This window comes from Kogia breviceps, chromosome 1 (assembly GCF_026419965.1).
Source record: "Kogia breviceps isolate mKogBre1 chromosome 1, mKogBre1 haplotype 1, whole genome shotgun sequence".
Classification (NCBI taxonomy): domain Eukaryota; kingdom Metazoa; phylum Chordata; class Mammalia; order Artiodactyla; family Physeteridae; genus Kogia; species Kogia breviceps.
Window position 1 is genome coordinate 4145059 of NC_081310.1, and position 487587 is coordinate 4632645.

The 487587-nt window shown below is 41.0% G+C and overlaps 3 protein-coding genes and 1 long non-coding RNA gene across 13 annotated transcripts; 1 reads left to right on the top strand and 3 right to left on the bottom strand.

The window, feature by feature from the left end:
* Window positions 1-88512: 88512 nt before the first annotated feature.
* On the bottom strand, window positions 88513-107945 carry LHX9 (LIM homeobox 9). Of its 3 annotated transcripts, XM_059060236.2 has the most exons (6): window positions 107918-107945; window positions 102763-102881; window positions 100683-100885; window positions 99184-99539; window positions 92848-93050; window positions 91384-91641 (listed from the first exon to the last, which is right to left on the bottom strand). In XM_059060236.2, the coding sequence occupies exons 1-6, from the start codon at window positions 107943-107945 to the stop codon at window positions 91384-91386; spliced, it is 1167 nt and encodes a 388-aa protein (XP_058916219.1). The 3 variants fall into 3 exon arrangements, with proteins under 3 accessions (XP_058916229.1, XP_058916219.1, XP_058916208.1); XM_059060246.2 differs by lacking the exons at window positions 91384-91641; window positions 107918-107945 and adding an exon at window positions 88513-88569 and having other exon boundaries at window positions 102763-102936; XM_059060225.1 differs by lacking the exon at window positions 107918-107945 and having other exon boundaries at window positions 102763-102936.
* Window positions 107946-113803: 5858 nt separating this feature from the next.
* C1H1orf53 (chromosome 1 C1orf53 homolog) lies at window positions 113804-118682 on the bottom strand. Its single transcript, XM_059073646.2, is given in 3 exon segments — window positions 113804-113875; window positions 115188-115289; window positions 118419-118682. Coding segments are annotated over 3 exon segments (438 nt in total).
* Window positions 118683-219538: 100856 nt separating this feature from the next.
* On the bottom strand, window positions 219539-226899 carry LOC136793697 (uncharacterized). The gene is made up of 3 exons (XR_010839313.1): window positions 226043-226899; window positions 222348-222497; window positions 219539-220211 (listed from the first exon to the last, which is right to left on the bottom strand). It is a non-coding gene; the product is annotated as an uncharacterized lncRNA (long non-coding RNA).
* Window positions 226900-227139: 240 nt separating this feature from the next.
* Window positions 227140-485926, top strand: DENND1B (DENN domain containing 1B). Of its 8 annotated transcripts, XM_059055749.2 has the most exons (23): window positions 227157-227247; window positions 229239-229303; window positions 293560-293603; window positions 322947-322996; window positions 324970-325089; window positions 338979-339048; window positions 344792-344872; window positions 348393-348452; window positions 349658-349711; window positions 352234-352344; window positions 369008-369108; window positions 375000-375045; window positions 380241-380342; window positions 391755-391880; window positions 403780-403881; window positions 427950-428040; window positions 434544-434584; window positions 435304-435372; window positions 439943-439999; window positions 441061-441168; window positions 477616-477695; window positions 478612-478828; window positions 480402-485926. In XM_059055749.2, exons 1-23 carry the CDS (start codon window positions 227231-227233, stop codon window positions 480918-480920), a joined length of 2331 nt encoding a protein of 776 aa, XP_058911732.1. In that variant the 5' UTR covers window positions 227157-227230; the 3' UTR covers window positions 480921-485926. The 8 variants fall into 8 exon arrangements, with proteins under 8 accessions (XP_058911757.1, XP_058911732.1, XP_066883578.1 ...); XM_059055774.2 differs by lacking the exon at window positions 348393-348452 and having other exon boundaries at window positions 227140-227247; XM_067027477.1 differs by lacking the exon at window positions 352234-352344.
* Window positions 485927-487587: the final 1661 nt, after the last annotated feature.

The following is a 487587-nucleotide window of genomic DNA, read 5'->3' on the forward strand; positions in this document are numbered from 1 at the left end:
AAAAGAAATGAAAGAAATGATAGCAAAGATCAATAAAACTAAAAGCTGGTTCATTAAGAAGATAAACAAATTTAATAAACCATTAGCCAGACTCATCAAGAAAAAAAGGGAGAAGACTCAAATCAATAGATTTAGAATGAAAAAGGGGAAGGAACAACTGACACTGCAGGAATACAAAGGATCATGAGAGATTACTACAAGCAACTCTATGCCAATAAAATGGACAACCTGGAAGAAATGGACAAGTTCTTAGAAAGGCACAACCTTCTGAGACTGAACCAGGAAGAAACAGAAAATATAAAGAGACCAATCACAAACACTGAAATTGAGACTGTAATTAAAAGTCTTCCAACAAACAAAAGCCCAGGACCAGATGGCTTCACAGGTAAAATCTATCAAACACTTAGAGAAGAGCTAAGACCTATCCTTCTCAAACTCTTCTAAAATATAGCAGAGAGGGGAACTCTCTGAAACTCATTCTACGAGGCCACCATCACCTGATACCAAAACCAGACAAAGATGTCACAAAAAAACTACAGGCCAATATCACTAATGAACATAGATGCAAAACTCCCCAACAAAATACTAGCAAATAGACTCCAACAGCATATTAAAAGGATCATACACCATGATCAAGTGGGGTTTATCCCAGCAATGCAAGGATTCTTCAATATATGCAAATCAATCAATGTGATACACCATATTAAAAAATTGAAGGAGAAAAACCATATGATCATCTTAACAGATGCAAAGAAAGCTTTTGACAAAATTCAACACCCATTTATGATAAAAACCCTCCAGAAAGTAGGCACAGAGGGAACTTACCTCAACATAATAAAGGCCATATATGACAAACCCACAGCCAACTTTGCCCTCCATGGTGAAAAACTGAAACCATTTCCAGTAGGATCAGAAACAAGACAAGGTTGCCCACTCTCACCACTATTATTCAACACAGTTTTGCAACTTTTGGCCACAGCAGTCAGAGAAGAAAAAGAAATAAAAGGAATCCAAATTGGAAAAGAAGAAATAAAGCTGTCACTGCTTGCAGATGACATGATACTATACATAGAGAATCCTAAAGATGCTAACAGAAAAGTGCTAGAGTTATTCAATGAATTTGGTAAAGTAGCAGGATACAAAATTAATGTGCAGAAATCTCTTGCATTCCTATACACTAATGATGAATAATCTGAAAGCGAAATTAAGAAAACACTCACATTTACCATTGCAACAAAAAGAATAAAATACCTAGGAATAAACTTACCTAAGGAGACAAAAGACCTATATGCAGAAAATTATAAGACACTGATGAAAGAAAATAAGATGATACCAAGAGATGGAGAAATATACCATGTTCTTGGATTAGAGGAATCAACATTGTGAAAATGACTCTACTACCCAAAGCAATCTACAGATTCAATGCAATCCCTATCAAACTACCACTGGCATTTTTTACAGAACTAGAACAAAATTTTCACAATTTTTATGGAAACACAAAAGACCGCGAATAGCCAAAGCAATCTTGAGAACAAAAAATGGAGCTGGAGGAATCAGGCTCCTGGACTTCAGACTATACTACAAAGCTACAGTAATCAAGATAATATGGTACTGGCGCAAAAACAGAAATATAGATCAATGGAACAGGATAGAAAGCCCAGAGATAAACCCACGCACATATGGTCACCTTACCTTTGATAAAGGAGGCAAGAATATACAATGGAGAAAAGACAGCCTCTTCAATAAGTGCTGCTGGGAAAACTGGACAGCTACATGTAAAAGTATGAAATTAGAACACTCCCTAACACCATACACAAAAATAAACTCAAAATGGATTAAAGACCTAAATGTAAGGCCAGACACTATCAAACTCTTAGAGGAAAACATAGGTAGAACACTCCATGACATAAATTAGAGCAATATCCTTTTTGACCCACCTCCTAGAGAAATGGAAATAAAAACAAAAATAAACAAATAGGACCTAATGAAACTTAAAAGCTTTTGCACAGCACAGGATACCATAAACAAGATGAAAAGACAACCCTCAGAATGGGAGAAAATAGTTGCAAAGGAAGCAACTGACAAAGGATTAATCTCCAAACTTTACAAGTAGTTCATGCAGCTCAATATCAAAAAAACAAACAACCCAATCCAAAAATGGGCAGAAGATCTAAACAGTCATTTCTCCAAAGAAGATATACAGATTGCCAACAAACACATGAAAGAATGCTCAACATCATTAATCATTAGAGAAATGCAAATCAAAACTACAATGCGAAATCATCTCACACCAGTCAGAATGGCCATCATCAAAAAATCTACAAACAATAAATGCTGGAGAGGGTGTGGAGAAAAGGGAACCCTCTTGCACTGTTGCTGGGAATGTAAACTGATAGAGCCACTATGGAGAACAGTATGGAGGTTCCTTAAAAATCTACAAATAGAACTACCATACGACTCAGCAATCCCACTACGGGGCATATACCCTGAGAAAACCATAATTTAAAAAGAGTCATGTACCAAAATGTTCATTGCAGCTCTATTTACAATAGCCAGGACATGGAAGCAACCTAAGTATCCATTGACAGATGAATGGATAAAGAAGATGTGGCAGATATATACAATGGAATATTTCTCAGCCATAAAAAAGAAACAAAAGTGAGTTATTTGTAGTGAGGTGGATGGACCGAGAGTCTGTCATACAGAGTGAAGTAAGTCAGAGATAGAAAAACAAATACCGTATGCTAACACATATATATGGAATCTAAAAAAAAAAAAAGTGGTCATGAAGAACCTAGGGGCAAGATGCAAATAAAGACGCAGACCTACTAGAGAATGGACTTGAGGTCATGGGGAGGGGGAAGGGTAAACTGGGACAAAGTGAGAGAGTGGTATTGTATATATGGACATATACACACTACCAAATGTAAAATAGATAGCTAGTGGGAAGCAACCGCATAGCACAGGGAGATCAGCTGGGTGCTTTGTGACCAGCTAGAGGGGTGGGAAAGGGAGCGTGGGAGGGAGGGAGATGCAAGAGGGAAGAGATATGGGGATATATGTATATGTATAACTGATTCACTTTGTTATACAGCAGAAACTAACACACCATTGTAAAGCAATTATACTCCAATAAAAACGTTTAAAAAAATGTTAGCTGGATAACATTAGGGAAAACATTGCATTCCTTTGGAGCTAATGGATGTTAACAAAATACATATATACATGAGAGCCTAGTCTCAGGGCTCTGACCTTTAACAGTCCATTCATATAGAGATAAAAAGTGCAGAACAGAGAATAACATTTGTTCTATTGGAGGTTGACAGGAACATCAGGAGCGACCTGACCTGCGTGGACAGCAACAAGAGCAAAGCATTCTGACACCAAGAACTTCGCAACAACTAGCCACACCCCTCCCTCACCTTGCCTTTAAAAGTGCTTTGCTGAAAACCCTTCCAGGAGATGGGGGTTTTTTGAGCACGAGCCACCCATCTCCTTCATGGCCCTGCAATAAACCTTTCTCTGCTCCAAACTCCGACATTTCCGTTTGTTTGGCCTCAGTGTGCATGGGGCACACGAACTTGCATTCGGTAACATGGTGGGTGATGACAGAACATTTACAGAGATAATTGTAAAATGAGGCAGATGTGACGAAGCCTTTATTAATAGTAAAATGAAGTCTTCTAAGGACATGAGGCAATTTCTGTCCACAGCAGATCCAGGAAGTCTTACTGACCGTATTGGAAGATGGCAGGGTTTGAACTGGGCTATGAGGAGGGGACACTGGAGAGGAAGGGCGCTGATGCAAAAGACATTGCTGGAGTAAAACCAAGACCGGAGCACGCAGCGAAGAGCTACAATCCTCTGGCCAGAGCGCAGACTCGCGGGGAGTTTTGAACGCTGTATGAGGAATTTAGACTTGGTTCTGTGAGCCACGGGGAGTCACGGCCAGTGTCTGAGCAGGAGTACAGACTGACCCTTCAGCTCTCTGTTTACTGTGACAACCCGGGGGCCATGAGTGGGAGAGTTCAGCTAGAGGGGACCGAGAAACAGCAGGTAGGAAAGTGGGGAACAGGGAGATTAGTTAAGGGATTATTGCAACGATCTAGAGAAAGGTGGAAATGCTTGAACATAGCAGTGGCAGTGAGAATGAAGAGAAGAGGATAAATTCAAGGGATGTGACAAGAGTAGAATCCATGAAATAAGAATTCTGAATGAATATGAAACAAAAGAAAGGGAAGAGTGAAACATTTTCAAACCTGAGTAGCTGGGGGTTCTGTTATCTATCACCACAGAACAAACCAGCCCCAACCTTGGTGGTTTAAAACAATAACCAACTAACTGAGCTGCTATGGTGGATATCCACTGCTGCATCACCAACCACCCCAAACTTGATGTCACAAAACGACAGTCTCTCTGCTATACTACTGGATTCTGTGGGTCAGGAATTTAGAGAGAGTGCAGGGGGAATGGCTGGACTCCGTCCCACAGTATCTGGTGTCCCAGCCGGGAGGTCTCTGCTGCCTGGGAATGACCAGACACAGAGCCACTGGTAAGGCGATTTACCCATATATCTGCCCCCTGGGCTGGGAGGCTCAAAGGCTGGACGAGCCGGGCTGGTGGACCGCAGCACCCACAGGCGGGCTCTCCATGTGGCCGAGGCTCCTCTCTGCATGAAGGCTGGGCTGGGAGAGCAAGAAGCTGGACAGGAGCATCTGGAGAGGGAGAGACCAGCAGACCAAGGCAGAAGCTGAAAGGTGCTTTACAGCCCAGCCTCAGAAGCCACCTGGATCACTTCTTCTGTGCTCGGGGGGGTTACAGCGGTCAAAGGCCTGCCCAGGTTCAAGGGGAGAGGACACAGACCCCGCCGCAATGTAGGAGGAGACCCAGTACAGAAGCGCGACTGGAACGGGACTTTGCTGCGGTCATTTTTGGAAGACACAAGCTTCCCATTCAAGAATCCTGTGGGTCAAGACTTCAGACAGGGCAGAGAAGGGAAGGCACGGTCCTGCCCACAACGTCTGGAGCTTCAGCCAAGAAGAGCTGAGCAAATAACTGGGCTGACCTGACGGCTGGAAGCTGGAATCATGTCGAAGCTTCTCACTCTCAAGTCTTGCACCGAGGCTAGGCTGACTCGTGAATGTCTGGAACTCACTGGGCCCCTTCTCTCCCTCCCTCCCCCTCCCCCTCCCCCTCCCCCTCCCCCTCCCCCTCCCCCTCCATGGCTGCCTCAGTGAAGTCAGTGCCTCAGGGCCCCAACAGCAAGTGTCCCAGCACAATGAGGAAGAGGTCCCAGGCTTTTTACGGTCTAGCCTCAAAAGTAGCGTAGCATCACCTTCACGGTAGTGTCTTGGTCAAAGCAGGCATAAGCCCAGATTCAAGGGGTAGGAATATAAACCCCACCCCTCAATGGGAGGGGTGGCCAGAGAACTCGTGGCCACACTGTGAAAATGGCGACGTTAGTGACCAATGTCAAGGATACCCAGGCTTAAGGGTTTCGATGATGAGATTTGTTTTGTAAATATCACATTTGTGATAGCTAGCGGAGTCTCGGCAACATGGATCTGAGATTTAAGGAAGAGTCATTCCCAGAGAAATCATAAACTCATGAGTTAATTAAAACAATGAGAAAATTAACTGGGAGTAAATTAAAATTCAGTGAGAAGGGGCCTAAGACCATGGAACCACGTACTGTGGATTCTGTTGGTTCGTTACCCAGTGTTCAGCCCCCACCCCTTCCTTTCTGACAGAATCCCCACTCCGTTCACGGGCCCTGAGCCACATCCAGGGTTGGAGCCGGTTTGTCTAAGCCTGTCACGGAGTCCTCTTCCCATAGGCGCTGCGTGGCTGTGTGACAGCATCGTTCTTGTCAGGAGACAAGATGTGAAGTCTGTGAGGGCTTCTGGGAAAGACTTCCTCACTCCTTGTAAATAGGCAGGAAGACCTCGGGCCTCTTTCCCTTGGCATGTGGGACAGGCTGGGACCTGGGCCACTTTGCTGGGACCTGGGACCCTTTGCCTCGAGCAACAAAATCCAAAGAAACTCTAAGGGACTAAAAATAACTGCGTGCATGCCCATTTGGGGCAAATTCTGGACCAAAAAGATACAAAGAGACCAAAAATCCCAACTGCCACTTTTGAAGAGCCTGGAGCAAAAACAGGGCGTCGAGAGCAAAAGGAGGGTATTGCACATGCCTCCTGCACACACCACCACCTGAGGGGTGGGCAGACCACCTAAGCTACCCCTCTGGCCGGACCCCTGGACACACCCCTCACCCCATATAAGAAAGCAGGTTACCCACCCTCAGGGAGCGAGCAAGCAAGGCAAACTGTTGTTTGCTCTCGCCCCCCTCGCTGCAGCAGGGGCCCCAGTAAAGGCCTTGCCTGAACTTCTTGTCTGGCCTCTAGACAACTTCTACCGATTTGGGAAGGCCAGGAACCCTGTTCGGTAACACATGTAATCACCTCTGGGATCTGAGAAAAAATGAATATGGCAAAGGAGACCCTGGAGCATCCTGCAGTAACCCGGGGCATTTGTTTTGTAAAATTACAAACAGCTTGTTGTTTTTTTAGTCGTACTGAGTTGAGGGTTTCTGATATTTTGAGCCAAAATCATCCAACCTAAATACAGTCCCAGCTGATACCCCAAAACTCCAAAATTCCCAGCACACACCTAAACTGTGGTTCCGGACTCGGGGAGTTGAAATAATACAGTTTAAAAGACTTTTAAAGACTTTCACGTTATTTATTTAGTTTTATTTAATCACAGATATAACAATACCCGGCATATTTGTGTAGTACTTGACACATAGGTCATTTGATCCTTACATCTTTTGGAAATAAGCAATGTAGGCATTATTTCTTCCGTTTTCAAGTGAGCTAAGTGAACATTCTGCCTTAAATCCTCTTGTGAATTTAGAAATGATTCAAGTAATAAATCTTATTCCACTTGTCAGGCTCCACTTTGCTTTGCAGATAGTACCTGTTCTCTGCAGATTTGCATATCTTAAATTTATAGCACTCACTAAGATAATTTTGAAGGCAGAAAATAATGATCACTTTCAAACACGAGCCAATATAAAACACTCTGGCAAGGTTTCACCCAGAGAACAGCAAAGAATTGCAAGGTTTGTTTACATTAAATGCTCTGTCGGCTTGAAAAATGGTGATAGGCTTTCTTGGTGCTTAATCACCCTTATGCTTTATGGAAAGAGGTCAAAGAAAGAGGAGGAAGTTCAAGACATTATTCTTTGAATCTAACATAGTACCAGGAGCACAAGTGAGCCCCATCTTATGGGTGCACTGACAATAAATTTAAGTGCCAGGCCATTTCACGTGAAATGAGCATTTAGGAGCGTGTTCTCCCTTTTAAATCATCTGTTTATGATGGCTCTTCCCTTTCCTGTTACAGGGAGTCATTGTAAAGGTAAACATTCGTCTTAATGGCTAGATCTTCCTTGACCATTTTTCTTAGTCAAACTCCATCAAATTTGACAAGCAAACTTTTATAAAAACGTATTGCTTTAACATGTATGCTAAATCACCTTGTTGCTAGGCATTAACTTAAAAGATTATTTTCACTGGTACATCAACAGTCAAAAACAGATGGGACTCCTGCAAGATGGTGCAGAGAGAGAAGCTCTTGGGACATAAGCTGATTTTGTTGTCTTAATGAGACCTATTTGGGAATAATTCTTTTTTCAAGTCCTGGTCACAAAGGAGAATCATTTTTTTTCTATTTACGGAAAATGTGAAAATTCTCAAACCAAAACAGTATTCTCTAGTGGAAAAGTGTTACACTCATCTAAAAAAAAAATTAATTATTCAAAGTGCATGTTCATACTACCAGAAATCTACATGGATCTTGAAAGGAAATTTGCTCTCCTTAAGCAATACTTTTGCAAACATTTGCAAATACCTTTTATGTAAAAAAGGAATGAGGGTTGAGGAGGTGGAAAAAAGAATGCAAATGAGAAAAACGCTGAAAAGGACAGGAATACAAAAAAGTAACAAGTTTCCTCCCAACACTTAGCTGCTGTGGAGGCTTCCCTGTCTCCATGCCCTTCATAACTCATTTTCCAGGCAAAGCAGAGTTTGAGAGTTTCTGAGTCTACAAATCGTTTATTCATTCATCCCAGGCGTGGGTGTAGATCCTGGGTGAAATACCGTGAGCAGATACGGGCACTGCCCCAACCTCACTGAGCTTACAGTCGAGAAACCAAAACCTCTTTGTTATACAACCCCGATTGGCAAGATACTACTGTGTGACTTTTTGCTATAAATTCTGTGATGCTTTGGTTTTGGCTTTGGCTTTGGTTTTGGTTTTTCCTCACTGGGCCAGAATATCTCCCATCTGGATGGTTTGAATGGGTGTCCGTCCATTTCATTTTCCTTGCCTATTTTCTACCCATCATCAAGGTTTCTAAATACATCCTTGGTATTTTTCTCTTGGCAATATTCATTTTCTACCTAGATATTGTTCTAAGAGAGTTATTCCCAACTTTCAGCCAGTAAACATTAGCGTAAAGATCATTCCCAAATAAAGCCACTGAAAAACACCAGGGAGTATTTCTAGTTGGGATCCCATGCCTCCCTAGTTTACAGCTTTATCGCATCCTTCATTTTGTCTTAAATGTTGAGAAGAAAAGACCAGCTATGGGTACCATCTGCTTAAATCCCTCTACCTTGTCCAGATCATTAATGAAGACAATAAAAAAATAGCCCCCATGAGAACATAAGCCATTATCAAGAGGAAGTCAGAGTATACAGAAATCACTATACAGACACACTTTTGACTTTTTGTGGGGAAAATATTTTTGATGTAATAAATGTCATATTTTCACTTTAAGATGGATATTCCATGCATACTAGACATGAAAGGCACTAGACTATGGTCGCTAATAGAGGCTGCTTTCAAGGACCATGGCTTCGAGTGTAGTAAAGTATGTGTAAAACTCTAACAGTAAGATGTGAGTTGACGCCTGCGTGGAGAGATATAGTTACACATACTTTTTAAAAAATTTTTTAAATTGAATTATAGTTGATTTATAATACTGTGTTAGTTTCAGGCATACAGCACAGTGATTCAGGTTCATATATACATGAACCTGATTCTTTTCCATTATAGGTTATTACAAAATATTGAGTGTAGTTCCCTGTGCTCTACAGTAGGTTCTTGTTGTTTATTTTATATGTAGTAGTGTGTATCTGTTAACCCCAAACTCCTAATTTATCTCTCCCCCCATCCCCCTTTCCCCTTTGGCAACCAAAGTGAACTTATTCACAGACACAGAACACACATATTCACTTATGTGGCTCTTGTGCCCGGCACTCTGCTAGGTACTAGGTATACAAAGGTGGATCAGACACTGTCCCTCCAAGGTCTAGGCTTGCTGAAGTTTATGGGAGTTCCTTTACATAAAGCTTACAAATGGAGCCTGTCTACGCAACTCTGAATTTCATTTTCTTTGATTACTCGAAATGGCTCTCGTGTCATTATTTCATTAAAGCATGAAGTATTTCCAGAGTGACGTCCTACCAGACTTCCTGTGTGGTGTGTCAGCCCGTGGGATTAATGGGATGGTCACTTTGCTTCTCACAACTCATTCAAAGGCGATTGGTGGGGGACGGGAGGGCAGACCTATCACAGACTAGGAAAAACTCCTATTTTAATTTACTGTTGCAAAAGGTTGACTTCAGTGTTGATAGGAAACATTAACTGTGATAGGATAGTACAAGCCCCCAGTATTTACTCCATTTGAACAACCAGAGGTGCTTAACAAATACCCGAACTCTGGCACATGCCATGTCAAAAAGTCAGCTTTTCTGTTCACTCGCTAACCAGACGAGGGAAAACAGCCCTGAGAGCCTAACTAGCACTGCACGTAAAACTGATGCTTTGTTGATGGGGGGGCTAATTAGTATGCCACTTCCTTGGCTTAAATGTCTTGAATCTTTCTACTTGCTTATGCCCGGGCACAAAGAATAACTAAACCAAAGACAAGCCTTCCTAAGAGTTACATGAATGAAATAACCCAGCCGTGTTTTGGTGGGATTGTTTGCCATCAAATATATATGAAGAACCCAGTGCCCCACCTGACTAGACGCGACCGTTTACCTCGGTGTTTTCCTGTTGTGGCGACGTGATCGTAAACGTATTAACAAGTCCCACAGTGTGATCGACAACAGATGTAGAATTTAAAGTGTTGACAAGTTTCATCAGGTATCTGGACCTTATGCCTTTTCCACAACATCTAAATCCCATTGCTCCAAAGCACTGGCCAAGCAACTGTTCTCTCTGAAAAGCTGTTTGCTGTGAAAACATTCCCTTTTGTTTTATGTTTTGACTGGAGAAACAGACACAGATTCCCTTGAACCAGCTTTTTTGAGAGAGAGAAATACTTTCACAAACAAATGTATGAAATGAAATCAGTGATTTGATTAATATCTATTAAAACAGAATAAAATAGTCTGTTAAATAATTTAAAGGGGGGTTTAGTAATCATCTCATGCTTTTGGTCTTCCAGCCTCTTCCCCTTTGGGGAATTTCCCAAATGCCCTTCTCGGGGTTATACGCATCCTCTGGCCTCGGGACCTCAGATGCAAGGTTGAGTACATCACCCAGGCTGGCTGGTCGGAATCCTTACCTCTCCAGGCCTAGCGATTCATGCCATCAATGAGCTGTAACTCCACCAGTAGAGGTAGCAGAATTTTCCTCTGTGCTTTTGGAAAAGCCCTTGGGAAATACATGCCTTCTGGGTTCATGAGCTGTGAGAACAATGTAAGTCTAGCGGTATATTTGCTATCACTTGGGAAGAGCATCCCTGACCACAAATCTAACATAGAAAAAAGCAGAGCTGAGGATGGAGAAAGAAAAAGAGAGTGCAAGAGGAAGGATGGTGAGAGTAACAATGAGACCGTGTTTGAGGCTCCTTGTTCCAGCCAGACCTGAAAACATGTCCACCGCTGAAATTTTCAGTTATGTTAGCCATCAACTCCTTCTTTTTTTTTTTTTTTTTTTTTGTGTGTGCCTAATCTAGTTCAGATGGTCTGGTACCACAGGCTGCAAACTTTTTTCTAAAGAGCCAGGAAGTGAATAGGCTTTACTTAAGCTTTGCATGTCGCATGCTCTCTGTTGCAACTACTCTCGCTGTAACATGAAAGCGGCTACAGACAGCACCTAAACAAACAAGCATAACTTGTTACAATAACTTGTCCCCAATAACACTCTTACTGGGGACACCAAATTTGAATTTTATATAATTTCCATGTGTCTCAAAATATTATTTTTCTTTTGTTTTTTTGTCAACCATCTAAAAACATAAAAACCATTTTAGCTCAAGGGCTATGCTCAACTGGTTACAGCTTGTCTAAGATTTCATCCTTCCTTTCTGCCGACACACTCAGACGTTTCTCCAGCAAGTCACCCCTTTCCCCACCCTATGTTGTTCAGTATGGGTGGATGGACACTACCCTTAGCTCTAGGAATAGATACGACTGGCTTAAGCCAATAAGAAAATTCCATCTCCCTGGGCACAGAGTTGATTCAGGAGTGGACCCATGATGGAATTCAGTCCAGGGATACTTGAAGGACTACTGGCTAGGACTTCTGAGAAAGACGTTTCCTCTCTTCTCCCCCTACCTGCTTGCTCTCTTTTTAGCTGGTATGGCAAGGAATGAGAATTTGAGACTCAGAATCACTGTGGCCGTGAAACTCCAGCTTCTAGGAAGCAAGGTTATGTGGACTGGGAATGAAGCTGAAGCAGAGCTAGCATCACGTGATGCAGTCACTGAGCTGGATGAAGCCACATCTGAAGCCCAACTACCTACGGGCTCTTCAGTTATGAGCTCATAAATCTCTTTCTTTGCTTAGCTTCTTTAGGACACATTTTTTGATAGATTTGTGTGTCTTAAAATGAAAAGAGTACTGATGAATTTTTAAAAACCTAAGAGGGCATCTACCTGGCTGACTCAGGAAGGGCCACATCACTGAGCAGCATCATGCAAGTTTAGTCAAGTTTAGGGTCAGGGCCTCAGCTTTTCAGGTTCAAGCACTCAATTTTTTTTTTTTTTAATCAAAAGTCACCCAGACTCTTCAGGAAGTAATTCACATCAGACAACTGCACAAAAGGCAGTATACTTATTTATAAACAGAAATTCCCACCCCAATTTCACAGTTAGGAAGAACTCCAAACTCCTTACTGCTGCTGTGAGACGCCCCCCATGGCCAGTGCCCTCTGACCTCCTCCCCCGCCCCTGCTTCTCTCTCCACTCTGGTCAGTAACCACATCCCTGCTCATCCTCAAATACCGTGAGTGAGGAGCACGTTACAATTGCTTTTGCCTCCATCTAACGTCCTTTTCAATCAGAGCTTACTCTGGCTCCCTCATTTTATTCAAGCCTCTGGTGGAAAATCATTCCCAGAGAGGCCTGCCCTGGCCACCTGTCTACAATAGCCCTTCCTCCTATGCATACATGCCTCCATCACTCTCTATGCCCTGACTCTGCTTTACTTTAGCCATAGAATTTTCATCCAGCTGAAATTATGTTCTCATTGTTTTTAATCATCTGTTTCCCTCACTATAGAGTACGAGTTCCATGAGGACAAGAACCTTGACAACACTGTTCACCATTATATTCCCAGTTAGGTGCATGGCAATAAATAATTGCTGAATGAAATGAAAAAATGAAATCAAATGAAATGAAATCAAATGAAATGAAGGAGGGAGGGAGGAAGGAAGAAAAAGAAAAAAGGAGAGAGAGAGAAGGAGGAAGGAAGGGAAGGAGGGAGAGAGAGAGAGAAGGAAGGAAGGAAGGAAAGAGAAAGAGAGACAGAAAAGAAAGAAAGAAAGAAAGAAAGAAAGAAAGAAAGAAAGAAAGAAAGAAAGAAAGAAAGAAAGGAAGGAAGGAAGGAAGGAAGGAAGGAAGGAAGGAAGGAAGGAAGGAAGGAAGGAAGGAAGGAAGGAAGGAAGGAAGAAAGAAAGAAAGAAAGAGAGAGAGAGAGAAAGAAAGAGAGAAAGAAAGCAGGGAGGGAAGAAAGAGGGCAGGAGGGAAGAAGGAAGGAAATCAGTCCATGCAGCCTTATTTCTGTAAGAAAATCTACAGAAGGAAACAACTAGTTTTTAGAAAATATCTGGAAAATGTAATTCATACTAAAATTTCCTCACCTTAAGATCACAGATGGATAATTTAAAAACAGACCATTATCATGAACATAACTGTAAACCATCTCCATGGTAAATTACTTGCCAGATAACATGATTTAACAGATTTACATGTGTATAAGAATTTATAGCTTGCAAAGTACTTTTCCCCTAGATTTGCATTTAACTCTTATAAGACCTTCCTTGAGGAGACATTGTTATTTCTCTTGTATTGAGATAAGACTGAAGCTCAAAATTTTAGTAAGGAATAACTCAAGGTTATAGGTGGTAAATGGCAAAAAACAGAACTTGACATCTAAATCCTCTGATTTTGCTTTTTTCTGCTATGCTACCTCCCTCCAGCAATGACAAATCCCACCTATGATGTGGTGATTTACTTGCTTCAGCTTCCAAGTGTGGGGTACTTCCCTGGTGGTCCAATGGTTAAGACTTCGCCTTCCAATGCCTCATGGCCAAAATACCAAAACATAAAACAGGAGCAATATTGTAACAAATTCAATAAAGACTTTAAAAAAATTTCCAAGAGTGACCTAAACTTATCTCCATTTTCTGGGACTTTCCACACAGAAATTCTAGTACCACCTGTCCCAGGAGGGCCTGATTATTTAAGTTCCTCACCTCCGTTTGAAATCTACTGGACTCATGCTTCTCCAACTTTAATGTGCATTTGAGTCAGCCTGGGACTCTTGTCAAAATGCAGACTGTGATTCAGCACTTTCTGAGTACGAACTGAGTTGCTGAATTTCTAACAGGCTCCCAGGTGACCCTGGTGCTATTTGTCCACAAACATCCATACTTTGAATAGCAAGTCTAGGGCATATTTACATGGAATTTTAAATTGCAAGGTAAGTGTTATGGACTGGATGTTTGTGTTCTTCCAAAATTCATATATTGAAATATAATCCTCAATATGATGATATTTGGAGATGGGGCCTCTGGGAGGTACTTGTGTCATCATGATGGATCCCTCATGAATGGAATTAGTGCCCTTAAAAAAGAAGCCACAAAGCTAGCTAGCCCTCTTTTTTTGCCATGTGAGGATACAAGAAGTTGGCTGCAACCTGGAACAGAACTCTGACCAGAACTGGACCGTGCTGGCACCCCGGCCTGGACTTCCAGCCTCCTGAACTGAGAAATAAATGTTTGTTCTTTAAGACACCTAGTCTATAGGAATTTGTTTTAGCAGCCTGAACAGAGACAATAAGTAAACAGCATTGCAATCAAAGTCAAAGATTTATTTTTAACATAATTGATGTTTGTCATCACTTCCCCAGCCCACCCCCCACCTCTAAATATGCCCACCTGTTAGTTTCCTTGGTTTTCTTTGGTCCTTGGTTCTCTTTAGGTGAAGGTACATGGATGGCTCAAACTCACCATTTGTCACTCTACCTCGACCATCCCTCCACTCGCTCAGAATCACTACGAGTTCCAACTGCTTAAAAAAATTGCCTCATTCTTTAGAATGTTGGCTCCTAAATATCACAACACAACTTGCTGATAAGACAGAGCTAAGTTCATTTCCAGCCTTGGCAACGTAGACCACCACCTCACAGAGCTTTGGAAGTATCTCAAACAAGGAAGGGCAAGGTCGATTTTACTGAGAATTTGCAGTCTGGTTCAAGGTGGGTCTTTTAATACGGGTGGGGGTTTGATTAATATTGGGTAAGAGACATGATATAATACTTTAGGACTGGTGGTGGGATTAAAGTCGTTTAGCAAGACAAGGATTTTGAAGACATGGTTTCAAAGATTTTTAGGGCATAAACTGTCCTTGGTTGATGCTTTCTGCTGAAGAGTTGATGGCTTTTTGGAGAACTTCTTGGTATAAACAATAAAACCATTTCCAACTTTTATTTTCCCAGGAAAGAGTTTCCTAAAACAGTAAATTTATGCTAATTAAGACAATGGAATGGTGAAGTTATGTCAATGTGGACAGTTAATTGTGTAGGGATAGGTAGTTCCAATTATAGGATCCCAGTATTTTCAACCTGAGCTGAAGGATAGACCATTAACATCTCCGTATGGGATCCATCTAGATCTTCTCTGCTATTTTAAGTGTCATGATCACTTATAAGATTTCCGGTTGCACTAATTTGATAGGGTTAGATAACAAAGTACCACAGACTGGGTGGATTAAACAGAAACTTATTGCCCCACAGCTCTGGAGGCTAGAAGATCAGGGTTTTGGCAGGATTGGTTCCTTCTAAGGGCTGTGAGGACTCTTTCATACTTCCCCCCCTAGATCCTGGTTGTTGGCTAGCAATCTTCAGCATTCCTTGGCTAGCACAAGCATCACTTCAATCTCTGCCTTCATCTTCACATGGTGTTCTCCCTCTGCACGTCTGCCTCCGTGTCCAAACTTCCCCTTTTTATTTGAACACCAGTCATACTGGATATGGGTTCACCCTAAGATGTCATCTTAACTTGGTTACCTCTGTAAAGACCCTCTTTTAAATAAGGTCATATTCGGAGGCACTGGGAGTTAGGAGTCCAACATACCTTTTTTGTGTGATGCAACTCAACCCAGAACACTAGGGGTTGTTTCACCCTCCATAAAAGTCAGGCTTTCCTGATCTTTTTGCTGGGCAATTTCATGTGTTGGGTCATTTCATGGGATAGTGACTGTACAGCAGTGTGTTAAAATTCTGGAGATCACACATCTAATCACCACACTACTGACAAATATCAATACTAAGAGAAAGATTCTGATCCGTTTGAGTCCACTTCTCAGCCAAGACCTGAGAGTTCAAAGATTTAATCAAGAGAGAAGGTTCCAGCCCCAATCTGAAGAGCCTGAAGAACCAGGTAGGGGGTTATTAACCAAATTACCTAATCTCCTAATTTCTTTGCTGTATTCCAGCTCTTTTTACTAACAGTAATCTGCAGGGGTGGGAGTACAACATTCTTCTCCTAAAACAGCACAGGTCCACCCTTAAGAAGCCAATGCTATAGCTACAGTGGTTCCATTCTTAACTGCCACCTGCCAAGTTTATGCACCTCTCAGAAGAGCAGGTATCATCTAACTTGCCTGCTGTTCTCCTAACCACAGCACGTAGGTGTGTTCCCCACTTACTGGGCCTTATGTAAAGCATAGATGAAGAAGCTTGAGGAGACAAGAATGTAACCTGGAATTCCCCTTGAGCTGTTAAGGTTTAGGTTCAAAATCAAAGTCGAGTTTTTCTCCTTGAATTATGTTTTCTAATGACGTCTTTCTCCTAAAGGAAAGATGTATGGGCCAAAGGAAGAAACTATATTGATGTCAAGAGTACACTGAAAGGAGGTACCAGGGAATTCCCTGATGGTCCAGTGGTTGGCACTCTGCGCTCTCACTGCCAAGGACCCACGTTCAATTCCTGGTTAGGGAGTTAAGATCCCACAAGCCACACGGCATGGGAGGGAGGGAGGGGAGGGGAGGGGAGGGGAGGGGAGGGGAGGGGAGGGGAGGGGAGGGAAGGAAGGAAGGAAGGAAGGAAGGAAGGAAGGAAGGAAGGAAGGAAGGAAGGAAGGAAGGAAGGAAGGAAGGAAAGAATGAAGGAAATAAGGAAGGAGGCATCAGTTTACCGAGATAACAAGTTCCTGTCCAGGTTACGGGTAGTAGCTCGTAGGCTACAAATCCAAAACCAGTCATTGGAGGTCGCCCAATGACCTGTTAGCACCCAAAATACCCCTACTGGATTGTCAAATAACGTTGTAATATTTTGGCATCACTTGTGAAGAATAGTTTGGTGCTGGGCAATAAAATCTGTAGTGTGGAGATCATTAGGTAAATCAAAAACAAATAGTGCATCTTACTTGTAAGATCTATAAAAGTGAGATATCCTCCAAACAAACACCATCTGTTTTCTAGCCCTCTTTCAATTCTATTTCTATAAAAGTCTAGTTACAAAAGCCAGCTCCTACAAAAGTTTGCTGACTATTTTCCAGTGGAGACAGGAACTTCCTTTTCTAAGTACAACACAATAGGGAGTTTGGGCTAGGTTACTTAGTCTATTGTGCTATTTTCCATCTAAAAATCACCTAATGGTTGAGTTCATTTACCCAGAAAACCAACTGATTAGTACGGGCAGCTGGAACCAAGGGAGGCTGGGGGCCCCTGCACTGGGTTAAGTAGTGCTCCCCCACAAAAAAAATGTTTGCCCACCTGGAACCTGAATGTGAATTTATTTGGTAACAGAGCCTTGGAAGACGTAATCAAGTGAGGATGACCTTGTATTGCATAAGGGTGGTCCAATAACCATGACTGGGTGCTATCAGGGAGAAGATCTGGACAGAGACTCATGGGAAAATGCCATGGGATTGTGAGGAAGGAAAACTCTTCCCTCCTGCCCTCCTAGGTGCCTTGGCTGGTCTAATAATTAAATTGGCATAAGACAGACTAACAGAAGAAAAACAAATTATATATATAGGGGACCACAAAGAGAGTCAGGCAGTTGAGGCTTATGTGTCATCCCAAGTTAAGGAGAAGTGGGTAGAGGTCAGGGTTCAAAGGGGAAGAAGACAATTCAGAGGAAGATGAGCAAAAATTTGGTAAACAAATGTTTGCCATGCCATGCAAATAAGTCTTTCTGATGTAAAAAGTTTTCCTTGGTATTTGCTCTCTTTCTGGTACAGGCCCTCTATCTAAATTCTTTTAGGCAATTTAGGGAGAGGCCAAATAACCTTTTCCTGTGTCAGCCGAGTCTTTCTCACCTTCAGCCCCAAACAATGCATGTGACAAAGTGGCACATATTGGGGTCACCTATTCTGCTCCCCTCATGATGGTGGAAGCAGTGATGAGGGTGATGCAGCTGCAAGCGCCACTGGCCACCACCAGAAGCTGGGAGACAGGTGTGGAACAGATTTTCCCTCCTTCTCCATAAGGATCAGACCTGGCTGGCACCTTGATTTTGCACTCCTCGCCTCCAGAGCTATGAGAAAATAAATATCGTATTTTAAGCCACCTAATTTGTGGTCATTTTTTATGGCAGACTTAGCAAGCTAATACACTCCCAAATGAAAATGTATACAAACCATCAGTTTGCTAGTCAGCTGCAACTGGGTACTGGGCTCTTATAAAGCAGTGATTAAGGATGGAAAAAGCAGCATTAAGAATAGTGACTTTATAACTAACATAGATAAAGGTAGCTTTAAATCAGCAAAAGAGGAGAAAGGGTAGCTTGTTTACATCCAATTTACGCTCCTATTTCTCCCAGTACCTACTTTCTGACTGGGGCTGGCTGCAGGCATTCTATAATAGCCTTTTGAACCTCTCCAAAAATTTAGTTAGGCTCTCAGTGAGGGCTGCCTGCCTGGCGTAATGATCAGCCAAGGCATTTTATTTAATTCTTTTTTTAACCTCCATGCTAGCTATGAGAACCTACTTTTATAAGAGCACCTACTTTTATATGAACACTTACTTTTATAATAGCCATCTCTTTAGGAAGCTTTATAGCACTCTAAAGTTCACTAGTGTGCTATGCATTCCTTTTAAGAAAAAGGAATGTTTTTCCTGTGTTTTTTTAAATTTATTTTTTATCAAGGTATAGTTGATTTACAATATTATATTATTTTTCAGGTGTACAACATAGTGATTCAAAATTTTTGTAGATTATACTCCACTTAAAGTCATAATAAAATATTCACTATACTCTCTGTGCTGTACAGTATATCCTTCTAGCTTATTTATTTTATACATAGTAGTTTGTACCTCTTAATAACCTATCCCTATCTTGCCCTTCCCCACTTCCGTCACCCTATTGGTAATCACTGGTTTATTCTCTATATCTATGAGCCTGTTTCTGTTTTGTTATATTCATTCATTTTAGTTTTTTAGATTCCACATATAAATGATAACATACAGTATATGCCTTTCTCTGTCTGACTCATTTCACTTAGCATAATACCCTCCAAGTCCATCCATGTTGCTGCAAATGGTAAATTTTCACTCTTTTTATGGCTGAATAATATTCCATTGTGTATATATACCACATCTTCTTTATCCATCCATCTCTTGATGGACACTTAGGTTGCTTCCATATCTTGGCTATTGTAAATAATGATACTGTGAACACTGAGGTGCATATATCTTTTTAAATTACTGCTTTCATTTTTGTCACATATATACCCAGGAGTGGAATTGCTGGATCATATGGTAACTCTATTTTTTAGCTTTTTAAGTAACCTCCATACTGTTTTCCATGGTGGCTGCACCAATTTACATTCCCACCAGCAGTGTAGGAGGATTCACATTTATCCATATCCTCTCCAACATTTGTTATTTGTAGTCTTTTTGATGATGGCCATTCTGACCGTTGTGAGGTGATATCTCACTGTGGTTTGATTTGCATTTCTCTGATAATTAGCAAGGTTGAGCATCTTTTCATGTACCTGTTGGTCATCTGTAAGTCTTCTTTGGAAAAATGTCAATTCAGGTCTTCTGCTCATTTTTTTTATTGAAGTGTAGTTGATTTTCAATGTTGTGTTAGTTTCAGGTGTATAGAAAAGTGATTCAGATATTTTTTTTCACGACCTTTTCCATTATAGGTTATTATAAGATATTGAATATAGCTCCCTGTGCTATACAGTAGGTCCTTGCTGTATATTTTACATATAGTAGTGTATATATGTTAATCCCATTTTTTTTTTTTTTTTCCAGTATGCGGGCCTCTCACTGTTGTGGTCTCTCCCATTGCAGAGCACAGGCTCCAGACGTGCAGGCTCAGTGGCCATGGCTCACAGGCCTAGCCGCTCCGCGGCATGTGGGATATTCCCGGACCGGGGCACAAACCCGTGTCCCCTGCATCGGCAGGCGGACTCTCAACCACTGTGCCACCAGGGAAGCCCTAATCCCAATATTTTGATTTGCATTTCTCTAATAATCAGTGATATTGAGCATATTTTCTTGTGCTTGTTGGCCATATGTATGTCTTCATTGGAGAAATGTCTACTTAGGTCTTCTGTCCATTATTTGATTGGGTTGTTTGTTTTTTTAATATTGAACTGTATGAGCTGTTTGTATATTTTGGAAATTAATCCCTTGTCAGTCATATCATTTGCAAATATTTTCTCCCATTCCATAGATTGCCTTTTCATTTTGTTTATGGTTTCCTTTGCCGTGCAAAAGCTTTTAAGTTATGTTAGGTCCCATTTGCTTATTTTTGCTTTCACTTCCATTACCCTAGGGGACACATCCAAAAAAATACTGCTGCAATTTATGTCAGAGTGCTCTGCCTATGTTTTCCTCTAGGAGTTTTATAGTATCTAGTCTTACATATAGGTCTTTAATCCATTTTGAGTTTATTTTTGTATATGGTGTTAGAGAATGTTCTAATTTCATTCTTTTACATGTAGCTGTCCAGTTTCCCAGCACCACTTATTGAAGAGACTGTCTATTCTCCATTGTATATTATTGCCTCCAATGTCATAGATTAATTGACCATAAGTTCATGGGCTTATTTCTGGGCTTTCTATCCTGTTCCATTGATCTATATTTCTAGTTTGGGGCCAGTACCATACTGTTTTGATGACTATAGCTTTGTGGTATACCCTGAAGTCGGGGAGCCTGATTTCCAACTCCACCTTTCTTTCTCAGGTTTGCTTTGGCTTTTCGGGGTCTTTTGCATTTCCATATAATTTTAAAATTTTTTTGTTCTAGTTCTGTGAAAAATACCACTGGTAATTTGATAGAGATTGCATTGACTCTGTAGATTGCCTTGGGTAGTATGGTAATTTTAACAGTAATGATTCTCCCAGTCTAAGAACACAGTATATTGTTCAATCTGTGTCATCTTTGATTTCTTTCATCAGCATCTTAGAATTTTCAGAGTACAAGTCATTTACCTCCTTAAGTAGGTTCATTCCTCGGTATTTTATTCTTTTTGATGTGATGGTAAACTGGACTGCTTTCTTAATTTCTCTTTCTGATAGTCTGTTGTTAATGTGTAGAAATGCCACAGATTTCTGTATATTAATTTTGTACCCTGCAACTTTTCTAAATTCATTGATGAATTCTAATATTTTTTGGTAGTGTCTTTAGGATTTTCTATTGTTAGTATCATGTCATTTGCAAATAGTGACTGTTTTACTTCTTCCTTTCCAATTTGGATTCCTTTCATTTATTTTTCTTGACTGACTACTGTGGCTAGCACTTCCAATACTTCCAACATGTTGAATAAAAGTGGCAAGAGTGGACATCCTTGTCTTCTTCCTGATCTTAGAGGAAATGTTTCAGCTTTTCACCATTGAGTATAATGCTAGCTGTAGGCTTATCATATATGGCCTTTGTTATGTTGAGGTATGTTCCCTTCATACACACTTTGTGGAGAGTTTTTACCATAAATGGATGCCGAATTTTGTCTAAAGCATCTTCTGTATCTAATTAACATAGTCATATGATTTTTATTCTTCAATCTGTTAATGTGGGGTATCATGTTGATTGACTTTCAGATTTTGAACAGTCTTCACATCCCACTTGGGACAAACCCCATTTGATAATGGTGTACGATCCTTTTAACGTACTGCTGAATTTAATTTGCTAATATTTTGTTGAGGATTTCTGCACCTAGGTCCATCAGTGATATTGGCCTGTAATTTTCTTTTTTGTGATATTTTTCTCTGTTTTGGGTATCAGGGTGATTTTAGTCTTGTAGAATGAGTTCAGAAGCATTCCTTCCTCTGCAGTTTTTTGGAATAGTTTGAAAAGGATAGGTGTTATCTCTCCTCTAAATGTCTTCACCTGTGAAGACATCTGGTTCTGGACTTTTGTTTGTTGTGAGTTTTATTACTGGTTCAATATCATTACTGGTAATTAGTCTGTTCATGTTTTCTATTTCTTCCTAGTTCAGTCTTGGGAGATTGTACATTTCTAGGAATTTGTCCATTTCTTCTGGGTTGTCCATTTTATTGGCATATATTTGGTTGTAGTAACCTCTTCTGTGGTGACAGTTGTAAGTTCTCCTTTTTCATTTCTGATTTATTGATTTGGGCCCTCTTTTTCTCTTCATGGTCTACCTAAAGGTTTATCAATTTTGTTTATCTTTTCAAAGAATCAACTCTTAATTTCATTGTTCTTTTCTATTATTAGTCTCTATTTCATTTATTTCTGCTCTGATATTTATGATTTCTTTCCTTTTACTATGTGTTTTGTTCTTCTTTTCCTAGTCCTTTAGGTGTAAGTTTAGGTTGTTTATTTGAGATACTTCTTGTTTCCTCAGATAGGCTTGCATCACTAAAAGCTTTTCTCTTAGAACTGTTTCTGCTGAATCACATAGATTTTGGATCATTGTGTTTTCATTTTCATTTGTCTCCAAATTTCTTCTTTGATTTCTTCAGTGATCCATTGGTTGTTTGGCAGCACATTGTTTATCTTACATGTGTTTGTGTTTTTTGCAGTTTTTTTTTCTTTAATTGATTTCTAGTCTCATACCATTGTGGTAGGAAAAGATGCTTGATATGATTTCAATTTTCTTAAATTTACTGAGAATTGTTTTGTGGCCTAGAATATGATCTAACCTGGAGAATGTTCCAGGTGCACTTGAAAAGAATGTGTATTCTACTGCTTTCGGACAAAATGTTTTATACACATATTAAGTCCATTTGGTTTAATGTGTAATTTAAGGCCACTGTTTCCTTATTGATATTTTTGTCTGTATGATCCATCAGTTGATGTAACTGGGGAGTTTAAGTCCCTTACTATTATTGTGCTAGTTACTGTCAATTTTTCCCTTCATGTTTGTTAATATTTGCTTTATGTCTCAGGTACTTCCATGTTGGGTGCATACATATTTACAATTGTTATATCATCTTGGATTGATCTCTTGATCATTACATAATGTCCTTCTTTGTCTCTTGTTATAGTCTTTTTTTTTTTTTTTTGGCGGTATGCGGGCCTCTCACTGTTGTGTCCTCTCCCACTGCGGAGCACAGGCTCCAGACGCGCAGGCTCAGCAGCCATGGCTCACGGGCCCAGCCACTCCGCGGCATGTGGGATCTTCCCGGACCGGGGCACGAACCCATGTCCCCTGCATCGGCAGGCGGACTCTCAACCACTGCGCCACCAGGGAAGCCCTCTTGTTATAGTCTTTATTTTAAAGTCTATTCTGTCTGGTATAAGTATTGCTACTCCAGTTTTCTTTTTATTTCGATTTTCATGGAATACATTTTTCCATCTCCTCACTTTTAGCCTGTGTGTGTCTTTAGAACTGAAGTAAGTCTCTCATAGGCAGCATATATTTTGGTCTTTTTTTTTTTAATCCATTCAGCCACTCTATGTCTTTTGATTGGAGCCATTTAGTCCATTTACATTTAAAGTAATTGTTGATAGGTATGTATTTATTGATATTTTGTTAATTGTTTGGGTTTTTTTTTTTGTTCCTTTCTTCTTTTATTTTCTTCCCCTGTGATTTGATGACTATCTTTAGTGTTATGTTTGTATTCCTTTCACTTTTTTGTGTGCATATCCGTTATAGATCTTTGGCCTGTGGTTACCATGAGCTTTATATGTAGCTATTGATTATTTAACATTGCTGATCTCTTAATTTCAAGCGCATTTTAACAATCCTGCATCTTTACTTTCCTCTCACCCCATCATATTTTACATCTTTTTTGTGTGTATTCCTTAACTACTTATCGTGGGTATAGATGATTTTACTACTTTTGTCTTTTCGCCCTCCTACTAGCTTTGTACATGGTTGATATACTACCTTTACTATAGGCAGATATCCATGCCATGGGTAGTTTGTTAACTCCAAGGGTGAGGTTGTATAAAAGTTAAGATTTAAGATTGATAAATCTATCAGAGTGCCTATATCAGTTAAAAAATTACAAGTTTATCTTTTTAATATTTATACAAACTTCATCTTGTGAATTTAAGGGCAAAATAGGAGATTAGGTGCTTTATTCCCCCTCTTCCAGCACCTTTTCTGATCACTTGCTTCATTGTTTCCTTTAGTTCCTTGGCTGATGCAGGGTAACTCTTTTCCCCAGGTTCTTTTTGTATATAGTTTCTAAACGTAGCTATTGAGAGACTCTCTTCTGCAGGGTTAAATGACCAGGATGGGAACCTATAACTGTTTTATGTATAAATTCATCAGTTTATTATGAGTTCTAAAGCTCTTTCAAAATGCTTAGAGAGGACTTCCCTGGTGGTGCAGTGGTTGAGAATCCGCCTGCCGAAGCAGGGGACACGGGTTCGTGCCCCAGTCCGGGAAGATCCCACATGCCGCGGAGTGGCTGGGCCTGTGAGCCATGGCTGCTAAGCCTGCGCGCCCGGAGCCTGTGCTCTGCAACGGGGGAGGCCACAACAGTGAGAGACCCATGTACCGCAAAAAAAAAAAAAAAAAAAAAAAAAAAAAAAAATAGATGCTTAGAGAGATACTGACATTCTGGCAATGGGGGTTATTTCCCATTAGAGTTTATGCTCACTACTGAATTCTCCATTTTGAGCTTGATGCCATTTACAGAAAGTGGGGAGAGAGCTGGAGTCACATTTGCTGTGCAGTCTACTCCTCAGTGCTGATTGACAGTGTGTAAGAGCCTGTCCTGAAGTCGTCCACAGACTCATCCTTTCTTCGCTTGCAGGACTGAATTAGAGTCTAATCTATATTCACAGAACAGACTTTGAGGAGTGCCTCTAAGACACCTTGTTCACCATCTATAGCTTTTCTAAACTCCTCCAGTTTCCTATGCAGTTCAGGGTCTTTTAAGTCCCCCTCGTGGTTTCCTGTTCTGCCTATTCCATACTTTTTTTTGGGGGGGGGGGGCTACACAGAACAGCATGTAGGATCTTAGTTCCTAAACCAGGGATTGAACCTGTGCCCCCTGCAGTGGAAGCACAGAGTCTTCACCACTGGACTGCCAGGGAAGTCCATCCATACCATTTTTAACATGGAGGTTTCTGCTAAAATATGAACTAACCTGGTTTATAGGTTCCTAAAACTATTCTAAATCCCCCTGGTAATTTTTCTTTATCCTGTCTAAATTTTGGCAAGTCTTCACAATGTCCTTCAGCTCTGATAAGACCAGGGCTTATAGTCAACTCTAAGAAGTTTTCTCTGTCTGATGGGTGCTTTAACTTCAGGAGGTAACTGAGTGTCAGGACTTTTTTTTTTAATGTTTACAATTTTTTTAATGAGAAATGTTTTAATTACTCAAACAAAAAGCAAAAATTAAAAAGAAAAAACAGTGTTTACATTTTTTAAATTTATTTTTCACATCTTTATTGGAATATAATTGCTTTACAATGGTGTGTTAGTTGCTGCTGCATAACAAAGTGAATCAGCAGGACTTTTGATGGTTGAAGAGGGATGGGGAACTGGTCAGAGGGAGAGAAGGAGGCACAGGAAAGCAGTGGAACATAGGATAGAGGAAGAGGAATAATGCAATAACAGTACAGTAAAGGTTATCAGATCCAAGCTGTGATATAAGGGGATTTGGGAGAGAGAAAGTTTTAAGATTTGCACAATGTTCTTTTGCTTTGGCTGAGGAATATCTTAAGGACACAATTTAAGATATGAATTTCTTTTGGACACTTCCTCATACCTATGAGAAAATGCAGACCATATTGGATTTTTGAAATTATATACTCTTTTTGACCTAAGCCACTTCTCAAATAGACAACTATGGTCATTTGGTATATCTTAGAAGAACACCAACGGGCAGGGGAACTAAGTTTAGACTGAGACAAATCCTAAGAGTGGGAAAAGTTGGTCAAAAAGCCTGCAAAAGCTTGTGACTCAGACTCTACCCCACCACCCCCTACAAAATTACAAAGCCCCAACAAGAGATTTGGAGAGGAACCGTCTTCCAGAACCAGACTCTCATGAACAAAGCCAAGCAAGATAGGGGAAAATTCACACAGAGTTTGAGGAGCAACTATGGATAAAATTTGTCCCAAAGATGCTAGTCTGAGAAGAAATCTTTTCAACACCTCAGTTCCTGGTGTGGCTTGGGGAACAAGCTTATATCAGGGCCTACATCCATCCTTTTCCCTATGAACTTTCCTCTTACTGACAGACAACAAAAATGTCAAGGACAGACAGACAAACAGTAATGTTGTTAGGAATAAGGTAGATTTCCACCAGGGATAGATTTTTTTTTTCAAATCTAATCAGATAACCGAAGGATTCCTTAAAAGTATGCCCTACTCCTAGGAGAAAAAAATAAACTTAGTATTTGAGGAGCTCAATGAAAGAGACCAAAATTCAACCCAACACAAACATACCTTCCTGCCCCCCAACCCATATAAGTCAGAGAGTCCCAGTAGGTTCTCAGGTGAGGGTCTTGGATCACAGAGGTTAGTCTCAAATGGAGCCCAGGGGGCCTACAAGGCTGTTGAATGCCTCATATCCAAATATAACCAGCCTTCTCACCCTCAGAATCCTTGCTTGTTCCACCCCCACCCCACTGTAAATCCTGCCCCAGCCCTCAGGATTTTGCTTACTAGATTAGGAGAGCTAATTTCAAACAAATAACCATAAATATTGAGTTACGTTCTCATAGAAAATAAAATTATACCAATATCTTTAGCTAGCAGACTGGTGGAAACATAATTTGGTCTTGGAAAGAGAAGGCAGGATTTGCATGACCTGTTAGCCACTTTCCAACTGAGGGACCTTTAATGGACATGTTATTTCATGTCTCTGAATCTTCTCTGTGAAATAAAAATAATAAAGTATAAGCTGACATCATAACAGAGAAGATTAAATAAATGTGTCACCTATAAAGTACTAAGTAATGCAAAATTATTAATAATGATAACTAAGGAAGAATGAAATTAATGATAGAAAATTTAGGTTCTCTAAAACTGTAATGAGAAAAAGTATTTTTATAGATAGATAAATTGCACCACCATCCATCACAGATTTTTTTTTTAATCCCCAGTGAAGTCATAGTGCCTGTAAGCTCTAAAATTGTCTTTAGCTGATACTCTTGCATTCTTTGTAGCATTGCTTTCCGGGGTTGTTGCTGTTTTCTCCTCTAATATGTGCAGTCTGGGGAACTTAGGTATATTAACAACCATCTTCATTAAATTGAACCTTTATAGATTTAATTACTAGTCATTAATAGGTATGAGAGATTGAAAAATTCAGAGCAAGTTTTAGAAAAATAATTAAGTATCTCACCTTAAAACAGCATAAATACTCTTAAAATAACTACCTGCTATCATTGAGTGAGTTTGCAGTTGTCTTACCAAAACTCTGGGTCCTTTCCTGTCTCCTGCATCCTTTCCTCCTGTCTCTTGCCCTGTAAGGCAGCAGAGATGGTCTGGAGGCCACCTCCCAGGAAAGCACAATCTTGAGTTTCCTCCGGTGAGTTAAGCACTCATCTTACCTAAGTGACCTGTCCTTGCCCACTGTTGCTGTTGGCTTCCCTTTCTGCTCTGCAACGGTCTCCTGACAAGCCTCTACATGTGCTTCCTTGCCATTCGACAGTCTATTTTCCACAGCACAGCCAGCATGATCTTTTAAAAACATGTATCTGGTCACACCCCTCCCTTGCTTAAAGCTCTTCAGAGACTTCCTGATGCAATAAGGTAAAGCCAAGCTCCTTTTCCCGGATCTGATCTGATCCTGCCCACCTCAACCTCAACTCCTTACAACCTGTGCCCTCGCTCATCCGCTCCATCACCCCATCTCGCTGACCCCAAAGGAACAAGCACAACTGAATCAGTGTTTTCCCATTTGCTTGCCCCCCTCCAGAAATATTCTCCCAGGTAACTGGGTCTTCATCAGAAGAAATCAAATCTCTGCTCAAGCATCCTCTCTTCAGAGGGGATTCCCTGCCACCTGCTAAAGCTGCTCCCTTGCCCCACTGCCCTCTATCACACTAACCTCTTTCATGGCTTTCTTACTGCTTCCAATTCTGGGTTTTTTAAAATTTATTAGCTTGCTCATGTGTTTAGTTTCCATCTCCTTACGCCAGGACGCAAGCCTGACTGGTTCACCATTGGATCCTCAGCACCTAGGACAGCGCCTGGCACAGAGTAAGTGCTCGATAAATATTTACTAAGGGAATAAAGACAACCCATGAAGATAAAACTCTCATACTCTCCTGGGCGTCAAAAATGCAAACTCGGATATCTGGAGAGACATTCCATGTTTCCTCACTAGAGGGCTTAATATAATAAAGCTTTTGATTCTACCCAAATTTAACTATTAAATGAACTCAGTTGAAGCTTCAATTCCAATCAATGTAAAGATTCTAAATTTTATCTGAAAAAAATAAATATTGGGGGAAAATAAATTTGCCAAGTAGTCAAAACATTTTTTAAAACAAAGCAAAACAAAAAATTCAAAGAACAGTAGGCAGAGGGGGCCTAGCCTATCAGACAATAAAACATATGTTTAAAGCACCAGGGTTGGTTAAAACAGAAATCCAAGAAACAGGCATATACATAAAACTGCTGCCTCTATCATGTTGGAAAAAATATTTGGTAAAATGTTTCTCTTACAGCTAATAACTTCTATAAAACAACAAAATCCACAAAATTAAAATATGAAGTAGGATAACATTTACAAAATGTATTGTATTTTAAAGATTAACTCCTCAATATGTCAAAAGCTTTTCAAATTAATGAGAAAAATTATAAATGCTCTAGAAGAAAACAAGTCTAAAAATACAAAGCAGCAATGCACTGTAGAAAAAATACAAATGTCCGATAAATGTACCAATAAAAATCCCTCTATTGATTCAACAAATGCACATTAAAACACAAGATAAAATTTTCATTACCAGATTGACAAAGATTAAAAATAATACTACCCAGAGTTGGTGAGCCTGAGAGGAAATAGAATCCCTTTATCCACAAGAAAGTCTAGAGGAATATTGAGGAATTAACTCCATGGATGTCAATTTTTCATTGTGATTCAAAACCCTTTAAAACTGCCACCTTTTACCAATTGTCCTTTTAGTAATTTATCACAAAAATTTAACTGGACCAGAATACACAAGAATGTATCTCACATGTACAAGAATGTTTCCTGTACGGTTTTTTCTAAGATCAAAAAATTAGGATTAGTATAAATGTATATATCATGTCAATATAACAGCAGACTCTCACATAGCAGTAAAGAATGATTGAGTACCAGTGTGTTAAACATGAAAAGATGTTCATAATATATTGCTGAGAGGGAAAAAGCATGTTAAGAATACTTTGTAGAGTTTGAATTGTTATAAAATTAATATAGAGATATATCTGATTTTTACTATTTTGTTATATTACATTATATCATATTAGAAAAATTCTAACCCCTTAACCAAAGATTAACAGTTGTTATCTCTGACAATTATTTTATGTGCTCACTTGTATTTTCTAATGTTTCTATAATGACTTTGTATTGCTTGCATCATAAAGTTTGGGAGGTTTTGTGGAAAAAGGGGGTAATTACTGATGTCCACTTAGCTGCATACAATGTTTTCAAGCCTATTTTCCATAAGCAAAATCTAGATTAAAACTACAAGCATCTTTTGAGTTGAAAACAAAACTGAACTGTTCCCACAGATAATTTCAGTACTCCACCCACATAAAGGACCAGATTTACAATTATAGTGGCCCTTTTGTGTTTTCTGTTCCTACCAACTGTTGCAGTTAATAAAGAAGCTTTGAACGGCAAAAACTAAGCAATAAGGTGTGACAGATAATGTAGTTATTGTATGGTAATGAACTCCAGAGGCATGAAAAGTTTGAGATATTGCTGAGTACCGCTGTCTCCCTTGGGTGTAATTAAAACCTGAAGAGCTTGCCCCAGAATCACTGATATAAATAGTCCTCCTTGTAAATATGTTTCCAACTGTCGAACGGGTGCTTTAGTTGTATTCAATTACACTGTACAGTAAAAACAGAACTAAAACTGATTCTAAATTAAGGTTTGGGAACCATCAGAACAGCCCAAAAGATTAATTCTAAATCTAATAGCAAAACTACACCAAATTAGTAAAAGCCACTACAACAACAGGTACTAACGCAAGTATCACAATAACAATAACAAAAGACTTCTGAAAAACACCTATCCTTCCAGATAACCTTCTATGTCCTTATACACCTGGAAAATAAGCCCATTAAATATTTGACATGTAATATTTCAACAGGAATGGATTAACAAGCAGAAATTAAATCTGGAATTTCAAGCCTATTCAATCTTCCATGGATCCTAATTGGAACACACTGTTCAAAACACATCATGCCATAGTCAGGGAAAAGTTGATATTAACAGCATTTTAAATTTTCTTAATTGGTATTATGGTTATACGTTGTAAAAGAATTCTTACCCTTAAGATGCCTGGGGATGGCTTCAAAATAATCCAGTGGGGGTGGGTTGCTATGGATGAATCAAGACAGGCTTTGGGTTATTAACCGTTGAAGCAGAGGGATGAACACATGTGGGTTCATTACATTATTCTCTTTTTGTGAATTTCTGAAATATCCCATCGGAAGTGCTTAAAAGCTATTTGTTTCCAAAAGAGTTCCTATATAGTAATCATTCCACATTATTGGATATTATAATCAGTGGGGTGAAAGAAATCATTATAAGATTAAGTTATTTTTTTAAACTTAGCTTATTTGGTAATACATAAAATCTCATTTGGTTCAAAACAGAGTTTTGCATTATTGAAAAGGAAGCAGCAACAATCATCAAAAACATCAAGTTAAATGGGTATAAACCACTGAGATGAAAGCAAATGAAAGTACAGAATCTTGAGTGAGTCTGGCTATTCAGAGTTGAGATTGTCACCAAGATGGAGGGGAGGGTTGGGGGCAGGGGGGTGTCTTCTTTGAACTGAATTGAGATACTTGCTGAAAGCAGTGATCTTTAAACAATCAAATTCCTTTGGACAGACACATTCTGTTAAATAAGGAGTCACAGCAGTTGTTTATCAATGGAGTAGAAACAACTCTATTAACAATATAGAATAAATAAAGGGAGAAGATGGAGAAATGAGCAAATCAATTTAATTTCAGAGATACTTTGAAAGATTGACAAACACCGCACTGTCTCTCCTTAAGTAGCAACTACATGATATCAACATTTTGTCTCTGTTTTGCTTTGCAGGTGCCTTCTTAAGACCACTAAACAAGTCCAAACAAAAACAGTGTGTCCAACTGCCCACAGTAGGTCTGCGCACAGGAGAGGACAAACAGGGTGGCACCTGGAGACATCTCGGCTCTCAATACTTCACACCTTCACGTATGTATTCTTGCCTTCATTCTCTCAAATAGGCCCTGCTTTTCCTCCTTATCCTCGGGGTGGGAGGGGAGGACCCGGTGCAAGGCCCTGGGTATATAATCATAAACAAAACACTGATGTCTGCCAATAACACTGCAGGTCGAGGACCTCAGGCTCTGGGTAAAGCCACCAAAAGCCAGTTAACTAAAGTAGTCGTGCAAGACCTTATTTCTCAAATCTACCAATTTGCTACATTACTGCGTTTTTAAAAATAAAGTACTTCTAAAGGGCACAGAAATTCATACTGGACGGCTTGGCAGAGCCTGTGAAATATGTAGGAAGACATCAAACCCTCCTCCCTGCCCTAAACATGCATCCTCTTCTCTCTGACCTTCTCCCCCTCCTCTGACCTTCCTCTCCCGCCTCTCTGACCCTCGGTCTCTTCCTCTCTCAGAGGCTCAACGTCTCTGCCTCTGCTTCTCAGTCCTCTGGTGTCCCCAGCACAGAGTCCCCTCTGTGCCCAGGTCCTGCATATGGGGCAGTGGAAGGCTGAGCCAGAGGCAGGTTAGACGTTCACACGCTGTCCCGGAAACCTACCAACGAGGACTTTCCAAAATTCTCAAAAACACACACTAAAGCCTTTCATTCTGCGTGAATATCCCTAGAGATTATGAATCTGTTTCTCATAAGTGCTTAGAAAAGAGCGCGTTTAGAAAACTGGCCCTTGGTGAATTGATCCTTGGATGAATTGGCTTTTGCAGATTTGGCTTTGGTTGAAATGTCATCAGCTCATTACGTTGCATCCGTGTTGGAGAGAGAGCCCCAGGAAAGCCATGCAGGTGACATAAACACACCTCCAAGGCTGGAGTCCCTGGGCTTTCCCCATGAGCTCTGGGCCCATCTCAGACCCAAAGATGAGGGGAAGTGAAGAGCTGCCCGTTCACAGCTAAACAGACTTGGCAAACCCTTTGCATGGGTGCGATAAGCAGGTTCCCGCACTGAGAACTGTCTTTCTTTTCCGTAGCTGAGGTATAATTGACACGTATTATTTTAGCTTCAGGCATACGACGTCATGATTTGATATCTGTGTATATTGCAAAATGATCACAATAATTGTAGTTAATATCCGTCACCAGAGTTATAATATTTGTGTGTGTGGTGAGAACTTGGAAGGTCTACTCTCAGCAGCTTTCAAACGTGCAATCTGTGTCCTTAACTATAGCCACCGTGCTGTGTATTACATCACACATGCAATCTGTGTCCTTAACTATAGCCACCGTGCTGTGTATTACATCACACGTGCAATCTGTGTCCTTAACTATAGCCACCGTGCTGTGTATTACATCACACGTGCAATCTGTGTCCTTAACTATAGCCACCGTGCTGTGTATTACATCACACGTGCAATCTGTGTCCTTACCTATAGCCACCGTGCTGTGTATTACATCCTCAGGACTTACTTGTCTTATAGCTAGAAGTTTGTACTGAATTTTCTTATATGAAAAGCAAGGCTCTTCACTGGATGTGAAAAGCTTTAATCAATGAATATAGGACAAAACTTCTCAAAGCATGTGGTGCTAAATATTGTCTCTATTAGATGCTCTGCCAAAAATTCTTTTAATCTTAAATAAGTCTGGGGAAAGTGGAACACGGTATCCCTTCTTTCTTGATGCTCCATAATGCATATTAGTGTATTAAATTCCTGCACTGAAGTATGAAAAAAGGTATCCAAATCCTGTTTTCTTGTGATGTTTTTGTTGTTATAGCTGTTATTTTATTCCTCTCTCTTTGATATATATATTTAAATAACTCTATTTAGAGGTCATTCCAGATATGCTCTACCTTTTTGACACTTCGGGAGTTAGTTTTTTGCTCTCTTTTGTTCTAAAGTTTCTTCAAGGAGCGCCTTCACTTAGCGGGCCGTGGGGAAGGGGGTCGTGGAGAGAATCAGCCACACAAAGCCACGGTGAATGAATACATCACCTAAAATCATCAGAGCTGAGCTATGGACCAAGTGAAATCCCGTAAGGGATGCGATCAAAAATTCTGAAATTCACAGATTATCGTTGATGCTGTGATAACTGCAGGAAGCTCAGGAAAAACTGTCTGCAGGTGCTAATCCCATACCAGGGCTGAAAACCCCGATATTGAGACTCTCACTGAATAACTTAAGCAGAAGGAAGGCCAAAAAGTCATAATAAAAAATAACGTGAGACTGTCGCTTTCTCCAGGGGCCAATGAAGACCCAGAGGACAAATTAGTTAGGTTTGATCTCCTTGCCCTACTTGTTTATCCAACTCAACCCAGACAGAAATCTTGCTGACAGATTCAGGGCACACCTTCCAGCAGTTCGAAGTGGCAATTGCTCCACTAGCATCGTTCCCCATTTCATTCCAAATACTTATGACTTCCACGAGCTCGCCCTGTCTACACCTTTCCAAAGAATTCCAGGACTCCTATGACAAAAAGGCAATGCCCATCAAAGTTATTACTTCCTGCTGCCTCCTGTATCTGATCGTAAGTATTCTAGACTTTCACCAAGTTTTCTTTACTACTTCTTAATTTTTTCTACTTCTAGCCACTCTTTTCGCTCCCCTTCTCTTCTGAAAGATTTAATTGCTATGTGACACTAATTTTTATACCATATGGCTCAAAGTGATGAATAAATATATCCACAATTAAATAAGTGAATAAATAAATAAATGGTCAGGGTCCCAGGCTCAGTGTTTAATTTCTGGTACTCCGATTGAGTTTAAGTTTGTCACTTTTGATTTAATGTTTCCAACTTCTCAAATCCCTATTTTGTCCATTTTTTAAAACCTTAAATAAGGAACTAAAAAGGAAGCAAATGTCTTACGCTCCCAACATGGTTCCCCCCCCATTTTTTTTTTTTAATTCAGTCTCAAATCATATCAATGTAGAGTATATTTGAGATCTATGTCATTTTATTTCCACATTCTTTATATTTGGGGGTTCCAAATAACCTCATATAATACATAATCACCTTATTGTTTTGCAACATGGAAATTTTTTGCCGGTATGAAATCCTCTTTTTTATGTACCCAAAAAGAGGGGGAAAGAAAGCTTTAGACATTCAATTCTGGGAGATAGAGGCCCGAGTGTACTGAAATAGCTAAATAAATCGATAAGTGGCTCATAAAAAATTGAACAAACTAGCAAGCTAGCTCAATTATAACAACAACAACAACAAAGACTGCTCAGTACCCCATATTATATCATTTGTGGTAAAAAGCATGTGAAGTTAAATATAAACTTAAAATCCCTTACCACTGCTTATGGTTTCCAAAAAGGCCTGTCTGGTAAGGTGAAATTCTCCATGCTTGGTTTCAGCCTAAAGGGGAAACACTGATGGAAAGCTGAAGAAAACGCTCAACAAAGACTAATGATTTATGAGGAGTGAAAAAAATGTTTTTAATTTTATCATAAAGAAATTATGTGGGGGATGCATAGTTAATCTGATATATTTATGTTAAAAATCTCTACATGAATTTGTTACATACTAAGAAACGTTATCAAGTAATTTAAGAAAACTTATTTCACTCAGATAAAAATCCATGTTGGCGTATACTCAGAATAAGAATACCAACTACATTTGGTGTTGTTGAGTAAAATAACTAGAAACTAAACTATAATCGCTGGGTGGAGGGTGCATCCAACACATTTTCAATGACATCCATTAAGTATACTATTATTTCCACGTTGGGCGATTCCTATATTGGGTAGAAAATGTTCCCTTCATAAAACTCTAACTCTTTTCCCGATTCTAAAATTCTGTTGTTCTCATACTTTGAATGGGCAAAATTCTGTTATTCTCATACTTTGAATGGGCAATGCAAACTGCAGGTCGTTGCCTCGTGTGATTGATTGAATGCAGGTAGTTAATCTGTATATTTTCTCCATGGCTGTATTTTCTGATTGTTTTGTTCGTATCTTAACATTACCCTATCCAGCTCATATTTCTTAATGTTACAACTGAAATGTAGGGCTACAATTATACTTCCTTTATTATTTTAATAAATTACATTGTTTTTAAAAGAATACCAACTACATTTGGAACCACCTGACACATTCTCAAAAGCTTGTGGACACACAAAAGTTCGCTGTCAAAGAGTGAAAAGTATTTGGGCCTAAATTTGCTTTGGCTTTATTTATCAGCCTCTGCCTTAAGCAGGTAGTAAGAAAGCCACTCCTTCAAGAGTAACTCTTGACTTCTGAATAGTGATCCACAGTTTGTTATAACAATGTGCGCTCCGGTCTTCCAGCTCCTGAGGGTATCTCAACTCCTTCATGAAGTCTTCCCAGATTACCCCCATCTAAGAGTTGACATGCCATTCATCCTCATGCACTCTTTCATGACACAGCCCTTAGCAGTGTAAAGCCCTCCTTTAGATACGTAGAGGTCACAAGCCCAGAAATCAGATCTATTACGAAGGTTACTTCTTCTTCCAACTCCGAGTCCAGGAGAGATCTTGGTAGACACACACTATGTACATCCACTCCATCCTCCCCCTCACTGAATTCAGAAAAAAAAAAACAGCTATCTGACCACGGAAAACATTCTCACATCTTTTGTACTAGCAATATTATAATTGAACTAGAAAAATGAAACAGAAAGGGAAACAGGATTTAATGATTCTAACTAGAGTATGATAATAGTATCTTCAAGTATACGAAATCTATTTGCAAGAAGATTTAAATTTATTTAGTGTGTGCCATAGTCACTGGAAGTAATAAAAAGATATATATATATCTTTTTTAGTTTAAGGAAGACTTTCTGAATGACTTGGGAAGTCAAGAAAAATGGAGTGAGTTTCATGAAGAGACTAAATTTCCTCAAAACCAGAAGACTTCAAGCAGAGGGTGGACTATCAACAAATACTGTATCACAGAAGAAACTCAAGCCTTAGAGGGAGAGTTAGACCATGTGTGTCAGCCCTAAGGTGCTTCAGATACTGAGGTTCCTACTTGTCAGACTCTCACTCTGATTTTTGAGACATCTCCGCTCATGTATTTCAGGCCTCTGCTTTTCAGGCAACTGCCAACACCTAAAATTCTTTTAAGGAAAAATTTAAATCCTCAACAGAACCATTCTTATCTCTTCTTTAAAACGCTATTTTAAAACACAGTTTAGGGCTTCCCTAGTGGCGCAGTGGTTGAGAGTCCGCCTGCCGATGCGGGGGACGCGGGTTCGAGCCCCGGTCCGGGAGGATCCCACGTGCCGCGGAGCGGCTGGGCCCGTGAGCCGTGGCCGCTGAGCCTGTGCGTCCGGAGCCTGTGCTCCGCAACGGGAGAGGCCACAGCAGCGAGAGGCCCGCGTACCGCAAAAAAAAAAAAAAAAAACACAGTTTAAAAAACCTTCCTTGAAACTAGCCACGAAAGAGCTTTCGGTAAAGAGCTTTTCCTAGAAAGATAAGTACTCAGAAGATAATTACACCAGGAAATCAGAACTTTTCCTCAGCAAGGTTTCATCTTTCAACAATCAATCTAACGGGACCAATTAATGTGCTGGAGAATAATGTGCCTTCAGAGAGAGAAAGACTGGAGCCTTCTTCCCCCTTGAAATAGATGACATCTTAATGCTCACAGAAGGTTCTCAGGAAATTTTTCTCTGACATTGAAAGAAATATATGGGATTCGTCGTCGTAGAATTAGGAACAAGCACTCGCTCCCGGCTTGGCTTCGGCTGCAGCGCGCAGCTGATTTTGGTACCTGCAGCGAGCAGGGTTGGGCAATTGGATGCTCTTCTCTAGAACCAGCCCTTCTATTTACCTGGTTGGAAGAGGAGGAAAAGGGCCTTCCCTTTGGTCTCAGTCCCACCCTCCCTTCTCTCCATCTCTCTTCTTTGTCCTTCCCAGAGTCAAAATAAATGTGTCAGAACCAGCTAAGAGCATGTAATGGTGTAAAGAGGGATACTTAATGAGAAATACTAGTTTGAACAGGTCATTTCAGTCTGCTGGGCTCTCCTGCAGTCTCTGGGTCTTCAATGCAGTAAAATGCATCCTTGTTTTAGACCACAGCTAATGATTCTTTTTTTCTAGAAAACCTTCCCTGATAAAGGCTACTTAATCTCCAAGCTGCTGGCATGATTTTTAAGACTCTCCTTATTTCTCCCCAGGTCATTCATATAATCACTGAAGTATTCCATGTATCTGGGCCAGACCTGGCCTGCTTACAGTTGCAGGCCAGATCTGCCAAATCTGATGTGTTTTGTGGTCAGTGCTTTGTTCACTTTTTTTTTTTTTTAATTTCAAAGTCTTCAGTTCCACCATAGGTCCCACCAAAACCAGATGCCTTACGTAGGCTAACATTCACACTTTTATATTGCCTGTCTGGCCCCTGTAGCCATTTGAACCTGCATCCCTGAATTTTATGCAAAAACTATTTCCATATCGACCCTCAGATTTGTGTGTCTCTCTCTTGTATTTCGTGCTGAAGGTAGGAAGGTCTCATATCTACCACGTGTTTTCTAACATCTAAAACAGTGCTGGGCATTGAGCATTCTATGGATTTGGCAAACACTTAATATTTGAGGAAAAAATGATTATCAGAAAGAGTCTGCTTCTTAGAGTTCCTTAGGCATGTGTTCAGGACAGAGGGAAAATAGGACTTGATTCTGCCGCCATACTAAATAAAACTCCTGCTCCTTATGGCCTAATAGGTGGAAACATTTTTTTTTATAAACAGGTTTAAAATTTTTACTTTATTTTTTACAGAGGGCAAGGATTGGTGGAAGAAAGAATATGACTTTGTTAAGACTAAAAAAAAGCCTTTTTTTTTTCTCATCTAACTGGGTCCTGGGCTTGATTATAAACTCCCTGGAGGAGAATGCAGTGGCCATTTCACATTCTCAGCACACACAGGAAGAGATATTTTAATGAGCAGAGCTACTTGGGCTCTTTTCTTCTCTCTCTCTCTCTCTCTCTCTCTCTCTCTCTTTGTTTTTTTTTTTTTTTAGTGTCCAGAGCAGTGTCATGGAAATAGAGTGTCTATTTAAATAAATATGAGTCCAAATCTGTCATATGAATTTGGATATGTTTCTCCTTGAGCAAGGTCTACCTAGATTTGAAGCATCTTAAGTAAAATTTTGAGGATAGAAGGCTAAAGGTTTAGAATGGGCCAGAGAATCCAATACAGGGAAAACTGGTAAACACAGGGAGGTCTGCTGAGCCCATGAGGATGGATTTCAAACTGAAAAGGTACCGTCTGGAATTGGAGCTTTTCTTCACAAGTCTGATTAGATATTTTTGGCACCTCCATCCAATGTCTTTCAACCTCCGTCTCAGCTTTCTGGTCCGCATTTCTTTGTTCCTCCATCTCCTTCTCACCATCCCATTGCTTCTCCGGCTCGCTGGGATGCATCGTTTTTCTAAATGAGTCAACGTTCACGCCTCTGTTCTCACAGACGCCCACCCTGCTACCTCGGCTCGCAGGACTGCTTCCATTTAAAACGCACACATCCCAGCTACCAGTCTACGGAAGCTATTCCAGGTCCAGTATTCAAGAAGCACATTAAAACCAACTGAAGCAAGCACATGCTTGGGAAATGTTATGGAATGGTAAAACATTCGGGCAGCTGCTTCCCACAGAAAGGAGTGGGTTTGGAAGGCCATTTTGTCTCTCACAGAAACTCAGCTGTTGTTAATTTTTTTGCCACGCAGCACGTTGGAGAGCTCGCCTCTCTCATTGACATGCTCGGTTCGCAGGCCAGAGGCTAAACCAGACTTTCAGGGCCAGGCTGTCTCTGAGCTTTCCTTTCCTTAAGTCTTCTCCTCCATTGGCACATGGATGTTTTTTTCAGTATTTCCTGCAACACTGTTTTTATTTAGCTGCCGTGTATTCTGTAAGGTTACACACCATTCCTCTTGATAAACTTCTGCATTTTTCATTGCTATAACTTAGCAGCTACAGCCTTTTCAGAGACATGGCTCGCTTTTTAGAGAAATATATGGTCCATCTGTCATCACACAAAAGTGGACTCGACCACATGTCCTTTGAGAATTTTCAAACAACTCCCAGAGCAAGTATCGTGACTCTTTCTCGGCCTGATTGAATTCTACCCATAGCCTTTCCTGGGGCCAGGGTACTAGGAAAACTGATGAAAATTATGAAAGCAGTGTGTTTAATCATTCTTAAAACACCCTCAAAAGAAAAGCACTATTTAATCCATTGTGCACATAGCTGGAGACACGAAGAGTCTAGGGGTTCAAAGGACTGTCTTTCTCAATTTTTCTACTATCTCATCAGTCAAATGTCCAAAGGGAACTGATGTAATATTCTTAAGTGGCCTAAAATACCAAAATGATCATTTTTCAAAGAATTCGATCTTCACTTAGACACACTGTCCAGGAGTCTTTCATGACAGGGTCTCTCATTACGACCAGAGCGTCCTCCTTCCCAAACCACTCCAAAGGAAAAAGATTATTTATGAGTAACTCCTAACTCTTTATATTGTATAAAAGTTTTCATGGGATTTTGAACAACTTTAAATCAAGAAGGCTGCAAAAGAACACATTCCTCTTTAACTCTAATTAACAAGGAACAAGTGGTTTTTGTTATTTTATCCATTTTGATGCAATAAAATTTGATGGCAATTACATGGGCTTAGGAGTTCAAACTCAGTGTTCAGCCACCTACTGTGTGACCTGGTACAAGTTACCTCACTTCCAGAGCCTCGGTTTCTTCATCTGTAAGTTGGGGATAATAAGCCCAGCCTTGTAGATTTGCTAAGGAGATTAAATAAGATAATGCATGCAAAGCAGCGATCGCAGGGTCTGACACACAGCATGCCATTAACACATGGGATTCACACTACAGGTTGAAACCCAAACATTGCATAATTCTAATGATCTGGCTTAGACTTTCAAAATTGGGAGGGATATTTTACAGGACTCTAGGTTAGGTCTATCAGTTCATTCATAGACTTCTCCATATCACCATTCTAACTTTTATATAAAAATTATAGAAAATCAAAACAAAACTATTTATGTACATTGAAACTTAATACCAAATGGTTTGGTATGAGAAGGGAGCAGGTGGAAATATCTTCAGGTATTCAAGTTAGTGTCCTTACCTTAGGTGCCCTCCCAGAGGTAGACCCCACTCTGAGATGAGGAAGCGTAAGCACGGGGTTTATTAGGGAAGCGCCCCAGTGGAAAACCAGAAAGCGGGGTGGGGGGGGCAGGGAAGAAGCATAGGAAAGGGCAGGAGCAAACAAGGGGCCACTTCAGGTCAAGCCCTGCCCTTCCCGGATCCTGCAGGGAAGCACTGAAGTACAAACTGTGCCGGGGGTTGGGTTACTCCTTGCTCAAGGCAAGGGAGCTAGGCGTGGCACCCTTTGGTCTCTGGCTACAGGCTGTGGACGGGGGAGGGGGCGCGTGGTCAGAAGGGGAATGCAAACTCCAGGGGCTTCGGACTCTGTGTAAGTGGACAGAGCAGCTCCCGTGGCCCCAGGGCAGCCCTCCAGAAAGAATGGCGGGGGCTGTAAACACCCCAGACACACTGCAGTGGGAGGGGAGTAGTAAGGCGGTGGAGGGCGGGGGGCAGGGCAGGGGAGATGAGTACTCAGCAAAAGCCCAAGAACACAGGGATCTAAGGGCATCTGCGCAGAGCTCTGAGTGGCATCTACTCCATCACACAGCTAACCTGGCACCCGTGAGCCCAGCCTCCTGAGGGAGCTGATTTACAAATATAAGGGATGAATTGTTTAAAAGTCAAACAAGGAAATAGAATAGCCTATTTTTCCCGGCTGCCTGCTTTGCATTCCTTCAAGAAGGCCTTCACTCAAAGAAAAGACTGAAAATTGAGCAAATCCTTGTGCACACTCTGGTCCCAATGTGCCCCGATTTACTCCATGTCCGTTCTGGCCCAAGAATATCAGCCGAGGTAAACTCCAAAGCTCCAAGAGTGATTACAGAGCCCTCCAATTCTAATGCACTTTGCAGCTCACTAATCATTACCAAATGCGTTATCTGGCTGCCCGCAATCCCACGAAACAGGTATAACAGGCATTATACGCTACCCCAGTCCCAACTGTACAGATGAAAACCCCAGGCTCGGAAGTTAAACGCCATGCCCAAGGTCACATGACAAAGGGAAGAAATGGAACTCAATGCGGCTTTGCTAATTCCAGGGCTTCTTCTAATACATCAGTGTCTGAATGGAGACACACCAGGTAGCGGAAAGATGGCACTAGGGTAGTGACCCTCTGCCTTTGGATACACTCTGGACCCTAAACAGTCCCACCAGTTAAGACTCTCGATTGAGTTCACTTGTGATGTGAAGGAGGAGCAGGTACTCTTGGGTTTCAGGGTCCCCTCCGGTGACTCTCAGTCCTTCAGCCACTCTTTCAAGGCAAGCCTTCTGTCTTTTTATCTCTGGCTCTATGTACCCTCCTTCGCTCATCTTATCTACTCCTACCCTTTCAACTCTTAACGGTCACATTTTGATGACCTGTGAATCCATTCCTCTTTAGGGGAAACTACTGTCTAGTCCTTACGACTTGTGTATCCAACAACCTACTGGCCGACCCGATGGCGCCTCAGATTTAACATGGCTAATCAGTCTTGGTCAAACCTGTTTTCCTCCTGAATCCCCGTTGTCACTGAACGCCACGCTCAGTGCCTCTCAGGCACCGAAGCCACAAGCCAGGGGGGTGTTCTCAACTCCCCATCCCCAAGAATAGGTCTATCAACCGCATCCCCTGGAGTCCACAGCTCACTCATTTATACCCTTCTTCCATCTGCAGTGATATTTGTCAGAGCAGCAAAAGGCAACTCTGGTCATTTTGTTTCCATGCTTCAAATACTAGAATTCTCCGTCGCATCAGCCAACGTCCAGATGCAGCATGTTCTCCAAGCCCCTCCGCGGTGGAGCTTCTTTGTGTCTAAACCTCCAGCCGCATCTGCACAGCTCTCCACGTCCCATCTCCCCACGGGACAGACTCTGGACAGTCCCTCAACATGCTTCTCTTCCCACTGCCCCTTCCTCGGATGACACTGTCTCCCCTCCCTCATTTACCTGAAATTCTGATTTTGTGATTTACTTTAAGGAAATGTCCTTAATGTATTTCTATTATGGCACAAATGGCACTTTTACACTTACTTAGTTTACGTGTTTGCTTCCTCTTTCCCTTCATCTCACGGGTCTGTAGTTTCTTCCAAGGTGGGAAATTAGTTTTATACAGTTTTGCATTCCCAGTATCCAACATAGTGTTGACATTTCACTGGTGCTCGATAAATTTTTATTGAATTAAAGGTGTCCATCGATAGAGGAATGGATTTAAAAAAAGATGTGGTACATATATACAATGGAATATTAGCCATAAAAAAGAATGAAATAGTACCATTTGCAGCAACATGGATGGACCTGGAGATTATCATACTAAGTGAAGTGAGTCAGAAACAGGAAGACAAATATCATATCACTTATATGCGAAATCTAAAAAAAAAATGATACAAATGAACTTATTTACAAAACAGAAACAGACTCACAGACTAAGAGAACAAACTTATGGTTACCAGGGGAAATGGATGGTGGGAGGGATAAACTGGGAGTTTGAAATTGACATATACACACTGCTATATTTAAAATAGGTAACCAGGGGGACTTCCCTGGTGGCTCAGTGGTTAAGTATCCACCTGCCAATGCAGGGGACACGGGTTCAATCCCTGGTCCGGGAAGATCTCACATGCTGAGGAGCAACTAAGCCCATGAAACACAACTATTGAGCCTGCACACCGCAACCACTGAAGCCTGCCTGCACTAGGGCCCGCATGCCGCAACGACTGAGCCCGCCTACTGCAACTACTGAAGCCCACCAGCCTAGAGCCCATGCTCCGCAACAAGAGAAGCCACCGCAATGAGAAGCCCTCACACCGCAACTAGAGAAAGCCCACGCACAGCAACGAAGACCCAACAGAGCCAAAAAAATGAATAAGTAAATAAATAACTAAAATAAAATAGATAACCAGGGACTTCCCTGGTGGTCCAGCGTTAAAGAATCCACCTTACAATGCAGGGGACGGGGGTTCAATCCCTGGTCAGGGAACTAAGATCCCACAAGCCTCAGGGCAACTAAGCCCGTGTGCCACAACTACTGAGCTCACACGCCCTGGAGCCTGCACACCACAACCAGAGAGAAGCCCATGCACCACAACGAAGAGCCCGTGCCACAAAAAGATCCTGAACGCCTCAATGAAGATCCCGTGTGCTACAACTAAGACCTGACACAGCCAAAAATAAATTAAATACATAAATAATAAATAAATCTTTAAAAACAAAAAAAGAAACTTGTACTTTAAAAAACTAACCAACAAGGACCTACTGTATAGCACAGGGAACTCTGCTCCATATTCTGTAATAAACTAAATGGGAAAATAATTTGAAAAAGAATAGATACATGTATATGTATAACTGAATCACTTTGCTGTACACCTGAAACTAACACAACATTGTTAATCAACTGTATGCCAATATAAAATAAAAATTTTAAATAAAATCAATATACATATATTTTTAAAAAGGTCATGTACATTGGATTGTCAAGATAAATATATTGAAAACTAGAATAGCATCTACATCAATATAGTGTATGTTTCCTCATCATAATTTCCATATTAATTTTACCCATTTTCAAAATAAATGAGAATTTTAAAATTATTATTATTTTAAAAAAAGAAACACCAACTTAGAAAGCTAGACTGGTTACATAAACCATCAGATGAAGATGGGACAGATGTTACAGCCACTGTCTTATCAACCTCTGCATTCCGTCCACTTAGCTTAGAAATACCCCTGTCTTCTTAAGGGTCTATGTCCATGCAGGGTACCATGCCACAAATTTGAGACACTCTTGGCTTCTATCTCTCAGTAAGCAAATTCTTTCTCCAAGGGAGTTACTCTTGGTTTTCAGATGGCCACTCCTGATGAGAGAGCTGAGAGATTTTTAAAAAACATTTCTACAGAGTGAGATAAACACATCTACATCACCCACTCCAAGCCACAGTTTCATCTCAGCAGACAACAAAGGCTAGAACCTGCCAATTTCAAAGAATGCCATGCCTTCACATCCTTTTTCTGTTATAGACATTAGTAGACTGATGCTTCAGACACCAAATAGTTAATACTATAAAATTTATGAAAGTATGCTTTCTTAAAAAATTTCATACAAGCTGGGGCAATTCGTTAAACGTTAAGGTGTGTTTACATGTTTCTCAATGTGACTTAGCTCTCACTAGAGAGCTGGGCTTCCAGATGGTCAGGCCCCATCTTGGTCATCTCTTGTGGCCCTGGTGCCCAGCACATACCTTTGACCACAAGTGCTCCCTGGTGGAGTCGAAGATAAATTAATGAGAGCCATAAGAGGAAAGTCAAAAATTACTAATCATAACATGTTTTTTCCATTACTTGCCTTTAGTTGAGGAATTAGAACAGATAGTATCTTTGTCATTCCTTTTAGCTAAGTGATCCTAACTTCGCTGAACATTGTAATTTCTTATGCTATACATAAAGGCCAGATCTCTAACAAGGTGAGGTGTGGGAGGGAAGAAGAGTCGATCTCATTCACACAGTGACCCAGGCCTGTTTATACGTCCCTTTACAAGGAAACGAATGACTTTGTTTTAAGTAAGTTCCCATTAGACTTAAACTCTTCTTTATCTCCCCAATGTTTTAGTTTTGAAAGTTCTCAAACCTACAAAGATGTTGCAGTAATCTAATGAACACTCGCAAGTCCTTCATCTAGATTTACGAATTCTCAACAGATTAGTATTTTGCTTTATTTCTCTTCCAAATATTTGTATTCCATAATTGTATATATACACACACACACACACACACACACACACACACATGTGTATATTTATTTCCATTTTTCTCAACTATTTAAAACTAAGTTGCAAACATGATAATTCACCTTAAACTGCCCACTATGTGTCTCCTAAGAGCAAAGGCATTCTCCTTCCCAACTGCAACATGATTATCACATGAAATAAATGTAATATTACACAAGAATATTAAGTCCTCATTCAAATTTCCCTATTATCATCAAAATGTTCTTTACAGCTGTGCTCTGTGTGTGTGTGACATCCGGAATCCAACCAAGGAATCCCCCTTACTTTTGGCTGCCAGGCCTCTTTTTCGTCCCCTGTAACCTAGGACAGGCCCTAGGTCTGTCTGTTAATGTCTTTCATGACATTGATATTTTTGAAGAATCCAGCTAATTGTCTTGCAGATGTAGACCGTTTCCTGATCTGGATTTTTCTGATTCTTACCTCGTGACCATATCAGGTTGAACGTTCTTTGGAAGCTTCAGTGCTATGTGGGTGACAGTTTATACTTTCCTTGCATCACATCAGGAGGCATGCCATGTGCGTCGATCCCATCGTCGATGAGCAAAAGGCCGATCTCTTCTTTAACATGATATGTGTCAGATTTATCCACTGTAAAAGTACCTTTTTCCTGTTTGTATTGAACGCATCATCTGTGGGTAACACGTGAAGACTGTGTGACTATCTTGTTCCCCCACAAACATTTATATAATGGGCTTCATATCCATTGATAATCCTTGCCTGAATTGATAACAGAGGTGGGGGTAGAGCAGCGATTTTTAAATTCTGTTATTCATCTTACGTTTGTAAGCTGGCTTTCTTCTGTGCAAGAGTCCCTCCCATCCCCTCTTTTTTAAATATCCCTGTGCACTCACACATTCTTTTTTATTCATGGTTATAATACATTTTCATATTTTTGTTTGTTTGTTTTGCTAAATCTTTCCATTGTATTTATTTATTTATTTTTAAACTTTTTATTTTATATTGGAGTATAACTGATCAACAATGTTGTGATCGTGTCAGGTGCGCAAATTCTACCATTTGAGGTCGCCCATTCGTGAGCTGTCTGCTAACTCTCCTTGTCCAGGTGCAAGTGGCAGAAAGGCGTCCATCTTTTTTATCTTTATCTTTTTTTTTTTTTTTTTCATCTTTCTTCTTTAACGGAAGCTGAGTTCTTTAAAATGATTCTATTTGAACAGCTATTCTGGCGGCTTTCATGATAGACTCCACTTTGACCAAACGTTGAAAGAGTTTTAAAATAGGAATTCAGCATCTTTTCTGCTCACCCTACTTATTTTTTCCTTAACTTACAGCTAGTTCCAAGGGGGTGAATTAAATGGCTTACTAGATTTTTTCTTCTGTCAAAAAGCTACGATTTTCCAAAACGGCAGCCTGCCATTTAAAGCACAGTCGTTAGGCGTCTCTGTTGTGGATTTAAACCGGCTGCTGCTAAAAGCTGAAAGGGCCATTTTGAAAGCAGCCCTTGGGTTTCAGGAGCCAAGAGGGTCCTAAAATCTAAAGTGTCTCTGCTTTTACTGGGGGGAAAAAAAAACGTTAATTTTTTTAACCAGGAGAGAGTAGATATTTTCACTAGTATTTTTCCTTCACGGTCATCATAATTAAGAAAATCACTCATCAAGGAGCTTCGGCTAGCATATATTTACATATCAATATACTTTTCTGAAAATGTCATTATTTTGTAAGCCACCTGTCATTATTCCTATCTCAAACCCGGATAGGGGACTTCCCTGGTGGCGCAGTGGTTAAGAATCCACGGACCCAAGCCCTGGTCCTGGAAGATCCCACATACTGCGGAGCAACTAAGCCCGTGCGCCACAGCTACTGAGCCTGCGCTCTAGAGCCCGCAGGCCACAACCACTGAGCCCGCACGCCTAGAGCCCGTGCTGCGCAATGGGAGAGACGACTGCAGTGAGAAGCCTGCATACCCCAACGAAGACCCGACGCAGACAAAAAAAATAAATAATTTTATTTAAAAAAAAAATAAAAACCTGTATAGGGATTCTTCAAAGAGGCAGCTTTTATGCTTTTGATATTGTCAATAACATTTTACATAAATCTTCAATAAATAAATATAATGCATTTTTAGTTAAATGCTTATAAGGGCCTTCAATTCGTAAGCCAACAAAATATACATTATTGACGTTATAACAGCATTTTTTGTTTCCATACGGAAAGGTACAGCGTATTATGCTAAAACAACATATTTTAAATAATGTTTCTGCTATAATTTATCACCTATGACCCTGAAAGTGACCCCCTAGGACTTGAACACCTTATGCAAAGAGAAGAAAAGCCTCACCTTTTTCTAAAGAAGACACAGAGGTGACTGATTCTAGGTCAAACATTGATACCTTGGTGCCAGACCGTGCTGGTTAAATGATTTGAAGACATCATTGAACAAATGTGTAATTTATAAATGACAAGGTGCAGGAAGTCTTCCTCGACAGTTTAGCTATTCCTGGGGATGTGAGTCCAGGTATTACCTAAGCAGAGACGGCTCATGGTTAGAAAGCCCTCATTCAGCTGTCGAGGAACTTCTCTTTGGGTTCAAGTGTGTCTTATCAGAAATGGTCCCTTCTAGTAGAATTGATTCTGGGACTGCTGTTTCTCGGCCCCCATCTCTCCATATATGCCTGAAAAAGCTCTAATGGACCACAGTCAGCAAGAATCTATCAGTCGTCAACGGGGTACATCCACCCACACCAGGTTGTTTCTGGTACTTTGATGCTCCTTTGTTTTCTTTCTTTTTTTTTTTTTTTTTTTTTTACTGCGAACAGTGAAACTGGCCTCTCTTTGCTTTAGCGGGAAGCACTCTGCGATTGCTAGTGGTCAAATGCCTCTCATTCAAGGAAAGTTTAGTCTGAGCCTTAATTATAAACATGGCAACGTTTGACTAAGGGTTGAAACTTCTTATCACGATTTGTCGAGAATGAGATAATGTTTATAAATTACCCTCAGTCCATTCAGAGCTCTAAAAATCAATCTAACTCATGGTACGTTTAGATGATTTAACTACAATTATTTAATAAAAATTGGGATCGGTTTATTTTTTGTGAGACACAGAAATTATAAGAAACAAACATTCTTGGAATTATACAAGAAATTTCTAGGGGTTACTCCAACTGAAATGCTGTCATTCATGCCCAAAGATATTTGATCAGTTACTCATTCAGCAATCTTGGCAAGAAAAAAGAATTGTTAATCATTAAAATGCCCATCCATTTATGGTTAATTGTCAATTGATAATCCATTGATAAGAGATTGATTAATGAATAATGGACTACCATCCAACCATGTAAAAATAGCTCTATCTAAATCGACTGGTTCAAGATACAGTCTCTAGTGAAAAATGCAATTTATTGAATAGCATGTATCATATTATCTCACTTCTATTATGCTCTATATGCATCTATAATTATAATACATATTTTAAATCTGAAATCTAATCTACAATTAGGACATATCTGTATACAAAGACAATACATACTTTATACACACACACATACACATATAATGGGTATGAATTATTTTCATGATCAGAGGAAGAAATCAATTAAGATTTTATAAATAAAGAGGATTCTCTAGTGATATGGTAAAATATTGACAATATATCAACTTAGAGAAAAAAAAGTTACAAAGCAGCATACATGGTGTGATCCTAATGTCATAAAAGAAATGTGTGTATGCACATGTATGCAAGTAAGCATATGTAGCTGCATAGAAAAGAAACTGAAATAGTCTCCAAAATGTGGAAAGAGTCTGTTTCTGGAAGGCAGGGTATGGTTGGATTTTTTCCCTTCTTTGATATTTTCATCATTGTCCTTATTTTCCAAAGCTTCTATAATAAACATCAATTATTTTGCAATCAATGTAACACTTTTTAAAGAAAAAGACTGGGTGCAAGGGAGCTTATTGCAGCCTTGTTTGTAATAGCCAAAATATGGCAAGACACACATCAGATGGGTAACAGTGCTTACCTTGAATCGGGGTGGGGATGGGGACAGGAGGATAGGAATGGAGAAGGGTAGACAGACTATACAATGCACGTGTGTGTGTGTGTGTGTGTGTGTGTGTGGTGTGTATCTATACTACATCTACACTATATATTTATATATACACACATAATAGTGCATGATTCAGCTAGGAGTCCAACATGCCAGGATCAACATGCTTTATTCTGTCCAGCTGAGTCTCCCACTTCCTAATCGCAGGCATGGGACCAGATGAAGTGAGCTGGCTCAGTCTGATTCTGGACCATTAGTGCATAAAAGTCTCTCTGATGTTGTTCCAGGTGTCGGCATCTCCAGCAGGCCTTCCTGAACAGCTCTCTCCATCCCATCTGCCGTTAGGTGCTTCTTTTCAGTGTTCCCACAATAACTGTTATCAATGCACTGCGAAAATGCTATTTTACTGTAGGTCCCAGCTTGTCTGTGTGTCTTCCCCAGCAGGCTGTATTACCTTATCTTCTTTGTACCCCTACCACCTGTACAGTGCAGCGAGCAGTGGGTGCTCATTAAAGACAGGTGTGTATTGCTTGATTGAATGAATGAATAAGCAGATCCATTCATGGAGAAGCCCGCCAGGAGGATGGAAAGCACCAGTCACTCCGGGGGCTGCTCCATGACAAATTCGAATGCCAAAGTCAATCCCTACAATCACTCCACAACCTGATACCTTTCTAAATCAAGACACCAATTCGATGTTACATGTCAAGGCCTGAAATACTGTAACATATGTGACCCCAAATAGGGAAATAACATCCTAAGAACAAAAATCTGTTCCTGGGTGGCTGGGAGAAAAATATCTAGATATTGCAGTGGTTTCCAGTCCTCCAAAGCTTAATTCCACCAGACAGAGTCTTCTTCCGTAATATTTAATTCTTCTTGATAGGGGGAAATTAAATCTATTTATGTTTAAATTAATTTCTAAGTATCATTAATTAATTTTGTTAGATTCCCACAAGAATCACTGATCTAAGGGCAGTTGCACTCTGCCTGAATGAGGACCGAAACTGATGTCCATGGTAAAGGTAAAAAGTAAATTGCCTAGTTAATGAACTCCCATCTGTTCAATATCTCGGAAAGAGTGTGGCATCCAAGGTGTAGATTTGCATCTATAAAATACTCCTGCATTTTTTGATAATCTCCTTGTCACACCTGCCACAACGCAGGAGCAGGAGAGAGACCCCGACGTGGAAGAGGCAGGAGGTACAACCCCCCAGAAGCAGCGACAGGCCACCGGGACGGGTCCATGAGATCAGGAACAGCAGTGGGCTGAGCGGATCGTCCAATGAGAGCTTTGCGAGCTAACGATGTCCCAGGAGGCAGGGATGTCCTGAGGCCACAGCCCCAGGCATCGCCTTGGGTCATGTTCCAAAATATAACATTAGGAACCATACCACTGCCACTCTCTTGACTTCAAGAACCATCTATGCTGGGAAATTGTGTTTCTAAACACCTCTCTCCAGAGTAGGCCACGAGGAACAGACATGCTCTTTTGGACCCAGTTTTCTGGCCTGACTGTTTCCCTTGGCCTTGATCCCTCCCGGTTTTGGCTCCTTCTTCCTTTTCCCCTGCCTGTCCCTAAGGTCTCAACAGTCTAAGTATTGGCACTGAGGACCCTTCCGATTACAAGATGTTTATTAGGTGATACGTTCCTCCGTCGTTCCATACCACGCGAACTCTGCCCTCTTATAAATTATCATGTGTTACTCATTCCACATATTTTGGATTTTAAACAAGTGAGGGCTTACATGTCTCCAATTAATCACTTCCCAAACTGTGTTCTGCTGAGAAACCTGAAAAGTGTTCCTTTAGTACAAATGATGGACGTGTGTGCTATTTACCTAACAGAGAGTTGATGTTTCCCATCGCACAGGACTGGAGGAAAGAAAGCCGTTCTGGGATCCAATCTTCACTTTATTGTCATTTCCCAGATGGTCATGGGCGGATCCCTCTCCTCTCTGGCTCCAGCTTCCCTGTTGCAAAATAACAACTTGAACCGGAGCCTCTCTGCCGTCAAGTCCAGCCAGGCGTCTACAGGCATTCAAGTAACGTCCAGGATAAGAGTCTTTAAGTTATCTTTCAGATAAAGAAATTTTTTTGAAAAGCTATGTGTGGTTCCCACAAATATGCCAGAGTCCACATCATTCCAGAGTATCTGATACTTAAAGAGCAAGGCCTGGCACTAAAGTAACAGAAAGAAATCTGAAAAGGGAGTAACCAAAGCCAAAAAGTGTGTTTTCCTTGAGATATTTTAATGAATCTATGAGTCTAGATGTAATAAATATTAACTGCTTGGTCAAACTCTTGAATATCATGATGTTTTAAAATCATATATCTTTCTTAAGCTCATATATTAATGCTATATCCAATTCTGTACCCTAAAAATCAGTTCAAAGAGATTTACCCAGATTTACTCACTCACTAATTCATTTGAGAACTAGAAATATAAAGAACTGGGTTTGGGTCACAAACCCAGTTTGTGACTTGGGAAATTCATTCAGTTCTTTCCTCCTAAATTTCATCACTGAAGGAGCAACAGTAGTTGAGCAATAAATGATACTTGTTTAAAACAACACTTTTTTAAAGAAATGTGAAGAGATTCAAGATGCCCATAATTGTGTAAAAGTCTCCATAAAGTTGCAGAGGGGCGGGCTTCCCTGGTGGCGCAGTGGTTGAGAGTCCGCCTGCCAATGCAGGGGACACGGGTTCGGGCCCCGGTCCGGGAAGATCCCACATGCCGTGCAGCGGCTGGGCCCGTGAGCCATGGCCGCTGAGCCTGTGCTCCGCAATGGGAGAGGCCACAGCAGTGAGAGGCCCGCATACCGCAAAAAAAAAAAAAAAAAAAAAAAAAAAAAAAAATTTAAAGTTGCAGAGGGAAGAAATGTCAACCCAGTGATTCTCAAAGTTCTTGATTATTAGTAATAACTTTTCTTTAGTGCATCACCTACTAACACCTATGGGACACAAGTGTGCCTTGGAACATCAGCTGGAAAACGCGGTTCTAATTTTATCACCTAACCGTAAGTTAATTCCTTTCAATGAGATTTTAGTCTCTCCTGTTTATTATAGCCACCACAATACTGAGAATATAATAGGTACTCAACAAATATTTGCTAACTTAAACTTAGAAGGACTTGGGAGGAGTGTGGACAGGCTGAAGCCTCAACAGACATGGCGCCCCAGGTGCCAGTGGTCAAACTGGCCTAAGAGCATCCCCAAGGGACCCAGGAGATGCTTCCAGGGCTGCCTACGCTGCCAAGGGAGGCCAGATTGGCTGCAACCCTCTGTGTCTGCCTTTGGGTCCTGAAGGACAGGATGCAGGACACGGTGACCTCTGACTCGGCAGGACCAACTACAGAATTTGCAAAATGAACATGCAGATCCTTTGCCTAAAAGTTATTAAGAATTTTGAGTCAGTAACAGCAGAGGATTAAACCAAGTGTGAGGCCCTCTTTAGTAACAGGCACAGTGTAACTATGCAGACTGCATGCCCCCAAAGCCGGCCCTGCTGCTTAAAGCTGGGAGGAAAGCTGAAGGCAGCAATGGACCCCAGGGGACTGCTGGGTGAGAAGTTACAGTGTGCTCATGAAGAACTCAGAGAGCCCTCTGTCCAGCAATGCCTTCCTTCTGCATCCTTCCCTTGGACTAAGGCAGGTAGAAATACTTGGTGACCTCGTGGCAAAGAGAAAAGAGAAGCTGATTCAATGATTGAATTCAGCATCCTAGACTCTGCTTACCCATAGTGTCACAAGAAGTCTGACTGATCTCATAGGTGACCCTCCTGCCATGAGGTGGGGAGTCACAGTAAAGACGCAGGGAGGTGGCTTGGGATTCAAAAGGGATATCTGGAGGAGCAGCGACGTTATAGCAATGAGGCAGCTTCTTCCTCATATAGATGGGAGCTTGTAAAGGCACACATGAAAGAAATTAAACATGACAATACAGTATGATTCCTAAGTAACCCAAAGGGATTGATCTTTCGTGTATTCTAGAATAATGACAATATTTTTTTAAAAAATAGTCTAGAAGAGAGTTCTATTTCCAGCATGACAGTGTGAGGACTTCCAAGGACCCTCTCCCCAGGGAAACTGGTAAAAGTTAAAAAAAAAAAACAAACCAAAAAACTGTTAAGAGTCTCTGGAAATTGTCCTAAGGGCATACAGCAAATGAAGACACATTTATTCAAGAAAACATAAAAACTCTGTGAGAACAATGAAAGTCAGTGGTATTTGACCAAGACCTGCTCCCTCCTTCCTTTCCTCCCCCTCCCAGCTCAGTGATGCAAAACTCCACTCCCAACGCAACAGCCAAGACCACAGAGCTCCCTCATGCCTCAGTCCCTGGTCAAAGAGCTATATTCTCTGTTTTCTATGCTGTAGCTTTCTTCCATTCATGGAATAAGAAAGGACACTTTTTAATAAATAAGTAATCATCCTAAACTGTATCATCCAAACCTAGTCTTTTCCAGCCTCAAATCCCATGCCCAGGATCACTTGAAAGCACTGTGATATGTTTTCAGCAAGAAGTCTTACTCACTACATGCTGCCTTGTTTGGCTTCTGAATCAATACAGTCTGTTAAAAGTTTGAAAAAAAAATTTTAACCTTAGATTAGTGTATCTAGAAACAATGCAAAAATTAGAAAACATAGGACTAACGGAAATGGCTTTTTCTCACTGCTAGAGTTTTCCTTTCAGCTTTCCCAATTTTTGTTATATGTTGATCCTGGTTTGAAGAACCAGGCTTACCTTAATGCCTATGTGAAAAATAAACTTCTGGAGGCAAATTCTCATGGAAGATTGAAAACAAACCCTTCTGGGTAGGAAAGTGATTAGGCTAACTAAGGATTAACGAGTCATGTTCAAGTAGCTGGCAGGTGGTTGGTTACCAGGGATGTCAGTTGTGAGGTCCAAGAACACAAGGGGGCGCTCTCTGTACTTGAGGGACCACAAGGAGGTAGGGCAATTCCTTCACCGTCAGGAGCTGACCAGAGAACCACTGAACACCTCAACTGTGACAGCTGCCTTTGTCTCACCCTGAGATTGAATGGCTATTGTTCATCAAATATTTACATGTGCCTGCCACATAATAGATTTTAAAAGCTCGATTAACTGAATTATAAGCTTCTAGAAGTATTTTGAATAAAAATATTATGTCATATTTAAAGTGATGAAGGGGAAAAACCTACAACCAAGATTATTCTACCCAGCAAGGATCTCATTCAGATTTGACAGAGAAATTAAAACCTTTACAGACAAGCAAAAGCTAAGAGAATTCAGCACCACCAAACCAGCTTTACAACAAATGCTAAAGGAACTTCTCTAGGCAGGAAACCCAAGAGAAGGAAAAGACCTACAATAACAAACCCAAAACAATTAAGGAAATCGTAATAGCAACATACATATCGATAATTACCTTCAATGTAAATGGATTAAATGCTCCAACCAAAAGACATAGACTGGCTGAATGGATACAAAAACAAGACCCGTATGTATGCTGTCTACAAGAGACTCACTTCAGACCTAAGGACACATATAGACTGAAAGTGAGGGGATGGAAAGAGATATTCCATGCAAATGGAAATCAAAAGAAAGCTGGGGCTTCCCTGATGGCACAGTGGTGGGGAGTCTGCCTGCCGATGCAGGGGACATGGGTTAGTGCCCCGGTCTGGGATGATCCCGTGTGCTGCAGAGCAGCTGGGCCCACGGGCCATGGCCACTGAGCCTGCACGTCTGGAGCCTGTGCTCCACAGCAGGAGAGGCTGCAGCAGTGGGAGGCTCGTGTACCGAAAAAAAAAAAAAAAGAAAGAAAGAAAGAAAGAAAGCTGGAGTAGCAATTCTCATAACAGACAAAATAGACTTTAAAACAAAGACTACTGCAAGAGACAAAGAAGGACACTACATAATGATCAAGGGATACATCCAAGAAGAAGATAGAACACTTGTAAATATTTATGCACCCAACATAGGAGCACTTCAATACATAAGGCAAATACTAACAGCCATAAAAGGGGAAATTGACAGTGACACAAGCATAGTAGAGGGCTTTAACACCCCACTTTCACCAATGGACAGATCATCCAAAACGAAGATAAATAAGGAAACACAAGCTTTAAATGACACAATAGACACGATGGACTTAATTGATATTTAGAGCACATTCTACCCAAAGACAACAGAATAAACTTTATTCTCAAGTGCTCATGGAAGATTCTCCAGGATAGATCATATCTTGGGTCAAAAATCAAGCCTTGGTAAATTTAAGAAAATTGAAATTGTAACAGGTATCTTTTGTGACCACAATGCTATGAGACTAGATATCAACTAGAGGGGAAAATCTTTAAAAAATACAAACACATGGAGGCTAAACAATACACTACTTAATAACCAAGAGATCACTGAAGAAATCAAAGAGGAAATCAAAAAATACCTAGAAACAAATGACAATGAAAACATGATGACCCAAAACCTATGGGATGCAGCAAAAGCAGTTCTAAGAGGGAAGTTTATAGCAATACAATCCTACCTCAAGAAATAGGAAACATCTCAAATAAACAACCTAACCGTACACCTAAAGAAATTAGAAAAAGAAGAACAAAAAAACCCCAAGGTTAGCAGAAGGAAAGAAATCATAAGGATCAGATCAGAAATAAATGAAAAAGAAATGAAGGAAATGATAGCAAAGATAAACAAAACTAAAAGCTGGTTCTTTGAGAAGATAAACAAAATTGATAAACCATTAGCTAGACTCATCAAGAAAAAAAGGAGAAGACTCAAATCAATAGAATTACAAATGAAAAGGGAAAAGTAACAACTGACACTGCAGAAATACAAAGGATCATGAGAGATTACTACAAGCAATTACATGCCAAGAAAATGGACAACCTGGAAGAAATGGACAAATTCTTACAAATGCACAACTTTCCAAGACTGAACCAGGAAGAAATAGAAAATATGAACAGACCAATCACAAACACTGAAATTGAAATTGTGATTAAAAATTTTCCAACAAACAAAAGTCCAGGACCAGATGGCTTCACAGGCAAATTCTATCAAACATTTAGAGAAGAGCTAACACCTATCCTTCTCAAACTCTTCCAAAATATAGCAGAGGAAGGAACACTCCCAAACTCATTCTATGAGGCCACCATCACCCTGATACCAAAACCAGACAAAGATGTCACAAAGAAAGAAAACTACAGGCCAATATCACTAGTGAACATAGATGCAAAAATCCTCAACAAAATACAAGCAAACAGAATACAACAGCACATTAAAAGGCTCATACACCATGATCAAGTGGGGTTTATCCCAGCAATGCAAGGATTCTTGAGCATACGCAAATCAATCAATGTGATACACCATATTAACAAATTGAAGGAGAAAAACCATATGATCATCTCAGTAGATGCAGAGAAAGCTTCCGACAAAATTCAACACCCATTTATGATAAAAACCCTCCCGAAAGTAGGTGTAGAGGAACTCACCTCAACATTATAAAGGTCATATATGACAAACCCACAGCCAACATCGTCCTCAATGGTGAAAAACTGAAACCATTCTCACTAAGATCAGGAACACGACAAGGTTGCCCACTCTCACCACTCTTATTCAACATAGTTTTGGAAGTTTTAGCCACAGCAATCAGAGAAGAAAAAGAAATAAAAGGAATCCAAATCAGAAAAGAAGAAATAAAGCTGTCACTGTTTGCAGATGACATGATACTATACATAGAGAATCCTAAAGATACCACCAGAAAACTACTAGAGCTAATCAATGAATTTGGTAAAATAGCAGGATACAAAATTAATGCACAGAAATCTCTTGCATTCCTATACAGTAATGATGAAAACACTCCCATTTACCATTACAACAAAAAGAATAAAATAACTAGGACTAAACCTACCTAAGGAGACAAAATATCTGTATGCAGAAAATTGTAAGACACTGATGAAAGAAATTAAAGATGATACAAATAGATGGAGAGATATAACATGTTCTTGGATTGGAAGAATCAACATTGTGAAAATGACTCTACTACCCAAAGCAATCTACAGATTCAATGAAATCCCTATCAAACTACCACTGGCAGTTTTCAAAGAACTAGAACAAAAAATTTTCACAATTTTTATGGAAACACAAAAGACCCTGAATAGCCAAAGCAATCCTGAGAAAGAAAAACAGAGCTGGAGGAATCAGGCTCCCTGACTTCAGACTATACTACAAGCTACAGTAATCAAGACAGTATGGTACTGGATCAAAAACAGAAATATAGATCAATGGAACAGGATAGAAAACCCAGAGATAAACCCACGCACCTATGGTCACCTTATCTTTGAGAAACGAGGCAAAAATATACAGTGGAGAAAAGACAGCCTCTTCAATAAGTGGTGCTGGGAAAACTGGACAGCTATATGTGAAAGAGTGAAATTACAACACTCTCTAACACCATACACAAAAATAAACTCAAAATGGATTAAAGACCTGAATGTAAGGCTATTAAACTATTAGAGGAAAACATAGGCAGAACACTCCATGACATAAATCACAGCAAGATTCTTTTTGACCCACCTCCTAGAGAAATGGAAATAAAAACGAAAATAAACAAATGGGACCTAATAAAACTTAAAAGCTCTTGCAGAGCAAAGGAAACCATAAAAAAGACGAAAAGACAACCCTCAGAATGGGAGAAAATAGTTGCAAAGGAAGCAACTGACAAAGGATTAATCTCCAAAATTTACAAGCAGCTCATGCAGCTCAATATCAAAAAAACAACCCAATCCAAAAATGGGCAGAAGACCTAAACAGACATTTCTCCAAAGAAGATATACAGATTGCCAACAGACACATGAAAGAATGCTCAACATCATTAATCATTAGAGAAATGCAAATCAAAACTACAATGAGATATCATCTCACACCGGTCAGAATGGCCATCATCAAAAAATCTACAAACAAATGCTGGAGAGGGTGTGGACAGAAGGCAACCCTCTTGCACTTTTGGTGGGAATGTAAACTGATACAGCCACTATGGAGGACAGTATGGAGGTTCCTTTAAAAACTAAAAAGAGAACTACCACACGACCCATCAATCCCACTACTGGGCATATACCCTGAGAAAACCATAATTCAAAAAGAGTCATGTACCACAATGTTCATTGCAGCTCTATTTACAATAGCCAGGATGTGGAAGCAACCTAAGTGTCCATCAACAGATGAATGAATAAAGAAGATGTGGCACATATATACAATGGAATATTACTCAGCTATAAAAAGAAACGAAATTGAGTTATTTGTCATGAGGTGGATGGACCTAGAGTCTGTCATACAGAGTGAAGTAAGTCAGAGATAGAAAAACAAATACCATATGCTAACACATATATATGGAATCTAAGAAAAAAAAAAGGGTCATGAAGACCCTAGGGGCAAGATGCGAATAAAGACACAGACCTACTAGAACATGGACTTGAGGATATGGGGAGGGGGAAGGGTAAGCTGGGACGAAGTGAGAGAGTGGCATGGACATATATACACTACCAAATGTAAAATAGATAGCTAGTGGGAAGCAGCCGCATAGCACAGGGAGATCAGCTTGGTGCTTTGTGACCACCTAGAGATGTGGGATAGGGAGGGTGGGTGGGAGGGAGACGCAAGAGGGAAGAGATATGGGAACATATGTATATGTATAACTGATGCACTTTGTTATAAAGCAGAAACTAAGATACCATTGTAAAGCAATTATACTCCAATAAAGATGTGAAAAGTATATATATTATGTCAGAGAAAAAAAAAATCAAGACCATACAAGCTAAAACTTATATTCACAGCTTAGGAATTTTCGAGAGACTTGAAAGTTATGTCAAAAAACAAACAACAACAATAAAAACACAATTACAAAAATTCTCATCTTTTTTTTTTTTTTTTAATGGTACTGCTTTTTTTTTTTTCCTATTTATTTTTGGCTGCGTTGGGTCTTTGTTGTGGTGTGCAGGATTTTCATTGTGGTGGCTTCTCTTGCTGTGGAGCCCGGGCTCTAGGCACGCGGGCTTCAGTAGTTGTGGCTCGGGGGCTTCAGTAGTTGTGGCTCGTGGGCTCTAAAGCACAGGCTCAGTAGTTTTGGCGCACAGGCTTAGTTGCTCCGCGTCATGTGGGACCTTCCCAGACCAGGGCTTGAACCTGTGTCCCCCACATTGGCAGGCGATTTCTCAACCACTGCGCCACCAGGGAAGCCCAGGCTCCTCATCTTAAATTGTTAACATTGGTTAAGAAAAGCACCATTTGACTGTATTCTTTCCCTTAGCAAAATACTTTAATATTACTTTCTCAGCGTGAAGATTCATGGACAGTGCTAGTTGTATAAATTAAATCCTCTAACCCATGGGAAGCTCAGGTCCCTACTTATAGAGTCTGTGTTGTTACCAATTCCAGTTTCTTGTACCCAGTGGGAAGGTTATTGCTTAGCCAAGCCACCATGGTGGGAGGCATTTGGAGGGCATAAAACCCCATAAAAATGAAAAAAAAGGGGCTTCCCTGGTGGCGCAGTGGTTGAGAGTCCGCCTGCCGATGCAGGGGACGCGGGTTCGTGCCCTGGTCCGGGAAGATCTCACGTGCCGCGGAGCGGCTGGGCCCGTTGAGCCATGGCCGCCGAGCCTGCGCATCCGGAGCCTGTGCTCCGCAACGGGAGAGGCCACAGCAGTGAGAGGCCCCCGTACCACAAAAAAAAGAAGACGAAGAAAAGGGGTAATGCTCATTCCAAGCAGTGGTATCCTTCATAGCAACGTGTTCTTGGGGGGAGCGTGGGGACTGGGAAGTTACGCCGTAGTCTGGGATATACTGTGTTATCTCCTTGTTTAAGTAAATATCTTTGTATGTTTCTGTGTCATTTTTCATTAAAGCAACTACATTCAAAAAAGAAAAAAGAAAACCACCATTCGTTCCATTGCCCAAGTTGGAAACCCCAAAGTCGCCCTTGGCTCCCTGGTTCCAACTAATCAGCCTCCAGTTCCTGCAGGTTCTACTTGAGCAAGCAACCTCCACGCCCAGTGTGGCTCTTCTACACCAGACACTCATCCTTCACCCTCACCTGTAGTACTGTAAGCTGCTCTTCTAAACCACCATATTTCCTTCACGTATCTCCCACTCTCCACACGAGTCTTAGCTAATCATGTGACTCCAATGCTCAAAAACCTCCGTGGCTCTCAGTTACTTCCAGCCTCCAGCCTCTTCTTTTCCAGTCATTCACCAGCGCCCTCTTCTGGTTTGCTCCCGCACTCACTCTTCTGGAACAAGCCTTGTGTTTTCTCGCCCCCAGGCCTCTGCCCTCTGCCTACAGTGACATTCTTGGTGGGTGATGTCGCTGTCCCTCTCCCCCGCCTGCCGCCTCCTGGGACTTAAAGAGTCTCCTTACTCATCACTTCTCAGTTCCTACGTGGCATGCCGTCCCCTCCCCCTCCCCCAGGCAGAATGAATTTCCTCCTCATCTGTGTTCTCAGGGCCCCAGCGACTTCCTTACTTATCACTTTGGGTTATAGCTATGTCACTGACATGTCAATAAAATGTTTAAAGGAAAGGACTTATTTATGATCGTATCCTGACACCTCACCTGGCATAGAGGAGGTGCAGACTGTCTTGAAGGAGACCTATAGGTAAAACTAGTTCAGGCAGTATGACCTTCGAACCTGGAGTCGTCAAGTTTCTATTCACGGAAGACGAAGACGCAGTGCAGTAGAACTGGTAAGAGGTCAGACCTGGTCAGACGGCATGGATTCGAGTCAGGGCATGTGTCACTCTGTGGGTTATTTAACTTCTGACTTAGGCTCCCCAAGTAAACAGTGTTGGTAATGGTGCCACCAACCTCAAAGAACTGTCCTTAAAAATAAACGAAATTATGTGTGTCAAGCATTTCAATAATATGAGCACGTATTAAATTCTAAATAAATGCGAGCTGTGTGACGCTTCTGTCATGTGGACGTGCTGTAAAGACCCTGCCTTACATATTTTTGTTCTAAACGATAAGTATTCTACTAGAATATACTGTTATATAACAGTAATATAGTAATATAATAGAGTATTCCACTCTAATCAGGATTGAAAGGCAAAGTAGGGTTCTTACAAAACTTAGACATTAGTATCCCCTGAAAGTAAAAGTAGGAAGATTCAGTGTTAGAAAGAACAAGATTTGATCAGAGAGAACTGGTTCTGAATCCCAACTCAGCCAGATTCAAGCTGTGAGACCCTGGGCCACTTCTTGAACCTCTTTGAGCTTCAGTTTCCTTACCTCTAAAATGAGTATCAAATACCCAGTCTGCAAACTAAAAGAGTTAACAAGCCTGGTGGTACATCATAGGCTCAAAAACTGCAGTGATTACCCTGAGATCAGTCATCTGTGAACATGGTCTAAAAGTGGGTGGTTGAGAAGCATCTAGAACCCCCACACACACAAGTCCAACCAATCTTCTGGGCACTTAGTTACAGGAAAAAAGCCTTAGCCAGAAACAACAGCAATGGCTTCATAAAAGAAGGTGTTAAAAGAAGGGCTGCAATTTGCATGGAATAGAGGATACATGGAAACACAAGATTCAAGATGTTAATAGTACTCATCCAACTCTGAATCAGAAAAAAAGGAAAAGAGATACCGAATCTAGATGAGTCACAACAGAAGTGCTCTCTGTCGAGGAGCAGAGAAAATCCACAGCCAGGATTTACCACTATGGCATCATTAAAATATCATCCCCCAACATCCATTCCCTTTGCTCTGATTCCACAATCACCAACCAAGCAATATTCTGTTTATTACTGTGTCCTTCCCAGTAACTTAATTCTAGAAACTGGAATCCCTAAATGGCGGAAGCAAACACCTGGATATCGGAAGGGCATATTCTATGGAGATCAATAAATTGTTGCTTTTAATAGAATCAGATGTGTAGTGTTATTACTGTTGTTAATTTAGTTCACATGAGCCAGACTTGAAGCGCGTGATCAAGTCAGGCAAAAGTGGCCCCAAAAATCAAGATGCTTTGCTTTCAAACAAGGGGAAAAGTTTCCAGAGTAAGGAGCCAACTGTTGCCGTGGGAAAACCTGTCTAGCTGGCCGGCCCACCTGCCCCCAGGACTTGTCAACTCTGAGGGTATATCTTCAACAAACAGCATGAGTGACTCAGTTTAATGAGTTCCATGTGTGGAAAGATCCACCATGAGATGCCATTCTCTTTCTCACACCTAGAATGAGAAAAATCTCAAAATAATATGAGGGGATCATCCCTGGCGGTCCAGTGGTTAAGACTCCACTTCCACTGCAGGGGGCACGGGTTCGATCCCTGGCTGGGGAACCAAGATCCCACATGCCGCACGGCATGGTCAAAAAATTTAAAAAATTAATATTCTGAGGTATCTTGCTGAGGCGCACACATCAAGTGTTAACAGCAGGGATGAAAACCCTTAGTACCACCCTGGACTCCGACATGACCTCAGATCCACGTTCATATTTATGATCATTCTCCCTTATAAAATATGACCAACTACTGCTAACAGGACAATAGTAAGAAAGATTCTATTAATAATGCTTATACAGGTATATGAATCTTGGTTTACTAATCCGCATACTTCATCAGACTTGGTTGACAAAATAAAGGAAGGGCTACCCTTTATCTTCGCACTCTGATCTTCTTTGAGATGCTTTCTGAAACTCACCCACCCACAAGAGACGTTTTAAAGCTGTTGAAGTGAAAATGGAATCTAGCATTCTATTTTTTTAAAAAACATAGTCATATCAACACCGCCAAACACAAACTAAATGCCTTCCAAGTGTTTTAAGTCAAAGCATTAAATTACAGAGAATTTCACAGTTTACTTCTTGGTTGAGGATGGTATCTCAAAATACAGACCACTTCGTTTTTTAAAAGCTTCTTGGCAAGACAAATATCTGAGCCAAAAGGCACGCAAAACTTGGAGAAGGAAAAAGAGCCCTAAATTTTGTTTCCAAAATCCACTAAATGAAAACGCAGATTCTATTAAGGAAAGAGAGAGACACTCCCCTCCCCACCTCACTCTCAGCAAGGAGGACGTGTGAAGGATCTCAGCCCCCAGAGAGCAATATTTGACTCACAGCAGATAGCATGGTTCCCCACGTTTGTCACTACACGAGTCCAAATAGATGCAGAAACACACAGCCACGCGTTCAGTGAAGTTTCTAGGCTACTTATGCAATCCAGAAATCTTCCCTACAGACGCAAATTTTCTTTTTGTTTCTCATGTTCATAGCCTAGAAATATGCCCCTAAATGGGCCTGTGGTCGAATTTATTGAAACTCTTTGGTGCTGCGATTCCCTCAAATATTTTAAAATGTAATGAAATCGACATATTTAAATACATGTTTCAACTCATGGTTACCAAGGGGGAAAAGGGGGGAGAGGGATAAATTTGAAGATTGGGATTGACAGATACACACTGCTGTACATAAAATAGATAATAAGGACCTACTGTAGAGCACAGGGAACACTACTCAATACTCTGTAATGACCTATATGGGAAAAGGAGCTAAAAAAAGACTGGATAGATGTATATGTACAACTGCTTCATTTTGCTGTACAGCAGAAACTAACACAACATTATAAATCAACTAGACTCCAATAAAAAATAATTTTTAAAAATACATGTTTATTAAATTAGTGTTAGTATGTTCAGAGTAAAAATAAACTCCCCCTTAGCACCATTCACGATTCCAAGTCATTGCACTAAAGAGAGGGGGGGTGTCCAGAAGGCAAATAGACCCTTGTTTACTAGCAGGGAGCTCTACGCATTCACCCCTCGTCACCCAAAAGGGTTTTGAACGTGAACAGTGACACACTGGCAAGGTGGGCCAGGCTGAACGAGCAAAATTAACGATGATACACAATCCTCCCCCATCCTCTCCAGTCTCAGGAGAGAGACTGCTCAACGTATCAACAGGAACAGAGTCACGCAAACACTGAAACACCATGCAAACCACACATCTGCCCAGGTCCCGTTCAAATCAGCCTAGGGATACAAAGGCTTCTCTCTGAGTCACTCCTGGGCTGTTGCCCAGCCCACTGCCTTCTCAGAGAACTTCTGGTGCCCACCTACCCCCAGGGAGAAACCGGCCTTCTCGTTTGCATCATATAACCCTGGCTCATTGGCGTGGCCCTGACCGCAGTGGGTCCCATCAGCATCTCTCTCCAAGACTCCTGAATTAGGAGAGCTGTGAGTCAGTCAGCCACTCTGGTCCTTAGCCCCAGCCCATACACGAACCCCCAGGAGCTGTGGTGCAGCCATGTCTGTCCATCACATGCCAAGCAGCCAAAACCCAACTGGGAGCAGAGGCCAAGGGCCATGCAGGGGTGCGGGGATATGGGGCTGGGGGGAGGGGGAGGGAAGGCGAGCTAAGGACCCAATATCACTCCACTTCCTACTTCCAGCCCTTCAGACTCTGCTGTATTTCTTCCTGTTCCATTTTCCCTTACGCTAGTTGGCGGGAGTTCTGTAACTTAGTCTACCTCAGCTTTTCTTCCTCTTCGAGAAACCTAATCCTTTCCCACCTTCTCCCACAATGTGACGCACACCACCTTGAAATAACCGATTCCTTTCCAACCGCTTCCTTCTCTGAGTTCTCGGTTAGCAGTCTTTGAATATGTTTCCATGGGTGTCTATTGATGCAGTAAACGAGGCGAGTTTGAAATAATCAATCTTTGTTTTCACTTCCCTCTTGCACTGGGGGCTTTTAAGCCCCCTTGACTTAAAAGCATTTCCCTTTAAAATCGACTTAAGTTTAATCAGAACCAGAAACGTACGACCAACAGAGGACAACCACAGTCCCAGCAGCACTTCGATTTCTGGTTCATCTGTGTCTGCTGTGCTTGTTTCTGGCCTTTGAAAAAGAAAAAGGAAAGACTTGCTATCTGACTTTCCATATTTTTTAATGACTTAGCACATCGACCTGACAAAAAGCCCAAGGCTCCAAAACCCTAACGAGGCCTTAGAATAATAGTTTCTCCCCAGAACAAACTTCCACTCAAGAGCACCTGAGCCAGCTGCCTCAGTCACACCCCCCCTAACAAGCTGTCCTGCTGCAAATGCCTCACACCCAGAAGGGAGGCTTGTGTTCCCAAGCCAGTGACCAGAGAATTCCAAGGAGAATTCAAACACGGAGACAGCTCCAACCTTTGACACGGCGTGGATTACTTTTTTAAATATATTAACACTAGAGTTTAAAAATTTTGAATCTTACCTTTTCTTTAGACGTGTGGGCTCATGATTTTTTTTGAGTGAGATTTCATGCTATTGTTGTAAATGCAGATGAAGGTCATGAAAGTCTTTTATTTTTTGACTAAAGAGGAGTGAGGCATCCCCAGGTCAGCGCGCCGTGATGAATTTTCTCGTGGGGCTTTTGCCCGGCGAGCTCTCGCTCTACCTCTCAGCCAGCTGAAAACCTTCTGCCGGGTGATCCTCGGGGGAGGCACCAAACTCTAATTGCAAATTGCCTTCTGGTGCTTAAGGGCTACTAGGCAGATGACTCGGACCTGTTCTTGTCTTACTCCCCTAAAAGAAGAAATAAGGACCTAGGCTTCACATTCAATAAAAGTGATTTACAAAAGCTATATAACCCGAGAGAGTCCTAGAGCCCAGAAGGGACTGAGCTGCGCGGTGGCGTCTCTTGGCCAAGGTGTGCAGAGTTGGTGGGAGAGTGGGGGCTAATCCAAAATGGGACCTGTTGGAGGTACTTCCAGGCATATGGTTTTACTATTAATAACGTCCGAGGATACGTTCCCTTTTTTTTTTTTTTTTTTTTTGCCTGCCCTCTGTTTGTGGAAATAGTCCCAGATAGAAGTCACAGCCAAGGGGCACTCTTAGACGTTATTTCAAACTCCTGTTAATTAATGCATTCTCCCCGTTGCTCAGAAGCCTTTCTGCAAATTGCATTTGGAGGATTCCCGGCGTACGATCTCCGTTTTCAGAACCTCAGTCTCGCCCTTCCCCCGGCCTCAGACCTTGGCAAGGCGGCCACGCCCGCCACCTGCACCGGGCTCAGCTGCCGGCGGCTGGGACAGGCGGGGCTCTGCTTAAATTCACCACCATGACCTCGAGGGGACCCTCCGGGCTGGCAGGCAGTCCTGCCTCCTTTCCCGGACCGCGGGCTCTCCATTCGCAGCCCGTTTGTTTCACGGCTTCTTTTTCATCAAACCTCCGGCCGCTCCTTCCCTATTTTCTCTCTCGCTGATCACCTCGCTCCCTTTTCCACTGAGCAAATTGGTCAGTAAAGAATTTCCACCGGTTCCTCTCATCACCCTGACACCCCCGCCCCGCCCGACACCTGTGCTGCTGAGGCTGCCTTTTTTCTTTTTTTTTAACATCTTGATTGGAGCATAACCGCTTTACGATGGTGTGTTAGTTTCTGCTTTACAACAAAGTGAATCCGTTATACGTCGACACATGTTCCCATATCTCCTCCCTCTTGCGTCTCCCTCCCTCCCACCCTTAGGGTTAGAGTTAGGGTTGCAACCGACTGTGAACACGGTGCCGACAACGTGTGTTGGGGGAGTGGGGGGTACTAAAGCCCAACCTCTCCCCCACCTGCAGGAGAAGATCCCCTTTCCCCCCCCCTCAGCATTCCCAGAGCTCCGGTCTCTGCGAGACCTTTCCCACCGGCAAACACACCAAAGGTCATTCATTGCATCTTAACTGAATAATGCCCTTGGTCGCTGCTTACTCATGTCTCCGCTTGAGAGCTAATAACTATCTCAAACTTCACGTGCAGAAATCCAAGCCCCCAATGTCCCATCCTCCAGCCCAAGCCCTCCTCCCGCAGCTTAATCCCTTTTCTCTCACAGCCCTTATCCAATCTGTCCGCCAACCCATTCAGCCCACGGAAATGTCAATACATGCGACACCCATCGCTTCTCGCCAGTTCCATGGCTCTAAGCCGCTTACCTCACGTCCAGCACCGTTTCTCACCTGGAGGGTCGCTACAGTCTCCTGACACGTCCTTCGGCTCTTCTCAGTGCAACAGCCCAAGTGACTGCAGACATTAGACGTTAGAGCATTAGACGTCAGACATAAGGGGTCAGGCCTCTGCAGCCAGCCCTCCCCTGGCTTCCCTTCTGCTCTTTTCTGTCATTCGATCACACTCGGGCCATCTCAGGCCAGGAACACTTTCCCCGCTGCGGCCACATGGCTCCCTCCCCTCTTACGTGGCTCCATTCAGCCTTGAAAGCTGTGGGTTTGCAATTCCGACTCCTTCCAGCCCTCCCCCACCCCAGTCCTTTGCTCTTCTCTTCTCTGTGGCACTGTCACCATCCAACACTACTTTTATATGGACACGTGTCTGTGTCGGTGCCCTCTGTTTCCAGAAGAGACCGTTGGAATGTGCAAGCTGCCTGAAGGCAGGGGTGTCTGCTACTCCATCCCCTGCACCTAGGTTGCCGCCTGACTCCGCGAAGTCCCTCCAGAACTGTTCGCTGTGCATTAAGAGTTTCGTAAGGCCCCCTCCCTAGTCTGCAGTGCATCCAGGTCTTAAGTGGTGCTCTTCGTGTTGCCTTTAAAGCAAGAATAGATAAAAGTCTTTTTTTAAAAAAATAAACTTTATTATTATTTTATTTATTTATTTATTTTTGGCTGTGTTGGGTCTTCGTTGCTGCGCGAGGGCTCTCTCTAGTTGCGGCGAGCGGGGGCCACTCTTCATCGCGGTGCGCGGGCCTCTCGCTGTCGCGGCCTCTCCCGTTGCGGAGCACAGGCTCCGGACGCGCAGGCTCAGTAGTTGTGGCTCACGGGCCCAGTTGCTCCGTGGCACGTGGGATCTTCCCGGACCAGGGTTCGAACCCGCGTCCCCTTCCTTAGCAGGCAGACTCTCAACCACTGCGCCACCAGGGAAGTCCAATAATAGATACAACTCTTACAAGCTCACCTTTGGGCTGGTGGGACTGCTGACTGATAGAAATTAGGAGCCAAGAGAGGAAAGTCATGTTGATCACACATGGCCTGTATTACTCTGCTCAGGCTGCCGTGACAAAATACCATCAACTGGGTAGCTTAAACAACGGAAATTTATTTTCTCCGTTCATGATCGAGGTTCTGGCTGACTCGATTTCAGGTGAGGGCTCTCCCCGCTTGCAGGTGGCTCCCTTCTCCCCTGCATCCTCACAAGGCCTGTCCCCGGTGTGGCACGTGGGAGAGAGAGCACGAGCTTATAAGGACCCCAGTCCTATGGCATCAGGGCCCACACTTGTGACCTGACTTGACCTTAACTACTTCCTTGGTCTCCAATTACTGCAGACTGGGGTTAGGGCTCCCACGTGGGAACCTGGGGGCGATAAACATTTCAATCTATGAATTGAATTGTCTTGCCTCAGCTTGGAACAGAGTAAACCAAGTTCGGTTTTTCTTCATGAGTCGTAGCATACGTGGGATTCCATTGCTTTTGGTTCCCTGTCCTTGTTGTTTAACTATTTCATATAGAGTAGTGTGTATCTGTTAATCCCAAATTTCCTAGGATATCCGTTTGTTCGTCCTCACATACAATATCTTTTTAATGGATGTAATTATGCTTTTCCTTCCTGACATGACTATTATGGGTCTATTTAATACTCCAATCTGTCAGAACGTCTCATTCACAGAAAACAAAATAAAAACACAACCCGGTAATTGAGTTTCAAGGTTCTATTCATGATCTGCTTCCTTAGTAATAACTAAACAAACAGTCCAAGATGTACAAATGGCTTTTCTCACTCCATGAATCCATCAACTAGCATTTGCTATGCTTGGCCGCAGATGCAGCCCCCAAACCACAAAAGAAACATGTAACACCGTCCCCGGGTGCAAGGAGCTTGTGATCTTAGAGAGGAGAAAAAATTTACACAGAACACAGCTGTGAAACTGATACAAGACATGACAGAGTGAAGTGACAAAGAAGGTGTCACCCATAGTACGTGCCGTGGGACATCAGACGTTCTCTGGGCAACGTAGACTAAATGAAGCCTGTTGGTGGCACTTCTGGGTATAAAAATAGTGTTGGTTTTTTAAACATCAGTGAATTGTGATCAAATATGCCATGCAAATTTCAAAAACAAATGAAAAACTATTCTGACCAGAAGAGAAACATCCTACCATACCACTTCCTGCTAACCAGTGAGGAAAAGGTAACCCCCCCTTCTGAGACATCTTATTTAAGGGAAAGGAGAAAAGGGCTGGATTCCGGTAAGAATGAAGGTCTTTGATTGTATACTCACTCCTTTTTAAATCAGGACACAACTATCGGTCACCAGAGGGAATGTACATTAGGCAGTTATCCTGCCGAATAGATGTACAGGAGGGCAGAATTTGGGCAATGGAGTTTTTAAGGTCTTTCGGGGAAAAAAAAAAAATTCTTTTTCCCCTTCCTAACTTACTGGAATGAATACAAAATCTTTGACAAATTTCATAGCATTATGTTTACTGTGTAACCTGTATGAACATGTGAAATAAAACATGCCTAAAACTATCTAGTCACATAAAAGAACCCGAGACTTCTTTAATTCAATTCTATATCTATTGAGCGTTCACAACACAAAAGAAGTGATGCAAAATTTTATATTTCATGATATTGAAAAGTATCATGTTTATGAAGTGATATATTCTAAAACCAAGAGTTTTCCCTGCATAGAAGTCCAACAGCTGTGTTTCTAAAGGTCTCGATGACAGCGGGGCCGCTGACACTCTGTCACCTGGTCGTATGAGTGGAACTTTGTCGCTTTTCAAGGCACAGTCCTTCCTTAGGACTTCAGTTCTTGCGCCCTGAGCAGGGGTACCATCTGCAGTGGCCGTGAGTACTTTGCAATGCATCTCTGAAAATATCTGGATTCAGCAATAGCTGTAGAACCTATGCAGATGATAGTGATGTTTTTAGCACCTTTAATAAAAAAGCAGAATCTTGATGGGCTATGAGAACTTGTACCAGGACCTGCTTTTATCACCTAAAAACCGAGTCTTACAAAAGTTTTGACCCTCTTGGTCCTGCCATTTCTATCAACTTCATACTAGAGATTGTAGTGGCAGAAATGGAACAGATATCATTTCCCATATCTTGTGCCTTATAGGAGGAGCCACTGGTTTTCCCATGGACCATTGTCTCCTATAGATGAGGCGGGTAGTAAATAGGGAATGAAAAACCAATGTAGGTATAGTTTGGTTCCGCACAGAAAAGTGTTCCTGGCTCACCTTCACTTTTATATTCAGCTGCCTTCAAAGCCTTCTTCCCTTCCCTTCACTTCCTGTTTAATTTTATACTCTTCTTTTATATGAATCTGGATTCCAGCTAAATTAGCTTATTCTCTCTCTGTATTGCTCTTTCATATATTTTTTTCATCCTACTGCAACCTGAAAATTCAACCCCTCAACACTTCTGAAGTTTACTTTAAGGCTCCCTTTAAATCCTGTGAACTCTTTCTAAGATCATCTCAGACAGATACTAACAATTACCAAAATAGCAATTACTGGCCCTAAAATTGGCATAGCAACCAATTACTTGTATCAAGAGTAGACAGTAGATCATGACATGTCTTTTCTAGCTCTGGCATCCACCATTTTTAAATTCTGTATTTTTTTGAATCAAATGTCTCTTATCTACTATTTGCACCTGAACAAAACTGTAAATTTCTGGAAGACAGATGACCATGTCACAGTCACGTATTTAATTCCCTAAAGCAATGGCCCTCAGATTGTGGACCCTGGGCCGGCAACGTCAGCGTTACCTTGGAATTTGTCAGAAATGTAAATTCTTCTGCGACACCCATGACCTACTGAGTCAGAAATTCTAGAATTGGGGCCCAGCAAACTGGGCTTTAACGAGCCTTCAGATTATTCTGATGCTGAAGTTTAAGAACCAGAGCCCTGGAGCATCTAACACCGTGCCCTAAACATACTGTTATTTATTCGACCCACATTCGTTCAATAAATATTTATAGAGTGTCTACCACATGCCAGGCATGATGCTAGGGATACAGTGCAAGAGTAGAAATGTCCCCAGCCTCCTGAATTTGTAGGCAAGTTAGGGAGATTGGAGTTAATTAAGTAATCTCACAAATAAATATACAATGGCAGCTGTCACCAGTTGTAGAAAGGAAAGGCACGTGATGCTATGAAGGCTTATCATGGAGAATTGATCTTGTCTGAGGTGTGCTTCTAAGAAAGTGTCACTCAAGCTAAAAAGGAAGGATGAGCGTGTGTCGGAAGGACTAAGGCGCATTCCAGGCTGAGGGCACAGCAGGTGCAAAGGCCCCGTGCCCGGGGAGAATGCGATCCCCGGAGCTGAAGCACAGGGATCAGGGGGCAACAATGAAAGGCAGGCCTTCCATCCCAAATTAAAAACGGGTCTTTTTTCTGAAATGATGGGTAGCAGTATAAGAAAGGTTTAGAGCAGGAGGACTAGGGCGGGGTGATGGTGGGGACATGACTGGAGCTGTGTTGAGTGGATGGAAAATATATGATGGGAGCACACAGAGCCCATTCAAAGCACTGCTGCAGCCGAAGACCAGGAGGGTGCAGGCTCAGACCACAGAGCTAGCAAAGGGGGACATGGATTTGAGAAATATTTTGGAGTAAAACTTGACAGAATGTGATGATGGGTTGGATATTAGAGCTAAAACTAAGCATTTAAAAAAATGCTGGTGAGGATGTGGAGAAAAGGGAACCCTCATGCGCTGTTGGTGGGAAAGTAAATTAGTGCAGCCACTATGGAGAATGGTAAGGAGGCTTCTCAAAAAACTAAAAATAGAACCACTCTATGATCCAGCAATTCCACTCCTGGGCATATATCCAAAAAAAAAAAGAACACTAATTCGAAAAGGTACATGCACCCCAATGTTCATAGCAGCATTATTTACAATTGTCAATGTATGGAAGCAAACCAAGTGTCCATCAACAGATGAATGAATAAAGAAGATGAGATATATATCTATATCTTTACACACACACACACACACACACACACACACACACACACACACACACAATGGAATACTACTCAGCCACGAAAAATGAATGAAATTTTGCCATTTGCAACAACATGGATGGACTTGGAGGGTGTTTTGCTAAGTGAAGTAAGTCAGACAGAGAAAGACAAATACTGTATGAGATCACTTATATGTGGAATCTAAAAACATACAACAAACTAGTGAATATAACAAAAAATAAGCAGACTCACAGATATAGAGAAGAAACTAGTGGTTACCAGTTGGTGGGGACAGAATATAGGGGTGGGGGAATGGGCGGCACAGACTGTTGGGTGTAAAATGGGCTCAAGGATGTACTTTACAACACAGGGAATATAGCCAGTATTTTGTACAACTGTAAATGGCATGTAATCTTTAAAGATTATTTTGAAAAATTTGAAAAGTTTTTTTAAAAAAGAAAATTAAGTGTTAAGTTTTAGTCCAAGGTTTCTGGCTTGTATAGCAGATAAATGATGATGCCATTCCCTAAAAAAAAAAAAAAATCAGATAAGTTGACAAATAAGAGGGAAGATGAATGAATTGTTGTGAGCAGCTCCTGAAACACTAGAGATTGTGGATCCACAGATGGAAGGATTTTACATGGGAAAGGAAACCCCCTTCATTGGGACAGGAGAGAAGAGAGGTCGAATCTTGATGCTTTGGTGGGTCCGTTTTAGCAGGAATTGGTATAGTTCCCATTCTAATGGATTCCGTCTCCTGGGAAATAAGCCAGGTCATCTGCTGTGGGCTGCACAGTAGGTGGTGTCATGGAGAAGATGATGTAAGAGGTTTGACAAGAGTGGAGCAGATCTGAAGAGCTGTTGCGGAGGATGAGGGGTGAGTTCGATCAGAGGAATTCTTGGATGGCCAGGAAATATTGAGGCTCATGCTGTGAATTTATCACAGCATCCATCTGACCTATTGTGCAAATTTCTCCAGCAGAGCTCAGCTGTTTGACTCGGGCCGTGGAAAAAATACATCGTTAGGCTCATCCAAGTTTGACTTTTTGTCACTCAAACGTGATGAAAAGATGGAGTGAGAGAACTGAGATTATGAGCAAAAGTGTAGAGATGAGTGAATAAATGGTCGAAGAATTCTACTCCATAAATATTTTACACTTAATTCCTTGAAAATTCATGTACGAAACTAACCATAGCGAGACCATGTTCCAAATGATTGTATATCATCATAACCTTACGTTCCATCTTCTAACCTTGCTTGTAGGCAGCCCTCATCTAACTATTAGGATTTGGGCTGTCACCTCCCCTCTTCCTGTGTTCCATCTGATGAGCCAAAATTGCAGTGAGCTTGACTTTCACATCCGGGGCTGACCCTGGGGAAAGGTTCCAGTATCTCATGACTGGTGACCTGATTGGGAATGAAAGGGCCTGAGTTATACTGGTGGCATTGATAAAAGCCACTGTGTCCCTTGCAATGCTGCCTGCAGCCCAGCAAGGGTTGAAGCCAGCCTCGGTCAGTCTGCGTCACCTAGGTGATGTGTGTCTTGACCCTGAGTGGGAGAAAAACAGGAACACGGGCCTGGAAGAGTTTTTTGTTTTGTTTTTTTTTAAGTGGGAGGGGTAGGGATGGGAAACTCAACAGGCCAGGGACCATCTGAAAATGCATTAGGAAGGTACATGAAAGTACACAAATACAAGTTCTTTGTATACTCAGTTCTTCTACTCTTTCCCTTTTGCTGATTCCTGCATTGTGAATACTCAAGTGGAAGGCTTGTTTTTGAGAGAGAGAGAGAGAGAGAGAGAAATAGTCCAGGAATAGAGACGCAAGAATATAGAGATGCAGACGTAGAGAAAGAACGTGTGGAACCAAAGAGGGGAAGGGGAGCGTGGGATGAACTGGGAGATTAGGTTTGACATGGATACAATACCATGTGTAAAATAGCTAGCTAGTGGAAACCTGCTGTACAGCACAGGGCTCGCTTGGTGCCCCATGATGACCTAGATGGGGGTGGGGGGGGCTGGGAGGGAGGTCCACGAGGGAGGGGCTATATGTGTGCATAAAGCTGATTCACTTCATTGTACAGCAGAAACTAACACAACACTGTAAAGCAATCATACTCCAATAAAAAAAAGAAAAGAAAAATCATCCAATGAATGAGGCACTTCCGAGTAAACACAGGGGTTTGGGGGCATTTGGCTTTCACCGTACCGCTTCTGGCCTCTGCAACAGGCATCACGCACTGGGCCCTCATTTGAGTGACAGATCATGCAGTGATCTGGACACATCCTGACTCCTTCTCAAGTCAAAAACAGCACAACACAGAGTCATCCAGAGGAAAACTTCATTCTCCTTTCGCATGGGACCCCTCCAGCCACAGTGGCTATGGCATCCGCCCTTCCTACATCCTCTTTTGAGGAATATACAAGGGCGGTGGATGTAACCTCTTTTCTGGAATCTTGGACCTCGGGTACTACTACCACCCTCATCTCAGCTTCCAGTCCCCTGCTCCACCCCCGACACTCCACATCTATTCCCTAACGCTTGAGACCTAACAATTAGCTACCATTTTGTTCTCCGGTAGGTTTCCTAAAGAATGCCCTTAATTGAAACAAAACCCAGACAAAAATTTCCACAAAAGGGAATCCCATCACAGCTTCAAATATATCAAAATATACGAACTCAAAAAGCACTGCAGGTTTTACAGGATAATCACTTTTAAAATTCCTGATGGAGCTTCGTGTAAACAAATGAGGACAGAAATGTTAGGAGTTCCAGAAAGTAAGAGCAGCAGTTTACCTGCTTGAGGAGGAAATTTTGCTATTTTGATGACTTTTTAGGACATCTGTTCTCAAACTTTTTGTTCTCACTCCTACACTCAATATTTATGGAGGACCTCAAAGATCCTTGTTTTCTTGCAGGTTTATATCAATATTTATCGTATTAGAAATTAAAACTGAGTCTCACAATTTCTTGTTTTCAATCTGTTACAATGTGTTGTTTTGGTTGCAGTATATGAAGAAAATTTGGCCTCGTGAGGAAATGTAATTGGAAAAGAGAGGAATATTTTAATAGCCTTTCAGATCATTCTAAATAGTTTTCTTTGATCCTACTCCCAACCTTGACAATGGTAGTTTCTTTCTTTTTTTAAAAAATATCTTTATTGCAGAATAATTGCTTTACAATGGTGTGTTAGTTTCTGCTGTATAACAAAGTGAATCGGCTATACGTATACAAATATCCCCATATCTCCTCCCTCTTGCATCTCCCTCCCACCCTCCCTACCCCACCCCTCTAGGTGGTCACAAAGCACCAAGCTGATCTCCCTGTGCTATGCGGCTGCTTCCCACTAGCTATCTATTTTACATTTGGTAGTGGATATATGTCCATGCCACTCTCTCACTTCGTCCCAGCTTACCCTTCCCCCTCTCCGTGTCCTCAAGGCTAGACAATGGTAGTTTCTTAAAGGTTAGTTGCAATACAGCATTTGAAAACATTACCACAAACTTCTCATACTCTGTACACTCAAAAGAATGAGAGTGTAAATGGCAAATAACATCTTAGTATTATTATACAAATAGTTTTGACCTTGTGGAAGCCCTGAAAGTATCTAAGGAACCCCCAGTGTTCCCGGCACCAAACTTTGAGAACGAGTGCTTTAGCATCTCCCCACGGAGGCTGCGTGTCTCTGGGTGGAACAGATGCATTCAATTATAATATAATGTGTTAGGTGTCACCACCTCCATCTCTAAATGACACGTTTTCACTGACTGGGAACTACCACAGAATTGTGAAGCATTAAAGTTGAAAAAAACACCGAGATCACCCCATCCAGACCACTGTTTTTAAGAGGAAACTGAGTGCGGAAGGAGGTCAGAGCTGATTTAACTGATAACCCTGAAGCCACCCTCTAATCTGGGAAAGTCAGAGTCACAATCCACTGTGGATTGTGGAGAGAATACTGGAACCCTTAATGTATGGAGTATTTTTATTGCCTCAGTTATTTTCATCCCATACCCCAACAAGGAAACGACACACCCTGGTGTTACTATATTTCTTTAAATCCTAGCAGAACAAATATCTTTTTTAAAAATTCATATCATTTTCTAGCCATACACTTTTGTGTTTGGCTGACCTTAAAAGAAGCCAGCTTAGGGTGTAAACCCTGAGAAAACCATAATTCAAAAAGACACATGTTCCACAATGTTCATTGCAGCTCTATTTACAATAGGCAGGACATGGAAGCAACCTAAATATCCATCAAAAGTTGAATGGATAAAGAAGATGTGGCACATACATACAATGGAATATTACTCAGCCATAAAAAGGAACAAAATTGAGTTATTTGTAGTGAGACTTAGAATCTGTCATACAGAGTGAAGTAAGTTAGAAAGAGAAAAACAAATACCGTATGCTAACACATATATATGGAATTTTTTAAAGCGGTACTGATGAACCTAGGGGTAGGACAGGAATAAAGATGCAGACGTAGAGAATGGACTTGAGGATATGGGGAGGGGGAAGGGTAAGCTGGGACGACGTGAGAGAGTGGTATGGACATATATACACTACCAAACGTAAGGTGGATAGCTAGTGGGAAGCAGCTGCTTAGCACAGGGAGATCAGCTCGGTGCTTTGTGACCACCTAGAGGGGTGGGACGGAGGGAGACGCAAGAGGGAGGAGATACGGGGATATATGTATATGTATAGCTGATTCACTTTGTTATATAGCAGAATCTAACACAACATTATAAACATTTATACTCCAATAAAGATGCAGAAAAAAAAAGAAACCACTGTAAAGTTCTGAATGGCAGGAAAACTAAAGGAAAAATGAGGAAAAAAAAATAAGAACAACAGCCTTTTATAATCATTGTAGTCTCTGAAAATAGTGTCCTTGGACTTGCACAGTGCACAGCCTATGCAATCATATGTGACTTCCCTGGCCAAGTTTCCAGCAGTGACGAAATGTTCCTAAAATAGCAAGATGCAAAATTATTCCTTCCAGATGATCACAGCCATGTGAAAACATCATGTCCCTGTGTGGTTTTCCCAGAAAAGGCATGTTCCAGTCTTAGGACTCTAAGTCCATTAACCCAGCCTCAGATAAAATCACGGCTTTTCGGAAATGGCCACGTCACACTGTGGGTTCCTAGTGCGTATACCTTGAGCTAAAACGAATCACGTTGTTTTCACAGCCAGCCCGTCCTCCCATTTTTCTCCCCTCTCTCACTCTCTCCACTACCTTAGAGCCCAAGAGCTTTCAAACCGGGTTTTGCAAACCCTCATCAGGGGCCATGGAGGGAGGTGAGGAGGAGGGTGAGGTCCCCAGCCCCCCCAGTCCCACCTCCGCCAGAACCGGTGTTTGTGTCCTGTATGAGAACTCTGGTAAGACTTTGTGTGTTGAAAGCACTCCATGGTCAAGTACATGCAGCCATTTCTATCACACCTTGCATTAGTGCAGGTGGAATTTAGGGTCTCCTCAATGTGGCTTCACGTGTTCTTCCGGCTAAATTGTATCTCTTAGGTTCAGATCAGCATCCCAGACCCCTGGTATCTTTTCCATCCGCTGTATTTTCTCCCCCTCCCAGCTTCGCGCCATCTGCAAGCGTGTCTAGCTTGACAGGCCCGTCCTAATTCGGTAATGAAAACGGTGAAGAGAACAGAGTCCTGGAAGGAGCCCCAGGCGCCTCCCTCAGGGGTATGAATTCCTTAATTGGCGCTCTCTGGGATTGAGTTTTCACATCAGCTCCCAATGCACACGACTGCATACGTAGTGGTTCTCCCAGCTTGAGCCCGAATTGACATTCACGTCTGTCGAGTCGCGTCGGGCAAAACGGACAGACCTCGGATGAGCCCATCTGCGGGCGTTCGTTGTCGGAGGAGTTGTGTTTGGGGGCTGAAGGAGGAAGGGGCGCTGTGTGCAGGTGTCTGGGGGTGACGTGGGAGGATGCGGAAGCGGTGTCTCTCCCCCAGCCCGGTCCTGTGGGCCGGCGGCAGGTCTGGGGCAGAAGGGGGACCCCAAGCACAAGTTGTGGAAGGGGCTCCGACCCCAGCATCGCTCCCGCCCCAGGGGACAGAGCAGCTGCGAGGCAGGAGAGGCACCCCTCCTTCCCTGGGAATCGTAAGAAACAGCATCTTGGGCACAAATGTCGAATTCTCAGGAAGACACCCTTGTTCAGAAGACACCCAGGGAGACCAGAGGGGCGGGGGAAAGGCAAGGGCACCTCCTTTACACACCTGCCACATGAGTGAACCAACGTGTCTGAAACACCCCCTGGGGACTTGGGAAGAGACTGGTGTCGCAGTCCTTGCGGAGCACGAAGCAGATAAACCCCGAGATTGGGGTGACTGAAAGCACGGGGATGCTCCTGCACCCGCCCCCAGACAGAGAAGCCTGGTGGGGGGGGGGTGCAGAGATCTGTGTTCTGTAATCAGTACACTCGTCGCCCCAAATGATATTGAGAAGCACTTCAATGGCTCGCTGAACTCCGAACAGCCTAGTTTTTGCTACATTCTCAGAGATTCCTGACTGCTGTTTGGGCAAGTTTCCTGCAAGCGAAACACCTTTATGTAACTGTCGTTACTCCAGCGGGTTTAAATTCCTGCTCTTCGGCTGCTACGCTCTTGCCCATCTGAAGACACACCCCTGTCATAGAGCAGCCCGTGGAAGAAGTGCAGGGACCGAGTGGAACCTTCAGAAACGTCGGTGCTGAAAGTTACGGCAGAAAAGATGGAAGCCAGCGTTTTCCCAAACCCACCCCGTTACCTGGGGCACAATTACGAAACAACAGACTTCAGAACTCTTCCATGGAGTAGGGGCGGGGCCGGAACCCCTTCTTCCCCCAAACCCTCCCGGGGAAGCTTAGGGTAAGGTAAGTTTTAGAAACAATGATTTAGGGCAGCCTCACTTCTTACAGATGAGGAAACCAAGACACTGTTGAAGGAATTCACCCAGGCCCCAGCTGTGTTCACCACTTTTACATTCTCCCCCATCTAACTGATGGCCACAAGAGGTTCATTTTGGGGCCCCTCTACGCGTTTATCAAAATCTCTAACAGGACCTCAGGGCTCGTTCCAAACTCATGCTTTCCAGAATGAGTACCTGAAGCCCCCGGACCCCACAGCTAAGGCTCCATGGGACCCCGGCTTAGCACACGCCTTCGGTTCTCCACCAGAAAAGCCTTATTCTCACCTGTTTCGTACATTCAGTTCTGTGAAAAATCTCCGCGAAAAAGTTCTGCAAGCAAGGTTTTGTGACTTAAAAGAAGAATTTGAGAGCAACTGGCCTGAAATATCTGCAGACCTGATCATGCTTAAAAAGTTCACCTGTCTCAAAAAGAAAAGAAAGAAATGCTTCAGAGCCACTTATTTCAAATGTTCATTGGATGGTCATTGACCCTTGCTGCTACGAACATCTATATGTATTTATCTAAAGGCTGTATCTATTTTATTAAGTAGAGAGGGCCAACCACTAGACACCATTTATCTCAAAAAGTTCATGCTTATTTAGGACTATTAGCATGGATTTGGTGGAGAAAATGGATACCTATTTTCTCACGTGAAGGATACCAAAATCGACAGCATCCTTGGAACATAACAGGATATATAGACCCCCGTGAGCTGGCGTCTCTCAGGTAGAAAAGATCATGACCTCTTCCGTCCCACAGTGACTCTCGGCCAGAACACTGCTGTCTGGGGAAGCTCTGGGAAGGCTTTGCAGCTCAGCTGTGGGTTTCACGCCAAACTCTGATCAGTGTGCAAAATTTATTTTTGTCCTCAGTTCATATACTGATAAGGTACTGCCATTGGTTAGAGGTCTGTGGAGCCAGATATATTAGTACTTGGTGTCCACAAGAGGAAGAAATATAGCTGAACACAAATCTGGCACCAAGAAAAATGTCAATGTTTATCTAAGTATGAAGTCTGCCTTGTAAATGTATAAGAGAGTCCAGTCAGGGTAGTACACAACCTTATCAAGACTGGAAGGATCGGCTGGTAAGCGGGAAACAGCTCAATGTCTCTGTCATTCGTGCTGTCATCATTGGCGACTAGTGGCATGCTCCTTTGAGTTTTTTAATTCCTTTCCAGCGTGCCTCCGAAAACACACTGGAAAGCAGCACTTGTAACAAAATGGAAAGAGCTACTGCAGTGACATAACAGAAAGATTTAGGGCAAAGAGCTCCTGTGCTTCTCGACAGGATGCCAGGATGGGCCTCTGGAATTTTCTCTCTATGAGAAATTTACAGTGATGATGGGTGTCATATGCCCTCCATTCTGGAGAGGTGAAAGCCACAGAGCATTTATTGGTCAGAGAAGGAAAGGAAGACTCAAGTAGGTCCTCCTGGATCCGTATCTGTCGCCTTTCCCCCGCCTGACATCATGGAGAATTCTAGGTGCCAAAGTAATTCTCCACAATGAAAGCTTATGTTTCCCCCAGAGCTCAGGTCACAATGTCTTCTTCAGCCAATTCTATCCACTAATCCATGAGAGAAGTACTGCTTCTCAACTCAGTTGTTAAAAATGCTTACTGAACAATTACCATTTTCCTAGCACCTATAGAAAGCCAATAGAGGTATAAGACACCACCCCTTTTCTCAAGAAAAATAAAATGTTTGAGAAAGAGATAGGAAATAATATTCGTGTCAGGACAAAAATACTCATGCCGAGGGTGTGAGACACACATACAGTGAGAGTTATGGGGGTCAGGAAGGAACACTTGGCTTATCACAAATGTTAATGAAGACAGTTATCATGGAAATAAAATTAGAATGATTTAAAGAAACGATCATTTTGAGGTTCACATAAATTGCCATGTATTGAGTGCTTATCATATCCCAGGAACCACAGGATAAGCTTTAACAAAATACGAAAACTGGAAAAGAACTCAGAGAAAATACAGAGAGATGTTATATGATGGTTTGGGGATTGCAGGTGATTTTATTTCGTCTGAATTTCTTTTGTTTATTAGTATTATATGTTCTGTAAGGAAGGAATAAAAAAGGATTTCTAAGATGTAGGCAGATAAGAAGTAATGGGAAATGTTTCATAATTAGAGAAGGGACTCTGGGCAAAAATACGACAGAATATGGCCTGTGCTACAGACAGTGAAGTGTTCGTTCTGGGAAAATAAACCGAAAAAGTAAGACAAGAGTCCTAGTACCAAGAACCTTGGCTGTCTCATAGACGAGTTTCTATTTAATCATATCTACATTGGGAACTCATTAAAGTTCCTGAGAAAGAAGGTATAGCTGAAAGATAATGTTTAGAAAGATTGCCCTGGTAACATACAGGAAAGATTTTGAGTGGAGAGAGATTGAGAGAAAAACAAACAGACAAACGCAAAAAACTGCAAAGCTGTGATTGCAGTCTGAGGTATGTGAGCAAATCAGGGCTTGGATGAGAACCTCATGGAAGAGACAGAATGTGAACTCAGATCTACCTGCCCACAGGCCACGATTCTGCTCCTCACACACCTGTCATGCGTGACTGGAACCAGAAAGGACCCTGGAGACCATCAACTCCACAACTTCAGATTCCTCCACCAGCGTCCCGAAGGACCTAGGGCACAGCAAGCTGCAAACCAGAATTTTCTTTGAAACAGAACACTTCACATTTCAAGCAACACTTACTTTCTTCTATTGCGTATCACATTTGTTTTGATATGAAATTAATATTTTAAATGTTTGCCACATAGTTCACCTATATTAAAAGTAATCAAGAAATTGTATTATTCTAAAAAAATAAAATAAAATAAAACGTTTGCCACGTAAAAGTAATGATAGGTATATTCTATTCCAATTATACACGGACCGAGAAAGCCCTCCTCCAGCTGTCCAAATGAGCAGCAACGAGGATCTTTATAAATCCCCACAGAGAAGAGTCATTATCTTGTAGATTGTAGACTTCTACACTCATGAGAAAGTTATGTCATATAATTAGTTTCAATATAATCTTTTCTAAATTGCTGACCATTGGGTCTACTCTTATGGGGGATCGGGGTGCAGAGATGGGGAAAGCAAAACAATATCTGGAACAACTCATAGCTTTCACCGAGAATATCTTCCCACAGTTTGGTTCTGGTCTGTCCCCTACAAGTTCCAGTGATATAGGGGTGGGGACATAGCAAAAAAAAAAAAAAAAAATGTGGATCAAGAGGGCTGATCAAACACATAGGCTAAAGAAAGGATCAACAGGATTTGGCAACAGAATGATACAAAACGACGTCTTTTTGTAAAGGAGAAGGCAATGGAGAAATTGATGATTCGGTGATTCCCAGTCTGGGTGATGGGAGAAGAGTAAAATCGTGAGCAGAAATAACAAAGCCCAGAGGTAAAGTTTGCTGCAGAGAAAACAATGAGTTCAACATCGTTCCTGCTGCACTTTCACTGACAGAACAGTCAGGGGAAGGTATCCCAAGAAATATATTTGGAGTCATCACTAAAAAGATGAAACTTTAAGAAAGAATTTCCAGGGAGCACGCAGAGCCAGGCAGAGAGGTCCCCAAGCTGGAGGGTGACGTGGTGGGTGGGAGTCAGCAGAGCAGGTGCTCTGATTGTGGAAAATCCCAGGGCTCAGGAGTCGTTTTAAAGAGAAGCAAGTCATAAGGGGTATAAAATCTGGCACCAAAGCAAATGTGATTAAAGATGGGGAAATATCATGATTTTGGTAAAGGAAAAAAAAAAAATCACTGCTAACTTGAAGGAAAATGGTTTCAGTGGTGTGATGGGAATAGACATGACATGAAAGGGAATTTTAAAGGATGGGGGTGATTGGCTGAAGAGATGAATAGAAGCTGTGAACAGTTCTAGAAAATTCCATGAAGTCATAACCCTCTGTGTTCTGTTATCATTGTCACCTTTCTAAATGGAACGTTCGTAGCACTCACAAAGCAGCAGCAGTAAATAAGCGGTATTAGCAGTGGCCATACTACTGCACTGACATGGTTCCAGCATTGGGTTTAAAAAGAAAAAAAAGTAAATCTGCAGAGGTTAAACTGGAACTCTCGGTATCCTTGCTTTTCTGAGGGAAGCCCACAATTGTCTCTGAACTAAAAACAATACACATCTGTCTCCGTGCTTTCTGTTTCAACAGCAAAAGGAAGAAAAGAGGGGACTGGGTAGGATTTGAACCAGACTATTTACTGAGGTTCTTTCCAACCTACAGAGTGATTCCATGAGTTTATCCATATCTGAGTCAAAACGAAAACAAAAACAAAGCCCATGGTGACCATTTTTATTGGTGATATGTTGCTACGCAAGTTACTGCAGAGAAGCAGAAAACAACAGGGTTGATACAAAGTGTTTCATAATCCAATACTTAACAGCTAGGTATTCAGGCTATGGGAGTTGCCTATGTGGTGAACTGTCTCTCGGTAAAGCCTCAGAATCTAGCTGCGTCTATCATATAATATGCATATTGAGCATACCGTCCTGCATACTTATGTGCCCACAAGTGTATATTTTCATTCATGATCACTTACAAATGCATTGAGCTCTAGCCACCTTAACAGAATAACACTGCTCAATTTAAACCAAAATATCTTCCTTGGATTACAGAAGAACCTTTTCTTTCTAACATGCCTCCTTTAATAGATGAAGTAAGTTAAGCTGGTCCCTCCGACAAAAATTGCCTTTTCTGTTTTGGTGGCGGTTGTTTGTGTTGAAATGTAAACATTAGTCAAACTTTGTTGAACAGAAAAGTCCAACCCAGGAGCGTGATTCCAATGAAATGCAAAGTTATGGCCAAGCTCAGTGAAGACAGTAAATGCACCGAACCCAGAAGGAGGGTTATAGCGTCATCAGGGAAGCTCTGGGGAATGTAGCTTCATGCGAGGTCAGCAAAAAGTAGGCCTATTACCGTATCTCCAACTTAAGGAAAATTGCCATTATTTTGCCTTTTTGTTTAGCTTTTAGTTAGAAGTTGAGCCTTCTTTCTTAAAAATATATGTCTTTTCATGGGTGTTAGGAAGAAAATACACCACACACACACACACACACATACACGCAGGCTCGTGATGCTTAAGAGGAAAATTGGATAAAGAATTCTATTAGAACACTTGGAAATATAAAGATCTCCTTGTCATTAAAATATCCAAGAGGAGAACGCAGACCTGCACTGAAATAACAAAATGACTGTGTAATTGTATTTATAAAATAAACTGTCTCGATTTGTATTACAGAAAAATACCATCATTTAATTATTTACATAACATTTTGGAGGTTTTTATAGCTCTTTAAAAAGCCTGTAGAGCATTCAGGTCAAGCTGGTAAAAGGCTACAAATACTATATCTAAAATAATTTCCACCAGATTTTTCTCCTGAAAACACCACTCTGTTTGTAGAATTCAAACAGCTTCAACTGTTTGAGATGGTGAAATACCTTTGTGCTTTTCAAAACTCACATTTCATAAAGGGCATTTATTCTATAGAATTAAAGTTTACTGAATAATAAATATAACTTTAAGTGATGTAAGCTGTCAAAACCCTTGAATGTCAAAGTTAAAGCAGATAGCCCTCATGATTTTTGCTGCTTCGAAATAAGAAAGGAAGCAGAAAGAGAATGATTAAGGAAAGGCAACCTCACCTTTGGACTTCTTCATCTTTGTATTTTCATCAAAAATAACAATTTACATACCCTTTGAGGTTAATATTTTCTGGTTCAAAGGGAAAGTACAGAAAAAATTAATATATTCATGCATAATAGGAGGCAACAGAGACTGGAGCATCTTATTTGTAGCAAATTTTATTTTCAAATGACCATAAAAGGTATCCAGTTACTCTTCAGATTAATTTATGAGATCATGCAAGATGTAAACATGATGTTCCAAAGGAAAAAAAAAATCATTCCTGACAATTCTAATAGATGAGGGAAAAGTACACAGAGATACACACCAGGAACTTTCTACATATGGCTAATACCTGGATCTTTACTCTTGCCTGCCTTTCGTCATTTCAGCACAGATAAATGTAGTGCAAAGAAGCAAAAGTTAACAATCCGAGGGAAGAAAAACTCGTTGATGTGATGCGAGAGGGTTTACTATGTTAATATTCGCAAAGGAATGTTGGAAGTGAGTAGTGACGTTAGGTAAAAATATCTATTTTGCAACGGAGTTAAAAAGAAATTTAGTTGCGATTATACTGCTACCTACATCATATTCATAGGCTTTCCCTTGAGTACCATGTCCAGTTCCAAATTTTCTTTTTTTTTTGCTATGGAAACAGATAAAATGAAAAGGAAATCTTTCCAGAGGGCATTCAAAATAATATATTAACTTAGAGTTATAATGTATTTTGAAAATATGGTAGATGGCAATATTATTCTGAAAAAAAAATGTTATATGGGCAGAATAGGTATTATAAAAATATTTTAAAATCAATGGTGCACTGTAAAGAAAGTAACTTCCTATTTTTGACATGTTCTGCAAAGCAAAGGACCGTGGCTTTACGTCAGAAGCGTTTTACTTATTTGACTATTCAGAGTTGGTTCCCGATTACTAAATGCATAAAACAGATCCAAAAGGCCAATCCAGAGTGTATCTATATAGTGATATAGCTGTATGGTTTCAAAGAAAATACCATGCCATTTCTGCAATTTGGACTAAGTCCTAGTGTCCTCATTTAACCCTGATGTCTAGAGACCATAAAATGTAAAAGGTTTTGGATCCCCTGGAGAGTACACGTACACAAACTCCCTACAAGTAAAGCTAGCTTTGTTTATAACATAGTTGAAAATTAAAGAGCAAAACTCCATACAAAATTAGTTCTTCACATTATTTTTATAAGGATATTATCCCTAGGATTCCCCGTAAGCGCCTAGAATAACATGACTCCAAATTTCCATTCCAGAATTTCCCACTTCTTTTTTTAAAAATTTTATTGAAGTGTAGTTGATTTACAGTGTTGTGTTAATTTCTGCTGTACAGCAAAGTGACTCAGTTATGCATATATATGTATATCCCTTTTCATCAGAATTTCCCACTTCTAACACTGCTCCCTGGCAGGCACGCTGCAACAGAAAATGAGATGCTATTTCTGCGTGGCTTATAGGAGTTGCCGCGTGGCCGAAGAAATGTTACCGTGAAATAACGTGCGGTGGATTCTACAAGGTTTTGTTAAATAAAGCTATCTACTCTACAGGTGATGAAACATCACCAAGGCTTTAAAAGTGTTTGCTTTGGGTCGTTTGCTATGGAGTCATGTCCTTATTTGAGGTATAAAAAAACCCACCCACTCTGCAAGTCAGCCGTAATGCGGCAACTCACCAAAGCGGACAGACGCGGACTCCCAGGGAAGCGTTTTGTGCCCCGGATCAATTTGCAAGAAGTAGGCTAACCCAAGCCTTTGGGAGGTCGAAGCTACAAAAACATAGTGCCCTGCCCCCAACCAAGAAGGCCGCGTCCTTCTCTTCCACGCCAAACAATAAGGGTGCCGTTTTGCAGGCTCAGAGACCGCTGTCCGTCACAGGAAAGCACCACGGACCTCCGGATTCAGCATCATATGCTTTTTTCTCTTCCCGCTCACATCATTAACGCTCCTTTCCTTTCCTCTTTAAAAATGTGCCTCTTTCAAATCTGTATTATTTTTTTCAGATGTCTAATTTCAGCTGTGTTCTTTCCCTCTGTGGTCTCTTCCCGCATTTCGCATTCCAGAGAAATATTTAAAGGTCTGTAAAACCAGGTGAAGTTCCAAAATATTTCTAAACGAAACTGCCACAGGTGACAGCACAGGGAAAGAAGGCAAAGCTACAGGACAAGGATTGGAATAAACTGGCTGGAAATGTATATAGGAAAATCTATTTAAGTTACAATAGCCATGGATGAGGTTTCAATGAGGCATAAACATTCAAGTTACTGACAAAACCAACATGTTTCATGATCACTCAAAATAGTCTACTTGTCATGGTGCATTGGTTTTTTCTTCTTTTATTAGTAAGTTGCTCTCTCTTTTTAAAATTTTTTTTTCCTTTTTTAGTATTCAGGAAGCGAAAGCATTTAAGAAAACATTCAAAATTCTGAGAATACATGTAAGTGAAATATTTACACTATCATTCATAAAAGTTACATCATTTACATAGGGTTCATTAGTATATAATAAAAATTTCATCATAATGAAAACTTTTCTGGAAAGTTATATGTTAATTTGTTTAACATACGCTTTGGATATACAGCTAAACATGAATAGTTAAAAAAATTCTGTCTTCAAATATCCCTTTAACAATTAAAAAACCTCATTCCTAAACATTTGTTTTTCTTTCCACTTGCTCTTTTGTTTGTGATATCATATGTAATTTGAACTATGCAAAGATTGGATCTTGTCATAGTTCAGAATATATTTGTATACTTTCAATAAATTTGCTCATTGCATAGCAAACATGTAAACTTACAGAGGATCTATAAATTTTACCCTAATCATCTAAAAAAGTTGCTGAAATTTTACCTGACAGTATATTGAGGTTTATTTTTGTTGTAATTTGGGTTTTCTTTGTTTTTCTAAAAAATATTTTTAGTCCACGTGTCAAGTGAATACAACTAGTAAGAAGTCATAAGAAGTCAAAAACCAAGTAAATAATTTTATCCTAGATTACCAGAATTTAACCTCATTATATCATTTGGGCTTTTTCCTAAGTATAACAAGTTGGAAATGTATTGTGCTGCCTTTTAAGACTGTGCTCCAAATTAATTTCAAAAGTGTGTGTTTAACATAAAGTTAACTATGTTTCCATCAAATAAAATGTTTATTAATGAAAGCTATTTATCATACAAGAAACAACAAAGATAAGTCGTCATACAGAGATGTACACTAGAAGTGACAGGTGTAAAAGTGCATGCAGAGATTTCTGTTTCAAAAGGAAGTAATAAACAATAATACTAAAATCACTGGATTTTTATCCCTATACTTTAAAAGAGTGATAGATTTTCTTTGAATTTACAATTGGAAAATGCCATTAACAGATAGGACTCGTACACATTAGCAAGCAGGTGAAATGAATGTTTTGGGATTTTATTTTACAACTACTGTGCTTGACAAATGTGTGGGATTTTTTTTTCAATAATTTTCTTCAAATATGGGGTGGGCATATTACTGCCTGGTTGCTCTGATTTATACACGATTTATCTAATTTTGTTTAAAACCATATAATTTTTGAAGCCTCCATTTGTGTTAGACATCATAAAGAACAGAAGTTTTGTTAACATTCAGTAAATGACATTTAAGTCTCCTGGTCTCTCTCTCTTTCTCTCTCTCTCTCTCTCTCTCTCTCTCTCTCTCTCTCTCTCTCTCTCTCTCTCAATCTGTCTCTCTTTTTTTGGCTCAATAGATTTTTTAATGTATGATTATCATAACCTAATATTGTCTTTGTCTTCACTGCAGTGGATTTCCGATCAAACTTTTCCCCTTCTTTTAATACTTTAGGGAATTTTCAAACGTCGGGATGTTTGGCTGTAATGCCCCAAGATTTGTTCTCCCTGAAAAAAATCATAGTGACAATTTATTAACTACAGAGCAACTTGGCTTTTAGGGGTCTGCAATTTCTATTTAGATTTACAAATATCCATTTGTGCTCAATAGACCTAACATTAAACTTAATCATATTTAAGGTTTCTTTTCATGCAATTACTTTATCTGCTAATTATCTTTTTTTTTAATTCTAAAAATCAGGCTGAGTCAAATCAGTGGGGCATTACTTTTATTGTAGGAAAATATATTTAAAGGTAATTCTAAGTTGAATTACACTGCATATGCAATGGTAATTTTAAATGAATCAGAAGCTTGGAAATCTGAAAACTACTTGTATGTTTGCATATCTAAAATTTTTCATATTACCGTTTTAATAGCTTTTACAAATAGACAATCGAAAACACACTAGTACAGTTAAGCCTTAAGTAAAACTAATGGGAAATAAAACTCCTTAGATTCAAAATCGTTTATTCACACAAATTTAATAGGATATATCACAATTGTTTGGTCCATAAATATTTAGGGGAAATAGTTTCTATACAATGCATTTATCAATAAACAAAGAAACATGGACAATTTTGCTAGACCACTTACTGTACTATAAACACGAAGCTCAATATATAAGATTATTGAATTTATCAACTATATTGGAAAGAGTGCACAACTGCTTTCTATGACATGTTTGTCCCCTCTAACAGGATACACCATAAAAAGAGTTTCAGAAATAAGAGGTAAAACAGTACAAAACTAGTGAGGTGTCAAAAGGGCTTAAAACAGTTAATTTAACAAACAACACATATATCCTGATTTTTCACAAACTTACTTCCAAGTTATCTCATAAGGCACATAGGAGAACTGAGTTATAATTAGTCTACTTAATAAAGTAGATCTATAGTACCATATATTGTTCTGTCAAAGAACAAACTTTATAAGTATCAATATTTTACCTGTAAAAGTGTATTAATAAGATCTCAGCCTTACCAAGGTTGTTTGGTCTGGTTAGTGGTAAATGCCCAAAATGTAATAGAAATATGAAAAGTCAAGATTTAAGCTCCATATAAGATGATAACCACACTTGCTAAATATATAATGGCAATCACACCTTCTTCTGTTAGTGTTATCTTCCATCATCTTTTTTTTAAAAAATAAGCTACTTTCTGTGCTAATTTTCTAAAGACCCTGAGCAAAAGTTACAATAATGCACTTTAATGTGGGCAGTGAACTGTCAATATGTAACCACACATTTATACAGCCAGAAGGACACCTTTAAAATCTATTAAATAGCCACTTCGACCACCAGAGGAGATTTAAGGGGTCCAAAAAGTGGAGAACATGTGCAAAGTTATTCTTAACAATCCACTAAAGCAAGACATATATCTTGACTTCTTTTTTATTTTTATTTTTTTTAGGAAATCCACAATCTAATTGGTATTTAACTACAACAGAAGCATATAGATGAACATTCACCACTGCCCAGACCATTAAGATTTTAGCTTAAATTAAAAGAAAAAAAATGCTACTGTAAACTAGGAAATATATTCAGATCAGCATCCACAAGGCTTCTGAGTTTATCTACTTTAAAACTAAGAACCTCAAGTCTCTAATGTCAGAAAAAAATTTTTTCTGACAAATACATCAACCTGTGCCAAAGTAAAATGAAGCAAAACAAAACCAAAGAATTCTCATTGTTAGCATGTTACTAAGCTTTTTTTAAAAAAACATTATTTGTATAGAATGCCAGATACAATATCATGGTACAGCTGAAGCCAATTAAGAGCTATTGATTAAATTATACTGATTTTTTTAACTTCTTAAAAAATTATATTTTGCTTATTTCCATTTTCCCTGGGAAAAAAATAATTTAGAAAGAATGGTTTTATAACTATCATTTTTAGCTTGAGGAGGTGAAAAGTATAGAATTTCAAATTCTGTTTGGAATTTTCATGGATACACAGGAGGTTTAAGTATTTTTCAAATGTTGAAAAGCAATAACTAACTAATAAGAAAGTTTTGTTGGGATGTACACCCTAAGAGGAAAAAAGAGTCACATTCCTGGTTAGATTTCCCACCTAATTAATCTTTAATATTTAGATTTGCTATCCGTATTTTTCAAATGTTGAAAAGCAATAACTAACTAATAAGAAAGTTTTGTTGGGATGTACACCCTAAGAGGAAAAAAGAGTCACATTCCTGGTTAGATTTCCCACCTAATTAATCTTTAATATTTAGATTTGCTATCCTTAATGTTCTTGTTTAATCATATTCCTCATTTGTAAAAAAAAAAAAAAAAAAAACGGAATGATCAAAACATGTTTTTTCCATTTTAAAATTTTTAAAAAGACAATATGAAGTTTTCAAAATTCCGTAAGTACACGTACAATTGCAAGATTAAAAAAATTTAATTAATTATCTGATTCTTTATTAACCTAATTATATAACCGGGAATATGATTATTTGCCCATCATAATACCACTCTTTTCTTTTTTCTTCGAGATTCTGGAAATAAGTAACATACAATTTTAAGAGGCACTTATTAGAATGATTCCCAAACTCCCCTTACCGACTGAAAGATCTAATTAATTTTTTTTTAATCCAAATACACTTTGTAGACAAAAAAAAAAAAAAACACACTTTGTAAAGGAGACAATACTGTAAACTCATTTGCCAAGTGGCTGCAGAGGCTACACACCAAGCTGTTGTTTTTATTTCCCAAGTATCTTGTGGGTTAGGGAAAAAAAAAAAAAGTCTTGTAAATAATAAAATAATCATTAGAATAAAAATAAAAAGAAGAGGAAGAATTTAAAAAAAAAAAAAAACCAATGTTAGAAAAGGCTCGTTAAGGTAGTTTGTGAGGGGCTTCCGGGTTCGTGGCTGTCCATGTTAGAGGTCACGGCTGTCACTACAGTGAGGGTGGGATTGGTCAGGTCTGTTAAAGTGGTCGCAGTGCCGGGTGGACTGAGCGCGCCGCTGTCTGCTGAGGGCGGGGCCGGAAGCGACGTGCCATCAGCTTTATCAACACCCCCATTCTCCTGCCGCAAAAGGTTCCTTCTGAATTTGGCTCGTGCGTTTTGGAACCAAACCTGCAAACCAATCCCAATGGATTTCTTTACCGATGTTTATTTTTATACTTGTTTTTTTCTCTCTCTCTTTCCTTTTTTTTTTTTTTTTTTTTGATATGTTTCTCTTTTAAATATAATTGTTTATTTTTCTTGGGAAAGAAGGGTCTTTTTTTTTTTTTTTTTGCTTTCTTTTAAAACAGAGTAATTCCAGTAGGACTACGGACACCCTCTGAGCAGCACGTGTGCCCCCGCCCCAGCATCAACAACTGCCCCTTGGGGGCTACGGATGCTTAAGTGCAGATACCGTGGGGAAATGAAGGCACAGAGATGAAGAGGGGGAAACACACCCTGATTCCTCAACTACCGTCTTTTTGAGAATGAGGGCAGGCGAGGTCAGGGAATGGTCCACAAAGTAAGAATCACTCGCATGAAATGAACATCATTGAAACAGATCTCAGCCTATTCTTGAGTCTGACACATGGCAAGTATTCCTTGCCTAGGAAAAACCCCGAGGGCCACAGACTCCAAGCAACCGGAAACTGGCGGGTGGAATTTTAAATGCCTGCCATTTGTCACTGAAAAGTGTAAGAGCAAGACAGGTGGCCCACAGCAACCCACTGTCATGTCTCTAGTTACATATTCTTACCATGATGAGTTTAGGAAAGCAGTCGGACAGCAGATCCCACTCCTGGCGTTTAGTTGTGAAATACGGTTGTTTAAAATGGGGAAATACTTGCTCCAAGTGGTTGCCGAGACACTAACCACACTTGTGGCTTTTCGGGAGTTGACCAAAAGGGTCGTCTTGAATGTGGAAGCTCACAACAGGTAGTGAGCCTGCCAAGAGTGCGCTGAAGTAAGACAGCGCCAGCAGGTCCCCCCCCAAGTCTGTGCACTGACCCTAACGTGAACGTTAAGTCTCCAAAGCCGCAGCTTGAGCAGGTAACGTCACCAGCGTTTGCAGAGCAGCTAGGCAAGCTGCACTGGCTCTGGTGCACCCGTCTCTCCGTGTGCAGGGGGAGTGTGGCTGCATCTTAGAAGACCCTGCGTCTCTCTCTGGGCAGTCTCCGGAAAGCCCCTGCAAAAGCCCAGTACACTCTCTAGGGAGGCAGCTAAGGTAGGCTAACGAGAAGCAGTACAGGAAATAGGCGTATCACTCCAAACAGGGAAGAGAACCACTTTTACTGCAAGGGGAAGATGTACACACAGCCAACGATGGAGGTTTCTTACCTGCAAAACTCTTTTGGTCAGGCCTGTTTTCTGAGCAAGCTGCTTGAGGTCCTTAGCGTCCGGGTTGTGGTTGATGGCAAAGTAGGATTTCATGGTCCGGAGCTGGTGATGCTTGAAGGAGGTGCGCATGCGCTTGGTCTTCTGCGAGGGCGGGTAAGGCTGCTGGTCCCGGTCCAGGTGGTCGGCCTCGTTCTCGTTACAACCTGTTGCAGTCACAGTGGACAAACAGAGGCTCAGTGGAAAGTCCTGCGTTAGCTGAGGAGAGGGCAGGGGGCGTGATCATGTCACGACACGACGACAATGGTGGAAAAAGCTGTCGACCCAAGTATGAGTGCGAGGCAGACAAAGGAAAGAGGTTAATTGCCCACGACCTCCAAAACTAGGCTGTTCCTGTGGACACACCCCAAGTTTAGGTAGCAGAAAAATATTAGATAAATGCCCTCTTCGGCTTAACGGTTGCGAGAAAACCTTGAAAAAATGAATAAGCTGTAAGTGCGGGAGGGAGAGAAATCTCCTCCAAGAGGGAAAAGAAAAGAAACCCTTTTCTACTATATTTATGTGTATCAGCCCACCGCCCCTGCATACGCAGTTTTCCGAGACCGCACGTTTTGTCTGTATTTGTGACAGGAGGTGCACCCTCTGAAGGCATGAAAGACATGCAAGCGAGTCATTGCAGCTCTCTCACATCTGAAGGCTTTGGAGAGCCCCCCGACGAAGGAAGAACCTAAGTTCCAATTTTTAGCCTTTTCTGCTAATCCTAGAACGTTTCCAGAAAAAAAAGGTAAAAGTGGCTGGACAAGGGAGAGAAGTTAGAAAATAAAAATTTGCAGGATTCTTATGTAACCGTAGGAATATTATTTTTGAGGGCTTTTAGCTATAACTGCTTAACGTAGGGCTAACCAGGATGAAAATAGTTTTCCCTTGGAGTTATTTTAGTAAATACTTCTGAAAGAGAAACGAGCGCAGACTTTTCTTCCCTCGGTTCACGCCTGCAGCGCACCCCACAGCTCCCAGTTCAGAGGCTCTGACGTCCCGGCTCAGATCCTGCGTGGCCCCGTCTGCTCTGGCATGTGGTACGGAGGGGGGTTGAGCTGTGTCCCTGGCTGGCAGGGCAGGAGGGCGGCGTCACAACCCCCCTTGCACAGCTCCCTCAGCACTGAGGGCAAAACGACCCAGCCTTTGAAACAAGCCTCAAAGGCCGTATCCCCGGGATGTAAAGATGTGCATTTAAGAGGTCATTTCCAATAACCTACGGGCTCCGCATAAGAAATATGATTACAGAACGAAACATTTTGCTAAATATTTACTGATTCAGCCAACTTCGCAACTTAAAGGGCATGGCAGGGGTTCCTTTCCTTTAAACCTTACTTCAGATGTTTATCTCATATATATTCAGACGGATCACCGTGCATTATAATAGAATATCTAAAATCAACCTGGTCGTTGCCCTGGGGGAGGTGGGGGGAGAAACCTGAATCTTGAAGGAAGTGAGACATCTCGTACTACTACCTCTTTCATTCTGCTTGAGAAAATAGTATTTGCCTGCTGTGCTCTGGTTACAATTACTTTTTAAAAAACCCTTTTAGTAACTCAGTATATATACAGAAACCCAGTCGTTTTATAGCCATCAACGAGTCAGCTGCATCACCAAATCCACTTAAGAAATTCTCCCTAGTGTAACAAGACTAGGCACGGACTAATGTCTCCTTTGTTCATATTTCCATGAGATCCTTAAGGAGGGCACGCTTGGCCAAAGAGCAACTGAGTTCATGGAGAGAAAGACTCTATCACGTTCACCATCAGGTCCTCTGAGTCATGCACAAGGCCAGGAGCTCAACGAGCATTCGATCAAGACGTTGAATCTTTGTTCATCCGTAAAATCACGAGTGACTATAAATGCAAAGTCAAATCAACTTGAAGTGGCATGCAAGTTAGATATGTACAGCCAGATGTCGAACAGAGGCTCCTAAAACTCCACCAGAAAGGGTAACCTGTACCCAGAAATAAGAGAGAGAATAGGCTTTACATTTTATCCTATTGCATCCCCGGGGAGAGATGTCAAGTTCAAATATTCTACAGAATTGCACTTCTGTATCCTCAAATGGATGAAACAGCATCTCATGACCTACTATAAAGCTATGCTTATCTCCAGTAAACCGAGCTATATTTCACGACCAAATTATAAATGAAGCCACACCAAAACAGTCAAAGGGGCCCACCTTAGTCATTAGAGGCTTCTTCAAGTAAGATTTCAATTCTGTCATAGGTGAGTGATGTGTAACCCTTCCTGAATAGCACATTAAATGGAATATTACACTTGAGGTAGAAGACTTAACTTGGTACTTAAGTAATGCCCTTAGCCACCCCCCCCCAAGTTATTATTTCTTAGAAATGGGTTTGATTCCTATCCTATATACTCATTAGTCTTTAAAATGAAGTTTATGAAAAAAAATTATAGACAGGTTTGATAAAATTGCTTCTCTGAATATGCATTCTATATCCATTATTGCTGATTAAGAACTTAGCAGAGAATTATAGTGTATTAAACACAATTATGGGACTTGTTTTCACACAGAATACAATTCACTGTGCAAAAAGATTAAGTTAGCTCTTTATTAAACTGGTATTAATATAAACTGATAAGCTGTGTGATCAGTTATATTATGAGAACTAACAGAGCAATCTATGTCATCTACAGAGCAACGCAGTGCATTGGCCTAAATTACTTGTGTTTCACTCTGAATGCCTCACGTAAACTTGCAAGTGACTGCGTTTCCCCAGGGGCTACTTTTAAAGCTACAGGGGTTTTCTTCCCCCCGAATTATGAGATGAGACGATAAATCTCTTAAAACTGTCTTAAACATACACCTGTAGGTACACATCTGGCACTATAAAGTTAATGAGAAGATCTAAATATTTTATTCTCCTGTCACTTATGGAATGGTCTCCTATCCTGAAGTGAGTTTCTATTCTGCAGGTGTGTAACCTTCTGAGAACTGATCCCTGGGAGACCACTAGGGGTCAGTGCCAGGCAAATTTAACAACTGCCGGGAGCTTTTGAAGTTTGGAAGCCAAGAAAGAGCCTAAGGAGGGAGATTTCTCGAAGTGGCAAAAATTTAGTCTCTCCATTTATGTTAAATTACCCAAACAAGAGCTGCCTGGCCTAGACTAGAACCTCTTCTCACCCTGGACCGCTGCATTTCAATCCAGCATCCCAGATAAACTTTCCAGGTCTCTTTCTAAAATATCTGCCTGAGGGCTTCCCTGGTGGCGCAGTGGTTGAGAGCCCGCCTGCCGACGCAGGGGACACGGGTTCGCGCCCCGGTCCGGGAGGATCCCACGTGCCGCGGAGCGGCTGGGCCCGTGAGCCGTGGCCGCTGAGCCTGCGCGTCCGGAGCCTGCGCGTCCGGAGCCTGTGCTCCGCAACGGGAGAGGCCGCAACAGTGAGAGACCCGCGTACCGCAAAAAAAATAAAATAAAATATCTGCCTGATATCTGCACGAAGAGCTATAAACTAAATCAGGAAGAGTCTCATGAAAAGGCATGTGCCTTATGTCGAGCGCTTACTGATCTTTGCCAAAGCTTCCCATCTCTGGAAGTCTGAACCATAAACATATTCTGTATACATGTGTTTGAAAATACATCAATGTATAAATTAGATGTGTTTAGTATCAACATTAGTCTTTTCTGAGATTAATTTACACTTAAGCAGAGATGGCTCCAAAGAAAGCTTAAATAATGAGCTAAAACTGCGGGTCCATTTTACTGTCTGCCCTTTAACGTGTCTTTAATGCACTGAAGTGTTTCTTTGGCTAGTTTTGTAATAATAAACTGGCATTGGATTCATAAACTTTGTTTTAATGGCAGGGTGATTTCTGGTCAGGCATCTTTAACCCAATTTCTCTAGATTATTTTCACCTGATCTTAACTATATGCTATTTGCTCGTATCTCTGGGAAAAGTCCAGAAGGGAGGAGGTGGATGTTAGTTAAGAGGCACCGGCTCTGCAGTGGTGTGATCTACAAACTCCCTGGGGTCAGGGAGGTCCGTCTCTTACTTTTCCCTCCTTAATGAACAAGAGCATCAACTTTCTCCATAACCTTGTAGCAGCACTAATTTGCAAACTAAAGGCCTGAGTGGAAAGAGATTTTCGTTCTTTCTAAGAAATAAATGTGTACTCTCTAGTTCTCCTCGGAGAAGCACAATTTGCTTGACCCTAAAGTTCTGTGGATCTTTCTTAGTAAAGTAAGATCAAGGCGAAACCAAACGTAGCTAATTAGGTTAAACAAACAAGCGAAAACCCAGGCTTGCCACCTTTGGCTAGAAATCTCCTCCCCACACTTCTGGACCTTCTCTGGGCTGAGGGCTTCCCTCTCTCCAAAAGCCTGGCTAGTTTCTCTCTCTCTCTCTCTCTCTCTCTCCCCCCCCCCCCCCCCCCCGTCAATCTCTCTCACTCTAATTAGGGCATTAGGGCCTTGGTCAGTAGCTGGAGATTCCGATGTCATCTTCTATTAACAGAGAACAATTAGTGCCCTAGCCGGACCGCCCCGGGGACCACGCATCAAAGGAGCCCAAGTAAGCGCGCTGGGGACGGTGGCCCCAAACCAGAGCCCCAGCCCCGTCAGGCGCAGCAAGGGCAGCGCGCAGCCCGACCTCCGGCGGCGGCGGGTTGGCAAAACCTTTGGGGCGCGCCCGCTGCGCGACACCAACCCATGCGGTCAGGGCCTCGGCCGGCAGCCGGCCCCTCCGCCTCTGCCCAGTGACCCCGGCTTGAACCCCGTGGGACCAGTACAGTCGCGCTGGGTCCCGGCTCCTTGGGACACCACCCGCTGCGCCTCCTCTGTGCAAACCTCCCGAGAACCAGGAGGGAGCCGAGGAGAGAGCTGGGCAGAGCCCGCTCAGCCCGCGGGGACCCTGAAAGCTGCGGGCCCGAGGTGGACTCCGGATTCCTCTAGCTCACACTGGCTGTGCGACCCTGGGCGAGTCACTCATCTGACGGGACGGTGTCCCTTTACCACTGAGCCACAGCGGCTCCCACACCACACCAGGCACGTGGGAACTGGAAGAGAAAAGCAGGCAAGCTCCGTGCTCTGGGGCGCCCACCCTTTGGCTGGTACCTGGGCGCTCGTGGCGGCAGGCAGGGCTTGCCACCACGAGGTGCCCGGGTCCTTCCCAATAGAATGGACTCCTCTGGCCTGAGTCTCCCGCCTGCTGAGGTTTCCATCCGGGGCCAGGCCAGCGGACAGGGAGTCAGAGCAGCTAAACCAACCCTTAGGCTGCCCCAAAGTTATCCTAGGGCTTTCCGGAACCGCTTTTCCAGTGGCTGGGACTCACCGGGAGAGCTACCAGCCGGCTTGGAGTTGGACTGAGGTCCTCGGGGCCTGTCACCGTCCTCCCCTGGGGGATGGCAGGTGAGGGCGGGCTACCAACAATGAGAAACTGGTGAGTGAGAGAGATTGATGGATGATAACGGGTGCGCCTCCCAAAGCAAGGAGGAAGGCGTGCGCTCTGGCCTGTTGCCTGCATTTTGTTTTGAATTAAGAGAGAAAGCTGGAGGAGGACAGAAGAGCAGCCTGTGGTACCACTAAGCCTCCTCAGAGGGCCTGACCTGGAGGTTCTTCCAGTCTTCGGGGGGCGGTCTGGGGGTCTGGATGGTTTATCCCACAGGGAAGGAGCTGTCGGGCTGGGTCCCCTGACCCAGGGAAGGAGCAGGCCAGCTCAGCTGTGGAGAGTGACTCCGGCCCCTACAGCTGCTTTTCACCAAGATCAGGGATTTGGTTTTTCAACACTCGGGCCAACTGTTTCCCTGATTAACTCTGGGCTGGTGACCACAGCCTCTGCCCTTTCTAGACAGACTGGGGTTGGGCTCTGAAGACTTCTTTTCTTTTCTTTTTTTTTTCTTTTTTCTTTTTTAGTATGTAGGGAAACCTCCTCCAGGATCTATAATTTGGCCTCCACTCAGGAATTGCCCTGGGGCTGTTTTGCTCCAACTGGGAGCCAGAAACTAATGGGCTCATTAACTAATGGGCAACAAGGATTTGGCTCCGGCCTGTTTGGGGGAAGTCACTGCAGCCTTATGAATGTGTTTTCTGGCCCAAACTACAGAAAGGTCTCTCTCACCTGTTCTCCCTCTCCCCTCCCCCTCTTCTCTCCCTCTTTCCCTATCTCCACCTCTCCCTTCTTCCTGAGCGAAAGGGAGCTGTAGTGAGAAAAGGGTCGCGCCCGGGAAAGCACCGTCTTGCAGCCAGGTCTTGGACGGGAAGGAGCCGGCTGGAATTCTCCTCTGAGCAGAGGAGGTTAGGGCTCCAGGGGCACTGGGGAGGGGCTGGGCGCCCACCTGAGTTGTAACTGACGATGTCCACCCCCAGCGCGGGGCTCTTCCGCTTCCGGGGCCGCCCCTTCTGCACGGTGCCAGCGCCGTTGAAGTAAGGCAAGGCCAAGCCGCCGCTCTTGGCCGCCAGCTCGGTGTAGCTCAGCTGAGGTGGATACTCCCCTTGCAAGAGGGTCTCGAAGTGGGCGCGGCAGTAGACCAGGCTGTCCTTCATGCCAAAATGATCGCCCGTGGTCAGCGTCTTGTTGCAGGTGGAGCAGGTGAAACAGCTCAGGTGGTAGACGGAGTCTCGGGCGCGCATGACCATCTCGGAGGCGGAGATGCCAAGGTGGCAGCGGGCACATCTCTGCACAGAGAACCTTCTGGAAGGAAACGGTCGAGTCAGGGCGCTGGTGGAGGCCAAGGCAGGGCCACCTCCCACTGTGACGCCTGGGGCATGGTCAGCAGTGGCCCAAGACTGAGAGCTGGGAGGGGTCCGGGAGGGGAGGACCCGCGCCCACTTGGACATTAGTTTTATTTGCTCATTGACCTGCCCTGGCGAACAAGACAAAGAACCCTTGCATTAAATTCAGAAGAATCGGGTGACTGGTCCTCCGTTTCCTTCTCTGTAAAGGGAAAATTTTAAAGAGCAAAAACAAACCCTGCACTGGCTAACGCACAACACTACGTTAAGAATATTGCATTGCGATGTCAAGGGAAAACATTTCCTCGATTACGAAACATACAAAGGAAGGGCGTTACTAGTTATGGAAGCGTGAGCGTGCCTGAAAGCATTCAGACACGGCCCCGGAAGGAAAAGGACAGTTTTGCAGAGGGAAGCTAATTCTTTCCTAACCACTTTGCTCGCCTCAGCCGAGAGCGGAGCCGAGTCCCTGCACAACGCTCGCGTGCCCAGTCCAAAAGCAGAACTGGGGAGCATCAATAAACCAGCTGCCGGCGACTTGACTCTCCGGCGTCTCTCGAGTCTGGCGGGCCGGTTCCAACCAGCGGGAGAGCCATCTCGGAACCGAGAGGCCTGGCTTTCGGCAGCAGCGATCACTCCTTTGCACGGTCCTGTACGTGAGTGCCCGTCCCCCCTCGCGAAAACCCGACACCAGCTGCTGCTGCCCCGGCCACCGGTTGAGTTCCAAGGCACGGGCCTTGCTCAGTCAGTTCGTAGTAAACGGAAAAAAAAAAAAAACCGCTTTCGTCTCGGTGGACCGAGAAACGTTCATTTACCCTTCCGAGATGCGCCCAACTCCTTCGGCCGAGCGGCCAAGGGCCCCCTGAGCGGGACGGTCGCTGATCACGCTCTAGACCTTGGGTGCCCGCGTCCGCGCGCACCCTCCCCGCGCGCCTGGCGGGGGTGGGGACGCCGCCGCTCGAAGGCGCACGCGCTGGGCTTCCCTGGCCTGGAGACTGCTAAGAGTACCCCCAAGGGACCAAAGGCTGGGGACAGGGAGCGGACTCCGGGGCTCGGGCAGGTGAGCCCTCCAGGCGCGCCAGGGCGTAAGGGATAGGGATACCTGTAGTAGTCCTCCTTGCAGTAAATGCTACCGTCCTTGGCGAAGCAGGTGAGCTCGGACTCGAGGGCCAGCTTACATTCACAGCATTTCAGGCACCTCAGGTGCCACTGCTTGTCCACGGCCAGCAGGTAGTACCTGTCGGCGATCTTGCCTCCGCAGCCGGCGCACAGGGCGGGCTTCTCGGGGCTCAGCGGAGGCATCCCCTGCAAGGAAGCGCGCGCGGCGTCAGGAGGGCGCGCGGGGCCGCCCCACGCGGGTGCCCTTCGCGGCGCCAGCCCTCGGCCTCGACGAGCGCCGCAAGGTCAGGGGCCCCTGCGCGAAGGCAGACGTCGGAGGAACATTTGCAGTTTCTCCCTCTGCGACTCGCACGCACCCTTCCTACCGCGTCCGCCTGAACGCGGCGTCCGCGTCCTTCCCGGACTTAACCTACAAACACGCGCCGGCCACCTAGAGCCTTTTTCGCAAGGGCTGGGAGCGCACGGACTATATAGTTTGGTGGATGTTTCCAAACTCGAATAATTAAAAGTTAAAAATTGTGGGTTCCGATGCGCACGAAATGAAACAACGGAAATTGTTATTGGAGAATGGAAAGGCGACCTGAACTAGCACATATTGTTTTTTTCAGCAAACACTATTACATTGCTATTTCTCCAAATCCTTATAAGCAACGTTGAAATTAAAAGGAAGGGAGAGGTTTTTATACTGGTGCTCGTAATTTGGTCGACACTGTTTTGATCGGGATGTAGTTGGCAGATCTTGCTGTTCGCCTTCGGGGTTATTGGTCCTTTCCCTAGTAAGGGCGTACCGTGCCTGTTTTCGGGGAGGGTCCGTTATCCGATCCCCTCTGCACGGGGCCCTCTTTCCCTGGCATCAACATACCCAGGAGATCTTTGTCCTGAGAATCTTTTTAATGCCCAAATTAAGCTTCCCGCCTGCGTCCCCGCGACACAGCAAGGATGGAGACACCTCGCCTTAAGCGCAGCTCCGCTGTGAAATCCGGGTTTGGATTTACTGCTTTTTGTTTTTAAACCGGGTAGCCACAAAAGGGGGGGAAATGGAAGTTAACCGCTGTACGTTTCCCTCAGGACTGTCAGAAATGGGTTGGACTTCCCCCACGAAACTCTGGCCGGCCTGGAAAAGTAACGTTTCGCCCTTTATTCAGACAAGGGCCTGCGCTGAATTCGTTTTGCAAACGTAGAAACGTCCACCAGCGCGGCTCCGCGCTACCGCTGACCCGCCCAGGGCGGCCTACCGGCTCGGTTTGAGCCGCAATTCCCTGGGCGATGCCTCACGATCTGCACAGCTATGTTCGGCTGAGATCATTTCCGGACACTTTTGTAGTTTCCCCCCCTCCGGCTCGTAAGTGGGAAAGGCGAGCACATAGATTATTCATTGGTTTTCTTTACTAAGCTGGCAGGACTTTTACCCTAGGTGTGTAACCGACAGAGGTGGTCGATCACAGCGTGTAAGGGTTGGAAAGTTCTCGCTCTTGGGCTAGGTGCCCCGCTCCTCCGGATTGTCTATTGGAGTCGCCTGCACACCACACCCGCCCGGCCCGAGAGCTGCGCTCAGTCCTGTCTCACGCAGAGGGCCCGGATGAGCTGCCAGAGACCCCGACACTCGCGGGGTTTGAAGGCTCCACGTCCCGAGCATCCGGAGAGCTGGAGGGAGCCCAGCCGCGGTCTGGTCCGCGCCAAGGGTCCGCTCACCAGACCCAGGGACCAGAGTCGCCGGGCTTCAGCTCGGCCGCGCGCCGGCAGGCAGCCGGGGCCCGCACCAGCTCGCCCTCCGGCCGTCGGTCCTCGCCGGGGAGGGGCCCGGGAATCTGAGGTCCCGGGGAGAGGACGTCCCCATCCTCTCGCGCCCGGTTCTCCCCGCTTTCCCGGGACCAGCTGCGGCGGAGGGGAGCGAGCTCGGGGCGTCGCGAGCGTGGACAATTCAAATCGGAAAAGAGCCCTTTCTTACCGTGCAGCCAGGCGGACCAGAGACAAGCCACCCGCCCACCTGGGGCGGACGCCCCCACGAGCCGCCATCCTCGGTCGGCCGCCGGGGAGGCTCGGCTCGGCTGCCCCTTGCTTACCGCGTCGCGGCCGTTGAGCTGGGCGCCCTTGGCCAGGCGGGCCTCGGTCTTGGATCTGCGCTCCATCTCCTCCATGATGCCTTGGATGTGGCCTCCGGAGATCCCGTGGAAGAGCATGGCTGGGGGGCGGAAAGGACACGAGTTGTCTTCTGCCCGGCACCCCACTATTTCCATATACACACGCCCGGGGCTCTCAGCTCATCCGAGGGAAGGAGAAGCGGGGAGCGCGGAGGCGGCGCGATGCGGGGCTGCGGAGGCGCTCGGGGGCCGAGGGCGAGGGGCCGAGCGGGAAGGAGAAAGAAGGAGGCAGACGGAGTGGAAATCGGTCTGCTCGGGAAGGAAAAAAGAAGAAGGGGGGAGAAAAAGGCCCAGCGGCTCCCTGAAGGAGATGCGCAGGAAACAAACACACACGGGCGGAGGGGAGCGCAGGCGAAGACGGCGGGCGAATCTTACTGCTCTGAGAGATCGAGTTACTAATGGAAAACAACTGCAGCGGGGGGGGGGAGGAAAACAAAATCTGGTGAAGAAAGAAAATAGTTCTGAACACAAAGAAAGAAAAAGAAGTGCTATTTTCAGCGGTCCCTGGCTGCTTGCAAGTTCCCAGCGCCTGTGGGGTGGGTTGGGGACTGCTCCTGCCGCCGGAGCTGTGTCCAATTTGTTAAGAGACTAAAGCCAGCCCATTTTTGATAATTTAGTAGGAGGAGTTCTCTCCCCGGAGCTGCCACGGATTTTTATTCAGACAACAAAGACCTGTCATACTCCTCTCAACCCCCTGGTGATGGGCTAGTAAGGACAAACATGGGGGGGATAGGGGGGAGGCAGTAGGAGGGGGCATTTACTTCCCCCCAACACACACACACACACACACACACACACACACACACACACACACACCCTTCCAAGAGTTCCCAGCGATCACGTTTTAAAGGGAAAAAGGAGCCCTTATTGTCCCCGCCCTGGCGCAGAAGGCAGAGAGCCGGCCTGTTTGGTCCAAGTTCAAGATCAGACCTTGGCTCAAGAAATGCAGAATGTCAGCTACCACCTTTAGGTTTCCTGCTTGTGGACTTTCTGGTCCCCCGCTTACGGGAACCCCAAATAAGTAAATATTGAGGACAGGACATTCCTGTCCTCCCCACCCCCTCTTCCTCAATTCACTTTTTAAAAGCAAGTTGCTTCACCTCCCCAAGGGCTCCCGACCCCAGCAGGGACTGAAGCCGCCCCAAAGCGAAAAGGAGCTAGAAGAGCCTATGCTTCTGCAGTTCACTTCTGGCAAAAAGGATCTTTCTTTGACACATCAGTGTAGGGGAAAGGCCGTGGGCTTGGAGACGTGCTGTGCAACTGAACCGTGACCACAGGGGGATGCAGTCTCTCACCCAGTCCAGGTTTGGAGGGAAACCGATGGCGAGTCCCGCGTCCCCTATGAAACCTGGCAACGTGGGCAGCAGCTCGGGGACCCGCGCGAACTTGGCAGCGCCCCCCGGGGCCGGGCGCACGCCCCACTGCCCCGGCTGCGCTGCGGGCTTGTAAATCTGCACGCGCCACACATTTCGGAGGACGTGAAGGGGGCTTCTCGCCGTGGAGGAGGGGAAGGTGCGAGCTGGCGAGCAGAATGGCGGCCCCGCGCCCCACAGGAGGCAGGATTGTTCCGTCTCCCTCTGTTGCCGCGAGCGGCGGCCCCTCCTCGGCCCTATTAACAAGTGTCCACAATACTCTGATATTGTCGATTCATTCAAAGCACCAGGAGCCCCCTGGGGGCCCGAAGCGGGGAGCGGGGGCGGCAGGAACCGACCCAGCTCTGAGCCGAGAGGAGGAAGCCCCGGCAGCGCTCCGCTCTGCGCCGTCCTCCCCCTGGCCGCCTGTTTCCCACCGCGCCCCGTCGGCTTTGCCGGGACCGCCCGCTTCTCCCCGGCGCGTCCCGGGCACCTGGAGGAGGCCCCTCGGGGCGCACGCGCTCCCCTCGGGAGGAGCCCGACTTGGAACGGTGGCCAAATCTAGCAAGATAGAGGGAGAGAGGGAAGAAGAGAGGGAGGGAGGGAAGGAAGGAAGGGACTGAGAGAGGGAGTCGAAAGGAAAGGAAGGAAGCGAAGAATGGTGCAGATCCTGACTTCCTGCCCCAAAGCATCGCCTTCTGAAGCTGCTGGAGTCACCTCTACCGCGAAACCCACGACTCCGCTGCTTCCCCCTTACTCTTTTCTCTGGGTCAAAAATAATGTTGTTTGCAGACTGGACGCTGTTACGGTCCTCCGGGTGCCAGAATACAGCTCATAAAACACAATTTCACACAAAAATGAAGCCAATCAAGTGAACTAAGCTGGAGACCTCCCCTCACTTTGGCAGCCCTACTGGACAGCAGGGCTGCTATTTACTGTAAGTAATGTAATTAGCCCCTTTGGATGGAAATCAATGAGCTTTTCAAACCCACGTGCACAAACGCTGGGGCTGGGGGCAGCAGCTCTTTCAGAGACAGCAGGTCCTCTCACAAAGGGGCAGACTGCCTTCCCACAAGGCGGTGACTGGGACCGAGGGCGGGGGGGAGGAGGAGGAGGAAGAGGAGGGGTCTTTGAGAAGAGCATCAGTCAATTAACCCAAGGAGGCTCCAAGGAAAAAGTAAATATGGGACCTCAATGCAGGGACCCGCTTTGTCTAGTTTCTAGGCTAACTCCCCCCGCCGCCCCCCCCCCATGTGGACGTTCAGAAGTGGGTTTGGCTATTGTTGGATTTGGGTCCTGCTCAGCAAAAACAACAAAGAACCCAAGAACACCACTGCCTCCTTGCAAGGGCTGAAACTTTGGAGACTTCATTAAGTGAGAGCTTAACAAACAACTCCAAGAAAAAGCCCGAACTTTGTGAAGTCTCCAGGGAAGCCAGGCACAGAAGTCCTGTGAGCCCTCCAATCCTTCGGTCCTTCCTTCATCCGCTGCACACAGCTGTGTTCATTGTGAATCGGGTACAGGCAGGGCAGAGGACCTCCTGCCATCAGCTTCCGGGTTGGAGCCCAGCTATCCCTGCTTTTTCTTATAAAACTCGGGTTGCAAGTTCCTGCGCCGGGTGGGATTTGCTACTTCCCATAAAGATGAGAAATGCTAGGATTCTTCCTTCCCAGCCAATGCAGGAAGATTGCAGAGAGCTAGGGGTGGGGCAGGGGGGCTGCTGGAGTTCGGGAGGTCCTCCTTACTTCTGGGGAGATCGGAAATCGCTGCCCGTCCGTCCAGCCCTGCCTCCTCTCACAGTTCCTGAAAAAGGAAGCCCGTGGGGGCGGCGGATATTTTCTCCACGAATTGGGCGCGTGACCTGGGACGTCCTAACCTTTTTATCTTGCAGCCTCGGGGAGACGGTCTAAGAGTGTGCCCCAGCCCACTACTCTCAGAGCACTTGAAGGAGAGGGTCTTGGTGGCTCTGCCTTCTTTCCTCTCTCCAGAAGAGCTGCTGGGGCCCGGGGCCCGCCGAATGACCCTCGAGTGCTCCGCACTCGCCAGTTCCTGGGGCTGAGTCCCCGCATCTCTCAGTGGGACAGGTGCAAGGGACCCCTAGCCCCGCGGCCCGGAGGGTCATCTCGAGTCTCCCTCCAAACTCAAAGCTCTATTTGGAGCAGGGCGGCAGAACCTTGGCCAGGGGCTGCCCTGCGTCCCGACGGAGCCCACGTCGCCCGCAGCCACCCAGCCGCTTACAGCGGCCGCGCTGAGGAAAGCGGGCGGCTGGGATCGGGGACAGAGGAGCTGGATTGAGGCTCAGGGCCTCGGAGTGTCCGCTAGGGCGGCAGCCTGGTCCCGGGTTCCCACTCCCTCCCCAGAGCGGGGAGGAGACGAAAGCAAAGGGAACGCGCCGCTTGATCAAGCGGCAACGGAGGCTTTAGGGTCCCAACGGGAAAGCCTGCCTCGCCCGAGAGAATAAGCGACTCAAGGTCTCTTCAGACCTGAATTTTGGAGGCCAAGATCCTGTGCCCCGGGTTTGCCCTTAAAAGGGCAGAGGTCGCCTTCCCGCCTGACCCAATGAAGCTAGTTGAGGAGCCTCCTTGGTCTGAAAGGTGCAGCTCTTGGAGCGTGTCCGGCTTTGGGCGCCGTCCTGAGCACCCCAGGGCCCGGGGGAGTCGGCGCCGCCCTGGGGCTCGGAGCCGCGCACCCAGCCCTGGATGCCTCGGGGTCTGCGCTGGGCGGGGGGGGGGGGGGGGGGGGCAGAGCATAGCCCGGAGGCAAGCCGGCCCTTCTCCGTCCGCGAGCGCAGGGAAACTGTGTGCACCCCGAGGGTGGCCGATCCGGACTGGCGCCGCCGCCAGGGCGCCCCTCGGGTTCGGTCCTACTAGGAGGGCGGCCTCCCTCCCGCCGGGATGGGCACGGGCTGAGCGGCGCCGCGCTGCGCGAGCTCCAGCGCGAGGAGACGGAGCCCCGCGGCCGGGCCGCTGCGCACCTCGGCCGGCAGCCCGTTCCGCGCGGCCGGCGCGCCGGGCCCTGCCCTCGGGTGCGCCCTGTGTCCACGCGCCCCCTTAGCCCCGCGGGGCCTCCGGCCCGCTGCGCGCTCCCTTCCAACCTCTGCCTCCGACGCCCCTGGGTTCTTCTCCAAGGGGCGGCCGGCCGGTGGCGGAGACCGCGCTTCTGAAATCTGCAGCCCTTTTACCTGGGGTTTGCAGCAGCCGCGGGGATAAAGGGAGCCGCCCCCCGCCCCCCGCCCCCCCCGCGTCCGCGCAGATCGCCCCCAGAACCGGCCACGCGGGGTCAGATTGAGCCAACGGTGGGGGTGAAACCAGTTCGCAGTCAAGCCCTAATGGGTGAGAAGCGACGTCTTCCAGCCGCCGTCCCCGCCCCATCCCTTCCAGTGAGGAGACGCCCCCAGCAGCTCCGCGAAGGACCCGAGCGCACCCCTCGCGCCCCGACACCCCGCGGCTTAGTGGCCCCGTGACCTCCGCCCCCAGCGCCCCCGCCCCGAGGAACTCAGACCTGCGAGAGAAAGGCGCGAGGAGGGGAGCGCGGATTTCAGGAATGCTGTCAGGAGACTCTGAGCGAGACCATGTATCTCAGAGCCTAAGACGAACACGAACCCCTCTGCTTCCCAGCCGGTGAAGGCGGGCACACGCGCGGGCACACACGCGCTCCCACACCCACACAATACATGCTCCGGCCTACGAGCAGGGGCAGGAGAAAGAGCCTGGCGTGCAACTCACCTGCCTCTAGAGCGGTGCCGTTCAGCATCCCGAGAGCAGGAGCGGATCCCTCGGCGCTGGCGGCTGCACCGCGGAGAAACGAGCGCATCAGCTCCGAGGTGCGGCCCGGGGCCCCGGGCGCCTCCCACCCCGCGGGGGGACGCGCCCCAGCTGCGCCCTCAGCCGCGGCCTCGGGTGCCGAGAGGCCTCGAGGGAAGCCGGGAAGCCTCCGGTAGGTGCCCGGGGCGCTTCCGCGAGCCGGGCGGTCGGGCTCACACCGAGGGCGGAAAACTGCTCCGGCCAGACCACCCCCAGCGGGCTCTTACCTTGAGGTCCAGACGTTCCCGCCCAAGGAGCCGGTCCTCGGCGAGGGAGGGCGGGAGGCGGCGGCCAGAGGTGCGAGCCAGTCCCCAGATCTCGCCAAGGGGTCCTCTGCTAATCCAGATAAATAAGTCAACCGGTGGCTGGGTGGGTGGATGGTTCTCTCTCTCTCTCTCTCTCTCTCTCTCTCTCTCTCTCTCTCTCTCTCTCTCTCTCTCTCTCTCTCTCTCTCTCTCTCTCTCTCTCTCTCTCTCCCCCCCCCACCCCGTCGGAATTGACCCGAATCCCTCACCTCTGACCCGCAGCTCCTTCCACCTGTCTTGTCTTTTCTATTTATGCTTCCAGATCGGGAGGAGGAGGAGAAAGGGGTGGGCAGAGCTCGCAGACGCGGACCTGGGCAGCGAGACAAGCTCCGAGGCCGCCGCGTTCAGCCCTTCCAGCCTCTCAGTAATCAGGGAAGGTGTTAATGGAGGACTCGGCCGTTTGGGAACCTCATAAAGCCGGGGGCATCTCGAGCCTTGGGCGCAGCGGGAGGGCTGCAGTCCCGCGGCGCGCCCTGGGCTCCCGGGCCTCCATCCGGCCTTGGCCTTCCAGGTGCTGCTACCTCAAAGATGCTGCTGCCAGCTGGTGCCTGCATAGACGGCGAGCAGGCGGTAGCTCCTGCGGGGAGCCGGGCTAAGCCACCGATTGCTCACCCGTCACCTCCCCGCCTTTCCCTCGCGGTCCTCCCTTCCCTCTCTGCGCTCCCGGGCTCGGCGCCAGCAACCCAGCACCTTGGGGTGCGTTCTGCGCGCGCTCGAGGGTGGCGTTCTCGGCCGGCTCAGCGCGAGGGCCCGAGGTATCTCTGCAGCCCGGCTCTGGCTAGGAGGCGGGGATGGAGATCCAGCCGGGAGAAAACTAACTCAAACCCCGGGAAACGAGAGTTCGCGGGGACACAGACAGACTCCCCCACCTGGACGGGACGGGGGCCCGGTTACCTGGTCTCGGCTTCCCGAGGGGCTGCGTCGCCCCAGCAACCAAGGGCGCAGTCGGGCCGCGGGGAAACGAAGAGAGAACCGGAAGCCTGGCCTCTGGCCAATTATTTACCCACTCGCCCACCCGGCGCGCCCCTCGCGCTCAGAGACGGGGGCGGGGGAATCACTGGGAGCTTCCAGCGCGGGTGCGGAAGGGCTGTGGGCCGAGAGACTGGCCGCTCCGCGATGCGGGTCCGGGTGATGCTGCCGCGCTCCCTTCCTACCCCTCCACCCCTGGGCCACAGCAAGGGCTCCTCCGCAGGGCGCGGGCCGAGCGCGCAGAGGGTTGGGGGGTCCCGCGCATCCGCGAGCCGCAGGAGACCTCTGCCCGGCACGGGGGCCCGTGGGACTGTGCCGGGGTAGACCCACCCCTTCGCCCGCCCCGCAAGCTCTGCCCACGGTTTAGGGCTGGCAAGGCATCCAGCAGGGGCCGCGAACCAAAGCCCTCGGGCTTTCTCTGTCCGTCCCAAGTCCCGGGACGTAGCTCAGAGCACGCCGCTAGAGTCCCCCTTTCTACCCGAACCCTTGGTTGCACTAGCCAGTCCCACCAGCCAACTCTTCCTACTAGTTTACCTTCTGAGTTCCCCTCACCCCCGACGTCCCCCTTCCCAGCCCGTCCTCTTTAGCTCTTTCTGTCCTCGAGAACCCCCCCCCCCGTCTCGGTTCGTTTTCCCAGCCGGGGAGGGGATAAGCCTCCCCGGGCAGCTCCTCGGCTCGCTGGCTAGGCCGTCGAATGGATGGACGGCGACGCCGACCCGAAGGCCTTCAGATGCTCCCACTCATCTGTGTCCACAGCAGTGGGTTTAATCCTCTTTGGGGTCACGAACCGTTTTAGGTATTTGACAAAAAACACGCATTCTACACACACACACACACACACACACACACACACACACACACAGAGGCAGAGGCGCGCGCGCGCGCGCGCACTGAAGCGCACACCGAAGCTCACCCTGTAGAATACAAATTTCGGATGGGAAGATGCTGTCGCCAGGAACCTTCCAATCCCCCCAGAGCCCATGATTCCGACTTTTTACTCTCCTTTACGCCCACGGTCTCAGGAGGAGGGTGGGGCGTGAGTCTGGAGGCTTTGTGTCAGGAGCCCAACCTGGAAACCGTTTGTAGGGGGCGAGGATCAACGAGTGCGGGCCTCGGGCGCGCTGCAGGGCGTCCCGCGGGCCTGGGTGGGCAAGAGACGGCTGCGAGGTCTTCCACGACATTTTCTCAGAGATCGGGCTCTCCAGAGGCGCGCAAGAGGGTGCCAACTCCCCCCCCCGCCACCACCACCCCCACACACACTTAAACATCTGACTTTCTTTTTTTTCCTGAGGGAGGGGATACTTCTGGCACCCAGAAGTACCTTTTAATTATTGCAGGGTAGTAAAAAAGAGCACCGAGTTTCAATCCTCCTTCACGGTCAGACGTCCCGTCCACAACTCAAGCCTTTGCTCGAATGTAAAGAAAATGAAAAGGCAGATGTTGACACGCAGTAGGCGTGGGGGGGGGGCTCCTTCGGGGAAAGGCGGGGACCGTGAGGCCTCCAAGTGCTCAAGGGAAGGCGACATGCCGATGGCCGTCCGCCAGGTCGTGGGCCCCCTTCCCCAGCCTTGTCTGGAGACCCCGCTGGCCTCCGGCGGTGGATCCGGGCGCGCGGGACAGACTTGCGGTCGCCTTAGGACACGGCGCCCTGCGGGGAACAAAGACCCGCGCCGCGCCCGGGGAGCATCCCCCCTTCTCCAGGCCCCTTCCGGTCCAAAGACACCCACACCGGTGTGGGAGCCCCAGGTTGCACTCGGGAAAAAAAAAAAAAAAAAAAACGCCCTTCCCTTCCTTGCTCTGCAAAATCGATGGGGTCGGTGTGGCTTTTTGAAGAGGGGGGGATGTGCACGTAATCCACCTGCTGGGAGAACGGCCCGGGGCAAGGCCTTCCCCGCGAAGGCAAGAACCACCACGGCAGGAACGTATCCCCGCCCTCCACCCCGCGAAACCCCGCAAAGACCGCCAGCTTCCCTTGGGTCCTTCCTTCAGTATTAGAGACAATCTAGAAATCAATCTCTCTGGATTTACGGTGCCTGCCTTGCGGCGTCAGGAGTCTCCCCAAACCTTACAAGTGGAGAAGCGGCGGAGTTGATTTAAACTGGGAAGTCTATTTCTCGGCCTCCACGTGTACTTGTACACACACAGCCAGTAAGAAACCTGACTTTTTACTTTTCAAGGTGCGAATACAACAGAACCTGAAGTTCTTGCGGCGAGGCCCACGTATGTGGCCGTATTGTGTTGAACGTGCTTGCACCCGCCGCTGCCATCCCGGACGTGTGGTTCACAAGCATCTCCCCAGAACCGCGGCGGCGGCGAACTTCAGCCCTCGGCTCCCTGGCTCCAGAGGCAGGAAAGAGTAAGAGCGTCCCCCTCCCCGCCCACTTCCCAGCGTCGGCTCCTTGGCTGTTGTTGCCAGGAAGCCTAGAAGTTCTGCCAGGAAGAGTCACAAAGTCCCGCGCAAGGCTCCTCCCGTCTTGGGCCAGTTCGGCACTGCAGCAGGTGCACTGGAGAAGGAAGGAACCGCCTCTCGGAGGGAGGCATCCCTTACTTCATTCCCATCTGTCAGGGGGCTGTCTCAGAACACTGCCTCAGGAGGGGGCGGGGGATGGGGGAGGAGCCTCGAAGTGAACTTGCAAAAAGCAAATAGAGCTCTTCTCTTTGCTTTCCTCCTCCTCTTGTGTCTCCAGAAACTTGGCCTTCTCCACTCCATTTCCTTCTGGTTTTCCTCTTGGGCTTGCTGAAGAAAGCCCCGTACAGCGCCCACCCAGACGGTGTCTTTGGTAATCTGCAAGTCTAGTGGGAAACATGGAGCTAGCTGGCTGCTCGTTGACCTGAGAGTGGAAAGGAAAGTGCCTCCCAGGAGTCCATGAACCTTTCTGGAAAGACTGACTGCCTCCTCTGTCACAATGCGGATTCCTTCTCCTGTTCTCCTCCACACAGTTCCTGGAGAGGGCCACACCAGGCCACAGACACGGCTCTTTACATCCAAGGAGGGCCCCGGGGCAGTGTGGCCCGGGGCACCGCAGTCAGGAGCCTCAGAAACACCGAGGCACCAACACTGCCAACAGTTTGGGGAAACAACTTACCATTTGACGTAAAATGAACACACGGCACATGAGAGACTTAGTGGGCTTCTTTTCACTCATTTTACAGTTTAGAAGGTGTTTTCTTTGGAATCAAATGTGGGAGAAGGCACCAGAGTCTTTTTGCTGCTTAAGATTTTTAGAAAGCTTTAGAAGAAACCTTCGTCGAGGGCCACGGGCAGAGACGAAGGCAGACGCAGACCTCTGAGATGTTGGAGAACCATTCAGATTCTGCTGGGAGAAAAAGCTGAGGGTCAGCTCCGGGGAGAGCCAGCCTTCCATTTCACTGACCAGCTTTCCCCTGCAAGGAAAAGGCTTCCTGGGGGCTGCTGTTCTCAGAGGGAAGCAGAAAAGGAGGCGGGGGGAGGGGACCCAGAACCTGGGTTGGAGACTGGAGCCCAGGGTCTTCTCATCAGTGAGTGAAATAGGTGTAAAGCTAATAAAAGGTCCTAAGACTCATTAGCCTGCAAAGTGCCATCAGAGATGGAGGAGTAAAATGGGGGGGAGAGAAAAAACAAATAGTTTAATCGAAGCATCTGAAGCAGCCTGACCCCCAAGTCAGAATGATTTAAAGGTTTTATTAGGAGAAAAGATGGAAGATGAGAGCGTTTCTCGGCACAGAATGGCCCTCCTTGGACACTCATATGCTGCATGATATAGCATCATATCAATCTCCTTATAGCTGAAGATGTGAATAAAAGGAAGAATGTATTCAAACTCTTCTATTTGCCAGCAACCTCCCTTGGGATGCTAACACCGAGGAGAAAACAGTAGAACTGAGGCTATTAAAAAAAAAAAAATCAAGAGCTACTAATGTGACCCGATTGCTGCTATTTATTTAATGGAACAGTCATTACTTTCTTTCTTTGACATACATCTAATAATGAAGCAAAAAGAAAGGAAAATAATTATCAATGTGCTTCAGATACACACAAACAGAGACTTCCCTGGTGGTACAGTGGTTAAGAATCCGCCTGCTAATGCAGGGGACACGCGTTTGAGCCCTGGTCCGGGAAGATCCCACATGCCACGGAGCCCGTGAGCCACAACTACTGAGCACGCGTGTTGCAACTACCGAAGCCCACGCGCCTAGAGCCCGTGCTCCACAACAAGAGAAGCCACCACAATGAGTAGCCCAGGCACCACAACGAAGAGTAGCCCCCGCTCGCCGCAACTAGAGAAAGCCTGCGTGCAGAAACGAGACCCCACGCAGCCAAGCATAAATAAATAAATAAATTTTTATTCCGAAAAGAAACACACAAACATTTGCTAGCTTTTTGATTTTATTGATGTTCTTTTAATACATGTTTAAGATTAAGATTAATATATGCTTAAGTTTAAGATTAAACTAGTGCTCAAGTACTAACAGCACAGAAAGCAATTCTGGATTAAGGTTTTATTTATTTTTTTAATAAGCCTCAATTAGATGGAGAACAGAAATGAAATTCTTCTCAAACATAAAAATGTGAATTGAATTGCTTCTTTTTGGATGGATCTTTAACATTGACTTGACCATATGGACACTGCAAAAGAAATAAAACAGGTTACTGCTGAATTATTTAACAATCGTCTTGAAGAAGTACACTTCTCATGGTGAAAAAAAGAGACTGCTAATAATGTTCTATAGATTATTTGATCTACCTTCTATAGACTAAGAGGAGAACGATGGCAACATCTGGCAAATGGTTCTAATTAGGGTCCAAGAATCACTTCCTAAATGCATCCTTCAACTTCAAGAATTTTACTGTCAAAACCTCACCCTTAAAAAATCCTCCATTCCTCAATTCAGGCAAAGCTCTTATGGGTTTGATTAGAAACAGCTAATGACACAGGTAGGAACATCCATAAAAGTGAAGGCTTAATTCTTCAATACTGGCTACTGTTAATACAAGCATTTAATGTCAACTCCTTGATTAGAAAGTAGGTCGGTTAGAGGAAATAATTCCTTCTTGCCCCTCAAACATACAGTCAAAGTGGTCTATAAACTGAGGTTATCTCTTTATAATCTTAACTGTATAACAATTTACCTTACTAGTAGTATGCTTTTAAAAAGTTAGAGGGAAGAATCCATTCCCATTTATTTTTTGTTCAAAGTAGGGAAGTATTACATAGTTAGTTCATCTTAATCAGTGAGCATAGAGGTATATGGCTGCTGAAATATACATTTTAGGAAACGTACAGCACTAAGTTTGGAGTAGCAAGTTTCATGGTTATTTTAAAGACAGAGTAGAAAACAGCCACAGAAAGAATGGGCGGGGCGGGGGGGGGAGAGAAGAAGAAGAAAGAGGAGGGGAGGGGGAGTGGTCATAATAATAATAGTAATAATAATGGAGAAGGAGGAAGAGAAGGAGGAGAAAGAGGAGGAGGAAAGGAAGGGAGGGATATGGAGGGAGGAAATCATTATCATTATAAAAACCCCACCTGTCAATGTTGGGCAAGTATCCATTTATACAGCTAAAAATGAAAAATAAATGCTTCCTGGGATCTAGTTTGCAATATTCCTGATTTCTTTTCCTGCCCGCTTTCTACGTGCCTAGTAAACACAACTTATTTGAAACCTCGTGAAAAGTTTCCTCGTAATAAAGAACTCCCATGAATTTCCAAACACAGCGTTTCAAGGAACTGATGTTCACGGTGAAACGTTACAAAATTCCATTAACTTTAAAGGTCCTCTGTTGGTGCTAAGGACTTCATGTCCATGGCCAGAGTAGCTTGTGAAAAGTGCACACCAGGTTCTATTTAGCATTTTTATTTGACTTGTTTTTCAAATAATAGGTATCTACGAAGTCACGGAAGCACCAAAAACTGCTGCCATCCTGCCGAATTGGTACTCATATGTCTGCAGGTAGAGACGCAGCATCTGCCTCTCTGCAAGTGGGCCAGCTGGGTAAGCACCATGTGGCCGGTAGCTGGGTCCACGTACGTCAGCCGGCCAGCCTGAAGAGTAGTGAAATCAAACAATTCATTCATCTCAATATTCATCGTATCTCCTCACCATCATTCCTACTCATAAAATACTGCAACATTTTCTTCAAACAATATTAAACTTCTTCCCAGCAATTTTCGTGGCACTTGCAATTAAGGACCGAATACATTCCAACATTATACACAATCCAACTTTATGTGACATAAGGAGAAAATATAGAGTTTGAGAAAAATGAGAAGTTGATGGAAAAACAAGAACTCCTCTGTACCCAATAACGATGTAGCCACTGCTCAGGTATTTTTCATTCAGTTTCTAGGTAACAAGTTTAATATCGGGTGATTTAATGACTTTAAGAGCTTAAGAGGCTGAAAATGAACTTTCACTCAGAAGTTGCAGTTGCAATTTCAGTACTTAAAATATGTGGATAATGATTTAAACTTACAGAAAGGTGCTAATCAAAACCAACAGTCCTTAGAGAAAAGTCCTACCTTTACTATTATTTAACACTTTTCCTTACCTTCATCGTGTGCTACTGCACTGAATATTTTGCGCTGTTTTCTTTTTTTTTGGAGTGTCGTTAGTGACATTTTTAAGCAAAATAAAACTATTATTTTTAACGTATTAACACTCACTGCTTCATGACTTTGATCAAAAGCAGCTTTTACTACAGCACTTCAGATGTAGAAATATACAGGCATCCTCTATCTACATTCAAACATAGTCTTAAAAAGCTGTCCCAAGCACGTTGTGTGAAGACAAATAATGCAAGCTCTTCTGTGGATTTGGGCCACATGGGAGATATTATTTAGCCTTGAGATTCAGAAGGGGAACTGTCTCCTGGGCTTTTTCTATAACCCTTTTACCACGCAGTAACTCTGCACCACTCTTGCATAGAGCCTTTCCATTAAAATACACGTGACACTTAAATATCTTCTTACATGTACTTTTGCGTATGCCGCAAACTACTTCTTCGGAGTGTCTTCCTTAGCGGCTGAATATTTTGTTCTGGTTCAGCTTTTCATCAACTATGCATCATGAATAAAGCGTGGAGTAAAAGGACAACTAGAGTTCAAGCCTAGGCTTCCTCTAAGGCATTCCAGCAAAGTGAGCCCAGGGCAGCAGAAATCCAGCAATCAAGTCCCAAGGCCAGCCTAAGGGGCCTCCAGAATCCTCTGGGGCCGCAGAAGCAGATTACATTAAACCAGCGGCACTGAACACTACTTTAGAGCAACCGATTGTCAAGCTTCTTTATTTACAATGTCCACGTTGGAAGACTTGGAAGAAAAGCAAAAGAACGCTGGGAACTCTGTTAGCAGACTTCTTGCCGCCTTTCATCGCTGGAGGTCTTCTGGAACCTGGGAGCCTAACAGATTGCTCCTGGGCCTGGGCTGTTCTCCTGCTTTCCAAGTCAATGGGGAAACTCTGATGGCTGCCCACACAGTAATCTGTAAGTGAGCCTCAGGTCATGGTGGCAACAGACAAAGGCAGGGCAAGAGTGCTGACAGTCTGACTGGAGAGCAAGATGCCCGGTGATGCAGGTCAGCACATGTAAGAGAGCTACCTGCCTGCAGGTGTGGAAGGAAGAAGGACCACTGGGAGGGGCTCTGATTTGTTGAACCACAAAAACAACAAGCTCATTACTGGGTTTGCTTATGGTCTCCTGGACAGCCATTTAACCTGCGATTCTGACACTGATGAAACAGTGTGAATTCCTTGAGTGAGAAAAAGTTTCTTTCCCTTCCGGGCTGATTGAGCCCGTGGTTCCAGGCCACTGGTGTTTGCTCTATAGAAAATGACACTTTTTTTTTTTAGGCTCCGGACGCACAGGCTCAGCGGCCATGGCGCACGGGCCCAGCCGCTCCGCGTGGGATCTTCCCGGACCGGGGCACGAACCCACGTCCCCTGCATCGGCAGGCGGACTCTCAACCACTGCGCCACCAGGGAAGCCCGAGAATGACACTTTTTGCTTCCATTTACCACATTTATATAGTGAAGTACGGGAACAAATTACACATTATTGTAAAAAGAGTATAAACAAGAACCATCAAAAGCTGCCGGTCATTTCCTAAAGAGTCTTTGTGCAGAAGTTTCAACACAGAAGTGGATCTCAGGGCCTACTAACTGCCCTTGGAAAAAGAAAAGTCAACTTTAGGCAACCTCCAAGGTTTTCTTCTCTGCTCCCCTGGTTCAGGCCAGACCAAATAACACTAGTCATGCCAAGTGCTGGTCACCCGCAGTGTATTCAACAGGCTATTTTTGTATCTTTTCTATATCTTTATCACAGAATTCACTTGCTCTTTCAAGATGATACAAATATAAACATGCTACCCTTAAACGTACGTAGTCTGTGTCAGAAACCGTTAAGGGCGGTGATAAGTTTTGCTACTGGTGCTAACAAGCAATTGTCAAATCCCCAAACCAGAAGAAAACACAGCTCAAGATTGTCTAGTAAAAATGTGAACGCCTATTTATACTTTCCTTTGAAACTCTGCTCCGATAGGTGGAAAGGAAGAAAGGATGACAGCAAAAATTAAAAATAAGTTCATGTTTTATGTTTTCATTATTGAAATCATTGGATGGCAGTGTTTAACTGATACTGCAGATAAACACACACACATTTCCCTGTGACTTCTCAGCTCCTCTACCTCCTCTATCAATACCTTACACCACTCCCCCAACCCCAAACACACACGCGCGCACACACGCACACAGTGATGACGGGCCCTAGACTGCGACCGAAGTTTAGCTCGGACACTGATCAGAAAGGAGTAGCGCTCATACTCAGGATAGATCCACGTTAACTCTTTGCCCGGAATAGCAAACTGTGGCCAGTTTTCAAGCGAAAAGGTCTGAGCGGTAAGCTTGCACACCGTCAGACGCCCGAGGCAGGACTGCGCCGGCCCCCAGCAATCCCTCTCCAGACCAGGGACGCGCAGGCGCACCTATCACCTGGCGGCCTGGGAGGGCGGGGCTTCGGGGGTGGGGCTTCAGGGGGCGGAGCTCCCGCGGAGGGCGGGGTGGGGTGTCTGGGGAGGAGGGGCCTCACTGCGCAAGCGCATGGTCCCTGGGGCTGCGGTCCGGGCGGGGAGGGGAGGGGCGGAGCAACCCGGGTGCCCTTGAGGGACGGGGCGGGGCCTCACTGCGCTGGCGGCGGCGTGAAGCTCCGAGATCTTCCCCTCCGCCGCTGTTAACTCTTGGCTTGCCGTACGCCTCGCTGCTCCCTCCGGCCCGCTCTGCGAGTCGGGCCCAGAGCCGCCGCGGTCTCCCTGCGAAGCGGAGAAGAGGGTGAAGGTGAGGCGCCGTCAGAACCCTTCTCCGAGCCGGGGCGGTTCTGGCGGCGGGGCGGCGGACGGCTGCCTCCCGAGCGCAGCGCCCGCGGACGCCGGGACCCGCCAGGCCGCCATGGCTGCCGCCTGTGGGAGGCGGGGCGCTGGGGCCACGGGGCGGTCCGTACTGCTCCCGCCGAGCCACGCTGGACCCAGACCCGCCACCCCGGACCCCGCCCTCCGACCCTCGACCCCGGACCCGCCCTCCGGTCCTGGACCCCGACCCCCACCTCCTGGCCTCGACCCTCCGGACTCTGACTCCCCCTCGGACCCACGGCCCCGGCCTCTGGACTCGGATCCCGCCCTCCGACCCCCGACCCCTCCCTCTGGACCTGGATCCCATCCTCCGACCCCCGACCCGGGCCCCGCCCTCCGATCCCTGCCCTCGGACCTGGACCCCGACCCAGCCCCGACTCTCCGGCTCCGGACCTTGACCCCTGACCCCGGATCCCCTCCTCTGGTCCTGGACCTGCCCCTCGGAGCCCAGACCCCCGACCCCGCCCTCGCCCTCCGGACCCGGACCCCGGCCTTCCGCAGCCCCACCGGCCCCGCCCGGCAGATAAAGTGGACCTTAGGCAGCTGAGGAGGCTCCCACAAGATGCGGGGACGGGGAAGAACGTGCCTTTTCCAGTCTCTGGACTTTGATTCTAGGTGTTCCATTGGTCTTCTGAGGTGACACGTGGACCTTTTTTCTCGTGTCAAACTAGTCTTGGGATCTTTCAGCATAATCGCTACAACTAAGATGCCAGAAAGTGATCAAAATACCCCAGGTTTGTTCACAACCCGCTTGGGCTCGTCCAGAAAAGGCTGAGTATCTACAGGTGATGTGTGCTTGGAGGGCAGCTGGAAGGGGAGCCCTCACGGCCTGGTTCTTTGGCCCAGACTAAAATGAGGACCAAAAGGAAGAACGGGCGGTGGTTTCATGTTGCAAAGAATTTGCAAAATCCAAACTAAAATTATATTTCCTGTCCGAAAGATGAGAGAAGGTTATCCTGCTACCCTCCACAAAATTAAATTTGAGAAAATTAGCACAAGCCCAGGAGGTAACTTCAGGCGTTAGAATTAAATTAACACCACTCCTGACTCCCACCCTCAGCCTGTGTTTCAGGCTTGAAGAGTAGCCGTTTTGTAAGTGTTCTTCACTTTTTGAGAAAATGAGGGCAGGAATTGATCCCTGAGGACAAGAGTAGATTGTTGAGTGGTACAGGAGAAGAATGACCCTGACCCATCACCACCCCTTTTTTGGCATCTGCATTTACCTATAATCATATCTGGATTCTCTTGGTAGGTGCTGATTGAAACGACCCTATTGGTCTGTTACAGTGAATCTCATAGTGAATTAACAAATCAGAATCCTGTTTTGCAGACCAGTTTCCTTTGTGTTGGAATAATAAATTAGTTATCAGGCTCTGGAGACTGCTTAGTGATCTGAGAAGAGTTCAAAACGTGAGAGCCTGAGGAGGGACCCTCAGTAAAGCTGTGGAAAGAGCAACTGTGGTTAGAAAAAGGAGTTCAACATAAATCAGTTGTGTGTGTTTGCTTTTTGTGTTTTTTTGTCAAACCAAATTTTCAAATAAAGGAAATAAGTCTGGAAGTTCCAGTTGATTACAGTGTTTTTAAAATTGAGGATGAAGATCTATTAATAGTTCATGACATTAATTCAAAGGGTGGAGACCAAATTTCATAGACATGAAATAGACTAGACCAGGTTCAAATAGAAAATACATAGTCATCTAGGAAGAGTAAACACTAGTTTGTGCAGCTTTTGCTTTGATGGATGAGGGGCAGGTGTGAATGTAAAGGGGTAGGAGTGAGGGAGATCTTTGTGATAATAGAATAGTTCTGTGTTCTGGTCATGTCAGAAGTCTACACATGTGTTTAGAGGTAGAACTAGAGTACTTTGTTCCAATGTCGCATTCCTGTCTTTGATTTGTGTTACAAGTGTATAAGATGTAACCAGTGGGGGAAACTGGGTGAAGGGAACCTGCTGTACATCTTTGCAACTTCTTGTGAATCTAATTATTTTAAAATTTAAAAACAGTACTTGGAAAAAGAGATGTTAAAAAAAGATAGCTTTTGGATTACCCGGTAAAGCAGATCATGAATTAACCAGAACCTTTCCTTATCTCCTCCATCCCCAGGTTTAAAAATCATCCATTATGGGCTTCCCTGGTGGCGCAGTGGTTGAGAATCCGCCTGCCGATGCAGGAGACACGGGTTCGTGCCCTGGTCCGGGAAGATCCCACATGCCGCGGAGCAACTAAGCCCGTGAGCCATGGCCGCCAGGCCTGCGCGTCCGGAGCCTGTGCTCCGCAATGGGAGAGGCCACAACAGTGAGAGGCCCGCATACCGCAAAAAAAAAAAAAAAAAAGAAAAAAAAAAAATCATCCATTAGTTAGTAAGGCCTTTGGGCATTTAGGCTCAGAAAGCTGTTTTATGGGACTTCCCTGGTGGACCAGTGGTTAAGACTTCCCGCTCCCAATGCAGGGGACCTGGGTTCAATCCCTGGTCAGGGACATAGATCCCTAAAAATCCTGAATGCCGCAACGAAGATCCTGCGTGCCGCAACAAAGGCCTGGCGCAGCCAAATTAATAAATAAATAAACATTTTTAAAAAAGAAAGCTGTTTTGTACTCTTCACATTACATGTGTGTGCATTCTTATATATCTTTAAACATAATCTGAGCTGGAAATCTGTATAGTTAAGAGTTGATAAAGTATTTTAGTACAAATCGTTTCCAACCGGATTTGATAATTAGAGTGTCATTTAGACTTTGAATAGATTATCTGCCCGTTTCAGTTTTCATCTGATCTTCACACTTGGGAGTCAGGGTCGTGGCACGTCAAGGAATCATTCACTGCATCTCTTGTTTGAAAGAGCCTCCTTGGATCTTGACCCTTACCTTATTCTAGGGTGTGCTCATTTCTTCTCCGACTGTCTGCGTTCACAGTAGACACACCTGTATGAAAATGGGGGCACAGTGTTCCACCTTAGAATGGGAAATGTAGTTCCCACTTTACTTATGAAGCATTTACACCCAGGTTTGCTTTAGAAAGAGTTCTGTGCCACATCTCTGCATGTTACATGATATGGCACATATTTTATACCCTTTCTATCATCTGTGATGCTTGTGTTGACACTGAACATGTTTGTTATTTGGAGGAGGAAGGAGGTTCAGAGGAATGTGCTTCCCTAGGCATTGATTTTTAAATAGTTCCATCAGGCCTCTGTATGTTGTAGGCTGTGGATCACACAGCTTTGTCTGGTTACAGTAAAAGGGATGGGCTCCCATCACCGTGAGGCGGGACTTGATCCAAGCTCAGTGCCACGGCCAGGGCTCAGGCTCCTTTCCCAGCCCTGCCTTCTCATGGCTCGTGGCCTTTTCAGGCAGGTGCTTTTCTCGTGGGTGAAGGATGGCTGCAAACAGCTTTCTCATCCTTGTCCAGCTGAAAAGAGAGTCTTGTTATGAAGCTTCTGGACGAGAAGAAGCCTTTTTGCCCCAAGAAGTTCTAACAGCCATCTCTTCGTCATGTGTCCGCTCCTGAACCGATCTTCATGAGTATAGATTGTGCCGAAGGCAGTCGGGGCCTGTCTCGGGAACTGCCTTGTGAACCCCCCAGACCCAGGCCTGAGAACAGCCTGTATTGATGCTGGGGGCACAATTAACAAATGTCCACTGCAGTGCAACTTGCAAAGGCAAAACAAATTCCTGCAACCCACCCAGTCCATTTAGCATTTAGTATTAATTGCTTATTGTTTAAAACACTTTTCGTCGTTCCTCTGACTCCCCTCTAGACGTCCTTCCTTTGATCTCCCACAATTATTTGTCCCATTTTAGCTTTTTCTATGTAGTAATTTGGGGCGCACTGTTTTCTCAACAGATTGTAAACGGTATGGTAGGGCAGCAGTCCCCAACCTTTTTAGTACCAGGGACCTCTTTTGTGGAAGACGGTTTTTCCACGGATGGGGTGGGGTGCTGGTGCAGGGTGGTTTGGGGATGCTTCAAGCGCATTACATTTATGGTGCACTTTATTGCTATTATTATTACATTGTAATAGATAATGAAATAATTAGACAACTCACCGTCACGCTGACAGGAGGCGGAGCTCAGGCGGTAATTTGAGCGCTGGGGAGCGGCTGTAAATACGGATGGAGCTTCATTTGCTGGCCCAGCGCTACCTCCTGCTGTGCGGTCAGTTCCTGACAGGCTGTGGACCAGTAGCGGTCTGTGGCCCCGGGGCTTGGGGGCCCCTGGGGTAGGGAATATGCTGTTTTCATCTTTGTATCTCCACAACCCCACCTGTACTTTTTTACCGATTACTATGACACTTAGTGAATAAAGGCTTTTCAAATGGGCAAGTCCGTGGTGGTTCATTCTGAAATATATAATCCTTAGCTAGTGGATAAACATTTCATATGAAATTCTAAAATGAACATTCTTTACATAATGATGCAAATTTGAAAATATTTACTGTGGATTGATAATTGCAAATAAATACTTTAAAAACTGGGTGATTAAAGATACTAACTGAGGTCTTATTAAATTGTATTTATTAAATAGCATTGGGCCATTTTACTGACAATCAGGACATACGTACACATTATCAAATCGTGTGATGTAAGCCCCCAAAAGCTGCCTCTGATGAATTTTAAGTGTTATCTGTGTTATCTTTTAACGAATTATGAATGTACTGCACTGTTCGTGGGCAAATGGGTGCTGGGGTCACAGAGCACAGACGTCTTGTCCGGGCACTGCCTGTTTTGCGCAGTTGTTTTTGGACACTGATTTATGTATTTGATGTCTTTCAAATAGCCGGATGGTGAGTTATGACATGTCATGCTCCACGTAGAGCGCATTTCACTCTCAATTCTTATGATTGAGAGCAAATGTTACACGCCCCTAAGGTCGCCCATAGGGAATCTTCGTTTCTTTTCACCCGACATCCCATAGCACACTTTGTTTTACAGAGCTGGTCTTAGAAAATTCTTCGGGGAATTATAACCGTTTGCTTGCCAGCCCAGCGAATCTCGGCTTTCTTCACGAGGGGTGCTCGCCCACCAGCGCTGCCTGCCCGGAGCGCTCCTGCACTCGGCTCCTCTCCTTCCAATTTGTTTTTGTCTCCCTGGACAGACAAGCTGTGGATGGGCTGCCTGACATGAAGGAATCTAGCCATTTCAGGTCCTCCTCCACCCTCGCAATCACTCTCTACTGAGCAGTAGACCAGCTTCTTCCCCCACCGCCAAGGTGAGGCGGCAGGCATGACTTGGTTAAATTCAGGGCACTGGGACAGACGGTACTTACCCGATTGCATTGAAAGCAGCAGCCCTCAGCCCTTCTCCCTGCACACTGCGCCCTCCCGTGATTTAATCTGTGCTCACGTTTTTAATCCGCTACCTACATGCTCACGGCTCCCGGGTCTCTGCTCAGGATCCGCGCTTGTGAGGTCCGCATACCTACTCTCCACCTGCCTGCTGTACAGATACAAATACCCGCAAGCTCAGAATGGACTTCACCATCATTCCCTTTGAAGTCCTCCTGCCCCGTTTCCTCTTTTAAAAGCACAGCAGGGGGCTTCCCTGGTGGCGCAGTGGTTGAGAGTCCGCCTGCCGATGCAGGGGACACAGGTTCGTGCCCCGGTCCGGGAGGATCCCACGTGCTGCGGAGCGGCTGGGCCCGTGGGCCATGGGCGCTGAGCCTGCACGTCCAGAGCCTGTGCTCTGCAGCCGGAGAGGCCACAACAGTGAGAGGCCCGCGTACCACACACACAAAAAAAAGCACAGCAAATTGAGAGATCTCTTTTCAGAGAATGACCCTTCACTCTTTCCACATCTCCCCACCCAGGGGATCACCAAGTCCTACCCGTTTTACTTATCTATGTCTCAAACCCGTCCTCCTTTGCGTCTATCATGCTTCTAGTTCAGTTTCTTATCATTTCTTTCCCCACAGCTACAGCTAGAACAGAATGGCTCATTGATGTCAATACCAAATAATGAGGACTTATTCTGTGTTAGGGCCCTCTCCTAAGTGCCGGAGACGGATTGTTCATGCTTCACGCGTGATGTTTATTCTGACAAAGATATACATCAGCTCCTTGAAGTGGTGAAGTCATGCCTGTCCCTAAACCTCGGTCCCTATGTCCCCTCCTCTATGAAGCCCTCCCTGACGGCTCATCTTGCTCATTGCCTCCTCTGCATGCTGGGCTGGGCATACCACTTCAGTGCTCCATAGTGTCCAAAATGTGTCTCGACGTTTACACTTTCTTCTCGCATGGTTTTGTATTTATGAGGGCTTTTTTACTAGCAGCGTGTGAGGTCTTTAAGAGCAAAGGATTGTCTTAATCATCTTTGTATCCCTAGCAGCACAGTACATAGGAAATGCTAAAAAAGAAAGGTTTGTTGAAATGAATGGATGAACGCATAACGGCAGCAAAACCCCACATCTGAGTCACACAGTAAAGAAATGATACAAATGCACTTTCCCCTAATATTTGATGGTTAAGAATCAGTGTTGGGTTTTATCAACACATCGGTTGATCTCAGCCTATTGTCCTGGGAGACAATATCCCAAGAGAACAACCAGGTAACCGTGATTTTCTCGGGTAATCTATTTAGTAAGCTCCCCCCAAACAGTCATTGAGTTAGTGGCAAGTGCAGTGTATGGGCTGCATTTCAAAGGAAGTCAGTGTATGTTGACAGTGAAGTGCAGCCTCGTTAACCCTGGACAATCATTCCAACTATAAACCACATGCGCACAGTCGCTGCCTCGGAAAACATCCAGACTAATTACTTCTAGCCCTTTGCTCATGCAATTATTCGAAATGAAACCTACTCTTATGGATATTCGGTATTAACAGTGTATTTCCCAGAAAGAACATTGCTAAAGAGCCAGCGAGAATGTGATTCCATTCGTACCTTATTACAAAAGATGGATTCGTGTTGTGCTTTTACAATTACACGGGCAGCCACTGTTTTGTGGGATTTCCCACATACCAGCACGGCAGCAAAGAGATCTCGGTTCAGGTCGTAAATACAACGTACAAATCACAGCCTTGTTCTCTGCACTCTTGCTGCAGCCTGAGGGAGAAGAGCATGTCCACTGTTCCATGACTGCAGTGAAAGGCACACTGAGTTTCAGGTCAAATATCCATGACATTGACGTGTCTGACTCGTCTGCCTAGTATGGTCTATGTTAATATCCTCCCCGTGGTGAGCAGGCGGGATGTGCCTCAGTGAGCAGCATAGCACACAAGCCTTTTAGGTTTTCCTACAGGTGTAAAATTGATGCATCTGCGGAGTCCTGTGCAACGTGGATCTTCTACATGTAGCTAAACTGTACACTTGCTGTGTGAATGGTCATATTTGTACAATTCTATAAGGATGCTCTCACCACCAACTGCTGGTATTTCTTTATTTCTTTTCTTTCTTTTTTTTTTTTTGGGGGGGGGGGGGCGGGGGGGAATGCGGGGCTCTCACTGTTGTGGCCTCTCCCGCCGCGGAGCACAGGCTCCGGACGCGCAGGCTCAGCGGCCACGGCTCACGGGCCCAGCCGCTCCGCGGCACGTGGGATCTTCCCGGACCGGGGCACGAACCCGTGTCCCCTGCATCGGCAGGCGGACTCTCCACCACGGCGCCACCAGGGAAGCCCGATGGTATTTCTTGATGACACATTTCGATAGCATTGTTAAGATAGTTTTGGATTTGTCTATGCTTGTGATTTGTTCAGCTTTTCCTTCATGTACTTTGAAGCTCTGTTATCAGGTGCATAAATACACAGGATTGTGATAGCCCCTTGAATTTACCCCGTTATCATTATATAATGTCCCTTTTTACTTCTGATAGTTTCTCTTGTTCTGAAATGTGCTTTGTCTGATATTAGCATAACCACTCCAGCTTTCTTTTGATAAGGGTTGTCATGGTATAGCTTTTCCTACCCCTTTAATTTATTTGTGTTTTTATATTTTAAAATGAGTTTCTTTTAGGCATCCTATCGTTGGGTCTTTTTGAAAATCCAATTTCACAAGCCCTGTGTTTTCACTGGTATTTAGACCTGTAATGGGCTAATGGTGCATGCCCCCCCAAATATATGTCTGTGTTCTGATCTCTGGAACCTATAAATGATACCTTTTCTGGAAAGAAATGGTCTTTTCAGATGTAATTAAGCTAAGGATTTTGAGATGAGGAGGTCCTCCTGGATTATCCGAGGTGGCGGTGCTGAATCCCGTGACAAGTGTCCTTATAACTGACATACAGAGGACATGATGATATGACAATGGAGGGAGACGCTGGAGAGATGCTGCCAGAAGCCCAGGAAGCTGGGCGAGGCAAGGAAAGGACCCCCCCCCCCCGGCCGGAGTCCCCAGAGGGACGGCAGCCCTGCTAGATTTTGGCTTCCAGTCCCCCAAATTGTCAGAGAGTAAATTATTGTCATTTCGAGTCTGATAAAATATGCTTGCATCATTCAGCGTCCACCTAAAATGGTATTTCCTCCCTCAACCTTTTCATATACACATAAAATGTGATCTCTTGTTCTTCATGACAGCTTGTTTGTAAAATTGACCTCAATAATCCACCCCCACGCGTGTGCTCATATCCCCTCGTGTTGGGATTTTTGCATCTCCTCCCATCAAGCCTTGAGGTTCCTCTTTCCCACTTAAATTGGAACTTGGTTATGCGACGTGCTTTGGCTATTGTGACTTTAGCAAATGTGACGCAAACCACTGTTTGTAAAGCTTGTGTGCCACCCCCCTTCTTTTAGACAGAGTTGGAATCATGAGACCATGCTGTAAAGAAAGAAGCCCACCATCGTCTTCGGCAGAGCACTCGAGGAGGAAAACGGAGGCGCCCCTGCTGACTGCAGCACCCACCGCCAGATGTGTGAATGAGGCCACCTTAGTCCGGCCCCGGTCAATCTGTCAGGTGGATACGGCCTCAGGAGCGATTTCTGGGTAGACCAGAAAAAGAACTGCTCAACTGAGCCTGCCCAATTTGCTGCTTGTGGAGTTGTGACAGATAAAGTGGTTGTTGGTTTTAAGTCAGTAGGTATTGGGGTAACTTGTATCCTCAGCGGTTAACTGAAACACTTCCCTAATCCCCCTCTTTCAGTCAAAGCGAGGTAACCGCTATAATGAGCAATACCAAGGTGTGAATGAATTTCTACAATGAAAGTTTATTTCTTACTTATGCAAAACCCACAGGGTATGTTTCTGGTCAGTCAGCTCTCCTTCAAGTAGTGATCCTGGAATTCAGTCTCCATTTTGCACCACTGTTTTTAACTGATAACCTCTAAATTCACCAAAAGGTTACCTAACCACCTCAGCCTGGAAGTGACTTCATCCACTAGCCACATCTCCTTACCTGGATGGAAATGTATCCAACTCTGTCCTTGCCATCTCTGATTTACCCCTCTACCCCTTTCCTCTTCATACCTTCTTAAGACATAAATAATTATATGTCCCTTCGCCCAACACTGAGCTATGACCTTAAAAAATACAGTCATATCTGCTAGTGTCTGTTGTAATACCCAACCTAAATCCTTGTATATGGTAGAGGTGCCCTAATACACATCTATCGTCTTATAGAATTTTCAACATACTTTCAGAAACTCTATTTCATTTAAATCTCACAACATTTTAAGATAGAAAATATATAATCATATCCATTTTTTACAAATGATGGAACTGAGGACTAAAGATTCTAAGTGATTTGCCCAAAGTCACCACCCAGGAAATGGCAGAGCTGGAACTGGAACCCTATAATATGACTCAAGTCTTTTTCATACGGTCAAAAATATTTATTTAAGTAAACTAGCGCTTTGCCTTTTTCCCCCCTAATTTGTCCTATGTCCAATTCAGTCACCACATTTCATTCATTCTTCTCTCATAATGTGTGTCTCTCTTTCTTTAAATCCCTATTGAAATCTTACCTGGTTTGGGTCATTGTCACTTGATGACTAAGTGACTGCAATAGATGCCTAAATTATAATTTCTGCCTCTATTCTGTTCCTCCTCTAATTCATTCTTAACACTGTTGTCAAACTAACAGTACTAACACACCATTTTAATTGTCAATTTCTGGTTGGAAAATACTCAATGTCAAAATTTTACATGTAGGATAGAATATGAACTCATTAGCTAGGCATTTTTGGTACTCCAACACTTTGACCCCTGAAGTATCTTTCTAGTCTTACATGCTGTTACTCTCTAGGTCAAACATTCTGTACTAGTCAGACTAATTTACCCACCTCCCCTAAATTATCCATGTTGCAGTCATGCTATTTTGTCTCCACAACAGTTCCCCAAATATGTATCATTGTCCATCACTCCCCCATGGGACCCTGAGATAAATTCTGAACAGTCTAAGTCAACCTTGGAAATCCCATTCTTCCTGCACTGATTGATTTACAAAAGCTCCTCCCAATGAGACACGGGGGAAATTCTGCAGGAATGCTTCTGGGAAAGATCTTACTCGTATTAACAAGACTAATGGGACCTTAGTTTCCAGGCATATGGCACAGTAAGTATCCTTAAAAATTTCCCTTACCAAAAACCTAGATGGAAAAACAAAACAACCATATTTTTAAATGCACAGTTAAGCCTGAAATAGTAGGAAAAATCTAGGTACCAAAACCTGAAAACTGAGCTAAACATCAGGGTTGTAATTTGTCTCTGACACTACTGTTGTCCTGGAGAATTTGTCAGTCTTGGGAGTTGAGTCTTAGTGGCTGATGGAGTCATTGGCCTGTGCCGGTTGAATGGTCTGAGACAAGATACTTGGGTTGAGACACTCTGAGAGCTGTTCCCTTAGTGAGGGCAGCACTTGACCTTTGTCAGAGCCCTGCCCTCGGTGAACGGCTGGACTATAAAACAAATCTGCCTGCCAGGAGTGGGAGAAGGCAGGGCTCCTGTCTGACTCTGCCTGGACTCCCCGGAAAATCTGTAAAGAGAGGTCTGCGCACACATGAGTTAGAGGTTAAAGTTTTATTCCCTACTATGTTAGTCTGCTAGGGCAGCCACAACAAAATACCACAGACTGGATAGCTTAACCAACAGAAATCTGTTTTCTCACAGTCTGAAGCCTGGAAATCCAAATCAAGGTCTTTTCAGGTTTGGTTCCTCCTAAGACCTCTCTCCTCAGCTTGCAGCCAACTCTTTCCCTACTGTGCTTTCACATGGTCTTCCCTCTGTGTGCATGCAACCCTGGGGTCTCTCCCTCTTCTTACAAAACACCAGTACTATTTGGATTAGGGCCCTGCCTTATGGCCTCATTGAATCCTAATACTTCTTTGAAGGCCCTACTACAAGTACAGTCACATTGGGGGTTAGGACTTCAACAGATGAATTTGGTGGGTAGTACAATTCAGTACTATTACTTAAAGCAAGTAGTAGGTAGTAGTACTACCTACTCAGTCCTGTAAAATCTAAGTCAGGATGAGAATAAGAATTTGTCCTAAGTTAGTAGAACCCCTGGTTCCTTGACAGAAGCAAAAAGAAACACATTCTCTCTAGTGAGATAAAGCTTCAACATTGGCCCCACAAGATTCCTACAGAAAAAGTCCTCTGGCCATGATTTCACAACCCAAAATTACAAAGCACAGGAGGAATCAAGGCATCATGGGCGATGGCAAATGCAAATAACAAACAGTACACTCTGACAACCAAAAATTCCAATAATGGAATTATTGGTTAGACAGTACAACATAAAGGCCTAAAATGTTTACAGAAATAAAAATTAGAATTGAAAACATGAGACGGAAGCAACACAAGAGGTTTAAAAATCAAAACAGATTGGAATGACAACTAAATGGAAATTCTAAATGAAAAACAGAGTAGCTAATGTTAAAAACTCAATGAGTGGCTTAAAGGGTGGATTAAGCACCACTGAAGTGAGAATTAGTTAACTAGAATGAGAATATATAACATACATATATTAGTTAACTAAAATGAGAAGGTGTGTGTGTGTGTGTGTGTGTGTGTGTACATATATATATATATATATATATATATATATATATATATATATATATATATAATATTTCTGGGGTTGGCCAAAGAGTTTGTTCAGGTTTTTCCATACACACATACACACATACACATACATAATATTTCCCAAATTAAAACACAGATCAAGAGATGGAAGATTTGAAATAGGGGTAAAGAGACATAGAAGACAGAAGGAAGAAAAAATTAGAAGGTCTACCATATGTCTAATTGGATTCCCAGAAGTAGATAATATATTATAAATGATGGGAAAGAGCAATAAGAATTTTTTCGTGTAACTGAGAAAACACAAGTTCTCAGATTCAGAAAGCACAGTAACTGCCAAACAGCATAAATAACAAGACACTAATGAACAAAATGGTGAATGTATGGAACATGAAAAGGAATAGATCTTAAAAATGGCCAGAGAGAAAAGTCAGACTATCCACTCAGGGATTAAATTAGACAAACAGCAACGTGAAATCAGCAACCTTAGAAACCTGAAGGCAACTGCTTAATTGTTTCAAAATGTTGTGATGAAATTCCTGTCAACCTAGAGTTGTACATCAAAGCAACCAGAGAATAAGTGTGAAATAAATATTTTTTCAGACAAAAAAACTATTTATCATCGACAGAAATGTAGTAAAGGAACTCTGTAATAACATACTGCAGAAAGAATGGAGATGTGAGAAGGGAAGTTAAGCAATGAAACTTGTAAATCTGTAAGTAAAGCTAAACAAAGACTGATTATTTAAAATTATGAACTAATGTCTAATTAATGGAATTTAAAAACACTATTAAATAAAGTTGACACAATGGTCAATAGTAGGATGTAAGCCAGGAGAGGAATAAGCAGAATTGAAGAGTTCAATAATCTTGTATTGTTTGGGAGGAGGAAAACCTATGGAATAAAGTTGATCAGTTAAATATGCATACTAATTTTCAAAAATAACCACAAAGAGGATAAAATATAGCATATAATTTTGAAAACAAAAAAAATCAATCCAAAATAAGAGAAAGAAGCAAAAAAAATTAGATGCATAAGAATTATAAAATTACAAAGATAAACACAACCATATTAGTAATCATCAAATAGAAGTGAACTAACATCTCAGTTAAAGATTAAAATTATTAGAATGAATTTTTAAATCTATATGCTGCTTAAAAGAAACATATGTAAAATATTAGTGCAAAAATATTGAAAGAGAAAAGATGAAAAATTATATACCAAACAAATTCTAACCAAGAGAAAGCTGCTGTAGTTATATTAATAGCAGATGAAATAAACTTTAAGGCAAAAAAAGTTAGAATATAAAGGGATACTACAAAATGTAAAAGAATTTTGTTCACTAGAACCTTTTTTTTTTTTTTTTTTTTTTTGTGGTACGCGGGCCTCTCACTGCTGTGGCCTCTCTCGTTGCGGAGCACAGGCTCCAGACGCGCAGGCCCAGCAGCCACGGCTCACGGGCCCAACTGCTCTGCGGCATGTGGGATCCTCCCGGACCGAGGCACAAACCCGTGTCCCCTGCATCAGCAGGCGGACTCTCAACCACTGCGCCACCAGGGAAGCCCACTAGAACCTTTAATACTTCTAAAATAGTATGCATTGGGGCTTAGAATATAACTTCCTAAAAGTGTTTAAATGTAGCTGTAGAAATCTATAGCAAACATACTAAATGGCTAAACTTTAGGAGAACCTCCTTTAAAATATGAAATAAGAAAAAGATATTTGCTGTTACCACTTCTATCAACAATATACTGAAAGCCCTTATCAGCATTAAGACAAAAAAGAAAATTAAAAATTGTAAATTTACGAACAACAGAAACTAAACATGATAAAGTTGTCATAGAATAGAAAACAACAGTAAGTTTCGTTTCATTGTGAGAACAAATGAGAAAATTTAACTGAGTTACCGGAGATAAAAATCAATATTAAAAATCAACTTTATTATTTTTATGCATGTTACAAACAATTAGAAGACACAATTTTAAGAGATAGATTTATAATGCATCAAAAATATAAAGTACCTAGGGATGAATATAAGGAAAGCTGAGCTAGACCATACTGGGGTAAACTGTAAAGCTTTGTGGAAAGAGATAAAAACCACTGAAGGAGTATTATAAATAGACACTCCATATTATGGCAATATAAATTCTTAAATTGATCCCTATATTCAATGCATTTCCCATCATACAAACCAACAGGGATTTTCATTGAACATGCCATAAAGCAGATCTTAAAATGGAATCACTGAAAAAAAAAAAAGAATCATTTGAAATGGAATTATTTTACATGGAAGAGAAATGAACAGAGTATCCCAGAAAACTTTGAAAAGAGATGTGGGTGGGACTGTCCTATCAGATATGCAGGCAGATTGCAAAAGTAAGGCAGTTAAGACAGTGTGGAGTCAGAGAAGTGATAGACTAATAGTTATTGGAACAGAACAGACAACTCATAAACAGCTTTCTGTGTATATGGAAACTTGGTACAGTACAGAGATGGCATGGAAGATCAGCAAGGAATATGTGAACTGTTCAGTACAGAGTGCTAAGACATTCAGGTAAGTACAAATAAAATAGAAATTCTATCTCACACTATGTGCAAAAGTCAGTTTCTGATGGATAAAACACTTCAAAATAAAAATCAAAAAATTTAAATTTTCTAAGACAATATATGAGATTGTTTTATGGCTTTTAAGTTAGGGAAAATTTTCTTAAACAAGATGTAAAAAGCACAAAGGGAAATGATTAATACATTTGGCTACATTAAAATGAAACTTCTGTTCTTGAAAATCTACCATTAAAAAGTGAAAAGACAAGTCAGAAACTGGAAAAAAATATCTGTGATATATACAAGAGACAAGAGAGTACTGTTCAGAAAATATAATAAACTTGTACGTATTAATAAAAACAACAGAAAACAACATTATGAGACTAGATATCAATTACAGGAAAAAATCTGTAAAAAAATACAAACACATGGAGGCTAAACAATACACTACTTAATAACCAAGAGATCACTGAAGAAATCAAAGAGGAAATCAAAAAATACCTAGAAACAAATGACAATGAAAACATGATGACCCAAAACCTATGGGATGCAGCAAAAGCGGTTCTAAGAGGGAAGCTTATAGCAATACAATCCTACCTCAAGAAATAGGAAACATCTCAAATAAACAACCTAACCTTACACCTAAAGAAATTAGAGAAAGAAGAACAAAAAAACCCCAAAGTTAGCAGAAGGAAAGAAATCATAAAGATCAGATCAGAAATAAATGAAAAAGAAATGAAGGAAACAATAGCAAAGATCAATAAAACTAAAAGCTGGTTCTTTGAGAAGATAAACAAAATTGATAAACCATTAGCCAGACTCATCAAGAAAAAAAAGGGAGAAGACTCAAATCAATAGAATTACAAATGAAAAGGGAGACGTAACAACTGACACTGCAGAAATACAAAGGATCATGAGAGATGACTACAAGCAACTCTATGCCAATAAAATGGACAACCTGGAAGAAATGGACAAATTCTTACAAATGCACAACTTTCTGAGACTGAACCAGGAAGAAATAGAAAATAGGAACAGACCAATCACAAGCACTGAAATTGAAACTGTGATTAAAAATCTTCCAACAAACAAAAGCCCAGGACCAGATGGCTTCACAGGCAAATTCTATCAAACATTTAGAGAAGAGCTAACACCTATCCTTCTCAAACTCTTCTGAAATATAGCAGAGGGAGGAACAATCCCAAACTCATTCTATGAGGCCACCATCACCCTGATACCAAAACCAAACAAAGATGCCACAAAAAAATAAAACTACAAGCCAATATCACTGATGAACATAGATGCAAAAATCCTCAACAAAATACAAGCAAACAGAATCCAACAGCACATGAAAAGGATCATACACCATGATTAAGTGGGGTTTATCCCAAGAATGCAAGGATTCTTCAATATATGCAAATCAATCAATGTGATACACCATATTAACAAATTGAAAGAGAAAAACCATATGATCATCTCAATAGATGCAGAGAAAGCTTTTGAAAAAATCCAACACCCATTTATGATAAAAACCCTCCAGAAGGTAGGCATAGAGGGAACTTTCCTCAACATAATAAAGGCCATATATGAGAAACCCCCAGCCAACATCGTCCTCAATGGTGAAAAACTGAAACCATTTCCACTAAGATCAGGAAAAAGACAAGGTTGCCTACTCTCACCACTATTATTCAACATAGCTTTGGAATTTTTAGCCATGGCACTCAGAGAAGAAAAAGAAATAAAAGGAATCCAAATCAGAAAAGAAGAAGTAAAGGTGTCACTGTTTGCAGATGACATGATACTATACATAGAGAATCCTAAAGATGCTACCAGAAAACTGCTAGAGCTAATCATAGAATTAATGCACAGAAATCTCTTGCATTCCTATACACAAATGATGAAAAAATCTGAAAGTGAAATTAAGAAAACACTCCCATTTACCATTGCAACAAAAAGAATAAAATATCTAGGAATAAACCTACCTAAGGAGACAAAAGACCTGTATGCAGAAAATTATAAGACACTGATGAAAGAAATTAAAGATGATACCAAGAGATGGAGAGATATACCATGTTCTTGGATTGGAAGAATCAACATTGTGAAAATGATTATACTACCAAAGCAATCTACAGATTCAATGCAATCCCTATCAAACTACCACTGGCATTTTTCACAAAACTGGAGCAAAAAAATTCACAATTTGTATGGAAACACAAAAGACCCTGAATAGCCAAAGCAATCTTGAGAAAGAAAAATGAAGCTGGAGGAAATTGGCTCCTTGACTTCAGACTATACTACAAAGCTACAATAATCAAGACAGTATAGTACTGGAACAAAAACAGAAATATAGATTAGTGGAACAGGATAGAAAGCTCAGAGATACTCCCACGCACATATGGTCACCTTATCTTTGATAAAGGAGGCAAGAATATACAATGGAGAAAAGACAGCCTCTTCAATAAGTGGTGCTGGGAAAACTGGACAGCTACCTGTAAAAGAATGAAATTAGAACATTCCCTAACACCATACACAAAATAAACTCAAAATGGATTAAAGACCTAAATGTAAGGCCAGACACTATCAAACTCTTAGAGGAAAACATAGGCAGAACACTCTATGACATAAATCACAGCCAGATCCTTTTTGACCCACCTCCTAGAGAAATGGAAATAAAAACAAAAATAAACAAATGGTACCTAATGAAACTTAAAAGCTTTTGCACAGCAAAGGAAACCATAACCAAGATGAAAAGACAGCCTTCAGAATGGGAGAAAATATTTGCAAAGGAAGAAAACTGACAAAGGATTAATCTCCAAAATTTACAAGCAGCTCATGCAGCTCAATATCAAAAAAACAAACAACCCAATCCAAAAATGGGCAGAAGACCTAAATAGACATTTCTCCAAAGAAGATATACAGATTGCCAACAAACACATGAAAGAATGCTCAACATCATTAATCATTAGAGAAATGCAAATCAAAACTACAATGAAATGTCATCTCACACCAGTCAGAACGGCCATCATCAAAAAATCTAAAAACAATAAAGGCTGGAGAGGGTGTGTAGAAAAGGGAACCCTCTTGCACTGTTGGTGGGAATGTAAATTGATACAGCCACTATGGAGAACTTTATGGAGCTTCCTTAAAAAACTAAAAATAGAACTACCATACGACCCAGCAATCCCACTACTGGGCATATACTCTGAGGAAACCATGAATCAAAAAGAGTAATGTACCACAATGTTCATTGCAGCTCTATTTACAATAGCCAGGACATGGAAGCAACCTAAGTGTCCATCGACAGATGAATGGATAAAGAAGATGTGGCACATATATACAATGGAATATTACTCAGCCATAAAATGAAATGAAATTGAGTTATTTGTAGTGAGGTGGATGGAGTTAGAGTCTGTCGTACAGAGTGAAGTAAGTCAGAAAGAGAAAAACAAATATTGTATGCTAACACATATATATGGTATCTAGAAAAAAAAGGTAATGAAGAACCTAGGGGCAAGATGGGAATAAAGACACAGACCTACTAGAGAATGGACTTGAGGACACGGCGGGGGGGAAGGGTAAGCTGGGACAAAGTGAGAGAGTGGCATGGACATATATACACTACCAAATATAAAATAGATAGTGGGAAGCAGCCGCATAGCACAGGGAGATCAGCTCAGTGCTTTGTGACCACCTAGAGGGGTGGGATAGGGAGGGTGGGAGGGTGGGAGACGAAAGAGGGAAGAGATATGGGGACATATATGTGTATATGTATAACTGATTCACTTTATTATAAAGCAGAAACTAACACACCATTGTAAAGCAATTATACTCCAATAAAGATGTTTTAAAAAAAAGAAAACAATTAAAAGTATCAAAAGACATGAATAGTTATTCCAAGAAGAGAAAATATAAATGGCTAATAAAAGTATGAAAAGGTGCTCAACCTAAATTACTCAGGACAATCCAAACTAATAGTATAATTAGATATTATTTTATACCCAACAGATTGTAAAACAAAGAAATATTGCCTGTGAAATGGAGCAAAGAAAATAGTTATACTCTGTGGGTGGGAGTATAAATTTGCACAAATGCTTTGGAAAGCTAGTTGGCACTCTATTAAGTTGGAAATGTGCATATCTTGCAAGCAATAACTTCACTTTTGGCAGAGAATCTGATATATTTGTCTGTGTAGAAGAATTTTTCTAACAGCATAGTATTTACGTAAGAGCAAAAACCTGTACACTATGCAAGTATGTGTTAACAAGAGAAAAAAAAAACAGTGATATGATCTAGCAATGGGATACTGAACAGCAGTGAAAACAAATGGACCGCAGCTATACAAGACATGGAGGTGAAATACGGTGGAATGAATACATGTAATGTCATTTAAATAAAGCTCAAAAACATACAAATATCAACAATGTATTATTTAGCTATGAACACATATATTTCAAAGACTATAAAGAAAAATAGGGGGCTTCCCTGGTGGCGCAGTGGTTGAGAATCCGCCTGCCGTTGCAGGGGACGCGGGTTCGTGCCCTGGTCCGGGAGGATCCCACGTGCCGCGGAGCGGCTGGGCCCGTGAGCCATGGCCACTGAGCCTGCGCGTCCGGAGCCTGTGCTCCGCAGCGGGAGAGGCCACAACAGTGAGAGGCCCGTGTACCACAAAAAAAAAAAAAAAGAAAGAAAAATAGGGACATTCATGGTATGGGAATGTTTAGTTGAAAACCAGCCTTCCACAATCACTGGTGTTGAAAGAATTGGTAAGATGCGACACAGCATGATTTTACAACTGTTTTCTTAAACATTTTTAAAGCCAGTATTTTTTTAATTTTAAAAGATATTTATGCTTTAAAATTTTTTCTGGTTTATTTGGACCAATTATTCCTGCTCGTTGATTTTATTATGAAAAGTAGGGACAGAACCTAAGTATATAACAAAAGAGAATAAGATGGAATGCCCTAATTGTCTAATAAATAGTAGATGACTGAAATTATGGCAGGTTTTTAAAGAGTATATATAGCCTGACCCCACTTTAAAATAACACAGACACACACGTATACGTACACACATGAACATACATGCATAGAGAAAGATCCGAAGGTATTCACTGAGATCTCTCAAGGTGGATGGGATTGTGTGAATTCATTATGTTGTTCTTTTGATTATATTTTCTGATATTGCCTTTGTGATAATAAAAATAGTCAAAGAAATTAGATGAGAATCTTATCGCTGGGCATTAAGTTGTTCTGACTAACACGTGTGCACTGCTGGCTCATACACTTGACCATGACATACATTCAATGAAACTTTTTTTCCCAACCAATCCCTCTTTGGGTATTTGAATTTATTTTCCTTTTAAGTCAGGGAGACTTTGTTGGAATAATTCAAAAAGCACTGCCTTATGACGTGCCTTCAGATCGCCACATATTAATACACGTTGTTAAGTCTCATTTTTAGCTACATTCACCTGCACCTCTGTAAGTAAAGGATTTTGCCATTTATTATCATTGCTTTTAAATCTATGGAGAACTCTTAAGTAATCTCATTAGTTTTCTATTTTTTAATTTGAAGCCTTCAATAAGATACATTTTGAATGTATCTTCAGAACATTTGGTAAGTACATACTTAGCTCCCTGACTGAAGCTGATATTTACAGATTTATTCAAGTTCAATTGCTTAAGGTGCTATGCTTAATATCTCCTTATACAACATCAATCTTGTTCTCCTAGGGAAAAGGGAAAAATTAAGAGCTGTTATTAGTTATAAAGACCTTTCACTAGTACTGTTTTTTATCTTTAAAAATTTTAAGTGCACCCTTAAATGGAGTGTTATATTTGAGTCTCCAAAAATGTATTAATTAGATATGATAGACACTAAATTATTCCTGTTTGATAGATCAGAGAACTGAGTTATTACAGAGAACTTAAGTAAGAGTGATAGTAGTTATTTTAGCTACCGTTTATTTCTATACATATCTATACAAGAAGTCTCCCTGCTTACTTAACGTAGGGGCCATAAAAAGGTGCCGTTCATATCTCCAGGGAGCACAAGGTGTGGAGCTAGGTGGGAGATGGAGAATCCTTACTGCAAGATGGTGGCCTGATTGCTAAAGATTTCACCAACAGTGACCTAGGAAGACATCGCATTGGAGGGCAAGGCGATGTGCTGATGATGCAGGTGTACTGATTCAGGTATTTGAAAGGTATGGGGGAAAATACCTACAGGCAATAGAGCTAAGCTGAATTGGTGCCCCGAAGAAGGAAAATGAGAACCTGAGAGCCATTAACAGTGGGTTAAAGGCTGGGGGTGAAGGTCAGAGGACTGTAGGGTAGCTTACAAAGAGGTCCTTATTTCCTGCAGTGGAAGAGCACCCAGTGGGCTGCAGGCTGTAGGTCTAATGGGATCCACTTGGATGCTCCTCCGAGGCAGGTCTGGTGTCCTGAAGTCAGTACTCTGGTTGGGGAAACCTGGAAGCTTGAAACATGGGGTGGTGGTGTCTACCTGGGTGCCCCTGGTGCTCTACAGAGCAACCTGAAACCTGGGAGCTTGCAGAGGTGGCCCAACCTTCCCCAGTGAGAGCTGGCAGTTCCCTTGTGCTAAAAGATGCCTTAGGAGCCTCCCTCTCCCCCGGGAGCTGCCCCCGTCTCCTTTCCTGGCTTCCAGGTTGATAATCCAGGGTTAAATTTCAGCATAAGCCAGCTGAGGACAGCCTGACAAGTGAGGAAGGAGACTACCCCCCAGGAGGTGAAAGAATTATTAACAGGACGGACCGGGAGGAACCAGGTGAGTACCCCCAGGATTGGATCTTCATGGCCAGAAATAAGAGCAGATAAGTAAGAATCTTTGACTTGAAGGATCCTTCTCGGAATTTAATACCCTGTCCAGGACACTCTGATGTGTCTAACTCACTGCTAGGGTGGCTTTTAAAAGCCTGAAAAAAAGTGAAGAACAGAATAAATGCCCAAGATGGCCTGGAAGAAGGAATAAGATGCTAAGGGAAGTGAATGTGTTACTGACCCTGCCGAGGGGGTCCCCAACAAGGTTCCTCCTTCTTGGTGTCGCTCCGGCCAGTGGAACGAGACCCACTTGGGCTCAGAAACAAAGGAAAGCTTTCTTCTCGGATCAGAGAGTGGAGAGGTGCAAGCTCGGCCTCTAAAGCACAGTCTCTCCTGACAGGCCGTGCGGGGCTGCTTTACAAGGGCTCCTCCACTGGGAGGGGGCGGGGCTACCAGGGGCGGGGCTATCAGGGGCGGGGCAGCTGCCCTGCTCAGGCGCAGATCTCAGTGCCGGGCGCAGCAGCTCTGCCTTCGCCGGCAGCCGCCATCTTGGGTGGGGTGTCGTGTGCAGCCTCTGCACGGGGCCCTGAGCAGAGGTGCGGGCGCAGCCCTTTAGCAGCGGGAGCTCCGTTCGGAAGGGCCCGGTGTGATTCCCCTGCACGTGGGACCCTGTGAGCCAGTGAAACGAGACTAAGCCCAGAGGATAAAAAAAGGTTAGACCTTATTTGATTACCCAGAGTCGATTTTTATTTCCTGGGGATTGTTAATGGGCTTTGCCGGTGACGAATGTGCTGGAATGGATATATTTTGTGAGGCCAGAAAACCCGAAAGTGTTCAGCGGGATGACCCGGAGGGCATCCTGTTCCCGGGGCCGCTAGAGCGCGCTGCTGAGCGGTTCCCACCTCCGTGGGCTGGCGGTGGGGAATCTGGAGCCACAGGAGCGAGGTCCTGAGTCCGGAGATGTCCAGCCAGGCCGGGGGGGCAAGAAGTGGTAGAGAGAGTCAACAGAGCGTAGCACCCTGAGGGCCAGGCAGGCCCAAACGACTGCTTAACGCGTACAAACCATAAAAAATGACACGAGTGAAAGAACCGGAGACTCAGGATGGGCATCGCAATAAGATGTCCAAGCTCCTACTCCGTTCCTGGACCCGAGCCAGTCTGGGGGTCTGGAACTCACGGACCGAAGCGCTTGCCGGGTTCCCAGGAAGAACCATGTGGCACCGTGACAAGCGTATACGGTAGTGACGCCCTGGTCCTTCACTGTGGGACCATTTCGTTGAGTGAGAATACACTGGGTGGAGGGGAACATCTAGGCATTTTGAGGGTCTGTTGGATGCAGGGTCTGCGCTGACGTTAGTACTTAGGTGTGAAGTGTCACTAGTAGCCATGACTGGAGAGAGGAACTGCCTGACAGCTCCAGCTGCTGAACTCCAAATCCATCACCATCTTCATATCCAGGCCATGCTTTCCCCGGGCTGCGTCCGGCCGATGACTAAGCCAACCAGGGCAGGACCACTCCTGGGAGGTGCGGGGTTCCTCTGAGAGGCCACTTTTGGATTGAGGATCCCCAGGCAGCCTTGCCAGCTTTCCTTGGAACTGCACGGCTGACACTTTACGCAGCCTTCCTCCCCTCTCTCCTTCACTTGGGGTCACAACGGTGCTGTGGTCTGCTGGTTCCCCCAGCCTCTTCTAGCACCGTCTCCATTTATTCTTACAAGTTCTCTCCCAATATTAATTGCTTGCATTTCTTAAATGTGTATTTTAATTTAAAAGATGCATAACATAAAATGTATAAACATTAATTTTTAAAATTGTGGTAAAATACACGCACATAAAGTTCACCATTTTTAAACCTATTTAAAAGGGTACAGGGCTTCCCTGGTGGCGCAGTGGTTGAGAATCCGCCTGCCGATGCAGGAGACACGGGTTCGTGCCCTGGTCCGGGAAGATCCCACATGCCGCGGAGCAACTAAGCCCGTGAGCCATGGCCGCTGAGCCTGTGCGTCCGGAGCCTGTGCTCCGCAACGGGAGAGGCCACAACAGTGAGAGGCCCGCATACCGCAAAAAAAAAATAAATAAATAAAAATAAAATAAAAGGGTACAGTTTTTTGGTTTTGGGTTTTTTGGGTTTTTTTTTTTTTGCCACATAGCGGCTTGTGGTATCTTAGTTCCCCAACCAGGGATGGGACTCGGGCCCTCAGCAGTGAAAGTGCAGAGTCCTAACCACTGGACTACCAGAGAATTCCCTAAAAGGGAATAGTTCTTTTTTTTTTGTTTTTGCGGTACGCGGGCCTCTCACTGTTGTGGCCTCTCCCGTTGCGGAGCACAGGCTCCGGACGCGCAGGCGCAGCGGCCACGGCTCACGGGCCCAGCTGCTCCGCGGCACGTGGGATCTTCCCGGACCGGGGCACGAACCCGTGTCCCCTGCATCGGCAGGCGGATTCTCGACCACTGCGCCACCAGGGAAGCCCATGGTGTAGTTCTTAAAAAGGCATTAAGTGCATTCACATTGTGCGAACATGACTGCCATCTATCGCCAGAACTTTTTTTCATCCCAAATTCCATACCCATTGCCCTGTTTCCCCAGCCCCTGGAGACTGCTAGTCTATGACTTTCTGTTTCTATGAGTTTGACTACTCTAGGTATCTCATCTAGGTGGAATCATACAGTATTTGTCCTTTTGTGACTGTCTTATTTCACTTAACCAATAATATCTTTAAGGTTTGCCTATGTTGTAGCATGTGTCAGAATTTCCCTCCTTTTTTAAAAAATAAATTATTTATTTTTGGCTGCATTGGGTCTTTGTTACTGCACGTGGGCTTTCTGTAGTTGTGGCCAACGGGGCTACACTTTGTTGTGGTGCGCAGGCTTCTCATTGCGGTGGCTTCTCTTGTTGTGGAGCGTGGGTTCTAAGCATGCGAGCTTCAGTAATTGTGGCACGTGGGCTCAGTAGTTGTGACTTGCAGGCTCTAAAGTGTAGACTCAGTAGTTGTGATGCATGGGCTTAGTTGCTCCACAGCATGTGGGATCTTCCCTGAACAGGACTTGAACCCGTGTCTCCTGCATTGGCAGGAGGATTCTTAAACACTGCGGCACCAGGGAAGTCCCTCCCTCCTTAAGGCTGAATACTACTCCATTGTATGTATGTGCCACGATTTGTTTACCCATGCATCTGTCGATGGATATGTGGGCTGCCTTTTGGCTATTGTGAATAATGCTTCTATGAACATAGGTGTACAAATACCTCTTTGAGAACTTACTTTCAATTCTTTTGGGTTTATACCTAGAAGTGAAATTGCCGGATCATATGGTAATTCAATTTTAAATTTTTTGAGGAATCACCATACTCGTCTTCCACAGCACCGGCACCATCTTACATTCTCACCAGCAGTGCATAAGGTTTCTAATTTTTCTACATCCCCACCAACTCTTGTAATTTATTTATTTATTTTTATAATATCCATGCGAATGGGTGTGAAGTGGTATGTCATTGTGGTCTTGCTTTGCATTTCCCTAACCATTAGTGATTCTGAACATCTTTTCATGGACTTATTGGCCACTTGTACATTTTCTCTGAAGAAATGTCTATTCAAGTCTACCCATTTTTAAATTGGTTAGTTTGTTCTTTAATTGTGGGAACTCTTTAAATGCTGGATATTAAGTTTCCTGAAGTCCCGGTGGGCCCCCTCCCCAATGACTTATAATTTCTTTCTCTTTCATGTATTTTTAAAATTGAAATAAGTTAACATAACAATATTATGTTAGTTTCAGGTGTACTAAATAATGCTTTGCATACATTATGAAATGATCACCACAATAAGTCTAGTAAACATCTGTCCCCATACAAAGTTATTTCAGTATTATTGACCATATTCCTTATGCTGGATACCTGTATCCCTGTGACTTATTTGTTATATAACTGGAGGATTTTACCTCTTAACCACCTTCACCTTTTTCACCTCCCCCACCCCCTTCCTTTGGCACCTACCCTTTTGTTCTCTGTATCTATGAGTCTGTTTTCATTTTGTTTTGTTTTGTTTTTAGTTTCTGCATATAAGTGAGACCATACAGTATTTGTTTTTCTCTGTCTGACTTATTTTACTTAGCATAATACCCTCTAGATCTATCCATGTTGTCAAAATGGAAAGATTTCATTTTTTATGACTGAGTAATATTCCATATATATATATATATATATATATATATATATATATATATATATCACATCTTCTTTATCTATTCATCTGTTGACACTTAGGTTGCTTCCATATCTTGCCTATTATAAATAATATTGCAATGGACATAGGGTGCATATATCTTTTCACATTAGTGCTTCTGTTTTCTTTGGGTAAATATCTAGGATTGGAATTGAAAATAATTCTATTTTAAATTTTTGAGAAACCTCTACTGTTTTCCATAGTGGCTGCACCAAATTACATTCCCACCAACAGTCCATGAGGGCTCCCTTTTCTCCACATCCTCACCAACACTTGTTATTTCTTGCCTTTTTGATTATAGCCATTCTGAGAGGTCTGAGCTGATATCTTACTGTGGTTTGATTTGCATTTCTCTGATGTTTAGTGAAGTTGAGCATCTTTTTATGTGTCTGTTGGCCATCCAGTTTCTTACATGTTTAATACCATCTTGGTTTTTGTTTCTTGGAGGACTTGTACCAACACAATCATCATGTTTCTGTTAGAGTGAAGAATTACAGGAGCCAGGTGAAAAATGGAGTCCTGCCTACGTCTGGCTTACAGTGGGTCTGGTCTGCTGTGGAGACAATGTGTCTGAAGATCCATCCAGTGGTCCTTTTTCCAAACCCTGCCCTGAATGTATTACCAGTATTGATATACTTGGCAATTGGAGTAACCCTAACATAGGGTTCTTAATTTAGGGGGTAAGAGCTATTACAGTGATTAAGGCCAAGTGGAAAACTCTGCAGACAAACCCCTCTCCACCAAAATAGTTGAGCAAAAATATTATTGCATTGCAAGGTCATGGTGGAGGTTAATGCTACTGTTAAAGGCCTAAAGAATCAAGGTAACATTCCATATCATATTACCAATCTGGGACCTATAGAAGCTGGAGAATGACTATGGACTACTATAGACTTAATAAGCCTCAGTTGTGCTGCTAGCCAGAACAAAGCTAGAACAGTTTAATAAGGTCTCAGGTAGGTGATATGAGTCAACTGAAGTGGTGAGTGCACTCCTTTTCATTTTGTATAGAAAAGAGTGAAAAAAAAACTACAGCCTGTGGATCCAATCTGGTCAGCTGTCTGTTTTGTAAATAAAGTTTTATTGGAACACAGCCCTACTTACTCATTTACATATTGTCTGCTTTCACACTACAACAGTAGAGTTGAATAGTTGCAGGAGAGACCATATGGCCTGCAAAGCCTAAAACATTTACTATCATGCTTGCTATAAAAAATTTTGCTGACCCCTGGAAAAGAAGACCAGAATCAATTTGAATTCTCATGGGATGGACAACGATATTCATTTGCAATTTTGCATCAAGGTTCTGGTTAATTCTTCCACCCTCCATCATAATACAGTCCGAAGAGAACTGAACTGCCTGAACATCCATAGAAACCATTATGATCCATTATGTTGATTACATCATGCTGATTGGACAGGATGAGCAAGAAGTGGCTAGCACTCTGGAGGCTTGGTAAGACACATGCACTCCAAGAGGTGGAACTTAAATCCTGTACAGATTCAGGGGCATATGCCTCTTCAGCGAGGTTCTCAAGAGTCCAGCAGTCAGGAGAGCATTGGGATATCCACTCCTAAATAAAACACAAATTGCCACATCTTGCATCTCCTACCACAGAGCAGGAAGCACAAAGCTGTGTTCTGGAGGCAACACACTCCACATCTAAGAACACCTGTCCAGGTGGTATGTTAGGTGACACGGAAGTCTGATAGTTCTGAATGGGGCCCAGAGAATGAGAGTTCCATACCAGGTCTAGGCTGCAATGCAAACAGCCCTATCCCTTGGGCCGTACAGTCCAACACACCTTATGGCATTAGAGGTGTCAGTGGTGGGCAAACATGCCATGTGGTGCTAATGGCAAGCCCCAGGGGGAGAACCACAGCATAGGCCTCTGGGATACTGGAACTCCAGCAATGGAGTTGGTATGATGGGCCCATAAATGAAGTGACCCTGTTGACAGAGAGGCAGTCTATAGGACAACAGGTTAGACTCCACTTGGAAGACTGATTTAGATACTGCTGCCTCCGACTGTTTAACCTATGAGCAACAGACACCAACAGGTGCTACTGGTGTGGCGCTATCCAAGGAGACCAACCAGCCACTTGGTGGCACATCAACCGCAGTGGCCCCTTCCATGCTGGAAGGGTCAGTGGCTTATCCTCACAGTGATAGGTACATATTCTAGGTATGAGCTTACCTTCTGGCCCTCAGAGCCTCAGCCAGCACCACAATCCAGGGACTTACAAAATGCCTGGTCCATGGCCATGGAATCCCATACAACATAGCATCCAACTTCACATAGCATCCCTTCACAGAAAAGGAGGTGTGGGAGTGGGATCATTACCAGAGACCCACTAGGATGGAGAGTGGAAGGTGAGCTGGGAGCCACCAGCTGTGCCCAGAGACCAACCAACTGTGGTAATGGGGGCCACAATTTGTCCCACTGTCCCCCCTTCTCAGGAAGAGGAGGCCCCAGGAACCACAGAATAGCCGGCTGTCCCCTGAATTGCTGGGAGCAGTAGATCTGTGAGGCATGAGGGTGGTGGACTTTTGCGGTCATGGAAATGTGCTGCTTGGATCCTGCTGCAAGGAGCATCATTACCTGACGGCCCAAAATGCTGCTCCCCTGGGTCCACTCCTGTGTTTCCGCAGACACCACATTTCCCACAAGCATCTCCAAACTGATGACTGAGCACAGAGGGGATACAAAAGTAGGCTCATTCCAGCAAGGCAAGGGACTCCTCCAACAGGTGACTTTGGCTCAAGGACAACCTGTCCTCCTGGCTGAGCATCTCTTGGAACTCAGCTGCCATCTGACATTTCTTCCCACCCATTCCTCCTTCTTCTCTCTCTTCCTCCACTTGGGTCAAACCAGCATCCGCCCCTTCCTTCAGTAAGTCTCTCGCATGTCTAATCCCGTCTTGGCAGCTGCTTCTAGAGGCAACCTGAACTAATACATTTGTATGCTTACAAAATATCTTAAGGTTTATGTTATTATCCCAAAACACAGAGGAAGATGAAGAGCTGAGTTTTAAAGGGATTAGGTGACTTGCCTGATGTCACTCAAGACCAAATGCTCCTCAGACGTCTTTCCAGCATTCCTAGTTGCCATGTAAAAGAGAGGCTGTGCTGTAATAGGATAGACACACTATTTAATTGGGTTGTTTCAGGAAAATGGGATTCTTTTACCCCAAACATGTCAGCAATTGAGAGTCTTTTCAAATGAGAATTTTAGAGTTGTTCCTCTGCGCCTTTCTGTCCCAAGAGCTTATGATTTTTCTTTATAGATAGAGTGGGGTTTTTTTTGCTTTTTGGGGAGAGGTGGTTTTCTTTCTTTCTTTCTTTCTTTCTTTTTTTTCTATTCTAACAAAGGGGTCTTGTTACTACAGATTAAAACCCTAAAATGAGCCAGAAAGAGGAACGCTCCATTTCTAATATATTTACATGATCTGGGGATGTGGAACTGGCCAAGCTCTCCCATCCCCCTTCCTCTCTCTTACAGGTTAGTCATTTTGCTCTTCCTCAAATAGGCCAAGCTTCAGGAATCTGCCTTTCTTTTCCTCTAGGCCTAAAATGCTATTACCCAAGATCTTCACAGGTTCAACCCCACAATTTAGGTCTCTACTAACCTTTCTCTCTAAAATGGACTCCTCCCCCATCACATTTTCTATTATTTTACACTGCCTTGTTTTCTTCATAGCAATTATTACTACTTGCATGGTTTTATATATTTGTTTAATTATTGTCAGTAAGAAATCTCCTATAGAATATAATATTTTTATAGCAGGCAGTTTTTCCTGTTCACTTGTGTATGTAGGTTTTTCATAAATATTTGTTGAATTAATTATTAATACAGAATATATATACCTTGCTGCTTTAGCAGGACTCTTTTCCAAACTTTCTCCCTTCCCATTCTCTTGCTAATCACCTTTCATGTAGGTAAAATCTGGTAAAAATAAACATACATTTTGAAGAAGTAAGTAAGTTATAAAAATTTAACTTTGTAGAATCCTTTCATTCACTTAATATATGTTTGTTGAAGGCCAACTATTTATATGCTGGGATTTTTCTAGATCTGGAGACCCAGCAATGAACAAGACATAAAAGGTTCCTGCTCAACTGGAACTTACTCCATAGTAAGGAGACAGATAATAATGACAAACAAACACAATAACTACCCAAAATCAGATAATAATATGTGTTTGTAGAAAATGTTAAAGAGGTGTCAAGATGGAGTAAGTGGGCAGGTATTTGAAATTAAATGGTCAGGGATGATCCCTTTGAGAAGATGACAGGGAAAATCATTTTAGTGATTCATTTCAAAGTTCAAGAGTCCCTTAGAGTTTTTCAAAGTTGTTGAACCAATTTACACCAAGCCCCTCTCAATTTGTGAGAGTACCAGAGGGAAAATAGCTAGTTTAGAGGCTTAAAGCAATATGAACTTGGGGAGCTTGAGGAAGACAGAGACCAGAGCAGTGAGTGATGGGGAGAGTGGTGATAATTATGATAAGAGATCCAGGCAGGCAGGATAGAGATGTTGGGGTTTTGTAAATCTGGATAAGAGGATTAGATTTTAATATTGAGACGGGAAGGCATTAAAGGGTATTAAATGGGGACTGACATGATCTTTTTTACATTTTAAAATGAATGAAAAGTAAAACAAATTCAATTTTAAAATGGTCAAAGGAGGACGACTCTGGGAAGGTGGCAGAGTTAGGGAGCACTAGAAATTTCTCCCCCCAGCAGCTGCATAGCACAGGGAGATCAACTCAGTGCTTTGTAACCACCTAGAGGGGTGGGATAGGGAGGGTGGGAGGGAGATTCAAGAGGCAGGGGATGTAGGGATATATGTATACATAAAGCTGATTCACTTTGTTATACAGCAGAAACTAACACAACATTGTAAAGCAATTATATTCCAATAAAAATGTTATAAATCAGTCAATCAATCAATCTCTCCCCCAACCCAGACAACAATGGCACTGGTAGAATCTGTCTGATATGACTACTTTGGAACTCTGCAGTCTACTGAAGGCTTGCAAATTCCAGGGGAAGGCTTGAAGAGTAAATTGTGGTTAATTTTAGTCAATTTCAGCTTTTAGCATAGCAGCAGCTACTCATCTACCCCCAGCCAGCACTGTGGCAGGCAGCTGTGCATGTGTTTTGGGAGTAGTTTGCAGGAGCCAGGGTTGGCGAAAAGGACCCTGTCTTCCAAATACTGGGGATCTGTGCTCTGATCTCTGCTTCTAATCACAGAAAGGCAGGCAAAGAGGCAGTGGCCATTGTTATTGCACCTCCTTCCACTGTTGTAAAGTGATTTCCAGGGGCTTAAAGGGATGGTGCCTTTCTCCCAAACCCCCTTCATTTTTCTTTTTCTCCTTTTGGGAATCAGACATCAAAGATTAGAACATTCAAAAGCAACTGCACATACGGGGGAAATTAGAAAGTCACCATGCATGCTCAGGGGAAGGTACAGGCTCAGAAAGGATTTGAGATGACCTTAAGTTTTCAATGCAGACTGATCCTCAGCACAGAGTCTATAACAATAAAAACAAAACCAAAAATAAAACAAAATCCAGTAAGCCTTGGGGAAGGGAGAGAATTTGATATCTAGAGCTACCACATTATTAGATTTAAATATCCAGTTTTTTTTTAAAAAAATCACAAGATATACAAAGAAACAAGAAAGTATGACCCATTCAAAAAAGAGAAGAATAAAAAAACAAACGGAAAAAACAGTCTGGCTCTGAAAAAGACCTGATGGCATATCTACTAGATAGAGACTTTAATGTAACTGCCTTAGAGACACTCAGAGAACTAATGCATTTTTATTTATCTAAAAATAAACCAAAAGAAATTATGGAGATAAAACAAATTAAATAACTGAAATGAAAAAATTCACTAGTGGGATTCAAAAGCAGATTTGCACAGGCAGAAGAAAGAATCTGCAAACTTGGAGATAGGACTATGGAAATTACTGAGTCTGAGGAATAGAAAGAAAAAAGATAGAAGAAAAATGAACAGAGCCTAAGGAATCTGTGGGATACCATCAGACAGACCAATATATGCATTGTAGGAGTCCCAGAAGAAGAATGAATATTTAAAGAAACAATGGCAGAAAAGTTCCCAAATGTGATGTAAGACATGAATATAAATATTTAAGAAGCTTAATGAATTCCAAGTAGAATGAACTCAAAGAAACCCACCACCAAGACACATAAACAAACTGTTGTTTGTTTATTTCAAATAATTTTGAAAGCAGCAAGAGAGAAACAATTTGTCACATACAAAGGATCCTCAATGATCATCAGCAGATTTTTCACCAGAAAATTTGGAGGTCGAATAGTTGTAAGTTGATATATTCAAAGTATTAAGAGGAAAAAAACTGTCAACCAAGAGTCCTATATCCATAAAAACTGTCCCTCAAAAGTGAGAGAGAAATTAAGACATTCCCAGATAAATAAAAGCTGAGGGTGTACATTGTACACAGAGGAAATGATAAAGGAATTAAATCAATTCACTACCCCAAAATCAACTAAACACAAAAAAACACAGTAATGCAGGAAATGAGAGACAAAAAAACTATAAGACATAGGGAAACTAAATAGCAAAATGACAGAGTTCTCTCCTTATCCAATTATTTTAAATGTAAATGGATTCAGCTACAATCAAGAGAGAAATTGGCAGAATGGATTAAAAAATGATCCAACTATATATTGTCTACAGGAAATTCACTTTAAATCCAAAGACACAAATCGGTTGAAAGTGAAGGATAGAAAAGGGTATTCCATGGAAATAGTAACCAAAGGAGAACAGGGATGGCTATACCAATATCAGACAAAATAGACATTAATTCAAAAAGTTTATAAGAAACAAAGGGCATTAATATTAATAATACATTAATTATATATTAATAAATGTTCAATACAAGATATAACAATTATAAACATTTACACACCTAATAAAATACTGTCGAATTATGCAAAGCAAAAACTGACAGAATTGAAAGGAAAAATAGAACTACAATTGTAGATGGAGACTTAATACTCCACCCTCAATAAAAAATAGAACAACTAGACAGGAAATAAGTAAGGAAACAGAGGACTTAACTCAATAAACCACTAGATCTAACAAAATTTACACTGTATTCAATGACAACAGAATACACGTTCTTCTCGGGTGCACATAGGACATTTTTCCAGACTAGACCACAAATTAAGTCTAATGACATTTTAAAAGAGAAATATCACACAAAGTATCTTTTTTAACTACAATGGGATGAAGTTAGAAATCAGTAACAGAAAGAAAGCAGGGAAATTCACAAAATTGTGGATAATAAACAACATAGGGCAAAATATGATCCAGCAATTACACTTCTGTGTATTTATCCAAAGAAAAAAATATCACTATCTTGAAAAGACATCTGCACCCCAATGTTCATTGCACCATTGTTTTCAGTAGCCAAGACATGAAAACAACCTAAGTGTCCACTGATGAATGAATGGACAAAGAAAATGTGTTTTATATACATATATATACACACAAGCACATACACACACACACACACACACACACACACACACATATACATACAATGGAATAATATTCAGACATAAAAAAGAAGGAAATCCTGCCATTCGCAACAACATGGATGGACCTTGAAAGAATTATGCTAAGTAAAATATGTCAGACAGAGAAAGACAAATACTGTATAATCTTACTTATGTGTGAAATTTGAAAAGCAAACAAACAAACTGAACTTATAGATACAAAGAACATATTGGTGGTTGCCAGAGGAGGGGTGCAGAAGTTTGGTGAAATGGATGAAAGTGGTCAGAAGGTACAAGCTTCCACTTGTAAGATAAATTAATCTTGGAAATGTAATGTACATCATGGTGATTATTGTTATTAATACGGTATTGTATAGAAAGTTGCTAAGAGACTGGATCTCAAAAATCTTCATTACAAGAAAAAAATGTGTAACAATTTGTGGTGATGGATGTTAACTAAACTTATTGTGGTAATCATGTTTGCAATACATACATAAATTATTAAGTTGTACACCTAAAACTAATACAGTGTTACATTCAATTATGTCTCAATTTTAAAAAATCTCCCCCATTTTGTGGGGGGGAACTTCCTATGAAAAGGAATTAATATATATCACATTTTAATTAAAAAATATTTATATTGAGTCATTAGTTTCCCTTAATAATCCAACAAATTGGTCTTTGTTCCAACCTCTGGAATAAATCCATCTGTACATAACTTCCCCAGCTAGGTATGTTTGTGCATGTCAAAAACAAACAAGCAAACAAACAAAAAAAACTTTATCCCAAGCTAACTCATCCTCTGTATATATTCTATGGGAAAATTCAATAGAAAATTCAAATAAATAGATACAGTAATGGTTATATATAACCAGTAGTATAGTGGTTCAGAAGTTAAAAATATGTTTACTAAATTTCATCAAGGTACAGTCCACATTTTTAAATAGCCCATCCACCTCACTGAAATTTAGGAAACTGAATATTCAAAGATCTCCAAAGTCTTAGGAACAGGCTGAATCTTCCATTTATTCAATCTGTTCAATTAATAATTAATAATCTAGTTCAAAGCAAACCAATAATAGGGATATTCAGATAGATTTAACAATTATCTTGAGAGTCCACTAAAAAAAAATATAGAACTGCATTTTATATAAATTTTATATAAAATCACTTAACAATTTGCAAATATAAAATGGAATAAACAAAAAAAATTCATAGGGCTTCCCTGGTGGCGCAGTGGTTGAGAGTCTGCCTGCCGATGCAGGGGACATGGATTCATGCCCTGGTCCATGTCCAGCGGCTGGGCCCATGGGCCATGGCCACTGAGCCTGTGCTTCCGGAGCCTGTTCTCCGCAACGGGAGAGGCCACAGCAGTGAGAGGCCCACGTACTGCAAAAAAAAAAAAAAAAAAAAAAAAAATTCATAATCACCTAATGAAGGTATTTCTTCTTTACCAGTTTTTATTTTTACTGTTTGTGTGGAGTGTTTAGTGTTGGGTTCAGAATTATTTCAATGCAAGACAACAATACATAGCTTGGTATCTTGAGTTTAAAGAAGTGATAATAAATACATTGCAAAATAAGCAGTGAGAAAATGTGGGGAAATTGTAAGGAATAAAGCTCCATGAGCTCTTGACCTCACATGTGTGCAAATAATTTATCACAATAAAAGAGTTATAATGTTAATATAGCCTGGATTTCAAGAGATTAACTTTATTCGCCATTCTGAAAGTGCATAAAATAGAGGAAAATTAAGAAACAATAATTCTCTGATATAAGAGATTATAAATGAAAAATATAACCTAAATCATAGGCGTTTCATCAGTGAAAGAAATGTGGTGAGAGAGAGAGACTTTACATTAGTATATCCTTGGTTAACCTTTGACTGACATACCAGATACTCATCACTGGCATATTTTACTTCCATTGTGTCGTCTGATTTTGTTTTCTATTTGAAGTTCCACCAAATGCATTCTCTTGTGATAAACGTGGAAATTTTTGTGACTTTAATGAACGTGAATTTTATTATTGTACTTTCCATTATCTTTGAATTCCTATGAATGAAACATTATTAAACTTGTCTCTTGTGCCATACTCTTAATTATTGTATTCCTAGAAGACTTAATCCTAGATCTATATAGAACATTCCATCCAAAAGCATCAGAATACACATTGTTTTCAGGTGCACATGGAACTTTCTCTAGGATAGGTCACATACCAGGCCACAAAACAAGTCTCAATACATTTAAGAAGACTGAAAAAAAAGAGAGACTTAATCCTTTGGTATGTGAGGTGTTCTATAGGAGTGTGCATTTCACTGATGAATTTGACTGAGACTTCAAAAATATAATGGTATTATGTTAATCTTTCCCATTAATGTTTTGTGTTTTAATGCTTCGTACGTGGTCCCTCCTCTGGATATTTTTAGTCCCTTTTCCTATAAAGACTCATAGTTGGCTTGAATTGGGGTCTATAATAAGTAGGAGATACAGATACTACCATTTTCTCCCTCTTGCCATTGGGTGAGTTCTGTGACCTGATCTTTCTCATGCTTCCATTAAAAACTCTCTGGTTCTAGAGCTAAAGACTAATGGAGAGGGATTTCCCTGGCAGTCCAGTGGTTAACACTCTGTGCTTCCAAGGCAGGGGGTGCAGGTTTGATCCCTGGTCGGTAAACTAAGATCCCACATGCCACATGGCACGGCCGAAAAAATATATATATCAGCAATGAAAAAAAAAAAAAAGACTAATGGAGAACCTCATAGCTGCTTTCAAGTATTTGTAGTATTTTCATATGTAAAAGAGTTTAGGAGAACATGTGGAGTAATAGGAGTAGACTAGGAGCAGCGAAACAACTACAGGAAGGCACGTTTAGGTTTGTAAAGAAAAAGGGTTGGCATTCAGAGTTTTATAAACCGGCCTTTGGGAGGCAGTAAGGTGCAGAGATTGAGATGGTTTCCCATGGACTTCAACTGCAGCCATTGCTGTCCCTGTGATGTGTGCCTTGGTTTAGTCTGTGAAATAGGTATAAATAGTAATGCCTCCCCCAGAGCATTTTTGTAAGGATTAAATGAGATGCTTCCTGCCGGGCACTTTTAAGTGTGTCTGGTACAGAGTAAATGTTCAGTAAAAGTTAGCTTTGTTGTTATGGAGTGGCTGTCTGCTTTTGTAGGCTCCCCAGCACTAGAGGAAATTAAGCAGAGGTACAATAATAAATTGGTAGGAGTTTTATGAATAAGAGGTAAGCATTGGATAGCGTCTTTAACTCCTGAGGGTTTCCGTTTCTATCATTTTGTTTCCAGTGACTAGCAAGGTATCTTTCATATATGACAATGGTGATATTAACCTGTATATCGTGCTTTTTTCCTGGTAGTACCATTCCAATGGTACAATCTCCTGTAAGCAGTCTATGACCACAGAACAGGGCAGAGAACACCACTGCTTCAGTCCAGTCTCCAGTGCTGACCTCATAGAGCAAACCTACAGATGTCAGAGACCTACACAGACTGTGAGTTCAATTCAGAGAAAACACTAAGGAACAGTTCTTTTGATAATTTGAATCTCTCTTATTTGATGGAAAAAATTAGAAAGGGTCATTACATTCATTGTTAGTAAGACGTAAATGAGAAAATGGACACGGTAATATATTGTTAGTGGACGTATAAACTACAAACATTTTGAAAAGAAATCTAGCAATGTCTATTATAATCTAAAACACATATTCTCTTTAACATACCCACTCCACTTTGAATAGTTTTTCTGTAGAAATAGACACGTTGTTTTTTAAGGCCATGTTAAAGAATCTTTACTTTACCATCGATTATGGTGGCCAAAAATTGATACAGTCTCACTGTCTATCAACAGGGTGCTAGTTCAGCGAAGTACATTTTTACCATGGAATATTATGTGACTGTTTAAAAGGATGATTTAGTTTTCTATGGACTTGAGATGTCCATGATATATTGAGCAAAGCAAGTCCCAGCATAATAGTTACAGTAGTATCTAATATTTGGAACAGCAAACAAACAAAAAATTTCCAAATACCCTTTGAATGTTTTTATATAAAGGGGAGAAGTGAGGATGGTCATATGCCAGACTGATGGCATTCGTTACCTCAGGACTGGGGCTAGGAGGGAATCAGCATTTTCTGTGTATGTTAATGCATTGTTTTGCACACTGCTTTTGGATGAGAGGAACTAAAAAGAAAGTGGTTTAATTAATGAAGAACTTAATAATTTACAAAAATATACCTACTTTTGGCACAATGCAAATTTCTTGAGCAAAATACTCCTACTCTCCCCTCCTATCCTTGTTTTTTAATTCCTTTATTCCTCTTTCCCCCCCACTTTCTTCCTTGTCCTTTTCCATACTCTACTTCTAACAAAACAAAAGTATTTTTGTGAAAATGGGAACATATTACAAGTCAAGTGTTTTACCAGACTGGAAGTGTTCAGAAAAGCAGCTTATTATTATTCTTTCTTTTTTATCTCAAGCACTAAATATTCATTGCAAAATTTCTTTTTAAGCAGAAGAATAGAGTACCCCCCATCCCCTATTAGTGGAGTTCTGCCAGTGAAATGGAATTTCCTAAGATCATGTTGTTCAGAGTGAATACAAAAACAACATACCTTTAAAATATATATATTATATATACATATATATGTATATATATATTATATATATATAAACAAGAAACCAGCAGTTTATCTTCTTATGGTAGGCAATAATGCCAAGTACTCTAAAAGAAAAGTCAGATCTTTAGACTCTGACTTTATGTGGACAAGGGCAAAAAAAAGAATAGAATATATTAATTAGTTAAAGGGACCAAGCAAAGATTTTTCTCATGTAGTGACAATTAGCTATTATTAAACACTTGTACAGATAAACCTTTTGAAATTTTTCTTCCTAAAATGGTATATATTTAGAGTTTTTAATGAGTTATGTGAACTATGCAGTTGAACCAATTTCTATCTTTATTTCTGAAGGATTTGAGCCTTGGCTGACCTCTTTGTTAGGATTGCTATCATCTTACATTAATTTTCTTCCCAGAGTTCTATTTTTGTCCTTTCTTATTACCTTAAAATCTTTCTTGCAGAACATATGAAACAAATACAAAAGTATACAGAGAAAGTGTAATGAATCCCCATGTACCCATCACTCAGCTTCAACAGTTATGTACCCATGGCAACTGTTATTTCATCTACATCACATCTGTTCCTTCAAGCATATTATTTTGTAACAAATGACAAATACCATAAATATTTTAGCTCTTAAGTCTAAAGGATATGAACTCTTCCAAATATAGCCACAACACTATTATCATATCTAACAGAAGAGGGATATTTTCTTAATATCAACAAATACAGAGTTATTGTTAGAATTTCTAGTTGTCTCTTAAATAGTATATTTTCTTTTCTTACAGTTTTTAATCTATAGGTTCTTCCTCGGTATATTTTTTCCCCTTTGAAATGTATTTGCTGAAGAAACTGGGTTGTTTGTACTCCCTGTAAATTGGAAGTTGGAGCTAGAGACTTCATCAGGTTTAGATTAGACATTTTTTCTTGCCAAGACACCTTACAGGGACTGTTGTGTTCTATAAGGAGACACAAATGGTTGATTGTCTCTTTTTTTGTGATGTTAGTAGCTGTTAATGCTTAATATCTAGCTCCATTAATTTATTAGAAGCTGCAAAATAGTGATATCCTAATTACGGCATTCCTTCTTTATTTATTTGCTGGGATATCTTTCTAAATAGAAAATTCTACTGTTCTATCATTTTAGTTGCCCAGTGTTACAATTCATACAGAGAAAGCAGGATAAATGTTTGAGTTTATCCTTTTACTTACCAGTTTTCACAATAATGAATTTGTTCCCTAGCACCATCCAAGAGTAACCAATTAGGTTTTTGGGGTTTTGTTTGGTTAGTATCACTGCAAACACATGGGATTAAACATATTTGCTATGTTTCAAGACATTATAGCTATTATTCTTATTGATGCTGTATGTGGTTCATGTCCTAAGTAGCCTGATTCCCACTGACATTACCTTAGTCTTTGATGGTTTCGTTGCTCTTTGGGATGACAAGGTGTTCCACACTCACCTTGCATATTTCTAACTACACTTGGAGTTAAGCCAAGGCTCCTTTTGGTGGGTTCTTAGCTCTGTTGAGGTGGTCATTATTTCTAGACCTTATGAGTGGACAGAGTAGAAAATATTTTTTCCAGTAAAATATGTCATTATATCAGAGTTTGTATTTACATATATTTTTAAATAGATCAATCACTTTTTAAAAATTTTATTTATTTATTTATTTTTGGCTGCATTGGGTCTTCGTTGCTGTGCACGATCTTTCTCTAGTTGTGGCAAGCAGGGGTTACTCTTCGTTGCAGTGCATGGGCTTTTCATTGTGGTGGCTTCTCTTGTTGCAGAGCATGGGCTCTAGGTGCATGGGCTTCAGTAGTTGTGGCACACGGGCTTAGTTGCTCCACGGCACGTGGGATCTTCCCGGACCAGCACTCGAACCCGTGTCCCCTGCATTGGCAGGCGGATTCTTAACCACTGTGCCACCACGGATGTCCCCCTATTTATATTTTAAAGTCAAAGTCGGGGCTGCCTTATATCTGTATTGCTTGTATTTTGCATCTATATATCCTTTACACTGCTGAAAACCCCAGCTCTCAAGGTCATCACAGGTGATATGATTAGAATATCACATACTTGCCTATTTGTTTTATCCACAATGTCCAAGTGTCAGAATAACAGTACCAACACCCGGCAACAGTACAATTTTTGTATTTCTGTGTTCCATTTTGTACGGTTCTATTGCTATATTTTCAAGTTTAGTAATCATTCCTTCTGTTCTATCTAATCTGCTCTTTATTCCCTTTAGCATATTGTTCATTTCAGATATTATACTTTTTTATGCCTAGAACTTCAATTTTAGTCTTTTTTAATCTTCAAATTTTCCTCTTATTAAGATGATGTTTTTCTCTATCCTCTTGGACATGTGGAGCATATTTATAGTACCTATGGAGTATATTTTTTAGCTTTTTAAAAATTGAAATATAGTTGATGTACAATACTATGTTAGTTTCAAGTGTACAAAATAGTGAATCAACATTTAAATAAATCACAAAATGATCAGTGGGATAAGTCGAGTAACCATCCGTCCCCATACAAAGTTACCGCAGTGTTATTGACCATGGAGCTATACCCTCATGATTGATTTGTTTGATAACTAGGGGTTTGGGCCTCTTAATCTCCTTCACTTATTTTGCCCCCACCTCCCCCTCTGGCAGCCACCTGTTTGTTCTCTGAGTCTATGAGTCTGTTTCTGTTTTGTTTTGCTTGTTTTGTTTCTTAGATTCCACATATAAGTGAGATCATATGGTATTTGTTGTTCTCTTATTTTGCTTAGCATAATGCCATGTAGATCCATCCATGTTTTCAAAAATGGCAAGATTTCTTTTTTATTAATGGCTGAGTAATATTCCATTGTGTGTGTATATATATGTGTGTGTGTATATATGTGTATGTGTGTGTATATATGTGTGTGTATATATGTGTGTGTGTATATGTGTGTGTGTATATATATATATGTATGTATTCCATCTTCTTTATCCAGTCATCTATCAGTGGACACTTTGGTTGCTTCCATATCTTGGCTATTGTAAATTGGCGTGCTGGTATAAACATTAGGGTGCATATATTTTTAAAAGTTAGTGTTTTTGTTTTCTTTGGGTAAATACCCAGAAGTAAACTTGCTAGATTGTATGGCAGTTCTATTTTTAATTTATTGAGGAAACTCCATAATGTTTTCCATAGTGACCACACCAAGTTTCATTCCACCAACTGTGCACAAGGGCTCCCTTTTCTCCACATCCTTGCCAACACTTGTTATTTGCTGTCTTTTTGATAAAAGCCATTCTGACAGGTATGACATGATATCACATTGTGGTTTTGGTTTGCATTTCCCTGATGATTAGTGATGTTGAGCATCTTTTCACATGCCTGTTGGCCATCTGTATTTCTTCTTTGCAAAAATATCTGTTCAGGTCCTCTGCCCAATCTTTTAATCAGATTGTTTGGTTTTTTTTGGTATTGAGTTGTATGAATTTTTATGTATATTTTGGCTATTAATCCCTTATTGGATATACTGCTTTATAATAGCTTTTTAAAAAATGTCTTTTCTAATGATTCTATCCTCTGTCGTTTGGGATCTATTTCTATTGATAGACTTTTCTCCTGGTTAGGGATTACATTTTCCTGCTTCCTTCCTATGCAAATTTTTGATTGGATGCCAAATGTAAATTCTATGTAGTTGGTGTTGTATTTTGTTGCATTTCTTTAAATGTTGTTGGATTTTGTTCTAGAATGCTGCCAGATTATTGGAATCATTTTGACCCTTTTGAGTCTTTTTTTTTTTTTTTTTTTTTTTTTTTTTTTTTTTTTTTTTTTTTCGTTATGCGGGCCTCTCACTGTTGTGGCCTCTCCCGTTGCGGAGCACAGGCTCCGGACGCACAGGCTCAGCGGCCATGGCTCACGGGCTTAGTTGCTCCGCGGCATGTGGGATCTTCCCGGACCAGGGCACGAACCCGTGTCTCCTGCATCGGCAGGCGGATTCTCAACCACTGCGCCACCAGGGAAGCCCCTTTTGAGTCTTTTTAAGTGTTGTCAGAGCAGATCCAGAGCAGCCTTCCACCTAGGGTTTATGTGATTCTACTGCTGAGCTTACACCCTTCTGAGGACTCTACCTAATGCCCTACTGATTCAGGGGTCTTTATACTCTGACTGCTTAGAACATGACATATTACCCACCGTGTAGAGCGCCAGGGAATACTCCACTGGTCCTTTCTTAGGCTTCATGCACTGCCCCCCCCCCCCCCCCCCCAGCGCACGTGAAGATCACTGTTCAACCACACAGACTAACAGATCCTTTGGCAGGTCTTTGGAGGCATTTCGTTTTGCACACCTATCTCCTTCCTGGAATTACACACTAAAACTCTAGCCGTTTTGGCCTCCCTTAGCTTTGAATTCTGTCTTTTCAACTCATCAAGAATGCCAGGCTCTGTTTGGGGACCTCTTCTCATTGTTGCAGCCTGGACGCTCTCTATAAGCAAGAAGCTGGGATAATTACAGGGAAGCAAAGCTTCCCTTCTCTCCATGATTATTGTGTGTACTGTTCATTGTCCACTGTCTGAAAATGAGTGTTTCATGTAAACTCACCCATTTTTCTAGCTGTTGAATTTTGGAGGGTTAAATTGACCCCTATTATTCAATTATAGTCAAAACTTAAGTTTCATCAGTTTTTGACATTGAACACTGAAGACCCTTCCAGGGTGTTCTCAGGCTTCTGTCTGTACTGCTTCATATCTCATTGTCCCCAGGATTCATTGTTCTTTCAATAATCAGGATCATTTACCCAAACTAATAATGAAACCTACTTTGGTCTGTTTGTTTAAAGGCATGAAAGATCTGAAATACCCAGGTGGCAGTCTTTACTTCCAATTCAGTTATCATTTTGTGAGGATGTATTATTTTGTGAGGATGTATTTGTGAGGATGTGTTTGTGAGGATGTGTTTGTGAGGATGTATTTGTGAGGATGTACTAAAGTTTCTCAAAGATCAGAACCCAGATGCACAAGAATAGGAAGGTTTGTCAACTACAACTTGTAGTCCAAGCCATGGAGGCTCCAACTAAGTTCCCAGCTTTGGCCACTAACTCCTGTGCTGGGCAAGACCCCGGTCCCACCAGGGTGGCCCTGGGAGGGATAGCGATTCCTCAATGAAAGAAAAGTAGATACCTGCCTAAGGCTCTCTCTCCTTCAAAGCAAGCGAACCATTATAAACCATCAAGAGGATTTGTTACCCACCCTCCTACCCATGCTTTTTAAAGGATCAACCCTGGGTGGGGCTGTCAACTTTCAGCTGTTAATTTCTGTCCAGTGCCAGCAAATTATACAGCAATACCTATATATAAGACCTAAACTTTTTCCGCTTCCTGGTCAATTAATAATGTAAAAAACTCCCCCTGGGATAAAAATAGAGATTGGGGGAGGGGCAGCAGAATGGGAATGCCAGTGAGATGCTGATGAAATCTACCTGTGCTTTCAGGGGCCGCTTTGTCTGGATGCCTGTATTTTATTTCCACTTGAATAGTGGAATGCCGCCGGGTATGCAACTCTGTGACTTCCTAGAGTTAGATAACTGCCTGGCTGGTGATAGCCATGGCCTTATGCTGGTTGTTACCTGATGTTCCAAAGTCAGACTTCTCTGTCAGGGACAAATTAAGTCGAGCTGTTTCTCAAAATATCAATACTGTTGTTATTGCTAAATATAAGTGGCTTTGCTCAAAGATCTTGGGACGCAACCTTAGAAATTTTTGCTCCACTTTTTGACAGAAGCATGGTAACTGCTCATAGACTCTTGAGTACAGTTAAAGCTTCTGGATCGTAAGGACCTTTGCGTTATGTTTTTGCTTAAGTTTTGATTTGCTCTGGGACCCATTAAAAGTATTTGGCCTTTTCTTAAATCTGATAAATGGATGGGAACAGATGCTTAAATGTGGTATATTGCTTCCAAAATCAAAAAATATTTACCAAGCACTGGGTCTGTTTCTTTCAGGTAGACAGTGAAAAGGCGTAGGAGCTTCACCTCTTTGGAGAGGGTAGATATGAAACAGGAGGGAAGGGGGCAGGGCACAACCCTTAAAAAAATGACATAGCCAAGGAGGATATGACAAAAACTGGTTACAACAAACTAGGTCCAAGATGGTGGAAGATTTGACTTCCAGTGGACCTTGAGCCTCGTTATACGCTCATTGTAAAACATTAGCTAAATGACACACCCACCAGCACAATGACAGTTCGGAGGCTGACCATAAAAGGCCAAAAGTGGGCGGTGGCCCAGTTCCTGGAAATCCCCGCCACTTCCCGGAAATAGTTGGAATACTCCTCCCACTCATGAGCCTATGAAATTACCCGGTCCATAAAAACTAACCACGCCATATTTAGGGGTCTCTCGCCTTCTGAGACGGCCCACACTCAGTCTGTGGAGTGTGTTTCTCTCTAAATAAATCCACTTCTTACCTATCCCTTCGTCTCTGAATTCTTTCATGACGAGGCAAGAGCCTTAAATTCACCGGGAACAGATAGACATGCTCAGTTCTACTGGATCCCCAGAAATTTTCCCGAAAATGAGATAGGAGGGAAGGGGGCAGGGCACAACCTTTAAAAGAATGACGTAGCCGGGTTTCCCTGGTGGCGCAGTGGTTGAGAGCCCGCCTGCCGATGCAGGGGACGTGGGTTCGGGCCCCGGTCCGGGAGGATCCCACGTGCCGCGGAGCGGCTGGGCCCGTGAGCCGTGGCCGCTGCGCCTGCGCGTCCGGAGCCTGTGCTCCGCAACGGGAGAGGCCACAACAGTGAGAGGCCTGCGTACCGCAAAAAAAAAAAAAAAAAAAAAAAAAAAAGCCATAGCCATTGAGGCTACGACAAAAACCAGTTAGAACGTACCATGCCTAAGGTGGAGGAAGAGCCCGCTTCCAGCGGACCTTGAACCTTGTTATGTGCTCATTGTAACACATTCGCTACACAGGCGCCATGACAGTTTCGAGGTCAACCATAAAAGGACAAAAAGTGGGCAGTGGCCCAATTCCTGGAAATCCCTGCCCCTTCCCCCAAATAGGTGGAATAATCCTACCACTGGTTAGCCTTTGAATTTACCCAGCCCATAAAAGCGAACAACCATACCCTGAGGCCCTCTCGCCTTCTGAGCCGGCCGCACTCTGTCTGTGGAGGAGGCTGCGTCTCCCTGAATAAACCTGCTTTCACTCTATTTCCGCGCGCTCTTGAACTCCTTCCTGCGTGAGGCCAAGGACCCGCACTTGGCAGCCTGTTCCAGGGGCTCACTCGAGACCTGGGACATGACCTTCCTCTCAAGCCCCATTTGCCTGCAACAAAGTGGCTAATCTCTGTATTTCAGTGTGAACCAATATCCTACCCCTTGGCACAGAAGTGTTTTATCCAGGCATCTTGGACAACTGCCACTATATGCTTTCTGAATGCTGTCAGCATATTGTCATCAATGTAGGCGACCAACGTGAACTTCTACGCTCTGATGAGACAACAGATGTCAGTAGTGGCCCAGGATCCATGAGCTGACTGTCACCTCTCTGGGGCAAGATAGTAAAGGTGTCCCGCTGCCCTGCCAGGTGAAAGTAAACTACTTCTGTGTTCCCTGATTGTCAGCAGAGGAAAAATATCTACCACCTCAGTAGCTGCATACATGTGCCGATGGTATCAATTTGTTCCAGGAAAAAGACACATCTGTAGCAGTTGCTATAACTGGAGCCACAAATCAATGAAAACTGTTTTATATATTTTATAAAATATTTAAATGTAATAGAAATTTTAGACAACTGGATACTTAAGTTTTTATTTCTTGACTTTTTTTTTCCTCCAGTGTATGTGTTCATTAATTTGGAAGTTTTCAGAGTAAATCACATTTGATACCTATTAATAATAATTGAATTTTACATATAAAAAATAGTCATAGTCTAGGTCACTTTTATGTCATCTGGTTCATATTCCTGTGTGACTCTGAAAGACTATTATAAATGGCTGTTTTTAATATCTATTTTGAAATGATAAGTCAATGTGTATAAAAAATGTAATTCTCAAAATATAAATTCTTTTTTGCCTTTATTTATTTTCTGATTTATTTTTTCACATGTAATTAAAGAGTTAAAGTTATATCAAACAGGTAATGAACTTTATCAATTTTAAGAAACACTATAGTTTTAGGGCAGACGTCATTTGTTTATGTGTTCAATGACAAAAAAATCTGGTTGTTTTTTGTCTAGACCTTTAACATAGAGCAACTCCTTGCAACAGAATGGGGTCTCCCCCTGCCCTGTGAAAGATGAATATAGTCATTTACCTGTATTGTTTTTTATGGAAATATACTTTAATCTGGTAATATTTTATGATGTAATGTTATAATTTCTTCTACTGTACTTTGTTAGGACTTCTAACTAGATAGTTGATAGATTATTAAATAATACATAATCTTTCCTTTTCTCTCTTTCCAATTCCCTCGTTTTCAGTTACAACCCCTGGTCGTAAAAATGCAAATTCAGTATGCAAATTATATTCATTAAAAAATGTATTCACAGCAGCTTTAGGTGAAAACACAACTGCCTTTCAGCTAATGCCAAAATGAAAATCATGCCACTTATAAAATGAGTATTCATAATTTCTTTTAGAAAAAGCCTATATGAACAAAGAGACTAACTGATCTGTCTTGAGATTGTGACATTTGTGAACAAAAAGGATATGGGCTGAAAATCTAGATGAATCAAACACTGTGTGTAGAAACTCATAGCTTCAGTGAATCTTTGGACAGACACAATACTGAGCTATTGCAAGGATACAAGTAACGGCTGCGCAAACATTAGAACACAAAGCTTTTATAAAAATGAGAAACATGTAGGCTCTGTCAGTAAGAGAAGGTGCTGGCAATAACATCCATCATGGCTAAAGCAACTGAGCAAAGATTTATTGAACACCTTCCAGCTGCTGAACTGTGTTAATGCTGGGAATTCAAAGATGAGAAAGTCATAGACTCTGTTCCTGAACGGCTTACTTATCTACTTAGAGAGAGAAGCATCTAATAAATCCTTGGAATTCAATGTACAGCAGGAGAGATATTAAAATGTTTATGGTTGCTAGAGGAGAGACTGACAGATAGATGTACGGGGAGGGGCGGCGAAGGCTGCACAGAGGATGTGAATTGAGCGATGAGGGTATGAGAACAGGGTAGACGCGCTCCGTGTTGGTATTTAGAAAGTTGCTTTCGTAAGGTGTGAGAGAGAGAATAGGATGATTGGGAATCTTAGGATGCATCTGGAGAGGGGATGCAGGAAGGGGAAAGAGGTGGGATCGAGACTGCAGCAGGGTGGGCAGGAGAGCTGTAAGCTTCTGTCTGTGTAGCAGCCACGCTCAACCTGCCTTTGAGAGAAAAGGCAGTGCTGTTGACCGTCAGTGTCCAGCGGTAGCACCTTCGCGGGGCACGCCCGCAGCGGGGCTGAGGCCATGCTCTCCCTGGGGAGCCTCCAGCTGGTAGCTGAACACTAGGTGGGGATAAGGCCCTGCCATCTCTGCCAACCGGGGGCTCCTCTAGCAAGGCAATATCCCCAGCTCCCCACTGGGCTGGCCAAGGCTTTGGCAGCTCTGCCTCCCGGTGTGAAGTCCTCTCTGCCAAATTCCCTTTCCTTTCCCAGCTGTCAGATCAGCATCACGGGCTGAAGGCTTTCCCTTCAGCCCCGTTCTGCAGCCTCCTCTATTTTTCACGGAGAAGCAGTAGACGCTGTCTCTCCTAACATCAGTTCAGCACCTGCTTCCTGGAGGACCCAACAGACACAGGAAGTATCAGTTGCTTGTAAAATCAGTGTTGCTAAGAAGGGTACTCCTTATATATATATATATATATATATATTTATATGTTTATATCTATATACATTTAAACATTTGCTAAGTAAATCTGATTCAAATCCTATAAAGTGTAAGATATTAATTGTATGCAAATGCTATGAGAATTTTTTTCAGAATTGATCATGTACTTCTAATGTGCTTAACATTGCTGAGTTTCTTTTAATGAGAGTTTATGCATTTTCAGCTTTTTTACTGTCATTTCAGAAAGACCATTGGCTAGTGTTTTCTTCATATTATTTTTTAACAGCATATGCTTTATACATTGATGATGTCTTAAATTGCACAGGAGATTCACATGCATCTGCTTTTGCACGAGATTGTAATACTGAGATAAAGGTTGTGGAGATTTTAGGTTTCTGTTTTGCTATCCTTTAGAATTCATAACCCCAGCATCTCCAAATTTATAATTGGATTTGAATCCTTGAGACACATGTTTACATTTTTTCCTCCTTCTTTTTATGTTTTCTGTTTCTTTACTGAAAACCTTAGATGTATTCTATCACTGGCTCATTGATAGGCAACTAAAGAATTGACCTGAAAACACCGCAATGAAATATCACCTCACACCTGTTAGAGTGGCTTTTATCAAAAACATAACAAATGATGGATGTGGAGAAAAGGGAACACTTGTGCACTGTTGATAGGATAGTAAATTAGTTACAGCTACTATGAAAAACAGTATTTTTTTGAGGTTCCTCAAAAAAATTAGAAATAGAACTACCATATGATCCAGCAATTCCACTTCTGGGTATTTTTCCAAAGAGAATAAAATTACTTTCTCAAAAAGATTCTCTGTACCCCCACGTTCATTGCAGCGTTATTTACAATAGCCAAGACTTGGAAGCAACCTAAGTGTCCATAGATAGATGAAGAGATAAAGATGTAATATATATATGTTACATTGTATATATTCCTCAACATGAAAGAGAAGGAAATCCTTCCAACTGTGACACTGTGGATGGACCTTGAAGGCATGATGCTAAGTGAAATGTCAGACAGAGAAAGGCAAATACTATATGATCTCACTTGTATGTGGAATCTAAAAAAACGCCAAACACATAGAAAAAGAGATCAGATTTGTGGTTGCCAGAGGTGCAATATGGGGGGAGGGGGAACTGGAAAAAGATGAGCAAAAGGTACAAACTTCCAACTATAAGTACCGGGGATGCAACGTACGGCAGGATGGCTACAGTCCACACTGCTGTCTAATAACAGGGAAGTTGTTTAGAGAATACATCCTAAGGGTTCTCATCACAAAGAAAAAATTTTTTTTCTTCTTTTTATTGTACCTACATGAGAGGATGGGTGCTAACTAAACTTACAGTGATAGTCATTTCACAATATATTACATGTAAGTCAAACCATTATGCTGCACACCTTAGACCTGTACAGTGATGTCTGTCAATTATATCAATAAAACTGGGGGGGGATAAAGGTATCCTCAAGTAAGTGTATATTTTCTGTCAGCAGGCTTTTTGGTATTTTTTTAAACAATGTTGTGCCTGTGATTCTTCTCAGCATAATATTTTACATAGTTGATAAGTGGTGCCTGTTTAACCTGCTAAATGCTGAATCGTACTTTCTGCCGTTTCTTTGGTCTTTGAGTACGACTTTTATTTGTGTGTGCACCCGTGTGTTTTAAAATATTTTGACATACTTCAACTGAGAACAGCTAATAAATAACGTTTTAAAGAGGAGTATCGTCAGCACAGAAATGTTTCTATAAAATCATTGCACACTTACTGGTGTCGTTGTCGAGTTAACCTGTCTGTGTGTACTGGTTTCCTAGGGAGGCTCTAACGCAGCACCACAAACGGAATGGCTTCAAACAACAGAAATTTATTTTCTCATGGTTCTGGAGGTTAGAAGTCCAAAATCCAGGGGTCAGCCGGGTTGGTTTCTTCGGAAGGTTTTGAGGATTATCTGTCCCATGCCTCTCGCCTAGCTTCTGCCCTAAAACCGTGGCATTCCCTTGGCATGTAGGTGCATCACTATAAATTCTGCCTCCGTCGTCACAGGGAGTTTTCCTCTGTGTCTGAGTCTCTCGTCTTCTCAGAAGGACATTAGTCTTAAGTTGATAACATCTGCAAAGATCCTATTTTCAAATAAGATCACATTGACAGGAATCCAGGATTAGGGCTTCAACATCTTTTTGGATGACACAATTCAACCCATAGTAATATGTAAAACTACATTTTTGTGATTACTTTTAAGTTTATAGATGGCTTTGACATGTTTTCTCATTAAATTTCAAATATGTTACTTCTTTCACATCTTCCTCCTCATGATTTGAAAGAAATTATTATGACTCATAAGTGTTTCATATTTAATCCTAGAACCATTAATATCTATTGTTAGTATATGAGATACCACTGCTTAACTAATTAAACCAATACAATGTGAAGTAGTTTAAATATTGTGAACATTTACATCAAAATGTTAATCATTCGATACTCTAACTCTCTTCCAAATCTCTCTCAATCTCTGGAATTTCTCAATATAGGAATTGGACAATTATATCATTTTCAATTTCCTTATTCTTAAATATCTCAAAGTCGTTTAGGGCTTAGGGTAAATTTCACGTCCTTTTATAAGCATGGCTTTCTTATTAACAAAGGATCTTGGTATCTAATTAACACAGGAAAGACGGGGTGTGGTGGGAAGAACATAGGCTTTGGACAGAACTGGGGTCCAAGCCTGTGTTCTACTGCTGTAAACTTTTCAGCCTGGAACAAGTCATTTAGCCTCATCTGTAAGATGGTGCTAGTTGTTTGGAGGATTAAGTGACAGCTGCTAACGTAGTTTATTAGCTTAAGTGCCAATAGCTTCTGTAGCGTCTTTATATGCCAAGCATTGTTCTAGGTGCTTTACATATATTACAGTAGGTAAGTTTTACACAACATACCAATGAGTTAAGTTCTATTATTATCCTTCTTTTAAAGAAGGGAAACTGAGGCCTAAGATGTTGAGTAGCCTTCCTGTGGTCACTTAGCTAGTTGTGACACACACATGTTGCTTTCAAAGCCCACCCTCTCATAACACCACCCTGCCTCTCCAAGTCATTTATTGGGGAGCCTGACCTAGTGGCCTGTGTGCCTTTTGGACATTGATGTGGAGATGTATTCAGACACGTTTATGTATCTGTGGTTTAATGGTAATGCTGTTTCTGCCAGAAAACTAGAGCTAGCAAGGCACTGAAGATCCAGAAAAAAAGTTTTACATTAAAAAAAAAAAAAAAAATCAAGCATAACGTCTTTGGAAGAATGCGGACACTGTTATCTGCTTCTGACCAATATTGATTTCTTTCTCATTAATTTAATTTTGAAGATGCCCAACTTCTCCCATGCCGCTTTTGAGGGGCCACCAGGAAAGTGTCTTACGGTCTTTAATATGTACTACGGATTATGAGTGTGTGTGTGCGTGTGCGTGTGCGCACATGCGTGTACACATGCACACGTGGGCATTGGGGAGGGTGTACGATTTGCATGAGGAACGTTTGAGTCACTCTCAAGACTCTCAAACTGTTCAGCGACACCTAACTGTTCAGCCGGATAACACGACAAACGCTCAAGAGAACGTGAAATACCCTGTTCGCATCCACGAGAACAAGGCATGTGGTACTCTAGCGGTCACACGCTGCCTTCTGTGAGCTAATCTTGTAATTTCAGCATTCACCAGGGAGCAAGGTGTAAATAACTGGAAAGGAAGTTTAACTAGAGGTGACAGTCCAGCTCGTCACAATGTGCAGCAGTAGATCTAAGGCTTGTTTGTTTAAGGGGACGTGAAGAGTTAATTTCTGGCTCTTGGCACTAGACAGTGGTGGTCCACTATCTGAGGAGGGCCCAGGGAATCTGGCAGGAGGTAAATCAAAAGTGTCTGGCACGTAGGAGCAGCGGGCTGTGGGAAGCCCCAGCCTTACTGCAGATAACTTATCTCTTTCCTTCCATGGAAGCTGCATCATGGTATTTAAAATATTGTCAGAGTAAATTTTGTTTCTGGTACTTTGGAGGTATTTATACAGATTGAAATCTTTAAAAAATTTAAGTTATATTTCTTCTTTTATTAGCAAATGGAATTTAGCAGCATATTTTTATTTTTTAATTGAGTATAGTGGATTTACAATGTTGTGATAAGTTATACTTCAAACTTACCAAAATGTACAGAAAATAAAGCGACACCCAGTTAGATATAATAGATGGTAAACCACCTACTTAACATATGTTTTTCTTCCTTGTCCTCCTCCTCTAAAAAAATATTTAAATGCAATTTCAAAGACATAAAAGAAGAATCAACAATCTTGTTTCACCTAAACCTCTCCCCACTTCCCCCAGCTGCCCAAGATTATTTGGAAGCAAGTCATAGCTATCAGATCACTTCATCCATGCATTTTTAAAACATTAGTGTCTAAAAGATAAAGATTATTTAAATATGTCCACAGTATCAGTGTCTCATCTAAATAATTAATAGTAATTTCTTGATATCCTCAAATATCCATTCAGTATTCAAATTTTCCTGTTTTCTTCTATAATACAAACAGTCTGCTCGTTTGAATCAGAACCAAAGTAATGTCCACACATTGCAATTGATTGACAGGTCTCCTAAATCTCTTTGAATCTGCAGATCTCTCATCCCCCTGTCTATTTACTTCCTTGCAATTTAGTTTTTGAAGAAACCCACACTCCAGATTTTGTTGATCGCGTCCCAGTGGCTCCATTTAATATTTTCCTTTGTTTTTCTATAAATTGGGAGCTGGGTTTAGAAATTTAAGCAGATATAAGTTCTCTTTTTTAAGAAGAATATTTCAGAGGTATCTTGTTGTACTTCTATCAGGGGCACCTAATGTTGGCTTTTCTTTCTTTTATGATTAATGCTCAGCTTATCATCTTCTCTTTAAAGAAATAAAATGTTACAGATACAGTTAAAGTTCCATCCCACCTCTCGTTGCCTCCCCAGAGGTGATTACCATCCTGAATTTTGTGTTTCATTTTCATACTTTTTTTTTTTTTTTTTTTTTTTTTGCGGTACGCGGGCCTCCCACTGTCGTGGCCTCTCCCGTTGCGGAGCACAGGCTCCGGACGCGCAGGCTCAGCGGCCACGGCTCACGGGCCCAGCCGCTCCGCGGCACGTGGGATCCTCCCGGACCGGGGCACGAACCCGTGTCTCCTGCATCGGCAGGCGGACTCTCAACCACTGCGCCACCAGGGAAGCCCCCTTCATACATATTTTTACACGTTAATTATATGTGCATATTTTTATAAACAAGATTTTAAATGTATGTGTGTTTTAAATTTTTACACAGTATCACACTGCATGAATGTATCTGTAGCTTCTTTGGTGATTTATCTATGTTGAAATACGAGGATCTAATTCATTTTATTTTTAACCACAATTTTATATTACATTATATGAATGAACCCCAGTTTATTTATCAATTTGTCTAATTATGGACAGATATGTCATTTTCACTTTCTGCTATTATAAACAGCCCTGCAACAAATACTCTTGGACCTGGGTCCTTGTTCATATGTACTCAAGTTTCTCCAGTACTGGTACCGAAAAGGGAAATTTCTGGTTTGTAGTGATACACTGGAGCTGGCTTGGGCTGGCTTATGAGAGCCTATTGTTAAATTTTCAAAATGTTTGCAAACTGGATTTTAAACACAGACATTATTAAAAATTAAAGTACGTAAACTTACAAGTAACTTACACTAAAAACAAAAGTAATAAATACCCAAAGTTCGTCACTTACTAATTATTTTACTGTAATTTATTGATACTATGCTCTTTTTATACATACTGCCGTTATCTATGCTCTTGAGGTTATTTACATCTGTTTTATCTGTATGGAGGAAATACTATATAACAGCGTGAAACTGCTTATCTCTTCCCAGCTCTGCGCTGCGTGGCACCACACTGGTAGCTTGAAATCAGTCATGGTGGGAGTGTTCACATCACAGAAATTGAACCCTACGACGAATCAGGACTTAATTTAGTGTTTTGTTGATGGTCTAGACTTAGGAAAATAAGGAGGGAAATGTTAATACTGCAGATTCATCTTAAAAATGTATTGTGTCTACAGTCCTTACATTGTGAATAGCCCAAAAAGTGAGGAAATAGTCTCTCAGTGTTCAAAAGCTATTATCCAGTAACACATCCAAAGTCACATTAAACGGTCACATTAAAATTCCTTGGGAAGTGATGGACTATCCAGTGAATGACGGCAAAATTTAGAGGCCAATTCACACCACATTCAAGAAGAAAATTCCTCGTGGATTAAAGATCTCAAAGCACAAGCAGTTTTCTTTTGAAAGGAAACGTAAGAGGATATCTTTGTGGCCAAAAGAGGAGGCACCACCCAGAGCCATTCTGAAGAAAGATCTCGCTGGTGGGCCACGAGCCGTGTGGCCAGCTATCAGCCTCCAGATGTCAGCTTTGTCCAGAGCCACCTCAGCTTTTGGTCCAGCTTCATGCTGTTCTTGGGGAGGTTGACAACCGAAGCCTGAGCAAAGTGCTAATTCAGGACATTTCCACCCAATGAGGGACTCCTCGGTGGGCAGTCTTTGCTCTGGAGCTCCCATCAGGCTGGTAGAGACTTGATCAAATCTGCACTGTGGTCTGACAGTCCCGCGCCCAATCCTGCTTTCTCTCTCTCTTTCTTTCTTATGTGTTACGCCCCAGTGAATCTTCTGCACACCTGACTTCACTTCAGGGTCCGCTTCTCCCTGGGGAACGCACCTGCAACACTCTTTATGACTTTTTTTTAACTTAGAAAAGGATTTTTCCTTTATGAGTTAAACAGTTCTACAATGTAAGTCCATACTGATCATATTATAGTATGGCTTGTATACAATTCCACGGAGTTTGGAATTCTAAACCCTGAATAAAGTATATTTCTTCACTAGGAGTGTTCGTAGCAATGGCTGGGAGCTTGATTATTAATTCTACTCAATTAAAAACAATTTGTTGACAACCTGCAAGCTGCCGAGCATTCTAAAACAGCAGGGGATTTAAACGTGAGTAAGATCGTCCTTACACCCAAGGGTCACACAAATGAGGCCAAGGCAGGAGACACTTTGTAGGGTTGTTTTGATCAGTTCATTGTATTCTATCTTTATTCATTTTGGTCAAGTTCGCTTTGTTGAGGAACTTTTTGTTTCACTTTCAGGTGGTCGCTTCAGTACATCTAGAAACGTACCCTCTGTATTTACTCAAGGGAAGAAGCCATTCTTTTTTGGTTGACATAGGGTCTTTCTCACCCTATTTCAAAATGGCACTAAAATTGTGAGAGGAGGAGCATTTCTTCCGGGACTTGGCTGGCTCACTGGCACTCCCTTAGGTACATCGGCCCCGGCCCTGTTAGCTGGGGACATGTGAGTGTTGCAGCTATAAATGGAAAGTCTGTGCAAAAATGCAAGCAGCGCTCCTGTCCTGAGATCCCTTTCTTAATCTCTGATAAGATGAAGCCCTTTCCTTCCTAGAGTGGCAGGGAGATGAGCGCCATACAATTAGCAACGGCAGTAGGAATGAACGTTGCAGCATTGTTGGCAATAAAATAAGACACAGTTTTTAAAAGCTATTTCGATTCATCTTGAATGAAGCATATGGAGGAATGAAAAGGAAACAGTGGTGTCCTAAGGCTCTGAAATAAGCTGCCCCCAAATCCCTTATGACAGAGAGAGAGATATGTGTGTGATGAGGCCAGTGGCATAGACTAAACTCAGTGATAGTGATGATTTAGAATCTGGCATTGCAAAGTTTTTAGTTCTGTGTGTAAATTGTAACCCCCCCCAACCCCCCAGATCTGAATTAGGAAAGTTACTCCAACTCATCTCAGTCAACCTTCAAAGGAAAGCTAATCAGCAGAGGGGCTGGGGGAGAGGAGAGAGGACTGGTTTTATGTGTAACCTGTCAGGGCAGGAGTCTCTGAATTTCGTCTTTCCAAACAGAAAAGATTGCTTATTGTTTTCCTTGTAGACCTATCATACAGCTGGCAACGTCCCAAAACCTCAATTTATTCTCGAGGGTCTTAGAACCAGAAACAGACAAAGAAGAGTCTTTTCTCATGGTCACTCAGAGGACATGGAATGAATATCTCGTGCAGCTGTAGTTAAAAAGGAAACGCCTCGAAGACTAAGAAGACTGTGCAATTTCTGTGTTGGGCTGTTTTTAAATTTAAAGTGGAGAGGCCTGAGAAAAGGCAATAGTAAAAATATTTCATAGACAGTTTAGTTGCATTTTGTCCAAACTCTTACGGCCAGTGTCGACTGAAGAAAAACACACAACATAAAAGGTGTGAGTTGAGTTTACGCAGTGTCTTACTGAGGACACTCGCCTGGGAGACAGGCTGTCAGACAGCTCTGAGAAATCGTTCCAAGGAGGTAAGGGTGGGAGGTCAGCGTATATGTGTTTTTGGCAAAGGGGAGACGTGTAACCCAGCACACATCTCGGTAGAAGTTTGCTGCTAGTCACGAGGAACAGACATCTTAGTTAAAGGTTTTAGTGCTTTTCGAAGTATGGGAACATGCAAGAATCCAGGTTCATAAAACTTGTATATTAAAATCCTGAAAATATCTACAATCTGAAGGCCTGTTCTGCCAGTTTTCCCAGAGCGCAGAGCGCCTCATTCCTGATCTCCACCCTGAGCTCCTTTCAGGTGTGTTGAAGGTCAGCGACTGCAGCGGCAAGTGACTCAATCCTAGTTGAACTGGGTGGCCAGCGACCTTCCTTAGTTGGCACCAGACATTTGGAGAAGAGGAAACTATGCAAAGCCATAAGTTCCTAGCAGCTTTCTGTGGTGCTTATGGGGATTAAAATGATGTCCTGTCTCACACCCGGGCTTGAAATCTAATTCAGGACCTGAAACTGTCTACACATTTCTTCACAGTCTCCACCTCCCAGACCTCAGAGCCTCTGCTGGAGGTTAGCTATTTCCTGATGCCTCACTTAGCAAAACTAGTGTTTTTCATCTATTTAAGATATATTGTGTTCACATCTTTATTTATCTGAAAATCAAATGTATCTTGTCTTGATGACCCATTACTGTGCAATTGACAGGATTTCTTTCTTTCTTGGTGGTAAATAAAATAATGGTCCACTTTATAAGAGGTTAAGTAAACAATAAAGTAATAATAATAGTAATATCAGCTCCATTTTTGAGGACCTTCTTTGTACTAGTCACTGTGCTAAGTGCTTTGCAATTAGTATCTTATCTAATGTAATCCTCACAAAAATGTATGAGGATTAGCTTCATCTTCCATATGTGAAAACAGACTGGGAGACCTTACCTTAAAAGAAGTAAGGGGGCTTCCCTGGTGGCACAGTGGTTAAGAATCCACCTGCCAATGCAGGAGACATGGCTTCGAGCCCTGGTCTGGGAAGATCCCACATGTCATGGAGCAACTAAGCCCATGTGCCACAACTACTGAGCCCGCGTGCCCCAACTACTGAAGGCTGGGTGCCTAGAGCCCTTGCTCCGCAACAAGAGAAGCCACTGCAATGAGAAGCCCACGCACCACAACAAAGAGTAGCCCCTGCTCGCTACAACTAGAGAAAGCCCATGCGCAGCAGCGAAGACCCAACACAGCCAAAAATAATAAATAGATAGATAGATAAATAAATAAGTAAAAAACATTTAAAAAAAAAAAAAGGAAGAAGTAAGGGCTTCCAGAATCCTGGTCTACCTGAATCCAAACTATTCTCTTTCCACTGTGTTATAAGATAACAACAGCTGCCTCTTTTTATCCAGCTCTAGTAACAGTAATAACAACAACAGCATCATGGTACAATGGTGATAGCAGCACTTATATGGCTTTTATAAAATGTGTGTGTGTGTATACACACACACACACACACACAGTCATTTAATACAGCACGCGTCTATAAAGCAAGTACCATTTGCCATTATTATCCTCACTTCACAAAAGAGAAAACTGAAGGACGGAGACACTGCCCATTGCCCGAGGGCACACAGCTACCCAGTGGTGGAGCCAGAGTTGCTCCAGGGCCTTGACTAAGCCATCTTGCTCCCGCACTACGGTTAACAACCAACACTAGGGAGCTCTCCTCTCCATAAGAGCTCATACCCAAGTGTCCACAGGCCCTGAGCACGCTGCATTCGTCTGTTTTCAGGAAGCAGATCAATTTACATTCTAGTTTATTATCTTTTTCCCGCAGGTCCTGTACACCCCAATAAAGAACAGCTTGTAGGTTGCAAAAGAAATGTATATAACGCTACTCCTTCAGGAGACTTTATTAAAGTACCAGGGCTTAGCCACATCCAACAGTAGTGTAAATTCTAGGGTAAGAGAACGGAATGAACCTATTTTGTACTTAACCGGAGCTAATAATCATTTTGCTCAGGTTACACCTATCATCCTCCTAACAAGCTATTCTTGTTCTCATGTCACAGACAAAGATGCTGAATAAAGGTGAGGCATGTGAAATCATGTGAACCAAGTCCCATCCGTTGTGACAGAACAGGTCTGTCTGTGGCCACAGTCATTGCATACTTGGCAGCCAAAATGGGGGTCAGTTCGGGGAAGGAGAGGAAGAGAGAGAAATTTGAGGTGGAGTAGAATATGGGCCCCAGCGTGGCACTTGGGTCCGTCGAGGGCATAGAGAGAGCCTGCTAGGAAGCTGTAGAAACTGTACGAGGAAAAGCATGAGAGCAGGAGTAACTTGCCCTGTGGAAGAAGACAGTGGCCCTCAAAGGAGTGGCCCTCCTCTTTTGGAGGAGGGGGACGCAAGCTTGGCTAACATTTTATTTCATAACGCTCATCTTTAAAAGACCAAATACAAAGTCTGAACCTGATTAGAAGCATGTGAGGCCGTTCCTGTAAGTCCCCAAGAAGTGCCCGAAGGCTAATAGCATAATTAATGAAATGCTTTGTGAGTGAACATGAGAGAGCACATCCATTCAACTACAGCTGAGGTTAATGCACATTTTAGAGGTAAATTCAAAATCTGGCAAGTGATACAGAAAACCTGGCCAAGCTTTTTACCACAAATCTGCTGCTTTAAAAAAAAATAGCCAAAGATCTTCAAAATAATGCCCGGGCAATTGAAAGAGCCAGCATGGGATTTATAATATGCCACTGAATTTGAAGAGCGTTGGAAGGACATTTGCTTAAACCTCACGAAGACAATGCTTGAGCGTATGGAAAGGAGCCACTCGTGTGGGCAGACGTGAGAAAGGTTACTGCAAAAACAGCCTGTCTTGTCTCGCAGGGGAAAAAAACCAGAAGCCGGGTGGCTCTGTAGTCAATCAGCATGTCTGAATGACTCTATCACCCTCAGAAATGCAGGTCAGCACTGGACTTTTCAAAGCTGAGATGGGCTTCGGTCCCCACCCTTTGTTCCCCCTCCTCCACCGCCCAGGACCCCGCACCACCATCCTTCCTAATCACTACAGGATAGAAGCGGCGACGAGCTGGAACGAGACTTGGAGCGGAGCGCTGTACGGTCAATACAGCGCTGGAACAGAAAGTCCATGAAACATAAATTTCTTGGGAAATGACCCTGGATTTTGGCAATTATTACTGTGAATGAGAATGCTTCAGCATCTCAACCCAGAACAAAGTAGCAGGATTTTTTTTTTTTTCTCCAAATTCCTCTACAGTATGTTTTACTCTTGTGTTTATCCCTGACTCACAATTACAGGGACATTTTAATCATGCTTATTCCTGAATGACTTTGAAGGCGTCTATGCTATAAAACAATATCTGACTTTATTGTATACTATTTATTATCGAAACTTTAAACTTTTTTTCTTACCCAGAAGATTTTTCTTTTAAAGACAGAATATTGTAAATGTATTTCTATGGAACGTTTTAAAAATGCAAAACACAATAAAGTTAGACTGTACTAAAGTTTACTGCTTAAACATTTCCATTTTCAAGGGTAGAACTGGTATAGCAAATCAGCCTAACCTAGAACCTTCTGTAATTAGGACCCGACAGAGCAGAAAAGATAGGCAAGTGAGAAGTGAAATACTTTTAGCATTTTGTTGACTTACTCCTTTGGGGTCAGTGTACAGTAGGGAACCTGAATAATTCCAGCTTATTCTATAGTAAATGGATTATGTTAAGTCCTAGAAGCTTTCTTCTGCAGAAATTAGGGTTCCTCATTAAAAGTCTAGAAGTAATTTGTGACCTGAAGTTTGGGCAGTCAGACAGAATAAAAGACCCACGTCACATGTTTTCAATGTAGGGATTTCATTTTTTGCCTCCACGTATTCTTTGTTGTTGTTGTTTTGTTTTTTAAAGGAAGATTTATCGACAAGTTTCACTTAGCCAATACACCTAAAAGGAAAATCACAATACAATGAAAGATTTAAGTCAAGGCTTCAGAATTTCATACAAACACCAAGACCAAAATCCTAAAGTATTGGTATTGCATCTCAAAATTTCCCCCTTAACTTAAAAAAAAGATTACACTTATGTGCCATAGAGGTTATTAAATGAAACTAGAATTAACAAACATGCCAAATGTTTCACTTTTAATTGTAGACACAGCTCCTATATTGAGTTTTACAAAAAAGCATGTCTTTCAACATGCACCCAAACAGTGTTCAATGTAATGTGGTGTAAGAGCAGCATTTAACATAATTCAACTGCTTTAACCTAAATACACCTACTGCTTAAGTACATCCTACAATATAACTAACTTGAGAAAAGCTGAAAATTATTTAACACTAATAGATTACTCAACCTAGTTGTTACATCCTAAATGAATGTTTGTGTTCAAAAATACTGAACCTTAAATCTTTAAAACAATCCTGATTTCCATTTAGAGTAAGCATAAATCACAAGCTCGTATTGCAAAACTGTTAAAACTGAAGTTTTGTTTTTCTTTTAAAAAATGTTGACCAAGAGTCAGTGATCAGGATCAATTACATTCCGCATCCACCACTCATACTGGACATGCTAGACATCCCTCCCATTCCGTTCACACCTAGAAACAAATGACAATGAAAACATGACAACCCAAAACCTATGGGGTGCAGCAAAAGCAGTTCTAAGAGGGAAGTTTATAGCAATACAATCCTACCTCAAGAAACAGGAAACATCTCAAATAAGCTAACCTTACACCTAAAGCAATTAGAGAAAGAAGAACAAACAAAACCCAAAGTTACAGAAGGAAAGAAATCATAAAGATCAGATCAGAAGTAAATGAAAAAGAAATGAAGCAAACAGTAGCAAAGATCAGTAAAACTAAAAGCTGGTTCTTTGAGAAGATAAACAGAATTGATAAACCATTAGCCAGATTCATCAAGAAAAAAAGGGAAAAGACTCCATGTATTCTTGTATCCTCTCAATTGACCTCTAAAAGGCAAGTGGTGAATATTAGTGGAAATAACTCAAGAATGGGAACTCTTTTTGGAGTTAAAGACCTGAGTGCTAGTCACAGCTCTGCCCTTGAACAGTTTGGTTTTAGACAACCTAAACCTCTGAGCTTCAGTTTTGTTCGGTTTTACTTTTTTTCTTGTTTAACTTGCTTATTCAATCTCCATTTACTGTATGTCTACTCTTGTGCCAGGTTCTGGGTTAGACACTGAGGTTACAAAAATGAACACTGGCTACATAAACTCTGCCTTCATAAACCTTACAGCCCATGGAGGTAAGCAGACTTAACACAGTAAATGGCATTAATATTTACCTGATTATAGTTTTGGTAAGTGCTAAGAAGGAAGAGTAGGGCTTCCCTGGTGGCGCAGTGGTTAAGAATCCACCTGCCAATGCAGGGGACATGGGTTCGAGCCCTGGTCCGGGAAGATCCCACATGCTGCAGAGCAGCTAAGCCTGTGTGCCACAACTACTGAGCCTGCACTCTAGAGCCCGCGAGCCACAACTACTGAAGCCCATGCTCCTAGACCCCATGATCCACAACAAGAGAAGCCACCACAATGAGAAACCTGTGCACTGCAACAAAGAGTAGCCCCTGCTCATTACAACTAGAGAAAGCCCATGCACAGCAATGAAGACCCAACACAGCCAAAAATAAATAAATAAAAATAAGCTGCAAAATGTCATTAAAAAAGAAAAGACGGAAAAGTAGAGTCTAGATTGACGTCTCACAGCAGAGGTTCACCATCTTGCTTTTGTGGGTCTTAAATGACAAAATGAGCTGGCACTTAAAAGGTCAATAAGTGAAAGCTGAATCTGAAAACATGCTGTTTGGCTAATGGAGACACTGGCCAAAAAAACCAGGATCAAATTTCTCTGATTCATATTCCTCTTGCTTATCAGAAAATTGATTGCAGTCTTATCAGAGGGCTAGCAGAGGAGAAAAAGGAAGAATTTCATGAAGCATATGCTCTATCTTAAGGGGAGAAAAAAGGACTCAAATTTAGTGTGTCTCTTGGTATGAATAAACCTTAAAGAATTTGTATAATTTTCTTTTTTTGCACATTGCTTTTTTTGTTTTTTGTTTTTTCGTTTGTTTGTTTAACGTATGCAGGCCTCTCACTGTTGCGGCGGCTCAGTGGCCATGACTCACGGGCCCAGCCGCTCCCAGCCGCTCCGCAGCATGTGGGATCTTCCCCGACGGGGGCACGAACCCGTGTCCCCTGCATCGGCAGGCGGACTCTCAACCACTGCGCCAGCAGGGAAGCCCTGCTTTTGTTTTTTACTCAAAATTTAAATCCTTTGACAAACGCGTTTTTTTTTTTTTTTTAAAGAAAGAGGCTTAGAACATGAAGCAAAGATTCAAGTGCAATTGGGTAAGGGATTTAATTGAAGGGATTTAATTCAGTTCTGTGCAATTCACCACATTTTGCTGTGAAAAAAAATGAAGGGAATCTGTCCTGATACTGAATGAAGCCTCGTTCTGATACCATCCATCACATACAAGGACTCTTCTAAGCCAAACTAAAAATAGAATATTATAGACCCCAGAGGCAGCTTAGGAAGCTTCATACTGGCTCACCTGATGAACTCTTAATCTAGGAGGAAAAATATTGCTTTGTATGCACGGCCCTGTTTTGCATTTCATTGGCTTGAGATATTTAAGATATCTTGTGTTTTTGTGGCTGTCTTTAAGATCAAGAAAGCAAAACAAGATACGGAGGAAGTTACTTCCTCAGGGAAACATGTCAGAAGTCAAGTCAGAAATACCTTTGTCTGACCCATTCTGGCTGGACCGGGCTCTGTGGGTCAGTGGTATGCTGAGGGGACCTGGCAAAACGAAGAGGGGGTTGGGAAGGAAGCAGAAGCGCATTTAGAAAGGGAGGGGAAAGAAGAAGTTGAAAGAGGGAAATTCTGAAAGGAATGCTTCTTCCATCAATTTAGAGTGGCTGATAATGCTTTTGTAGAAATTTCAATGAAAGAAAACTTTTGGGAAAGTTTTCCTTTGATTGTTTCTTTGATTGTTTTTGAATGAAAAATGCGAATTCTGAGAAATCAAAGTTCAGATCAAAACCTGGAAGGGATAACTTAATAGGATAGAAAGTAGAATCAAGATTCAAAACAAATGTACAGTTTGGAAAATTGGGTCAAAATAAAGAATATAAAGAGATAACAAATGCTGGATGTGGAGAAAAGAGAACACTTGTGCACTGTTGGTGGGAATGTAAATTGGTGCGGCCACTATAGAAAACAGTATGGAGGATCCTCAAAAAATTTAACATAGAACTACCATATGATCCAGCAATTCCACTTCTGGGAATATATCCAGAGGTAAAAAAAAAAAACACTAACTCAAATAGATATCTGCACCCCTATGTCCACAACGGCTTATTTATAATAGGCCCGATGTGGAAACAACTGAAGTGTCCACTGATGGATGAATGGAGAAAGAAGTTGTGGTATATATACAATGGAATATAATTTGGCCATAAAACCCGAGAATTCTACCATTTGTGACAACGTGGATGGACTTGGAGGGTGTTTTGCTAAGTGAAACAAGTCAGACAGAGAAAGACAAATACTGTATGATCTCACTTACATGTGGAATCTAAAACAAAAATCCAGGTTCACAGAAAAGGAGATCAGATTTGTGACTACCAGGAGTTGGGCTTGGGGGGAGGGGCTTGGGGGACAATAGGTGATTGGGTAAGACCATGTGACAAAGTGACCTAGAGCAGGATGTTTAAGTATGTACATGTGAAGTCTTAAGTGAAAGGTTTGGTATAGGTGTTCCTGTATCATTTTGTTCTCTCCTGAAAATTATATTCTAATTGTTTTTTTACTTTTTTTGTTGCTGTTGTTCAGCCTACAAATTTAATTCAATTCAAACCATACTTAGTTAGCCCTTATCATTGGCAAAGAGGTACCCAAAGAGATTCAAGAGGACAATTTGAGTGAGACATGTTTTCAGTCTTTATGTAGCTTACATGCATCCCACATTCAGTTTGGTTTTTTTAAATAAAATTTTTACTTTAATGAGTTCTGGACTCACAGAAAACTTACAAATATAGTACAGAGTCCCCAATATAGCCCACACCTAGTTTCCATGACTAACAACTTACTATCGTAAGTTTGTTACAATTAATGAACCAATATTGATAAAGTATTAATAACTTAAATTCATACTTTATGCAGGCGTCTTTATTCTTTAGCCAAGGTCCTTTTCTGTTCTAGAATCCAATCGAGGACACCCCATTAGTATTCATGTCTTCATAGGCTCCTCTTTTCTGAAGCAGTTTCTCCAACTTTCCTTGTTTCTGATGACCTTGACAGTTATGAGAAATGCTGCTCAGATAGTTTGAAGAATGCCTAATTGGGATTTGTCTGCTGCTTTTCTTGTGATTAGACTAGAGTTATGTTTTGGGGGTAAAGACAACAGACGTGAAGGGCTATTCTCATCATATCATGTGAAGGATACGTATTATCAGCATGACTTACCACCTTTGATGTTGACTTTGATCACCTGGCTGAGACAGTATTTCTCTTCTGTACTTACTTTTTTTTTTTTTTTTTCCACATGCACTTACTTTTTTCTTCTCCTTTCCATACTGTTCTCTCTGGAAGAAAGTCACTATGCACAGTCCACACTTAAAAATGGGGAGCTTTGCTACACAAAGTATTTGGAATTCTTTTGCATGGGAGATTAACCTATTCTTCCCCATTTATTTATTTATTCAGTCATTTATTATACTGATAGAGACTCATGGATATTTATTTTCTACTTTGGTTGTAACTCAATACTACTTTATTTTGTTGTTTAAATTGTTCCAGCTCTGGCCATTGGGAGCTCTTTCCACTGGCTTTTGAATTCCTTTGACATTTCCCTTATCACTGTGGGTTTGGTTTTTTTGAGCACTTTCTTATTTCTGGTAAGACAAGATGCTGCAGGCTTATCGTGCATGTTTCCTGACCCAGTACTAGAATCCAGCCATTTCTCCAAGAAGTTTTGCTTCCCTAGTTTGGAGAATGACATTAGAAACTAAGATGTGAGCACTAAGTGTGCTTGTTACTACTCGGGACTTCTCATCTGACAGAGCAAGGAAATACATGTGCATATGTGAACCTGTGTATGAGCACATCACTATCAATATATCTATATGTAACCACTGTACCTATGCTAAGCTGACCTTGAGTTCATATTGTTCTCTCAAGCTCTATGTCATTACTGCATAGCTCATTCTAGACTCTGCCCCTCGCTTATTTGTAAACCACCACTGCGACAGGAAGAGCCATGCACCCCGTTCACTAACTTAAATCTTCAACTGCAGTACACATGTAAGGTGGTTTCAGACTTGTTAGCCTGCACCCCTGCAGGAAACAACTTTTGTCAACCCAAGTACAGTTAACAACTCCTCTCGACTTTAATCCTGCAGAATCTACTCATTCCCAGAGTTACTTAGGTCAACACCTTTCCCCCTGCCCTGTCAGTGAGGCTGTTTCACACATTGATGTTGCAGTTAGTTTCTCTCAGTCACATTCTGCGTTCCATCCTGGTCCTCCTGACCTCTTAAATATTTGTTTTTTTAAATTGAAATACATTAAAGTTCGCTCTCGGTGCTGTAAAGTTCTATATTTTTGACAAATGCATAGTCATGTATTCACCTTTATAGCATCATTGTCATGGTTTCACCAGCCTGAAAAAAATCCCTTGTGCCTCACCTACTGAACCCCCGCCTGGGAACCCCTGACAACCATGGATCTTTTTATCATCTCTATAGTTGTGCCTTTTTCAGAATGTCCTGTAAATGAAACCAAACAGTTGGGAGCCTTTCAGACTGGCTTATCTCACTTAGCAAAATGCATGTAAGATTCAGGCATGTTGTTTGGTCACTTGACAGAACTTGTTATCCTTTCCCAGTTATCACTTGTTCATTTACTATAAGCTTTGTCAAGACAAAGACTCATCTTTCTTGTTCTTTATTTTATCCCCACTGCCTGGTAGATTAAAAGAAAAAAATCAATAGCTATTTGCTGAATGAATAAACCCAATCAAGTCCTTTAAGATATTGTTGTGTAAAAGCTCATTGCTCTATTCTGCTACATAAATACTAATATTATAATTGTTAATACCTGGATTAGAACAAGAGAAGTTACTGTCAAAATCTATTTGCTAATTCTTAACCATTTCTTAGACTTTTCATAAACGTCATATTTAAGATAGTATTCCACCTGTAGCCTTATTTGTGACAAATATGAAATTGGGATAGCTAATTTGCTTATTTCTCTTGGTATACTGCATATAATTTGAACATATAAATAGCATTTAAAAAGCCTAAGTAATAATCTTTGGCATTAATTTTTACAACCTGAGAGGAGCCTCTGTATTCACTTATATTTTAAGAAAAATGAGAACATTACTTTTAAATTATGTAAATTCTTTATTAAAATAAAAAGCACATGCAGAATTATGCATAAGTTGTAAGTGTACATCTTGATAAATTTTCCAAAATGAACATATTCAGATAAACTTCACCCAGATCGAGAAATAGGATGTTGCCAGAACCTCAAAATTTCCTGTCATGTCTCCTTTTAATCACTACTTCCTATTAAGGTTAACACCCTTCTGACTAATTTTGCCTGTTTGTGAATTTCATCTAAGTGGAATAATATATTTTTGTGTTTGGTTTCTTTTGCTCAACATTGTACTTATGAGCTTCATCCATATCGTTGTGTGTAGATTTAGATTTGTTTTTCCTTTGTTAGATTATATTCCCATATGTGAATACACACTAATTATTCATTCAACTATTGGAGGGCATTTAGGTAGTTCCTAGTTTCAGGCTATTATGAAGAGTGCGGCTGTAAACATCTGAGTATATGGCTTTGATGAACATAACATATATAACATTTTAAGTACATATTTAGGAGCAGAATGGTTGGGTCACAGAGCATGTGTAATGTTATGATATAATCTATTTTTAAAACTATGTCAGGATTTTACTGATTGCCCTAGAAAGCTAGAGTTGAATGCTTTAAAATCCCTAGTATTTATTTGTTTTTTTTTGTTTGTTTTTTTTTGTGGTACGCGGGCCTCTCACTGTCGTGGCCTCTCCCGTTGCGGAGCACAGGCTCCGGACGCGCAGGCTCAGCGGTCATGGCTCACGGGCCCAGTCGCTCCGCGGCATGTGGGATCTTCCCGGACCGGGGCACGAACCCGTGTCCCCTGCATCGGCAGGCGGATTCTCAACCACTGCGCCACCAGGGAAGCCCTAAAATCCCTAGTATTTAGTAAGCATATTCTATTGTATTTCATTAAAAAAATGAAATACAGTAGAATATGTAGAATATGCAGAATAATGACTCCCTCCCCTAAAAATTTTATATCCGAACCCCTGGAATCTGTTTAGTATGTTATCTAACATAGGAAAAGGGACCTTGCAGATGTGATTAAGTTAAAAGTCCTTGAGATGGGGAAATTATCCCCGATTATAGACGTGGGCCTAATTTAATGACAAGGGTCTTTAAGAGAGGAAGAAGCAGGAAGGTCAGAGTCAGAGAAGGAGATAGGAGGACAGGAAAAAAGAGGTCAGAGAGAAGGAGAGAGATTGAAGGTGAAGGAAGCTGGTCATGAGCCAGGGGGTGCAGATGGTCTCTGGACCTGAGAAGGAAAGGAGCAAACTCTCCCCAGAACAGTCATCAGCAAAGTAATGGACTCTCTTTCTGAGCCTCCAGGAGGGACACAGATTTGTCAACAGTGGTTTTAGCCCTGGAAGATCCGTTTTAGACTTCTGACCTCCAGGACTGTAAGAGAATAAATTTGTGTTGCTTAAGCCACCGAGTTTGTAATTTGTTATAGCCGCAATAGAAAACTAATAGAATATTGAATGTGATCCTTTGAAAAGGAGCTATTTTAAGTTCTACTTATATGTTTATTTTTTAATAAAGACTCTATTTTGATACGTAGTTTCATTTTAACACTAAAGATGACACGTTTTGTATGTTAAATTCTACTGCATAAGAATGAATAAATACAAGTTGAATTCAGCTAAATACTCATACAAGCTACTTTTTATGTATCACATTTATTTTAGTGATACCATATTTATCGTGCAGCTTGTCTTTCTCCACATTTTAATTTTCCCATTTGCTCTATTCTTTATTTTATTTTGGTACCCATCATTTTTAAGCTCCATATAGTTCACTCTGTATTCCAAGACCATGCTTTTCCCTTGAGGTTGGCAAAAATTTGCCACTCTCCATATCAGATAGAGAAGAGTGGCTTTTTGTGCTGAAATTCAGGAAACAGGTAATTCTTGAGTCTCTTTTACGTACATTTGAAAACCATGGTCTAGTAAGGGAGTGGGATCAAGAGGACAGAGGAGGAAAACCCTGAGCTCACCTCATCCCATGAACACACCAAAGCTACAACCACATATAGAGCAACTCTCTCTGAGAATGACCTGAAGACCAGCAGGACGGCTCTTTTACAGCTAAGGATATGATGAAAAAACCCACATCAAAGCAAGTAGGAAGGGAAGAGAAGTGATCTAGTCAGCACCCACGCCGCCACAGGTGACTAAGAAGAATAGGGGGACATCGCAGGCTGGGGGATCCTCCCTAAGGAGTGAGGGGCTTGAGCCCCACATTGGGCACCCCAGCCCTGGGGTCTGGCACAAGGGAAAGGAGCCCCCTTGGCTGGGACTGACAGAACCAAGGGCTGTAGGAAACAGAGACTCTGTGCTTGAAGGGCTCATGCACAGACTTGCTGCTCTCAGTCCCACCACGGAGGCGGCATGTTGAAAAGTGCTTTGTGCTCTGGCCAGCCCTCAGTGGGCTCTGGCTCCAGCCCTGCCCCCACAAAGGTGACACCCTGGTGCACCCAGAAAAAGCCCAACCGCATGACTGCTTCTGATCCAGCTCCCAGAGCGACTGGGCACACTTAAACAGCATAAAGATATTCCCACACAAGGACACACTTTCAAGACTGGGATAGGTAACTGTTTGGCCTCATTTCATAGAGACAAACAGAGAAAGTCAAACAAAATGATAAGACAAGGAAATATTCCAAATGAAAAAAATAAGACAAAACCCCAGTGAAACGAAGATAAATAATTTACCTGATAAAGAGTTCAAAGAAATAGTCTTTAAAATGGTCGCCAAACTCAGGAAAAGAATAGAGGAACACAGTGATAATTTCAATAAAGATTTAGAATATATAAAAAAGAACCAGTCAGAGCTGAAGAATATAATAAGTGAAATGAAAAATACACTGGAAGGAGTTAAAAGCAGATTAGGTGATACAGAAGAATGCATAAGTGACAGAGTAGTGGAAATCACCCAATCAGAACAGCAAAGAGAAAAATTTATTTATTTAGGCCATGCTGCACAGCTTGTGGGATCTTAGTTCCCCAACCAGGGATCAAACCCGGGCCCCCTGTGGTGAAAGCATGGAGTCCTAACCACTGGACTACCAGGGAATTCCCTTTATTTTTATTTTTTTATTTAAATGAAGATAGTTTAAGGGACCTTTGGGACATCATCAGACGCACTAACATTCACTCTATAGGGATCCCAGAAGGACAAGAGAGAGAAAGGGACAGAAAATACATTTAATGAAATAATGGCTGAAAACTTCCCTAACCTGAACAAAGAAACAGATATCCAGGCTCAGTAAGCAAAGAGAGTTCCAAACAAGATGAACCAAAAGCAATCCACACTAAGACATATCATAATTAAAATGGTAAAAGTTAAAGATAAAGAGAGAATTTTAAAGACAGCAAGAGAAAAAGAGTCACATATATGGGAAACCATATATCAGCTGAGTTTTCAGCCAAAGCTTTGCAGGTCAGAAAATAGTGGCATGATATATTTAAAGTACTGAAAGGAAAAAAATCTACAACCAAGTATACTCTTCTCAGCAAGCTTATCATTCAGAATTGAAGGAGAGATAAAGTTTCCCAGACAAGTAAAAACTTAAAGTGTTCATTGATACTAACTCAGCCTTATAAGAAATGTTAAAGGACCTTCTTTAAGAGAAAAAGGAGAAGCCACAACAAGAAATAAGAAAATATATGAAGGGAAAAAAAAATCTCACTGGTAAAGATAAGTATACAGTAAAGGCACTGGATTAACCACTTAAAAATCTAGAATGAAGGTTAAAAGACAAAAAGTTGTAAAATCAGCTATAACTACAATAAACCATAAAGGATAAACATAATGATGTAAACTCTGACATCAAAAACATAAAATGTGGGAGGGAGAGTAAAAAAATGTAGAGCCTTTAGAATGTGTTTGAATTTAAATGGCTATCAGTTTAAAACAGATATATAGAGAGATTGATCTTTCTGAACCTCATGATAACCATGAACCAAAACCTACAATAGATACACAAAAACAAAGAGAAAGGAACACAAATACAGCACTAAAGAAAAGCATCAAACCACAAGGGAAAATACCACACGAAGAAAAGAACAGAGAAGAATTACAAAAATAACCAGAAAGCTAGTAACAAAATGGCAATAAATACATACCTATCAATAATCACTTAAATGTAAATGAACTAAATGCTCCAATGAAAAGAATGTCTGAATGGATTAAAAAACAGGACCCACATATATGTTGCCTATAAGAAATTCACGTCATGGCTAAAATACACACAGACTAAAAGTGAAGGGATGGAAAAGGATATTTCATGCAAAAGGAGACAAAAAGAAAGCTGAGTAGCAATACTCATAACAGACAAAACAGAATTTAAAACAAAGTCTATAACAAAAGTCAAAGAAGGGAGTTATGTAATGATAAAGAGGTCAATCCAAGAAGAGGATATAACATTTGTAAACATATATGCACCTACCATAGAAGCATCTAAATGTATAATGCAAATATTAACAGACATTAAGGGAGAAATCAACAGTAATACAATAATCGTAGGGAACTTTAACACCCCACCTACTTCAATGGACAAATCGTCCAGAAAGAAAATCAATAAGGAAACACTGGCACTAAATGACACATTAAACCAGATGAACTTAATAGATATTCTCAGACCATTCCATCCAAAAATGGCAGAATGTGCAATCCTCTCAAGTGCACATGGAACTTTCTCCAGGATAGATCACCTTCTGGGCCACAAAATAAGTCTCAATAAATGTAAGATTGAAATCATATCAAGCATCTTTTCTGACTGCAACAGTATGAAACTAGAAATCAATTATAGGAAGAAAACTGAAAAAATCACAAACATAAGGAGACTAAACAATATGTTACTAAAAAACAATGGGTCAATGAAGAAATCAAAGAAGAAATGAAAAAAATACACTGAGGTGAATGAAAATAAAAACATAACTTTCCAAAATCTATGGAACACAGCAAAAACAGTTCTAAGAGGAAATTTATAGCAATATAGATATAAAGAAATAAGAAAAATCTCAAATAAATGGCCTAACTTTCCACCTAAAGAATTTAGAAAAAGAACAAACAAAACCCAGTTAGTAAAATGAAGGAAATAATAAAGATCAGAGCAGAAAAAAATAAAATTGTGACCAGAGCAGAAATAAAATTGTGACCAAAAACGTAATAGAAAAGATCAATGAAACTAAGGGCTTGTTTATTGAAATGATTAAAAAATTGACAAACCTTTAGCCAAACTCATCAAGAAAAAAAGAGAGAGGAGCCCAAGTAAATAAAATCAGAAATAAAAGCGAACAAGTTACAACTGGTATCACAGAAATACAAACAATCATAAGGGAATACTACAGTTATACGCCAACAGACAAACTAGAAGAAGTGGTAAGTTTTAAGAAACATACAATCTTCCAAGATTGAATCAGAAAGAAATAGAAAATCTAAACAGACTGATTACAAGTAATGAAATTAAATAGGTAGTAAAAAAAAAACTCCCAACAAACAAAAGCCCAGCACCAGATAGCTTCACAGGGAAATTCAACTAAACATTTAAGGAAGATTTAATACCTATACTTCTCAAACTATTTCAAAAAATTGAAGAGGAGGGAACACTTTCAAACTCTACAAGGCCAGATTTACCCTGATACCAAAATCAGACATAGACACTACAAGAAAAGAAAACTATAGCCCAGTATACCTGATAAACATAGATGTAAAAATCCTCGACAATATATTAGCAAATTTAATCCAACAATACATTAAAAGGATCATACACCATGATCAAGTGGGATTTATCCCAAGGATGCAAGGGTTTTTCAATATCTGTAGGTCAATCAATGTGATACACCACATTAACAAATTGAGGAATAAAAATCATATAATCATCTCAATAGATGCAGAAAAAGCTTTTGACAAAATTCAGCATCAATTATGACAAAAACTCTCTAGAAAGTAGGCATAGAGGGAATCTACCTCAACATAATAGAGACCATATATAACAAACCCACAGCTAACATCATACTCAACAGTGAAAAGCCGAAAGCATTTCCTCTAAGATCAGGAACAAGACAAGGACGCCCACTCTCACCACGTTTATTCAACATATTATTGGAAGTCCTAGCCACAGCAATCAGAGAAGAAAAAGAAATAAAAAGGATTCCAAATTGGAAAGAAACAAGACTGTCACTATTTGCAAATGACATCATACTGCACATAGAAAATCCTAAATACGCACCAGAAAACTACTAGAGCTCATCAATAAATTCAGTAAAGTTGCAGAATACAAAATTAATATACAGAAATCTGTTGCATTTATGTACACTAACAAGGAACTATGAGAGAAATTAAGGAAACAATCCCATTTACCACCGCATCATAAAGAATAAAATTCCCAGGAATAAATCTACCTAAGAGGTAAAAGACCCGTACTCAGAAAACTATAAGACACTGATGAAAAAAAACTGAAGATGACACAAACAGATGGAAAGATATAACGTGTTCTTATTGGAAGGATCAATATTGTTAAAATGAACATACTCCCCAAGGCAATCTACAGATTTGATGCCATCCCTTTCAAAATACCCATGGCATTTTTCACAGAACTAGAACAAATAATCCTAAAATTCACATGAAACCACAGAAGATCCCAAAGAGCCACAGCAATCTTGAGAAAGAAATACAAAGCTGGAGGTATCATGATCCCTGACTTCAGATTAGAATACAAAGCTACAGTAATCAAAGCAGCATGTTACTGGCACAAAAACAGACACATATATCAATGGAACAGGATAGAAAGCCCAGAAATAAACCCATGCACATATGTTCAACAAATCTACGAAAAAAGAGGCAAGAATATACAATGGGGGGAAATACAGTCTCTTCAATAAGTGGTGTTGGGAAGAGTGGATGGCTACATGTAAAAAAGAATGAAACTAGATGTATAGCATACCATATAAAAATAAAATAGATTAAAGACTTAATGTAAGACCTGAAATCGTAAATCTCCTAGAAGAAAACTTAGGCAGTACACTCTTTGGCAGCGGTCTTAGCAATATTTTTTTGGATATGTCTCCTCAGGCAAGGGCAACAAAAGCAAAAATAAACAAATGGGACTACATCAAACTAAAAAGCTTTTGCACAGTGAAGAAAACCATCAACAAAACAAAAGGCAACCTACTGAATGGGAGAAGATATTTGCAAAAGATATGTCTAAAGGGGTTAATATCTAAAATACATAATGCACTCATACAACTCAATAGAAAAAAAAATCTGATTAAAAAATGGGCAGAGGACCTGAATAGGCATTTTTCCAAAGAAGACTTACAAATGGCCAACAGGGAAAAGAAAAGATGCTCAATATCACTAACTATCAGGGAAATGCAAATCAAAATCACGAGATATCACCTCATACCTGTTAGAATGGATATCATCAAAAAGACAAGAAATGATTAAATGTTGGCAAGGATGTGGATAAATGGGAACTCTTGTTCACTGTTGGTAAGAATGTAAGTTGGTGCAGCCACTGTGAAAAACAGTATGGAGTTTCCTTGAAAAATAGAACTGTCATACAATCCATCAGTTCTACTCTCGGGTATTCATCTGAAGAAAACAAAAAACACTAACTCTGAAAGATATATGTACTCCAATGTTCATAGCAGCTTTTTTTTTTTTTTTTTACAACAGCCAAGGTATGGAAGCAACCTAAGTGCATATTGACAGATGAATGGATAGAGAAGATTTGGCATGTGTATACACACAGACACACACAGACACACACAGACACACACACACACACACAATGGAATATTACTCAGCCATAAAAAGAATGAAAGCTTGCCATTTGGGTCAACATGAATGGACCCAAACAGTATTATGCTAAGGGAAAAACGTCAGAGAAAGGCAAATACTATCTGTTTTCATTTATATGTAGAATGTAAAAAAACAAGACAAATCAGCAAATACAACAAAACAGAAACAGAATCACAGATACAGAGAACACACTAGTGGTTACCAGAGGGGAGAGTGGTGCAGTGAGGGGCAAAATAGGTGAAGGGGATTAAGAGGTATAAACTACCAGTTATAAAATAAATAGGTCACAGGGATGTAATGTACAGCACAGGAAATATAGTCACTCTTTTATAGTAAGTTTGTATGGTGTGTAATCTACAAAAATATCAAATCACTCTATTGCACACCTGAAACTAATACAATATTGTAAGTTAACTATACTTCAATAAAAAATAAGTAAGTAAATACAATAAAATACAGTCTAGTAAAGGAATCAGTAGACATAGAACATGTAGAGAATTTTCAATGGTAAAAATTGCTATTTCATGAACCTTCTTGATCTCTATTTTAATTAAACTTGCTTTTGGTCTAAATTTGGACAAGACTTATTTGACCAACTAAGTAGGTAGAGGAAAAATGCAAGAATAGACAGATACAAGACACATAAATGTTCTCTGGACTCCATCGTTTCCTGATTTCCCTCAATGTTTTCATCTATATGCTGTGTCACTCCTTTCCCACTAGTATGTAGCCCCTCTTCAACCCAGCAAACAAACATTAAGCACGTGGATTAGGACCAGAATTAAAGGAAAGCACGAGAATTAACTGCAAGTCCAGGAAAATCTTGATTGCCAGCAAGTATTCCCCTAAATTAGAATATGGACACAGCCGCCAGGTTAAATACCAAATCCCAGAGCAGCAGCGTAGCAGCATCTGGGTGGGGATTATCTGATCCTGGGGTTTATGCTGAAATCCACCTCCGGGAAATTAGATCCTCCTCAGGGACTCTGAAGCCACGTGTAAATCGTAACAAAGACCCAGATAGCAAGATTTTAAAACTTATAAATATTGTATTAGTTTTGTACAGATTAGATAGGAAATACTTAAACTCTGCCTTAAAGTAGAAAGTGGTCTAATACTTTGGCCTTCGCAGTATTATATTTCTAGATAGAATGTACCAGTTGTACAATGAGTCACAAAATTGGAAAATACTATATACAAAAATTTAGAAAACAGATAAAGTAGGGTGTAGTTATTTGTGTGTATGTATGTGTATATTGTATATATATATATTTGCCTTCTGTTTGTTTTGCTAAAGGATTCATAGAAAGTAACTGATATGTTTGAAAGGTGCTACTTGCCTAATTGGTTAGCAATATTTAAAAATCCCCTGTCCCATTCCCCCCCAGCCCCCCAACCCAGTTTACTGTCTTGACTTAACGTTGTGGGTGGTTAGGGGTGAAGGTGCACTGCACTGCTGCATAGCTCCTACAAGTTCCTGCCCTGAGGTCTCAGCCTGCTGCAGATGCCTTTTGTTGAATCTGTAGCCTTAGTCAGAACTAACAGCAGAGGACAGTGTACCAGAGTTAATGACTAGAAAGAGAATTTGTGAATGCAAAGGAATATACATGAGTTACCAAGTTGGGGGAGAAAGACAAAATCAGGAGGAGAAGCTCTAGGATGTTTTAGTTTCTTTGAACCTCAGAAATAAGATGAACCAAATACCCAAGTAGATTAGGGTTTCAATAAAGACTGAATTAAAAATCCTCCACTCCCATTCGCCTTGGCAAAGACCTTCTCCCCACGTTAATTACATTAAAATGACAAAAGATACAATTGTGGCACTATTAAGAGCCCAGATATGGGAAAAAACCTGTCTGCCAAGAGATGAATTGATAAACTAGATGTGATACACACACACACACACACACACACACACACACACACACACAACATGGTGTATTGTTCAGACATGAGAAAGAAGAAAATCCTGCCATTTTCAGTCACATGGCTAGACCTTGAGGGCATTATGCTTAAGTGAGGTGAGTCAGAGAAAGACAAATACTGTGTGATCTCACTTGTGTGTGGAATTCAAAAAATCCAAGTTTACAGAAACAGAGAGTAAAATGGTAGTAACCAGGGGTTGTGGGGTGGGGAAATGGGGATATGTGGGTCAAAGGGTACAAGCTTCCAGTTATAAGATGAATAAGTTCTGGGGTTCTAATGTACAGGATGGTTTATCATTAATAATAGTGTGTTGTTACATAATAATATTTATGTTACATATAATTGATTATCAATAATTATAGTTAATAACTCTATTATAAACTTGAAAGTCGCTGTGAGAGTACACCTTAAATGTTCTTATCGCGGAAAAGAAATGGTAATTATGTGACATAACGGGGGTGTTAGCTAATGCTATGGTGGTAATCATTTTGTAATATACAAGTGTATCAAATCAAACTTATACAATGTTATATGTCAATTATATATCAATAAAGCTAGGGGGAAAAAACAAGAAAAGATACAAATGAAGTAACTTGTAATTAGAAGCAGAGCAACACACACTTTAGTTAGCTACATTTTAAAAGAAAGTCTCCGCAGGGATGTCAGTCTGAGACTTTCTGGCTGCAGAGGAAAGATTAAATCATGAAGGAAAGATCAAGTCATGGATAAAAAGGTAAAACAAAGCCCACATACTTAAGTGCTTCTAGGGTACTGGAGATCTTGGCTAAGTGGTGTTGATAATAAACGTTTGTGTTCAATATGCATATATCTTGCATGGTTTAGGTCACCTGCATTCCTGCTTAGAAGTAGTAACCTTGGGGGCTTCCCTGGTGGTGCAGTGCCTAAGAAGTCCGCCTGCTATTGCAGGGGACACGGATTCGATCCCTGGTCTGGGAAGATCCCACATGCCGCGGAGCAACTAAGCCCATGCGCCGCAACTACTGAAGCCCAGGCGCCTAGAGCCCGTGCAACAAGAGAAGCCACTGCAATGAGAAGCCCGCACACAGCAGTGAATAATAGCCCCGGCTCGCCGCAACTAGAGAAAGCACATGCGTGCAGCAGTGAAGACCCAAAGCAGCCAAAAATAAAATAAAATAAGGTAGTAACCTTGGTCAGGGAAGTTGAAACGCTCTCTTGGAAACCTGTGCCCTGCGCACCTTGGCTGAGGATTGCAGGAACTGTCTCAACCTATAGCTAGAATTGTCCCATCTGCCCCATAATGATCACTCCCAGAATTGTACCAACACCAGCTCCTCCCTCATGGGCTGGAGTGGCCTACACCTTAAGGGGAGACATTTCTAAACATGTGCCCCTTGGAACTCTGACTCTCTGCTCTGGAAGTTCTCTCTTGTGCGCCCCCGCCCCCACCTCATCCTTCTGTTTTGTGGAAATAAGGAAGTAAGGCCTTAGGAAATAAGGCTAAGCCTGTGAATATAAAACAAATTGTGTGTGTATTATGGACCAAGTGTTCCTCGTTACTGATTTTTGTATGTTCATACTTTGATAACCAACTATTAGGACTTTCCAACTTCAAGAGGCTGTGATACTTCTAGAACACATCTGTCATTACAAACCGAGTTCTTCTCTCATCTTAAATTGTGAACCTCTATGATAATTTGGGAATGTAGAAAACATTAACTTTGTGGCAGTTAGAAAAGAGAAAAAAGGAAATTCCCTACTGGTCCAGTGGTTAGGACTTGGTGCTTTCACTGTTGTGGGCCTGGGTTTGATCCCTGATTGGGGATTTAAGATCCCACAAGCCATGAGGCACGGCTAAAAATAATTTCTTTTTAATTTAAAAAAAAAGCATGCATATGTGATAATCTTTTATTTTAATTTAGTAAACATTTATTGAGGGCATAGTATGTGCCAGGTATTGCATGTACATGAACTACTGGACAAATTGTTGCCTAAAGTCTTGCAGGAACATACTTTCAAAAATAAATAATTGTTGGGCTTCCCTGGTGGCGCAGTGGTTGAGAGTCCGCCTGCCGATGCAGGGGACACGGGTTCGTGCCCCGGTCCAGGAAGATCCCACGTGCCGCGGAGCGGCTGGGCCCGTGAGCCGTGGCCGCTGAGCCTGCGTGTCCGGAGCCTGTGCTCCGCGACGGGAGAGGACACAGCAGTGAGAGGCCCGCATACCGCAAAAAATAAATAAATAATTGTTTATAACAGCAGAGTAGTTATGAGAATGGGATTGTTTCCAAAGTATATAAAATACTTTGTACTGTATAATAGTTTAAGCTTTGTCTTCTAATTTTGTTTATAGTATTAAATGTTCATGAAACTTTTTTTTTTTATAGACAAAATAAAGGGACAGTTCAGCCACATCTTTCTTGGAATTATCACATCTTCTAAATTATTGAAAAAAGTCCTGGATTATTACAGTGGCTTTCTAACTGGTCATGTTGTTTCTACTCTTGCCCATTTAAAGTGAACCTGAAGCCAGATAATTTTCTTATATTGTTAATTTATGTCACTTGCCTGCTTAAGACCCTCCATTGAAGGTCTTTCCACTTGAAAAAAATTTGAATCTTTTAATATATATTATAAATATTTTAGGCCAATCACATTTTGTTGGGTGCAACATATTTACAAAACAAAAAAAAATTACGATACATATGAATAAAATTGAATCTGATTAACAAGCAGCTCTATCACAACCAGCTACTTAAAAGGAATGCAAAAAACCTGTTAGTCTGCATATATTAAGAGTTTTGAGACATTGGTCCAAAATTGTATCTGGGAAAGAGATATGGAGAAAATCCAAAAATTTTAGGACAAAATCCAAACTTGTAACCATAGTCTTCTTGGTTCTAAATTCTAGAGAAAGCAAAGTGACTATATTCTTCTTGCTTTCTATTATATATTTCTCTAGTTGATAATCTTTTTCAGGTATTACTTACATACTATAAAGTGCATAAATATTAAGAGCACAGTTCAGTCCATTTTTACATATGCATACTCCCCGGTAACCACCAATTAGATCTAGATTAGAACATTCCAGCACTCTAGCAGGTTTCCTTATGTTCCCTCCCAGTCATTACTTCCTCTGTAGAGAAACCCTGTTCACACCTCTGTCACCATAGATTGGATATCCCTATTCTTTATCTTCATAGGAATGGAATTATACAGAATGTATTTTTCGTGTGTCTGCATTCTTTTGCTTAACACTATGCCTATAAAATTCATCTGTGTTGTTGTGTATAGCAGTGGTTTGTTCTTTATATTGCTGAGTAGTATTCTATCATACACATATACCAAAAGAGATTTACATTGGTTCCTGTGGCCTGATATTTGGATTGTTTCCAGGTTTTGTCTCTGATGGATAAAGTGACTATGAACATTCTTGTACATGTGTTTTGATGGACACGTATGCTAATTTCTCCTGGGCATACACTTAGAAGTGGAATTTCAATGGCATAACGTATTGTGCGTGTTATATTTTAGCAGATTCTGCCAAGGAGTTTTCCAAAGTGGTTGTACCAAGTTACACCCCCAGTAACAATGTATGGGAGTTCCAGGTGTTTTGAATTCTTTCCAACACTTGCTATTATCAATCTTTTCATAACTTTAGCCTCATGTTGGGCGTATTGTGAAATGTCTGTGTGGTGTTAATTTGCATTTCCTTGTGACTAATATTGTACACTTTTTCATGTGCTGACTCTCCATCTGGATATCTTCTTTTAATGAAGTGCCTGTCCAAGTCTTTTGTCCATTTTTGGGGTTGTTTACTTTCAAAAAATTGATTAGTAGGAGATTTTTAAACATTGTGGGTATGAATCATTTATCAGCTATAGATATCCATGTGTCAGATATATATCCCTTAGGTTGGCCTGTAAGACAGTGCTCCGGGACGATCTTGAAAGGATACCCTATCATCATTTTGCTCTATTTCCAGAGTGTGGGTAAGTTTTCCTAAAACAGAAAATATTTCTACTACGTTTAAAAGAATTAACGTCAGTAACTTATGGCTTGTAAGCTGTTCAAAGGTACCTTTGTTTTCAGCCAACGGCACATCCTAGGGGTGAATGTTGAGAACAGCCGAAAAAAAAAAAAAGAATTACTCTCATTTAAATACAGGAACAGGCAACGTCACAGAACAAAAACTGTCACCACTCCCACCCCCCCTTTCATATATTTCAGTTCGTAATATCCCAATATGGGCCAAAACACTGTTTCCAGCAGGCTTTGCATTAACAGAAATACATGTAAGAAAGGAAAAGGCAGGAAACTCCCAAGGTTTATGAGGCTTCCTCATTAAGGAATGGTCCTCCTTTATTTGGCACCCCAGAAATCTGTATGTCCTTGTAACATATGCTTTATTGAGATTTTGGGCAGTGATCTTCGGGTGTTTGGAGGCCTTGCTGGGACAGGTAGGCTGCAAAGTATCCCCGAGGGTCATAGCAGACCCTGCGGTGATAGTAGAGACCAGAACGGCCAGGCAGCCTAGGAGAACCTCCTAACAGTGAAACACACGTGTCAAACTACACTGCAGCTTAGAGAAAAGAAAAGGCATAATGGCGTGGGAAGGAGACAACTTAAACCTATTCCTTAGATATAACTTCTTCCCATGTTCAAGAGACCAGACGGTCAAACAACGTTTCCTGTGTTCAGATGCTGCAGAAGCTGACGAGTTTATCCAGAGTTCCCTTGAGGAGCCGCTTAGTTTCTAACTTAAGTGTTTTCTGTCCCAGTTCCCTGCTGGAGGCTTTCTTTTTTAAAATTCTGTGTAAAAACTCCACCTACCTTGAGAACTCCTAACCTCCTACCTGTCAGAGTGTGTTATCACCCCAGGACCCAGCCTCCTTTGCCAGGCAGTTACTATCCCTGCACCTGGTTGTTCAGCTTTAGAACAGCCTCAGCAGGCCAGTCCTGGGTAGGTGCAGCCTTCCAGACCTCATCAGGAGCCGGAGTGGAGAAGAACGCTCGAGTAACCGTTTAACCTTCAAGAACTTCCTGAGCTTGAGTGCCAAGGGGTAATCTTTGCAGCAAAGCAAATGTTTGCTCTGACAGAGTCTAGCTTCATAACCGCCTCTTCCTCAGCAAAGCTATCCACCCCAGGCTTCCGCCAAGGTAGCCTTTCATTTTATTATGCAAGTGTTTAAGTGAGTCCCGTTCAGTGGCGATAGCCTTCCCTGTTATTATGCAGAATGCTTTAAATTGCTCATTTCCTTCCTCTTCCAAACTCTACCTCTAGCCCTTTCGACACTGTTACCTCTACTACTAACAGAATTAAAGACCATGCTCTTTATAGAGTGATATACATCTTAAAGGTTACTTCCTTAGCCATACACACACACATACACGCATGCACGCACATGCCAAAGCTCTGACCTGAAAAGCTTTTTTTTTTTTTTTTTTGTGGTACGCGGGCCTCTCACTGTTGTGGCCTCTCCCATTGCGCAGCGCAGGCTCCGGACGCGCACGGGCCCAGCCGCTCCGCGGCACGTGGGATCTTCCCGGACCGGGGCACGAACCCGTGTCCCCTGCATCGGCAGGCGGACTCTCAACCACTGCGCCACCAGGGAAGCCCCTGAAAAGCTTTTAATTTCAAAGCCCTATAGTACTTTTAGCTTTCTGATGAAAAACAGCAGTACCTGCCCCAGTCCTCCCCACTCCTTATTCCCATTGCCTTACGCACTTCTTTTTCAGCTGTTTTATCTTGCCTATTTACCTGCTTGGTCTGAAATTTCTGGATTTTCTTTTACTGACGCTCCTGCGTTAGGAACGAAGCGCTCAGTCTCCCCGCTGCTGCGAGAGCTGCTGGCAGACATCCTCGGGTGTCAGTTACCTTCAGAAACTGCCTCTGCAAAGGGGCGGTGCCTCTTCCCGGGGAGCCCCACACTCAAGGACGACGCTGAAGAGCTATCCAGCATCGGGGTGCCCTGAAGGGACGGCTGAGGCCCTCTTTAAGGCTCCGTTGGAGCCCTACTTCTTCCGCCCAATCGCCTCTGTGCCTTCCCTTCTGAAGAACAGTCCCCCCTAAACGTCCAGCGTGATGATCTCCATCTCAGAATTCATCGTGGGGCATCCCCGCTGACTTCCTGCCGTACTAGATGAGGACTTCTCTGTCAGGCACAGATGTCTTCTCTGTCCTCTGTTCCCTCATTCCACCTGCCATTTTTAGATCAATCAGCTGCAGTAAAACGACAATGTAACTATTATTCACAACTAAGTCACATGGTTTTCTATGACTATATTGTGTTTCATGAACTTTTTCTTTCTCCTGATGTAAATAGTTGCCTCCTATTTTTATTCCCTTGGTTTTTGTACCGATTATCTTAAAACGAATTCTCCTCTGAACAGGGTCACAAAGATTAGCTCTTCAATCAGTCTTATACTGTTCTTAAGAGACAGCACTCTTGGAGGCCTCTGTTCTCTTTAATCGCGTTTCTCTCTATGCCTGCTGACTGCTGTTATCTTGGTATTTCTGTCACCATCATACTGGGAATTCCTTTTACTTTCCCCCTGTGTTGTGTCCCTTGGTCCCTGGATCCCTATCTCCCTCTTTCTTGGTTACTACTTCATTTCAGTGGGGGAGCATTCCCTAGTAGCTTTCTGAAAAAGGGTGTATGGGAGGTAAACTCTTAAGACCTTGAGTTTCTGAAAATGTCTTTATTCTTTCCTCATCCTTGGCTGATAGTTTGGTGGAGTATAAAATGTTAGAGAAGGAATCATTTCGGTGGCTTGCGGGATCTTAATTCTCCCAAGGGATCAAACCCAGGCCCTGGCAGTGAAAGCACCAGGTCCTAACCACTGGACTGCCCCGGAACTCCCTCCGAGGAGTTTTGAAGGCATTTCCCCATTGTCTTCCAACCTCAGGGATGGGAGGGTCCTGTCCTTTTTATGTAATTTGGTTTTTTGTTTGTTTTTGATGTCTGAACACTTAAAATCTTCACATTAACCCTGGTGTTCTGAATCTTCCTGACAATGTGAAATGAGTTTCTTTCTCCTCAATGAGCTGGGAGTGGCCCCTTTCAGTTTCGAACCTCATGTCCTTTAGTTCTAGGAAATGCTCTTACTATTTCTTTGATAACATCTTCTCTTTATGTCTTTGTTCTCTCTTTCAGATGTTGAACTTCCTGGCTTGACAGTCTAGTTTTCTTCTCTATTCTCTTTCTCTTTCTGACTTTTATGCTAATTAGGAATATTTTCTCAACTTTTTCTCCCAATCCTTTCGCTGAATACGTTTTTTACTTATTTTTGCTATTTACTTTCAAGAGCTCTTTCTTATTCTCTAAATGTTCCTTTTTTTTTTTTTTTTTAAGACAGTACCTAGTTTTTATTTCAGAGACTCAACTCAATAACTTGTCTGAGTGTAATAATTATACGTCTTAATTTTTTTTCCTTGTTTCCTCTTTGTTCCTTTCTTTTGTTTATATTGTCTCTTCCTCTTGCGTTAGAGGCTTTCTGCAAGTGTTGGTGACCCTTTGCTGTCTAATTATTATTAGTAGTAGTAAAGAGTGAGGCACTAAAAAGTTGATTAGAAGGTCTGTGTGCTCAGATGTAGCTCACCGCCTCGTGGACTTTATCATCAGGCCATTTTGCAAGGCTCTTTTCCCTTGGGCTAGTCCACTTTCCTAGAGAAGCATCTTCTCTTTTCTGCTTGGAGGTTATACACCCTGGCTGCTAGTGTTTCGGGGAAAGGGAACTGGAGATTGCAGTATTCAGCATGTCAACTTTTCTAACCTTCCTTCTATGTCTGGAGTCTCTCCTCCCCCTGCTCTCCTCCCCAGCACATCAGCTATGCCTGATGGACTCCAGTCTTAGAGCCCCTGTGGCTCAGTTGCTCCAGAGAGTAAATGTATCTTCTCTTTGGGAAAGCACATTTGCTTTGTTGCGTGGGCTGAGGGAGATCAGGGTTCAAATGCCATTTTTCAAAGACTTTCAAACAGCCCCCTTCTTTTCAGCTTCACCCTGTTTTCAGAGGAACACATTGCCTCTAATTCCTTTGTCTTTCCATTAATCTGGCCTGAGAATTTATTTGCATCTTTTGGACTTAGATGCTTAGATTTGAGCTTTCTCTGGACTGCTAAGTCAGTTCCCTTCTCCATTCCAATATTTCTTTTTGTGTGTGCTGGCATATATTTTCCTAGTTTTGTGTGTGTGTGTGTGTGTGTGTGTGTGTGTGTGTGTGTGTGTGTGTCATTTTTCCTCTTTGCAATCATTGCTGTGGGGTTTTGGGAGGGACTGGAGATAGATGATGTTTTTATTCTTTCTTCTGTGTTTACCTGAGAGTCTGAGACAGCATGCGTGGAGGAGTCTCATTCTTTCAGTACATGCACAAGAACATTGTAGACAGTATCATTTCCACTGAAAAGATATGCACTCTGAGACTTAGTGACCAGCCTGGTGATACAGTATGATTCAGTGTTACTTAATTGCGTTGACCTAAAGCAAACAGACTGCCAGTTATTTCTCCTGCAAACGTGGGTTTATTTGGGATCAGCAGAAAATGGAAATTTGCAACCATAGTGAGCCACATGCAAGCACCTAGCAAAAATGAAGAGGACAGCTCTTTTATACGGGGGGGAAAAGGAAGTCGGGAGGGCTACGTAAACAAAGAGTTCTTGGCTTTTCGTTGGCTGAGTCCTTCCAGGAAAGGAGTCTTTCTTCCTAGTATTGGGCTCTGTTACTGTTACAGGGCATGAGAGCTCTCCCTTCTGGTCTCCAGAATCTATTTAATTGAAGGTCCTGTTTATTAATTTTTTTACCATCGTTACCCAAGGAGGCCCAGAGGTGAGAAAATATAAGATAGATTAGAGGATAGCATGATATTTGACATTCTTTGGGTGATTCAAATTAAGTGTGTGGGACATGAGGATACGGAAGTAGAAAGGGCACATCTTAGACTAACCAGCCTGAGGGCTTGAAGAAACAATATGAATCAGCGGACCGACAAAAAGATGTTTTTCCCCGCAAAGCCTACCTTTATGCTGGGTGAAAAAGAGGATGAAGTTATACAAGCTAGTGTGCTGTTCCTACCTTAGTACACACTGCAGTTTAGAATTTAGGACTTACAGCATGTCTACTTCAAAAGGACAAGAGGTCGTTTAGTGTGTGCACAATACAAAATGGACAACGGGCTGAATATCTTCCGTTTGCCTCTCTAGATCGCTTTTCCACCCGTCACTCCGCTTCTTGTCCTGGGGGACGGGACTGGACGGGCTACATCAACTCAGCTCGAGGGCCCTCTGCCTTTTTGTTGGGTCCAACCCAAGGAAACTTCAGTGGGAGATCCAAGGAAGAAAGTAGGATGAACTCAGAGTATTTCTCCCCCTGACTTCCTCCTTGCAGTATCTTCTCCAGCTTTCATACCAAAGGTGACTGCTCTTCTCAAGGCTCTGGTTCTGCAGGACTCTCGCCCTACTGCCTACCCCCTCTTTCCCCCATCACGCAGCTGGCATCCCCTCTTGCTCTGTAATTCTGGTGGGCGGCACAGCTACGACCATACTGGAACTTCCAAACGGGGTGCATAATGATGAAACAGAATCGTTTTAAACAACTGGGGCTGCTTGCCTTTGGGGCTAAAGCACTACAGGGTGTAAGGAGCTTGTTTTTTATCCCCTTGGGCTTTTTGTTGCCTCTGGATACATGACTGAGGGATAAGTTGCCAATATATGAATTTAATGTATTTATTTTTGGCTGTGTTGGGTCTTCATTGCCGTGCACGGGCTTTCTCTAGTTGCGACTGGGGGGGGCTAGTCTTCGTTGCAGTGCGTGGGCTGCTCATTGCGGTGGCTTCTCTTGCTGCAGAGCATGGGCTCTAGGCGCACGGGTTTCCGTAGTTGTGGCGCACGGGCTTAGTTGCTCCGCGGCACGTGGGATCTTCCTGGACCAGGGCTCGAACCCGTGTCCCCTGCATTGGCAGGCGGATTCTTAGCCACTGCGCCACCAGGGAAGCCCTGGACAAGGGTTTTGAATGTAGCTATGAAGCCCTGCAGGTAACAGGTGTGCTGGGAGCATGCTGACTGATGGACCTGCTTGTATAACGCGTGGTGAGGGACGGTGATTAGCGCACCGTCCGTGTCCTGGTGCTGAGGGAATAAAGGCTTCAATGTAACTGCAAAGGGCAGAGAAGAGCCTGCCCAGTGCCCTGCTGAAGGGAACGTAGCCTTCGGTACACTCGTCATCAAGAGAAGAGTAGGGCTTTTTGTGCCTAAAGAGCAAAGCACTACCTCTGTCTGGGCAAAAGCTGCTGCTGGTCACCTTGGTCAAAGTTCTGTTGAGGAACAGGGGGGTTGCCGAAGTCCTAAGCGTCAGAGCTTAGCTTCTCTGTCTGTCAACTCACGCTCATGCTGAGAAGCCGTGAGGGAGGAGGGGCGGCCAGTTCAGAAAGCCCTGCGGCAGGGGCCTGCGTTTCATCCAGAGCACCCTGAAAGCGCCGGGGAGCCCGCGACCTGCCCCGCAGAGCTCCGCCTCCAGATCGCCGCACCTGCCGCCAAGGGGGCCTCAGGCCGGAGGCTGCAGGTGTGATGGGGGGTGGGGGGCCGCCACGACCTGGCTGCGCAGAAACACGGAAGACACGCTTTTGTCAACTGCAGCAGATGGAATTGTTCTCTAAATACAAATCCTAAGTCTGTGCAGTTCAGTCCCCTAGGAGCTCGGAAGATTAGCATTCCAAATATTTGTTCTTCTTGAATAGATGAATGAATGAAATAGGAGTAGGTTTGGTAAATTTGGGGGCGGGGAGGAGGAGAAGAGCGTGGCAAGACAGAACCTCATATTAGACGACGCCTCCGGGGCAGAGCCTATGACCTGTTTGGGGGACCTGCTCTCCTCTCTTCCCCTTCCTCAAATTATTCAAGTAATAAAATGATTTGTTAAGTACTCACATTCTAAGCCATTTGAATTTTTCACAGAAGAACTCTTATTCAGTTGATATTGATGTTAAATATTTTTTTATTTTCTCCTTTAGCTTTTTTATTCCTTCAAGTGTAATTTTATATATTGAGCCAAATGTCTTTTCTCTATCAAAATCTTATGGAGGGGGCTTCCCTGGTGGCGCAGTGGTTGGGAGTCCGCCTGCCGATGCAGGGGACACGGGTTCGCGCCCCGGTCCGGGAGGATCCCACGTGCCGTGGAGTGGCTGGGCCCGTGAGCCGTGGCCGCTGCACCTGCGCGTCCGGAGCCCGTGCTCCGCAACGGGAGAGGCCACAACAGTGAGAGGCCCGCGTGCCGCAAAAAAAAAAAAAAAAAAAAAAAAAAAAAAAAAAAAAAAATCTTATGGAGGGACTTCCCTGGTGGTGCAGTGGTTAAGAATCTGCCAATTCAGGGGACACGGGTTTGAGCCCTGGTCTGGGAAGATCTCCTCCACATTCCGCGGAGCAACTAAGCCTGTGCACCACAACTACTGAGCCTGCGCTCTAGAGCCTGTGAGCCACAACTACTGAAATCTGCATGCCCAGAGCCCATGCTCTGCAACAAGAGAAGCCACCGCAATGAGAAGCCTGTGCACCGCAATGAAGAGCAGCCCTCGCTCGCCGCAACTAGAGAAAGCCCGCGTGCAGCAACAAAGACCCAACGCAGCCAAACATAAATAAATTAAATAAATAACTAAATAAATCTTATGGAGACAATAAAGTTCGCAGATGGACCCGTCTTGAAAACAGTGAAATCCGGAATAGCGATAATATGCACTTTATCTTACTTCCCTTCTTTACCTGGTGGTCATTCCATCACTGTATTAGTCAGTGAGTAATAAATACAAATGCCCCCCCCCCCAATTATGTGGGCGTTACAGAGGACACACACACATGCAAAGCAGAAATCATACTTCCTGCCCTTAAGGTATTTACAGTCAGAAGTGCTTAAATTATTATATGTAAAAAGAGCAAGGAGCAGTTAAATGTGAAACAGTTGGAAATTGGCTAAAAGTGCCATGGAAACGCGAAGGTCCACATTATTGTGGCCCAAAACCAGTAGAAGGAGTTTCTGTGATGTAGGCAAGAGCTGAGCAGGGCTTTGAAGCATGGGCAGGAGGAAGAGGGAAGATATTCCAGGTGGGACGGCTAAGCAGGAACGCAGGCATCGAAGATGCAAGAAAGGATGCTGATTCTTCTAACATCTGTGTTAGACGCCAAAGTGAGGTGTGACCTTCCCAGCAAGTGCCAGGCTGTACATACCAGGTTAATGCTATTTGAGGAGAAATGCTGCCTGGGAACAGTGACAGGTGGCACTCTTGTTTGGGAATTGATTTGAGTCTTAATGGTTTGTGCCTGCAACAGGTGTGCTGAGAATACTTTGGTGATGAAAGAGGCTCATGGAGAGTAGCTGAGCTGCTGGGTGTTCTGTTTAAAAAAAAAAGGTAAGAAATTTAGAGTGTTGGTTATGTTTTAGGAATTGAGGGACTTCATTTCTTAATTTTTGGCACAATCTGACTTGCTCATTTAGTCTAACTATGCTTCACCTAGTAAAATCCTGTGTTTTGATGGCTTGGGATCCAGAGAGACTTGGGTTTGTAGCCCATTTGTGTAACTTTGGGGAAGTTATCTTTCTGAGTCCAGTCTGTGAGAGAGGGAGAAACAATTGGCCTCACTGGATTGTGAAGATGGAAGGAAAAATATATTCAAAATATATAGTAAATCTCTTGTCACATAATTTTCCTTTTTCCCATCTTTTCCTTTTTCAGTTCAAGCAATAGGCAACTGTACTCAAGAAGACCATGTAACTTATACACACTTGTGACATTTCTTTGGTGTAAAAGGGAGCGTTACTGAAAGTTACCCTGGGCACAGTATTAAATTGCGACTGACCCTCACTACATTTCTTTATGAAAAGAGAAGAACAAAGACATGAGAAAAAAAAAATGTAAAACCCTATAAACCATTGAGTAAAAAGCCAACAAGCTTATGTCATGAGAAATGCTCCACGTTTCTCAAAGTCAGAATCTCATTGTGGCGCGCTTGGCAGTTGTCCCTGAAAGTGGCAATGCACACAAGTATGAAATGCGGACCGCTACTTCTCGCATGACAATCATGTCTTTCTCTCTCATATTCTTTGTTCTCAAGCTTTCTGGCTGATGCATTCTGGCTGTTCTGAGAAATTAGGGAGACCTGAATTGGGGCCCCAAAAGGCCAGGTTTGTGTCTGTCTAGATTCCAGAGTGATTAAGTTTGGGGACTGAAATTGAATTCACGTGATGGCCTTTGCTGAGCGGGGTTGCAGGACCCCATTGCATGTTGTAGTGTGGTAACACACGGGAATAATTAGACTTGTCATGAGAGACTTTCTGACATTTCATCATTGTTGTATTTTTATGCTTTGAATTCCTTCACTAAAAGGTGGGACCAGAGATACAGTGAAGTGCCATTGAGATATCACTGCCCTCTTTCATAGATGACGTACAGCCTCATCTATGTATGGCTTATTATTTGGTGGCACTTAATACTGTGTTTATAAACTTAGTGCTTGAACTTGATTCTTCTATGCTTGCCAAACAAACTAAATGGAGAATCTCAGCCCAAGAAGCTTCAGTCCTGACACATTCATTAGCACATGCCCGAGTCTGACTGGACAGGCACGGGCTCAGTGAGTCAGCAAAGGCTGTACTCTGACCTACTCTGGGCTTCAGGAAAGAATTGTTTGTAAGCAGATGCATCTGTTCCACTGAGGGGACTCCTACCGTTAGGCGCACGACAGTTAAGGACTGATTTCAGGGTACGCTGGGCTGATCGTACAAGTCACTACTATAGATCCTGTACTGATTCTATAGATCCTGTGAATCCACAGATCCTGGCCTGGCACCATGAAGCTGCCAGGCCCCTCCTGCAGGGTCCCTGAATCAGCATCACAGAATGTGAGACAGCCAGGAGACATCAACACCTTCGTGATGAATGCCAGGACACAGCTCTTTTCTTCTCTTGCTTGAATTTATGCTCGTTTTCTTGCTATGAGTTTCAAGCTTTTTGTTGCTTACTACCAGAATAATAGGACTCTATTTTTCACTTTTGTATAGCGTCGTCTGAGGGCAAGAACCATTAAAGAAACCTTAGAGAAGATGATGAAGCTGGTAACCCGAGTGAAAAGTTTAAACCGTCACTGGGCTCCGAGCATGCCAGTCACCTCTACTTATAAATGGGCCCAAAGAACACCCCCAAGACTTTAGTTGTCTGTCTACAATACCTGGATATTGTGATGGTGACAGCTCAGGTTCATAGGTGAGAAGTGCAGGCTGGTTCTCCTGAGCAACAACCACCTAGGCCACCTCCGCACTTGGATGTCTAGCAGGCATTCAGCCTTTTAATGTTCAAAGCAGAATTTGGGGTTCCTTCCTCACCCTATACCATCACATCCCTTCTGTCCCTCACCAAATGGTCAAAAAGCCCAGAGCAACATGTCTTTGAAAACTGATGACCTGTCATTCTCACTGCAGCTGGAATCCAGAGCACTGTCATTTCTCCGGGGTTATAGCAGTGGCCTGATGGAGAGCTTCCTTAATCCCTTACTTTGCTCCTATGCTTCACTGCAAGCAGAATAAAATACATAGCCTTTGCCATGACCTGCAAAAACCCTTTGCAATGTGGCCCCTGCCCAGCTCTCTGGGAGACTTTATCTCCTACTACTCTCACCAGCCATCCTGGTTTTCCTTAAATGTGCCATGCTTGTCCCTGCCTCCAAGATTCTGCATTACCTGTTCTCTTGGCGAGGAAGCCTCACCCCTGGATTTTCACACCACTGCAGTCTGCAGCTCAGATGTCTCTCCCTTAGCGAGGCCTGCCTTGTCTATCCACCATCACTATGTCACCATTCTGTTTATTTTCTTCTTAGCACTCATTACGATCAGAAATTTTATTATTTATGTACTTACATGTTTATTGTTGGTCTCTATTAACTAGACTGTAGGCTCTATGAGGGCAGGAACTCTGTGGTCTCTAGTGATAAATATATTAGCCTAGGCAAAAAATCTGAACTTCACCAAAGAGTAGACAAGCCTTTACAACCAACTAGAGAATATGGATCACATACTCTAGCTAAGTCAGTTTGGGAGCCAAGATACATAGAGTCCTCTGGGAGAATGATGGTATGCGGGAAAAGTGCGAAACAGCTTAAAACAAGAGGACAGCATCTTTAGAGGCTTTGCTCATTTAGTTTTTTACTGTTGTGGTACTGTTGTACCTTCCGGTTGTTGATTCATCTATATTTTAATTTTTATATTCTTTCTAACATATCTGTTAGTTTCCTAGTCTAATTTTATTTTTTATTTTGTTATTGTTCCCTTTTTTTTTTCCACCCCACACGGCTTGTGGGATCTTGGTTCATGAGCCGGGGGTTGGGCTGAAGCTCCTGCAGTGGGAGCTCTGAGTCCGAACCACTGGACTAACAGAGAAACTCAGACCCCAGGGAATATTCATTGGAGTGAGGTCTCAAGGAGGTCCTCATCTCAGCACCAAGACCCAGCTCTACACAACAGCCTACAAACTCCAGTGCTGGAAGTCTCAGGCCAAACAACCAGTAAGACAGGAACGCAATCCCACTCATTAAAAAAAAAAAAAAAAAATGGATGGCAAAAAAATGTCACAGATGAAGGAGCAAGGTAAAAACCTACAAGAACAAATAAATAAAGAGGAAAAAGGCAATCTACCTGAAAAAGAATTCAGAGTAATGATAGGTAAAATGATCCAGAATCTCAGAAATGAAATGGAGGCACCGATTGAGAAAATACAAGAAATGCTTAACAAAGATCTAGAAGAACTAAAGAACAAACAGAGACAAACAACACAATAACTGAAATGAAAAATACACTAGAAGGAATCAATAACAGAATAACTGAGGCATTAAGAAAGAGTAAGTGAGCTGGAAGACAAAATGGTGGAAATAACTGCAGAGGAGCAGAATAAAGAAAAAAGAATGAAAAGAAATGAAGACAGCCTATGAGACCTCTGGGACAACATGAAACACACCAACATTCAAATTATAGGGGTCCCAGAATAAGAAGGGAAAAAGAAAGGGTCTGAGAAAATATTTGAAGAGATTATAGTTGAAAACTTCCCTAACATGGGAAAGGAAATAGTCCCCCAAGTCCAGGAAGCACACAAAGTCCCATACAGGACAAACCCTAGGAAAAACCCACCAGACACATATTAATCAAACTAACAAAAATTAAATTCAAAGAAAAAATATTAAAAGCAGCAAGGGAAAAACAAAAAATAACATACAAAGGAATTCCCATAAGGCTATCAGCTGATTTTTCAGCAGAAACTCTGCAGGCCAGAAGGGAGTGGCACGATATATACTTAAAGTGATGAAAGAAACAAAACCTACAACCAAGATTACTCTACCCAGCAAGGATCTCATTCAGATTCCAAGGAGAAATCAAAAGCTTTTCAGACAAGCAAAAGCTAAGAGAGTTCAGCAACACCAAAACAGCTTTACAACAAGTGCTAAAGAAAATTCTCTCAGCAGGAAACACAAGAGAAGAAAAAGACCCACAAAAACTAACCCCAAACAATTAAGAAAATGGTAATAGGAATATACATATTGATAATCAACTTGAATGTAAATGGACTAAATGCCCCAACCAAAAGACACAGACTGGCTGAATGGATACAAAAACAAGACCCATATATATGCTGTCTACGAGAGACCCACTTCAGACCTAGGGACACATACAGACTGAAAGTGAGAGGATGGAAAAAGATATCCCATGCAAATGGAAATCAAAAGAAAGATGGAGTAGCAGTACTTGTATCAGATAAAATAGACTTTAAAATAAAGACTGTTACAAGAGATAAGGAGGGACACTACATAATGATCAAAGGATCAAGCCAAGAACAAGATATAACAATTATAAATGTTTATGCACCCAACATAGGAGCACCTCAATACATAAGGCAAATGCTAATGACCATGAAAGAAGAAATTGACAGTAACACAATAATAGTAGGGGACTTTAATACCCCACTTACACCAATGGACAGATCATCCAAACAGAAAATAAATAAGGAAACATAAGCTTTAAGTGACAATAGACCAGATAGATTTAACTGATATTTATAGAACATTCTACCCCAAACTGGCAGAATACACTTTCTTCTCAAGTGCACATGGAACATTCTCCAGGATAGATCACATCTTGGGTCACAAATCAAGCCTTGGAAAACTTAAGAAAATTGAAATCATATCAAACATCTTTTCTGACTACAATGCTATGAGACTGGAAATCAATTACAGGAAAAAATATATAAAAAACACAAATACATGGAGGCTAAACAGTGCACTACTAAATAACCAAGAGATCACTGAAGAAATCAAAGAAGAAATAAAAAAATACATAGAAACAAATGACAACAAAAACACAACGACCCAAAACCTATGGGAAGCAGCAAAAGAAGTTCTAAGAGGGAAGTTTTTAGCAATTCAATCTCACCTCAAGAAACAAGAAAGATCTCAAATAAACAATCTAACTCTACACACATGTAAAACAATTAGAGAAAGAAGAACAAAGAAAACCTAAAGTCAGCAGAACGAAAGAATCATAAAGATCACAGCAGAAATAAATGAAATAGAAATGAAGAAAACAATAGCAAAGATCAATAAAACTAAAAGCTGGTTCTTTGAGAAGATAAACAAAATTGATAAACCCTTAGCTAGACTCATCAGAAAAAAAAGGGAGAGGATGCAAATCAATAAACTTAGAAATGAAAAAGGAGAAATCACAACTGACACTGCAGAAATACAAAGGATAATAAGAGACTACTACAAACGACTATATGCCAATAAAATGGACAACCACGAAGAAATGGACAAATTCTTGGAAAGGTACAATTTCCCAAGACTGACCCAGGAAGAATTAGAAAATATAAACAGACCTATCACAAGTAATGCAATTGAAACCATAATTTAAAATCTTCCAACAAACAAAAGTCCAGGACCAGATGGCTTCACAGGCGAATTCTATCAAACATTTAGAGAAGAGCTGACACTGATCCTTCTCAAACTCTTCCAAAAAATTGCAGAGGGAGAAACACTCCCAAATTCATTCTTAGAAGCCACCATCACCCTGATACCAAAACCAGAAAAAGATATCACAAAAAAAGAAAATTATAGACCACTATCACTAATGAACATAGATGCAAAAATCCTCAACAAAATACTAGCAAACAGAATCCACCAACACATTAAAAGGATCGTACACAATGATCAAGTGGGATTTACCCCAGGAATGCAAGGATTCTTCCATATACACAAATCAATCATTGTGATACACCACATTAACAAATTAAGGAATAAAAACCATATGATCATCTCAATAAGCTTTTGACAAAATTCAATACCCATTTATGATAAAACTCTCCAGAAAGTGGGCATAAAGGGAACCTACCTCAACATAATAAAGGCCATATATGACAAACAAACAGCAAGCATCATACTCAATGGTGAAAAACTGAAAGCATTTCCACTAAGATCACGAACAAGACAAGGTGGCCCACTCTTACCACTATTATTCAACATAGTTTTGGAAGTCTTAGCCACAGCAATCAGAGAAGAAAAAGAAATAAAAGGAATACAAATTGGAACAGAAGAAGTAAAACTGTCACTGTTTGCAGATGACATGATACTATACGTAGAAAATCCTAAAGATGCCACCAGGAAACTACTAGAACTAATCAATGAATTTGTTATGGTTGCAGGATACAAAATTAATGTACAGAAATCTCTGGCATTCCTATACACCACCACCAAAAAATTGGAAAGAGACATTAAGGAAACAATCCCATTTACCATCGCAACAAAAAGAATAAAATACCTAGGAATAAACCTGCCTAAGGAGGAGAAAGACTTGTACTCAGAAAACTATAAAACACCAATGAAAGAAATCAAAGGTGACATAAACAGATGGAGAAATATACCATGTTCTTGGATTGGAAGAATCAATATTGTGAAAATGACTGTATTACCCAAAGCAATCTACAGATTCAATGCAATCCCTATCAAACTACCAATGGCATTTTTCACAGAACTAGAACAAAACATTTCACAATTTGCATGGAAACACAAAAGACCCTGAATAGCCAAAGCAATCTTGAAAGAAAAATGGAGCTGGAGGAATCTCCTGTACTTCAGACTATACTACAAAGCTACAGTGATCAAGACAGTATGGTATATGGTACTGGCACAAAACCAGAAATATAGATCAATGGTACCAGATAGAATGCCCATAGATAAACCCATGCGCATATGGTCACCTAATTTATGACAAAGGAGGCAAGAACATACAATGGAGAAAAGACAGCCTCTTCAATAAGTGATGCTGGGAAAACTGGACAGCTACATATAGAAAAATGAAATTAGAACACTACCTAACACCATACACAAAAATAAACTCCAAATGGATTAAAGACCTAAATGTAAGACCAGACACTATAAAACTCTTAGAGAAAAACATAGGAAAAACAGTCTTTGACATAAACCACAGCCAGATCTTTTTTGACCCACCTCCTAGAGTAATGGAAATAAAAGCAGAATTAAACAAATGGGACTTAATTAAACTTAAAAGCTTTTGCAAAGCAAAGGAAACCATAAACAAGACAAAAAGACCACCCTCAGAATGGGAGAAAATATTTGCAAATGAAACAATGGACAAAGGGTTAATCTCCAAAATATACAAACAGCTCATGGAGCTCAATATCAAAAAAACAAACATCCAATTAAAGAATGGGCGGAAGACCTAAATAGACATTTCACCAAGGAAGACATACAGATGGCCAAGAGGCACATGAAAAGATGCTCAACATCACTAATTATTAGAGAAATGCAAATCAGAGCTACAGTGAAGTATTACCTCACACCAGTCAGAATGGCCATTATCAAAAAATCTAGAAACATTAAATGCTGGAAAGGGTGTGATGAAAAGGGGACCCTCCTGCACTGTTGGTGGGAACGTAAATTGATACAGCTGCTATGGAAAACAGTATGGAGGTTCCTTAAAAAACTAAAAATAGAACTACCATATGACCCAGCAATCCCACTACTGGTCATATACCCTGAGAAAACCATAATTCAAGAAGAGTCATGTACCACAATGTTCACTGCAGCTCTATTTACAATAGCCAGGACACGGAAGCAACCTAAATGTCCATCAACAGATGAATGGATAAAGAAGGTGTGGCACATATATACAATGCAATATTACTCAGCCATAAAAATAAATGAAATTGAGTTATTTGTCATGAGGTGGATGGACTTAGAGTCTGTCATACAGAGTGAAGTAAGTCAGAAAGAGAAAAACAAGTACCGTATGCTAACACATATAAATGGAATCTAAAAAAAAATGGTACTGATGAACCTAGTTGCAGGGCAGGAATAAAGTTGTAGACATAGAGAATGGACTTGAGGACATGGGGTGGGAGGCGGAAGCTTAGGCAAAATGAGAGTGGCATGGACATATATACACTACCATATGTAAAATCGATAGCTAGTGGGAAGCAGCCTCATAGCACAGGGAGATCAACTCGGTGCTTTGTGACCACCTGGAGGGGTGGGATAGGGAAGGTGGGAGGGGGGCTCAAGAGGGAGGGGATAGGGGGCAGGTGTATGCATATGGCTGATTCACTTTGTTATACAACAGAAACTAACACAGTGTTGTGAAGCAATTATACTCCAATAAAGATCTATTTAAAATATATATATATATGTATTAATACAATGAATCTATAGGTAGACTGAGGTCCAAGTATACTCGTTCTTTTTGGAAAACAATAAAAAAGCATAGTTCCTATGATTTTTTAAGAAGTTTATTTATTTCGTTTGTTTTTATTTTTGGCTGTGTTGGTTCTTTGTCGCTTCACGTGGGCTCTCTCCAGCTGCGGCGAGCGGGGGCCGCTTCTCGTTCTGGAGCGTGGGCCCCTCATTGTGGTGGCCTCCCGTGTTGCGGGGCGTGGGCTCCACGTGCGTGGGCCTCAGCAGTCGTGGCTCGCGGGCTCTAGAGCTCAGGCTCAGTAGGTGTAGTTCGTGGGCTTAGCTGCTCTGCAGCACGTCGGGTCAGACCAGGGCTTGAACCCGCGTTCCCTTCATTGGCAGGCGGACCCCAACCACTGTGCCATAAGGGAGGTGCCCTATGAGTTTTATAAGGTACAGAGCTTAGCAACTTTTAAATTTATTCTCATTTTATTTAACCAGAGCTCCACTCTGCTGAACTTATTTTTTATTTTTATTTTTTCGCCACGCCGGCCTCTCACTGTTGTGGCCTCTCCCGTTGCGGAGCACGGGCTCCTGACGCGCAGGCCCAGCGTCCATGGCTCACGGGCCCAGCCGCTCCGCGGCACGTGGGATCTTCCCGGAGCGGGGCACGAACCCGCGTCCCCTGCATCGGCAGGCGGACTCTCAACCACGGTGCCACCAGGGAAGCCCCTGCTGAACTTATTGATGCAGAAAACTAAGCACACTGTAGAAGAGGCTACACTGAGCAAGTAAGATTGAAAAGCAGTGATCACAGGCATGAGACTGGCTGGCCGTCCTTTGAGAGAATTTTCTTGTATCTAGTTTCAAGTCCCCATTTTGATCCCAATCAACAAATACCACCTCTGTGCCAGATGTCAAGGCAACCACAGGCCCACGATTGGTAACTGAATCTGCAAGATATACCCTCAGGGGGCACACAGAGGGCCAGTCATGGTTGACATTTGGGGTTTTGAGGGTTTTATCTAGGACACAATCAAGCAGGGATTGTGTTTCATCTTCTGATACGTTGTAGCGCCTCCATCGTTACCCCTTCAGCTGAAACACTTAGATATTCAACGTGGAAGGGACACAGGCCGGGAAAAGTATTGTTTCTCCACTATCCTGACCAAGTAGACCCTTGACAGGGGTAGACGTCAGGGTTGTATTTATTTATTATTTTAATCCCAGGCTCCAATGACACAGAGCAAAATTTCGGCTTAGTCGAGGGAAAGACGGGACACACGATCAGCCAATATATTTAGTAGGTTACATCAGAAGTCCGTAAAGTGAGGGAGGGGTGAAAATTTGACCAGCACAGCCAAGGGGACATAATGATCAAGTGCAGAAAGAGGCTTTGGACGGCAGATCCATTACTAGAGCGATTACCTACTTTTGCCAAAATGGAGAAATCCTGGTCACCTGAGCTGTCCTCTCCAGGACAGGGAGGTTAAAAACAAAGGACTTACAAAAGAACGGATCCTTCTTATACCCCAGCAAGTGATGGAAATTGCCTTCTTAAGAGTTTGACTTGGGATTTTCCTGGTGGCGCCGTGGTTAAGAATCCACTTGCCAATGCAGGGGACACGGGTTCGATCCCTGGTCCAGGAAGATCCCACATGCCACGGAGCAACTAAGCCCGTGCGCCACAACTACTGAGCCTGTGCTCTAGAGCCCGCGAGCCACAACTACTGAGCCTGCGTGCCACAACGACTGAAGCCCGTGCACCTAGAGCCCGTGCTCCGCAACAAGAGAAGCCACCGCAATGAAAAGCCCGCGCACGGCAGTGAAGAGTAGCCCCCGCTCGCCGCAACTAGAGAAAGCCCGTGCGCAGCAACGAAGACCCGGTGCAGCCAAACATAAATAAACACATTTATTAAGAAAAATAAATAAATAAAGGCTTTGCTCATTTAAAGGAGGAGGGCTAGAGCTGGACAGGACCATGGCAAGTGCACATCGGGGGAGAGCGCTGCCTGCAGCCAGAGGAGACACTGGGGGGAAGCAGAAGGCCCAGTGGGTATTCAACACAAGATGGATTTGGATGTTAGTTTGGGGGCCGTGTAGCTGAGCCCGTCCTAAGATAACTGCCAATTCAAACCTACGCAGGCAGCTCTTCCTAGCATCCATTTTTTGTAATATGCAGCTCAACTAGAGAGACGGGTATCTTCATTGGCTTCTTTTTTTCTAGGCCTCCACCTCACATAAAAAATTCCTACTGCATAATTGTTTCCTAGTATGGAAGTTTAATGTAATAGGTTAAAAGCTTTGTGTTGAATGGACACTCACACAACAAATAATATAATATAAAATACCAAGAATCATAATAGAAGGTCTATTTTAAATTTTTATGAATGTTCACAGAGGATTATACTTAGTTTTGCTTTTTCATCTTTGAGAACCAGGAAATCCAGTTGCCGGACCAGGACTTTCCCTAAAGACACAGTTTGTCTGTGGACTTAATTATTCAATACATTAAGAAAGTTTCAACTTTAGCTTTCATTATCTATAACATGAGGGAGTAATAAGTTTTTCAGCATCTCTTAGATCCATATAACAAACTTATAACGAACTCTTTCAGTTTTTTATATAGATGCTTTTGTTTATCCTACAGCTCGTACAGAGGACTTCTACAGAAATGAATAACCTCAAAAATATTTAATACTGCTTGTAATTTGGGTATGTAAAGATGTCATGAGACAGATGATATATAATAATACTTTTGAATTGAAATATAGACCTGCTGGAGTCTTGCTCACATTTGTTGAGTAAGAGAGAGAGAGAGAGAGAGAGAGAGAGAGAGGAAAGAAATATATGTGCTTTGTAAAGAAAATGGCTTTTGAAAATGGCTCACTGGTATTCTGCAGGCTGACTTCTATTTCCTGGTACCTCTGGCACGCAGGGGAAAGTGCATTCCTCCACACGGGCTTTCTTGGAATAAAATGTCCCTGGAGCGTTTGCTTCCTGCCTCGTCATGTACAGTAGTACCTGTTTTACCTACTAATCTGTACCTCACAGGACTGTTGAGAGACCCAGCTAATAAAATGTCGTCATAAAGCACTTGGCAAAATCACAACAGCTGGGCTTCCCTGGTGGCGCAGTGGTTGAGAATCCGCCTGCCGATGCAGGAGACACGGGTTCGTGCCCTGGTCCGGGAAGATCCCACATGCCGCGGAGCAACTAAGCCCGTGAGCCATGGCCGCTAGGCCTGCGCGTCCGGAGCCTGTGCTCCGCAATGGGAGAGGCCACAACAGTGAGAGGCCCGCGTACCACAAAAAAAAAAAAAAAAAAAAAAAAAAAATCACAACAGCTATAAAAAGGATACATGCAAATGTGGAGAGGCTTGTCTTTCTGGTACGTCCATGAAGTCTTTGTGCATGAAATGATATAGTGACTCAAATGTTAACATTTTTTTTTTTTGCTCTCACAAATTGGAAGTAGTTTTGCCAGCTGGCTTGCTGGAGTGAGTTTTTGCTAATTCAATCATAGGCCACTTGATTTAAAACCTTCCTTCTAATTCTAATAGCAGGCCTCTCCTCGTGAATTCATGCCTGCATCACTTAAGAGTTCATACCTGCTTATTTAAAGGGGAAGGGCAACACGCTTGTGTTCAGAATCAGAGAGGGAAAGAAAGGGGTCGTGTGGGGATCAATGGCTTTATGTCATCATGGAATAGGAATTACTAGCACCTGTTTGGTAATTGTCTTAAGTGACCGCGGTGAGGACGCAGTGTAATTACCATGCACGGTGCATAGGCTAACGTCCTCTGTTCCTGATCTACAGTCCAACCTAGAGGGAGGCGAAGGGAAGTACCGGGGGTGGCTGTGTGGCAACAGACAGAGCAGTCAGTCCCCACGGGTGCAGGGGCAGCGGGCGGGAGGACTGAGTCACGGGCCCTGAGCCCCCCTGCATTCCTCTCTGCTCAGCCATCCTGATTGGCAGCCTCAGGAGGACAGGAAAAGGCTACTGGAATCGTGCACGGTGAATGAAGACAGGCAGGTAAGGCCGAGTCCTCTTTCCACGGCAAGCGAATTCCCACCAAACCAAGAAAACCTTGATGAGTCTCGTGCAACGGCCAGTCGGCCGCTCCTTCCTTCCTAGGGAAGCTTAGCGGCCGTGCTTGTCTCGCCTATGTCTCGGATCTGTGACATCAGAAAAAACAGCAGAGAGAGAAGATGACAGCCAGGAGTCCTGGTTTATTTTTATCTTCTTCTTATTTGCACCAGTAAGGAAAGTGGGAAGTAGTCAAACAGTTTGGAGTTTTGAATCTCTGTTTATCTCTTCAAGGATATTCTGCTGTGGTATTTGACTGAGTTCTGTTTGCTGGCACATGGCATTTTTCGTTCTCTCCCTAGAATTGCGCAGATATAAGTGCGTGTAATGTTTGCCTAGTTATTGTATCTTAGGAAAGTAGAACATGCTGTAAGGAATTGGCTGGGGATCATTTCTCTGTTTGTATCGGGATCAGGGCTGCTTATAGGGGTTACTGACTGTGTTGAACTAGTAACATCGCATTAGATGCTCTTACGCTACCGTCAAGTAAATTCTAACGTCATTGCTCACCGGATATGATTGCTAGGCTCCGGCGAGCATTAGATGGGTGTGAGCAGAGTCGCCATACAACGCGGAGGTCTTTATTTGTGTGGAGTATCCATCTGGTGGGTGGTGTTGGGAGAGACTTTCCCACGCAGTGCCGCAGGGTCACACACACTCCGCTCTGCTTCTTGCAGTTCAGCGCGGCTCCCAAGACGTACGAAGAAAACTTGCCTTTGCCTACAGTCGGTTGCTGATACTCTGCTCCGAATATTCTTTTTTCTTAACTCCAAGGACTGTTTTCAATTTTCCAGTGTCTGGAAAAATGAGGAACAAAGGTAAAAGTGAACTAGCTGAATGAAGGTGGTCAGAGTTAAGAGAATCTGATTTAGGAATTTTGGGAAAATCACCTGAAATGGGGGAAGGAGAATCTCTTTTTGCTGCATTATTTTTGAGAATTCTACTGTCTTTTAAGCTAAAAGTTTAACAGCAAAAGAAACAAATATCATCATTTCCTATTTGAATTTTATAAATATTTGGATATGTTCAGATTTGGTAAAAAGATGTTAAGAATGATCTGGGGCTTCCCTGGTGGCGCAGCGGTTGAGAGTCCACCTGCCGATGCGGGGGACGCGGGTTCGTGCCCTGGTCCGGGAAGATCCCACGTGCCGCGGAGCGGCTGGGCCCGTGAGCCGTGGCCGCCGAGCCTGCGCGTCTGGAGCCTGTGCCCCGCAGCGGGAGAGGCCGCAACAGTGAGAGGCCCGCGTACCGCAAAAAAACCCACCACCAACAACAACTCACAGGGCTTCCCTGGTGGCGCAGTGGTTGAGAGTCCGCCTGCCGATGCGGGGGACGCGGGTTCGTGCCCCGGTCTGGGGAAAAAAAAAAAAAAAGAAAGGATGATCTGAACGCTTTGTCTGCAAGCTGGAAGACAACTTCTGAACTTGGCTTTCAAACTAATATAGAATGCTAATATAGGCTGTAAGGTGTGAAGGCAACTCAAGGAATAATATGTTCAGGAAACATATTGCTCCTCAGCTACCTTATCTCTATTTAAAAAAAAACAAATTTATTTATTGGCTGTGTTGGGTCTTAGTTGCTGACCGCGGGCTCCTCATTGGGGTATGTGAGCTGTTCTCCAGTTGTGGGGGCAGGCTTCGTAATGGCCCGCAGCATGGGGGATCTTAGTTCCCCAACCAGGGATCAAACCGGCATCCCCTGCATTGCAAGATGGATTCTTAACCACTGGACCACCAGGGAAGTCCTGACCTTCTCTCTATTTTAAAAGTACTTCATATGTCATTTGAAAGGAGAATTTTACCTTTAGATTCAAATTCATGATATTGCTGCTGAGCATAAAAAGAATAATATACTTAGAGAATGTTCTTTTTAACACTATCTCAGTTGGTATTAGAAGGCAGGTCCTACTAAAATATTTTCAAGATGTTTTTCTAAAGACTTCAAGAAATTTGGCTTGTTAAATACTTTATATAAAGGATTTTTCTTCCTTAATAAATGAAGGTGATGATATTATTAATAAATTTCACCAGGGAATGCTAACAGGAGGCAGTGTAGCGTTCGATTTTAGGGAAATGCCTGACTTGGACCCATGCTGACTGTTAACTCACGAGAGGGTTGTGTCTAAAAGCTCACGTCTAAGTTAATTGTTTGGAACTTAAAACCCTGATATAAATTGTTGAAGCTCACGGCCCAGATGAGTCTAGCTATGCTGTTTTAAACTTGAAGCATTACTAAAGGTATTATTTTAGAAATACCATTCTAGAGTTGACAATATTGTTTCTCTTTCCATACTCCGAAGGGGAAGGAGCTGTCAATAGTCCTGCTATCAGTATCTCTTCATTTCTGTCTAAGGCGTATTTCCATTGTGTGACTGGATGGAGTCTGCAGGGCCAGGGGTTACCTTTATGGTTATCACAGTACGTTGTGAAGCAGGACAGTCATCTCACTAAAGGCCCTGAACTTGGATTTCCCCACAACATGAATATATAAGGATGTATAAGTCAGGGACTATTTGGGTGTGGCTTGAGGAAGGTAGACATTATTAGGTGGATAAAAAGTTGTTATTAGACCTTTTTTATAGTCTAGTTAAAACTTATCCTGAAAGTAGTTAAAGATTCAGAATTAAATATTTTGGAAATTATTAAAGGCACTTAAGGGCAGTCAAGGAAGCAAGGAGTACTTGGTGGGGGTGAGAAGCAAGTAAAGTGGCCACCACAGCCATCTGCCATCGAGAGGGGGTTTGTTAGACTGGATGCACTGGAGTATCTGTTATCATGGCCATTTGGGCTTAAGGCCCTTCCTAATGTGGGAAGTCCAATAGGATACCCCTCAGAACCGGGCACGCCAAAGGGATTCAAGGGAAACTGATTGTCTCAAACATTGGAGCAGAGTTAATCCTCCTGGAAGATTCATAACCACAAGTCAAATCTCACCTGGGTTGTCTGAAAAGTTGCAAGCTGAGAATTTCGTCTCAGAGGGTTCTGAACTGGTACTGCTCCTTAGACTTCTACCAGCAATAAACGAATGTCCTCTCCAGAGAACTCAGCTTCCTTTCAGATCTCACTAAATTTCCACATAAGAAGCTCCAAGGACCAGGTAACAAAAGGAAATCACCACACGTGGAAGAAAAGAAGGGACCATAAGTTAGAGACAGCAGAAAAAAATCAGATAGTAGAGTCAGACCTGCAAAGGCTTCAGAGATTGGAATTATAAACAGAATTTAAAATAGGTATGTTAAATATATTTTAAGAAATTAAAGAGAGGCTTAAAATACAAGTTGAGAAAGCAGATTTTAAAATAACCAGAAAGAGCTTTAGAAATAAAAGTAATATAAATTAAAAACTAAATGTTTGGCTTTAACAGAAGATGAGACAAAGCCAGGGAAAGAATTAATGAGAAGGAAGATACCATATGAGGGGTGAGATAGAGGGAGGGGATATGGGGACATATGTATGCATATGCCTGATTCACTTTGTTGTACAACAGAAACTAACACAGTATTGTGAAGCACTTATACTCCAATACAGATCTATTAAAAAAAAAGATATTTGTGAAATTATCCAGAATTCTGCCTAGAATGATAAAGAAAAAGAAACTATGAAAGAGATGTTAAGAGAAATGGAGGGTAAAAAGAGAACATGTGTATAATCAAAGTCCCAGAAGGAAAGAGGAGAAAGGATGGGGTTCAGAATTTCCCAGAACTGATGAAAATCACCAGCCCAGGGTCAAGAAATGCAAAGAAATCAAGAAGGATGGATTAAAAAAAAAAAAATCTTCATCTCAATGCTTCATAGAGAAACTAGAAGTCTAAAGACAAACAAAAAATCTTAAAAGCAGAGAGAGAAGACAGATTACACTTCAAGATTACTTTCAAAATTCACATTATAACTAGAGATGCTAGAAGACAGTGTAATGGTATTGCAAATGTACAGAAAGAAATGTCAATTTAGAATTTTTTAATCAGAGAAGATGTTTTTCAAGAGTGAGGGTGAAATACATACATTCCTCACCCAAACAAATAGTGAGAGAATCAGTCAGCATCTATGGCATGTATTTTAGGCAGAAGGAAGGCAATCATAGATGGGACATCTAAGATGGAAATAAGAAAGAAGAGCAAACTAAGTGGTAGAAGTCTGGGTAAATGTAAACAAACATTGATATAAAATGAGTATTAAAAAAACCCAAAAAAACCCCACAAAAAATAAAACAAAAAAAACATAGGGCTTCCCTGGTGGTGCAGTGGTTGAGAATCCACCTGCCGATGCAGGGGACACGGGTTCATGCCCTGGTCCGGGAAGATCCCACATGCCGCGGAGCGGCTGGGCCCGTGAGCCATGGCCGCTGAGCCTGCGCGTCCGGAGCCTGTGCTCTTCAACGGGAGAGGCCACAACAGTGAGAGGCCCACATACCACAAAAAACAAAAACAAAACAAACAAAAAAACAAAACAAAAAAGAGTATAAAACAACATAAATAATGTATTGTAGTTTTGGAGGGTATTTTAAAGGTCCTTGCGTTGTTTGGGAGAAGGTTCATGTAGTGATAAACTTTGGATTTAATCAGATAAGTTTGCCTGTTAAAATTTCCAGGATAATCACTAGATGAATAGGAACAGAGTACATAACTTACAAACTAGAACAGGGGAGAAGTGGAAGCATTAAAAAAAAAAAATCAATCAATCCTAAAGAAGGAAAGGTGTGAGGAAAAAAACACAGATCCGGAGAAGACAAATGGAACGTACAAAATTAGATGGCAGAAATAAATTCAAATATGTCAGCAGTTATAATACACGCAATGGTCTAAATGCTCAATCCAAGAGTCAGTGATTATCAGACTAGGCTGAAAGCCAGAAGTAACATTTGTTAGATAAATCTACACATAATGATTTAGAAGGTTTTGATGTAATAGGATGAAAAGAGAGTTCCTAATACTAGGTAAATACTAATCAGAAGAAAGCTGTTTAGATACTAAGGCAAAAGCATTGCTACAGTTTAAGAAAGTCACAACATAATGATAAGTTTACCAGGCAGATATAATAATTATAAACTGGCTTGCATATTACAACACTGCCCCAAACTATATAAAGCAAAAATTGAACGAACTTCAAATTGAGATAGACAAATCCACCATCACATTAGGAGATTTCAAGTCATCTTGTCCATTAATTAAATTGTGTCAGGCAGATGCAAATCCAGTAATAGAAGATGTCAACAACACAATCATAATATTTGATCAAGGACATATTTTTATTTTTATTTAGTTACATTTTGGCTGTTTCGCATCGCGTGGCTTGTGGGATCTTAGTTCCATCGACCAGAGATTGAACCTGGGCCCACAGCAGTGAAAAGTGCTGGGTCCTAACCACTGGACCACCAGGGAATTCCCAAGGACATATTTTTATGTATATTCTTTACACACACAGAAAATTAAAATAAGCTCAAAACATTTTAAGATTATTAGCTTATAAACTATGTTCTTTGACCGCATGCAGACTATGCCCTTTGATGACTATAGTCCTGAAATATGTTAACATCAATCGTCAAGCAGGAAATATTACTGCTGAAATATGATCTTAGGAAGATCTAATACCAGTTTGAAGGCTTGCCCTTTGTAGAGTTCTCTACCACTCATGTCAGAAGTTCTAAAACTGCTAAACTTGTACCACAGGTTTCAATAAACATCTCACCAAGATAATTGTATACAAAATTCTCTTTTTTCAGTAATTTTAAACAAATCATGCAGATTGTGTCCATCTGTGTTTCTATCCCTTTTACCTCAGTAATATCTGAATAGATGAATAAACCTTCATCATGGTCGGCCTAAAAGCCAGTTTAAAAGGATTTGTGTCTGCATATGTAGTATTTCCTCTTCATATATTTAAAGTAAATTAAAAAAAATATATTGTGCAGAGGTATGACTGTCACTTAAATCTCAACAAATGGTTGGCGAAAACAGTTGTATTAATAGTTCCTCACCACCAATTAAAAACTCCTGATGCAGGCACCCCAGGTAGGGTTCCTTTCTTTGGAGAAGAATTAAATATAATGAAAGTAGAAGTCAGAAATTTAGTGACACTTGGAGCAGAAGTGGTTTTTTGAGTTTACAGATTTTTTTTCAAGGCTTTGGACCATGGTAACTTCTTATGTAGAAAAGAGTTTTATTTGGGAAAAAGTTATGTGGTGTATGTTGCCTCATTGTGAAACTGAAATCCACAGAATGATTTCTCAAAAGAGCACACAATTAGTAGCACTTTTAAATTTGAACATCATATCATTCATGTGACACACAAGTAGTAATTCCCATTTTACAAACGTAGGAACCGAGAAACTGAAGTGTCTCACCCCAAGTCAAGCTATGACAACACATTATGCTAAAATATAACGTTTTTCTTTCCCCATTATGTCCTGTCCTCATTTTAAACTATCGGGTCTGACTAGGCGATGTATCTCGTTCTCTTGACCAAGTAACAGCCTATCTTTGGTAAGAACGTTTGAGATCGGTTTAACTGAGTTTAATTTTAGGTTCTTGATTCTAAATTCTTTATTTAATTCCAAGACTCCCTGTTTAACTTGTATGTCTCATGACTCACACTCTATACAAACCACATTTGGTTTCCTCTCATCCTCTTACCTTTTACATGAACAAAGTCTGAAGCAACCCCTATTTGGATGAAAAACACTGAGGCCATGTGTCAAGCGTGGTAACGTGTGGGAGAAGCCTTCTCGGGAAGGTCTCTGCGTTAACAGCCCAGCCCTGGACGGCCTTTCGCACGTCCATCCTAAGACTACTTCTAGCTCTGTTCTCAGTAGATCCTGCATAGGAGGCAGCACCCCAGGGAGAGAGGCTGCGGTATAGGGTAGACCTGGTCTGAAATCCAGCTTGGCCATCACCACGGGGTTGGCTTGGCCTGCTTCTTCATCTCTGAGATGCTGGTGAAAGTGTCTGTCACGTAGCGGGACCGCCAAGGGCTGGGACGGTGCATACCAGCTGCTCCCACCTACCGCAGGGCTCTGAACCCTGCAGCTCTTTGTACCAGCCCCTCTGCCCTCGGGCCGCCGTCCGGCCCCGAGCTCCCTGGCTGCCCTTTCGCGAGGCCTGCCCCTTCGTGGGTGTGTCCCCCCGCCACGCGGCGGCCCGTGGTGGGGGAGGTCTGTGTCCCCGATGTGCAGGCAAGTGGAGCACTGTTATTTGGCTGCTTGGCAGGGAACCTTCCCGACTCCAGAGGGGGCGGCTCTGGATTCGGCGGTAACCAGGCCCAGCTGGAGCTCCGTCCGAGTTTGCAGCCTGACAGCAGTGAAACGCACCAGCCTACGCAGGGTCGAGCAAACACGGGCAATCGGTGCTCCGGGCGCACGCGGGGTGGAGCACAGGGCGAGTCCAGGTGCTTCGTCAGGTTCTTTGCTTCCCGGCGGCTGCAGCCCTGACGCCCCGAGCCTGGACCGGCCCCGGGGAGGCAGCCGGCCGGTCCGGCGCTCAGGACTGGCCGCACGGCGGCCCGCGGGCCACTGGGCAGGGCCCCTCGGGAGGTCGCCCGACGCCCGCCCACGGCTCGGTCGCCCCTCCCCCCGCGGGGGCCGGCGGGCCGCGCGGCCCAGGTGAGGCAGTCCGGCTGCGGCCCCGCCCGCCGACTTCCTGGTTCGCCGAAGGTGCCGGCGGCGCGAGGCCGGCGCGAGGGGGCGGCGGGGGCGGCGGCCGCGCGGTCACCCGGGCGTGGGGGCGGGGCGGGCGCAGCTCCACCGCTGGGCCGCGGCCGCCGGGCTCTGAGCGGCCGTTCCCGCGGCGGCCGGAGGGGCGGGGCGGCCCCCGCGACATGCAGCCATGGACTGCAGGACCAAGTGAGTGCGGGCGGCGGGCGGCGGCCCCTCCTCGGTCCCCCGACCCCGGGCCCCAGGACCGCCGGGTCCCCGGACGGCCTAGGCCGCGGAGCCTGCGGGCGGCGGGGGCGCGCGGCCCGGCGCGGAGGCCTGGGCGCCGGCGCGGCTGCTGCGGGTCCTGGGCCGCGGGTCGGACGTGACAGCCGGGCGCCCGCGCCGCGCCGGGCCGCGCGGTGCGGGTGTGAGGTGTCCTCCCGGCGCGGTCCCAGGTCCTTCTTTTTACGCCTCTTCCTGGGACCTGAAAGGGGCCCCCGTGGGCGGCGATACGGCCGCCGGTCCCTGCCAGAGGGTCTCGGGGGCCGGGTGGGCGGTGGTGGTGTTTTGATGTGTTGGCTCCGGTACCCACCAGGGGAGGCTTTTCTTCAGGAGACGAATTAGGCAGAAAGCTATTTGTGTTAAGTGTGATGATTTTCCTTTGGCTACCTTAGAGGCATGAGTTTTATATTTTGCTACAGAAACTTAGTTTGCAAGGAATTCCATCTTTCTTCTCTTCCCCCGCCCCCCCTTAACCCTCCCTTCCTTCGAGTTTAAGATCGTGAATATCGTGTATATTTCTTTTAGCGTGAAAGGCCTTTAAAATTTCCCAGTATAATGGAATCGATATTTACTATTTACACTTGAGAGATCCTGAAGACTATTACGAAAATAGGAAAATTGTGTGATTTAGAATTGTTTTCTTCAGTGTTTGATATCTTGTGGGGGGGGGGTGGGTTGCTAGGTGCGTGACATAAAAAGTGTACCTTTTGACCTGAACCGGATTAGGAGGGAGGGTCACCTGACAGAGGGTCCAGATGGGTGATTCCCACTGAAGAAAGTGAATCGTGCGAGGGCTGAGGAAACTTCTATTTGCAAATCAATTTATGTGGGTTGTCGCTTCCTATGTTTCTAGATTCTTGTAATAAATTTTTAAAAAATCGAGTGTTTGTTTAGAAGCCAAAGCTGCCATTAGTTTGTTGAAGGAAGTGCATATTAAAAACAGCCAATGCACACAAAGACACTGAGGTCTCCTTGGCAGGAATAACTGAAGTATATTAACACTTTGATCACATGGACTTTGTGGTATCAGACTTCGTTTGACCTTTTATCTTCTGGCAGAAAGAGATTTAAACGGAACTAAGTTTAAAAAAAAAAAAACCCACCAGTACTATGTTTTTAAAAAAGATGTCTCAATAGGTGCAGTTCGCTTTTTGAAATAAAGCAGAGACTATGCTGAACGTATGAGCAGTGAGTGAAGATGAGGATGACTGTTGAATGAAGCAAAGCCTCACTGTTCTTAGCGGTAAAATCCAAGTATTGAGGCCGATGTCCAATTTCCCCGAAGATAATTGACGTCAAATAAGGCTTTTTTTGGTTGGCCTTGGAGGCTATGTGTAGTTTGGTACTTTAAACATGCTTATGTGCTGTAATTATTATATCTCAAGAAAAGTTTATGCGAAGTATTGCGTTTAAGGAACATGATGAATGTCTCCTGGTGCTCTAGAACATGGCAGAAGGAACCAGGTGTTCATTGACACCTGTATTGCAGTCATTTGAAGAAAGCTGGAGAACCTGCCGTCAAGCTCTGCTGGCGGGGAAAGGTAGACACACTTAGGAACACACTGGCTTTCCAGTTTTGATTCAGTAAGATAAAGGCAATGCTTTATATTTATACAGCACTTAATACTTTATAAAGTGCTTCCATTTGTATTCCTCACCATTATTCTTTGACGTGAACAAGGTACTTTATAGGTAAGAAAACAGGCTCAGAGGTTAAATGTTTTGCCCAAGACTCCAGACTCCTAAGCCTCAGGGTTCTTAAGTTGCTGAACTAGGAAAATACTTTACTTCTTCTATGCTGTGGTCATATAGTTACATGGAACATACTGAGATAAGAACGAGAGTAATTTTTAGAGTTAAGAAAATATAAACCTTTGTTATAGGAAATGAAAATAACAAAGTTCTTTTTCTTTTAGGGAAAATCCAGAAAGAACCTTTGACTTGGTATTGAAAGTTAAATGTCATGCCTCTGAAGATGAAGGTACGTGTGTTTGCAAATTCCAAACGAGCGCTCATGTTGTGGGCGACCAGAGCGTGTTCGCATCGGGACAGCGCTGAATTAAATGTGTTTTCTGCGTCTAGTGTCTCACGTTCTGGTAATGAAATAGATGCTAAATCTTTGCCGGCAGGTGTTAGCAATCCAGAATGTGATCTGTGCCGCTTAAATTTCAGGTGTATGTAAAGGCTGTGTAACTTACAATTTAACTTTACCGTTGGCTGATGAAGTTACTGTTAGTTTTGGTGGAAGGGCAGGCACGCCTTTTCATTTGTTTTTGAAAATTCAGCTCCTGTTTTAAATGCTAGCAAAGATTTCTCACCTGTACAAATGGGAGCCGCACCAGTTCCCTTCTGATGTTTCCCCAACGCAGAATGTGGACTGAGTACCCCTTCCATGGGGTTCACTCCGGGAGCCTAGAACTTTCAGGGGGAGGTAAACAATCATGGGACATTACTTGGAAGGGTTTCAGCTGTCAGTTCTGTACAATTTCCTGAAAAGATGAGAACACTTTAGGATCATGAATTTTTGTCAGTTTTCCCCCTACTTTTGTCCTGTGTGTGTGTGTGTGTGTGTGTGTGTGTGTGTGTTGGGTGGTGGAAAAGAGTAAGGGACGTCTCTTCTTGCTCATTTCCTTCGTATTGTGCCCTCGTGCGATATGCTTTCGTGGATATCTCCAGCGTGTGATTTCACTGCCAGTGTACTTAGACCCCAGACAACTTGATGATTCAGTGCGGAATTTCTATCCAGGCTAGTTGTCCACTCTCAAGGCTGGGTGGAAACTCTCTAGACACTCGTAGCTCCTGAAACTGGCCAGCAGTTATATGCTCCTAAGCAATTTGGAGCTGCACACCTTAAAATAGAGGAACCTGACCCAGCTGTGGTGAAGTGGGCCTGGATACTTTTAGGTAGGAAGTCAGACACCTTCCTGGCTCCACCAACCCTGCCTGCTGCACTTGGGCCCGTGTGAGCTGCAGCTGTGGTCAGGTGTTTCCCCAGGCGGGGACTGACCTAGGTTGTATGTGAGCTTTCTGCGATTAAAAAGGTAATCTCTTGTTGTCCTATATGTATGAACATTGATCTGTTTACGTTCTTTCCAGGCCCAAGTAAGTTCTCTTTGAAGACTCTCCAAAGGATACGTTATTATTTTCAGCTCCCATTTAAATCTGTTCTTATCGTATATTTGGTGTGAATAAATCTTCACAGTACCCACCGTAACATCAGCTAAGGTGTGTGAAGTAATGCTGACCTGATGTGTTTGTAAAACAGGCTAAATTCCTTTGGCAAAAATGGTTTCTCTGTAATTTTAAATGCGTGCTAATGTGCTCTTGATGAAAGCATGGACCTGCCTTATGGAACACCCGATCTGTGCCTGTGTGAGAGGGATTCAGACTTTCCATGCAGACTTCTGGGCGGTTTACTCCTTACTTCCGCCCTCTGCCTTTTTCCATTTTTCAGGAACTGGTCATTTCAGTTGGTATCTTTTACTTCTGCCCTTCTTTGATTACCTTCTTGCTTTTCTGCTGTTGTTATCGTTAAATCGCTACTCATCAGAAACATCTTCATTTGTATTTTAACCATTTATCCAGCATGATGAAGTTGGAAATATAATAAATGGTTAAAATAAGCACTTTGGCTTCTCTGTAGGTTGCAGTTAATCCATTCTACCCACGTATTCCATTAAAATGGCTCATTGGCAGCAAATTCAAAAGATTTTTAAAAAATCTAAATTCAACTATGTAAAAAGCATTAACAACTGTTCTTTTCTGATTGTGACTTAAGTTTATGAATGTAACTAACATTTTAGGGCCTAACAAGTTATACTTTTTGTGCTCTAAAAAGTGATGCTGCTGTATAACTAAAATTTTATGTCAAATTGAGAGTTCGATGTTTCTAAATTTTTTTTGTTAACTGTATTGATAAATATTGAAGGGCACAATGTCCAGAAATTATTAAAATAAGTTATTGGAATGTTCTTATTTAACTCTCAGTGAAACTTGTTTATCTAATGAGTCTCATATTCGTATCAGTTTGTTTAAAGTAGGATACTTTTTTTTGGCTAACATTTACATGAACGTGGATGATAGTCTTATGTAGTAATGGACCTATAAAACAAAATGTGTAAATTAGGATGTTTTAGGGTACAAATATAAAACCAATTTAGATAATAAGGAAACTTGATATTTCATATGAGAGGAAGTCTAGAAGTAGGTCACCAGAGATCTAGGTTCTTTCTGCATCTGGCCTCTGCCGTCCACAGCTACGGTGTCACTGGGAGCCTTAGGTTCCTCGTGGTGATAGAATGGCTGTCAGATAAGTTGGAGCTCTGCTTTCCAGTTTACAACTCTGGAGGTGACAGACGTTGGCTTTTCACGGTGCTCTCTTTGGCGCCAGACAGTTTCTTTCCCCAAATCCCCCAGAACATTGGGTCCCAGTGACCCAGGTTGGCCTGGGCCTGACCAGTCCTAAAACAGTCATTGGAGGGGGGGTGAGTGGCGAGACTGTCACGATAGATTTACTAGACAACTAGCAGGGACTAGAAGTTGGGAAATCAATGTAAATGCTCTTGGCCTTTCTCAGAACACTGGTTTATTTTTTGAATGAATTGTTTATTTCTCAGAATATTGGTGTAGTTTTTTGATGCCTCTCTGTTTGATCCAGTAGAAAATAGGATGCTCAGGGTAAACTTGGTTTATGCCAAGACTGGTCATGTTACATTAAGATATTTGGCATGTTTCTTGTTTACTTATTAATAGAGAAGTTTTAACTTACTTATCCCAGATAATTTATTACATCATAAATATCTTCAGAGACAGACTGTCATTAACTGAGCTTTAGTTAGCGATTGGAAATGGCATTGCTGAACTGTAACTTGATACATCTGGCTCTGGTGAGGTGATGATCGTCAGCTCATCTGTTGCTGTTTGGACTTGTTTCAAAGGCATTATTATATTGATTCTTTTTGAAAAGGACGCATTTTAGAGCACATGTGAAGGGCCCCACAGATTTGAACATTGCTGTGAGTGGGGCTGGTAGTGTTTCCTACCGCGTCCCCTTTGTGTTAGCGGACGGGGTTCTGGTGGCGTCCGGCTGGCCGGGGCGTCTTCGCGTGGATGTTTTCCCGGCAGGACAGCTTCCCTGGTACCTTCTGCTCCAGCTGTCCGAGAGTGAGGTGCCAACATTTAGGTCTTGACGCTCTGCCTGTTGGGTTTCCAAACTGATTGCTGGCGCCCCTTTTCTTCTCTTTGCTGTCTTTCTTCTTCCCAGCCATCAGGGAGGTTCAGCCAGCAGGGTGGCCTCCCTTAGATTCTAATAACAGAACTTATTGTGGCCGGCCTGCCCCTGCTTTCCCCAGAGTGATTCAGGGAAGTGAAAGGCAACCCTTGCTCAGTAGAAGATGGGAGACGCCGCCTCTTGGGGTTTTCCTTCCAGGCAGTGGCCTTGGCGCCCCGCTTTCTCTTTCGTATGGTTGGCAGTGCACCCCCAACAGCAGGAGGGCAGTAGCCCCTACTTGTGTAGCGCTTGGGGCCACACACACTTCTGGGTACTTTACAGAAATGCTGAGGTAGGAAATGAAGAAACTGAAGCACAGAGAAATGAAGAAAACTTGCCCAAAGCCGTCTGGCTCCAGAGTCTGTATTTTGACCTATTGCCTTTTAATAGATCTGATACACGCGTGTATATTTTAATAGATCTGATATATGTGTGTATATTTTAATAGATCTGATATATGCATGTATATTCTAATAGATCTGATATGATACATGCGTGTATATTCTAATAGATCTGATATATGCGTGTATATTTTAATAGATCTGATATATGTGTGTATATTTTAATAGATCTGATATATGCATGTATATACTAATAGATCTGATATGATACATGCGTGTATATTCTAATAGATCTGATATATGCGTGTATATTTTAATAGATCTGATATATGTGTGTATATTTTAATAGATCTGATATATGCATGTATATTCTAATAGATCTGATATGATACATGCGTGTATATTCTAATAGATCTGATATATGTGTGTATATTTTAATAGATCTGATATGATACATGTGTGTATATTCTAATAGATCTGATATATGCGTGTATATTCTAATAGATCTGATATGATACATGCGTGTATATTCTAATAGATCTGATATATGCGTGTATATTCTAATAGATCTGATCTGATACATGCGTGTATATTTTAATAGATCTGATATACGCGTGTATATTTTAAATCTGCCGCCTCTGTTGACTCTCAATGTGCAGTAACTTCGCATCAGGAAATACTAGAGTATAAAATGTATGCGGTTCAGGTATTTTTTTAAAACGGGAATACGGTGTCTTCCTGGAAATTGATGAATGAAGTATAATTCCACATAAAATAACTAGTGAGCTTTTTCCTTGTAGTGTTGACACTGGCACTGCTTTTTCTAGGTTTCCATCTCTGTTTAGTGACTCTTTGATCTAACAGTTTTACTTATTAGTAGTGTTCAACACATCTTGTAGCAAGTCCTGTCTTCTTTACCCCTCTCTCTTTAGCGAGAGTAATTTCTCTTAGGAACACATCCCTCCTTGCTCCCGGCTTCCCGCTTTTATCAGCCTGTCCAGCCCAGTATCAGACTATGCACCCTTCTGATCTCTAGCTTATGTGAACAGTTTAACTGCCTCTTTTTTCCTTAAATCCGAACCTTAGGCCGAAGAATCCTGCCTTAGTCTGTGTTCCCCATGCCCTGCAAATGAAAGGTGCTTCTAAACTCACTTTTGCATTTGATGAGTTTTCCTCTATAGGGATACTGTTTACACAGATTCACAGCATTTTGCTTCTTCCTGTGTTTTAGCACTTACTGTGTTCTTCTGGATAGGTCTAGTGTAGTAACATAGACACTTGTAGATAGAGCATAGCGTCTGCTTGCCCTGCTTCAAGGAAGCTCTTCAAGGACTGGGCCGTGACATAGCAACTGTGTGTACCCTTAAGGAACAGGTTAGCGCAGTAAGTGGCGTGTTTAGGGAGTAGTTACAGAGTGAGTAACGGAAATTGGACCGAGTGTAGTGCCTGACCATCGGCCGAATGAATTCACAGAGGCTGCCCTCGTCGTGGACGCGCTCCTCGGCGTGTGCTGGCGGGCAGTGGCAGGGACGTTAGCGACCGGGGACTGTCTGGGCCTTGGGCGGGGCTGTCTGGGGTTCCTGTGCTCACCCCCCCACCGCCATTCAGGACCCACATCTGCTCGGCTCCCTCCTCACATCACAGGATCTACTGGGACACGTGCTGTGTTTGTGCGCTTGTGGAGGCTGCCCTAAAGCCCGTTGACACCCCTGCACACAGGCCACAACCCCACGAAAACCTTAACAACTGGAAAGTAGAACTTCGATGAGTCATACATACGATAAAATGGTCTAGGAGACTTTACAAATTGCCCAAAGTGGAAAAAACCTGAGTAAAATGCAGTTACCCTGCTTTGGCTCTCGCTTTGGGTGCGTTAAGGAGCTCTGAGTCCCTCCCAACCCATGTGCACTGGGATAAATTAGAGTAATCTTGAGTGAACGTTTTAACTTTATATCCTACATTGTAGAAGAAAGCAAAACTTATTTTCTCATAGTTGCGAACCAGGGGCAAAGTTTAATGTGGTTCTTGAGCATATCTTTGAGATACATCATTTTCGTTTTACGTCGAAAATATTGAGAACAGCTGTACTTTTCTGTTTGGCTCTGAGCATTACCTCCTTCACGCAGCTGCCTGCAGGGTAAAAAGCAAGTCACATTTCAGGGTTCAATATTTGTTGATTGTTACTTTGATAGGGGTGCTGCAGAATTTATATTTTGATAGTTTGATTGTAACTTGCCTCCTTAGGTGCTTTTATTTCTTCACATGTTCTTTAACTCTGCTGCTTTCATCCAGGGCGCCCTCTTGATTTTCACGGTGAGTGAACCCGGCCGTTCCATGTGGAGGTGAGGCCGCTGCTCCTGGTGCGCTGTGCTCTCAGGCTGCTGTGTTGCCACGGTGCCATGAGTGTGTTCAGGTTTTTTCTCGGAACATCCTTGTTTTCTTGACTTTCAAGGTAATATGTTTCTGGTATACTTTTGATAATATTCTCTCATTTGGAGAGAATATTGAGATTATGATCAAATAATATCCCTCTTTCTTTTCCTCCAAATTTTACTTTTCTATTTGCAAGTGAGAGGACAATGATTTACTTTTTAAAATGTACAATTTCAAAGTGCATGTACAATATTAGCAGTAGACATTTTTGGAGTACTTTGAACAAGCAGCCATGGAATTATTTTAGATAACAATGAAAATCAAAGCGGTTAAGGGTGAAATATGTTGTCAATCAATTCCAAAAGAATCCTTCTTCTGTAGAAATAGGTTTTAATATTTAACATTCAAAAACTCTTCCCACTTTCAAACTCTTAGGCTTAATGCTAAAGGGATATTATGGAAACAAGGAGAGTATTTTTTAAATTTTTTTTTTTTTTCCGAGCTACAAAGCATTCAAGACAGCTTTAATAAGCTCCTGAGGTGCTGTGATGGTCTTATAGGGTTAGGTTAAATGGTTTTCCTGCTGTATTTATTTTGGGCACAGCTAGGCTCTTAGTTTAGGTAAATTAAGGATGTTAATTTACTCCAGGTGGTGGTTTGATTGTTATCTATGGAAAGGGTGTGTTGTTTTGCATCTCTGTGGCGGGTCAGTCCTCAGGCCTGGTTGGGGAACTTGCCAGAGATGGTCCTGAATTGATTTTCCAGAGGCTTTTAGGAGGTGAGTTCGGCCTGGGGTCTTAGGGCGCGCTGCAGAAGACAACAGTAGAATTGTAGAACTGGAAGTTTCCTTACAGGGCACCTGGTACAGCCCATTAGAGGGGCACCGGGTTGATGCGTTCTCTGACTCCTGGAGCCCCTCTGGTCCCACCACGCAGGTGCCTTGTGATATGCCGCCCGCCCGGGGACCACACAGAGACCCTGAGCAAGCATCACCCGGGCCTCCCCCACCCCGCACCGGGCTTTAAAATCACCCCTCTCTTTAAATCACAATTTCTTTAAGGAGGTGGGGTTGCTTAATGTATTGGTCTGATTAAAGTAATTCACAGTGAGGTGTGGACAATGGGTAGACAGCCCTCAGGGGAGCACTTTAATTGTAAAGAGAGCCTTGTACACTTGAATTAATTAGAAAGATGCCACTTGCTCTAGTGCAAGGCTCTCTGAACTGAGGATCAAGGGCGCCTCTGTCAGTTACTGGTCAGGTTACTCATTTCCCCCCGTTTATATTGATACTCGGATCGTAATTTGTGATTAACAGCTTTAATGTGAGTGTAAGTATATTTAGGGTATTTGTTCAGTGAATTTCATTAAGACTTTTTTTTTTTTTGGTTTATAAGTTCTCAGTTAATGAAATAAAGTTATAGCATCATGGTTACAGAGCCTTATTTACCAATTCATTTTCTCTGATTAGGCTTCCAGTTAGATGTGTTACAGAAACAGAAATAAAAACTATGTATCTGATGTATACAATGTGTCAGTAAATGTGCCAAGAGCCTACAAATCCTGTTTATCTTCACTAGAACCGTATGAAGTGGGGACCGTTATCATTTTCATAAAGATGGGGAAATGGAATCTCAGAAAAAGGTTAAATAATGTGCCCAAGTCACACAGCTGTTAAGAGGTGGGACTGTGGCTTGAATCTGTTTTTCCGATTCTAGAACCATTATGCGTGCTGCCTTTAAAATAATCATCTTTTTCTAATAGCAGTGACTTTTTTTTGCAGCAATTTTAGAAAACCATCCTTTTAGACAATCCCTAATTCTAGGCTTGACCAGAGTTGTTGTGGTATTATATGAGAATTTTTAACAAACGTCAGTCAGAAGACGAAGATGGGAAGGAAGGTATAAATAACATAGGAGATATTCAGGCCCCTTTCGTTCATGCAGTGAGTGTCTCCGAGTGGCGGTTATGTGTCAGACCCAGACGCAAAGCCGTTGAGAAGGTGACGCGCTCGGAGAGAGTGTGTCGGTTCCAAATCGGTGACTGTAATCACGTCGCGAGGGCTGTGGTCGGGCTGGCGCAGCGCCGAGCAGCGCGCGTGCAGGGGGCGCTCACCCCGCTCGGGGCCGCGGGGGCCGCGGGGGGCCGCGGGGGTCCTGCCGCCGTGTAGGGAGAGACGGATGTCTTGCCAGCTCGCAGCTGGGCACCAGGCGGTTATCTCTTTCCAAAGTGAGTTGTGGTAACTCCGTATTCGGAGTCTTGTGTGAATAATTAAGAGTGAAGGATATAGTGCTTTTGGTGCAAATGTTTCGAGCTGAGGAAGATACCATTAAGAAACCCTCTCTCTGCTACAGTGTGATCTGCCCTGGCCGCGGATTGCCGGGCGCCTTACCCAGAGCCTGAAACAGTGTCCGACCCCAAATATCTGTTCAGTGAGTATTTGCTCGATTGTCGAAGCACTATTTTTAAGGTACTGAGATGACTTTTAAGGAAAAAGGAATGAAAATTAGGAAGGGTGTTGAGAGGTATTGCTATTAAAATCTTTTCTTGGTTAAAAATATAACAACTGTATCGAACAGGTGGAATTTGTGAAAGTAAAGCTACAGAAGTAGAAGATAGAAAAAGAAGTTGCTGAGTAATAATCCTTTTGATATTTGCCTCATGGCAGTTATATTGTATACTGAACTCGGTCTTTACGGTCCTGACTATGTGCACACTGGATTTTACGTTTCTGAGGACAAGCATCTCTTTGGATCGCTTGCAGATTTTCGGAAGGTGTCCTCTGTATGGATGATGTTCAATAGTGACTTAAGTTATACTCTCTTATTAAGGTGAAATTAGTAAAAGGTTGTGCTGTATTTCCAATACCTATTTTAGATTTCTTAAATCTTTTAAAAAACTTTAATGTGTAGAACTTTGAAAGGCTATAGATTTTTATTACCACAAGCAATAGGTGCTTTATTTAATTTTTTTTTTTTTTTTTTTTTTTTTTTTTTTTAGTAGAACTGTTGATAAACCACAAACTCTAACTTAGTAGGCAGAACTGGTAAAGATCAGATAGAGCCTTTTCCTCTTTCAGTTCCGTCTTATTTATCATTTGAATCTGAAAATAAAGCATAGAACTATCAGTTTAGTACATCTGATGGTCTTCTGCAAATATGTAAGCGTCCAGAAATTAGTCATTTCAAAAATAATTTTGTCTTGGTTTGGTAGCAGAAATGCACCAGCATAAAGATATGTTTAGTGTTCACATTTATCATTAATGAAAATTAAGCAGTCCTTTAAAATTTTGTAACCTGAGTAATTGTAAAATTTAGACTTCTTATTCTGATAAAAGGTTATTTGAAACAGCATGAATTTGTGCAGAAAACATTGGTTGAAATGAAACACAAATAAGTTGAGAAGTGTGTTAATGTCCTCAAGGTCTGCACATTAAAAATACATGGAAGTGGTTCAGGAAAGATTCTTAAGTGGCTTTTTTTTTTTTTTTTTTTTTTATTCCAGTGTATTTTGGATATGATATTTGAAAGAGGAAGTCATGTAACATTTGGGGAATTTTTTTCAGGGTCTTGGTCATTGTTAGTCTTTTATATAAATTAAAATGGTATTTTGTATTCAATAATTATAAGCAATTAATGAGTTTACTTTTAGAAAATACGGCTTAATCTCTTTTTGTTTTGTTCTTATTACCTCAGGGGTCATGAGAACTAACTTTTGGAGTTGTTTTGCTGTGCAGTGTGTGATTCTGGTGTTGAATATCTGCAGAATAATCATTGTGACAGTAAAGGGGCAACACAGTTTCATCCAGATTATGTGTTGGTTGTGTTTACCGTGCACAGGTTTTGACATGGTGCAAAAGGCATAGTAAGCTCAGAACTGTTAGGTACAAAAATACTACTTTCCAAGTTTTCAGTGGTTACTGTTGTGTTTGTTCATAACAGTGTTTACTCTAAAAACTGGAAATATTAAAATGGAACATGACTTGCAAGCCAGAATTTTAATTTGTAAATATTTATTTCATTCTTAGCTCGATAGTTGAAGACATAAATGAATCTCCAGTATACCGCTTTTCATGCGGCATTGTTCTGCATTTGGTTTTTGAGGCTGATGTAGCTGTCGGAATTCTTTATGTAGCCATTATAAAATCCATTCGCTTATAGTTTACTCAGTTTGGGAATTCATATAATCTCTTGGTAATTTTTTGACTCATTTCCCTTAGGTATTATCCAGATAGGCAATGACCATTTTGTTTACAGATGGATATGGAAAGAACAGTGGAGATGCCCCTCATATCAAGTTTTCTACCTTAAACCTTGTATCATATACCACTACTTTCTTCCTTGTGGTTCATTCAAATGGTGGCCAGGGTATTGACAATGAGGTCACTGAACACTTCAGAATAGCCAAGCCATCACAGTAGGACTCAGTTATATTTCCCATGGTTTACTGCTTATATTTTCATGGTATTGTAGTTCTTTGAAAATGTATGATTTGTATTACGTTTAGTATGTATGACAGATTTAACACATATAATTTATATTTACTTAACATAATTTTAAATTTGACTAGAATTCACCTTTCTTAGATATGGCTGAATTTAATTTGGTCATAACACAAAAGTTATTTATGCATTGTTATTAAGGGATGTATCGATTCATATTCTGAGTTACAGCTCTTAATTTAAAAGCTGAGCTTGAGGAGACTGGAAGGTGGGTGCTTTTGCTTGGCTTATGGGTTGGAGGAGGTGAGTAAGCTGGAGCTCAGTGGTCCCTGAGAGATGTCTTCTTCCCGTACAGATGTTTATGGCCCATAGGGGCGGGGGTGCTGAATCTTCTACAACCAAAGGAAAGTCCAGAGACCCTGTTTCTGCTTCTGGGATCTGTAACCATTAACTTGGCCCACTGAGGCCGGCAAGCTGTTTGCACACCTCATGCCACGGAGGTGTTAAATTCTGGAATTTGTATTTGCCTTGTTTCACTTTTACTTTTTGGTGTATGCTGTGTTTATTCTTTCATTCTTTAGACATTTAATATTCTTATATTCCTTTGGACTGTTTTAATTTTAATTCTTTAGTTTGTAATTTTACTTTTAATTGTACTTTGGTTTTTTATTTTATATTCTTTTATTCAGCTTCAAAAAAGATTTTATTCCTCTTATTGTTTAACAAATCATTTAATGAAATACTTTCTTTTGTTTGAAAAAGTTTTGTTCTTTCTTGTTCTGATACAGAGTGCCCTTTGGACATTTTTTCTTTTTCTGATGAAGAGACAAGGAAAGCTAGTAGAGGAGAATGAATATTATTATTATGTTTCCTTAACCTGATTATTTATTTGCTTTCTTTGAATGAAAAATAAAAATAATATAATATAGCATACGGTTTTCTTTTTCCTTCCAGTTTTATTGGGATATAATGGACATACAGCACTGTATAAGTTTAAGGTGCTGAGCATAATGATATGACTTACATACATCATGAAATGATTATCACACCAAGTTTAGTGACCATTCATCATCTCATATAGACACAGAATTAAAAAAAGAAAAAAATGTTTTTCCCTTGTGATGAAAACTCTTAGGATTTACTCTCATTCCAACTTGGTAACAGACAGCAGTGTTGTTTGTATTTTTCACGTGGATCATTACATCCCTCATACACCCATTGATCTTAAAGCTGGACGTTTGTGCCTTCTGGCCGCCTTCATCCAATTCTCATCCCCCCCCTCGCCCCCCGCCTCTGGTGACCACAGATCTGATCTCTTTTTCTGTGAGTTTGTTTTTGAAATATAAGTGACCTACCACACTATGTTCGTTTCTGTCACACAGCATAGTGATTTGGTATTTATAGACATTTCAAAATGATCACCGGGATAAGTCTAGTTACAATATGTCGCCTACAGAGGTATTACGTAGTTCTTGACTATGTTCCCCACACCGTACATTTCAACCCCATGACTCGTTTATTTTGTAACTGGAAGTTTGCACCTCTTCCATCTCCCTCCCCCAATCACCTATTTCTTACCACCCCCATCTCCTTCAACTACCTTTTGTTCTCTGTATCTGTAACTCTTTTTCTATCTCATTATGTTTGTTCATTTGTGTTTTAGGTTCCACCTATAAGTGAAATCATACAGTACTTGCCTTTCTCTGTCTGACATTTCACTTAGCATAATACTGTCTAGGTTTATTCATGTTGTCACAAATGACAAGATATTATTCTTTTTTTATGGCTAAGTAAATATTCCATGGTGTGCATGTATATATACATATATAGGTATTTATACACACACACAGCACATTCCTCTGTTGATGGACACTTGGGTTGCTTCCATATCATGGCTGTTGTAAATAATGCTGCAATGAACATAGGGATGTATGTATCTTTTCTAATTAGTGTTTTTGTTTTCTTCGGATAAATACCCAGAAGTGGAATTACTGGATCATATGGTAGTTCTATTTTTAATTTTTTGAGGCGCCTCCATACTGTTTTCCAAAGTGGCTGCACCAATTTACATTCCTACCAGTAGTGCAGGAGGGGAGGGTGAATATTACGAAAGGTAATCGTTGTGGGAACTCTCAGAGCAGACACGCTCTACATTAAAACTGATGCTTACTCTTTGATTGAATATGAATAGGTAGTTAAATCTCTGTTTCAAGGTGAACAGGAGTAAATGGGTCTCATGACATGATTTTCTAAAAACCTGAAGTTTGGAATCGCCTTATGAATAAAACAGAATGTCTTACCTCACAGACGTCCTGGTGGAGTGCAAAGGTACTGGACTAAGGGTAGAAACGTGGCTTTTGGTCCTGGCTTTGCTACTTACTAGTTGTGTGACTTGGCAGAGTTGTTTAACTTCTTTTAATTTCACTTTTCACAGTTACAAAAAGTTTGCACTGCATGTCTCAAGAATTGTTATGAGAGTCAGATACAAAATGTCATGAAAGTGCTTTGTAAACTGCTGTAAATCACTATGTAGATGGAAACTTTTATTTGGTTTCTGTATCAGGGTCGTAAAGTCTTTGAAAAAAGGCATGATCACTTCAACAGAAATCAGGTGTCACTGATGAACTTCCCTCCTGTTTTGATGTGTGTGATCAACTTGGAAGAAAAGAATGAGGAAGGTGGTAAGGAAACCTCCCAGACCCCCATTCAGTATGGCGGAAGGGTCAGACACCAGGAGGATGGAAGACGCCAGTGTATTTTGGGCTGATGTGTTAGTTTCACTTTGAAAAGGGCGTTTGGCAGAGAATACAGATCTGTAGTACTGAGTCTGACGGCGCTCACCGAAAGGCCCGGCGGCATCTACAGGGACTAAGCAGACCTTGGCAATCACAGTGTGACTTTTCTTTACACTCTTCCACATTTTTCACATGCACTGACTTAAACAGGGAAGTGGGAATTCCATATATGTGTAAAATTTCGAACTTTGAAGAGTGAATATTGACAAGCTGGAAGGTTGTCAGAATGGGAATAAACTAAGGGCCCACGTCTCCGAAGGAGTGATAATGAGGTGAGAGTAAGGGTAACATTATGTAACTGCAGGGCTCTCAAAGGACGTGTTATCAGGTGGACGTGTGGTGCAGTTCACTAGGAGTTCTGTGTAAACTGATACGACGCATTGCAGTGTGTGAGTGGTTAAAGGCTAGCAAATTCAGGGCGGTCCGCTAATGTCAGCACTCTTACAGGAATCCTGTAGCTGTTGTGAGCATTAGAAGTTGTATGCAAAGCACGGGGTAGCTTATCAATGCTACAGAATAGACAGAATAAGCCACTGACTGGATAAATAACTAATGATTCAAAGTTACTCCAGTGTTAATTACTTGAAAATCCTGTTTCGGCTTTGACAGAAATCTGGACGGTGTGCGTAAGAGCGGGCTGTGGTCATGAACGTCGTCTTTTATATGAGTGATAATGGATACAGTTTGAGAACCATTGTGTTAAGATTTAAGACGAGCAATTAACCTTGAAGCAGAATTGTTATATCATTGATGTCAATCTCTTTTTGTAGGCATTTTTATAAAGTTTATGCAGTTTACATTTTTTCTAACGAGTTTAAGAGCGTTCTGTGTGCTCCTGACTTCTCAGGAGCAGCGTTCTCCTCCTTGTTCCTCTCATGACACACAGAAGATGACAGCATGTGTGAGCACATGTGGGCGGTGGACTTTATCAGTGGTTAGGAGGTGTTTGGCCTGGGGCTCCCAGGGTTGGGGGGATCATTGTATTCTCACTCTTCTTTTAACCATGAGAGGGACACGGGGGGATGTTCTCTTTATGGTTTCTTTGGTGAGAGGAGAATCTGCTCTTTTATTCACTGCTTTTGTTCACTGCTGTTTGATTCTAGCTGGTGTGGCAGGACTCTAAAGTTAGATTGGATTTAGAAGAACTTGGTTGGAGTTCTAACTTTGTAGTGTGACTCTTAACCTCTCCAAGCCTCAGTTTCTTTGTCTTTCTTTTTTTAAAAATTTAATCTAATTAATTTATTTTTATTTTTGGCTGCGTTGGGTCTTCGTTGCTGCGCGCGGGCTTTCTCCAGTTGTGGCAAGTGGGGGCGGCTCTTCCTTGCCGTGCATGGACTTCTCATTGTGGTGGCTTCTCTTTTTTGTGCAGCACGGCTTTAGGCACGTGGGCTTCAGTAGTTGTGACACTCGGGCTCAGTAGTTGCGGCTTGCGGGCTCTAGAGCGCAGGCTCGGTAGTTGTGGCACACGGGCTTAGTTGCTCTGCAGCATGTGGGATCTTCCCGGACCAGGGCTTGAACCCATGTCCCCTGCATTGGCAGGCGATTTTTAACCACTGCGCCACCAGGGAAGTCCCTCTTTGTCTTTAAAATGACAACAACAACAACCTTTCTCTTTCCACCATAAAGCTGTGATGACCAATAGAGATAATAAAATATTACATATGAATATGCTTTTAAACAATGGTTATTTTTATTGTAATTTAAGCAAAGTGTAGGTACATGCCTTTCATAACTCAGAAGAAGTAATACTTAGATGCTTTTGTTTGATATGTATATTGCGTGCGTGTGTATGTATATGTATATATATGTATTTAATATATAATGACACAGTGTCCATCTGTGAGGGCTGCTGACTCCAAAGGTAGGAGGGTGAATTGCAAGATTTCACGATGACTGTGATAGTGTAAGGATTAGTGAGGGATGTATGCATTTCTTTGCATTTCGGGCTAAGGCCTAGCATACACTTTTGATGATAATTCTAATTATGGCTTCTGATAAATATAAACAACTTTCATACTCATCTATTTTAATGAATTAAAAATTTATTTATTTAATTTATTTATTTTATTGTTGTCTGTGTTGTGTGTGTGTTGCTGCGCGCGGGCTTTCTCTAGTTGCGGTGAGCGGGGGCTACTCTTCGTTGCGGTGCGCGGGCTTCTCACTGCGGTGGCTTCTCTTGTTGCGGAGCTCGGGCTCTAGGCGCGTGGGCTTCGGTAGTTGTGGCTCGCGGGCTCTAGAGCGCAGGCTCAGTAGCTGTGGCGCACGGGCTTAGTTGCTCCGCGGCATGTGGGATCTTCCCGGACTGGGGCTCGAACCCGTGTCCCCTGCATTGGCAGGCGGACTCGCAACCACTGCGCCACCAGGGAAGCCCTTAATGAATTTTTTAAAATAAAAAGGATAGGGAATAAAATTCAGTATTCGTAACCCACACTTACTGATAGTCTGGATATTCATACCAGTTTTTTCCTGAATAATAAAGCTAAGCTAAACGTCTAATGGCATTATTCTAATTCCTGGAAAAATACCTGGGAATAAGTAGCCTCTGGCCTTGCAGACTAAGACCACAAAGTACTGGGTAAATGTGTTAATATTCCGTCCGTCGCAATCGACTAATGAAAATGTTCTCCTCCCTCACGTTAGACTCTGTGTTTAGGGTGACTCCTGGCACTTTTAGTGAAGAACTAGCCTGAAACCATTGCAGAAATGAGGTCTCTGTTTTATCACACGTCTGCAATGCTCTCTGGAGCCAAAGGGAGCCTCCTGCTTGCTGGGGCAGGGCTGCTCTGTTGAGTGTGGGACCAGTGCATGGGGCAGGCTTGTCCGGCCAAGGAGCTGTCAGCCTCTGCTCTTAACTGCACTCTTTTCAAACCTGGGCCTGCAGCTTCTCATGTGGAAGAGACCCTGGTCTCCAGAATAAGCCCTGCCGTTCAGCCTCATGTTCTAGATCCTCCGTGACCTGGGCTCAGATGACCATTTTAGACTTGACATTCCTGTTTCACATCACTCATCACTCAAACAAATCTTAGGTGATGCTAAGATACACTTCCTTTCTGTCCAGAGTTCTATTTCCTTCCACTTCTATGTGCAGTGTCCCTCAGTATCCTCGGGGGATTGGTTCCAGGACCTGTCGGGGATACCAAAATTCAAGGATGCTCAAGTCCACGGTTGGCCCTCTGTATCCGCGGATTCCACATCCACAGATATGGAGGGCCAGCTGCATATTCATTGAAGAAAATGCGCGTGTAAGTGGACCAGTGCAGTTCGCACGTGTGTTGTTCAAGGGTCGGCTGTGGTCTGCTTGTACCCGTTCTTGAAGCTCGGCCGTGCTGATCGTGTCAGTCATGTCTAGATGCACGTTACTGTATTAAACCTAGCGTCAGGTTACACACTGGTTTTAATGGCAGTTCTCTAAACTTTGTATTTGTTTTAACGGCAATCATTTAAAAAGGTTTGTTTTTTAAGGTAACAGTCTTTTATATCAGAAAAAATAAACACAAATGAATTAAAAATTTTTTAAAAAATTACCATTATATAAAAACGAATACAAGAGAGTCTCTCCCCACATCAGGTCCAAAGTGCCTTAGCTCCCCTTCCTAGAGAAGACATGGTTTTGGCCATTTCTTGTACATCCTTTCAGAAAATGGCAGTGCATTTGCCAGCCTATTTCTATAAATGTTCTCTTGGACACATATGGATGCGTTCCATGCAGACTTCTCTCTTTGCTTTATTTAGTTTAGTTTGCAGATTCTTCTGCTTCCTCACACAGGGCTCTCGGCTAATTGCTCTGTAGAGGGGTCACTCAGTGACTCTACTGTGATCTGGTTCCCCTTTACAGTTTCTTCCCTGAGGTTTTCTCTGCATAAGATAGTTTTTCCACCTCTAAGTTAATTTTGTTGTGACATTCTTGAAGGCTTTTATTTTCACTTTTCCCTCATCTGTTATTAATGCCATCAATTCTGTAAAGTGGAAATATTTAAGCTTGCTTTGATGAATAAAAAATTTCACTTGCCTCTTATTTAATTTATTTTCACCATGATATAAATAACTTTACTCCCTAAAATTACACTTTGAAAATATTATTCTTTTATTAATAGTATTAATCTATTATAAAATGTGGAAAATCTTGGCTCAAAAATCCATTTGTATCATCTGCTGTCTTTGTGACTTTGTGCAAATTACTTATCCATTTTTTATGTCTCTCTTTCCTCATTTATAATAAATGAATCCATTTTGCATTATCACGTGAGAAAATACATGTGGAAAAATGACAAATGTAAAATTTTTACAAATGTTATAAGAAATTAAAATCAACTTACCATTTAATATATAGTGTTTGTAATGTTTTTCTCAACATCTACCCAGAAGAAGCCCAAAATAATATTTGTCATCAAATAATTTTCACTGTCAAATTGTATGCAATTATTTATTTTCTACCTTAATGGCCAGTACAAGTCTAAATGCTTCCCCTCTTCTTTTCCCATGTACTTTGGGGAGTCATTTGGTAAGATGGTTTGTATTACACTGTTTAACTTTTTAACGATGCCAGTTCTCTTCTGCATTTGTGAACACAACTTGTTATTTTTGAGAGAACCATTGTTGAATCCCTCAAGCAAGATAAGGAAAAAAGCGTGTCTTCTGTCCTGAAGAGGCAGGAGAGTGCTGATTCTGTGTAGAGTTCTCAGTGTTCTGTTCGCTTTTAATGTCCCTCCTTGCTTTGCCTTGTTGGCTGTTTTCCTTCATTAGTTTATTGTCCTTGCCTTACCTTTTCCACCTGGCCTCGTGCCGTCTCTCGGTGCCCCTTCCTACCTCTGCTGGGCAGCGGAGGCTGTGTTGTAGCCATCACACCTTCTCTCTCCGTCCCAGCCAACTTCACAGTCCGCGCCATGTCACTTTCCCGGAACCTGGCTTTAACGACCGGCTAGTGAGTTTCCCAAACGTTCAGAGTATGTTCTGTTAAACTTTCCATCTCTGCGTGTCCGTGGCTTGTTTGTCCATTTATCCACCTGAGTGTATAAAGCGTCATTCCTGTTGCTAAAAGGAATGCAGAGATGGTACGGGCTGCAGTCATCAAGGAACTTACAGTTCAGTGAGAGAGAACATATATTGGGTTTATTGAATTCGTTAGATTTTGGACTCTTTCCAAACCCCATCTGTAACTGCGACTCTCAGTAGAAGATTGAATGCTTGAGAAGCCAATAATTACAACTGGGTGTGATAAAGTTTAAATTCTTTTTTTAGTTTATGGAAGTGCCTATGTTAATATCCTCTCTGAATGGGATCACTTCTGATGTGAAGATTCGTTTATTAATAAGGAGTCTATGAGGAAGAGCTATTCTGAATCAATCAGTGAGAAGTACTGGATCACACCTGGTCTTTGGTTTGTCTAAGCATTATTGTAAAAATTTAATTGAATTTTTTTTTTTTTTTTTTTTTTTTTTTACAATTTTTGGGAAGCTCTCCAGGCAGGCTATTAAAAAAAAATTACCCCTTCGACCTTTTTCCCGTGTTTAATTAATGCTTGGGTGACCTCCGTGTCAGGCAGATAGAGACAGCCGCTATTTCCTGATGGCCTCCTGTTCCTCTCCGTTTTGGCAGTGTTTCAATAGGAATCCAGCACTGACCAGGTGGTGTACCGAATGACAACTTATTTAATGGTTAGTGTTTTATTTCCAGTGAAGTGATATCTGGTAAGTAAATAATTCCAGTTGCCTGGCCCAGTCATCGCCAGAAGCAGGAGGAACTCTGCTCCATCCCCATGGTCTGTGTTGTAGCATCAAGTTGCTGCTGACACAACTCAGACACAGGTGTGATGACGCCTCAGCCTCTCTCTCTTATTCCTGGGCTATAATTCCGTTCTTCTACCCTCTGCCATGTGTGTCTCAGTTCTCGTAATTGGGTTTAACTTCGTGCTGGTCCTCCAGTTCCTTCTTTGAGTAAATGGTAAGTTTTTCAAAAACAAGAAGTAATGTCACAGGTACCTCTGAATTCCATATGCTTAGCGTAGCGCTCTGTGTTCAGTAGGCATTTAAGTGAATGTATACTAGTCAGTGATGAAAATGCTTACTTCTAGTTTATAGAGTAGCTGTAAGTTCCTTTGATGGCTGGCGCCAGGTATCACATTCATCTTATTCATTAAAAGTATAAAAGATACTTTTATAGGGAACTCATATTTCAAATACTTTAGGTCTTAACATATGGTGGATAAAGTTCAAATTTTTATTCTCTATTTGGCCATGTTATAACTACTTCCCGTTTTGTCTTTGAGGAAGTCTAATCAACTGCCAACTTTTTAAAATGGAAATTTGTTAGTTTAAGTTCATTTTCTTTTCTCAGTATATATCTATATCTATATATCTATTTATTCACATATTTCCCCTTACTAATTTTCTTCCCATTTTAAAAATTCTGTTTTTTTCTTTCCTTTCATTGTTTTGGTGTCCTGAACCGTTATTTTTCTGCTTTGCAATATACTGCAGCTGCGAATACTCATTAGTCGGGAAGTATTGTAGAAAGTATTTTCCGCAGGAAGTACTCGTCAGTCTTGTCCTAGGGTGGCAGCGGCTGGACCACACGGATGGTTGGCCGACTTGAACCGTGACTTCAACCCCGAAATCTCCTCTTTCCAGCCCCCCTTCATCTCCCGTCAGAAAAGAAGAGTAAACTGAGGAACCTGCCCCAAAGTACAGAATCGAGTGAATGATTTCTTTAGGTAGAATGAACTTTGTCTTCGCTAGGATAAATTGGAAGCTAGAGTAGCTAAATTGTCTATGTGTATTTGTGACTATAAATGCCCTTATGTTTTGAGAATAGAGATCCAGGCTTATTGTAAAAAATTCAAATAAAAGAAGAAAATAATAGAAGAGACTAAAAATCACTAAATATCATCACCCAGAGAATTTCATGAGTAAAATTTTGTTGAACAGTCTGTTACACGTCTCTGTATAATGTGTAGTGAATATGTGGGCATTAATATTATGTACCTTTTCATACACTGACTCCTCTGTCCGTCGTGTCCTGTAATCTGACCTTTGCCAATTGACAGTTTATCACGAACGTCTCCTGTGTCTGAAAATAGCAGTCTACTTCATGGGATTTAATAAATAGCTGCCTAGAATTCCATTATGTGGGCCTGCTGGGCGTACATCTTATTGCACTTCTATTATTATCTACTTTGAGTAAATAAATTCTTAGAGGTGTCATTGTTGGACTTTTGATATGTGTTGGCGGATTATCATACAAAAAGATATATATTATCATCAGTGCAAGAGAGCTTTTGAGTACAACAGTTCTCAACAATACTAGGTATTACTCTTTTAAAAATATTAATATAATTTATGTGACTCAGCATATTTACATCATTACAATATGCAGTCAATATTAAAACATTACTGAAATAATTTACACTATTTTTTCCAACTTAGTCTATGTATATTTTGGAAAAATACAGTATTTTTAAGCGCGCTTTTAGGTTTATAGCACAATTGAGTGGGACGTACAGAGTCCCCGCCCCCCCTCCAGCCTCCCTCATTATCAGCATCCCCCCACCAGAGTGGTTCACTTGCTACAACTGATGAACTTACACTCATACATCACAGTCACCCCAAGTCCATAGTTTACATTCGGGTTCATGCTTGGTGTTGTACGTTCTGTGGGTTTCGACAAACGTGTACCGACGTCTATCTGCCATTATAGTATCATACAGAGTGCTTCCCTGCCCTAAAATCCGTGTACTCTGCCTTTTCATCCTTTCTTCTGCCCTGACCTCTGGCAACCGGTGATCTTTTTATTGTCTCCACAATTTTGCTTTTCCAGAGATATCTTCCCTCTTAAATTTTTGAAAACATTTTTACCTGTCTTACTTTATATTTCTTTTGATTGATTAGAAAAGTTGGCATTATTTCATGTTGGCATTATTATTTGTTTGATACATTTTCCATTTTTGTCTTTTGCACATTTGATCGATAAAGTCTTTCATTTTATCTGTATCCACCAATTATTTATCAAATATTGATATTTTTCCAGTGTAACATTTATATTTTAATCTTGTTTAAGATCTTTATTCAGAAGTTAAACATTTTTTTTCTAGTCAGATTAGTCCTTTTTTTATGGTTTCTGTTGTTTGGATTTTTGCCAAGGAGCTACTGAACCCAAGGAAGAAATCAGGAAGAGCAAGTGTTTTGAATATATTTCTGATATAGGTCAGCTTTATTACAGTTATATTTTTATTAGTGTACAGAGAAAATAAAGTTAATTGAATTACACTGATATTATTTCCTTAAATGTTTGGTAAGAATTCACCAGTGAAGCTGCTTGCTTCTGGAGTTTTTTATGTAGGAAGGATTTTAATTATGATTTCAGTTTCTTTATCACACAAATGGCTATTCAGATTTTTTGTTTCTTCTTGTGTTAGTTTTGGTAATTCACATCATTTAAGGAATTTTCCTGTTTCGTCTAATTGTAAAATGTATTTGCACAAACCTGTTCATAAGATTTCTCATTATCTTTTTAATTTCTGTGAGATCTGTAGTGATAAGCTCTTGTTTTCATCCAATATTATTGGTAACTTGAGTATTCTCCCTTGTTTTTCTTGATCATTGCAGCTCTGGGGGTTTGCCAGTTTCACTGATATTTTCAGAGAACCAGTTTAGGGTTTTGTTCGTTGCTCCACTATTTGTCCGCTTCCTGTTTCACTGATTTCTGCTCTTTATTATTATTATTATTATTTTGTGGTACGCGGGCCTCTCACTGTCGTGGCCTCTCCCGCTGCGGAGCACAGTCTCCGGACGCGCAGGCTCAGCAGCCATGGCTCACGGGCCCAGCCGCTCCGCGGCACGTGGGATCCTCCCGGACCGGGGCGCGAACCCGCGTCCCCTGCATCGGCAGGCGGACTCTCAACCACTGCGCCACCAGGGAAGCCCTATTATTTTCTTCCTTCTTATCTTGCATTTAACTTCTCACTGCCACGGCTGCTCCCCCCCCCCTCCTCCCCCTCCACTCCTCCTCTTCCTCCTTTTGGTTTTTTATTGTTTATTGCCTTTTTTTCCTTCTGCTTTTATAAAAATTGAAGTATAGTTGATGTTCAGTATTATTGGAGTTACAGGTGTCTTCTAGCTTCTTAATGTGGAAAATTAGAGCATTGATTTTTAAACCTTTTTTTTCTAATAGAATCATAAATGTATAAATTTACCTTTAAGCATTGTTTCAGCTGTATGCCACAAATTTTGACATGTTATGTTTTCATTATTATGTAGTTGAAAATATTTTCTAATTTCCCTTCTCATTTTTTTCTTGGTCCACGGGTTATTTAGAAACGCAGTGCTTAATTTCTAAATACTTGGGATTCCGTCTTGTTATTGCCTTTTAAAAAAATTTAGCACATTTAATAATCATTGTTTTTCTCCTCAGCTACACTGTAAATTCATTCAGGATGGACTTTAGACTTCATTATATTGCTGTTGCTGTGTGTATCACTTTTGAATGATTTACTTATTTATTAAAAAAAATTTTTTTTTTGCGGTACGCGGGCCTCTCACTGTTGTGGCCTCTCCCGTTGCGGAGCACAGGCTCCGGACGCGCAGGCTCAGCGGTCACGGCTCACGGGCCCAGCCGCTCCGCGGCACGTGGGATCTTCCCGGACTGGGGCACGAACCCGCGTCCCCTGCATCGGCAGGCGGACTCTCCACCAGGGAAGCCCTTGAATGCTTTTTAAATGAAGCCCCAGCCCCATCTTCGAGTAACACTGAAACAGCCTTGTTCATTCTGTCCAGTTTTATGTGTCAAACACCTCAAGGCCATCGTGGTGTAGCCACTGGCCCTTGACTTCCAGGCCGAATTCTGTAATTTAGGCTGGACTCCTTTATAAAACTAGGAAAATCCTGTCACCGCAGGTTTGTGGTGAGACCAAATGAGATGCCTGTCACAATACCTGGTGTGTTGTGCACCCCCAGAAGAGGCTGGGCGAGTTGCGTAACTGAGGTACTGCTTTCAGACAGTGCTTGGATGTGGAAGGTGGGCCGGGGTTCCTTGCTCTCGCACCAGTGCTCTGCGGTCCCAGCCGCACTTGGGGGCACTGGCCAGCGCTACCTGGTCTGTTCCCCCCCGAGCCCTGTGGCCCATCCAAGCCCAGATGCTGGTGAGCGCAGCGCCGCGACTGGTGCCCAAGGACAGACCCCACTGACTTACGATGCAGTTTAATTTAGGTGAGAGAACGTAACTCTGTATATGACTTCAGTACTCGAAAGTGTAAGGTTTGTTTTATGGCCCGTAATGTGTTCTGTCCTGGTCAATATTCAGTATGTGCTTAAACACAGAATACATTGTGCAGTTGTTGGATGTATTGCTGTATAAATGCCAATTAGGTTAAAGTTGTTGATACTGTTTTTCAAATCGTTTATATCCGTACTGATTTTGGGGTCTATTTCTTTCAGCTACTGGGAGAGAAGTGTTAACATCTTCAGCTGTAATTATGTGCTTGTTGATTTTCCCCTTCCAGTTTGGGCAGTTTTTTGCCTCATGTATTTTGAAGCTCTGTTATGAGATGCATACACATTTTCGATTATGTCTTCCTTATGAACTAACCCTGTTAACGTATGGAATTTCTTTCTTAGTATCTGGTAATGCTTTTTGTCTTTAAGTTTACTTTGAGGAATAAGCTGCTCTGCCTTTCTCATGATTAGTGTTTGCACGAAATTCCTTTTCCATTCTTTTTTCTAAGCTGTATTTCTGTATCTGTATTTAAAATATGTAGATTTGGATTTTGCTTTTTCTGTCCAGTCTCACAATTGCTGCCTTTAATGAAAGTGTTCAGTACATTTACATTCAATGTAATTATTGGTATGTTTGGGTTTAAATCTACTGTCTTGTTTTTTGTTTTCTAGTAGTACTATCAGGTTTTTAAAAAAATTTGTTTCCTTTTTTTCTACCTACCTTCTTCTATATCAGTGGATTTTAGAAAGTGTTTTATACCTGTCTCTTCTGTTGGCTTTGAGTTTAGTGGCTCTAAGGATTACATTATACATTATTCAATTATCATAGTCCACCATAAATTAAAATTGTAAGAACCTTCCAACAGTAAATTATATTTACTCCCTCCCTTCCTTTGCGCCTTTGTTGTCATACATTTTACTTCTACGTAGGTTATTATCCCCACAATAAATTATTATTTTGTTTAAACCATCAATTGCTTTTTAAAGAAATTAGAAAATATTAAAAATAGTCTTTTATATTTACTTACACATTTATCACGTCTGGCAGTCTTCCTTATGTAGATTTGAATTTCTGTCTGGTTTCATTTTCTTTCAGCTTGAAAATCTTGTTTTAGTATGAATTGTAGGTCAAGTCTGCTGGTGAGAAATTTCTCTCAGCTTTTGTTTATCTGAAAATGTATTCATTGTTTTGAAGGATAATTTATTTGGAAATAGAATCCTAGTTTGACAGATTTTTCTTTCCACATTTTAAAGATGTTGTTCATTGTTTTCTGGCTTGCCAAATTTTTGATGAGATCTCAGCAGAAACTTTTAATCATTATTCCTCTATATGATAATATGTCTTTTCCCCCCGTTTGGCTGCTTTTAAGCTTTTCTCTCTTTATTTTGGTTTCCAGAAATTTGATTATCATGCGCCTAGATTTACTTTTCTTTACATTTATTCTGCCTGGGGCTTTGTTGAACTCCTTGGATGTGTGTGTGTGTGTGTGTGTGTGTGTGTGTGTGTGTGTGTGTGTGTGCAAATTCAGAAAATTGTTAACCATGATTTTTTTCAAACGGTTTTTCTGTTCACCCTCCTCTGTTTCTCCTGGGACTGTAATTCATGTATGTTAGGTGGTTCACTAATCGCAGAAACTCTGCTTTATATTTCTTAGTACTTTTTCTCTCTGTGCTTTAGTTTGTATAGTTTCAATTATTCTGTATTCAGGTTTTCTTGTCTTTTATTCTGTAATATCCAGTCTCTGTTAAGCCCGTAGGGTGAATTTTTTTGTTTCAAATAATGTATTTTTCCATATTTGGTTCTTTTGGTTAGTTTCTATTTTTCCACTTAAATTCTTTCTCTGTTCACTCATTCTAGCCTTTCCTTTAAATTCTTAGACATGTATTTTTTTAAACAAACAATTTATTTTTTTTTAAAGTTCTTTTTTTAAAAATTATTTTTTATTTTTGGCTGCGTTGGGTCTTCGTTGCTGCGCACGGGCTTTCTCTACTTGCAGCGAGCGGGGGCTACTCTTCACTGCGGTGCGCATGCTTCTCATTGTGGTGGCTTCTCTTGTTGTGGAGAACGGGCTCTAGGCGCGCCGGCTCAGTAGTTGTGGCTCGCGGGCTCTAGAGTGCAGGCTCAGTAGTTGTGTCACACGGGCTTAGTTGCTCTGCAGCATGTAGGTGCACGGGCTTCAGTAGTTGTGGCGTGCAGGCTTAGTAGTTGTGGCTCGTGGGCTCTAGATTGTGAGCTCAGTAGTTACGGCTCATGGGCTTAGTTGCTCCGCAGCCTTTGGGATCTTCCCGGACCAGGGCTTGAACCCGTGTCCCCTGCATTGGCATGCGGATTCTTAACCCCTGCACCCCCAGGGAAGTCCTCTGAGACATATTTTTAGTAACTTGTATTAGTTTCTCGTTGCTGCTGTATTAAATTACCAGCAACACGGTGAGTTGAAGCATCACAGATTTATTATCTTACAGTTCTGGGGGTCAGAAATCTGAACTGAGTCTCACTAAGCTAAAATCAGGGTGTCAGCAGGGCTGTGTTTCGTTCTGGAGGCTCTAGGAGATAATCGGGTTCCTTGCATTTTTCAGGTTCTACAGGCTGCCTGTGTTCCTTGGCTCATGGCCCCCATTCATCTACAGAGCTGGTGATGGCCAGTGAGTCTATCACATTGTGTCCCTGATGTGGACACTTATGCTTCCCTCTTTCATATTTAAGGATTCTTGTGGTTACATTGGGACCACCTAGGTAATCTTGGATGCTCTTCCTATTTTAAGGTCAGCTGAGTAGCAACCTTAATTCCATCAGCAACCTTAATTCCCCTTTGCCTTGTTACTTAACGTATTGACAGGTGCTAGAGATTAGGGCATAGACATCTTTAAGGGTCGTCTGCCTTTTAAAATTCCTGTCTGCTAATTCTAATGTCTGGTTCATTTGGGTTTTTTTTTCCCTACACACTACCCCTCCTAGTCTGGTTATGGACTACATTTTATAGCATCTCTGCATATCTGATAACTTTTAATTGTACGTTGAACATTGTGGAGCTCGTATTATTGACAGCTTAAAATTTGTTACCTTCTTTTAGTAAATGTTGTTTTGTTTTTGTGTGCAGTCAGTTCTTTGATGGATGGATCAGCTTGATTCTCTTAAGGTTTCTTCTTAATCTTTGTTTGGGTGGGTCTAGACTATTTTACTCCCAAGGAATATCTCCAGAACTGTGCAGGGTCTGAGATTTTACCCTATTTCATGGGTGCTGTCAGATGGCAGGAGTTTCCTGGCTCAGAAACGAAGGACTTTATTGCCTGTGGCACCTCAGGCAGAGCAGAGTCTGCGCCCTCAGGTTCTCCTTGCCCCCGGGCGGCGTGGCGGTGGCATGAACGAGCCTGGACGGAGGCCTGCAGGTGCAGCTGGTTGCATTGTAGGTGAGGAACCCTGAGGTTAGGGGCCCAGATTGTCTGTAAGGGGCAGTCAGCGTGCCTGCCCTTTGCTCCTGGAGGGAGATTCTCTGCTTTAATTTCATTAGTATCACGTTAATAGTTTTGACCTGCTTTAGTGATTACTTGCTCTATTAATAAAACATCCTGGAAAAGATAGTCTGGAACGGAACCTGGCTAGCGGCTCTTCTCTCAAGAAGTGAAGGGAGATAAGAGCCCTGTGGCCTTGCCTCCCACCAGTGTAACCTTTCCGGGGTGGCTTCGGTGGGGTTTCCCGGTGTGCAGTGTAGCCTTATCTGTGTGCTGCGTGACCTCTGGAATTGTTCACCTGCTCACGGTCAGGTTTTGTAGACTGTCGCCCCGCACGTGTGCAGCCTAGCGTTTGGCTGAAGACTTGTTAATATGGCCCTTATGCCTGTTTCTGGAGCTCTTTGACCTTGGCCCCCTGGCGCCTCTTACCTGCTTACGGGCCGGCTTGGCCGCCCCCCTCCTCCGCTCAGCAGGACCGCTGCCCTGTGCCCTCTGCTTTCTTTTTCTCAGGGACCGTAATCCGGCTTTGCCTCTTGCCCAGCATCTGAAAACATCTTTTTCAGATGCTTTGTGCGGTTTTATTTTATTTTACGCTGCTTATGGTGGGCTGGCTAGTTTTTACCTGTTACTGCCTCACGGCCGGAAGTGGACGTCTCCTATCGCTTTAATTGATTTATGCATTAGGTATTATGTATTACGGCATCCAGACTACGAGACTGTTAAAGTCAGCGATCTTATCTTTCTTTTTGTTCTTCGGACTGTTACATAAATAGGTGCTCAATAAATGCGTCATGCTCCACAAAACACGCAGTAGAGATGAGACTGAGGTTCACAGTTTGTACTGAAGTACAAACGTGCCGTCCCGTGGTGCTATTCCTGTGATGATGCTGGGGTGGAGGGCGCTTCATGTCAGGCGGGTTTATAGCTGTTCACCTCTAGCTAAACAGGTGTCCAAGTTGAGAGCAGAAAACTTTGTATGAACTGTTGCTGAGTTTTTTGAAAGAAAAAGAAATCCCTGGAGACATTAGTAAAAATTAGAGTGCTGTGTTTGGACTTCTTTTTACTGAAACTTGAAATAGTGCCATTGTGTTATAGTTGATATTTCTCTATATAGTTTAGATTTGCATGGTAACTTATGGGTCAGAAAGGAATGTTACATACCTTATCTTAAGTTAGTTTGGAGTTTCTCAACGGCTCTTTGTGGTGTTAGGCGCTTCAACAGCTCTCCTCATTTTACTGATGAGGAAATTAAAGCTCATTGAAGAGCAGGCACACTTCAGGTTCCAGAGCAGTGAAGTGGGAGATCTGGGGCTGCCATGGGGTCTCCACGTGAAGCTTAGGGGTCTTGTTGCACACCATATGTGTGGGCCACCAAGTTAGCTTTATTTATTTATTTATTTATTTATTATTATTATTATTTTTTTTGCGGTACGCGGGCGTCTCACCGCTGTGGCCTCTCCCGTCGCGGAGCACAGGCTCCAGACGCGCAGGCCCAGCGGCCACGGCTCACGGGCCCAGCCGCTCCGCAGCACGTGGGATCCTCCCGGACCGGGGCAGGAACCCGTGTTCCCTGCATCTGCAGGCGGATTCTCAACCACTGCGCCACCAGGGAAGCCCTATTTATTTTCTTAGTGTGTGCAGTTTATGTCCATCTTATGTATTCTCATTTCTATTTGGGATCATAGAACTTAAAATTCTTAATCTGGTGGGATTGTGTGGGCACTAATATTGTAAACTTTGTGTAATTGCTAAAATTTGAAACTACTCTTAAAGGTTTTTGTTAATAGTGAACACTTGATTAAAGGCATACAAAGTATGCTTTTGTGTTACCTCAGTCCTTAAATATTTATGGTCCTATTTGTCAATTTGATAATTAGGTTCAAACTCTTATGTAAAAAACTTAAGAATTGTTTGTTGACATATCCTCGTATTAGGCTTACTTTACTGTAGATATTAGTATTCTAACATTAGAATCTACTTAAATCATGTTACCAGTTTAAAACTGCTTTAATGATTATTTACATTCTTAGTATGTGTAAAAACGTATGACATCATTGTAATCACCCTGTGTGTATTTATTTGGATAATATGTCCTTAGTTGCATTGAGTTCAGATGTTGACAGTTTGGAATGCATGCTTGAATTATATCGGTTCCTGTATCTTAGGGTATTTCAGAAGTACCACTACTTTCATTGAGAGGATTATTTGGCATGAGATGTTAGTTTTCCCTCCAGCCAGTGGTGTTTGTACTTGGTTTGAGAGAGGCTAGCTCTATCAACACATAGGATAAAGATTTACTTGCCTTATCCTCTTCCTTTGTAGCCTTCAGAAATTCCAGAAAACAGAGTCTCTTTGTTAGGAAGAAAATACAGTCTTTTATCTGAAAGCTTTGAATGCTTTTCTTATCAAAATACAGAAGGCTCTTTATCTTTTGATCCAGTGGGTTTGCTTATCAACATAGGTATCAGCTTTGCGTTTCACTCCTTCCCTCAGAGTTATAGGGCAGATCTTTGGGGCTGGCCAGCGGCTGGTTTCTTTGGACATCATAACAGCAAGTGAAAGTGACAAGTGTTTGTCTGTTTTTGCAAAAGTGGTTTATAACTATTGTCTTTTCTTCATCTTATCCTTCATTCCATTGCTACGCTGGACTTCGAACTGAAGATAACTCATTCCTAGTTCTACTTGAGCCCATAACTAGTTACATAACCTTGCATAAATCATTTCTCCTTTCTTGGCTCAAATTGCTTTGGTTAAAGGGACACTGTAACTCTCCTAAAGCTTCTTGCAGTTTAAACATTGTGTTATTTTAAGGGTATTTATGTTTTAGTTCTTCAACTAGATTATCAACTCGAGACGGCAAGGATTTTATCTTACTTTTGGTACTTCTCACAGCATATAGTACGGGACATTGGATGTAATAATAGAAGTTTGGTCACAACCTCAGTTCTCAGACCTCAACTTTACAAGGATCTCTTTTCCCGCCCAGGAGTGTCCTGCCCAGAGCTCTCTTTTTTCCACCCCTCTGCCTTTTCACATCACTCACATAGAAACTAAAAACCTTCCAGGGACCTTCCGTGGCCCTCTACAGTCTGAATGAGGCCCCTCTTTTTGTGTTTTTAACCATATCGTCGTTCCTTTTTCTTGCTCCCTCAGCTGTAGCCAGACTGGCCTCCTTGCCGTCCCAGGAACACATCGAAAATGCTCCTTTGAAGCCTTTGGCCGTTTTCTCTGCCGCTGGTGCTCTTCTCCAGGATATCTCCATGACTGATTCCTTTACCTGCTTCAACTGTTTGCTCATTTGCAACGAGACCCGCTTTGACCAACTTAAGGAAAATTGCACACTTCTTTTCCGTGGCACTCATGGTCCAATTATGTGCCCTGCCCTGAATCAAACACTAGTTCACGGCTGTAGTGATTGTCTTTGCTGATATAAAATGAAATTTGATAGCCCCTGGAGCAATGAAGTGAAACCGTTAACAATATCTTAGCACGTTACGCATTTTAATTTAGAAGTCAGGTTCTGATTTCCTGGAAGTTGATAGAAGCATTTGTAGACTCAATTATGTTCTATTGGGATGAACTCATTCTGGGAGTTGGGAGTAATGTTAACTTCCTTGGAACCACACCTTTTAGAAAAAGATGTTATGGATTCTGTATGCTGTATATGTCCTCATATTTCCACATGTATATGACAGTAAGAGGTGCTCTTTCAGTCATGAAGTTGGTATTGGACATGCTATTTGAGAAATGCCATATTGTGTGTGTCTGTGTACATACATATATACATATATATATGTATGCATATTCTTCCTTGAGTTTCTGATATAAAATTAAATAGATAGAAATTTGATAGTACAGAACTCCCTAGGGTAATTGAATTATGAACAATATCTTAGCATATTACACATTCTCATTTACAAGTAAACATCTGATTTCTTAGAAATCTGTGGGAACATTTTGGAGACTTAGTTGTGTTCTATTAGAATGAATTTATGTGCTTATTTTCTATCTGTATATCTTTTTTGGTGAAAAGTCTACTCACATCTTTTCCTTATAGTTTTTAAAATTGGGTGGTTTTTTTTTATTGCTAAGTTTTTAAGGATACACACACACACACACACACACACACACAACTTCTTCGTTGGATTTGCAAAATTTTTCTCCCAGTCTGTGTCTTGTCTTTTCATTCTCTTAATTGAACAGTGTCTCCCAGAGAGGAGTTCTTAGTTTTGGTCAAGTTCAGTTTATTAGTTTTCATTTCACTTAGTATATATCTAGTTTTCCTTTTGATTTCTGCTTTGACTCACGGGTTATTTAGAAGTGTAGTACTTCCCATTATTTGGGGATTTTCCAACCATCTTTCCATTATATTTTGGTATTGTAATGCCAGAGAATATACGTGTGTTTGATTTGAATCCTTTTAAATCTATTGAGACTTTCTGTATGACCCAGAATATGGTCTTTCCCTTAAGTATCCTGTATGCATTTAGGTTTTTGTTTTAGGACACAGTTAAATTATTTGAAAACAGTTTGAGGGCTTCCCTGGTGGCGCAGTGGTTAAGAATCTACCTGCCGATGCAGGGGACAAGGGTTCGAGCCCTGGTCCGGGAAGATCCCACGTGCCGCGGAGCAGCGAAGCCCGTGTGCCACAACTACTGAGCCTGCGCTCTAGAGCCCGGGTGCCACAACTGCTGAGCCCACGTGCCACAACTGCTGAAGCCCGTGTGCCTAGAGCCCATGCTCCGCAACAAGAGAAGCCACTGCAACGAAGACCCAACACAGCCAAAAAATTAAAAATAAAAAAATAAATAAAAGAAAAGAAAAGAGTTTGATTGTTTGAGGCTTGGTCAGGTGAGACCTTCAGTCTAGTGCTGAACTTGTTCTGCTTTCAAAGCAGTACTACCCTCTGGGGACTGGACCCCATCCCCTGTTTATTATTCGGTTTCCCGCCCCCACTCTGATGGTGTGAACATCAGCGACTCCTGGTCCCGGGGTTTTTCATTCTGCTTCTTTGGGGTGGTCCTTTCCCCAGCCTCAGGTAGTTTCCTCGTATGTGTACGTACCCACTGATCAGACTCCGCTGAAGAGGTGGGCAGGACAGGGAGTTGGGGCGGCGGTGGGCCCTTGCGGATCTCCGGAGCTCGTTCCTGCGCAGCTTTCTCTTCCCCGTGCTCTCTGGGCTCACTAGCTGCCTCAGCCTCCCAAGCCCACCTCCTGACCTCAGGAAGACCCCAGGGTTCTGTCCTACTCGTGCTACATGCTGGAAGCTCTCCAGACAGTAAGCGGGGTCAGCTGCCAGGTTTGCCTTCTTTGTGTTCTCTGTCAGGGATCACTGCCCTGTGCTGACTGATGTCTGAAGCACTTGTTGAGGGTCGGGGGTCAGCCTAGTCCTTGTTCCTTTCTCTTGGCTGGAAGCAGACGTCCTGTTGATAGACCGCAGAAGTGCTTTAACGCTCCGTTCCTTGGGTTAGAGGAAAAGAGATGGCAACCAGGTATATGGGATAAATACTTTTTAGAAATCTAGTTCATGGTAGTTCTGGGGAATCTTCTGTCATCTTTCTGCCAAGAAAGTGATTCTGCATCAGCACCTCCCACTTTGTGTATTTCTCACTTCACAGTCGGAATTCTTCTATGAGAGAGAACCGGGCCCAGAGCAGGGCCAGTGTTGGGCTCATTCAGCTCTGGCCTGGGGTCGGATTTACCAAGTACAGATGTGGCTTTCTGGATGCCACCTAGGGTCTAGGCTGCAGCTCCCAGGAGACAGGGAATGGTGACCTGGGCTCTCATTCCCTTTGTGGATTTAATAGTGCTGTTTTTGGTTTTGGAAGGAAAAGATTTATAAGTCCAAATGAGAAAAATAGCACCTTAAATTCAAAACTCAGCATCACTTCAAAATAACTTGTCATGAAAGCTCCTTCTCCAGGAGCTTTAGAGAAAAAGAGGAAAACGTAATAAAAAGAGGAAATGTAATAAACAGGCATCAGAGAAATTACTAGTGTAAAAGCTGCTGAAGAGGAATGTAAGTAGAGAAGGTAAATGGTGGGAAGTCAGGGAAGTAAAGAGGTCCTGCTGGAAGAGAAGGAGCTGGATTAGGTGCTTCCCAGTAAGTATCCGGACATCACTGCTTTCCTTTCTAATGCTCTTTCAGCATCATACTGGGAATGTTGCCATTAGAATAAGTAATGCCTTATTCATTTCTTTAAAGGCTAGTTAATTGGAAAACACAGTTCTGTCTAGACTAAAGAGAGATGTATGAATGAAGGAAGGAAGCCAAGCCTTTTTTTTTTTAAAGCTAAATTCTAAATACTTATTTTGAAATTTACCAAATTTTACATAATTGGAATGTAGAGGCTTTGTATCCTTTACTAAATTAGATTCTTATTATCTTGTGCATGTCTTTCTTGTCTAGCTAAGGAAAGGCCTAAAAACTGGTAAGGATAATGGCTGTACTGTCGTTGAAATGATTAAGTAGAATTGCCTATAATACTTGGTAGTAAATAGAGGCAAATGAGTCTAACAAGAGAATGCAGACATCTCCTTATCCTGAGGGGCCTCTGGAGTTCTGTAATGTGTCCAGGTGGAATGCTGCTAGGTGGGTGCCACAGCTTTTTTAGACCTGCTGTTCAGTGTTTGTCAGTATGTTTTGGAGCTATTGATTGTTTGCTTGACTGATTGATAAATCAGGTTCCTGGGGTGCATTTTAGATTGTTTTTACGGGAGGAAAGAGATAGAAGTGGGACCTGCATTTTTGAAAAAGTTTGCCAGGTGACTGTTATGCATATGGAAGTTCGAAGTCATTGTCCAAAGGAGGAGGGCTGTGGTGGTGCATAGGTCCCGCTGCTTGGGCGCAGGGCAGAGGCTAAGGCCTGATCCCCTGCTCCGCGGGTGCACTGCTTATCGCTGGCCGCAGGGGCTGGGCAGTGTCTCCCCTGGGGCGCTACGTGTGCGGTAGGAACAGCGGATCTGGTTGGGGACAGGTGCGGGCGGGCCGAGAGTGGGCAGTGGTGCTTGAACAAGAAAGACTAGGGGGGATTTGGGCTCAAAACGGGCCTTTGACTGTGTAATCAGGCAGTCGGTGACTTTCAAGAGGGGTGGCAACGGATTTTTGACGTCTTGCATAAACGCTAGTATTGAGAAATCTTATTTATGAAGTAAGTCTCCAAGAGACATTCAGAAAAATAGAGGCTTGGGTGTGTACACAGACGTTAACAAAAAAGAGGAAGCCGTTCTCAGAACGAGTGATACAACAAAAGCAAGGAAAGCAGCCAGAAGTGAAGGCCCTGAGAGCCAGGAGAGTTGGAGCTGGTGCGCAGCTCTGCACACAGCGGGCGTGGAGCGCGGGCGTGTGTGTCAGGTGTGTGGCTCCTCACCATTCATCCTCGCAGGGATCGTCTCCATGACAGATAGAATTTATCCCTTCAACTTACGTGCTTTGCCCGGTTCTTATATTTTATGTCCTTGGGTCTCGCAAAATGAGTGGATTAGGTTCGATATTATCTTAGTGTCTTTACTATCAAGAGTCAATGAAAGTTCTCATCTCTTGCTGCTGAGCTCTAGCAAGAGGGTTGCTTTACAGTTTTTCCAACATATGCATTTTCTAATACTATCTCAAAATTGATAGAAGTCTAAACGCCCGCTGTAAATGGAATGTTCCGTGGCTCACACAAAAGTGAGCCTGAACTGTTGAGCAGACTCCAGATCGCTCAGCCGGAGAAGGAAAGGTGCTTATGAGCCCCTGAGAAATAGCCTCCGAGTGGGGTTTTTTTTTTTTTAATGTAACGGATGGAGATAATGCTCAGCCTGGATTTTTTTCATTTCAATTTTATCTTCCTGCCAAAAGCCAGGGTATTTTATAAAACCCTTCTTATGGAGCTGAGTAGCCTTCTGCAGCAGAGAAGACCCTTGAGGCAGGTGTGTTATGCAGAGGACCTAGTTCTAAATGCAGTACCAGGTACTAGGGATATGAGTTTTAGAATCAAAGTTACGCTAGATGCCAAATTAAGCTTTGTGTCTCTTATTTGTTTTCTGGTCCTTTTTTCCTCCTGTGAGTTCTGGCGTAATCCCTAAATCTGTTCTCCATATCAGTTATTCCTCTTTCAAAGCTGCCCCTCTTTTTGGTTAGTGCTCTGTTTTAAAGAGTAAAGGCCAACCTGACGTTTGTTGCTTTGTTTTTATTTATCTATTTATTTTTAAAGACCTCAAAATGTAGAGGCTTAAGTAACAAGTTTCGAAGCAGGTGGTCTGGCTGGAGGACGCTGTTGTGTGAAGTTATTCAGGGATTCACGTCCTGCTGTTTCCTAGACTGTTGTTCTCATCTGCAGAGTCAAAGCTGGGTCACTACTGTGTCCAAGTTCAAGCCCACAGGACGGGCAAGAGAAGTAGTTCCAGCAAGACATTTCTTCTGTGGCATGGCAGGGGGAGATTTGATACCTCACTTTCCTTGGTGAAAACCTGGTACACGGTGATCCTCGGCCGTGAGGGAGGTTGGAAAATGTAGTCTCCAGCTTTACGGTCAGGCGGCGAGGAAGGAGGAGAGGAGTTAAGAGGGTCAGCTAGCAGTCGGCTGTTGGTGCCCGTATCCAACTGGCGTCTTTTGTGATTTCAGGAGCTCACCCCAGTCCAAGGAGCTTGTGAGGAATAAACAACACATTATAGGCCCAAACCTGTTTTCTGTCCTTTCTCTTGTCCTTCGTCCCTCACCTCCAGTGCAAACACATCGAATTTCCAAACATAAGGTGCCGTGCGTGTCACTGGGTTTAACGAAATACCAGGGAAAGGGTGGTGGGAATGATGTCCCTCTTTTTACTGATTACACGGATACTAGCTCAGCCGGCCGTGATAGCGGAAAAGCATTTCAAACTGCGAACAAGCTTTATAGAAGTGCCAAATATTAGCTCTAATATATATATTTTTATTCTTTCTTACGACAAAAACCTTGGCTGGTCACCATCGTGTCACTGCGTTGTTTTTTTGTGACCTCTGGTATTTCCTTTCCTCATCTTTCTCTTCTCCCTCTATCCTTCCTTTATTTACAGAAGGCTTTATTTTTAACATTATGCTTTCTTTAATTTTGAAAAGCTGGAATGTTAATATATTTAATCCTAAACCTGGTCAAAATTAAATTTGTAATGGAAGTATGGAGTGAATTTCTTATCTAGGATTTTCAGTTCGATTTTATGTTGGAGGAAGTGACTATGAGGTATAGAAATACTTCTGAATGAAAAGGTTTTGTTGCAAAGCATTCTTCTTTACCCAGTTAAGATACTCTATAAATTAACTTTTATATTTTAAGAGTAGTCTTATACTGATATATAAATATATCTATTGTATGTATATGAGAACATATATATGCATATTTATTGATGAAAATTTGGAAAATAAAAAATGCACATATCAGAAAATATAAATCACTTATAATGCCATATTCTAGAAATTACCATTGTTAACATTTTTAGGTGTTTCCCTTGTGTCTTTAATATATTTGATGTTGATTTTTAAGTCATGGTCAATTGGTCGTCTTTTGTCTTCATTTTACTGTGGCATAATTCATAAATATAAAAGATATTTAATGGTAGACATGACAGACCCATTCAGTCTTGAGTTTCGTATTTTTCTGTTTTATCAAATGTTGTCCTTTTTAATTTTGTTAATTGTTGTGCATTTTATCCTGCCGCAGTCAGAATAAAATATTTAACATTTCCTGCCAGTCATTGCCTATGTGCTCAAGCTCTAGAGTCTTCAATTTAAACGTTTTCCTTTGCCAAACTTAGGTTTTTATGTAACTTTTAAAAGAGTAAAGTACATACTCCTCCAAGCCAGACATCTGTTGTGTATAAGCATTGATTCCCCGCACGCCCCTCCCCCCCCGCCCCCCAAGGATAAATGTATTCCTTTTGTTAAGCTTGTTGGTCATAACCTCTTGAAATTGTCAGGCTAATCAGCATCATAGATGAAAAAAGAATCTCATTTTATTTCTCCTAAAATTGGGGAAATCAACTTTATATTGCTGTATGGGCTGTGTAAGAGCGATGCCTCATCCCTTGATCCTGAAGACTTTATACCGTGCTTACACGCCTCTCATTAATCGCTCTCCATTTGTAGTCTTTTGAACTATTCTGATTATTTTGTCGTTTCTTCTATTTCTTAAATTATTAATGTAGTATGTTATTAACAATTTTGAAAAAAAGTAAAAAGATTATTCTTTTTCATACCAGCAACAGAAGAATATTCATTTTTGTGCATTCCCTTTCAGATTTCAATGTGAGCTTACTTAGTGTGGTTGTAATTGTATAGAATAGAGTTTTTACTTAATAATTTTCAATATTGGTTGCTGCCGTGGATGTCAATTACAAGATTATGTATATTTAAAAAGCTGCTCTTCTCCCTACAGCCATTGTAAATATTCATGAATCACCCATAACTTAACATGCTTGAGAGAATTCTTTTGTTGCCATGATATGACCAAATATAAATTTGTCTGAGGTATTTAATTCTTACAGGTTTAAAAACATTTACAAATAGTTTTCATAAGTATGGTTTGGCTCATGTACCATTATACTTCCCATTTCTAAATTTTAATCAAATACATGCTTTGTGGTTTACAGTTTCTCCTTTGTTCAACATGAAAAAACTTGTAAAATAAATAAATATTATGACATGTGAAAAGATATGTTTTCTTTTGACTTCTGCATTTAGACCAGCTCCTTGAGTGATAAATGCAGCAGTACAATTTTTAATGAGAAATAGCTAATGTAAAAATTGCAAAAAAGAAATCTGTTGTACTTTTTTTGAATGTATCCTTTAGTGAGGCAGATTTTTAAGTGTAAGAGACTAGAAGGTCATGAAGAGTCCCGTGTATCATTTTAAGAGCGGGCGTGGAGGGAGAAGGCGTGCATGTGTGTCAGTGACATACAGTTACTGACCCATGTGTGAATTGGTGACTGAGATTGTTCGAGCCTTGAGCTTTAAAAGTTTTCCTCTTATCTTTATGTTAAACAATGGAAAGTTTTACCGTATGGTCACATAACATCTTCATCAGGTTCTCAACAGGGTACCTTAGTTAATTTTCAGCTGAGTGCCTGACAGGATTTTCTCTCGGGTGAGCTGGTTGGACGGGAGTCTGGACGCAGAGGCCGGGCCGTGGAGGGGCCTCACGATGTTGCCATTGTCCAGGTCGAGTGGGAGTAGCTTCCTCTGATGTGGGGACTCCATGCCCGAACCCCGGAGACAAAGGCGCGCCCTTTGTTCTCCAGAAGAGGGGCTAATCCGCCCGCTGCCCACTGGGAGGCACCTTTGATGAGGGAGAGAAAAGAAACTTCCCTGGAAGGTGAGGGGTGAGCAGTTTAACCTCTGACCACGGAATAAAAAGCCAGTAAGGGGGGAAGAAGTGTCGGGAAGGGGTGAGGTAGAAGAAAAGGAGGACCGTTCACTGAGGTCTCTGCTGTGTTTATAAGAACAGGTCCAGCGGATGCATGACTCAGAGGTGGACCCCTGGATTCTCGTAGGGCAGGCATCTTTCCAAAACTGTCTCTTGACCCAATAGCCTTAAATGTGGGTGTTTAATATCTTTATTTGAAGCTTGAATCTTGCGGACCGCAATATAAATTCAGGAAACAGTAGAATTGTAATATTTTTCTTTTGCTCTCTCTCTCTCTCTAATTAAGGAGCGCCATTAACAGACTTCTGCTAAGTTCTGAATATTTATTTCCTTGCTGTATGAGGATAAGAGCCTGTTCCTCCTTTTTTCTTGATTCTTTTACCCCTCAGTTTCTTTATTTGATGTGTGACTCTGCATCTTTACAGCAGAGAGAGGCAGGGCTGTGCACATCCCTGTACATGTTAAGACTCCCACGTGATCTGTGGCATTTTCGCAGCTACCGTGTTAATTCCAGCTCTTTGGGAGGTCGGGGTTGTTATACAACTCCAGGCAGGAGCTGGTTGCAGTCCTGGTGTAAAGAAGCCTCTGAGTTTGTCTCCCAGTATTATCAATACTGGGAATTTAGTTATAATCCAATGAGAACGCACGGAAGTTAGGTCGTTAGTTAATCATCGGGTCACCTGCCCTCTTGGCTGGACCAGCATGGACTGTTCGCTTCTCCTCCTCCTCTCAGTCAGCCCTGACAATCCCGGGTGATACGGAAGGGCCTGTGCATGTGGGCCCCTTGCTTGACCGTGCTGATGATGTATGTCACCTTTTCCTGAAAAAACTGACTGTCAGTACGGGGTAAACAGCCGCTTGCGGCGGGTTATGGGGGACGTACTCTCAAGCGCAGTCGGCCAGGGGCTCGTCGTTTCACTGAGTTCGCATTCCTTCTGTTGTTCGGATTTCCTTTGCTCCCCGCCTTTACCCAGTTTCACCCTGAAGAAAATGGGAGAAGAGGGAGGGTTTGAAAAAGAGAGGGGGGGGAGAGCACGCTGGCTGGACAGGGATGTCGAGGGGGCGCCGGCGGAGAGACGCTAGGAAGTGGAGGTGCGGAGAGAGTCGGGGGAAGGAGACGGGGCTGGGGGGCACGTCGGAGACGCACACGTTAGGGAGGTGGGTTTATGAGAAGAGGAAGAAACAGCTATGGCGACCTATCACCGAGGCTGGCGCATGATCTTCGTTCACCACGGCCACACCTGTATCTCAGCGTTTTCCCCTCCCGATTTCCAACAGTGAGCGGAGGCTTCTCGAGTGTCAGGTGCTTTCATGAGCTGCGTGTGCGTGTGTGTGTGTGTAACCTCCACTCATCCGAACCACATGCCACAAGGAGGTACTCGTGAGACTTCACCGCTTTACCGAGGGGGAGACGGAGGCCCAGCCTGAAGTCTGACTGCGGAACTTAGAGACCTGCCCTGCTAACACTATGCTATGCTTCTTTAAAAACTCACAGAAGGTATAACTATATACTGACTAAAGTTTTGAACTTCAAACGACAGTCCCCCAACTTAAAAAAAAATTGTTTGACTTTCTTAGTACTTCCTGTAGAATAACCTAAACGGGAGTCAATTGCTCACCTTTTAAGAGGAGAACCTGGTGTTGATCCTTTTGATCTGTATATCGTGAATTTCAAATTCTTTTCTTTGCTCTCATTTTGTCTTTTCTTCCTAGTGTAGTTTCTCATTTAACTTTTTTTTCTAAATGTGTAATTCTGTGTGTTGTTCCAAATGACATAGTTCTCTTTCTTATTCCTCTATTAATCTGTTTTGATTCTTTGGCCGTCTGGTTTTGTCATTTCTTCCGAGCTGTGATGTGAATACTTTTGGGGAGTTATGAGAATAAAGTAGCACCCGCTGTCCCTCAGACTCTCTGGGAGCAATTGTCCTTTATGTTGAATCACAGAGTTGTCATGTGATGATATCAACATTTATGAGTTCTCGTAAGCTGCTTTTGAGAGTGATAAGCTCTCTTCTACTTTGAGATTTTATTTTCTTTGGATAGTGTGCCTGTAAAATCGAGACACCTCAAAAACGTTAAATTTCTGTAATGCGTATATGTACCAATTATGATTAAACAACCTGTATCTGACTTTTTTTTTTTTTTTTGTGGTACGCGGGCCTCTCACCGCTGTGGCCTCTCCCGTTGCGGAGCACAGGCTGCAGAAGCGCAGGCCCAGCGGCCACGGCTCACGGTTCCAGCCGCTCCGTGGCACGTGGGATCCTCCCGGACCGGGGCACGAACCCGTGTCCCCTGCATCGGCAGGCGGACTCCCAACCACTGCGCCACCAGGGAAGCCCTGACTTTTTTTTAAAAGTGTGATTCTTAAGTCCAAGGAAAGTGGTTTGTTAATACTATCCATTTTCATTTTATCTTAAAATGTTACTTTAGAATCGGCAAACTGGAGGGATTCTCCTGCACTGACTGTGAACCTAGATGCACAGGAACCATCTTGATTCTAAAAGGCACCAGACAGATTAAAAAAAATTTCAAACTAGTGGTTTACTTTGAACATATGATCAACCTTAAAGAATTATTTTGCTTTTCTAATTTAAATCCTCATACCATAGTAAAGAGGTCAAAAAATAATGGCCCCCTGAAACACATTATTTGGCTCACACAGTGTTTATGAAATGTTCAATTGTTTTTCCCAATTTAAAAATTAGGTGACTTTGTTTTCTTGAAAATTCGGACTTCTCTTGAAAAATGAAGAGTATCTGTCAGCGCCGGGCCACGCTCCACGTGGCTGGAGCTGAGTGGTGGATGCCTTCTGAGGAGGGCCTGGGGAGTCGGCCCTCCACCTGCGTCTCCCCCCGACAGCCCCCAGTTCCCTGCTCACTCAGTTCCAGCCCCTGTGCATCCCCCGGGGGCATTTAACCTTGCAACGTCATTATTAACCCTTTTCTGTCTAGAAGGAGGGACTGTATTTTGAAGTGAATAAATAATTATACTTTGACTTTGCTCAGATTTTAAAGAAAATTTTATTTTTATTTTATTTATTTTTTGCTTTATGCCACATTTAAAGATTGTTTGGCACAGACACTTGATTCATTATATTACTTTTCAGTCAGGGTTAATCAGGCTTATGTTAGAGTAGGCTGGCTACTTCTCACAATTAAGCAAATTAAAGTAAGGAAAATTCACGAAATTTACTCTGAAGAGATTGATATGATCGGGAAGAACTTTGTATGCATTATACATGTTCCTTGAGTGGAGAGAATGAAGGATTCAAGGAAAGCCTGGGAAAGCCCTTTAGGCAGCGCACACCAGGAATATGAAACGTGATTTCTGCCTGCAGGAGCTTCATTTATAACCTAGCGAAGTCGTCGTGTAAAGCCGTGTGCTCCAGAGGAACTGGGTCAGACGGCGTGCGTGGCCCGGGGGGCGGGCCGGTCTGCGTGGTCGCAGTGTCTCGGGAAGGCCTCGGAGCCTCGGCCCAGAGCAGTGCGTGGAAACTTCGGAACGATGGAGAGAAGGATTCCAAGGAAGGGGTTATAGCATATGAGTCAATGCTTGGAATCGGGGATAAACTTTATTTACATGAAGGACAGGAGGCCTGGAACGAGCAGAAAACTTGAATTGGAGTTTGGTGGGAAACACACTTCAGGCTACTTAAGTAATCGGGTGCAAGATGCAGAATTTTGCTACACCGACTAGTCTCAATACGTGGAGTTAGTTATTGTGTTAAAACTGAATATTTTATTTGAGGCACAAAATGCCTATGAAGTTTGAAGAGCTGAGTTTTGTTAACCTCAGCAGCGGGAAGCCACTGAACATTTTTCTGTGAAGGGAGACATAACAAGAACGCTTTTTTAAGAAGATGAATTTAGTGGCAGAGGATTGAGAAGAGCCGGGGGCGGGAAGACTCAGGTAATAAGGATGTAGAACAGGATGAATGTGGAAGAGGAGGAACGGACGAGAGCTACATTTCACAGCGAGAACTGACATGATTAGGAAGTTGATTGGATGTAGAGGATGGAGGAGGCATATTAAGGCTGATTCTGAGCTTTTTGAAGAAGCTTTGGCGCCTGGGTTCTATTAGTAGAGATGGATAGGATTCCATTTTAGATGCCCGTGTAAGGTGCTGGTATAATGAAATCCTTGGAAAAATCGGGCACGAGATACAGAACTTTCCTGTATTGATGCTTATGAGCGACTCTGTACAGCACTTATGTTTTATATATGGCATTATATGTTCTACTTTTGAGTCCAGTGTCTGAAACAATATTTGAAACTTGAAGAAGTCTGAAAACTTTTAAAAGCCTTGAGAAAAAATTTCTTTACAGAAAGATTGAGGCAGTCATTCTCAGCCCAAGCTGCACATTAGAATAACCTGTGGAGTTTTAAAAACTCGCAGACATCTCCTATGGTCTGGGATGTGGCCAAGAGGTTGGGGTGTGTGTGTGTGTGTGTCCCTTTTTTTTTTTTGGTTGATGTTTCTTAGGTAATTTCTAATGAGCAGAAAGGGTTGAGAACCACTACCTTTACGTAGTGGAAATACTTGGTGATGGGAAATAGAGTTTCAGTAACCGATTTTGAGTCTGTCTTTTTTTAAAAAATTATATGTGTGTATGATCCATCCCCCCTGCCCCCCGCCCCCCCCACCAGTTTTTCAGGAAGAGAAAAAAAGATGTAAATTTCCAACCATTAGGTTTATTTGACACTTCGGGAGGGAGGCTGGGAGATTTGGAGCCGACCCTGTGTGTGGGCAGAATACGAACAAGTACATCTGTTTAGTGGGGCAGAAAGGAGCCTGACCTTCAGGGAGAAGACAGGCCCCTTAAGACCCCTCCAGCCCATGATCTACAATGCGTGATTATCTCCATCTGTGATAAGTAACTACGTCTTCTGCACACGTTTCTCTGTAATCTCTCGTGACAAGTTATTCTTGTGAATTTGTGTTTGCTCCTGCAGTCTACTTAGAAGTAGAATCCAGCCCAGTTGGCCCCCAGACTAGATCACGGTTTTCTACTTGAAATACTCGGCAAAGTCTTCTAAATGTATCCTCACTAACTTGATAATTATATGTTCCAAGGAAAAGGGTGAAAATTACCCTAGGGCTTAATTATTTGCAAGCAAGTTCAGACTAATAGCTTCCTGCCCCTTCCACAAAATGTTTCTTGTTGCCAATATCAGTATTCTATTCACCAATCACAGTATTGACCTCGGTTAATGGTTAATGATATATGCCCATTATTAGTTCAGAGAAATTCTCGCTACCAACAGGGAAGACTTTAGAACTAAAACAGCATAATTCGGTTAGGAACAGGAGGAAATGTCTATTCACATATCTCTTCCTTTCATTTGTTCTTTTATAGTGTATCGAGAAAGACCTAAAAGTTCCTCTCTTGTAACTGAGAACGGAGCTATGATATCTAGGTTACGCGCACTTTGCTTATCGTAACGCATCTCATTACCAAGGTTCCTAACCTTTGCGGTGGACGTTTGACAGGTGCTCATAGGCCCAGTGCTCATAGGCCTCTCCAGCTTGAGGGTACCGGTGGCGTCACACCGATATTTAGACTCACACGTTGACTGCTTGATAGCCCCTAGCTGAGTACCCTCCAGGTCTCTGTCCCATTTTGGGGCGTTCCCTCTTCTTTAGGATTTCTGCGGACCCCTCAGAGGTGCCTCCCAGGTGCCGGGGACTTGCTTGTCGACCTCGCCTGCCCTGCTGCCTACCTTTGCTCTCAACGCCTCGCCGCGGTCATTTCTGTAGACTTGGGGGCGCTCCCGCTAGGACGCTGCCTGTGCTGCGGGTCGGTGCCGACGGTGATGACCCCGGTTCTCACCTGGGCTGCTGGGGTCGCTCTGGCTGCTCCTGGTTCCTGGACCGCCACGCCACCCGTGATGATGTCAGTCACAGCTCGTTGCATTTCCCGTGTCCCCTCACAGCCTGGATCGCAGTTGTGCAAAGTGGGCGAGGAGGTGGCCCCTAATCATCCACGTTAAAGGAGTCCTGCAGAGCTCCTTTCGTTTTTAGGAAACTCTCTTCTTTGCTCCCCAGAATGCTTACCTGCCACTGGGTCAGGTCAGATGCATGAAATGTCTACTATACTCTGTTGGGAGAATTTCCCCTTGATTCTTAGGCCCTACTGCCTTCTATCTCAGGAGGGTGGATCATCTCCTAAGTTTTATCTGCCCCCTTCCCTTCTATTTTACCACAAATTGTCCATAAATGTTTGAATCCCAGTCCCAGAGGTTAATGATATATGCCCATTATTAGTAATATAATAAGTTCTCAGTTCTTTTCTCAGGAGGTTCATTTTATGTGATCGGGATTATTGCAGTAGTCTGGTAACTGGCTTTATTATTTTGTTGTCTTTCATTTTGTACTCAAGGCAGCAGCCAGGTGATCCTGTTAAATACGTCAGAGCTTGTCACTTCTCTACTCAAACTCTTGTGTGTCCCTTTCTCAGAGTGCAAGCCAAGTTCCTTCTGATGACTCATAAGGCCCTCCTGTTCTGCTGCCTCCTCCTTATCTCTCTGACCTCATCTTGCCTCCTTGTTTTCATTTAACACTGTTTCAGAGATTTTTTTCCTATGAACAAATATGTTTTTCAAGGCTTTAGTCTTTTTCAAGGCCGTATAGTATTTCGTAGAATAATAATGCTATAACTGTTTCCATACTAATGGACTTGTACGTTATTTCCAGGACTTTGTTAGTTGCAAACAATGATTCAATAAATATTGTTATGTATATATATATATATCTGGGTACATGAAATATATTATTTCTTGCATTTCATACTTTTCTTTTGGAGAATTAACTTTTTTCCTGATGATGTTACAATCTTTAGAAGTTCTTTAGCAAGTGTCCAGTTTTATCTTTCTAAAAATATCTTTATTTTACCCACATTCCTGTTCATCCAGTTCTCAGAGGACAAGCATACTTTTTGAGAAGTTTCAGATATATTATTCCACTGTCTTCTGGATTCCATTGCTGTCTTTGGGAAGTCTGCTATAGGTGTAAATATATATATATATATATATATATATATATATATATTTAGAGATTTAGAGTTTACCTCTTTTCCTCTAGGATGCTTTTAAAGATGTGTATGTCTTTTTGTACTCCGTAACTTCATTATAATGCCTCTGGATGTGTCTTTCTTGAGATGTTGCTTGGGTTTGTTGTGATTTCTATTTCTGAGGATTTATGTCTTTCACTGCTTTTGGAAAACTCAGTCATTATTTCTTCTAATGTTATCTCCATCCTTCCCTTGTTTTGTACACCCCAGTCTCTTAGATCTGATCTTTTAGAACTTGAAGTAGACTTATGTTATCATTCTAGTCTCCATTTTTCTTAACCTTCTTTATATTTCTCATTTTGGAGCGTTTCACTGTGCCTCATTCTGTTTAATATCTTTTGTGTCTGATTCATTTCAGTGTTTCCCTCTTCACTTGTATATGAACTGTTTATTTCTTCTAGTGAGCTTTTAATTTCATAGACTATATATTTTTTCATTTCTTAAAGTTTTGGTTGTTTTCAAAATTTGCCTTTTTTTTTTTTTTTTTTTACAAAAATAGAATCTCATTGCTCATGTTTTGAATCCTCATTTCTTTAATTATTAAAAAAATCCTTATTATATATGCTGTTTCAGATAATTGTAACATCTTAAGCCTTTGAGGGGGAGGGGTTCTAATTCTGTTGTTTCTGATGGCTTATAGATTTTCTGTAGTAAATTTGCAAGACTTGGGCTGAGTGTTTCTCCTGGAGGCACACATGCTTGCCTCTGTCATATGCCTGAGAATGCCATGTTTCTGGGGTCACAGAATCTGTTCTCAGGCTCTGACAATACAAAGATAAATAAGATAAGGAGTTATGGCATTTACAGTAAGTCTCTTAGTGAATTTATATGTTTGAGCTTTAAACTACATTTCTTTTACATTTAACTTGATTCTAGCTTGAAAGTATTTTGAAAAAACTGAGATGCATCATTTTATTGGGTTCTTTAATATTTTGTTTTATAGTTGTATTTTTCATTTTAAAATTAGTTTTAAAATGTTTTTAGTAGTTATACTTCATAAAGCTCACACAGATTTTTATTTTAGTAAGCCTTGAGTCATTTTAATAGTATATTCTATTTATTAACTTTGGCTTATTCCCAAGTGATTGACATTTGTGTTATATCCAAGAGTGCCAGGAGTCTACTGTATTTCAAGCTATATATCAAACAAGAAAAGCTTTGACCCAGTTTGCGCTTGTGCTTGAAATTATTTCCTGGTGTAATATGAAAATTATTTTAAATGTTGTAAATAAAACAGAGCTGCTTTATGAGACTCAATTAACTTTACATTTCTGAGTTTTCATGTCAATGCTATTTCTTGAAAATCTATTTTAATTCAAAGAGTTAAATATAATGAGTACTGAGAACATAAACATGTCTTCTTTTTAGTTAATCATGTACTTGTAGAAAGAATATATAAAGAGCAACGGTCTCAAAATGCTAGTCTGAGAGCCAGCTTAAAGCCTGGCCTCTTGCCTGCTCTTCTTCTCTTTAAAGGAATTATAATAGAAGCTATTGCTTTAGGATCTGATGAACATCTCAGCTGACTAAAAGATATTCCAGATTTTGTATGGAAGATCATCTTTCTATAAGCAGCCTACTAACTTTTATCCCCTGCATTCTAATAAAAACTTTTGTGTTGGCTTTTAATGACCGGTATCTGAAAAACGTCAAAACATTGAGTCTCAGCTGTAAGTTCCTTGTCATAGATTAATCAAGATTGAACATCTGTGGTACAGCATTTCTTTCCCTTTTTTTTGTTGTTGATTTTTTAAAAACGCTCATGAAGGGCCCTTGGGACAGGTGGCCCCTCACTGTTGATGGTTCGATTACCATGATCACCCACAGCTTCAGAGGAGTGCGAAGAAAAGAAATTGCTTTCTTTGTCAAGGTGTTTTCAATTCAATTCTCACCCATTAGCCCTGTTTGGATAAGTTTGGAAGTACTCTATCAGGTGATTGATGCGGGTTTTCATTTTATTATAGTAGATCTTGTGTAAAAGGAATAGAAGTAGCAAAATGATATATCTAAGCTGCTATGGATTATATTTTCTTAAGGTTCTTCGGTTTTCATTACCTTAGCTAGAATTTGCTTATATATGAGCAAAAAGAGCTTCATTGTTGTGAGATGTGATGCTAATTTTAGATCCTTCTGGGAAGAAACATTTATAAAGGCTAGAACTGGTCATTAAATTGCTTCTATAGTTTAAGTTTCAAAAGCAACAAAATAATTTTACAGTTAATTATCCAGATGATTCTTCAGAGTGAAGATGATCGCTATGGGATCATTATTATAGTCAAGATGTTTCTGCACCATTTGCTTATATACAGTTTTAAGAGGGTCAGCAAACCGACAAATTTCCAAAATTGTGCGTTTCTAATTTTAAATATGTACATTATCTAAAGCAATAAGTAGAAGCATGATCTCTGCCATTTTTGTAACTGGTTATAAAGTAAGACATCTTGAAATATTTTCATTTCCTTAAGGTTTCTGTGTATGTAAGTCAAACTCAAATGAGTACGTGAAGAATTATTTTAGTTCTAGAATGAGAAGATACTGATTTGAATCTATTAGTAATTAATATTCTATTTTAGATTTGTTCACATATATTTTTCCAAAGATTGTTCAGAGAAAGTCTATAGGGTTTAGGCCATTATTTTACAAAAATGCTTAAATATTTGGTTTGCTAAAAATATTTTCCTGTGGACAATAAGGAAAATTTCTAAACTTGTGAATATGCCTTAAACTACTGTCCACTTAGTGAACAACAAAATTAAAGATGAACAAAGTAGAGCAAATTGGGCTTATTTGTAGTGTGCTTTTATACGCAGCAGTTTATGTTAGAAAGGCTGTATATATAATAGGAACAAGGATATCTGGATTGTGGTCTTGGCTTGAATAGGTAGTACGTCCAGACATGAAATACAATATAACTTCCTGAGTATGAGTGGTAAAAAAGAATCTTTAAGGTCCTCTCCCATTCAGAAAACTCTATGATTCTATCCATACATAATGAACCATTTTTTGAATGTTTTAAAAGAAAAGAAAACAGAGGCCGTAAATTAGTTTTTACATTCACAAATATTGGCATTTATCCTTTCTGTTGTTCACATTGGAACTAATTGCTTAAATTCTATGAAAGGAAGCATTGTAGGAAAGCACAGAAAAATAATTTCTCACAGACAGATGGTCTGGTACAAAAAGACTTACTTTTTAAAAAAAATTTAATTGAAGTATAGTTGATTTGCAATGTTGTGTTAATTTCTGCTGTACAGCAAAGTGACTCAGTTATACATACATATATTCTTTTTCATATTCTTGTCATTATGGTTTATCACAGGATATTGAATATAGTTCCCTGTGCTATACAGTAGGACCTTGCTGTTTATCCATTCTATATATAATAGTTTACATCTGCTCACACCAACCTCCCAGTCCATCCCACCCCCCCACACGCCCTCCTCCTTGGCAACCACAGGTCTGTCCTCTGTCTGTTTCTTAGATATGTTCATTTGTGGTATATTTTAGATTCTACATATCATATGTTATTTGTCTTTCTGACTTACTTCGTTTAGTATGATAATCTCTAGGTCCATCCATGTTGCTGCAAATGGCATGATTTCATTCAAAAAGACACATCTTATTTAGATATGGATTATCTGTGTGTATGTATCTGGCATATAGAGACAGAAGAAATAACAGACAGTGTATCTTTATGAAGCCATAGTTCCTCATCATTGTTCCTTAAGTCATATAGTCACAATGTCATAAAACACTTAATTTTGAAATAAAATTTCCATTGTTGTACAGAAATAGAATTACCATTTTTTTTTTTTTTTTCTTCTGTACGCGGGCCTCTCACTGTTGTGGCCTCTCCCGCTGCGGAGCACAGGCTCCGGACGCGCAGGCTCAGCGGCCACGGCTCACGGGCCCAGCCGCTCCGCGGCACGTGGGATCTTCCCGGACCGGGGCACGAACCCGCGTCCCCTACGTCTGGCAGGCGGACTCTCAACCACTGCGCCACCAGGGAAGCCCAGAGTTACCATTTTAATAGTAGCTATTAGCATTGAAATATTTTAAAAACATTTTGGTAACATTTTTCTTGCTCAAATTACTTCCCACTATCACTGTCATGGTTGATATTTTCTCTGAAAATATACCTGTTGCCAGATAAAATGTATATGTAATAGAGGGAATTATGAATTATTCATTGCCACGTTTTAAAGAATATTTTCAGTCAACAAATATTAAATGCTTTAACGTGGTCCGTAACGCTCATCGGTGTGAGAGATACATGGTCGCTCGCTATTGGTTCTCAAAGTGTGGTCCTCAGATGAGCAGCAGCAGCATCACTTGGGAGCGGGTTAGAAGTGCAGCTCTCAGACCCACCTTTGACCTCCTGACTCAGAAGTTCTGCAAGTGGGACCCTGGGGTCTGTTTTAACAAGCTCTCTAGGAGCTTTTGTTGCACACTAAAGTTTGGGAACTACTGAGCCGGGCTTTTAAGAAGACACTAAAATTTTAAATTAACATCTTATGTTAACTTTAAAGTAATTTCTGCAAATGCCTGACTATGTATGCTTTCTTAAGATATAGCCCGAATTTAACATTATTCAGCAATGAATTTGTTTTTACTTTTACAGTTGCTAGTAGTCTTAAAGTTTGTAATGTTATGCAGTCTGTGGTACTGTGTTTTTTGGGTGGATTGGTAAAGATTTTTATTAATATCTTGTTGGCATGAGTGGTTATTTTTCTACCAGGGTTGTAAATCTATGTTTTTCTGGGTTGCACACCAAGGAAAAATGGGAGGATATATGTTTTCTGGATCTCTGGCTTCACCAAGGTCATCGGTGGCCCTAAATGAGGGAGTGAGTTGCTTTTTTAAATACTTTTTTTGTGATCAGGCTGGATATTAAATTACAATAATTAATTATTTTGCAAACTATTTTGACAGATGTAGTGAAAATTACAATTTTAGAGGTGTGACATCAGCAAGATGGTAGAGCAGGAGACCTCAGCCTCCATCCCCTTCCCCCACCAAATATAAACAGTTAGACAGCTGTTCACAAACAAAAACTGCTCTCTGGGAGAGCTCTGGAGCCCACTTAAGAAACTTCAGCAACACAGTGGAACAAGAAACTTGAGAATAACCACAGTGGGGAAGTAAGAACAGCTTCATTTTGACTGTATCATCCCATCCCCCAGGCCAGCATTGCTCGGGACCCAGAGTGAACTCTACAGCTAGAAGGAGTTCCCCTTGTAGGGAAAGAATCGTGGGATGAATGACCAGATTCCCCAGTCTTTTAGGGCACCACACAAAGGTCCCGCCTCAGTTTCACCCACCCAGAGACCGGCAAAGCCAAGAGGTATAGAGATAGCTAGGAACGAGGAAGAAAAGTTGGCCACCCAGCCCATGTGGCAAGAGCAACTGCAGTTCCCCGTGACCTGCTGTGCAGGTGACCCCGGCTGGTTCGGAACCCCTGCAGATTTTACTGGCTTTCACCCCATGGGTATTTGTGTTTGCGGACACCAGCCACCTGAGACCCTCCTGTTTCGCCAACTCCTCTCGCAGCCTCCCCTACTGGAGCCTGGGAATCGCCCCGGCAGCCAGCGCAGGCCTCTGCGGCTATGCAAGTGCAAGACACCAGTCTGGACCCTCGTGACTGACCCCCACGGCTGTGCAGGCGCTCAGGGCTAGCTCCTGCAGCTGTGCACCTGCATGCCGCCGGTCCGATGCTTGTCACCGCCCTCCACTGCTCTGCGCACGCCTGAGGGAAGACTTCGCAGTCTTGGGAGAGCACGCTGACAGTCAGGGCCGCCTGCTGTTGTGGGCCTGGGTCAGATCCTGTGTTCTGTGGCTGGCCGGAACCACTGTGCTGGCCTGCAGCTGCTCCCTCCAGCTCTGTGCCTGCATAGATGCCTCTGGTGGCACCCTCATTATTAGCCTCCACTGCCCTGTGCTCAGAGCATCACCTCTGAGAGCATACCACTGGCACTGGCGCTACTGCTGCTTATCCTGGTTTCTAGCCACTGGACCTGGAGGCACTACTGAGGACGCTCACAGCCCTTGGCAGCCTCAGTGGATCCCCTGCAGTACTTGCTGAGGACCGTGTGATTGTAGGTGCTGTCCACCCAATGGCCTGAGCTGATGAGCCACCACGTGCCCCTGCACCGCGAGGCACCGAGTCAGCACACTCCAGCATTCCTCCGCCTGCAGGTGAAAGTCTTCCCTTACAGAAGTTGGCCTGTAACCCCTGGAAGGAATGGCTGCTTCTTCAGTGCACAGACACCTGTGCAAGGCTACAGGGCTCGCAAAGCCTCAGGGAAACATGACTCCGCCAAAGGAGTACAGTAAGCTTCTAGCAACTGGCTGCAAAGAAATGGAGTTCCAGGAATTGCCTGACAAAGAATTCAAAATAATTGTTCTAGTAATACTTAGATAGCTATAAGAGAACGCAGAAAAACAATTTAATTATATCGGGAAAACAATACAATAACAAAATGAGAAGTGCAGCCGAGAAAACAAAAAAGAACCGAACAGATTTTGGAGCTGAAGAATACAATGACTGAACTGAAGAATTTAATAGAAAGCTTCAACAGCAGACTAGACCAAGCAGGAGACTCTGTGAGCTTGAAGACAGATCATTTGAAATTAACCACTCAGAGGAGCAAAATGAAAAAGAATCATGAAAACCTGTGGGTCTTATGACACCATTAAGGCAATCAGTCATGTAGTATTGGAGTTCCAGAAGGAGAAGAGAGGGGGAAAGGGGTAGGAAACATATTTAAAGCAGTAATGGCTAAGAACTTTCCTAACCTGGGGAGAGATTTGGACCTCCTGTTCATGAGGTTAGTAGGTCACCCAAAAATTTAAATCCAAGATGATCTTCTCCAAGATACATCATAATAAAATGGTCTAAGATCAAAGACAAAGAATTTTAAAAACAGAGAGAGAAAAAGGTTTCTCTCATGAAAGGACTATCGGCAGAGTTTTCAGCAGAGACCTTGCAGTCTAGGAGAGGACGGAATGATATATTCAAAGTGCTGAAAGAGACAGCCAACCAAGAATACAGTTGACCCCCTGAATGATGTGGCGGTTAGAGGGACTGACCCACCCCCCACACCATGCAGTAGAAAACTTGCGTATAACTTTACTGTCAGCTCCCCTTATCTGCCGTTCCACAGATTGTGTAGTACTGTAGTATGTATTTATTGAAGAACATCCATGCAGAAGTGGATCTGCACTGTTCAAACCTGTGTTGTTCAAGGGTCAACTGTACTATACCCAGCAAAGTCATCCTTCAGAAATAAAGGTGAGGTAAAGACTTTGCCAAGCAAATGAAGGCTGAGGTGGTCCATCACCACTATACCTGCCTTACAAGAAATGTTGAAAGGACTTCTTCAAGCTGAAATGAAAGGATGCTAACTATGAAAACATATGAAAAGAAACAACACACTGGTAAAGGCAAATATATAGCCAAATTCAGAATGCTCTGATACTGTAATGTGGTGGTGTGTTAACCACTTAACTCTAATATAAAGGTTGAAGGACAGAAGTATTAAAATTAATAGTTAGGGCTTCCCAGTGGCGCAGTGTTTGAGAGTCCGTCTGCTGATGCAGGGGATGCGGGTTCGTGCCCCGGTCTGGGCAGATCCCACATGCCGTGGAGCGGCTGGGCCTGTGAGCCACGGCCGCTGGGCCTGCGCGTCCGGAGCCTGTGCTCCGCAACGGGAGAGGCCGCAGCAGTGAGAGGCCTGTGTACCGCAAAAAAAAAAAAAAAAAAAAAAAAAAAAGTTATAGCAACAATTTGTTAGGTACACAATATAAAAAGATGTAAAGTGTGACATCAAAAACATAAAATGTGTGTAGGAGGAATAAAAGGGTAGAATTTTTGTATGTGATCCAAGTTAAGTTGTGATGAGGTTAAAATAACTGCTGTGTCTCTAAGATTTTTCAAGTAAGCCTCAGGGTAACCACAAACCAAAAACTATAGTAGATACACACAAGATAAAGAGAAGGGAATCAAAGTATACCATTATGGAAAATGATGAATTCACAAAGGAAGACAGCAAGAAAGGAACTACAAAACAGAAAACAATGAGCAAGTATTTGCTTGATTATTTAGGTGTTCTGCTGTAGTATGCATATATACTTACGATTATTATAATCTCTTGACGAATTGACCCCTTTATTATTATATAATGACCATGTCTTGTTACAGTTTTTGACTTAGTCTATTTTGCCCAATATAGTGATCTTTTTCTCTCTCTCTCTATATATATATGTGTGTGTGTGTGTATATATATATATATATATACATATATATATATAAACCTGCTGTCTTTTGGTTTTCATTTGTTTGCATGGAATAACTTTTTCCACTGGTTCACTTTGAGCCTGTGTGTGTCTTTGAGTGGAAGTGAGTATCTTGTAGGCAGCATATAGTTGGGTTTTATTTTCTTATCTATTCAGTCACTATATGCCTTTTAATCACTTCAGATATAAACAGACTAAATTCTCCAATAGACTGAATTCTCCGATGAAAAGGCCTACAAATACTCTGTTAGGTCAAAGGGACCTAACAGACATATACAGAACATTCCATCTAACAGCAGCAGAATATACATTCTTCTCAAGCACACATGGAACATTCTCCAGAATAAACCATATGTTAGGTTATGAAATAAGTCTCAGTAAATTTTAAAAGAATGAAAGTACCTTTTCCAACCACAGTGGTATGAAGCTATAAATCATTAATAAGAGGAAAACTGGAAAATTCACAAATAAGTGGAAATCAAACAACACACTCCTGAACAACCAGTGGGTTGGAGATTAAATCAAAAGGGAAATAAAACAATATACTGAGACAAATGAAAATGGAAATATACCAAAACTGATGGGATGCAGGAAAAGTTGTGCTAAGAGGGAAGTTTATGTTAATAAATATCTACATTAAGAAAAAAGAAAGATCCCAAACAACCTAACTTTACACCTCAAGGAACTTGAAAAAGAACAAACTAAGCCCAAAGTTAGCAGAAGGAAGGAGATGACAAAGATTACAGCAGAAATTTGTTAAATAGTGAATTGAAAAACAATAGAAAAGATAAAACAGATAATAATCTTATGTTTTGAAAAGATAAACAAAATTAACAAATCAGCTTTATCAAGAGGAAAGGAGAAAGTACTCAAATAAATAAAATTATAAATGAAAAAGGAGATGACAACTGATACCACAGAAATACAAGGATAATAAGACACTACTAAGAATAATTATATGCCTACAAATTTGACAACCTAGGAAAACAAGAAATGTATGTATTTAACCATTCAAAGAAATAGAACCTACCATGTTTGAATCATGAAGAAATAGGAAATCTAAACAGACCAATAATAAGTAAGGAGATTGAATTAGTAATCAAAAACCTCCTAACAAAGAAAACCTAAGACCAGATGGCTTCATGGGTAAATTCTACCAAACATTTGAAGGAGAAGTTAGTGCCAGTTTTTATTATACTCTTCCAAGAAACTGAAGAGCAGGGAACACTCCCAAACTAATTTTATAAGACCAATATTACCTTGATACTAAGCCAGATGAGGATACTAAAAGAAAGAAACCTACAAGTGCCAATAAGCCTAATGAATATAGGTGCAAAAAATCTCAACAGAATACGAGCAAACCAAATTCAACAACATTAAGAGGATCATACACTATGATCAAGTAAGATTTATCCATGGATACACAGGCGGTTCAACATAGGCAAATTAATAAATATGATACATCATGTTAAAAGAATGAAAGATACAATTTTTGTGGTCATCTCAGTAGATCAGAAAAAGCATTGGGTAAAGTTCAGTATCCTTTTGTGAAAACTCTCAACAAATTAGATATCGAAGGAACATACCTCAACATAATAAAAGCCACACGACAGTCCCACAACTGGTATCATGCACTACAGTGAAGGATTGAAAGCTTCCCCTCTAAGATCAGGAAGAAGACAAGGGAGCCTGCTCTTATTCAGCACAGTGCTAGAAGTCCTACCCAGAGCAGTTGGGTAAGGAAAAGAAAGTCATCTTAATGACTTTTAAGGAGAGAAAGAAGTAAAAATGTTTGCTGATGACATGATCTTGTATATAGAAAATCCTAAATACTCCACCAAAAAAATGTTATAACTAATAAATTCAGTAAAGTTTCAGGATACAAAATCAACATACAAAAATAACTTACAATTCTGTACACTAAAAATTACCTGAAAAATAAATAATCTTATTTACAATAGCATCAAAAACAATAAAATACTTAGGAATAAATTTAACCAAGGAAATGAAAGATTCATACAGTGAAAACTGTAAGACCAGTGATGAAAGAAATTGAAGAAGACACAAATAAATGGGAAGATATCCCATGGTCGTGGATTGGAAGAATTAATATTGTTAAAATGTCCATACTACCCAGAGTCATCTGTATATTCAATATAATACTCATCAAAATTCCAATGGCTTTTTTTCACAGAAGTAGAGTTATATAAAGTTCATATGGAACCACAAAAGATCCCAAATAGCCAAAGCAATATTGAGAAAGGACAAAGCTGGAGGCATCCCACTTCCAGATTTCAGACTATACTACAAATTACAGTAATCAAAACTGTGTGGTACTGGCAGAAAAACAGACACAGAGACAAATGAAACAGAATCCAGAGCTCAGAAGTAAATCCCACATGTATGACTGAGCAATATTTGGCAAGGGAGCCAAGAATACTCAATGTGGAAAGGATAGTCTCTTCAATAAATAGTGTTGGGAAAACTGGATATCCACATGCAAATGAATGAAATTGGACCTCTGTCTTACAGAAGTCACAAATATTAACTTCAAATGGATGAAGGACTTCAACATAAAATGTGAAAGTATAAAAATCCTAGAAGAAAACATAAATGGTAAGCTCCTTGACATCACTGTTGGCAGTTATTTTTTGGATATGATACCAAAAGCACAAGCAACAAAAGCAAAAAGCAAGTGGGACTATATCAAACTAAAAAGCTCTGCACAGCAAAAGAAAATGAAAAGGCAGCCTATAGGATGGGAGAAAATATTTGCAAACCATATATCTGATAAGGGGTTAATGCCCCAAATATAAAGAAGTCATACAACAGCAACGAACCAAAAAATCCAGTTAAAAAATTGGCAGAGGGCTTAAAGAGACATTTTTCCAAAGAAAAGATAACAGCCGCCAACAACTACTTGAAAAGGTTCTCAACATCACTAATTATCATGGAAATGCAAATCAAAGCATAATGAGATATTATCTCACACCTGTCAAAATGGCTGTTATAAAGACAAGATAACAAATTCTGGCCAGGATGTGGAGGAGAGGAAACCCTGGTTCATGATTGGTGGAAATGTAAATTGGTGCAGCCACTACAGAAAACAGTATGGAGGTTCCTCAAAAAGTTAAAAATAGAACCACCATGTGACCCAGCAATCCCACTTCTGGGTATTTATCCAGTGAAGATGAAATCACTATCTTGAAGAGATACCTGCACTCCCATGTTCATTGCAGTATTATTCTCAATAGTCAAGTTATGCAAACAACCTAAATGTCCATCAGTGAATGAACGGTTAAAGAGAACGTGGTGTATATGTATCATGGAGTGTTATTCCACCCTAGAAAAAAGGAAGGCTACCTTGCCATTTGCAACAGCATAGGTGGACGTCCTTGAGGACGTATGCTCCATGAAGCAAGTCAGAGAAAGACAAGTACTATATGATCTCACTCCTATGTGAAATCTAAAAACATTGGACTCAAAGAATCGGAGTAGGATGGTGGTTACCAGGGGCTGAGGGGCGGCAGGAGATGTTGATTCAAGGGGACAAACTTTCAGTTATAAGATGAGTCGGTTCCGGGGATCTAACGTCCAGCATGGTGACTGTAGTTCACAAATACTATGTTGTGTATTTGAAAGTTGCTTTGCGAGTGGGGCTTTAATGTCCCCTCCATACCAATGACAGTGAAAACAACAAGTTAGTAACTATGTGTGGTAAAGGAAGTGTTAATTCACCTTATTGTGGTAAAGATTTCACAGTATGTACGTTTATCAAATCATCTCGTACACCTTAAGCTGACAGAGTGTTATATGTCAAATATAATTCAGTAAAGCTGGAAAAATTGTAATTTTAACTGTAGTTATCTAATTCCATGGTTTTCTGGTTTTTTTTTCGCCACATAATAGTATATGTGGAAAATGAGCTTTACATGGTAAACTTGGGTAAACAAATAAGACTGTTCTTTCAGATAATTCCAGAGAGAGCAGGGAGGAGTGGAAGGCAGGGAGGAGAGGAGGGAAACTGATTTTATACTTTTCAGTACCTACCTCTGATCACAGACAGCGTTGTTATGTACAGGTATAAGACCAGAACTTCGGCTGCCTAACTTCATAATTACAAATGTTCCATTTATTTATTTTACTTTATTTACTTTATTTATTTTATTTACTTTATTTTTCAGTCCTACAGTCTTCAGATATATGCAGTAGATTTTCTACTGAAAATACACTGTTTTAAAATGCATTAGCATGACTTGGTATAACATTTAGTACTAATGGATTTTACAGAAAAAAATAAAACCACTTCTCTTTTTTAGCTGTACATCAGCAGTTCACATCTGTAACCACTCTTCTGTCGAGGCTCTCTTTCCATCACACGTGACTGACAGAAACCTCTGCCCTGACTGAATCTAGCAATTATCTCCTGCACCTTGGCCCTTGGATGATGATGGCGAGATACCACATTGTTGCCCTAAAACACTAGGCTGGACACCCACCAAACTGAGTTTTCAGCAGTGCCTGAAACAGTTGCTTCACACCTCCTCAAGCCCCCCAACAACTTCCCTCCTGGGAGGGAGCTTTGCTCCTACTATATGCACAAAATAATCAGGAATTTTTGCACAAAACTCTTAACTTTGTACCCGAGATTCTAAAATCTCCTTGGATTCGTATCTCCTCTCCTCTTTTCTCGTTCCTATAACAATGGGAATATATTCTTCAGCTTCTGTCCAAGGCTCATCTCATTGTCTTGATCAGGATGCCCTCTTCCTGCCTCCTCAGGGCCGTGCATCTCTTCTTTTCTGGCTCTCTGCTGCCTCACTAACTCCCATTATCACCTAAACATGTTCAAGTCTGCGCCAGTATAAAGGAAACAGAAATGACAAACAGAGCTGTCTGCCTTCACCTCTTTCCTCCTGTCTTTACTTTCTTCTCCCTCGTACTGTCTCTTAAACACGTTGCCCCCGTACACGGTGCCTCTCTCCTCGTTCTCCATGGTCTTCTTAATTGGCCTTCTGCCTCCCATCCTGCCACTGGAGCTCACTTTACTGTGTGTGGCTTATGCTTTACACACACTTAACCATTTTTTGAGCCATCACCTTGCTTAACGTTCTGCCACATTTGTCTGAGAATTTTTTGGATGCACTCTCTTCCCTTGACTTTCATAAACACACACCCTAACTGTATTCTCCACACACTTCTGGTGTTCCTTCTCCCTTGGTTTGGTGGCTTCCTCTGAGACCGTGGCTACACCTTCAGCTCTGTAGTCTGTCCCCTGTCTCTCCAGCTTCATCCCGTGACATTCTCTCTCTCCTACTCTGCATTCTAGATATATTACTTCCTTTTTAAATTTCAGTTTCCAAATGTTTTCTGCTTTCTTTTAACCTCTAAGACTTAGTGCATATTGTTTCTCCATTCCGGAATGTTCTCCTCTGCCCACTTTATAGCCCAAATCATCCTTTGCTTGTCTAACTAGTGGCTTTCTAAATTACATTGGCTTTCCTTGAGCTGTCTGGTAGTATCCTGTCTTTTTAGTATAACACTCACTAAATTTTACTGAGCTATAGGTTTAGATTCCGTCCTTTTCTATACATTGTAGAGACCCATTTTGTTTAGTTCACCATTATATCTCCATAGGTGGAAGATTTTCTTTAATGATTCCTGCTCATTTATATTCAAGAGACATCACCATTCTTTTGTTAGGAACATTTTTTGAAATTATTAAGCCAGTGGATTCCAAGTTCAGTTCAAGCGTTCCTGCAGGATACCTTCTTTGCACAAAAACTAGGTAGCTCTGTGACAGTTTTCTCCATGTATGCTATAGGGCTTTGGAGGGCAGGGACTTTTCCTGTTTCTTTAGCGTTGCATAGATTTTTGAATAAAATAAATTGAACTTAAGTGGAACAGAGAAATATATTGATTTTGGAAATTATTTAAAATAGCTGCTCCTTAGATCTCAACTAAGAAAGTTCTAGCCTCTGACATTAACTAGCCTTATATCAAAGACATGCTCCTCTGACATTAACTAGCCTTATAATTAAGACATGCTCCCAGGGACTTCCCTGGTGGCTCAGTGGTTAGGAATCCGCCTTCCAGTGCAAGGGATATGGGTTCGAGCCCTGGTCCAGGAAGATCCCACATGCCACGGAGCAACTAAGCCCTTGCGCCACAACTACTGAGCCTGCGCTCTAGAGCCCGCGAGCCACAACTACTGAGCCCACGTGCCACAACTACTGAAGCCCGCGTGCCACAACTACTGAAGCCCGCACGCCTAGAGTTTGTGCTCCGCAATAGGAGAGGCCATTGTGATGAGAAGCCCGCACACCACAAGGAAGAGTAGCCTCCGCTCGCCACAACTAGAGAAAGCCTGCGCACAGCAACGAAGACCCAACGCAGCCAAAAATAAATAAATAAATAAATAAGTTTACTTTTTAAAAAAATGACATGCTCCTCATTGCATTGGCTTCAGTTTCCTCATTTGTAAAATTCTAATTCTACATGTAGGTGAATAAGCACTGAAGCTATAATCAAGCAAAACACTAATACTGTATATTCTGCCTTTTCAAAAGTATATAGTCTCTGAACTGTGGTTTTACAAATGCATAATTTTAAATATATTCATCTATGAATTCTACAGAGTTAAGTAAATATTATTCATTTATGTAAATTAAAGTTTTTCCTGCATTAAAAAAATAGTGTAGTTAAATCACAGTAATATTTTAAGTTATTTTAATTTTTGTTTTTAGTTACAGGCCAGAAAATGTGAGAGGTCTGGTTGCAGAGGAAATAAAATATTACTAAATTTATCTCACTTTACATTTAAAAAAAAAGCCTCAGTCAGGAATTTGGAATACTTGTGATGGTGATGCACAAATAGTACATTAAATACTCTCCTTCCAAATTTACTGATTTAATAAAAATGTGTATATTTGTCTCACTACACTGTAACGTTCTTTTATTAAAATAAGAGATTAACTATATTTATGTAAAAATCAAGTTACGTGTTCTTCCTTTCATGTTTATTTGGTTTCCGGATTGTTGGTGGCAAAGTTTCTCTTTAAGGTGTGGAGTCTCCTTGAGTTGCGGGTGGACACTGGACGGAAGAGAAACACAGTGTGTCCCAGTCACCACGGGCAGCGTGACTCCTACCAGCAGTTCTCATCCTTTCACCCATAAAATCAGCATAAAATCGACCTAGCTTTGCCAGGTCAGACCTCGCATCTGGAAAGTAATCCCCAGGGAACAGAAAATTCCGTCGTTGTGCATAAATTTGAAAATTGGATTATTATCATGTTTTTCAGAGCTCTTTTGTCTCTTCCTCTGCAGTCCTTGTGAAGAGTTGCTGCCAACGTGTGTCAGATACGGGGTAAACCTAACCACACAGGCAGTAACTAAGTTAATCCATTTCAGATATGGAAGCACATGATTATAATACATTTTTGGGTGCTGAAGTGTAACACGCATTGAATGAAAAGAAAAGAGATAGGGTATTTTCCACTATGTGACTAAACCGATTTTTGCTGTTTTCATGTATTCACTTGTTCATCCTCTGTGTAAGAACAGACCAGACGGGACAGAGAAAAACTGCGTAGTGTTAGGGATGCAGAAAAGTGAGCGAGGCAAACGTAAGTAGGTAAATGCTGCAAACAGCAGGGCAGACTAAACTGTTAGCTATCCAACAGGACAGATGGCCTGGTTTTAAGGTATAAGTGTAAGGAATCTGTCACATTTTCTCAAATGGTAACTGTAAAATTGAGGTTGTTTAAAAGGGATATTTAAATATTCACATTGAAACTCTCTAACTCCATTATTTATAAGAAGGGACTATTCCACATTTCTGCATGATGACTTGTTTATAGGGCCATTAGTTATTGTATTAATTTATTAAGATAAAAACTTAATATTTCATGAAGAATCCATCATACACTTTTTGTTTTATGAGGTGCAAATCTTAATAACTACCGTTTAGGTAAAACTGCCATATAAACACACACACACATATATGTACATACCTGGGCACATATATATGTTTTCCAACATAATTTCTACAGGACATTAACATTTCGGTATTTTTAGGTGATCTGTACATGTCACAGTCATTTTAGAAATGTACACATTTTGTTTTACATGAAGGCATAATCATTTAATATTAGCTCCATAAATTAGTAATGCATTATTCTTATATAAGATGTTTTAAATGATTTTATGTTAATTTATGTAGAAACTTTTTATTCCTTAGTAAAAAGGTTAATTGTAGAAAGTATGCTTCCTTTTTTTTTTTTTTTAAGTTAAAATATTTGAAAAAAAATTTTTTTGAGCTTAATAAGTAACACAGCAAGAGAAGCCAACTCATGCTCAAAATGTTGCTGGGTAATTACTGAGTTTTGGAATTCAATGCTTGAAATGATGCATCCTTGGACTGTACTTTTTTTTTTTTTTTTTTTTTTTTTTTGCGGTACGCGGGCCTCTCACTGCCATGGCCTCTCCCGTTGCGGAGCACAGGCTCCGGACGTGCAGGCTTAATGGCCATGGCTCACGGGCCCAGCCACTCCGCGGCATGTGGGATCTTCCCGGACCAGGGCACGAACCCGCATTCCCTGCATCAGCAGGCGGACTCTCAACCACTGCGCCACCAGGGAAGCCCAGGACTGTATTTTTTAAAAAGCAGTATGGTATAGTGGAAATAATGGGATTGAGCTGTAATTTTTTACTGACTGGGTACATAAAGTGGTATTTTTGATATTCTGATCCTGTCTTATCAGTTGTGCTTGTTACTTAATATTGGGCTTTCAAATGCTTTTTCAAAAGTAATATTATCCTTTGTACAGTATCCTTTTAAAGCACATTTGCAGTATTCAGAAGTATGTTATTGACAGAATTAAAAAATACATATGCAACCAAAATATTTTTTAGTGTTAATTAAAAATAATTTTTTATTATGCTAAGTAGAAGAGAAATATTGTGAAGAAATAACGAAAATGAAAACCAGTGCGAATGTTTATAAAACAACATTGATTTTTATATATAAATAACTGGATATAATATATTAGAAAAATATCTCTGAAATACCCAAGAAATGTCCATTGTATTTTAAACAAGCTTGTTGCCTTATGCCTACCAACTTATCTGTTGTTTTAAAAGCTGATTTATGGAGTTGCAAATATGGGATTTCAGAAGTGCACCTTGATATAAAACAAACATTATTACTGTGTTTATACACTTTTATTGAGGATTTTATTTTTTTTCATTTTTTAAATTGAAGTATAGTTGATGTACAATAAATGTAAGTTACAGGTATACAGCATAGTGATTCACAATTTCTAAAGGTTATATTCCATTTATAGTCACTACAAAATACTGGCTATATTCCATGTGTTGTACAATATATCATTGTAGCTTATTTATTTTGTACATAATAGTTTGTACCTCTTAATCCCTTACCCCTATTTTGCCCCTCCCCTTCCTTCTCCCCACTGGTAACTACTCATTTGTTCTCTACATCTGTGAGTCTGTTTCTTTTTTCTTATATTCACTAGTTTATTTTTTTAGATTCCACATATAAGTGGTATCACACAGTACTTGTCTTTCTCTGACTTGTTTCGCTTAGCATAATACCCTCCAAGTCCTTCCATGTTGTTGCAAATGACAAAATTTCATCCCTTTTTTATGGCTGAGTAGTATTCCTGTGTGTGTGTGTGTGTGTGTGTGTGTGTGTGTGTGTGTGTGTACACACATACATACCACATCTTCTTTATCCATTCATCTGTAAGTAGACACTTAGGTTGCTTCCATATCTTGGTAATTGTAAATAATGCTGCTGTGAACATTGGGGTTCATGTATCTTTTCGAATTAGTGTTTACATTTTTTTTCGGATATATATCCAGGAGTGGAATTGCTGGATCATATGGTAGTTCTTCTACTTCTAGTTTTTTGAGGAGCCTCTATACTGTTTTCCACAGTGGCTGCACCAATTTACATTCCCATCAATAGTGTAGGAGGGCTCCCTTTTCTCTGCATCTTTGCCAGCATTTGCTATTTGTGTTCTTTTTGATAATAGCCATTCTGACAGGTGTGAGGTGGTCTCTCATTGTGGTTTTAGTTTGCGTTCTCTGATGATAATGATGTCGAGCATCTTTTCATGGGCCTGTTCACCATATGCGTGTCCTCTTTGGAAAAATGTCTTTTAGGATTTTAAATGGAAATTTAAGATGTTGTATTTTAATCTAGTTTCTGAGGGCTGTAGTATATTTGATTACATATTTACCACATTTATATTTTTCTTTTCATATTGAAACCAGTATATTAAGTGGAGTTAAACCTGGAAATTTATATTTCAGAATCTTAAAATCTAAGGTATATAAATAAAAAATGAGTTGCTTAAAGAAATAATATTTTAAATAATCTGACCAAGTTGTTCATTTTATTATTCCTGTTCCAAAGGTCATTAAAACCCTTAAACTATCAAAATATTTAATTTTGAACCTCATCAACTGTAAATATTTAAAGAAAAAATTTAAAATTATTAAAGACAGTAGCTTTGACAATTTTAAGAGTGTTTGAACAAGACTGTTGCTATAAATGTGTTGTTTTCTCTGTTTAATGCTCTGTGTCAATTATTTACAGATCCAGAGGTATTGTGGAAGTTCCCAGAGGACTTTGCAGACCAGGTTGGAACCACATAATTTTTAAAAAGCATTTAAAATTGGAGCATTAATGATTATTACTACTACTACTATGACTACCACATATGAATTGCTTTAAGTATTTTCTCTTGATCAACTCTTAGAATAAAAAGCTATGTGTGCAGAATACACGGAAAATGTTTTGAAGTTACCAGGTGGATGCGTGATGAAAAGGCCCTTTCATGAAGCTATTAGGAAGGGAATGTTTACAGTTTCAGCATGTTTTTATACTCTTTTAATGTGTCTGTGGAATATATATTTGGAAACAAACATTTCCCCATCAGAAAACTTGATGATGTGGTACTTTGAGGGATACCCTTCTGTAAATAAGACAGTAAGAAGTAGTAAGTGCTATAACTAAGAGATCAGTTCTACCCTTGTTACAGTAATGTTTGAATCATTAACATATAAGTTGAATTGATATTATTTTCTTATTTTAAAATCATTCTTATCTATGGCTTGTTTTCTTAAGAGAAAATGGGAGACTTGGAAATGAACTTATTGCATTTGTATTTTAATTATAATGTTCTCTAGTTCCTTAAGTATTTTGTATAGCCAAAACTATGAATTATTTTGACATAATGTATATAAATTTTAAAAATCTTTATAATTTATATTATGGGTTTATCATTTTGAAGTGAATTATATGGTTAACCGTACAAATTTAACCTTTTATATAAACAAGTACTCCTGGAAATCTGATGAGCAGATTCCTTTTTTGTGTCTACAAAGAAATGGGGTAAAACAATCTTGTCACTTAAAGTTACAAAATTATAACACTACAAGCTTAACCATAAGTTAAGTTCACAGGTATGATTCTCATAATTTACCAAAATGAAAGCTGATAAGAGTATTCATTTTGAAGCAGTTCATTCAGAGATATGCAGACACATGTGATTTTGATGTGGAAGAACAATTTTCTACGTGTGAAAGTCAGAAGATTAGGGAATGTCACTGAAACAGTGAGTTAAATGAGCATGTGAAATATTAATTAGACCTAGTGCAGTCCTTGACTGTTCTTTCACATAAAAAGAGAGCATGCATGTACTCTTAATTTGTTTTTAGCCCCTTGGAGAGAGAATAGATTTATAAGTATCTTAAGTATATAAAATAAGTCCCCACAGTGAAGACATGATTTGTACATATGAGGCTTAGTTGGGTTTGTTTCCCTGTAATGGGAAGTTAGGTTAGACACTTGTTGACTAATGTGACTGTTTTGAAATATTAATACTGTGCCTCTCGGTCTCGCTAGTTCTCGCTGGTCTAACCTCCTGTCCAGATTCTTTGTTTTTTTCTTTTCTAACTTCTGCCTCTTAAACTGCCCCGAGAGTGCCTAGGGTGTATGAAGGCCGCTAACTTTGGGGTCCCATCAGGGTGAGCGTGTGCTTTGCTGAGTTCCGCTGCAGTAAATTTCTCAGCGAGACCGGCTACTGCAGTTCCCCTTTGTGACAGGTAAACTGGTGCCGGGAATGTTTCAGCTGTTGCTTTGTGTCCCAGATTTGTGAGGTCAGAGGAACAGTAATAAGCCCTCACACACTAAGTAGCACGTAAAAGCATTTGACCATGCAATGGTGATGAGCCCTCATAACCCCCGGGACTCCAGGGCACAGCGGTTCTTACAGACCTTTTTTTTTTTTTTTTTTTTGCGGTACGCGGGCCTCTCACTGTTGTGGCCTCTCCCGTTGCGGAGCACAGGCTCCGGACGCGCAGGCGCAGCGGCCACGGCTCACGGGCCCAGCTGCTCCGCGGCACGTGGGATCTTCCCGGACCAGGGCACGAACCCGCATCCCCTGCATCGGCAGGCGGATTCTCAACCACTGCGCCACCAGGGAAGCCCCTTACAGACCTTTTGAAGGTTAGAGCTGAAAGGAGCCTTAGATACCATTTTGTCTAACTACTTCAGTTTCTTTTTAAAGAAACAAAACTTCATATGGGAATCCAGCCAAGGCCCTTGAAGAATGGTTTTGCTGTATGCTTTTTGGTGACTATTCCGGGTACTGCAGGTGACACAAGCACTCTGTGTGTACTTCTCACCCTTCTTATCTTTTACTGCTTTCCTGGACTAATTGTCCACTTCTTCCTAAACAGCCTTGCCCTGGATCTGAGACTGCTCCAGTGAGAATAATTCTTAATCTCTCCTTATGTGGCTCTCAACATGTACTAGGCACTGTGCTAGGTGCTTATGTGCACAACTGATTTTATCTTCAAATTCTCCCAGTGCTGCTAGGAGATAGTATCAGCCCTGAAACTGAGACTTAAGTAAGAAACTTGCCTGATAACACACTGCTTAGAAGAGGCAGAGCTAGCTGAGACTTGAGGGCAAGTTGGTCTAACTGAGAAGCGTGTCTTATGAGCAAGGAAGCTGTATTATTCTTTCTGCTTGGAATGCTGACCCCAAACCTACTCACTTATTTTAGTTCTTTTAGAAAAAGTTTATTAGAAGTTTTTCCCCCAGTATCTTTATAATTTGAAAGCAGTGTGTTGTCTAATCCAAAGAAACGATACCAATCTGTTTAGTCCTTTAGTTCTACTTCATACAGCTCTTGGTCCATCATAGGCATTGGCTTATTATATACTTCTCTGCGTGTGTTTCCCTTCTTTTGGCAATAGAAGGACCAGTGGGGCAACCCACATCACATTTCGGGAGCTGTAATTAACTTTTGTTGTTGTTGTTTTTGGCACAGTGGAGAATTTTGTGTAGGAGAGCAGGAGATGAAACTGTAAACATAAACTGGGCTGGGTCTTGGCAACAGTGAAAGGCCTTGCTAAAGAGTTGGTCCTTCAAATGAACTTAAGAAGAGTGTGATACGTATAACAAGATAAGTCTGTTAGGAATATTGATTTGGAAACGATTTCAGTATGGATTGGTTGTGGGAGAAACTGGAGGCAAGGAAGTGAGTTGGCTTTGCGGGAGAGCCGCCGAGGAGCAGGAAGGATCTGAAAGAGCGGGTCACAGTTAGGAACAAAGCAGAGGGTGAGTGTGCGAACCTGAAACAAACAGACCGCTGGGTGTTTCTGCAGCAAAGGTGGGTTTCTTGGGGATCAGCAGAGAATTGCAGCTCGGGGTCTGCACGTGCAAGTTCCTGCGTGACAAGGGAAGGAGAACCTTTTATCTATCGAGGAGAGAGGAAGTCAGGAGGGCTGTGTAAACACGGAGGCCGTGGCTTTTCATTGGCTGAGTCCTTGCAGGAGAGAACAGTATTGCTTCTTCCTGTTGGGCTCCACCATGGTCACAGGGTGTGCGAGCGCCCCCTTCTGGCCACCCCACTTTGTTTATTAACGTTTTAGGGTGTAAAGCGGGGAAAGAGACTGCGGGCAAAGGTGTTTGCGGGAGCGCGGGGTGGAGAAGAGTAATGAAGAGAGAATGCGTTTCGTTTTGGCGCTCTGAGAAATCCTGAATTATTTTCCACGCCGGTGATGCGAGGGGGCTTTGGGGATTTAGGAACAATGGGCGGTTTGCAACCTTAGGAAATAAAAAGGTGTGAATGAATTTGAGGGTTTACAGACAGGTTTAGCTGGTGGCAGAGTTGTGTTTGGCCGATACATTGAGAGCTGTGGCTGAGGAGGTGGACGCAGAGCAAGTCTCCCCACCCGCGCTGCTGCTAATTGCAGCGTCTCCTGGCACTTAGCGAGCGAGCTCACCACGTCTGCGTAAGATGAGCGCGCGCGCCTCTCCCTGCCGCCGTCCGGCCACGCGCCCGGTGCTCGTACGTCCCCGTCGCTCGCACCCACACTTGACAGCTCGACGCGGTTTTTCACAACGCTTGACTTTTCCCCGCTACTTTCTGCTTGTTGTTTCATGGTTCACTTTTCTGTAGGGTTGCTGTGTTGAGGTACCGTCGGCCTCTTAGGGCCATGGCTAGTCTGCATTTCTTGAGCGAGAGGAGAGTCCGTCTTTGGGAGCACACTATACCTTCAGAGAGTGGTCAGAACCAAAATCTTACAAATGCTGGCGGCAGGTTTGTTTGCGTTTGCATCACGGCTCTGTATTCACAGATTGCAGGAAGTGTTGCTTTCGGCAGGGGTTCTCTCTCCCTTAGTTCCTCACCTGCAAAATCGGGCTGACGTTGCTACTCTGACAAAGGTAGGGTAGGAATGACGTCTACGAAGCGTAGTGCCTGTGGCACGTAGAAAGCACTCCGTAAATGTGAGCCGGTACTTTTATTGTTATATTGTAATGCCACGAACGTTTATTCATTTATGATGAGGAATAGATAAAACTGGGGTTTTTTGGGGTTTTTTTTTGCGATACGCAGGCCTCTCACCGCTGGGGCCTCTCCCGTTGCGGAGCACGGGCTCCGGACGCACAGGCTCAGCGGCCACGGCTCACGGGCCCAGCCGCTCCGCGGCACGTGGGATCCTCCCGGACCGGGGCATGAACCCGTGTCCCCTGCATCGGCAGGTGGACTCTCAACCACTGCGCCACCAGGGAAGCCCTTCATCTTTTACTTTTATGTAATGTTGGAAAGAATGGTTTCTTTTTTTTTTTTTTTTTTTGCAGTACGCGGGCCTCTCACTGTTGTGACCTCTCCTGTTGCGGAGCACAGGCTCCGGACGCGCAGGCTCAGCGGCCACGGCTCACGGGCCCAGCCGCTCCGCGGCACGTGGGATCCTCCCGGACCGGGGCACGAACCTGCGTCCCCTGCATTGGCAGGTGGACTCTCAACCACTGCGCCACCAGGGAAGCCCGATAAAACTCTTTTATGTACAGCATTGTTTTAAATAGATTGATAACAAGTGTGAGAATTTCACTGCTTTATAGATCTCCAGAAAGATGTAAAATTTTATAGTGTCAGGGAAGAAGAAATTTTCCTCTACCCTTCTAAGTCCTTCTGGCTGGCTTAAGAATTACATTGACATGAAACAGATTAACAGGAGAAGAATCCAACAAAAGTTTAATAACTTGTACACGTGGGAGAGACCCAGGAAGACTAGTAAGCAGCCAGAATGGCTGAAACCCTCCCCGTAAATACCGTCTTCAGCTAAAGACAAAAGAGGGTGTTGGAGGTGGTGGTTTGGGACCTCAAAGGGGAGGAAAGCAATTCACATGGAGAGGGAGAAGCAAATGTTTGGTAAACACGTGTTTGCTGGGTCGGGCAGGGACAAGGGGACACAGAGTGGACTCTGATCTCTCTAGTCTACTTCCCCCACCACACCTGGCCCACATTCTTTGCAGGTATCTCTGGTGACGGCTCTATTTTGGGAACAGGCCCTCTCTCTAGATTCCTTTAGGCAGTTACCCAGGAGGGAATAAGAAAAACTTCCCGAGTCTTGGCTTCTTAAAAATAATCAGCCTGGATCAATCTTCTGCCAGAAAGACACACTTTGTGGCGGCAAATATGGCTTCTCGAAGGTAGCATGAGGGCCATTTTCAGGACGGCTCCCAGCAGCGGTCCTAGGGCCGCGGGGCCGTCCTCTGCTAGTAATGGCCAACACCAGGTCCATCTGCTTGGTTTCTAGATAGGCGAAATAAGACGATGAGACCCCCGGTCATATTTCCTGTTTACCTTTAACCCTTCACTCTTGCAGAACTTTTCCTGCTTTCACACAAACTGCAGGCCTTTCATGATTCTGGGCCATTTCTTACGTCTCAGATGCTGTTTTCCATTTCTCTGATGTACTTCCTTTGTATTACAACTTAGATGCTTTACCTGCTGTGGTATAGCGAAGCATTCCTCTCTTTGTGTTCCGTAGGCGTGTTTTGTGTTTTGGGGTTTACTGCGTTTTACCTGATGTGGAGGAGTTGTTCTTGTGCGTCTTGTTTCAGTGAATGCTCCGGCTTAAGCTGCCTTCTCAAGCCGTGGGCTTTTATATGTTTATTTTTGACTTCTGTGTCCCCCACTCAGCTGCTGTACTCTGTCATCAAATCTTACTGCTTGTACCTCTTTTATGTCTTGTAAATCTGTCCATTTCTCTTTATTTCTAGGGTCCTTTCCTTAATTCACATCCTCCTAACTCTCCTTTTCACCTCTGTTTTTGTTCCTATTTAATGTATTCTCCACAGTGTAGCTAGCTAGAATGATCTGTAAGACAAAGGATCTCACTAAAGGGCAAATACTGCTACTAACATCACTACCGTCACTGGTTCCTTACAACGTGCTAGGCAGTTTTCTAACTACTTTACCTGTATTAGCCCAGTTAATCCTTATAGTACCCGTACGAGCCTAAGGGACTGCTGTAATTCCCATTTTACAGATGAAGAAACAGAACTGCAGAGTACTTGATTGATACAGCAGGAGTCACATAGCAATAAGTAGCAGAGACATTATTCCAAGCCTTTGTGACCCCAGAGCCTGCTGTACTAAATGCTTATGGAACTCAGTTCTCCCTACTGACGCCTTCAAGATAAAGTTCAGCCTTCTTACCATGATCAAGGCCTTTTGTTCAAGGCCTTTGTTTATATCTTTAGCCTCATATTTCTGTCTCCCTTTCCCGTCGTCTAATACAAAAGTGGTCTGCATTTCATAGCGAACAGCAGTTTCCCTTATGTACCCACCACCCGTTTACATTCTCCCTTTGAACATGGGAGTCCTTCAGCCTGAAATGCTAGTCTCCTCCTTGCTCTCCTCTTTGCTTGTCTTTCTGCTCTCAGCTCGGAGGTCATATCCTCCGAGAAGCCCTTTGTCGGTCATGGGTCTGGATTGGATGTACCTCATCGGCCTTCCCCCAGCATTTTCTGTCTCCCATGTTATGGCACTTAGATCTGTCGGCTCTTTACTTTCTATTTACCCCATTAGACCAACGATCTCTGAGACTAGTATTAAAGAATAATTTTTAAAAGAAAATATAATCGTGACTCCTATACAAATAGAAGATTTTATTTTGTGGAAGTGTTTTATTGTTTTAACTCATTAGCTGGCAGGGGCGTCAGTAGAATGCTGTAACCTCTTCAAAGGAGAGTTCGAAGTATCACAATTATATAGGTAAATCGGGAATATTGTAATACATTTTCAGTGGCTTTTGTACATGGGGGGGGTGAGGGAGGAGGGGCATCAGCTGTCCCTCCATCGGACGTGTCTGTGGACAAATATCATTTGCGATGCTATCATTTATCTACAACTTGCAGGATTATAGATAGCTTAGACAGTGAGAAACACAGGGCCCTGAAAAGAGGGTGTCAGACGATGGCTTGTTTTCCACTGAAGACAGCCAGTAGCCTTCGGTCCATTTCAGGTTTTACAGTTTTTCCCTGCAGTCTTCCTCTGTGTCCAGCAAGCAGAATAATATCAAGCAAAGATTATTGTAGATCACAAGTCCCATTAGGTTTGGCCTGATTGTTTACATAGGCGGGATAGGAGTGTTAATTTAGCCTCTAAGCCTCCATGAATTTACACATCCAGGGCCAGGCAGTGTAGAACAATTACTGTATCTACGAAATCAACTTCTTTCTGGAAGTTTTTATAAGGAATTTCAGATTAGACTTTTAAAAGCGTCTGTTTCTAGATAATCCCAAAGCTAGGAAACCAAGTCCAAGAAAATATCTTTCCCAGGTTTTATGTGGACTACCTATAATATTCGTAAATTCCTCCCAAGCTGAACAAAATTTGCTAAGGCTCCTGGGCTGTGAGGAAGGGACCTTCTTCAACGCTCTCAGGCAGGCATTAGGCCAGGTCTCCTGGGCGGGCTTTGTAGGCTCCCTAAGTATAGTTAACCTTTATTCCGTCCAAGTGCCTTGACATGGCTGATTAAACAAGCATGTTTCTCAAAAAGGACACTTCAAGCAAGGCCTTGGTTGTTAGTCAGTTTTTCCAGTTGTATCCTGGTAAAGTGAATGACAGATTTGTATTAAACACATGCAAATAATAATATTGCAATGAAAAGTAAAGGGACCTAGTAAGAGCTTCTGAATTCTGGGAGGGAAGGAATCAGTGAGAACTAGATGTAATTTAAACATTATATTTCAGTTTACAGAAGCAGGGTTTACAGAATTATTGTGGGTTACAGACAGCTTAGGAAGAGAGGAAAGGGCTTCCTTATATGTCCAGAAAATAGGGCATTAAAACAGCATCAGTGTTTCAAACAACAAAATTTCCATCACTTTATCCAACACAATGCAGTAAATTACTGTTCTGCTGGATCCTGGCTTAGCAGTTTCATGAAACTTTCTGCTTCTTGACTAAAGAGTCTTGGAAATCCTGACTCAGCCAGTGGAACGGCCTGGGCGTTGTGTCAGTGGCGTCAGTTCAGAGAGCTGTACCCAAGAGTCTGTTCTGTGAAGTGCCAGGAGTTTGAAGTACCTGATACAACCCCTTTCCACAAAGCTCTGAGGCTGACCTTCTTTGTCGAAAACCAACTGTGACCTGTAGCTTACTTACGGCAGTCCTCAGGGTATCAGAAACAAAAGTAAACTTTCCGCAGATGGCAGAGACTTAATGGCTATGGTTAATTTATTAATGATTGTTTTCAAGTGTGAAATATCTACTGAGGGTTCATAATACAAATAAAATATGGAAAAGGAAATTTGTTTCAGTTGTATGAAAAACGAAGATAATAAAGTCAGTTGTATGAAAAATGAAGATAATAAAGCCGTTCAAAAAAAGTTTTAGACAAAATGTGTGTAAGACCAACAAGTAAGCCTGTTTTCGAAGGAGCCAGTTCAGGTTATGCCTGATTTATGAAAATGGGAGAACAAAATTTATAGAGGAAAGATCTTGAGACATGACATACAATAATCCCGAGGCATAATATAGCAAGAGTATACCCAGAATATCAAGTCAAGAGATCCAGTCTATCTGGAGTAGGGCCTAGACGAATATACTTCTGTAAAACGTCAAGGGTAAGTCTAAGGTGCATATCCAGTTTGGAACCACTGGCTTAGAAGATACAAAGAGTTTAAAATGAAGAACTAAGGTTATGACCAGGTGGAATTATAACTGAAATTAAGACTGGCAATAGTATACTATTGTCGCCTAGTACCACCAGGCAGAGCACTGCCAGCATTCTGACAGGTATAGGAAAATTCAGCAGAACTATTTCATAAGAGCTTGACTCTTGGTTTCCTGGGGAGTAAAGCATATTCTGGAGACCAGGGGCATTGGCATGTCTCTGGAAACTTCCCATGAAGTATGTGATTTCTGAAATATTCATATTCATAAAATTCACACGTACAGATTTAACCCAGGGCCGGGTAGGTACCTCTTCTGATCTGCCAGCTTTCTGTGTAATAATAATAATAGTTATATCAGACAACTCTAATGATAATAACATATCAAACAAACCGAATTACTTCTAGCATCTCATTTTATAAGGCAAGAGTACACATTCCTGTGATTTTCAGGGAATCTCTAGGAAATCTCCAAGATAGTTTTAGTTAGGAAACATATCCTGAAAGTTTTTTTATTTTTTTCTGCATTCAGAATCTGAGTTTGGGAAGGCAAAATTTAAAAAGTTGCTAGAAGATTTGGCTGTTTGATTAAGATGGGGTCCATAGGTGCCTAAGAAGCAACCCTTGATTATCTGTTTAATCAAAGTGACAATAAAAATATTTAAAAGTAAATATAGACGGTAACACAATTGAATAATTCTTTCGTAAATGAGGAACTTTCGTACCTCCCCCCTCCGCCCGAATAATAGAAGACGTAGTAAAGTCAGTATCGAGCACAGAGAGTTGTTCTGTTAAGACACAGAGTTCTGGCTATCTCAGAGGTAGGTACACGGAGGTGAGGATAACTTTTCACGTTGCAGGCGAAAGTCTTAATCAGGAATCCAAGGAAGCAAGCCCGTCAACGCTGAGTGAACTTTAAAAATTTTTATAGCTTCTTTTCGGTCAGCTAGTACCAAACATTTTAAGTTTTATTCGTTGTGCTCTGTCAAAGTCAAGAGCAAACTGACACTTAAAGACATACCTCAGAGATCTGCAAAAGGTCAAACTAACTTCATTATCATCACCATCATAATTGTGTCATTTGTGTTAACATGTAGTGCATCCATGATTGCTATCTTCAGGTGAATTCATGTATCTTTTAAACATTTATCAGTTTTAATTTCTAATACACTACATTTCAATAGTTATTACATAAACACTAGCTCTTCACCATCCTCAGCAAGTCCCAAGAATATAGAGGTAAAAAACAAAAAAAGCCCAAGAATCGCTGTTTTAGGATAAAACTATTCTTTGAAAAAAACAAAACACACGGTCGTATTTATCTGATACTGTTGTTCCTAGTGTAGTCTTAACCCCTCAGATTAATCGTAACTTTTAACCTAAATAACTTCTGTTTCACAGAGAAAGAAAAAACAAGAAACACTTGGGGGACAGATAACTTAGCACCTTGTGTCCTGCACAAGCATTTTACAAGACGACCGGCCATGGACCCATCATACCACTTTCTAAAGCCACACGCCTCCCATTCACATCTCTGTATAGTGGCCCAAATGAACAAGTTTATTCAAATGATCCAAAAGTGTGGGCTTGTCACAGCACACAAAAATACACAGTAGATAGACTTAAATATGCTTAGTAATCAGTGTTTTTAGTATTCTATCTTAGAAATTATCTAGGTTCATTATACATTATATATCATGTATCATACAACGTATACTATAGTGAGTATACGTTGACTAACTCAATATCAGTTCAATATTTTGGTTACCTAAAGGTTTTGAAAATGATGTTTTAGCAGATACATTACAAAATATAGTTACTGTTAAAATAGAGCTTATGAGAGTAACGATACAGTTTGGTTGAGTAGAAATTTACACCTTTTGTAACCTTAAACAGTATGCCATTTGTTCATCAAACCTGTATACATTTAGCACATACAACCCCAAGTAGAATGAATGTATGCTTATATTGTACTTAATATTGATACATCAGAGAAGTCCCAGCTATATTTATTAAACTAAATTGATAAAACTAGATGTTTGCTAAGGATTTTCCTTGATTATGTGAATTTGATTTCACTAAGAATTTTTTTGAAGTCTAGTCCATCTGAAGTATTAGAAGTTCAGTTTCCTTATTTTATAGGACTTTTAGGAATAATCAGTTTATGCTCGTTTCTCTCTATAAGCCAATCAGAATAGCGCTTCTTTAGTTTAGTTAAAATTGCCGTAAAGGACTTCGTTTTTTAGAGCAGCTTAAGGTTCACAACAAAATTGAGAGGAAAGTGCAGTGATTTCGCATTTACCCTGCCCGACGTTGGCATAGCCTCAGGCATTATCAGCATCATTTACCAGATGGTGCGCTCTTTACCAAGGATGAACCTACGCTGATACTTAATGACCCAAAGTCCGTAGTTTCCCTTAGGGTTCGCTCTTGCTGCTGTACAGTCTGTGGGTTTAGACAAGTGTAGAATGACGTAGCCGTCATTATGATAGCACGTGGGCACTCTCACTGCGCGGAGAATGCTCTGCGCTCTGTCTAGTCACGCCTCCCTGCTGTCCGCAGCCCTAGCCACCGCTCATCTTTTTATTGTCTCCATAGTTGCACCTTTTCCAGACTATCATACAGAGAAACCATACGGCATGTAGCCTTTTCAGAGTGGCTTCTTTCACTTAGTAATATGCATTCAAGGGTCCTTTAAGTTCCTCCGCGTCTCTTGCTGGCTTCGCAGCTTGTTTCTTTTCAGTGCTGACGAATATTCCATCGCCGTGAATATACCACCGTCGATCCGCGTTCCTACGGGAGCACATCGTGATCGCATCCAAGTTCGGGCAATTACGAATCAAGCTGCTGTAAACATCCACGGGCAGGAGTTTCATTTGTGCGACTTTATAATCTAGTTTATTGATACTCCATGGAGATAGAGCACCATGTCACACCAACTCAGTAAAAGCAAAGGCCTTTCTGAATTATAGACATACAGACTCACAGACACCAACAATTTTGATCATATTTTTAGGTATACTTTACATAGCGAACAGATAATATAGATAGGTAGGACGCTGAAAGATACATTGTTAAAAGCAATGCTGTATTTTACAAGGCCTTTTTAGTTACATTTTTGGTTGTTCCCTTTAGGATATCAGAGGTGAACATTTTGCCACATATTGAACAAGTTTACTTAACCTAGGCAATTAGCATGTACCTAAAGCTGCCTTAAAATACTCGTAGAATACCTTCTCTTTTTTTTGCAAGGTACTCGTCTGGCAACATAAGGCTGTAAACAGAAAGACGTGTGGTCCTTGCCTTCCGGGAGTCTTATTATTGGGGAGGAAGATTGGTTTGGGAATCAGAAGTGAACTAATATTCTGTTGCTGCTTCTAACTTGAATGTACAACTTCAAGGAAATCATTTTTACTCTCTGAGGTTCAATTTTCTCTTCTGTAAACGGGGGACACAGGTTGCTTATTGTTTTTACAATATCTGCTTCTACGTATAATTCCAACAGAAGGCCGGGTGTAATATGTGCCATGAAAGTTACTCACAGTGCAGTGTAGATGTTCTGGGAAGGAAGACATCACGCATTTAAACAGGCTAAGAGGTAAGCGGTCAGTGAGGAAGGGGAAGTGGTAAGTTTAGACTCGTTGTGCTGGTGACGGCAGTGTTGAGTGTATTTTGGTAGTTTCTAGGATCAAAAGGCTTGAGGAGGGAAGACCACGTTTATATGGAATAGCAAGAAGCCACTTTTAAAAGGAGATTGAAGACAGAAGCTAGAACTAATTTCTGTAGCAAGAAGCGGCAGAGATGGCAAGATGGCACATACTACCTGCACCCGCTATGCATTATTTTTCCTAATGCTAGATAAATACAGACAAATACAAGAAGCTGCCGGCTCAGAAGGACCCCGTAGCCCAGTAGGGGAGACAAAACTGTTCATACTATACTGAGTGTTCTGTAATCCTATGGACGGGCTGCAGCGGCGCTTCCCACAGGACTGCCTCACAGCTGCGTTGGAGGGTTTAGCCTCGGACGGCAGCCGTGGGGTGTGCCGCCCTCTTTCAGACAAGCAGAAAGAAGGAAGGCTGGTGGCAGGGGCTCGTTGATGAAAGACAGCGTTCTGGGAGGACCCAGTTTCAGGGTTGTTGGAAGTACCTTTTTTCCTTCAATCTTCTTGGTTGTCATTCTTATGCCGGCGTGACTTGCCAGCAAGGGCTAGTGGGGTGTGAGAGGAAGGTTTCTCCCGGATATTCTGCCTCGGTCCTACTGCACTATCGTCTCTCGCTTCCCCACGAATCGTTGTCGGTTGGTACACGCAGAACAGTGGCAGTGCCGTCGGTGTACTTGAAGGGTGTGAATCTTCATTCGTTACTTCCGGGACTGAGAGTTCAGAGACCAGCATGGAGGGCAGCGCTAAAGGGAAAGTGGTTTACAGGTCTCTGCGCGGGCATTCGAAGGATATTTGGGAAGAGAAGGTAGTTGTGGCATTGGGTGCGTGTCTTGCTTGCATTCTGATACTCGCGTGGCGATGCTGGTGGTTGGCAGGTGTGCGTGGAAGGGTGTCTTGAAGCCTTGTTCCTCGACCACCGAGTGTATTCCTGGAGTTGGTCCTCTTTTAGGGTGTGAGTGGAGGATACTGTCATATATAGGTAGGGTAACTGATGGTGACACCCTGTTGTATTAGAAGCGCAGAAATGATGAAATTATTTTGTGATTTGGAATTGATGTGGAGTGATAGCTAAAGACATTAGAACTTTATTTCTTGCATTAAATAAAAGACTTTGTTTTTTGGATAGTATAAATTGGAGTTTGAATTCTATCAGTTATATGCTTGGCTCCATCAAACTCCAGGGTAGACATTCAGCAAATGAGAGGGCGTGGTCAGATTCCCTCCATGCCCTGCCCTGCTTTTTCCTAGATCTGTTTCTATTTTTGGTGGCATTTCTGTTTTTACTGCCCATTAACACTTTTCTTCTCCTTTTTTTTTTTTTTTTTTGTGGTCGAGTTCTACTTATTCTTAGACCTTAACTTGAAAACTAATCCTTCTTTGAAGGTTTTCCTGACCTCCCAGGCAACCTGTCTGTACTTCCTGTGTAGCCTCTTGCATTTACCTCTATATTTTACAGTTTTATTTTCATTCTTTCTTTTTTCAAATGTCTCTATCTCCCCTACTCTGTATGTATCTTCCTATTTTTCAGTCACCCCGTCTAGCACAGTGGCTCCTACATAATAAGGTCTGAATAAATGTATTTTGAATGACTAGTTGAATAGATAAAAGGAAGTTGAGTAAACTCGTTATAGATTATTTTAACCTTCTTGGAAAAATAGGAGCAAGATAACCTACTAAGCAGAATAGATATGAGTGTGTGGAATATTAAATTTTGAAAGATTTCAGACTGGTGTTATGCCACATATAATAGGGACTCATCAAACGGTGAATGAAAAGATGCGGCTCGGTGGAGGGGTCAGGCGTGAAGGTTTAGGAGGTCCACCACTGTTCGTTCCTGACGAGTACCTGCCTGTGTGTACCTTCTCTCTTCCTCACATTTCTGTTGAAGGTTAAAAAAAATTTAAAATCAATATATATTGACACACTAGTGTGATCCCCATGCTAGATAACTAAAAAACGCCATTGGTAATGCGTTGAGAAACGTGCACATATTACATAATTATTTTAAATTACAGCAATAATAAAAATTCCATTAATTAAGCAAATCTTGGTAGAAACGAATTAAAAGAACTTGGTGGAATTCAACAGTTTGAATTACAGTTCTGAGCGAATAGTAGTAAGAAACTATGGAATATACAGTAATAAAAGAACATTTTAAATCTTACCCTTCAGCTGTATCTTTGTAGGTCTTTTGTAGTTGTAGGTAACTAGCTAGTTAGCTGATTCCAAAACAAATATACTCATCAGCACTGTATACAGTTTTCGTGTTCAGCAATATCTGGTAGTTGGTCTGCATGGTTTAGGAAGAATGCCTGCCTGTTCTTTATTTAAAAAATTTTTTTACACATCCATCATTTCAAAAAAGTATTTCTTATAATAATTTTAAAGGGATTTGGTCACAATAAATAAAGTCTTTCATAATTTGAAATTGCAGTAGATTGATAGGTGGACATTTTATAATTATGCTTCTTGAATCAAGCATAAAATTGAAATTATTTGGGAATAATTTATTAAATCTAAATGCTTTCAAAATAAATATTTAAATAATTACAGATATTTTTAAAAACTGGATTTTTTTTTGGCTTGTTTGGATTTGACTCTGTCATTTTACACTACCAGTTGATTATATCAGGCACAGAAAAAGAATTTAATTGCGTTCTGTACCAACTATTGTTTTTTCCAAGTGGAAGGAACCAATTGTCTTGAACCAGTGTTTGCTGTGTGATGGTTAATTTTTATTTTACTACCACTATGAATGTTTCCATTATATATGAACATGTATTTTTGATTTAATTTTTAATGAAATTAAATCTTATAAAGAGAGATGATGGCTAATTTAAGAGAATTATAATCATATCAAGACTGTATACTTTGTTTCATATTCCATTTTATCAGTGATTTATCTTAATAACCCTAAAATATAAATAATTTCTTATAATTTGCTTTGTAGATACACAGTGTTATCTTTTTTGTACATTCCTGTGTCAAAAAAAGAAGAATCATAATAAAACATAAGTGGCCAGCATGTGGGAAAGTGCTTAAAATTAAATCCAAGATCATCACCAATAATTATATCTTTCTGTCTTCATGTAGGCAAGATTCGTTTCCTTTGTAAATGCAGTGCTAGAAAGCTCAAGGCAAAATGTGATCATGTTCTTATTTTACCTGCATGCTTGTCTTATATTTTCTACTGTTCAAATTTAAAAGTTTTATTGCAAACAGGGAAACTAATTTGGAAAAACATAGTGAGAAATTTTGCTTTAGAGCTGAGGTATTTATTGGAATACAGAACTGTGTAACCTAGCAAACTCCTATTGAAAAGAATATTTTTGCATACATTTTAGATAATAAAATTTGAAAGCTCCTGAAAAAAATGACCTTATTTTTCTGCTGAAGGGTGAACAGGTTTTACTTTAGTGAGCTCTTAGAGGTGAGGGGTTTTATACTTATTTTTATAGCAGTGAAATTATTATATTCTAACTATGCAAATAATTTAGACCAATCCTGGAAGGTCTGGCATTACTCAGCAACCTATAGAAATTAAGTAATAATAGATGATGCAGATTGAAAAGGATAAATGTGGTTTCCACAAGAACTTACTTTGTATTGAGCATTAAATGTTCGATAAAAGTCACTTTGGAATTTAGTTCTATAATGGGTTCTGAATCTTTGAGAGAAAGCGTTAGGAAATAATTTTTTTCAAGATGATGTAGCGTAGGCTGATGAATCAGAAGCAATTCTCCTGAAATCAGGAGAAAAAAAAGTTAAATTTAATAATAGAGGCATGAAAGTCTCTCTGCCAGTTCAAAATGTTACATTTCACATTTTTCTTTATTTTTAGCTTAAAAAGGAGTTAAAATTAATTAACTATGAAACAAAGGATGGAAGCGAAAGTAGCATGTTTTCAGATGTTACTTGGTGGAGAAGTTAAAATCTTTCAAATTGACATAAAGTCAATATTAATTTACGTGGAGTATGTTACTTTGCAATAATCTTAATCATTATAACTGTGTAGTGCTTTAAAAAATGCCTTTCGGGGAAATTTCTCTTTCAGGAGTAGGTGTAAGTTGAGTGAAACTTGTGGGTTATAAGAATCAGTAGCTAACCATAAATTGCTACCTTACCTTTTTATTTTGCTGTTTCCATTTTCTCTCCCCTCTCAGTACATTATTAATAGATAAGCCCTATTAAAGTAATATTGCCAGGTTGTTTACTAGTGTTTAAAAGTTAAGCCTGAAATACAGTTGGGGAGAATAAGTAGATACGAAAGCGATTCACAATTAAAATTTTGAAATTTAAAAAACATCCTCTGTTAGCTGAAAATGTTGAACTTGATCAACATATGGTACCAGCTAGCCTCATCCCCACCCGTTCTTTTGTTATCTTGTTATTGTTATAAGGCTTAATGGCAGTTGTAAGCCATAGTTCTGGATATGGGGGTTAGTCCACCCTGGGGAGAAGAGGAGGAAACAGCAGTGTGGATTATGGAAATATGGATTGATCTAAAAAGAGACCCCTTGTAAAAGAATGGGACTCAAAGGAAAGCTAGGAAAAACTGAAGAAAAGATGATGGAATATGATGTGAAAATGATCATTTGAAATCTTTCTTTTCATTCCCAGCTGCTGTGTTTTGGAGAAACGGAATGCATTTGTATGTTAAGGGAGAGGCCAGATGAATAGTATTATTTATTAGATATATTTTCATTTTGAGTGAGATAAATTATGTGCATTTTAATAGACTTTGCATATGTTAGACTTTAAATCTTAAAGACATAATGTTAGGTATGATATTTCATAGAAATATTTCAAGTAGTGTACAATGTTTGATTAATGTTTGGCCTTCAAATAGACCTAGTTTCAAAAATTAACTTCATGGTTGTTCTATGGGAAGTATTTTAACCAAATGTGATGGTGAATATTATATTTAAAATATCCATTATGTTTTGTTACTTTTATAACTTAGCTCTTCAGGTATATAGTTACCCGCTTGTTCATATGTGTTTTTCCGGACGAGTGATAACGTCGCAGCTTGTCTTGGTAAAAGCTAATGCGAAGCGTTGACGTACGTCTTTATCCTTAGCCTGTTGGATCAGAAGCGACAACAATGCAGTCTAGTGGCCATTTTTGCGAGTGCAGACACAGGGTCCACGTGGTTTTAACGAGTTTGTGAGGTGTTTGTATACAGCGAAAGAAAGACTGTTGCCTGATTCTGAAGTTTGGGAAAAGTGAGACTGGCAAAGAGTTAGCTTAAAAGTGTAGAAGTAAGGCGTTTGGGAGGAGGTTTTGAGGGAGGACGTGTTCAGTCTGGGACGTGCCAGGTAAGCTGGCAGGGATGTCTCCTAAGCAGTAGGCCGCCGCCGGCTGGGGTTCGGGAGAGGAGTGTGCTGTGCCTTCGCACGGCCGTTGAGTAGCTGAACTGGGTTCTGACCCTCGCCCTCTGGCTGGAGAATGCAGGCTTGATCCGTGCTGTGTAGCAGTGAGATTAGGTTCCCCACGGAGAGGTGAGGGCTGCCGGCGGAACCCTGGGAACACCAGTGGAGAAGGCGCCGTGCAGTAGCCGGGGGGAGGGCTGGGTGAGGTGGGCGCTTGGGAGCAGAGACCTTGACCTTCCTCGGTCGAGGGGCAGGTCACTGTCAGCCTTTAATGCCACGTGTCTCGTACCTGGTTGGCGTTGAATAAACATGCGTTAAGTGAATAAAGTGTTACGCATTGCAGAAGTCACATACGATACAGGCTGGAAGAATAGCCGTGAAACGTTAAGAATTAGCGATCACTGGTGACTCCAAGCTGAGCAGACTCAACCGCAAGAAAATGTTCAGTGAGAGGAAGAGCTATTTTAGTCTACTTCTTAGCTGACCACAGGTTGCCTCTACTTTATCGAATTTACCTTAGTCTGCTTTCACAAGTAAGTCACTCCTGTTTTTATATATACTCCTCGTATTTCATATATTCCAATACAGTAATATATTTTAAAGAATAAATAGAAGGTATTAGATCACTTATTCAAGAGATCTACCAGTCCTTAACTGAGAAAATTTATCAGATAACTCTCACTCTGTGTGCGTGTGTGTGTAGTTTCTGGTTTATTGAGTAAAATAAAGAGACTCTTTACTGTAAAGACAAGAGACTCAGCAGACTGTGTGTTCTCTTTAAGGTCATTTATACCAAAGTGGGCTAGACTAGGGACGATGAAAACTCATTGCTACTTGGTGAGGCCTGTTTGGTGGCTTTCTCTGTGTGAAAAGAACCAGTGTTCGTTCACAGTTGAATTTCCCATAGAAAGAGTTCTGCATCACAAGAACTAAGACCGAGATTGGCACCTTTTCTTAAAAATCTCAGCAAGAGGCCAAAGATTACATCAGCAGGGAGTGTGAACTAAATTTTTATTCCAAGAGGTAGATGTTCTGTGATGTGGGGAGCAGAGTAAGTTTGCAAAACAATAGCTCACAATGTTTCTACTTAGAATTTCACCAAGCAAACCATTCAAAAAAAAAAAAAAAACCCACTTGTGGCTGCAAATTTAATTGTAATTTGACATATTATGGGCATGTACGTTTTTTAATAAAGGAAAAATTCTTGTATAATTTAAGATGACTTAAAACTACAAAACAAGAAACAGAGTTCCTAGATGCTTGATTTTTAGTCCTGCTTGCTAGCTATATTTGAAGAGGGTTTTATATTAGTTACTAAGTACTTAGTTCCTGCTTTTAACTGAAGGGGGGAAACATGTCTCGCAGACTTCATGAATAGAACGGCCAACGGCATCAGCGACCCGGGGCGCTTACCACCTGAGCCGCAGTTTTCCACGTCCTCGCCTGCCGCCGCGTAGAGGCAGCTTTGGCCTGAGCTGCAGCTTCCTGCTCTTGAGCCTAAGATAATTATCAGTGCCTGCTCTCTCCACCCTCAGCCCCTCTGTTACTCTTAACCTTGTTTAACCTCATCCTGCCTGTGTTACTTGAGCATTATTTACTTGTTCTGGTATGACCCTTGTTCTGACAAGTGACAGATGATTTTGTTTCAGGTTTTAAATAATAGGCTTCAAATTTAATTCCTTGGTATTTTGCTCCGCTGTGAGAAAGAATCTACTTAAGTCCTTGTAAGTCTGACTTGAAAGAAATCAGATGTATGTTTATACTGTAAATCTAATATTTTCAGTGGTAATAAATAAGACCTAAGCAGCATTGCTTTTTTGCCTCAGGACTTAATTTCAAGGGCATAGAACAACCCAGAGCAGGTGAGACTCACATTGGTGATGACATATTATCCCATCTCTTCTCCCACGATTTCCTCACATCTCGGCCCCCTTTATTTTTCCATACGCCAAGCTGAACTTTGGTTCGGAAGTATTAATTGTATACCCTTAACTCTTCATATGTACGGACAATATCTACCATATAGAGACCAAGCAGGCATCGGATTCAGGCATCTGCTGATTATATGTTGGACCCTACATGAAAACAAAGTGAAAAAAAAAGGCATGGCGTGGGGAATAATGGTTAGAAGCTTCAGCCTGTGAGTTCAAATCCCAGCTCTAACATTTGTTAGCTGTGTGACTTTGGGCAAATTACTTAGTCTCTTTCACCTCTTTTTTTCCCCCCCACGTAGAAAAGGGAATAAAACATGGGTTGTTGTAAGGGTTAAATGAGATAAACATGTATGTAAGTGCTTAGGTCAGAACCTGTCACAGAGTAAGCAATTATTTTATCCTATCTTTATTTGGGAAAATAGCACGCAGACTTTTAAATCACATTTCCTTGAACCGTCTGCTGAGGTGGGTTGATTCTGATGGTGCTAAAACAGTGTCATTTCATATGAGGTCAACAGTTTTGTGTTTTTTCTGAGAGCGTGCATGATCCAGGCACTGGTTAGGCATTGGGAGAACTCCAGAGTTGAGTAAGCCGTCAAAGATTTTGGAGATTCGTTTGTTCTGATTGATCATGTGACTTACAACAACTAGGACTTTCTGGGTCCCTACTAACTTCATTGATCTCTGGTTACTGACTGATGACATACTGTGATTATAATACCAGAAGTGGTTGAGTACTCTATAACGTATATCTTGATGCAAATCACTGGAAAAATAAAGACAGGATTTTGAGAAAATACAGTGATTTCATAATTTGGGAATATTATAATAAAGTTGCTTGTTGAGGCGACTGTAAAGATATGAGGAACAGTAGTAATTGTCCATAACAGCAGACAGTAAAAGAGTCCTGTCTCTTATCACTTCCATATCTTTTAATCGGTGCCATTCCCTGTCTTTGTCTCTGTCTAGGTCAGATTCTCTCTCTGGAGCACCAGACGTTTTATCCAGCTACCTCCTGGCCGCCTCCATGTTTACTCTTGTTTATATCTCAGTTTGTTTTGTACCTTCTCTGCATTCCTGCTGCACTGTCTAACTTCAGGTCACCACTCCTCACCTCGATGATTGCAAAAGCCTTCTATCGTCTTGTCCTTTTAAAACCCATTCCGCAAACCACAGTCACAGAGATCTTTCTAAAGTTCAAGAAGTCCAGTCATGTCCCTCCCTTGCTTTAAACCTTTCAAAGCTTCCCTGTTTCTCTTAGGTTGGGTGACCATGATTTATTGTCTAAGCTGAGATACTTATTTATTACGTTTTCACTGATAATTTGTGTATGGTGCAATGCAGATCTCAAGTGTACAGTGAAATGAGTTTGACAGATGCCTATGCCTGTGTAACCCACATTCCTTTAAAGATACAGACTATTTCTGTCCCTCCAGAAGGTTCCCTCTTGCTGCTTCCTGGTTACTCCCTGGGCCTGCCAGCCCACTCCCACAGCCCCAGGACACCGCTGTTGTGATTTCTGTTATGCTGAAGTGTAACTTGGACACTTTTGAGAGTAGAAGGGGCTGCCGCTGATAACCGTGCCGAGGAGATGCATGTAACGGGTTCTGGGCAAACCGGGAGCGGTGGTTTCCCTACTCTTGGCATCACGTCAGAACTTCTTAATTGGCCTAAAGCCCTTGTGATAGAATCAGTCCCCTGCTTATTTCTCAAGCCACGTTCTCTTATCATCCTCCCAGACTTCGTACGTGTGCTTTCGCATCTCCAGACCTTTCTGGACCTTTGTGTAATATTCTTTCCTGTGATGGGAAAACCACCCGTAACTCCTCTCTGCCTCCCTCTCGTTGTACAATAGTCGGGCCAACTTCTTGTTCTCTCTGTGTTTCTCTGTTTAGCAGTAGATGAGATTTCTTCCCTTGGCACTTCCACCACACTCCTCCAGAAGCACCCCTGCTAAATTTGGTGTACATGTCTGATTTCTAGACTCCCTGGTGTTTTTCACTTTTACCACCCACGCTTTTATTACATTACATTCTTATTGTCTTTGATTGCTCTTCACACGTTAAATCTTTGCTAAATGAATAAAAATAAATGTCCATAAGCATATTAATTATTCATATAAATAAGTTCATGTTGAGTTTGTAAATATGAGTTAGTACTGATAAGACTTTATACGTAAGTAAATAATCTTCATAGAACAGTCTGTATTTTATAATTGTGTAATTATAATTCAGTTCTTCCAGACAAAGCCTCCAAATGGGTAAATAGTCAGTTATGATTTTTCCAAACTTTTAAAAGACGCCGTGATTCTCATTTCTACTAGGGGACCTTATAGACTCCAGGGGCCTTCAAGGTCTAGAGAAATAATTAGTGTGTGTACTGTTGCTCCTAGAAAACAGTAGTCATCTCAAGTGTAGGGTCCCTGATTTATGCTCTAAAACTGAAGTTTCTGTTGTTTCTTAAAGCATCAGACAAACAACATTCCCATCTGGTTTATCGTAGGATTCACTTATCTAGGGAAAGTCAAGCAGTGCAGGCATAGTTCTGAACTAGGTTCAAGGCAGGATCAATTAAAAAAAAAAAAAAAGGATAATTGTAGCTTACTTCTCTGGGACGTATCATACCTCATTTGTCACCCATAACAGCAAAATACATTCTTTAATGTGTGATTTACCCAATGAAAGGAGAATATTTACATGAATACAGTGACAGAAAGATGGCACATGGCCTGGGTCTGAAGCATATGAGAAACAATGTGAACCAAGGGTCTGGCAGTCCACAGGACTGGGGACAATAAATGTGAAATCCAGGGACAGGTTAACAAAGGACGACGAGTGACTTAAAATCAAAGGAAATGGAAGACATAATTCAGTGATCAAGGGCAGTGCTGCCAAGAGGATGTGTTTTCTAAGGGCGTCTCCAGCAGTGTCTTCGCCAGCACGGTTGCAGGGAGGCCCCCTCTGAGGTGGCGAAGGGGGCGGGAAGGCCGTCGTTCCTCACGCTGGCCAGCGCCTCGTGCAGAGTTGGTAATTAATCCTTATTACGTGCCTTGATAAATAAGTACACGAAAAAAGAAGGTTATTAGTAAACCCTCCCTCAAATGAAAAATGTCTGTTGGCGTGACTCTTTGAAGATGTTTTGAATTCAAAGACGTAGCCAGGACGGTAGCCCAAAGTAAGCTCCTGTACATCCTGAAGACATCAGCGTGTGATTTTGCACCGTTAACCGAGCTCGCTTCCACTGTGTTTGATTCAACAGAAATCGTTGAATATATTCAAATCCATATCTATATCCATAGGCACCTATATTAATTAACTATGTTAACCATCTTCCAAGGAGGCAGATAAATTATTCAGTGTAATACTTTGTATTTTGTATCTCAGTATGTTCATGTTTTGGCATGGGTCATTGGACACGGGACCTTAAATGTTGTGGTTATTTAGTAAATATTTGTTGAATAAATAAGTATCTTCTTCATTGGAATTCATATGACACTTGAGCTCTTAAAATAAGTAACTAATTAATAAAAGAGTTAACAGTTGTCAGTGGGGTTTTATGTACCTGACACTGTCTAATCATTTTACATGGATTTTAAACTTAATCCTCATATAAATCCCAAGTAAATCCTCACTTAATCCTACGAGGTAGATGATAAATTCGGCACATTTTCTAGAGGTGGTGGCGGGGGCGCTTAGCCGGGGGCGGGCACAGCCGGGTCTGAGTGTCACCGCCTGGCTCCAGAGCACCGGGCACTGACCACTGGGCTTCGCCGCCTCGTGGGTGTGTGCCCGCACACTGGTGCCTGTGCCTATTTCTGCGATCTCGTCGTAGCTCTGAAAATTAGTAGTCACGTTTCCTTTACTCTCCACAGCATCTAGCTGTGGGTTGGGGTCATGGTAGCGGAGCAGTTGACGGGCGTAAAACTTGTTTCTCTCTAAAAATTGAGGCTTTTTCTTACTTCATTCTACTTATCTTGATTTAATGGCAGTTGGATATTCATTTTTAAGTAGCTTAGTGTCTGTAATGCAAATAAATAGAGTAGGCAGTGCTCTATTTTATTATATAGGTGTTTCCTTTGATCTAGAAAATGTTACTACTTAAAATAGGGGTGAGTGAGGCAAAGAATATTAGTCTGAAAGGAGTGGGAGGTTACATGGTTATCAGGGAAAAAGAAAGGGAGTCTTCCTAGGTGGCTTTTTCTTAGAGTTGGATAATTGTTATTCAAATCACTGATTAAAACTTAGTGTTAACGTAGGCATAAAAATTTGAAGGTGGTTGGAATAGAATTTTTTACAGAAAAACTTTGGAAGCCCATTTGCTTATATATATATACTTTCATGCCTTTTGAATTCTTCTCTTTATCTTAAATTAATGAGGGAAATGTATTATTCCTTTTATTTGCCAAGTAAACCACCTATCTAGTCGTTAAGTACAGTATACGTACTTTTGGTAACGTCACGCTGTACTGCTGTGAATCTAGGCTTTTTCATTGGCATTAGATTAAGCTGATGTTGAGTACAGAGCTCTCATCACCTGACTGATACACATAGAACCAAATTCCTCAAAATTCGTATTTCTACAATACAGTTCTTTCTACCGTCGACTGTATTTGCTTCGTGGCAGTTATTTAAATCTTTCAACAATAAAAATTCATTCTTAATTTTTGATAGTGAAAAATAACTTGATCAGCGTTAACAATCTAAACACTGTTAGTGTCAGGATTCACAGACTCGGTGTTTTCCTTAAATTAAGGAAGAAGGATGAAAGAGAAATTTACTTCTAATTGAAATCGTACATAAAAGTAAAACCAAGAGAAAAATCCTGCAGTGGGCTCAGTTATTCTGATAGTTATTCCTTGGCTCTAAGTTTAAAATAGAGTCTCCAAGCTTAAAAAACTTCAGAAAGTTGAGACGCTGTTTCAAGAGGCTATCTGTGTAGTTTACGTTATAATTGTAGTTCTACGTTTTAGTAAAATGCATCCCAGTGTAATCACCCTGTTAGTGTAGCCGTGCGTCCTTGGAAACGTAAAGCATCTCGCAGCACCCCTGCGCGTGTGCCGTGGTGCCCCGGAGCAGCTCAGGTGCAGTTTGGGAATCCCTGTCGTGTGCTGTGCAACCTGCTTGTCTCTAAGTAGCTCAGTGAGTATTTCTTTTGAGAAAAAAATGTTGATTTTTCCCCCACGTAAAGCACGAATAGATTGAGTGAATACATGGTATCAATGAATTCTCATTTGTTTTGGGAGATAATACTCAAAATTAAGTAACCATCTTTTTAGGAATCAGTGGGCTATGTGAAAAATTAGAGTAAAATTGATAAGTAAAGCCCCCTTTTTGCAAAAGGATTCTGAAAGTGTTATTCAAATGAATAAATTTATGCATATTTGAAAACTGTCCTTATGCAATATCGTGTATATTTTTCCTGAGAACTTTGGTAGAACTGTAATTCTTATCTAATTAAAATTACTGCGAGGAGCCTTAAGAAAGAGAAGATGACGCTTCGCTCAAGCTTCTTTACAATTAATTACAGGTGTTGCGGCCAGTGGAAAATGGATGGGTTTGAATTCCGACTTCTCTAAGCGGTCTAAGGCTAAGCGAAGCATGGGTAACCTTTGCCCTGCCCGTGGTTAGTCTAGGAGTGGCCGCCACCTTCTGGCTGATGAGCTGCGACGGGAGAGTCAGCCGGTGGGCCTCCTGGGAAAGGTTTCCTCGCTGATAGAAGGAGCCACCAGGAAGCGTTCGCTGGATACGGCGGTGTCTTCATGTGGTCCGCTGAGCTCTGGCAGCTCGTTCTGCGGCCACTAGTAGAGGTGGCTGAGGACCAGGCCGCGAGCTCCGGACGGCAGGGCCGGAGGATGGAGGACTCCTGAGCCCTCGAGGAGGCCGCCGGGTCCTCCCCGAAAGAGCACCGTGTCGCTTCTCCAGTGAGAGGGTAACTGCTGCTTGTGTACAGCAGGCGCCCTTATCTGATACAGTGAGTCTTATTCCTTAGTTATCGGTGCCATTCAAACCAAGTTAAACAGTCGAGACCCCTACTGTAGGCACTCAAGTGGGCTTTGTAAAACCCTCCCAAGTGATTATCTGATACCGTCCTATCTTCCGTCTAATTCTTTCTGCCCTCCCATCGAGAAGCCCTGGAGACAGCCGGTTATGCAGCTGCACTAACAGAATTTGAGGAATGATTGTGTATGGGGGTCGGGGAAAGGCAGAGGTCTAGGCAGCTACCATGTGCTTGTTTGGGTAACGGGGTGGGCGGTGCCGCCGTCCTGGGTGACGAAGAGATAAAACTGAAAGAGTGACCTCAGTTGTTGTTCGTGCTGAATTGGCGGTGTCTGGGGAACGTTCAGAGATAGAAAGTAGTTGGGAGTATAATCCTGGAGTTCACAGAAATATCTGAACTGTAGGACTAAGACATTTGGTAGTTGTAGTTGAATCCGTGGGCGTAGGTGAGATTGCCTAGGCAGGTGTCATTTACTGAGTGTGGTGGAGAGGGCTGGTTGGAACCTCAGCTTTTCAGTGGAGCGCAGGGGGAGGAGCCACCGAGGACAAGGAAAACGGGTACTGATCCTAACAGTGGTGCATCTCCTCTCCTCTTAGATGTTTTTTCAGAGAAATTCTAAGACCTTTGTGGTTACTGAACTCTAATCAGGAGGTAAACTTTTCAGCTTTTTTTTTTTAAAGTAGATTCTTAAATGCCCCTTTCCTCTTTTATTTGATCAATTTATAATGCTCAATGGTAACCTCATGGATAGAGAGTCAATATACCACTCTTAACACGAGCAATTTCTTCTCTCTTACACGATCAATTTGATCATAATGCTTATTAGTACAGATACAGGATATAGTACCAAAAAAACCACAGTGTGTAAATTTGCATTAGTCCTTGTTTTCAGTCATTTATATATTTCCAAGTCAGTTTATTTACATAGTAGTAAGCATGTTGTTTTTAGGGCATATGCAGATATATGTGTCATTGCCTCTTGTATTTTGCTAGTCATAATTCTGTATTCTATTAACATATCATTCTTTTTGTTATTTCTGTTTTTAACATTTGACCTATTAGTCAATGTGTTCTTTCTATGTAAAAACATATTTTAGAGAATTAAGAGGATTTTGAGAACCCGGATAATTTTTCTTGCCTAAGGAAATTAGGTATTTCATAAAAACAAAAGCCTGTAGGAACAGAGAAACATAACTTTTGAAGAGTATTGTCTTAGACCTTTCACATAATCTGTGGATGCCAACCCAGAAATGTGTGTGTGTCTGTGTCATATCGAGAACACACTGCGGTGGAAATACCAGAGTTTATGAGCGCTTCTAATCAATATACAAGTACAGTTTTCAATTAACATCATTGTTAAAAGGATCCAAAAAACTATTTGCATGTATTTTATTCCTCCCTCCAACTCTCTCTCTCTCTCTTTTCTTTTTCAATCTCCGTTTGAATAGCACCTGTAATTAAGGAAGAAAACCGAGCCCTGGGAGCTAGGTAGGACTTGCAGCCATTGATCTGTGTGAGCCCGGCTTACGCTGTCAGGGGAGGAGCAGTCAACTGCTGAGCTGCTTTGTCAGTGACATAAGCTGAGAGAGGATTTTTTTGTCTATCCTGTTTATACACGAGTCTATAGACCTGCTGGCTGGTTGAATTTTAAAGAGTGCGGAGGTTTAAAGACTTGTCCCCCGAGGGACGCTTCTGGCAGTTGGGGAGCGAGCCGTGGCTGTTGTGCAGAAGTGTGTGCGTGTGTGTTGCTTCTGGAAGGAGGGAGGGGGAGGGTGTGAACGATTGAGCAACTCACTGGGAAACATTCTTCTTTATTTGAGTCTTAAAATCGATGTGAAATATATTATTAATTCGGGTGTATTTGGAAGCAGACAGTGGATTTTGAATAACTGTCTTTATTGTTACAGAAATGATACGAACAGCTTTGCAGGGGGAGTATCTGAGTAGCGTTCATGTGTGTTGTAAATATGGGAAATGGCTTCACTTTTTGCAGCGCAAGATAAGGATTAGCAATGGTCAGATGAACTGTTCTCTTTTGTAATGTCCTGTTTTCAGTTTAAGTAATTTGAATTATTTCAAGCTTAGCAGCTCTTTTAGTTCCATTTATTCATAATAAAACATTGTCAGTAGTAAAACAGTTAGCTGTTTCTAAATACGGGGTTTGCGCTCCTACTTACAAATGTATATGTTCATAAGCAAACCTGGGTACCCTGCCCTAAAGATAGAAGATAGCTTTTTTACATATGCTTTTCTTTCAGCTTCAGGGACTTAAGGCTCTTGAAGCTTTCTTAGGTTTTGGCATTGGAATTTTACATTGGTTTATTTTTACTTGATACTTTATACCAGTTTACATTTTAAAAGAATGTGAGAAATTCTGCTTAAAACACTCAATCCTATGACTGTGTATAGGGCTTAATAGTCACATACTGATGATTTCTCTGAATGTACGTTTTATTGGTAGAGAGGTAGTGATAGGGCGTCTTTTTGCTGGGGAGTGGCTGCTGCATGAAGATATTTGCTCTTTTTACTCTTTTAATATGAAGCCTCCTCATCAGTCTCTGCTTTTCTCTTGTAAAATCGCCTGGCTTTAAACTTGTGTGATGGTATCTTCAATTCTGACTCTGTAACAGGAGTTAATTTTGAGTTGTTTTTCATATTTAACAAAATAGATATTTTTCTGTTTTTTTTTGCCAAATATCTGACAGTTATCTGCATTTTGTTATACTTGTTAATGTATATGATTTCTAAAAGCTTTTAAAATTATTTTATAATAACTATAAAATCACTGCAGATTTCAAGTCAGTAAGGTTATTTTCTATGCTTAATTAAAACATTGATTTTCATATTAGGAAATTCTTAAATAAAAGTGCACAGAGTAGAAGCTATGTAGTTTTACATTAAAGGCTTATTTTTAGATGCACATTTCTTTAAGAGTGTTATTTGGGATTAAACTTAGTGTTACTGGTGTTGAATCTACCAAGAGTTCAACATATAAGTGTGTTTCTTTAGCTGTAGAAAATCCTGTTTTTTTTTTGGAACCATTTTGCTCTGGGGCACGTAGAGTTGTTACACCTCTCAGTAATTCATTGCTGCCAACTTCATTCCCTTTTCTCTGCCTGCATTTTAATTGAAACAACATTTATATTTCTGAGCCAGGATCTGTCAGAAGTCCCTGTGGCTACTCTGCGGTACAAGCAGCAGCAGACGCAGCTTACCCATATGGTGCGGTGCTTCTTGTAAAATCCATATGGCCTTGTTGAAGGGAGTCCCAGCGGGGATGTGAGGGGTGTTAATACCCTTCAGGCCGGGCCTTTCCCTCCTGGGGCTTCCGTGGCATTGTCAGTGCAATCTGCCAAAGCACACACTTAATTCCTTTTTAATAATCAATTATTTTAGTCCAGGAACCTCTGTTATTTTTCTTAAGGAAAAGACAAACGTTTTCTTTCCTGAAAAATGTCTCCAAAAAAGTTTTCACTGCATCTTTAAAAATATTCTAAAGCTTTCTTTTTTTTTTTTTTTTTTTTTTTGCATTTGCAGGAAGTACTACAGACTGTGCCAAAGTTCTGTTTCCCCTTTGACGTTGAAAGGTACAGTATAAGTCATCATTTAAAATAACCTTAGCCTATCTCAGTGAGCACTTTAAAATTATTCCATGTGTTTTCTTTATAAAATGAAATGTATTTTTTTCCCCATTGCCTCTAACAAAAAAGACTAAAGGTTCAAAATTAAATAATATTTGAAATGGAGAAGTCTTCTAAATCATTGTATCTTCTGTTTATTCCACTGTGGCCAGTTAGGATTAGTCTTAAGGTTCCATTTCTTCCTTTTGTTCTTCAGGTACATGTTGTAAGCACTAGGAGAAAAAACATTCATATGTCCTTTATCAGAGCCTTAGAATTGTGTCTTTTAAAATTAGATGTATATATCCTGGTTTCTGTCTCACTTCACCCTGATTGAAAAGACCATCTGTGTGATATTGTAAAACTCATGGCTGCTTGTCTCCCAAGAATAGCTTTATAGAAATAGTGCAATATTATGGAAGGCTGAAGAGAAGCCCTCTTACATAGCAGTTTTGAAAATCTCATTATGTTTGTATTTTACTGAACAAATGCTGAATGAATAGAGTATTACCTGGGTGTAGCTGGAATGTCACAGAATATATAACCCTCTGAGCATAATAACATCATTTATTGTTTTTCATGTGATTTTCATACCCTATTATCAGTTTTTTTAAGGGTATGCTGTGAGGTGATATTAAAAGAAAATTTACTTTAGGAAAATATTTTGCTAAAAGTAAAGATTAGTAAAAATCTAAAATTTTACAGTGTTAAAGATAAAAGCCTTTCGAACGATGGGCTAATTGATACTAAATAAGTACTGCTGGTGAATGGTGCCCCTTGTTTTACCTCTTTTCTGGGGAGTCACTTGTGCCTGCTAAAGTTGCAATTTCCAAATTAATAGCAAAGAGGAAATAAAGGAGGAAAAGCTATGGAAGTAAATCGTGGACATTGGGCACTAGAGGGCACGGTAGACACTAGAGGTTGTTTCTGAAGTTTGCAAAAGTTAAAAAACCGAAAACAAACCTGTCCTCATAGAAGCGTGTTTGTTAGATGTTCAGCGTTTGAACTGCAGTATTTCCTGACAGTTGAAAATGATTTGTAGTAGTGGGGCAGTAGGGGTAAGTAGCTTGTGTCCTCGTACATAATTCCTGTGGCTATCTCAAAGCCAAAGTTTAGGTGTCCTGGGAACTGTATTTTGGGATACGGAAGCAGATGTTCAGTTATTGTTGTCTAATGGCAGAGTTATGGCCAGTAACAGGAAATATAGTCGTCTGTTTTGAATAATAGTAAAGATTCAGCGTGATGATTTATCCCGCACCTTACATGGCAGTGTGTCACGTATGATGATACTTAGTTCACGTTCGCTCAGATTCTTTGTAGTAAGCGTTCTTTATAGAAATTGTATTCTTATTTTGTACTTGGAAATTTATTACCAGGATACAGGTAGCTCTAGAAGAGAATGCTAAAAAAAATGCCAGCAGCAATTTGTATGGTACTTTATTGGGTGAGAATGTCAGCAGAAGCAGCAGTTTGACAGAGTTGCCGGCGGCTGCCAGTGGGCTGTGCGGCTGCGCGCTTTGCTGCCCTTGGACTCGCCCCGAGGAGGGGCTGGCGAGGGGCGGGCAGACCGTCACATGACCGGCTTCTCACCGCCCCGGTTCCATTAGTAGTACGTGCGGAGTTTATGAACTATTTGATGAGTACTTTCAAGTATGTGAAAGCTTACGGTAAGATACCTTATGATTCCCTAGTCAGGGATTAGAATATGCTGAACTGCTCAGCCCATGAGGCGCTGCAACCTGTTTTGGTACTTGCTTCATGATTTAGTTTACACATTTCACGCTCACTTTAGTTTTTAAAATGTCATTCTAGCTTTGAGAACCAACTGATTGGAAAGGTGAAGACACTGCCACGCATACATCTATTCTTGCATTTGCTTTTCTTTAAGAAAAGTCTCACACAGCGCTTAAAGTGTCATATAATACTACTGTATTTTATAGAGTGTCTCAGAATCAAGTCGGACAGCACTTTGCCTTCGTACTGACAGACATTGAAAGTAAGCAGAGATTTGGATTCTGCCGACTCACGTCAGGAGGGAAAATCTGCTTGTGCATCCTCAGGTAAGCATTTGTAGTAAGAAATAAAACCGGAGGCACGATAGATTAACGGTGTCTTTGTACTTTGCTGTGCTGGGGATGCTTAAAAATATGCTTATATATTTTTTAGATTGTTTTCTTTAAATCCAACTAAGTTGAAAAATAATTCTATTTAATCTCTCTATATGGCATCAATTCGATTTAAAGATTTACCAGTAACAGTAGAAGTTTGCTTCAGAGAATTGGCTCCTTTTTTTTTTTTTAATTATTCTGTTGAAGTATAGTTGATTTACAATGTTGTGTTAGAATTGGCCCTTTTAAAGATTAGTTTTTGTGGGTTTATTTTTGAAAAATTAAGGTACGAGGTCAGATGATATATGCTTCACATATTAAGTAGTATGCAAAAAATTCAGTTAAGTTAGTATGTGTTCTATTGCTGACCCAGAACTTGGATTTTTGAAAGTGAATTGTTGGTTGAAGGTAAAGGTTGCAAACTGGTGATTCTGGGCAGAAGTGTTTAGAGCTGTTTTATTTGGCCACATGGTATTTCAAAAATTTTAGAAGGTGTTTCTAACCTTATAAATTTTAGTGAAATTTTGCATAAAGTTCACGTTTCTCGTTCCTTTTGCTAGTGCTGGTCTTGCTGTCCCAGCAACACTGAGCTGGTGCTGAGCAGCAGGTGCCTCCTTGTGTCAGGAGGCTGCTTGTTTCACAAGCCCTGCCTGTCCGCCTCCATCACTTACCTGGTCGGCCTGGACTCACTCGGTAGACAGTTGAGAGCGCGTCACTGTCTGGGGGCCTTGGGTTTGAGTTGCTAAGGCTGAGGAGGACGGTCCTGAAGGTTAGCTTCCCTTTAATATGTCCTGATGACTCAGAAATGTAGGTGTGTTCTATACAAATAGGACTCTATACTGTGATTATAATCTGGATATTGGTCAAGCTAGATTCTATAGAAATGTTTATAGTAAAAGAAATAACATTAAATGTCATAATTAAAGTATTGCAAGAGAACTTTGGTATAAAATTGATGTCTGCTCTGTTCATTTGCTGTTCAGCTGCATGCCTCTCATTCTTTGAGGGTTAAGTTGTAAATTCTACCCAGAATATTTGTTAGAGTTGGAGAATTTTTTTCAATCTTTATTCAAAAGTAAATGTTTAACTGCTTTATAAGTAATAGAATGTGGATGTGCCTCATTTTTTCTTTCCGCACAACTTTTTCTTCTGGAACAGTTGAACTTAAAAGTGAACGTTTTATCCAGAAGAGGGTTGTGCTTCAAGCTGTAGGCTGATTCTTCTAGTTTCAAGCCAGTTGTTTGGGCAGCGGGGGTCGGGAGTGACCAGGTGGAAAGTGGGCGTGGGGGGGGTCTCCTTTTATCCTTGTGCTTCACGCTGAAAGTTCCAAAGCTACACTTTAAAGGGGACTGTCATCTTATACACTCTGCCCAGGACAAGTTTGCCCTAATGGAAAGACTGAAGCTGTACGGGCTTTCTAATTTTTCTCTATGAATTTTTAAATCTTTTCATTAAAAAGTCAAATTTACAGAAAAGTTTCGAGAATAGTACCATGAGCTCTTGTCTACACATCCTCTAGATTCACAGCTGTTAGCCTGCTTCTGTCTCTCCCCACCGCCCACCGCTCTCAGTGCGCACGCGCACACGTGCACGATGCACGCGCACGCACACACGATGCGCATGCGCACGCACGCGCAAATTCTGTATGTCTCTCTGTTGTAGTATTGTTTTTGCTGACCTATTTGAGAGTAAGTTATAGACATCATTCTTACGTAATATTTGAATCTATTTTGCAGCTTACCTCACTGCCTCCACAGTGAGTTCCTGATATCCATAATTAAAGAGTCTAAATCTTCCTCTTTGTTTTGAACTCTTAACGTACTTTGAATACAATGAACCTATGAATAATTAGCAAGTAGTTTTTAAATTTTCACAGTAGTCCCTATGAATGGGCTTGTAGAATAAACATTCTTAGCCATTTCTGTTTCAATTTAGGAAAGCCATTGTTAACCTCGAAATATTTACACAAAATATGAACTATAGCTATTTGTTAAATGATTGAAGGATTACTACAGCGTCTGTATCTCCAAACCAGTTGTCATTAATTTGTAGGAAGCAGATTCTAGAGCAGTTACCATAATCGGGCTATTTTTTTTTTTTTTTTTTTTTTGCGGTATGCGGGCCTCTCACTGCTGTGGCCTCTCCCGCTGCGGAGCACAGGCTCCGGACGCGCAGGCCCAGCGGCCATGGCTCACGGGCCCAGCCGCTCCGCGGCATGTGGGATCCTCCCGGACCAGGGCACGAACCCGTGTCTCCTGCATCGGCAGGCGGACTCTCAACCACTGCGCCACCAGGGAAGCCCCGGGCTATTTTTATGTAGCTCTCAAACTCGTCTGGGTGGAAGAAGACTTGACTGTTGTAGTTCTCTCTGCATTAAGAATAGTCTTACCTGCAGAAAAGATGGTTCAGTTATATCAATGTAATAAAAAACAAAAAAATCGTCTATGCCGATAAAGAAAACCTTTCACAATAATACTTTATTGGTTATTTAGTCTTTTTAAAAAGAGTAAATGTTCCTTTAGTTTTTGTTATTTGACGGTGCTTTCCGGTAGATAAGAGATAGTAGGTATCAAAACTTTATGAAAAAATCGTGGAGGAGAATGAGAATCTTAAATTGAGAAAATTCTATCCTACAGCTTAGTTTTTCCTAGAAAATTAAAAGACTCCCATCTCATAAATGTTAATGGCACGTCTCAGTCATTGTCCTGGAAAGTAGTATGCAACGGTGTTCTTTGAGAGTAGCCAATTTAGAGAATAGCCAGTAAATTAGAGAACAGAGAATTAAAATATAATCAAATTCAGCAATTTATTTAGAAAGTTGTGATGGGTAGGTAAATACCTATTTTCAGGTGTAATCGGTGTATGTCTGTGAAACTCATGTTGGCAAGTCTCGGCGAGTGCTGTGGCGAGAGGAGTGGTGGTGTTGCGGGGTCTGGTTTGTCCGTGGACTGCGCCGAGTCGCCACCACTTCAGATTGAACTTTATAAGTGTTGAAAGGAAGGGTGGGGCTCTGAGTGTGCTGGGAGAGGTGCCGGTTGAGTTTTAAAGACTCCCGTAACCGTGAGGGCCCTTGGATCCGGACATTGAATCCCAAAGCCAGAACCGTGGGCATCTTTTGACTACGTAATGACGAAAACTTCTGTTTGGTGACAAATATAGTACGGAAATGGAGTATTCCAATAATAAGCTGGTAGGACTATATTTACAACCACTGTGACAGAGAGTTAATCACCATAGAGTATAATAAGAGAGAGGAACAACCCAATAGAAAAATACATAAAGCATCTGAACGGCGTATTCACAGAGGTAATGTGAATAGCATATATATACATATATATGTGTGTATACACACACACACACACACACACACCTATGAATGATGCTCAGCCTTACTAGAGGTAAAAGAAACGAGCACATGATGATGGGCAGAAATGAAAAACTAAAAAAAAAAAAAAAAAAACCATGATGGGAAATAGATATTTCATGTGCTGCTTGTAGGACTGTAAAATGGCATGACTTTTTGAAGGGGAATTTAAAAATATCAGATTTTTAAAGTCGCCTTCTCCCTGACTCAGTTAATTCCAGTTCTTGAAATTTAAATCTCAGGACTATGCCCAGTGGTGAGGAGTGAGGTGGGAGCAAAGTTCTTTATTATGACACGGTTTATAAGAGCATAACCACTGGGCGTCGAGGTCTCTCAGGAGGAACTGACCCCCCAGGCTCCACTTGGCGCCTCCCCCCGCCGGAATGCTGTCTGTGCTGTTCCCTGGTGCGTTGTATCCCCAGTGCCTACAATAGTAAACTTAATAGATATCTGTTGAATACATACAGTAATGAATTCATAACTAGTACAATGGAATGTTAGTTATCTGTTAGGAAAAATTATACACACAGATACTGACTTGGAGAAATGTTTATGCTATATTGTGAAATGATGAAAAGGTTCAAGGTAATAGCTATAGTGTGTTCTTATGTTTGTAAAGAACAAGTTATATGTATATATAAATGTGTATATTTTAAGGAGTAGTCAATAACAGATTTATATATTAATATATGATTGTATATACTTACAGAAGGTTAGATCTCTAATTCTTTTACTTTGTACGCTTCAGCATTCATCTACATTTTGCAGTGAGCAAAAGTAATTTTAATCCGTTTTTCCTGCTGTAAAATTCTGAGATGTCAGGACTGTATAAAGAGCATATTAAAAATGTGTGGGAATTTACCCAGATCGTCCTTTGTCAGGTAAGACATCCAGGACAGGAAATGGTCCTACAAGTGTGTTTTCTTGGAGATACTTCCAAGGCAGCAGCTGGTCATTGTTGACTAGCAGAATTAAGAATGGGGAGGGAACAGGCATTTCATTCTACACGCTTGAAATTTGGAATCACAGTGTAAAAGAATGATCTTTGGAAGAGAAAAAAATAGTACTTGTGAGGTGAGGTGACCTTCCCATCACCATCTTAGAGCCAGATATTAGTGTTTTTCTGTAATTTCAACACAGAATGTTCAACGTGGTGGAAATGCTTTGTGAGAGGACAGGAGAAATGTGACTACGCCTACAATTTATTTCCTACCATTTTTTCTCTTCCAACAACACTCAATTTCATCGTATCCTTAAGATGTAGTAGGAGAAAGTTTGTTTAGCTTCATATAAAACCAAGACTTAGAACTTAAGTACTCATTTTTGGAGGGTTGTGGGAAGGGAAGGTAGAAGTAGCAAACGAATTATTCATGCGATTGGTTGGGGCAATCAGGTCTCTTCATTTGAAGGTCAGTTTCTTGAATTCCACACTCGGCTGCTTCCGGGGGTTCCGTGAGAGAAGACCACCTCTTCTGGTGTTCTCAGTGCTCACTGGTGGCTGCCAGGGCTTTAGAGTCATGTTTGCGTTCAGTGTTTGGGAATGTCCTGGTCCTCTTAGAATTCAGCCCTAATTCTAAGTCCTAAATTCTAAGGCTTCTTAGAATTAAGCATTCATAGGGCTAAAATTTATTGAGAAAAGTGACAAAATCGTTGAATAAGCCAGACGCAGAAATATGTCTTTAGCCATGCTTTTCTGTTAACAAAAGTAATATATTTTACTATAGAAAAATCGGAAGAAAATAAAGAAAAAGAAAGTAAAGGCACTTATATTTGTAAAACATAACCATTGCTTAAATTTTGGTATTCCTTCTAGACTTACTTCCATGACTTGTTAAGACACATTTATAAATCTTTCTATTCGATAGCAAACTAAATATTTAACTGTAGTGTTTTATTCACAGTTGGTAAAGTGAATGAATATATATAGAAGCAGTTAATAAATTGAAAAAGTTTCTATGGCTTTCATATTATCCACTGTAAGTGCTGAGAATTTTTGTACATGCTTAATCTGACAATTGGTCATTTCACTTTTTTATTTTCTTAAAAGTTGAGATTTAGCACAAAGATGATTTCCTTTCTGATTATAGTTTTTAAAATTAGTTACTTATTTCTTTACCTGGAATATATTATGACTTTCAAATATGAAAAAATTTTAGCATCTTTTTCTTGAAGCTGTCTTTTGTGAAAAATTAGTGCATTTATATTGAAACACACTCCAGTTTTAGTTATTTTGTTGTGAGATAATACTGGATTGATTATTCAGAGGTCGTTTTTAGTATCAGTGATTTAAGATTCTTAGATAGAAATTAATAATTTCTCCTGTTGTCTTTATGTCCTGTTAAACACTAAATTTTTAAAAATTGTGATCAACTATATCTTCATCAAAAAACTGTTCATTTAAAAAGAACCAAAAAAACCAAAAAACTCTTCATTTATTTTACCTTCTAACGTTTGAGTTTGTGTTTTAATGATCTAAATTTTAAAAGTATAAATATCTCTTGAGTTTTTGTTGATATCGAACAGTTTAAAATATTTTAGGTCCCTAAAGAGTAGTCATAATGAAAATGGGATACATTTAAGGATGTTTAAGATTTTTTAATACAAAGTAAAATTAAATACAAATTGGTAGTAAATTTTCATTAGAAAAGCAAAAAATAACTCTGAGTGTTGGATTTCTTGCATAGCAAAGACTTTTAGGTTAGAGAGGACAATGATAATACTAATAATAACAAATAAATTAATAGCAACATCATTTAGTGTTTGTTTACTATAAGCCAAGCATTTTGCTAAGTGATTTATATACATTATTAATAAAAACTACTCTGTGCCTTAGAGTTATGAGCTAGAAAATGTTCACATAAAGCTTTAAAGCTACTTTTCATGCTGGATGATGCCATTATAAGACTTGAAAGTGATTTAGATTTACCTTAGAGTTAGTTCTAAGCTGGAAAATTCACACACAGTGCCCTCAAAACCATGGGTTCTTCTTCAACTGGATTTATGCTATTATAAGATTTGAAAGTAAGTGTATTTAATTTGTATTTGTTTCATTCACTTTTTAGAAGAAATATTAGAATTCAGGTTTATTTAATATAAAAGTCCATATTTAATTGTGAATTTTGTATGCTTTAGCCTTTTCTATGGCATGTCTCTCCTACTTTAACAAGATTTCAAAAATGCCCTGAGATATTACTAATTTAAATCATGTCATTGTTTGTATTTAGAATTGCTTTCGTATAGTAGCAAAAATGCAAGAAATAACTTTGCCCCTAATTTGATTAACATAATTTGACAGCTATAAAGTTGTCGCCAAGGGTTCAAAATGAAATACTTTCATAAGGAAGACAGTTCAGTGTTTGCCCTCCTCCCCCATAACTCGCACCAAACCTGAGGCTTTCACACCCTTCCTTGAAGCAGGTCCCTTAGAAGCAGAATGGTTCAGTTTTACACACTTTGTGTCAATTTTTCCAGGCAGAAAAACAGCCTCTAGACACAAGACATTTTTCTTGGGAAAGGCAGTTTCCTTACTTTGATTTGATTACTCCAAGTGCTGGTCACTTAAACTGTTAGTGGTTACCTGACTATTTGACAAAAAACATTTCCTTTCCTTTATTTAACCTTTGACTTTCGGATGTAAAAGTTTTATCAGCTCGACCGTGGAAGCACAAGTGTGAGGGAAGTCTCCTTGCCACTAAGTGGACTCATGGCTTTACATATACATCTGTCCTTTGCCTTATGTCTTTATGAAAAATTAAGGAAATAATCTTAGGAGATTCTTTGACTTTTGTTTTAAAATAATTGGCCTTCATGTATTTGTTTTACATTTATGTATGTTTACAAGACTATGAGAGTCCCAGGAATCCTTTGTTAAAGAATTACGTTTTCGGTTTTATAAAATTCAAGTAAACTATCTTATTTAGTCATTATATGTTGAATACATTTTTAAAAACTTTCTGGGATTTTTGTGTTTGGTTGTACAGAAACAGATTGGGACTGTAAAATTTAGTGAAAACTATTTTAACTTAATGATAATCAGCTTAGAAGCTTATACATTAGTTAAAAATTAATTGATTTGAACATATGTTGTTTGAAAATTATCTAAGAAACCACAAAAATAAAAACAGAATAACATATCTTACCTGAGCAAGGTAAGCTTGTATAATTTATAGCATTTATTTTATATATGTGTGTGTGTATATGTATTTTTGGGCACTTTTTTTTTTTTTTTTTTTTTTTTTTTTTGTGGTACGCGGGCCTCTCACTGCTGTGGCCTCTCCCGTTGCGGAGCACAGGCTCCGGACGCGCAGGCTCAGCGGCCACGGCTCACGGGCCCAGCCGCTCCGCGGCACGCGGGATCCCCCCAGACCGGGACACGAACCTGGGTCCCCTGCATCGGCAGGCGGACTCCCAACCGCTGCGCCACCAGGGAAGCCCTGGGCACATGTTTTATCTTTAAAGTGTGCAATGGGATCTTGTTAAAATATTTGAATTATTGACCACTTTGTGTGCCCTGGACCATTTTCTTGTCATATAAAAAAGTGAGCAGGACTTGCTGTTGAATGTTGCTCCGTACCAGGGGTTGTGAATTCAGTCACCTGTAGGGACAAGGTGAGGGCCTAAAATGAGATAAGCAAGTTTGGCTGACAGTAGGAAATAGGGGTGATCCAAATAAATAGCACATGCCCCATCCAAAGACAGAAGCTGTTACCCAGCTTTAGGTATTTGTTGCAAAGTTAAAAAAAAAAAAAAAAGTATAACCAGTATTGCCAGTTCTTTTGATTTTTAAGAGAAGAAATCTAAATTTTTAAGTGAATTATCTGATTTAGAAGTTGGCCACTTACTCAGTTCAGCAACGACGATGGTGCGTTGCCCAAACAGAATATGACTGTGGGCTGGATATGTCTGCATGTAGCCAGTTTGCACCCTCTGCTCTGGATGCTGTTGTTTATTTGCAACGGAAAATGTCCCTGTTTCCTTGACATCCTAAGAGTGTGACTAAGTTACGGAGTAGTTCCGCTTGGATACAAGTGATGTTTTCATTTAAAAAAAAACATGAACGATATGTACTCTTAAAAAGGAGCTAGTTCTCACCAAGAACCAGTACATGTTCACAAAGCACATTGTGTGTAACTAAACTCAGTTCTTTATGGCGATGGTTCTTACTGGTGTATCAGGCGGTGCTGTTGTAGAAATTTGAAAGAGTCTGTCCCATTATCTCTCATGAACACACACATTATATAGAGAGAAAAGTGTTGGCTAGACAATAGATAAGGCAGTTCTGAGTCTTCTTATTGATCAAAATATACTTAGATGTTGATAGATTTATGTTGTTTGGGCAGAGATCTCGTACCGTGTTGCAGGCCATATCCTTTTCACAATTTTTATCCACAGTGATGAATGTATAAGCAGTACTGAAATCTATAATTGGAAGGAATTACCAATCTGTGAAATGAAAGAATCAAATTAAACAGATGTTTATCTGCTGGGAAATTTGCCCATATAAATAAAATATAATTTAAGAGGCAGAAGGGAAGGTAATGCTCTGAACATTAGTTAAACAAATTTTAGAAGATAGAATTTACTTTAGTGTATAGAAATTATCAGTAGGCTGATTGAAGATTAAACCAGAATGAATGAATTTTGTCACATTTTATGCAGCTCCCTGAGAACATCTGGTCATTGGACAGTGTTTATTCAAAGGCTGGGTGTTACAGAAGTACGCGCCTGTGTTGGGTGATTGGCAGACCCCGAGCACGTATTGCTCCGTCAGAGTTCTAATCTCAGGCTTGCCCTTTGGTCGCTTTGTGACCCTGGCTAAGTTGCTTTACCTTAGTTTAGTCAGATACACATCATAGGATTATCATAAGAATTAAATGAGAGAACATGTATAAAGTACCTAGCATATTTTCATACATACAGTTAGTGCCTAATAAGTTTTATTCTCTGTACTTCCAATTATTTTAAGGTGTGGAATCTCTGATTCTTAGATTCTGCTCTCTACTCCCTAGATGGGCATAGACCTGACTAGTAAGTCCTACTGTCCAAACAGAAATAACTAAGCATGATGGAGCCTTAGAGATCACTGTGAGAAATATCTCATAGGTGTGAGCCTTGTTGTAATAGTTAGAAAATTATATTAGTCTGATTTATAGCAGTGATCTATATATAATAGAGTCAAGAGTTGAATGAACATGAGAACAAAATCCAGCATCCCTGTGTAAAGGATAAACACAGCCTGGTGTCAGGATGCCATGCAGTTGAAAGCATTCTTGGCGATAATAAAAAATAATAGTAATTATAAAACGATACCAGAATACCTAGCACTGTTAAATTTTGAAAAATAAACTGACTGTTAATCAATTATTAATTCAGTTTGTTTCACTTTCAAAAACAGGTCCATAATCTTACAAATAAATTGTGGTTTTTTGGTATAAACTAGCTTTTTAATGACAAATTGGATTCCAGTTTGTTTTCATGATTTGAAAAGAAATTGGAAGGGGAAGATAATCAATGAAAAGTAATAATGTAAAGATGAGAAAACCGGAACATTTGGTCTAGAAAAAAAAGATTCTTTCACTTTGCAATAACTTATAATTATGAGATATTTATTACATATCTTATTTTTATAGTGAACCAGGAAGGAAGTTTAAACAAGGTTCCACATTATTTGAGTAAGGTGAAAATGACACTATAAGGATTAACAGGTAGACATGCAAACCACCTAAAGTCAATAAATCTTGCTTTATCTTAAGATTCCTGAGAGCAGGATAGAAACAGACCTGCGTGTTCCTTGAATAGATTAGGTCTCATCTCATCTTGAGCATATAGATCTGAATTACATAACACATTGACATTTTCTTGAAATAGCAATTTCTTCAGGCTGTTAAAAGTTGAAATGTGACTATGAAATGACTTCAAATGAAAGAAATTGTACTGTATCCAAGGAACTACAGTGTGTCTTGGCAGGACATCCTCCATGAAAATTATTTCATTGAGTTATAATGAGTATGGAAAACACGATGTGGTAGTTTGCATGATATGGGGTTGATAATCTAAAAACAGTATTAGTAATGTTCAAGGTTCTTTTTTTTTTTTTTGTAAACGAAAGATACGGTAGAAAGTAGATTAGCTCTCTGAGCATGAGGGTTAGAAGAGTTGAGTAATTTAAACGTGAAAACTGAGATTACCTGTACTAACTTCTGATTCTCAGATTTTTCCCAAACCGTCAGAGCTTTGGCACGTACTCACCCATGTTTTTGCAGACTCCCACATGAGGCTGTCAGCTTGTTGCAACCCCCTGTCCCAGAAAATCCTACCCAAGGCCCTCATTCCTGTTTCCATCTGGACTGGTTGCTCACCAGGCGTTGGCACATTTATCCTTAGACTTATCTGTTCTTCCCTGGAGTTCAACTTCTTGTCTCTATTTCCCCATATTCCTCCTTCCTGCTTCAGTCTTCCATTTTGTTCCTCCCCAAGAATATTATGGAGAAGGTAAATTTTTGAGTTCTAGAAAGACTGAAACTGCTATTAGTCTATCCCCAAACTTGATTGATAGTTTCTCTGGACAAAGAATTCTAGGTTGCAGGGGATTTAACCTCTGCCTTTTGGAAGCATTATCTTCTGACTTGCCAGAATTGCTGTTGAGACAGAGGTTCAGGGACATTTTGGATTTGATGCCTTTGTACGCTACCACTTTTGTCTCTTTGGAAATTCTTAGGTGCTTTCCTTTCGCCCCTGTTCTGGAATTTCACTGTGATACTCTGGTTTGGCTCATTTATTTTACAGTTACCCTGGTGGCACTTTCAATGTGGAAACTCATGTCTAAAGTTCCAGGATTTTTCTAGTAATTTTTAAAAAGAAATTTTCATTTCTTTTTCCCCTCTTTTTTTTTTTTTAGAACCACTATTAGTCAACTACATGATAGTCGAGATTGATACACTGATATTTTAATATTTATTCTTATTTTCTATCAGTTTATCTCTTTATCCTAGTTCCTAGGAGATATTCGTCATTTAGTTTCTAATCTTTCTATTGATTTTAATTTTTTTCATCATTTGTATTTTGAATTTCTAAGAACTTGTTCTTATTGTCTAAAAATTTATTTTTTCACTTCTTTCTCCTTTTTTAGATTTCATTTTGTTTAAAAGCATCCTGTTCTTCCCGTCTTGCCCCTAGGTTCTTCATGACCTTATTTTTTTCTTAGATTCCATATATATGTGTTAGCATATGGTATTTGTTTTTCTCTTTCTGACTTATTTCACTCTGTATGACAGACTCTAGGTCCATCCACCTCACTACAAATAACTCAATTTCGTTTCCTTTTATAGCTGAGTAATATTCCATTGTATATATGTGCCACATCTTCTTTATCCATTCATCTGTTGATGGACACTTAGGTTGCTTCCATATATAGACTACCAAACGTAAAATAGGTAGCTAGTGGGAAGCAGCCGCATAGCACAGGGAGATCAGCTCGGTGCTTTGTGACCACCTAGAGGGGTGGGAGAGGGAGGGTGGGAGGGAGGGAGATGCAAGAGGGAAGAGATATGGGAACATACGTACATGTATAACTGATTCACTTTGTTGTAAAGCAGAAACTAACACACCATTGAAAAGCAATTAGACTCCAATAAAGATGTTAAAAAATAAAAAATAAAATGAAATAAAATAAATACTAGATTACAACAATAAAAAAAAGAGCAGCATCCTGTTCTTTATTCAGCTTCTGTGGATATTAATGATAATTTTTGAAACTTTCACCTGATGTTTATATTGTCTTTGTTTACTTGGAGTTCCTTTTATGTTTGTATTGATGTCTGTATTTCCTCAAATATCTGGTGGTTGGACCGTTAATTTATATTTAAGATAGAGGCACTAAACTGAATTAGCATCATTGTATGTGCAGTGGTTGGTTTCACAAGAAAATATAGGGCCTTTGGGGTGTTTTTTTCCTTGAGAGATTCCCAGGTCAGTGTTTCAGGATCCTGTGGGGGCCAGTCTACTGGCTAATCGTCATTTTCCCTTCTGTTGACACTCAGGTTTTGGTTTTCTCTTTTCCGCAAAGTCAGTTATTCTTTGCTAACTTACCACCTTTACAGAGCCATTCACCTGTGTTGCTTTCTATTGCATTTGTCTTGTCCTCATTAATTTATACCCTTTTTATTTATTTACAGTCATTTTAGTGGCATTTCCAAAGGGCACAGAGATAAATGGATGTACTACTCAATATGCTAGATTTAATGAAAAGTTGGTAGATATTTTAAAATATGATAGGTATCTTTTATATCATTACTTACTATTTATAATGATCATTTTAAAGAACGACGGCATTCTGCTGAGTAAGGATACTGTCGTTTACCTGACTGTTCTTTTGTTATGACTTCAGGCTACTCCTAATTAAAAAGCATCATTCATGGTCACTAATAAATCAGACATTATATGAAAAAAAATGCAGAAACAATGCTGTTTTTCTAAGCTCTATTCATTGATTATTAAATCTGTTTTGTGTATCTGTACTCTTGTCAGTATATAATTGTGTAGTAAAAGTATCACACTTTTTTCTCTTAAAAAGTAGTCTGTTGTAGTCATTCTCTGAAGAAAAAAATGAGTATTTGTTAACTGATAGTTAACTACACTGGTGTGTTTTACTCTTCTTATATGTGAAAAGTGTACATTTTAATAAACAATTAAAAACTTTGGATAGATTTAAAATATACATAGCTTAATTTGTTGAAAAGGAGTACAGATTTTATTTTGTACAATTGATTTTGGGATTTAGTATTTTGCTTTCATAAAATTAATTATATTTGTGTCTAGCAAAATGAATCAAAATGATTTTTAAATTATATGTGTTTTTGATACTTAAACGCTATTTATAATATTTACACTTTTTAAAATAGGCTTTCTTACTTGTATTGATATTTATTTTGAAATGTACCATCCTATGTAAACATCAATTTCCGAAGAATTGATTTAATTAATAAGCACATAATTCTATTTTTTATACATTTAATTCAGTAATATTTAAAAAGAAATGATTATATCTTTGTTTTAAAAGCTTTTTAAAATTAGTTTGTGTTTGATATTATCTTATTACAGTGGTTAATTTTTATTTATGAGTGTTTCTGGTGCCACTCGTACCATGTATACCACGCAGTGGGATTCCGTGATTCTCGGTGCTGCTAACATAAAATAGAAGTGCGTAATGGAGAACATTTATAATGGAACTTTGGATTCTGAGTACTTTATGAAAACTAATAGTAGATTACATGTAAACTTTTAATGTAACAGTAAAGAGAACATGGGTATAGTTCTTTTTTGCCCTCCAGGATCAACCTGTTTTAAATAATCTAGATTTGATGTTTATTTTGCCATCTTGTTTCTTTATTCTAAATGATACATATATATATATATATATATACACACACACACACACACACATTTTTAAAGTTTTTTTTGTTTTTTTTCTTTTTTACAGTTACCTGCCATGGTTTGAAGTATATTACAAGCTTCTAAATACTCTGGCAGATTACTTGGCTAAGGAACTGGTAAGTCATGTTTTTTCCCCATTTTTAAAATTGTGGTAAAATACACCTAACATGAAATTTACTATTTTAACTGTCTTTAAGTGTACAGTTCTGTACCATTAAATACATTCACATTGTTCTGCAGTCTTCAATAGCATCATCTCTACAACCTTTTTACTTCCCAAATTGAATCTCTCTACCCATTAAACAGCAACTTCCCATTCCTCCCTGCCCTTGGCAAGTCCCTGGCAACAACCATCGTACTACTTTTTGTCTGTCTGCATCAGACCATGTACCTCATATAAGTAGAGTGATACAATATAGGTCCTTCTGTGATGGGCTCATTTCACTTCATGTTTCAGAGTTCATCCATGTTGTAGTATATGTCAGAATTTCCTCCCTGTTTAAGGGTGAATAATATTCCATTATTCACAGACCACATTTTGTTTATTCATTCATATTTAGATGAACACTTGTGTTGCTTCCACCTTTCGGCTGTTGTGAACAACGCTGCTATGAACGTGGGTGTACAAATAACTGTTTGAGTCTGTGTATTCTTTTGAGTATATACCCAGAAGTAGAACTGCTGAATAACGTGGTAATTCCGTGTTTCACTTTCTGGAGGACTGCCATAACACTTTCCACAGGGGGTGCATCAATTTACATTCCCACGAGCATTGCACAGGGTTCCAGTTTCCCCATATCCTCCCCAGCAGTTATTTTTTGTTTTCGTTTTGTTTTGTTTTTATAATGGCCATCCTAATGGGTGTGAAGTGGTATATGATTGTGGCTTTCATGTGCATTTCCCTAAACATTAGCGATATAGAGTCTTTTCATGTGCTTATTGGTCATTGTATATCTTCTTTGGAGAATTATTTATTCAAGTCCTTTGCCATATTTTAATCATGTCTTCATGTTGTTGTTGAGGAGTGGGAGTCATTTACATATTCATAGTAATCCTCTATCAGATATATGATTTGCAAATATTTTCTCCCATTCTGTGGGTTGTCTTTTTACTTTGTTGGTAGTGTCCTTTGATGCACAAAAGTTTTTAACTTTCATGAAATCCAATTTATCTGTTTTTGTCTTTTGTTGCCTTGTGCTTTTGGTGTCATGTCAAGAGATAATTTTCAAATCCAATGTCATGAAGCTTTCTTTTTTTCTTCTAAGAATTTTATAGCTTTAGCTCATATTTATCTCTACATCTTTATCATTTTTTCTTAAAAATAAGAACAAAACAGAAACTGAAGTTTGCTTTGAATTAATGAACTTCTCTGGGATGATAGTTTGTAAATTTTCCCCTTAATCATTCTTCCCTATTTTAAACAAGGACTAATATACTAAGATATTAGCTATGCTATTTGATGCAATTTAATTCAAATAAAAGTTTAAAAAAAATCTGCAATGATTGCCTGTTGTTACTTTCCAATTTTGAAATGTAGGGTATATTTTCTGGTCTCTGGCTATCTGCTTAAATTCTTACTTGATACTCCTCCACACTTGAGACTGTATTTTGTTTGGTCATCTGACATTGTCTTTTCTTTGCTTTTAGTTATAGCCTTAGTCTTTCTTTGAACTTTTTCCTTTATCTACACCTAGAATTTTGGTGTTCTTATGTTCTTAGTTTTCTTTTCTCTTCTCTCTAGAAATTACTTATGGACATCTTATACACATTCTTAGTTGTATTCTGATCTCTGAGAACGATCTTTCTGAAACCTGATTATATCATTTTACTGCTTGCTTACAATCCTCTCAGTGGCTTCTTTTGTTCCTTAGAATAAAATCTAAACATGTGTGCAGCTTGACATATTAGAAGCTTCATGATCTGGCATCCGATAGTCCTTCCTGGCTTATCTGCTCCCACTTTTCTACACACAATATACTCTCCAATTATTTGGAGCCACTTAAATTTCCTAGAACACTGGTAGAACACTCATCTTTTAAGATTCAGTGTAAATATCTTTAAAAACAGACCTAAACTCAATACAAATACTACTCCAGATACTTTTTATTAAATAGAATTTCAATGTATTATTAATAAATTCAGACACTTCTTTTACTCTTCTAGTGAGCAGTCTCCTAATTTGGCAATCAAATTTTATTATTATAACATAATAGCATGTTTTTAGTGTTTGTCAAAAGTCCAGGGTTTGTGTGCGTGTGCTGTGTGTGTAAACAGTTCCCTCTCTACACTTGATACACTTAATTCTGTGAAATATTCATTAGAAGGTTGTTTTACACTTGAACAATTTTATATGTAAGCTATTCAGTCATTCATTTTCCTAAGAAAATAACTGGAAACAACAGTATTCAATTATTGCATTGAAAACTCAAAACCAGAATTCTACTTCATGATAGTTTCTTGTTCTTTGTGTTTTTGAGTAAACACATGGAACCAACATTAATTGTATTAGTTGTCCAACTTTTGAATACGTTACCTTCAGAAACTTAATACTTATTGTATGTCATATGCTCCCTGAGACCATATGTAGTACTGGAATATGTAAAAAAAACATACTGTGGTTTCCTGAAGAGAGGAAGTGAGGGAGACTACATTTGTGTTCCTAATTAGAGGAAAAAAATATTATAAGTTCACAGTATTAATAAGTGGAAATAAATCTATGAGTGTAATAATTTTTCTTTTCATTGTTAATTCAGTGCCACAGGGTATTTAGAATGGAATTTAGATTCACAGTCAGTTATCCTTACCTGATCAGCATTAGGCAGCTACAAAGGATTCTTAAAAGCTAGACTTTTAAAAAATTTGTTTCCATAAGAATTTTGCATACACAGAACATCAGTATCATCCAGACTATCCTGTGGTGTATTTCATTGCTTAAATGGTCAAGTGATGAATGCTTTAGAGTCCTTTTTAGGTCATTCTAAAGAGAATTTCAAATAGGCAGTTTTTTTTTTTTTTTTAATAGATCTTTATTGGAGTATAACTGCTTCACAATAATGTGTTCGTTTCTGATGTACAACAAAGTGAATCAGCGATATGCATACATATATCCCCATATCCCCTCCCTCTTGCGTCTCCCTCCCACCCTCCCTATCCCACCCCTCTAGGTGGTCACAAAGCACAGAGCTGTGCTATGCAGCTGCTTCCCACTAGCTATCTATTTTACATTCATAGACGTAGAGAATGGAGGACACAGGGGAGCGGGGGAAGCTGCGGTGAAGTGAGAGTAGCATTGACATATATATACACTAACGAAAATAGGCAGTTTTGAGTACACACTTTTGCAAGAATTTGTAGACATCTGAGTTATTAAGTTTTCATAGTCAACTTATAAGAGAAATTGTGAGAAGTCATGTGTGTCTTGTATCCGTGTCCCTAAAATGAATGATTAACTTCTTTGAATAACTGCCTTTACCTTTGGTTTATTCTCCCAACATAAACATTTTAAGAGAGAATAAAATTAACTGTGTATATGAGAAGCTACCTTCACGTATTTATTACTGGATTTGTATGTGTAATTCAGAAAAGTGACTGTGCACATCAAGGTACATTATTACTGTATAAATCCCATAAAGTAGATGTGTTACATATTTTATGTAATCCCATTTATCACAGGCAAGTAGTAACTAAGAGCTACTTAGAAAAGAAGTATTTAGAATATTTGCATCTTGCATCAAAGTTGCATCTTAGTACAATAATCTTACTTAAATTGTACCTATTTCTTAAAAACTAGGTTTGTGATTTTAAAATTAAAATGGAAAATGCAAGCGTTCCTCTGCACTAAATAGTTAGCCAGGTTGTGAATGCAAAGGAAAAGTTCTTGAAGCAAATTAAAAGTACTACTTCAGTGAACACATGAATGGTAAGAAAGTGAAACAGCCTTATTGCTGATACGGAGAAAATTTTAGTGGTCTAGATAGAAGATCAAAGCAGCCACAACATTCCTTTAAGCCAAGCCTCATCCACAGCAAGGTCCTACCTCTCTTCAACTCTTCAAAGGCTGAGAGGGGTGAAGAGGTCGCAGAAGGAAAGACTGAAACTGGCAGAGGTTGGTTTAATAAGGTTTAAGGAAAGAAGCCATCTCTTTAACATAAAGTGCAAGGTGAAGCAGCAAGTGCTGATGTAGAAGCTGCAGCAAGTTATCCAGGAGATCTCCTAAGACAATTAACGAAGGTGGCTGCACTAAACAAGAGGAAACAGCCTTCTGTTGGAAGAAGATGCCATCTAGGACTTTCATAGCTGGAGAGGAGAAGTCAATGCCTACTCTTCAAAGCTTCAGAGGACAGGCTGACTCTCTCCTTAGGGGCTAGTGCAGCTGGTGACTTTAAGTTGAAGCCAATGCTCATATATTATTCTGAAAATCCTAGGACCCTTAAGAATTATGCTGAATCTACTCTGCCTGTGCTCTATAAATGGAACAACAAAGCCTGGATGACAGCACATCTGTTTACCGTATGGTTTACTGAATATTTTAAACCCACTGTTGAGACCTACTGCTCAGAAAAAAATTCCTTTCAAAATATTACTGTTCATTGACAGTGCACCCGGTCACCCAAGGGCTCTGATGGAAATGGACAACAAGATTCTTGTTTTCTTCACGCCTGCTAACACAGCATCCATCTTCAGCCCATTGATCAGGGAGTAATTTTGACTTTTATTTATTATTATCATTATTTTAAACTTATGTTTATATTTATCATATTTATCATTTTTAAATTTATTAATAAGTCTTATTATTTAAGAAATACATTTCGGGAGACTGTGGCTGCCACGGATAGTGATTCCTCTCATGGATCTGGGCACAGTAAATTGAAAACCCTCTGGGAAGGATTCACCATTTTAGATGCCATCAAGAACACTTTTGGTTCATGGGAAGAGGTAAAATATCAATATTCACTGGAGCTTGAATAAGTTGATTCCAGCCCTATTGGATGACTTTGAGTTGGGGGGGATTCAAGACTTGACTGGAGGAAGTAACTGCAGATGTGGTAGAAATAGCAAGGCAATGAGAATTAGAAGTGGAGCCTGAAGATGTGAAAATTGCTACAATCTCTTGATAAAACTTGAACACAAGAAGAATCGCTTCTTCATGGATGAGCAAAGAAAGTGGCTTTTTGAGATGGAATCTACTCCTGGTGAAGATGCCGTGACGATTGTTGAAATGACAACAAAGGATTCGGAATATAACATGAGCTTAGTTGATGAAGCATCAGCAGGGTTTGAGATGATTGACTCCAACTTTGAAATAAGCTCTACCGTGAGTAAAGTGCTATCAAACAGCATCGCAGACTGCCGATGAAAGGGAGAGTCAGTTGATGGAGCAAAGTTTATTGTCTTGTTTGAAGAAACTGCCACGGCGACCCCACCCTTCAGCACCCACCAGCCTCATCAGTCAGCAGCATCAACATCCAGGCAAACCCTCCACCAGTGAAAAGATTCTGACTTGCTGAAGGCCCGGATGATGGTTAGCATTGTTGAGCAATAAAGTATTTTAAATTAAGATATGACATTGGTTTTTTCAGACATAACAGTACTGGACATTTAATATACTACAGTGTAGTGTGAGCATGACTTTTATATGCACTCGGATACTGAAAAGTGCATGAGACTCACGTGATTGCTATATTTGCTTAATTGTGGTAGTCTGGAACTGAGCCCACCATAGCTCCAGGGTCTGCCTGTATATATCACATCTGAAGTGAGTAGGCACAGTGAATGATTTTGTCAAGTAGTTTTAATTATATTTACTTAGTTCCTATTTCATTTATAAAATGTACTTTTTTTTTTTTTTTTTTACTCTAGGAAGATGATTTGAATGAAACTCTCAAATCACTCTATAACCAGCCAGTACCAAACGCAAACACTCCTGTCAATTTGAGTGTGGTAAGTATTGAGTTCAGTAACTGATGTTTTGAGTCACAGCAGTTTAGAAACTCTGCTGAGTCACCCATGCTCCCAGGAAGACTTCAGTGCCTGTACTGACATTACTACATGGTGATATTGAGGCTTTCTGACATGCTTTAACTATCATAACATATGATACATATATACTTCAGTAGTTGTTAAATCACAGATTTTTAAATTATATGCTAAAAGTTACCAAATATCTGAGAATATTTTGATTGCAAGGAACATTGATTTTCAGGTAAAATCTATCCATAATAAGGAAATACACACCCACACCCACACAAATATACAATACCAAATACCCCGCATAAAATGAAAACAGTACATAATAAGTATTGAAACGTACTATATAACCAACTATATGATAAAGATTCTGGGTTAAAAAACTCTTTCCCCATACTTCAATACATCTTTTAGTATAATCACCAAATACTGGAAATATGATTAAAGTTCTCAAAGCAGTAAGGCTGTGGTGGTATAGATTATTTACCACTGAAACTTTTAATGAACTGTACTGTCTATAAGTAAAATCACCCTAGTACTTTGGGAGGCTTTGTAAATGTTCAAGATTAATAATCACATATGAATGTTTTCATTAATTTTCTTCATTAATTTGGCATATAATAGAATGTTAAAATTTACCTATGTTGATTTTGGTTCTTCCAAAATAACAATATACTGTCCTAATTAAGGAAGGAAAATATATAATGATGCAAGAGAAATTGAAGGAGAAAGCAATTTGAAATGTATGTAATCGTGTTAATAGGTCTTTTTGTGTTTTTTTTTTTTTTTTTTTAAACATCTTCGTTGGAGTATAATTGCTTTACAATGTTGTGTTAGCTCCTGCTGTACAACAGAGTGAATCAGCTATATGTACACATATGTCCCCATATCCCCTCCCTCTTGCATCTCCCTCCCTCCCACCCTCCCTATCCCACCCCTCTAGGTGGTCACAGAGCACCGAGCCGATCTCCCTGTGCTACGAGGCTGCTTCCCACTGGCTATGGGTTTTACGTTTGGTCGTGTATATAACTCCATGCCACTGCATGCCACACTTTGTCCCAGCTTACCCTTCCCCCTCCCCGTGTCCTCAGGTCCATTCTCTACATCTGCATCTTTATTCCTGTCCTGCCCCTAGGTTCGTCAGAACCTTTTTTCCAGATTCCTTCTATATATGTGTTAGCATACAGTATTTGTTTTTCTCTTTTTAGGTCATTTGGTTTTTTGCAAGATGAGGAAATTGTTAGCCTTATTTCATTCTCTCTTTGGTAATAACTTGCTTCTTGCTTAGATCTCCTCCTGTAATTTTGTTTGATCGTAGTGTTCTCCTCCGCGGTTGTCTTCTGTATATTTCTAGTGGCAGCAGCCTAGTCTGGGCGCTCATCCCTTCAGCCGTCCTTAGTCCACAGCCTCTCCTTCCAGTCCCTTCTGAAGGCCGTAAGCTCAAACTCCCTTCAACTATATCAAGTGCCCTGATGAAAACCTTCAGTCGTCCCCCATTCTCGGTAGAATTTGTCCCAAGTTTTGGCCTTTCAGGGCCGCCCACTTCTTAGCCTCAACCCAGCTTTTCACTTTCCCGTCTCGTTTTCTTCCCCGTGAGTTGATTCTCTACTCTGGTCGCAGTGTTCCCGCTCGTCTTTCCGAGCGGACGTTGTGCTTTCTCGGTGGTACAGCTTCCTCTAAACCCTCTAGACGACTATGTGTCTTTAGAGCTAGCTCCGTTCCCACCTTTGGGAACTGCTCCCTCGTTGTAACAGCATAATGTTCTCTGCCCCTTTACGTCTGCATCCTCTTCTGTTGCTTAATGCCAGAGTGGAAATAAATGTTATGCAGTCATTTAGAGACTGGGAGCTGGAAAGCTAAGGATAACCTGGAACTTTTAACCCAAATCGGGGAGTCATCTGCAGACGTGGTTGTAGGAGTGACTGAGCCATTTAGAGGGCAGGATGTAGAGAGGATAGAGCAGCGGGTCAGGTCTAATTGCCCAGAGAAATTGCGTGGAAGAGGAGAGCACGTGGAGGGAAAGGCTGGAGGGAGGGGCAGGTACGGAGAAGCTCAGACCTGTAGTCATTGAAGCCAAAAGAACGCAGGTTCACAGTCAGTGAGAATGAAGTACAAAGGACAAGGAAAACCGCTCTGGAGAAGGAAGAAAAGCTCCGGATTTTCTGAAAATAAGTGTTTTTCTTTGGAGGGGTTTTATTTATGAAGTGATTCTAACACTTTGTTAAATGGTGAAGGAAACATACTGTAAGTGCTAAGATGATAGAGGCAGCTATTACGGAGAGCTGAGAAATAAAAATGTATTCTCTAAATTAGACTGTCTTATTTGTTCAGGAGTAACTAAATATCTTATAAAAGTACATTTCAGAAATATTGAAACGCTTTACCTTTATTAATAAGAACTCTAAGTCAAAGACGTCTAGTCTTCTTAATACCTAAAGACTAGAAGATTTTGGTTTAAATCACAGTCACTAAATGTGTGATGTGAGGCAAAAAAGTTAATCTCTTTTGATGTTCCCTTTTATGCATTTGAGAAATTTAGTGAATCAGTTTTTGAGAAAGTTGTTTGGGGAATTTTATGAAATGATATATTCAGATATACCACGAAAAGCTATTTGAATGTTAGTTGCTAGTAAATTGACATTTCATTTGATAAGGAGAGGATTTTTATTATATCAGAAATAATCTTGGTAAAGGAATTTGAGGGACTGTGTTGTATTTCTATGTCTGATGGTTATTTTTGTATTTTAAGCCTCACATATAAGCTTTTGAATCAGCAGTCTGTGATAGGTTTCAAATCTTGTTCACCTGTTCTCAGTACAATATCTTAGGTATTGTTAAATCCAACTGGTTGATAAACCTTTATGTAAAGTCCACTTAGTAATTTCATTTGACTTCAATAACAGGTTATCCAGTCACGTGCCAGTGCTGTGCAGTTCATGACCAGCAAAACTGGGGTGAAAACACTTTGTGTTCACCTACTAGTACAGTTTTAGTTTCGTGATGTCAGGTTAAAATTGATGGTCCTAGGCATTTTTTTTCCTCCACAAGTGGAAAAGAAATTTTTGTTTGTTTGCAGAATTTCCATTATAAAAATATGACAAGTCTTGAGAAACTGCTGTGATTTTCTTAAAATTTCATATTTCATGAATATTCCTTCACATGAGTTTTTCAAGACTTGACATTATAACCGCTAGAATATCACAGAAATTTTTTGAAATGTTAATATCTAATGTAAATGCTTATTTTGAAAGTACATTTCAAAGCCGTTAAATATCCACAGAATTCTGTACTCTCAGTCGAGAATTAAAGTACTTCAAGATTTTCCTAGCAGAAAACTAGCAAATCAGCCTTTAAAACATTTGTAATTAATGCTATTCAGATGTTTTCAGCGGTTAATGTGGCTACATAGGTTTGTCTCAAATACACAGCAATTTGTTGTGTAAATTTCTCCCATGAAAGTAAAATACTCATTTTGTCTCTTATGTGTTGTAAGAACCAAGAGATATTTATAGCCAGTGAGCAAGTTCTGAAAGATCAGCCCTCCCTAGCACGGGTGAGTTCAAAGGACATTGGCTTCTGAAAATCACTGTTAAATTGGGAAGTTAATTACTTCTTTCACTGTGTCTTTAAGATTCACTCTAGTCCTTTGGGAAGTGGTAAATTTGCTTCTTTTAAGAAAATTAATCATTCGGATTATATTTTCTGTTTATACCATCTTTTAAAGCATAGCTTTCTGAAATACAGTGCTATTCAAAATCCATCTCAATACAAGTAGCTGATAGAGACCAAATCCCTGCTTACCCTCACGTCAGTGGTGCTGATGCCAGAGCGGGGGACTCATCACATGGGTGTCTGTCACATGTTTTGTCCGGGGTGTCAGGACCTTGTTCTTCCAGCCTGCAGGTCGGGCACTCTGACTGTGCCCACTAGCCTTGCTCTGGCTAGTTCAGTGGTGCTCACGATTGGCTGGCATGGTTTTTTCCCCCCAAATCATTAATTATAAGACAATATTAAGTAGGTCCTTATGTGAGGTAGTAAAATGATTTGGGAGATTAATATGAACAGAAAATAAAATGATTTTGGTGATTGACTTATACTCTGATTCTGGGTGGTAAAATTTGGGAACATTCTGTGAAACGTGAAGGTGTGCACAGCATGCTTTTTGTGTAAATATGTCTGTGAACTGTTGTATTGCTTTGACTATTATAGAAGCTAATTAACATTTGTTTGGTGGATGTATAAAAGTCATATTTTGGGTTAATTACCTTTTAAGAAGTTTTAAACATTAAAAAATTATTGTTTATTTCTGCTTTCTAAATAATAGAGTGGCTGATATGTACCAGAGAAATTTATGGGGACTTAACTGTAGGAACTCAAAAATCTCAATAGATTTTGATATTTTCTTAGGTGAACAAGCCTTATTTTTCCAGGCTCCCTAAACCAAATGTGTTAAAATGATCTATCTATTTTTCAGTAATATGCTTTTTTTGTCTTAATAAACGTTTTCTAGGATTCCCACTTCAATTTTAAAATGAAATTTTTTTAACCAACACTTAAACTTTTTGTATGAGAAAGTTATTGTTAAATCTCATATAAACCTGCTATCTCATTTAAGAATCTCTCAAATTCAACAAACCCTGAGCATCAGTCCGTGGTATTTAGTTAGTTGATATGTTTAAAATTTTTAATCTCAAATTATACGTAATGCTACCACATTTTAATTCTCCTTTTCTTATGTGATTTATTTCTGTTGATTAGCATTCCTACTTCATTGCCCCTGATGTAACTGGACTCCCAACAATACCAGAGAGTGTAAGTTTTCTATGTTTTTTTTCTACTGATATTATGAAGTTTATTTATGTTGGTCTCACTGTTTAAGGATTTCTTTGTAGAGAAATAGAAAACATTGTAACTCTCTGTGAGAAAAAATGAAAAAATAAAGAATAATGTTATCTCTTTTTCTTCTTTTTATGTATCTGCTACTTTACCTCCTTCTTAATATCTGGTTGTAGATAAGACAAATTATATGAGAAAAACGAGTTCTACCATTTGGGATAGTTCAGCAGGATAGTCTGTGTTCAGTTAGGTCCTGAGCTCCCCGGATCAGGCAGAAGAGAGAGGTCTCAGGAGATGCCTCCTGTTGGTGGGGAAGGAACACGTGGAATGGGAGATATTTTCACGCAAATCGTTACTTTAGTGAAATGACCATAGTGCTTAGATTCCTTGTGTGTGTGTGTGTGTGTGTGTGTGTGTGTGTATCTGTTCAAATTTTAGATGTTCTCTACTTGATTTCCTGATTTTTAATATAAGTAATACATATTTTGTAAGGCTTGAAGGATACTACAAGAAATTATAAAATTGCTACATTTCACATTTATTTAGAGTCCTGATTGTAGCCTTACTAGAAATATATTCAGTGTTTTAGTAGTTATTACAAATTAAAATTCTGTAGGAAAGCTTACATGGATAAATGGAATTGACAAGTACACTTTTGGATGCTGTGTGAAAAGGAAGTATTTCCTTTCATAATTTTTTTCAGCTTGTTTTGGAAAGATAAAATGAATTAGTAGAAATAATTCACTCAAAGTGAAGGAAACATCAACTTAAGGAATATGTATTATTTTCCTCAGAACTCTACTGTTCCTCCAAAAATGTTTTTGAACCTACTGAGTGTTTGGTTTCCAAAAGCACGTGGGTTATAAGTGAACGAACAAAGTCCAAGAAGACAATTGTAAATTTCCTAATTTCGGATCGAGACTGTCAGTGGTGCCTTTGGTACAGATGAGTCCAGTTAACTCCTGTGAGAGACTGCATTCAGCCGCTCTTCACGTGGGCCTGGGATAGACCTTCAAATCAGCAGGTCACATCACAAGCCCTCAAGGCCTGTGCGAGTCCACCGCGGGCTGGGGGGTGTCTGTTAGGTTTCCTGGAGGCTGACTGATCGCCTTGACTTAGGCACGCCTGCCCCTCACATCAGGGTTGTTAATACAACAAGTCAGTCTCTTGCTTTCGCCTCTGCTCTTTGTATCTTTCTTAAATTTACTAATAAACCGCTAATAGCTTGACTGAACGAACTTCACAAACTTCGCTGTGACTTTGAATGTTTTAAAGAACCGTTCTAAGGAAAAACTGCCACTGAGAATATACATTTTTACATCTCCATTAATATATTTTATTTTAAAAAAGTCCTGTTCAGGGAAGAGGAAAAAAAAAAAGCAAGGACCTATCCATAAGGCAGCATTCTGCATTGAGAAATAATTCCCCATCTAGAAATTATCTCGAGATTATAGGAAAAATATTAACGTTGAATGACATAAAAGTAACTTTGTATTATGAAGAGTTGAAATGGAAGGTGAGGTGTGCTTCAGCTGGAGAAAACAGGAAATGAATCTCTCCACCGAATTCAGCATCACTCACTGTTTCCTTTTATGTGCCCTGCTGTGATTACTGGTTTGTTCTGGGAAAGTTTGTAGGTCACAGAAATTGAAGAAACAATTGGACTTCTTAGTTTCTTGCTCAACTAGAAGTTTTAGCCTTCTGGGTTATAGAGCGCCTGGCACTGCAGTTTCAGTCTACTGTCATCTCTCATTCAGTCTCTTTATCGCTTGTTGCTTTCTGATGGGCTTAAGTTTGAGTACAGAAAATTAAAAATAAGTAAGAAGGAGAGGATCTAAAAGTGGAAGGTAACGTAGCTTACCCCAGTTTTGTTCCTTTGTGGGGAAAATAATTTGAAGTGTTAAGTCAAGGAATCAAATTAACACCAACTTTTATTTGGTTATAGTGGTATAAAGCAGGCCTGACATGGGATATAAACGAGATCTTCCTTAATAAAGAATCAGAGGTCTGCTTTATAAACCCATCTCATCCTGCGGTTGCCCTATACATAGTCGATAGTATGAGGCAATGAATTGGCAAACAGAGGAGACTCGAATGTATTTTCTGGAGCAGCAGTTCTCACAGTTCAGTGCGTGCAAGAATCATTGGCAGTATTTGTTTGGAAAATGCGTTCCTGGGGCCGTACTCGGAAGATTACTACTCAGCAGGTCTAGGTTGGGGCCCAGAAAACAGGCTTCTTTTTCAGGTGCCTGGGGAGGGAGGGTGGGAACGATGTGACGCTCTGATCGCCCTCTGAGAATGTTTTCCTGGAGTAGGGCTACGTTTCAGATAATAGTCGAAGGCTGCGTGCTCTGTGTGGCAGCAGAATAGAATTAAATTTAACGATCTCACCGAATACCACTTACTCTCCTAACACTGTTTGTACTTCAGACCGCGTGGCGAGCGAACGTGTCAGATACTTTCCCTGTAACTTACACAGTTGTCTCTGGCTTGCGCAGAGGAACCTCACGGAGTACTTCGTGGCCGTGGACGCGCACAACATGCTGCAGCTGTTCGCCAGCATGCTGCACGAGAGGCGCATCGTCGTCACCTCCGGCAAGCTCAGCACCGTGCGTATCCCCCGCTCCCCTCCGCGCGGAGGGACCCGCGGCCCGCGCACAGGCAGAAATGCTCCGCGCGTGCTCACAAGACAGTATCTGCATACCCTCTTGATATATGGCTTGAATCTGGCTCTTGGAGTACAAAGGTCTGATTTATGGAAGGCCTTCGCGGCTGCATTAAGTCAGGTTAATTATTTTTTCTTATCAGAAGATGAGAGGTGTTTTTTTTTTTTTTTTCCTCTTTTCTTTTTAACTCTCCGGAGTTCATTTTAGTGCCTTCTACCATCTAACGAATTCTTGAGAGCTATTATGAGATCTTTATTATTCACTTGAGGCTTTTTCCATTGGAGCTACTTGAAAGAAATCAAGGGGCCATGATAATAGCTGCTACCCTAACCTGGTAATAGGTAGATTCATCTTTGTTGCCAAGTAATGGTTTGGGAGTGTATTCTATAATAGTTCTGATTTGGAGGAGCTCTTCAGACTGATAATAACTTAAAAGTCAAAATAGCATTTTTTTAAAAATCACAGGTTTTATGCTACTCACTGAAATGTTCTTCTGGAAGGTCTTCATTACTGTGGTAAAGGCAGGGAGAATAGAGTTTTCTTGGGTCATAGAAAAACATTCAGAAGTATTTTGCTAGATTTTCTAATTTTTTTCACTTTGAGCATTAAAATTTAAAAATTTTTGACCTAAAATTTTTAATATAAATATAGTTTTGAGTAATGTATGAGATATTTATTAAAAACATTAATATTTCATGAATTAGCTTCCTTGCAAATTTGGCGAACTGATAAAACTAAGATAATATCTTTATGTTTTGTTCTCTGATAGTGGAAATAAAAACCTTCTTCTGTAAAGTGTTACTATTTAGTGCAGAAGGAGCTTCAGGATCTCTCTAGGGCATCTGTTTAGGGTGTGACCATGAGAGAGGCATTGATATTTTCGAGAAAGGTTACAGTGGCCACCCCAGGCCAGATAAGATAGTTGGAGACAGGTAATGTGAAACTGGGTCTCCTGATTCTAATTTTGGGTTATTTGCATTACTCTAGAGTTGAAAAAATAGTTCTGAGATTTTGAAATGCAATAATGATATGTCCACTTTTCAAAAAAAATGGAAAATATATTATTTTACACATTGAAAAACACGTGATATGCATTTGAAGGAGGAAGTGTGGGGAAATGATGTAGTTCAATCGGAGAATAAGTGCCGGTCAGTGATGCAGGTAATTATCTGCATTTTCTTAAAGTGATGTTAAGAAACTCCATCTGAATTATTTGGTACTTTTTATGTATTTGCTTTTCTGCTGTGCTTAACTTACCATTGGGGTAAAATCATTCTTATTTACCCTCCCCTTCTCTTCCTCCTCATCACATCTTATTTTTTTAAACTACATTGTTTTTTGGTGACACTGACATTTCCTGCATGTATTTATTAATTTATTTCTTTTCTAGCTGCACCACACAGCTTATCCTCATCACTTTTTTAAGCCAGTTTTTTCAAGATTGTAAAGAATATTTCTGTATGGATGTTGTCCTGAAGATTAAAAAGATTGTACAAGCTGTCTTGGAGACCTAGGAGCTAAATTCCTATCAAGGTTAATTCATGTAGCATATTTATTATGCACCTACTATGTGCTTGCCACTTTCTAGGCACTGAGGATTCAGCAGTAAGCAAAGCAAAGTCCAAACACTCTTGGAGCTTATATCCAACTGATAGAGAAGATGAAGACGTGAATGAATAAACAGCTGTTATGTCATATGGTGCTGAGTACCAAGAGATAAGGGAGAAAGTGAGTGAGTGTGGGGTGAAAGGTCAGGGGCAGGTTTCAGTTTTGTGTAGGGAGGTCAGGGAAGCCTTCTCTCATGAGGCGGTGTTTGAGCACAGGTCCGAAGGAAGTGTGGGCGTGAGCTATGTGAGTGAGTGTGTAAGCTGGTCTGTGTAGGGAAACATTAGAAATAAATCTGATGGAAAGCAGTATGGAGGTTCCTCGGAATATTAAAAATAGAACTACCGTGTGGTCCACCAATTCCACTCCTGGGTTTTTATCCAAAGGAAAAAAAAAAAAACACCAATTCAGAAAGATGTCTGCACCCCTGTGTTCATTGCAGCCTTATTCACAGTAACCAAGATATGGAAGCAGCTTAAGTGTCCATCATAGATGAATGAAGAAAGAAGATGTGGTACATATATACAGTGGCATATTGCTGAGCCACAGAAAGGAATAAAATCTCGCCATTTGTAATCACATGGATGGACCTTGAGGGCCTGATGCTAAGTGAAATAAGTCAGACTGAGAAAGACAGATACCAAGTGATCTCACTTATATGTGGAATCTAAAAGAACAAAGCACACAAATGTCACAAAACAGAAACAGACTCATAGATACAGAGAAGAAACAGGTGGTTGCCAGAGGGGGAGGTGGGGTGGGGGGATGGGCAGCACAGGTGAGGGAGGCTGGGGCCCCGACTTCCAGTGAGCAGGTGAGTAAGTCACCGGGAATGTCACGCACAGCAGGGGGAACATACTCAGCAACGTCGCCATAACTCTGGTGACAGGTGGTAACTAGACTTAATAGTGCTGATCGTTGCGTAATGTATAAAAAATCCCAAATCACTGTGTTTACACCTGAAAATAATATAATATTTCAAGTCAGTTATACTTCAATTAAAAAAGGAAAGAAATCTGAACATCTGTAAATATTTTGTAAAAAATTTTTTAGTAAGTATTGTAAAGTGTTGGTGTTTCTTTTTGTTGTAATTTGTAAACACCTCTTAATGGCTAGGTAACCTCTCTTCCACTCAGTTTCTTCACATTTAAACTGGGAACATGGGAGTAATACTAGTTTTAATCTCATAGGGTTGCTTTAAAGATTAAGGATATGTGTACAGGCACACACATATATGTGTATATATGAAGCGCTTAGAATTTTATCTGCGTGAGATTAAATGATTATCAGCTATAAATTTATAATAATCTAGATCTGCACTTTAGAGTAAAAATGAACATGCCTACCCCTTAACTTTGTTTGAATTAAAAAATAAATGATTTTAAGAAAGGATTGGTATTAGTCAGGGGGTTGTTTCTTATATTTGAGGTCAACGTAATAGCAGTTGTTTATGGAAGTTCCTGAAAACTTGGTGGTGCTGTCACCTCTCAGTTAACGGCTTTGTTTTGGTTCACCAGCTGGGGCGGTACGACTGATAAAAGAAACATAACTCAAGTTCGCGCTCGTGATCTCCTCACCCTCCTTCTGTAGGGAAAGCTGCTTCTCTTGAATCTAGCTTGAAACGTTCACGTATATACACACATGCATGATATAAATTCCACGCACAGTAATGTTTAAGGTCAAAGACCAGTACCATAACATAAATTAGAAGTAAATATTTTTAAGGAAACGTTTAGTGGAACCTCTGAAACGACCGAGGAAGGAATAGTTAACGTATCAATGACTTGAGGTTAAGACTCCTGCCAGTGAAGCTTTTTACATCCTTATAGGATTTTATATACCACAAAGACTACAATGTACTTAAAATTAATGCAAGAAATTGTGTTTCACCCGGTTTTCACTTTTCAATCAATGGCCAAATATTTAATTATTGGAAGAGCATGTATAAGTTCCTCGCATTGATAATTTTGTTACAGTTTTGGGAACTTTGGGTGTATACTTTGATACGGTCATAATTTTATTAGAATCATATCTGTCAACTTTATAGCTAGCCGGGGGATTTACTGGTGATACCCTGACAGGTAATGAGCTACCTGAGTGTTCCTTCCTCAGGTATTGTGTGCAGTTAAAATTATAATTTGTAGTTATCTTTATAGCGATAAACTTTAAAATTAAAGAAGTTTTGAGCTATGTTAGCAACAGTATCAAGAGTATTGTTATGTTTTAAAATCTTTTGTGGTTTTTTCCTCCTTACAGTAAAATGTATTTTGTTAGGACTCACTGTTACGTTTTTCCGTGTTTTGAGTTGAATGAATTGGAATGTCATCGTTTTGTGTTTATCCTCCTGATGTGCACATTATCCGGTGCACACGGAAGGGTTCCTGGTAATCCCGAACAAGCATGTTGATCTTGTACGTGCCGTAGGCGGGTCCGAGAGGTTGAAGCCCCAAGTGAATAGCAGACCAGCAGGACAGCGGCCCAGAGTCTCCTGTAGTCACAGCAGAGGAAGAAAGCGTGATACTACAAGGGTGTATCAGTTGACTTCTTGCTGTTTTGTGGCCAGAGGTAGGGAAGGCTTGCTGTTGAGAGCCGTGCCATCGGCTCTCAAGTCAGTCAGGCGTGAAGCCTTGTCAGGGGCTCCGTCATTGTCCCCCAGACGTTCTCTAGCTAGTCAGCTGGCTGCGTGCGCGTTGTTTCCAGCACTGAGCTGGCCCGAGTCTGACAGGAGCTCTCGTCCTCCTGTCAGTGATGTGTTAACTAGAGTGTATCTTTGTGGCCTGTGGAAGCAGGTACGAGAGATGCTCTCTTTAGAGCAGATGTCTGAGTGTTAGCCCCCGTTTTGACCAATATTTAGCTGGTGGACGTCACCCTCTTGGAGTCTGTAAGCACATTAGTTACAGAGATGTGATTGTGTCGTCTGTGTCCTGTCTGGACTGCTCAGAGCACGCCGTGTGCTGTGAGTGCAGGAATTGTGCTAATACACCGCCGTCTCTTCCTTTGTTACAGTTGCCCCCAGGCATTTAAGCATATGCTTTTCTCCCCTTCTCTCATTAATGCCGTCAAGGGCCTATGCAAAAAGAAATCTTGTGATCCGTGGAAAATCAGCGATTAAAATGTAGATGTTCTAGGTTGAGTTAGACTGAAGGGGGATCCGCCGGATTTTAACCTCTCCATCTGGATGTTACGTGTTCTTGACTTACCTCTTACTAGTGCCACCGACCAGCGTTTAATATCTGAAACCGGCGGCGCAGAGAATCTTTCTGGAGACTAGGAACTGAGCAGTTGGTGCGAGCACAAAGATTACCCAGATCTACTCCCTGCTGCAGATTATTGAAGTGTATTTTCCCCCCTTATGATTTTAAAGCTGCAGCAGCGTGGTGCAGTTAAAAATTCTTATCAAGACCTCTCAGGGAGAGAGAATCTAGGAACAATTTTGGGATTTTTAATTCTTCCCAAAGCCCATAGCAACCAGTTATGTCAGCGGAAACTGCAGGCAGTGACTCCGCTTACCCGTGTGTTATCTGACTTGGGTCCTGCTCTTCAGAACATTGCATTTTCATTCACTGCTAAGTGGATGTGGTTGGAGCGTGGAAATGGGACTATTGAGGCTGGTCACGTGACACTTTGTGGGAAGATTTGTGTGGAGGAAACTTCTAAGATGGGAAAAGCTGCAGGTGTTTGTATCTTCTAACTCTCGAGGTGGTAAGAGCTGTTTTTCATAGCAACAAGCACAGTAAAGGTTAGAACCATGGTCGCGGTGTGTGTGTGGGGGGGGCGGTGCAGTAAACGTAATCTTTTGAACTGTGGATATCAGATAGAAAGTTTTTAAAATATAATAAAATTTTCACCAATTATGGTATGGTATGAAATATGAAGTGTTCATCTGACGCTGCCAATGCCAGGGTAGAAACACGTCTCTTTAACAAGTAAAAATGTGTCTCTTTGATGGTCTTTTTTGACACTAGTCTCTTTAAATAATAATAATTATGACAATAGTAAAGGTCTCTTTGTAAATTCTGAAGTTTATAAATTAGAGGATAATTTCCGTATAGGCCTTTGGATAGAAAACAAAAAAAGATTTGTGTTCAGCTGTTTTCTCCTAGAAATTTTTAACTTTTAAAAAAGTCTATGCCAAAATTGTAATTCCTTGGGGGAAAAGTTATCAATACGTCTTAAACTCTTTCAGCTTCATAAATTTCTCTTGCTATACTGACTCTCGTTCAGTCTGTGCGGGAACTTGGTTCGCTATCTTTTGGCCTTCACGTGTCCCAAGGAGAAAACATGCTCCTTTCTCCCCATGGCAGGGGGTTTCCTTTGTTCGTTCATTGAGTCACTCCTCGTCTGTGGCTCACCTAAGTCGTGCCAGACGGTGTTCCACATACACAGGCAAGGTAACGAGGTCACAGCCTCTGTATCAGTCTGGGTCCAGTCAGGAGAGAGAAACTACAGGCATCTGAACGATGCAAGTTGAATATCAAGAATTTAAGACTGTCATGTGGGCTTGGGGTGACAGGGAGGGGCTGCGGGAAGTGCCGGGAGCCGCGAAGCACGTGGCATAGTAGGTAGAGGGGAGCTGGGCATCTGTGCCCAGGGAGCACACTGCTCTGGGGTCACTGGGAGAGGCCGGCCTCCGGGCTGTCTCGCCGGAGGCCCCCCACCCCCCGGGAGCCCGCTGAGGGGAGGGTGGCACCAAGGGAGGCTTCCGGTCGCCGGGTGCTGCCGGCAGCGGCGCTGTCACGCACCAGGTGCAGGAGAAGCCTCTGTGCCGCAGGAGCCGCGCGCCGCGGGGGCCACAGGCACTGTGCCCGGAGCTGCCGAGGCGAGCCGGGGGCCCCCCGGCCCCTGCGGCCCGCAGGCCTGAGCTGCTGTCACGCGGCAGCCTGGCAGCCACCCACCCGTGCTTGGCCAGCTCCAAGGGGGACCGCCTGGTGAGTACACTGGAGCCAGGACGTCAAGCCCTGTCTTCCCGAAATGTCGCGTCATTGTCCTCTCCGGACAAAGCTCAGCATCGTGCCGCCTGCCGAAAGGAAAAGGTATCTAAAGGGCACAGGTCTGTTTTCTCAGCTCTGACAAAGAGGGGCAGACTTGAGGTTGAGAGGCAGTAGATCGGTAACTGGTACAGTCCACCCCTTTGGACGCTCGTCCTCCTCGGACACCCTCTAAATCATGTGCACTTCCCGAGCAACAGCAAAACAAAGCTCCGTGTCCGCCCAATGAGATGTAGCTGTCCTTTTCCAGGCACGGACATTTTCGCCCTTTCCCCCAAACGAGAAGCAGCACGGTACCCAGGCATTGTGTCCGTGTCCTCAGTTACAATCACATTTAATTTTCTGTTAACTACTAACGACATATATGTAAGACAACGATGAGACATAGAAGAAAAAGTGGTTAGCAGATAAAAATAAACAAACACATGAAAGGAAAATTTAAAACATGGAAAGCTGCTACAGCCCTTGTTTATGTAGCTGCTCGCGAGACCATAATTGACATTTCTCACTTCCTTCTTTCGTTACCTGTTCCATAGCCCCCTCACCTCAGCCAGAGCCTCAGCGGGTTGGATTTTTTTTTACCTGGTTTAATGATACAAACTTTCATTTCCAGAAGGTCTGGCTCCTCAGTAGTTCTGTGTTTTGTTTTTGTTTTGACTGCTGTCGTTTCCCGTTGACATTTACCGCCAGGCGTGGAAGTCCCGAGATGCGTCCCAGAGAATCCCACGGTTCCAGGCATAGGCCTCCCCCGCCGCTGTTGTGTAAAAACAACCCAACTGGCTCCCGGTTATTGAGATCAATCATTCCAGCCAGTAGATTAACCCCAGTTTTTGGCCTGTTGCTGCAGTGGCATTAAGGAACCCAGAAGGCCAGGTGGTGGTCACGTCTTGTGGTTCAAGTAGAAGCACTCCACCGTTGGGAGGTCAGACCCCCAAACCCAAAGCGCCCTGCGTGGCTGGGGCAGGAACTAGAATCTCTGCAAGTGGGCCGTTCGGAGTGACGGCGAGAGGGCCAAGCCCACTCCTGCCCCTTGACTCCCGGTCCCGTGGACGCTGGCTTTGGGAGAAACAGCACCGCGAGACGCTTTCTGACTCAAGGCGCATCCTGCGTCGTGTTAAACAGAGCCCCAGCCTTTAAGGGTGCTCCTTCCCAACTGGCGTCATAACGGAGTCTCCGTGAGCCATTGCACCTCTTGATTAGGGCAGCAGCTTCTAGGTCGCAAGTGTAAGGCCAGAGTAGTTGAGTTCACGGACGTGAGCCTCTTGCTCTACGTTGCCGTTCCGTGAATAACCTCGATGAGATTCAGTGCTTTACAGAGTGCCGTGCTGACAGGTGTGTTACTCTGTGAGCCTGATGGTGGTGGTGCTGGTAGAAGGATTATGGCAGAGAAAAGACGAGTCCTTACCCAGAATATTTATTCCGGTGCCGGTGGACCTAATCAAGCCTCCCTCTTGATGGAGGAGGTTCAGTGTAATTAACCTGCCACCAGGTAGTCTACCTGATTGCCATGGGAGACGTCTCCCTGGACACGTTCTACAGAACCACCTGAAGAAGGTGCCAGGTATTCCTGCTGGGTACTACTGACCAGTGTCCTACGAGAGCCAGGCCCCGGAGACGCACAGGCCCTGCAGGAGCCTGCCGCAGAGCACACAGAACCAGGAAGCCACGGTCCCTTCCTCCTGCAGTGCGTCTCCTGTGTCCTCTGCGGACAGCGCTCACTCTCTCCTCCGTCTGGTAACTACTTCAAGGGCCCAGATCCATCGTCACAGGTGGGTAGCAGAGAGTGAACTTGGATCTGAGAGGCATAAATTGAAGGCACAGCTTCCACGAATCTCATATGTTGTTGTGATTTACTATGATAAAATAGTGTAATGGAAAGAGTAAAAACTAGTTAACCACTTGAGAAGAAAAACATAGATCTTTATTTTGAAGGAGATGTTTGACATCGGTAGAGTCTTCCAAACATAGAGTATAAGGGCATTTATTCATTTGGTATCAATAAATATTATTATTTGCCAGGTAGTGGGAATTTCAAGGTTATTAATTTGTGATTCTCTAGAATCGTAATAAATAATAAATTATATAGTGTCAATCAAGGCCAGTCAGTGTGACTAGAACTCTTGATGTGGGAAATATAGGAGGGAGGGTGGTAGATTAAAGAGTTGACCTCAATATTACGCCTGGTTCTTGGAAGGAATTTGTGTTTTGTCTCGGAAATATATACTTGTGCGTGTGTATGTGTGCGCCAAGAGAGTGACAGAGAGAAGTCATGCTACAAGATCCAGTTGGAGAGATAGCAGTGGCCAGACTGTGAAGAACCATGTTTGCTAAACGAAGGGGTTTGGATTTTATCCAGAGGATTGTGGGGAGGCAAATGAGGGACGTGCTGTGACCAGTTTTGTTTTGGGGAAGAGAAGCTGGTGGCATTAGAAAAAAATAGATTAGGGAAACTGACTGACAGGTGTCTCGCTAAAAGGCAGTCGCAGTAAGTAGAAAAAGAGATGTCCAGCTCCTGAACTAACAGTGACCGTGAAAGGTAGATGGAGTTGGGTTCTAGAAACGTGGCTAATAAGGAAATGTCTGTTGGATGTAGAGTCTGCTTGAAAGTAGGTAAATAAGAGGGAGAAGTTTACAATGACACACAAAGGACAAATGTTCATCAGCTATTTCCTTAGTGTCTGATATATAATGGGGGCAGAGCCTGATGTCATTTGCTACTAGTAAATTGGAACTCTGTAAAGTGTGTGTGTGTGTGTGTTTATGTATGGATGTATATATTTACAAGCGTTTGATACACCTGCTAAATATACATATGTGTATGTTAAGTATCTATGGGAATATCATATACAATTTTAATGATACAGCATATAATATATATGTACAATTATTCATTCTCATTTAAATATCTGTAATTGTCAGATAGTCACTTCGCTTGTAAGGATTCAGAAGTCCTTTGGGGCTGCTTGTGGTCGTCTGTCTTTCAGTTGCTGGTGGTTTGCCATTAGTTTTGTTCCTGGTGAGAGATATTTTAAGTTACGATTTTCAGAGATGCCTACTAGTTAAAAAAGTAGGTTCAGTCACTTAGATTTTATTTATTGGTTATTTGGAATATGTCCGCAAACGTGGGAGTAGTGTGATTATATCAGTAATATCTTCTGAAATGAGAGATTTGTTTTTCAGTTCGTGACTACTCAACTAAAAACTTGGATGACTTCATATAAGCCATTTTTTCCTTTTATCCTGAAGTTTATTATACAGAAAATGAAAGAATTGGACAAGAATGATTTCTAAGGTTCTTCCTAATTGTTAAATTTAGTGTTTCTTTAACTGTACTGTTTATTTCTTAAATAAATGCCTTATTTTTAAAAATACGGTTTTCATATAATTCACACGAACAGCCTAACTTATAGTCCTCTAGAATCTGGGTCTAGAAGTTTGTGTGGAGAGAAGATAGATAACATTTGAGCTGTGTTATCGTGTCAGACTCCTGAAAGTTGTGGAAGGGTAGATGGGCCTTCTCCGGGAAAAGCTAAACTGCTGCAGAATTGGTGTGAAGATGTGAACTAGAGACCAGTGAATTTAGTGACGGGGAAAGTCACGTGGGGGGGAACGTGTTTGAAGGCGTCGACCTTTATGTGCAGTGTCGCAGCTACAGAAGTTCAGAATTGAGGTGGGGTTGGCGTGACAGTCACGGTGCGTGCTGAGGCTCGCTGGGGTGAAAGCTCCACGAGGGCAGAGGCTGTGTCCCCTCGGCCCGTTCTGTCCCCGGCAGCAGCCGTGACGCCTGACGCGTGTCTGGCATCCCACGTCTAGTTGTGTGACCTCGGGCAGTTGGTGTAACTTTGCCTCGGTTTCCCCATGTGTCCAGTGAATGAAAGAATGAGTACGTGGGAGGAGCAAGAAAACAGTAGAATTGTTTGGCTCGGAAGAGGGCTAATTAACCAGTGACCAAGCGTGAGGTGAGAAGAACTTTCCAGGGGACGTGGATATGACGCAGAGAGGCCAGGGTGACGTTTAGTCATGAGGCCGCAGCTGACCACGTCCATCCCTTTAGGATGGAGAAAGAGAATGAAATAGAAGATGATATTTTCGTATATAAAAAAGTATTGAAAAAGAAAAATGTACAGCCAAATACTGTCTTTTTTCATGGTATAAAATTGCTATTTCTCTAAACATTTCTTTACAACTATCACTTAATTTGAGCGTCAGAATTTTGCTCAAGTAAGACTATCTTATAGTGGGGATAGCTTTGTAGTTTTCAAATACTGTGCTGCTACCTTATTTGTCCTCGACTTTTAAACGTGAATGTAAATTAAATGTGTTCAAACAGATAATTTTTTAATGCTTTCCTCTGAAACTTTTTTCATTCCACAAGGAAATTTATCACGTTCATATCTGCAGCAGTTTATTCTGTGTACCTTTAGGTATTATAGCGCTTCCATTTCTGAAGTAAACATCGATTCAGTTAAAAATCAAATGAAGTCTCTAATCAATATTTCTTGGATTTTGTGCATAAATACATTCTTAGGGGACCTAAATCTGCCCCTGAGTAATTCATATAGAACTTTAGTTGAAGGCAGTGGGACTCCTACACTGAAATGAGGCAGGATCTGGCTAAGAGAGACACAGAGACTAGAACCACAGGAGCGGCGGTGCGTCAGGATGGGATCTTTACTGGTAAAGCGTGTGAATTAGAATCGTGCTGTTTTCCGTTGTGGTCACCGCACTCAATAGATCGCTTTCCTGTCGTCTCCTTGGAAATCTGATGGTGTGGTTTTTTCCTTCTCAACATAGATGTCTACTGAATTGCTTAAAACATTGCTTAGTTGTGTTAGTAGGCTGATCTCCTCAATACATATATAGTTTAAGAACAAGGTACAAGTGAGATTTCATATCACAAAGGGAAAGAACTTTGGTTTGGCTTCCAGCTAAATATACTTGCAGATGCAGATCGAGATGATAACTTGTAGAATTTCTATCAAGTATCTTATCTTTGTAACATTTTTCAGAGAATCTGCTCTCCTGGTTTCCTGCTGAAGGCTCAGGCTGTGACGCCTGGGAAAGTTTTGTAAATTGCATCTCTATCCTAGACCCTGAATTTTTCATTTAAAGGTCAGCTGTTCTTCTCTGTCTGTTCAGTGAGAGACTCATTCTCCTCTGTATAATTAGGATGAACTATTTCTAGCCAGTGTATATTATTCAAAGCCTTATAATGAATGGGAATTTTGAATCTTTGTATATCAAAAGGCAGGTTAATATAATGGTCATGGTACCCTGGAGCCTGCTGGCATTGGTCTCCTGGATTTGCCACTTGCTGGTTGTATGATCTCAGGCAATTGGTGTAACTTTGCCACATCTGTAAGATGGGAGTAGTGGTAACACTGCCTGTTTCATAAGGTGGTTGGAGCATTAAATCTGAGTATGTCAAGTGCTGAGAATAGTGCCTGGCACAGAGCTAGCATCATATCAACGTTTGCTCTCGTTGCTGTTGTCAGTGAGAGGGACCCCCTTAGACCTGTGGCCAGAACGGGAAGCTCTAGGTGCCTTTATTCCACCACTGAGCTCACTCTTGCCAACCTTCGTTGTCAGGTTTCTCCCTCTGATTTCTCAGGCCCCAGGTCTTGTCTCTTTCACGTGGTTTTCATATGTACATATTTTACAGTTGTGCTGTATGGGAAATGAATATCCCAGGGATTTTATTTTGTGTTAGTCAACCCTTTGGGTCTGAATCAGTTCAATATATTGAGTGTGCTTTGTGAAATTATATGTGCATTTAAATATTCCTATGCCATGTAACGAAGATGTTTTTTTCTTTAACCTTTATTTGGTACGTTTTTTTCTTTATTTAGTACACTTCATTGTTATTCCGTGATAGCAATGTGTAAGTCCTTCAGTTTCAAGGATGTTATGCCAGGAACATGCTCTAACCCAAACACCGAATCTTCTTCTCTCCTCTCCCCTGCTTTCATGAAGAACAACTGTGGTGTTAGAGAAACAGCTGACAGAATGTCAGAAGAGCGCTGTGGGGTTCTAGCCCTATCATGAACCTATCATGGAATTTTGGGTAATTCTGATCCAAAGAAATACAATTAGCCTTTCCCTTGAAGCTTAAAGATTCAATATTTCATAATGAACCTAAAAGTAAGAAGATTCTCCTTCTTACCTGGCTTATAAATTGATCTCATTTCTTTTTTTTTTTTAAATTGACATGTAGTTGATTTATAATATTATACTGGTTTCAGGTGGACAACATAGTGATTCAGTACTTTTATAGACTCCATTTGATCTCATTTCTTTATAGAACTCTATTCTGCAGAGCAGACTTCTAAAGTATGTTGTTTATTTGCCTTAATTTGCAAAGTTCTGGACACGTTCTAGGTAAACGATTTGTTGTGACAGTTAGCACCGTGTTCAGAGGTGCGGACAGATCTTATCCAGCATGAAATCTGGTGTCTTTGCTGTGTCCCAGGGGGCTCTTCAGTTCCGGCCTCGCTTCCTCTCTGACCTCAACTCCTGCCGTTCTCCCGTTTAATCAGCCGACCCCCTGCTACTCCAAGAAGGTGGCGGGCCTGCTCGCACCTCGGGGCCCCTGAATGCCCCTCTCCCCAGGTCCACCGTACGCGGCTCCCCGCCTCAGTCAGGTCTCGGTGCAGGCGTGGCCACGGCAGTGTTCGTTCCTATGCCCCTGTCTAGAATAGCCTTTCTGCTCTGACCCTGCCTTCGGTTTCTTCACAGGATTTACCTCGGACGTAATATGTGTTTCACTTGTTTGTTGTTTGCTTTCCCCACTGCTACGTAACGTGTTCTGTTCTGTGTCCCTGTTGCTTAGTAGAGATTTATGATGGCGCATGGCAGGTACTCAAAAACTCTGTTGAATTAAGCAAGTAAATTATTATAATGTCTCCAGTTTCACAGTTCCCTAATGTGCTTTAAAGCTTTCAGAGATTATGTTTAGATAGATTTCGAAGGTGGATCTGAATTATAGTCGAGTTAAAATGTTCTGTTACCCACCCGTATGGAAAAAGCAATTCTTAACTATTACTAAAACTACACAGTGTTAGAATTGATCTGATCTAAGAGTAGAGAACGTTAGATCTCTCAGAGACGGTGTTTACAGATCATCTGGCATGTAGTTCTTATTTTAAAGGTTAGGAAACTGGGATCTGGTTATCTTTGCAGGTGCGCCCGATGGCACAGCCTCTTAGTGGCCGGTCCCTAAAGTTTGTCCACGATGTGCTTCATTGTTCTTACCTTAGACAGCTTGCATATAACTGTGTTTAATTTCCTAGTAAATTTATTTTTTCTTGATTGTATTTTCTTTACCTACAACTTCACTATCTCCTCTGTAAAGCATACGCTGTAACAATATCTTCTCTATTTTTTAATGATTTTTTTTTTTTTTTTTTTTTTTTTTTTTGCGGTATGCGGGTCTCTCACTGTTGCGGCCTCTCCCGTTGCGGAGCACAGGCTCCGGACGCGCAGGCGCAGCGGCCATGGCTCACGGGCCCAGCCGCTCCGCGGCACGTGGGATCCTCCCGGACCGGGGCACGAACCCGTGTCCCCTGCACCGGCAGGCGGACCCTCAACCACTGCGCCACCAGGGAAGCCCTGTTCTTCTCTATTTTTTAAATCGCAGAGTTACTACACGCTGCTGGGTGGGTAAGGGATATCTTCTTCGGTAGGTTTCTGCCGCCTTTGGAAATCTCCACTTGCACGTCTCATGGTTAACAGGATCCGTGTTTGTGAGGGCACGTAACTTACAGTCCCACCTGAGCCTGACACTTTTGTTATATGTCTTTAAATAATTCGTCCTGGTCGCTTAGGCCAGAAACTGAGGTTTGCCGGGGCGGGGGCGTGGGGTGGGTAGTGTTTTTGCCTCTCCCTGTCACTGATCCCCTGCATCGAAGAAGCTCACAAATCCTGTAGAGCTTCCTTCTTTCCTGGTAGATCTTGATTAGCTGCCGTGACCCTCTGCTGAGTGCTGGCCTTTGCAGAAAGTTCGTGACTTTCCTTCTCGTGGCAGAAATCATCCTCTAAGAAACCAGTCAAATTCATCAGATGATATTGAGCCTTATTAGCGAGAAATTTATAACTTCACTTAAGGATAACCACTGAGGGCATAGGGGGACAGCTCTAGCATTTAATAGAGTGCTTTGGACTCTGGGTGTGCCTAGTAAAATAAGTTACTATTATTATAATTCCTCATTTGGGGAATGTGTTTCTTCCCTCTTGTTACACTGTTAATTATTTTCTCAACAATAAAAAAGAACACTTTTAAAAACGGTTTTAAATGAGCTCTTTTAAAAGCCATCTATCTGCAGATGGAGAAATTGAGTAAATTAACTGCCTTTCACAGCTGCATAAGTGCTTTTAGCCCATCAAGTTACACTGAAACATTCAAAGTTACCTCATTTACAACCGGGGAGCACATGCAAGCTCTCGGCAGAATTGACACAACTGAGATCAACCCCATTTGCATTTCCCTCCAGTTCAAATATGGAAGAGAAATAAATCTGGCCCGTAATTGTTACACAGAAGTATCTGAATGCCTCCTAGTGTGTGCTCTAATTAAGGAATTTTAAAAATAATACTTATTGAAGGAATAGTGTAGATAAACTGTTAAAACTTCTAAGTGCAAAGTAATAAAACCCTTTAATGATAGCATTCTAAATGGAACAAATAAATTTTTTGCCATATAAAATTGATTAAAAATCTTAACTGGAAAAAAATATAATACATATGATGAAGATGAAAGTACTTTTCATCAAAATTTTTATGTTTTGGGTTCAGATTAGGTTATTTTAACTGACTTTTAAAAAATTTAGTGGAACTATTTTGCACTTAAATATAGACATGTTGCTGTTAAGATTGAATTGCTTTGTTTACATTTATCCTTTTGAATTAATTTGATTACTATGTATAAATTTTAATTTCTTTGTATAATAAAATAGATAGAAATTTTGTGGTGCATTTTCAGATGGTTTTATTTTTAAATTCTGATTTTCAAGTTAAATAAAATGACATTCAGTAAATGTCTTGAAAATGCCGACTATGGCAAAACTTTAAAATGAAGAATGCTGATTTAATTATTGCTTTAAATGCTAAAGAAATGACTCAACACGTACAGAAATATAATTTAAAATGTAAACGAAGTCAGAGAAAGGATTCTGATCAGGGTCAGTAGGAGGGAGGGGAAAAAAAAGCGCTATCCCTTTGTTAAGCATTAAAAAATATTTAATTAACCGCTTGCCAAAACAAAACAATTAAAATGGCAATTACCTTTAAAATAGCATCAGTGTATTTGCAGCTGTTGTGATCTAAAGCTAGGAAACACGATGTTAATCTGAAATGAACAGTTTAAATATGAAATTATGATATCCTTGGCTTCCTGCGGTACAGCTGTCAAGCTTGGGCAGCTCGCTGGTCAATAGTGACATTCTCCGTGTCAGTGAGCAGAGTCTCCTGATACCGTCACCCGCGGTTCACACGTTGCTGAAGCTCCAACTGTCGAACGTTGAGTCCCCTGGCGATACTGCAGCTTCCAGACTCTCCTGACTGGCTCATGTTTCATTCTTTGGCAATTTGCCCTAATGATATCCCCCAGGAGCTTTCAGCCTCTCCTCCTTCCCATATTGCATCGTGGTGTATTAATCTGAGTGAGTGCAACCCGGGCGGCACACACCGTCATTTCCTATGGTTCCTTCTGAGACGCTCGCCCAATTTTTCAGTTTTCCTTTTATATGTTCTAAGTTTTGCCCCCAGACACTGTATTTTCAGGAAGTTATAACCGTCTACATAAGATGCCGAAGAAGCTACTTGGCTGCTTAGGTATTTTTTCAGAGGGCCCTTCTGAAACATGAGACTTTCTGCAGGCAGAATTGGTCAAGATAATGTGATTCAGGTCGTTAAGTAAATTGTTTTATGAGTGTCCTCAACCTTTGATAACTTGAGCGTGTCCCTGTGTTTGCAGGGCCGGCGGCCACTTACTGCTCTTTTCCTTTTACAACCTTTAGTTAACCGCCTGTGTCCATGGATCGGCCGCCCTGCTCTACCCGATGTACTGGCAGCACATCTACATCCCAGTGCTCCCTCCCCATCTGCTGGACTACTGCTGGTAAGCTGGCTCCGCCGGGCTCCTGGTGGTCCAGGTTTTGGGGGTAGAGAGAGCGCTTCACGCGTGGACTGAGTAAGCGTGCAGTGCGTGCGTGTCTATATATATATATGTGTATATATATATGTATATAGGAATGAGCTCTCTGAAACGTGATGTGGAGATTAGTCACAAGTATTAAAAGGTGGTTTTATGAAGGGAAGAGCAGTTCTCTCCAAAGGTGGCAAACATTTATACTTGACAAACAAAGTTCCTTAGATTTTGGGAGTTTCCTCTGTAATCCCCTAGATAATTAAATGCAGAAATAGAAGCCGATCCAGTCTTCGCGCTGGTTAGGAGCGTTTTACAGAAGTTGCGGTGTCAATGAGAGCACCGCATCCCAGAGATGCCAGCATTTGTCTGCAGAGTCTTTCGGACCCCAGGTTGCCTCTGTCGGGGGCTCACGCTCGCTGCCTCCACCTCAGGACACACCTTGCCGCACGCCTCTTCCCTCAGTAGCACATCCAGTACCAGATACCAGCAGAGGGGGCGCCTCTACTGCAGGGGTTCCCTGAGTTCCCGGTTATCGAAGCCTCAGCCCTGAGCCGCTGTGAGAGCAGTGTTGACACGTGTCGGGAACGATTCTGGAGACTTCCTTGGCATTGCAGACAACTGCCAGCGGTCTCACCGGTCTGAATCCTACTGCCCCCTTCCCCCGGATGTCAGGAGACTTAGACTCCCAGACCGCGGCCGTGGGGCCTTCCTCGGGGCTGTAGGGCGATCATCTCCTGCAGGCGTAGCTCAGTTCCTAAGAAACCAGCTGACATTTTTACTCTAAAGCGTGCATGTGCGTGCGCACGTGTACACACACACACACACACACACACACACACACACACACACACACAGAAAGAGGGAAGTGATTTTGACCATAATGTGTTCGTTTGTATCGCAACTAATGTTATTAAAAAACAAAGCTCTTTTAGAATCAAAGTCGTTATTTATTTAGCTTTCTGATTTCACGAAAAGCAGATCACTCAAAGTGTTTAAGGGTTAACATGACCTAAGTTCCTAACATTGACGTTTTCAAGACTAGCCCTCTTCAGGACAAATGATTTTTAATGACAGTACATATCTCCGGCCACATATTGATTATACCAGTGAATTGTGTGTTTCCGCAGCAGGGTAAAGAGCATGGATGGCGCTGGCCAGCAGGTTTCCAGTGACCTTCCACGGCCATGCTGCCCCTTGGGTGCTGGCGGGGAGAAACGGTGGGCAGGAGACTGTCGGTGTGTGGTTTAATTGCCCTGCGAAGCACCACGCGCACGAATCCGGGAGGGAAGCTGCATCTAGAAAGAGCTCTTGGTATTCGCTTTAGAGGGTTCTTCTCTGACCAGTATGCCTAGCACAGGCCAGCACCCTTGACTGCAGGAACCTCAGTTCTTGCGTGTCGACACGTGTAGCAGATCTTACCGTATAGTATTCAGTAATTAAAACGTACTCTAAATAATGTTGACGAAAGTATTCGAAAATATATTGATGTATGAATTTTAAAAAATCTATAGTAAAGTAGTGGTTCAAGAACCAACACTTCTAATTGTGAGGTTTAGAATTATATTTTATCATATGTAATATTAGTGCCATTTAAACTTTTCTATAAAAAACGTTCTGAAATCTTAGGAGGCAACACCCCTTTGAGTTGAGTCCTCTGTAATGATGACACACTTAGGACTTTCTAAAATATTCTTATGTAGAAACTATTGCTACCTCTTTCCAGATATGTCTCCCTGATACTTTCTAACCCTGCCATCAAGTCCTTTTTCTTCTGCTTCCACTGTGGTGAAGGAAGCTTGTTTCATATTTCGGTCTTACTAGTTTCTAACCTTTGAAATAGCCCCTTTAGGACAAGTTCTAACAGCTGCCATGCCAGGCATTTCCGTGGCCCGGAGACCAGAGCAGTGATAGTCAAGCAAGGAGTTATCTGAGAGCTCCTGAGCCTTCAGGTCACAGTGATAGGTTCAGCTTCTAACATAGGAAGTGGGCAGTATCATATACTCCCCCCCACCCCCCGAAAACAGCTGTCTATGACTCCAGCTCGCTTTCCTTGTCAGAAAATTCCATGGACTAAACTGTTCCCTAGGGAAAGTGGTTTTCTTCCCTTTACATCTTTGCAAATGATCCTGTATGCAAAAGGGACAAAAATATTAGATTATCCCCTCAATCTCATGGTTTTTGAGTAAAGAAAATTTTATATTCCACTCCAAAAGTAGCACCAGGAAGATGTGATAGACATAGATGTGTATTTTGCCAGCTCTTCAAGGTGATTGGACTTTCCCAGTCCTGAGGCAGTCCGGGCTCCCGGGAGTGTGTCTGTGGGGTGGCATAGACTTGGAGGGCCACGGTGCCATCTTGTGACCGTGGATGAATAGCGCATCTTGGTCCGCTGACGCAGGCTTGCTAATTTGTCGGCTCGTTCATTCATCCATTCGTACACCAGACATTTAGTAAACGTGTTTGCCAGGCCGCGAGTACGTAATGTAATGAATAGGACGCAGCTTCTGCCCTCTTGGATCCCCAGATAGGAAGAAATTCCCACGTTTGTGCACGTGTACACACGCGCACACGATGAGCACAGAGGAATACCGTGACGCTATAGGGTTGAGGTCTGAGGCACATAGAAGAAAGCCGAGCGGAACACCTAGGAGGAAGTGCCCACCAGTCTGCTAGGGTAGGGACGGCTGCTGGGAAGGAGCGACGCCATCTTTGCTTTCCCCTTAATCTACCTGTCTAAGGGGGGAATGGGGAGTTTCTATTTAACAGGTACAAAGTTTCAGTTATTCAAGATGATTAGGTTTTAGAGATCTGTATAACATTGTGCCTTTACTTAACCAATACTCTATTGTAGACCTAAAAATTTGCTAAGAGGATGGATCTCGTGTTAGGTATTGATACTGAAAACACAAAGCAAAACAAAGCAAAACGGCAAAGGGAAAGGACTTTAATATAGCAAGTCTGAAGTGGTGTTGTCAGACACCCTTCACCTGAGCCCTTAAACGCCTCCGAGGTAGGATGATTCCAGTACCAGTAAAAGTATAATCATTTATTTGTTCGACAGTGGTCGTTACCTTTTTCTTTAGGCAATCTATCTGATTCTTCATTCTATGAAAGGAGAAGATTTAGCTTCTAAGAGAACAGTGTTTTAAAAACATAAATGGAAAATTATGTCGTTTAGACTACCCTAAGTTAATAGAGTGCTGTTACAGCCTTACCCCATGGGTGGCCTCCATGAGAAAACCTAAAAAGAAAAAAAGCTATTACGTAGTAATTATTTTTCAACAAAGATTAGTTGCTACCAAAAAGAAGCAGCAGTCATAATAGAGCCTTCTGTATCTTATCTTTGCAAAATAATTCCATTGACAGAAAGATCTAGGATAGTTCTGCACATAGCTGATAAAACATCTGTGTTGCCAAGGATCTCTTCCTGACTTATTAACACTCTGTCTCATTAGGAGTTTTCAGCTAGGGTAGCAAAATTACTTTTCATGAGACTCGGCTGACTTAATATTAGGATGTATACAATCCAGTTTCATGACAATGAAATAACTATTCAGTTAAATCTATGTTCTGAAAAAACATATTTATTTTAGGAAAGTATGCTCTAGTTAATAATGTTTGCAGTCTAACATGTTCATATTTTAGATTTTGTAGAAATTAGTGAGGTAAAAACACGTCGAGATACCCAGTGATCCCATAGAAAAAGTTTTGGGTTACTTTATTATTAAGTTCTGCCTAGGAGTTCTTTATTGGATTTTTATTCTAGTTTAACAATTTCTGTAAATTTATTGTTTATGTTTCAAGAGATAACTAGCTTTCATGAAGTTTTCAAAGTGTTATCTTAGATGTATTTCATAGGACTTCAATTGGTAGTTATTACTTTTGGCTCTGATTTTTTGAAATCTGATCCACTCAGTGTACGTTCAATATATGTAAAATGGATGTAATAATTATTTTTAGAAGTCTTCAGTGTTTTGATTAACACTCATTGTATTAAAACGTGCTTTGAGGTTTGAGATATTATGAATCTTTCTATATTATGAATCTTGTTGGTCAGATAACCTAGCCTGGGGCGAATGGGAAAATCGCACAGTAACTTTAATAAATTTGTACTATTTTGGGTGTGGAGAAGGCTTGACATATTTGAGATCTTGGGAGTTGCCCACCCTGTTTTGTGAAAGTTGCCGGAGCCCAGCCATGGGAGCCCCAGAGGGAATTCCAGAGATGAGAACTTGAACTGGGGAAGCAACTAGGCTTCTTTTACTTAAGCAAAAGTGGAACAGTCCACATTTACTCCTTCTGTTTCCTTTCGAAGGCAGAAAATCTGTTAGGTCTTAGGGATATCAAGGCCTATAAATAGTTCTCAACTTTCAGTCAAATGAAATATCCAGAATATCAGATCAATTCCAGATGGTCTACTGCATAAAAATTTTTTAAAAAATAGGAAGGAACAAAGCTATAGAAGACAAAGACAACTGGGAATTAGAATCTAGGACAATACGACTTAAGGAACAGGCTAATAAGGATTGGAATAAGAACTTGAACCGTTTTTATTTTTTGTGAATTCCGGATATAGAAGTTAGTGGCTAGCCATCCTTAAATAAATTAGGAACTGTTTAAGGTTACTTTGAAAACTGTGGATCTACCAAGGTGCCTCTTTTATCTGTAACTGGTTCTCAGTAGCAAAGTGGACATGCAGGAGTTTGGACAGCTCTGTCCTAATAATGACAGGGATGTTTGGAAAATTATGCAAATTCTTTGAAAAAGAAGATTATCTGTTTTCATTAACAGAAAAGGTTTGCATTAAATATAACACAAAGATGTATATAAAAGAAATGCCAAAAATGTTTTATTTTTAAATAGCTATTTATTTGCATATCTTCTACCACATTTGTAGACATTGTTCGTTTTCATGTTTTCTTGTTAAATAATATTTTAATTTTGAAATGTCAAGTTGAATAATTTCCGCCCTATATTTCATGAGAAATATTTTTGAAATTGCTGGTAAGTCTGATTTTGTGTATTACAAAAACTATGTAATATCTGTATTCTCTGCTAGAGTATAAGCTCCAGAAGGGAGTGTATTCTGTCTGCATTGTTTAGTATTGTGCCCTAACCCCTGTGCCAGGCACCGGCTGCTGAGTATGCTCCACATATTGGGTTGAATTAATCAATAGCATTCTTAAACTTACCTTAATATTTTAAAATTTATTAAAATTATATTATTGCTACAATTAAAAGTGGGATAAATAAGAATGTACAGAGGTTTTAAATAATAGACAAGATACATGAGTGGAAAGATAGCACAGAAATAGAATGGTAACAGTGGGGGAGGAAATTATTAATCTTTGCACCTCTAGTTCCCAAACCGTGCCTGGCACATAGTAGGTCTCACAGTAAATATATTGTGACTGACTCAAAAATTTGGGTGACTAAATAGTAGGTGTGAAACAATGAATATGTATTAAGAAAATCAAACAAGAATCTAACTGAATAAAAAAATGTACAAAGAAATGTGAATAAATTTGATGATTATTTAGGATATATTTGATGGGAAGTACACAGAAAAGATTCATCTCAGACTACGGTCTAGACCCTAATATTCTTGTTTTTTAAACATTACAACTTATAACTATAAATGATTTTGTGGTTTTATATAAATCAACCTTAATTTGAATATATTAGTGGCCTCTAAGATTATATCTGAGTTTCCTATACTGAATAATTTTAAATACCTATGATGTACTATGTTAGAACTATACATTTAATAAATGTATTTTTTAAAGCATTCTGAATTACTGATATTATTGTTTCAGTTTTAATGAACTATATGAACACATACATATATATTTTTAATTTAGTGCCCCTATGCCATACCTGATCGGAATACACTCCAGCCTCATAGAGGTGAGTATCTTTCAGACATGAGACGGTGATAACTATTATTTTTATGAATTAATTTAAAACAGTTGTGTTTTGAAAGCATATCAGCTGAATAGTACAAAGAAGTGACTAGTTGCATATTTAGAGTGTACTTACATGATCATTTTCAAAAAGGTAGTGTTAAAATAATTTTCTTTTAATCAGTATGCAAACTGACCATCTGCAGTGGTATGAGACCCATGGAGAGTAGGTTCTATTTGGTTGACGTCATATGGTAAGTTTGAAATACTGAAAACCCTAGTCTTTGATGAACCACTTTCTTTATGGAACTTGAGATCTTTCGTATCTATTTCTCTTTCAGAAGAAATATTTCTGTATTTTGAGAGTGAGAATTTATGTAATTATGAGTCATAAAGGGAAAGTGTTTTTATTTTGCAAACTTCACTATAATTCAGTGTATCACCGTTTTTCAAAATGTGTTTTAATACACGAATCATGAGCTTTTAAATTAGAATATAGCTTTGTAAAAGTTTAATTTCAGTCCTGTTGGGACTTAAAATGTAGGTTTTTTTTTTTTTTTTTTTTTTGCACTGTCATTCGAAAATGACTTTTGTCACATGTTATCACTGTAGTGAAAAACCTTGAGCCTTAAACACCTTGAACTTGAAGTCAGCGGGATTTCCAGAGAGGACTTCTTATAAGATTCCTAAAAAAGTAAACAAAAGACGGGTCAGTTGCGTGGCATCATTATGCCGGCTGATTTGTTCAGATATATTTCTTTTCTTGCTGGTTGTTCATATTGTACTTTAACCCAGTTTCTAATAAGCAACTTTAATGAGTTAGGTTTGGTTTTCTGATTAGCTCTTGTCACTGTGTATACCATCTGTCCTCACTTTGCCGATCAAGGAAGAGCCTGGTGATTATTTTAAAATTCCTGAGCATCCTTTGTGGAGAGAGTCGTGCTTTAACCATTAATAAAGAATACATTTTAATGGATTTTTAGTAGGTTTAATTCCTTTTTAATTTTGAAGTCTGGGTTGGATAACATTATGACTCTATATTTTGTCAATTTTTAGAAAACAACTTCTTACAGCCCAAGGTACTTGCAGTGGAAGGACAAATTGTATAAGATAAAACATGAATAAATAGGTATTTAATCTGTTACTAGAGTATGGAATACATGACTGGCATTTTATTCATCAGTAGTTTGACTTTTTGCAAAATCTAACCATGGTTGGTTGGTATGGTTTCAAAAACAGTCATCAAATTTGATTTTGATGTTAGTGCACGTATCTCTTCTTATGTAATGTACCTAATAGAATACGTAGTTTTTATAATACATTTATTTATACAGATGAAAAATATTTAAAGTGGTTGATTGTACCTGTTGATGTTGTTGTTATTATTTTTACATAATGATTCTAGACCAACTTTTCCAACAAATGATTCAGCTTTTCCAAAATATTGTAGAAAGGAGTACATGCTTTAAATATTCAATTCAGTTTATCACATGTTTACTGTACGCCTGTAGAGAAAATCAGTCCTTTTTTAAAGGAGCAAATTTAAGAATTTTTTACTCTTTAGAGTGTTGTCTTGGAGAAGCAGTCCTTTCTAACTTTAAATTGGCTGTTATTAAATGAGACCGTGTAAAGCCATGATTAGATCGGCTGAAATCTCTGTACCTTTTATACTCTGGACTTATCAAACTGTCTTAATAGTCAATTTTGTTTGGTTTAATAGTGAATGAGAAACTATAATAGGAACTTTAAGAATGTCTTTAGGGCTTCCCTGGTGGCGCATTGGTTGAGAGTCCGCCTGCCGATGCAGGAGACACGGGTTCGTGCCCCGGTCCGGGAAGATCCCACATGCCGCAGAGCAACTAAGCCCGTGAGCCATGGCCGCTAGGCCTGCGCGTCCGGAGCCTGTGCTCCGCAACAGGAGAGGCCACAGCAGTGAGAGGCCCGCATACCGCAAAAAAAAAAAAAAAAAAAAAAAAAAAGAATGTCTTTAAACCAGTTGGGTACCATTTAGTGACTTTCTTCTTAATCTTTTACCAGGTGATACAGATCCTACGTTTCCATTTTTATGATGACATTATTACACAGATTTTTTTTCACTAAAATTCTGATCTTTTGTGCTTTTTTATTTTATATAAATGGTATTATAATTAAAACAAATATATATTTACATATTTTATATATGAGACAGAACTGCATAATTTTTCACATTTGTTTGGCTGCAAATACAACTAATTTTTTGTGGAGGAAGAATCAAAATAGTCTCTTCTCTCTCAGTCAAGACAGTTTCAACACTTTTTATCAGTTTTACAAAGACTTTTAAACATAATTGTTCAAAGACATGAAATTAATGTTTTTCTAAATCTTTTTTAAAAATTATTTTTATGTGATCATAAGTAAAAGATGACTAGACATCTCTTTTTAAAATGTAAATTTGCTTCTGAAATAAAGGGCAAGGGCATTTTGTTCTCCCTGAAAACTAGACTTTAGGGATGAAGTCAAAGCAGACCAAGGCCTGTAAGTGATTGGGAATAAATCAGTGCAGGCTACAAATGTGAGAGTTACAGTATTTGTTTTAATACACCAAGGAGTCTAGGTAAAGTGTTGACCCGGTTTCACAGTGTCGTGCGGCTGCTTCCACCCTGTCCCTTCCTCCCTCCGTGTGCAGGTGTGCTGGCCTCACCTGGAAGGAGGATGGCGTGGCGACGATGCCGGGAGTCTCGCCGGCTCAGCGTCTGCTGTTGTTTTCAATAAGACTTTGTCTGTGTCCTACTATTATTTTCTTATTTTTGAAGAAAAAGCACATTGTTTTTTCACATTTTCTTACTCTTTACCCATCCAAACAAGTTTTGATGAATTTTATGAGAGGTAAAAATCTGGAACAGAGAAAGTGGGGCCGTTTTATATGCCGTATGACTTTCCACTCCTGTTTAGAAAAAAATGGCTAAAGCCTGATTTGGAGGGAAATAACAGAGAAAATACATTGATAAGAATTTTTTTAAGAAGATTTAAATTACATGCTATCTTCTCCCCACTTTTTCGCTTATGTAGAATTGTTCTTGTTTTAGAGAGGCCCAGTCTGTTGATTAATTGAAATGAATACATTTTCCATTCTTAATGAGTGTTCCTGTTAACAAATTTTAATATTCAGCTATTATCAGACTTCTTAAAACTAAGAGAAACTTTGAAAAAGGTATACATTTCATACTAATGCTAATTTCCTTTATTCAGAGATTTTTTTAAAAAAAACTTTTTATTTTATATTGGGGTATAACAAAGTTGTGATTGTTTCAGGTACACAGTGAAGTGACTCAGCTATTCAGAGTTTAGTGTTAGCGTCATTACAAACATTTTGGGGTCACATAACCATTACTCTGTGCTATTTATTTATTTATTTATTTATTTTTTGTGTGGTACGCGGGCCTCTCACCGCCGCGGCCTCTCCCGTCGCGGAGCACAGGCTCCGGACGTGCAGGCCCAGCGGCCATGGCCCACGGGCCCAGCCGCTCCGCGGCACGTGGGATCCTCCCGGACCGGGGCACGAACCCGCGTCCCCTGCATCGGCAGGCGGACTCCCAACCGCTGCGCCACCAGGGAAGCCCTACTCTGTGCTATTTAGATGAACTCATTTCATTCCCTGAATAATACATCAGGTTTCTGGATTATCTTTACATTTTCTGTTAAAAGAGCAACTTAGAATTGAAGATGGGAATCAAAATTATGATATACTTTTTGCATACAAATGCCATTAATATAAATATAGTCTTTGCTCATAGGTTATTTTTGTAGTTATGCTATAGTTGATTTGTAGATAACCACATATTTATATATGTAAACCTTTTTTACATATATGTATGCACATGGAAAGGAAATGAGTTTATAAATGTTTTGACAATAGTATCACTGTTATAAGTTACTTTCTTAGAAATGGCCATTTTCTGAGTCTTACTTTAGAATAATTATAATGTCTTTTACAGGATAGAGTTTTAGAATCACGTGCCCCCTTGAGAATGCATATTCCACATAGACACTGGTTATCCTAACACATAAAAATTCCCTACTCTAGACTACCAGTTTCCTAGCAAATTTAACATTCTACCTGATACGCAGAGATTTGAAATTCTAAGTGGATCACAGAAATTCCAGTCTTGGCTAACTTAAAAAATTGGTTTGGCCAATTTAATATTAAGGTATTTAAATAATCTGAAAAAATGGCTATTATTCTAGAATGTCACTTTTAAAACTACTACACTGAAAGTAATTGACCAATTGCTAGCTGACCTATGCAGTTAGGGAATTCTGGGTTGATGGATGTATTTCATTAATGCACACCTTACTTATTTTCATTAGGAAATATTATTTGCTATCATCTAGATAAGACTAATAGAATTATATGATTTGTTTAAGTAGACATATTTACATAAGAAAAATAAACTATAAATATTTTCTTTAAGGATAAAAATTTAATAAATTCTAATTTACTATCATTTGTGCATATATTGAGATAATTTGACCATTTGACTAAGCTTTCAAACAAATATGACAAGTCAAATAGTTAATCTGATAGGCTATTAAATTTGATCCTTTATATTAAATTCATGGGATAAACATTACTAACAATAAATTCCATTTTACTGCTCTCTGTCATTTTTTCTTACTCAATTTCACTTGTCATCATCAGCTTATACCAAATTTATATGGAGATATAGAGAAAATATTTATTAATTTAAAACTTACTTTACTACTTAGTAGTCATATTTATTGTTTTGTGTTAACCCCGCAGCATGATTTATGCTAAAAATAGCTGTAGAACTGGCCACACTTTGCTGTATCATAGGATTGAAATTCAATTGGTAAAATTTAAAGGATATACATTTTAACAGTTTAATATAGCCATGCCTATTTTGTATTTGTTGTGGTATCTCTTTGGTAGTTAAATTACATTCAGTGTCTCCAAACTATTAATATATTTAGATGAATAAACATGCTATTTTAAGCATTTTTACTCTTTCTTTTTGAATGGTTTAGGCAGACTTTCTCATAAGGCAAAATTGTTTATATTCTTTTATGATGTAGAATTTTCCTTTTTTCTTTTCCTAAGGATAATGCATTAAGATAATTTTCTCTACATAACTAAGCTCATTATAGCTTTGGAAGGAAAATATACTAAGATGTTTGTTTATAATTGTGTTTTTTAAACAGAGAGTGAAAAATAAATCATTGGAGGATGTGGTTATGTTAAATGTGGACACAAACACTTTAGAATCACCATTTAATGACTTGAGCGGCCTACCGAGTGACGTGGTAAGTCTGGAGGGTATTTTGTGGTGAACAAACATATATATGTTTTCTCCTGGACCCTTGAATCACCAAGAGTTACTTTCCCATTTTTCTGTCTGAAATAAAGGGGCTGAATATGAGCATGCGGTGTGAGAGGAGTCAATGCAGAGTCTGTCTTTCGTATTTTTTACCTTTTGGCAGTTGAGGAGATGTCAGATGCAATATCATATTCCTTATTGTAAAAGTAGGATCGTAATTAAAAAACCTAGATGTATTCATTAGGCAGAGTTTCTTTAAACATAAGTCTCTTCATCTCATCTTAATCATTATATTACAAAGTAGGCATTTCTGTCTGCCTAGTGGCATGTCTTGCAAAAGAATGAGAGAGTTTTTGAAGGCCAGAAGAAGAAGGGGGCCAATTATCGGCTTTTGCTTCCCTGCCACCTGCCAGCGCTTTTCCTTTTAATTAATGATCTGATGGCACTGGTCAATATAATAAGAAATGCTTGTACAGTTGGGGTCAGAAAATTCTGGCTTTGATCTCCCTCAACTTTCTGAAACATTTATTTGTTTTCTCTAAATTATTTCAGTTTTATTTTAATCCTTTCTATCCTGCTGAGGGCTGCAAGAATGAAAACCTACACTGTTTGTCATTTGCTCTGGCAGAGCAAAGACTGCTTACTTAGAATTCTATTTGTAAATTAAACTGCAAACCCAGTTTGTCATAAAAGACATCTGATCCTTTTGAAATGACGAAAACTGTCTTTTGTCTGTAAAGGCTGATAAATTAAGTGCCAGCTCTCTTCTGCTCTTTGATCTTGCAGAGGTTTGTGTGTGTGTGCATGTGTGGGTCTGCAGATTATAATAGGATGTATTCTGTATTTTGTGTTAAATAGTCTCCAAAGTAAATTTTCTGGCCTTCGTATTCCTTAGAACAGGGTAAAAATGCAGATTGTACTGTTTCTGTATATATTCTAATGGCTGTTTTAAAATATCTTTATAACATAGTTCTAAGTTAAAATAACTCCCCTTTAAAAAAAAAATCCATTGTTTATTCACCTATATTAAAATTTGGGAATAAAAAACCTTTAAAATATATTTTTTTTCTGTAATACTGCAAGTACTTTGAAATCACTGTTAGGGAGCTTGAAAAAAAAAAAAAAGAATAAAAAAAATCTCAAACTCAGAAAATACAGTAATACTAGCCTTGATTGCTTTTATGGCTAGTGATAGGGAAAATGTGACTTTAAAGTCAAAATCAGATTATTTATGCCCATAAATAACCTAAAATATTTGCTGACCTTGAAGCAAATCAAATCGAGCTACTTTATCTAACTGTAGTAAAATTTGTGCTATGTATGAACAAATCCAAACCCAGGCCAGTGAAGAATTATATTATCTTTTGAGCTCATTATAACTCGATTGCCTCATTATAAAGATTTTGCAGAAGCTGCTAGAAAGGATTAGAGTTGTTCATTTAGAAATCCATCAAAGTATTCTTCACTGGATAGGGACATAATTATGAAAATAAAGTCCCAACTTTTAAGAATGTTTTCCTTATGTGCATGTAGTTCCTACTATTAATTCCCTAAGAAGAAAGGATTGTTTATTTTTTTAAAGATGAGGAAGAATAAGAAAGAGAAAGAAAAAAGAAAAAGAAATCAGCTTTTTTTGTGTTACATTACAATTTTTATAGTCAGCTCCAGTGATAGCAGATTATTTCTTCGAGAAGAACAATCTTTAATAGTAATTTTTTGATGAGTGATTCTTTTTAAATTGGGAACCTCTACTTTCCTAGTAGAATTAGTTTGATACTGAAACATTTTATTTAAATATGTGAGGAAGTTAAACAATATTCATGAAATGTAAAAGCCTAAATATATAAAATGACAAGAGGGACCATCTCATTGTTTATTTATAAGCAACAGTTAACTGAACATAACTGAAATAGTAAAAAAAAAAAAAAATTCATAAAAAAGAACTCTGCAGGGTAATGTAGATATAACTAAATATATGCTCGGAATTAAGGAGCGCAGACTTAGACAAATTTGAAGAATGAATAAACTGAAATAGTCCTGAGGTGGAGCTAGGACTCTCTACTGAAAGTATGAGATGTTTTAAAGTTAGAGTCATTTTCTAAAAATGTTTCAGGTTATTGTTTGTTTAACCCGGCTCTAATAAATTTAGCTTTTTCATCAGTTTTCCAAAGCTATCTCTTATAGTAGGAAATACGATAAAGTATCACATCATACTTGCTATAATTGTAAATGTTTTAAACGAGACGTGTTAAAAATCACAAATGATCATACTGAATTTTTTTGTGACTTGAATTAACAAAATATACTTGAAGCCTGAAAAATATTACAGTTGGTATTGTTTGGTAATTTAATAAATTAACTGATATTTAAATGGGGGCATTTTAAAATCATTCACCAAAACATTAAAATTATGCTTACAGGCTAGATGACTTTCTGTGCATGTGCACTTTATTATCGTGTCAGCTTGACCAGTGGTCTTGGCTGTTCCGAGGTCAGTGGTCACAGTTGTCCTGAATTACTAGCTCTTTTTTCCTGTGGACCCTCTGCTGTGTTGCACGCTGTAATCTTCTTAATGGCTTCATTCCAATATTCACACATAATATTTTAGATTTATTGACTGTTAGAAATACTACCATGCCAGTAGCAGTTCCGCTACTCTTAAGGTATTTAAAATTGGAAAAATAAATCAGGCCAGAGCTTTCAGGAATCCTTTGTTTTCCTTAAGGGAAGGGGAAAAAACTCTCTTCCTGTCTTCTGACAAGAACAGTTGTTTTTCGATTTCATCATTTCACTTTAGATCTGGATCATTAAAAGAAAAGCACATTTTATTGGGAGTGATTTTAACGATATTGATTATTACATGGAATAACTTTGAAAAGCATTAAAATATACTTTTGTAGTTTTTGTCTGCGAATACATTGTGATTTTTATTTTTTTTTTAGTGGCTATGCCAAATATAGGTACCTTCAAACATATGCATTTTGAGTGTTTTGAAATAAAAAAGTAAATTTGAGGGCTATGTAACAGTATCGATTGCAGGTAGTGTTATGGTGGTGTGTGTTTAAGTGGGGGCAGAAAGAGCCAGTTGTATTAAATATAACATTTGAAATCTCAAGTGGTTTCATTTTAACTGAAGAAAATGCATTACTGAGACCCGCTCCATTGCAAATATATACATTGCTAATTTAGTTTCAATTACATAATAATTTAAAATGTTGTCTTTCTAAGGTATTAGTGCTCATTTAAATTTTTATCATCATTAACATTTTAAAAAGTAATTTGGAAATTGTTACTATTTCAAAAATAAATAGGATGCCTCACTTGTGGGAAAATTAAGCTAAGTAGAGTTATAATGAGATACAGGAAATCTGTCTTTATGTGACTATTAAGTTCAAACAATTATGAACTAACTCTTCTAGAAGAAAGCAGGTTAGAATTGACGTCTGAAAAAGTAACATGCATTAGAATATTCATTACTAGGAAAACAAGTTTTGACCTGTATTGCTTAACTATTTTAAAATAATTTTAACTTATTAGACTGTAAAAAATAATATACTCTGAGACAGGTCAATATACTTATACCCCTATGTTAGATAAGAGGATAAAGCCCCAGAAAGTATGCTGTTAATGGTGTGTCTAGAGCTTTAGTTCATAGAAGCTGACCCTCAGATTTATGCCCCAAGCGCTAGAGCATGGTCTCTGCCATATAAACGTGATACACAGCGCAATGAGGAACTCTTGAAATTTGATATAGAAGCTCACTCTCCACTCTCATCTTGGTAAAGAAATATCATTATGGCCTATTTGATTTAAATTAGGATTGTCAACACTGTTTTAAAAACTCATTTTCATGCTATGTGTAATGCTATTGGAAAACGATTTTCTATTTTCTATTATGAGCCTGTGTAGAAAATGCAGTATGTACGCTGAAGAGTGATTGTACCGTTCACGGGAGGCCACAGCATGCTATAGGACAGCACATTCAGTGTAAAGCATATTTAATTATTAAAACATTGGAAAGACCTTATTATAAGATAGAGTCATTTAAAATACTGTGTATCTTATACTGAGGCTTTCAAGTGTCACACCAAGGACGAGGTTAATGGTTTTACCATTACATGAAAAGGAAAGACACAAATTGCTCCGATTAACTAAAACTCATCACAAGCCTAAAGAACTAGAGAAAAAAAACCCAACTCTGACTTCAAATTAAAATTTTTATTTATCTGTATTCAAGTGAGTTAATTAGTTTGGGAATAAGCTTGGGAAAGAATGGGCTTTTTCAGAGAATTTTAAAAATCAGCTTAAAAAATTAAAGTATGTAAACAAATTTAACTCTTAAACCCATACAAATAAGTCGATAAATGTATTTAATTCATTGGATATTTCCTCTAATCTAACATGAAGGTTTAATATGTTAAATTGTCATAATATATGTTATAAAGAGAGGGAAAAAAAGGCCCCAGAGAATATTATATGAGTTCCAGGTTTGCCAGAGCCCCGCTGTCGTCCTTATCTCGTTTAGCAGTGAACGAAGTCTCCAGCAAACTGGTGGTGCGTCCGGGTTACAACTGTGTTACAGTTTCACTCCGGTTCTGGAGTAATTGAGAGGACATTTTTGTGTTTAATAGTCTCCAGGAGACAAATCCTGTTTTCAGTTTGCCCCTGAGAGTAGTGTTTATAAGGGTATTTTCATCTGACTTTCGTAGTAACGAAAGGGGGAAACGTGGAAGCCGGTTTTATATCTGTCTTCGTGGCTCTGCGTGCAACGGTGTGTTTTCCTGTCCCTGGGGAAGGAGAGCAGGTTGTGATGGCCGTCGCCGTGCTCCCGCACCCGGCTTTGGCTGTCACGGGGAGTCGCCCTTCTTCCAAATAGTTACTTTCGAGATGAGGCTGTTTGCGAAAAGGTTTTTTGTTTGTAAGTAAACTGTGAACAGATCCTGCTATTTTTTCCTACTGTTTTCTTGGTGTGTAGTTTTTAATATACACTTTAAATACCAAAGCATAACAAAACAAACATAAAAAACTCAAAATCTTAATTAATTGCGCTTCAGCACTTAAAAGGTCTTTGTTGTTTTTCTCTCGGCTGCGTGAGAGAATCTGTGCCTCCCTGCGCGGTTCCTCCCCGCATGTCTCTGTATGTTTGCCTTTTTAAGGTTGATTGAGAGTTTTGCTACTTCTAGTGATTTTCAGTGCTCGTGAATTTCCTTGGCTTTCTCCTGGCCTTTCATTTCCATCTAAATTAGCTAGCTTTTCTCCTAATGTCTTTTTTTTTAAATTTATTTTTGGCTGCGTTGGGTCTTCGTTGCTGCGCGCGGGCTTTCTCTAGTTGCGGCGAGCGGGGGCTGCTCTTCGTTGCGGTGCGCGACCTTCTCCTTGTGGTGGCCTCTCCTGTTGCGGAGCATGAGCTCCAGAGCGCAGGCTCGGTAGTTGTGGCGCACGGGCTTAGCTGCTCCGCGGCACGTGGGATCTTCCTGGACCGGGGCTCGAACCCGTGTCCCCCGCATTGGCAGGCGGATTCTTAACCACTATGCCACCAGGGAAGCCCCCGGGAAGCCCCCCGGAAGCCCCCCGGAAGCCCCCCGGAAGCCCCCCTCCTGATGTCTTTTTTCCTCCAGTATCATCTTAATAATGTGCTTCTCTGTCTGCTTATGGCCAGTATGTGTGTACGTATGTATATATATGTTTTGGCTTTAAAATAATTTTAAAATGTGTTCCTTGCTTTTTACGTTCTTCTCCATGTTCCAGAGGCTTTTTGTGTGCGTGGTGCTGCGAGCGCCGTCAGCATCGTGGTCTCCACATCTTGCCGATACGATGACTTGCTGGACTCGTCAATGAATTGTGTTCGCAGGCGCCATCACAGATATTCTGATCCAGTTAACTAGAGGAGTTAGCGTAGCAGCATGCCTCGGACGGGTTAATTTGTTCATTCGTTCAACAGATGCTGACTGTGCACCTACTGTACGCCTGTATTGTGCTGGGAGCCGAGTGGACAGGAAGCCGTAGAAGCTGTGGTCCTGGAAGTCACATTCCATTATTAGCTGAACCCAACCACAGGGCCGCACCAGGTCATGGTGATTCTGGGAAATAGCTGAGTTTACCCAGCTGGGTTAACCAAGCACCGGTCAAAACTTAAGATTCCGATTACCGAAGAGAGGGAGAGTGGCCGTTGGTAGGCCGACAGCTGTGTCTGCCGTAAGCGAGCCCAAATGAAAATACTGGTAGCCAAGCTGAGAGGGCACTCTTACCCGCCTACAAACTGAGATCTGCCTTTTGAGGTTCAGCCCAACATGTCGAAACACCTGAGTGCAGAACTGGCCTGAACAATGCATGTGAGTAAGGTTGGAGGAGGAGGAATAGCATATACTCAGGCTCTGCTGTTGGCAGATTCAGGGAGTGGAAGGAAGTCCTGTACAGCTGCGCTTAGGGGGACAAAAGGGAGGTTACGCACTTGAGGTGGTAGAGACAGGTAGGAGTGAGAGCGTCATCTACAACTACTGTCCCTTCAGAGGCATCTTAAAATGAGTGGAAGGTCTGTGCTTCTTGTTCAGGACCTCCAGACGTTACTGGGAATTCACTGGAGATTTGTAGCAGAGGAAGAATAGTGAGATCCACTTTGGCTTCTAAAAATATCATCTTGGGTTCTAGGTCCTGGAGATCACGGGGTATAACGAAGCAGAAATGAAGCAGGAAGAGCAGTTCAGAGACCATTTGCAGTGGTCTAGGTGAGAGGTGGTAGTCGCTTGAACTTGATAGTGTCAGGGATTTGGAGAAAAGCGGACAGATTTGCAATCTGTATCAGAGGTCCAACAGCTGGGGCTCAGTGATTACTGCTTATGGAAGATGAGAAAGGGTGCAGCGTTGAGAGGTCCTGCCAGGCACCTCGATGCACGGAAGTGACACTGACACTGGCCTCGAGGTGGGGTAAGAGCAGTTTTGGTTGTGATCATTTTGAGATGCCTCTGAAGGGAGAACAGTTGTAGATGACGCCGTACGTAGTTTAGGCTTTGAAAGGTAATTTAAGCATTCGGAGAAACAATGTCATGATACCCTCTGGGAGTGTATCATATGTTTTTCATTTAATAAATGTCAGAGGTTACTGTTTTAATCCTTGGGTAGAAGCATGTTAGAAAATTATATTAAGAAGGAAGCGTTAATTTTATTGCTTAAAAAAACTGAACATTAGAAGTGTAGGGATTTAATATCTGATTCATACAGTGACCGTAACATGTTTCATGGAAGAATAAAATACTTTAATTTAACCTTGTAACTTTTTTCTAAAGCAAATAGTTATTTGAAGCATTAACTTTTCTGAACGTACATAGTTTCTAGAGCGCAGCTTAGTTAGGAAAAAGGGTACTTAAAGACATCTCAGAGTTGTTTCAGGTCATATAGGTTATACAAATGTCATTCCTGAACATTTATTTTTGCCTTCTGTTCTTTACCCTGATGTTTCTCTTTGTGATCCTAAAAAGTAAAATTAAAATTTATGGGTTGCAGTGATTGATTTATTTTTCCTGAGAAGACACATCTCAAAGTCGAGAGAAAATTTCTGTCACTTCTCTGAAAAACTCAGCTCCTTTATGTCACCTACCTTCCTAACCCCCGGTTGGCATAATTGCTTCATTACTCAGCCCATGTGCACGTGGCTTGCACTCTTCTATTTATACCTGTTTGCTGTGTTTACTCATGTCATTCCCTCCTTTTATTCATGGTCACTTAGTGCTAAGAGGGTAAAAGTGGAGAATTGGTGGTAATATTATTCATGTTGCAGTGAACTCCCACTGTGCTCAAACCCAGGTTATAATTCCTCCTGTGATGGCTGCTTTAGAAGCTTGGATTCTCGTTGTATGAAAGGAATTTGAACATTTGATAAGAGCAGTGAAATGACGTTTGTTCTGAAGTTCTTTTCACTGTTTAACTTTTTTTTTTTTGCAGGGGAGGTCTAGTATGATACCTAATTAGACTTCAAAAATAATTTATATACAGACTAAAAAATGTCATAATAAAATAAAATGTCAGTTTTCAAGTCATCTTTAGCCATCGGAAATTGAAGCTTACTTTGTTAAGAATAAAAAGAGAAAACAATTGATACTTTTGCAAGATCACATGATAGGATTTTGTGATAATAGCCATGTGACCAAGGTTCCAAATGCTTCTCTGAATTCAGATATATGTGAGTATAAACTTTAGGATCTCATAGAAAGATGTACATTTATCTCATAACTAAACTTAGAAGTTTGGAAATTAAAGCAGAAAATACTATTTCCCAGACCAAGTATTTTAAATAAGTGCAGAAGATATATCACCTTATTTATAGATAAAATCTGCTAAAAGCTATTTAGCTCTGCAAAGCGTAGTGGTAACTGGTGATAATTTACTCCAGTGGTCTAAAGGACAGGAAAATAGCAAGACTGACACAATTATTTTATGTTAGAGTAATATCCTAATAGCTGAAGCTGACTATTAAAAAACGCTTTCACTTTTACAGGTTGTTTTTGAGCGCTCTTTGGTGCACACAGAAACTCTTAACTCAGCTGCCCTTCTGGTCTCTGAAAGACAGGAACCACCTCAGACCTACTGGCAGTCGAAGCCCACCTAGAGTAGGTCAAGGAAGAACTCCTTATATGCTATCTGTAAAGGTTGAAATAATGTAGAAATAGGCAAAGGAAAAACTTAACCATATTTCTTGCTAGTCTCACATGTCTGTATGAAATTATATAGTATGCTCATATAGAATAGCACGGTCCAATAGAAATATAATATGAGCCACATATGCAATTAAAATGTTTCTGGTAATCATGTTAAAAAGTAAAAAGGAATAGGTGAAATTAATTTTAATAATGTATTTTATTTAACCCAGTATATTCAAAATACTGTTTCATCATGTAATCAATAAAATTATTAATGAGGTATTTTGTTCTTTTTAAGTCTTCAAAATCCAATGTATTTTTTTTTTTTTTTTTTACACTAATAGCAAAACCTAATTTGGGCTAGTCACATTTCAAGTGCTTGTGCGTCTAGTGGCTACTGTTTCAGACAGTTCTAGAACAGGTATTTTCTTCTTTCCTATTTTCTATAGAGCTCTTGAGGAAGTTCAGGAGCTATCACTGACAGATTTTGGAAGTGAAGGCTACCTCGTTAGGATTTGGTTAGGATGGACCCGAGGCAGCGTGGTGAATACCCTGGCTAACTTACGCAGCGATTAAGCAATCAAGGACTTGGGGTAACAGAGGGTGAGGGATGGTTTGACTTTGCTTCCAGTCTCTGGGAGCACATGTGTCATGATTGTCCGAAGGATTCTTCATTTGTGGAAAACTGAATTGTCACTTCCAGATTTTATAGAAAAATACATCCTGAGGAATTTTCTTTTACAGAGATAAAAGGCATGACATTTTAAAATGTTTTTTGTTTTCTAAAGTAAAATTAAAAATAACCCAATCATTTTCTTTTTATAATACTTTGGAAGACTAAAATCTTATTCTTTCCATCATAAGCCTTTTTAGGGGGCAATAATGAAATACATGTATTGATTTTCATCCCCGTTGGTTTTTTTTAAAGGCATTTGAAACCTAAAAAATAACATTATTACAGACTTCAGAATAAAGGACGTTAAGTCAGAGGTTTGTTTTTGCATCCTTCAGCTGTATTTATTTTTGAATATGTGGGTTACCTAAAAATATGCATTAATTGAGGTTAGATTTTAATAATAAAAACTTCTTCTTAAATGAATCCTAATTTATGCACTTTGTGGGCTAAATGAATTAGGCTCTAAACTTTTATCTGAATCTGTGGAGCTTGGATATAAATGGAAAAGATCACAGCTATGGGGAAAGACCTGTACTGCAAAGGCCTTTCTGCATAGATTATGAACATCATAACTCAATAATTTTTTCAAAACTGTGGTTATAATTGGACCCAATGGGGGTCTCTGTCTTTGATCAGATCACAGTAACTGTGACTTTACACTGGAAAATGTCACTACTGTGAAGGTTTATCACCTGTAGAGCTGGTCCTTCCTCTGATGCTGTGTTCCTTTCTCATTAGCATTATTCAAAGTTTAGTTGTTAATTAGGTTGACACTTCAATTACAATCATCATCCACAAGAGTAGTCAGGGCTGCTTGTATAAAGAAATAAAAATATTCTTCCTCCTTGCATATATATGTAAAGGAGGAATGACATTGTTTTGTTATCTGGTAGTATCGTAAGGGTAAGAACATGCTCTGATAAGGGAGCAATCCAACCAGAATTTGTCCCATCAGTTTTTTCTTAAGAAAACAGAATTTCTCTGTCACTTCACGTTCCCCTGTAGAGCATTGACAAGTAATGTATATGAGCATCAATGGTATTTTTTAAGAGTACAGAGCGTAGTTTTTATTATCTGGGAGAGGAATTGGTCAAGTGAGTCGGATGCATAGGAACAGGTCACATCACCTCCCCTTTAAAAACTAAGAGTGCACATGAGGAGGTTGATTACTCTTAGGAAGTACGCATCTAAGTAAGGGCTGTTTATCAAGTAGCATGCATTCTCTAAAATACACACAACCTGCAATTAAAGGATGCAACTGTATGAAAAATTATAACAAATGTAGGTGCCTTTTAAAATTTCACAAATTCCTAGATAATACATTTTTCTTTGATTTTAAAACATTATTAACGTGATTACTGGTTCATAAGGCAATAACGTTGACCTTGAATCCTGCGTGTGGTGGTGGAGAAAACTGGACAGAACTGGGTTGAAATCTCAGTTTTGCCACTCAGTAGCCAGATATTGAGGGCCAGTCGATTCACATGTTTGAGCCCCTGTTTCTTCATAAATGGTAACGTGAGTACCTTTCCTAGAAGACTCTGAAGATCAGATGGGACAGTGTCTAGCGAGCCCAACACAATTCCCCGCTTGCGGTAGGTTCCCAGTAACCTTAACTTCCCTCCCCTCTTTTTATCTACTAATGGTGAAAACTATTAGACAAATGACTGGAAAATTATTTACATATACAAACGAAGCTTCCAAAAATAAAATTAACTAGCAAGCAGTCGAACGCTACCCAACCGGCTTCATCTCCAAACAAGTAGACACATGTTGTAATTGCTAAAAATCTGCAGAAAAGTGGCTCACAAGCAGTTTACTGTAAAATAATTAAAGCTTATTTATGTCAAGAGGCCTTGGGAAAAAAAGAGAGCACAAACCAATTTGCATTAGCACATTACTGTGGGCCCCTGCTTTCCTTTCAATTAACAGACCAGCAGGCGCTCCCTGCACTTAGAAGATAAGCTGTCGGGAGGAGGATGAGGCTTGGGCTGACCTGCACACGCTGCGGTCTGCCTGCCCATTGGGCTCGTGCCTCGCTGTACCAATTTCTGAGGTGTGAATTTAACCGTTCCTCTCTGTCACGCAGGTCTCGGCCCTGAAAAGTAAACTGAAGAAGCAGTCTACAGCTACGGGGGACGGAGTGGCCAGGGCCTTCCTGAGGGCGCAGGCTGCTTTGTTTGGATCCTACAGAGATGCACTGAGATACAAACCTGTAAGCGTTTTATTTCATCACTGTCTTAACGTGCTCTTGTGTGGTTCTTTGGAATGGGGCAGAAAAAGAAACGTTTTAATATCCCACCCGAGAAAGTATCGTAAAGGTTTTTGAAAGTACAAAATACTATGCTTTAAAACATGATGTTCCACCTCTAGTTTCTTGACTATATGGTTTTAGTTCTTTTAGTAAATAACCCTGAGTTAATATTTCCCACATTCTCTTGCATAGCACCTTGTTTATTGTTCTAAAATTGGAATTCTTACTCGTAACTAATTAATGAATTGTGTTACTATGTCTTAGAGTAACTACCCAATCTTGTTGAGATTACTAAGAAATTAACCGGACAGTTGGGTTTATTAGATTAGAGTTTAGGAATGACAAGTATAATGTGAAAGTTTAAAACTATTAGAACTTGAACATTTTGCAACATTTGGAAATTTATTGTCTTCCTAATTCATAACACTTTTCTAAGTGGGCTTATCTGTTTAGCATATCCTAGCTCACTTTGCCATTTCTTTCTTGTTTTAATACCCCCCAAATGATTATTATGTAGAATTGTAACCCAAGTTGTTAGATGGTCCAAAAAGGTATAAATTAAAATATGTTTTCTTCTCTCAGAATTATTGGTTAAGCCTGTTGGTCTGATTGTCCGAAAATGATTACACTGCTGTTTCATGACCAGGTGAATAAATGGATTAAAAATATTGAGTTAGTAAGACCTGTTATCTAATGGGTATTTCACCACTGTTAAGGCTGTGTAACCTCGACCCATTTCTTTAGTCTCTCTTGACTTCCATCTTATTTGTAAAGTGAAAATTCTTAACACCTCCTCTGTCTGCCTTTCAGGGTTGGTGTGTAAATCCTGTCATAAACCATGAAGCACTAAACAAACGGGAACGGGTTATATGCTTTCCGAACTGACGTCTAAATTCGTAGTTCCCACCCAGTGGCTCTTGTACCTCTGAGCGGTTACTGAGTTAGGCAGATCAGCTACTGTCTCTGGAAAAGTGCATGTGGTCTAATTTGCATGCTAATCTTTTTGAGATATGTGTGTATTTTTAAAAACATTATATAGAACTCAGAGTACCGTACAGAGTATACATATCTCACATGGGGGAGTCTTCAAAAATTATTGACAGTGGTAAGGTCTCATTCTTTACAAGACTGGAATCCAGTCATTCACACTACAGTAGAGCATAGTCATTAAAATTAGTGAACATCAATTGAAACAGAAAAATGGGTTTGAAAGACAAAATTAGTGGTTGATTTTAGTAAGATATCAAATTCTTTGAAAGAGATTGCTTTCAAGTTTTACAGTACAGGAGGAAAGTTAAAAGTATCACTTTGCTTGAATTTTGCCACATTTAAATACTTAATCTATAAGCTACATTTTTCTTTCCATTTTCCTTTTTAAATTTGTAAAAGACTTCAGATTTGAGGAAAGCAGATTGAAGAGAAAATTTTCTTAAACGATTTAAATTATCAGTGTTGTTAGGTGACGGTTAAAACTATTAAAATATTCCATCTTGAACATTAATTACTTACTATAGTTTTTGTAGCCTGATTTTCTCCCTCTTTGAGCTTGATTGAGCAGATAGTAGGGTTACAGGATTTCAATGACTGACTTTTTTTTTAAACATCGTGAAAGCGCCAGATTCTCAGCATCCGTGGGAAAATAATTTTGTCAGAGAATGTCTTTCCTGTTTATCGATCACATCTTATAAATTTGTTAATTTAGCTACATTTTTCCTTTTTATGTTTGATGTTTTCTCTTTCCCTTTCTACTGGTGGTTCTTTCTGGGAGTTGGGGCATGGTATCTTCATTCTGTATATGCCTTCACATTTCTTTTGACTCAGTCTTTGAATGAAAGCTCAATTTTTAAAGTATACTGAATGTATTTGGACATTTTTTTTCTATATATTTTCAAAATAAATAGTTTTTAAGGAAAATTATTTATTGTTTTAGGTATTATCTTTACAAATAACCATGGACTCTTTTTTGGACATTTATATAGCAGGCATATATCTTTGATATATTTTCTGATTGGTGTAAAAAAAAAAAAAACAGAGCCAAGTTTAGAAGTTACAATTATTTCATGGTTTTGTCTCTTTTCATCATAAATGCATTTTAGTGGTATCCTGTAGCTGCTGGAGTACAATTGGAAAGGGAAATATTACAAAATAGCTTTTAATGGATATGAATTCTTTAACTAGGTATTAGTTTTTGAAATTTCATGATTGTTTATACACACACAAAAAATGAACCAGTAATTCCCTTACGTTTGACAAAATTGAACCTGTTGATTGGTCTGTGCCGGACCAGAGTCTCAGGGACCTGCCTTCGCCTGGTGGTCTAGGCCCTCGTGATGGGCAGGTGGTCTGTGTTTTCCTTTCTTTTTTTTCTAAACTTTGACCTCAACTCAGAGAATTCTGCCTGAGGCTCTAAATGCCGCAAGCTTCTCAGGCTTCCAAACCCTTATTTACAATGTTCTTTCTTCCTGACAGTGCTTTTATCGTTCTAGCTTTGAATGGCCATCTGGTTCTTTCCTGATCCTTGAAGCAGTAGTTTATAGTGACACTTTCTTTCTGTGAATTGATTATATTTACTTTCCTTAACACATTTCTTTTCCTTTTTTTATATATTATTTATTATAGTTCTTATTACTTTTCCTGACATTAATAATTTATTAATTGCTATTAAAATAATAACTGTTGAGCGCCCACTGGATACCAGGCATTGATGGGTCCTTTGAATTAACTCTTTCATTTAATCTGCACAAGCCTCAAAATATTACCCCTTTCATTTTCAAGATAAGAAAAGTGATGCTCATCGAGTTTAAAAACCTCCACTGAGGTTCCCCACCTGCTAACGAGTTGGGCTGCATCTGGATCTGTCCTTCCCACGGTCCCGGTCCTGCTTCAGCGTGGAGTGTTTCCTTCCCTTAGGCCTCCATCCTCATATCATCTACTCCTTGAGATAAATTTTCTGAACTTACATTTCTTCTCAATGAAGATAAAGGTATACCGAGTGTCTTCCGTATATGTAACGAGTGAACAAACAATGAGAATTTTCTCAAAAGGTGCAGATGGTATAGGCGTCTCATACAGAGTACATATAAGTTGGTGAAATAATTTGTTACTCATACCATATATTTCCATGCATGGTTTTGTGCACCTGGGGTGACTGCCACCACTCAAACTGCTTCTTCCTGTTCCCTCTGCGCCCTGTGCAGTGGCACTGGGCAACCAGTTGGTCGTGGGTTGTGAGGGGAAGCCCTCAGGATGATCTGAATATTCATTTTCAAATGCACATGGCAAGTACTGCCAAAGAGTAACTTATTTTATAAATTAAGCACTTAGAATGTCTAAGTGACGATGCTTAGTATGTTGTCACTTTTCTCCTAGTGCCTAATTTACACTCTCTGAATGACACACTGGCATGATTGACAAATAAATGGTACCTGCTCTTAATTACAGAGAAAATTAAAAAACTCCTCCAAGTTTTTGGAAAGTGATTTCAGCAAAATAATGGATGTTTTGTTGGTTTTGGATTTTAGCCAGCAGCAGGTTAGCTACTTTTTAAGAATTCAGAAACGGGAGATAAAGCGAATGTGATAAATGAATGGAGGAAAGGTGCTAAGGGCACAGACTCTAAACCAGAGCTTGAGTCCCCCTTCCGTGGCTAACTCGCTTCATGACTTCGGGCAAATAACCTCTTAGTGCTTTAGTGTCTTCATGTGTTTAAAAAAAAAAAAAGCAGTAATACTTCTTGGGTTGTTCAGAGGATGAAATGAGTTCATATATGTAAATTACTAGAGCAGTGCCTGGCATATATAGTTAATGCTCTGTATATTAGCTATGATCATTAAAAATGACATTTTAGAAGTAGTACATTTGGTAAGGAAGATTCCCTTAACATAACGAAAATAAAGTACCCTCTGCTGGTCCCCCCAAAGAAAAACATTGCCGCAAACATGAGAACACTTTTAAATGATTGCACTAAATAACTAATAAAGGGTCATCGTTTGTACCTCTGTATCATTTGTATCACAAGCTATTAAAAAATAAAAGTCAAATTTTTGACCAACAGCCAATGCTAAAGAAATGTTTGCCTGAGTTAAAATATTGCTTAGTATATTCAAAAGCATACGCTTTATTACCCTAAGAGCATAGAGATAGTGCTGAAATCTGTTCCTTTGAATATTTAGGATGATATCATTAGTTTCAAACACTCAAGCTCTTCTGGGCTGCCGTGAGCCTTGCTAATGGATAAAAAGGAAATTCTTTTTAAACTAAAGATTAGCTAGTAATCTGGGCTCCTGTTTGACTAGTAGCAAGAGCTGTCCTTCAGACATTTTTTGGATTATGTTCCTTTCAAACGTTATCAGCGAGTTATATTTTGTGATTAAGTTCAAGCAATTTAAGTACAGGATTGGTATCCATAATTTAAGTGGCCAATCACTAAATCTTTGCCTTAAAGCTTCCATTTAACAAATTTATAACTGCTAACTTGTTCGAGACTTCAGAGTCCGAGTTGGATAGTTTATGTACTCACCCTCGCAGTGGTGTGCTTCCCAAAGCATGTGAGGTACTCACTCATCTTATTACCCAACCTTGAGTACCTTTTGACCTCAAGAGGGTTTCTACAAAAGAAGTATTTGGTAATTGGCTTTCAGATGGAACATGGTTGCACTCTCTTTCCGCTCTTTTTTTTTAATTAGTAGAGAGGGAATTTTGCTTAATTTTTTAGTAAAAATATTGCACAACTAGTATGGGGCAGGGAGAACTGGGGACTTGGCTAGTGAGGGTTCCATCTGTACATCACCGGTAATATGTGTCCTGAAAATAGAGGACGTTTGTCCTTAAATTGTGGGGAAGAGAAGTGTATTTTATCACAGTATGTATAAAATTAATACATAAATCTGTTGATCTTTTAAAGTCCTCGTGTTTATCCAAAGTGTTAGAAGCAGCTGTCCCTAAAAAAAAAAAAATCAATTTCTTTTCCCATCTTAACTTGCTGAATCACAGGCCAGGGGAACATTGAGAGCTATGGTTTTTCAGGACAGATCTAATAACTTAGGATACACTCCTGTCATAATATGTACATAAGAGAAGATTTTTGTTAATGACTAAAGTTTATGATGTGAACATGCGACTTTTCACGAACGATTCTCAGCAATTAAAGAAGCATTGTTTTCATGGTCACTAAACTGAGAGTAGATATGCCATAATAATAGCATTGGGACACTTGGAACCCAGATGCTACATAGCCTGAAAAATCTTTATTAGTGTCTTCTATGAGAACCTAACTATATATATATATATATATATATATATATATGTATGTATGTATTACTTTATTTATTTATTTTTGTGTGTGTGGTACGCGGGCCTCTCACTGCTGTGGCCTCTCCCGTTGCGGAGCACAGGCTCCGGACGCGCAGGCGCAGCGGCCACGGCTCACGGGCCCAGCCGCTCCGCGGCACGTGGGATCCTCCCGGACCGGGGCACGAACCCATGTCCCCTGCATCGGCAGGCGGACTCTCAACTGCTGTGCCATCAGGGAAGCTCCTAAACTATATTTTAATATTCCCATGAGACAACTGGTAGCCAAATCTTTCAGAGAATTAAAAAATGTAAATATACCGTCATTATGCAGACATTTTTGCTTAGTTTGTTTATACTCCATATGAAACAGTGATATTGCGTCCAAGTGTGTTAAGGAACTGAATAAGTACTATGTTGATGCTTTGGATTTTTTTTTTTTTTTTTTTTTTTGCAGTACGTGGGCCTCTCACTGTTGTGGCCTCTCCCGTTGCGGAGCACAGGCTCCGGACGCGCAGGCTCAGCGGCCATGGCTCACGGGCCCAGCCGCTCCGCGGCAGGTGGGATCTTCCTGGACTGGGGCTCGAACCCGCATCCCCTGCATCGGCAGGCAGACTCGCAACCACTGCGCCACCAGGGAAGCCTGATGCTTTGGATTTTACTTCACATTTTTGTACAGTAGCCTTCTTCCTGACACCTTCCTTTTTTTTTTTTCAATATGAACTTTTGCTAAGTCATACACATTCTTAAAGCATAGAGATCTAGTCTATGTTTTAAGTATTTTCTTGCTCTTGCAAAGTTTCCTACTCTGGAGAATAGTCTAGAACTTTAAACACATCTATTCTTAAAAATAAACAAAAGTGTTATATTGATTCAATAACAATAACTTCTCTGAAGCTGAACATAGTAATAGGGTAGGAAAAACAGCTCCATTTCATCCATATCTTACCTGTGCCTTAATTATCTTATAAAAATAATTCAGATAGTAACTAGTGGGTATTTATTGAACACACAAGACACAAGATACTGTGTTGGGTGCTACAGGGAATGCAAAGATGTACATTTAATACAATGCCGAAAATGAGTGCTAAAAGAAAGATACAAATGTCTCTGCATATTCGGAGGCTGGAGAATTTACTTCTAGAGGTAAATCCCGTGGTCTCTATGGGCCAGATTGATGCCAGTGGAGGGCAGTTCTGAGTAATTTAAATGCCATCAGGTAGGAGTGACTTGCACTTCCTGGCACCCTGCAGGGATGGCACCCTTTTTTTTTCCCAATCATTAGTCATTATACAAGTGACTGAGAGTGACATTGTTCTGTGGATAATCATGACTCTGCTCTGCTTTTTATGTTTTAAAAGGTAAATCAGTATGAGTGTTGGTGTTTTTGCTGTTGTCAATGGCTCCTCATCATAGAGGTGCTGGGGTGTTGTTCATTCATCCTTAGAATGTGTTTGTTGACGACATACTTAAATGTAATGGTGAGCAGTGCTGGTGGTTCCTTTCTGGAAAGTCTGGTTCTCTTCTCTGTAATAAGAACTTCATTCCTACTCTACGATGCCTCATATTTTTCTTACGTCCTTCCATGCTCCTTTGTGTGACGTTCCAGTGCAGCGAGTTTGGTTTTGATTCCTCTCTGTTGCCTCATGACTGCTCCGTGAGCAAAAGAGTCAGTTGCTTTACTGTCATGTCAGAATTTTCCCGTGCAGAGTTTTTCTTTTCCACCTTTTAATGTTTCTGCCTGATTATTCTGTGTCTCCACTGAACTGCATATTTATTTACTTGCTTTTCTGTCAATGAGCTATGTGATGTTAAGAAATTAATTAGATTATAGATGAGTATTTCTCAGTTGCATACATCTTTGTCCTTCAGTAAGTAGGGTGATCCACTTAACCTTAGTACCTAGCTCTGTGCAGGTATTTCCTAAATATAGGTTAAACAACACATGTTCCAAGCTTGACTTTCTAGCTTGTGTTACGCACCTTCAGGTGGCCTTCAAGCACCCTGCTGGCCTTCGCGATCCTGGAGGCCCTCCCCGGGCTGTCCCGGCTGGTGTTCTTTTCAGAGGAAAATTGCCCTTAGCTAAATGGGCAGGGCCTTCCAGGCACCTCACCTTCTCCTCCACCCCTCCCAGCGAGAGGCCCACGTTCAGTGACTGACGCACACAAGAAGCAGGAAGCTGGCCTGGCCTCAAGGCTGGATGGACTCTGCCGCGCGGTTAGTGCTTTTCCATGGGTTCAGCCTGCAGCTGGTCTCCCAATGAAACCAACATTCTTGCCTGTCTCTTTTCCCTGCCGTATCCTGTTGCCATTAGTACCTAGTTCCTGAGAATTCTCCGCCAGCAAATCACTTGAACAAGAAGCTCTGTCTCAGGCTTGGCTTAGAGCCCAAGCTGAGACACAGGCCACAACTGATTTTACCAGCTTCCTGTTAAACCTGGTTTGGTTCTGTCTTCCTAGAGTCTTCAGTAAACAGTACCATCTTCTGATCCTCAAGCTAGAAACCTGGGAGCCATCTTTGATCCCTGTTTGTCTTTTTCTTGTGTGTCTGTGGTTCTTAAACCTTTTGTCTCTGGACGTCTTTATACTCTTAAAAATTATCAAGGACATCAGAGAACTTCTGTTTATGTCGGGTCTATCTATCACTATTTACCATATTAGAAATGAAAACTGAATATATTTTAAATAGTTATTGTTGATCATTTATTTCAAAACAATACAAACCAATAAAAAAGGAAGGAGAAAAAAATTTTTTAATGAAAAGGTAAAAACACAAACCTACTAAGCTTAACATAAAACATATTTTCATGAAAAATAAGTCTATTTCTAAACAAAAAATTTGGTCAGAAGAATGGCACTGTTTTACATTTTTCCAAATCTCTTTACTACCCAGCTTAAAAGAAGCTGGCTGGATTCTCACCTTTGATTCTGCTTTCAGTCTGTTGCAGTATTGTGAATTATGAAGCCTCTGGAAAACTCAGTCGGATCTAGTGAGAAAATGAAAGTGAAAGGGCAAATAACATCGTAGCACTATTATGAAAATAGTTTTAGTGTTGCAGACCCTATGAAAAGATCAGAGTCCCTGGACCACTCTTTGAGAACCACTGCTGTGTATCAGTTGATAAACAAGTCCTGTTGATTTTGCCATGAAATGTTTAGTAGCGTAATTAACCACATGGACTTCAAACTCTCACGACCTGGGTTAATCTACTTAAACTTTCTAAGCCTCGGCTTCCTCATCTGTAAAATGTAGTAATTATCACAGCTTGTTGTACTTTTACAGATTACATGATGTGGAATAAATAAAATATTTCACATAGACTTGGATACCCAGAAATGGGATAATTTGGAGGTTGAGAGTATAGAGTGAATCCTGCCTCTAACAATTACAGTGCTGTGCAGTCTTGAGCAAGTTACTTAAACTTTGTCTTAGTTTAGTCATGTATAGAATATGATGATAATAAGCTTGTGGTTTCTATGAGTTAATATGTGTAAAGTGCCTTACCACAGCGCCTGGCACATAATAAGTATTATGCAGTCATTAGCTGCTGTTATTACTGTTAGTGTATGCTTTCTCTAATTCACACCCACCCCAAGCACACGACCCACGTTTCGTGCATGTCTGTCCTTTCTCAAGACTGTCTTTTCTGTCTGTGTTTCATAAAGCTTCCATTGGTTTTCAAAACCAGCTCAAATTTCCTCTGTGCAGCCACAGATGCCCCCAGATTAAACCTTTCATACTGCAGAGGCATAAGCTGGGAATTCAGTGGGCAACACTGGATAGGTACTCACCTTACTGGAACAAGACAGTTTTTGAGAAACTACTCAATCCTAATCCTGATTTTTATTTTTATTATTATTATTTTTTGCGGTACGCGGGCCTCTCACTGTCGCGGCCTCTCTTGTTGCGGAGCACAGGCTCCAGACGTGCAGGCTCAGCGGCCACGGCTCACGGGCCCAGCCGCTCCGCGGCACGTGGGATCCTCCCGGACCGGGGCTCGAACCCGCGTCCCCTACATCGGCAGGCGGACTCTCAACCACTGCGCCACCAGGGAAGCCCCCTAATCCTGATTTTTTTTTTTTTTTCCTAATCCTGATTTTTAATCAGATCATAAATAAACCAGAAGATCCTAAGCAGAGTTCCTTCTTACCACGCCATCCAATTTGACTTGGATTGAAGACAGTCTGTTCCATAGGATGCACCCCAAGCATGACAGCAACTGAGACTCTTGTATATTAATACATAAAACTTTACAGCATGTTAAACAAGCCGTATTTTTCTTTGCCCTGAGAGAAAATTCTGAGATGTGTCAGGGCTTTGTCTTCTTCGCCATCATTGACATTCTTGGCGAACAAACTGGCGGTCCCTTAAAGGTGCAGTTGGAAGCTTTTTCTGTGATGGTTTTTATCAAGGACGGGGCGGGGGCCCCACCTGCGCTTTCTCTGCTCCTTCTCCGGACACATCGCAGGCAATTGCTAGGAGGTGAGTGAGGACAGAGCTCTTGTGGGTGGCTCACGCTAGCTGATGACTGGGTACACAGCCACCCCTTGAGGAAGAGTCCGTGGGTCCCTTCTCCCTGGAGACTCTCACCCCCGCTCTCTGCTCCCTCCAGTCAGAGGAAATGCGTGCTTGTGACGTCAGAAGGCTAAGCTTTTCAGCTGCAGGTAGAACTTTACATTGGAGTTGAGGACTGTTCTGCAGTACTCACGACAACGTTTCGACGTATCACAGAGACCGTAATACAATCTCTCGCACATGTTTGGGGATGGAAAATCCATCAAATAAAAATTAGAATTATCAGTAGTCCTGATTTCTTTGTTATAGCAGTGATGTAGTTGGAACTTCCGTTAGAGGCAATGGTTTTGTTTATTTTTAAAATTTATATTTGCTTTTGAAAAGATAATATGTCATACGGAGCAGGGCTTTAGCTTACTTGCCGTTTCATTTATTCACTTATAAAACATTTCGTGGGCTCCCAGTGTAACTAGATATATTGCCGATATTGAGGATTCAAAAACAGCAGATCTTTACCTTTAACAGGATTGCTTGTTTGTTGTTTCTCCCCCGTTAGATTGTAAGTTCTATGATAGTGGCAAATATGGTGTATTTTTGATTATCTAAAATACATTTATGTAAATTCAATTCTTAAAATATGTATTTGAAAATCCTTCTCTAGCGCTTAAGAATGGCAACGATCTGTATGAAACTGTCTAATGTTAGTTTCATTATAGATGATCAGCTGATGGCTGGTCTAGGTGGCATCAGTTAGTAGATTATCGAATTGTCTCCTCTTAACTCTTAGTTTGAATTTTGTTCTCCTCCCTCTGTAGCAGTGCCGTCAAAGAAAGCGTTCTGCGCTAAAGGACGTGTTCCGCGTCTGCGCTGTGTCTGATACAGCAGCCACTTGTGCTGCTGAGCATTTCAAATGTGGCTGGTGCGACCGAGGAACTAAATTTTTAGTTTTAATCTTAATACATTGAAATAGCATTAAGTGCGCATGTGGCTGCCGTGTGGAGCAGCGCATTAGCTTCCGGCAGACAGTGGTAACAGCTGAGTTATACGGGTTGTTAGTCCCATGATCTTATTCATTCAAGAACCAGTTTTCAGAGTTTTACTTACAGATACCTGTAAGCAAGACATCATTCTGTCTTAAAATTAAGCTATAATTAACATTTTTTCAAAGTTCTGTTAGAAGGTGGACAAGCTCAGTTTTTTCCTTTCTACTGCGGTGTAAAGACTGCTGCAAGATTTACTCTAAGGACTGAATCGTTGTCGCTAATCTGTGTTTTCATTTTGCTCGTTAAGTCACGTATCCTCATCTGTGTTGAATGGGCAAGAGGGCCATTCGGGCTGTGGAAGGAAGCAGCAGGTGGCCGGGGTCTGCCAGTGAGAGATGATTCCTGAGGTCACGTGTGGGAGTCTGTGGAAATCTGTGTTTGGAATTGAAGTCCTTGCGATGGAGGAGGAGCGGCTAACAGCCCCCAAGCTGCCAGAAGACACTCGCCGAGTTGTGATTACTTAGCAAATAGGATAAGTTCAGGCAAATGCCATGTGAGGCTTATCCTAGAAAGCATCCAGTCAGAATTGTATTTGCAATCATGAATAGAGTCTGATCGAAAGACCTTTTAATTAATTCAAAAAGAAATTAATGATCATACTGTAAACGGCAAAAAGCATGCAGCAATTTTTATGGTAAGAATGTTTTCTAATCGGAATGAAATATAATTGTTGGACTTGTTCAGATTGTGTGCAATTTTTAATACTCATAATCTAATGATATTAAATCCTTGTTTTTAGGGGATTTAGTCTTTGAGGGAGTGAAAGTGACCATTTTTAAGAGCCCAGGGGATCCTTGATTAGGAAGTGATAGCAGAAGCTTACCAGCCCGAGGACTATTTCTACCAGCCCGACCTGCAGCCATTGTGTGTAAGGGTCTCATTCCCTCTACACTCAGAGCACCTTGAAGTTCTGTGTCTTACACTCCTGTGCGACCCCCCAGGTGCCTCTTCACATAGACTGGTTTGTGCTGACTTTCTGTTGACGTCCCCGAAATTCTTTGTTTTCTCTCCAGGGCGAGCCCATCACGTTCTGTGAGGAGAGTTTCGTAAAGCACCGCTCAAGTGTGATGAAACAGTTCTTAGAAACTGCAGTTAACCTCCAGCTTTTTAAGCAGGTAAGAGTGGACCTCCACGTTTTGTTCTGTAACAAGGTTACAGAAATGTAACAGAAATTTATAACACTTTTTTGTCCCTGTAAAACTATGTCTGAACTTTGCTATTAAAAACTTCCTCACTGAAAGTTGCTCAGCTGATGGTCTCAACAGAGGAGTATCCACGCAGCAGAAACAGCAGTAAGACTGGTTATGTAAGGCATCTTAGAAGGGCTTATCGTAGTGTGCTAGGTGGGTATGGTAAACAAACTGAGCTTTTTTAATAGGACCATCCCAATGCAATCCAGTTTATAAGAACGATTTATAAATATGTGACTTTTCAAGCTTTGTAAAACTTTCCATAATCACAAATTAAAATTTCAGAAAAAACTTATAGTCCTTCCGTGTGTCTTGATTTCTGGCTCAGAAAATAAAACTGTCATTTCAAAGAGCAGCAGCTTGACATCAGATTTCAGAAAGTTTAGAAGCAGTGTTTCTTTCATCCCACTGTGTGATCATGGCAAGTTTCTTAATTTAGGCTTGCTGTAGTTTCTGTTTACGTAATTTAAATTAAGTTCTTAACACTCACTTTTCTTATTCCACATGACAATTTTAAGTGTAAAGTTAGCTCTGGGAATTCAGCATGTAATGAAGACCGACAGTGAGTCATAAACTGTGCTTGGGGCCGGGGCGCAGGCGTGAATAAAATCTCCGGGGTGCCCTTGAGAAGCGGACAAGTTAATAGAAATTCCTCTGTCTGTTAAGAGGAAAGAGACCAAATAACTCAAAGTAAGCTTCAGATTACGTAAGTGAAGAAACCAGCGTGGTGAAAAAATCCAATACTGTTTATCTGTATTCTGAGGAAGTTCTAAATAACGATCTGAGTGAGAAGCGTGCTCTGTGGGGCACTGGGGATATACCTGTCTTCCAGTAGGTGAACGTTTACCTTGAAGAAAGGGCTAGATTTGTCCAGTACACAGCTGTCAGGAACAGAAAGAACCAGGGTTTCCTGGTTAAACCAGGAATTAAACCAGGGTTTAACCTGGGTTTCCACATTAAAGGTGTCTTGTGAATTTCCCAGGATGGAGCGGGCTCCCTTTGGAGCTCTCGGTCCCTAGAGGGCTCCGGTATAGACTGAATTACTTCCCGGGGTTGGGACAGGATCGAGTGGTGGTCTGTAAATGCCGAAGTGTATAGCACAGTGCAGTCCGAGGCTAGTTGTCCGGTGCCTGCTTGTTGAGTTAAATATCAGTGCCCTTGCTGTGTTTTTGTCTGTCAAGAGGAGATCGCTGTACCTCCCATTGTCAAAACTGAGTTGTGAAGCTCAAATTATATGGGGGTCAAGGACTGAATGGTTGGGTAGAATGACGTATTACTTCCCTTGTTGAGATTCTGTAACTAGAGTCTTATCGTTTGATAAAGTTCATACATGGTCTTTTTTTTTTTTTTTTACGTAACTACAAAAAGCATATGTATTTTAGGAGTCGGGTAGAGTTGGGTTAAACCTTGGCTTTGTCACTCAGTAGCTTTTTGTTCGTAAGTATCTGTTTCTTTTTCTATAAAATAGCAAGTATCATACCCTGCCCCACAGGTTGTGATACAGTTTACGTGAATTAACACCTGTGCACTCTCAGCTCGACAGTGCGTGAAACTTTGTGGAAGCTCATAAATTTTAGGGTCTGCCTCATCCTTAGAGCAGTTACATTAAAAAAATACATATCTATGCAGGATTTTTTAAAAGTATAAGTGGGTCAAAACGGCTAAATGTAAAATATGAGAATGGTCAAAGTAGAACCGATTATAGGACAACTTGGATAGTTTTATATACACCAATTGACCGTGTTCTTGAACTTGATACTATTTTATCAACCTTAAGAAAGAGATAGTGGAAGGTGTCCCTGCAAGGCCTTGAGATTCTGTTGACAGCGTCACAAAGTTGTAAAGGTGAGTCAGGTCCAGCATCCGAGGTGCCAACAGTACAGTGTTGTGTGCTTTGGAATGTGTTAGGAGTGTGGATCTCCTGCTAGTGTTCTTACCACACACAGACAAATAGGAACATAAATGGACACAAGGAAGCTTTTGGAGGTGATGGACATGTTTATTACCTGGATTGTGGTGATGGTAACAGGAGTGTTTATACATCTGCCCAATCTCAGCAAATTGTCTGCATTAATTATGTGCAGTTTTTTGTATACCAGTTACGCTTCACTAAAGCTTGGGGGGAAGAGAGAAATAAAATAGGAATCGATTGATAAAAATTATTAACATAGATGAATTCTCAAAGACACTACTGATCTTTCTGAAAGAATATAAAAATATTTATTAGGTACAAATGATTAATATTCCTGACCATGAGTTTGTGATCCATTATGGTTCAAGAACTACCCAGTTCCTCTTTGTTCGACAATTCTTATGCATCAAAATTGAGAGAACATGAACCCAGGAGAGAAGCATATAATTTTAAGGTAAGCGTTAAAGTGAACTGTAATTTCTGATAATACGGCAGGGAAGGATTCGGAGCTCACTTAGGTACTGAAACAATTTAAAATGCAGAATTTGAAAAAACATCTTGTGGTGAGGGTCACAGGAGACAAAGCCCAGACAGAGCCCAGTGCTTACTCTCCAAGATCAGAAGTGTGATAGGAGATTCAACTCCCATAAATCTGGGAAGACTTAGTATAAAGGTGAACGAAAAATAAAGGTGCTCCTTCGCTTCAGCCACTTCCTGGGGATTGTACATCTGCAGCTGTGGCGTGAGTGGAGGGGAGGAAAGAGTGCTGCTGAGAAGTTGCCCCTCACCAGCAGGCACAGGACTCTGAGGCCTAAATTAATCATTTCTGATTTGGTCTGGCCAAACTCAAGTCAAATGTAAAGTTGTCCTGACTGTGAGTGTCCTCAGGCAGAAGCAAATACACATCCTCCTTGAGGAATCCACCTTCATCCAGGCATCAAGGAATTCTCCCAGCTGAGATCCCAAAGAGAAATTTCACTCTTAAAAGTCATTAGACATACAGGGAAACAAATCGCGAACCAGAAACAGCAGACAGAAACTGACTTGCAGAGGCTTCAGATACTGGATGTGACAGAAGTAGAATATAAAATAGCTGTGCTTAAGATGTTCAAAGAAATAAAAGACAAGCCTTAAAAATGTTCAAGGCATAAAAACTTTAAAGAATGTAAAGACGATTTCAAGAATGTAGCAAATAAACTACTGGTAAGCAAGCATGTAATTTAAATGAAAGGAAATTGATGTATTAATAACCAGTCAGATCTAACTAAAGAGAGATTTGCTGAACTGGAAGATGTGAAAAAGAAATTATCAAGAATATAGTACAGGGCTTCCCTGGTGGCGCAGTGGTTGAGAATCCGCCTGCCGATGCAGGGGACGCGGGTTCGTGCCCCAGTCCGGGAAGATCCCACATGCTGCGGAGCGACTGGGCCCGTGAGCCATGGCTGCTGAGCCTGCGCGTCCAGAGCCTGTGCTCCGCAACGGGAGAGGCCACAACAGTGAGAGGCCCGCGTACCGCAAAAAAAAAAAAAAAAAAAAAAAAAAAAAAAAAAAAAAGAATATAGTACAGAACCATGAAGAAGTAGAAAATGTAAGAGGTTAATAAACATAAAGGGTGGAGTGGAAATGTCTGAAATCCATACGGTCAGTTCTGAAAGGAGCAGACAGGAAGTGGAGGAGAGATGCTGGTTGGAAGGACAGGGCCAGAGCCAGTTACATGCACACTTTATAAATTCAGGAAGTCCCACATCTCCAAACTGAGGAAATAAGAAGAAATCTACACCCATAGAGCAGATTCAGCTCTAAAACATTCAATAAAGAGGAAATTTTTTTAAAAGAGAAAAAACAGATTACTTTCAGAGAGCAAATACTGACAGATGACTTCACATCAGCAGCCATGGAATCCAGAAGATACTGCCATATCTTCAGTGTGTTGAGAAAAAATACCTAGAATCCTACACCAACTAAAATACCTTTTAATTGCAAGAGTGCCATGAAGACATTTCCCTGCTAAAGCTGAGTTTGCCCTCTGTGTTGGCTTTAATGATGTGTCCGCTTGGTGAGGCTGTGGCCCCCAGTTATTTAATCAAATGCTAATCTAAGTATTGCTGTGAAGGTATTTTTACATGTGTAAATTAAACCCCTAATCATTTGGCTTTAAATAAGGAAGATAATCCTACATAAGCTGGGTGGGCCTGTCGGAAGCAGTTGGAAGGCTTGTAAAACAGGACTGAGATTTTCCTGAAAGAGAGAATTTACACCTGTGCGTGGCAGCATCGGCCCCCGACTGTGGTCCCACCTGCCTATGGTCTGTCCTTCCTGATTGCCTATCCTATGAATTTCTGACCTGCTTAGCCAGCCCTCATAATCATGTAAACCAGTTTCTTGTAATAAATCTCATATGTGTATATGTATCTGTCTATCTGTCTCTTAAATCTTTTAATGGTTCTGCTTCTCTGGTTGAACCCTGACTACCCTACCAACAGGAGAAAGAAATTCTTAAGGAAGTACTTTAAGAAAGTAATTCAGAGAGAAAGTTTTCTCAGATCCAAGATGGAATGTCTGAAATGCAAGAAGGAAGGAAGAGCAAAATAAATGGTAAATATGTTAATTAAATTGAACCAATATTTACTGTGTAAGACAGGCCAGTTCTCCCACACATTCCAGAATCAAATGGTTCCACTTCAAATTCCAAAAAATTCCTGTTTTGACTATGGCAAAAGGGAGATACTCTTCAGTCTCTTTTGTAAGGCCAGGATAACCTTGATTCTAAAACCTAAGACAGCATGAGAAGAGAACATTATAAGCCAGGCTCACTCATGCCCACAGATGCAAAAATTTAAGCAAAGTATTTTCAGCCAATTCTAACTAGGTGTAAAAAGGATACTGCTTCATGGGCAGGTTGACTTTATCCCAGAAATTAAATGGTAGTTACACATGAGGAAATCTATGAATGTAATTCACTACATTAACTGATTATAGGAGTTAAAATCATTAGATCATCTCAATAGATGCACAGATTTTTCATAATATTCATGAGAGTCATGATAAAAGCAAAAAGGCATGATTAAAGATACTTTCAATAAACATACTTAAAACACTAGTTTCCCTCTGAGAAAGGTTCTATCTATTACCATTGGAACCCCTCACATATATAATTTAGCCAAAAAAACCATAAAGATTTAGAAAGTAAGACACTAAACTGACATTATTACTTTGAGTATAAAGACAAGTTACTTAGGACATAAAGAAATAGCCTAGGGGCTTCCCTGGTGGCGCAGTGGTTGAGAATCCGCCTGACGATGCAGGGGATACGGGTTCGTGCCCCGGTCCGGGAGGATCCCACGTGCCGCGGAGTGGCTGGGCCCGTGAGCCATGGCCGCTGAGCCTGCGCATCCGGAGCCTGTGCCCCGCAACGGGAGAGGCCACAACAGTGAGAGGCCCGCATACCACAAAAACAAAAACAAACAAACAAACAAACAAACAAACAAAAAAACCAAGAAATAGCCTAATAAATTTGACTTCATTGAAATTAAGAACTTTTGGCCATCAAAAGACTCCATATTTGCAATACTTTTGAACCACCCAAGGGTTTAGAAACTAGAATATTAAAAAAACTCCCATGTCAATAAAATACATATATAATTGTGCAAAAGATTTGGATAAGCACATGCAAATGAAGAAACCCGAATGGCTAATAAAGATATACAAGATGCTCCACCTCATCTGTAATCAGAGAACAGCAAATAAAAAACATAACGTGGGCTTCCCTGGTGGCGCAGTGGTTGCGAGTCTGCCTGCCAATGCAGGGGACATGGGTTCGTGCCCTGGTCCGGGAAGATCCCACGTGCCGCGGAGCGGCTGGGCCCGTGAGCCATGACCGCTGAGCCTGCGCGTCCGGAGCCTGTGCTCTGCAACGGGAGAGGCTGCAACAGTGAGAGGCCCACGTACCACAAAAACAAAAACAAAAACAAAACAAAACAAAACAAAAAACAATGAAAATACCACCTCACACTCACCAGACTGGCCCAGTTTTAAAAACCCTGAAAATCTGAAATTTTGGCAAAGACGTGGAGCACGGGACCACGTTTCAGCCGTTGAGGGGAGTGAAAATTTGCACAACTTATTGACGAACCACTTTGGTGCTATGACTTAAACTTCAGTTTCTTTTGACCCAGCAATTTCACTCTAAATTGTGCACCAAAAATCATCTACTAAACTTACTCATAACAGCAAAGTACTGCTGGTAATCTTAGACAGTCATCAGTATTAAGATGAATAAATTGTTACATTCATACAATAGAACAGCTGCACAACAGGGAGATGAACGAGCTTCAGCAAAACTAAATGTGAATGAATTAAAGGAACAAATCACTGAAGAATTGATATGATGAGTCCTTTTATGTAATAATGTTCAACAGCGAGGAAAACTAAATAATGTATTATTTAGGGAAATGTGATAAAACTATAAAGACAAGGAAAGGATAAGCTGAAAGGATTATGATCTTTTCTGTAGGGAGGAAATGTTCTGGTAGTTGGCTTTGTCATTAATTAGGCTATTAATTACTTAAGTTATTATTATTTAAATTCCTTAAGTGTTGTATAAAAGCATATATATATATATATATTTTTTTTTTTACTATTTCTGGATTTGCCGGTAATAGGCTTTGTTTTCACTGACAGCTGACTTCTTATCCTCTTTAGACCTCAGTTACTGCATCTGTAACATGAATTAGACTAAAAGGTCACTAAGTCTGAGATACCTTTCGGCTCTAACATTCCACGATACCATGGAATAAACATGGCTTAGACAGATGATAGGAAGTTCCATTTGGATAAATTCCTCTTTAGATAATGGATTTGGAAGGAATCCCAGAAACCACTTCTTAAACCCATGGCTCTGACAGCACCTTCTTTAGCTTGCAGCTTTACAGAGATTTAAGCCATTAATTTTAGGTCTCTTCCTTTTGTTTCCTATTACACTAACCCAGCAGAGGAAATTATTTTCTTGAGTATTGTTTTGTTATGAAGGCCATGGGAACTAAAGTTGTTTCTGCTCATTTTACTGTATACTCCCCATGGCCAAGGACCATGGCTGAACTTAGTGTGGAGATCCCAGAGCTTTATGCAGACCCCAGACCTGTGGGATGTCCATGAATACAGACTCTCTAGTCGCTGGCAGCCTAGGTCACTGTTGGACATCTGGAGCCCAAATATATTACAGTAGATACATTTTTTCCACAAAATAATTCTGCTTGTCCATATTCTAACTTTATCAGAGTGGAAAATGATAGGGAAATTCAACTTGGCGAAACCTCTTTTAGTGTTCCTCATAAGATAAAATAAATATGTCTTTCTCAAACTTTCCCATCCAATAATGTTCTCATTCTGCATACTGGAAGAGAACACTTTTTTTTTTTTTTTTGGTTTGTAATTTTTCTTTTCTTTTTTTTTCAACATCTTTATTGAAGTATAATTGCTTTACAGTGGTGTGTTAGTTTCTGCTGTATAACAAACTGAATCAGTTATACATATACATATATCCCCATATCCCCTCCTTCTTGCATCTCCCTCCCCCCCTCCCTAGCCCACCCCTCTAGGTGGTCACAAAGCACCGAGCTGATCTCCTTGTGCTATGTGGCTGCTTCCCACTAGCTATCGATTTTACGTTTGGTAGTGTATATATGTCCATGCCACTCTCTCACTTTGTCCCAGCTTACCCTTCCCCCTCCCCGTGTCCTCAAGTCCATTCTCTACGTCTGCATCTTTATTCCTGTCCTGCCCCTAGGTTCATCAGAAATTTTTTTTTTTTAGATTCCATATATATGTGTTAAGCATACTGTATTAGTTTTTCTCTTTCTGACTTACTTCACTCTGTATGACAGACTCTAGATCCATCCACCTCACTACAAATTATTCAGTTCCGTTCCTTTTCATGGCTGAGTAATATTCCACTGTATGTATGTGCCACATCTTCTTTATCTGTTCACCTGTCGATGGACACTTAGGTTGCTTCCACGTCCTGGCTATTGTAAATTGTTTTGAAAAAGAGTGGACGTGTGGTTTCTCCTGCGAGGGTGGCCTTTGTTTTTACCACTGTAGTGAACAGGAGAAAAGTCCTCTGCTCTGCTCTTCTTAAATACTTGCTTATTGGCATATTGACTAGTAGTACTTCTTAGAATACTCTTGTTCTTTTTATCCGTGATACAACATTCTAACTTTTTCCCTTTCTCTAGGCAGTTCCTCCTGGGCCCTTTATCATTACACTTGCCTCTGTCTATACCCTGAATGTCTCTGTCCTCAGACCTCTACATCTCTAGCTCATACCAGCTCACTGGGCTTCCTTATGTAGGACCGTACATGCGTTAATTACCTATTATGATAAGTCCTAAACGTATCTTTAGTCTAGACCCATGCAAATGTATATATGCGTGTATGCATATACATACACTCCCATACAAACATGTGCATTGCCCATATACATACGTGCATCTGCACATACACACACATACTGGCCCCTCCTGCACCTCTTCTTTCGGGAACTAGTTGTACCCTGTTGCCTAAACCAGAAAATTAGGCGTATCTTTTCTCATACCATCACCACAAACCTTTCTTGCACCCGGTTTCTAGTTGTTTACTATGTTCTGTTGGTTCTGCTTTCTAAATATTAGATTTGCTTATTTTATTCTCCCCCGTTTCAGTGTCAGTGACTTGTTGGGTAACCGGTTGTGCTCTTTCATTTAGCCCCCCTTTCAAGCCATCCTCCAGTCTGCTTTGAGAGTATTCTTTCTGAAAAGCATATCTTACATATTTCTCATTATATCTAGGGTGACGTTCACACCCTAGCCTGGCACACAGAATCTGTCATCTTCTGGCATTTGTCTCTCTAGTTTTTTCTCTAATACCACTCTAAATACCCTTACTGCAGCCATTCTGGATGTTTGCTCTTAGGTGTCTGAAAATGGTTTCACCTCTTTACGCTTCTCTCTTGAATTGTAATGGATACTTAATAAATAGAGAATGAATGGTGGTCATTATGAATAAATAAAAATAACATGTATTGAATATTGACTTATGCAGGGTACTGATTTGAGTGCTTTATCTAGACAAGTTTAATCTTCACAATGACCTATTTTATTACTGCCACTTTGCAGGTTATAAACCTAAATTATGGGGAGGTTAAATAATTTGCTAAGAGTGTACACAGCAGCTAGTATGTGGTAGAGTTAGGACTTGGGTCCACAGAGCCACTAAGACTTACCGTCCCTTCAGGAGTAAAGGAATGAATAAATGCATGTATGCCTGTTGCCTTCCTGTCTTCTCTGGCTTGAACACTCTCTCTCCATTTTACATTACTCAACTCAGACATTCTTTAAGACTTGGTTCAGATGTCCCTTTTGCAGATTCTTGATCTCTCAGTCTTTTATAAATTCCTTGCCTTTTAGCATCTTAGATTTGTACCATATGATAATTGTTGGTTTGTTTGGCTCCTTCTTGAGTTGTAGGCTCTGTAAAGACAAGGATCATTTTTAAAGTGTTTGTATTCTAATATCTAGTTTGTAGTAGACAATATTGTTAAATAAAGAAATCAAATAAAAACTGCTATTCCTGTTATAAGAAATAGGCAGGAAAATGTCTTTATGCTTTTGGTAGATGATGAGCTCATAAAATTGAATATAATGGATATTTTATAAGCTCTTAATCTATTTCATTTGGGAAAATCCAAACATTGTAGGAGTCAGGTGTTTCAACTGAGTGGTGTCTGTAATTTCAAACCTAGCATCACTTAATGGTATAGTGTGTAAAAGTGAAAATTCTGTGGGATCCTCAGCACTCTCTGTATTTTGTGCTACGACCCACTTTCTCTGACTTCATAAGATATTGGATAAAAGGAGTGGGTCAGAAGCCAAATATTTTCCTTTTATGTTAGCTGGAGATTTTAGAAATCTTTTAACGTAAATAAAAAATTCTTATACATATCTACATTTTCCTATTGATCTTTTCTGAAAGAAGCACGATAGTTACTTATTTATGGTATGTCATCTATAGCTAAGATCAACACATGCATTACTAGTACTAAAAATTCAACAGTTCGGGGGTATTAGGAAATATTTGACATATGAATGGACGGGAGATGGTAATTGTATCCAGCACATATTTTATAACATGAAAAAAGAATAAAAATAACATGTGACATAGGGAAGACATGGACACCTATTGGTAGAAAAAGGAATACACAAGGAGAGAGAGCTTATTAGGACAAGGGATACATTTTTTCAGCATCCTTTGTTAACGAGTTTCAAGTAGTATCCTAAGCAGCGTTTGTCTAACTGTGGGCTCAAACCACCTGCAGATTTAGCTAGAAAGTCTATTAAAGACGCATCTTCTTGAGTCTCACCATCAAAAATTTTGGATTTAGGAGGCTTGGATTAAAACCCAGAAATTTACATTGTTAATGAAATACCATAAAAATAGGCACACTAAAATTTTAGAAACACTCATCTAAGTATTCTTTATTCATTCTCTCATTCAACAGTATAATTTGAGTGTCTGCTGTCTACTAGGAAGTGTTCTGGGTGCTGGGATACTTTGGAGAACAAAGCAGATAAGAATTGCTGACGTTGAGAATTCTGCGTTTCTGGTGGGAGGGGGACCAACAGTGAGTTAACTAAGTTCTGTAGAATGTTCAGAGATGATAAGGACTGTGGAAAAGTAAATAGAACAAGCAGGGGGGCCACCGGGGTTGGAGGGAGCTTGCAACTCAAAGTAGCCTAGTCAGCGTAGGTGTCACGGAGAAGGTGGCATGTGGGCACCATCCTGTAGGGTGCAAAGCTGAAGGAAGATTTCGAGGCTGGGCTGTAATCTGTGTGAGAGGAGAGGGCACTTTGGAACTGGTCTGTGGAAGATGAGAGAACTGGTCAGACTGTGGATGTGTTCTGAAGATAGCCAGTGGATGTTCTGAAAGATGTAACGTGCAGTGTGAGAGAAAGGAGGCAGGGGTGATTCCATGGTTTCTCGTCCAAGAAACGGGCAGGATGTATTCGCATTTTACCGCAACGGGCAAGACTGTGGGCCGGAGAAATTTTGGTGGGAAGAATAAGAGTTCAGTTTTGGACGTGTTAAGTCTGAGACGTCTTTTAGACGCATCCAAGTAAGATATTTATTAGGCCAATGGATAGATGAGGCAGAGGCGAAAACTAGACCTGAGAGATAAATTTGGGAGCCATCAGTGTGTAGATGGTAGGTAAAGTCATTAGACTGGAGACCAAGTGAGATGACCAAAGGAGTGAGTATAAACAGGAATGACCAGAGGTCCAGGGACCAGGAAATAGCAGAGGGCCGTGACCAAGGAGGCCGAGAAGGAGTGAGTAACCCTGGAGGTAGGAGAGGATTCAGGCTAGTGAGTCCCTTTGGGACCAAGTAGAGAAAGGACACCACAGTGGAGGGACCCAACTGTGTCAGATGCTTGTGACAGGTTGATTCAAGGAAGAGCTTGGACTTGAGCACTGGACTTAGTAACATGGAGATAGGATGACCCCAGCAGGAGCAGCTTTACCGGAGAGGTGAGGGAGCCCTTGTGATTAGGGTGCGGGCGGGGAGGGCCTGGAGACAGCAGTACTGGCCGCACTTCGGAGTTTTACCCTAAAGAGGAGCATCAAAGTGGACAAGGCCAGAGAAGACATGGAGTCAGGAGGAGAAAGCGCGTGTTCGTGGGCTGTAGGGCAGACCTGGCAGAGATGGGTCCACTCGGGAGATGGGAGGAGGAAGCGTTAGAGGAGCTGGTCCCTGGCGCAGACACCCCCTGACAGCAGGGAGGAGCTGGGTGGGGCGCGAGCCAGGAGCTGGCAGAGTTTCTCTTTCAGCTTCTTTAGGTTTCTTTTCTTTTTTTTTTCCAGTGAGATTAGGAAGCAAGGTCAAGGGCTGAGAGAGGAAGGGGAGGTGGTTGGGCCTTTAAGGGGAGAGAAGACCTGAAGTAGACGCGGGCTGGAGAAAAAAGGAGGTTGTTCGGCATCGTTTAGAGCACCGTTGAGACTGCAGACGGTGAATGAAGGTGAGAACAGGCATCACCGCTGCTTGGTTTCTCTCTCAACCCCTGGACCTCGGTACAGGCCTGCTGGGTGCGTCCACACCTGCTCTGTGCCTTGTAGATGCCCGTGGTTCCCCTTTCCCGGCTCTCCGCCTCCCCCGGACCGCGGACTCGCTGCCTCGGTGCCCTCCAGCCTCGGCTCAGCGGCCGTCCTCGTGGTGATGTCCGCCCTGGGCCACACCGTCGACACGGAGAGCTCCTTGCCCCACACTCCCCGAGCTCCCTCGCTCTGGTCTGTTTTACTGTCCGACACTCATTCCCTTCTAGCACATCACATAATTTATCACACGTCTTATTTCATGCTGTCTGTTCTGCCCCCCCGGCCCCAAACGCTAGATGTTTAAACATTACGGAGGTGTGAATTTTTGTCTGTTTCCTTCATTTCTGGTTTTTTTAGGCATATAGAAAAGTGCTTGCCATATAGTAAACATTCAATTAAATGTTTATTGAATGAACAAATTAATGAATTTTTTTTATCTGGTGATCATGAAGCTCAAAAGACTTAATTCTGTTGCAGATTATTTTGTGTCTGTTGATATATCCTGGAAGGATATTAGTTATTAGTTATTAGTTTTTACTCCAAAACTTATTATTAGTTCTGTTGATAAATTGCACCGGGTGGGCTTTTTACAATACCCTTCAAAGTGTTTTTCTGTTCCTTATACCATGGTGGTCGAATTTAGTATACGACAGTCATATGATTACCTAATCCTTGAAATGGACTAAAAATAACTATTTCTGTTCCTTCACATTAATTCTCTTGGTTTAGCTTTAAGCTGACCTACCTTTTTCCCACTTGTTAGAGCACTTTGTGTTTATATATAGCTACCAGCTGAATGCCGAGCGTCGAGCAGGCGTCTGTAAAGTATCTGTTGATGAATTTACTGTAGCACTTCAGTGTGGTTTTCACTAACCTGTCAAGATTTACTGAGCCTGTTTAAGAAGAAATATTTAAATTAGACTACTTTTTTTTTTTTAGCCCAAAGCTTTACATAGAAAGGAAAATTTTAAAGATCCATAAGAAATTAATATATTTTAAAAGTAATTTTTCTGCAGTATGTAAATTTTTCTTTAAATTTCTAAAGGTTTCCATTTCGTTAAAAAATGTCTTTTTCTCTGGCTCTTAAGACTTTAATAGTTATCTTTGTGCCCAAGAAGCGTTTCTAATATGAGGTAAATTTTTGAGACCTGCTCATCTCTCCTTCGGGTGGAGAAGGGCTGTGGGAGTGTGGATTTGTGTGTTGTGTGGATTTGTGTGTTGTGTGGATTTGTGTGTTGTGTGGATTTGTGTGTTGTGTGGCTCCAGTGCATTTGCTGCTTTTCTTCAGGGACAAGACTGTCATGTGGGCACTAAAAACAGTGCTCCCCCTTCCCCCTCCCCAGCTTGGTAGAGAAGTGCTTCCCTGGCCCCCTCTCCCCAGAACAATCTTTTTATGAGCTTTTAATTTAAAAAATCAAATATTTCTTTAAAAATGATATAAGAATCTTGAAATTTAATTGTTGTCGTCCTCAGAGTTTTGATGGATCAATTGCAATTAAATATTTAGAGGACATATTCCTAGACCACTGAAGTCATCAGAACACGGATTAATAGCATACCTTGTTTTGGATTTTTGGACGAAATGCCAGAAACTCGCTGACTGGTGAAGAATCAAAGCACTATGAAAAACATACACTGTCTCCCAGAAGAAAGATACATTCCCTCTGGCCTACTGGCCACCTAGTCACGTTTAACTTGTGAATCTCATCAGAACATACTTTTTATATTTTTTGTAAAGATGCTTGCCATCAAGTCTGTTCTTTATGTTTTATTACATCTGTAAAACATTCATTTTATATTTAATTACATGTTAAAAACTGAAGTGGAGATGTTCATCTCCATTTAACAATAGTGCTTGCTGAAGGGCATTTACAACAACAGATAATTTCTTTAGATTGACTCCGTTTCCTATTAAGATTTTTTTTTAATTTCTTTTTTTTTTTTAACATCTTTATTGGAGTATAACTGTTTTACAATAGTGTGTTAGTTTCTCCTTTACAACAAAGTGAATCAGTTATACATATACATATGTTCCCATATCTCTTCCCTCTTGCGTCTCCCTCCCTCCCACCCTCTCTATCCCGCCCCTCTAGGTGGTCACAAAGCACCGAGCTGATCTCCCTGTGCCACGCGGCTGCTCCCCACTAGCTATCTAATTTACATTTGGTAGTGTATATACGTCCATGCCACTCTCTCACTTCTTTTTGAAGATAAAAACTCGTTGGAAAACCTTGGTGATGTCAATATCAAAAAAAAAAAAGTCAGCAGGAAGCAGCAGTTTCACTGCTTAAGTACATTTATCTTGTAACCTGTTACACCACTTTAAGAGCACGTTGTAAGGATTAACAAAATCCAGTTCTTGCAGCTGTTAATGACTTAGAGGGGATGATGTTATTGATCTTGAGAACTAAATTTATTCTTATTAAATAAATTTTGTCTATTTATAGTTTATAAGTAAATTATGGAATCTATACTATGGAATTACGTCTATGAATGTTTTTGAGATTTCCAGTTATGTTATTTAAGTTTTCGTGTGATTATTTAGCATGTTTAGTTTCAGGTTTTAATTTTTACTTTTGGAGTAAAAAGCAAAATACTAAGATTTATGTAAAAAGCATTAACTTAAAGCATACTCATAAATTCTTTTAAAAATCTACTTGCACCTAATTTTAACTTATGTCTTAGATACATGTTTACTAAGTGATGTGGGTAAGTACTAGTCAAGCGACAGGTTACAGCACATTATATAGACATTGCTCTTCCAACAGGCAATACATTTTAGTTCAAAATTATATCTATACAACTGTAGCTACTGTTTTCCCTTACTATGAAATGCTCCAGAGTTATTAGAGTGGTGTGACCATGAACCAATCTCACTTGGAAAAAATAAAAGCCGTTATTAAATCAAAAATAGAAAAAGGAGTTTAGAGAACTGTTACGTTCAGAATTCCTCTCCATTAATACCGCTTCTCAGTTATTCCTGGGTGTCTGCATTGGTATGTGTGTGTATGTAATGTGTGTGTGCGCGTACAAAATTAATCTTCTGAGAACAGACATTTTCATTAAGTATGTATGTTGATAAGTGTCAGTCACTGACAGGATTGTTTGCAAAGCCAGTGATAACACCGGGGCATTTTACCAAGTGATGAGTTTCTATTGGCTCAAATCGCTACTTTAGTAACACAGAGTAGTTACTCATCCTCAGAAACGCATCATCAGTAAATAGTTTTGGGATTTATCTCTTTTTAGACTTGAACTGTTCCACTCAAACTAAAATGAATGGATTATTTCCAGTAAACACAAAAATGAAAACCTTTTAAAAAGTCTTGTAGTCTTAATCTTTTAAGGCAAATTAAGTCCTTTAAAAGGATGTCTGAGTTTGTTCCATTTGTCAGTAATGTATTATTTTAAATTTATCATTTTGCTTCACCTTATTTTTTCAAAATCCGTCACCTTAGATCACTTTAGTTTGATTTATCATACTGTGCTGAAAGTGTGTGCAAGTCAAATTCTGCAAGCATTTTAAACTATATTATTTTCACCTTAACCATTTATTGTATGTAGCAAAGGTGCCCAAGGTTGGAAGTTACTCTTATCTCGAGATGAAATGAATAATTCCACAACTTACAGTTCTTTAACTTTAAAACCATGCAAAGTGTATGCCCTTTAGCATTGTTTCAGTGTATCCAGTCCCTCTTAAACATTCATTTCCAACTATGTGTTAGGCGTTCCGCCAGGTGTTAAAGCTGCCTACCTGAGGGGCCGTGACCCCTCACTCAAGAGCCTCAGAGGTTGCCAGCGATGGAAATGGTGGTGACAGTCGGGAAAGTGAACTTGATTATTTAACGTTTACTCTGTGTCTACAATATAGGCACTTCACGTTATTTTAGTGAACTCTTAAAACCCCATGGGGTATTTATGTATTATTATTCCCATTTTATACGAGGGGAAACAGAGCTCCAGAGATGGCAAGTTGCCTGAGATCATAAAGCTAATAAGTGGCAGAGTGTGAGGGAGGGCTTTCAGACTCCAGACTCCACGTTCATTTTCATTTGCTCCGTCAGAACCTTCTCCATGCCAAGCATAACGTGGCTGTAAAAATGGATAATCTATGGCCCCTGCCCTCAGTTCTAAGTTTTATGAGAGCAACTCATACTCTAACAAAAAAGCCAGACCCGGATCCTTTTTCTTTTTTTCTTTTTAGTTTTTAACATTTTTATTGGAGTATAATTGCTTTACAATGTTGTGTTAGTTTCTTCTGTATAACAGAGTGAATCAGCTCTACATATACATATATCGCCATATCTCCTCCCTCTTGCATCTCTCTCCCACCCTCCCTTCCCACCCCTCTAGGGGGTCACAGTCTCCCTGTGCTATGCGGCTGCTTCCCACTGGCTTGCTGTTTTACATTTGGTATTGTACGTATGTCAGTGCTACTCTCTCACTTTGTCCCAGCTTTCCCTTCTCCCTCCCCGTGTCCTCAAGTCCATTCTCTATGTCTGTGACTTTATTCCTGTCCTGCCCCTAGGTTCTTCAGAACCACTTCTTTTTTTAGATTCCATATATATGTGTTAGCGTACGGTATTTGTTGTTCTCCTTCTGACTTACTTCACTCTGTATGACAGACTCCAGGTCCATCCACCTCACCACAAATAACTCAATTTCGCTTCTTTTTATGGCTGAGTAATATTCCATTGTATATATGTGCCACATCTTCTCCATTCATCTGTTGATGGACACTTAGGTTGCTTCCATGTCCTCGCTTTTGTCAGTAGAGCTGCAATGAACATTGTGGTACATGACTCTTTTTGAATTATGGTTTTCTCAGGGTATATGCCCAGTAGTGGGATTGCTGGGTCATGTACCACATGTAGTTCTATTTGTAGTTTTTTAAGGAACCTCCATACTGTTCTCCATAGTGTCTGAATCAATTTACATTCCCAGCAACAGTGCAAGAGGGTTCCCTTCTATCCACACCCTTTCCAGGATTGATTGTTTGTAGATTTTTCGATGATGTCCATTCTGACTGGTGTGAGGTGACACCTCATTGTAGTTTTGATTTGCATTTCTCTAATGATTAGTGATGTTGAGTATCCTTTCATGTGTTTCTTGGCCATCTGTATATCTTCTTTGCAGAAATGTCTATTCAGGTCTTCTGCCCATTTTTGGATTGGGTGGTTTAATTTTTGATAGTGAGCTGCATGAGCTGCTTGTATATTTTGAAGATTAGGCCTTCGTCGGTTGCTTCATTTGCAAATATTTTCTCCCACTCTGAGGGTTGTCTTTTCATCTCGTTTATGGTTTCCTTTGCTGTGAAAAAGTTTTTAAGTTTCATTAGGTCCCATTTGTTTATTTTTGTTTTTATTTCCATTTCTCTAGGAGGTGGGTCAACAAGGATCCTGCTGTGATTTATGTAATGGAGTGTTCTGCCTATGTTTTCCTCTAAGAGTTCTATAGTGTCCGGCCTTACATTTAGGTCTTTAATTCATTTTGAGTTTATTTTTGTGTACGGTGTTAGGAAGTGTTCTAATTTCATTCTTTTACATGTAGCTCTCCAGTTTTCCCAGCACCACTTATTGAAGAGGCTGTCTTTTCTCCATTGTATATTCTTGCCTCCTTTATCAAAGATAAGGTGACCATAGGTGTGTGGGTTTATCTCTGGGCTTTCTTTCCTGTTCGATTGATCTATATTTCTGTTTTTGTGCCAGTACCATACTGTCTTGATTACTGTGGCTTTGTAGTATAGTCTGAAGTCAGGGAGCCTGATTCCTCCAGCTACGTTGTTCTTTCTCCAGATTTCTCTGGCTATTTGGGGTCTTTTGTGTTTTCATACAAATTGTGAAATATTTTGTTCTAGTTCTGTGACAAATGCCATTGATAGTTTGATAGGGATTGCATTGAATCTTTAGATTGCTATGGATAATATAAGTCATATTCACAATGTTGATTCTTCCAGTCCAAGAACATGGTATATCTCTCCAGTTGTCTGTATTGTCTTTAATTTCTTTCATCAGTGTCTTATAGTTTTCTTCATACAAGTCTTTTGTCTTCTTAAGGAAGGTTTATCCCTAGGTATTTTATTCTTTTTGTGGCAGTGGTAAATGGGAGTATTTCCTTAATTTCTCTTTCAGATTTTTCATCTTTAGTGTATAGCAATATGAAGATTTCTGTGCATTAATTTTGTATCCTGCTACTTTACCAAATTCATTGATTAGCTCTAGTGTAGTTGTCTGGTAGCATCTTTAGGATTCTCTGTGTATAGTATAATGTCATCCTCAAACAGTGACAGCTTTACTTATTCTTTTCCGATTTGGATTCCTTTTATTTCTTTTTCTTCTCTGATTGCTGTGGATAAAACTTCCAAAACTATGTTGAATAATAGTGGTGAGAGTGGGCAACCTTGTCTTTTTCCTGATCTTAGAGGAAATGGTTTCCATTTATCACCATTAGGAACTATGTTGGCTGTGGGTTTGTCATATATGGCCTTTATGATGTTGAGGTAAGTTCCCTCTATGCCTACTTTCTGGAGGGTTTTTGTCATAATCAGTATTCAATTTTGACGAAAGCTTTTTCTGCATCTTTTGAGATGATCATATGGTTTTTATCCTTCAGTTCGTTAGCATTGTGTATCACATTGATTGATTTGCATATACTGAAGGATCCTTGCATTCCTGGGTAAAATCCCACTTGATCATGGCGTACGATCCTTTTAATGTGCTGTTGGATTCTGTTTGCTAGTATTTTGTTGAGGATTTTTGTGTCTGTATTTATCAGTGATGTTGGCCTATAGTTTTCATTTTTTGTGACATCTTTGTCTGGCTGTGGTATTAGGGTGATGGTGGCCTCGTAGAACGAGTTTGGGAGTGTCCCTCCCTCTGCTATATTTTGGAATAGTTTGAGAAGGATAGGTCTTAGCTCTTCTCTAAATATTTGATGGAATTCGCCTGTGAAGCCATCTGGTCCTGGGCTTTTGTTTGTTGAGAGATTTTTAATCACAGTTTCAATTTCAGTGCTTGTGGTTGGTCTGTTTATATTTTCTATCTCTTTCTGGTTCAGTCTCGGAAGGTTGTGCTATTCTAAGAATTTGTCCATTTCTTCCAGGTTGTCCATTTTATTGGCATATAGTTGCTTTTAGTAATCTCTCATGATCCTTTGTATTTCTGCCGTGTCAGTTGTTACTTCTCCTTTTTCATTTCTAATTCTGTTGATTTGAGTCTTCTCCTTTTTTCTTGATGAGTCTGGCCAATGGTTTATCAATTTTTTTTATCTTCTCAAAGAGCCAGCTTTTAGTTTTGTTGATCTTTGCTATTGTTTCCTTCATTTCTTTTTCATTTATTTCTGATCTGATCTTTATGATTTCTTTCCTTCTGCTAAATTTGGGGGGGAGGGTTTTTCTTTCTCTAATTGTTTTGGATGTAAGGTTAGGTTGTTTATTGAGCTTTTTCTTGTTTCTTGAGGTAGGATTGTATTGCTATGAACTTTCCTCTTAGGACTGCTTCTGCTGCATCCCATAGGTTTTGGGTCATTGTGTTTTCATTGTCATTTGTTTCTAGGTATTCTTTGATTTCCTCTTGATTTCTTCAGTGATTCATTGGTTATTTAGTAGAATATTGTTTAGCCTCCATGTGTTCGTGTTTTTTACAGTTTTTTTCCTGTAATTGATATCTAGTCTCATTCCATTGTGGTCGGAAAAGATACTTGATATGATTTTAATTTTCTTAAATTTACCAAGGCTTGATTTTTGACCCAAGATATGATCTATCCTGGAGAATGTTCCATGAGCACTTGAGAAGAAAGTATATACTGTTGTTTTTGGATGGAGTGTCCTATAAATATCAGCTAAGTCCATCTTGTTTAATATGTCATTTAAAGCTTGTGTTTCCCTATTTATTTTCATTTTGGAGGATCTGTCCATTGGTGAAAGTGGGGTGTTAAAGTCCCTTACTATGATTGCATTACTGTTGATTTTCCCTTTTATGGCTGTTAGCATTTGCCTTATGCATTGAGGTGCTCCTATGTTGGGTGCATAAATATTTACAATTGTTATATCTTCTTCTTGCATTGATCCCTTGATCATTATGTAGTGTTCTTCTTTGTCTCTTGTAATAGTCTTTATTTTAAAGTCTGTTTTTTCTGATATGAGAATTGCTACTCCAGCTTATTTTTGATTTCCATTTGCATGGAATATCTTTTTCCATCCCTCACTTCCAGTCTGTATGTGTCCCTAGGTCTGAAGTGGGTCTGTTGTAGGCAGCATATATATGGGTCTTATTTTTGTATCCATTTGGCTAGTCCGTGTCTTTTGGTCGGAGAATTTAATCCATTTACATGTAAGGTAATTATCGATATGTATGTTCCTATTACCATGTTCTTAATTATTTTGGGTTTGCTATTGTAGGTCTTTTCCTTCTCTTGTGTTTCCTGCCTAGAGAAATTCCTTTAGCATTTGTTGTAAAGCTGGTTTGGTGGTGCTGAATTCTCTTAGCTCTAGCTTATCTGTAAAGTTTTAAATTTCTCCATTGAACCTGAATGAGATCCTTGCTGGGTAGAGTAATCTTGCTTGTAGGTTTTTCCCTTTCATCACTTTAAATATATCCTGCCACTCCCTTGTGGCTTGCAGAGTTTCTGCTGAAAGATCAGCTGTTACCTTTATGGGGATTCCCTTGTATGTTATTTGTTGCTTTTCCCTTGCTGCTTTTAATATTTGTTCATTGTATTTAATTTTTCATAGTTTGATTAATGTGTCTTGGCCTGTTTCTCCCTGAATTTATCCTGTATGGGACTCTCTGTGCTTCCTGGACTTGATTGAATATTTCCTTTCCCAAGTTAGGGAAGTTTTCAATTATAATGTCTTCAAATATTTTCTCAGACCCTTTCTTTTTCTCTTTTTCTTCTGCGACCCATATAATTTGAATGTTGGTGCATTTATTCTTGTCCCCGAGGTCTCTGAGACTTTCCTCAATTCTTTTTCTTTCTTTTTTCTTTATTCTGCTGTGCAGTAGTTATTTCCCCTATTTTATCTTCTAGGTCACTTATCCGTCCTTCTGCCTCAATTATTCTGCCTTTTGATTCCTTTTAGTGAAATTTTAATTTCATTTATTGTGTTGTTCTTCATTGTTTGTTTGCTCTTTAGTTCTTCTGGGTCCTTGTTAAATGTTTCTTATATTCTCCATTCTGTTTCCAAGATTTTGGATTATGTTTATGATCATTACTCTGAATTTCTTTTAAGGTAGACTGTCTGTTTCCTCTTCATTTGATTGGTCTTATGGGTTTTTACCTTGCTTCTTCATCTGCTGTGTATTTCTCTGTCTTTTCATTTTGTTTAACTTACTGTGTTTGGGGGTCTCCTTTCCACAGGCGGCAGGTTTGTAGTTCCCTTTGTTTTTGATGTCTGCCCGCAGTGGGTGAGGCTGGTTCAGTGGCCTGTGTAGGCTTCCTGGTGGAGGGGACTGGTGCCTGTGTTCTGGTGGGTGGGGCTGGATCTTGTCTCTCTAGTGGACAGGGCCACGTCTAGTGGTGTGTTTTGGGGTGTCTGTGAGCTCAGTATGCTTTTAGGCAGCCTCTCTGCTAATGGGTGGGGTTGTGTTCCTGTCTTGCTAGTTGTTTGGCATCGGTGTCCAGCACTGGAGCTTGCTGGTCGTTGAGTGGAGCTGGGTCTTAGCGTTGTGATGGAGATCCCTGGGAGAGCTCTCACCGATTGATATTATGTGAGGCCGGGAGGTCTCTGGTGGTCCAATGTCCTGAACTTGGCTCTCCCACCTCAGAGGCTCCGGCCTGACACCAGACAGGAACACCTAGACCCTGTCAGCCACACGGCAAACAAAAAAGGGAGAAAAAAGAAAGAAAGAAAGAAAGAAAGAAAGGAAGGGAGGGAGGGGGAAGGAAAATAAAATTATTAACATAAATGATAATAATAATTTTTTAAAAAGGAAAACAGCAACCAAACCAATAAATAAATCTACCAGTGATAACAAGCACTAAAAACTAAACTAAGATAAACATAAATATCAGAAAGAAGTCAGTTGCAGACAGCAAGCCCCAAGTCTACAGTTGCTCCCAAAGTCCACCACCTCAATTTTGGGATGATCTGTTGTCTATTCGGGTATTCCACAGATGCAGGGCACTTCACGTTGACTGTGGAGCTTTAATCCGCTGCTCCTGAGGCTGCTGGGAGAGATTTCCCTTTCTCTTCTTTGTTCACACAGCTTCTGGGGTTCAGCTTTGGATTTGGCCCTCCTCTGCATGTAGGTCACCTTCAGGCATCTTTAAGGAGGTGTGAGGTCTTCTGCCAGCGTTCAGTAGGTGTTCTGTAGGAGGAGCTGTTCCACACGTAGACATATTTCTGATGTATTTGTGGGGAGGAAGGTGATCTCTACATCTTACTCCTCCACCATCTTGAAGGTCCCCCAGGACTGTATCCTTTTGGACTATGTCTGTTTAAACCCATTTTACCACATTTTTGGTTAAAACCATTCTATGGTAATAAGGTAGTTAAACCACATTTTGAATAGGAATCTCGATTCATTTGCCATTCTTCATTAATTTGGGTCTGTAGGACATTTCTGTCTCAGAATCTTACACCTGCTGTGACTTCCTGCTGTTCCTGGTCTTCACCTTGCTGCCTGGGAACAGCACTGCCCTCACCACTCCCCTTGGTGGCTTTGTCCACTAACCATTTAACCAGAAAACTAGGGCGGACTGTGAGAATTTTTTTTAAATTCTTATTTTAACTAATATAAGCTACCTTATTTTAACTAAACTTTAAATTTCTAGGGTGAAAAAATTGTGGCCAGGATTAATTAATTCCAGAATGAAAATGAACATTTTATGTTAATCCGCAGATCTTCAAGTCTGCTCTTCAAGCATCATTTAAGTCTTTCTTGTGTTATCCTTTGCCTCTCATGCAATGGAACCTTGAAGATACTTCACCGTCCTTATGAGTGGAGAAACCTCAAAACATTTATAATATTTTTCATAATGTAAGTGATACCAGTGTCAGATGCCACAGATTAACAATATAAAACTAACCAAGTACCAGTAGTACATGTGCGTGTAAAACATATCACTGGTTTATGCCTGGGATTGGTCAGCAAAATAATCACCTAAGGTTATTTTTCAAAACCCCAAAATTCTGCTATGCTGTGTATGTAGGAACAGGAGAGAGATAGGGCAAAACAGGTGGTGGGCGATATGCTCCGGGTACTGTGTTTTGAAAAGGATCTCCAGGTGCTCTTGGTAACATCTGTTTCCCACCCCAATCTCTTCTTTCCGAATGCTGAAAAATACTGCTGAAAACCACCTCATGCAAGTCAAGTCAGCGTGCGTTTACCTGAACAGTATTCATGTTCATAGCCGTAGTTCTGATCATTCAGTCACTATGCATGCCAGGAATTGTGAAAGTCATATTTATTTTGTTGTTAAATGGTTAGAATTATCTGGTGCTCTGTTATGCTTTAGAACATAACAGTTTAGATAACTTGTATTTTACTGGATGAAGTTAATATTAACCTCAAAAATAGTAACGTCTAACATTTCTTGCATGCTTACTGCGTCAGAGGCTGTGCTAATAAGTCTGTTAATTTAATGTTTGCAGCAATGCCATGAGGCAGATACTGAGAAAACTGAGGCCTCGGGGGAGGACACAGCCTCACGGGCCAAGGCTCGCCTGGCAGCAGCCTCATGCAGACCCTCACAGAGGCTGTGACCTTTACTGCCACGCTGTTTTACTCCTTGTTAATGAAGTTAGTCTGTGCCGTACATTTGTCATTTAACTAACAAGCTGCTGTTTACCGAGTACCTGCTATTTCAGTGGTTTGAGAATTTTCTTGTCATGTATCTGTATGTGTGTACACACATATGTGTGTAATTTATATGACTGTCTGCTATTCATATTTTTGTTGTAAGTAAAAATTAAATCTTTGAAGTAAATTAACATATTTGACACTTTTTAATTTCAGTTTATCGATGGTCGACTGGCAAAACTCAATGCGGGAAAGGGTTTCTCTGACGTATTTGAAGAAGAGATCACTTCAGGTGGCTTTTGTGGAGGTAAAGACTAGTTCCAGTGAGATTATCCATTTTCTGAATAACAACTATCTTGCTATTTGCACTTGTGTCTCATATAGTCTACTTTATAAGCAACTGTTTTCTCCTAAATGTCTGATATCTTAGATACACTTTTTCATCTTAGAAGAGCTATAGTATTGTTACTTTGCCTGATATGTTATTCAGGGTATTAAGGTGGTCTGATGAGTTGGTAGTGGTTTGCTTGGATAGTCTCTTAATATTACTGGAGATGAATATCATAGAAATGCAATTAGTTTGTATTTTCCAGCCTCCTGACTCGTTTTCTCCACTAGAAAACTACTAGTGATATCTACTACTAAGAACTAAAGAACTGAGATTGTTGTCACTGTAGTAGATTTTCATGTAGCCCAGAAAGAAAGGCTTGACCACCACAGCTGCTCCTGTAGTAAGAGTGTCACTGTAGAAGTCTACCTTTTTTTTGCTGTGCAGGCCCTGCAGCGTTAGGAACAGACTTTTCGGTTTACTGTCCCGTGTTCTTACGCTTGTCACTGTAATAAGTGCTCACTTAAAGCGGTGGAAGGAGGCGTCTTATTTTGTATGTGTGGCACACAGTTAGGTGATACCCCGTTTTTATTTAATATAATTAACTGTAATATAATTGAGCAGTTACATTGCTCGAAATGTCGATAATTCAGTGTTACAGTACTAAGGAAACTAATGGCTTAGGGGCTGGTACTCTGTACGTGATGCCCCAGTATGTAGTCCTGATTCTGGCAGAGAATTTTGCTTGAGACCTTGAAATGTCATCTTCAGTCTTTCAGCCAGTATTTGCTGAGTGTTTCCAGTGTACCAGGTGCTGTTCTAGATTTGGGATGGACTAAACAAATAATCCCTGGTGTGTTCATTTTCACCTGGTGTGATAGTAGTGTTTCCACTTATATGTAGGTTTAATTTAGGAAAAAAAAAACCTTTAGTCTGTGTGTGAATAAATAGTTGCTAGCATTGAGAAATAAAATGTGAAAAGACAAAGAGTAATAAGTCCTCATCTACACATTCCCCCAAACTTAATTTTAATCTTGAATAAGATTTATTTTTGCACCACAGAAATCTGAAAACCATTGAGATTGTTTGTTCGTTATAAGAGGTACTGAGCAGTTACGGACCTTGCTCTGATGTAAGCGTAGCATTTCACTGAAAGCTTTCAGCTTTGGGAAAAACTTAGTTTCCTTGACTCAGCAAGTGAGCTGAATGTGGAATCGTTCAGCTCCTTGCTCTCCTCAGCTTATGGATAAAAATTTAGCTTCAATGGAACTTTTGTGTTAAAATAGGCTCTTTTACTTTTCAACTCCGACAAGCAAAATAGTGTCACAGCTCACGGACGAATCGCTCGAGGCGCCTACTCAGCATTTACATACCTGCCGCCTCATTATCGCTGTGACCCGTGGGGCTGGTATCTTACGTGGGATTGAGGATGACATCGTGTGACAGTAATGGGGTGGAACTATGATCCTTTTGTGTGGGGAAATCCTGTAGTCTTCACCATTGGTCCACAGACCTCTGTAACAGACTAGAGGGTAGGTGGCTTTTCTGGTGGGAGGAGGGTCACCAAATGTTTTCACGAAAGGTCCTGCTGTTTAAAAGAGAAAAGAATATTTACCAGCAGTTAGCATCCGGTTTAGAGACTCTGCCGCACTTTCAGCGCAGCTTAATGCCAGCCACTTTGTTGTTCCTTCTTAAAATGAAAAAGGTTTTGAACTCTTATTTTACTTTAAGGAGCCAGTACTGATCCAAAAGGAAAGCATCATTTAACAAGCATTCATTTCAGTAGGTACAGCAAGAAAGCACCTTAGAAGATGATGCCTGGCTGTCAAGGGTTGTTCTTTTAATTATTAGATTTTAGGTTATTATCTTAGAGATACATAGAGAATCTTCTTAGAAGAAAATAAAGCAAAATCATTAGAATTTGAAATAAAAAGACGAATGATCTTTAAAAAATTAGCATTGTTCTTACTAATGAGATATATGTGTATGTATAGTTCCAAAAATAGTTCTAGACGTCTGCTCCAAACATTTGTCATCTAGACTACATTTGTGAGAAAGAATAGGTCGGAGATACCGAACTAGTGTTCAGAAAGTAAACTGTTATAATTTTCTTGTTTCTCTCATAGTTACAGTAAAAATTATGATAAATGTTCGTACTTATTGAATGTTAGCATGTGGTAGAAGCTCTTGTAAGGGCTCTGCAAGCATTATCTCCCTTAACCCTCACAGCAGCCTGTGAGGGACTTGGAGTAGGTCGTTTGGTTTGGTTTTTTGGGGGTTTTTTTTGTTGTTTTTTGGGGTGCAGCCTTATTTTTATGAGGGTACCCACCTCGGTAATTTGCCCAAGGTCACACGTGACTGCCTGGCTTCAGAGCTCCTGTTTTGATAACTGTGATCTTGCCTTCTTACGATAAGAGATCCTCTCAATTAGAAGACCTTCAGTAAACAAGAGCAGTACTCAAGCCTTCTCTGCTCTGATGGATGAAAGCAAAATTCCTGTCTCTTTTGAATATCCTTTGAAGATGTTTTAATATATAAAACCTTCAGAAAGATCCCTGTGGGAGAAATCAACACTCACTGAAGCTAAAGAAAAAATCATATGTTCCTTTAAGCAAATATAGGAAATTTTAGACAAGCATTTCATTCTCCTCTTTCTGTTGCATTACAGTGGCAGTTTATATACTATGTTTGTTGCTAATGTGCACGGGTATGATCAAATGAACGTGATTACAGTGGGGCTGTGTAATTACTGTGGCCATTGGGCAGCACAGCACGTGCAGAGCACCTAGATTCACTCTGGGTCTGCAACTGTGGTTAACAGCTGTGGATGGGTGTGGATTTTCCAAAACGCTTCTCTGTCCCCCGAATCCCTGTGGTCAGAGCTGTGAAGGAAATCCGCGTTACTCCTGATCCCTTTCATGGGAGACTTGTAGGACATTCAGCCTTATCTTAAGAGGAAAGTAAAAAGAATATCAGAAAATGTGTAGAGGGAAGAATATCATAGAGGTTAAAAGGTCATCGAAGAGACCACAGATAGGACAAAGGATGCAATTAAACCCAAATATCGGTCTGTGAAAAAGCAACTGAGGAATATTGAGTAGTTAAGCACATGGTTTTTTTCCTCCATAATTTTTTAAAATTGAGTTACAATGTTATATCGGTTTCAGGTATATAACATAGTGATTTGGTATTTTTCTACATTGTGCTCCATTTAAAGTTATTATTAGATATTGGCTGTGTATTATACTGGGCTGTACATTACATCCTAGTATTTTGTTTACTTTACAATGTACCTAGTAGTTTGTACCTCTATTTTTTTTATCATTTAATATAAGACTAGTTATTAAAAATCCACATCCAGTTTTCTGAACTTTAAAAGGAGCCACATTTTCGGATGGGTTTTGTGTAGACGTGTGTGGTTGCTCTCCGTCGATAGCGTTGGTTTCTTCATTAGTTTCCCGGCATAATCTGATCAGTGTTGTGTTTATTTGATCCCATTTCTTCTTTTACTGACTGGTTACCAAAGAAATTTGAAGGGGTGGTAGGTAATCATTGGTTTTAGTGGCATTTTTCTGGCCTCAGTGAACGATTTAGACCAATTTACATTTTTTGATAAGTGACTGCAGGTTACTGGAATTTAAGCAAATATATTTGAAGAGAAATTCTTTGCACAAGTGAGAAAGATATTTTGTCCTTGAATGTGAGAAAATCATTTGTTTGATTAACAAGTACAGTGTTAAGAATTTCCTCAATAATGCTTATTGTTTCCATAATCCAGTTACTTTAAAAGAAGGACTGAGGGTTGGGGTTTTTTTTTTTAGCATTTAGATTTATTTTTTGAGAAGAAAAACAGCCTTTTTTAAAAAACACACATTATCAGAGAATAATGTGCTTGTCTCCTAAATTTTGTGGGAATAGGAGCCTTCAGACTTAAAAGCAGTAGAGTTGAAAGAGACAATTAGCCATTAAAAATTTTTTTACCAGGAATCCACCTAAATTGTACTACATGTTTTCCTGTTGTCTTAAGCTGTTTACTTAGGGACTTCCTGTTTGTCCCTATGCCACATGATTCCTCATTATTATTACGGGCGGTTCTTACCATGGGCTGTTTCTCCTAAGGTATCAGCTTTGAGCAGCCCCCTTTCCTTTCTAATCGCTTTGAAGTCATACAGAGGAAATCTCTATAACTTAACTCTTCTCATGTTATTTATCCTTCAGTCTTGAAAGCTGAAGGACTAATGAGCCAAGAATTAAAATACCTAGATTCTTATTCTTTCTCAGTTGCGATCTTTGTGAACTTTGGCAGATAATCAGCTCAGACCCTCAGCTTCCTCATTTGGCAAGTTATTTGTCAGAATAACTAAGTTGGTGGCGTGCTGTCACGTGCTACACGTTGCAGCAGCCACGTAACAGACCTGGTCCCAGTGGCCTGACCCACAGACCCACGGGACTGCAAAGCCCACTTCCTCCCCGTCCGACTGCTCCGCCTGTGGCGCCACCTGCTTGGCCTGCTTTACGGTAGAAAGATGCAACTCGAGTTCATATAACGCAGACAAAAACGTTTTGCACCCTGTAAAGAGCTGAATACGTATAATGGGCTGTTTTTATTCCTCACAACTTCCTCCAAGAACTGACCTTTCTGTAACTGCTCTGAAGTTTTATCATAGTTACTTTCTTTGTGGTTCGGAGGTTTACAAAATATGTTTTCTGGAATGACAGGTGTTCCAGAATGCTAAATAGTTACCATATAGTAGTTGGCGTTTCTCTTTCCACTTTCTTAAATTCATTTTGGGGAAGGAACTAAAACACTTTCCAGAATACTATGAATAATAACCAAGTTTTAAATATGTGATTTCCACACAACCATTTTTAGTAGAGAAGTAAAAAGTATATGAACTGATGAGAATTTTTAATAGAGAAGTAAAAGTATATGAATAATCTGGATAAAGACATACTGTTTATTTTTTGTTAATAAAATCTCCTTGAGAAATAAATTAATAGAATAACTTGGAGTTTTTCATCATTTTACAAGGGAAATAAAAATTTAAAAATTTTGGTCAGGCTGTATACTATCTGAAACTCATGCCCTTTAAGCAATGCATAGGCTATTTTAGGTAGATACATTTTGCTATAGTCATTTCTTAAGATTAGAAAAATATTGTTTTCCTCGTATTTCTTCTTCCAGAAAAGGTACAGTGTGAGATGCTTTTCAGAATAGGGGTTGTTTCTTGATATTTCTTTGAAATTAGGGAGAGATTTTTAAGTATAGGAGTGAATCCAGAGCTGGAAATTTTTTGCCTGATGTTGATTAGGGATGCAAAGGTAACAAACAGCTAGAACGAAGTTCTTGGGCTAAGGATCTCTCTGCCTCTGTGTTATAGCAGCAAGGTGATGCGTTTGTTAAAAAGCCACAGCTCCACACGGGAGGAGAACACAATCTACTTTAGGGATCCTCTGTACTGGGTAGTCGGTCTCTGAGTAACCTTTGTTTGTTTCTTGTGGGAGTATTTAAGCATTTAAACAACCAGGAAGGTAGATGAAATCTAACTGAAGTCAGCTGATATAAAACAGTACTTTAATTGTGTGGCTTTCATTTTTGCCTTCTTATATCATCTTATTGATTAAATTAATTATCATATTTGAAGCCAAATATATGATTACTAGTTTTACTAGGACTGGTTGTGTCAGCATTTGAACTTTCTGATAACCATGAGGAGATACTACCATATTTCCTTGGGTGGTACCTTTCAGATTTGCATTTACAACTAGAGAATATTTTCAGAATATTACTGCAGGTTAATTGCATCAAAGTAAAATTTTCTATCAATTAATACTAATGTCTAACAACTATAGAGGAATCTTTTTGGTCCTCAAGGATCTTTGCATTTCTAAATTTCCTTCTAGTTTTTTCCTTTCTTATAGACTTTTTTTTCTTAACATCTTTATTGGAGTATAATTGCTTTACAATGGTGTGTTAGTTTCTGCTTTATAACAAAGTGAATCAGTTATACATATACATATGTTCCCATATCTCTTCCCTCTTGCGTCTCCCTCCCTCCCACTCCTTATACACTTTAAATATTGTTTTAAATGAACCTAATTGTATAAAAGAGCCAAACTTTTACAAAACAACATAGACATAAATATTAAAAAATCAGTTTAAAAGATGGAGGAATTTTAGATTTCAAAAGAGAGGTTATTTTTTCCCTCTGAAAGTAGTGTTAAAATGAAAGAAGATAGAATCCCTTAACGTGTTACCTTCGTATATGAGTAAAGGAAAAGTAGTCTTAAAAATGCTAGTTACTATTTTCCTAAGAATTAGAGCATTTATTAGTTCTTATGGTGAATTGCTTCTCTTACAATATTGCAGTTAAATAAAATTTGCCCACTAAAATCCTGGAAATACTAGTTCTTGATGAATTTTGGTTTATGGATTTATTTTTGATCAGATATTCCTGACGTCTTATTTTTATATATTTCAGGGAACTCGAGGTCATATCAACAATGGGTGCATACAGTCAAGGTAATAATAAACCATCACAGTTTCTTTTTTTTTCCTTCACTCTAACATATATGGGAGAATGTTCAGTTCAAGTATACTGTTTGTGTTTATGCTGTTTATTGGCAATGTTCGAAATGTTTCTATGTTTTCTCACACTTGAAATATTTTTATTTTATGCTTATGGTTTGTTGCTACTTAATAAAGAAAATTTTAAAATAGAAAGCTTTTGTCTTTCCGTTTTCAAAATAAATGGCTTGATTTGAAAAGTCAGATATTACTGTCACCTTATAATATATTCCAGAAGGAGGAGTTGGGCAGAGTGGTAGGATTTGATGGGAGTTTTATTATTTCTGATAATGTGCTTTTGTTAATATGATTATTTAAAATATAAAACTCTCTGTCACAGATTGGGACTTTATTACCAAACAGAGAAACAGATGATTGTATTTCTTTTTTATTAAACTTTAAATATATACTGGTCATATTGCCCAAGTCTGCCTAAACTGCAAAGGCGAAGGGACTTTATTATGCCAATTAAAAGAACAGAGTAGAATGTTTATATTTTGTGTGAAATTACTATAGCGTATATAAAAGCTTGAAAACATTCAACATGAAATAATTTTGTAGGTCTTTCTTTAAACTGTGAGTAAAGCTCTTTTTCTATACTATTAATAATGCTTTGTTTTCAGGACAATCTGGTCAAAAATTTTTAGGACTGTGTTTCTGGTTTTCCTTTGCAGAAAGGAGGTGCACTGCTCAACACAGCCATGACCAAAGCAACCCCCGCTGTGCGAACAGCGTATAAATTTGTAAGTTCTCTTCGGTGTTTAAAAGTTCTACTGGTAAAACTTTATAACATTTTCCTAGATGATAAACATGTAAATCCAAAAGTTTTTCTATTTTCCTTTAAATAAGCTTTTTAAAAAAATATAGAGTTAATAGTGACTGAAGCAAACTCAATTATTAAAACTGTATCATTGTCCAGACAGGATATTTCCTTTGTATAATCTAAAAATGGTTCTTCGTATTATTTCAAAGCTATCAGCAAAATTGTGCCCTCAAATTGAAACAGTCCATGATGAAGAGCCATTTTTAAAGATTTGATTCTTTCATTTAACAACATATTTTAAATTCTCATTGTGCACTTGAGGCTTAAGTAGAAAACAATTAAAAAAAAATATGGCAGGTTCTCTTCCCTCAAAAATACTTTGACTCTCCAAAATTAAAATTCTTCAGTGATACCCCATGGCTTGTAGTAAAATAATAATGATGATACCAATAGCAACCACAATAGATAAATAATAAACAAGATAAAAATCTCTTCACTGTGCTGAGAGCCTTCAGGACCCGGCCCCTCCTTCATCCTGTTGCATCTCCCCGAATCCCCCAGCCTCGGTGTTTCCAGACCCTGAGCCCTGCTCAGTTTGTGAATGCAGGGCATTCTCTTCTGCCTCTTTATTCTTCACAAGCCGTTCCTGCTGCTTTGGGGACGTCCTTTTCTTGGCTTCTATCCACCTACTAAATTCATCCTGTAGACGTAGTTTACTTTAGACATTAGTTCCCCTCAAAACAGAAGTCCCAGCCCCACACCAAAAGAGTTTATATAGCTCTGCTGTGCTTCCACAGGGCCTGTGGGCAGACCTCTGCTTCAGTGCTTGCTGTGTCTGTGCATCTGGTATCTATATAGGAGACCAGTAGGAGCTGGTGGCTTGGTACTCAGCAAAGCTTTCTTTTAAAATTCAGTAGGTCATATATATAGTCTGTATTTCTAAAAATATTCCGGACATTAGTTTTGATTTTATAAGAATTTATTTTCACATGCTTTCTCAGTAATGAATCGATGTGACTGAATTAATGATAGAATAATACGTTTTGATAACTTTAGAACTTATGTTCTTCCCTTAACTTACAATTTTGATATATACGTAGCCACCATTTCTGTTTAAAGAACTCTGTTTCAAAGGTTATGTTTTCTAGTAGCGAGGCTAATCTACAGAGTGGATTCAAAGATACGGAACCAAATCTCTGAACTATCTGAAGCGTTACCAGGAAGTAAAAGTAAGAAGAGGTGACGTTTTGTCTTAGAAGTGTCAGCCTCTGCCTTTGTTCAAAGCCTTGCTAGGAAAGCTCTCTGAGTAGATTGCCTTCTCACTCTAATTAATACTGGTGGTTTGATCTATATACAGTTTTTGAAGAGATGTTAATTTTCCACAATGAAATAGCACATAGCTGCCATGTAAAAAAAATCGAACTAATGTTGAGCCTCGTTTTCCACGTTTAAGATTCTAAAAAGGTGTCACAGTCAAGTACCCTTCACTTTGATTCCTGAGAGGATACGCAACATTTTCCTTCAGGCTTGAAGAGGCTATATTTTAGTTTTGCTAAATATGTGTTCTGCTCCTTAATTTCACTCATATCTTCTATAAAAGCACAGAGATAAAGCAAACATGTTCAAAACCCCATTTGTTATTAAATTTTTATCCTTCTAATCAGTATTTTATCTTGAACCCTGCTCAGCAGAACAGTAAAGTATTTCAAAAATTTAAAATTCTGCTCTTTGGAAGATTATTCCCTAAATTCATTTCAGGCAAATTAGAGTATTTGGATACTCTGGAATACGCTTAATCACTTTTAACATTTGTCTTGTGATCAGGTCGAACATGAATCAAGAGGTTTGGGGCAAGTAGATAAGTCAGTCTGTGACCTTCATGGTTGTACCTAAAACTCTTCTTTCTAGACTGCTCATATTCTGAAATATGAACTCTGAAATTCCTCCTTTGACCACAGATTGCTACGAACGAAATTCCCAATTTCTCTTGTATAACAGGATTTATTTACCTTGAAGTTCTGTAGATAATACATTTTTTAAAACCCTGGAAACCATGTTTTTAACTGTTTATTCATTCAGCAAATCACTGTCGTGATCTAGGCTTTGTACTGGTTATTGGAGCAGGACAGGTGGTGTGCGTAAGAGAGGGACTGTCCCTGCTTTTATGTTTGTATTGCTGAGTGACCCTCGGTGCTTTGGACGCACTACAGAGGTACCGAATATGTATTCACTGAAGGAAATAATGATTTTGTCCTATACTTAGAACTTTGTTCTATGTTTAGAACAGTTTTCTATCTTGTGTTTTTCCATGCTAATAAGGAGCCATAAAGAAAACTCGAGTTGACATATGTATCTTCTTGTACATCTAAAAATAACAGCAAAGTGAATACGTATTTGATTTGGCTAAAAGATTTTCTGGGGCTTCCCTGGTGGCGCAGTGGTTGAGAATCCGCCTGCCGATGCAGGGGACACGGGTTCGTGCCCCGGTCCGGGAAGATCCCACATGCCGCGGAGCGGCTGGGCCCATGAGCCATGGCCACGGAGCCTGTGCTCCGCAACGGGAGAGGCCACAACAGTGAGAGGCCCGCGTATCGCAAAAAAAAAAAAAAAAAAAAGATATTTAAAAGATTTTCTGAGTCAACTTTCCTGTTAGGTCTTTGCATTTTAAATTATTAGCCAGGGCTTCCCTGGTGGCGCAGTGGTTGAGAGTCCGCCTGCCGATGCAGGGGACACGGGTTCATGCCCCGGTCCGGGAAGATCCCACATGCCGCTGAGCGGCTGGGCCCGTGAGCCGTGGCCGCTGCGCCTGCGCGTCCGGAGCCTGTGCTCCACAACGGGAGAGGCCACAGCGGTGAGAGGCCCGCGTACCGCAAAAAAAAAAAAATATATATTAGCCAAAGCCATATTTGCCGAAGTGCTTTTCTTCAGAGAATACTTGTTCGTTGATAAGTTTCCACTTGATAAATTGAAAAGGATAGAGAGATGCTGTCCCCACCTTCCAGATGGTCTGAAAGAGGTCAGTGGGGGGGGGGGGTGGGGGGTGGACAGCAGGCGTGTGAGCGAATCAGCACAGGGTTGCTGACCGTGACTGACACCTCACTCAGCTCTGCATTAGAAGCGCCTGAACGATGAGTGTGGATCAGGTGGGTTTTGAAAGAATAGCGGATACTTAGGTAAACTAGAATATAGTCCAAATGTGCGTAAAGACAGATGCAAATTTGAGGAGATTAGAGCAGGAACATTTTTGAGGGGGGTAATTATGCATTTTTACCTAACGGGAATGTAGGCATTAATGTCGGACCCTTGAAATAGATCCAGTGGCTTTACCACTAAAATAATGCATGTGAAAATACTCTACTGATTCTAAAGAACCATGGAAATATAATTTAGTGTTATGTGGCTTTTTAGATTATCTTTTGCTGTGTCTCATATGTTTTGGTTTTGCCTCATTTACAATAACGAAATAACTGTTTAGTTCCGTTCAGAACATTTCTTGAGCAGTTACTGTATGCCAGATGCTTGCTGAGTACTTTGGATGTTAACAGGCCCCTCTTCCCCTCCGTGAACTTGGGAAGACCCTCCCCGGAAGTAACTTGGCTTCATCTGCATGACCTGAGTCTGTAGAATAAGACTCACAGTGCCTTTTCTTTCGTGAGGCTTAGATTCAGTGGATGTATTTTAAAAAGCTTAGTTTCTCCTTCTGCTTGGGAAGAAGTTGGACTTGGACCTGGATTTGAATCTAGGCTGTGGAGGCTTACACCCTCCGAGTCACTTTCCTTATTTGTAAAGTGTAATAATAATAGTACTAACCTCATAGTGTTGTGATGATTAAATGAGGTAAAGCATGCTCGGTACCCAGCGCACAAATGCCGAGGAAACGCAGAATAAGTGTGAACATCTTTTCACTTCTTCTGTGGGTGGGAATTGCCAGTGGGAATTGCGCTTTTCTGAAAGTCCCCCGCGGTCTTCAGTTCACTCACGCTGCACGGGAACCACAGCGGGACCTCACGGCCTCCGATTCTGGAGCCAGGTTCCCCTGGACCATGAACAGAGCCTTTAAATTGTTAAATGACTGGTAATTTTTTCCAGGAAAACTGTGTATGACATAGACGCAACAAGACTCGTGTCTGCCTATAAAAGCACTTTGTAAAGTTGCCTGAGTTTCTTGAAGTCCAGGCATTTGCCCAGATAACCTGCTGCTGTGATGTGCTTTCTCTTTTCCTTGCCCGTTTGTCAGAGTTTCAGATTATGGCTGGGCGGTAGTCATCTGGTGGCCTCTTGTGTTTTTTAATCGTTTAGGAGGAGGAACAGGCTGACTGCTAGCCTTTGTATGATTCCTGTGCAAACAGAGACGAATCCTGCTTTCCCCCCTCATTTAGGTGTGATAGTGGGTGGTATGTGTCCCTGAAAATAGAGCTCTACGTTATAATTTCTTCTTTTTCCATATAATATAAAGACTTGGTAATTTTCAGTAAATGGGATCTCATATACTTATTCCTTAAATGTACTAGAAGCGCGCTGAGCCAGACACTGGTGTTATCATTTTCTAGGCAAAGAATCATGCAAAGCAGGGAATAAAGGAAGTGAAGAGCAAGCTGAGACACAAGGTACGTCCTGTGCTGCTTTTCATTCTACCTTGATTCTTGCGTTAGTTTGAAGCTTATGCCTTACAAATCACACGAGATTTATGTTTTTAATGACTTTTGAAATATGCTTAGCCCTTTGTTCAAGAATGTATTTTTCATAACAAGCCCTCTGGCAACTATCTGCCATTCTATATGCACCCCCTGAATAATCTCTTTATTGTCTGCATATTTTATCACAGAGCTACCGAGATCTTCAAAGATTCTTTAAGAGGATGTATGTTTTCATAAAGCTGATTGCCTTGATATCACAATTGAAATTCTTGCTTCAAGCTGAGAATTTTTTTTTTTTTTTAAAGATGATCTTTGGTGCAGAATTAAGGCAGGAATGCCATTGTTTGGCTTTATAGGATCTTTCCAATAGTAGCTACTTTAAATTGAAGAATGTTCTTTTTTTTTTTTTTGGTACGCGGGCCTCTCACTGTTGTGGCCTCTCCCGTTGCGGAGCACAGGCTCCGGACGCGCAGGCGCAGCGGCCACGGCTCACGGGCCCAGCCGCTCCGCGGCACGTGGGATCCTCCCGGACCGGGGCACGAACCCGTGTCCCCGGCATCAGCAGGCGGGCTCTCAACCACTGCGCCACCTGGGAAGCCCTGAAGAATGTTCTTAATTTACAGAGTTGTATTTGAATCTGTGAATATTGCATATATGTGAATAGTTACGTTTATGTATACGTGTGTTTAATTTGATTACATATAATATCTTTGCAGATTTTATCAGTTGTGGTTTGAATTTCTGTCTCTGGAGGGAAGAGACTACTTAAAACTTTCATTGTAGTAATGGAGAGTGAGCAATCTTCATATAAATTTTATTGAAATTGTTCAAAAGAGTCCGATTATTTTGGAATTTATTAATTCATAATATAGAAAAATGCATTTTCTTCCTAAATAGGTTTTTTTAAACTTATACCCCAAGTGTTATTTTGTTATTTGCATCTGTATCGGATACTTTATCTATTAAGCAAAAAAGTTTAGTAATAAAGTGAATATTTTAGAATAACCTCTTGTATGCTTCTTCACGTGTAGGAAAATGAGGACGATTGTGGGACTTGTTCTGGTTCTGTACAGTATACGCCCATTTACACGCTACACAGTGAAAAGGGAAGAAACCTAGCAAGGCGTAAGCTTGCCCAGGTGAGGTTTTTTTTTACCCTCCCATCTCCCAGATTCTAAAGTCATGCAATTCCAATCAATTCTTCAGGAAAATTTGGAGCCCCTTGATTTTGTTATCACGTGGTGAGAAACCTTGCGTTGACAGTCGGGGAGGTGAGTAGGTGGGCCACCTGTTGGGCCACCTGTTGGGCCACGTAGGAGGGTCCTGGGAGCCCAGGGTCCAGGTCCCCGTCTGTACACGCGCCACTGTGTCATGTCCTCCCGGTGAGCGAGCGTCAGGGCAGTGTGTGGTTGCCCGGGATGGGGCGGGGTAGCTTCCTGATGGCTTCCTTTAGCACAGAAGTGAGGTGACGCTCATACGTGCGGATTTGACTGCTAAAGTATCTGTAGAAATTAGAATATGAAGTGAGGTATGTCTGTCTTCTTCTAAAGTTAGATATTTTATTTGCTATCAATAGTTAAAGCTTCTGCTTCTATCTAATGCTACTTAAAATATTGTCCTAAAGTAGGAAAGGGTCCAGGATCATAGCTGTATGTGTCTCTGATTTTGCATCCTAAGTGTGTTGCTGCTGGTTTTAAGGAAGCAAAGTTTGCATACGCCAAATCGTACTTTAAGTGGTCTTAGAAAACGAGCTTTTAAAAGGAATCCTCGAATGGATTATAGTTAGGAAACCATGGACCTGGAGGCAGCTGCAAAGCTTCATTTATCACAGCCTCCAAAGCTTATGGTTGAGGAAGTTGGCAGCCGAATGGCCCCATCACTCACCTGAAGTCTTGTAACGAGTTCGTGGCAGGGCTGCACGAGAGCCCACCTCCGGTGCTCAGGTAGCTCCCTGGATGTGCGGACTCTTGGGGCAGGGCTCTCCTGTGTCTTTAGGAATGGGGACAGGGCCCCGGAAGCGGTGCTAAAACCTCAGCCTTTGTAAAGAAGACCCATTTGTTCGGTTGTTCAACAGTTATTATGCGCCAGGAACTTTTCCAGGCATTTTGGAAAAACATTAAAGATCTCTGCTTCAGGGGGCTGTTTTTATAACGTACCGAGTGCCTTCTCTATGATTTATCCATTTGTTAAGCCTACGCTTTCATACATTATTATTGCTTAACTGCAGCCTGTTGGTCATGAATGCTGGTTGCATGACCTGAACTGTTTCAATGAAATAATCATTCCACAGGGGTAGGAGACTTTTCTGGCTACCACCATTAACTGGAAAACATTTATTAACTTGTAAATTAATGATGGATTTGCAATCAGTTTCTTAATTTTTCTCCCATCACTAGAATGTTCATTTCCTGTTTGTCCTCAAGCTTTGACGTCTTAAAAACTTTTCCAGAATGTTTACTTCCTTAATATTGGATTAAGCACTTAGATTATATTTATCATGATAAATAGATTTTTATGTGAAAGAAAGGTGGGAATCTTTGTTACCTGCAGGATGCTTTAAGATAAAAAGCAAACACTTAAATTGGAGAAATCCCTGTTCTAAATGTCAGTTTTAAATTAAGAAAATTATTTTTCTCTCCTCATATTTAAATTTTTAAATCTGCCTTTTCTTTAACGTGGCACAATATTTTTATGATAATTTAATTATAAAATACATGACTGATTTCTGCTTTTGTTTCTTTTCTTTGGTTTCCTAGAGACACCGTTTCTGATAGAGAAAATTATATTAGGTGATAGAAAACCGTACAGGATAATAGGTTACATTCGTCACATACTTACCCTGAATCTTCATGGCCGTCATTCACTGTGATAACCATTAGTGCAGTTATCTGCGTTCATTAGTTAGCATTTTATGGTTTTCAGGTGGACATGACATGACTTTAACAAGAATTAAAAGAAGTAGAGCTTATTCTTTTGACAATTATTATTTTCCTACTTGGTATATAGGAATTTGTTAAACCAACGTATTTAGATTTATTGTGCAGATGCTGATAATGACTGCGTGACAGTCTTTGCGAGTGATAAATACCTGAGTTTCAGGCAGTGTGTATACCCAGAATATGTTTCTTTGTGTACATCTGTCCCGTTATGTAAATAGATACATACATCTATGTATATGTATTTTAACAGCTAAATTTTTTGAGTTTATATTTCCAACCGTTTGCAACCCAGTATTTATTGTAATTGAATTTTTTGCCTTTGCTTGTATTTCTTCTGGAATTGAAATTTGATAGCTTTAGATTCACATACACACTAACCAAAGAGGTAAATTTTGGGCCCTTTGGCAATTCTTTTCCTTGCTACTTTCCACCCTTACTTTTTTTCCCCATAGCTGCCAGAATGCGTGTTTTCTTGCAATACTGATTTTACTTCTTTGAGCTGAAAGCTACAGGGCTTTGAAATGATAGCCAACTGTGGTCAGCAGCTTATTTATAAAAGCAGACCATGGAACATTCAAATGGAAATTGCCATCTGATTCCAGCTTCGCATTACTTCTTTAATTTCATAGTGTTAGCAAACACAGAACACGTGAAATACGACAACAGCAGGACATTTATTATGAGGATCTAGGTGTTCCTGCATCCATGTGCAGGGGTGTGTATAGACCTCTGGGAGGATTGGGACTGGAAAACGGGAGAAGCGGTCGGGGAGGGGAGTATGGAGCCCGCCACCTTCTCTGTCTGTCTCACCTGGTCTGTTCTCTCTGCGTGTTTGTTCACTGTGCGTTCTGTAGGTCGGCTTCCTCAGCTCCTCTGTCCCTTCACTGAGCTTGCAGGCCCTCAGTTCAAACAGCTGCTAGAAAATGGATCACATATACATATGGCCACTCTTTTCTTTGGATTCCTTTCCCATCTAGGCCATTACAGAGCACTGAGTAGAGTTCCCTGTGCTGCACAGTGGGTCCTTATTAGTTATCTATTTTACGTATAGTAGTGTGTATATGTCAACCCCACCTGAAACGAACACAACACTGTAAATCAACTATACTCCAAAAAATTTCTAAATTTAAATTTAAAGAAAAGAAAGAAATTGATCACAATTCCCAAATCCGGTTTCTTGAGGAAGAATGTAATCAGCCCGCATGGATCGGGCATTCATCCTTGGCTCTGTCTGCTCTAGCCAGGGAGGCGGGGAGAGGACCGCGTTGCCACGGACACTGGGACGGTGGTGGGTGTGAACAGGGAAAGCAGTTCTCAGAGAAGGGGTTTTAAGGATCATGACAGGATCTCCAAGGATTTCTACTTTTTCCAATTGCCTTACAATGCTATTTGCCAAGAAGTCATCTTTGCCAAAGAAAAGAAAAATCTATATTTTTGAGTGGTTAGAGGCTGGATCTTTGTCCCACACATCTGAAGCTTGGTGAGTTTCAGGTCGGCCTACCCTGCTGGTCTGCCGTGGCCTCCGTTCTCACGGGAGAGATGAGCCACTTCCACAAAGCAAAGGGCCTCAGCCAAAATGAGCTTCAGATGCAATATTTGCACTCTGGGCAAAGAGATCAAGAGGGATCGGGCAGAGTCTACTGCCTTCTCTTTGTGGTCTGATGTTGCAGAAGCTTCCTTGGTCCGCTTTTTGGAGATAATCCAATCTCGTTGATTTAATCAAAATAAGATCCAGTATATCCTGTGGAGGAGACAGAAGGTTGATGCTAGACCCGTGTGCGTGTTGTTCTGTGGTGGTTCCCAAGTCAGTATGTGCTCCCGCTTCTATCTGTACAGCTTGTAATCATATTAGGATCTGAGCACATTAAGATTTTCAATCAAATGTGGAAGCAGTTCTGGAGCTAGTTGGATGTGGTTAAAGAAAGAGCCTAGATATCAATAAATACGTCAGAGACGCTGACGTTTATTTGTTTATATTCTACCTATTTCCAAAAATAAATTGATATCTTACAAAGAATCATAGAATAAAGAATTAAAATTCATTTAATTTAGCGAAGCTTCACAGCGGAGAGAAAGTAAGTGTGGTAAGAAGCTAAGGCCCCGTCCCGCGCTGAGCAGCCAAAGTGCGAAGACACGGCTGCCGTGATTCATGGCGCACAGAGACGCAGCTCAGGACGTGGGGCTGGCTGCTCGCAGTGCCGAGGATGCGCCTGGCAGGGATCCCCGTGTCGAGAGAGGGAAGGTCGCTTCTCTTTATTTGCTGTCCCCCACGCGGCCTCATGAGGCGAAGCTCTCAGGCTCATCAGAACCTTCCTCGCTGTGGCCTCGGCTTTCACATGAGTGTTGAACTGCTTAAAAAGATGCAAAGGTTACAAGCAGAAATAAGCCTAGAATACACTCTTTCCTTCCTTCTGTAGCATCTCTCGTGTCAGTCCTCGCTTCTCCGGAAGGAACCATGTCCTGGGCCGAGTCTTATATTTGATTGTTCACGTGACCAGATTCTCTTAAAAGACTTGCTTGGTGGTAAATTCAGTTACCTGAAAGCAAGATTCTGTAGCTACCTATGGGATTTGGTGAATCCAGATAATTTTGATGTTCTTACTACTATTTTCTTTTTTTTTTTTTTTTTTTTTTTTTTTTTTGCGGTATGCGGGCCTCTCACTGTTGTGGCCTCTCCCGTTGCGGAGCACAGGCTCCGGACGCGCAGGCTCAGCGGCCACGGCTCACGGGCCCAGCCGCCCCGCGGCACGTGGGATCCTCCCGGACCGGGGCACGAACCCGCGTCCCCTGCATTGGCAGGCGGACTCTCAACCGCTGCGCCACCAGGGAAGCCCCATTTTACTACTATTTTCTAAACCTCAATTGTTACAGAGTTGAGAGAACATTAAAGTGCACCGGAAAAGAGACAGTTCCTTGATTAACAGTGTGTGTGTGGTTGTGCGTACTACAGGATAAATTTAAAACTCCCAACAATCCAAGCAGAGCGGGAACTATTAGCCCATTTTTCAGATTTAGACGCGGGGAACAGAGGGATTGAGAAACGCGCCCAGAACTCGTCAGTAATCAAGAGCAGAGCAGGGGCTGGAAAGCAGGCAGACGGGCTCATCCGGGAGCGTTAAGCCCCGGCCACTGCTCTCGTGCTTTGCTTTGAGACGGGTGCTCTTGGAGGAGGGGCTGTTAGAGCCAGGGGTGTGGACTTTACAGCCAGAGTCTTGACTTGGAGGAGGCTGCTGGCATCCAGCATGAAGCCAGACACACCATCTCTAAGCCTTAGTTTCTACATTTGTGAAACGGTAGGAAGAGTACATGTCATCTTCCGAGGATGCTGCAGGCATTATAGATCATGTGTGTAAAGCACCTGCCACGCGGTGGGCACTGAGTAGTTGGCCGCTGTCCATTTATACGTAGACACATATCTTGAGCTTCAGGTCTTTTATAGCAGTGGCACCATCTCACCTTCTTCTCTGTTCTCTCTTTCCAGAGTCACTAACAATCCTGTAGTCACTGAAGCACTGGGCTCCCTAAAATTACCTGTCTTCATTCTAAGTAGGGATACCTTTAGATCTCAGTTTATGATTTGGAAAGAAATATACAACTTTTTGTTTGTAACCAAGAAATCTCTTGGTTTGTAAGTTTGTAAGACCTTAACTTTGCCATTTTATTGTCAGATTATCTAAGTAAAGAATGTGGGGCTTCCCTGGTGGCGCAGTGGTTGGGAATCCGCCTGCCGATGCAGGAGACACGGGTTCGTGCCCTGGTCCGGGAAGATCCCACATGCCGCGGAGCAACTAAGCCCGTGAGCCATGGCCGCTGGGCCTGCGCGTCCGGAGCCTGTGCTCCGCAATGGGAGAGGCCACGGCGGTGAGAGGCCCGCATACCGCAAAAAAAAAAAAAAAAAAAAAAAAAAAATGTGGACTTGACTCATCCTATTTCTAACCTGTTTCCTTATCCATTTGAAAAGTCAATTTTGGCTGTATAAGAAGAACTTTACATTTCCAGTTTCCCAACTAGATTTGTGTAAATGAAACACTTCATCTTCATCCATTTTTCGAAAGAGAAAAGTGAGACTTTGGTCATTTAAATTCCAAGAGTGTATTTTAAAGTAAAAAAAAAAAAAAATTCTATAACCTGGGTACTGTAGAAAAGAACAAAAATTAAAATGTGTGGTGTTTTAAGCTTCCATTACTTAGCTTATTTTTGAAATGGATTGTGAATCTATATCTACTCGCAACAAATGGTAATTTGTGTATTGGTCTGCTAATTAGTATGGTTATTTCCCGTTTTGTTGATGAGGCTTCAATAAATGTCAGGGGTGTAGCCATGAAGATCTTCCAATTAGGCTTCACATTTGTAAAGCCCAACCCTTTTCCCTTTTGTGTGAAGATGACAGTTCCAGCAGCAGCCCCAGCCTAACAGGACTCCAGGGAAAGGTTCCTCCTCTGGTTTTATTGAAAATAGGGCCAGTTGGGTCCGGAGAGAATACCGCCACTGGCCATGGTGCAGAACCGTTTTCATCTTGACTACATACTTACCTTCTTTCATCCATTTTATTTTAGAACAAAACACTGTAGACTCAGTGAGCAATGTCTAGACTAAGTCTGTCATTTAAAATTATGTTTTAAAATATTTGCGTGTAAACATTTATTGAAACTTTCTAAGAATGAGAGAAATAACTTTAAATAATATGCAAAATTTATATGAACCTAAGATACTGCTGCATATTTAATAGTAATAGCCTTTCTTAACTTACTCTGGTAATCGTAATGTGTGCTGTCTGTGTGTCTGTGTCTCTCACAGGCTCACACACACACATAACTAGACCAGTGAATGGCGAGCAAGAGTGTTGCTGTATTACAAGTCAACCTGAGCAGATGGTTGGCCCTAAGCAAGCAAAACCACTGCAGCAAAATCGAGTGAAAGTGGAGGATTGAAGCTTTTTGTTGTTAAGCCCCATTAAAACCCTGGCACACGTATCACTCTTAACTATTGCATGTCTGGGACGCGTAGCAATCCTCTCAGGTGTATTTTCAACCTGTCTAATTAATTACGTAAAAGCTGCATGAGAAGATATGAATGGAAGGTTGTTTTTGCATTTGTACTATAATATAAAGTGTGTGACTGCTGACAAATACCCTCGCTTGGAATGTAGTCAAGACTTTAACCCAAATACAGTGTTTACAAATAGAAATATGCTCAATAGCCATAATGCCTCCTAATAAGATGAGGTACTATTAAACTAGTGGCCATTTATTCTGTTTTTCAAATGACATTCACGTATAGACTAATAGTCCAAGATATGAATAGTTCTTTAGAGGGAAGAAATAAGGACAAAGTTCATGCCATAAAATATGATACATGTGATTTTTCCATTTTTTACCCATAGTACAAGGTGATAATGTACACTTCAAATGAAACTGCTATCTTTTTGAGTCCTTACGTATTTATTGGTTTATAAATCATCCTAAAGGATTTGGAATATAGCACAGCATCAATGAGCTCATTTTATAATTGATGAGTAATGTAATTTCATCTTTAAAAAATGTGCTTAGAAGTTGTATATGCCTTTTTTGGCATGTGGAGACTTGCAGGTAAGGCATTTGAAAGCCACATTTCAGTTGAATGGGAACTTAATTCCCAGTACGTAAGCATGTTTTAAATATGAGATGTCAGATGGTTTACATTTTACACGGAATAAATCTCATATTTTAAAATACTGCCAACGAATTTGTTTCTGTGAAATTTACCAGAAAGGATAAACATTTAGATTCTCTAAATTGCTTAGTTCCTAAGCATCGTAAGTGATGGGATATTCACACCTAGTAGGGTGTGGTTTATAGTATTGTGCTTATGACACACTTTTCTTCATTGGAATTCAGTGGAATCTGGGAATAAAATGAATGTAATTAAGGACAGTGTTTCTTTCTCAGGTGACAGAATAGATTTCAGAAAATGACATACTTGTTGGGATCTTTGAAAAATATAGTCTATTGAATAGCTTTGCTTTATTGGTCAAGACAGAAATGGCAGAGTCATTGGTTTACAGAGGGAAGTAGCCACTTGCTTCTTCTGACCAAGAAAAAAATGACTGTAAACCACAATGAGAAAAATAAGTGTGACCTCGGGGGAAGGGGGAGAAATGAGTTTATGAAGGAGGAGGGCCAGATACTTGGAAAAAATACTTAATATAATATAAACCTTACAAAATAATAAAAATAAGTTTAACCAAATCATGGTAAGCCAAAACAAAACAAAACAAAAAGAGAAACCCTAGTTTTATATTTTTAGCACTCTGTTTACTTTGGCTTAGTATTGAGAATTCTGTTACTATGATTAAGCTAAAGTGATCAGAAAGTATAAGTATTAAAATATGAGAGTTTCAAATGATAAAATGTTTTTAAAAATAATTTAAGTGTGTTTCTATTAAAAGATGCCCACAACAAGTACTGCCTAAATGAAAACATGGTTTAGCAGTCTTTGTCCAAAAGCCGCTCTTTGATACAGCGTCTATTTAGTCTAATTTACACTAATGCCACTAATTTATAGAATTGATCCTTTCAGTCCAATTTGAAAATATGGGTACCATGTTGTTGTTTTAAAGAAAGTTATTTTTCTCTGTTGTTTCTGTTGGAATCATATTCATTTCCAACATGTCAAATTTGATTATTGTTACATCTGTGCCCCGCCAGCCCTCCTCCCCAACACCCCAGTTATGGATGACAGGGGTGCCCTCTAGTGACCATTAGGTAACATTCTCTTTCCTTGAAAGAATGGTTACGCAAGACAAAATTCCTAATTATAAAATTTGCCTTTCTCTTTTAGAAACACAATAGAATACATATTTGAGAAATGTATATTGTCATAAAATTGTTCAAGAACATTGTTCTTTCAGAGAGATAATTCAAAACCAACTCCTTCTTTCAGCAACTGGCCGGGACTTCATTTTTAAAATGAACAATACCTAGGGTATGATAAGCACTTACGTGAACATGTTCCCTATATTTTATGAGATGTTTTTGGATTGAAATGTACCTTTTTAATGTTATACTTTTACTCTTCAGATTTATTGCCACAAATGGCTATGTCATTTATCACAAAGTCTTGAAACAAAAACAGGTACTTAAATTTTCCATTTAGTGAATATATTGAGTATTAGCACTCTAGACTGTACATCGGTCATTACCTCACGGAGGCCGCTCTGTTCTGTTTAACTTTGTGAGAGCTTTTTCTCGTTACATCTTTATTTTAAGGGCTTTTGGTGAAAGTAACAACAGCTCTCCATTCCAAAAGTCCCCAAGTTTTCTAGACGAATGCTTATTTTCTCCCAGGCACCCCGGCATACAGAAATGATGATTTTCTTCCTGTTTTGTGTATAAGAACTGCTTTTACGGTTGGCCAGAGGTTAGCGCTAGCGCCGATGAAAGGCAGGGCCGGTCTTGTCTTTGCAGGTGTTGCTGCTGCTGCTGCTGCTGTGCCTTAGTGTCCCCGAGAGAGAGAAATTGCCAGGAGTGTCAACAGACGTGTAACTAGAGAGCATTATAGAACCTTGGTATCATTCGAACCGGATTTATGTCTGTCACACATGATTATATTTCCTGGTATAGAACATAAGGTAGTAGCACGTGATGCATAAATATCTCAACAAGCTACAAAATAGGACTGCTTTGTGTGCGGCCTTCTCTGGAAGTCCTTCATGGTTTCTCTAACACTTGAGTCTCATCCTGGTCAGGTTAGTTGACACGCATCCCTCACGCCCCATAATTACCACTTACTTATTACAGCGGGAACATTGAAGCCTCTCTCTCTCTCTCAGCAAATGAGCAACTCTCAAGTATACAAGCCAGTGGTGTTACTGCAGGCACCATTCTGCTCCTTAGGCCCCTGAACTTATTCGCCTTGTTTAGGGCGAGTTTGTACCCTTCGACCAGTGTCTCCTCATTTCCCTCACCCCCCAGCCCCTGGCAACCACCAGTCTACTTTCTGTTTCTCTGAGTTTAGCTTTTTGACTTTCCACATGTAAATGAGATCGTACACTATTTGTGTTTTCCTCTCTGGCTTATTTCACTGAGCCTAATGCCCTCCAGCTTCATTCACGTTGTCACAAGTGGCAGGCTTGCTTCCTTTCTGTGGCTGAATGGTCTATGCCTCTGTATAAGCATACACCACATTTTCTTTATCCATTCCTGTACACAGGCTGTTTACATATCTTGGCTGTTGTGCAAAGTGCCGCAGTGACCGTGAGATGCAGATAGCTCTACGAGACAGTGATTTCATTTCCTTCTGATAAATACCCAGAAGTGGAATCACTGATCATATGGTAGTTCTATTTTTAGTGTTTTGAGGAACCTCCATACTGTCTTCCAGAGTAGCTGCACCAATTTACATTCGCACCAACAGTGCGCAAAGGCTCATTTTCCCCACACCCTCTCCAGTATTCGTTCCCTCTTGTCTTTTTGATGATGGCCATTCTAACAGGTGTGAGGTGTTATCTCATTGTGGTTGTGATTGGCATTTTCCTGATGATTAGTGATGCTGAACACCTTTTCAATGTACTTGATGGTCATGTGTATATCTTTGGAAAAGTGTTCAAGTCATTTGCCCACTTTTTAATGAGATAATTATTATTTTTGCTATTGTATGAGTTTTAAAAAATATATTCTGTATATTAACCCCCATCCAATATATGATTTGCACATATTTTCTTCCATTCCGTGAGAATGGGAGAAATTTTCATTTTGTTGATAATTTTTTTTGCTATGCAGAAGCTTTTTAGTTTGACGTAGCCCCATTTATTGATTTTTGCTTTTGTTGCTTGTGCTTTTGGTGTCATATCCAAAAAATCATTATCAAGACAGATGACAGGGAGCTTTTTCCCTATGTTTTCTAACATTCTATGAGTTTTACAGTTTCACGTCTTAAATTTAAGTCCTTAACCCATTCTGAGTTAACTTTTATGAGTGATGTAAGGTTAAATTCATGCAGTTTCATTCCTTTGCATGTGAATATCCAGTTTTCCAGCATCATTTATTGAATAGACTACCCTTTCACCATTGAGTATTCTTGACTCCCTTGTCAAATCTTACAAGACCATAAGTGCATGGGTTTATTTCTGGGCTTGTGATTCTGTTCCATTGATCTATGTATAGTTCATATCAATAACATACTGTTCTGATTATGATAGCCTTGTAATATAGTTTGAAAGCAGGAAGTTCAGCTTTGCTCTTCCCAAGACTGACTTGGTTATTTGGGGTCTTCTGTGGTTCCATACAAATTTTAGGATTCTTTTTCCTATTTCTATGAAATAGGAAAATGAAAAATGCTGTTGGAATTTTCATAGTAATTGCATTGTGTCTGTAGCTGGCTTTGGGTCATATGGACATTTTAACAATATTAACTCTTTGTGTCCAGGAACACAGGATATCTTTCCATTTATTTGTGTCTTCTTCAGTTTCTTTCATCAGTGTCTTAAAAGTTCTAGTTGTATAGATCATTAACTTCCTTGGTTAAATTTATTTCTAAGTACTTTATTGTTTTTGATGCTATTGTAGATGGGATTGTCTGTTTTTCTTTTTCAGATAGTTAGGTCATTGTTAGTGTATAGGAATGCCAGTTTAAATAATTTTTATTGACCTGTTTTAAATGGCTGATGAGCCCATCAAAAGAATTCTTTATCTTTTATATAATGTTTTTGTTTACAATTCTATCATTCAACTTGACTCTTTGATAGATTATGTCTCTCTGCTGTCATCCCATCTGTTTATGCATATTCTCCTTCTTTTTATTTTGTTCTTACTTTCATGTCTGGTAGCTCTTGGGTGATGGATCCCATGTGTAAAAAAGCAGTAGAGAAGTAAGTTAAATAGTACTTACACCCAGAAATGGTGTGAGGTAGTTAGTACAAGAGGTTGAGTTCATCATGTGTTGGACTGGTTGGGATTTTGTTGTTGACATCATTACCTGCAGTGGCTGCTGTTATTATAAGTGTGTATAGACGGCAGTACTTCTGGAGGTACCAGAAGGTTTTTCTCAGTGTTCTGCCTTCACCCTCAGCTGTCAGCAGTCCCTCCACATAGCGGGTCTCTCTTGGTGTTTGCAGCCGTCCCTCAGCAGTTAATTTCTGTTGCTAGTTACGTGGTCCTAGCCTTATGGGTTTTCTGTGCTCTGGTCCAGCTTTGGTCTTCATAGGCCACGTGCCCCTGTGGCTCGGGTGTGGGACCTTCTCAGCATCCCTCCCTTCCTGCTTGTGGTGGATAAACTTCCCTTTACCTGTGATTGGTTTGGGGCAGTTTGCAGGCTACCTGCCCCTCCCTAGTGGTGGTAAACTTATGCTTGGTATCCGTGTAGGATCCTGTGCCTATCAGGGCCTCCGGCTCCTCCCTGGGCTGTAGAGTATGTACTTCTACACCTGCCCTCGTGGTCTTGGGGTTGAGTTTGTGACGTCGGCCGGCAGCTCAGGCTCTTGCTGTATGTAAATGAACGATCCTCAGGAGTCAGTGGGCTTCGTGCCTGTCTCCTGCAGGCCTGCACCCCCAAGGGAGCGCTTTTGGACTCCTGTTTGTCCCCAGTCCTTCTCTGCAGCACCAGGTGGTAGAGTTGCCTGATCTGGCAAATACAATTATAGGATTTTACCTGTGGAGTAGAGCTTGCGAGTGCAGGCACCCCTGTCTCTGAGTCTAGCAGTTCTTCCAAACGGCATGTGAGTCCACACGCGGTCTCGGTTGCTTCCTCCCTGTTTATACTCCAGCTGCTCTTCTGCGTGTGTGCTTTGCCGCGGATGAACTAGACCCTGCCTCCTGTCTCTCTTTGGAGGGGCTTCTAACTCTGTGGAATTCATTTTACTTGGTTGCCTTACAACTCAGCACTCTGATAGGTTCAAGAAAAAATTGTATTTTCCTTTAAGACCATCCAGATGTTTGTCATGGTTAGGATGGGAATCGACCTTCTTTTGCTGCTTTTTGCATTCAAAATGGAAGTGGATGTAAAAGAAAAATGAATTAAAAGATATGATTCGTGGCCTCGAGGACTTGGTAAGACAGGAATGTCCTCACAGAACACTGCTTTCATAAGAGAGTGCGTATCAGGTGACAGCCGAGCGATGGAGCATGAGGTGGCTAAAGCTGGCAGAGACGGTGCCGTGGCTGTAGGAGGGGAGGCTGGTTACGTGGTCACGGGTGTGTCGGGACCACTTCAGAATCTTCCTGCCGGGACTAGTCTCACGTGACGCTCACCTGCCCGGAAACGGAATTCCGACGCTTCTATTCAAGCTTATTTCCTTAGCCTGGTAATAGAAGCCCTTCATAACCTGAATTCATCAGACTTCAGCAAACACGTATCTTGTTAATCCTTCGGTTTAACTTTCTTGCTCTGACAGAAATATCTTTGGAAAAGTGTCTGAAATCTCTCGTCTCTTCACCTACCCGGACAGTAGTGCTCTTGATCTTTCTGTAACTACCACCTGTTTTTAAAATTGAGGTTAAGACTTGTCGGGCTTCCCTGGTGGCGCAGTGGTTGGGGGTCCGCCTGCCGATGCAGGGGACGCGGGTTCGTGCCCCGGTCCGGGAGGATCCCACGTGCCGCGGAGCGGCTGGGCCCGTGAGCCGTGGCCGCTGCGCCTGCGCGTCCGGAGCCTGTGCTCCGCAACGGGAGAGGCCGCAACAGTGAGAGGCCCGCGTACCGTGGGGAAAAAAAAAAAAAAAAAACTTGCCATTTTAAGAAGGTCTTTCTTGGGTTACTTTTCAGACATTTATTTCTTCTGAGTCTCTGAGGACTGACTTATCTAGTGTAATTATCATGAACAGTTCCGTTCGGCAAGGCAGAACAGCTGGGTCGCAGCCTCGGCTCTGTCACTAACTGCCTAAACTTGCCCAGGATGCTTTACTTCATTAAGCTTTTGGTTCCCTAATATGTAAAACAGGGAAAATGCTCACCAAAGTGTGTGGTAAAGTAGGTATTTAAAGTATGATCTATAAAACACCTAATACACTAAAGCAGGTAAGTCACGGCTAAGTCACTTTGTGCTTCAGTTACCGCCTATAAGAATGATAACACACGTTTTTAAACCTCTTTTCAAATTGCAAACTGCCATGTATTTTTAAGGTGTTGGCATTATAACTCTGTATAGTAGCTTTCTTGATAATTCATTCCCATATTATTTCACGCAGATATTTTTTGTCTTAGGCTGCAAAGGGCATAGGCCCAGGGGGTTGTTGTAGACTTTGGAAAAGCCAGGTAACACTCTGGACCTCAGTCACTTCAACTCTGAAATGGGGACAGTAGCACAGAGAGTACCTCCTTTCAAAAAATTCACATATCACAAGCATCTCAATTTTACGAAGTCTAAACACTTGTACTTTCCCATTCATCTGCCTGTATCGCTTACCTTTCCCTGGTCCCTTAACCCCGACTGTGAATCTCACCTTCCCAGGATCTTGCCCTAGTGTTAGATTTGTCTGCCATCTTGTGACAAAAATGGTAACTGCAGGATAACAGGTTCCTTGTGCCTCCTGGGAAGATCCTCACCATTCTACCCTCCGATATGCTTTGGGGAAACCACTGTGGTGAAAAGAAAGGAAGCACTTATCTTGCTTTTTGTAGCTAAGCCAGACTCATCTCTTGCTGCCTCAGGAGACGTGGGGTTTGATGGTATTGTGAGCTGGACCCCTGCCTCTGTCAGGGTCCTCGTGTGTCTGCTCTTCCTTCCCGTCTGCTCCAGGCCGTTCTCTTTGCTTCACTCAGTGTCTCGCTTCTCTAATACAATATCTTCTCTAATCCACACTGATAGCTTTTTTGCATTAGTTTAGTATTTTTAACATTCTTAGTAAGCATCCCTTGCTATACAAGTGCTTATTACTTCCAAAATATTGATAGTATATTAATTTTTTGCTTTGTTTTATATTTCCATGTGATAAAATTTTTATTGCACAATTATGTGTTTAGAACCTATAGTGAGAGTCCAATTGAAGACGTGTGACGTTGAATTCCCCATCTTTATTCTTAATTCTTTGCGTCAGAGGGGTGTAAAACTCTGCTTGTTTTGTTTCCTTACGATGTCTTCTTGCATCCAAAAACCATACCCTTTTAGTGTAGTACTGGCTCCCAAGAGAGTTGCAAACGCCAGTAGTTATTTGCTAGTTTGCACAGCCTCAGGGGTCAGTAGTGCCTGACCACGGCTAGAGTTCCAGCTGCACTAGGTCTGTACAGTTCAGAAACTTCCAAACCTCCTTATTGATCCCAGAGTTCACGGGATTTAAAGGATGTAGTTACAATTCTATGTTGTTAGTATTGTTCGCCTGCTGATGGAACCTACTTGTTAGGAGTGTTACAATGTGACATAAATCATGATCAGTATTAATGGTCATTTACATAAGTTGTCATATGTGATCAAAAAGCTGAGTGCAATTATATCCACAGGAAGAACTGTTTGTAACTGCTTTATTATATTCAGTATTTGGCATTTTCACCCTTTTTTGAAAATCTTGAGAGGAAGGAACATCTTTTCTTTTGTGTGCCTCACAGCATGGAAGACAGCAGCTCACGTGTAGTAGGTGCTTAACGGATGTTTGTGGTGTGAAGAGATGCCAAGAATTTTTTTTTTTTTACTGAGGTGTGGCTGCTACTTACCTTCAAAGAGTGCAGAGAAGCTTTCAGGAGGTCCTCAAATATTTGTTGAAGGGAAAAACAATGAATGGCTTCCTGTTACTCTGCACCATCGGGGCCTGCAAGTTGGGTCGGCCCCGTCTCCATGCCACCTACCGCCTTCTGCCCGCCCACCTCTGATCTCCCCCAGTTTCTGTGACCCGCTGTAAACTTACCTGCATCCAGCCTTGTGCCTTCCTAGTATACACCTGCCATCTAGTGGTCAGCCAGGCAACTGCAAGACCAGTGGGCCCTTAAATAACCCTGTGCCCGGGACCCAGGCTCTGACCAACGGGGCACCGTAGGCGTCTTTGATTCCATTGTGTTTGTCCTGGTCGTCCCACCACGGGACCTTTGCACGTTTTAGTTCCTCTTCTCATCTACTTAATTTCTACTGACCTCTCAGAGCTGAAGTCCAACATCTTTCAGGAGAAGCCTTCCCTTGACCCCCCTGACGAGGTCAGATCCCTCGTGGCAGTCATAGTTTAGTTCAAGTTCCTGCTGTCGTAATTGTATGCTTATATTATTCAACTTAATTCATGTTTCATTTACTAGACCACAGTCTCCATGAGGGCAAGAGCCCTGTTGTCGGTCATACGTGTGCTGGCATGTAGCCCACTACCTGGTGCGGGCAGACATTTCTGTAACCTTTACTGATGCCTCGCGGGTGCTGGAAATGCCCACGTCGGCCGGTCAGTGCACTGCCTTCTTCTTTGCGTCATGTATTTTATTATCAGCTTTAAAATTCGTTGACGTGCTCAACAGAAACTACTACCACGTATGGAGGTGTTCATTTATTCACCCAACACTAACCGCCTGCTTTAAAGAAGAATTTTTTATTTAAGGGTAGAATTATAACGCTCTCATTTTATTTGGTTCATTAGCTAATGAGAAAGCCAGTAAGATGTAAAAAAAAAAAAACTGATACAAAGGATACTTCAAAGAACAGACACCCAGACAGTCAAGAATACCGAAGTGTACGTGCTAACAGGTACTAAACCCATCGTTGTCTGCACCGTATATATACCTGCATCTCCGGGGACAAGAAACACTTCCGTTGCCATCAGTCCTCCCCAAGGTGCCTTTGGTCTCTGCAGGGTTATTAATCGTGCCCGTGAGCCATGCAGACCTCCAGAGCGCTGGGCAGTCCCCCACTCGGCCCCAGGAGGCTAGCAAGTTCCTTTGAGAGGACACCAGTAATTTTGCACCCATTTCAATATCTTTTACAGTTTTCTGGACGTTCTCTCCACCTGTGATCCTCATGATCTCAAAGATGATTCTTGATCAAAAAGGAAGGCTGTTTTCATCAGGTCTGACCTGATTATTTACATCACAGCTTTGTCAATCTAGAGCCGTGCAGTATAGGCCAGCTACGGCCACAGAAGTTACTTCCTTCTCGAAGTTTTCGTAAGAAATCTGATTGGGCTGACAAAAGTCTCCGTTGTTTGCTATCTGAAGGCTGGGAAGCTAAGCCCAAGGAAGCGTTCTGCCAGGTAAAAATACGTTTTACCTGAAGTAGCTACAAATTGGGGTGAATCCCTCTTGAGGTTCTCTGGACTCGCTCAGGCCCCCGGCCTGCTGGGAAAGGCACCTTTGAGGCCGGACCCTGTCAGGTGGGTGCCTCGCGGGTCTCCTGGGAGGGCTCTGTAGGCTTCGGCTCCACAAATCCACCACCTTTGGTCCACAGCAGTGGCTCCAGGTAAGGCCTTGGTTGCAGAGTTTGTCCAGTTGTATCCTGGGCAGGTCGTTAAAGACAATGAAAGATGGAGAAGAGCCCTGTAGGATCAGGGAACCCCACGAAGTCTCCTGAGCATCATCCAGACTCCGCTGAGGACACACCGCCATCTTTAGCTCTTTTCAGTCTTCTGCAGTTTTCCCGACACTAATACGTACCACACGCTGCGTGGTTCTGAGGGCACGAGAGAGAAGGGAGCAAGGCGCCTGCCCTCTGAACCAGCTGTGGAGCAGTGAGGAGGGGCTCTAACCAGGACGCGGTGCAGCGGGGACAGGCCCCCGGCAGGTGTGCGTCCAGGGGCTCGAAGGATGCACGAGGCAGCAGCAAACTGACGGATGAGTGAGGAAGTGTATCCTGCAGGGTGGGAGGGGAGAGCAAAGCATGAAGGACAACTAGAGAAAGAGGGGGAAAGGCCAGGTGGGGGAGGTTCTGCTGGACCCGCACGCACGGGAGGGAAGACGGCTGGTAGAGCTGGAGCAAACACCCCTGCGGCAGAGTCTGGACAAAAGTGAGGAGTCGGAGTTTTATCCCCAAAGCAGTGGGGAGCCACTGAAGGAGTTATGGAAAGAGGAGCAGAGCATTGTTGTATTTGCCTTTAAAAAGATGTCTCTGTCAGCAGCTTAGCGACTGTAGCTTTTCTACAAGGTGGGAGGAAAGAGGGTCAGATGCAGGTGGGCAGTTACAAATTTTCCAGTGAGTACAGACGCGTAGTGGCAGAGACAGTGGGGCCGGGAGGAGGGGATCAGTGTAAGAGGAGAGCCTGCAAGGCAGGGGGGTCGACCTGTGCAAAGGTCCTGTGGTAGAACAACTCAGGGCAGGTATCAGGCGCTGAAAGGGGCCCTGGTGATGCCTTGTTGGTCAGAGCAGAGTGAACCAGGGGGCAGTTGCTAATGCTGTGGATGCCCAGAAAATGGCATCAGAGGCCATTAGCGCTCCCTAAAGATTAGAGGCACCAAAGACAGGGTTACAGTCTTCTTTCTTGTGTCAGTAAATTAAAGAAACCTGGCCATTACTGCACATGCCCAGCGGGGGTGACAAGAACTTGTTCCTCCACTCATTCTTTCCTGTCACTCACTAGCACATTGATTAATTTGTGGATATTGAATCACCCTTGCAACCCGAGAAGAAATCCCACTCGATCATGCGTATGATCCTTTTAACGTATTGTTGGATTTAGTTTGCTAGGATTTTGTTGGGGATTTTTGCATCTACGTTCATCAGGAATATTAGCCTGTAATTTTCATTTTTTGTAATATCTTTGTCTGGTTTTGTTATCAGGGTAATGCTGGCCTTTTGGAACAAGTTTAGAAGCTTTCCGTCCTCTGCAAATTTGGGGGACAGTTTGAGAAGGATAGGTGTTAACTCTTCTCTAAATGTTTGGTAGAATTCACCTGTGAAGACTTCTGATCCTGGACTTTGTTGGGAGTTTATTACTGATTGAATTTCATTACTAGTAATTAGTCTGTTTAGATTTTCTGTTTCTTCCCCGTTTAGTCTTGGAGGATGGTATGTATCTAGGAATTCATCCCTTTCTTCCAGATTGTCCAATTTGTTGGTATATAAGAGGTTGTAGTAGTAGTCTCTTAGGGTTCTTTGTATTGGTTGTAACTTCTCTTTCATTTCTGATTTTATTGATTTGGGCCCTCTCTCTTTTTTCCTTGATGAGTTTGGCTAAAGGTTTGTCAGTTTTGTTTAGCTTTTCAAAGAACCAGCTCTTAGTTTCCTTGATCTTTTCTGTTGTTTTTATAGTCTCTCTTTTATTTCCACTCTGATCTTTATTATTTTCTTCCTCCTACTAACTTTGGGCTTTATTTTTCTTTTTTCTAGTTCCTTTAGGTGTAAAGTTAGATTGTTTTTTTTCTTGAGGTAGGCTATGAACTTTCCTCTTAGAACTGATTTTCCATCAATTTTGGAACAATGTTTTTCATTTTCATTTATTTCAAGGTGCTTTTTATTTTCTCTTTGATTTCTTCATTGACCCATTGGTTGTTTAGTAGCATGTTGTTTAGTCTTCATGAGTTTCATTTCTTCCAGTTTTCCTCTTGTAATGGATTTCTAGTTTTGTACTCTTGTGTTCAGAAAGGATGCTTGATATGATTTCAGTCCTTTTAAATTTACTGAGACTTTTTTGTGGCCTAACATGTGATCTATCCCAGAGAATGTTCCACGTTCCATGTGCACTTGAATGTGTACTCTGTTTGGGGGTGGAATGTTCTCTGTCTGTGTGTGTGCCCATCTGGTCTAAACAATACATTAGTATTGTTTAAGGCCAGTGTTTCCTTATTTTCTGTTGGATGTTCTGAACATTGATGTAAGGTATTAAAGTCTACTATTATTGTATTACTGTCAGTTTCTCCCTTTATGTCTCTTAATATTTGCTTTATATACTTAGGTGCTACTATATTGGGTGCATACATTTATTTTATTTTTACTGTCGTGCTATTTACTTTTTAAAAATTTTTATTAGAGTATAGCTGATTTGCAGTGTTGTATTAGTTTCTGCTGTACAGCAAAGTGAATCATATACAATACCTTTACATATATCCACTCTTTTTTAGATTCTTTTTCCATATAGGCCATTATAGAGTATCGAGTTCCCTGCATTATATAGTAGGTCCTTATTAGTTATCTATTTTATATATAGTAGTGTGTATATGTCATTCCCAATCTCCCAGCTTATCTGCATCTTATCTGATTACCCGCTCTTTCCCCCCTGGTAACCATAAGTTTGTTTTGTACATCTGTGACTCTACTTCTATTTTGTAAGTAAGTCCTTTTGTACCATTTTTTTAGATTCCACATGTAAGCAATATCATATGATATTTGTCTTTCTCTGTCTGACTTAATTCACTCAGTATGACAACCTCTAGGTCCATCCATGTTGCTGCAAATGGCATTATTTCATTCTTTTTCATGGCTAAGTAATATTCCATTGTATATATGTACCACATCTTCTTTATCCATTCCTCTGTCGATGGACATTTAGGTTGCTTCCATGTCCTGGCTGTTGTAAATAGTGTTGCAGTGAACATTGGGGTGCATGCATCTTTTCAAGTTATGGTTTTCTCCGGATACATGTTGAGGAATGGGATTGCTGGATCACATGGTAGCTCTATTTTTAGTTTTTTAAGGGACATCCATACTGTTCTCCATAGTGGCTATACCAATTTATATTCCTACCAACAGTGGAAGAGGGTTCCCTTTTCTCCATATCCTCTCCAGCATTTAGTTTGTAGATTTTTTGATTATGGCCGTTCTGACCAGTGTGAGATGATATCTCATTGTAGTTTTGATTTGCATTTCTCTAGTAATTAGAGATGTGATGTTCAACATCTTTTCATGTGCTTTTTGCCCATCTGTATGTCTTCTTCGGAGAAATGTCTATTTAGATCTTCCACCCACTTTTTGATTGGGTTGGGGTTTTTTTTGATATCAAGCTGCCTGAGTTTGTATATTTTGGAGATTAATCCCTTGTTGGTCACTTCGTTTACAAGTGTTTTCTTCCATTCTGAGGGTTCTCTTTTCATTTTGTTTCCTTCACTGTGTAAAAACTTTTAAGTTTCATTAGGTCCCATTGGTTTATTTTTGTTTTAATTTTCATTACTCTAGGAGGTGGATCAAAAAAGATCTTGCTGTGATTTATGTCAGAGTGTTCTTCCTATGTTTTCCTCTAAGAGTTTTATAGTGTCTGGCCTGACATTTAGGTCTTTAATCCATTTTGATTTTATTTTTGTGTTTGGTGTTAGGGAATGTTCTAATTTCATTCTTTTTACATGTAGCTGTCTGATTTTCCCAGAATCACTTACTAAAGAGGCTGTCTTTTCTCCATTGTATATTCTTGCCTCCTTTGTCATAGATTAGGTAACCATAAGTGTGTGGGTTTATCTCTGGACTTCCTATCCTGATCCATTGATCTATATTTCTGGGTTTATTTTTGCCAGTACCATACTGTTTTTTTTTTAATTTTTATCAAATTTTAGTGCCTGTAAGTATAATTCTTTTTTTAAAATTTAACATCTTTATTGGAGTATAATTGCTTTACAATGGTGTTAGTTTCTGCTTTATAACAAAGTGAATCAGCTATACATATACATACACATATATCCCCATATCTCTTCCCTCTTGCGTCGCCCTTCCTTCCCTCCCAATCCCACCCCTCTAGGTGGTCACAAACCACCCAGCTGATCTCCCTGTGCCATGCGGCTGCTTCCCACTAGCTGTCTATTTTACGTTTGGTAGTGTATATATATCCATGCCACTCTCTCACTTTGTCACAGCTTACCCTTCCCCTCCCCATATCCTCAAGTCCATTCTCTAGTAGGTCTGTTCCTTTATTCCCATCTTACCCCTAGGTTCTTCATGACTTTTTTTTCCCCTTAGATTCCATATATACATGTTAGCATATGGTATTTGTTTTTCTCTTTCTGACTTACTTCACTCTGTATGACAAACTCTAGGTCCATCCATCTCACTACAAATAACTCAATTTCATTCCATTTTATGGCTGCGTAATATTCCATCGTATATATGTGCCACTTCTTCTTTATCCATTCATCCAATGATGGACGTTTAGGTTGCTTCCATCTCCTGGCTATTGTAAATAGAGCTGCAATGGACATTTTGGTACACGACTCTTTTTGAATTATGGTTTTCTCAGGGTATATGCCCAGTAGTGGGATTGCTGGGTCATATGGTAGTTCTATTTGTAGTTTTTTAAGGAACCTCCCTACTGTTCTCCATAGTGGCTGTATCAATTTACATTCCCACCAGCAGTGCAAGAGGGTTCCCTTCTATCCACACCCTCTCCAGGATTTATTGTTTGTAGATTTTTCGATGATGGCCTTTCTGACCGGTGTGAGGTGACACCTCATTGTAGTTTTTTTTTTTTTTTTTTTTTAACGTCTTTATTGGAGTATAATTGTTTTACAATAGTGTGTTAGTTTTCCCTCTACAACAAACTAAATCAGTTATACATACACACATGCTCCCACATCTCCTCCCTCTTGCATCACCCTCTCTCCCACCCTCCCTATCCCACCCCCCCAGGCGGTCACAAAGCACAGAGGTGATCTCCCTGTGCTATGCAGCAGCTTCCCACCAGCTATCCAATTTATATTTGATAGTGTATATATGTCCCTGCCACTCCCCCACTTCGTCACAGCCCACCCCTCCCCCTCCCCATATCCTCAAGTCCATGCTCGAGTAAGTCTGTGTTTTATTCCCGTCCTACCACTAATCTCTTCATGACATTTTTTTCCTTTAGAGTCCATATATATGTGTTAGCATACGGTATTTGTTTTTCTCCTTCTGACTTACTTCACTCTGTATGACAGACTCCAGGTCCATCCACCTCATTATAAATAACTCGGTTTCATTTCTTTTTATGTCTGAGTAATATTCCATTGTATATATGTGCCACTTCTTCTTTATCCATTCATCTGTTGATGGACACTTAGGTTGCTTCCATGTCCTGGCTATTGTAAATAGAGCTGCAATGAACATTTTGGTACATGAGTCTTTCTGAATTATGGTTTTCTCAGGGTATATTCCCAGTAGTGGGATTGCTGGGTCGTATGGTAGTTCTATTTGTAGTTTTTTAAGGAACCTCCATACTGTTCTCCATAGCGGCTGTATCAATTTACATTCCCACCAGCAGTGCAAGAGGGTTCCCTTTTCTCCACACCCTCTCCAGCATTTATTGTTTCTAGAGTTTTTGATGATGGCCAATCTGACCGGTGTGAGATGATATCTCATTGTAGTTTTGATTTGCATTTCTCTAATGATTAATGAGGTTGAGCATTGTTTCATGTGTTTGTTAGCAATCTGTATATCTTCTTTGGAGAAATGTCTATTTAGTTCTTCTGCCCATTTTTGGATTGGGTTGTTTGTTTTTTTGTTATTGAGCTGCCTGAGTTGCTTATAAATTTTGGAAATTAATCCTTTGTCAGTTGCTTCATTTGCAAATATTTTCTCCCATTCTGAGGGTTGTCTTTTGGTCTTGTTTATGGTATCCTTTGCTGTGCAAAAGCTTTTAAGTTTCATTAGGTCCCATTTGTTTATTTGTGTTTTTATTTCCATTTCTCTAGGAGATGGGTCAAAAAGGATCTTGCTGTGATTTATGTCGTATAGTGTTCTGCCTATGTTTTCCTCTAAGAGTTTGATAGTGTCTGGCCTTACATTTAGGTCTTTAACCCATTTTGAGTTTATTTTTGTGAGTGGTGTTAGGGATTGTTCTAATTTCATACTTTTACATGTAGCTGTCCAGTTTTCCCAGCACCACTTATTGAAGAGGCTGTCTTTTCTCCACTGTATATCCTTCCCTCCTTTATCAAAGATAAGGTGACCATATGTGTGTGGGTTTATCTCTGGGCTCTCTATCCTGTTCCATTGATCTATATTTCTGTTTTTGTGCCAGTACCATATTGTCTTGATTACTGTAGCCTTGTAGTAGAGTCTGAAGTCAGGGAGCCTAATTCCTCCAGCTCCATTTCTCGTTCTCAAGATTGCTTTGGCTATTCGGGGTCTTTTGTGTTTCCATACAAATTGTGAAATTTTTTGTTCTAGTTCTGTAAAAAATGCCAGTGGTAATTTGATAGGGATTGCATTGAATCGGTAGATTGCTTTGGGTAGTATAGTCATTTTCACAATGTTGATTCTTCCAATCCAAGAACATGGTATATTTCTCCACCTATTTGTATCATCTTTAATTTCTTTCATCAGTGTCTTATAGTTTTCTGCATACAAGTCTTTTGTCTCCTTAGGTAGGTTTATTCCTAGATATTTTATTCTTTTTGTTGCAATGGTAAATGGGAGTGTTTTCTTAATTTCACTCTCAGATTTTTCATCATCAGTGTATAAGAATGCCAGAGATTTCTGTGCATTAATTTTGTATCCTGCTACTTTACCAAATTCATTGATTAGCTCTCGTAGTTTTCTGGTAGCATCTTTGGGATTCTGTGTATATAGTAGTATCATGTCATCTGCAGTGACAGCTTTACTTCTTTTCTGATTTGGATTCCTTTTATTTCTTTTTGTTTTCTGATTGCTGTGGGTAAAACTTCCACAACTATGTTGAATAAGAGTGGTGAGAGTGGGCATCCTTGTCTTGTAACTGATGTTAGTGGAAATGGTTTCAGGTTTTCACCATTGTGGACAATGTTGGCTGTGGGTTTGTCATATATGGCTTTTATTATGTTGAGGAAAGTTCCCTCTATGCCTACTTTCTAGAGGGTCTTTTATCATAAATGCGTGTTGAATTTTGTCGAAAGCTTTCTCTGCATCGATTGAGATGATCATATGGTTTTTTTCCTTCAATTTGTTAATATGGTGTATCACGTTGATTGATTTGCATATATTGAAGAATCCTTGCATTCCTGGAATAAACCCCACTTGATCATGGTGTATGATCCTTGTAATGTGCTGTTGGATTCTGTTTGCTAGTATTTTGTTGAGGATTTTTGCATCTGTGTTCATCAGTGATACTGGCCTGTAGTTTTCTTTCTTTGTGACATCTTTGTCTAGTTTTGGTATCAGGGTGATGGTGGCCTCTTAGAATGAGTGTGGGTGTGTTCCTCCCTCTGCTATATTTTGGAAGAGTTTGAGAAGGATAGGTGTTAGCTCTTCTCTAAATGTTTGATAGAATTCACCTGTGAAGCCATCTGGTCCTGGGCTTTTGTTTGTTGGAAGATTTTGAAGCACAGTTTCAATTTCAGTGCTTTTGAATGGTTTGTTCATATTTTCTATTTCTTCCTGTTTCAGTCTTGGCAGGTTCAGTGCATTTCTAAGAATTTGTCCATTTCTTCCAGGTTGTCCATTTTATTGGCATAGAGTTGCTTGCAGTAATCTCTCATGATCCTTTGTATTTCTGCAGTGTCAGTTGTTACTTTTCCTTTTTCATTTCTAATTCTATTGATTTGAGTCTTCTCCCTTTTTTGCTTGATGAGTCTGGCTGATGGTTTATCAATTTTGTTCATCTTCTCAAAGAACCAGGTTTCAGTTTTGTTGATCTTTGCTATCGTTTCCTTCATTTCTGATCTGATCTTTATGATTTCTGTCCTTCTGCTAACTTTGGGGTTTTTTGAATTCTTCTTTCTCTAATTGCTTTAGGTGCAAGGTTAGGTTGTTTATTTGAGATGTTTCTTGTTTCTTAAGGTAGGATTGTATTGCTATAAACTTCCCTCTTAGAACCGCTTTTCCTGCGTCCCATAGGTTTTGGGTCATCGTGTCTCCATTGTCATTTGTTTCTAGGTATTTTTTGATTTCCTCTTTGATTTCTTCAGTGATCACTTCGTTATTAAGTAGTGTATTGTTTAGCCTCCATGTGTTTGTATTTTTTACAGATATGTTTCTGTAATTGGTATCTAGTCTCATAGTGTTGTGGTTGGAAAAGATACTTGATACGATTTCAATTTTCTTAACTTTACCAAGGCTTGATTTGTGACCCAAGATATGATCTATCCTTGAGAATGTTCCATGAACACTTGAGAAAAATGTGTATTCTGTTGTTTTTGGATGCAAAGTCCTATAAATATCAATGAAGTCCATCTTGTTTAATGTATCAGTTAAAGCTTGTGTTTCCTTATTTATTTTCATTTTGGATGATCTGTCTTCTGGTGAAAGTGGGGTGTTAAAGTCCCCTACTATGAGTGTGTTACTGTCAATTTGCCTTTTTATGGCTGTTAGTATTTGCCATATGTATTGAAGTGCTCCTTTCTTGGGTGCATAAATATTTATAATTGTTCTGTCTTCTTCTTGGATGAATCCCTTGATCATTATGTAGTGTCCTTCTTTGTCTCCTGTAATAGTCTTTATTTTAAAGTCTATTTTGTCTGATATGAGAATTGCTACTCCAGCTCTCTTTTGATTTCCATTTGCATGGAATATCTTTTTCCATCCCCTCACTTTCAGTCTGTATGTGTCTCTAGGTCTGAAGTGGGTCTCTTGTAGACAGCATATATATGGGTCTTACTTTTGTATCCATTCAGCCAGTCTGTCTTTTGGTGGGAGCATTTAATCCATTTGCATTTAAGGTAATTATCGCTATGTATGTTCCTATTCCCATTTTCTTAATTGTTTTGGGTTTTTTATTGTAGGTCTTTTCCTTCTCTTGTGTTTCTTGCCTAGAGAAGTTCCTTTAGCATTTGTTGTAAAGCTGGTTTGGTGGTGCTGAACTCTCTTAGCTTTTGCTTGTCTGTAAAGGTTTTAATTTCTCCATCAAATCTGAATGAGATCCTTGCTGGGTAGAGTAATCTTAGTTGTAGGTTTCTTTCCTTCATCACTTTAAATATGTCCTGCTACTCCCTTCTGGCTTGTAGAGTTTCTGCTGAAAGATCAGTTGTTAACCTTATGGGGATTCCCCTTGTGTGTTATTTGTTGTTTTTCCCTTGCTGCTTTGAATATTTGTTCTTTGTATTTAACTTTTGACAGTTTGATTAATAGGTGTCTTGGCGTGTTTCTCCTTGGATTTATCCTGTATGGGACTCTCTGTGCTTCCTGGACTTGGTTAACTATTTCCTTTCCCATCTTAGGGATATTTTCAACTATAACCTCTTCAAATATTTTCTCAGTCCCTTTCTTTTTCTCTTCTTCTTCTGGGACCCCTATAATTCAAATGTTGGTGTGTTTAATGTTGTCCCAGAGGTCTCTGAGACTGTCCTCAGTTCTTTTCATTCTTTTTTCTTTATTCTGCTCTGCAGTAGTTATTTCCACTATTTTATCTTCCAGGTCACTTATCCGTTCTTCTGCCTCAGTTATTCTGCTATCGATCCCTTCTAGAGTATTTTTAATTTCATTTATTGTGTTGTTCATCATTGCTTGTTTCCTCTTTAGTTCTTCTAGGTCATTGTTAAATGTTTCTTACATTTTCTCTATTCTATTTCCAAGATTTTAGATCATCTTTACTATCATTATTCTGAATTCTTTTTCAGGTAGACTGCCTATTTCCTCTTCATTTGTTATGTCTGGTGGGTTTTTATCTTGCTCCTTCATCTGCTGTGTGTTTTTCTGTGTTCTCATTTTACTTATCTTACTGTGTTTGTGGTCTCCTTTTTGCAGGCTGCAGGTTCATAGTTCCCGTTGTTTTTGTTGTGTGTCCCAAGTGGCTAAAGTTGGTTCAGTGGGATGTGTAGGCTTCCTGGTGGAGGGAACTAGTGCCTGTGTTCTGGTGGGTGAGGCCTGATCTTGTCTTTCTGGTGGGCAGGTCCATGCCTCGTGGTGTGTTTTGGGGTATCTGTGACCTTATTATGCTTTTAGGCAGCCTCTCTGCTAATGGGTGGGGCTTTGTTCCTGTCTTGCTAGTTGTTTGGCATAGGGTGTGCAGCACCATAGCTTACTGGTCGCTGAGTGAAGCTGGGTGTTGGTGTTGAGATGGAGATCTCTGGGAGATTTTTGCTGTTTGATATTACGTGGAGCTGGGAGGTCTCTTGTGGACCACTGTCCTGAAGTTGGCTCTCCCACCTCAGAGGCACAGCCCTGACTCCTGGCTGCAGCCCCAAGAGCCTTTCATCCACAGGGCTCAGAATAAAAGGGAGAAAAAGTAGAAAGAAAGAAAAAGAGAGAGAGAGAGAAAAAAAAGAAAGAGAAAGAGAGAGAGAAAGGAAGGAAGGAAGAGAGAGAGAAAGAAAGAGGATAAAATAAAGTAAGGTAAAATAAGTCATTAAAATAAAAAATTTAAAAATAGTTATGAAGAAAAAAAAATTTTTTAAGTAAAAAAAAAAAAAAAAACACAAAAGGAACAGACAGAACCCTGGAACAAATGGTGAAAGCAAAGCTATACAGACAAAATCTCCCACAGAAGCACACATATACACACTCACCAAAAGAGGAAAAGGGGAAAAAATAATATATCGTTGCTCTCAAAGTCCACCTCCTCAATTTGGGATGATTTTTTGTCTGTTCAGGTATTCCACAGATGCAGGTACATCAAGTTGATTGTGGAGCTTTAATCCGCTGCTCCTGAGGCTGCTGGGAGAGATTTCCCTTCCTCTTCTTTGTTCGCACGGCTCCTGGGGTTCAGCTTTGGATTTGGCCCCACCTCTGTGTGTAGGTCACTGGAGGGCGTCTGTTCTTCACTCAGACAGGACAGGGTTAAAGGAGCAGCTGATTCGGGAGACATTTTCCCAGAATCCCTCCCGGCCAGCCGTGGCGCACTAGCCCCCTTCTGGCTGTGTTCACGCCACCAACCCCAGCCCTCTCCCTGGGATCTGACCTCTGAAGCCTGAGCCTCAGCTCCCAGCCCTGCCCGCCCCGGCGGGGGAGCAAACAAGCCTCTCGGGCTGGTAAGTGTTGGTCGGCACCGATCCTCTGTGCGGGAATCTCTCCGCTTTGCCCTCTGCACCCCTGTGGCTGCGCTCTCCTCTGTGGCTCCAAAACTTACCCCCTCCGCCACCCGCAGTCTCTGCCCACGAAGGGGCTTCTAGTGTGTGGAAACCTTTCCTCCTTCACGGCTCCCTCCCACTGGTGCAGGTCCCGTCCCTATTCTTTTGTCTCTGTTTATTCTTTTTTCTTTTACCCTACCCAGGTACGTGGGGAGTTTCTTGCCTTTTGGGAGGCCTGAGGTCTTCTGCCAGCGTTCAGTGGGTGTTCTGCAGGAGAAGTTCCACGTGTAGATGTATTTCTGATGTATCTGTGAGGAGGAAGGTGATCTCTGCGTCTTACTCTTCCGCCATCTTCCCCCTCTCCACCACCTCTGCTTCTATATTTTGGAGATTAATCCTTTGTCAGTTGCTTCATTTGCAAATATTTTCTCCCGTTCTGAGGGTTGTCTTTTCATCTTGTTTATCATTTCCTTTGCTGTGCAAAAGCTTTTAAGTTTCATTAGGTCCCATTTGTTTATCTTTTGTTTTTATTTCCATTTCTCTAGGAGGTGGGTCAAAAAGGATATTGCTGTGATTTACATCATAGAGTGTTCTGCCTATGTTTTCCTCTAAGAGATTGATAGTGTCGGGCCTTACATTTAAGTCTTTAATCCATTTTGAGTTTATTTTTGTGTACAGTGTTAGGGAGTGTTCTAATTTCATTCTTTTACATGTACCTGTCCAGTTTTCCCAGCACCACTTACTGAAGAGGCTGTCTTTTTTCCATTGTATATCCTTGCCTCCTTTATGAAAGGTAAGGTGACCATATGTGCATGGGTTTATCTCTGGGCTTTCTGTCCTGTTGCATTGATCTGTATTTCTGTTTTTGTGCCAGTACCATACTGTCTTCATTACAGTAGCTTTTCAGTATAGTCTGAAGTCAGGGAGCCTGATTCCTCCAGCTCCATTTTTCTTTCTCAAGATTGCTTTGGCTATTTGGGGTCTTACAGATTGTGAAATTTCTTGTTCTAGTTCTGTGAAAAATGCCAGTGGTAGGTAGTTTGCTAGGGATTGCATTGAATCTATAGATTGCTTTGGGTAGTAGAGTCATTTTCAGTGTTAGTAGAGTCATTTTCAGTGTTGATTCTTCCAATCCAAGAACATGGTATATCTCTCCGTCTATTTGTGTCTTTAATTTCTTTCATCAGTGTCTTATAGTTTTCTGCATACAGGTCTTTTGTCTCCTTAGGCAGGTTTATTCCTAGGTATTTTATTCTTTTTGTTGCAATGGTAAATGGGAATGTTTCCTTAATTCAATTTCGGATTTTTTATTAGTGTATAGGAATGCAAGAGATTTCTGTGCGTTCTGTATCCTGCTACTTTACCAAATTCATTGATGAGCTCTAGTAGTTTTCTGGTAGCATCTTTAGGATTCTCTTTGTATAGTATCGTGTCATCTGCAAACAGTGACAGCTTTACTTCTTCTTTACTGATTTGGATTCCTTTTATTTCTTTTTATTCTCTGACTGATGTGGCTAAAACTTCCAAAACTATGTTGAATAAGAGTGGTGTGAGTGGGCAACCTTGTCTTGTACCTGATCTTAGTCAGTTTTTTACCATTGAGGATGATGTTGGCTGTGGGTTTGTCATATATGGCCTTTATTATGTTGAGGTAAGTTCCCTCTATGCCTACTTTCTGGAGGGGTTTTATCATAAATGGGTGTTGAATTCTGTCAAGCTTTTTGGCATCTATTGAGATGATCATATAGTTTTTATTCTTCAGTTTGTTAACATGGTGTCTCACATTGATTGATTTGCATATGTTGAAGAATCCTTGCATTCCTGGGATAAACCCCACTTGATCATGGTGTGTGATCCTTTTCATGTGCTATTGCATTCTATTTGGTAGTTTATTGTTGAGGATTTTGCATCTATGTTCATCAGTGATGTTGGCCTGTAGTTTTCTTTGTGACATCTTTGTCTGGTTTTAGTATCAGGGTGATGGTGGCCTCGTAGAATGAGTTTGGGAGTGTTCCTCCCTCTGCTATATTTTGGAAGAGTTTGAGAAGGATAGGTGTTGGTTCTTCTCTAAATGTTTGATAGAATTCACCTGTGAAGCCATCTGGTCCTGGGCTTTTGTTTGTTGGAAGATTTTTAATCACAGTGTCAATTTCAGTGCTTGTGATTGGTCTGTTTATATTTTCTATTTTTTCCTGGTTCATTCTCAGAAGGTTGTGCATTTCTAAGATTTTGTCCATTTCTTCCAGGTTGTCCATTTTATTTGCATAGAGTTGCTTGCAGTAATCTCTCATGATCCTTTGTATTTCTGCAGTGTCAGTTGTTACTTCTCCTTTTTCACTTCTAGTTCTATTGATTTCAGTCTTCTCCCTTTTTTCTTGATGAGTCTGGCTGATGGTTTTTCAATTTTGTTCATCTTCTCAAAGAACCAGGTTTTAGTTTTATTGATCTTTGCTATCATTTCCTTCATTTCTTTTTCATTTATTTCTGATCTGATCTTTATGATTTCTTCTGCTAACTTTGGGGGTTTTTTGTTCTTCATTCTCTAATTGCTTTAGGTGTAAGGTTAGGTTATTTGAGATGTTTCTTAAGGTAGGATTGTATTGCTATAAACTTCCCTCTTAGAACTCCTTTTGCTGCATCCCATAGGTTTTGGGTCATCGTGTCTCCATTGTCATTTGTTTCTAGGTATTTTTTGATTTCCTCTTTGATTTCCTTAGTGATCTCTTGGTTATTAAGTAGTGTACTGTTTAGCCTCCATGTGTTTTTATTTTTTACAGATTTTTTCCTTTAGTTGTTACCTAGTCTCATAGTGTTGTTGAGAAAGATACTTGATACAATTTCAATTTTCTTAAATTTGCCAAGGCTAGATTTGTGACCCAGGATATGATCTACCCTGGAGAATGTTCCATGAGCACTTGAGAAGAATGTGTATTCTGTTGTTTTTGGATGGAATATCATATAAATATCAATTCAGTCCATCTTGTTTAATGTATCAGTTAAAGCTTGTGTTTCCTTATTTATTTTCATTTTGGATGATCTGTCCATTGGTGAAAGCGGGGTGTTAAAGTCCCCTACTATGATTGTGTCACTATCGATTTCCCCTTTTATGGCTGTTAGTATTTGCCTTATGTATTGAAGTGCTTCTATGTTGGGTGCATAAATATTTACAATTGTTCTGTCTTCTTCTTGGATGGATCCCTTGATCATTATGTAGTGTCCTTCTTTGTCTCTTGTAATAGTGTTTGTTTTAAAGTCTATTTTTTCTTATATGAGAATTGCTACTCCAGCGTTCTTTTGATTTCCATTTGCATTGAATATCTTTTTCCATCCCCTCACTTTCAGTCTGTATGTGTCCCTAGGTCTGAAGTGGGTCTGTTGTAGACAGCTGCCATACTATTGTGATTACTGTAGCTCTGTAGTACAGTCTGAATTCAGGGAGCTTGGGTGCACAAATATTTACAAATGTTATATTATCTCCTTGGATTGACCCCTTTATCATTATGTAATGTACGCTCTTTTGTTACATTCTTTGTTTTGAGTCTGTTTTGCCTGATATGAGTGTTGTTACCCCAGATTTCTTCTGTTTCCACTTGCATGGAATCTTTTTCCTGTCCTTCACTTTTAGTCTGTGTGTGTTTTCATATTTGAGTGCATCTCTTGTAGGCTGTATATAGATGGGCCTTGCTTTTTCATTAGTTCAGTCACTCTGTGTCTTTTGATTGGTACATTTAGGCCTTTACATTTTAAGTGATTATTAATAGGTATTACTTATTGCCATTTTGTTAACTGGTTTGGGGGTTCTTTTTGCAGTCCTTCTCTGTTCTTTTCTTCTTCTTAGTCTCTTCTCTGTGGTTTGATGATTTTCTTTTGTGTTAATTTTGGGTCTTTTTCTCTTTTATTTTTATGTATCTATTATAGGTTTTTGGTTTGTGGTTACCATGAAGTTCATGTATAACAACCTATGTTTATAGCAGTCTGTTTTAAGTTGATGGTTACTTAAGTCCAAACATTCTTAAAACGCTATTTTTTATCTCCCAACACACCTTTTACACCTTTTTATTTTGTGTACCTCTTAACTACTTATTATAGTTACAACAGTTGATTTTACTACTTTTGTCTTTTTACCTTCATACTTGCTTTGTAAGTGGTTGATACACTCACTTTGTTTACTATATGTTTATGAGATTTTTTTCATATATTTCCTTATTTCTAGTTTTGGCCTTTTCTGCCTAAAGAAGTCCCTTTAACATTTTTTGTATGGTTAGTTTACTGGTGATGAGTTTCTTTAGCTTCTGTTAGTCTGGGAAACTGTATTGCTATTTTAATTATGAATGATAACCTTACCAGGTAGAGTATTCTTGGTTTTTAAGGTTTTTTTTTTTTTTTTTTTTTTTCCTGTCAGCACTTTGAATATATCATACCAGTTCCTTCTGGCCTATCAATTTTCTGCTGTGAAATCAGCTTATAGTCTTATGGAGATTTCCTTCTATGTAACTAGTTTTTTTCCTCTCTTGCTGCCTTTAAGATTCTCTCTTTAACTTTTATCATTTTAATTACACTGTGTCTTGGTTTGGGCTCATCCTGTTTGGGACTCTGTTTCCTGGACTTGGATGTCTGTTTCCTTCACCTGGTTAGGAAAGTTTTCAGCCATTATTTCTTCCAATAAGTTTTCTGTCCCTTTCTCTGCCTCTTCTCCTTCTGGGACTCCTATAATGTGAATATTAGTGTGCTTGATTTGTCCCTAGGATCCCTTAAACTATCTTTTTTTAAAATTTATTTTTCTTTTTTGTGTTTCTTTTGGGTGATTTCCACTACCCTGTCTTCCAGATCACTGATCCATCCATTCCTCTGCTTCATCTAATCTTCTGTTGATACCATCTAGTGTATTTTTTATTTCATTTATTGTATTCTTCAGCTCTGCTTGGTTCTTTTTTATATTTTGTAATTATTTATTGAAGTTCTCACTATGTTTATTTTCTCATGAGTTCATGGGGCATATTTATGACCATTAGTTTGAACTCTTTATCAGATTACTTATTGCCATTTCGTTTAGTTATTTTTCTGAGTTCTTGTCTTATTCTTTCCTTTGGAACACATTCCTCTGTCTCCTCACTTTGCCTCACTCTGTATAGTTTCTGTGTGTTGGGTAGATGGGCTACGTCTCTCCATCTTGAAGGAGTGGCTTATGTAGAAGGTTTCCCATAGGCCCCAGAAGAGCAATCCCTCCTGGTCACCAGAGTCAGATGCTCCAGGGGTGTCCCCCTCTGTGGGGTATATGTGTCCTTCTGCTGTGGTGGCACCGAGGTTGCCCACTGGCTGGAAGGCCCACCCAGTCACAACTGCTCTGGGTCCACTGGTGGGCAAGTTGGTTCCAGGCCCAGCTGGTTTTAAGTGCTGCAGGCACCCTGGCCCTTGGTGTGGCTGGCTGCAGGGCTCAGCCGCTCAGTTGCAGGTGTGCTGGTGGGTAGAGCTGGCCTCTCAGGGTGGGAGCCTCTTTAGTGGCGAGTCTACCTGCCAGGTGTGGCAGGACAGGGGCTGCTTTGGAGTGGCAGTGGCCAGGATGGGAAGGTTGGGTGGGGCTGGAGAACGCTGGGTCAAGGCTGCGGTGCTCACAAGACAGATGGAGAACGTCGGAAATGGCAGCTGCCAGTGCCAGGCCAGCTAGGTAGAGAGAGAATAGTAATTTAAAAAATGGTGTCCACCAGCACTTTGGTCCCTGAACAAAGTTCTAACAGATCTCTGCCCCTCTCGGCACTTGCCCTGAAGTTAGTCAGTGAATCTCCTTCACATATGACCAAGTGCTTTTCCAACTGCTGCCTCTGCACCAGGACTCAGAGCTAGTGTGTCTGTGCACAAGCCCTTCAAGAGCAGAGTCTCGGTTTCCCAGAGTCCCGTGGCTCTTCCAGATGTAAGCCACACTGGGTGTCAAAGTCAGATGTTAGGGGGCTCCCCTGCCTAGTGCAGGTCCCCCGGGCTGGGGTGCCCCCATATGGGGCCCTGACCCCTCCTCGCTCCTTAGGGAGGGTCTCTAATATTTGTGATATTCCCTCCAGCTTACAGGTCACCGCATGGAGGGTATGGGTCCTGACTCTATGGTCTCTGTCCCTCTGTCTCAGTGTGTTTTTCTTTATATCCTTCATTGTAGAGGAGCTGTTCTGCTGGTCTTCACGTCGTTCTCAGATGGGTCACTCTGTGTAGTTATAGTTTTGGTTTGTTCATGGGATGAAGCGTATTCTTGGGGTGAGGTGAATGCAGGATCTTCCTATTCTGCCATCTTGGTCCACTTTGTTGGGAACACATAACAAAAACTAAAAGTTTTTTATTTTCTTAACATGATTCAAACATGCAAAAGTAAAGAGAAGCTTATATGAATTCCCAGGTACCTTGCATACGTCTTCAACAATTATCAGCTTACAGCCAATCTTATTTCTGTGCCAACCCTATCCATGGTCCCTCCCCACCTCTGGATCAATTTGAAGTAAATACCCAATAGCATATCATTTAACCCTGCAGATATTTCGAGATAAATCTGTAAAAGATAACTATTTAAAAAACATAATCACAGTGTAGTTCAAAAATGGGACAGATTGAACCTCAAGAAGAGTCATAAACATGATGGGGTGAGAGCCATATCAAATATATACAAATGATAATTTTTAAAGACCCCTCCTGACTCACCTTTATATATAGACTGTTAGATTAGCTCATTTCTCTAAAAATTGTTAAATAAAAGGAAGGAGTTATCCTATTTTTCTGGAACACATTGCATTTCAGGATAGCCAAATAATTAATAAGACAGTTCTTTATGGAATGCCAACAAATAAATATAAAGGAAATGCTTTTGAAAAGCATAATTTTGAAGTGCCTAGTGAAATAATGGATGTAGCCAGCAGTTACTATAGGATGCTAAAACCATCAGGTGAAAGGCTGATAAAGTTTGTAGTGGATGCACTAGCCAACCACACCTGAAGCCATGAATCAGTCTTAGTACCACCCGAAGCGAGACATCTTGATCACTAGGTGCCCCTCCAGATGTGATGCACTGAGAAACACACATCAACATCTGTGGGAATTCTTGCCAAAAACAGAGGGAAAACCCAGAACCTGAAGCTAATATCACAAGCTCCAGATGTAATTGCCAGCTTATAGGAAACGAGGGTAAAATAACACGTTCAAGGACACAGATGGCATGGAAGGGGGGAAAGTGGAAGGGACCATCCTCTGAGATGAGGGACATGTCAGCCAAGTGCACTGCCACCCTGTTGAGATTCTGGTCCAGATAAACTCACTAAAATATTCTGGGGGCAATAAGGGAATATGAGATATTAGAGAATAATTGTTAATTTGTTATGTATGATCATGATGTTTGGTTGTGTTAAAAAAATCTTTATCTGTTAAAGCTACATAGTGAAGTATTTACAGGTGAAATGATGCGTTGTCTAGGATTTGTGACCTTGAGACCCAAGAGCAGCCTCACCTAAGAGCATGTTAGAATCAGAACCTGTACCAAACTCCAAGAGATGTACATGCACTTTAATGATTGAGAAGCATTGCTTTAAAGTACTTGGCGTGAGGGAGAGTGTGGATAAGGGATAAAAGAAACAAGATTGCAAGTATTGATTATTATTGAAACTGGGGGCTAAGTGCTTGGTGAAGTGATTGACTGTTATGTCAGGGATTCCCAAATCGGGGACCGACGGACTGGGAGAGCGGGCAGTGTTTATGTACTCAGCCCAGTGACTTGTTTTGTTTTTTGTTGACGGGCTTGAGATGTAAGCACTGAGATAAATGTCTGAGATCCTCCCCTTCCTCCTGCCAGCTAGTCAAGGTGCTGGCTGGTATTCAGAAACCCTGAATGCATATTTCTTTAAAAAGTATTCCTTGTCAGACCAAATTGTCACTTAAAATTTATGGAAGAGACATACCTTCACGACTTGATGCCAGTGTGTCGATCTCTCTCTGTAGCCACGCCTAAGAAGGCCTCTTCAGAGCCTGGATGGTGTTCTGTGCGCTGACAACGATGAGGACGCAGACAGAGCCAGCAAGTAAGTCGCGGGCTCTCCTGTCCTGTTACACGACGCGGCTCAGCCGCAGAAGCTTTAGGTTACAAGAGAGATTTCAAAGAACGTGCGCTCCCAGAGGTCAGGTTTTACTCCCTTGTGGTATATTCTTCAGCAGGAGGAACGAGCGCTAACTGGCGTCTCACGGGGGATGAATCCTGAGATGGGGAAAGCAAGATAGCCCTGAAATAACTTGTTCTTGGGAAGCGGTAACGTCCGCGGCATTGCCTGGGATAGTGTCAAAGGGGAAAGAGAAGCCCACTCACTAAGTTAGACTCCTACCCTCCTGCTGAAGAGGGCCACGTAAATATCAGGAACAGTGAAAGTGGTCAATGGAAGCAAACCAGATAGGCGAGGGGCGGGACCTAACTCCATGGTGGTATCAGAAGAGAAGAATTTAACGCAAAATGTTAAAAATTAATTTTAACATAAAATAAGGCAAATAATAATAGTATATGTTGAACTTTTAAAACAGTTTTAAGATATTTGGGGATGACAGAATCAACATTCTTTTTTCTGCATTAAGTATATCTTTGTTTATATAAAACAAATGAATAAATAAAAGGAAAACCATATAAAAATACTGAAAGTGAAATTTCTAAGGCAAATGTCCCAAATTCCCCAGAATTAGACTGTGAAAAGCCCCACTTGTGCTTCCAGATTGTTAAGGGACCGTAAACGTTTGCTCTCAGTGCACGTACTCGAGATTTCCAGGATGTGAATCGGTGTGTACCTCACTATAAAGAATTTGGCCATGAACCAATTATTCACTTCGCTGTCCTACAGAAATATTACATTGGTTTTAAAACTCCCGCCTTAGTTGACAGTCATTGGTGAGAGGTTGCTTGTACGTAGCATTCTTGGTCACGTAATCACCAGTGCGTGTTTTCTTTTTCTTCAGGTTGTCCTCTGAAGATGGAGAAGAAGCGTCTGCTTATTTCTACGAAAGTGACGACTCGCTTGAAACCAGAGCACAGGCCCCTTCCTCGGGTGAGATGGACTTGCTGGGCGAGATCCTGGACACGCTGAGCACACACAGCCCGGACCAGGGGAAGCTGGCGGCGGCCCGGAGCCTGGACTTCTTTAGGTCGATGGACGACATTGAGTACAAGCCCACGGTGAGTCGATTTTCCAGCTGATAAAATTAAATGAACGGTTTCTCGCACTCACTGCGGTGGCTGTTGTCATCACCTTAGTTGGTAGGAGCGTTTGACCTCAGGTAAGTGTCAAAACTCCAAAAATACTGAAGAGTTAATCATGAAGAATTAATTCCAGCATTTTCCCTTTTATTTATGCAATTCTGGTGGTTCTTGTCATTAATTGAAATTATTTTGTCAAGCAGTAGTATTTTCCTACAACCTAATTTTATAGTTGTCTTTTCTGGGGAACTTTTAAACATGAAATGTTCCCACTTTTTTTCTGTATTTTCTGGATGTTCAAAAAAATTTTAATAAATGTATTAATTCAAGTAATGTTTCATTGTATTGCTTTAGAAATAATACTTTAAACAGATTGAACTCGCTGCTTTAAGAACACAAGAGAGAGAAGTATAAGTAATTTCCACTCTGTTCTGATGGTAATAAATTCCAGAACTTGGCATTGATTGTATAATATAGTTTGCTTGTTTTTTGTGTTATTTTGAAGGATCATTTTGCAAATCCTTTTTACTTTTCAGCTTTTTTTGTAGTACAATGACAAATAAAAGTTGTATACATCTAAGGTGTACAACTTGATGTTTTGAAATGCTGACCACAGTCGAGCTAATTTAACATATCCCTTATCTCACTTAGTTACCTTTTCTTTGCGGTGAGAGCACTTGAGACCTACCTTCTTAACAAAGAAGTGTGGTCACCGTGCTGTACATTAGGTCCCAGAACTTTTCCCACCTGCACGACTGAAACCTGCCCCTCCAGCATCTCGCCATTGCCCGACCCTCCATCCCCCTCTGGTGACCCCCATTCTACTCTCGACATCTGAGTTTGACGATTTTAGGTTCCACACATAAGTGACATCATGCGGTACTTGTGTTTCTCCGTCTGGCTTATGTCACGTAGCATCGTGCCCTCCAAGTTCATCCATGTTGTTATAAATGGCAGGATTTCCTCATTTTTAAAAGCTGAGTAACATTCCACGGTGTATATGTACCGCATTTTCTTTACCTGTTCATCCATCAGTGACATTGAGGTTGTTTCCATAGCTTCACTGTTGTAAGTGATGCTGCCGTGAACACGTGGGTACAGCTCTATTGTCAAGATACTGATTTTATCTTCTTTGGATACAGACCCGGAAGGAGGTGTATTATATATTGCTGGATTGTATGGCAGTGCTGTTTTTAGTTTTTTGAGGACCCTCCACGCTGATTTCCACAGTGGCTGCACCAGTTGGCACTCCCACCCGCAGCGTGCGAGGGCTCCTTTTTCTCCACACCCTCGCCGACACGTACGGTCTGGTTTGAGTTTTATGGGCGATTGATAGGTGCGAGGGCCTGGGCACCGGTATCCATCCCACTTCGTTTCTGTTGAGGGCACCCTGCGAGGTGTTCAGAGCTAACTGTCGATGCTTCCTTTCCTCTGGGAGGGACTTTGAGCTCCCAGCCTTGAAAGATACTGATTTCCAAGTGCAAAACAGTATTGCCGAAGTAACGCTATAATTTTCTTCCAGTTTTTCTAAACGCGCTGTTTCTTCTCTCAGAATAAATCGAACACGCCCAGCGAGGACAACCTGGCCCTGCTTCGCGGCGGCTCCGGTGACCAGGCCGAGTGGCATCTGGGGCAGGACGACAGTGCCCTCCACGGCAGGCAGCTCCCGCCCTCGCCCAGGAAGCGGGTGGGCTCCAGCGCGGGCACGGACTCTCCGTCCACCCTAAAGGAGGAGGACGGTGAGCGACGCCTCGGGGTTGGTGCCACGAGCCGGCCCGCGGAGCTGGGAGGGCCGGCCCCCGCCCCAGGGCTGCCTTTGCTGCTGGCTTCGCCCGGAGCTTCCCAAACAGAGAAGAAAGAAACACTAAGCCAGACTCCGGGTGGTCCACCGGTACCCAGCCTTGGGCGCCGTCCGTCTTTTGTTCCTTGGGAGAAAGAAGGGAAAGGAGCCAAAGAGATTTCAGAAGGTTCTGGACTGCTTCAAGAAGTGGTATCGTTATGTCACATAACATCTGCCTTCCAGCAAGACTTAAACATTTCAGAAGGAAAAGCAGGTGGAAACCAATCTTAAATCAACAAATGAAGAGTCTGTCGCTTGCATCCGAGCTTCCACGGAGACATTTTAGGAGTCCCTGTCCCCTATCATAAACAAGGACTGGTAGAAAAGACAACTCTTACTACCGTCTAAACATTGTTTTTCATTTGGGACATTTCTCCCACTCGTCTGTCTCGTGGTATATAGATTTATCCACTGATTTTTAAATGTAAAGCTACTTCTTCTACTGTGCTCTTAAATCAGGTACTAGTTTGTATGTATGTTGAAAGTATATATGGAACGTATGATTTCCCAGTATTTGGTGCTTAACGCCACTTATTTTATTTAAACTAAGTATGCATCTAACCCTGGCACATAACCAGTAGCTACTGTACTAGCCTGGTTGAGCCTGAACTGGCCAAGATACCAAAACCTATATCATAACTAGCCTGAAACTGCTGACCAACGAATTGCCTTAATCGTAAGCCTATATTAAGCATACTTACGTAATTTACGGAATTACAGGTAAATTTTGAAAGATAAGTTATGAGTGTTCTGCAGAGCAAAAATGCCTTTTTCTGTTCATCGAATCAAGGACAAAATTCATTTTTTTCAAAGTTAAAAAGCTCTCTTGTGGACACTGCAGCCATGTTTTCCAAAAAGCATAAAGGTACACATTTAACCTTACATGTCACTCAGTGAAATATATGAAGTGCTGAATTACAATGTGAAATTAATGACTTCTGTTTACAAATGACACTTTAAGTTTTTTCACAATCTTTCTGTATGACTTTGCTAAAGTAGGAGTCACCCCCAGGAAGCCAAATGCAACATAAAGTGTCCTGATAAAAAAGTGTTCCTATCTGTTTTTCCCTTAACTAATAATTGTCTACCAGAATGCTTCCTATCATCTCAAATGGACTTCTTAAAATAACTGACTTTTTATTTTGGAAGTTTCAAGCGTAGAGAAACCATGTGCAGAAAGCACAGTGCCCCCACGTTCCCCGACTCAGTCTCCACTGTTTCTAATATCCTATGAGGTCAGTGCCGTACGTCTTCACAATTCATGAACCGTGCTCCGTGCACATGTCCTTGGTTTTTCCCTACCGTCCTTTTCTGTCCCAGAATCCCACCCAGGGACCACATCACACTCGGCTGTCCCAGCTCCTTAGGCTCCTGACTTGGCTGTGACCCTCTCTCCGACTTGCCTGGATTTTGACGACCTTGACCCTTTTGGGGAGGACTGGGCAGATTAGATATGCTGTAGGATGCCCCCTCTGCTGGAACTTGCGTGGTGTTTCTCTCATGACTGATTGATTGTAACGGGACCGTGGGTTTGGGGGAGGGGGTTACAGAAGAAAAGTGCCGTCTTCATCATGACATCCTGTCAAGGGTCCGTGCCGTCCACATGATTTGTGGATGTTGACGGTGGCCTTGGTCACCGGGCTGAGGGGGCGCTTGTGGGGTTCCTCCCCTGCAAAGCCACCCCTTCCCCCTCCTGGCTCCGCTGCCATCTTCAGGAGGGAGTCCCTGTGTGCAGCCTGCACTGAGGCGTGAGGGCACGGTATCCACATGGATTACTTGGAATTCTTCTACATGGGACGTCGTCTCCTCTCTCTCACATTCACTGTCACACTTGGAAGTTCACCTGAGAAGGAATCGTGCATTGACTGCTTGATGATTGGCTAGATTGACAGGAATAATCAGGAAAAAAACCCAGTGATGCTACGGTTCATTTGTTGTTAGTATGTTCAATATATATACTCTATACATCCCCACTCATGATTTTTTTTTTTACATTATCATTTTAGGAAAGGTGTTTGAGAACCCATTCAAGCTCTCATCAAGACTGTGCTCTAAAATATTTACTGAAATCATAATTTAATTTTCAATTCAAATCCTGGAAGGGGGTTTGTTAAAAACATTGCTTAAAATATTCATTCAGGTCAGTCTTTAAATAATTTAAAGAAAATGGCCAAGTTTTGCTTTTCTAAAGTGCATTCCAAAATCTCAGTGGATATATTTTGGGAGGACAATTATTCATTCATGTTTATGAAGGAAGGACAGACCTCATTTTCCATATAAGGATGGACTCTGTATGTATTAAGGAAAAGGATGTTTAATCCTTTTTAAAATTTAATCCTTTCTTTTTTTAACACAAAAGTAAGGTTCAAGGTTCCTGTCAAATTTTGCTTTTATATACTCATGACAAAATTCCATTTTATTTAACTGAAAGGTATAAAAAAAGTCCATTGATCAGAAGAGCTATTTTAAATAAGAAGGAAAAACTTGTCACTCTGGTCATTAATCTGCTGGGCACATATTCTTCATAATTTTTGAAAAGCATGTAAAGCAGCCCTTTACTGTGCATATTGGAATGAGGTATTTTTCCTTCAGAATTCACCGTCTGGAGAATGGGATCATTGTGAGTGTAGCGTAGGCGCAATTTGGGTTTTGATCCATTTGCTTGATAAGTTTCACGGCCTCGGAAGCGTGAGTTCTTTGCTCTCTTTTGGTCCCCTCACCGGATGTCTGACTGCACTGCCACGTGCGGCGAGAGGATCTTCATCCACCGACAAGTCACATTTGCGTCAAGATATTTTAAACTGAATTTGTGCCTTATTTTAACTTACAAAATCAGCTCTTATATTCCACGTTAAAAACAAAAGCAAAAACCCTGCATGTTATTCTTGGAAAAAATCCAAAGGACTAGTAGCAAGTATTCATATTTCAAACCGTTAACATTTTAAGTATTCAAAGTCTGCTCTGAAACTAGACTTCCCAGTATTATGGTGGCTTTAGGGAGAATGAAGTGATATCGAGGTGAGTTCTGAAATAAAAGTTATTTTCTTTTTCCTACTATCTTCATATTTTCTATTATAACTAAACCAAATATGTGTAAACTCTCCTGCTGTTTGAATTTTTTTTTTTTTTTTTTTTTTTTTTTACCCCCAAGGAGCAACACCTGTTCTACAAGAGAGCTGTATAAACGAGTCAGACCTTTGGCTCTGAGGCCCACTCCTTATGTGACCTCTAGACACAGTCACAATTCTCCCCAAACCCCACTCTAGTTTTTATCCTTTTGCCCTTGGGTGTGGCATCCATGGTATCTCAGGGGGACAGAAGAGTCGCGTGTGAATTTAGGAGCTCTTGGTTAGTTAGGTGAGACTGGGTTAAGTGGTATATGTTGATGGCTGCCTACGTCAGCGTAGTTTGGAAAGGTGCCAAAATACAGCCTGCTCACTCTTCTGACTAAAAATTAAAAACTCATTTAGGAAATATTTATCAGCTGTTTGTACTGGGCATACACAAGGTACAGTAACTGCGGACATAGGGAAATAAAAGAAGTGGCCTAGTCCCTGCTGTGCAGGAACTAATTACAAGGAAAAGGAATTGTAAATCCCTGTTAACAATAATAACGAGAATGTATTTTGCTTAGAAGTTATTCAGCCAAGATTCTATCATCAAAACAAAGGCCTTTTAAAGCTGCTTAATATAAAACATGCTCTAAGTACAGAACCATTGTACTATTTCTAGTTTGATTAACTTTCTCTACTGTTACACGAAGTACAGTAATGCTGCTATCTAGGATACCCGCTGTTAAAGGACAGATTCAGAGGCTCTTAGAAACGGAGTGTTCTTGTTTCCCTGACCGTCACCGCTCTGCTCTCGCATCACCAGCAGCGAGACTCTGATGAAACCGTGTCCCTTTGCACTCCTTAGGGCCACGCCACTCCATCAGGGTCCACTGAGCATGTGCAGATGCATGTTGATGGGGCCTCGTGTTACTGTCTTTACCTTGATGATAGCATTCTCTAGAAACAGCCTCCCCTCACACTCACAACACACTTTTAAACTAAAACTGTCCGTGACGGTGCTGTTGTGACGAGTTTGTCCTAATAGGACCCAGGAATGCTAATGAATGCGTCGTTTCTGAAAGAAGGTGAAGAAGTAGACTGCTGATAAAGAGGACAAAACTGTGACTATTCTCATAATTAGTAGATCTTCCTTTACTAGAAAATCTGAATTTTCAGGAAAAGATTGTTCTCATGAATGAATTTTCTCCTCCGAATTCCATTTTGTTTAGCATACAGGATCCTGATTCTGGGTAGACATTTGTATGTCAGAACATAAATTGAAGAATGTAAAATGAACACCCAAACCTAATTCCCCCAGAGACCACTTCTTACTATATGAGGTGCGTTTTACAGACTGTGTCAGTGTTGACGTCTTTCCTCTGCCGAGCCCGGGAATCTGTTAGTGTCTGTTTCTTAAATCTTGTTTAAGAGGCAGAGTTGTTTTGAGCGAATCAGTTAACATTGTGATTTGATCAAGGTAGGGAATTATGTGTATTTAGAAAGAAGCATGTTTCATTTTGAAAATAACAGGATTTTGTGCAATATTTTTTCTTGCATTATTTAGTTCATATAAATACACACATCTGCTTTTCTAGCAGATGCCTTAAGGTCATGTTTTTCAGTATTTGTGTAAAACTGTATGTAGCAACATTCCATGTGATTTTAGAGAAAAAATATTCTTTCTACTGTTGGCAGGAGAAATGTTTTTATTTAAAATAACTATGAATATTGCATTAATATATCATAACTAACTGCCTCAGCAACAATAAATATGCAACAGGAAAATTCTGAACCTTAGATTACTATTGACAGTACTGTTACTTTAAAAGAAATGTGTATAGTGCAAAATGCTGATCCTTCACGTGTACACTTAACAAATTCTCAGTTCTGTACCACCTAAATCTAGACGGCATTTCTATGGTGATGACAAAACATATGTCGACTCTAATATCCTTTGTGATGAATCTTTGGTAAGATTTATAAAGGGCATTGCCAATACTTTTTGACTGTGTAAATTAAGTTAATTTTTGTACAATGTACAGTTTGTTTAACCTTAGAGCTTCTATAGATTTCTACTTTTGTTATACTTGAATGAGGCAGAAGCACTGTGGAAAATCTGTAGCTCTGGATGTGATATGCAAACATACCAAAAAAATAAAACAAGGTACTGAACAGCAAACATAACCAGATGCTTTCTACCCAGAAAGCTATGTGTTTTCAAACCATACTTAAGTGAAGTAATTTAAAATATACAATCTTTTATCTTAAAAGATTGCCAAGTCACAAGTGATTACCTCTTTGATATGATAGACCTCTTCGTCTCTGTGTTACTTCACGTTTCGGAAGAGAGCCTTGCTGAGGTACATTGACAAATCTGCCCTTTGGTTGATTACATGACTTTTAGGACAGGACAAAATTAGACACTTTGCATCCTAAATGCACCATGTGTGCCGAGTCACCATCCTTCACGTAGTCTAGTTTCCATGTGGTTATTCTGAGAACTATTTAATAATCATGTACCAAAAATGAGATTTCTTGAATCTGTCATGATTCAGTACTTAGAGCAATGCCTAAAGCAGCAAACAAGTAGAAACTGCCTAAAACCTACACTTTAAAACGCATAAAGCTTTTTTACACGAAAGGTACGTGAGAGGTTAAAAACGGAACTTTTCCAAAGCTTATCTCTCTAACTCTTTGGAAGGACTGAGAAACTCGAGCTTTCTGCTAGCCCTGGTGACTGGTATCTGTACACACCTTCCCGGCGTCAAGACGTGCGTCATTGCTCTTGCATCCTTGAGCCTGCAGCATAAGTCAGCTCTAAAGCTGACCACTACTGGGAGGGCTTTGTAAAAGTATTGTTTGGGGAATTTTTAAAAATATATGCAAGAGTAAATATTGGACGAATGACACATGACCATAAAGGGCCCAACGATGCACGTTGAAAATAAAGTTGGTCATAATCAGAACTGCCTGGTGGTGACTCCTTTTAATGATTGCCTAGCGCCCCTGGGGAACAGTCGCAGGGACCCTGCGTCTCCATCTGGGGACCTTGTGACTGCCGCAGTGTAAGCTGAGCCCTGAACCTTTCTGGTGGGTTTGCTGGGGAGGCATCCAGTCTTTCGTGTCTGGTCAGCTAATTTCACTGGGCTCTGAAACCACAGAAGTGGTAATCAGTGTCACTAAGGACAGCACAGCAGGTCTAGCCAAGCCAAACGACTGTTTACTGACCTTCACGCAAGAGTCGAGGCCGGACAGGAGATGCTTCTAAGCCTGGGAAGATGTGCTTCTCATCCAGGGGCTCTGAAGGTCCAACCTAGAGCAAAAGCCAAACTGGAAATAAGCACAAGTTTCCCTTGGGTGCAGAATTTCTGTGAATAATATGCTGATTTTTTCTTGTTTCCATAGCGGGAGCAAAGGTCTGACCCTGAGAAAGAAGAGAGTATCCTTGGAAGCCTAAGATGTAGCTGTGATTTTGATTTTTAACACTTTGCCTGCCACTGTCATAGGGGTTAGTCTCAGTACCTCTTAGTGTCTGTGTCTGAGAAAGATGGTCATATCTTAATTTTATAGATGCAAATACAAAAACCCAGTTGGATTTCCTTATATATAAATGAAAGAGAATACTCTTTTTAGAGTATTATTTTGTAGTGAGTCTGAGAATCTTCTTGCCTGGAAGTAGCAATGAATTATAGGACACACAAAAATTTATACATTTCTGGTATATAGTATTAACAGCATAAAATATAGTATTAACAGCATAAAAATTAAAGAGTGTACTGTGGAAGTTTCTAGGTGAATTAAAACCTTCCCCAAGTTCTGTCATTGGTATGGTCCTGTTACCTAAT

Bases quoted from the DNA above. Each gene is read 5' to 3' on its own strand.
- LHX9 (XM_059060225.1), bottom strand. From the start codon at position 102,936: ATGGAAATAGTGGGGTGCCGGGCAGAAGACAACTCGTGTCCTTTCCGC. The intron at 100,886-102,762 runs GTAAGCAAGGGG...GCTTCCTTGCAG, and splicing joins AGCTCAACGGCCGCGACGCG to GGGATGCCTCCGCTGAGCCC. The intron at 99,540-100,682 runs GTATCCCTATCC...GTTTCCTTCCAG, and splicing joins TGCAAGGAGGACTACTACAG to AAGGTTCTCTGTGCAGAGAT.
- DENND1B (XM_059055749.2), top strand. The intron at 293,604-322,946 runs GTTGGAACCACA...TTGCATTTGCAG, and splicing joins CAGAGGACTTTGCAGACCAG to GAAGTACTACAGACTGTGCC. The intron at 380,343-391,754 runs GTAAGTCTGGAG...TCTGTCACGCAG, and splicing joins GCGGCCTACCGAGTGACGTG to GTCTCGGCCCTGAAAAGTAA.